The sequence below is a fragment of the Nycticebus coucang genome, chromosome 7, assembly GCF_027406575.1.
Source record: "Nycticebus coucang isolate mNycCou1 chromosome 7, mNycCou1.pri, whole genome shotgun sequence".
NCBI lineage: Eukaryota > Metazoa > Chordata > Mammalia > Primates > Lorisidae > Nycticebus > Nycticebus coucang.
Genome location: NC_069786.1, coordinates 65,072,681 through 65,594,488, shown reverse-complemented (window position 1 = coordinate 65,594,488; position 521,808 = coordinate 65,072,681). Strand labels below are relative to the sequence as shown.

The following is a 521,808-nucleotide window of genomic DNA, read 5'->3' as shown; positions in this document are numbered from 1 at the left end:
GAGCAAGAGTGAGACCCTGTCTTTAAAAATAGCTGGGTGTTGTGGCGGGTGCCTGTAGTCCCAGCTACTTGGGAGGCTGAGGCAAGAGGATGGTTGAGGGCGGCACCTGTGGCTCAGTGAGTAGGGCGCCAGCCCCATATGCCGAGGGTGGCGGGTTCAAACCCAGCCCCGGCCAAACTGCAACAAAAAAATAGCCGGGCGTTGTGGCAGGTGCCTGTAGTCCCAGCTGCTCGGGAGGCTGAGGCAAGAGAATCGTGTAAGCCCAAGAGTTAGGGGCTGCTGTGAGCCGTGTGACGCCACGGCACTCTACCCAAGGGCGGTACAGTGAGACTCTGTCTCTACAAAAAAAAAAAAAAAAAGAGGATGGTTGAGCCCAAAGTTTGAGATTGCTGTGAGTTGTGATGCCACAGCACTCTACCAATTGTGACAAAGAGAGATTCTGTCTCAAAAAAGACCTCAAGGTTTCTCAGACCGAGAAAAATTCTGGCTTTGGGCTGTCTCAGTTTTGTAATTATAAGCCTAAGACCTGACAAAAGAGGATTCTGGACACTGGTCATTTGCTGGCATCAGTCCTTCTTGATGGATGATCCTATTAAATCTAGTAAGTGAACACATTTCATATGATTGTATCCTTGAAGAGCCCATAAGAATCACAGTGTAGACTGGGCACATTGGCTTATGCCTATAATCCTAGAATTTTGAAACCCTGTCCTTCTGAAAAGCTGAAGCATGTGGATCACTTGAGCCCAGGACTTCAAGACACCCTGAACAAGACAATGAAACCATATCTCTACCAAAAAAAATAGAAGAATTAGCTGGGTGTGGTGGCACATACTTATTGTCCCAGTTACTTGGGAGGCTGAGGCAGAAGAGTTCCTGGAACCCAGGAGTTTAAATTAAGGTTACAGTTAGCTATAATGACACCACTGCACTCCAGCCTGGGCAACAGGGTGAGACCTTGTCTCAGAAAAAAATCAAAATTGGGGCGGCACCTATGGCTCAAAGGCTAGGGCGCCAGCCCCATATACCAGAGGTGGCAGGTTCAAATCCAGCCCTGGTCAAAAATTGCAAAAAGAAAACAAAAAACAAAAACAAAAATGCTCAAGTTAAACTTAAAAAAAAAAAAAAAAAAGGATTTCTCATAATTTAGGGGGTTGTGCCTTTGGCTCGAAGGCAGGGCACCGGCCCCATATGCCAGAGGTGGCGGGTTCAAACCCAGACCTGGCCAAAAACCGCAAAAAAAAAAAAAAGAAAAAAAAAAAAATCAAAATTAAAAGTATCTCTATATGTGGAACTTTCTCCTGGACCCTTGGAGGAATATTTAAGTTATGATAAACAGTCTCTCTTGCCCTGGAAGGGATCCTCTGCACCTTCACCTAATGTTTCTGTTTACCCACAGCCCTCTTTCCCACTGCAGAGACCCTTGCCTCCATTTCCTGCAGCCATGGTTCTCTGTAACCAACTCCCAGTGACTCACTGGCTTATAGTGTGGTAAGGGCTTAGGTTATATACCCACCATTACATTGAGAAGGGTGGCCTAGTTTATTCAGGAACACAGGCTGACTGCAGCAAATGTGATGGAATAAACAGCTTTTCTGGGGAAGAATGCTGTTTCAGACATCTGCTGATAACCCAATTTGTTGTCTGTGCCTCACACATAAACCTAACAGGCAAGGGTTTTTCTGTGCATTAGGAAAACCCAAAACTTGGGACTCCGTTGCAGGAGAGACCAGTCTCCCACGCACAGGCTAGAGCTGCCAGCACTGACCCAGTGGGTGCAGAAGGATGTCTAAGGATGAGGGCCAAGAACCAGAGCAATCTAGCTGGGGTCCCTTAGGGCCCCCACCTCTACTTCTAGGACTGTGATCTGGCCCCAGGGTACAACTCCTTTTAGGTGCAAGAGGAACTCCCCTGCCCTGGCGGCTTCAGCTTTATCCCTCTGTACTCCCATGCTCCAGCGTAGCCTGGAAGATGGCCCCACCTTTCCCCAGCTTTCTCTTCCCTCAGCCCCAGAATCAGGGGTGGGAGACATGTAGGGTCAGCGAGGAGGCCCAGAGTGCCACCAAGCCCTAGGCAAATCCTGTCCTTCTAGAGCAGTGGTTCTCAACCTGTGGGTCGCGACATTAGGAAGGGCCGCAGCATTAGGAAGGTTGAGAACCACCGTTCTAGAGGGAGGGTGGCAGAGTAAGAAAGGGCTGGGAGGGAGGATGGGGCTGGGAGCCCCAGGGTCCCAGTGGCTGGCCAGAACCCAAGGTTACATTTTCATAGAGGATACTTTCTTGGTAACTTTCTAGAAAAACATTGAGTCTTTTGTCATTTCAGCAGACACCAGATCTCTTCACTGCAGGCTCAGGGTGAAAGGGCTGACAAGTGTTGGTCCTTTCTGGGATTCCCTGGCCAGGCTGGACGTGTGCTCAAAGGCCAGATCTCTGCTTCTAGGTATGACGGTGATACGCCTGCCTGGCTCTGGGCCACTCCACAAATGCCCAAACTCACCGACAAGCCTCCTCTACCACTCGCTTCACATTCACTGGCTTCACACACTGGTGACTTAACAGCAGCATCATTTTTCTCTGTAGTATTTATGTATAAGCTCATCCTGGGAGTCAATTTGGAGAATCTGTAAAATCGGCCTGCTGTGGTGGCTCATGTCTGCAATCCCAGTACTTTGGGAGGCTTAAGGCCAGGAGTTCAAGACCAGTCTGGGCAACACAGCAAGACCTTCCCTCACCTCTACAAAAATTAAAAAATTTAGCCAGGCATGATGGCATGCTTACCAGGAGGCTGAGGTGGGAGGACTGGAGCCCAGGAGTTTGAGTTCACAGTGAGCTCTGATGAGCCTCTGCACTCTAGTCCTAGCAATAGAACAAGATCCTGTCTCTAAAAGAAAAAAAGAGGCTCGGCCCCTGTAGCACAGTGGTTACAGTGCCAGCCACATACACCGAGGGTGACGGGTTCAAACTTGGCTTGGGCCAGCTAAACAACTGCAACAACAATAACAACAAAAATAGCCAGGCATTGTGGTGGGCACCTGTAGTTCCAGCTAATTGGGAGGCGGAGGCAAGAGAATTGCTTGAGCCCAAAAGTTTGAGGTTGCTGTGAGTTGTGACACTACAGCACTCTACTGAGGGCGACATAGTGATTCTCTGTCCAAAAAACAAATAGGCTTGGAGCCTGTGGCTCAAGGCACAGAGCCACATACACCTGAGCTGGTGGGTTCGAATCCAGCCTGGGCCTGCCAAACAACAATGACGGCTGCAACCAAAAAATAGCCAGGTGTTGTGGCGGGCACCTGTAGTCTCAGCTATTTGGGAGGCGGAGGCAGGAGAATTGCTTGAGCCCAGGAGTTGGAGGTTGCTGTGAGCTGTGATGCCACAGCACTCGACCCAGGGTGACAGCTTGAGGCTCTATCTCAAAAAATAAAACAAACAAAAAAAATAATAAAAGGAAAAAAGAATCTGTAAAATATGATGTCATATGGCTATGCAATGGCTTTTAGCAGCTTTCCCCTCTTCTTTTGGGAAAAGAATATCTATTGTTGTCTTTTTTTTTTTTTGAGACGGAGCCTCAAGCTGTCACTCTGGGTAGAGGGCTGTGGCAACCCAACAGCTCACAGCAACCTCCAGCTCCTGGGCTCAAGCGATTCTCCTGCCTCTGCCTCCCAAGTATCTGGGACTACAGGCACCTGCCACAACACCCGGCTATTTTTTGTTTTGATTGCAGCCATCATTGTTGTTTGGCGGGCCCAGGCTGGATTCAAACCCGCCAGCTCAGGTGTATGTGGCTGGCACCTTAGCTGCTTGAGCCACAGGAGCTGAGCCATCTATTGTTGCCTCTTAATTCATCTCATCTGATCTAAGATTTGTTTTTTAAAAGTATCTGAATTGAGCTCAAAAATTGTGAGAATATTCATGAATGGTTTTCAGAAAGAATGTGGATATTTTTAATGAAGTACATTTGTTTTTTACCCCTAATTGCTTAAAATGATAATTGAACTTCCTAGAACTTTAACATCTATCCATTTACAGGCCAGGTTTGGTGGCTCATGCCTGTAATCCCAGCACTTTGGGAGCCCAGACAGGAGGATCACTTGAAGCCTGGAGTTTCAGACCATCCTGAAGAAGGTGAGACCCTCATCTCTACAAAAAAATAGGAAAAATTAGTTGGGCATTGTGGCACACATCAGCAGTGCCAGCTACTGGGGAGGCTGAGGGTGGAGAATCTCTTGAGCCCAGGAGTTGGAGGTTTTAGTGAGCTGTGATGATTCCACTGCCCTCTAGGTGGGGCAAGAGACTCAGCTTCAGAGAAAAAAACTATTCATTTACTTAGTTGAATATCATTACTTCAATTACATTATTCATTCATTCATTTATTTAAGACAGAGTCTAACTTTGTCACTTTGGCCTCATAGTTCACTGCAACCTCAAACTCCTGGGCTCAAGGAATCCTCTTGCCTCAGGCTCCCAAGTAGCTGGGACTACAGGCGCCTGCCACAATGCCCAGCTGTTTTTAGAGATTGGGGGGGGGGGTCTCGCTCTGGCTCAGGCTGGTCTCGAACTTGTGAGCTCAGGCAATCCACCCACTTCGGCCTCCCAGAGTTCTAGGATTACAGGTGTGAGTTACTGTGCCCAGCCTCAATTCCATTTAAAAATTTATTTAAAATGAGTTAACTTTGAAATAGTAAGATATTTTAATTTAAAGAAGTTTTTAATGTTAAAAAATTGTATTTGTTACAATTAATGTCAATATAAGGTTATAAATAGACCAATGGCACATTTATATAGAAATTACAATGTAAATATTATTTATATGACATATTATAAGCTAAAAATAAAATGCTACATTACCTTATACCTTAATGAAACAAAGTAAGAACATTCCTCTAGCAAAATTAGCTATCTTATTAAAATACTGCTGATCTTTTAACTTATATTTAAAAATTAATGACTTGAAATGGAGGTAGTTAGAAATATCTAAGTTTCCATTGTCTTATTATAAACAAATTTTTTCTTTCTTTTTTTTTTGAGACAGAGTCTCAAGCTGTTGCCCTGGGTAGAGTGCCATGGCATCATCAAAGCTTATAGCAACCTCCAACTCTTGGGCTCAAGGGATCCTCTTGCCCAAGTTTTTTCTATTTTTAGTAGAGATGGGGTCTTGCTCTTGCTTGCTAATCTCCTAGAACTCCTGAGCTCAAGCAACCCACTCACCTCAGCCTCCCAGAGTGCTAGGATTACAGGTATGAGCCACTTCACCTGGCCCATAACAAATTCTTAAATCCAGGTTATATTAATTTGCTTACAAGCTTTCCTCAGTTTGGCAGACTTTTAGTTAAAAGTGATGTTTGGCAGTCCCCTCACTAGGATTCCAGGCATATGAAACCTTCTCTCTCACATTGTGCACTTTTTGACTCGTAGTCTCATAAAATTACAATGTCTTTAGCTGATAGTGTATCAATTAGCTAATGATTACAACCATCTAGTCTAAGATTTTTTTTTCTAATAACATTTAAGGATAAAACTCAGTGGAATTTATTTCAGAAAATGTATAATTCTAATAAAATACATAACCATAGAAATTAATTTCTATTAATTGCTATTAATGAATGAATATATATATATATTTTTTTTTTCAGAAGAGTCTCATTATGTCGCCCTTGGTAGAGTGCTGTGGCTTCACAGCTCACAGCAACCTCCAACTCCTGGGCTCAAGTGATTCTCTGGCCTCTGCCTCCCAAGTAGCTGGGAATACAGGCACCCACCACAATGCCCAGCTATTTTTAGAGATGGGTGTCTGGCTCTGGCTAAGGGTGGTTTCAAACCTGTGAGCTCAGGCAATCCACCCTCCTTGGCCTCCCAGAGTGTTAGGATTACACGCGTAAGCCACTGTGTCCGGCCCCAAGGCTGGTCTTGATGGCTCATACCTTCACTGCTCCACCACAAATAAAAGCAATTAGAATTTTAGAATGTTTTCCAGTGATGGTTATAGAAAACTCTGATTGTGGGCGGCTCCTGTGGCTCAGTCGGTAAGGCACCGGCCCCATATACCGAGGGTGGTGGGTTCAAACCCGCCCCGGCCAAACTGCAACCAAACAATAGCCGGGCGTTGTGGCGGGCGCCTGTAGTCACAGCTACTCGGGAGGCTGAGGCAAGAGAATCGCTTAAGCCCAGGAGTTGGAGGTTGCTGTCAGCTGTGTGAGGCCACGGCACTCTACCGAGGGCCATAAAGGGAGACTCTGTCTCTACAAAAAAAAAAAGAAAACTCTGATTGTACTTGCTTAATAAGAAAGTTTATCACCTTCATCTAACATTGGTCTGAGGAAAGTACTTCTCGGTTGATGTTTACTTTGTCTTCAGCCTGTGGTTGCTAGATGATAGAAGCAAATTTACTTGCCCTTTCCACATATGACAGTATCCAAAGGAAGAAAAGGAGACTGACTCTTTCTTGCATTTCTGTTTAAGAAGCCCCTCAGCAGGCTTCAGTCATATGCCCTTTTCCACAAGTAAAAGGAGTGGGTTCTCACGATTGGGACTAATCAGATTGGGATTGTGGTTGGGATCAGCTTCCCTCAAAGCACACTGGTAGGCAGAAAGTGGTAGATACCTAATAAAATCCAGGAGAGGAAGGTAGGGGAGGGAGGGAAGGAATGCTGCATAGGCACCAACTTTCCACGATCATAATAGAATTATAACAGAATTTTTGGTTCAATTGATAGTCATTAGTAACATTGTCATACTATAAAAATATTCTTTACTCTGGAGCCAAAGAATGTGTTGTGATTTAATTTCCTTGCTTTTACACTTCATGTGCTTGTTTTTCTTGGAGTTGATGATTGCAACATTTGTTTCACTTACATACTTTCCAGTATTTATCCTTCATTTTTTCGTAAGACTTGTCAAATTCCTTTCAATAGTTTTCCAATGCTGAGTATGTCCATGATCTAACTTCATTTGTCTTTGTGGGAATCTTTCTCCTGGAGCTTTCTCTCTGGGCCTCGCTCAGGACTGGTTGCTCTCTGGGTCAACTGTCACCCCGGTGGCTGTTTTTGGACTCATTCCTAAATGGATAACTTGGTTTGGGGGATGTAAGATTTCTCTTGTTCTTGCTCCATTTGCTCATTTTGCTGAACATATATGTTATTAGCTTTCTAAGAAAAGCAGTATGTTTGGTAAGTCTTTATGTATCTGCAAATGCTTTCAGTCTACTCTAAAGCTTTACCATGTATAAAATTCCAGATTAAAAGTCATTATTTTTCCAAAAATTTTAACACATCTCATCTTTGTCTTGTACATATAAGGTTATTATTGAGAAATTCAAGGCCGTTCTCATTTCTGTTCATTTGTATATGGTCTTTCTTCTACTTTCTGAACACTTAACGGATTTTTACTTCATGCCCAATGATCAGTTATTGTGTGACACAGTCCTTTGAGTGAGACTTTGGAAATTAATTGTGCTGGTCATTTGGCGAGTCCTTTTAGTCTACAGAGTTGTGTCTTTCAGTTCCACTAGTTTTCCTCAATTATATCTTAGGTTATCACTTATTTGCTTTCATTTAATTTTTTTTTCCTTCCCAGCACTCAGAATTATCACATGTTTAATAACCAAGTGATCTTCTGATTTTCTTCTCTTTTGTACTTTGCATCTTGTACCCATTCTCCCCACTTTCCTATTTTCTAGGAGGATATTTTCCCAAACCTTCCATTTTATTTTTAAATTTTAATTTAAATACTTTTTCTTTTGAGACAGAGTCTTGTTCTATCACCCACGTAGAAGGCAGTGGTGTCATTATAACTCACTGTAACCTCCAACTCTTGGGTTCAAGCAATCCTCCTGCCTCAGCCTCCTGAGTAGCTGAACTACAAGGCACACCAAATGCCTGGCTAATTTTTCTGTTATTCTAGTAGAGATGGGTCTCGCTCTTTCTGAGACTGGTCTTGAACTCCTGAGACCAATCCTCTAACCTTGACCTTCCAGAGTTTAGTACAGGTGTGAGCCACAGAACCTAGCCAAACAATTTGAACACGTATTTAGTTGCTAAGAGCTCTTTCCTATTTTTGGATTATCTATTTTCATACCACCTCATCTTTTTTGGTAAATTTTCTTGCCTGTATCTTGTTTTAGTCTTACTTCTCTCCCCCTTCCTCTGAATTGTTTTTATTTGTTTTTTTGTTTGTTTTGTTCTGTGACAGTTTTCTAGTGTTGCCTAGGCTAGAATACAGTGGGATCATCATACCTTGCTGCAGCTTTGAACTCCTGGACTCAAGTCATCCTCCTGACTCAGCCTCCAGAGCAGCTGTGACTATAGGTGTTTGCCCCCATGCCTGGCTAATTTTTTCAGTTTTTGTAGAGATGAGGTTTTGCTCTTGTTCAGGCTTATCTCGCACTTTTGATCTCAAGTGACCCTCCCCTCTTGGCCTCCTAGTGTGTTGGGATTATAGCCATGGGCCACCCATCTGGGGCTTTGTCTAAATTTTTGAGATTCTTTCCTTCATTTCTTTTCATATGATGCTTGTTTTGTTCTCCCTTTTCCATGTTGTTGTCTGCCAGAACTATCTGATAAAACTTGAGCATTCATTTCTGCGCAAGGGTGGAGCCCTAAGCAGGTGTTCTTAAGTCTGTGTGTAGCCACTTCTGCGAGGTCTTTTGTGATTCCTCTAACCTAGGTGCTTTTAGTCTTTTAATCCTCAAAGCACCCTCAAATTCTCATAGCATTCACATTCTGCTTTATGTTATAGTCCTAAACTAGCTTCATAAAAGTAAACTCTCCTATGAGATATGGATTCATTCTCTTGGGATAAGTGACTTCAAACCAACCTTGATAACCTTGGGGCATTTCGAATTTCTTCTATTTAGCATTGTCAATTCATGTTAATTAGTAACATTGTTGAGATTCCTGGATTATACTTGCATAATCTGAGAAAAGCAACCATAGAAAAGTTTATTGAATTTATAAACAAAGATTGTAGGCATTTCCTTTTTGCCTTTTCCATGAATTTGTGGTCAGGGTAGCTATCTTCCAAGATGTTGGGCTTTTTATTCTTTATCTTTTGTGTTTTTCATCTTTTCTCCAAAAAGAAGATACAAGAAATGGAGTCTTAAAATGTTCTGAGTCTGGCTCAGTGCCTGTAGCTCAGCAGCGAGGGCACCAGTCACATACACTGGAGCTAGTGGGTTCAAATCCAGCCTAGGCCTGCCAAACAGCAATGACAACTACAACCAAAAAATAGCCGGATGTTGTGGCGGGTGCCTATAGTGCCAGCTACTTGAGAGGCTGAGGCAAGAGAATCGCTTAAGCCCAAGAGTTTGAGATTGCTGTGAGCTGTGACACTACAGCACTCTACCCAGGATGACATAATGAGACTCTGTCTCAAAAAAAAAGAAAAAAATGTTCTGAGTCATCTGTGGATAATGCCTTAAGAAGCCATGGAAGAGGATTTGCTAAAAACTGGAGTGAGTTGTATGGATCCATTGTATTGAAGAGGGATGAAAATAAATATTATTCAACTCAAACAAAAACATAATCCGAAGGCTGGTGAAGGGGCGGTGCCTGCGGCCCCGTGAGTAGGGCACTGGCCCCATATACCCAGGGTGGTGGATTCCAACCTGGCCCCTGCCACACTGCAACAAAAAAATAGCCGGGCATCGTGGTGGGCAACTGTAGTCCCAGCTACTTGGGAGGCTGTTGTGGCAAGAGAATAGCCTAAGCCCAAGAGCCGGAGGTTGCTGTGAGCTGTGACGCCATAACACTCTACTGAGGGCGACAAAGTGGGACTCTGTCTCTAAAAAAAAAAAAGAAAGCTGGTGAAGAGCTTCAAAGCAGTACAGTGCTTCCCATTAATAGTGAAGACTAAAGAAAAAGTGTTTCAAAGTGAATACTTGTTTCTCAACTTCTTTAGCAATAGTCATTGTTCACTTGGCTACTAACAATATATTTTTTAAAGAAGATGAGAATTATTTTACTGCTAATTGATCAAATATTTTACTTTTACATTTGCCTGGAATCATTGCTTATATAAGTGTATATCATGAAATAATGGCTACTGTGAAAATTAGAGGTGTTTAAAAAAATCAAATAAGTCAGGGCGGTACCTGTGGCTCAGTGGGTGGGGTGCCAGACCCATATACTGAGGGTGGTGAATTCCAGCCTGGCCCTGGCCAAACTGTAAAAAAGAAAAAAAAATTGAATAAGTCAATGGAAAGCTTGCTAAACTTTTCTGAAAGGAGAAAAAAAATCTTTTTTTTTTTTTTTTTTTTTTTTATAGAGACAGAGTCTCATCCTATGGCCCTTGGTAGAGTACCATGGCCTCACACAGCTCACAGCAACCTCCAACTCCTGGGCTTAGGCAATTCTCTTGCCTCAGCCTCCCGAGTAGCTGGGACTACAGGCGCCCGCCACAACGCCTGGCTATTTTTTGGTTGCAGTTTGGGCAGGGCCGGGTTTGAACCCGCCACCCTCGGTATATGGGGCTGGCGCCCTACTGACTGAGCCACAGGCACCACCTGAAAAGAAAATCTTAAATGTTGTCGAACAATTCAAGATTTGCCTTTCCTTGCAGAGAAAAATAAAATTAACCCTGATGGTTTTCCTGAATCTAAGTACAACAAAAAATTATTTGCTTAATTAATTCTATGAAAATTGTTGTGTGAGGGATGTATGTGTACATGCTTGTGCGTGTACTTGGCAGAATAAGGCGATAGATTGGAAGGAAAGCAGAAAAGACGTGAGTGTGTTCAGGTGATGGTGAAGGATGGCTAGTGGTTTTTATAGTTGGCTATAATTTCTTTGAGCCCAAGAGTTTGAGACTGGGTGACCTCTGTGTGCTGCAAGACTTCTGAGGCTACGTCAGAAAGTTGATGTAGATTTGTGGATTAAGCTTGGAGCCCAGAGCCACCATGTATGTATGAGAAAGTCCAGGTTACATGCACAGGACCTACGCAGGTGTTCAGTCCCAGCTAAAGTTCTGGCTGACAGCAGCATTACCTGCTCGACATATGAGTGAAGACACCTCCAGATGATGACTCCAGCCCACTCTCAGTGATGGAGTGATCGAATCTTCCCATCTGAGGCCCCAAATATTGTGCAGCAGAGAGTAGCCATTTTTGCTGTGCCTCTTGAATTTCCTGATTCACAGAATTGATGAGCAAAATAAAATGGTTGTTTTAAGCTGTTAAACTATGTGGTTATTTGCTACAGGATAATAGTAAGTAAAACAGAAGGGATCAAATAAGTTGATTTATTTCCGGGGAAGAGAGTAGAGTTGGGAGAATGATTATGCTGAGCAAAACTAAAATGTCTGAACACACAGGTAGGCCAGGAGCAAGCCTTCCTGCGACAGTCCCTAATTGCTCTGACACCACCCTGGGAATTCCTCTTCATGTATTACTTTAAGAGGCAACCACAAGAATGCAAAAGAATTACAGTCACGTGCCACACGATGGCATTTCAGTCAATAACGCACTTGCATATAATAGCGTGGCCCCATGAGACTATATCACACTGTACCTTCACTGCACGCTTTCCATTTTCAGATACGTGTAGAAACACAAACTCATGCCGTGTCGCAGCTGCCCACAGCGTCCACACAGCCTCATGCTGTACAGGTTTGTGAAGCAGCGGCAACAGGCTGTTCATGTACCGTAGGTGTATGGTAGGCTGCACTATCCAGGTTTGTGTAAGCAGGCTGTGATGCCCATGATGTTCACATAACGACAAAATCACTGAACAATGCGTTTCTCAGAACATGTCCCCATAGCTGAATTATGCTTAACTGTAAAACACTAATGTTCTCATATTTGTAGTCTTGCATGTGTTCCTTCAGTTTTCATGGACTATTGCTGGGTGGCATAGGTCCCTTTTTCTAGCACTCTTGGTGACACCTGAAACAGGGTTTCTAAAACCGATATAAAATTAAGAGTATTGACAAATCATACCATATTAAGAATCACAATAGTTAGCCTCACATAGAACTTGTGTGAGACTCCAAACTGCACAGCCCACTTATCTTATTTACTGGAAAATAATATTATAATGATAATACTATCCACTTCCTCTGGTAGGTGGTAACTTGATCCCTTGGGCACACTCTGCCACCCAGCATTCAGGGTTCAGGTCCCTGATATTTCCTGAGATGCCCGGCAGCATCTTGTAAGTTAAAACTTTCTTTCAAGTTCCTTCCAGTTGAACCATCATTTTTCTTTTCTTCTTTTTTTTTTTTTTTTTGAGACAGAGCCTCAAGCTGTCACTGTGGGTAGAGTGCTATGGCATCATAGCTCACAGCAACCTCCAACTCCTGAACTTAAGCGATTCTCTTGCTTCAGCCTCCCAAGTAGCTGGGACTACAGGCGCCTGCCACAATGCCTGGCTATTTTTTGGTTGTAGTTGTCATTGCTGTTTGGCAGGCGCAGGCTGGATTCGAACCCGCCAGCTCTGGTGTATGTGACTGGCTGGAGCCTTAGCCGCTTGAGCTAATATTTGTGAATATTTTTACTTCTTGCTTCCGGTGAAGACACCGCAGTAGTGTTTAACTGACTGACATAATTATTCTCTCTCTTTCTGAGACTGCAGAGATACTCACACATCGACTTCTGATGTTGATGAAAACCTGACCTGTTTGCACATGGTTTCCAAACTGTTTATCTCTTCACTCTGTTGCTTTTTTTTCTTGACTAGAGATGTCTATTTCCTTTGGGTTCTTCATGTCCACTGTTTTTTAGGGCTTTCTCTTATTCCATGCATGTATCATGCCTGGAGTAAATAGTATAAAGCTGGGTCAAAATTTAGTCATAACTTAGATGTGTTAAGATTTAACTTTCTTTTTTTCTCTATAACTGAATCTATCTTGTTCATCTGTCCTTGTTTCCTCTAATTGGAAAAGACACTTGTAATGGGGTCTGTGAATGGATGAGACCCTCAGACAGCTAATGCCAGGTGCCAGCATGGATTGGGAAACCCCCCAGTGGAATGTGCAAAATTTCAGAGAATTTCCGCAGGACAGGGTTGGAAGTAGAGAGGATTGGATACAGGATGCTTCTGAAGAGAACTCTTGCTCTAAGCCCTTCCTGCCTGCCTTTTCTTAATTGCCTAGTGAGAAGAGCTCCTCAGACATCTTGATATGGGTTCCAAGAAATTGAGAGGTAGAGAGGTGTGGCTTGGTGGTTTTTGACTGGAAAATGTAAAAGGCAGAAATGTGGACTATCCAGTTGCTATAAGATGGAAGCAAATGATGTAGGCAGCTCCTTTGACCAGAGGTGGTCACTTGGGAAAGAGCAGGCCCGAGCCTCTTCTAAATTTTTTCCAAGATTGGGCTGCATTGGGATGGTGGAATGCTGGGGGCTGAGCAGCTAGCCAGAGGAAAACACATCCTCTGTGACTGGAAATACAACTGAACGCTCGCAGTAAAGACTTCTGAAGAGATGCATGAATGAAACTGAAAGTTTTGGAGGCGGTTTTTTTTTTTGTAGAGACAGAGTCTCACTGTATCGCCCTCGGGTAGAGTGCCGTGGCGTCACATGGCTCACAGCAACCTCTAACTCTTGGGCTTCCGCGATTCTCTTGCCTCAGCCTCCCGAGCAGCTGAGACTACAGGCGCCCGCCACAACGCCCGGCTATTTTTTTGTTGCAGTTTGGCCGGGGCTGGGTTTGAACCCGCCACCCTCGGCATATGGGGCCGGCGCCCTACTCACTGAGCCACAGGCGCCGCCCTTGGAGGCGGTTTTAAGCATCATGGTTTGTCAGCCAATCTCATGATAGTCTGAAGCCGAGACTGACTTACTTTCTCCCTTTCCTGGCTCCCCTTTCCCTTCTTCCTTCCTCCTGTGTTAGCCCTTGAAGAGTCAGAAAACACAGCGAGAAGGCTGGATGTGATGGCTCATTCCTGTAATCCTAGCACTCTGGGAGGCCAAGGCAGGTGGAATGCCTGAGCTCACAGGTTCGAGACCAGCCTGAGCCAGAGCGAGACCTGGTCTCTAAAAATAGCCTGATGTTGTGTTGGGCGCCTGTAATCTCAGCTACCTGGGAGGCTGAGGCAAGAGAATTGCTAGAATCCAAGAGTTGGAGGTTGCTGTGAGCTATGATGCCACAGCACTTAACCCAGGGTGACAAAGTGAGACTCTGTCTCAAAAATAAAAAAACAGGAGGCAGCGCCTGTGGCTCAGTGGGTAGGGCACTGGCCCCATATACCGAGGGTGGTGGGTTCAAACCCAGCCTGGCCAAACTGCAACCAAAAAAAAAAAAAAAATAGCCAGGTGTTGTGGCAGGCACCTGTAGTCCCAGCTACTCAGGAGGCTGAGGCAAGAGAATCGCTTAAGTCCAGGAGTTAGAGGTTGCGGTGAGCTGTGTGATGCCACGGCACTCTACCAAGGGGTATAAAGTGAGACTCTGTCTCTACAAAAAAAAATAAATAAATAAATAAAAAATAATAAAAAACCAAAACAAAACAAAAAACCCACACAGCTAGCAAGATAGCAAACAGGAGAGAAGGGGCAGGAAAATAGGACTGTGTTTCATTCTTGGGTTACCTACCAAAAAGATCCCACTTGAAAGGGGAGAAGTTTCCCTGTCAAATCAGAGTCAGTGTTTCGGTAATTACTTGAGATGGCACACACTGTTTCCCAAATCGAGTCTTTGTAACTTGATGTGACCACATGGACTTGTTATTATCTAAGAATGACCAGGAGAGTCCAGAACTGCCTGAATTTCATCCAGGGTGAAAGGAGAAGAGGGAGCCAGGAAGCAGACCCTTCACTTGCGGTTGAACTTCTCTCCTTTCCCCAACCTAGGAAGATCTTTTATCCTCCTTATGGGGGTGAAAATCTGCCATTAGTTTCTACATTGCACCATTGCTATGGCTAATATAAAACACAAAGTCCTTTAAGCTTTCCCTGAGATCTTCTGAGTCAAATTCTATTGCAATTCAAAGGAAACCCATCCTGTACTTTCTCAGGCTACTTTCAGCTCAATTTCTTGGTTTTTGCTTTCAGACAATTGTGTCTTTTGTGAGCTGATGAAGCATTTCAATTGACTTCTTTCTTCTAGGCTAGGTAAGTAGGAGACCTCAGGGAAACGGCATCAGTTTAATATTTTAAAATGATTATGCTGTCTTACACCTTTATTAGGGAGACCCATGGCCCTTATTTCCTCTGGTCTCCATCTGGCTAACCAGGTGAAGTGCCATTTGTAAAGTCTGTGAGTCACACAAGTAGGTGTAGAAATATCAGTTGACTCTTTGTGGCAATTGTGGTGGTTAGGGAAGAAATACCGCTTCTCTCACTTGTAGACTTGTGAGATCTTAGTTACTTGAGCCACATTTAATAAAATAAAACTAAACAAAAATAAATTAAAAAAGCCAGTAGCGGGGCGGTGCCTGTGGCTCAGTCGATAAGGCGCCGGCCCCATATGCCGAGGGTGGTGGGTTCGGACCCGGCCCCGGCCAAACTGCAACCAAAAAATAGCTGGGCGTTGTGGTGGGTGCCTGTAGTCCCAGCTACTCGGGAGGCTGAGGCAGGAGAATCGCTTAAGCCCAGGAGTTGGAGGTTGCTGTGAGCTGTGTGACGCCACGGCACTCTACCGAGGGCGGTACAGTGAGACTCTGTCTCTACAAAAAAAAAAAAAAAAAAAAAGCCAGTAGCCCTGGAAGAGATGCTAGAGGAAGATCTATTATTGATTTAGACAGCAATTCTAAATGCTCATCTGAGCTTGGAATAATGTATAAGAGTTACCATCCTCTCAATCATGGTACAGGGAATTCTTTGACTATCCAATTCTATACATCTTACTCTGCAGTAAAAAGTGAATGAAGTTGAGTAAAAAAAAAAAAAAAGACTGGTCTGAGCTATGTGAGGTATGCAAAATGTATCAGGCCTGCACCGTGAGTCTCTCCAGGACTTCAGTCACCCCCCTCCCCCTTTGTTCTGGCACCCACCTGCGCCAGGGAGTTGTTGAAAGACAGTTTTGTTTCTGACTAACAGCCTCGCTATCTTCTCCTTTCTGGAGTTTGTGAAACAAAGAAAAATATGTAGTCAATCATGTCATTTTAATGTAAACTTTTGGTAAAAATTAGGTACTGCCTCTTCTTTTCCTTTAAAAACCCACCTGCAACTGCTCCTAATCAATGTGTCTATTCAGGGTGATTTAAATCTATACACCTGAATTATCCACAAATTTGGCCCAAACTCCCTCCTCCTGTTAAATTTGCCTCAGTGTTTTCTTTTCGGTAGACGAAGTTTAAGGGCAGATAAAGCAACGTTCACAATGAACAGTTTTGGGCTGTGATTTTTTAAGGAAAATATAATACAGTGATCAAATCATCATTCTGAAACCAACTTCAGGTACACCATTATTATTTACTTAATAGTATTTACCACTGTTGTTGAACACAAAGTGACATTTTAATGCTATGGGACTGGGAAAAATTTTATCCGCCAAGCTCCTTGAAACATCTGTTAATTGGCACTATCGTTTTAGATTATTTACTTGGACACCAGGTGGATTGGTTAGCTGTCTGTTAATTCTTTTATCTCAAATTAGTATAAATATTAGTTGTTGGAGGAAAAAATTTGTACTTCAGTGAAAAGCTATGTCCTGCCTAAGGGACACCCTTCCAGGTTATCTGATGGTGATTCTATAGGAGCTCTTTTATAATTCTGTAAATTGTAGATAACGGACAGCAATGTACAATAACTCTTGTCTATAGACATGCAAATTTTGTCCTGTCCCATAGAGGTTTCATTACCTACTGCCCCCTTCTTTGGAGGAAGATAGTTTTGTCTCTGCTTGTGCATTCATCCCAACATTTCTCTATTCGATATGCATTTTTGCTTTTTTTACTTACTTATTTGTTTATTTATTTATTTTTGCAGTTTTTGGCCGGAGCTGGGTTTGAACCTGCCACCTCTGGCATATGGGGCCAGTGCCCTACTCCTTTGAGTCACAAGCGCTGCCCACATTTTTCCTTTTTTGACTTCTCCTTTGAATTAGGTGCTGTATCTCCCCAGTTACCTCATTGAGTTAAATACAATCTTTAACATATGTTCATTTTTATATATGTACAAAGATATGATTTTTACCTTTCTTGGGGAATTTTTTTTTTTTTTTTAGAGACAGAGTCTCACTTTGTCACCCTCAGTAGAGTGCTCTGGCGTCCCAGCTCACAGCAACCTCCAACTCTTGGGCTTAGGTGATTCTCTTGCCTCAGCCTCCCCAGTAGCTGGGACTACAGGCGCCTCCCACAATGCCTGCTATTTTTTGGTTTGGGTGGGTCCCGGTTTGAACCCACCACCCTTGGTATATGGGGCCGGCGTCCTACTCACTGAGCCATAGGCGCTGCCAGGAATTTTTTTTTTTTTTTTACAGTGTTATCAACCTAAAAAAAAAAGACAGTAGAGAAAATTATCTCTAAATACATTGGGTTTACTTGGGAATAGAAATAGGATTATAGTCTGGAATGCATGAAATGGCAGGCAAGGGGGACATTTACTAGCAAAAAAGAAATTTACACAAGCTGCTTAGAAACAGAGTCCATTGGTTCTAGAAGTTCAAAGCCAGAGTTGTCAGTTCACTTTATGGAGATGTCATTACTGGACAGGTGTGCTTCTAAGAACATCTTATCTAAATTACTGTAGTCCTAGAGAATGTCCAGTGATGAACCTTATCAAAGCAGGAGATGTTTGAAGAGCTCATCAAAGCAGGAGATATAGGAAGGAAAAGGAGGTTTTAGAAAGTCCTTGGAGACAGTTTTTATTTCAGACATGTATTTTGTTTGGGTCTGACAAAAGTGATTTCATTTCGGTATCTGCAGCTTTCACAGTGTCTTGTCACCGTGTTTGTGCTGGCAACACATGTGTTGCTAACTAATGACAAAGCTGTGATTATTGTAGCACTTGATACGGAACTATGAACTTTTGATCAAATTTCTTGGTTATTTCCTGTGAATAACAGGAAATTAGTGGAGTTTGCTTTGATCCTCACCTAAGCTACAGTTCTTAGGCAAAAAAAAGTGAATAATTCATCACAGCTAGTATTTAGTTAACAGTTATGTGCCAAGTACTATGATAAGCACTTTACGTGGATCATCTCAATTGTCATAAATGGACAACAGATAAAAAGGTGAGGAATGTATTGGGACATAGACTAAACATTCAATAGACTGAAGAACTATTGTGGGATCCCTCAGCGACTCCCTGAGCCCGTGGTGCATCCAGAATGAGTCCCTCTCTGATGACACTGAGCAGGGATCATCTCTGTTAGAAGCTTGGGAAAATGTAAAGGCCTGTGTCTATATTTAACAGGAAGATTACTGATGTTTCTTGATTATAGATTTAAAAGAATCAGAGTGGTTACTTGGCATGAAAATCTCTAAACACATAATATTACAGCAGGAAGTCATGAAAAAGGACTGACATCGGATGACATCCATGACCCTGTCAACATTGATGGGAACTTGTGTGGAAACCAACTTTGTCCTCTTTGAAGTCTGAAGTTTTGAGTCGATTCGGGCTGTTCTGCCAGGGCGCTGACACTAATTAGTTCTGATCTCTACCCTTTAAGATTCTCTCAGCAATTTGGCTGTTGCACAAATGCCACAGGGGTGTTCGGTACCTTTCCCCAGCAATATGGTGGAGTACTTTGCTTTTCTCCTCCCAGCTTTATGAGGTATAATTAACAAATAAAAATTATGTATATTCAAGGTGCACAAGGTGATTCTTTGATATCTGGATACATTCTGAAATGGTTTCCACAGTCAAGCTAATTAATATTTCTATCACCTCACAGTTACCTCTGTGAGCGTGTGTGTGTGTTTGTGTATGCGCACGTGTGTGCGTGTTTGTACGTGTGCACGTGTGTCCAATTAGAGCAAAGGTGTTGCAGGAGTTTAGCACATTTCTCTGTGTGTATTTGTGTGTATGCATGTGTGTGAACACATGTGTGAGTGTGTTTGTGTGTGTGTGTCCATGTGTGTATGTGTGTTTGTGTATATCGGGGTGTGTGCATGTTTTTGTGTGTGCATGTGTGTGTGGTGAGACCACTCAAGATCTCTCAGCCCATTGCAACTACATAGTACAATACTGTTAACCATAGTCACCGTGTGGGACGTTTAGATCTCCAGAACTTGGTTATCTTATAACTGAAAGTTTGTACCTTTAACCAGCATCTCCTCATTTCCCCCACCAGTTTCTGACATAAAAAGAAAACAACAGCAAAGGGAAGCACAGTTACTTATTAAATATGTCTTCCCCATCTGCCTTACCTCACTGAATCACTCTGCTTCAAACAAATTCCACTTTTTTTTTTTTTTTGAGACAGAGTCTCACTATGTTGCCCTCAGTAGAGTGCTATGGCATTACAGCTCACAGCAACCTCAAACTCTTGGGCTTAAGTGATCTCTTGCCTCAGCCTCCCAAGTAGCTGGGACTACAGATGCCCACTACAATGCCCAGGTATTTATTTATTTATTTTTATTATAGTTGTCATTGGTTAGCAGGCCTAGGCTGGGCTTGAACCCACCAGCCCTGTAACCACTGAGCTACAGATGCCGAGCCTCAAGTGATCCTCTTGTCGCAGCCTCCCAAGTAGCGAGACTACAGGCCCCTGCCACAATGCCCAGCTAGTTTTTTCTATTTTCAGTAGAGAGGGCGTTTCACTCTTGCTCAGACTGGTCTCAAACTCCTGAGCTCAGGGAATCCATCTGCCTCATCCTCGCAGAGTGCTGGGATTACAGACTGGAGCCACTGCGCCCAGCCCAAATTCTACTTTTGATACTTGTTCGGTTCTCAGACAGGTAAGGAGAGAGAGATGTGTGTGATTATACCTTAAAGTCCAATTAGAGCAAAGGTGGTGCAGGAGTTTAGCACATTTCTCTGGTAATGGGAACAGAGTTATCCCACCTAACCTTGATAATAGATGTTTAAGCAACTGGAGCACGGTTGCCTTATAGAAACGTTTTAAAACCACTGTTGTTGTTTGTATTACCTGCATCTCAGGCAACATGTCTTATGTTTTAACCTAGGAGTTGAAGCCTCTTTGCTGGGGCCCTGTGTCTACTTTCTGCTATTGGTCTGATTTTGCTAAATTGATACATTTACATAATTGGGATCATAGGTGAAGATTGCTATTTTCACCAGAGCTTGAGAAGTGTAGGATATTTCTTTTAAAATCAGGGTTCTAAGTCTACAGCAAAGTGATTTGTAACAAAGGTACGGCATCATTCCCACTCTGTGAGATCCACAAAGCTCACTCTGAGGATATCACAGTTTATTTGTGCTTTCTGATTATCTTTTCCAAATGCCTACACAAATTTGATTGTGGTGTTTTTCCATTTCTCAGAACTTGGAGAATGAAGGTGAAATTATTAGAATTTAATGTGGGGGGGGCACCTGTGGCTCAGTCGGTAAGGCGCCGGCCCCATATACCGAGGGTGGCGGGTTCAAACCCGGCCCCGGCCAAACTGCAACCAAAAAAATAGCCGGGCGTTGTGGTGGGCGCCTGTAGTCCCAGCTACTCGGGAGGCTGAGGCAAGAGAATCGCTTAAGCCCAGGAGTTGGAGGTTGCTGTGAGCCGTGTGACGCCACGGCACTCTACCGAGGGTCATAAAAAGTGAGACTCTGTCTCTACAAAAAGAAAAAAAAAAAATAGAATTTAATGTGGATTATTGCCCTCTACTCGGACTTTATATCAATGTCCCCGAGTTTAAAATGTGGTGGTAGGGTACTCTTCCACTCTGATCTCTAGCTATCTAAGGAGATTAGAAAGACTTTCGCTACTCACAGATGTTTTCCATTCAAATAACTGATTTGTTTTTAAAAGGCAAGCCTAGGGTGGCATCTGTAGCTCAGTGGGTCAGGTACTGGCCACATACACCCAGGCTGGCAGGTTCAAACCCGGCCTGGGCCAGCTAACCAATAATGACAACTGCAACAAAAAAATAGCCAGGCGTTGTGGTGGGTGCCGGTACTCTTGAGGCTGAGATAAGAGAATCGCTTAAGCCCAAAAGGTTGTTTGTTTGTTTTTGAGACAGAGTCTCAAGCTGTTGCCCTGGGTAGAGCGGTGGCATCATAGCTCACACAATCTCAAACTTTAGCTGGGACCACAGGCACCCGCCACAACGCCTGGCTATTTTTTGTTGTTGTTGCAGTTGTTATTGTCATCCAGCTGGCCTAGGCAGGGTTCGAACCCACCGGCCTGGGTGTATGTGACCGGTGCCCTACCCACTGAGCTACAGGCACCACCTAAGCCCAAGAGTTTGAGGTTGCTGTGAGCTGTGATGCCACGGCACTCTACCTAGGGCAACATAGTGAGACTTGGTTTCAAAAAAAAGGCAAGCCTAGATGTCTGCTGATTATTTTTTCCCCCTTAATGTTGAATCATAGTTATCCATTCAATCAAAATATATTTTCCAAGTTAATGACTAACTTGTTGATTCCTTTTTTTTTTTTTTTGTAGAGACAGAGTCTCACTTTATGGCCCTCGGTAGAATGCCGTGGCCTCACACAGCTCACAGCAACCTCCAATTCCTGGGCTTAAGCGATTCTCCTGCCTCAGCCTCCCGAGTAGCTGGGACTATAGGCACCGCCACAACGCCCGGCTATTTTTTTTGTTGCAGTTTGGCTGGGGCTGGGTTTGAACCTGCCACCCTCGGTATATGGGGCTGGCGCCCTGCTCACTGAGCCACAGGCGCCGCCCTTGTTGATTCCTTAAATGGTTATTCTGGGGAAGTAATAAGGCACTATATTTGCTGTAACTGAGGCAGGCTGCGATGGCTGTTGTGGTTTGTGGCTGGCATGAAATAGGACACTGGGATTAATCTGGGAGAGGAATGGAAGTACATGTGTGAAGCCTAATTTCTATTTTCCCACAAAGCCCTGGGTCTAAAGGTGCAGCAATATGAGCTTGTCAGGCAAAGCAGTGACTTCAGGTTCAGACATATGTCGTGCTGGGTGCTTCAGTGCTGAGGACTCCAACATGTCCTCCATTTAGAAGCAGAAGATGGTGAACATGCCAGTCTAGTGGTCCCTGGCAGGACCCCAGCAAGGAAACAGTGTCCAGAATGCGAGGGTAGGTTAGTTAGGAACTAGGCAGGGTATCGAGATGGGAAATGTTTCAGAAAGAACATATAATTTGGAGCTAGACTGGCATTTCCCCTTCCTAGCTGTTACCCCGTTTTCCCGAAAATAAGACATCCTTCGAAAATAAGACCTACTTATAGGAAAGATAAGACGTCCCCTGAAAATAAGACCTAGTGCATCATTGGGAGCACACCTTAAAATAAGACACTGTCTTATTTTCAGGGAAACAGGGTATGTAGAGAGCTAATTAACCTCTGACTCAGTTTTCATTACTGTAAAGTGACTAATAATCACCATTTCACAGGTTATTGTAGGAAGTGGAAATAAAAAAAAGAAAATAGAAATCAGGCAACAATGTTATTAATCATGGCAGGAAAAAAAAAAAAAAGAACAAGGAAGTGGGAATAACATATGCCAATACCAGCACAGCGGTAGGCCCATAATATGGTGTCTATTCTTACCCGATAAGTGTCTATTCTTACCCGATAAGGTGTTAGTCTTAGGAAAGGACTAGAGTTCCAAATAGGTGAGCCAAAACACATGTTGTCATAAGTAAGGACTCAAGTGGCTTGGTGAGGGGAGATCAGATTTGAAATGTTTTGATCCGGCTACCTGGAATTCCAAGGCTCAGCCAAGTAAACACTCCACCTGGGCCAGAGGCCCTGAGCTGCTGATAAGGGATGGTTCAGAGTGGACCCAGGCCTGGAGCCATTCCCTCCTGGGATCAGAGAAGACAGAAAATGTCAATGCTTTTTGTGGGTGAGACTACCTTGGTCTAGTGCACAGTCCTTGATCTCTTCTGTAAAGGGACCCGGCCTTTGGGCTGGGAGGATACTGAATTCTCAAGGGTATGTAGGGTGTGTATTTTTGCTATTGTGGTAGAGACATTAGGAATGATGATTATTTGTTGTAGAATCCTGTCACTAACCTATATTCTTGCCTGCCATCCTTTTAACAAGTGCAAATAACATCCTTCTCACTTCATGTATAAGAAAAATAAGAGTGGTCAAGTGATGTGTTTATGTCATAATTGGGACTAGAATCTAGGTGGCATTCCTTGTAGATTAGAACTTTTCCTATTGTATAGATTTAAACGTAAAACATTTAATTTTTAATACTGGTAATAGGACGTATTTTGCTTTGTGGTTTGCGGTTTTTAAAAAACATTTAGTAATAACAGTTTATAGGTAACCCTTAATTGTTCTTCTCTGTGGGTTACACATTGAGTAATGATGGATATGGGAAATTTCATGGTGGAACTGATATCTCCAGAGAAACTGGCAGCACATTTTTTGAAGTGGACACCAGCTCAGTAAAGAGACCAAGGTGGTCTTGGATTTGTCAGAATCCAGTTGTGTGGGTTTAAAATCCAGGAGATTGTATCCTTCTAACCCCAGTGTCCTTCATGACCTTTGAAAGCTTTGAGCAATGTTTTGGCCCTAAGTAATAATGATACCTTGCTCTGAACACTGTTTTAGGGACAGTATCCTTTGCACATATAATCAGTCTCCTTTGATGGAAAAGGACCCTGAGGCTAAACAGGATTAAGACGTTTGCCAAGGCTACACCAGATGTATGGAACAGCAGTTTTTCTTTTCTTTTTTTTGACACAGAGTCTCACTTTGTCATCCTCTGTAGAGTGCCATGGTATCACAGCTCACAGCAACCTCAAACTCTTGGGCTCAAGTGATTCTCTTGCCTCAGCCTCCCAAGCAGCTGGGATTGCAGGTGCCCACCACAACGCCCGGCTAGTTTTAGAGATGAGGTCTTGTTCTGGCTCAGGCTGGTCTCGAGCCTGTGAGCTCAGGCAATCCACCCACCTCGGCCTCCTAAGTGCTGGGATTACAGGTGTGAGCCACATTGCCTGGCCCTTGAACAGCAGTTTTTCAAGTGCAGGATTGGGCTCATTGAAGCTGTTGCTTATTCCACTGTGCCAGATCACCAATTAATTCATCTCTCTCCTCTTTGCTGATAACAGTAGGAGAACTGTTAGGGTACCCCTTCCAGAGTAGGGGTACCCACCTCAACCATGTGCAAGATACTCTGCTGAGGGGTAGAGGGTACTGCCTTCACTTTGATTTATATTTATCTCACACTTTGAAAATTTCTATTTGGGAGGTATGTTTTACAATTGTATAGAATACATAGTAAAATAGGGTGTATGTGATTTATAAATAAATTAATTTACATAAATCATATATAAGTTTATAGGTATATGCTAAACTATTTTTTCCCCTGACAGGCAAAAAGTTAGGAGAGTTTGGGGTGGCACCGGCCCCATATGCCAGAGTGGTGGGTTCAAACCTAGCCCTGGGCAAAAACTGCAAAAAAAAAAAAAAAAAAAAGGAGAGTTTTGGATTTCAATCTAATTTTAATTAATTAATTAATTATTATTATTGTTTGAGACAGAGACTCAAGCTATTGCCCTGGATAGAGAGTGCCATAGTGTCATTGCTCACAGCAACCTCCAACTCTGGCTCAAGTGATCCTCTTGACTCAGTGTTTCTATTTTTAGTAGAGCTATGGTCTTGCTTTTTGCTCAGGTTGGTCTCAAACTCATGAGCTCAGGCAATCCACCTATCTCAACCTCCCAGAGCGCTAGGATTGCAGGTGTGAGCCACCTAGCCCAGCCTAATTAATTGATTTTTTTTTTTTTTTTGTAGAGACAGAGTCTCGCTTTATTGCCCTTGGTAGAGTGATGTACCATCACAGCTCACAGCAACCTCCAGCTCCTGGGCTTAGGCAATTCTCTTGCCTCAGCTTCCCCAGTAGCTGGGACCACAGGTGCCCACCACAACGCCTGGCTATTTTTTCATGCAGTTTGGCCAGGGCCAGGTTTGAACCCACCACCCTCGGTATATGGGGTCGGCGCCCTACTCACTGAGCCACAGGTGCCACCCAATTAATTGATTTTTAAAGTAAATATATTTGAGGTTAATGTGAGGGTACAAACAACTGGTCAAAATATTTGATTTTGTGAGACAGAGTCCCTCTTGTTAATTTAAATTTTTGATAAAAAAGTGATTGTGAAAGTAAATAGACTATTAAAAATATCGTATAATGGCTCGGTGCCTGTGGCTCAAGTGGCTAAGGCGCCAGCCACATACACCTGAGCTGGCGGGTTCGAATCCAGCCTGGGGCCCGCCAAACAACGGGGCCCGGCTGCAACCAAAAAAAATAGCTGGGCGTTGTGGCGGGTGCCTGTAGTCCCAGCTACTTGGGAGGCTGAGGCAAGAGAATCGCTTAAGCCCAGGAGTTGGAGGTTTCTGTGAGCTAAGATGCCATGGCACTCTACCCAGGGTGACAGCTTGAGGCTCTGTCTCAAAAAAAAAAAAAAATTATATAATACAAACCAGTTGTAAATGTCTTTACTTGGATTATTTGATCTTTTAAATTATTTATACTTTTAGATTATCCCAAAGGCCACTCTTCTCCTATATCAAAGCAGGTACTGTAGGCTCGGCTCCTGTGGCTCAAGTGGCTAAGGCACCAGCCACACACCCCTGAGCTGGCAGGTTCGAATCCAGCCTGGGCCTGCCAAACAACAATGATGGCTACAACCAAAAAATAGCCAGGTGTTGTGGCTGGTGCCTATAGTCCCAGCTACTTGGGAGGCAGAGGCAGGAGAATCGCTTGAGCCCAGGAGCTGGAGGTTGCTGTGATGCCATGGCACTCTACCTAGGGTGACAGCTTGAGGCTCTGTCTCAAAAAAAAAAAAGCAGGTACTGTAAAGCTGATTCAAGAAGAGCTGTCTCACTGTCTCTTTTGTGTGGGTCTGACTTTTGTAACTATGCTTTTTCTGGTATTTTGGCAGTAACAATAGCTACTGTTTATATGTAGGTATATGCCATGATACACATTTTAAATTTGCATTTAATCTAATCCTCACAATGGGCAATTGAAATTTAGTAAAATTCAGAGATTTACTTGAGATTGCCTGGTTAGAATTTGAATTTTGATCTAACTCTTTTTTTTCTTTTTGAGACAGAGTCTCCCTTTGTTGCCCTTGGTAGAGTGCTGTGGTTTCAAAGCTCAGAGCAACCTCAAACTCTTGGGCTCAAGCAATCCCCTTTCCTCAGGCTCCCAAGTAGCTGGGACTGCAGGTGCCTGCCATAATGCCCAGCTAGTTTTTAGAGACAGAGTCTTGCTCTGGGTCAGGCTGGTTTCAAACTCCTAAGCTCAGGCAATCTGCCTGCCTCGGCCTCCCAGAGTACTGGGATTATAGGTGTGAGCCACTACACCCAGCCCTCTCTAACTCTTAAATTCACTATTTTCCTTTTTGGTAATCTGCTTGGCAGAATGTTAGCTGTATTTGCTAAAATGTGAATTTCATCAAAATTAAGGTATTTTTTCTTTCTTTACTTTAGAAATGGATCCCATAATACACATCTAAACCTTAACACAAAACTTTTTTTTTTTAATTTTTTTTGTTTGAGACAGAGCCTCAAGCTGTCACCCTGGGTAGATAGAGCTCACAGCAACCTCCAACTCCTGGGCTGAAGCGATTCTCCTGCCTCCGCCTCCCAAGTAGCTGGGACTACAGGCACTCGCCACAATGCCTGGCTATTTTTTTGTTACAGCCATCATTGTTGTTTGGCAGGCTTGGGCTGGATTCAAACCCACCAGCTCAGGGGTATGTAACTGGCACCTTAGCCGCTTGAGCCACAGGCTCCGAGCCAATTTTTAATAGGCTCATGTAAGAGCTCATTCTACAAAATTATATATATTTCAGCTTTTCCCTTTCCTTAAACAGAGACAAGTTTTTGCTTTGAAGGGTTCCCTAACTAGCATATTTTATAAACAATTATATCACCCTCAAGATTTTAAAATTAAAATCATTAAAATGTATATTATGAGTAGATTAGTCATCAGGAATAGATAATTTTGCTATTTGACATAGGAAAAGCTATAGATATTAATTATCTGTTTCAATAGGTTAGCTGCATAATTTCAATTTGTCTCATTAGTTCTACTAGAATTGAACACAATAAATCCTCAACATCCCCGTAGCTTCTTAAAAGTAGCTTCTGCAACTTTGAGCAAAACTACATATAACAAAAATGATTTTATTTTTCTCATCAATATTATAACTAAACAATGATGAATAAATCATTCATTTGAAGTCACAGTTTCCATAGGACTTACTGTATATTATTTTGTCAACTGAAGGCAAATAGCTTTTTAATATTAGATAAAAATGCAAACAAAGAGGATTTAAGAAACAAGACCTACTAATTTAATATTGTTCTCTAAGACATAGTTCACTTTCAGTAAACAAGTCACAGATTCAAATAATTTTTTTTCCATCTAAAACATGAGGGGAAATTTTTAGAAAATGGCTAATTACAGGGAAAAGATATGTTAGTAAAAAAAGGTATTAAACTTGGCCACTGGGTGTCAATCTTGATCCGTATTCACAGGTAGTTAGGGAAAGAAAAATCTGAGTACAGCTTTTCTTCTTAATACTTTCTCCAGAGAGCTAAGAGAGTGATTTTATTTAATAACAAATAGAACCTATTTTTCTCTTTTAAAGGCTTTGTGATTTCTCTTTCACCACCATGAAGATTTTGTTTGTTTGTTTGTTTTGCAGTTTTTGGCCAGGGCCGGGTTTGAACCTGCCACCTCTGGTATATGGGGCTGGTGCCCTACTCCTTTGAGCTACAGGCGCCACCCCACCAGGAAGATTTTAATCTTCAAAAAATCTGAAAAGGAAAAGAAAGGAATGAAAGTAGTAGCAAAAGAAGTCTCTCTAACAGAAGTGGACTAATGTTTGTGTGTGTGTGTGTGTGTTTTTTTTTTTGAGACAGAGCCTCAAGCTGTCACCCTGGGTAGAGTGCTGTGGCATCACAGCTCACAGTAACCTCCAATTCCTGGGCTCAAGCAATCCTCCTGTCTCCACCTCCCAAATAGCTGGGACTACAGGCACCCGCCACAATGCCCAGCTATTTTTTGGTTGCAGCCCTCATTGTTGTTTGGCGGGCCCAGGCTGGATTCGAACCTTCCAGCTCAGGTGTATGTGGCTGGTGCCACAGGCCACTTGCGCCACAGGCGCCAACCCAATGTTTGTGTTTTTAAAATTAGTCTGGGCTAAGCCTGACCAGCCGTTTAAGATGTTATTGGGTAACTTGATTTCTGTACACTACTAAGTAAAATTCCAGAAGGTTGTATAATATGGAGGAACTTCTTAGCCTCTAGCTAAGCTTACTGTGAGCTCTGCCTAGGAACTCCTTCTAGAATCTAGATACACTATGCATATAGAAGCATTTATGTATACATAGCTGTTCTCTTTTTATATATGAATGGCACGGAAACTCTTTTTGGTATATTTAATAATGTATCTTGGACATTGCTTTCTATCAGTTATATAGATCTGTTTCATTCTAAATTGAGACCATACTTTTCCAAAAAGATTATAAAGAGTGTTCTGGGCTCGGCGCCTATAGCTCAGCGGCTAGGGCGCCAGCCACATACACTGGAGCTGGCAGGTTTGAACCCAGCCCCAACCTGCCAAACAACAATGACAAGTACAACAACAAAATAGCCGGGCATTGTGGTGGGTGCCTGTAGTTCCAGCTACGTGGGAGGCAGAGGCAAGAGAATGGCTTGAGCCCAACGGTTTGAGGTTCCTGTGAGCTGTGACGCCACAGCACTCTACCAGGGTGACATAGTGAGACACTATCTCAAGAAAAAAAATAAAGTGTTCTGATATTCCAATCTTTTAGGATTTTAAAAGTGGCACTAAAGGCAAGAATCTGGCTTGGCGCCTGTGGCTCAAGCAGCTGAGGCGCCAGCCACATACACCTGAGCTGGCGGGTTCGAATCCAGCCCGGGGCCCGCCAAACAATAATGATGGCTGCAATAAAAAAAAAAAAAATAGCCGGGTGTTGTGGTGGGTGCCTGTAGTCCCAGCTACTTGGGAGGCTGAGGCAAGAGAATTGCTTAAGCCCAGGAGTTGGAGGTTTCTGTGAGCTAAGACGCCATGGCACTCTACCCAAGGTGACAGCTTGAGGCTGTGTCTCAAAAAAATAATAAAAATAAATAAATAAAGGCAAGAATCTGGTCTGACATGCCAATCCAGATTAGAGGGAATGGTGCCCAGAGAACTGACATCTTTACCTCTGATGGTTCACAAATCTCTGCTGCCCTCTCTCCTCCTCCTCCTTCCAAACCCCTCTGCCAATTTTGAACATACCTCTGACTTCTGTTTATCTTACACTTGCTGATAAATCTTCTTAGAAGCTGCTGGTACACTTAAGCCAAGCCACAGCCATATCATGGCCCCCAAGACACATCACAGCCTTGTAAAGCCCAGGAGAAAACATCCCATAAAATTAGATAAAGCTGGATGTAAACTTCCTAAAAATTCTCATTTAAGTAAAAGAATGCAGTTTGGTTTCATTCATTTCTGAGGTATTTAACTGGATTGAGGTTATTTTTATTTTTCCAGATTTAGTAGTTCAGGGCTTGAATTTCTCATCTCACAAACAAGGATGCCTGACATGAGTCCCTACAGTTATTACGAGTTGTCGTGGCCCCAAATTCACCTTTGCGTTATGCTGGACTGACATTGAAACAGTTCTGGACAAAATGCTATTGATCTTTCTAAAACCAATGTAATTATGATGTGTTGAGACATACCTTCAACAGGTGGCTGATGATTTCTAACTTTCTGGAATTGTTGCACTGTGTTTTTAGGTTTCAACATCCACTCCCACCCCCAAGCACTGTGGGCACCTATAACTAGGTTTTGAATTCATTTGGTATTGAGCACTTTCACAGTATTGCTTTGTATCCGTGGGGACTCACTGGACATACCCCAGGTGTTAAACGCTGGGGGATACCTGTTACCAAGCTGTGTTCTCTTTCTGAGCACAGTATTTAGAACACTTGGTCAGTAAATGGACCTTTAAAAAGCCTCAGGGCTTGGAAATCTACAAATGGTATAAAACAGCCCCCTTTTGGAGTGACTCTGCAATACTGTCTTTTTTTTTTTTTTTTTTGCAGTTTTTGGCTGGGGTTGGGTTTGAATCTGCCACCTCCGGCATATGGGGCCGGCGTCCTACCCCTCTGAGCCATAGGCGCCGCCCTGCAACACTGTCTTCTGACAGTCGGGAGAAATGGTTGGTGCTTGTGTCCAGACGGAAGTACGTGTTAGGTGTTTTATGTCCTGTTGGGATGCACAGAAGCTGCCCTTGATTTGCAGCTGAAGTCCTCTTGGCTCCAGAAGCTTCCATAAGGTCTTAGCTAGCAGAGCTTTAGGTCAGGCTACTGACTCTTCTACTGGCCTTCAGAGTAGTATTTCAATGTATCTTTAGAGTCTAGTGGACATTTAATTTTGGGGCTATGAAAACATTAATGCAGAGCGGCACCTGTAGATCAGTGGGTAGAGTGCCGGCCACATACACTGAGGCTGGTGGGTTCGAACCCAGCCTGGAACAGCTAAACAGCAATGACAACTGCAACAAAAAAATAGCCGGGTGTTGTGGCAGGTGCCTGGAGTCCTAGCTACTTGGGAGGCTGAGGCAAGAGAATCACTTAAACCCAAGAGTTTGAGGTTGCTGTGAGCTGGGATGCTACGGCACTCTACTGAGGGCGACATAGTGACACTCTGTCTCAAAAAAAAGAAAAAAGAAAGAAAGGAAAAAAGAGAACAATGCAGCGTCTGAAAAGATCCAGCACAGAGGATGAAGAATGATGATGCCAATGGCACAAAAAGGAAGGGCTGTCTTGCCTCTCAGACTTCCATCACCATGATCCAGAAGAATGAGTTCCTTTCCAGGGTCCGCTCAGGGAACTTTGGCCTCTAGTTTCTACTTTTGCTTTTGTCTGGTAACTGCTACAAAACCTAATGTCAGACTAGATGGGATTTAGTGCCATAGGGTTAAATACTAACAGTTTCTACATCTGTGAAATAAAAACGATAATAATGACATTGCCTGCAGAAATAAATGAGATGATGCTTGTAAAGGGCTTGGCACAATGTTGGCCCATAGTAAGTGCTCAATAAATAGTGGACACCAATGTTGAGAGAGAAGTTTGCTTTCATGGTGACCTGCAAAGGACGATTTCAATTGTTCCTTATTTAAGGAAGGACCTGCTTGGTCTGGGCGCAGTGGCTCACGCCTGGAATCCTAGCAGTCTGGGAGGCTGAGGCGGGTGGATTGCCTGAGCTCACAGGTTCAAGATCAGCCTGAGCAAGAGCAAGACCCTGCCTCTCGGCTTGGCGCCTGTGGCTCAAGTGGCTAAGGTGCCAGCCACATACACCTGAGCTGGCGGGTTCGAATCCAGCCTGGGCCCGCCAAACAACAATGACAGCTGCAACCAAAATAGCCAGGCATGGTGGCAGGTGCCTGTAGTTTCAGCTACTTGGGAGGTGGAGGCAGGAGACTCGCTTGAGCCCAGGAGTTGGAGGTTGCTGTGAGCTGTGAAGCCATAGCGCTCTACCCAGGGCGACAGCTTGAGGCTCTGTCTCAAAAAAAAAAAAAAAAAAAAAAAAGACTCCGTCTCTAAAAATAGCCGGGCAACTTCTGACTTGGGTTTTCCCCTTTGCCAGAAGCTCTGGTGCTTGTTTACTCCTTCTGTGTTCCTTTCTGTCTAATAAAATGCTATCTTACCACTGATCTGTGCTCTGTGGGCTATTCTTGGGATCCCTGAGACCAAGGACCTACTGAAGGAAGAAATTCTGGTTAATATATTTTGGGGCTGCTGTCCGGTATTGAAGATCTGTGGTAAGCAATGAGACTACTTACCTTTATCCTGTCTTTCTCTATAATCATAATAATGAAGACTGATAATTTGGATGCCCCTCAGCCCCTAAAAGTGCATAGTGCGGCTGCTGACCTCCAGGTCATGGGTGAGAGGCTATCGGGGAATGAATTTTCTAAATCCCTTGGCTCCAAAAAAGGAGCTGAAGGGAATGTTAGAAGGCTTCTGAACCCATTCTGCATTTACTCCTTTTCTCTGATTGAGAGTGGAACAAACAAAAGTAGCACCAAGAGATCCTGGGGTTCCCAGCAGTGGTTCTGACCCCACGGCACTAGAGGGTCTTCTCAAAAATGCACTCTCCCAGCTTTTGTACTATCCACTCATGTCTTCCTTGGTCCCAAACCTCTTCTAATAATCTCTACAGACCCCTGCTACTTTCTCTCTCCATCCTTGTAGTTTGCATGCTATAAATATATAGAAAAAAGTATAATAAAAAAATAAAAATAAAAATAGCTGGGCGTGTGATGGGTGACTGCAGTCCCAGCTACTCAGGAGGCTGAGGCAAGAGAATCGCTTGAGCCCAAGAGTTTGAGGTTGCCGTGAGCTATGTGCTTTTGTGAGTACTTGTGCCACGGCACTCTACCCAGGGTGACCAAGGGAAACTTTTTCTCAAAAAAAAAAAAAAAAGACTCGGTGCCTGTGGCTCAAGTGGCTAAGGTGCCAGCCACATACACATGAGCTGGCAGGTTCGAATCCAGCCCGGGCCCGCCAAACAACAATGATGGCTACAACCAAAAAAAAATTAGCCGGGCATTGTGACGGGTTCCTATAGTCCCAGCTACTTGGGAGGCTGAGGCAGGAGAATCACTTGAGCCCAGGAGTAGTTGGAGGTTGCTGTGAGCTGTGATGCCATGGCACTCTAACCAGGGTGACAACTTGAGGCTCTGTCTCAAAAAAAAAGGACCTGCTCTCCTGACTCTGATAATGTGGAATTTAAAATGAATTCACTCTTTACAATGAGTGTGCGTGGGGCGGCGCCTGTGGCTCATGGAGTAGGGCTCCAGTCCCATATGCCAGAGGTGACGGGTTCAAACCCAGCCCTGGCCAAAAATCACAAAAACAAACAAACAAACAAAAAAAAAACTAAAATGTGTGTGCGGGTGCGGTGGCTCACGCCTGTAATCCCAGCACTGTGGGAGGCTGAGGAGGGAGAATCACTTGAGCTCAGGAGTTTGAGACTCGCCTGAGCGACAGTGAGACCCTGACTCATGAAAAAAATGGAAAAACCCAGCTGGGCGCTGTGGCGAGGGCCTATAATCCCAGCGGCTTTCCGGAGGCTGAGGCAGCGGGGTGCCCGCAGCCCTAGTCTGAAGTTGCTGAGGTTGCCGTGAGCTACCACGCCACTGCACTCTGCTCAGGGGCATAGGGTGGGACCCTGTCTCAACAACAAAAAGAAAAAAAAAAGATAAAAGAAAATGTCTTGGTAAGTGTAAATTCTTCTGTGAGAGAGAGCATTCGGGCTTGACAACCATTAATGAGAATAAAATTATTTTAATAGATTTTTTTTTTGAGACAGAATCTCACTTGTCACCCTTAGTAGAGTGCCCTGGAGTCACACCTCACAGCAACCTCAAACTCTTGAGCTCAAGCCATTCTCTTGTCTCAGTCTCTTGAGTAGCTGGCACTACAGGCACCCGCCACAATGCCTGGCTATTTTTAGAGACCGGGTCTTGCTCTGAGTCAGGCTGGTCTCACACCTGTGAGCTCAGGCAATCCATCTGCCTTGGCCTCCCAGAGTGCTAGAATTAAAGATGTGAGCCACCATCTTAATAGATTTTTGACAGGGAGGGATAAGGGTACTGAGGACTTTAGGAAGAGAAAGACCTCCCTTTGAGTAGAGGAAAAGTGAAAGTTGTTTAAACTCGGTGCACTAAAGAGCAACTTCCTCTACTTTGCAGTTCTAGCTAGGGCAATCTGTCCTGTTAAGTAAGTTTCTCTATTTTCTTGGGTTTGTGTTCCTTTGAGAATTGTCATCTAGTGACCTGTATATAATTAGTCCCATGGTTATCTCTCTCCCTCATTAACCATTTATTAATTTTTTTGTTTGAATTTTTCTAGAAGAAAACTAGAAACAGTATACAGGCAGGAACCCTGGATGTGCTCATACTTATTATAACGTGTACAATGATTTAATAAATACTTGTCTTGGAAGACAAGTAGGTACAGTATTAAATAAATATAACTGAAAGTGATGTATCGTTGTAAGTACACATCCTTGATATTTCCATTATGATGAGCATATTCTTTCAGAAGAGAATTTACAGCTTTTCTTGTTTAATATACATATTTTACAAAGAAGGAATTTAGGGCCAAAATGGGGAAATGATGCCCTCTAGATTTCACAATTAATTTGTTTGTTTTTTGAGACAGGAGTCTCACTATATTGCCTGGGCTGGTCTCAAACTCATAGGCTCAAGTGATCCTCCTGCTTCTAAATCTGGGGTCTTTAGTTCCAAAATGGTATTTACTATGTAGGACTCAACATAGGCAAGTAGTCAAGTCTGGGAAAAGTAGGTTGATCCAATACATACCTGCAGATTTTATCTGGAGCTAAGTACATAAAAAACGCAATTCAAGGCTCGGCGCCTGTGGCTCACGCGGCTAAGGCACCAGCCTCATACACCTGAGCTGGCGAGTTCGAATCCAGCCTGGCCCACCAAACAACAATGACGGCTGCAACCAAAAAATAGCTGGGCGTTGTGGCGGGTGCCTGTAGTCCCAGCTACTTGGGAGGCGGAGGCAAGAAAATGGCTTGAGCCCTGGAGTTGGAGGTTGCTGTGAGCTGTGATGCTGTGGCACTCTACGCAGGGTGACAGCTTGAGGCTCTGTCTCAAAAAAAAAAAAAAAAAAAAAACAATTCAATTTATTAAAAATATATTTCCTAAAATGAATTGAGGTGCTTGTAAGTTAGAAAATTGGTTACTCTTGGGGATGAGAATGAACAAAAGGATCACTCGGAGAGTTTCCCGGATGCTAGTGATATTTTCTTTCTTTCTTTTTTTTTTTTTTTTGCAGTTTTTGGCCAGGGCTGGGTTTGAACCCACCACCTCCGGCATATGGGGCTGGCACTCTACTCCTTTGAGCCACAGGCACTGCCCAATATTTTGTTTCTTGATTTGGTGCTGGCTTCACAGATTAATTTGTACAGACTTCATCTAACTTAATCTTTTGTGTGTATACTTTACTCTTTAATTTTAAAGTATATACATTGGCTAGGTGCCATCTATATATGAGACTTGGAGGTTCTATGTCTTACCCACATTAAGGCAGGATGGAGACAGGTAATAATGGTAGGAGTCACATTTTAGAATGGTCATATTTAATCCTATGCCTCAGTCCTTTCCCTCCTTCCAGAAAACACTGACTTCTCCAAAATCAGCAAATTTAAGAATGTAACAGATAAAAATCTACCCCATGGGAATCTTTTGTTCAAATTGGATGGAAAAATACAGGGGCTTTGTAGGCTTCAGGTTATTACCATGAGCTGAGTTAGAAATGCCTGTGCCCTGTTTGGGAAATGCTTGGTCACTGCATAAGCCTTTTATGTGCCCTTATCTGATCTTCTTTCCACCCCAGGCAGTAAAGGGAATGATAAGTCACCTCAGGACCTCCTAAGAACCTTGTAGGTGAATGGAGGAGGGGCAGAGGTGCCAGATGCACAGTGGAGTTGAACAGAACTATTTCAGCTGTTCAGGGTGTTTCTACACTTCTGCCCCTCACAATATGAACCGCATGTATGCGCTAGGCAGGCCCAAGCATATTTTTTCTTGAAATGAATTTTAGCACAGAAGGGAGTGGGAATTAATGGGTTTTTATCTAGAAATAGAAGGAGGAGGCGGCTGCAGGCTATTGATGTAGAACTGACCACAGCTTACAATCTATTTCTCATTCTTTGATCTTCTGCCATGATTCTACCTTTAAAAGTTTCAATTAAGGCTTCATCTTGAAAAACATGGCATCCCTAATCGCCTAGCAGAGTAAATGCAGGTATTGCAGTTTTATAGATTTTTAAAATATAAATTAATCATAGAAAATCTGGGCCATTTATGGCTCCAGGCTTATAGCTCAAGTGGCTAAGGTGCTAGCCACATACACCAGAGCTGGTGGGTTTGAATACAGCCTGGGCCTGCCAAACAACAATGACAACTACAACCAAAAATTAGCCGGGCATTGTGGCAGGCGCCTGTAGTCCCAGCTACTTGGGAGGATGAGGCAAGAGAATTGCTTAAGCCCAGGAGCTGGAGGTTGCTGTGGGCTGTGATGCCATGGCACTCTACCCAGGGTGACAGCTTGAGGCTCTGTCTCAAAAAAAAAAAAAGAAAGCAAAAGAAAATCTGGGGCGGCGCCTGTGGCTCAGTCGGTAGGGCGCCGTCCCCATATACCGAGGGTGGCAGGTTCAAACCCGGCCCCGGCCAAACTGCAACCAAAAAAAATAGCCGGGCGTTGTGGCGGGCGCCTGTAGTCCCAGCTACTCGGGAGGCTGAGGCAAGAGAATCGCTTAAGCCCAGGAGTTGGAGGTTGCTGTGAGCTGTGTGATGCCATGGCACTCTACCGAGGGCCATAAAGTAAGACTCTGTCTCTACAAAAAAAAAAAAAAGAAAATCTGGGCCATTTAATATTTAAAATAGCTTTTTAGAATGATAGTGATAGTTGTCTCAGAGTTCTGTATTCCCATTCATTTTATACTTAAAAAAATATGACAACTAACTATTTGAAGCTATTCTTTTTGTTTGCATCAGAGTCACTCAAAAATTCTTTGGAAGTGTATTAACAATTCCTTCAATTTCGCTTCGCCTTTTCCGGTTGGTATAAAAGAATTATTTTTAACGTACAGGTTGATTTTAGGAATGAAAAAATGCTATCTTTACATAGTTGAAAGAAGCGGCAAGAACCCTTATAAACATTTAAATTTGGTTTATATAGTCATTTACTACCTTGGGTTCCCTATGTAAGGTGTGCAAAAACCCCCAGAATCCAGCTCTGTGCATCTCAAGGTGGACCAAAGATAACTATGTGTAATTAAAACTAGACAGAAATTCAAAGAGCAAATATTTACATGTAATACTGTTTAAAATTTAGATTTTACAGAATCTTTGCCATGCAGTTCAGCAATTCCTACCCTCTGGTCAACTCATTATGTATCAAGCTCCACATTGAGCATTATAAAAAACAATGCTTCTACCGTTACATTTAGATAGAAGGGCTGTGATTTTTAACTTGAGAATGAAATCATTCTGTATTAGACAGAAATTCAAAGGGAACACGGATCTCCATGGCTTTTTGGTTCTTTATTTTCATTATTTTAATGTTTTAGTATACATTAGTCGAAAGCCACAACACCCTTGCAAATGCAGTGATGCCTCCAAATAATTTAAGTTATAAAGTTTAAACACAACTATAGTTTTAAAAATTATGTGTAGTTGAGGGCAGTGCCTGTGGCTCAAGCTGGTCCCATACACTGAGGGTGGTGGGTTTGAACCTGGCCCCAGCCAAACTGCAACAAAAAAATAGCTGGGTGTTGTGGCAGGTGCCTTTAGTCCCAGCTACTCGGGAGGCTGAGGCAAGAGAATGGCCTAAGCCCAAGAGCTGGAGGTGGCTGTGAGCTGGGACACCATGGCACTCTACCGAGGGCAACAAAGTGAGATTCTGTCTCTAAAAAAAAATAAAATAAAAATAAAATAAATAAATAAAAATAAAAACTACGTGTAGTTGAGAGGAGAAAACAAAAAGAGACAAATGAAAATATTATAGTTCACACCTTCTGGAGGCAAGACACGCTTGCAAGAGGGACTTTACCTAAAAAATGCAATCAGTGTAACCTGGCTTATTGTACCCTCAATGAATCCCCAACAATAAAAAAAAAAAAGAAAATGCTATAGTTACTAATGGGAGTGGCTGGTGTAAATGAATTGGAGACACAATTATTGGCTCAGTACTTATTTTGAGGCCCAGGGGTTAAATAATAAATCTTTTTTTCCATTGAGTGATATTGGGACATGTCTTTTTAAAAGTCATATGCTTAGAAGTACATCCATTGAATAGATTCTGGTGCTAGGATGCCTTGTCCACATCTACATTCCATCCCTATCTCTAGTTAGGAGATCTGAGAGCTGGAGTTAAAGAGAGATTTTAGAAAATAGGAATTTTTTCCTTTTAGCTGTAATTCAACCCTAGGATTTTTCATTTAAGTTGTCATTCCTGGGGAAAAAAACAAAATCCTACCTCCAAACCTGATAATGCTTCCTTGGTTAGCTACAGATAAGAGAGTTTTTGTGATAAAGGAATTTTGTTGATTTTGATTTGGCTTTAAATTGCTCCAGTGAATTTGTTGTCAAAGGAGATGTTTATAAATTTTACATACTATCCATATTTGCAGTAATTGGTACACAGTACAGGGTGTCCCGAAAGTCATCCCTGAGGTCACCACACATAAGGAAAATAGGAAATGGAAGCTAAATGTATCTTTTTTTTTTTTTTTTTTTGCAGTTTTTGGCTGGGTCTGGGTTTGAACCCGCCATCTCTGGCATTTGGGGCCCATGCCCTACTCCCTTGAGCCACAGGCGCTGCCCAATGTACCTTTATTTACAAAATATCATTACAAAATTTTACAAAGTATGTACAAAATGTTCCCTACTTGTTTATAAAATTTTGTAATGGATATTTTGTAAATAAAGATACATTTAACTATCATTTACTATTTTCCTGTATTAAAGGGTCATGGCATCAGGAAGGTTGAGAACCTCTTTCATGGTATGAGTATAAGGTGAGACTCTGATTAATTTATAAGCTGACTTTTTTTTTTTTTCTGAAAAGGACTTGTGGACATTGCCCCTTTCTCTTACTGTGTTTGTCAGGGTTTGCACCTAAAACAGCTGATGTCTATCAGAAACTGAAAGATAGGGATATAGATGCCTCCTTTTTTCTCCCGAACTATATGGCTCATGCAGTTTAGCCTGCTCAGTGTTGTCCCATGTAATATATATATATATATATATATATATATATTTTTTTTTTTTTTGGTAGAGACAGAGTCTCACTTTATCACCCTTGGTAGAGTGCCATGGCATCACACAGCTCACAGCAACCTCCAACTCCTGGGCTGAAGCGATTCTCTTGCCTCAGCCTCCCGAGTAGCTGGGACTACAGGCGCCCGCCACAATGCCCAGCTATTTTTTGGTTGCAGTTCAGCCAGGGTCGGGTTTGAACCCTCCACCCTGGGTATATGGGGCCGGAGCCTTACCGACTGAGCCACAGGCGCCGCCCCCATGTAATATTTTTTTAAAAGAGCAAAAACATTTATTGTCAACATTTAAACATTGGGATATTTCTCACAAAAATCCAGCTTTCTGGCTTCTGTTACTAAATTAGGGAACTGGTACTACTAGGATTCACTTCTCTCAGCACAATAACTGGTTGAGGCTGAGCAGTTATCCAGGTTACACACTGTGGAACAATGTGACTTGTTTTTCTTTCTTTTTTTTTTTTTTGTAGAGACAGAGTCTCACTGTACTGCCCTCGGTAGAGTGCCGTGGTGTCACACGGCTCACAGCAACCTCTTAACTCTTGGGCTTACGCGATTCTCTTGCCTCAGCCTCCCCAGCAGCTGGGACTACAGGCGCCCGCCACAACGCCCGGCTAATGACTTGTTTTTCTTATAGATGACCCAAATTAACTCATTTGTGTCACCAGCCTGGCCCCTTTAGGTCTCTGAGTTTGAAACTCCTGTTTAAAGCAAGGATGGGTTGGGTGAGATAAGACTTTGAAAGGAGCAAAAGAGTTGTGATGCTGTTGTTCAGAAAGTTAGACTGACCTAGAGCTTCACGGTCAAGAGTGTGAACTTTGAATCAGGTAGATTTTGGGGTCAGTCTCCATGCCACCAATTCCTACCTTTGGAGCAGTGGGTGAATTGCTTAAATGTTCTTAAGCAACTTCCTCTTGTGCAACTGAAGCTACTAAAAGCTCCCTCAAGGGTTGTTGTGAAGGGTATCAGACAGCGATTATTTTCAGTACTAAAAGTTTCATTAATAGAGACATCCCTTAGTTACTTTTAAGAATTGGTCATAGAAATTTACTAAAATTCTGAGAAGGGAAGTATATTTGCATATTTTAGATATTCATCTAAATGCTCTATATTATCTGATTAGCTATAATCAATTAAGTAATTCAGGATTGTCCCTCTTAGTCTTAGAGTCAAAATTTTAAATCATCTCCCCTTCAATATAATTTTTCCAGAAGAGTCACAGTGGTGGCTTTCAGGCCGAATGTAACTTCTTTCATTGTTTGGCTAGATTTCTGCATTCACTATAATCATGCTTAAAAGTCACGGTAACTTCAGAGATCATTCCTAGAGTGAATTGTAAGAGAAATGTTAAAAAAAAAAAACAAACAAAAAGCACAAGAAAGGTTTAAGAATCGTGTGTGTGGGTGTGTGTCTGGTGGGGGGGGAGTGTTTATGTGTGCAAAAATAGGGTTAATTTCCTCAGACTAGAAAAATAGACATGACCTAACAAAACTCTTTCATAGATATATATTTTACAAATGAAACTCATAGCAAAGCCAACAGGAATCTTCCACTATTTGCTTGAAAATTCAACCTGCTTCAAATCCTCCCCTGCTTCAAATCCTCCCAAATGTCCTGTCTATACAGCTCTTTAAAGCTATTAATATTGTCTAAGCATGCCCCAAATCAGAATTCTCCATCTGGCTGCACATCAGAATCACCGGGAAGATTTTTTAAGTTAGTACTGCTCAGGCCTTACTCCCAGAGACTCTGATTTAGTTGGTGTGAGGTGAAGCTTCTGCTCCATGGCCTTATGCTAGCCTTGGGTGTTGGTGTGGGGAGGGAAGATAAATTTTTATTTTTTATTTATTTATTTTTTTTTTGAGACAGAGTCTCACTTTGACACCCTTGGTAGAGTACTGTGGCATCATAGCTCACAGCAAGCTCAAAAAACTCTTGGGCTCAAGTGATTCTCTTGCCTCAGCCTCCCAGGTAGCTGGGACTACAGGCGCCCACCACAATGCCTGGCTATTTTTATAGATGGGGGGTCACGTTCTTGCTCAGGCTGGTCTCAAACTCCTGACCTCAAGCAATCCACCGGTCTCATCCTCCCAGAGTGCAAGGATTATAGGCATGAGCCACTATGCCTGGCTGGGAAGGCAAATTTCAAAAGAACAGAGGCTTGGCCATGGGTCTATCTTCTTTTCCTGACATTGATAGAACGGAGCCCTCCCTGTGTTGTCAGGGTTTGCACCTACAGCTGATGTCTATTCCTGACATTCATAGAACTCCTCCTGGCTGCAGTAAACTGAGCCTCACTTACTTGACTACAAAGGAGAAAGAGATGATGGAGGGGCAAGTGGTTAGTTAACACTCCAGCTAGACAAGGCAAGTCCATGCTAACCATGTCTAAGGGTGTCTGTAATGGCATAGGAAATATTTGAAGCACACTTTTTATTCTACACAGTATATCTTATTTTGCCATGCCAATAATTTTTGAGATGGATATTATTATTATTGCCATGTTGTGAGGGAGTATAATGATCTATAATAGCTATGAACTTTTCTGTAACAACTTGTCACTTTATTTTGATTTTTTTTTTTTTTTTGAGACAGAATCTCAAGCTGTTGTCTTGGGTAGAGTGCCATAGCATCATAACTCACAGCCATCTTCAACTTGGGCTCAAGCGATCCTCTTGACTCAGTTTTTCTATTTTTTAGTGGAGACGGGGTCTTGCTTTTGTTCAGGCTGGTCTTGAACTTGTGAGCTCAAGCAATCCACTCACCTAGGTCTCCCAGAGTGCTAGGATTACAGGCGTAAGCCACCACACCCAGCCTGTTTTGATTTTTTCTTTTAGAGAGAGAGTTGCACTTTGTTGTGGTGTCACAACTCACAGCAACCTCCAGCTCTTGGGCTTAGGTGATTCTCTTGCCTCAGTCTCCCGAGTAGCTGGGACTACAGGTGCCCGCCACAATGCCCAGCTATTTTTTGTTGCAGTTTGGCCAGGGCCAGGTTTGAACCCATCACCCTCAGTATATGGGACCGGTGCCCTACTCACTGAGCCACAGGTGCCGCTCCTGTTTTGATTTTTTAAAATAAAATTGAATCTACTTCTGAATTTCAATTTGCCAAGGATGATAAATAATTCAATATAAATCATTCACCTTCCATTGGCTTATGGACATGATAGGGAGCTGGGTCTTTGAACTACAGTGGTCACCATTATTAATCTATTCCTCCCACTACTCAATTTTCCTATCATGTTCTGGTCCTTCATTGGTGGGCTCCTGGAAGACTGCAGAGGTATCCTTCACCAAGGTCATTTCTAACTTCTACAAGTTTGGCTATGGAAAGCCTTTTTGCTATTCCCAAGGCTCTGGTCCATCTTTGGGCCCAGCACCCCCACTAAGGAAGCTGGTGTAGGCTTCCCTTCTACTTAGAACCTCATTCTGCTCTCCCAGTATTGCAAGGATCCAGCAAGGATCCAGAGTGCAGGGGAATAAAGCTTCCTTGGAAGTATAAAAACTTTAACATCATTTACTTGGATGGGCTAGGCCTTCCCAAAAGAAAGTGTAGGGAACGCACAAAACATTGTTATCTCTTCTGGGGCAAAGGTATCCAAAACTCAAAAGCGACCTGGTTGCATTTTCCTTTCCCCTCCCTCCTTCTCTCCCTCCCTTCCTTCCTTGACAAAATCTGACTCTGTTGGCCCCAGCCAAAATGCCCTGGCCTCAGCCTAGCTCACAGCAACCTCAAACTCCAGGGTTCAAGTGCTTCTCATGCCTGAGCCTCCTGAGTATCTGGGACTACAGGTACTCACCACAATGCCCAGCTAATTTTTCTATTTTTTTTCAGAAGAGATGGGATCTCTTGCTCAGTCTGGTCTTGAACTCTTGAGCTCAAGTGCATCTCCTACCTCAGACTCCAAGAGTGCTAAGATTATAGGCACGAGCCATCGCACCCAGCCATGGGAATATGGAAACAGCATAAGTTTTCTTTTTTGTTGTTGAGTCCATGGCAGCCCAACAGACACAACTTATTTATAATTCATTCTGATGTAGTGCTAGAAAGCTTTTAAGGCAAGTGAGACTACTTTCTGAGAGGTTTCTCTTTTCATCAGAATGTAGCCATTAACCCAAACGGATCTTTGACACCTCTTCAGTCAAAAAAAAAAGACATGTTTCCTGAAGAGGTTTGAAATAATGCCATGATTAGGTCTCTGATAAGTAAGTACAAAAATCTCAATCTTTAATGAAGCTCCAATGAAACAGTTGGCTTTTCACAGTCAATTCTTCAACAAATCTGCCAGTCCCGCTTTTAGCTTTCTTGAGTATTAACAGTTAGTAGCCTTTGTTATTGATTCTTATTCAGATAGTCACATGTCTATTTTCTGAGCCAGAGAAGTATCAGATTAGTCAACAAGGGTTCCCAGACCTTGGGACCCTTGAAAGATCTAAGAGCACGTAGGGTCTCACTTTCAGCTGTGGAGACCTCTAGCTTGGGTATGCAGTAACAGATAGATAATTCTAATAATAAAATTCTTTTCTATTCATCCTTCTTGAAAATTAAAGGAGCAGACCTTATTTGAGGCTGAAGTTATTGCATCTCACAAAGGACTCCATGGGTTTGGATGGAAGAAAGAAAGTCCACAGAAATGGAGGTTTATACTATTACATGTGGCAAGGAACGTGGAGTCACTAAAGTAATGGACCACAGGGAAGACTGAGGACTCCTTGTTAGGAAGAGATGAGTGAATACCTTGATTTTCTAGAGGGCTTCTGTGTTGGAGCCATTGATAATAATTGATACTTAAAAAAAAAAAGTATGAAGTAAGCACTATTATTATTCCCATTTTATAGATGAAGAGACTGAGTCACAGAGAGGTTAAAACCAAGATTGTGTTGCCAAGGTTACACAGCTGGAGCAGTTGACCTGAGATTTGAATTTAGGTAGTGTAGCTCTTAATTATGATGGCTGTCTGTGATAGGCTCATTGGCTTTGTTATTGGAAGGATCTGGAGGAACTTGTTGAAAATGTCATCTTTCTGTAGCACCAGCAGGGCTCCCTGTGGAGTGCTGCCCAGCCTCACCATTGGCAGAGGTACACAGCCATGCTGTCCCTTGGGAGCCCTGTCCACTTTTAATGTGCACAAAGGTAGCAGCAAGAGGTAAATATTGCCTTTTCTAACCTCCTTCATGATTTATCAAGTAAAACAGTTACCTTAATCATCTCAGGGTCCAAGGGTTGGAACTTTGCTTTTTCCGTAAGAGATGATTCTCCAGGAAGGTTCTTAACTAAGATTACACCTTGGCAAAGAGGTAAAAAATTGACTTATTAGTGACCATCTAACTAGTGGGGTGGGGTGACCTTTGGATTACTGACACAGTTCAGCTGCTTTGGCAGTCATATAGGATTTCTGGAAACTAGTGAATTTTTATTAACTGCCTTTTAAGACATTAGGCATATAGATACAGACTTGATACACTAAAATACAATGTTAAAATGTTGGGCATTTTTTGGGTAAAGTGGAACATCTAAAGAAAGTGGAACATCTGAAAAAAAAACTATAGAAGTTAATATCTATTTTGTTTTATTTTTTTTTTGAGACAGAGTTTTACTTGTTGCCCTGGGTAGAACGCCCTGGTGTCACAGCTCACATCAACCTCAAACTCTTGGGTTCAAGTGATGCCCTTGACTCAGCCTCCTAAGTAGCTGGGACTACAGGTACCCGCCACAGTGCCCGGCTAGTTTGTTTGTTTATTTGTTTATTCATTTTGAGACAGTCTCATTATGTTGCCCTTGGTAGAGTGCTGTAGCGTCACAGCTCACAGCAACTTCAGGCCCTCGGGCTTAAGCAATTCTCTTGCTTCAGCCTGCCAAGTAGTTGGGACTAAGGCGCCTGCTACAACTCCTGGCTATTTGTTGTTGTTGTTGTTATTGCAGTTGTCATTGTTGTTTAGCTGGCCCAGGCTGGGTTTGAACCCGCCAGCCTTGGTGCATGTGGCTGGTGCCCTAACCTCTGTGCTATGGGCACCGAGCCAGATTGGTCTGTTTTTTTTTTTTTTTTTTTTTTTCAGTTTTTGGCTGAGGCCGGGTTTGAACCTACCACCTCTGGTATATGGGGCTGGGGCCCTACTCCTTGAGCCACAGCCAACACCTTGTTTTATTTTTTTTTGAGACAGAGTCTCACTATGTTGCCCTTCAACTTCCAACTCTTGGGCTTAAGCACTTCTCTTGCTTCAGCCTCCCAAGTAGTTGGGACTATAGGTGCATGCCTGGCTATTTTTTTGTTATTGTTGTCATTGTGGTTTAGCTGGCTGGGGCCAGGCTCCAACTTGCCAGCTTCGGTATTTGTGGCTGGCGCCGTAACCACTGTACCGGGGCCAAGCCAAGATCACTCTGTTCATTATAGTACCCCAACCCTGAGTGCAGTGTCTATCACATGCTATTCACTGCATCCTCCTGGAATTTTTGGTCTTATTTACCTATCATGTCATTTCAGGGTCGGTAAACTTTTTCTGTAAATGGCATAATGGTAAATATTTCAGGCTGTGTGGACTACATGGCCTTTGTTGTAACTACTCATCTGTGCTGTTGTGGCATGAAAGTAGCCACAGTTACTGCGTAAATGATTTGGTGCGCTGTGCTCTAGCAAAATTTGATTTTTAGACTGAAATTTGAATTTTACCCGATTTTAATATATCATGAAATATATATATATTTTTCTTTTTTTTCTTTCTTTCCTTTTTTTTTGAGACAGAGTCTGACTCTGTTGCTCTGGCTAGAGTCCAGTGGGATCAGCCTAGCTCATAGCAACCTCAAACTCCTGGGCTCAAGCAATTCTCTTGCCCCATCCTCCTGAGTAGCTGGGACTATAGGCACCCACCATAATTCCCAGCTTACTTTTCTTCTTTTAGTACAGATAGGGTCTCACTATTGCTCAGGCTGATGTGTACCTTCTGAGCTTAAGGGATCCTCCCACCTTGTCCTCCCAGAGTGCTAGAATTACCGGAGTGAGCCACCATGAATGTCTGGCCTGAAATATCATTCTTTTGATTTTTTTTCAATCACATAATTTTTTTTTAAAGATAATCCCATTTTGTCACTCTTGGTAGAGTGCTGTGGCATCATAGCTCAACAGCAACCTCAAACTCTTGGACTAAAGCAATCCTCTTGCCTCAGCTTCCCAAGTAGCTGGGAGTATAGGCACCCACCACAACACCTGGCTATTTTTAGAGCTAAGGTCTCCCTCTTGCTCAGGCTTGTCTTAAACTCCTGATCTCAAGCAATCCACCTGCCTCAGCTTCTCAGAGTGCTAGAATTATAGGTGGGAGCCACCACACCCAGCCTAAATAACATAAAATTATAAAAACTATTCCTAGCTTGTGCACTATATAAAAACCAGCTGTAGGTAGACTCTGCTCTGTAGTTTGCTGAATTCTATTTGAAGATTATTAGTTTCTGGAAGGCGAGAAGCACGTATTAAACAACTATGTGTATATTCCTTAGAATACCTACCAGGAAACCTTTCATTTCATAGCCAACTCAATTGTTACTTGTTGAATTGATGTGGAATAAAAAGAAGACACACAAGTATCACTGCAAAAAATCAGAAAACTTGAGTGGCTTATGAACATTTCATTTATTCTCTTATTTCTCAACTGTATACAAGGAAGTTCCGAGAAATAAACAAAAGTAATGGATTTTGCTTGCACTACTTTATATGAATAGAGCCAACCTTTCCAAATAGTATTGCCACCTAATAAGCTGAATTGGTAGTCATTCTTGTACCTAGATGCTTACCAAAAAGACTGAGTTCATTTGGAGTATAAATGTTTTAAATTACATATTTGCTTTTGAAAAGTGGATGAGTATGGGTTTGTCTTAGTTTGCAAAAAAAAGCAAGAAATTCTGAAGCCCCTGGCTTAGTGCCTGTGGCTCAAGCAGCTAAGGCACTAGCAACAAACACCTGAGCTGGTGGGTTCGAATACAGCCTGGGCCCACCAAACAACAATGATGGCTGCGATCAAAAAATAGCTGGGCGTTGTGGCAGGTGCCTGTGGTTCCAGCTACTTGGGAGGCTGAGGCAGGAGAATCGCTTGAGTCCAGGAGTTGGAGGTTGCTGTGAGCTGTGATGTTATAGCACTCTAACCAGGGCAACAACTGGAGGCTCTATACAAGAAAAAAAAAAAAGAATGAAGCCCCTAAAAAGGACAAAAACACAAGAAGTTTAAAATGTGCTTTTTAGTTTATGCTGATTGCCAACTAGATTCTCTACAGAAACAAAGTAGGTGACTCAGCACCCATAGTTCTGTAGTTATGGAGCTGGCCTCATACACTGGGGCTGAGGGGTTCGAACCTGGCCCGGGCTAACTAAACAACAAGGACAACTACAACAAAAAAATAGCTGGGTGTTGTGGTGGGCGCCTGTAGTCCCAGATACTAGGGAGGCTGAGACAAGAAAATCGCATGAGCCCAAGAGTTGGAGGTTGCTATGAGCTGTGACTCTACAGCACTCCACCAAGGGTGACATAACGAGACTCTGCCAAAAAAAAGGAAGGAAGAAAGGAAGGAAGGAAGGAAGGAAGTTGGCTGTATTTTTTTTTTGAGACCAGAGTCTCACTATGTTGTCCTGTGTAGAATGCCGTGGCATCTCACCTCACAGCAATCTCAAACTCTTGGGCTTAACTGATTCTCTTGCCTTAGCTTCCCAAGTAGCTGGGACTACAGGCACCTGCCACAACACTCGGCTATTTTCTTGTTGCCATTGTTGTTGTTTAGTAGGCCCGGCCGGGCTCCAACCCACCAGCCTCAGTGTATGTGGCTGGCGCCATATAACCACTATACTATGGACGCTGAGCCAAAGCTGGCTGTCTTTACTTTTCCAGTTCCACTTTATTTTTTGTTATTGTTTGAATTATTTTAATTGTGTTAAAGCATACCCGACATAAAAATGACCATTTTAACTATTTTAAATTATACAATTTGGGTGGCACTCATGGCTCAGTGGGTAGGGCGCCAGCCACATACACTGAGGCTGGCAGATTTGAACCTGGCCCAGGCCAAGTAAACAACAGTGACAATGCAACAAAAAAATAGCCAGGCGCTGTGGCGGGCGCCTGTAGTCCCAGCTACTTGGGAGGCTGAAGCAAGAGAAGCACTTATGCCCAAGAGTTTGAGGTTGCTGTGAGCTGTGATGACACAGCACTCTACTGAGGGCGACATAGTGAGACTCTGTAAAAAAAAAAGTATACATACATATATATACACAATTTGTTGGCATTAAGTACATTCACAGTGTTGTACAGTCATCACCACCATTCCTCTTCAGATTTTTTTTTGTCACCCCAAATTGAAACTACGTGCCCCCTAAGCAATACTCTCTTGTTTTTCCTTCCCTACAGACCCTGGTACCACCATTCCATTTTCTGGATATCTTATACATTGCTTAGGCTAGATATTTTATATACAAGTAGAATCTCACTTGTTCTTTTGTGTCTGATTTATTTCACTTAGCACAATGTGGTAGCATGTATTACAGCCTCATTCCTTTTTATGCTGAGCACATGGACATACCACATTTTGCATGGACATACCACATTTTGTTTATCCATTCATCTGCCAAAGGACATGGCTTATTTTCACCTTTTGGCAATTGTGAGTATCACTAAAGTGAACTGCAGTGTACAAGCATTTGTTTGAGTCTGTTTTCAAATCTTTTGCATATTTTCCTAGAAGAGAAATTGCTGGGTAATATGGTAATGTATATTTAACATTTTTTTTTTTTTTTGTAGAGACAGAGTCTCACTTTATGGCCCTCGGTAGAGTGCCATGGTATCACACAGCTCACAGCAACCTCCAACTCGTGGGTTTAAGTGATTCTCTTGCCTCAGCCTCCCGAGTAGCTGGGACTACAGGCGCCCGCCACAACGCCCGGCTATTTTTTGGTTGCAGTTCAGCCGGGGCGGGTTTGAACCCGCCACCCTCGGTATATGGGGCCGGCGCCTTACCGACTGAGCCACAGGCGCCGCCCTATATTTAACATTTTGAGAAACTTCCAACAAATTTTCCACAGGGGCTGAACCATTTCACATTCCCATCAGCAGTCCACAAAAGTTCCAGTTTCTCCACATCTGACAAACAGTTAATTCCTTTCTGATATTTATTTAATACGATGATATTAATGTACATGACAGAAGATCTTGCTCTGTTGCCCAGGTTGGAGTGCAGTGGTTTGGTCATAGCCCATCACAACTTCAACTTTCTGGGTTCAAGTAATCCTTAGATTCCTGAGTAGGACTACAGGCATGCACCACCACATCCAGCTAATTTTTGAAGTTTTTTTTGAGACACAGTCTCGTTCTGTCATCCTGGGTAGAGCGCCATGGCATCATCATAGCTCATAGCAACCTCAAACTCCTGGGCTCAAGTGATATTCCTGCCTCAGTTTTTCTATTTTTAGTAGAGAAAGAGTCTACTCTGGCTCAGGCGGGTCTCCAACTCCTGAGCTCAAGCAATCCATTCGCCTTGGCCTCTCAGAGTGCTGGGATTATAGGAGTGAGCCACCATGCTAGGCCTAAAGTTTTTATTTAAGAGATCAGGTCTCACTGTGTTGCCCAGGCTGGTCTTGAATTCTTGGTCTCAAGCAATCCTTTCACTTCAGGCTCCCTAAGAATTTTTATGATTTTTTTTTTTTGAGATAGAGTTTCTTTTTGTTGCCCTCAGTAGAGTGTTGTGACATCACAGCTCACAGCAACCTCAAACTCTCGGGCTTAAGTGATTCTCTTGCCTCAGCCTCCCAAGTAGCTGGGATTACAGGCGCCCACCAAAATGCCCAGCTATTTTTTGGTTGTAGTTGTCATTGTTGTTTGGCAGGCCTGGGCTGGATTTGAACCCCTCAGCTCTGGTGTATGTGGCTGGTGCCCTAACTGCTGAGCTATAGGTGCCAAGCTGAATTTTTATGACCTTAATGAAACTCTATTTAGCTATTTTTTATTTTGTTGCTTGTGCTCTCAGTGTTAAAATTTTAGAAAATATTGTTGAATTCAAGGTCATGCAGTTGTCTCTCTGTTTTCTTCTAAGAGTTCTAGCTTAGGTTTTTGATCCTTTTTGAGTTAATTTATATAGAAAGACTGAGGGTGTGTGAGGTAGAGTTCAAATTTCATTCTTTTGAATGTAGGTGTGCTGTTGTCTCAGCACCATTTGTTGAAAGATTATTCTTTCTCCATTGAATGGTCATGGTACCCTTGTTGAAAACCAATTGACCATAGATGTACGGGTGTATTTGCGGACTCCCAAATCTTTTCCATAGATCTGTATGTGTGTGCTTATGTTAGTAACACCCTATTTTTATTACTGTAGTTTTGTAGTAAGTTTTATTTATTTATTTATTTATTTTTTATTTATTTTTATTTTTTTGTAGAGACAGAGTCTCACTGTACCGCCCTCAGGTAGAGTGCCATGACGTCACACGGCTCACAACAACCTCCAACTTCTGGGCTTAAGCGATTCTCTTGCCTCAGCCTCCCAAGCAGCTGGGACCACAGGTGCCTGCCACAATGCCCGACTATTTTTTTGTTGCAGTTTGGCCAGGGCTGGGTTTGAACCCGCCACCTTCGGCATATAGGGCCAGCGCCCTACTCACTGAGCCACAGGCGCCGCCCTGTAGTAAGTTTTGAAACCAGGAAGTGTGAGTCCTACAATTTTGTTCTTCTTTTTCAAGATTGTTTTGACTATTTTGGGTCCCTTGCAATATGAATTTTAGGATTGGCTTTTGCATATCTGTAAAATATATCACTGAGATTTTGATAGGGATTACATGGAATCAGAGGATGACTTTGGAGAATACTCTCTACCTAATAATATTAAGTCTTCCCTAAGAGTTCAAGACAAGCCTGGGCACCATATCTCTACAAAAAATAGAAAAATTAGCTATGTGTGGTGATGTATGCCTGTAGTCTCAGCTACTCAGGAGGTTGAGATAATATGTAATAGCTGGGACTATAGGCACCTGCGACAATGCCTGGCTATTTTTAGAGATGAGGTCTTGTTCTGGTTTAGGCTGGTTTCAAACCTGTGAGCTAAGGCAATCCACCCGCCTTGGCCTCCAAAGTGGTGGGATTATTGGTGTGAGCCACCATGCCTAGCCAAGTAGACTCAATAGTAGACTCAGTCTTGGCCTTGATCTCATGTGCTTTTCTCCCTCTCTATATTCACACACACACACACACACCCTTTAATAGAATAGTGCATATAATACATGCTAATTTTCAAACTGATTTTTTAAACATTATTACGAGGAGAAAATAATGTTTATTGTTTCCAAAAAGCTAATCCTTTAATTTCTTTCTTTTCTATTTTATTCTTCTTAATTTATTTATTTATCTTTTTTTGAGACAGAGTCTCCTTTTGTCATTCTTGGAAGAGTGCCATGGCGTCATAGAGCTATGACTCAAACTCTTGGGCTCAAGCAATCCTCTTGCCTCTGTTTTTCATTTTTAGTAGAGATGGTGGTCTCACTCTTGCTCAGGCTGGTCTTGAACTTGTAAGCTCAAGCAATCCACCCACCTTGGCTTCCCAAAGTGTTAGGATTACAGATGTGAGGCACCTGCCTGGCCTCTTTTCTTTTTTAGAGACAAGGTCTCATTGGAGGGCAGTGAAATGATCACAGCTTACTGCAGCCTTGAACTCTTGGGCTCAGGTGATTCTCTTGTCTTAGCTTCCCATGTCACTGGAACAGCAGGTGCACACCACTATGCCTGGCTAATTTTTTGTAGAGATGGGGTCTTGCTATGTTGCCCAGGCTGGTCTTGAACTCTGAGGCTCAAGTGATCCTCCCACTTCAGTCTTCCAAAGTTCTGGCATTACAGTTATGAGCCACTGCTCTTGGCTCCCCTTTAAGGAATGATCTTTAAATTTTTAATAACTAAAATGACATGGCAAGGAAATTAGAGCCAATTTACAATAAGGATATGATAAAAGGCAAATAAAATTGTTTTTAAAATTTTAATTTGTAAGGTTGGAGTCCTAACACTCTTTCTCTTCTTTTATAACTGAGCCAATTGTCTAATTACTGGTTGAAATAGTTATACAAACAAGAAGGGACAATGGAGAAAAGTCTTCCCATGGCCAGTGAATGAAGACAGGAACCCAGATGAAAACCAGCCACCTCTGAGGCAGGGGAGGCACAGGCACTCAGGTATGGAAAATGCGCTTATCTTTATCTGCCCACTCAAAGGGGCTGTGCTGGAAGAAAAGAATTTGCAGGGCTCTTTTCTAAAACCTGTGATATGAAGCATCTCTAATTCTCCCATTTGAGAAATAGTGAGGATTTTCATTATAAAGAGTCACATAAGAAATAAATCAGTTTTAAAGATGATTTGTGGAGCTGCATGGTTAAAAAGCTTTCTGTCCATCTTCTCACATTTACTATGCTCAGTGAGAACAAATGGCAGGAGAATCCGTGTTCTTTTGCCACCCACCTTTCCAAATATTGTTAATGGTACATGGGTATTTTATTTATTTATTATTATTATTATTATTTTAATTTTTTTTTTTTTTTGTAGAGACAGAGTCTCACTTTATGGCCCTCGGTAGAGTGCCGTGGCCTCACACAGCTCACAGCAACCTCCAACTCCTGGGCTTAAGCGATTCTCTTGCCTTAGCCTCCCGAGTAGCTGGGACTACAGGTGCCCGTCACAATGCCCGGCTATTTTTTGGTTGCAGTTTGGCCGGGGCCGGGTTTGAACCCGCCACCCTCGGTATGTGGGGCCGGCGCCTTACTGACTGAGCCACAGGCGCCGCCCAGGGGTATTTTATTTTTACTCTAATTTTAAAATCTTTTCTATTTGGCATGATTTGCCTTTCAGGTTGGGGTATTTTTAAGGTGCTATGTTACTTTAAAGTTGTCACCCTTATGTTGACAGAATGTACAAATTCTATGATTTATCATCCAAATGTTTTGCAATATATTCATATACAGTAGGGGTTTTGTGGGGACATATTTCTTGCTAAAGAGGTTCTTGTGACAACAAGATACACGGTAATCATTAAGCAGAACATGTAATGCTTTCAACTGAAAAATTAGAACTTTGAAAAGCTTATATCTGCCTCTTGGGATATGACAGTTTCACAATACTTAAAGACTTTTTTGATGAGTTGGTGGTAATACAAATATGACTTTTAGAAATTCTATAATTAAGTATAACAACATTCAGAAAAACTGTGTAAGAGTGAACTAACAATATTGCCACAAAAACTATTAAAACTAAGAGATGGAGGCCTGGTGCTTGTAGCTCAGCAGCTAGGGCGCCAGCCACACACACCAGAGCTGGCGGGTTCAAACACAGTCTGGGCCTGCCAAACAACTGTGACAACTACAACCAAAAAATAGCCAGGCGTTGTGGCAGGCGCCTGTAGTCCCCAGCTACTTGGGTAGCTGAGGCAGAAGGATTGCTTGAGCTGAGGAGTTTCAGGTTGTTGTGAACTGTGATGATGGCATGGGACTTAACCCAGGGCAGAGAGTGAGACTCTGTCTCAAAAAAAAAAAAAAAAAGTCTTAAAAAATTTAAAATATAAAACAACTGTTTAAAGGCATTGGATAGGCTGGGCATAATCTTAGCACTCTGAGAGGCTGAGGGGAATGGATTGCTTGAGCTCAGGGGTTCGAAACCAGCCTGAGCAGGAGTAAGACTCCGTCTCTACTAAAAACAGAAAAATTAACTGGGCATGATGGTGGGCGCCTGTAGCCCCAGCTGCTCCAGAGGATTGTTTGAGCCCAGAAGTCTGACGTTGCTGTGAGCTATGACGATGCTATAGCACCCTTCCCAAGGTGACCCAGTAAGATTCTGTCTCAAAAAGAAAAAAAAAAAAGCAATGGAAAGCAACAAGACAACTAGCACTCGAGAGACCAAGATTCAAGAGAGAAAAGAAAAATGTTGAGGTAAGACTGAAGAAATTCTTTGCTGCTTTTTTCCTCAAGGAATTTTTTTTCTTCTTTTCTTTTTTCCTTTTGAGACAGAGTCTTGCTCTGTTGCCCAGAGTACAGGGTTGTCATCATAGCTCATAGCAGCCCCACTCTCCTTAGTTCAGATGATTCTCTCACCTGAGCCTCCTGAGTAGCTGGGACTACAGGGAGGTACCAGCATGCCTGACTAATTTTTCTATTTTTTGTAGAGATGGATCCCACTCTTGTTCAAGATGGTCTTGAACTCAAGTGATCCTTCTGTCTTGCCCTCCCAGAGTGCTAGGATTCTAGGTGTGAACTACCACACCTGGCTTCAAGGAATTTCAAATTTGTAAGCTACATTACTAAAATAAAGTAGAAACTAAGATGTTAAAAAGATTAATCAGCTCTCTTCCCCTAAGCAGCTTGAGGTGATCTGTGAAAATGGTTCGCTATTCACTTGACCCAGAAAACCCCACAAAGTCATGCAAGTCAAGAGGCTCAAATCTTCGTATTCACTTCAAGAACACACGTGAAACTGCCCAGGCCATCAAGGGTATGCATATACGAAAAGCCACCAAGTATCTGAAGGATGTCACCTTAAAGAAACAATGCGTACCATTCCGACATTATAATGGTGGAGTTGGTAGGTGTGCCCAGGCCAAACAGTGGGGCTGGACACAGGGTTCGGTGGCCCAAAAAGAGTGCTGAATTTTTGCTGCATATGCTTAAAGATGTAGAGAGTAATGCTGAACTTAAGGGTTTAGATGTAGATTCTCTGGTCATTGAGCATATCCAAGTGAACAAAGCACCCAAGATGTGTCACCGAACTTACAGAGCTCATGGTCGCATTAACCCATACGTGAGCTCCTCCTGCCACATTGAGATGATCCTGACTGAAAAGGATCAGGATCCTACCTACTGAAGGGGTAGCGCAGAAGAAATAGATATCCCAGAAGAAACTGAAGAAACAAAAACTTATGGCACGGGAATAGATGCAACATAAAATAAATGCAAATAACAGTAAAAAAAAAAAAGATTAATCAGAGCTTTTGGTAGCATCGTGATGCTGGGGAGATCACTGGAGTTCAGAGATTACCAAGGAGGGAGTGGTCCATGTTTTCCACTGAGATGTCTGAAGGGTTATTCTTGAGTAGTAAGGGCAAACCAGAAATAGTTCCATTCTCTAATAGACTGAAATCTAGTCTTAAGGGAATTTATTTTGATTGGGCCAAGGATTGATCTCTATTCTAAATGCCTGCTTGAAGGAAAATAAATCCTTTTTGAAGAAGTAGCATCATCCATAACTTACATCATTTTTCATATTCAAGTAAATTATTCAGTTAAAATTTGTCAGAACCTAGGGTGAAAGGACTGAAATAAAATTCAGTTTAATTTGTCAGTTAAAATTTGTCAGAACCTAGGGTGAAAGGACTGAAAAGAAATACAAATGACAGACAGAGGCAATCCATATCTTAGAGTTATCAGGTACAGACTTGAAAATAATCATGATTGACATGTTCAAGAAAATAGATGACAAAATAAGAGAATTTCACAAGAGAACTGGGCTCTCTACAAATATTTGAGGGCAGCACCTCTGGCTCAAAGGAGTAAAGCGCCAGCCCCATATGCTGTATATGGTGGTGGGTTCAAACCCAGCCCCGGCCAAAAACTGCAAAAAAATAAAAAATAAATAAATAAAAATATTTGAATAGAAATTCTGGAACTGAAAATGTAGTGACTGAAATAAAAAATTATTACAGATGAGTTCGACAGTATATAAAATCCCAAGTGAGTAGAAAGAAGGAAATAATAAAAGAGATAATATGTAGTATCAATGAATATAAAACAAAAATATAATGGATTAAAAATTAACCCAAAGTTGGTTCTTTGAAAAAATGACTGACAAACTGATAAGATTTAAATTTTTTTTTGTTGTTGTTGCAGTTTAGCTGGGGCTGGGTTCGAACCTACCACCCTCGGTACATGGGGCTGGTGCCCTACTCACTGAGCTATAGGCACCGCCCAAATTGATAATATTATAAAGACAAAAGAGAAAAGGCAGCAAATAACCAGTGTAACAATGAAAAGAATGATTAAGTCTAGGCATGGTGGCTCATGCCTGTAATCCTAGCAGTTTGGGAGGCTGAGCCCAGGAGTTTGAGACCAGCCTGAGTAACATAGTGAGAATGAAAAAATTAGCCAAAATTAGCCAAAAAAAATTACCATGGTGGTGTGTGCTGGTAATCCTAGCTACTTGAGAGGCTGAAGCAGGAGGATCGCTTGAACCTAGGAGTTTGAGGTTGCAGTAAACTAGGCTGATGGCACTGTGCTCCAGCCTGGGCAACAGAGTATGACCCTGACCTGGTCTCATTAAAAAAAGAAAAAAAAAAAAAGGGAGGATGGGCGGAGGGAGGGTGATTGGTGGGATTACACCTGTGGTACATCTTACAAGGGTACATGTGAAACTTAGTAAATGTAGAATATAAATGTCTTTTTTTCTTTTTTTTTGTAGAGACAGAGTTTCACTTTATTGCCCTCGGTAGAGTGCCGTGGCGTCACACAGCTCACAGCAACTTCCAACTCCTGGGCTTAGGCGAATCTCCTGCCTCAGCCTCCCGAGTAGCTGGGACTACAGGCGCCCGCCACAACGCCCAGCTTTTTATTTTTAAAATAAATAAAAATTATTTATTTATATTTATTTGCAGTTTGGCCGGGGCTGGGTTTGAACCCGCCACCCTCAGTATATGGGGCTGGCGCCCTGCTCACTGAGCCACAGGCGCTGCCCAGAATATAAATGTCTTAATGCAATAACTAAGAAAATGCCAGGAAGGCTATGTTAACCAGTGTGATGAAAATGTGTCAAACTGTTTATAAAACCAGTGTATGGTGCCCCATGATCGCATTAATGTACACGCTATGATTTAAAAATAAAAAAAAAGTTTAAAAAAATATGCTTTTTCCCGGGAAGTGGGAGGGAGATTTAGGGGCATCTCACCATTAGCTCAAGAATTTGGTGACTGTTCTTGCCATTTTGGCTCTGCTGGATTCCTAAGTGGCATGAGTCTACCAGTAAGAGTACCACAGAACCATAAGGGAAGACAGCTGGCAAGTTGGCTCCTCCTGTGGCCTTCAACTCACCTTAGACTGGAAGCATCATCACCCTTCAGGTGCCTGTGGGGTATGCTTTCATTTTCTGCCCTAGAGCATCTCCATTGCAGTTGATACCCAGGATACGGAGAAATTAATGCCCCGAAGATAACTCAACCAACAGGCCATAGGAGGTGAATGAATACATACTTCTGGTTGATCCTCAGGTGATTCTCATTGTAAGATGCATTCTTAGAATTAAGTGCCATGAATACAGCCTCCCTATCTAGTTTCTCCTCCTTCCCTATCTCACTCTATCTGGTCCTTCATTTGCTTCTTGGAATTATTTCTTGAATAAATTACATCCACCCAAGTCTTTATATCATGGATTTGCTTTCAGAAAAAATACCAGCTTAGATATTTTGGAGCTGATAGCTTGGGTTCACATTCCAGGTCTGCTACTAACTAGCTTTATGACCTTGGGAAAAGTCATTTAAATTCCCCGGGCTCAGTTTCTTTATCTGTGAAATAGGAGTCATCGTGGTAACTACTTCATTGGGTTGCTATGAGGATTAACCAAGTTGATATTCATAAAGCACTTTGAATTGTGTTTAGCACCTAGTACATAAATGTTAGCTCTGTGTTTGCAAATCATTTTTTCTCATAGGGTCCGCAACTTTTTATTAGTTTCTAAGAACTTTTTCTTTTTTTTGAGACAGAGTCTTTTTTTTTTTTTTTTTTTTTTTTTGTAGAGACAGAGTCTCACTTTATGGCCCTCGGTAGAGTGCCGTGGCCTCACACAGCTCACAGCAACCTCCAACTCCTGGGCTTAAGCAATTCTCTTGCCTCAGCCTCCCGAGCAGCTGGGACTACAGGCGCCCGCCACAACGCCCGGCTATTTTTTTGTTGCAGTTTGGCCGGGGCTGGGTTTGAACCCGCCACCCTCGGCATATGGGGCCGGCGCCCTACTCACTGAGCCACAGGCGCCGCCCAAAATGCTGTTTTTTTTTTTTTTTTTTTTTTTTTGTTGTTGTTGCAGTTTGGCCGGGGCTGGGTTTGAACCCGCTACCCTCGGTATATGGGGCCGGCGCCCTACTCACTGAGCCACATGCGCCGCCCCGAGACAGAGTCTTAACTCTGTTGCCCTGGGGTTGAGTGCCGTGGTGTCATAACTCACAGAAACCTCAAACTCTTGAACTCAAGTGATTCTCTTGTCTCAAGCTCCAAAGTAGCCCACCACAATGCCTAGCTGTTTTTTTTTTTTTTTAAGAGATGGGGTCTCACTCTTGCTCAGGCTGGTCTCCGACTCCTGAGCTCAAGAGATCCACCCACATTGGCCTCCCAGACTGCTAGGATTGCAGGAGTGAGCTACCATGCCCAGCTTTAGAACTTTTCTATATTAGCAAATATTAACCTTTATTGGTCATTAGGATAAAGTCATTTTCTCAGTTTGTTTTTCAACGTTGCTCATTGTGTTTTGCCTTACAAAAATCATTGAATTTGGGTGGTGCCCATAGCTCAGTGGTTAGGGCACCGGCCACATACACTGAGGCTGGTGGGCTGGAACCCAGCCCAGGCCAGCTAATCAACAATGACAACTGCAACCAAAAAGTAGCCAGGCATTGTGACAGATACCTGTAGTCCCAGCTACTCGGGAGGCTGAGGCAAGAGAATTGCTTAAACCCAAGAGTTTGAGGTTGCTGTGAGCTGTGACACCATAGCACTCTATTCAGGGCCACAGCTTGAGACTCTGCCTCAAAAAAAAAAAGAAATTATTGAATTTTTGTGTAGACAAAACAACCATCCTTTTCATTCTGGATTGTAGCCTTACTTAGGCAGATTTTTCTATCCTAAGATTATAAGATAAGATGTTTCTTCAGGCAATTCATTACAAACAAGGTTTCTCCATTAGCTAGAATTTTGTTTGATGTTGGTAAGTGAGTATATACATGTAAGTGTCTTAGTTCATATTCGGCAGATAGTGAATGTTCAGTAAATCTTGATTATTATTTTCCTTCTTCATAAGATGAAGAATAAAAAGAAGAAAATCTTGACTGGTTTGACTAGGGCAGAGGATATAAGATAAACCTGGAAAAAGTAAGGAAGTGTTTATGAAACAAAACAAAACAAAAAAGACAAAAAAACCCAAAAACCCTACAATACATAATGATGAGGGGTGTCAAGGGACACAGGAGCCAATTGAAAGATCTCCTAATGGCCCAAACCGGAACGATTTGGGTAATAAAATAACATAGTATGGGGTTATAACTCAAACTAAAACATCCATGATTATTCTGTGTTGACATAAATAAATGATTGATTGAGGGGCAGTGCCTGTGGCTCAATGGGTAGGGCACAGCCCCATATACCGAGGGTCACAGGTTCGAATGTGACCCTGGCCAAAATGCAAAAAAAAAAAAGATTGATTGAATAAATAAATAAAGGGGACCAGGCTCAGTGCCAGCCACATACACCAAGGGTGGTGGGTTGGAACCCAGCCCGGGCCAACTAAACAACTACAACAAAAAAATAGCTGGGCCTTGTGAAGGGCACCTGTAGTCCTAGCTACTTGGGAGGCTGAGGCAAGAGAATAGCTTAAGCCTAAGAGTTTGAGGTTGCTGTGAGCTGTGACGCCGCAGCACAGAGACATAGCAAGACTCTGTCTCAAAAAAAAAAAAAATTCAGGAAATATGAAGAAATCATGGACTCTAACTAATAGTCATGTGCCAATTATGGCTCATTAATTGTGACAAATGTACCACATGAATCTAAGATGTTAATAATAGGCTAAACTGAGTATAGTTAATTCCCATATGGGAATTCTCTGTAATTTTTCAATAAATCTATCCCACAATTAAAATTTTCATTTAAAGAAGACCTTGAAGAGTAGGAAGTTTACTGAGGGAGACATGAATGTGATCTACGAACTCATTTCACAGGGTGGGTTTCCTAATGAAGGCTAGCGTTTGCTGGGATAGAATTACAGGAAAGACTGAGGCTATCTGGGAGAGATGGAGGAGGTTTTACCACAAAAGAGGAAACATTGGAGCTGGGGCTTGAGGAAAAAAAACAGTTGGTCAACCAGAGAGGAGAGGAGAAAGAAGTCCTTTTCTTGTTTGGTTTGTATTTAAGTATCACTGAAGCGGAGAAACACATAAGTGCCTTCTTCCTTTTGAGATGCTTCTTGGCATGATTCATCTTATGTCTGTTTCTTTTCACTGAACTTTGAGCTATACAATTAAGAGTCCTTTGCTATTGTATTGTCTAGTACTAGAAATAGGAAATTAGGGGCGGCTGTAGCTCAGTGGTTAGGGTGCTGGCCATATGTTCCAGGGCTGGTGGGTTCGAACCCAGCCAGGGCCTGCTAAACAACAACGACAAAATAGCTGGGCATTGTGGCAGGCACCTGTGGTCCCAGATACTTTGGGTATACTGAGGCAAGAGAATCGCTTGAGCTCAAGAGTCTGAGGTTGCTGTGAGCTATGACGCCACCGTACTCTACCAAGGGTGACAAAGTGAGACTCTGTCTCAATTAAAAAAAAAAAAGAAAGGAAAAGGAAGTTAGCAGAAGTGTTTTATTTCATGGATTACATGATTTTTTTTTTTTGTAGAGACAGAGTCTCACTTTATGGCCCTCTGTAGAGTGCCGTGGCCTCACACAGCTCACAGCAACCTCCAACTCCCGGGCTTAAGCGATTCTCTTGCCTCAGCCTCCCGAGCAGCTGGGACTACAGGCGCCCGCCACAACGCCCGGCTATTTTTTGGTTGCAGTTTGGCTGGGGCTGAGTTTGAACCCGCCACCCTCGGTATGTGGGGCCGGTGCCTTACCAACTGAGCCACAGGCGCCGCCTCATGATTTTATTCTTGATCTTAAGGTCAAGAAATACAACTGAAAGATTTCATTGTTAAAATCTTAAAGGTTTGATGGTTCTATTTCAAGGTTTTTTCACCTTGCACTATTGACATTTGGGGGCAGATAATTTTCTTTCCTGTGCATTGTAGGATGGTTAGCAGCATCCATGGCCTCTTCCCCCTAGAAGACAGTAGAACCCCTCAGTTACGACAATCAAAAATGTCTCCAGTATCACCCTAGGGACATTAGAGAAATACTGTTCTATTTCAACTCACATCGCAAAGTTAATTGTAGACCCTACGGTCAAGTATTACTAAGGAGAAATTCAAAGTTTGAGGTACCCTGAGAATGTTTCTCCCGGGACTCAAGATCTCTTCGGTATGAATTATGTCCTATATGGTTAGTATAATATTTAGATTCTGATTTGGGTGACATGCCAGAGCCAGAATTTGTGCTGTTTTGCTTCATTCATTCACTGATCATACATTTTTTTTTTAAGGTTTTTTTTTTTTTTTTTTTTTGTAGAGACAGAGTCTCACTTTATGGCCCTCTGTAGAGTGCCGTGGCCTCACACAGCTCACAGCAAACTCCAACTCCTGGGCCCAAGCGATTCTCTTGCCTCAGCCTCCCGAGCAGCTGGGACTACAGGCGCCCGCCACAACGCCCGGCTATTTTTTTAAGTTTTTATTTTTTTGAGACAGAGTCCCACGATGTCACCCTTGGTAGAGTGCTGTGGCTCCCAAGTGCTGGGATTAAAGGCATGAGCCACCTTGCCTGGCCTGAGCAAACATTTATCGAGAGCCTGACATGTATCAGGTCCTATGCCAGGTTCTGGGGATTTGGTCATAAACAATCCAGACCTAGCTCCTCTGATGGGGAGTGTGGCTGAATTCTGGGGCATGTTCCCAATCCTGTGAACACTGAAGACTAGATTTTCATGCAGTGGCAACCCTGAAGTAATTGTCCATATTGCTTTTACTTGAAGGATCGTACATAGATCCTGACTTTATACAGGTGTTTACTTTGTGCATATACTAGTCCTTCCTACATACCTTTCTACAACCTCTAGCCCTTTCACAATCTCTGAGATAAGAGAGGAACTGATGGAATCCTATTGGTCTTCTGGTCCTCAAGATTTATTATCTGACCTTTACCTGCAGAAATTGTTCCTAAGAGAGGAATTTAAAAGCAATGAGGCTGACTGTTTTGATCCTGCTACTTCTTGCTCACTTCCTCTGCTGTGCACTGTCTCCCCGCATGGGTTCCTGACTTTGGTGCTGGTGGTCCTGGCCTGATGGGAACATCTGTGCCTGCCTTAGTGCTAGGTGACTCCGAGGATTTACTAAGAAGGTGTTGTTAAGTCTACATTTTATTTCAGGAAAAGTACTAAATTTATTTAACTTTTTTCAATCAGGAAGACTTGTTAGAATCTCCATATTTCTTTAAACCTTTGCCAACACTTTTCATGTAACTTTATTTGCAAATCAAAAGGATTTCCTTGTCATATTTATCCCTGGTATCTTCATCTATTTTTTTTTTTTTTGAGACAGAGTCTCACTATATTGCCCTTAGTAGAGTGCTGTGGCATCACAGCTCACAGCAACCTCAAACTCTTGGGATTAAGCGATTCTCTTGCCTCAGCCTCCCAAGTAGCCAGGACTACAGATGCCCTCCACAACACCCGGCTATTTTTTTGTTGCAGTTGTCATTGTTGTTTAGCTGGCCCGGGCCAGGTTTGAATCCACCACTCTCGGTGTATGTGTCTGGTGCTGTAATCACTGTGCTATGGGTGTTGAGCTGGTGTCTTCATTTTGGTTGGGAAAATATGGCTGCTGTACTGGTTGCTCCTTTAGGTCTTGAAGTGGCTTTCCTGGCCCTGGCTACACACCAGGAACATTCAGCTAACTTAAGGCTGAGAAGCTGGTCCTGAAGCTGGCAAGATAAAAAAAAAAAGAATACATGGGCTGCCTAGCAGGCAAGATGACTTATGATGTCCTTTTGGGCACTTTTTGATTTCAGTCTAGTTCTGTTTTGCAAAGGGCAGAGATCACTCCAGGCACCTCAAGCAAAAGGGGAATATTATATGTATTACTTAGGCAACTCTATGAATCTGTGCCTCTCTCCCTTAGGTATCTTAATCTCACCTTCAAGGCTGGGATAGCAGATGGTATATTGGAGGAACTAAATGTAGGCCAGTGTGAGGTTTGAGAAAGAGAAAGAGCCAGATCAAGAGCCAGATCACTCAGGAGCTTGTAGGCTCTGCCAAAAGTTTTGGATTTTCTTGGTTTGGTTTGGTTTGCATATGTGATATGGTTTGCATATTAACTGCAGAAAGATTACTGTGTCTGCAGAGGGAGAAGAGCTTTGAGAAAGTCAAGAGGACGGAAGTGCAGCAAGTACTGGGCTGAGGGAAGTCAAAAGAGTTAAAAGGGCACATTTGATTTTCCTAATAACACCCTTTCTAGTCTCACATCTACCTTAGGGTCATGTACTGCATTTAGTGATCCTATCTCTAAAGTTCAGAGTCTAAATACTTCCTCAGCCTTTCTGTTTTATGACCTTGCCATTTTTCAAGAATAGAGGATACTCTTCAAATGCTATACTTCAATACTAGAATGTCTCTCAGCTTGGATATTCTAAAAGTGAGAAAAAGGAGGCTAGGCTCTGCAGCTCATGCCTGTAATCCTAGCACTCTGGGAGGCTGAGGAGGGTAGATCGCTTGCACAAGTTCGAGACCAGCCCGAGTAAGTGTGAGACCTCGTATCTAAAAAATAGCCAAGCATTGTGGCAGGTGCCTATAGTCCCAGCTACTGGGGAGGCTGAAACAAGAGAATCACTTGAACCCAAGAGTTTGAGGTTGCTGTGAACTATGATGCCACAACACTCTACTACAGGCAACAAAGTTAGACTCTGTCTCAAAATAAAATAAATAAATAAAAAGATAAAATAAATGAGAAAACATTGTTTGATGTTTTCTAATGATGAGTTGCAGATTATACATTTTTGTTGTAATACCACAGAAGTGCTGCTATATCCTTTAGAATAGGTCCTATCAGGCCTCACACAATGTCAGTTTATCTCATATTAGCTTTGATTGTTAACTTTGATTCCTTTTTTTTTTTTTGAGACAGAGTCTCAAGCTATCACCCTGGTAGAGTACTGTAGCATCACAGCTCACAGCAACCTCCAATTCTTGGGCTTAAGCGATTCTCTTGCCTCAGCCTCCCAAGTAGCTGGAACCACAGGTGCCTGCCACAACGCCCGGCTATTTTTTGGTCGTAGTTGCCATTGTAGTTTCGCAGGTCCAGGCTGGATTCGAACCCTCCAGCTCTGGTGTTTGAGGCTGGCACCCTAGCTGCTTGAGCTACAGGCACTGAGCCAACTTTGATTCCTTTTTTAAAAACTTTTTTTGAGACAGAGTCTCACTTTGTGGCCCTTGGCAGAGTGCTGTAGCATCATAGCTCACAGTAACTTCAGACTCTTGGGCTCAAGTGATCCAATCCTCTTGCCTTAGCCTCCTGAGTAGCTGGGATTACAGATGCCTGCCATGACGCCCAGCTATTTTTAGAGAGGAGGTGTCACTCTTGCTCAGGCTGGTCTTGAACACCTGAGCTCAGGCGAGCCGCTCATCTAGGCCTCCCAGAGGCCAACCACCTTGGTCAATGTGGTGTCTAATGTATTAACCATGTTTCTAGCTTCTATAAACTTAATACTTTAACATCTGTCCAGCATTCATATGCCCGATGCACCTTGTTCTGGATAACTGGTTAATATGCTTGAGTCACCTTCCCTTGACCTCCCTTTTTCTTATGCAGTTTTTCGCCAGGGCTGGGTTTGAATCCGCCACCTCTGGCATATGGGGCCAACGCTCTACTCCTTTGAGCCATTTAAAAACAGCCCCTCCCTGTTTTTAAATACAGATTAAGTCAATCCTAAAACTGTTTACTCTACCTTGTCTGTTCCTTCCTGTGGAAACCACAGTGAAGGAGCTTGCCCACAGTTCTCCCTGTTTCCTCTGCCTTGGTGCTTGGTTATCTGTAGCATGACGTGTACTCCCTCTCTTGTAAACTATATATTCAATGGCAGTTGTTTCCTTTCTTTTTTTCTTGGTTTTTGGCCGGGGCTATGTTTGAACCCGCCACCTCCAGCATATGGGACCGGTGCCCTACTCCTTGAGCCACAGGCGCCGCCCGGCAGTTGTTTCTTGATCTGTTGATGTTACCATACTTAAAAATAACCTATTAAAACATTTACTGGATTTCTCTGTTTAAAGTTACTTTCTCCCCTTTTAAATTAATAAATAATTTGTGTGGTGGGATAGCTCAAGCTTGTTTTATTTACGAGATAGCATCTCACTTTGTGGCTTTGGGCAGAGTGCCAGGATGCCACTCATAGCAACCTCAAAATCTTGGACTCAAGTGATCCTGTTGCTTCAGCCTCCCAACTAGCTGGGACTATAGGTGCCCACCACAACACCCGGCTATTTTTAGAGACAGGGGTCTCACTCTTGCCCAGGCTGGACTCCCTGAGCTCAAGAGATCTACCAGCCTTGTCCTCCCAGAGTGCTAGGTGTGAGCCACCATGCCTGGCCCTACTCAAACTCTTTTGACTGAGATTCATATGAGAAATATATTTTACCTGGTGACACAGTGTGTGTGAATTGCAGTCACTGAAAATGTAGTTTTATGAAGCAATACATATCCTTTCCATATGAAATTTGTTAGTTTCTATTCTGTCCTATTCATTTGAATATAATTCTTGCCTTGATTTACTAAATTGATGAATGCATATTGACCTCTATTTGAAAGCAAAGCACTAGTCTCATAGAAATTTCACTTTAAATCATCTGGTGCAGAATGGAAAATAGATTGGTGGGGGTGGGGAGCAAAACTGATAGCAAGGAGTTTTGCCCTAGCTCAGGTGAGAAAGGTTGATGAGGTTGAGAAAAGTGGGTGAACATGAGGGGTGAGTGGATTGAGGAATTTGAGTTAATAGAATTTCATGATGGATTGCATATAGGCACAAAGAAAAGAGGGTGGAGTCAAGAACCACACAAATTTGGCCTGGCATCTGGGGTGGATGGTAGAAGCTTTATAGTTTAGGCTCCATCCTTGTGAATTTGAAGTCTTAGGACATTGGATTTCAGTTATTCAGGGGGCAGTTGGCTCTATAGCGCACAGGAGGAAAACCTGGGCTGGAATGATAACAAACTAAAGTTGGGTTTTACTCGAGTAGATTTTACAATTTAATACCAACTGCAGGAAATTGGTCAGGATACAAACAAATGCTGTGAAAATATTTCCAGTAATTTGGTGTGGACATGAGTAAGTAAAATAATATAAGTAAGCAAAAATCATATCAAAGAAGTGATTTAACACAAACTTATTAGGACGAATTTTTCACTTTTCAGCCTTTTCCTCTCCTTTGGTTGACTGCTCTGAAAAGCCTACATCATGTAGGCTATGTATAGAGAAATGTGAAAAACAAATAAATTATTGCTTTGCATTACTGAGAAACAATGCTGGCATAAATCACAACTGAATTCACCTGGGCTTTCTTTTTTTAATTTAATTTTGTTTGTTTGTTTATTTTTGTTTTTAAAAATTCGTAACTTTACCTGGGCGTTCACTGATGCTGGTCTATGGATTTAATCCTCCATATCTAGCAACAGGCGTTCTCAGGTACAGACGCGCGAGATCAACAAATGCATGGTGCCCGCTGTTTTCAAGCGTCAGGAATTTTGGGCTGCACTGACAAAATGGTTTTTCCTAGTGGAAAGAGTGCAAGCCTACATACGGTGTGGAGAATGATGGCCCATGCTCCATTAGTGGTTTCCATCCCTAAGCCTTTCCCGTTCTTCTGAGGGACTCGGATTAGCGGAGGGGTCGGCCCCATACACAAACGCAGCTGGCCAGTACCGTCGGCCTGAGCCCCGCTGTGCAACCACGTCAGGAATTCCACTAAGTTGGCAACACTGGAGCACAAAGACAACAACAATGAGGAAAACCCTTCAGCGCAGAAAGGAATGTTTGGAGGCCAGCTGCTACCGTGAAAGGACACACACACTCACACACACGCTCTGACCCGCGCCTGCGCGCCCAGCCCTGTCCGCACTCCCGGTCCTCCCGCCCGCGGCGGCGCTTTGCAACTCGGAGATGCGGGACGCGCTTCGACTATGCAGCCCAGCCTCGGCGGGCGTCGGGCCGGCCTGACCCCGCGCGGTCTCGTACCACCGCCCCGCCGCCCGGAACCCACATAAATCACCCGCGAAGGCTGCAGCGCAGCGTCGCGCCCCCTCGCCGCTCCCCTCCTCCCGCCGGGGCCGTCCGCCTTCCCGCCCACCCCTCGCGCCCTCCTCCGGTCCCCAATCTCGCCTCCACCTAGGCGCGGCACGTGGCCAAACGCTGCAGGGGGATAGAGTTTCAGGGATTTTGGCCAGAGCACAGACTTACAGATTTCCAAATCCAGAAATATGGAAAAGAAACCCACGAAATCCCTCTCGTCTTTCCTCACAAGCCTAGTTTTGTAAAGTCTGAGTTTTTTTTTTTTTTCTATTTCTCTGTTTTTGCCTTTCAAAAGTAGCACCCGCCTTCTCCCTCTCTTCCCCTCCCACCCCCTCCACACTGCACCAACCAGTAAAGCCAAGCCAAGCTTCGCGGTCTGGGCTGTGAGCGGTCGGCAGAGCCCCAGGCGGTAGGTTCTGGGGAGACCTGGCTGGCAGTCCTCAGGGTTTCTTGTCCCCGGGGAGGGGAGGCAGCGGGACCCTGCGCAGGGACCACGTGCAAACAGGGTTCACCTTGTATCTCCCGCCCCTCGCCTGAGAGAAAGGGCTCCAGACTCTTGGGACCAGGACCCAGCGTCCAAGGCCGGCTGTCAGACTGGTTCAGCGCCGCGGCAGAAGGTTCCGGGGCCACCTCAGGCCCAGGAGCAGCTTTCTTCATACAGGGCTCCCGGTCACACCAATCTTCCTTTTTTTTTCTTGCGCACTCTGGTGTCACGTACAAGTTGAGGACCTCGAGCTGGGAGCACGTGTAAGGTTCTCTAGAATTGGCCCCTGACAGCTGTCAAGGGCTCCTAAAGAAAGGAGCCGCGGGCTTCTCTGAATCCCTTGTGTTTTTTCCTTTTATAAAGAGGCAGTGTCGGGCGGCGCCTGTGGCTCAGCGAGTAGGGCGCTGGCCCCATATACCGAGGGTGGTGGGTTCAAACCCAGCCCCGGCCAAACTGCAACCAAAAAATAGCCGGGCGTTGTGGCGGGCGCCTGTAGTCCCAGCTGCTCCGGAGGCTGAGGCAAGAGAATCACGTAAGCCCAAGAGCTGGAGGTTGCTGTGAGCCGTGTGACGCCACGGCACTCTACCCGAGGGCAGTAAAGTGAGACTCTTCCTCTACAAAAAAAAAAAAAAAAAAAAAAGAGGCAGTGTCACCACCGAGAAGACGTTCATTCTTTTTAATTTCTCTTCAACATGAACAAACTTTTTAAGAAGCTCCACACCTGTAGATGTGGTGCTTAAGAAAAGCTAAAAAAAGATCCATCCTTCTCCCCAACAGTGATGCTGCTGTCTGATTTGTAAAAACACAGAGCATCCCCAGCTTGTACCCACCCTATTGGGGGAAACTAGGGAGCGCAGAGGCTCAGGCCAGCAATGAAGGTCGCAGATCTCTTTAAAGATCCTTCCTTTCTCTTTCTCCTTCCTTTTCCCTGGCTTTTTACTCTTTCCCTTCTCTTTTTCCTTCCTCTTTCGCTTTCCTTCTTTTCTTATTTGTCTTGCTTTTCTTTCCTATTCCATTGCTTAGTTTTTCTTTCTTTTCTCCACTCTCAACTTTTCTCCCTCTCCATTCCTTTCTATTGCTCCGTTAGTTTCTAAGACTGCGCCAGTGGCAGATTTCCCAGTGAGCCGCCTAGTGGGCTTCTCCGCTGGGCCAATCCCGCGGAAAGGTGTGGGCAGCGCGTGTCCGCGCGAGTGTGGCAGTGCGGGTGTGCGCGTGTGTGTACCTGTGTGCGTGCGCGTAAGAGGGCCTGTATATTTCGGTGTTTAAGCGTAGCTGTGGCACGTGCGCGCGCGTGTATGACTGAGGAGGGTTCGAGGGAGCGTGTGCGACTGGGTCAGCTCGCATGACAGTGGAGTGTGTGCTCCTGTGTGAGTACTTGTGAGTATGCGCGCGCGTGCAGTGTGCATGTGTGAGCGCGCGTGTTCTCAAGTGCCCACTCCTCTCCGCGCTGCACAGTGCAGGGGGCGGGCCGGGCGGCAGAGGGCCTGTCCTACAGGATTCCCTCATGCTAGTTCCGGGGCGGTCGGGTCTAAAGGGCTTTAAGCAGTGACTGGAGGGTGGGGACTGGTGCGAGTATAAAACTGGTTGCCTGGGGCTGGGGGCAGTCTTTCTGGAACTGGGAGCCCGGCGAGGTGCAGACTTGAAGGAGCTCTCGAGAGCCAAGCAAGGAGCTGCCGGGTCTGAGTGCGACGCGCGCCCACCTCCCGGGGAAGGAACGGCGAGGCTGGGGACCGTCGCAGGGATGGAGCGCGGGTCGGCGGCGGTGGCGTGCACGTTGCTTCTGGCGCTCGCCGCTTGTCCGGCGCCGGCCGGTGGCCAAGGTAAGCGCCTGCCTGCCGGCACCCACGGGACGCCGAACTGCCCGAGCGGTGGCGGGGTGGAGTCCGCGGGAGGGCAGAGGGGATTTTGGCCCGCGAGGGGCGAGGGTGAGGCGGCGGCGCCGGACCTGTTCCCGCTGGGGCGCTCAAGTTGCCCCGCGAGCGGCGAGCGGCAGCGCCTCTCTGCCCGCCCGAGAACCGAGCAGCCGTAAACTTGAGAAAGCAGCCCCGCCGGTTTCGGTGACAGCGCACCCCACGGGGACCCTGCCTTTGTTCCCACGGGCGTCTGTCCGGACCTTTCTAGAAAGCATTTTGCAGTACTAACAGGGAGAATGAGGTTCTCCTGCAGTGTCCAGCCTGCTCTCTCCCACGGATTTCTTCTCGCCGGGGCTGAGCGGACCGGGGCGCGAGCGCGGTTGTCCACCTGCAGCACCCGCCAGGGAGATTCTTTTGCGCGCTCCGGGCAGCGGGCCAGAGCACCCGCCCTCCCGTCACCGGCGAAACTCGGTCCCGGGGTGACCCCCGAGAGACCGCATCTCATGATACAGATCACTTACGAGCCAAGATAAGGCTGGGAGGTGGGATTGGCCGAGAGAGCGGCTGTTACACTGGAGTATTTTCTTCAAGTTCTCTTTCCAACCGGGAGGTGGGGGCTTTTGTGTTGATGAATGGGGCCGGTCAGAGTTTTGGGGCTCGAATGCTTACAGTTTCTGATATAAAGTGCTGTAGACTTCTCTTACGTTGTCTGAGAGTTTACTTTTTTTTTTTTTTTTTTTTTTTACGGAAATAGAGAAGAGGGAAAGAGGGAGGATGAAGCGGAGGGAATAACAACGGGAAGAGGAGAGAGGGGAAGACCAGTAGAGAGGGACCCAGAGAGGAGGAGAGAGAGCGGGTTTGGAGAGGCAGCGAATGAGCACGGGGTGGGAGGGGAGGGAGAGAGAGACCCCAGAGATGAATGAGGAGGGCGAGCAGGCGGCTGGAGAACCCGCGAGCTCGCCCCCTGGCTTTGCGTTGCTAGGTAGCGGCCGGGAGCTGCGTGTGACCGACCACCAGACAGACAGAGCGGACGCTGCAGCTACCGCAGAGACTAATCTGTCTGTGGGGATGGGAGAGTTCCCCCTTTCTCCTCCTGCTCCTTCACTCTCTCCAACAACTTAATTGTACTACAATGAAAATGAAACACCTATTGTTGCAGGATTAGCCAAAGCAATAAATTGATTTTCTTGGATCACATATTGGAGTTGACCAATGGGGACTGTGGGAGCCCCCATTTATGGAGGAGGGGGAGGGTGTGTGGATGGGCCATGGCATGTATTCAAATGGTTAATCTGCTTTCTTTCCTCAATTCTTAGCGTAAGCTCCTTAGAGGGAACCAAGTAAGTATACAGCAACTCCTTTGAGCACCCATTTCAGACTTCCTGGGAAGAAGTTTGAAACGTTAACAAACCCCACTGGTCTTGCAAAAACCATCTTTGGAAAGGGAGGGGAAGCTGTTGATAACTGTGCCTTTAAACACCTTTTGTCATTGTTGGTAACACAGAAAGAGGGTTTATTATTGTTGTGGAGTTTGCACAGTGCTTAGGGTTACATATATCTCACTTCCTAAATATAGCGATAGGATTTATTATATGTTCTGGACAGTGCCTGGCAAAAGGAAGTCTTGCCTGATTCATCTACTAATGTCCCCATACAGCCAAAACAGATATTCTCTTTCCTGGACTGAGAGTTTAGTCACTAAATAACCGGTACCTACTCTTCTTGGTAGTTTTGTCCATCCATCTCCTATTCTAGGAAAATAATATTTAACAATTATATATATATAATTAACTTTCATAATATCATTTAACTTTCATAATATCCCTTGGAAGTAAGTATCCTTATTATTTTACAGATGGAAAAATGGAGGCACAAAGCTTAATTTGCCTAATATCATACCATCAAAATGACAAACTCCAAAAATTTGAATCCAGAGGCCACAATTTAACGGATACAGTGTATGCTCTTTCTGATTCTTTTTTTTCTTTTGTATTGAAAATGTCATGCTCTCTAAATTTCTATCCATGCATGAGGTTACCAAAGAAGCTGAGGGGCATTTTGCAAGTCTTTTTTTTTTTTTTTTTGTAGAGACAGAGTCTCACTTTACCGCCCTCGGTAGAGTGCCGTGGTGTCAGATGGCTCACAGCAACCTCTAGCTCTTGGGCTTATGTGATTCTCTTGCCTCAGCCTCCTGAGCAGCAGGGACTACAGGCGCCCGCCACAATGCCCGGATATTTTCTTGTTGTTGCAGTTTGGCCGGGGCCGGGTTTGAACCCACCACCCTGGGCATATGGGGCCGGCTCCCTTCTCACTGAGCCACAGGCGCTGCCCCATTTTGCAAGTCTTCATCATGTAAGGTAAAAATACACCTGCTGCGTCATAACCCTAGACATTTGTCAGAATTTCTTTTCAGGTTTCTAAGACTGGAACCCAGTCCTGGTTTTCCTAATAGATTATTTTCAGATATTCTCTGAATATCCTCAGCCTAGTAGGTTGAGGTGATTTCTAGCTTCTTGTTGTATTGATCCTGACTTCTTAATATGAAGTAAAGTATGATGATGTTATAAATACCTTTATTAGCACCACATTTTATTTTAATTGTTTTGTTTTGTTTTTTTTGAGTCAGAGTCTTAGTCCATTGACCTGGGTAGAGTGCATGGTGTCATAATAGATTACAGCAACCTAAAAGTCCTTGGCTCCAACCATTCTCCTGCCTCAGCCTAGTAGCTGGGACTATAGGTGCCTGCCACAATGCTCAGACGCTTTTTCTATTTTTAGTAGACACAGGGTCCTGTTCTTGCTTAGGCTGGTCTGGAATTCCTGAGCTCAAGGGGTCTACTACAGGCCTGGCTATAGCCTCCCAAAATGCTAGGATTACAGGTGTGAGCCACCAAGCTGGGCCAGCACCACATTTTAGATAGGATTCCCGTGAAGTTTATATCACTAGAAATTGGGTTAAAAAAAAAAGAAATTGGGAAAGGACTCTGTTCTATTTTTAGTCATTTTTTTAAAAGAATTATACAATATCTGTAGTTAAAAATTATTTGTGTTTTTCTTATATTTTGTATATTTTTCTTTTTTTTTTTTGTAGAGACAGAGTCTCACTTTATGGCCCTTGGTAGAGTGCCGTGGCCTCACACAGCTCACAGTAACCTCCAACTCATGGGCTTAAGCGATTCTCTTGCCTCAGCCTCCCAAGTAGCTGGGACTACAGGCGCCCGCCACAACGCCTGGCTATTTTCTTTTTTTTTTGCATTTTGGTCGGGGCTGGGTTTGAACCCACCACCCTCGGTATATGGGGCCGGCGCCTTACCTACTGAGCCATAGGCGCCGCCCTATTTTGTATATTTTTCAAGAAAAAATTTGGGAGAGCCTGAACTCTAAAGTCAAGGTTTCGACAATGGCTTCCCTACTTTCTGTGTGACCTTAGAAAGGCATCTAACTTTGTATAGCTCAGATTGCTTATCATGTCTCTTATTAGCAATTGCCATGATAATAAAAGACACTATCCCATGGCATTTAGTGAATGGTAGCTCATGCCTGTAATCCCAGCACTCTGGGAGGTCGAGGTGGGTGGATTGCTTGAGCTCAGGAGTTCAAGACCAGACTGAGCAAAAGCAAGACCCCTGTCTTTACTAAAAATAGAAAAACAGAGGTAAGAGGATCACTTGAGCCTGAGTTGGAGGTTGCCTGAAACTATGACCCCACAGCACTCTACCCAGGGTGATAGCTTGAGACTTTGTCTCAAAAAGAAAAAACAAAAACAGTGCTTATGATGATGCAGACAATGAAAATAAACTAATAGCTATGTTTATTACATTTATCAACACATTAAGTAACCTCTTTTGCTTACTATTCATATTTCCAATTTCTTTTTTTTTTTTTTTGAGACAGAGTCTCACTATGTCGCCCTTGGTAGAGTCCTGTGGCATCGTAGCTCACAGCAACCTCAAACTCCTGGACTTAAGCGATTCTCTTGCCTCAGCCTCCCAGTAGCTGGGACTACAGGTGCCCACCACAACGCTAGGCTTTTTGTTGTTGTTGTTGTTGTTGTTGTTGCAGTTGGCCCTGGCCAAGTTCGAACCTGCCAGCCTTGCTGTATATGGCTGGCACCGTAACCACTGCTACTGGCACTGAGCCCGTATTTCCAATTTTCAAATGTGTATAGGAAAATTGTCTTAAGCATTCTTCAGTAATAGTTCTTTGACGAATTCCCAGATCCCAGGATGTGATTTGAAGTTTTTTCTCTTTATTCTTTTCTTGTCTTTTTTTTCCCCCTAGGGCAGGGATCCTCCAACTGCGGCCTGTGGGCCACATGATGTGGTGTGATTATATTTGTTCCCGTTTTGTTTTTTTTTACTTCAAAATAAGGTATGTGCAGTGTGCATAGGAATTTGTTCATAGTTTTTTTTTTTTTAAACTATAGTCTGGCCCTCCAACAGTCTGAGGGACAGTGAATTGGCCCCCTGTTTAAAAAAGATTGAGGACGCCTGCTAGGGTCTTGCTCTGTAGCTGGGCTGGAGTGCAGTGGCTCAGTGAGAGCTCACTGCAGGCTCGAACTCCTGGGCTCAAGCAATCTTACTGCTTTAGCCTTCTCAGTAGCTAACTACAGGCCACACTACTATATCCAGCTAATGTTTCTATTTTTTGTAGAGACAGGGTTTTACCATGTTGCCCAGGCTGGTCTTGAACTCCCAGCCTCAAGTGATCCTCCTATCTCAGCTTCTAAGGGTTCTGAGATTACAGGCATGAGCCACCAGACGTAGCCGTTATTTGATATATATATATATTTTTTCTTTTTGCAAAAATAGTTTTGAGCTAAAACAAAGATATATTTTTAATCCAATAAAATTTGGTAATGTCCTTTTATGAAAATTACACCTTCACATGAAGTTTTTGTGTTTAAAAGGATTGTGGGAGCAATAACAAACATACCATATTTTTCTTCCAATCACATATCTGGTATCTCATTGATGCTTTTATTTTTATCACACTTGGCTTCTCTTTCTCTGCTTTGAAAAAGGTCTTCTTTGGGCGGCGCCTGTGGCTCAGTGAGTAGGGTGCCGGCCCCATATGCCGAGGGTGGCGGGTTCAAACCCAGCCCCTGCCAAACTGCAACAAAGAAAATAGCTGGGCGTTGTGGCGGGCGCCTGTCCCAGCTGCTCGGGAGGCTGAGGCAGGAGATTTGCGGAAGCCCAAGAGTTAGAGGTTGCTATGAGCCGTGTGACGCCACGGCACTCTACCCGAGGGCGGTACAGTGAGACTCTGTCTCTACAAAAAAAAAAAAAAAAAAGAAAAAGGTCTTCTTTATCAGTCTTTATAGGATTTCTGCTTGAACATCATGTGCCTGGGGTATAAAACTTAGAATTTGTACAGCTGGAGGGGAACGTTAGATATCAACTAGTCTGCTTGTATTATTTTACAGACAAGCAGTTAGTCCAGGAGGGAGGAGGAGGAGAAGGGGACTAAGAGAAAGGGAGGGAGTTAAGTGCCTTCCCTAAGGGCATGTGGCCTCTGATAGAGCTAAGATATGAACTTAAAATTGAACATTTTTGGATACATGCCCTCCAAATGTCCCCAGTCTCTTTGGTTGAGGAGATTTCCGGATTCCTTTGGCTGATTCTGATTTATCAGATGAGGCACAGTATAATGAATAGATAAATATTTAAAAATAATTGTACGATCCCGTCCCAAGCCAAAGAGAAATCTTGTGATAGGTTAATTCAACCATGTACCATGTGCTTTTTAGCTTGGTCTGGAACTGATGCCATGTCTGTGCCCCAACTCAGAAAGACCATACCTTTGGACCCATTTTTCACATTCTTAGGCCATCAAAGCACATTCCTGAAGATCTTTGGGTTTTGTAAAAGGCTATTATAGGACTAGGATTGTTTTTAGTTTTATTCGAGGTAATTATTAGGTCATGATTAATTGTACATGTTCTTTAGGCAGGCACTCCAAAAACTCTGACTTGTTCTTAAATTTTTTTAATTAAAATTTTTTATTATCATTTAAAAATAATGACATCAAGAACCTATGTGTATTTTGTGTGTGACTAGAGACAAGAACATTGTCATATTGGCCTTGGGGTTGCTATTAAGTCCTATTAGCTAGGGTAAGTAGGAAGTAGAAGGTGCTACAAAAGGATTATTGAGGCTGGGTGTGGTGGCTCACACCTGTAATCCCAGCACTCTGGGCAGCCAAGGCCAGTGGATTGCCTGAGCTCACAGGTTGGAGACTAGCCCAAGCCAGAGCAAGACCTCTACCAAGGGTGAGACTCTGTCTCCCAAAAAAAAAAAAAAAATTATTGAATTTATAGGAAAGGGATTCTCAAGGTTAACTGCATGAATATAGAGCAGCTAAAAATATACCAATCATGAAGCTCTATTTTATTTATTTATTATTTATTTTTGAGACAGAGTCTCAGTTTGTTGCCCTCAGTAGAGTGATATGGTGTCACAGCTCATAGCAACCTCAAACGCCTGAGCTCAAGTGATTCTCTTGCCTCACCCTCCCGAGTAGCTGGGACTACAGGTGCCTGTCACAACACCCAGTATTTTTTAAGGACAAGGTCTTGCTCTTGCTCAAGCTGGTCTTGAACCCCTGAACTCAGGCAATTCACTGCCTTGGTCTCCCAGAGTGCTAGGATTACAGGCGTGAGCCACCATGCCCAGCCTTGAAGCCCTATTTTAGTATGAGGAAGATGAATTTGACAAGAGTCTTCTTTGGTATAACTCAATGGCTATATCTTATTATGATCTTGAGGAATTTTTGAAAATTGTTGCCACTATGGTGTCTTCTACGAACATTTATTTTTTTTCCACAAGTATTTGTTAACTGTCTATAGTGCTGGTGAGTGAATAATATCACTACTGCAGAAAGGAGCAGGAGAACTGAAAAGAGGAGTCTAGATTTCACCATTAAAATGGACTGCAGTTTTGCATTTAAGATTCTGAGATAGTCGTTCACTTGTTCCTAATAATCCTGCCCAGGATCTTGCTAGCATTCAAAAGATTTAACATGTTTCAGCACAAGAATTTTGGGTTGCTTAAAAAATGAGCTGAAGGCCTGGTATGGTGTCTTATGCCCAGAAATCCTAGTACTCAGGGAAGCTGAGGAGGGATGATTGCTTGAGCCCAGGAGTGTGAGGTTGCTGTGAAATAGGCTGACACCATGGCAGTCTAGCTTGGGGAAATAGAGTGAAACTCTGTCAAAAAAAAAAGGAAAGAATCAGGCTCGGCACCCGTGGCTCAAGCGGCTAAGGCGCCAGCCATATACACCTGAGCTGGCAGGTTCGGATCCAGCCCGGGCCCACCAAACAACAATGATGGCTGCAACCAAAAAATAGCCAGGCGTTGTAGCGGGTGTCTGTAGTCTCAGCTACTTGGGAAAAAGGAGGCAGGAGAATCGCTTGAGCCCAGGAGTTGGAGGTTGCTGTGAGCTGTGATGCTTCAGCACTCTATCCAGGGTGGCAGCTTGAGGCTCTGTCTCAAAAAAAAGAAAAAAAAAAAAAGGAAAGAATCAAATCCTTTGGTTTGAGATATCCATTCTCAATCCATTATCTTTCAGATAATCCCATTCTTAAACATGTTCTCCACTTGTCAGCAGCCCTAGAGCCATATCCTAATATGCCATGCCTATCAGGAAAGAGCAAAATCTTTTACCATGTATCTTCACTGTTCCCAGCAAAAGTCTCAGTTGTATCTTGGGGCTCTGTTTGGATCACAAGCTCATTGGAGAACCATTCACTATCCAGGGCCACGCAGCATCACTATGTCTTAGGCTTGGGTTACGTACTCGGTCCTTGAGTCATGTACTAAGTAAGGGTGGACCCATTGAGAGGGAAACTGGGTAAGGCTGTCAGGAGAATGGCCTGAAAAATTAACACATGTTTGTTACACCTTATCAGAAAAAATTGCTGATGTTATTTTCATTTTATATATGAGTACAAGCTGAAGGAATTTCTTAGGAGCTGAAAGTTGTGAGATGAGTCACAGAGCTAAAGTATTGGCAATATTAAGATAAAAGACATTGTGCTCTGTGTTCATGGGATCATGCTACAACATTTAAGTTTAGAAGGTGAATAGGAGAAAGGACTACTGGAAGGTTTGTTTGGAGCTTAAAGTTTTTATTTGGAGCAGAACTTTGTGGTAGACAGGAAAGTTCTGGAAAATGAACCGAGAGATTAGAATACAGAAGCTCCTGAGTCCATTGTCGGATTTGATTTTTGTATAAATTTAAGCTGTTCATTCTTTTCTAACTGACTTCACTGCCTTGTTCATGTTCCTTAGACTTTGTCCTTTTTCCGAGCACTAGTCTTTGGCTGTGAACATGGGGTAGAGAAAAAGAGGGAAGAGTTTGGAGACAGGTTAAGAAGCTTCTATGGAGACAGAGGACGTCTTGGTGCATATCTATGAGTCTTTAGCATGTTACCCAGGGACTTCACCATAAATGGTAGAACCGGTATCTTTTCTACCTTACTGGATTAATTCAGAAATGCCAAATATATGCACTCTATGCTGATGGTTGTTTTGTTGGTCTTTACGTTGTATTTCTAATAGCATTTGTTGAGAAAATGGAAACATTATCAGTCAAAAGTAAAATAGTTAATTTTTATATTAGGGCACTTCTGATTTAGGACAGCACTGAAACACAATGCAGGGAAATACAAGTCTTCTTCCAGAAAATGACAGACGAGACAATTTGAAGTTTCACCTTGATATCTCAATACTTTTGGTCATTAGCCCTTAGGTCATTGACCCCAAGATTGTTTGAAACTGAGAAATGAATGAAAGGACGAGATGTAATTACCATTCGATGCATTGAAAAGTTAAAGCCACTGTTACCAAGGTTACAGTGGCTTGTTTATTGTCCAGACCTTTTTTTTTTTTTTTAGAGACAGTCTTACTTTGTTGCCCTCAGTAGAGTGCTGTGGTGTCATAGCTCACAGCAATCTCCAACTCCGGGGCTTAGGCGATTCTCTTGCCTCAGCCTCCTGAGTAGCTGGGACTACAGGCACCTGTCCCAACGCCTGGCTATTTTTTTTGTTGCAGTTTGGCCAAGGCCGGGTTTGAACCTGCCACCCTTGGTATATGGGGCCAGCGCCCTACCCACTGAGCCACAGGTGCCGCTCCGTATTGTCCAGATCTTGAGATACAAAGTTTATATACCATTAGGCATGTAGATTCCTAGTGACTTTGAAAATGAGCCTTTCCTCACTGATTTGCTGATTCACATTAAGTAAAAAACATAACCTACTTTCGAAAGGTCAATGGGTGTTGAGGAAACCGGAAAAAGAGCAAAAGAAGAGTAGCTACAATTCTGTTATGCCAGACTTTCTTTTTTTTTGAGGTAAGAGTCTCACTATGTTGCCCTTGGTAGAGTTTCCTGGTATCACAGCTCACAGCAACCTCAAACTCTTAGGCTTAAGTGATTCCTTGCTTCAGCCTCCCAAGTAGCTGGGACTACAGGAGCCTGTCACAACACCCATCTATTTTTTTTGTTGTAGTTGTCATTGTTAGTTGGCAGGCCCGGGCCAGGTTCGAACCCGCCAGCTCCAGTGTATGTGGCCAGCGCCCTAGCCACTGAGCTATAGGTGTAGAGCCACTTTCTTGAATTCCCAAATAAAAACAACCTACCTCTGGCGGTGCCTGTGGCTCAGTCGGTAAGGCGCCGGCCCCATATACCGAGGGTGACGGGTTCAAACCCGGCCCCGGCCAAACTGCAACCAAAAATAGCCGGGCATTGTGGTGGGCACCTGTAGTCCCAGCTACTCAGGAGGCTGAGGCAGGAGAATCGCTTAAGCCCAGGAGTTGGAGGTTGCTGTGAGCTGTGTGAGGCCACGGCACTCTACCAAGGGCCATAAAGTGAGCTGTCTCTACAAAAAAAAAAAAAAAAAAAACCTACCTCATGGTGTCAGACATCTGCAGGTCACTTCAGGCCTAATTTTTTGGTTTTTGTCTCATGAGCAAGGAACAACTTTTCTGAGTAAAGGCTAAAAAAATAAGACTCCTTCATTTCATAGGGATATCCTTAAATAAAGTTGTATTTAAGAATGAGGCATTTTGGGCGATGCCTGTGGCTCAGTAAGGTGCCGGCCCCATATACCGAGGGTGGTGGGTTCAAACCCGGCCCCGGCCAAACTGCAACCAAAAGATAGCCGGGCCTTGTGGCAGGCGCCTGTAGTCCCAGCTACTTGGGAGGCTGAGGCAAGAGAATCGCTTGGGCCCAGGAGTTGGAGGTTGCTGTGAGCTGTATGATGCCATGGCACTCTACCGAGGGCCATAAAGTGAAACTCTGTCTCTACAAAAAAAAAAAAAGAATGGGGCATTTTATCTGAAATATAGCAATCTTACCCACATTTTAATCTCACTGAAGGGGAGAAGAAGAATGCTAGCATGTACTTTCACACTGGTTTAATTTTGATGTGGGGAAGGATGTAGAGGATACTATTTGTTGCAAGAAACGAGAAACAGAAAACTCAATTTAAACTGGCTTAAACAATAAAGGGTATTTATTGGCTCATGTAATTAAAAAAGCTTGCAGCAGAGTGGGGTTCAGGTGAGGTGCAGTCAGGGCTCCAGTTCCTTTCTTTTGTTTTCCTTGACGTTACTCCCCTGTAGGTTTCACCTTTGTTTTCAGACCTTCCAAATGGTCATAATAAGGCTGCCCTGGGGAATGGGGATATATGTTTCAACTTTGATAAGTTCCAGTTATATTCTCAACAGCATAACCTCATCACAATACCTTGCAGAATGTTAGAATTTCTAAGGATCCTAGAAAGATCCTTCTAGGATCTTTCAATGCTAGCTCCCCAAACTTAGCATATCAACATATCATCGAAATCAGCTGGGAAGCTTTTTTTTCCTTTTTGAGACAAAGCCTTAAACTGTTGCCCTGGGTAGAGTGCCGAGGCGTCCACAGCTCACAGCAACCTCCAACTCCTTTGCTCAAGAGATTCTCGTGCCTCCGCCTCCCAAGTAGCTGGAACCACAGGCGCCCACCACAAGGCCCAGCTATTTTTTGGTTGCAGCCGTCGTTTGGCGAGCTCAGGCTGGATTTGAACCCACCAGCTCAGGTGTATGTGACTGGTGCCTTAGCCGCTTGAGCTATAGGCACCCAGCCTCAGCTGGGAAGCTTTAAAAAAGACATATAGGTTCTTAGGTCAACACCCACTTAGTAAATCAGGGGTATGGGAATATCTATTTTTAAGAGTTTCCAGGTTAAAAAAAAAAAAAAAAAGAGAGTTTCCAGGTGATTCTAAGAGTCAAAGATAATTTGTAAACAACTGATCTAGGTAACACCTTTTGTTCTTTAATTTGTTTTAGTTTTTTCTTTCTTTCTTTCTTTTTTTTTTTTTTTTTGCAGTTTTTGGCTGGGGCTGGGTTTGAACCCCTATGGGGCTGGCAGCCTACTCCTTTGAGCCCCTGGTGCCGCTTGTTTTAGTTTTTTTTTTTTTTTTTTTTTGGCCGGGGCTGGGTTTGAACCCGCCACCTCCGGCATATGGGACCGGCACCCTACTCCTTGAGCCACAGGCGCCGCCCTGTTTTAGTTTTTTTCAAACTGAAACTGAGAGATGAACTGACTTGCCATTGCAAATTCCTTTCACTGGAAGTTAAGTAAACTCCGTTAGATCTAGTTTTGCTTTTGGATGGGAGTGTTACAGGGTGGCTACAACAAAGAGGGAAGGCACTATATCTAAGGGTTATTTGAAGTACTGGCCCCATTCCTGCTCTTTTCTTTTCCTGGTCAGTATGACAGGTCCTTAATCTCTCCTTATACATGCCACGGTGTCTTAACTGTATTCTTTGCTCTTTCTCTGGACACAATTGAAGCCCTCCCTCTCACCTTGAGAAACTTCTCACCAGAGAAAAATTCACTGAGGTGAACAATTATTGGAGGTCTTTTAATCCTTTCTCACCTAAGTTAGGAATTCATCTTAGAGCATCCCAACAGACCCTACTGGCTTCTAGAGCAGCCTTGATTCCATGATTGGAATAGGAGTACTGGAAAACTTTCTATCCATTTCTTTTTTTTTTTTTTGAGACAGAGTTTCATTCTGTTGCTTAGGCTAGAGTGCCTCGCTCACAGCAATCTCAAATTCCTGGGTTCAAGCAATCCTCCTGCCTCAGCCTCCTGAGTAGCTGTGACTACAGATGCCCGCCACAATGCCCCGCTAATTTTTCTGTTTTTAGTAGAGACAGGGTCTCATTCTTGCTCAGGCTGGTCTGAACTCCTGAGCTCAGGGATCCTTCCACCTCGCCTCCCAGAGTGGTAGGATTACAGGCAGGAGCCGCCATGCTTGGCCTGGTAAACTTTCTACACTCACCTCAACTCTTTTGGCGTCGGTGGGGCTTACAGTTCATTGAACCTACTGCCTCTTCACTATCCTCAAATCTCTCGTGTATTTACTTCCTTAGCTTTTATTGTGTGGCCCCTCATTAGTATGACTTCCTTGCGTACACTCAGCAGCTTGGCCCCTTTATCTTGCTCTGTTGTGTTCTGCAAAACCCTAAGCCTGGTTCAATCTCACTCTCCATATCTGCTTCTCGATAGCTGAACATGGCAGCAGAAAACAAGCCCGTGCTGACTAGTCTTGCTTCAAATTCCTGAAGCTAATCTCAAGCTTAGGACTGCCTCCTCGCTAGTCCATGCCTCTCTCACTTGTTTACATCTCCTCTTTCCTCCGACATCACCTGCTCAGATGCTGATTTTGCTTTTTATAAGTGAAAATAGAAGCAACCAGAAGAGAATTCCACAAGTTGCTGCGGCTCAGCCATCGTCACCTGCACTTCGTCCTATGGACGGCCTTTCCTCTCGTTGCTTTCAAAGCACTTTCCATCCTCTTAGGTCTGACCAGCCCATTCCTGTCCTAGATTGCATTCCCACTCACCTCTTAGCAACTGCCTTTATGAAATTCTCTTTTTTCTCCATAATTTTTTGTGCTTTTTTTTTTTTTCCTGTTCCCCTTTATAGTAAAAATTTTTGGCTAACATTCATCTATATCCACTGCAATTTCTCTTCAGGTTTCCTCAAATCCATGCCATTTAGAATTTTGGCCTCATCCTATGTCTTTTGTCAAAGTCACTGTTGACCTCCTTGTTGTCAGATCCAGCGATCCATTCTCAAGTCTGGTCTTATTTATCTGATTAGCAGTGATGCTGTGTATCCGGCCATGCTCCATGGAACACTTAATTGGGTTCTCCAGAACCATGTTTCCCTTCTGTCCTTACCTTGGTGATCTCCGTTGTGTCTCCTGCTTGCTCCTGTCTCCCTGACCTCTTTTCATCTGTAGCTACACAACTTCCTTGGTGCCCTTATCCTGACTCATGGCCCTCTTTGAAGAGGGTAGTTTCCCAACTGAGGGAGGTGGCTAGGACTGTTGTGGAAAGAATATTGCATATCAAATCAGAATATTCATAGGTCCTATTCCTGATGAATGAAGGAAAAATGGGCTAAACCAAGGAGGAGCCAAGACTGTTGAATGTGCCCAGGTCACTTGTCCCCTGGGCACAGCCTTTCTCAGCTCAGTCCTTGTTCTTTTGAGGACTCCATATGTATGCTTATTTACCATCTATATGGTGACAACTTTCAGATTTGTTAATCTAATCCAGACCACTACCCTAACTCCATTCCCAACTAGTCACTCTGCTTCCCTCTGTCCCTCTTCTATTCTCAACCCAGAGGTGGTAGCAACCCTTTCAGGACATCAGTCAGATCATGGCACTCCTTCTCAGTAGCTCCGATGGTCTTTGTCACATACAAGTTGGGTTGCCTAGAAACAGACACTGAGATGGAGCTTGGAGTATAAGATATTTATTTAGATCAGTGCCCATGAAGGGAAAAGGGAGGATGGGCAGAAGAAAAAGTTGAACTTGACAAGTTCCCAGTCAGCCCTGCGGAAGCTCTGGAGCGAGAGTTGCTTGTTAGAGTGTCCACTGTCAGGCTGTAATGGCTTCACTTAGTCTACAGCCGTGCCACCTTGACTGCACCTGAGCTCATCTGCAACGGCTCACTCAGTCACTGTGAATGGCCTGCCCTGGGAAGGGCATGACCTTGGTTAGGTGGCTTTCTATAGCTGAGGCTGATCCCAAGGGAGCTTTTTTTTTTTCCTCATTCCAGTAAAGGAACTTGTGCCTTTTATTTTTTTATTTCGTCCTTTTTTATTGTTTGTGATTCACTGAGGGCCAAGGGAACCTTTGAATGCAGGACGTTGCAGCTGGTCCTTGAAGGGGAATTGGAGTGTTGCATCGCTAGGCGTACCACTGCTTCCCATCCCATGGAGAGTGGTCTCCAGGACCCTACCCAGTTGGCCTCCACATTACCTCCCCGATTTCCTCTCCTCCTCTCCACTCACCGGGCTTCATGTACCGTGATGCCCTTATTTCCCCAGCAGAGTTAGCACTTTCAGGCCTGTGCCTTCTCCTTCCAGAGCACTCCGGCCTTAGACTCTGCACGACTTCCTTCCTCACTTACCTTTGCTCATAGGTCACCTTCTTGGTGTGGTCTTCTGATTCTTTCCCGATTTCCTCTTTTCTGATTTACTTTTTCCACTCTACTTATCACTGTCTAACATAAGATGTAACTTAATTAGTTGTTTGTTTATTTACTTGTCTTCTTTTCCCTAAGATGTAAATTCTGTGAAGGCAGGGATTTTCATCTTTTATTCATTGCTTTATCCTTAGTGTCCAGAATAGGGCTAAGTAAATAAAGTTGAATGGATGAATGGATAGATACCACCATGAGTGCTAAGAAGGGGCAGCCTCAGCTCATCACCATGCTCAGGAAATGCCAGTCCTTAATTCTCCCCCAGGCCTCTGGAGGCCCCATCAAAGTTCTGATGGAAAAAAAAGAAAATTGCTGTCTCTATCAGAGCGAGTGGCTTAGCAACGCTGTTTCTCTCCATTTGATTTCCCTGCTCTCCCCACCTCAGTGCCCCCTACTCCTGCCCCACTAGTGATTCCCAGTGCTTTTGGGAGTATCTGATTCTGCACCAGTTTTTTTTTAACTTCCACCCCAGACACTTGGTTACCGTGTGAGAATTCCCTTGTACTATAGAATGAGTCTTTCTCCTATTTTTAGGACAGATTTGATACAGTAGCTTTTACAAAAAGGTAAGCCAAAGTTTTTAGCCTTTATGTTAGGGGACTATCATTCTGTATTTAAATAGAACACAAAAGAAAGCTGTCTGAGCCCACAGCACAGTGAAAACAGCCATGATCAGACAAAAGGCCCTCTTTAAAGAGGGAGTGGTTTCCCAACTCAGGGAGGCGGCTTGGACTGCGGTGGAAAGAACATCGCATGTCAGATCAGGACATTCATGGGTCTTGTTCTTGATGAATGAAGGAAAAAATGGACTAAACCAAACAGGGCCGCAGACTGCTGAAAAATGCCCATAGTGCTGGTGCCCTGGGCACAGCCTTTCTCATCTCAGTCCCTATTCTTTTTTTTTTTTTTTGCAGTTTTTGGCCGGGGCTGGGTTTGAACCCACCACCTCCGGCATATGGGGCTGGAGCCTTACTCCGTTGAGCCACAGACACCACCCTTCAGTCCCTATTCTTTTGAGGACTCTATCTGTAACAAATAAGTTAGAGGCAAGGGAATGACTGAGTTCCATGCGTGGATGGATAGATGGGGGAATGACCTTAAATAAAAATGACTAAATTTTTTTGAGTGCTTTTTGTGTACCTGACAGTGGTCTACAGCTTTACAGATACTAGTTTACCTTCTTTATTATCAGTGCAAATTTTATGGATAAAGGACCAAGGCAAAGACAGTTGTGGTAATTTGCTCAAAGCCATTTAGTTACTAAGTGGCAGAACTAAGATTTGCACCCAGAACCTTTATGTTCACATGTTCTTGTGAATAGGCAGGAGCAAGCAGAAAATACTTCCTCTAAAGGTCATTAAACAAAGCCTCATTCAATGGCTCATTATGATGAGGCAATCTCAGTTTGTTTGTTTGTTTGTTTATTTATTTACACAGAGGCTCACTCTGTTGCCCTTGGTAAAGTGCTGTGGCATCATAGCTCACAGCAACTTCAAACTCTTGGGCTCACGTGATTCTCTTGCCTCAGTCTCTTGAGTGACTGGGACTACAGGGGCCCTCCACAATGCCTGGCTATTTTTAGAGACAGGGTCTTGCCCTAGCCCAGGCTGGTCTCGACCTCCTGGGCTCTGGTAATCCAGTCTTCCAGAGTGCTAGGATTACCAGTGTGGGCCACCACACCTGGCCCAAGGTGACCTCATTTTAGAGGCTGATACTTTTGCAGTCCCAACTCTGGGACATTTTCGTATTTTTGGCAGTTCGTTCATTCATTTAATACATGTTGACTGAGACATTGCCATGTTCCAGGCTTGATGTAATTAGGTACTACAAGTATAGAGAGTGTCTTGAAACAAGCCCTATTCAAAACAGCTCAATGTTGACCAGGGTTCATTTCTACTTTAACCTGGTCTTCCCTCAGTGTTCTTTAGCATTCCTAATTCCTGCCTGTAGCATTTCTCCTATACTGCTATTCCATTATCAGGGAACATTCTTTTCTCTTTAATTACATGTCTTTTAATTCAAAGGACCTTTACCTAATCAGAGAATTCTATTCTAATTTCCCATTAGGGAGAGCAGTGATATATAGGGATTTTTTTTTTTTTTTTTGGAGACAGAGCCTCAAGCTGTCACCCTGGGTAGAGTGCTGTGGCGTCACAGCTCACAGCAACATCCAACTCTTGGGCTCAAGCGATTCTCCTGCCTTTGCCTCCCAAGTAGCTGGGACTACAGGCGCCTGCCACAAGGCCCAGCTATTTTTTGGTTGCAGCTGTCACTGTTTGGCGGCCCTGGGTTGGATACAAACCCACGAGCTCAGGTGTACGTGGCTGTTTTTTTTTTTTTTTTGAGACAGAGTCTCACTCTGTCACCCTTAGTAGAGTGCTGTGGGATCGTAGCTCACAGTAACTGAAAACTCTTGGGCTCAAGTGATTCTCTCCTTTCAGCCTCCCAAGTAGTTGGAACTATAGGTACCTACCAAAATGCCCGGCTATTTTTTGAGTCAGGGTGTTGCTCTTGCTCAAGCTGGTCTCCAATTCCTGAGCTCAAGCAATCTACCTGCCTCAGTCTCCCAGAGTTCTGGGATTACAGGCATGAGACATTGTGTCTGGCCGATATATAGATTTTTTTAAAGGCTGTTGCTGCTTAATATTGATGGAAAAATTTCCAAGTTCTTTTATTCAAAGCACTTGACGAAAGTAATGAACATTCAAATGAGACTGAGTTTCCTTTTTTTTGAGACAGAATCTCACATTGTTGGCCTCAGTAGAGTGCTGTTGTGTCATAGCTCACAGCAACCTCAAACTCCTGGGCTCAAGTGATTCTCTTGTCTCAGCCTCTCAGAAAGCTGGGACTATATCCACCTGCCACAATGTCTGGCTGTTTTTAGAGGCAGGGTCTTTCTCTTGCTCAGGCTGGTTTTGAACCTGTGAGCTCAGGCAATACACCTGCCTCAGTCTCCCAGAGTGCTAGGATTACAGGCGTGCGCCACTGTGCCTGGCCTGAAACTGAGTTTCTTTACATCCCAGAGGAGACTGCCTTTGTAGAGATGAAAAAGATACTTCCTGTGTAGTGGGTGTGCTTAAAGGTCTTTTCACCCCAATCATCTCTCCCATGGCCAAAGATGTCTGCTCTGTCATCACTAAAGCCATTTCTTCCGAGTAAGACGTCATTTCCGTCTGAAACTCTGGTTACAATGTGGAAATGTTTATTCCTGTAGAGCAAAGTAGTTAGTCAAGATATTAATGCACAGTACATGTTTGTCGGCAGAGCAAGGTTCAGAGAGAACGAGACCCAAAGCTGTATGTTTTGATGGGGATGAAAGAGAGGAAGAAGGTACCAGAAGGTGTGAGGTAGACTTGAAAGCCAGCTTCCTATTCTGGGAAAAAAGGTATTGGTGCTTGTACTTAGGATGGCTTTATGGGGAGTGTCTCCTGATCTGTTAAGTGGGCCTCAAAGGTAAAACTTCTAACTGTGGCTTGGCGCCTGTGGCTCAAGCGGCTAAGGTGCCAGCCACATACACCTGAGCTGGTGGGTTCGAATCCAGCCCAGGCCTGCTAAACAACAATGAGGGCTGCAACCAAAAAATAGCCGGGCATTGTGGCAGGCACCTGTAGTCCCAGCTACTTGGGAGGAGAAGGCAGGAGAATCGCTTGAGCCCAGGAGTTGGAGGTTGCTGTGAGCTGTGATGCCACAGCACTCTACTCAGGGTGACAGCTTGAGGCTCTGTCTCAAAAAACAAACAAAAACAAACTTCTGACCTTCTAGTATGGTTTTCCTCCCTCTAGCTTGATTGAAGTAGGCTTGTTAGAACAAAAGAAGAGGTTGGCTTTAAAAGCAACAAAATTGTAAGACTCTATCAACCATTCCTTTAGGGATTCCTGGATGCTTGGTATGTTTGAGAAGAAGCTCTTAGATTTGAATGGACGTGGCAGTTATAATTTCTCTAGACTGTAATGATTATTGTTAAAATTTTATTTATTTATTTATTTGCAGTTTTTGGCCTGGGGCTGGGTTTGAACCCACCACCTCCATTATATGGGGCTGGCAACCTACTCCTTGAGCCATAGGTGCTGCCCAAAATTTTATTTTATTTTATTTTACTTTTTGAGTCAGGTCCTTGAGATATCATCCAGAGAGTGTAGTGGTGTCATCATAGCTCCCTGCATCCTTGAATTCCTGGGCTCAAATGATCTTCTGCCTCAGCTTTCTGAGTAGCTGGGACTACAGGTGCCCAGGCCCATACTTGACTACTTTTCTATTTTTTTGAAGAGATGGGGTCTTGATATGTTGCCAAGGCTGGACTTAAACTCCTGGGCTTAGGTGATCCTCCCCCCTTGACCTTCGTAATAACTGGAACTATAGGTGCTTGCCATCATTACTGACTATGTTTTTCTCTTTAGTTAGTGTGTAATAAAAAAAGAATTTGCAAATGCATATGGTCAAATACACTTATCCCAAGTGAATTGCTGAATGGCTAATTTTTATGTACCAAAATTCTGAATTTTTTTCAGGTCACTTCTGACATAAAAATTTACTTCTTCCCTAATATTTGGTGCAGTGAGGTGTTGAAAGAATTTGCTAAGTAATCATTCAATGCTGAGATTCTAGTGAAAAACAAAATACATGGTTTAAAAATTGAATGTACTAACTAGAAGACAGTGAAAGTTAGATGCTTCTTGCTTGTAAATAATTAAACTCGATAGTTCAGTCAAGAGAGAACATAGCACCAAGAGGGACTTGAGCTAAGAAGGGACATACTGTATTGAACAATATCCCTGTAAGGGAAATAAAAAGGGTCTTTAATAGTCGTTGCTGATTTTGAGTATTGTAACAAAATCCTACTGTAATCCAGATTTATTTTCCAAGCATTTTGCCATGATTGAAGGAATGAGAAAGGGAAGGGAAGAAGGATGGAGTTTTATTAAAGCCCTAGTACCCTCTCCTTTTATGAGGGGTAAGTGTGGCTTGTCACAGTGACCTGGGACTTTGGTTTTCTCCAGGGCATTTCCTGTTCTGTGGGCACATTGGTTGATCAAAGACAATTGGCTCTAATTTTTTGGTGCTACTAATTGGGAACTGGATCAAGAAGAGACACATGGGATGTGTTTCTGATTTTCTCTAACAGTGCTTGTTTTTTTTTTTTTTGTAGAGACAGAGTCTCACTGTACCGCCCTCAGGTAGAGTGCGGTGGCGTCACACGGCTCAAAGCAACCTCTAACTCTTGGGCTTACGTGATTGTCTTGCCTCAGCCTCCCGAGTAGCTGGGACTACAGGCGCCCGCCACAATGCTCGGCTATTTTTTTTTTTTTTTTTTGCAGTTTGGCCAGGGTTGGGTTTGAACCCGCCACCCTCGGCATATAGGGCCGGCGCCCTACTCACTGAGCCACAGGCGCCGCCCCAGTGCTTGTTTTTTTTAATCTGCCCTTTTCTTTTAAGGTGGGGGCAAGTGGTTGGCCTTAATTCTTCTATCTGTAAAAAAGAGAATAAGATTTTAGAACTCTTATAGGGATGGGCTTTGAGCATTGGCATTTGTGAAAAGCTTTACTTTAAAAATTAACATAGGCTGACATTGGTGTATATGTACATTTCTGTAGATTTTAATGCTTGTATATATATTTGCATAATCAGCACCCTGATCAGGATTAGAATGGTTCAATCACCTCCTAAAAATTCTCATGTGTTATTCCTATGTAGTCACACCCAATAAAGTGATTTTAAGTTCCTTTTTTGAAAACTCACTTTCTCACATGACAGTCTCAATTGCCTTTCATTTGCCCATTTTTATTCAAGAAGTATTTCATGCCTCCTTTTGAAGTAATTCAAAATGACACAAATGATAAGGTTTTAAGGCTGCTTTTCCCTTCTTGTAATGGAGGGAAAAATACTCCGGAAAGATGGCAGGTCTTTCAGTAGAGCCTTAAGAAAAACATTTCTCCAAACTTGGCTTGTTGCTAGATTGGAGTCTACAAAGAAAACATACTTCAGAAATCACCCTTGAAGTGGAGGACAGAGGTTTATTTTTTATTTAACGCTTTACCCCCGACACCTGGGAAATGATTAGTTGATGTTTTCAAAGAAGATTAAGTCACTGTGGTTAATTAACTGTAGCAATCAGCTGACTTAAATCAATTAACTCCTTGTTAACAATTTCCATCAATTTTGTAAATAAATGACTAAATCAGTAATTTGTACTCAAGATTAAATGCTATTTTCTGATTTGTTTTATTGAGAGCAAATCAGAATTTTCTTCTCATCCCTCTGTCACCCTTCCTCTTAAGAATAAGTCAGTTTTAGTTTGAGAGGGACACACCAGGGTAACTTTTAATATATAGTTTTAAGGAAAAGTCAGGCCTAAGGACACCTTTGCTCTTTCAACTCAGCACATTTTGAAAGAATAGTTTAGAGAAATGACACCTAATAAGTAAGTGTGTACATAGTAACATTAAGGGATACCAGGGCAGTAAGTAATGCTGAAACTTGCTCTAGGATAAGCTTTTAATTATTGCCATTTAACATTTTGTTTTCTTTTTCTGAGTTAAGACTCAATGAGGAATATAAGACAATGAAACAATGTGTGGCTGTTAGCAAAAAGGAACTTTATTTATTTATTTTTTTGAGATAGAGTCTCTGTTGCCCCAAACTAGAGTGCCCTGGTGTCAGCCTAGCTCACAGCAGCTTCTAACTCTTGGGTTCAAGTCATCCTCCTGCCACAGCCTCCTGAATAGCTAGGATTACAGGTGCTTATAACAACACTCAGCTAATTTTTCCATTTTTAGTAGAGATGGGGTCTTGCTCTTGCTCAGGCTGGTCTCAAACTCCTGAGCTCAAGTAATCCACACGCCTTGGCTTCCCAGAGTGCTGGGATTACAGGCAAGAGCCACTGAATTTGGCCTAAAAGGGAACTTTAATGGCTTCATTAAGGAATTTAGAGGAATTTAACAATATTCAGATATATTCATTGGATTTATCTGTAAAACTTGATTGCATTTAAAAGTCCCATACAAATATATAATTAAAATGTTGTTACCTTTTAGAATCTTTGTAATTGAAAATTCTCTTCACTGCTTACATGACTTTTTTTTTTTTTGTAGAGACAGAGTCTCACTTTATGGCCCTCGGTAGAGTGCCATGGCATCACACAGCTCACAGCAACCTCCAACTCCTGGGCCTAAGTGATTCTCTTGCCTCAGCCTCCCGAGTAGCTGGGACTACAGGCGCCCGCCACAATGCCCAGCTATTTTTTGGTTGCAGTTCAGCTGGGGCCGGGCTTGAACCCGCCACCCTTGGCATATGGGGCCGGCGCCTTACCAACTGAGCCACAGGCGCCGCCTGCTTACATGACTTTTTATGTCCTGGTCTCCAAAGAAATACGACCCAGAACATTATGAAGCTATTGTATTTTCATGCCATTGTATTTTCTGAAGATTTGCATTGTAGGACAGGTTATATAGGGTTGTGCAAACTGCCTCAAGAAAGAATATTTGGCATCTTGAATAACTTTTGAGGAGTTAGTAAATACTTACATATTTACAAAAATTCTGCACTAAAATCTCATTTTATAGAGAGAAAATGCCTATAGTTTCCTTTAAGGTATAAAAGGTAGCTTAGACTGTAGGACTGTTCTGAAGTCAGTGATGCAAATTTAAATCTTTGGCTGCCAAACAAAACTTTGGCCTCTTTCTACTATTATAGAAGCTTCCTAGCTGTGCTCCATGCCCCTCCTCAGTTGCCCAAGGACCCCCCGCCCCCCGCCAAGGTCAGCAGGGTCTATGCTGGACATCCTTAACCTGTGATGGGATCCCTCTGGGACTAGGAAATTCAGCCTGGAATTGGAGCTTGGAGATTTAGCTTGCTGCTTTCCCGATGTGTACCTCTGAGCCACTCAAGTTCTTTGATTTCAGTTTCCTGGACTATACTGTACAATGGGTGTTAGTAATTTCTACCTCATGGGTTCCTGGGAGTAGTTCAAGGAAATTGTGAACATGCAAAGTCCTGGTACTTGGTGAGCATTCAGCAAACATTTGGCCCCACAGGAACCTGGTGCTAAACCTTTCATAGTTGACCCGCTCTTGGTTAGGTCAGTACAGCAGAGCAGCCACCACTGTGGCTTTTTGAAATCAAATTCTCTATCCACAGAAATTGCTAGGAAAAAAATACAACATTTTTAGGGACATGAAACTACCAGACAAGGAAATATGAGAAGATAGGCCTTGTAACCTGCCTGTCTACCCCAAGCACATTTGGTCCTTCACTTCCCAGGTCTTGAAGGTGCAGATCCAAATATCAAGTTGCTGAGAAGTTTGAACTTCTCAGTGGACCTGGTGTTTCCATTTTGTGTGTACTGTGTGCGTGCTGCCTGTAAACTTGGTTTATATATATATATATATTTTTGAACACTTTAAAATTTGCTTTAATACTTCTTTGGGGGAAAAAAAACCACACTTGTAGTGAATGAACAAGAAACATTTTTATGCTATTATTTGTATCTACCATGCCATGAATTCATAGGGGAAGAGGTTCCAGCAGCTCAGGGAGGCACCTTGCCATTGATTGTGACAAAGTGTTGATTGACTTTTGAATTCGTGGGAAATAGGTTCCAGCACTTTGTATCACTGTTACATGGGGACTGTTGGTTATCCTGTGTGCTATGCTGTATGCATATTATGCCATGAGCTCATCGGGAATAAATAGGTTCTTGCACCTAAAAACCAAGAGTCCACTAGTACTCCTGTGTGCTCTGTTAGATGCTTATTATGCCATGAATTCATAGGGAATGGGTTCCAGGAGCTCAGGCTCCTTTCTGTTAGTTCTCACAAAGTGGGCCTCTATGGGTGGCGCAGGCTGGCGCTTCAGTTGAACCCAGGTACCTTTCTCTTTGGCTTCCTTCTTTTTCTGATCATTTTCCTTCACACGTTTCAGGAAGCTATCTCAGCTCTCAGAGTGCTTAATATGCTCAATATGAACATTAATCCTCTTTGAGAGGATCTTGCCCTTTACTTGTTTGTTTACAACAATGCCAACAGCATGCTGGGTAACATTGTAGGCTCTTCCAGTTTTGCCATGGTAACATTTGTGTGGCATGCCTTTTTGAACAGTACCCATTCCCTTGATGTCTACAATATCACCTTTCTTGCAGATTCACATATATGTGGCCAAAGGAACAACTCCATGTTTTCTAAAAGGCCTAGAGAACATGGATCGGGTGCCTCTCCTTTTTCCCTTTGTGTTTGTCATTTTGGTGAATTACTGGAAGATGGCGTCTCCCACCTAAAGGAAGCTGTAAACTTGGTTTTATGCAGAGCTTACTGATGATGTCTCTGTAACTATGAGAACAAGAATGGTGGAGGAACGAGCAGCGCCTGTGGCTCAAAGGGGTAGGGCGCTGTTCCCATATGCCCGAGGTGCCAGGTTCAAACCCAGCCCCGGCCCAAAACTGCAAAAATAAGTAAATAAATAAATCTTCCTGCTCAACATTAAAAATCGATAAAAAAAAATTAAAGAGTGGTGGAAGGATGGACTTACATAGAGGTCCGGTGCACTTTCTGCTCAAAGAGAAGTTCTGTAGGGAAGAGTACACTCCAAAAGGAATACTTGATTTCATGAGAGGTTTTTTTTTTTTTTTGAGACAGAGTTTCTTTTAGTTGCCCTTGTAGAGTGCCATGGTGCACAGCTCACAGTAATCTCAAACTCCAGGGCTCAAGCGATTCTCTTGTCTCAGCCTTCCAAGTAGCTGGGACTGCAGGCGCCTGCTACAATGCCCGGCTAGTTTTCAAGACAGGGTCTTGCTCTTGCTCAGGCTGGTCTTGAACCAGTGAGCTCAGGCAATCCACCCATCTCAGCCTCCCAGAGTGCCGGCCCTTCATGAGAGGTTTTGGGCAGAACCTGTTAGAATGACAATTAATGAGTTTTTTCTCTTGTAAGAGTTCCCCGTTACCTTATTTGATGGAACTACAGAAAAGTCAGTGAGAAGTTCAATAGGTGAGAAAGCTGTCAAATTAGGTTTGGTTAATAGTCATGGTTGAAGTGATCCCTAATGTCTTTATTTCACAAACATTTACTTAAAGCTTATTTTGTCAGGAACTGGATTTATACAGATGAATAAGATGTGTAAATAAATAATTGCGCTGCAGGGTAAGAGGTGCCATAACAGAGGCTAGAGAGCACCCCATAGGGAATTGTGGGGTTAAGGAGGCCTGAGGGAGCAGAGGAGACGGCACAGATTTGCTGCTGGAGTCCTTGAAAGAAAAGAAGGTGCATTGTGGGAGACGGCTGGGAGAGTGGGCCGTGGAGGATTTTGTAGTCAAGTTAAGAAGTTTTGTGCTTTTGGAGAGATGTAAGCCAGGAAGCACAATGACCAGATTTTCATTTTATAAAGATAATCAACCAGTGAAATTAGGGATGAGTGGAATTATCTGGGTGACAGATGACGAGGGCCGACCTAAACTTATGGACTTGGAGGTGATGAGAAGGGGTGAGAGTCACCATGGAATTTAGAGAAAGCTTTTATATGTTGATGATTTTGATAAATTCCATTACTTATTTTACAAGTTAGTATGTTTTATTTATAGGAATATTAGATATGGCTTTTCAATGTACATATGTTACGTTCACAAAGACTCAGTGGTATTTTCTTGACTCTGTATGGAAAAGTTCTGGCATATCGACTATCTGGGTCAATGGCCTGTGACATTATTTTGATTTAGTTCATTAATTCCCAGTTGGTTCAGTTCCTTTAGGGAGCATCTGGAAATGTGTAGGGGCATTTTTGGTTATCACAGTCCCTGCATATCACTATTAGCATTTACAGGGAAGAGGACAGAAATGCTAAACCAGTTGCAATATGAAGGACATTCCTATTCTACAAAGAATTGTCCAGGACCAAATGCCACTGGTATCCCTGTAGGGCTCTTCTTGGTTGGTAGGAAGTGAATGGAGAGGCAGGCAGGGATCACACTGGTAATAAGAGCTGTCATGTGCTGACGTTTACTAGTATATATGCGTGGTACACAGTCACCCTAACTATAGTATTTGGTCTTTGTGACAGCCCAGGGAGGTGGATGCTATTACTGCCCTCTTTTTCTAGTGAGCAGACTGAAGTCGAGTGGCAGGTGTGGCTCGAGGCTGTGTATATTGAATTCGAGTGCTCCATTATATCCACATGCTTTACTCACTTGATTCTGTAATTTTATTGAATATATGCAATCAATTTAATAATCAATTACAAGAGGAAAAGGAGAACGTTTGCTTTGTGCATTTATAGTTCTTTAAATATCAGAATATACCTCTTGGAAACATTTTTGTCAGTTGAGAAGAACGTTGGCAAGTTGTCACCTCCAAGTGGTTTTCTAAATTATAGGAAATGTTTGATGACATTTGTTTAAAATTAGAATGACTTTGTGGATTGAGAGAAACTCTCATTTGATGGAAAAACAGTTAGTGCCCCATAAATGCCTAGGGAATTGAATTGATTCCCAGGAGGCACTCACTGGCTTTCCAGTGGCTTTCTATAAATCTTGCCAATCTGTTTTTTCACTTTACATAAAAGGGAATCGGACTCAAGCACAATCTTTGTAATTTGAAGACATGTGTCAGTGACATTGGGCGAAGAACGGGCTCTTTCTTGGACTGGCCTGCCTTGCACTTTCCTGCATCTGTGCTAGTTCCTGTTTGTGTGGGGGAAACTCCTTCCCTCACATCCACATATTTGTTCCTTGAATATCCCCTCCTATAGGGCCGTTCTTTTTTTTTTTTTTTTTGCAGTTTTTGGCCGGGGATGGGTTTGAACCCGCCACCTCCAGCATATGGGGCCGGTGCCCTACTCTGTTGAGCCACAGGCGCCGCCCCCTATAGGGCCGTTCTTGATCTTCACTTCATGTTATCTGAACCTCTCTTATACCGTTCATCATCATACCACGAATTATAATTATTTATTTATGTATTTTACCTCTTCCTCTAGAATAGGACCACTGGTGCTAGGAATCATGCCTGCCTCCTGGTCTCTTGTGTCTGGCACCGTGAGATGCCTAAACAGGAAGAGATACCTGTTTATTGGGAAGTTAAAAGAGCAGCATGAGTTGTAGTGAAGCAACTTCATCGTGTAGGGAGAGAACAGGCGTGCTCTACTCTGATCTGCAGTCATAAAGATGATTTTGTTTGGCTTGAAGAAGATAAATGTTTATTTCTCTCTTACCTAACCAGCAATAGAGGGCTGTTTGGGTACTTCCATGGGATCATCAGAACCCGTACACCCATGTTCCTGCCCCACTATCCTCTGCTGGTGGCTTTCTTTCCTAAAGTCATTTCATTGACCCTATTGGCTGCTACTGCCATAGCTATCCCTTCTCCACACCAGGTGGTGGGCTTTGAGGAGGAGAAGGAAAGGTATGCTTTCTCCTTTTAAAGGGAACTTCAGGCTGAGTGTGGTGGCTTATGCCTATAATCCTAGCACTCTGGGAGGTTAAGGTTGGAGAATCGCTTGAAGCCAGTAGTTAGAGGTTGCAGGGAGCTCTGATGACATCACTGTACTCTAGCTGGGGAGATAGAGGAAGAACCTGTCTCAAAAAAAAAAAAAAAAAAGACTTGGGTGGTGCCTGTGGCTCAAGGAGTAGGGCGCTGGCCCCATATACCAGAGGTGGTGGGTTCAAACCCAGCCCTAGCCCCCCCCCCAAAAAAAAGGACTTCATAGAAGTCCTACACGACATTGCTGTTTGCATTTGACCTCTTTGATCAAGAGTTAGGCCCTTGACCACATTTAGTTAAGGTTGGGGAATGTAGCTTTTTAGCTGAATGCATTATTCCCTTGAATGGCAGTGGGGTCCTATAACTGTAGAGGAAGGGGGAAGTGAGTGTTACCGTATGCTACCACTGGTCCTGGCCACACATGGTCAGGTGACACTGGGCATCTTTTATTCAGCTTTGAATACTGTGTTTTTGGAGAGAGAGAACAAATTTGAGCCGAGTTTGGAGGAGAGAAACAATAGGGTCGAGAGAGCAGGAAACAATGTTTTAGGGGGAATGATGGGAAAACTGCAGAGGTTTCTTTTGGAGCAGAGAAGGGTGAGGGGAACAATGGCTAGGATATTTGAGGGACTGCCATGGAAAAAGAATGAAACTTGTTCTAAATGATTCCAAGAAATAGAAAGAAGACCGTAGGTATAAAGCATGCACCCGAAGAGTGCTGGCATTTGACTTTAAGGCTTTTTTAACCTTTGTCCTTACGTGGTACTGATGTATACCATATAGACACGTCTTTGAGTCTGTTATTTTGAGATTAGAAATATTGCTTATTCTCTGGTTTCTTCACATTGGAATTGCTTTTACTCAAAAGTGATGATACTATTAACAACCTACATTGTGAAAAGCTCAGAACTTTTCCATTTGTGAGATGTGGTCTCTGTTTCCTTCATGCTTGGTCTTTTTCAAAATGTCATCAAGTCAGAAACAATTCCCAAACTTAGCAGGGTGAAGTGAAGGAGAATTCTTAAATTGTAGACATTAATATAAGGGTTTAGGAATTCCATTTTTACTCAGTCTTTCAATAAATACTGTCTTTATCAAGTTCTTTGGATTAAGATGTTTGTGTTTAGGCAACCAGCTAATGCTATTTAGTTAAACATAATTTATTTATTTATTATTCAACTTCTTAAACACCCTTGAAATGTAAATGTTGAAAATGTCTTAAAAACAGCTATTATCAACCAGAGAAATAATCTAGAAATGAGTTAATTTATTTCACTAAGTAGTGATTTTTTTTTTTTTTTTTGAGACAGAGTCTCACATTGTCGTCCTTGGTAGAGTGCTATCTCGTCACAGCTCACGGCAACTTTAAACTCTTGGGCTCAAGTGATCCTCTTGCCTAAGCCTCCCAAGTAGCTGGGACTACAGGTGCCAGCCACAATGACCAGCTATTTTTTTTTTTTTTTTTTTCTAGAGACAGAGTCTCACTTTATGGCCCCCGGTAGAGTGCCATGGCCTCCCACAGCTCACAGCAACCTCCAACTCCTGGGCTTAAGTGATTCTCTTGCCTCAGCCTCCCGAGTAGCTGGGACTATAGGCGCCCGCCACAACGCCTGGCTATTTTTTGGTTGCAGTTTGGCCGGGGCTGGGTTTGAACCCACCACCCTTGGAATATGGGGCCGGTGCCTTACTGACTGAGCCACAGGCGCAGCCCACGACCAGCTATTTTTAGAGATGGGGTCTTGCTCTGGCTCAGGCTCGTCTTGAACTTGTGAACTAAGTAACCTGCTTCAACCTCCCATAGTGCTAGAATTACAGGTGTGAGCTGCCGTGCCCGGCCTAGTAGTGATGTATTTTTGAAAGTAATTGGAATAGGTAGATGTGTGCCTGAAAATTTGCCTATCTATGTGAATTAAGTTCTGTTTTACTTTTTTATGTTTTTTTTTTTTAAATAGAGACAGAGTCTCACTCTGTTGCCCAGGCTCTCTTAATCTGCTGGTCTCAAGTGATCTTCCCACCTCAGCCTCTGAAAATACTAGGATTACAGATGTAAGCCACTAGGCTTGGCCTGAGTTTTGTTTTCTAGTTCAGTTTTATTTTAAATGTAGATATGCTTTCTTTTTTTTTTTTTTTTTATCTTATTTATTTATTTTTTTGCTCCCCACCTCACTCCATTCTTTATGTTTTCAGGGAACTTTATTACAACCCCTTCCCCAAACCCACGCCCCAAATACAGTAAGAAGAGGGTGTGGTTAAGACACTTTCTCTTTAGGCTTGCACAAGCAGATCCTTTTTGTGTGCCACGAAGCCCAGAGCCACTGCTGAAAAGATGCTGGTCAATCCAATCAGCTTCAGCAGGCCTGGCACAGAGGGCAGATGTCTCTCCAAGAAGGTTGTAGTGATGGGTTGCGCAGGGACATCCACCGATTCTGGTTCTGGCTGCCAGATTTCATCCTCTGGAATCTTCCCCACAGCGTGCAGGATGTCTCGGGCTGCTCTCTCCCCAGCCTCCACAGCTCCCTCCATGTAGCCACTCCAGTGTGTGGCAGTCTTAGTACCCGCAAAATAAATCCTGCCCCCTGCTTGGCGTAGTACCTTCCATATTGAGTCATGATCACAGGGACAAAGTAGGTGGTGTAACAGCCCAGAGTACTACTACTCATACCAGTTCTTCTATTCATAATGTGGTGGCTTCAGAGCTTCTTGGGATCCTAGAACTTTTACATAGAGCTCACAAAGTTTCTTCATCCTTTCTTCTTTGGTAAGACGTGCCAGCTTTCTGGCTTTGTGGGCAAGGATAAATCTCATTATTGCAGCATAGCTGCCATCAGGTTTGGTATCATCCAATGTGTAGGAAATTGGAGCTTCCCCCCCCCCTTCAATAATCATGGTTCCACAGTGACCCTTTTTCCTCCAGAAAGGCTCATTGTACTAAACCGTACACTTGATAACAGAACCCAGAGGCACACAAATGATCAGCTGATTCCTCATCATTGGCAGAGGGGGATTGAAGTGAATCTTCATTCCCAGAGTAGGAGGAACAGCACAAATCACATATTTAGCCTCATACGTCTCATGGTTAGGGTCTTTGCAAGGACATTTTCTCCTGTCTGGTCAATGTAGGTCACAGGCCTCTCCAGCTTCACTCTGTCCCCAAGAAGGTCCATTATCCCCTCGCTCACTTGACCAGATCCACCCACAAATTTCCTCTCCTCTCTGGTCACCACCTTCCCTGCTCTAGGTTGCTTCTGCATTCTGTTGCTGCGTTGCTGGACCAGGTAACCTGCTTGCTAAAGCTTTTTGAGAGTACTAATTATTAAAATTCTCAGTGCAGCAGTTATCTAAAAACTATCTCCAGCCTCCCTTTCCACTGGGCCTGAGACGCCTGGGTTCCCTAGCACCCCTCTACCTCTTTCCTTATTTCTTGAAGCCCTATATGTTAGGTAGAGTGAAACAGTATAGGTTTGGGAGTTAGGAAACCTTTTTTTCCCCACCTAGAACATCTTGGATAAATCATTTAATATCTCTGGGCCTCAGTTTTTATATTGTTAAATGGGAAAAATGTTTAAAATACATGATTTGGTGAGGATTTAATGAGGTCAGCAAAATAACAGATACACGTACTCTAAATTTAGTTGCTATTCTCAAATCACCTTAAATTTTTAGTTTATTTTTATTTTTTTTTAGAGACAGAGTCTCACTGTACCGCCCTCGGGTAGAGTGCCGTGGCGTCACACAGCTCACAGCAACCTCTGACTCTTGGGCTTACGCGATTCTCTTGCCTCAGCCTCCCGAGCAGCTGGTATTTTTTCTTTTTTGAGACAGAATCTCACTTTGTCTTCCCGGTAGAGTGCAATGGCATCACAGCTCACAGCAACCTCAGATTCTCGCGCTCAAGTGATTCTCTTGCCTCAGCCTCCCCAGTAGTTTGGGACTACAGGTACCCATCACAACACCTGGTGATTTTTAGAGACAAAGTCTCACTCTAGCTCAGGCTGGTCTCGAATTTGTGAGCTCAGGTGATCTGGCCACCTCAGCTTCCCAGAGTGCTGGGATTTCAGGTGTGAGCCACCTCAGTCAGCCTTTTTTGTATTTTTTTTTTTTTGAAGAGACAAGGTCTCATTCTTGCTCTGGCTGGTCTTGAATTCCTGAATTCAAGTTATCCTCTTGCTTCAGCCTTCTAGAATGCTGAGATTACAGGCATAAGCCACCACACCAAATCACCTTTTCTGATATTTTTTAACCATCTTAACAGGGGTGACTTACATTTCGTCCCTTTGTTTATTTCATAACCTCTCTTGCTCTTATGAAATGCCCAAAATTGTGCTAAGAATACCAATAACCTAGTAGTATTTCCAGTGTCAAACTTTTTGCTGCCTTTGATGAAATCAGACCGTCAGGATTCAGATAAGCACCAGCTTGGGAAGGGTGCTTGTGCATGCATTGCCAAGGATCTCAGGTTCTGCAGGCCAAAGGCCAAGGCCAAGAATCAGACCAAGGCCCAATTTGCAGCTTCATCTGTAGCTCCAGCTTCAGTTCCATCTCAGGCTCCAAAATGTGCCCAGGGCCCCATGAAGGATCCAGAGTAGAGGCATCAGCTTTAGAATAAGTTCAGTGTTTCGGGTTTAGAGCCTTGCCGGCAGAAGTGGTATGTTTGAACCAGCCCGGAGCGCTCAGGTGCTCCCACGCACCCCTAGATATGCTTTCTATTTGTGAACCTCAGTCATAAGAGATATAGAGTATGGAGGAGAGTATGATTTAAAATGAAAGTAAGTTAGTAATAATATACTCAAATTTCTATGTTAAATCAGCTTTGGGGGAAATAAGTTACTTGACTTCTATGCAGTCTTCCCATTCCTGGCCCTACTGTAGTTATATAGTAGTTCATCTGTAGCATGAAGACATTTGATTATGCGTACTTTGCCTCTTAATCTTTTGTGGAAAGGCTGTTGGCTTTTAGATATTCTGGACTGGAAGAAGAAAAATGCAGACTCATAATTGAAGAAATAATTTCCGATGCAGCAGTAGTTGAATCAACAGGGAGCAAATTTACTGTACTGTCTTGAATTAATCCAGTGATGGTGAACAAACACAGGGCCAAGTGAGCACTGTACTAGAGGAGTGAATGTCAAGTCCATTTCTTGGTCAGGAAACCTGGTAACATTGGGCTTCCTTGTGTATGTGTGTACGTGTGTGTATGTGGACCTGGCATACATATACACGCATGTATTCCATTTTGGGTGGAAATGGTGAATCTTGTATTTCCAGTAGAAAGAGTACCTTGACTTACAAATAGTAGAGTAAGGGGTTTCCATTTATGCAAGAATCCAAACTATAGTGTTTCGGTAAATCAGGTTCATTTGTTAGTTGATTTTCTTGAAATTTTGGAGTCATTGCTTTTGTCATTTATCCTTAGGGCCTTTTACTTTTGCATAGATTTATCTAAAACACATTACACTGCTCCAGAGATGTTCCCAAATTTCCTGCAAAGCCATTTGACTGTATTTTTACCTGGCCTGTCCTTTCATGGAAAAATGCTGTCTCACTGCTGATGAGGTTTCTGGCATCAGCAAAGATGGCCTTATACACGTACCATAACATGTGTGGTACGTTATTAGGAGCCCAGATAAGATACTCTGTTCCCTTACAATCTGCTCCATCAAGCCAGTGAGGAAGGTATTTTCAGCATTAGGAATACCTAACATGCCAAAATTAGAAATTCATTCCTTTGAAGGCTTCCTATTTTCTCTGAAAGTGCAAATACCCATGGAAGGCTTTAAAAATCACTTAAACCTTCCTGTGAGTATGTTCGCTTGGGAGCAGATTTTTGGGGTTAGGGTCACGAGCCATGAACACCCTCGCTGTATTGTGGAGAGCCAAAGGAGAGAGAAGGCAAAGATCTTTAGACAGGGGTTGGGGAAATGAGGTGGAGATGGGAACGTTTAAATAGATAAGGCCCTAATCACCTCATTCCTGGGCTATCAGAACAGCCCTTTAAGTTTAAGTTGCTTTTCCCTGTTTGTAACTGTAATTTTGTAACCAAAATTAGTGAAGTGTTGACTGTTCAGCATAAACAGAGTGAAACAGACTGGCTTAGTTTAGTTTTCTTGGTTTCTGGAAGGAGATAGGATGGTTGTATTGGCTTGCTTGAGGACAACCAAACTGTTGAGGGTAAGAGGGCTTGTTTCTTGACAATTGTTATTCTGCCTCCCTAAGAGGTGATGATAAATGGTCAGCCAGAGTTTCAATACATGTTTGTTGCATTTAGGGTGTTTGCTGTGTACAGTGGAGAACACTTAGGATAGTGGTAAGATCTGTTTTGTTATAAGGTAAGCACAGTAGTAGGGTTGTGGCAACTGGATATTTCATTCCTTCTTTTGGAGGGGCTACATATCTAGGTTTATTATGGAAATCTATTCTCATTCAACCAGAAATAAGGTAATAACTTGAGATAATAAAGTTTTCCTTTGAATGTATTATAAGGGCATTATCACATACTTTAGTCAAAGAATATTTTTGCATTTATTACATTTTTTCTATTATATGAGAGAACATAAAAGTAGGATAATATGTATCTCTTATTCTTTTAGGAGGAACTTGACATTTAATTCTCTTAACCCTAGGAGCTGGAGAATCTCTGAATTTTCTAAATGGAAAGCTTTTTAGCTTAGTTTCAGTAGATTAAAATCCTGAATTTCTTTGTGTTCTCAAGCTATGTCTTATATCAAGGCATGAGTTGAGGTCATGATTATGGAAAGATAATGTCCAAGTTTACTGTGTAGTATAGTGATTTGACGTTCACTCTGGGAAAGCTTTTATATTTATTACCAATTTGTTTGTTGTTGCTGGAATTACATACCTAAGAATATTTTACATAGAACTCCAGAGGATCATCTGAGATTGAGTGATTTATAATAGAAAAAAATGATAAAAATGATCATTGTAGGAAAATTGAAAAATGCATAAATAAGAAAATAGGAAATTGGGGTGGCGCCTGTGGCTCAAGGAGTAGGGCACCGGTCCCGTATGCTGGAGGTGGCGGGTTCAAACCCAGCCCTGGCCAAAAACCACAATAAATAAATAAATAAATAAAATAAAATAGGAAATTGGTGGCAGGCTTGGTTTGGCTCTAGCTTGACCCATGTTTACTAGAATAAATCTTGCCTTTGACTCAAGACTGGGCCAGTGGATACTTTGTTCATAGGCAGGAGATAAGCAACCACCAGTACCTTTCTTCCCTTTTTTTTTTTTTTTTTTAGAGACAAAGTCTCACTTTGTCGCCCTCAGTAGAGTGCTGTGGCGTCATAGCTCACAGCAACCTCCAGCTCTTGAGCTTAGGCAATTCTCTTGCCTCAGCCTCCCGAGTAGCAGGACTACTATAGCAGAGACTATAGGCACCCGCCGCAACACCTGGCTATTTTTTGTTGCAGTTTGGCCAGGGCTTGGTTCGAACCCACCAGACTGGGTATACGGGGCCAGTGTCCTACTCACTGAGCCACAGGCACTGCCCACCAGCACCTTTACTTTCAATGCTGCGCTTTCTGTCAAGCAAGGTGGCATAGATTTTGAAAGTTTTCTGTCCATGGTAGAACAGATGGTAGGGGAACAACTCTTAAAGTTGGATGAAGGGTTGAGCAACTCTCAGAATGTTAGAGTTTGAGGGGTTGAACACTTGGGGGGGGACCAGCTTTCCTGGGGGAAGTACAGTACTTAAGGCATTGGGTTAGTGATTTATGGTCCTCCCTCCTTAATACTTACCATAACCTGATTTTGCAGGGCAAAATTTAGTAGGTAAGAAAACTGTATACCTTATCAGTTTAAATCCAAGTGAAGTCAGTTAAATAACAAATACTTATTGAATGAAGGTTCAATGGTGAGTATCTGACCAACAACAGTTCCTGCTCTCATGGAATGTAGAATTGGGAATGATATATAGACAGAGTCATTGCTATTGCCAGGGTTGAAAGTCTTGTGTCTCTTGGCTCTTAGACTGTATTTTTTTTCATTGATATCTTATTTTAGCCCTTATAGAAAAATCTGGGCTCGGTGCCTGTTGCTCAGTGGTTAGGGAGCTGGTCACATACACTGGGGCTGGTGGACTCGAACCTGGGCCTGCTGAACAACAATGACAACTACAACAACAACAAAAAGATAGAGTGAAAACTTGTCTCTAAAGAAATAGCCGATTATTGTGGTGGGCGCCTGTAGTCCCAGGTACTTGGGAGGCGGAAGCAAGAGAATCTCTTAAGCCCAAGAGTTTGAGGTTGCTGCGAGCTGTGACGCAACTGCACTCTACCGAGGGTGACACAGTGAGATTCTGTCTCAAAAAAAAAAAAAAGTGAGACCCCCCCTACAAAAAAAGAGAAAAATCTGAAGTTTTTACTGAATTTAACTTAAATTTTATTTAATTGTTATCATGCTATAAAAAGCAAAAGCAAAAAAATTACCATGATGCCTACGAACCCATATTCTGAATATTAGTTCATTCATTCATAGGCTATTCAAGACTATAACTATTTTCACTCAATTTCCAGAATTGGGACAGCCACTAAAAACTCCATTTTGACTATATTTCTAACATCAGTTTATTTTCTTTAATTGCCTTTCAAAAAAGTTTGATATAAACAAAACTTTAGTAAGTGAATGGTTCTAGTTTGTGTGTCAGTTGGTAGAGATTTTACCGTATGTATTTTGTGGTATAGTTATTACTATGAAGCTACTACTTTTTTCCCAACATTAAAATTCTAAGATTCTATTTTAATGCATGTTTAAAAATGTGTAATAGTGACAGTAGGTTTTTAATTTAATTACTTACGGTACTTAAAACAGAGATCAGGCAAAACCTTAGGAATTATACTGTACCTTTTATTTTCTGTTTTGGCTATCATTGCAGATAAACTTATAATTTTATTTAAGCTGCTATTAATAGTGGGACGTTATACATTCATTGTTTAGGGACAGAAACCTGAACATAATTTCATTACACATAGGTATCAGGTGGTGGCAATATAATATTGTTGATTCTGTGTCAACAAGCTATTGAGTTGTTTCAGGTCATCACAATCACATTATAACATTTGTGAAGTGATGACATTTATAGAGCCTGGAAGTGATTTGGAGACCTATAAATGCTGTTTTGAGCCCAAGCATAACAAACTAGGGCCAAAGGACTCCTGGTGCAACAGATAACCGTCTGGCCAGGCCTGTTCTGAAGTTCTTCTGTTCAGTCTGTTAAAATCAATGTAGTAGAGGAGACGCAGGAAATTTAGTATCATTCTACTCTGAGAGTCTTTGCAAATATAATATGTCCTATTTTATAGATTTACATGTTAACAGAATCAGCTTTTCCTTTGCATAGGGAAATTAAAATCATCATTATTCTGTGTTAGCAAACTTATTAAAATAAAAATCGCAAATTTTGCTTTTTGGAATCATATATATTCTTGAAGCATCCTGTTATCCTGCCCCCCTTTTTTTGGTGTAGAGTACATTCTACTCCAGAGTAATTCTGGATTTAAATGTAATGTTTTGGAGGTCCTGCCCAAATATTAGCAGAGGATGACCTGAACGGGCTCCCAAGGATATATCAACTTCTTAGAGTCTCTCAGGCCTCTCACATAGGACAGCTTTAAAGAGGATTATTGAATCATTGATTAGATTGAAAGAAACAATGACTCTAAAAGCAGGATTCATTATGTAAGTCTGCAAATCTTCAAGATTTCTTTATTATCTTTTGGAATTCATCTCAGTTTTACACATATATTCTAATATATCTAATATTGCTTTTATTTTTTTGTGTGGAGACAGAGTCTCACTTTGTCACTCTCCATAGAGTGCCGTGGCGTCACAGAGGTCACAGCAACCTCCAGTTCCTGGGCTTAGGAGATTCTCTTGCCTCAGCCTCCTGAGTAGCTGGGACTATAGGCGCCCACCACAACACCTGGCTATTTTTTTATTGCAGTTTGGCCGGGCCCAGGTTCGAACCCACCACCCTCGATATATGGGGCTGGTGCCCTACCGACTGACTCAGAGGTGCCGCCCCTGATATTGCTCTTTTAGAGAGTCATCTGGTTACCAGGGGGTACTATGATTGGTACTGGGAATACAGAGGTATTCATTCTTGCCCGTAAGAGCTCACAGTTTAGTATAATGCTCGGTTAAATTCCTGTCCTCTTAACTGTCACCCCCTTTTTGATCACTTAGTCTCATCTGTTCTTCTGTTTTTATATTTCATATATCAGGTCATGGTGGAAAGAAATATTTTGAATTTCTGCTTATAAAATCCTTTCCAAGGCATAATTTGTCACTAGAAAGGGAAAAACATAAAAATATTGTGTAAAACATCAACAAAACCAATTTTTAAAAATAGGAATGATGTAATACATTTTTATTAACAAAGTCAATTTCAATTTACTAGAGGATTAATTATCAGTACTTACTGCCCAAGAAAATGCTTTTAAACTTCTTGTTGGATATCTTTTGGCATTCTTGCTGCACAATATTTCTTAACAGTTACAGAAAATTCTCACTTTGTTAGCAGAAGCCCTGCATGGTTCTCACTAAATAATCATGGTTGAGTCATACATGTGGGTGCACCTCAGCTGTTCATCTAACAATCAGACTGTTGGTAATGTTCGCTATTTGTGTGAATAACAATGTAATGAGCCCTGCCATCATTGTAATCATAAACAGTTCTGATCAGAGCTGTCATGAGAGTTTCTTTCTTTCTTTCTTTTTTTTTTTATTAAATCATAGCTGTGTACATTAATGCAACCATGGGGCATAATGTGCTGGTTTTATATACAATTTGAAGTATTTTCTTTCCTTTTTTTTTTTTTTTTAGAGACAGAGTCTGACTCCATCACCCTCGGTAGAATGCTGTGGCGTCATAGCTCACAGCAACCTCCCACTCTTGGGCTTAGGTGGTTCTCTTGCCTCAGACTCTGGAGTAGCTGGGACTACAGGTGCCCGCCATGACGCTCGGCTATTTTTTGTTGCAGTTTGGCCGGGGCTGGGTTTGAACCCACCACCCTCAGTATATGGGGCTGGCGCCCTACTCACTGAGCCACAGGCGCCGCCAATTTGAAGTATTTTCATCGAACTGGTTAACACAGACTTCATGGCATTTTCTTAGTTATTGCGTTCAGACATTTATATTCTGCATTTAGTAGGTTTCACCCGTACCCTTCTCAGGTCATCAGAGTTTCTTAATGATGTTAGAGCATGGATTGTGTCAGAGTAAAGTAATCTCTACTTTCTGAGAATGTACAGTTGCAGAACGAGAGGTTATTTAATTCCTAGCATGTAGTTGGTGACTTGTACACCCATTTAGCAATTACCTAGTAGTTCAGTCTAGATTTGGGCTATAGCTAAATAAGGATGAACTGCCATTTTGTCCCAAATTGAGGTTAAGGTGCAAGTTGCCAGGTGTTTAAATGCCTTGGTTTAAATCCGGGGTAGGGTGTCAGATACTGGGTCTCATTAAATTTAGTGTCTTGGAAACTGATGGTTAACCTTGACATCTCTCCGTTTAGCCCTGTCTGTCTTCTTCTCTGTACTTTTTCTGTTTCTCCCTCTCTATCTTTGCCTCTTTTCATGTCTTCAGAGCTTCTTGTTTTAACTATTGTGTTAGTCAAGAGCTAAATAACGTGGAGTTAGGCAGAAGGAATGGCAAGGTGTTTATGTGATTCAGTCAAGCTCCGTTTAGTAGATATAAACAATTTAGCCTTGACTGTGCAGGATTACCAAACCTGCCAATCGAGAGTCAATTTATTGCTCCTGCTGCTATTGTAATAATTTTCAGTATCAAACTATTATTCATTGGATAACCTGGTAATCTAGTTATTAAGATGACCAAAATAAAAGTGATGCTTGCAATTTTATAATGTATCCATATTACTTGCTTTATGATTCAACACTGGTTCTAATTAATCAGAAAAACTCTGGTTTAATGCTGTCTATAAATGCTGTCTTTGCAGTGAGAGCTGGTCTATCTTACACCATTTAAAAGTCTTAAGCAGGAAAGCTGCCTTCCTAGAGATGTATGTAACCACTTTTTTGTTTTGAGTGTCAATTTAACTCTTAGTGTTTGATTCCAATCATTTTCCAAAAATTTATATTGCTAATCAAGAAACCATAGAGAGGAATCCTTTGGGTGATTGGGATTGGAAATCAGCTCTTAAATAGGGGGTGATTTATAAGTTTTTTACAGAGTAAATTAAATCATTAAGTGCTGAAGGGCATTTTACACTTAAGTACTTTGAGTCATTTTCTTTTTTTTTTAGAGACAGAATCTTACTTGTTGCCCTTGGTAGACTGTTGTGGCATCACAGCTCACAGCAACCTCCAGCTCTTGGGCTTAGGTGATTCTCTTTTTTTTTTTGTAGAGACAGAGTCTCACTTTATGGCCCTGGGTAGAGTGCCGTGGCCTCACACAGCTCACAGCAACCTCCAACTCCTGGGCTTAAGCGATTCTCTTGCCTCAGCCTCCCGAGTAGCTGGGACTACAGGCGCCCGCCACAATGCCCAGCTATTTTTTGGTTGCAGTTTGGCTGGGGCCGGGTTTGAACCCGCCACCCTCGGTATATGGGGCCAGCGCCTTACGGACTGAGCCACAGGTGCCGCCCTTAGGTGATTCTCTTGCCTCAGCCTCCCAAGTAGCTGGGACTATAGGTGCCCACCACAACGCCCTGCTATTTTTTTGTTGAAGTTTGTCTGGGGCTGGCGCCTTACCCACTGAGCCACAGGCGCTGCCCCATTGAATAATTTTCTACCCAGGCAGACAGACCATCTTAAACTTTCTTCTATTTGGATAGTATTCGTTTCAACAGCCTATAAGGGGGAAAGGGCCAAGGAAGGGGAAGGGAGGGGGGAGGTTTTGGTGGAGGGAGAGTAATGGGTGGGGCCACATCTACGGTGCATCTTAGAATGGGTACAGGTGAAACTTACTAAATGCAAATGCCTACATACAGTAACTAAGAAAATGCCATGAAGGCTACGTTGAACAGTTTGATGAGAATATTTCAGATTGTATATGAAACCCGCACAGTGTACCCCTTGATTGCACTAATGTACACAGCTATGACTTAACAATAAAAATAAATAAATAAATAAATAAATAAATAAATAAAAAGAAAAAAATGTAAATAACCAGTTAGTCCCAGTAGGAACGGGGGGACAAGAGAGAAGAAGGTCTTGGGTTTGTTTTTTTCCATGTATAGCGGGAGTCCCTCTGTAGCAATCTCAGTCTTAGCTGATAGAGAAAACACTGTATGAATTGTTCAAGGGAAGTACAGAAAAGATTAATACAAATACAGTTTCAGTGCTTTGGTTCTGGCTAGTAAGAAGTTTTCATTGCTGAGTGTTCTTGGTAAAAACTTGGAGACTTTTTGAATGTTTTGGGCACTTAAGTGATCGTCAATTTCTATTTTTATTTTCTGAGAGGGCATCTGGAGAATTTTTTTTTTCCTGATCATTAGCCAGATGAGAAAAGGTTGCATCATAAAATGAACGACTTTGTTTTCTGAGATAGGGCTCATTTGCATTAATGAAGAATTACTTGGTGAATTATAAATGTTTGATTTTTTTTTTTTTTCTGGTGTTGCCCCCCCTCCCCTTGAATGGGTAAGCCTGTGGACGCTCTGTGGAGCATTCCAGGCTGAAGCTGGCCTCTCTGGAACTTAGATTCTTTATCATACTCCCAGGAGAGTTCCTTTCAAGTTGCTGGGACTAGCAGCTGCAGCATGATATTGCCCAATCCCAGGTCCTTTTACTGATGGGTGAGAAGGAGTGAGATTGCTGTTTAAGAGATTTTATTACCTTTAGAAGGAAGAATTTATTATAGGGGTTTTCTTAGATGATCTCTTTCATGTGGGTTAAGATGTTTTGAGCTCTGACGGTCTCAGCTGCTTAGAGATTCTACTGTGTTCTCTCCTCGTGGTGGTACTGCTACTGTGGACAGTTCTGCAAGACCAGTAATTGTCCCACCCTAAATACCAAGAGTGTCCCCTCTGGGAAGCGTGGTTCTGTTTATAATGCTCTGGAGTGCTGATCGACAGCCTGATTGTAGGCAGGCAGGTGCTCACTGAAAAATAAGTGGAATGTTAGAGACTGTGGGGAAGGGAGAAAGCCAGTACCTGACGTTTAATGGAGAGGGAGAAGAGTAGCTTGTTACAAATGGTGGTAACTTTAAATTTCTCATTCCTCCAAATTGAGAGGCTACTCTAAAGTAGTGCATTACGTTCTGCTGGCTTTAAATCATTGAAAAGGCACTTTAATTACTAAAAAAGTAGATACATAGTCTTTGAGATCAACTGACTGACTTGAGGGCTGACTGAGATCTGTGGGCTGGACACTCAGCTTCATTTAGCTTGGAGAGGCGGTTGTGCAATGGTTGGTAGGATGGATGTTGTTGGTGATGTCCTGTGGAACTTGCTGGCAATTTTCCCTGCATGTGGAGCTGCCTTGGATTGGGCTTGAGGCAGGTGGAGGGGCTGCAAGGTAAGATCCATCTCTGATAGCAGCTGCTTTACTGGGCTTGTGCTCTGGGGAAGGTTCTGGGGATTGAAAGCTCCAAGCTTTCCTCATGGCCAAAGTGTGTGGGCTAGTTCAGGCTTGCACCTGTGCAGAGCAACTTTTAGTTTTAATACAGTTATTGGCATGAGGGATCACTCTGACACCCAGCTGATTTGTAGACACTGTCACTCTTGCTTGGTGCTCAAGGCTCTTTTTTCTCCATCTCATAGGTTTATTGTGCTTGGGCCTTGGCGGTCTACTCATTAAGGTTTCCTCATCTGTGAAATGGTGCTGTTAATACTATTATACAAGGTTGTTGTGAGGATGAGCAAGATAATGCATGGAAGACATTTAAAATACCGCTGGCAAGTTCTGGGTGAACAAAAGCTGTTATTTGTTTTGTGGGAAGTGGGATGATGAAAAGAGTATAAGAGTGCAGACTCCAGAATTGCACAGGTCTTGGGTCTGAATCAGACTTTGACATTTTCTACCTTTGTGACCCTGGAGGAAGTTGGTTAATGTCACTGAGTCTCAGTTTCCCCACTATTAAATAAGTACAAATCTCATTTCATACAATTCTAGGAGGATTCCATGGGCTCGGCACCTGTAGCTCAGGGGTTAGGGTGCCAGCCACATACACTGGAGCTGGTGGGTTCAAATCCAGCCCAGGCCTGCCAAACAACAATGACAACTACAACCAAAAAAAAAAAAAAAAAAAAAATAGCTGGGCATTGTGGTAGGCACATGTAGTCCCAGCTACTTGGGAGGCTGAAGCTAAGGATTCCATGGATGAGAATAAGGCTTTATATATTGTCCAATGCATAGTAGGTGCTTAATAAATGGTAAATATTCTTGTTGTATGGGTATTTAATTTATAATGTATAAGAAATGTTTACCCTCAATAAACTTGTAAGCTCTGAATAAAAAGATCATATATCATCTTTTTTTTTTTCTTCTTCAAACCCAGGACAATGTTTTGCACATAGTTATGAAATTTTTTGTGGCTTTAGTGAATCTGGCATTATATTCTTTTTTAAAGTTGTACTTAAATGACGTATCTACAATGCATCATAAATATCAGAAGTATGTTTATTAATACCGAAGAAATTGAAGTACAGAAAAAAGTGAAGTGAAAATTATGGATAAATGAAGGAATTGCCTCTTAAATTTGTTTCTTTGAGAAGGTATGACTATTTAGTTGTATACATTTTTAAACAGAGCACATGTACCGTCTCAGGTAGATCAAGTGTTTGGAAGGACCAGTTTGTTTAAGAGGATCTAGCAGGGAAATAGGATTTGCCATAGAAATTACCTTACTCTGTTAACTTTGGACAATGTTCTATTGACTACCACTAGCCTTTCTCTTCAAAGAAGAGAATTCATGGAAGGAAGAAGGAACTCTTAAAAGGAAAGGGTAAAAAGAATATTCATATGATCCAATATTTTTCTCCTTTTTAAATGTTTCTGCTATTCCTCTTATCTCAAAAGATTTCATTTTTCTGTCTATGGATTTGACATTGTAAATTCCTATTTAAAGTCTCATTGTTTGTTCTGGTAGTTTTATATCTCTGTGATATAATCTTTTTTTTTTTTTTTTTTTTTTTTTGCAGTTTTTGGCTGGGGCTGGGTTTGAACCTGCCACCTCTGGCATATGGGGCTGGTGCCCTACTCCTTTGAGCCACAGGCACTGCCCTCTGTGATAAAATCTTAATAGACCGAGTTTTACAAAGAGGAATTTTTGTTACCCAATGTAACAAACATTGGGGGACGGTGTTAGCCATCCCACAAGTGCTCAGCACCCTGCCAGAGGCTGTAAATAGGGGGTTCTCAGTCCAGTGATGGTCCCTGCTCTGGAAAACAAACAAAGGACTTCTTCCCTCCTCTGGGCACTGTTACTCTAATATCTTAACACCAAGAAGCTTGGGATATAACTATGAAGAAAGGATTACTGTTTTTTGTTTTTTAGTCCCCTTGGCACTGGACTCTAGAAGACTGGAAAACAAGTTTATTCCTATATATAATATATATTTTCTCAAAGAGATTGAAACTCTTTCTTTAAATTTCCTTTTTTTTGAGACAGAGTCTCACTAAGTGGCCCTGGGTAGAGTGCCATGGTGTCACAGCTCACAACAATCTCCAACTCTTGGGCTCAAGCGATTCTCTTGCCTCAGCCTCCCAAGTAGCTGCTGCTATAGGTGCCCGCCACAATGCCCACCTATTTTTTGGTTGTAGTTGTCATTGTTATTTGGCAGGTCCAGACTGGATTCGAACCCACCAGCTCTGGTGTATATGGCTAGCGTCCTAGCCGCTGAGCTACTGGGGTCAAGCCTAAATTGCCTTTTGATTGCTGCAATGTTTCCTAAGCCCCAGAGTTTTTAAATTCTGTTAGTCCACAAGCAGACTACTCTTTCTTCTCTGACTCAAGTTCTGTGGCTTCTATACCAGCCCACTTAATGATTAAGTTATAACAACTTTGGAAAAGAAGTAAATTTTTGCATTCATTCTTGATTTTAGTGGAATAAACATTTTTGGTTTTTGGTAATGGGAGCACAGAGCATTGGTCAGTGAATCAGGGCTGCTGGAACCAGGACTGTCGGCTTCAGATCTTTGCCTTGCACATGTTTGCTGTTGAATGTTGGGCATGTTACTAAACTGCTCTGTGCCTCATTTTATTTATAAAATGTTCAGAATAATGACATCTGTCTTATAGGATTGATATGAGGATTAAATGAGCTAATGTCGACAAAGCACTTAGGATGGTAATTTTTAAATCTTTTTTTTTTGAGACAGAGCCTTAAGCTGTTGCCCTGGGTAGGGTGCTGTGTCATCGTAGCTCACAGCAACCTCAAACTCCTGGGCTCAAGTAAGTCTCCTGTCTCCGCCTCCCAAGTAGCTGGGACTACAGGTGCCCGCCACAATGCCCGGCTATTTTTTGGTTGCAGTTGTCATTGTTGTTTGGTGGGCCCGGGTTGGATTCGAACCCGCCAGTTCAGGTGTATGTGGCTGGCACCTTAGCTGCTTGAGCCACAGGTGCTGAGCTGGTAATTTTTTTTTTTTTTTTTTGTAGAGACAGAGTCTCAACTTATTGCCCTTGGTAGAGTGCTATGGGTCACACAGCTCACAGCAAGCTCCAATTCCAGGGCCCAGGCGATTCTCCTGCCTCAGCCTCCCGAGTAGCTGGGACCACAGGCGCCTGCCACAACGCCCGGCTATTTTTTTGTTGCAGTTTGGCCGGGGCCGGGTTTGAACCCGCCACCCTCGGTATATGGGTCCAGCGCCCTACTCACTGAGCCACAGGCGCCGCCCCCTGAGCTGGTAATTTTTAAATCTTTGTACCATTAATTCTGATTCACGGGAAAGGCAGGGGCTATTGTTGGCGAGATTTGGTTCTGATGGTTCCTTTTGAATAACTGCCTGGTTCTTAACAAAATGATTTTATTTCAGTATGGATTATGTGTTCCTTCTTGGTTTTTATTAGAGGGAAAATGTTTTAAGTTTACGTAAGTGATTGCAATGTTGCCTGTTAGTTAAAACTGGATTGGTTGACTATAAGATTGGTGGCTCAGTGAGTAGGGCGCCGGCCCTTTATGCCGAGAGTGGTGGGTTTAAACCCAGCCCCTGCCAAACTGCAACAGAAAAATAGCCGGGCGTTGTGGCAGGCGCCTGTAGTCCCAGCTGCTCGAGAGGCTGAGGCAAGAGAATCGCGTAAGCCCAAGAGTTAAGAGGTTGCTGTGAGCTGTGTGAGGCCACAGCACTCTACCGAGTGCTGTACAGTGAGACTTTGTCTCTACAAAAAAAAAAAAAAAAAAAAAGACTGGTTGACTAGAAATTCTTTGTTGTACGAAGTTTTTTTTTAATTAAGTCTTTTGTACGTAGATCATAAATACATTTATGTCCATTTCAGTGTGTTGTACGAAGTTTTAAACCCTGCTCTACATAGGGAGAAAAAAAAATTATTCCCCCATTTTGTTTGGTTTTTACTTCAAATAATGAAATAACTAAGCATAGATAATACCCAGCAGCCTTTGGAGGGCTTTTGAATAAAGGTTACTTACTTAAAACAAAACACTGAGAAAATAAAGTGCATATCACCAGTTGAAGTCAGGGGAGCCTGCAATTGTTATCAGATTTAACCTAGACCTTTTCACTAGCAGTTGTTTTGAAACAACACATATTTTCTTTATAACAGAATGAATGACAAGCCTCTGATTCCAGTGAAGCATTTTGACTAATTACTGGGAGGTCACCTAGCATGATAGAGTGTCCGTTTGTTTTTTCTGGAGAGATATTTCCAAACAATAGTCATTTGGGAGTTATAACAGGCATGGAAGTTGCTATTGAAATGGTGAATTTGACAAACGAATTATCATGGATCTGTTGATGAATTGAGTAAATTGAATTTGATATATTACATTAGATAATGGAGTGATTAGGAGATCAAATGTGAAAATTGCTACCTATAAAAAGTTTCTTTATTGCAACATTTCCTCATCAGTTTCACTTTTTATAGGATTTTAAATAATTGGCTTTGAAGTGTTTTAAAAAAATGACTTTTGGGTCTTTATATTTTGTGCTTTTCATGATGTGTTTAATTTGGTATTTTAGCAAACTAAACAAAAATCCCTCAAATTTGATAAAATTTGCCTAATGAATAGCATTATTTATGTATATTTTCAAAAATAGGCAGTATATTTTGAGAATTTTCTTCTAAATAATCAGTTTCTAAATTTATGCTTTTCTCTTTCATATAGCAATATGAAACTCTGTGTAAGTGGTCTGTTCTTTATGATTGATATAATTTTGTAGCCAGAAATCATTAGAAACTAAGGGAGACACATGTACTGAACTTAGAAATGTATCACGTTGGATTACCAACAATAGACCTAATTGATAAAAGTGATTTACTATATGTTGTGTTAATATCTAAACCTCCAAAGCCCCTAATCTCCCATGGAAATATTGCTTTGTAGAACGAAATCCAATGAGAAGTTCTGAGATTCCAGAGTGAATTTGTACATTCCTTAGGGGCATTTTTGCAAGGGAGGTTGTTGTGTTTTAAAGGTAGTTGATAAGAGACCTGCACCACCAACCCCAGACCTGCACCACCAACCACCATCATGCATTAGTCTATAGAAGGTATTTGGGTGTACGTACTCCTGTACCACTCGGTACCAACATTTAGCCAAGGGAAGTTTCTGACCATTTGCAGCATACGTTATAAATCAGGATGTCACTACCAGACAATCAGATTTGAACATTCCATGAATGAAGTAGCCTATATACCCCTGGAATAGATCATTTCACTATGTTTACGTCACACTGTTGATATGCCTGCATTTATACAAATCAGGATAGCACATTGTTTATTTATTTAGGGGGCCAAAAATCCAAGCGGATAATTTAGCATCATTGCTTAAATCCATGGGAAAATAACAATTATTCTTCCCACTCCAAAAATTACTCTTTTATTCTTTGGGTTGTGAAAGAATGATTTTGAGTCTTTTCCAAGTTGGGCTGATGTCTTCTTTCTTTTAAGAAATTTCCTACTTGGCACATACTTGGGAAAGTCACCGGCCAGACATTTGGGGAAGCTTGGAGGAAATCACAGGATATATTTGTGCAGTGAAATGAACTTGTTGAACTTATTCTCCTTCTAGTATTACTAGGGGATATTACTGCCACCTGGGAATGTGGCAACTTTTGGTGACAAGTGTGTACAGTCTAGGTTGGCTGCAGAGATTTTTTTCTTTTCTTTTTCTTCTGCTAAAAAAATACTCGTTTGCAGAGATGAGCTAATAAACCTGGCAAGTTAGAAATTAGTTTCAAAGCATAAAAGCCAAAATATTGATCTAAATTTAAGAATGAGGGCCATAACTTATAATATGTGACTTAGTAATAAAAAGTCACTTAAAACAAATGTAGGGCGTGAAACTCAAAAAAGTACAGTCAAGCAAATGAAAAATTACTCATGATGCTATCAATCAGAGATAAACACTGTTAACATTCCCGTCACTTTTACACTTCTCTTTCTTGTTTAAATCCCTAAGTCTGTTATAGATAAAAATTTGTGCCCTGGTCTTTATTACATTATATTATAACTATTTCTCTAAATATTTAGAATTTCTTCATATCCGTTTTCTTAAGTTCTTACTATATCAACATGTAGATATAAGAAAATTTAATCCTTTTCTTCTTATTGGGAATTTAGGAGGTTTGCTGTTTCCTTTATTATAAATAATATTGTGATGAAAATCTTTATACTTAGGTGGTGCCCGTAGCTCAGTGGGTAGGGCACTGGCCACATATATGGAGGCTGGCAGGTTCAAACCCAGCCTGGGCCTGCTAAACAACAATGACAACTGACCCCAAAATAGCTGGGCGTTGTGGCAGGAGCCTGTAGTCCCGGGTACTTGGGAGGCTGAGACAAGAGGTTCACTTAAGTCCAAGAGTTTGAGGTTGCTGTGAATTGTGACGCCATGGCACTCTACCAAGGGTGACATAATGAAACTCTGTCTCAAAAAAACAAAACAAAAAAAGAAAATGACACTAAAAGTTAAAAAGTAAATATTTTAAAAACCAAGATACATGTATATGTTGTGAAATTGCTTTCCAAATTGGTTATTTCAAGGTACATTCTAATCAACTGTGTATGAAGATGATCTTCCTAATGATTTCCAAACACTTAAAGAGATGGGGTCTTGCTGTGTTGCCCAGGCTGGAGAGTAGTGGTGTGATCATTACTGCAGCCTTGAACTCCTGGGTTCAACTGATCCTCCCACCTCAGCTTTCTGAGTAGCTGGGATTACAGGTGTATGCAACCATGCTTGGCTAAGTTTTAAACCTTTTTTTTTTTTTTGTAGAGACAGGATCTCACTATGTTACACGAGGTGGTCTTAAACTTCTGGGCTCAAATGATCCTCCTACCGTAGCCTCCTGAGGTGCTGGGCATGAGCCACCACACCTGGCTCAAACAAATATTTTTGTATTATCATTATGAAAATATTTTCCTAATTTTTATAAATAATATTCCTTTGATTACTTGATTAGGTGAATAATTTTTCATTTGTATAAAAAGTGTGTGAAATTTCTGTGGGGCATTTTTAAAATTGTCTTTCTTTTGCATGTTACAGGGTGTGACAGTGATCATTTTCGCTGTGAAAATGGACAGTGTATTCCAGCCGCCTGGAGATGTGATGGGACCAAAGACTGTTCGGATGACTCGGATGAAAATGGTTGCTGTAAGTGGGGAAGGGACAAGCTCAGCTCTAGTTTTAATAACATTCGTGTTTTATAGTGATTTCAGCTATAACCAAGAGAGGGGCTGTGCTTTTAGTGATAGATCTGGACCTCAAGTCTTTTGAGATCTGTGTAGTTGAATAGAGAACTGATGGTATAGGTAATTGTTTTATTTCCTTCTGAGGTAAGAGTTCTATTCACATCAGTTTCTATTTCACTCTTATCCCTTGACCATGACCTTGGTATGAAATGAATGATATGTAAACAAATTTGGTACAGTTTTCTGAAGCCTCTAGTTTCGGATACTCACTCTGCAAATTTTGTATACCAACAAGAACACACAAAATTTAGGTAATTACAAAATCACTTTTACATTTTCTCATTTAGTTCTCTCATCAATACTCTGAGGTAGGCTTTGGATTCAGAAACTAGGACTTAGAGGAGTTAAGTCATTTATGAAAAGCCTCACAGTGAGTCCACACACAAATCCTAGCCCTAGGTCCATCACTCTTCCCCATTTGCTATGGGTGATCATCAGTCATACTGCCGCAACTTTACCATTCTGATAGGTGAACGGACAAGGTTATCATCCCCAAACCAGGAACGCAGCTGAAAAATTAATTTTGTTTTGTATTCTTGGCCATCCTGTGGCACGGCAGAACAGTCCAACTTTGGTGTGCTGTTTAGATGGTGATGTGTTTGAATGTGGGAGGGTAGGTGAGGAATAGGGGACAGTGCTTCTCAGGCTTTCATGCAGAGGTGGATTGCCCAGGCCCTTATTAAAGTGGGAATTTTGATTCCACATGAATGTCTGAGGTGTCCCTCGCCTTTCTGAGAGTCTGCATTTCTCCTAGCTTCCAGACACTGCTGCTGCTAGTTTGCGGAGCACTTTGAGCAAGGGAGTGGCTCTATTTGGAGAGATGGGATCGTCTGCTATCTATTTGCTTCCTCCAGGCTTACCTGAGTTCATTTTTGGTTAAACAATAGGAGTGAAAATGCAAGAATTCTGGGATGAAGGAATAAGTGAACAATTAATACCAACCACAATATCCAGAAATTGTTCTCTGGATTACATTTTATTGACCTGTGACATTAATAAAACAACAGTAATACCCACGGCAATGGTGATAGCAACTAACATTACATGGCACTTTCACATTTGTTATTTAACTTTTTTTTTTTTTTTTAAAACAACAAACCATGAGAGGAATGTAGTCCTTATTTTATGATGTGTACGTTGAGGGTTAGAGAACCTGCCAGAGATACAAAACAGGTAAAGTGTGGAAATAATAATTATTTGATTCTGGGTTTTCTTTTTTGAATCTCTTGTATTTTTCTAGCTTATCATAATGATTTACTATTAGTTATTACAAAAAAAATTTAACAATAACTCATAGTTTTACTTACATTTTTAATTTAATATTCTGGTCATAAATCTGTATGTGTGTTTGGGCTGTTTTATTCTCTGTTTTTATATTGCTTTGGATTATCAATTTGCTGTGATACCATTGTTGAGGTTATTTGGCAGTGAACTCTGATTAGAATCTACAGACTTCAGGACAAGGGTTGTTTACTATTTGCCTTCAATAAATTGATCAGGAGTTGACATAGCATCTGAAATAAGCATTGCTTGCTGGTATGATGGGGTGAATGCTTGCCACATTGAGTCCTTTTTTGGTTCCTTTTAGCTCCTGCATCCTGCCACACAGGCTACTTCCGATGTCAGAGTGAGGGGACATGCATCCCTGACACCTGGGTGTGTGACCAGGATCAGGACTGTAACGATGGCTCAGATGAACGTCATTGCTGTAAGTGTTTGGAGATGGTTCTTGTTTTGGCCCTATGGACACCTAAAACCTCACCTGTCACAGACAGGTCACACGAATTGATGATTCTATATAAATGCAGAGCAGGACCTTAAATGACAAGAGAACCCAAGTCAGCAGTCTCATTCAGGGGTTGGTTGAAGAATTATAAGCATACCTCAGCCAATTAGAAATGAGATAGGTTCTTTAATTTGGATTATATTACACTCAAGAAAGAAACAAAACATTTATTAGTATGTGTAGGTGGGGGGTCTTCATTTGTATGATTGGCAGTTGGATGAGTCCTGTTCTTGCTGCATATTTTGCATTCAAGCCTTCTACCCCTTTCACTCCACTACTAAACTCTCTTCTTTTTGACTGAGTGAAATTAGGAAGGTCTGTGGGAAGCGGTGTACTTTAGTGATGGCTTTTGCATCCACCACAGGATGAACTGCAGCAAGAAGGAAATAGTAGCAATGAGGTGAACCTTGTCAACTGCTGTATTCGTGGGCATTGGGGGGCTTGGGATGGTAACCTGGAAGAAACCCTTAAATTCTAATTTCTTTGGGATCAAACTGGAAAAGAGTGTTTTAATATTTTTGGAAATAATTTTATTTTATTTTTATTTAATTTATTTTTATTGTTTTTTTGAGACAGAGTCTCATTGTCGCCCTTGGTAGAGTGCTGGGTGTCACAAGCTCATAGCAACCTTAAACTCTTGGGCTTAAGCTATCCTCTTGCCTCAGCTTCCCAAGTAGCTAGGTTACAGGTGCCCAGCACGATGCCTGGCTTTTTTTTTTGGTTGTAGTTGTTTTTTAGGCCTGGGCTGGATTTGAACCCCCCCAACCCTGGTGTATGTGGCTGGTGCCCTAGCTGCTGAGCTACAGGTGCTGAGCCGAAACTTATTTATTCTTTAAAGGACTAGCAATGGAGATTTTATGTCCTTCAGTATGTCCTAGATGCATTTATAGAAGACTGGGAATTTATCTCAGGATTTTGGAGCTCAATATTGAGTGTGAATTCTTTGCAGTTAAGCTAATGGCCGCTAAGGGTTTGAGAAAGAACAGAAATTCTCAAAATGCCCATGAATTTTGCTTTGGTTCAGATCTAAAAGTTTGTAATTAAATAACATGTTGGGGCCCGTCAAGGACAGCTGTGGGGTCTGCCAGCAGCAAAGGGATGGTGATCCTTATTAGGGCAAGGTGGTTAAGAGGAAACCCGCTAACTATGTAGGGCTCTGCAGGATGGCAGTGGTAACAAATGGCAGTCCTGAGCAAGACAGAGATAGGAGCTAATCAAGGCCACACAGGGGCACGACATATCCAGATGAGGTCCAGTTATGAGTCAGGATTTGAGGTGGAGCTGATGGGATAGTGTATCCAAAAGAGGGATGTAAGGGTGGTAGTTCAGAAGTGCAGAGGGGAGGAAGGAAAAGTGCCAGGCACAGTAGGGAGTAGGAAGAAATTCTTATTTCCAGGAAATCTTTCTCGCTGGCCTCTCAAAAGGCCCTGGGGGAAAGGTGGGGTGACCTGCGGAAAGCAGATGCTCAGTGGGAACAGAATAGGGCTAGACTGCGAATCTCTGGACAGCCTTGCCTGTGCTTTATTCAGCATTGTGTCCCTAAGGCCTGGCGTTTTGTCTCACAGGAGTAGGTTCTTAATACATAGATACTGAATGCATGATGATGGGTTATTGATACTTTGGTTAGATGAACCATTTTGACTCCATTTTCTCCCCACACAGAGTGGGAAGAAAGCTGAACTTTATTAGCAAAAGATCATCTGATAGATGATGGAACTACTGAGTAACTAACTTAGGAAAAGAGACTGGGAATAAGCTTACGGCAGTCATTGAAGCACACTGTTACATGCCATTTTAAATGAGTATGGATTTTGTAAGGGAATTCTGACATTTTTAATGATAAAAATTCTTTATTAAGTATCCTTTAACCACAAACAAAATATGCTACCACTTTGCTCCCAAGGCCACCAGATTGTCAAGCCCCTTGGGCACTTTTCGTTCCTCTTTACACTAGATGGACCTTTCCTTTCCTCTTGACTGGGCGGTCACCCCCTTCTCCCTGACACTGCTGTCCTGGTGCTCTTCCTAATTGCTTTAGTCCTTCCTGAGCAGTACACACTCTCTCAAGATGATCTTGTCATTCTCATGATTTCAGTAACCTTCTGTGGCCCATGAGACCCAAGTCTATGCTTGGAACCCAGATTTCTTGCCCACTATCAGTCTTGTATATTCAGCCGCCTGTTGGCTGAACATACAAGAGGCATCTCCAAGGTGACTCAATGCAAGGTGCTCCAGTTGAAGATAATCATCTTCCCCCTGAACTGACCTTTCCTTCTACACTTGGTTGTCTACATTTTTTTTTATCTTTTTAGTAATAGAAATAACATTTAACCTGCTGTCAGGTATTGGCAGAAAATACAAAATCAGCTTCCAACTATCAGACATAGGTAGATTAAGGCTCTTGTTAAACTAGAATTTTATAAAACATATTTCATAACAAAAGTATTTAATTAGGTGAAAAGGAAAGATTACTGCATGTGACACCAAAGGTGTACTCAGGTGGGATGAGAAGGATGCGGTTCCCTAGCGCCCACACTAGAAACCTGGGAGTCATTCTCCATGCTTTCCTGTCCTTCACTGCCCACATTTAGTCAACAACCCCTACCTACTTGTCTTATAAACATTTGCAAAGGTCATCTCTTCTTTTCCGTTTATGCTTCCACTGCCAACATCCCTCACCTGGACAGGCTTCCCTGGCTCATCCTGTACTTCCCCAGGCTTTCCCCACACGGATGCTGCTCTGCCCCGGAGCCTGGGCAGCTCCCCATTACCTCCAGAAGAAAGTTCCAATCCCTAACAGGGGCCTCCGTGATGCAGCTGGTACTTTACCCCCTTGCCATTCCCACCCTGGAATGTCCCTGGAGCACAGCAGTTCCCTTGGGCATGGCGTGCTGTGCCCCAGCCTGCTGCCTCTGTGTGTGTGCCTGAATGCTCGCTGCTGACAGTCTTCTTTTTGGGTCCCTGGTTGATATTTTGCCTTTAAAACCCAGGGGAGATGTCACCTCGTCAAGGAAACTGTCCTGTCCATGCTCTTATTCCAGGGTGAATTAAGCACCCCTCTTTGATGCTTCTTTAATTCCTGCATGTTTGTAATGCACTTTCATAAGTGTTTTCTAATTATTTGTTTCAAGTCCCTCCCCCCCAAGACTGTGAGCTCCTTGAGGGTTGGGGATTAAGCCTTTTCATGATTCCCGTGTTGGTATACTTCGTAGTACATAGATGTTTGTATAATGAATGAATAAATGAATCCCAGGATGAGATTGGTTGATGGAGCTGTGTAATTTTAGTTTGTTCTTTTTCTACGTTTGAACGAGCTTTTGATTGCTCCCTCATAAACACTTTGAAATCTTACACATAAAATATAGAATTATTTAGGCTGGACTTTAAGAAGAAAGCTGAGGTAATTAAAATAATGCTGGCTCCTGATTTAGTTTCTTTTCTTATTTTGTTTAAGACTACTTATGATTTGCCTTTTCAGGAATAAAAGAAAGTTCTTTAATTTTATGTGGAAATTGGCAATATATACTTATCTTTTTAAACTTATTCATATAAAATCGTGTCTCTTTTATGGGTAGAATTCAGACATTTAAGTGTCTTCTAGAAAAGTCTATGTATTCTGCCTTTATTAATAGAGGTAAAATTTAATCCACAAATGGAAGGTACTAGGGGAAAATATGAAACCATACTGTCAAAGTGTCAGAAATAGGCTGACTAGAGAAATTTTGTTTGCTGTTCAAGCATTACATGACACATTCAAAATGAAATTTTTATTAGTTAAACAGAAGAAAGGAACAAAGACAAGAAAGACGTAATTAAGCACGGAGAAGTGTAGTAACTATGGTCAATTTTTTTTTTACATCTTATCACATAATAATAAATATATATGTTTGAATTTTTAAGTGCTAAGTCTAATGCTTTCATTGTTTACTTGTCTTTTAAAGGTTTTTTTTTTTTTTTTTTTTTTGGTAGAGACAGGGTCTCACTTTATGGCCCTTAGTAGAGTGCCGTGGCCTCACACAGCTCACAGCAACCTCCAACTCCTGGGCTTAAGCGATTCTCTTGCCTCAGCCTCCCGAGTAGCTGGGACCACAGGTGCCCGCCACAACGCCCAGCTATTTTTTGGTTGCAGTTTGGCCGGGGCCGGGTCTGAACCCGCCACCCTCGGTATATGGGGCCAGCGCCCTACCGACTGAGCCACAGGCGCCGCCCTAAAAGGGTTTTTCTTGTTAAATTTTGATGGCACATCCCTTAACAGATATCTAATTTTATCAGGAAACCAAGTTTTGCTGAACTGAAGTATCTTTACAATGGAAAAATGTAGGAAGCTCTATAAGAGTTCAAGGAGGGTGGCGCCTGTGGCTCAAGGAGTAGGGCGCTGGTCCCATATGCCGGAGGTGGTGGGTTCAAACCCAGCCCCGGCCAAAAAAAAAAAAAAAAAAAAAAGAGTTCAAGGAAATTTTTTTTTCTTCTGTTGAGGATTATATTCTTTTTTTCTTTTCTTTTTTTTTTTTTTGAGACAGAGTCTCAGTTTGTTGCTCTTGGTAGAGTGCTTTGGCATCAGAGCTCACAGCAACCCCAAACTCTTGGGCTCAAGTGATCCTCCTGCCTCAGTTTTTCTGGCCTGGTGTGGTGGCTCAGGCCTTTAATCCTAGCACTCTGGGAGGCTGACATGAGTGGATTACCTGGGCTCACAGGTTCGAGACCAGCCTGAGCAAGAGCAAGACCCTGTCTCTAAAAATAGCTGGGTATCGTGGCCAGCGCCTGTAGTCCCAGCTAATTGGAAGGCTGAGAAACACTTGAGCTCAAGAGTTGATGCCACAGCACTCTACTGAGGATGACGAACTGAGACTCTGTCTCAAAAAACAAAACAAAACAAAACAAAAGAATTCGAGGGAATTTTTTTCAAGGAGATTTTTTTCTTCTATTAGAGCAGTGGTTCTCAATCTTCCTAATGTCGCAGCCCTTTAATACAGTTCCTCATGTTGTGGTGACTCCCAACCATAAATTATTTTCATTGCTACTTCATAACTAATTTTGCTACTGTTATGAATTGTAACGTAAATATCTGATATGCAGGATGTATTTAACTGATCTCTGCGAAAGGTCGATGACCCACAGCTTGAGAACCACTGTATTAGAGGATTATATATATATATATATTTTTTTTTTTTTTTCTCAGTTCATTGCCCTCAGTAGAGTGATCGCAGCGATCTCAAACTCTTGGGCTCAAGTGATCCTATTGTCAGTTTTTTATTTTTGGTAGAGATGGAGTCTCACTCTTGCTCAGGCTGGTCTCCAACTCCTGAGCTAAAGCAATGCACCTGCCTCAGCTTCCCAGAGTGCTAAGATTATAGGCCTGAGCCACTGCTCCCAGCCCATTTATTTGATTTTATACATTTTGTCCAGAGGCCAATTTGATAAACTGCTGGTGCCTTGCTTTTCCTATACTAATCACCGTTGGATAAAATCAAGCTAGCTTAAAATTTTTTTTCTGTTTATAAAATTGACACATGGTTAATGTAGACAGCTTATTTATTTTTATTTTATTTTATTTTTTATTTTTTTTAATCTTTCTTTTTTTTTTTTTATTGTTGGGGATTCATTGAGGGCACGATTAACCAGGTTACACTGATTGCATTTGTTAGGTAAAGTCCCTCTTGCAATCATGTCTTGCCTCCAGAAGGTGTGGCACACACCAAGGCCCCTCTCCCTTCTTCCCTCTCTCTGCTTTTCCTCCCCACCCCATGACCTTAATTGTCAATAATTGTCTTCATATCAAAATTGAGTACATAGGATTCATGCTTCTCCATTCTTGTGATGCTTTACTAAGAATAATGTCTTCTATTTTTATTTTATTTTTGACACAGGGTCTCACTATGTCACCCTTGGTAGAGTGCCATGCATCACAGCCCATAGCAACCTCAAACTCTTAGGCTTAAGTGATTCTCTTGCCTCAGCCTCCCAAGTAGCTGGGACACAATTGTAGCCCGCCACAATGTCTGGCTGTTTTTTGGTTGCAGTTGTCATTGTTGTTTAGCGAGCCCGGGACAGGTTCGAATCCACCAGCCTCGGTGTATGTGGCCGATGCCATAACCTGTGCTACGGGTACCAAGGCATAGACAGTTTATATAACAGAGGAAACCACACGGAAAAAATGAAATGACTTATATTCCCACCACTCAACTCTTAACTCTTTGGTATATTTTCTTCTTGTTTATACAAAGATTTCAATGAGGGAAACCTTACTGACCCTTGGTTAATACCTGTTATGGCAAAAGTTTTATTTCCTTCATCTGCAACTTTTCAATCTAGGTTTTATTCTTCACATGTGTTGGTAATGTAGTTGTCTACTGACAATCTTGAGTGTTGATGCTATTCTGTGGACATTTTGATAATACATACATACGTATAGTATCCATTGCTTATGGCAGCTGGGTGCTTTACCTTGTGTTCCCATGAACTTTATGCTTTCCCATGTGTCAATATATTAGTCTGTGTCTGGCAGTAATTACAAATGAAGTAATGTTTTTTTCCCCTTCATAGCTGAGAGGACTTGCTCAAATAATCAAATGACGTGCTCCAATGGTGAGTGTATTCCAAGAGTGTACAGGTGCGACCACGTCACAGACTGCTCAGATGGAAGCGACGAGAAAGACTGCCGTGAGTTCATTTCAGTCTTTGTGCTGTATTTGGTTTCACCCTTGTCCCTTTGGCATTTTAATCAATTTGTTAGATTCGTTGATGGACAGAAACGCTTACAATACTCTTCTTGTTATTGAAATCTCTTGGTAGATTCTTTTGTGGATTAGGGGTGATATTCTGATAGCTCTATTTTTAACAAGACACTTAAGTGTGTGCTGCCTTAACACATCAAATTTCTGTGCTTCCTAAAGTAAGAAACTTTTAACATTAACATAATCCCAAAAGACTAATGAATATATTGAGGGCAAAATCCAGTTTGGTCAATTTTAACTTTAATTACGCTGCTATGGTATGGTTCTGGGTCAAATTTCTCATTAGTTTTTCTGTTTTTGTGGAGTGAACATTTTCCAGATTACCTTTGGAAAAGAGTTATGTTTTGAAAATGGCTTTCTCTATAATGGCTTTCTCTATAAAACCAATACTATATTGGTTTGTAACTGTGCAGCCTGAGATTAAGCCATATAAACCACAATATTCTATGTATAATGTAGAATATTGGAAGGAATATTTTCCTTTCAAAATAGGAAAGGACAATCATGCTACATGATATACTAGCAAATACATAAAGAGTAATCAGTGTCTCTTGAGGTTTAACAGGCTTACCAAGAATATAGTATTATTTGGGAGGGTCAGTCCTAGAGTTCATGTAATTCTGTCTTTTTCTTTTTTTTTTTTTTAATGTTGGGGATTCATTGAGGGTAAAATAAGCCAGGTTACACTGATTGCAATTGTTAGGTAAAGTCCCTCTTGCAATCATGTCTTGTCTTTTTTTCTTTTTAACTTTTAGAGGCAGGGTCTTGCTCTGTTGCCCAGGTTGGAGTGTAGTGGTACTATCATTGCTCACTGTAAACTTCAACTCCTAGGCTCAAGGGATCCTCCTACCTCACCTCCAGAGTTGCTGGGACTATAGGTGCACACCAGCATGCCTGGCTAATTAAGAAAACATTTTTTGGTTGGGGCAGAGGCCTCACTATCTTGCCCAAGCTGTTCTTGATCTCCTAGTCTCAAGCAATCTTCCTGCCTCAGTCTCCCAAAGTACTGAGGTTGCAGGCGTGAGCCCCTGGTGCTAATCTAATTCTGCCTTTAATCTCAGACATACCTGAGATTAAAAGCTGTTAATGTTTCTTAAAAGCTCTTACATGTAGTATATCATTTATGAATTTATCTAGAACTTCCTTGTTTTTAATTCATTGTTTCCTGATACTCTATTTATTTATTTATTTTTGAGTCTTTGTTGTTTAGCTGGCCCAGGCCGGGTTTGAACCCTCCAGCTTTGTATGTGGCTGGTGCTGTAACCACTGTGCTACAGGCACTGAGCCTCTTTATTTATTTATTTATTTGAGACAGAGTCTCACTATGTTGCCCTTCGTAGGGTGCTGTGGTGTCACAGCTCACAGCAACCTCAAACTCCTGGGCTTAAGCAATTCTCTTGCTTCAGCATCCCAAGTAGCTGGGACCACAGGCACACCCCACAATGCCAAGCTATTTTTTGTTGCAGTTGTCATTGTTGTTCAGCTGGCCTGGGCCAGGTTCACACCTGCCAGCCTCAATGTATGTGGCTGGTGCTGTAACCACTGTGCTACGGGCACTGAGCCTGACACTCCTTTTAGTGTAATGCACTTCATATGTTTACTATGTACTATATAAAGGTACAGTCATTTATCACTTCATCATGGGGACATGGTTTTAGGCAGTTTTGTTATGAGAACATCATAGAATGTATTTACACAAACCTAGAGGGTGTATCCTTTTGCTGTTAGGCTACAAAATCTGTACTGTATGTTACTGTACTAAACACTAGGGGCGGTTGGAACACAATGCTAAGTATTTATGTATTTAAACATATCTTAACAGAAACGTTATAGTAAAAAAATATTGTATTATAATCTTACGAGACTACTGTTGTATATATATAGTTCATTGTATACCATTATACAGTGCATGAATGTAATACCTTCTTTTGCTTTTAAATTTATATTTCGAACTTCAAGAAGTTATTCTGGTATTCTAATAATTGGTTAACAGATTTTGTGTGCCTTATAAACCTTGATCATAAACTTCTCAGTTCTTGTGTTCCCAACTGAAGATTTAAGTCTGTTCTCATGGGACATCTCTATTGTTTGATAATTTTAATTTAATTTTAACTTTCTGGACTCTCCCTAAATTCTTTCCTTTTATCTAAATGGTATATTTTGCTAAACTTCCCAATACAGTGCTATGTCCAGAGCGGGAAGTAACATAAATTGGTTATGCGTGCAAATTGTTCCTCTTCACTATACTGTATATGGGAGAAGGAAAGATCTGTGCCTTAACGGGCGTGGATTCGTGCTGTAGCAATACTGTCATTATGTGGTACATTTTTGTAAACAACATTCTTCTCTGATGTTGTTTTCCCCTTGCATGTTATTTTTGAGAGAAGGGTCTACGCTAATTTTTTTTGTTTCCTGTTCCCTAGCACAGTTCCTGGTAAAGTTCTGATATAATTTCCATCCTCAGTGTTAATTTTTGAATGAGATTATGATGCCTCCAGTTTGTTTTTCCTTTACTTTGGAAATTATGCTGAGAATTTGTGTGTGTCTGGAAGCCACAAAATAGCACGTTTGTGAGTCAAGGATTCTCTTGCAGGACTTAGTAAAGCAAACAGTAGGTTCTTCACTGAGGTAAATGAAGAAAGTATTTTTGGTCAGTAATAAATCATATGTTTTATTTTGTAGTGTTTTGTCAATTTCAGAGCCTTGTATAAGTTGTAGTTGTTATTCTTAGGTTCCTCAATGAGGACAATATGGCAGGCGTTATTATATTGCCTTATGGATAAAGAACCTGAAACCTGAAAGGGTAGAGCAGCAGTTCTCAACCTGTGGGTGGTGACCCCTTTGTAACAATGAAAATACATCCTGCATATCAGATATTTACATTATAATTCATAACTGTAGCAAAATTATGAAGTAGCAATGAAAATAATTTTATGGTTGGGGGTCACCACAACATGAGGAACTGTATTAAAGGGTCTTGGCATTAGGAGGCATTAGGAAGGTTGAGAACCACCATTCACAAGTTTAGAATGACTTTTTCAAGGTTGTATGGCAGAGCTAGGGCTTAACCCATCTTCTGGTTCCAAGTCTGGGAATTGCTCCTCTTGAAGGACTTTATTTACAGAAGGGGAAAGTCCTACCTTATACAAGTTTAAGAGAGCACCAGAGGCTTGTGGCACCAGCCAACAGTCTGTGTTTTTATCCCTTATTTACAAGTGGATAAAAATGAGCACTTTATGGCCAATGCAACGAGACTGAAGGAACTGCTACTTTGAGGAAAATAAAAGGTTGCTGGAACAGACTCTTTGGATTTTTTCCCATGTGAACACCCTGCAGCCAAGTCTAAAGTCAGTAGTACAACTGCCTTACAACTTTGCCAATGGTCCTTTTGGAAAAAAAAACTGGCAAGATAGGAACATGCAAGTAGCTGATATAAAAGGAAAGGAAGGAAAGGAAGCGAGCTATTTTATAAATCATCTGGGCAGGAATTTTTAATCAATTTTTTTAATGAAAAAAATTTTTAAGTATAGATAATTGGTGAAATAAGGATCCCTTCAGGGCACATTGTGGCCCTAAAATAATCTCACACATATGAAGTGTTTTCCAATGAGATATTCTTTTGTTTTTCCCTCTCCTTTGCTTATTTATTGCTTTTTTTTTCTTTTGGAGACAGAGTCTCACTTTGTCACTCTTCGTAGAGTGCCATGGTGTCACAGCTCACAGCAACCTCCAATTCCTGGGCTCAAATGATTCTCTTGCCTCAGCCTCCCAAGTAGCTGGGACTATAGGCATCTGCCACAACACCCGACTATTTTTTAGAGACAAGGTCTTGCTCTGGCTCATGCTGGTCTAGAACCTGTGAGTTCAGGCAATCCACCCAAGTGCTCGGATTATAGGTTTGCGCCATCACGCCCAGCCTGTCTGTTTATTGCTGTGTTTTATTTATGGAGGAGGGTAAAAAACAAATCTTAACAAATCAGAGGAAGTTTAGAAAAGAATCTTCATGCTTCCTTGTTAGTGTTTGGATCTATTCACAGCTAGATACTTACAAGAAGGAAATGAGTGGCCTGGATCAGAGTCCTTAGAAAGTGCCTGTCCCGGGGCTGGAGCTCATATATTTTGTTTTCCCTGTTTTTTTTTTCAAGCTTTGTTTCAAGCTCTTGAGAAAGTGGGGAAGAGATCTGTCACTCACTGAACATCAATCACTCTTAGACACTTCTCACATTAATGCTGTAAGATAAATACAGTGACTATCTCCTCTTTACAGAGATTTAAAGATTATCAAGAAACAGGAGTGGAAAAGCCAAGGTTTTAACCTAGATCTAATGTATGTGTTGCTCTTGGAATACTTTCCTTTAGCAATGGAAGTTTTTTTTTTTAGAGACAGAGTTTCTTTGTCACCCTCAGTAGAGTTCCGTAGCGTCACAGCTCACAGCAACCTCCAGCTTTTTGGGCTTCTCTTGCTTCAGCCTCCTGAGTAGCTGGGACTACAGGCACCCACCACAACACCTGGCTATTTTTTGTTGCAGTTTGGCCGGGGCTGGGTTCGAACCTGCCACCCTCGGTATATGGGGCTGGCATCCTACTCATTTTTTTGAGACAACGTCTCTCTCTGTCATCCCGGCTACGGTGCAGTGGCATCATTATAGCTTACTGCAATCTCAAACCTCTGGATTCAAGCAATCCTCCTGCCTCAGCCTCTGCTTCCTGAGTAGCTGGGACTACAGACACATACCATCGTGCCCAGATATTTTTTCTATTTTTTCCATGGACTAGGTCTTGCTCAGGCTGCTCTGCATTCCTAGTCTGCAGTGATCCTCTTGCCTCAGCCTTCCAAAGTGGTCGGATTTTGGACCTGAGTTACCATAACCAGTCAGCAATGGAAAAACACCAAAGTATTTTGCCTGCAGCTTATCTAGTTATTTTTTAATATTATAGCTTAAAGCTTTTTATTATGGAATTTTTTAACATATACAAAAGCAGAGCAAATTGTGTAATAAACACCTTCATACTTATCACTTAGTTATATCAATTATCAACTCATAGCTAATCTTGTTTTACCTACATCTCTTTATTTGGTCCCATTATTTGAAATAGTTCTTAAACACTGTATAATTTCATCTGTAAATATTTAGTGTTTATTTCTAAAATATAAAGACTAAAATATAACCACAATATCATTATCACACCTAAAAATTTAAAAGCTGTATTTTAAAATAGTCAGATATCCAGTCACTTTTAAAAATCCCCCGTCTTATTATTTTTCACAGTTTGATTATTTAAATCAAAATCCAAATAATATCTTTATGTTTGAGTTAGATGATTTGTCTCTTAAACCTTTCAATTTGTAGGTTTTTTTTTTCATTTGTATTGAAATTTATTTATTTGTTTAAAAAACCAGGCCAGGTGGGCGGCGCCTGTGGCTCAGTCGGTAAGGCGCTGGCCCTATACCGAGGGTGGCGGGTTCAAACCTGGACCCGGCCAAACTGCAACCAAAAAATAGCGTTGTGGCGGGCGTTGTGGCAGGCGCCTGTAGTCCCAGCTACTCTGGAGGCTGAGGCAAGAGAATCACTTAAGCCCAGGAGTTGGAGGTTGCTGTGAGCCGTGTGAGGCCACGGCACTCTACCGAGGGCCATAAAGTGAGACTGTCTCTACAAAAAAAAAAAAAAAAAAAACCAGGCCAGGCATGGTGGCTCACACCTGAAATCTTAGCCCTTTGGGAGGCTGGAGTTCAAGACCTACCTGAGTGAGACCTGTCTCTACAAAATTAGAAGAACTAGCTGGATGTGGTGGCACACACCTGTAGTCCCAGTTATTCAGGAGGCTGAGGCAGGAGGATTGCCTGAGCCCAGGAGTATGAGGTTTCAGTGAGCTATGATGATGCCACTGCCCAGGCAACAGACTGAGATTGTGTCTTGAAACAAAACAACTCAGGTTGCTCATCTTGGAGTTTCTTACAGTCTGGATTTTACTCACCTTATCTCCTGATATCCTTTAATCAGTAGCACTTTCCAGTTGTCAAATGTCCTCTGGAAGCAAAAGTCATCTGACCCTCTCCAGTTGAGAATCATTAATGTAGAGGATTGAATAGATGCAGAGATTTTTTTGGAAGGGAGAACCAGGTGGCAAGAATACTTTTTGTATACATTTGTATATTTCTGTTAGGAGGCCCATAATATCTAGCTGTTTCTTTGTGATGTTAGCAGCCATTGATGATCATTGCTAAGACCTGTGTAAGTTATAGCGGCACTTAGCAATTCTGTTTATTTATTTGTTTTTGTTCACTTTTATTTATATTTATTAATTTTTTTTTTAGAGGCAAAGTCTCACTTTATCGTCCTCAGTAGAGTACCATGGCGTCACAGCTCCCTCCAACTCCTGGGCTTAGGCCATTCTCTTGCCTCAGCCTCCCGAGTAGCTGGGACTATAGGCGCCTGCCACAATGTCTGGCTATTTTTTGTTTCAGTTTGGCTGGGGCCAGGTTTGAACCCGCCACCCTTGGTATATGGGGCTGGCGCCCTACCCACTGAGCCATAGGCACTGCTTTATTTATATTTTTATTATAACCTCAGAAAATGTTGCTGTGTTATCTTCTGAATGTACTAAAAGGTTATCATGTACCATGTACCTTTTTTGTTTTTTTTGTAGAGACAGAGTCTCACTGTACCACCCTCGGGTAGAGTGCCGTGGCGTCACCCGGCTCATAGCAACCTCTAACTCTTGGGCTTACGCGATTCTCTTGCCTCAACCTCCCGAGCAGCTGGGACTACAGGCGCCTGCCACAACGCCCGGCTATTTTTCTGTTGCCGTTTGGCCGGGGCTGGGTCCGAACCCACCACCGTTGGCATATGGGGCCAGTGCCTTACTCACTGAGCCACAGGCGCCGCCCACCTCTTTTTTTTTTTTTTTAATTGTTTGGGATTCATTGAGGGTACAAGAAACCAGGTTACACTGATTGCATTTGTTAGGTAAAGTGGTACTTAGGAATTTTAAACGTCACTTTAGATGACATAGCAGCTGTTGCTAGTAGCTTTAAATTAGAATGTTTCCACATGATCAAGGATTAACTGGTGCGTGGCTGGAAATCATCTTCATGAGACATGACACTTTGTCCTATTGTTTCCAAAGTTGTGATGCATGGAAGTCGTTACTTGTGGACACATTTAGATTTAGAATCAGCCCGTCAATGTGACTTTGGTTTTTCTATTTCTCAGAAATAAAGTTGCCTGTAGGAATGGGTCTTAATGTATTAGGTACCTGGGAACTCATGTATATATAATAATAGGTGTTGGAAAAACCACAAAGAAGGACTTAATTTTTTTCCCCAATATTTGAAAGGATCAGAGAGCTCGACCCTGTAGTTGGTAGTCCTACCTGTTAGACCAGACACCTAGGTTATAGTCTACCCTTTCAAGCTTCTAAAATCAAGACATTGAGCTCTAAGACACAGTACCTTGTGTCCATTCCAGGCATTCCTTTACAGAACAAAGAGCGGTGTGTGAGAGTCCTCTCAGGGAGGGAGGGGGGAGAAGAGGTGGGAGGATGGGTGAGATGGGGAGGGAGGCAAGGGTATTGAGATCCCAATAAAAAGATTATTTTTGAGATAAATTTTATATAGTATGACAAACTCTTATTGCATTTGTTTTTTTTGTCTGCTATGCCCTTATATACATAAGGTATTTTTGGCTATTCTACAGCTTGAGAAATGTTTCTGAAAAAAAAAAATATATATATATATATATATAATATATGTATATACGCACACACAGAGGGTGCCAAAAATATATAAATATCCATTTTAAGAAAGGAGAAAGCTGTATTAAAATTGTAGTACTCAGTATATACTGATAATGTTGTTATCTTGTACCTTATATCTTGTAGCTCTTAAAATTGCAGAAGACAGACATGACTTGAATATTACAATTTTAATATAGTTTTTTTCCTTCCTTAAAATGTGTATACATTTTTTTTTGGCACCCTCTGTTACATGTAGGTGTGAAGTAAAAGCTCATTTTTTTCTAAGTTATTCAATCTGGCCATCTATAAAATGGCACATGATATTAAACAGCTTGTCAATTAATTTTTTTTTTTTTTTAGGAACAGAGCAATTCAAAACTGCAGTCCATTTTGCTTTTAATGGGATTAGCATCAAGGAAAAACCACTCATGCAGAGTCTAAGATAAACATCAGAACAATGCCGCAATTATAGGTCATTTAATTAATAGATTGAAGTGACTTTCAGTTGTTCAAAAATAGTGCAGGCTTTTTTTTTTTCCCCTGTTAAGTAAAAAGATGATTTTGTTTTATCGAGTACCATATTAGAATGATTTTGGTGTGAGTAAAACTATTGCTAATTATCGTTGGTTTGCAGCACTTCTCTTTTGTTACTTAGGAATGCCAAAGAAAGGGTAAAATCCCTGTTACAATGAAGGCTTTCTTGCTGGTAATCAGCAGTATTTGGTCTGCTTGCAACTGGGCCTGCTTTTTCCCTGAAGTTTTATTTCTATTGACTTTCTTTTCTTTAGAATTTAAACATTTCCTTTCTATCTCTAATTGCTGAAACTCCACTAGGGGAGCACTTGGAGGGAAATAAAGAAAATGGGTAAAGTCATTCTGCTGCAGTAAGGGCTCACCAAGAACCGTTCTTCACACAGAGTCTACATTCAAGCTGTCCAATGGGCCTTGCCTTTACTGTCCTCTTGACCCCATCTGACATGTCACATCACAGATAGACCTTTGAAGCATTCTCAAGGTTGAGGTAGGATTCAGAGCCCTGAGACCTGGAGGAAAGAGAGAAAAAAATCTCTTATTTAGTTTCTACCATACAAGCACATTATAAATATCCCCCCTGAGATCCTGAGTTCCTTCTCAGCTATTAGTTACTCTGCTCCCTCTTATAACAAAGTTTTGTAGAGTTTTCTTTATTCTTCTTTCTTTCTTGAATCCATTGGAAATAGTCCTTCATCTATACAAGTTTCCTGAAAATAGTGACTGCCATCTGGCTAAATCTAATGGTTCTTCAATGCCACCCCATCATTGAACTACTCCCCACTATCATTCTTTTTTTTTTTTTTTTTTCTTGAGACAGAGTCTCAAGCTGTCACCCTGGGTAGAATGCCATGGCGTCATAGCTCACAGTAACCTCCAACTCTTGGGCTCAAGCGATCCTCTTGCCTCAGTTTTTTTTCTATTTTTAGTAGAGACAGGGGGGTCTCACTTTTGTTCAGGCTAGTCTTGAACTCATGAGCTCAAGCAACCCACCTGCCTCAGCCTCCCAGAGTGCTAGGATTACAGTCATTCTTCATCATTTTACTCTGCTCTATTTGTTCCTATGGGTCATTAATGTCTGTCTTGCCACTCTTCCAAACAGAATGTAAATTTCATGAGAGGAGGGATTTTATCTCATTGCTTGATATTTAGTACCTAGCACATCTATAGATGTGCAATAATTGTTTTTAGGTAAATTGTTTAAGAAAAAGCTGTAAGAATTTTCAGCTTCACTTGTAATTTTGTTTCCTTCTCATTCAATTTTTAGCACAATATCTAGGAAATCAGATTTCAGTAAATATGTTGAGGGCTACGGTGTCAGTCACATACACCAAGGCTGGTGGGTTCTAATCCAGCCTGGGCCAGCTAAAGCAACAATCACAACTGCATCAATAAAAAACATAGTCCCAGCTACTTGGGAGGCTGAGGCAAGAGAATCGCTTAAAGCCCAAGAGTTGGAGGTTGCTGTGAGCTGTGACACCATAGCACTGTACAGAGGGTGACATAGTGAGACTCTGTCTCAAAAACAAAAGGATAAAATATGTTGAGAAGAATGGAATTATGACTAAGTGAAAGGTGACACTCTGTGGAATAACTGGTTCAGGGCATAATGACATTCACACACCAATGCTTTGCTGATGAGTATTCAAATTACCCGAGGCCAAGTTTGTGCAGGGGGCTGGGCTGAGTCGCACCATTTCTAGTGGCTGGAAAGTGACCGCTCTCATAATCCTGGGGTGCAGCTTGCCTTCCTGTCTCTTTGGTTGGACTTTGTCTGTTTATTCTGACCCAGTGGTTCCCTGGGAATAACTATAAGGACGAGATAGGAATGAGACCAAGGTGTTGTGTCGACCTAAAAGAAAGCATGTAGCCCCATAACTTCTTTTATATAGAACCAACCCCTTCTATATAGAACCCATAACATTAGATATGGTGCCCATTATAAACATTTCTTCACTCATGAGAAGGTATTTTACTTCTTTGCACTATTCTTTGGGAGAATTTCCTGCACATTTTTTTCTTCTTGTTGCTCAGTCACTTTTGTATTAGAGCTTATATGAGATTTTTCATTATTATTTCTTAGGAACTTAGAACTGTGTCATTCTCTCCCAGTGCTGCAGTTTTGGTGATGATTGTGTGTATGGGAAGATGGAGGTGCTGTAGACCCAGAATCTTTGGAGCAGCCCTCTGTTAATAATATGGAGACCAGAGGAAGGCTGGTCCCCATTAGCCATATTTTTTTTTCCTTTTTCTTCCTTTACTTACATGTATCTATTTATTTTTCCATTGGGCACATTTTTTTTTTTTTGAGACAGAGTCTCACTATGTTGCCCTTAGTAGAGTGCTGTGGTATCATAGCTCATAGAAACCTCAAACTCCTGGGCTTAAGCGATTCTCTTGCCTCAGCCTTGCAAGTAGCTGGGACTATAGGCGCCCGCCACAGTACCTGGCTATTTTTTTTTTTTTTTTTTGTAGTTGTCATTGTTGTTTAGCAGGCCTGGGTGGAGTTCGAACCTGCCAGCCCCAGTACACGTGGCCAGTGCCCTAATCACTGAGTACGGGTGCCAAGCTGTTGGGCACATTTTTAATTTAGGTGTAAGATCAGGTCACCACAGAGAGGAATTTAGGGCTTAAGACCCAGCTAGTTTAAGAGGCAGAGGGATAAGGAAAACTAGATAGCATGTGTTTTCTCTTGGCTTTGGATTACAGAAAGGTATTCAGACCAAACTTGAGGTTAGCGCCATTCTGCTAGCCCTTGAAGGGTGACTATATTTTCTTTCCCTTTCCAAGGTGCTGAATTTCTATTTCCATTTTATAAATCCAATTATGTATAGCTTTTTTCTTTTTTATTGCAAGCCACTTCAATGTTTTTTTCTGGAAAGAGGCAGGAAACAAACACTCTTGTGTTGTTCTCTTGTATATTATTACTGCCCTCCCTGCTGCTAGTCCATGATGGCAGCCACCTCAGGGACTTGAAATTGACCAGGGGTGGAGGCTTCAGGAGTGGGGGTGGTCCTTGCTACTTTATGGTCTGTGTTTTGATATTGACTCTCCTTTTTGTTCTGGTACTCCTTCTGGAAAGCTATGTTTCCTAGTATAGGGTTTTCCAGAATTCCTAGATTATACCAGATTAAAGTCCTTTGTGGAATATGTCATAAATTGTAGGCAACTAGGATTGGCTTAACTTCTCCCTCCTTCTGAAAGTGGATGGGAAACGGTCTTGAAGAAAGAAACCCCTTTGAACCTGCTTGGGTTACTTCCTTTTCTTTTCATATTCTCTCTCTCTCTGTCTCTCTCTCTTTTTTGTTGTTGTTGTTGCAGTTTGTCTGGGGCTGGGTTTGAACCTGCCACCCTAGGTATATGGGGCCGGTGCCCTACTCACTGAGCCACAGGTGCCTCCCTTCATATTTTCTTTTTAAAAATTTTCTAGTCTTGTTCCATTCAATCTCATTCTTCTGTAATTTTTCACTTCTTCCTATTACTCACTCTGAAGCCTGTAAGTGGTAACATCTATATCTGTTGACATAGATTATGGAGCCAGACTGCTTGTATTCTGGCTCTCCAGCTTTATCAGTCGTGTGATCTTTTTCCAATTCCTTAACCTCTCTGTGCCTCAAGTGCCACATCTATAAAATGGGAGTGATTGTGTTATAAGAATGAAATATCTTTTTTTTTTTTTTAGAGTCTTATTATGTCACCCTCGGTAGAGTGTCGTGGTGTCACAGCTCACAGCAACCTCAAATTCTTGGGCTTAAGTGATTGCCTCAGTCTCCCTAGTAGCTGTAACTACAGGCACCTGCCACAATGCTCTGCTATTTTTTTTGTTGGTTGTTGTCATTATTGTTTAGCTGGCCTGGGCTGGGTTCGAACCTGCCAGCCATGTGGCCAGTGCTGTAACCACTGTGCTACGGGCACCGAGCCAAGTACGAAATAATTTTATACATATTGAGTATTTTCCCATGTTTCTGGTACACAGCATTTAATGTCTGTTACTGATGACGATGATTATCATTATTTACTTTACTGTGTGAGTAGTGCTCATAAGAAAGTGCTGGTGGCCAAACTGGTAAACCTTTCCTGGTGAATCATTGCTTTGACTGGATTAACTTGGAGCCAGAATGAGTAATAGGGAGTAACTTACAAAGGATGACTCTAAGACCTTGAAAAGTTCCAGTGTCTGGGCTGAACTTGTATCATCATAGTTACTTCATGTTTGTTTGTTTTTTTCCAATATTGGCTTCAGTTTCTTAAACTACCTTTAAGAAACAATAATTTGTCTTTTTTATGTTCTTTTTGGCCATTTTGTCAATTTGTGAGAATAAGATGTATTTATCATCTTCCCATCAGGATAATAAAGGATAGTGCCTTATATTTTTATCATTCGTTGCTGCAAAGGATTTCCATTCTGGGAGGTCCTCTAACTATTTTCTACGCCTTCCTCCCTGATCATGTAGACAGAACTATAGCATGGGACATTTTTTGCTCCCAACCAAATCATAACCAGGAAAAAAACCTTTTTAGATCTTGCATCCATGTTTTGGGGTAGCTTCCAATCTGGAGGGGAACAAACCTGAACATTATTATTTGGAACTTGGAGAAAATAAAGAAGAGGAAAGGAAGGAGTGGTGTGAGGAAGCTTCTTTTCACATTTTTGTGCAGTATAAACCTTAAAGGTCTGGAGCTTACTTAATAGGTACTTGTTCATCTTTCCATTAAGACAGAGCTCAGCAGGAAGATTTTCTTGGTGTTCTGGTGTGTGGTTGCCTTCCCCCTTGCACTTGACCTTATTTGTACTTAACATGCTGCAGGACATTTCAAGCACATGATGGATTTGTCCAGTAGGAAACTGTCTTTAAGGTTAGACTCAGCTTTTCCAAGCAAACAAATCAAAATAAGATTTTAAATTTGGAAACTTGAAGGATTGTGGCTTCCTGTTTTCTGACGTAGCCTGAAACTCATTAATTAACGTTTTGGGAAAGAGAAGTAGAATGCATGCATGTCTTCCTTCGCTCGGTGCGAACAACTTGGAGCTGTTCTCTCTAAAAATACCTTCCATTTTAATATATGAGTGAGTATATGTAACTTTGGCAATATGGATAGTTAAGACTTAATAGACTAGTTTTGAACTTCGGGAGATGAGACGATTTAGGCTTACTCCTTTACTGTACAAAATAGTAGAAAAAGATCATTTGCGAGTCCATCTTTTTCCAAAGAGGGAAAATCATTTGGGAACAGATTTCTAAACACAGTAGAACCTACAGAGTTGACCACTTCCCTACATTGGCCACTTCCTTAAGTTGATCCAATATCATGGACCAGACATGTGCCACATACATGTATCAGTACAGCAGGCCTGGTTCCTTACGTTGACCACCTCTGTATGTTGACCAGCTGTTTGCAGTCCCTTGGTTGGTCAACCGTATTTACAGTATTTGGTGGAGCTGGAGAGCTCAGTGCGATCTTCCCCATGAACACCCACCTCAGGTTCACTGTGCACAGAAGAGATCAGAAGGTGTGCAGGGATTGAAGGACATCCTCTGCTGATTGAGAGAGATTCTGTATCAGTGTGGATGGAGACAAGAAAGCTGTTCATTTGTCATTCTGAGTGTTGAACTGCTGACCTCTGGCCAATCATAACACCTTCCCTGATGACATCAAGCTGGCCTTGTTGTTTGTTGGGGGGAATGAGCCACGCCAGTAAACTTTTAGTTATGTTGGTGGGATACTCGCCTTAACTGAGATAATGGCAATTCAAGGCCAAATAAATTTTCTTCCTAAAAGGTAGCTCATCTATTGCAAAGAGCCAGATTTTTCTGAGTTTCTTTTTTTTCCTACTTGCTGCTCTTAGAAGGCTGAGTGACAGGCTGACTTTAGAAAGTGTTTAGCACACAGGGGGAAGGGAATCTTGACCTTTTTGCATCTCTTGAATAAACAGAGTTGTGTGACCCATCTGAAGTCATGTTTGTAAGGTGTGACATCTCAGTGATGAAATGACAACAATAACTTTAAGCATTGACTATTTTTAGACTACGATAAGACAAAATAAAGTTCAGAAAAAATTTAAAATTTTAGTCATTTATTTAAAAATACCTTCCATTTTAATATATGATTGAGTATATGTACCTTTGGCAATATGGATAGTAAGGATAGTAAACTAGTTTTGAACTTTGGGAGATGAGAAGATTTAGGCTTATTCTCTACTGTATGAAATAGTAGAAAAAGATTATTTGAGAGTCCGTCTTTTTAAAACTTTGAGTATCAGCATGGCATAAGTTTAATATAGTTTCAGCATAGAATTTTGTGCACTGCTTCTGCTTATAAAAACTTTGGGATTATTCAAAGAATTATCTTTTTTTTTTTTTTTCCTCACTATGTAGCTTTGGTAGAGTGCCGTGGTGTCGCAGCTCATAGCAACCCCAAACTCTTGGGCTTAAGTGATTTTCTTGCCTCAAACTCCTGAATAGCTGGGACTACAGGCACCCTCCATAACACCTGGCTATTTTTGTTGTTGTTGTTGTTGTTGTTATTGTTTAGCAGGCCCAGGCCGGGTTCAAACCCACCAGCCTTGGTGTATGTGGCCAGCGCCCTAACCACTGAGCTATGGGCTCCAAGCCAAAGAATTATCTTAAGTATCTTTATACACCTATGAAACCTCAAATTGGGTTCTCAAATTCAAAATTGAGCCTCATAGTGGGACTGTGCTATCTGGTCTTTGAAATCATAACTAACACATTCCTTTTCCTTGGTTAAAATGAAATATGAAGACAATCTAAGAATCACCATAAAAATTTTTAGACTGGGTGTGATGGCTCATGACTGTAATACCAGCACTCTGGGAGGCTGAGGCAGGAGGATTGCTTGAACTCAGAAGTCTGATGCCATGGAACTCTAGCCTGGGAAACAGAGTGAGATTCTGTCTCAAAAAAAAAAAAAAAATCTTTAATGAAAAATGTAGTCAGACCAGGAAGATATCCACCTGTAAGAAGGAAAGTGTTTGAAGACCATAAAGGGCAGAAGTTCAAACTATTTTTAAAAACAGAATGAATTAAAATATTCACTCATGAACATTTTATTATTAATAAATAACTCACCGGACCTGTATGAAGTGCCTGGGATAATGGGTAATGAGTAATATCCCAATACCTGTATGAAGTGGTGAGGGGGACCCCCCTGGGCAATTGAAGCAGCATCAAAAATATACTACTGGGACCTGATCAAACTAAAAAGCTTCAGCACAGCCAAGAACACAGTAAGTAAAGCAAGCAGACAGCCCTCAGAATGGGAGAAGATATTTGCAGGTTATATCTCCAACAAAGGTTTAATAACCAGAATCCACAGAGAACTCAAACATATTAGCAAGAAAAGAACAAGTGATCCCATCTCAGGCTGGGCAGGGGACTTGAAGAGAAACTTCTCTGAAGAAGACAGGCGCACGGCCTACAGACATAGGAAAAAAATGCTCATCATCCTTAATCATCAGAGAAATGCAAATCAAAACTACTTTGAGATATCATCTGACTCCAGTAAGATTAGCCCATATCACAAAATCCCAAGACCAGAGATGTTGGCGTGGATGTGGAGGAAAGGGAATACTTCTACACTGCTGGTGGGAATGCAAATTAGTACGTTCCTTTTGGAAATATGTTTGGAGAACACTTAGAGATCTAAAAATAGACCTGCCGTTGGATCCTACAATTCCTCTACTAGGTATATACCCAGAAGACCAAAAAATCATATTATAACAAAGATATTTGTACCAGAATGTTTATTGCAGCCCAATTCATAATTGCTAAGTCATGGAAAAAGCCCAAATGCCCATCAATCCACGAATGGATTGATAAATTGTGGTATATGTACACCATGGAATATTATGCAGCCTTAAAGAAAGATGGAGACTTTAACTCTTTCATGTTTACATGGATGGAGCTGGTACATATTCTTCTTAGTAAAGTATGTCAAGAATGGAAGAAAAAGTATCCAATGTACTCAGCCCTACTATGAAACTGATTTATGGCTTTCATATGAAAGCTATAACCCAATATGGGGAAGGGGGAGAGGGAGGGAAGGGGGAGGATAGGTGGAGGGAGAGTGATTGGGATCATATGTACAGTGCATCTTACACAAGGTACATGTGAAACTTACTAAATGTAGAATATAAATGTCTTAACATAATAACTAAGAAAATGCCAGGAAGGCTATGTTAACCAGTGTGATGAAAATATGTCAAATGGTATATAAAACCAGTGTATGGTGCCCCATGATTGCATTAATGTACACAGCTATGATTTAATAAAACAAACAAACAAACAGAAAAAAACAGAAGTGGTGGGGTTTCTAAAATGAGTAAACTAGGATCCATGATCTCAGCAGTTTCCATTATGTCATGGGGGAAACTGATAAATAGTCAACAGAACGAAGCCTATACTTAGGTTTCATGAGGGACACGGTTCTGAGTCTGGGAATTCATAGAGGGACAGACAGCATGTTATTCCTATAAGGGGCACCCTGAATTCCCTCTAGAAAACCAGGTCCAGAAAATAGCACTGAGGTGACCATATGTACATAATGTGGCAACAGTAACGTGTGCTGGTAGAGCACACCATGCTTTTCAAAGTACTCTACTGGGCTCCTCTACCCTGGGCAGTGTATCATCTATTCAGAGAGGATAGGCAGCTTGTCAGGGTGAATAGCTGCTGATTTCTAGGCCTGCTTTCTCCCGCCAGTCTTCCAGTGAAGGAAAAGGCCCTTCATTTCCCAAAACATCTGGGGGAGCTATATTATTTTCCTGGGATTTTATTTGTATTCTGTGAAAAAAGGATCCATCCTGAATTAAATTCTTTTTTGTTCTTCAGCCGTCGGCTCAAAAGTTACTTCTTTAGGGGATATTTTCTTAGGCCCCAACCCTCCCCATTGGAAAGTCTTATAGCTCTTTATGCTTTCCACGTTCATACTTAACCCAGTTTATAATTTGCCATTTGTGTCATTATCTGATTAATGTTTCTCCCCATCCAACTGTATTTTCCATGAGGCTAGGGAACGGGTCTCTTTTGTTTACCAATATACGCTTAGCATGTAGTGCCTACATATAGTACTTACCCCAGAAATGTTTGCTGAAGGATATTTGAACTTTATTTGCTATTTCTGTTTTGTGTTTTTTTTTTTTTTTTTTTTTTAAATAGAATACCCAACATGTGAACAGCTTACTTGTGCCAATGGAGCTTGCTATAACACTTCTCAGAGATGTGACAGTCTAGTTGATTGCAGAGACCATTCTGATGAAATGAACTGCAGTAAGTGACATGCCTGCGGTGGGCACTGGTGTGCTGATCTGGTTTGTACTGGCCTGGGAGAGCCAATCATACACATTTCTTCCCAGGTTCATGTTCAGTGAATAAATCTTGGTAGTTTCAAGTCACCATCAGTGGTAGTAATTATACCATGAAAACTGGCAAACATTACAAACCAGAGCTTTTTTGCTCCTGGAGAACTGATCATTAAATATTTACCAGCACACCACTGCCTTATCAGAATCTCTTTTTAAACTTGAGATAGAATCTTCCTATGAGATTAAAGGGCTATAATGCAGTTAAATTCTCTTTCTTTCTCTTCTTACCCTGTGTCCCAGCTAACGTCTGTTTGCATAACGAGTTTGCATGCAACACTGGACAATGTATCCCAGAGACCTATGTCTGTGACCATGAGGAAGATTGTGAAGACAGCAGTGATGAACGCGATTGCAGTATGGTCATTTCTTTATGCTGAGTCATGTTGTTTTTGTTTTGGCTTTTGTTTTCCTACCAATGTACCACTTTTTCCCAAGGGAAAGAGTCACTATATTTGATGGCTGATGGAGCCGGAAGATCATTTAGACACCATGGCATGGGCCTTAGTTGCTGGACTTGGGCTTCTTTATCATCTAAGGATTTGTGCAGAGTTGAGAAGTTGCTCATGGAAAGTTTGCATTATTCTCTTGGGCTACAAAGGCTCAGGGTATTTTGTATGAGTGGACTCTCAAGTTACCCAAACCTCGGGAATGGAGCTGATAACTGATAGCTGATTGAGAGAAGGAAAGGAGGCTCCTCGGCACTGGTGGTTCTCTCTTTGAAATCCCTACCATGTTAAAGTTGGAGGGTCAGGAAAGTTTCAAAGTGGCATAGGTGGCTTTTGTCACCTTCCCTCCTTCACTGACCCTACTTTTACTCCACGCTGTAGCCTGCAATGCAAGCTACCTCTCTTGCTCTTTCCACCTTGCAACTTGTTTTTTTGGAATGTGTAGAGTTAGAAGACTCTGTGAGAGTTTCTCTAATTCCAAAAAGTTGGCAGCTTTTTGTGACCCTTTATTTACTAGTATATATCATTTTTCTTCATACCTGTTTTTATTGGTTGGTACGCATGCCTTAGGGTGCTAAATATTTTCAATATCATCCCAGTTTTCTATAAGCTGTGCCATTTCCATTCTGGAACCTGGGTTTATTTCAATAACTATATTAAAGAGAAGGTGATAGGTGGGGTGGCTGACTCAGAATCATTTGGTCCTAGGTTAGCAATTACAGTGTTTGTGGTAAAGTAAGAGAATGTTGGACATTGGCACTTTTGCAGCGTCCTTACCCAGGCCTCAGTCTCCATTGCACTCCATCTTGTTTTTAATCTTGAGAAACAGAGACTGGACCTTGAGTTCATTTCCTGGACCCAAAGCTGCTGTTATTTCCTCTTCTTTGTCTTTCTCTTCCTCCTTTTTTCCTTTTTATCAAGATACTTAAAGGTATTAAGTTGACATAGAAAGTTCAGTTTCTGGGAGCTCTGTTTAGGCAGGAAGGTTGGCAGTTTGATGTTTTCCAAGTGATTTGTGTCTTTGGAGTACAGCTGTTGCTTCCTTCCAGATTATCAGACCTGCAGCGGGAGCCAGTTCACTTGCTCCAGTGGCCGATGCATTCATCAGAACCAGGTCTGTGATGGCCAAGAGGACTGTAAAGACGGTGAAGATGAAAATGGATGTGGTAAGGAGCCGAAGAGATTCCTGTTGAAAAGTATTTTCTCCCTTTTTTTTTTGAGACAGAGTGTTACTATGTCACCCTCAGTAGAGTGCGGTGGCATCACAGCTCACAGCAACCTCAAACTCTTGGGCTCAAGCGATTCTCTTGCCTCAGGCTCCCAAGTAGCTGGGCCTACAAGCACCCGTCACAAAGCCTGGCTATTTTTTGTTGCAGTTGTCATTGTTGGTTAGCTGGCCTGAGTTGGTTTCAAACTCGCCACCTTCAGTGTATGTGGCTGGCGCTGTGTAACCATTGTGCTATGTTCTGAGCCAAAAAGCATTTTCTTAAAGTCTTTTCTAGAACTTGTTTTTCTTCCTTTCCTTTTCAGAAATGTCAGCTGACAAGTGAGCCTCAGGGTTGGCTGGAGATTAAGGAGTTGTTTAGGCACTTAGTGGGTTAGGAAGGAGGGGATTCCACTAACTTTTCCTAAAAAGACTCAGAACTCAAATATAGATTGAAGTATTATTAAGTCAAATTAGGTAGGACATGGCTCAGTGCCCATGGTGCAGTGGTTAGGGCACCGGCCACATACACCGGGGCTGGTGGGTTCAAACCTGGCCTGGGCCTGATAAACCACAATGACAACAATAACAAAAAAATAGCTGGGCACTGGTGGCGGGCGCCTGTAGTCCCAGCTACTTGGGAGGGGGAAGCAAGAGAATCGCTTAGGCCCAAGAGTTTGAGGTTGCTGTGAGCTGTGATGCCACCATACTCTACCGAGGGCAACAGTGTGAGACTCTGTCTCCAAAAAAAGAAAAAATAGGTAGGACAGTCCCTCCTCTGTCTGTATTCCACTCTGACTTTCAACCCGTTAAGACTGCCTATTTTATTATAATCAGATTTACCGATACGAGAACAGTAGGCTGGGCAATGAGGAAAAATAATATGGGAAAGCGTGATTTGTCTTAGACCTTATAACTTTTAAAAATGAGTTTGGACCTTGATAACAGTTCAGGTTTATTTTATTTTATTTATTTATTTATTTATTTTTGATTTCCAAGTGTGTCACTGACATGCAGTGGTGATAGAGAGGCCACACTGGGAACACAGGGGATGGAGCTAGGGTTTGTTAGGTGTAGGAAATGCTGCAATCCAGGGAAATTTTTAAAGGTTCTGAGAAGGAAATTGCCAGTGATCGCCCCTTCACACTGCTGATGCCATCAGTAATACCTCCAGCGGTTCAGGAGCTACTTACACCCATACCCTAAGGCAAGTTGTCTGCACAGTTCTCCCAGTTAGAATAGGGAGATGCTTGTTCTTCTGGTTTTATATTTTGGTGTTCCAGGAAGTGCTCTTCCTTCTTATATTTCCTATAAGAGTTTTTCATATAATGTTGACATTTCAGTAAATAAACAAAAGAAATCAAACAACCAAAACATAACTCAGGAGTCCTGGATTTAACTTGGTGGCCCTTCTAGTTCTATAATTCAGAATTTAAATAACTGAATCTTCTCCTGGGAGGGTATGAATCTAGTTTGTTGATAATTCAGGCCTATAGCTTATTTTTACTCTTATTACCTGGATGGGGACTGTCTCCTCCAGAAAGAATGGAATAATTCCATTATGCTACTCCTTAGAGTCTCAATAAAAACTGATGGTAGAATTAGAAACTACCAGTTTATTGTAAAATATAGGTCATTTGTAGATTTCTGTTATCTACTTGGTCTATAGCTTCTCTTAACCATTGATCAAAACAGAGCTGGCTCTGCCTCTCATGTCTCCTCTAAACCTCTTTCTCTTTTTTTCCTCCACAGAAAGCAACACTTCTGGTTCAAGTAACTGCGCCCCAAGAGAATGGGCTTGCCCAGGGTCTGGGCAATGCATCTCAATTTATAAAGTTTGTGACCGGGTTTCAGATTGTCCGGGAGGAAAAGATGAAAACAGTACCACTACTGGAAGTTCCTGTGGTGAGTATGGAAATTTATCTGGGTAGCTTCTGGTCTGTTTTCTAGACCAGATTCTCAAACACAGCATGTTATCACTTTGCATTTGCATAACAAACTACCCCAAGAGTTAGCGGTTTAAACTGACAAATGTTTATTATAATATTTTTTACAGTTATGTGGGTTGGCTAGATAGTTCCTCCGGCCCTGTACTGGCTCATTCATGTGTCAGGATGTTGCAATCTAAGCTTGGGCTAGCCCTGGCTTGTTTGCATGGTGGTGGCAAAGACAAGCGTTAGTGCTCAAGCCCTTCTAAGGCTCTATTAAGTCATGCTTAGTAACACCTTACTGTCCAAGGCAAATCACGTAGTTAGGCACAAAATGGATTGAAGAAATAGACTCCATCTCTTGATTGGTGGAGCTTAAACATTTTGTGGCACCCCCCCCCCCCAACCTCCACTTCTAGAACATGCACAGGAAGACTTTTTTCAGTGGCAATTTTGATGACTCTAAAAGTGTTCTTCAGATTTTATTCCCTGGTTCGTACATTTGGAAAAATGCCTTGTCTGGCCATACTAAAAAAAATTTTTTTTTCTTCTGGTTCCTGGGTAATGTGCTTTGAGTTATTCTCTAATGATAAACTTGAGGTGACCATGAATGGTGTTGTTGAATTCTGTCTTGTATGACCACACTCACTAAAGCAAACTGACTGCAATTAGGTTTTTTTCTCTTTTGTTTTGTGGCTGTAGAATATTTCCTCCACCATCAACTCTGTGGATAGCTGACTGTCCTTTAAGGAAATACAATTTATGACCCTGATTTCTTTTTTATATATATATATATATTTTTTTTTTTTTTTTTTTTGTGGTTTTTGGCCGGGGCTGGGTATGAACCTGCCACCTCCGGCATATGGGACCGGTGCCCTACTCCTTGAGCCACAGGCGCCACCCTATGACCCTGATTTCATGAGTAGCACATTCTCTAACTAAATTAGTGGCTGCCTAGAAGTACCCATGTTACTGTGCCCCAAGATTATTTTTATTTTTCTGACAAAACTTGAACATAATACTTAAATATGCAGAAACCAATCCCCCCACCCTCATTTCATTTGGGAGCCCTTTAAAAAAATCTCACAAAATTAACAAGAGATATGTAGTCATAGTACGAAAGTTAGAAAATAAAAATTAACAGATATAGAAAAATGGGGTGGCACCCGTAACTCAGTGGGTAGGATGTTGGCCATATACACCTAGGCTGGCGGGTTCGAATCCTGCCCAGGCCAGCTAACAACAATGACAACTGCTACAAAAAAAATGGCTGGGCACTGTGGTGGGCACCTGTAGTCTCAGCTACTTGGGAGGCTGAGGCAAGAGAATCACTTGAGCCCAAGAGTATGAGGTTGCTGTGAGCTGTGATGTCACAGCACTCTGCTGAGGGTGACATAGTAACACTCTGTCTCCAAAAAAAAAAAAGTAATCTTCTGAAATGCCATCACTAGAAGCTAACCACAGTTAACACTTTCAGTATATATTCTTGGTCCAGTTACTTGGAGTTTTAAGCCCCTTTTATTTTGTAGACACAGATAGACCTATGACTTATTTTTCCCCATAAATTTAACATTTACATAAAGACTTATACTTACACATTGCTGAAACTATGAAAAGTTTTCTTTTGTTAAAATGTGGGTTGAGCTTTTATTGAGTAATATTACAGTAATGTTTGAATGGTGACAGATTTTTCTGTACCTCTATGTCCTGCTTGCTTAGGTTTTACTTATGGAAAAAAAAAGAAGCTGTTAGGTAGACCCCTCTTGGCCAGAGGTCACCATTTATTTAACAAAATTCTTTTCTCTTTTTAGATGCAAGTATGTGTTATGCCTTGAACTGTGAACACCAGTGCCATAAGTCACCACATGGAGGAGCATGTTTTTGTCCCCCAGGTTTTATCATCAACCACATTGACATGCGTACTTGTGTTGGTAAGTGACACGTGGGGCTTCTGGTCTTTCATCACAGTGCCCTGATGGGTTCCGTGATCTCTGACATCAAAGAGTGTGCACTTGTGGATAGGAGTGATGGTCTGGCCTAATAAAGAGCAACATAGTCCTCACAGAAAACCTGGAAAATGTGAAGTTTTAACACTGCGGAGCTTTTGTGTGGTGCCACGGCAAAGGAGTGGTTTTATGATGTGTGGTGGCTAGTACGTGGCAGCTGTCCACTATCTGATGATGGAGGTCATCCTTTTGTGTATTTGGAATCAGAGTTGATACAGCTGGCCATACTGGTTACTAAATTCTATGAGTTTAGTAGGTAGATGCCACTTTGAGACCCTCGAGCAACCCTGCCTTGCTCCCCTGGACTATTTTCCAGGATGTGCAAATGTTCACAGCATCCAGCAACTAAAGAAAGAGTTGTTACCTGGCACAGAAGAGGATCAGTGGGTCACTGCTTAGGGGACTATACTGGTGGGTCAGTGCCCATACTGTACTATGCTGGATATTCAGGCCACTGATAATTTTTTTTTGAAACAGTCTTGCGCTGTCACGCTGGGTAGAGTGCTGTGGTGTCATCATATCTCACAGCAACCTCAAATTCTTGGGCTCAGGTGATGCTCTTGAGTATCTTCCTGAGATGTTTCCTAAGTAGCTGGGACTATAGGTGCCTACCACCACGCCTGGCTAGTTTTTCTATTTTTAGAAGAGACCAAGTCTTGCTCTTGCTAAGGGTAATCTCATAACTACTGAGCTCAAGTAATCCACCTGCCCTGGCCTCTAAAATTACAAGCCTGAGCCACTGCTTGGAACTAACACTGGTGACTGTTATGAACAAGTCACCAGTGCACCAAATATTTCCCCACATCTCTCCCATCTGACTTACAAAACTGTTTCCTCCTGCTGAGAGTTTTTTGATAGTCACTGTGATTGGGATGGGGCCTTATGGAGGAGAATTATACATGGTTAAGTATCATCCATTCTCATTTTCTTAGAATTTGAGCAATGTTCTTTTTTTTTTCTTTCTTTCTGATTTGCATGTGAACAACAAACATTAGCAGAAAGTGATCACTGAGGCTTAAAAAAACTTTGCTTTTCCTGGTGTTCGGAAAAGGCATCTGGAAGGCAATTGAAGCTATTCATTAAAATTGTTTCTAGACATCTACGGCTCTCTATAACATAGATGGTTCAGAATTTTCCCAGAATATTTGTATTCTTTGGCTATTCCTTAGAAATTTGAGATTTGTTAGGGTGTTCTGGGTAAAAACAAGCATAACAGGCATAAGAAACACTTTCAGAAAAGTATTTCTTCTGAAATAATTTCTAAAATATTAATATAATTTGGCAAAAAATGGTTGAATTTGGGTAAACCTAATGAAGTTTATTTAGTCCTTAGCCTCAGCTCATGGTTTCCAGCATAACTATACATCATCAAATACGGTTGATCTTAATAACTTGCCATAAAAATGTTTTGATACCAGAAATAAACTCTGGTTTGCAAATTAAACTTGGCATTCTTGAGAACTATAATTGTGGGATTCAGTACCTGTCATAGGCCAAGAACAACTGAATTTTTATAACTGATGAAGCAATTCAATTGAGGTTGTCCTTATCCTGTTCAAAGTGGGTAATTTTAGGTTTTTAGCATCAGGACCATATCCCAAAATTTGCCCTTGGTGTAATTGCTCCTCTTAAGTGACTGTATTTGAGAAGTTAAGATCAAGTGTTTTATACAAGTCAGCCTGAGGGATCCTGGAGACTCAGAGAATTCTGAATTATTTTTAAAAGCCTCCAAATTTCTAATCACTTCAAAATACATATTTTAAAAATTTATTTCAAGTTAATGTGAGGGTACAAGCAACCAGGTCAAAATATGTGGTTTTGTTAGGTAGTGTTTGTCTCATGTTTATGTCCCACACACAAAAGGTGTGCTAACCCCCCACCCTGTGCCCATCAGGTGAGAGCACCCCAACCCCCCTCACTTCTCATTACCTCTCCCCCCAGCTTGAACTGAAATGAGTTTTCCTCCTAATTGGACATGATTGGATCGTCTACTGGCTTCATGTTAGTATTGAGTACACTGGATATTTGCTTTTCCATTCTTATGATACTTTATTAACAAGAATGCTTTTCAACTCCATCCAGGATATTACAAAAGATGTGAAGTCACCATCTTTTTTTTTTATGACTCTTGGAAATATTTTATAAATAAAATGTTATGATCTGCAACTGACCTTAAATGAGATTGCAGGACACTTTCTTTTTTTTTTTTCTGAGACAGAGTTTCAAGCTGGCACCCTGGGTAGAGTGCTGTAGCATCACAGCTCACAGCAACCTCAAACTCTTGGGCTCAAGCAAGTCTCCTGCCTCAGCCTCCCAAGTAGCTGGGACTATAGGCACCCGCCACAACGCCCAGCCATGCAGGACACTTTCTGTGTTTTATTATTGTTATTATAATCATTACCTTGGGGATGTGTTGTGGTCATTTACAAATACTTTTCACACTTTTTATTGGTCGAGGCGGCTCTCTGACTTTCGAGCCCCTCCCTGTGCTTCCTGGTGCCTGTGAGGGCTGGTGCTCCTCTGTAGGTGTGAGGCTGCTGCTTTTTCTTTGGCTAATGTCAGGCTCCTGTGTCCCCCTTTACTGCCACCCAGCTCCCAATCTTGTCTCCAGCTTTTTAGTTCTTTAGGAATCTCCCTTTTCTCTTAGTCAAAAAATAATTCTAAGAGAAATACCAGAAGCCACTTTTTCTTTTTTTTTTTTTTTTTGTAGAGATAGAGTCTCACTGTACGGCCCTCGGGTAGAGTTCCGTGGCGTCACACAGCTCACAGCAACCTCCAACTCTTGGGCTTATGTGATTCTCTTGCCTCAGCCTCCCGAGCAGCTGGGACTACAGGCGCCCGCCACAATGCCTGGCTATTTTTTTTTTTTTTTTGTTGCAGTTTGGCCGGGGCTGGGTTTGAACCTGCCACCCTCGGCATATGGGGCCGGCGCCCTACTCACTGAGCCACAGGAGCCGCCCAGAAGCCACTTTTTCAATACCACATCTGCATGTTTCTCTCTTTTTCCTTTCTTAACCCCTTTAGAAAGGGCTGGGCTATCCTGCAGTTGAAACTTGACAGGCTATGAAGTCTTTCCAGTAAAAGTGATGTATTCTCTCTGAGTTCCTAGTTCTGTCTTGTGATGCCCTGTAACTTGCTCTCAGTAATTTTTCCCACCCCAAAGCCTAGATAGCACGTGTTCTATCTTTTCCAGTCTGTGAGTCCTGATGAACTTTGGGTTCTACTTCCAAGTGGGTTTCTTGACTATTAGAGGTCCCAGCCATTTATTTTGCCCCCCCCCATCCCTTTAAGAAGTGAAAGAATGTCACAACAAGGTTCTTGATTTATAAAAGTTTACGTTTAACCCAGCAATGAATATGATACAGAAAATGGCAATATTATGCAAAAGACAATTTCAGGATTTAGAGAACACATTCAGTTTATATCCGTGTGATCCAATATTCAGGACTAGTTTTAGTTCCACAATAGACATCTTCTTTCAACCTTCCCATTATGTTTCTGGGACTTCAGTACAGACAACCTCATTTGGAGATAATCTCAAAAGTCTGTATTTGAGGGTCTTTGTGACTATGAGGCCCCCTGCTGCCTGCAAAGACCTTTTCTGTGACCTTCCCTATCTTTAAAGAATGTGCCATTTGCTCCTGAGTTTTGAAGCTGGGTTAACATTTATTTCACATTTGTTTCAAAGAAGGCTGTATTTTTCTGTCTTTGTAAATAGAACTTAAATACATGATGTGTGACGTTATGAAACCAGTTATACTTGTTTCAACTGAGCTAAAATTTTTGGAGAATTGCTTTAGTTTTCTCTCTCAAGCATTTCAATTCAACAAGTACTCTCTGTATGACTGTGACTCTCTGCACAGCCCAGAGGCTTCAGATGTAACCTATGAAACATTTGCTATCTAAGATATGGCAGTGAATACCTAGGTGGTCAGCAAGAATAACATTGAGCAATTCTGACATGAAATCTTTGTCTTTCTAACATTCATCTGCCCCTGGTAGTCTTGACCTGGCAGTGGAACCTCTGTAGCACGCTGACGCGGTTTGCCAGGCTCATTGTTTCTGATTGACAGGACATGCTGTTTGTTGACAGAATGACATCGTGGAGCACAGTGAGGGCAGAGAGGTCATTCAGTGTAGTAGGGTTTCTCATTTAGCCAGATGGATCAGAGGGCATCCAAGGGCATCTAAGCTAAAAAGGGGTTTTGCAGTATTTTTTGGTAGGAGGAGACAAAGACTAAAGAGGGAAGAAAAATCCATAACAGTATTGGAGTGAAAGGGAATTGTAGTGTTTCAGTGTTTTATATTGCTTTTACCATCTTTCCTACTTTCTCAAAAACCTCAATTTTACTTTCATTTTTCTTGTCTTCACTTTGGCCGATGATGGATATTATTCTTCATTTTTCTCTGTAGTGATCTAAATGATATAGTCTTATTCTGTCATTAAATGTGACAGTGATTTTATATACTCATTCAGAGTTTTTTTTTTTGAGATAGAGTCTCACTGAGTCGCCCTTGCTGGAGTGCCGTGGCGTCATAGCTCACAGCAACCTCAAACTCTTGGGCTCAAGTGATTCTCTTGCCCCATCCTCCCTAGTTCCTGGGACTACAGGCACCTGCCACAATGCCTGGCTATTTTTTTTTGTTTGTTTGTTTTGTTTAGCAGGCCTGGGCTGGGGTTGAACCCACCAGCCCTGGTGCATGTGGCTGGCACCCTAACCACTGAGCCACAGGTGCTGAAACCCCCTCCCTCCGCCACCCTTCCCGGCTATTTTTAGGGACAGGGTCTCTCTGTGACCCTGGCTGGTCTCTAACTATTGAGCTCCAGTGATCCACTTGCCTCAGCCTCCCAGAATGCAAGGATTACACTCCTGAGCCACTCGGCCTGGCTTTTTCTTTCTTTCTTTCTTTTTTTTTTTAAGACAGTTTCACTCTGTAGCCCTGGGTAGAGTGCTGTGACATCATAGCTCACAGCAACCTCAACCCTTGGGCTCAAGCAGTTTTCTTGTCTTAGCCTCTGTAGTAGCTGGCACTAGAGACACCTGCCATAACCCCAGGTTAGTTTTTCTATTTTTAGTTGCTGCAAGCTATTTTGTCAATTATATTGGAACTCTTTTTTACATAGTAGACTGGACTTCTTCTGGCAATGAATAGAGCTCTGTCATGTAAGGGACTTTAAATAAACACTTATTAAATGAATGAATAATCAGTTAATGAACAAGTAGAAGAAATTTTTCATGTCTTGAAAATAATTTGAACTTAATTTTGGTTATGATCTTTTTTTCTTTTCTTTTCTTTTTTTTATTGTTGGGGATTCATTGAGGGTACAATAAGCGGTTATGATCTTCTGACATCCAGAGGGACAGCTGCGTAAACAGATCTTCCGAGTTTATTGCAGTCAGACTTGTATCTTTTTGAGAGATGAATATGTGGCAGGTCTTACTTTATTCTGAAATAGTGTTGTCCAGTGGAACTTTCTGCAATGCTGTAAATGTTCTTTGTCTTTGCTTTTTGATATTGTGACCACTAGACAGCTACTGAGCACTTGCAACGTGTCAAGTATGATGGGGTAACAGAATTATTAATTTAATTTTAATTAATCTAAATATACATTTATATAGGTACAGAGGGTTAGTGGCTTCCATTTTGGAAAGCACAGTTGTAAAGGGAAGCATTCATACCAAAATTCGTTTATTCTGTAAACCAACATTAGTAAATGAAATGCGATGTCACAGGATTATGAATTCAAATGTTGTGATCTTCATAAAATTATCCTTCAGTAGATTTAAAAAAGGATTTACATGCTTGTTCCTTTGAATGAAGATGGCTATTCTTATTTTTTATTGTATGCCTCGATGCTGGGCCTATCTCAGAAGGCACCATTTAGACATGAACAATACCATATTCCTGGCCTTCTTATCCAGGATTTTTGTCAAACTCAAGAAATGCTAGTAAACGTGATTACAAATGTGTATTTCTCATGTGGCAGAGTTTGATGATTGCCAGATATGGGGAATTTGTGACCAGAAGTGTGAAAACCAACGTGGCCATATCCGGTGCTTCTGTGAAGAAGGGTATATTTTGGAATATGAACGGAATTGTAAAGCGAATGAGTCCTGTGAGTAAATTATGGACACCTGTATCTCTGAGCAGTGAACTTCTAATATCTTCCTTCCATAGCCAATTGAGTAATCAGCATTTATGCTGGTGGCAGGGTTTATCATCACAAATCAGGGATGGTCCTTCTTGCCAGGGGGAATGGATCAATATTAATTTCATACTTTGATTATTAAGGATCAATTTGTGAATTAAGGGTGACCACTATTAGTATTTTTTATGGGTTACTTATTTACTTTGGCCTAAGCTATTATGTCAACCACATTTAATTGTGAAATAAATGTTATGCCTACGTTTGACTGACTTGAACATTTAACTTTTGACTAATTTATCTACCACAAAAAGTAGGTGACAATTGTAGGGATAATTTTGGCATTATTCATGCAAAATTTAGGCGTGTTTCAAAATGGACATGCTAAATTTGGATTAAAATTGGTGTGAATGCCTCGTTCTTGGTATTGTGCTGGAATCAATCTAGAAGTGCTGTAATAGGGCAAAGTCACAGGGAAAATCTGCTAGAAAAAGAAGAGACCTCCGAAGTGTATTGTCATTATGGATTTCAGGGTAAGAAGGTCTCAATTTTAACTTTTTTTTCCCAGTTTTCATTTCACACTTGTTTTTGAAGTATCCTTAGTGCTTACTGCTCTCATGATTGATGAATGGCCCATTTTCTAGTTGTTTTTGCATAGAAATATGTGGTTATTTATGTACTAACTGGTACAGGTGATTTTTAACAATTTATTTTTGAAAGGCAATCTAGTCATGTTCAAAAATTTTTAATTATAAGAAGATATATAGTAAAGTATTTCCCTCCATTCCTTCCCCCCATGTCTGTTTCCCACTTCTTATGAGTAATTGCTGTTTCTTTATTTCAATTCTAGAGATTTTTAAATACATAAATTAGAATGTACAAACATAGATATTTAACCTTAATTTTTACATATGTGGTCATAAACTATATGCATAGTTCTGCTTCTGTAGTTTCAAGAGCTTTCCATATTGGCATATAAAGCTCTTCCTTAATTTTTTTTTTTAAGACTGAGCCTCAAGCTGTCACCCCTGAGTAGAGTGCCGTGGTATCATAGCCCACAGCAACCTCCAACTCCTGGGCTTAAGCGATTCTCTTGCCTCAGCCTCCCAAGTAGCTGGGACTATAGGCGCCCGCTCCAAAACCTGGCTATTTTTTGGTTGTATCTGTCATTGTTGTTTTGGCAGGCTCTGGTTGGATTTGAACCCGCCAGCTTTGGTGTATGTGGCTGGTGCCTTAGCCGCTTGAGCTACAGGTGCCGAACCTCTTCCTTAATTCCTTTTTTTTATAATGGCACATATTCTATTTTTTTATGAGTAATTTTTTTTTTTTTTTTTTTTTTTTTAGAGACAGAGTCTCATTTTGTCACCCTTGGTAGAGTGTTGTGGCATCACAGCTTACAGAAACCTCTAGCTCTTGGGCTTTGGCGATTCCCTTCCTTCAACCTCCCTATATGTGTAATTTTTTTTAACTAGTCCTCTATTTGATAGACGTATCTTTTGTTATTGCAAGTAAGACTGAATAGATAACCTTACTTCTGTGTTATTTTACACACTTGTGAGTATATAGACAGCAGGTTTGCAATCACCCTTGCCATATTTTTCACAGTGAGTTCCTGGTAATCTTTAAAATGTGTTCTGTGTTTAAAACAATCTAAAGTTGCACATGTGAAGGTCCTAGATTAGTTTCATAATAAGGGTGAGTACATTGGGTACTTTTTCTTCCATTCTTGAGACACTTTACTAATAAGAATATGTTCCAGCTCCATCCATGTAAACATGAAAGAGGTAAGGTCTCCATCTTTCTTTAAGGCTGCATAGTATTCCATGGTATACAACCTAAGAATAGGGAGAAGGGGGAAAGGGAGGGGAGGGAGGGGGAAGGTAGGTGGAGGGAGGGGGATTAATGGGATTACACCTACGGTGCATCTTACAAGGGTATATGTGAATCTTAGTAAATGTGGAATGTAAAGGTCTTAGCAAAATAACTAAGAAAATGCCAGGAAGGCTATGTTAACCAGTGTGATGAAAATGTGTCAAACGGTCTATGAACCAAGATCATGGTGCCCCATGATCATACTAATGTACACAGCTATGATTTAATAAAAAAAAAAATAAAGTTGCACATGGAGGTAAGTTGCTCATATCATAATGGAGTCTTGAAAATATCTGATATATTCTCCTCAATGTCGTTGAAGGTACTGGACTGGCAGTCAGGACTCTTGAGTTCTTGTCAAACTATTCCTAACTTCTTGTGATTTTGGACACCTTGAGCATCTGTGTGCCTCAATTTGTCTCTTGTAAAATGGGTGGAGTGATAACTCTCGGTCTGCCTCAGAGTTTTATGTTAAGATCAGGCAAGATAACATAGAAGATACCATCTGAAAAAGCAGAGAGCATATCACTTGTAAGGTACTTGTCCATCCTTGCCCAGTGTAAGGAGAGGGGTAATGTTTTCCTTCTTCACTTTTAGCTGGCCAGGCCTCCGTTATCTTCTCCAATGGTCAGGACTTGCTCATTGGTGACATTCATGGAACCAGCTTCCGGAACCTAGTAGAGTCCCCTCGTGGAATGGCCGTGGGTGTGGATTTCCACCATCGCCTGGGCAAGGTCTTTTGGACAGACATTGTGCGAAACAAGGTAAATAGAAATTTCAGGCGTGTATTTGGAGCTGAATGGAACCTCAAGCACAAAGTGTTGATAGTTTTTCATTTTTGAGGGAATAGAGGGGAAAGTTCCTTTGTTTCCTAACAAAAAAGGCCCTTGAGATGTTTTATGTTAATCACCACCTTTTCCATGCTATACTATTACATGTGACCTATGAAACAAAGCGGTCTATTATATGGATTAGCCTTGAGCAACTTTTAATTTTATTCGAAATGGAGTCCAAAAGCCTAATTAAAAGAAATAGTAGACATTCTTTCAAAACTGGATAGATATTTGTTAGTAATTTTTGAAACTTGATCATTTGAAATGTAAAAAGGACTCTGCTTTCCTGGATGATAAAAATCAGATTTGTACCTGCATCTTCGAAATGGAGCTATAATTGAGGATTGGATAACAAATATTGTCAGTATTTTGTTTAACAGCCAAAATTTATTGCACTGTCTTACAGGGAAAGTGTAGTTGATTTAACTTCAACTTTGAGAAATGCGATGGAGATTTTTGAAACATAAATTTTAGAGGCACCTACAAAGTTATGGAATTTTATTTATTTCTTCCTCTTACATTTTTTTGTGCCATAAATAAAAGCCTAATTTATTTCAATGATAACTTGTATACAAATTCTAAACATTGAGAATTTGGATTATTAGCAATTCTGATTTGATTATAGCCTAAGGTCAAAATAAATCACACAGTTAATTATGCTTTAGAAGTAGAACAATTTTGGTTTTTCTTTCAGGTTTTTTCAGTTAACATTAATGGTTTACATATCCAAGAAGTTCTCAACGTTTCTGTTGAAACTCCAGAGAACCTGGCTGTGGACTGGGTTAATGATAAGCTCTACGTGGTGGAGACCAGGGTCAACCGTATAGATGTGGTCAATTTGGATGGAAGCTACCGGGTTACCCTTATAACAGAAAACTTAGGGCGTCCTAGAGGAATTGCCCTGGACCCAACTGTTGGGTAAGTGATGTGAAAAATATACATTAGATCAATTGAAGATTAATTCTTATTTGTTTTAGGCTCTGTACTCCAAAACCCATGTTTATTTTATATCCTTATTTATAGAAGCTTTGATTATTTAATTAATTTTGAGGCACAGTCTTGTTCTGTTGCCCAGGCTGGAGTGCAGTGACATGATCACAGCTCATCGCTGCCTCAACTCCTGGGCTCAACTGATCCTACTGCTTCAGCCTCCTAAATAGCTGGGACTATAGGCATGCACCAATGTGCCTGGCTAATTTTAAAAAATTTATAGAGAAGGGGTCTCCCTGTGTTGCCCAGGCTGGTTTCTAACTCCTGGTCTCAAGTGCTCTTCCTGTCTCAACCTTCCAAAGTGCTGGGATATAGGTGGGAGACTTCATGCCTACCAGTAGAAGCATTGGAGGAGTTGATTAAATAAACTCCATTTGAGAATATGTAATTAATCCAAATACACCTATTGGTGTAATAAAAATACCTTATTTTGGGGGTATGAATTTTATTGTTGGTGTTTGCTACATTTGCCTGGCCAAGAGATTGGATTCTATGTTCTGATTCAATCTAATAATATTATTGTAGCAAAAAATTACATATATTTCACCATTATTAGGACAAGCATTGTAACAAATTGTACATTCTAACTGTAATGAATTAGCAGCAAAGTTTTTTTTTTTTTTTTGTAGAGACAGAGTCTCATTTTATCACCCTCAGTAGAGTGCTGTGGCGTCACACAGCTCACAGCAACCTCCAGTTCCTGGGCTTAGGCGATTCTCTTGCCTCAGCCTCCAAGTAGCTGGGACTACAGGCGCCCGCCACAACACCCAGGCTATTTTTTTGTTGCAATTTGGCTGGGGTCGGGTTTGAACCTGCCACCCTTGGTATATGGGGCTAGCACCCGACTCACTGAGCCACAGGTGCCGCCCAGGAGCAAAGTTTTTTAAAGAGAGGAAAGGAGGTTAGAATTATTCCCTTTTGTGCTTTCTTATTACAGACTGGGGTTGAGACATCATTGCCAATGTCTTGTTACAAGTTGGTGTGAATCAACCCAGCTAAACTAGTAATGCTTTTCTTCAGGTTTAAATATAAATTTTCCTGATCTCCACATTTGAAAAGAGTTATAGGAGACTTAGATTTCTTCCAGAATTTCACAGTTGAGTCCTAGGACTCTTGAATGAACTGTAGGCTACTTTAGTTTGGGACCACAGGGATCTACCATCATAGCCATCAGAATGTGAGTTTTTAGGCCACCGTGTTAGTAAATTTTTTTCTGAGACAGAGTCTCATTATGTTGCCCTTGGTGAGTGCTGTGGCGTCCCAGTTTACAGCAACCTCAAACTCTTGGTCTTAAGAGATTCGCTTGCCTCAGCCTCCCAAGTAGCTGGGACTACAGGCACCCACCACAATGCCTGGCTATTATTATTATTGTTATTTTTTTGGTTATAGTTGTTATTGTTGTTTAGCAGGCCCCGGGCTGGGCTTCAGTGTGTGTGGCCGGTGCCCTAATCACTGAGCTACGGGTGCTGAGCCCATGTTAGTAAATATCTCGATTGGCCCTCACAGTCTTTGTTTTTTAAAAAATATTTTTAAATTTCACTGTTGGTTTATACCTGCAGGGTTCTCTAATCAGCTGGAAAAAATTTCCATGGATCCACACACTACTTATAAAAAAATATTTTCCAGGTAAACTTCTGAAATAACAGATTCTTCATCTTTTGTTTTTCTTTTGTAGTTATTTATTTTTCTCTGATTGGGAGAGCCTTTCTGGGGAACCTAAGCTGGAGAGGGCTTTCATGGATGGCAGCAACCGTAAAGACTTGGTGAAAACGAAGCTGGGATCTCCTGGTGGGATAACACTGGATTTGATATCTAAGCGTGTTTACTGGGTTGATGCCCGGTTTGATTACATTGAAACTGTGACTTATGACGGAATTCAGAGGTAAGAATTATTTTTTATGGTTTTACAAGTTTTGGGGAGAAAGAGATATTAAAGGACCAGAATTAAAATATTGTTTCACTGGTTGGCATAATCACTTGAAATGACCTTCGTACTGACATTGGCATGAAGTGATCTGCTCCGAGTTTAAACTTTTCTTTTGTTCCATAATAGCACTTTAAATATTACCTTGAGCCTTTGTTCTTTGGTTTCTCCTCTCCAACCCTTTCTTGGCCCCAAATTAAGTGGATTATTTTTATTCACTCCTGAGTATTTATTTTTCTAGTTCCCTTATGCTTTATTTCTCAAGATCACTTTACCTTTTAGTTTTCTCTCTTTTCTCATCAAATACATTTTATCATGTATTTGATGGTATTCACTGTGAATTAATTGGATTTTATTCTACTCTTAAATATTTTCAAATTTCAAGGAGAAATTCTTTGTATTGTATTTTTACCTACTCTCCTTCAAAGATTCTTTTTTTTTTTTTTTTTTTTTGTAGAGACAGAGTCTCACTTTATGGCCCTCGGTAGAGTGCCGTGGCCTCACACAGCTCACAGCAACCTCCAACTCTTGGGCTTAAGTGATTCTCTTGCCTCAGCCTCCCAAGTAGCTGGGACTACAATCACCCGCCACAACGCCCAGCTATTACCTTCAAAGATTCTTAAATAATAGTATTCGAATGTAGAATATGCCATGGTTTTTCTTCATTTTCTTAGTCAGACTAGAGCTAACTATAAATGAGCTATTTTTTATTTTATTTTATTTTTTTGCAGTTTTTGACCAGGGCTGGGTTTGAACCTGCCACCTGCCAGCGCCCTACCCCTTTGAGCCACAGGTGCCACCCAAATGAGCTATTTTAGATCCTGTCCTTTTGCTTTTGGGGGAAAGACACAATTGTAAGAGGGACTTTACCTAAAAATGCAATCAGTGTAACCTGGTTTCTTGTACCCTAAATGAATCCCCAACAATTAAAAAAAAAAAATTGGGGGTATCGCCTGTGGCTCAAAGGAGTAGGTCTCCGGCCCCATATACCAGAGGTGGCAGGTTCAAACCGGGCCCCCGGCAAAAAAACAAAAACAAAAACAAAAAACTGCAAGAAAAAAATTGGTTAAAACATGTCCTTCAAATTTTGACCAAGAGAAATTACTCTTTATTTGATTCAACTGGCCAATTTCATTTTTCCTAATGACTTGATTTTATTATTTTCTCAAGGAAAGCAATGTAATAATTTTGTTTTCTCTTGTATCTCTATTTTGTAAGGAAGGTATCAGTTTGTTAATGGATTATATATCCTTAGAGCAATCTCTGCTGGGTTAAATGAAGTGATTGTATGAGTACTACAATTTCCTATCAATGAAAGTGGTTTTCATGTGAATATCAATTACATTTATTAAAACATATCATGAGTCCTATATAAAACAATTGTGAAATTGCCTAATTTTTTCTCTCTCAGTGGTGTGTTTTAGCATTGTGTTACGTAGTAACTCAGTATTTTTATGCTAAGGTTAAAGGGAAGCATACAGGGTAAAAATCAGTGGAGTTTCAGAAGGATTTGAGTGGCTTGCTGGCTGTGAAGAAACTTCAAAGAAATATTAAAGCTGAAGAGTTAAGCTGAAATCATAAAGTCATTGCCTCTTGCTTTGCCAGCAGGTGGCATTCAGGATTCTGGAATTTACTAACCGAAAAAGAAAACCGTTCTCTAATCTTAATGCACCATGTCATGATTGAGTGTTTCAAAGTGTGCAGTGACTTGCCACCTTCGCTTTCTTTGTTTTCTCCCCGTCAGTGTTTCCCTGTGTTAGTGTCTTTAAGTCTTTTCTCAGAACTCTGTTGTGCTGTTTTTTTGGTTTTCAGGGGCTGCTGAGATTTTTTTCTTTGATGTCTTTTTATTATGCCAAAAGAAAGAAAGTAAGAGCTTTTCCTCCCAAACCATCCTCTACTTCACTTTTGTTGTGTGTCTAATTGAATCACTGTCCACAGAGATGCAGTGATGGCAGGTGCCAGTCTTGGCAGGTGTCACTGCCCTCCCTTAGTGCTTTTCACTTCCATTTCCTTCCATTTAGGAAGTGCCTTCACGGCAAGGGTGGTCAGGTGACAGTCTCATCAAGCGGATACCTAACAGTGGAAGCACTGCCCTCTGCTCCTCTTACAGTAACATCACTGTCCTAATCCCTAAATGGTCAGTGGAGCAGTAGAAAATGTTGAAGGCATCTCCACTAGATTTCCAAACCTTTGTTACATTGTCTCATCTATGAGATTCAAAACTCTATTTCACATATAAGGCTTTTATATGTGGGGCACCGTTAAAGCAATGAAGAATAAATGAGAAAACAGTAATTTCCAGGAAGGTCTGCAACAAGCTAAAGAATTGACTGGGACTTGAATTTAAGTCTCAAGGGTATTTTTCAAGAGACAACATGAAAGTCCTTCTATAAATATAGCTGGAATTACACATGCATTTGTATATATATTATATTTATAGCAAGAGATTTAGCTTTATTAGCATTTAATTGAACTAACTATACCTTTAATCATAATAAACAAAACAAAAAAAATTGAATGATGCATCCTTATCTTTTGTAACAGGAAGACGGTCATGCATGGAGGCTCCCTCATTCCTCATCCCTTTGGAATAAGTTTGTTTGAAAGTCATGTGTTCTTTACTGATTGGACAAAGATGGCTGTGATGAAGGCAAACAAGTTCACAGAGAACAACCCACAAGTGTACTATAAGACTTCCCTGAACCCCTATGGAGTGACTGTTTACCATGCCCTCAAACAGCCCTATGGTAAGCCTCAGAACAGTGGTAACCATGCTTGTTTCCAGACTTGGTAGAAAGCTTTTCTCTAAGTTTTAGAAGTTAATAATAAGGGATCTTATGAGATTTGGATGATCTTCTCAAATATATGAAGAGTTATCTAGAGTGTTAAACTCTCTGAAATAGGCTCTGCAGATAATGAACATTCTAGAGAAACTGATTATTTCAGAGTTAAAATGCCCAAACTAGGGGAATTTAGAGATTTACTTATCAGATATTCATTGGCACCTGCAATGTCCCAGGTCTTGTCTAGATAAAAAGAATTTCTAATATTTTATTAAAGGAAACTGAGGCCCAATAGAAGAAAACGAGATTTCCAAGTGCTAATTTTAGGGAGTTACAGCCATTTATTTTCCTTTTATGTTTCTTCTCTGGTACCTGTCATTTGGTTCCTATTAGGTCTGTCATATGACAGCTGGGTTTGGTGTCTCTCTGGCTGGTCACTGATAATGACAATCTATATAAAACAAACAAATCAGTAAGAAAAAATCCGACAACTTCATTAAAAAGTGAGCAAAAGAGGGATGCAAGGCTGGTTTAACATACGCAAGTCTATAAACGTTATCCACCGTATTAACAGAGGCAAAAATAAAGATCACATGATCCTCTCAATAGATGCAGAAAAAGCATTTGATAAAATCCAGCATCCTTTTCTAATTAGAACACTGAAGAGTATAGGCATAGGTGGCACATTTCTAAAACTGATTGAAGCTATCGATGACAAACCCACAGCCAATATTTTACTGAATGGAGTAAAACTGAAAGCTTTTCCTCTTAGAACTGGAACCAGACAAGGTTGTCCTCTGTCACCTTTACTATTCAACGTAGTGCTGGAAGTTCTAGCCAATACAATTTAGGCAAGACAAGGAAATAAAGGGAATCCAAATGGGAGCAGAGGAGGTCAAACTCTCCCTCTTTGCTGACGACATGATCTTATACTTAGAGAACCCCAAAGACTCAACCACAAGACTCCTAGAAGTCATCAAAAAATACAGTAATGTCTCAGGATATAAAATCAATGTCCACAAGTCAGTAGCCTTTGTGTACACCAATAACAGTCAAGATGAGAAGCTAATTAAGGACACAACTCCCTTCACCATAGTTTCAAAGAAAATGAAATACCTAGGAATATACCTAACGAAGGAGGTGAAGGACCTCTATTAAGAAAACTATGAAATCCTCAGAAAGGAAATAGCAGAGGATATTAACAAATGGAAGAACATACCATGCTCATGGATGGGAAGAATCAACATTGTTAAAATGTCTATACTTCCCAAAGCAATCTACCTATTCAATGCCATTCCTATCAAAATACCAACATCGTACTTTCAAGATTTGGAGAAAATGATTCTGCGTTTTGTATGGAACCGGAAAAAACCCATATAGCTAAGGCAGTTCTTAGTAATAAAAATAAAGCTGGGGGCATCAGCATACCAGATTTTAGTCTGTACTACAAAGCCATAGTGGTCAAGACAGCATGGTACTGGCACAAAAACAGAAACATAGACACTTAGAATCGAATTGAAAACCAAGAAATAAAACTAACATCTTACAATCACCTAATCTTCGATAAACCAGAGAAGAACACACCTTGGGGGAAAGACTGGGTTCAAACCTGCCACCCTTGGTGTATGTGGCTGGCGCCGTAACCACTGTGCTACAGGCACCGAGCCAGGAACAAAAGCTTTTCAAAAGAAGATAGACTAATGGCCAATAAACATATGAAAAAATGCTCTACATATCCAATCATCAGGGAAATGCCAATCAAAACCAAAGTGGGATAACATCTAGCTCCAGTGAGAATGACTTTTATCAAAAGTCCCAAAACAACATATTCTGGCAAGGGTGCAGAGAGCAAGGAACACTTATAGACAGTAGGTGGGATTGTCAACTGGTAGAACCTCTAGGGAGGGTATTATGGAGATACCTGAAAGAACTAATAGAAGACTTACCATTTGATCCAACAATCCCACTCTTGGATATTTACCCAAAGGAAAGAAGTTATTTTATTGAAAAGATACCTGCACTCAAATGTTTATTGCAGCACAATTCACAATGGCAATGATGTGGCATCAATCATAGTGCCCATTAATACATGAGTTGATCTCATCAAGGTAGAGGGGATAGAAAGTAGAATAAGGATTAGTAGAGCCTGGGAAGCGTAGAGAGAAGGGGGGAGGAGATAATAAAAGTTTTGTTAAAACAGTTATATAGAAGGAATAAGTTCCAGTGTTCGACACTATAGTCAACTGTAGTTAACAATATTGTATATTTAAAAATAGCTACAAGATTTATAATGTTCTCAAAACGAAGAAATCATAAATATTGTAGGTAGTGTATGTCCTACTTACCTTAATTTTGATAATTACACAGTGTGTTCTTCAAAATATGTGATATTTTGGTACCTCAGAAATATATACAATTAAGGTACCTCATAAATATGTACAATTATGTATAATAAAAATTAGCAAAAATAATTCCCATTAAAAAATATGTATTTTTTGAGACAAGGTCTCACTTGGTCACCCAGGCTGGAGTACAGTGACACAATCATAGCTCACTGCAGCCTGAAACTCCTGGGCTATCTTTCTGCCTCACCTTCCTGAGTTGGTGGAACTGCTAGGCATGTACTACCACACCTAGCTAACTTTCCTTATTTTTTGTAGAGATGGGGACTTGCTGTATTGCCCAGGCTGGTCTTGAGCTCCTGCCTCAAGCAATTCTCCCACTATGGCCTCTCAAAGTGCTAGAATTACAGGGGCGAGCCACCACAAATGGCCCTATTTATTTCATTTGCAGGGTTCAAAGTGGCTTTACGTATTTTGGATAATTATACATTTCTAATTGCAATTTAACCCTGTTCATCTTTTCCTCCAGCTAGCAATCCATGTGAACATGACAATGGGGGCTGTGAACAGATCTGTGTCCTCAGTCACAGAACAGATAATGATGGTTTGGGTTACCGTTGCAAATGCACATTTGGCTTCCAACTGGATGCGGATGGTCTCCACTGTGTTGGTAAGAAATGTGTGGACTTTTTTGGTGGGCGGCACAGGTGTGTGTGTTCCTTCCTTTACCCAGACTAACTGCTGCTCTTAGACTGGGCCGGCTTCCTGTCTGATGTCTTCATAGCAAATAAACTTTCTGTAGCCCATGGGGTGTCTTCCTTTTTATTCAGAGCTAGCTATCTTTGAAGATGAAAATTTCTGCCCTTTGGGATTTTCCTTTCATTACACACATCTAGTGTAAAAAACACATCTAGTGTTTTCTTGACTCCCTTCCCTCTTTGTTTCCTGAAACCATTTCTCCTATTAACTATGGTCTTGAAATTCCACGATTGAATTTTGAGCTCTTTTCTGTACTGTGTATACCCTTTCCGCTTTCTATTCTGATGGGAAGTACTGTGCTTTTCATCACTTTTGATTTCTCCTGGACCACCAGTGATGACCAGGTAATCACATCTTAATCCTGTTTTTGTGCTATATTCCTAAGTAAAGTCCTAAACATTTGGGTGACCCAATTCTTCATGTAGCTTTCACCTTTCAGTTCAAACTTTCTTTATGTCTGTGTGCTCCCGTTTTCATTCTCATCTTGAAGTTTCCTTTCTTTGATCCCAGCTGCTGATGAAATGCACTCCTCCAATATTTGTTTATTTCTTTTCCTTTTGGAGACAGAGTCTTACTCTGTTTCCCAGGCTAGAGTGCTGTGGGCTTAGCCTAGCTCCCTGCAACCTTAAACTCCGGGGTTCCAGGGATCCTTCTGCCTCAGTCTCTTGAGCAGCTGAGACTTAAAAGGTGCCCCACACAATGCGTGGCTAATTTTTTAACATTTTTAGTAGAGACAGGTGGTAGGAAATAGTCTTGTTGTTGCTCAGGCTGGTCTCTAACTCCTGAGCTCTTGGGATCCTCTCACCTTGGCCTTCCAGAGTGCTGGAGTTACAGGTGGGAGCCACCACGCCCAGCCTTGTTTCCCTTATTTTTATCTCTACAACCTCAATTTTATGCTTTTGACAAATTTTTGTTCCCCAGATGTAACTGTTTCTGGCTTATTAGTATTCTAACTTTTTCTAAGTCAGGTAAATTTTTTTACTTCATTAGGTAATCCTAGACTCAGGAAAATCACCCTCATTCATAACAGCCCATGTACTTATAACTATTATATCAAGGGCACCCAGTCTAATTTGCTTTTAAATTCCTTTCTGCAATTTTTACCTTTGTCTTGGGCATCCCTCCTTCATCTTTTTGATTTTCTGGCATGCTGTCACATACTCCTTTCTCGATTTTAAGCATCACTCCGTACCTGCTTTCTTCATTTCTCCCCTCCCTTCCCTCCTTTCACTCCTTTATTTCTATTTCCAGTCGCTTTTAATTCTTCTTCTTGGTCTTTATGCCTCAAAAACTGAAACAGGATTCTCAGTATAGATCTTTATACAACAGTTAATCTAAATTGAGACCGTCAGGTTGAAATGGTGCTGATGAAAAAGAAAAAAAAATTAAGCACATGGGCATCATTTTTTGTATAATAAATGTTAAGGATAAATTTCTCAAGAAGTAAGATTCTAGTATTGTATGACCTTCATCGTTACTTACCATTTTCTTCCCTTCCATTATTTCACACTGTGTTTTCCACACACACGTTTTCTATGCTTACTTCAGAATTACTGTTTTTCACAAATGTAAAGTGAATAATTGATTTCCCTGGAATAGGAGGGGGAGGGCAAGAACCGTGCAGTGGCTGACTGTGCTGTGTCCCTCTTCCTACAGCTGTTCAGAGCTTCCTGTTGTTTTCATCCCAGAGGACTGTTCGTGGGATCCCGTTCAGCTTGTCTACCCAGGAAGATGTCATGGTTCCAGTCACAGGGAGTTCTTCTTTCTTTGTTGGGATTGATTTTGATGCCCGGAACAGTACTATCTTTTTTTCAGATATTTCAGAACACTCGATTTTTGAACAAAAGATTGATGGCACAGGTGAGAGTTTCTGTGTATGTGCTTGTTTTGCCCTTTTCCAATAATACTACTAATAATTTCCTCAGTAAAACTTTATATCCACTTCTTAAGTAGTCTTTATGAAGCTTCCTAAAATCTTTAAGATTGGGAAAAGAAATATGTTACTTTTATTATGAATTAAGTTAAAAAACACCTTTTATTTACCTTCTAAACAAGCTATCAATGAGGATGTATTTTAACAATGACAAATATTAATGTAAGAGGAATGCCAAGTACATGAAAGGCATTCATAGATTAATTGACTAGAAGCTGTTCATACTCCAGCAGCCAAAATGATCCAAGAGGCTGACCTCTCTTTAGGGATGCTAGACTACCTAAAAGCCAGCCGAGGGCTTGGAACAATAATGAAATTGGCAGCACTATAACACAGCAGCTAAGAGGGCCAGCTTAGGAGTTAGACTGCCTGGCTTTGAATCTTGACTTCCCACATTGCCTAGGTGTTTAACCTTGGGCAAATTACTCAATTTCTTTGTGCCTCAATTACCTTATCTGTAAAATAGGAATAATAATCCAGGTAATACATAGCTCATAAGGTTGTTGAGGGAATTTTAATCTAATCCATGTTAAAGCCCCTAGAATAATGACTGGAAAATAGTAAATATTTAGTAAAGGTTAGCTATCATTATATAACTGCTATCAATAAAAACTCATATTACCTTCCCCCTTTTCCCTGCCTTAACACCGACTTGTTCTCTGGAGCTAATTGCTTACCAGTTTTTAGTTATTTCTTCTATAGTTTGTTTCTGTGCTTCTAAATGCTTTGAGTACACTAGTTCTTGAGATGTTGTCATTAGACATTTACTTCCATGTTATAGATGAGCCTTTTGATCTCTTATATTCCTTCCTCTCCTCTAACACCCCCTTACTTAACTTCATTCTCCCTAAAGATTGTAATTTTTTTTATTGAGTATAAATACTAGGTGTTTATAAAAATATAAATATTGGTCACTGCTTAGTCAAGTAGTATTCTGAATGACATTTCTTGACAGTTTTTTATTTTATTCTGTAGTTAGCAATGGCCCCATATTCATTTAGTTGCTTTCTATATAAATAAATCATGTATTTTCCCCACATACTCCAACAAATCTATCAAATGATCTATCATTTTTTTTTTTTTTTTTTTTTTGTAGAGACAGAGTCTCACTTTATGGCCCTCGGTAGAGTGCCATGGCATCACACAGCTCACAGCAACCTCCAACTCCTGGGCTTAAGCGATTCTCTTGCCTCAGCCTCCCGAGTAGCTGGGACTACAGGCGCCCGCCACAACACCCAGCTATTTTTTGGTTGCAGTTCAGCCGGGGCTGGGTTTGAACCCGCCACCCTCGGTATATGGGGCCGGCGCCTTACCAACTGAGCCACAGGCACCGCCCTGATCTATCATTTTTTTTCCCTTTTGGAGACTTCTGCCCCCTATTTCCCTTGGGACTGGTTTTCCTCCGCACTGATCTTACTGTCTGACTCCTGTTTGTGGAGTGCCATTTATTTCTCTTTTCTAGATTTATTTTTTCATTTGCTGAAACACATTATACAGGGTGGCCATAAAGTTTGTGGGCACTTTATGGCCACCCTGTGTAATAGCTTCCTAAGAAGCATAACTAGGGTGGTATGTATTTTGAGTCTTTGAGAGTATGAAAATGTTTTGTTTCACTCCCCATCTTGACTGTGAGGCAGGGTGTAAAGTTTTAGGTTGCAGGTAAATTTACCTGAGAAATTTGAAGATGTTGTTCCATTGACTTCTAGCCTGCAGTGTTGAGAGTTCAATGCCATTCTGAGTACTATTTCTATGTGTATGACTTTTTTTGGTTTCTATTATTGCTGCTTTTTATTCTAGACCCTAGATGCTTTTAGGATCTTTTGTTACCTCTTTAATCTTGAGATTTATGTTCTATTCTGGGAAATGTTTGTGCCTCCATTTTTTTCTATTCTCTGTTTCTGTAATTCTTAATAGTAAAATGTTAGATTGGAAGACAGAGGGGATAAACATGTGTGGTTGGTTTGTCTGCTATTTTGAACCAGAATTTATCTTTTTGGGGGAGTAGAATCAGGTCCACTGAGCTTGGAGAAGACCAGTCAAGCTTAGCTGTCAGCATAAAGCAGTGTTGGGTTTCTTAGCTGCTTGCAGGCGAGTCTCCTGTAGGCACCTCCACAGGTCCACTGCCTTCTGCTTTCAGGATCTCAGTTCTCATCATCATCTTGAACAATTTCAAATCCACATGCTGAGCAAGTTACCTTTTAAAATATTCTTCAAATCAGGGTTAAACTCTCCATACTTTGGTGAGGGAGGCATTGTATCGCTCTGTTTCTCAAGCAAGTATACGGTATATGCAGAATGTGAATTGTCAGAAATCAAACTAAAGACAAGATTACCTGAGGGAAGCCTTTGGGGGAATGCCCTCCATCAGTGATCCCTTGTCTTCTCCAACTTCCCTTCCACTGACTCTTCTCTGTTGTCAGGTATGCTCGAGTCTCTTCCTTTCTAAAAAAAGAGATGCAACCTACTCTCTGCTCACATTCCCTGCTAGCGACAGCTCCTTCATTTGGCGGACAAGCTTCTTGAAAGACTGATCTGTGCTTTCCTCTCCCCCTCACATGCTTGCTACTGACTCCTCACCTCTTTGCAGTCTGCCCACAACCTCACTGAAACTGCTCCCATCCCAGTCCCCTCTGGTCTCTTTGTTGCTAAGCTAAATAATTTCTAAGTCTTTGTCTTTGGCACTTTGGTCACCTTCTCAAAAATACTTTCTTCCATGACAACATGTTTCTGGATTTTCTTCTGTTTCTTGATCATTTTTTCTAGTGCCCCTTGGAGCCTGTACTATAAATGACTGTACTCTTCTCCATCCCATTTCTCACCGGCCATAGGGGAAAAGTGTGACCCCTCATCCCTTCCTCGGTGCTCTCTGCCACCTGGTGGTCACTGTGAACTTCTCCCTCTGCTTAGCTTCTGTCATTAACCCATTAACCTCCACCCATGCTTCCAGAAAGTGTGTGGTTCTCAATGTGTCTCCCTCTCCCCTGTCCACACCGCTCCCCATCTCCACACCTCCACTTTGCCATATGCTGCACGGAGTCTGTGCTCTCATACCATCCTGTGCAACCTCGACCTCAACACCCATCACTCTTTCACTTTTGTTTTTTGGCCTAATTGTTACAGAGGGCAGTGTCCGCACTTCTTCCCAGATGCTTTACTTTTCTTTGACTCAGTTCCCCCATCTGTAAAATGGTGAGAATAACAATGTCTCCTCAATTGAGTGGCTGTAAGGATGAAGCCATGTAAAGTACTTGGTCCAGTTTCTGGCTCCTAATAAGGGCTCATTTAATATACACTATAAGCATTAATATTATTAGCAATATTATGTTTTCTCAGTACCTTAGGTTGTCTAGTGCATAGAGGACTTTCTTTTTACAGCTTTCTCCTCCTCCCCCCCCCCCCAGCTGATTTTACTTTAATTCACAGGTAAGGCAGGATTGGCTGAGTGAAAACAACTAGATCTACTGTATGACTGGTTTTTTTTTTGGTAAACAAAATCTTATTCTTATATGTACAATAGGTTCCAAGACAATACTTAATTTTAGCTACTTTTGCGGGATTTCTTAATTCCACCTGTGGCCCTGGGACCTTTCTTCATGGTCTTTGGTACTGTTTAACTTGAGTTTCTTCTGCTTCTCTTTTTCTGCTTGAAAGCCTAATCTTCCAAAGGCTCTTCTCACAATTTTCTGAATAAATGAATGAAAAAAGCACTAGGTTTTTTTTCCCTACTGCAAAAGAGAGAGGTATGATTGTTTATTTTGATTCTGATTTTCTTTAGTAAAAAAAATAAAAGGGAAAAAGACATGAACATTTCAAAAAGAGGGGGTTGTGTTTTTCTTCTGCACCCCGTTCTGACTTCCTTTCTGGTATCTTTGCTGGTCTTTCCCAAACTTGGCAACTTGTGGCTGTGAAAGACTGTTGATGAGAGGGCTGGGCAGTGATGCTTCAGGGTTACCCTCTGGTCGTACCTGGTGGTGTCAGCTTATTCCAGCGTCAGGGTGGGGGGGGGTAGTAGGTGAACTCAGGTATCACCTCTTCAGATGTTCTGCAGTGAGAATTTTTACTGGGAAGTTGAACAAGGGAGTAAATCTGGGCCTATACCACTCTTTGTTCTAGTTACCCAGTATCATGTCTATTCTTTGAGATCCAAAGTTTGGAGAATGGATAGAGTTTAGCTTTATCTCATGCTGTTGCTCTGCAGTTCACAGTTTAAAAAAAAAAGATTTCCAGATGTTACTGAAATATTCTTTTAACTCTGGTACAAAATTTAAATATGCAGTGGCAGGAACATGTATGTCACATGCTTAGTTTAAACCATGTCAATATTTTAACTTATAGGAAGAGAAATTCTGGTACCTAACAGGGTGGAAAATGTTGAAAGTTTGGCCTTTGATTGGATTTCAAGGAATCTCTATTGGATTGACTCTCATTACAAGAGTGTCAGTGTCATGAGACTAGCTGATAAATCCAGACGAACAATAGTTCCGCTATTAAGTAACCCACGATCAGTCGTAGTTCATCCTGTTGCTGGGTAAGTGTGTTCATGTTTTCCTAAGACTTTGCAATGTTTTTGTCTTTCATGGCATTGAAAAGTGACGCCATAAGAATTTGGCAAATTCTGCAAATATAATATGGCACTGTTTAACTTGAAATCACCTTAACTTTTATCCCTATCTTTATCATAAACTTCAGTAATCACTTTATCTTTTTCAAAAACTTTATTCTGGAGGAGAGGGGTAAAAAATTAAAACAACAGAAAAAGCTTTCAAGTCTTGGCTTTTCCCAGTCTTCAATGAAGTGTGTTTTTTCCTACAATTGCAGAGGACCAAATACAGATTTAGTAGGGAAGGAGTGAATTTGCAACAGAATTATCAGGAAAGACTTTTAGTCTTTTATGTATTAACAAAAAGTTTAGCAAATCTTGCTTAATTTTATTCAGTAGTTTCCAGAGTAAAAAGTTTTATGGACCACATGTTTCATGCTCTATCATTCTATAATTGGTGGTGCCAGTTAGGAAAAAATGGAATAGTTCACAATATATATATTTTTTGGTTCTTACATTTCTTATTTAAATATGTTTAATAGCTAACATTTTTTTACAACAAGCCTAAGCTATGAGGTTATATTTGAATGGAATAATTAAAACGATGGCTGGTAATTCACTAAAGCCTTATTCACTTCAGAGCAGATAGTGCTTTACATGTACAATCTCATCTACTCCCAGAACTAGTGTGCGAAGGAGGTATGTACAGTACCCATTTTAGAGATAATGAATCTGAGTCTCAGGCCCCAAAGCTATTAGAAACAGTCAGTATTCAAATCCAGGCCTGTCTAATTCTATTGTCCATATGCCTAATAGCGTCTATTTGCTGTCTCTAGAGCGTCCGCTTTTATTTTTCTCTTTGTAAAATAATATAAAATCATAATTTAAAACTGATGATATTATTGATAAACAGTCTATTTTAGAATGAATTTATAGTCACCCAAATTTTTGGCATTTGGTTTGAAAAGCTGTTAAATTTATTTCCTAGTGACTCCTTCATTTAAAGGAATATGAAGTAATTACATTTCAGAAAGTTTACTTCTTGGAAAAGACTAATTTTGATTCTTATGGATCATATAAAAGAGAAAAAAGTAGTTTTTTTTTTTCCTCCTATACTTTTTCTATCCCCTTGGAATGTAAAGAAAAGATCTTTGGTATGATATTGATCCTGGAGGTTTAATCCAGAGAGAAAAAGAGAGATTAAAATATGTTCTCTTGCTCATAGTTTATTATTTTATTTCAAAAACATGGAGTATTTTTTTTATGCAACCTGAATTGTGTTTTATTAAAGAATATGTTGGGTGAAAATAGTTTTAGGTCCTAAAGTCTAGGACAGTGGTTCTCTGCTCAGAATGCCCATTTTAATGCCATTTGTGTTTGTGACTTTGGTTGCATGTTGATAACTGAACTTTTAACTAAGAATTAGATTATACATATACTAATTCTGCTAACCTCGGTAGCAAACACAGAAAACAAAATTAATTGCAGTCTCAGGAGAATCTGTGTTTGTGCTAAAGCTCTCTACGTCATGTAGTTTGCCCTCATATTAACATCTTTGATTTATTACCTCTTTTTTCTAGGTATATATTCTTCAGTGATTGGTTCCGTCCTGCTAAAATTATGAGAGCATGGAGCGATGGATCTCACCTTTTGCCTATAGTAAACACTACTCTTGGATGGCCCAATGGCTTGGCCATTGACTGGGAGTAAGTAGGAATCATCAGTATTCTTGAGTTCCCTCTTACTGCTGAGCACACACAGGACGGGTTGGGGTTGTGTGATGGAGAAAGGGAACTGAACTGCTTGCCCTCGGAAATTTTTTAATCATGAATTTGGTGATGGGGGAAGGATGTTGAATGCTATTATTATGGAAAGAACATAAAAATAGTTGACTAGCTACTGCTAGGATTAAAGCTGAAGGAAGCAGAATGATTACATGTTGATAACTAAACTTTCAATGACTTGTCTTCCAAAACTTGTATCTTTGAGTTAGAAATTTTATTTTTCTCATTGAGATGTCCAAAACTTAAGAAAACTTTTCTTATGGGTCCCAAACCCCATGAGAAGGAACATATGGATTTGATGAAATGCAGGCTGTGTGTAATTTCTCACAGGGGGCCTCTTGAGTCTAGGAAATGTGTGGAGTCAATGAACAAATGCTTATATGAACTTTTAAAGAATTTTTAAAGAACCTGATGATCTATTTAGGACTATAGGAAAAGGAATAGAGTTACTAATAAGCTTATAAATATGATAATGCCAAAGTAATTGATGGGAGAGAATAAGATGCCACCATAAACATAGATGACTACCAATGTTTTTCATAAGTTGTTGATTTCTCAATGAGAAAAATAAAATTTCTAACTCAAAGATAACAATATTTCAAGTTTTTGAAGACAAGTAATTGAAAGTAGCTTTATCTTTCTGGGGGGCATAACACTGTTACATTTTTAATTAATATAAATTGTTCTTAAAACTTTGTTTATTGGCTGGCACCTGTAGCTCAGTGGTTAGGTTGACGGCCATATGCACCAGGGCTGGTGGGTTTGAACCTGGCCTGGGCCTGCTTAACAAAAAATAGTCAGGCGTTGTGGCCGGCACCTGTGGTCCCAGTTATTTGGGAGGCTGAGGCAAGAAAATCACTTGAGCCCAAGAGTTTGAGGTTGTTGTGAGCTGTGATACTATCATACTCTACAGAGGTGACAAAGCGAGACTCCTGTCTCAATACAAAAAAAAAAAAAAAAGAAAGAAGTAAAAACCGTTGTTTATTAAATGTGTTAACTGAGCATACAGTTTTTGAATGCCTTCAATGTTAGGGTGCTCTGCTAGTTTTGGATAACATAACTATTTTATTGTTTTAGTGCTTTACGACTGTACTGGGTAGATGCCTTTTTTGATAAAATCGAGCATTGTACCTTTGATGGTTTAGATAGAAGAAGGCTGGGCCACATAGAAGAGATGACACATCCATTTGGAATTACCCTCTTTAAAGGTATGTTTTGAAGCAATAAAAATGTGTGTTGTTTTCATAGTTGCAAGTTGTAGGAGTAAACGCATCCTTGTTTGGCATTCTCACATTCTAGAAAAGCTAGTCACTTTAAAATAAAAAAATTAAAATGGTGCATAGATTTTTGTTTTTCAATGGAGTATTTCCCTTTTAGAGTGTGGCTATTGTTTGGAACATAGTTAGATAATACTATTGACAAGTTATGTTGGTATAGTGCTCTGTTGATAACATGAATTATGCAATTCAATATCCTGGTACCCAGCTATGTAAGCATCACATTTTCAAGAATAAAATAGCAAGAGCTGCCTTCATTTTCAAGAATAAAATAGCAAAAGCTGTTTGTAGCAACTATCGTATCATTTTATTGTTCTCTGGTGTTTGCAAGGATCTCATTAGAATCCTGTTGGAAAAACCATAATGCATAATCATCAACTATATAGTCAGTAATTACTTTGAAGCTTTTTAGTCAAAATGTTGGATTGCTGTCATCATCTTTGTTATATAGAAGGTGTTAGGTTATGGTTTATAAAGAACAGCAAGACATAATTGTTTATCAACCTTCCCAAATAATTTGCTACTAGTAAGGACTGCTGGGAAGCGTGAAATGCTGGGAAGCTGCAGTCACATGATCACAGTCTGTGCTGTCTCCCTTTTTTCAATTCCCCTCTTCAGTGTAGGTGTGCTGATGTTGACTTAAATTGTTGGGAGTAAGAATGTAGCCTGACTATGAAATAGGTGGTTTCTTTAGGCTTGAAAACGGTGCATCTTATAAGTGTACATATGTGAAACTTAGTAAATGTAAAATATAATTGTCTTAACACAATAACTAAGAAAATGCCAGGAAGGCTATATTCACCAGCGTGATGAAAATGTGTCAAACTGTTTATAAAACCAATGTATGGTGCCCCATGATCGCATTAATGTACACAGCTATGATTTAATATTAAAAAAAAAAGAAAATAGGGGTCTCTGTGAATGGTTGGATAGCTGTGTGCTGCATAAAAGTGCCAGGCCAACAGGGTGAGGAGAAATGGTTGTGTTTGGCAAACCATAATTAGTCCAGTTAGGGGGGTTACTTTGAGTATAGGGCTGCCAAAGGCCCTGTGTTTATGCCGGTTGTGTCCCTGGTTGAAATCTACTTTGAATATTAGCATAGTGCTTTAAAAAACTAGAAACTGACTATGAATCAAAGATTTTCTCATACATAGATTGTGGAATGAATAGTTAGTAAGTATATTGCAGATTCTGTCCTGCTGTCTGTTTATCAGTAGGGGAGTGTGTGGTATTTCTTGTGAGATTTTTGATGAGTTTATTATAAACATTTACTCCTCCCTAAAGTATTCACTCCCTTTTCACTAATGATGTCAGACACATGTTATTTCTGGTCACATAGAAGCATTATAAGAATGTTAAATTTCCTGCTGGAATGTTTTGGGATTGAGTAAAAGTGTAGTTTCAGTACCTTTTGTTTTCATCAGGATGAAAAAAATTTGAATGCATATTCCTGAATGCAATATAACATTCCCCGAATAATAAAATAATAATAGTAGTAGTAGTAATAATAACTAGTTTCTTTCAACACTGCCTTTCATTATGAATTTCTTGTGGAAAGTTCTTTTATTATGCAACACCATAGAAAAGTTCTGTGCCTTTTTAGTGAACGGCTAGATCTTCTTGACTGTAACATCAGGGCAGAAATGTTTATTGAAGTCCTCAGAGATAGGAGTTTGTTAATCCAATGATTGATTAGTCTTTGGTTAGACCACATATAAGAAAAATCAGTGTAATGATAAGTGTGTGACACTTGAAGCATTTTCTAATGAATTAGGATTTCTAGTTACTTCTCTGCATCAGTTAAAGTAAGCATGGTTAAATTTTTGGTGTTTAGAATCATACATTGCCTCTTTCCTACCACTCTGAGCAGCACAGAACATTAGTGTGGTTGTAGGTATAAGCTCACGTGCATTGACATTTTTAATGATCCTCAAACATACACTGGAAGTACTTTTCCTTGTCAATACCTTCTTATTAAAGTTGAGTATTTTAAAAAAATTGTGTTATCATTAAGACATAGGATATGGAATGTTTGAATGGGTCTCAGAGATGATTTAGTCTATTTCCTTCACACAGTTAATAAGTATTTTACCAAGAGCACTCAACAGGTTAGTGGTTTAGTTGGGATAAGAGCTCAGATTTACGAGGCCTTGTCTTATGCTGTGGAGAAAAATCCTGAGATTCTTGTTTTTTATTACTACCTACGGAAGACTAAGCCTACTCACTACTAAATGCCATCATGAAACTCCGAATGTGCTTGCCAGAACCTGAACCTTGGTATTATTAAAATACAGACTTCCAAAGAACATTTCTGGGGAGTAACAACATCATGGAAAATGGTTATGGAAGCCTATTGTAGATATTTGTGGGAGAAGATTCTCCCATTTGCAAGAAGCATTACAAGCCTATTGAATTTTCCTAAGTGATTTATTTATATATGAGTTACATATGAAAATACTGATCACTCTTGTTTCTTCTTAGAGCATATATTTTTTACTGACTGGAGACTGAAGGCTATTGTTAGAGTTAGGAAAACGGACGGTGGAGATAGGACAGTTATCCGAAGTGGCATCACTTTGGCACTGCATTTGAAGTCTTATGATGTCAACATCCAGACTGGTGAGAGGACTTACAGTGTTTTTTATACACATGTATTTATTTGATATGGTGGCTCCTCTTCTGTTTAATCCTTATCTGATATAGCTTCTGGTAGTAATTTTATATTCTTTCTCCCACATAATTTAATAGTGTAAGACTTTAAATCTCCGTCTACCACTGCTAACCCTGAAAGCATTGCTGGGAAAAACACTTCTCAGGACTTTTCTGTATCTAAATGGAATTTTATATTTGGCAGGTTGATTTCCAAGAGGAAGCTACTTTTTAGTATTGGGTTTGAAAAATGTTCTTTCCCATTTGTTTTCCTTCTCAAATTAAACCTGTGATTAATCTGGTGGGAAGGTGCGTAACTTATTACCTTGGGCCTTTGTTTTTGCAGGTTCTAACTCCTGTAATAAACCCACCCATCCCAATGGTGATTGCAGCCACTTTTGCTTCCCGGTACCAGCTTTGCAGCGGGTGTGTGGGTGCCCCTATGGAATGAAGCTAGCTGCCAATCACTTGACGTGTGAAGGAGACCAAAGCAGTGAGCCACCCTTGGAGCCATGTGGCGAATTTTCCTTCATGTGTAACAATAGCAGATGTCTGTCCTATCTGTTAGTCTGTGACGGAGTCGATGACTGTCATGATAATAGTGATGAGCGTCATTGTATGTCACATAGTAAGTAGCTGTGCACTGGAAATATTTCCTGGGATGAATAGAACAGAGTTCTATTGGTGGGGTTTTAAAAGAAAAAATAAAAGCTTGGGTTGTTTATTAATACATGAGAAAAATATCTTCTAGAATTTCAGATTCTTTTTTTCTTTTTCTCTTTCTTATCCTTTTCCTTTCCTTCTCCCCTCCTCTCTCCTCTCCTGTTTTGAGGCAGAGTCTCACTCTGCCCCAGCTAGAGTGCAGTGGCATCATGATAGCTTACTGCAACCTCACATTCCTGCGCTCAAACCATCATCCTGCCTCAACCTCTTGGGACTACAGGCACATACTTCCATGCCTGGCTAAATTTTCTCTTTTTTTGTAGAGATGGGGGTCTCAGCTCTTGCTCAGGCTGGTCTCAAACTTCTCAATTGATCATCTTGCTTTAGCCTCCCAGAGTGATAGGCAGGTGTGAGCTACCATGCCCAGACAGAATTTCAGATTCTAATCATGTACTTGAAAGGCTTTTAGGAAGCTAAGCAATGAAGTTGATGGTTTCTAGCATTGATTTAGACCAGCAATTCTCAACCTGTGCGTCGAAACCCACAGGAACTGTATTAGAGGATTGCAGCATTAGGAAGGTTGAGAACCATTGATTTAGACTATCTTCAACAAAATTTCTTTTTAACATTGGCTGTTTGGAACAATGCAGTCATTGGATTTTGGCAAGCTCCTCAAAAAGTCAAAATGAACCAGAAATAGTCTTTAGTATCTGAAAAAGTAGTATCACAGAATAGGTACTTACAATCATAGCCTTTGAAAAATCTCATGTGTTAGATTCCTTTTCCCCCCTTTTGGAGTAAAATAAATTAAGGGTGAAATAGTAGTCTTAACTTTTCTATTCTTCTTTTTATTTATTTATTTATTTATTTTTATTAAACCATAGCTGTGTACATTAGTATGATCGTGGGGCACCATACACTTGGTTCATAGTCTATTCTTCTTTTAATGATAATGTAGTCTATCAAGTTTGAGGCCTAATAAATGTTATTGCAGAAAGCAAAAGTATTACATTAATATTTTTAAAACTATAGAGGATAATTGAAATCTTAGAGATCACCATCATAAAAATAATCTTTTTGTGGAGGAGGAAGAATAACAGATTTGAAAAATAACAGTGCCCACTTATTCATTTTTCGGAAATTTCTAAAATTTCCAACTCTTTATACATTTTCTTCTTGTTTCTAAGAACACAGTTTTACCTGAATATTTTATATATTTTGTATTTTCATATGAAATACTTTCAAGGTTTCTGTTGTTTGGATTTGAAATTGTCATTGGAAATACAGTTTAGAAGTTGAAATGTGAGACTTAGAGTCATCCTACCTGACCTTGAATTGCAGGCAGATACCTAAATCTTTCAGAACCTCAATTTCCTTATTCGAAAATATGGATCATTATATGTACTTCACAGTATTCTTTTGAGGATTTAGAAAAGTGCCTGATACAGAGTAAATGCTAAATACATGTCAGACAATAATGATGATAATGATGATGGCATAACTTGATGCACTTTTCTCCTTATTATTATTTTTTTTTTTGCAGTTTTTGGCTGGGGCTGGGTTTGAACCCACCACCTCCAGCATATGGGGCCGGCGCCCTACCCCTTTGAGCCACAGGCGCCGCCCCCTTCTCCTTATTTTTTATAATGCTCCCCTTGAAAAAGGAGAACTTGGCCTTTACTAGGCTTGAAAAGGCTGTCGGAACAAATGTCTTTGTGACTAGTTTGTTGCTGTTGCAGATAACACCTGTCCACGTACGATGTTCGCCTGCGCTCATGGAGGAGAGTGCATCCCAGGACGCTGGCACTGTGACAGGTACAAGGACTGTGTGGATGGCAGTGATGAGCAGAACTGCCCCACCCAAGGACCTGCTGTCTGCCCTGAGTCCCAGTACGCCTGTGATAATCACAACTGTATCCCAAAGAGTTGGCTCTGTGACACAGATAATGATTGTGGGGATGGATCTGATGAGAAGAACTGCAGTAAGTTTTGAACTGATATCTCTTTGTTGATCAGCCTACGAATAGATTTGAATAAGCAAATGGCCTTATACTCTTTCCTCTAAGGCTCGCTCAATTCTCATTGCATCTTAGGCTCTTCCAGATAGCTGTCAATCTCTGTCTCAATAGGCTATAAGAACAAAGGCATATGCCTGCACGTGGAACTCTTAGAGCCCTCCTACACATACAGGTATTGAGTTCTGTGGAAGCTAAACCAGGACCATTTCTGATGCCAAACATCCAGATAGAAACTGAAAAAACAAAAATACCTCAATAATCTATTCAGATACTTCAAACAATTTTTTATCATAAATACAGAAAAATATTTAGACACTTGGCAGTTGGTTTTCCTTTTCGTTTGTACAGCCAAAAAGGGAACAGAATAAAGAGGCACAGAAAAGTAAAATTTCCACTGATTTTTACCTACCTGCTTTTCATCTTGTCACCAGTACTGATTTCCTTTAGGTTGTTTTATTTTCATGTATTCAATATTCAATACTAGTTTAAAGAGCAAAGTTCCCTGGACTAATAAGTCTAGCCCCTGGTTGAATGACTAGGCAAATCACTTCTTTCTGGCATACATGATCTTTGATATCCCTTCTAAGATTTCTTCAATCGTTTACATTCTATAAGTCCTATTTATTATAACTTCATGTTGTGGATGTGGCAGCCAGCACATCTCACACCAAGGCTATGGTCTTAATAGCGAGGTAGGACCCTGGTTTTTAGAGTTGTCGTGCTTAGACTTTGGATTAAATCTAGTCTTCATGATCTGTCTACATGCTGTTGCTACTAAGCACGTGGGTCGTGCCAACTGTGCTGCCTAATTGGGCTCCATTGCTTGGCTATTGTCTGGAGTCATGAACTTAATGGAAATGTAGTCCTAATTCAAACGCATGATCTTCATTTTCTGAATGTGGCCTATTTTTTCAAGGTGTAATCATAGTTTCTGACTTTGCCCTGTTATCTTTCTTTCTTTCTTTCTTTTTTTTTAGATTTTATTTTATCTATTTATTTATTTTTGTGTGTGTGTGGTTTTTGGCTGGGGCTGGGTTTGAACCCGCCATCTCCGGCATATGGGACCGGTGCCCTTCCCCTTTGAGCCACAGACGCTGCCCTGGCCCTGTTATCTTTCAAAACTATCCTAGCTTTGTTTTCTGGCTGGGCTTTGATAATGTAGCTGATTTGAAAGAATTTTTTGAACACATGTACAACTGAGATAATGTATATGGATACTTAGCTTTTTTCAGTTTGGCTCTTGGTACACATTGAACAAGAAATAAGCTTGTGTGGTTTTATTTTCGGATGACATTAGCTTCGACAGAGGTGTGCCAACCCAGTCAGTTCACTTGCCCCAACCATCGATGTATTGACTTATCTTTTGTCTGTGATGGGGATAAGGACTGTGCTGATGGATCGGATGAGGTGGGCTGTGGTGAGTACATTGCTCTATTTTTATTCATGCTGTTTAGAAAAATCTCAATGTTTAGTCATTTTCTTCATGTGCTAATTTCTGCTGCTTTTGTGCTTCCTTCTTAGTATTAAACTGCACTGCTTCTCAATTCAAGTGTGCCAATGAGCATAAATGCATTCCTATCACAAATCACTGTGATGGTGTTTTTGACTGCAGTGACAACTCTGACGAGGCAGGCTGTCGTAAGTACCACATCCCCAGCATATTTCAGACAAAGGGGTCATGTCATTTTTACCAGTATTGATATTACCACCAATTTCCTCTAACCCAGAGAAACTGGGGGAAAGAGAGGCCTAAATTACAAAATGTTCTCATAATGTTTATTGCATGTAGTATGGTACATACAATAAAACTGAATAGACATTGCCAAATAATAATGAATAATTAGTAAATCAAGTGGTTGCATAAATGGGCACTTTGAATCGTCTCTAGGCTAACTATGTCTTAGATATTTTTGTGTTCTCTTTTAATTTTTGCTAGAACATCCCAAATTAGTGGGTTTAAACTTTTGAGGCTTCATATACTGTTTCAGAAAAATCTCAATAGATCGGTCAAACCATGGTATAGAAATGGTACAGAGCTGTATTTGGTACTGAATCTGATGAATTCATTCTTTGAGCTACTATTTTGAACTAAGATGTTCTATATGGCTTTTGTCCTTAGAGTCTGGTAAGAAAAGTTATAGAAGGCATTCTGTCTGGCATGGCGCCTGTAGCTCAGTGAGTAGGGCACCAGCCACACACACCGAGGCTGGTGCGTTCGAGCCTGGCCTGGGCCTGCAAAACAACAATGACAACTGCAGCCAAAAAATAGCCGGGTGTTGTGGCAGGTGCCTATAGACCCAGCTACTTGGGAGGCTAAGGCGAGAGAATCACTTAAGCCCAAGAGTTTGAGCTTGCTGTGAGCTATGATGCCACAGCACTCTATGGAGGGTGACAAAGTGAGACTCTGTCTCAATTAAAAAAAAAAAAAAAAGAAAAGTTATAGAAGGCATGAGATAATTAAAATAGAATATTATAAGAGTCTTAGACATAGTGCAGATAAAATTCTGTGGAGTTTCAGAGAAAAGAAATTTCCTTGTAGTTGGAGGATTCAAGTAGGACATATCATACAGTATAAATCTGATGGACCTGTAATCTTCACAGGCATGTAATCACATGGTTTGTTATCAGTGAATTGGTCATTTTTTTTGAATGATAGTGTTTCAGACCATAAAAAGTAGATTTTCGTTAATTCTTCTGAATCAGAAAGCAAGTGTGCAAATATACAGATTCTAAAATTAAATAAAATGCCTACACATAATTTATAGTTCACACGAAACCCAAAAATTCTGAATTACTAATTTTTCTGTTTCATATTGAAAACGGGGAATTCTGTGACCATCTGAGGTTAAACTGCCAGTTGCCTCTGACTTGCTGTGCCTCAGGAGGTCCCTGGGAGGAAGATTGGGTTTACCCCTGTGAAGAGGGGAAGCAATTCTTACTCAACTCTCAAAGCCTGCTTAATGAATAGTGGAAAGTTGGAAAAGAATTAAGTATTTGCTGCCACCTTTATTGGACTTAGTGTGTGCTGGTTTCATGGGATATAGTTCATGGGAGAGAAATTTATAGTATCCAAATATGTGGTTTTTTTTTTTTGCAGTTTGGCCAGGGCTGGGTTTGAACACACCACCTCCGGCATATGGGGCCGGCACCCTACTCTTTTGAGTCACAGGTGCCGCCCATCAAATATGTGTTAGAAGTTCAAAGTGACCATACTATAGAAGCTCAATTGAAATGCTGTGATGATTCTTTCAGAGAGAGATGAATAAATTTCATGATTGAATCTGCAGTTGAATAAACATTAGAAAAAGATTATTCTGTTGACCAGGAGCTAGGTCAAGAGTTGTGCATCCTGTACTCAGTTGTCAGATGCACTAGTTTGCCGCATAGAAATAGTTCTTTGTACTACACTATGGGAGAAGACCCTGTATTATTTAACCTTCAATATTGTCCATTATAATTATAAACCTATTGATCCAAAGTCATTTCTTTTTTTTAAATCTTTTTATTTTATTTTATTTATTTATTTATTTATTTTTGTAGAGACAGAGTCTCACTTTATGGCCCTCGGTAGAGTGCTGTGGCCTCACACAGCTCACAGCAACCTCCAACTCTTGGGCTTAAGCGATTCTCTTGCCTCAGCCTCCCGAGTAGCTGGGACTACAGGCGCCTGCAACAACGCCCAGCTATTTTTTGGTTGCAGTTTGGCCGGGGCCGGGTTTGAACCCGCCACCCTCGGTATATGGGGCCGGCGCCTTACCGACTGAGCCACAGGCGCCGCCCAATCCAAAGTCATTTCTGCTGACTCTAGACCATAAAAGAGATTATGAATTATATTTATAAGCTCACTTTCCCCATGTTTTTTTTCTAGCAACCAGACCTCCTGGTATGTGCCACTCAAATGAATTTCAGTGCCAAGAAGATGGTATTTGCATCCCTAAAACCTGGGAGTGTGATGGGCATCCAGACTGCCTCTCTGGGTCTGATGAACACCATGGCTGCGTCCCCAAGACCTGCCATTCATCTCATTTCCGCTGTGACAATGGAAACTGCATCTCCAGGGATTGGCTCTGCGATGAGGACAATGACTGCGGGGATATGAGTGATGAGAAGAACTGCCCTACTCAGCCCTTTCAGTGTCCCAGGGGGATGTGGCAGTGTCCTGGCTATAACTTCTGTGTGAAACTGGAATCAGTATGTGACAACGTCTTTGATTGCCCCAATGGGACAGATGAGTCCCCACTTTGCAGTAAGTTTCCTGACCACAGCTAACTGGCCAAAAACTCATTTTGAGCAGTACCCTGGCATGTACCACCAGTGTCATAGTCACTGTCCAGCTTTTTAGGAAGGAATTTCAGTTCCTCTGTGCATTCAAATCTCTGTAGGGGTAACCATAATTGAACTCAAATAAATCACCACTGGATAATATTTCTCATTAAATTCTTTGCACTTGATCATATGTTTTTTAGTTCTTTTTATGACATTATTTAGAAAAATAAGACTAAATGATGCCATTAGATTGTCAGATTAAATTCAGTTCTGTTGGTAGTGTGCTCATTAATTTTTCTGACGTTAATATTTTCCAATTTCAATCAGAACTTGCCACAAAACAAATGAAGTCCGGGAATTTGTGTTTGCTGTGATTAAAGTGCTGTGATTGGCATGTAATTCTAATTGCTGTCCTTTCTTTCTTTCCTCTTTAATCAATGCTCGCTCTCAGATGAACCTCAGCCAGGTATGACTGTGAAATATTTTAGATTCTTATGATTTTATGTATCCCATGTTTGTTCTAAAAACGTCCTAAAATTTTGGCTTACTTCTCCTTCTAGTGCATATTCTGTATTGTGACTCTTACAAATAAGTTAGGGTACACATGGAAGGAAAGGTATTTTCCTCCCCAGGCATATATATGAACTGTCTTTGGGTGGCATTAGGCATTGCTAATTTGGCTCTGAAAGTAAAGTATGATGGTAGGTTAGAGAATCTGTGCATTATAATGTTCTAATTACCTTTCCCTTTCTATTTATTCACTTTCAGAGATCTTTTAGTTTTTTTCTCTTAAAAGTTTGTTGTATCTTTCAAGAATTTCAAAGGAAACAAGTGAGAAGCACGTTAGGTTTTTTTGCCTGCTTTGTCAATGACAATTTTTACTTGCTGGTTGTAATGAAGAAGGTGGGCCATTTGATATGAAGGATACTAAATTTTCAGGCCAATCTGAGCAGAGGCTGAGCAGCCTGTGCAACTCAACCAAGTGAATGCTGCTGTTAATTCGTCTAGGCATCACATTGAAAGGTGGCCTGAGTCCACATGATAAATATTAGAGTGAATCAAAGCAGTGAAGACTCTTGACTTTTTCTTTTCATAATTCCCTTTCTTTTTTCTAGACGAGGACCTCTGTTCACATTTCAATGGTGGTTGTACTCATAGGTGTATTCAAGACTCCTTTGGGGCTAGATGCTTATGTCCACCGGGATACTTACTTGCCAATGATTCTAAGACCTGTGAAGACATAAATGAATGTGATACTCCAGGCTTTTGTAGCCAGCACTGTTACAATATGAGAGGTTCTTTCCGATGCTCGTGTGATAATGACTACATGTTAGAAGGTGACAGGAAGACTTGCAAAGTTACAGGTAATTGTTGACCTTGAAAGTGAACTAACCCCAGCAAGTTTAATAGAACACTCTGGAGCTTAAATCAAATGTTACATGTGGGTATTTGACAATGGTGATTAGGAGTCAGGTTGATTTGAATCCTGGACAGGCTATGTAACCACCTTAAACCTCGGTTTCTTATGAGAATGAAGTGAGGTAATATATATTAAGATCATGGTGTATTTTGTAAAATAGAGGTGAAAACACCTGTATAGGTGAAAGCTAGTTTTTATTTATTTCAAAATGGTTTTTTATATTGCTTAAACTGATATATATATATGTGCATCTTTACATAAGGCTTAATAAATTCAATTTTTTACTACATGACAGTGATTTTACTACTTAATAGGATATTCACCTGCTTTCCAAGTAACCAAATAAAGGAGGCTAAAATAAAATAGTAAATTTCTTTCTTTTTTTTCACAAGTAGGAGTCTGGACGTGAGTTCAGGGGATAGAGCTGGTGTGTTACCCTTATCATGTGGCTTCCATCAAAGGATCCATTGCTTTGTCGAGTCTTTGCCTTCTCTCACAAGTTGGAAAGGGAAAGAGAGAGTGGCGGGCAAGCAGCTTCCTTGTAGGAACGTGACCTGCTGGAATTTGATACCTAATTTCTATTCACTTCCTATTGTTCAGAACTTGGAGTCTTGGAGGCAGACAAATGTCTTTAGCTAGTCTGTCATATGCCATGCCAAAACGTGGCAAGTTTTGTTACTAAAAAGAAAAAGAAAAGAGGGGATATTGGGAGCTAATTAGAAGTCTGTGACACAGTTGAGTGGCTCAGGGAAAACTGCTGTCAAGAAGCCTACAGTCTAGGAAGGAAGATAAACAAGGTATAAAAATAAATACCGTGAAAGGAAGAATGTAAGTATAGTTCACTCCAGACTGACATTTAGATACATATTGAAGTATAATACAAGACATGAAAGGTTTTATTTTGAGCGCTCATGAAAATCAGCTAACTATTGAGGTTAAAAATAGTGATTAAAATCATTCTTAAGGGGATTCTTCCCCCAACCCCTGAACTATAGTTTGGAATAACATCTTGTTTCTGTTACCAAAAGTATTTCATCAAACATTTTAGAAATGCTTTGTGTTTTCACCCCGAATCATTGACATTTTTGCACTTTTTTCTTGGACAGGATCTGAAAGTCTGCTGTTACTCGTGGCGAGTCAGAACAGAATCATTGCTGACAATGTTACCTCCCAGGTACACTCTATCTACCCACTCATTCAGGATGGTTCTCACATTATAGCTGTGGATTTTGATTCAGTTACTGGTCGTATCTTTTGGTCTGATGCAAATCAGCGTAAAACCTGGAGTGCGTTTCAAAATGGAACAGATAGGAGAGTCGTAAGTACCTTTCTGTTGACTTTCGCTTGACCGGTTTCTCTGTCTTGGTTCTATTTGCTCTTATATTCCCCAGTGAGAGAAGGTGGCACCTCGTCCTGGGGAGCTCTCACAGCTCCTTCAAGGCCATATTACATCCAAAGGGTGGATGTTCATCACTCCTGATTTATGAGTGTTTTAGAGAAGAGTGTAGCCTCTGAAGGCAGATTTTTCATTCTGAATTCCAGGTCATGTAATGCAGAGTCTTCCCAACGTCTCTGAGGTCCCTTTTACGGTCTTTTCTAGTGGGTGAGAGCAGAAACAAAATGCAAGAGAATTAAGGGATTGCTTTAGTTACATTTCTCAATCCGTTCTTTCAACTTTCAGTTTCTATATCTTTCCTCTGCCCCCTTGCTACTTCATTTTGTAATTGTTGATGCTTAATCAATAACGATATTTTTCTTGGCATGCAAACATTCTAAAGTGTCATAAGGTTGCCAACTTAGTGAATGGATAGAAGCCAAAATGAAACTACATGCTAATCTAGCAATAGAATTATCTTGGAACATTCAATGCTACGAAATTTTATTTATTTTTCCCAGAAAATGATGCTGTTAAACTGGTGGCTAGCTACATGGGAAGACAAAATTTTCTAATCTTTATAGTTCATTATAGGACACATTAGACAGTTTATTTTAGATTTTCGTATTTCCATGTTTGCATTCGTTTATTCTCTTTAGAATTCACCCTTTATTTGCTTTTGTCTTTAGGTATTTGATAGTAATGTCGTCTTGACTGAAACTATTGCAGTAGATTGGGTGGGTCGGAATCTTTACTGGACAGACTATGCTCTGGAAACAATTGAAGTTGCTAAAATTGATGGCAGCCACAGGACTGTGCTGATTAGTAAAAACGTAACAAATCCAAGGGGACTAGCATTAGATCCCAGAATGAAGTAAGACTTGTAATTTATTTGTATTTATTTATTTTTTATTAAATCACAGCTGTGTACACTAATGTGATCATGGGGCATCATACACTGGTCTTATATACCATTTGACATATTTTTATCACACTGGTTAACATAGCCTTCCTGGCATTTTCTTAGTTATTGTGTCAAGACATTTATATTCTGCATTTAGTAAGTTTCACATGTACCCTTGTAAGATGCACTGTAGATGTAATCCCACCAATTGTAATTTATTTTTTAAATTATGTTGCCTTGGTATGGTTATAATGTGGGAAAGCCAACAGTAATATGATGTAGCCGATATGCAAAATTTAAAATGATCCCTTGTTTAAACATAGTAGACATCCAACTGATGGCTGCTATTCCCTCTTTAGCTGAACACTCTTCTTCATAAAATATGTCAGAGGAATTAGTTGTTCATTTTAAGATCACATTGCTTTATTCTCTTGGCAATACAATTATTGAAATGATTGTTGTATCATTATAGAATTAAGTTTCTAATGAATGCATGCAATAATATTCCATCGATGGGCCAGTTTGCCGTGTTACTCTAATACTTTCTGCTTCAGTTTCATTTTGTTTACTAGAGCTTTCCTTTTAAGTCATACATGTATATGAAGAAAATCTTTGCCTGCTGGTCTAGAGGGAAGAAGGAAATTCTCCCATGTGTTTAGAAACGTTTGAGGGTTTTCTTCCTTGAATTTTTTTAGATTCCTTAACTTAGACTTTCTGCAGGCTGGTAAATTTGATGCTGACTTCCTAGCTATTGTAAAGTATGACACATTAGTGAGATTTATGGCAAATATCTCATAAAGAGTAAATTGATTCCCTTATCTAAAACATGATAGGGTAGACAAACAAGAACAGATGGATTTTCCCCATCAACTATTTGTGGGTTGTACACAAACATGTATGGGCCAAGGCATTTCAATGCCATAGAGAACTGCATGTTTAATGAACATTCTGAAAACATCCAGATAGCTTGTGATTGCATTATGATTATACAGTTTTACTCTGTGACACCCAGAGGAAATAATATTCAGAATTGGGGATGATTTATTTCAAGCAGAGCACAAACAACAGGATGTCATATTATTTAAAAATGACAGTTGTAATATTTTTCATATTGAAATATGTACCCTGCAGTTGGTAATTCCTTTCTTTTTACAGTGAACATGTACTGTTCTGGTCTGACTGGGGTCAACACCCTCGTATTGAACGAGCCAGCATGGATGGCACTTCGCGCACTGTCATTATCCAAAACAAGATCCACTGGCCCAGTGGCTTGACCATTGACTACCCCAACAGACTGCTCTACTTCATGGACGCCTATCTTGATTATATAGACTTTTGTGATTATAATGGGCAGCATCGGAAGCAGGTGATAGCCAGTGATTTGGTAAGTTCGTAGTGAGGAAAACCAAAGTAAACTACAGAAGTGGATACATAGAAAGCAGACGAGTATCAGGAACGCTAAGAAATTAATTTTTGTGCCATAGAAATGATCAGGTCCATTTATCCTCTGTTACTAATAGGAAAATAAATATTTTTATTTCAGTTTCTGCTATAGTTGTGCCATGTCCAGCAAGGAGTAATAGCTTGTGTGATTTAGTTGGGTGTAGATGTGATTCTGTTTCTTCTGTACCTTTAAATGTATTAAGCAAAAATTAATTCAACTGGATTTATATTCTTGACTAAGTCGAAACCTGTTTATATTTAATCTTTTTTATCTAGTAAGTTCTGTTGAATTTATTTTCACAAGGTAAATGTGAAAATGCAGATAATATGTGTTTTACCAAAAAGCTGTTATTGACTTTGATTTAAAATTGCCCTCGTTTGTAGTTCCTGGGACATGAAGAGACCCTGGGAGGGCCTCCTTGCCTTCAGGGAATCCGCACTTAAACTAGAACAGACTGGATTAAAGCGGAGAGAGGCAAAACAAGAGGGAGAAACAGCCAGGACTAGGAGTGGTGGGAATGGGGTGGGGGCTGGGGCGTGATGTAGGGGATGAGGAACCTCTAACTAAGTTCTCTAGTTGCATCTTAACCTTTAACTAGCAAGTGATCCAGAAATGCCACCTTACTTTCTGTGCTTCAGTTTGTTTCATTTGTAAAATGGATGCCCTGTGTAACACCAAGGTAGACATGAAGAGTAAATGACCGGTGTACGTGAACGTATTTTGAGTGGGACAGTGGGATGTAGAACGGTGGCATAATTTTTGTTTCTCTCTTGCACAGTGGGTTCCTGTGTTTTATTAAGTAATACCTTACTAAAGGAAACCATGTTCTTGAACAGACATCCTCTTTGACTGAATTCACTTGGCTTTTATTTCTGAGTGAGAACTCAGTGTTCCATTCTGCCTCGCAGATTCTGCAGCGTTCCTATGCCCTAACTCTCTTCGAGGATTTTGTGTACTGGAGTAATGGTGTTACTGAAAAGGTTATGCAAGCCAACAAGTGGCACGGAGGGAACCAGTCAGTTATAATGTTCAATATCCAGCGGCCCCTGGGGATAGTTGCGGTCCATCCTTCAAAACAACCAAGGTGTAAGTGATGAAGATTAACTCCCTGCCTGGGAATAGCTGGGAAAAACATTTATCTTGGGAATGCTAAGTGCACATGGTTGCAAACCCATTTGTTTGGGCAATAAATTTTCTTTTCCCCTTTACTCCCCAACTCCAAACTTTCCCCAGTTCCTAACATTGTTATTACTTTTATTTACCAGGGAAAACACAAACCTTGAATGTAACAACAGATCATCTGACTTATGTCATTGTATTCAGTACTTGGCTACTGCCTCCCTGACTTTTCTCTAAGTCTGTTTCTGCAGCTCGCTAATATGGTACAGACCAGATAGAACCTTAGATCCCCTCTTACTGCTGCCACTCTGGCTTAAAGCAGCTTGCTTTTAGGACTCATTCATCAGGCACCATTGCCTTGTAGGTGTCCTGCTGGGCCACCCTGAGCCACAGAGTATGTGGTGTGTGTGGCTAGGTGATGTAAAGAGTTGGCCTTAGTATCTTAGTAGTTGTCTTGTCTCCTCAAAACCCTCCATGAATGACTTATCACACATCAGAATCTGGCCCCTGGGATGGGGTGGGTCGATAGAGGGAGGGTTAATAGGGGGACTACACCTATGGAGCATATTGCAAGTATAAGTTGGATCTATCAGGTGTCGAACACACAAAATTTCTGAACACTGTAATTGGGTAAATGAGGTGAAGGCTATGTTAATTAGTAGGATGTAAGCACTCCAATTTGTACAAATGATCAACACATTGAATCCCATAATGGCATCAATGTATTCATGATCTATGTAAAAATGACTTGATTGGAAAAAAAAAAAAAAGAAAGAAAAGGATCTGGCCCCTGCTACTCCTCCCTAGTCTCTTTTTTCCCCTCATATTCTGACCACGCTGGGCTTCCTTCTGGTCTGGAAGCGTGCTCGGCAACTTGCCACTTCTGAACTTTTGTATTTGCTTCTCCCTCTGTCTGAGCATCTCCTCTGCAGATCTCCGCAAGAGTTTCTCCTTCATGTCAATTAGGATTCTGCCTAAACGTCACTTTCTCAGAGAGTCTCTCCTTAACCATCTTACCTAAAGTAGCTACTCCCTCATAATTCTTTTTGCTCTCTAACCTCACGTCCTGAAATTACACACACACACACACACACACACACACAACGAGTTTAGTTCTGTCTCTTTTTGCTAAAATATATACTCCACTTTTGTAGTACCCTCAGTGCTGAGAATGGTGTTTAATATATAGTGAATGCTGAGTAATTCTGGGAGAATGAATGGATTAATAATCCAGCACAGTATATGTGATAAGAATAATAGGACCTAGGGAACACTCTGTGAAGGCGTTGAGGGGATGTTAAGAGCCTGCAGACAGGATTCCTCTCTTCAAGGAGCAGAGACACACAGAGATATCATCAGTACAAAAATAAAAGATTATTATCTGACCCAAACCTGGACAACACTAGGTAAATGTCAAAGTTCCCCTGCAAACACACAACTTTCATTTAATGTTTAAATATCTCTTTTAGGTCAAGCAAGAAAGCTTATTATTTAGCATCCTAGTCCTATTACTAAATTCCGGATCCCTCTGTGGCCATTTGTTCAAGATATGGCTACAGGGTGGATTGATCTGTGACCTTGTGCAAGTCATTCCTCTCTGTTGTGCCTCTTACACATTTTATGTTGAAAGCATAATTCTAGAAAAGGGTAAAGTAGTTTAAGGAAAACAAAACAAGAAAACAACATAGGTAACTTAAAGCAGTGAGTCTCCAAATACTCACTGGGGGTGGGGGTTCAGGGAGGATGCTAACAGCATGACTGTTTTAATTTTAATGCAGAGGATTTTCCACTCACCCGAGCTTCCTTCTCTTTCTCATACAGCCAGGAATCCGTGTGCCTCTGCCCATTGCAGCCATCTGTGCCTGCTTTCTTCACAGGGGCCTAATTTCTACTCCTGTGTTTGTCCTTCAGGATGGAGTCTCTCTGCCGATTCTGTGAACTGCTTGAGAGGTACAGTACGCTCGTTAAGTGACTCTCTAGATGCGCTCGTTAAGTGACTCTCTAGATGGAGCTGGTCGTAGTTTGTGCCAGGCACAAACTAATCTAATCCCACTTGCAACTGAGCATGTGCTGTGTTCCCTTTGATTGTGCAGTTGTCTGGGGGAGGTCTGCTCTGTGGGTGATTTGAGGGAGTACCTCAGTCACGATATTGTTTCTGTATGTGGAACTAATTTGTCTATACGTGGAACCAAACAATCTGTACCTCCTGTTTTTACTCACCTGGCTCTGGTTAGACCTTTCTGATGGGAAGCCAAATGGGAAGCTCCAAATCCTGCATTTAAGAAGTAAACATTGTCAGCATTTGTGTCTGGCTGCAAGGTCCATGTCCATTGTCTCATTTTCATTCTCATAACCAATAGTCAGTGATGAGTGTTGGGCTGCTGACTCCAATTTTGATGCCTTCACTATTCCCACCTGATACTTTAAGAAGGAGAACTGTCTCTGGATGAGATATCATGAAGCAATTTAATCTTCATGTCATCCCAGAGTTATTTTGCTGGGTCACTTGTAGAGCATGTGGAGGATCATACCAAGAAAGTAGTCAGAAAGGGAATAAGAAAGGAAGAAAAACGTGCAGTCGGTCCATGAAAGAGATTTCTTCTGAAGTGTGTACTTATGGATCATAAATCCTTCTTAAAAGTCATTTTCCATTGCTCAAAATCTAGAAATTTGCTCTAAACCCAGGTTTCTTTCATTTCTCAGCAAAGGGGAGTGAATGTATCTTGATACTGCTAAAAATAACTGCACACACATTAAAATTAAATGCCTAATGGCACCATTTTCCTAAACTAAAAGATAATAGAGGCCTAAACTAGAGGGAAATTTAATTTTCAAGTGGGGAAATACGTATTGAATCCAGGATATTTAGAGTGTTTACAGATTCTGCAGATAGAGGCTTACCGAAATCAAATTCCATCATCATGGACTGTTGTACGGTGATAGTTTCATGATGAAAGATTTTAATTATTTGTGGTGCTAACAAAGGGATTGGTGTTTGCCATTTTTCCTCAGAGACTTATTGTGCACCTAATCCCTGTTGACATTGTTTAATTTAGTGTGTCCTTAGAGTCTTTCAGGAGAAGATTAAACTGGGTGATAGACATTTAGAGACAAAGCACGCATTCAAATACAACGGGTATTGAACTGTGTTGGGGGTTGGTATAATCAATATTGCTGTCTGATGATGATTGATAAATGTTAATTCTAAATAGCATTTTTTTTGTTTCACAAATAATTCCACTAGTGGTTTTCCCCTGGGTTCACTTCACTCAGGTGGAACTTTTTCAGTATTTCCCAGTTAGGTTCTGAGTACTGGGTGTGTGCCAATACATGATGACAGAAAAAAGGTCACACATTTTTTCCCCCAAGGTTTAGAAGAGTGCTTGTGTAATAACAGTTAAAGAATAATTGTCCAATATCAGCCTTGTAAAAATATACATTAAAATGTCTGGAAGAAACACAGATAAAGGCATCAGTAGTTACAGATGGGTAAAGGAATTAAGAGATTTCTATTTTTTAAAAAATTATATGTTATATGTTATAAAATTATAAAATGAGAGCTCTCTCTGTATGAATTTTTTTTTTTTTTTTTGGCAGAGTCTCACTCTGTTGCCCTGGGTAGAGTGCTGTGGTGTCATAGCTCACAGCAACCTCCAACTCCTGGGCTCAAGTGATCCTCTTGCCTCAGCTTTCTCAGTAGCTGGGACTTACAGGTGCCTAGCTAGTTTTTCTATTTTTAGTAGAGACAGGGTCTTGCTTTGCTTGGTCTGGTCTGGAACTCCTGAGCTCAAGCAATCCACTGGCCTTGGCCTCCAAGAGTGCTATTATTGTAGGCATGAGCCACAGTGCCCAGCCTTACTTTTTTTTATTCTTTAGAAAACATGTTCCCCATAATGCCAGAACCAAATAAACAAACAAAACTCAAGCCAAACATCTCCTCAGCAGCCCCTAAAATAACCCCAAATACAAAGTAGGTTTCTGACTCCATGTAAAGGGTGCAAAGCACTTGCTTCAATGACTATACTCAAGATAAGAATGGCTGAAGGAGGACCTAGGTTTCAAGGTCATAATTGTTGCTCTCGAATTACAACACTAATCTCCCCTTTCTGACTGTGGTCTCTGCCTTGCTTTGCTAGCAGTAATGTTGATGGGATAATGACATGAAAAATAGGAATGAAGAGCTGAGCTTGGATTTCAAAAGACTGAGACTCACTGAGCCAGAGCAGCTGAACTGTCCTCCTCCTGAACTCTTTCCCATCCAGCGCTGGGTGCTTCTCTGCCACCCAGGGAATGTTCAGTGAATGACAAGCTCGCCAATATCCATTTTTTCTCCTTCCCTATCTTCTGTTTTCCACCCATTTTCCCCTTAGAAAAGCACGCAGAGTCATAAAATCACTTTGTTTTGCTTTCTCATGTAGCACTTTTCATGCACCCTCCAGTGCCACCATCTCCTCACCGGCCACTTCCTTCTCAGCGCTCCTCTGTCAACACCCCTACTGTGTCCCTCACATTTCCAGCCCGCCCAGCACTGAAACATGTGCTGCCCTCTGCCGGCGAATGCTCCTTGTTGGTAACCTCCTCAAATACACCAGCAGTCACCCATCCCAGGAGGCAGTAATAATAGACCAGGAAGACTTGGAGCTGGGTGGTTCTTAAGGGAAGAAGAGCTCCTCAGAGGAGTTTAGGAGGCCCACGTATGATGGATGAGAAATGCAAAGTTTTTAGATCTTGAACAATGCTTTGGTTGAGAATCAACTCCTAGCGAAGTGAAAGGAAGATTACCCATTAAGGAGGGCATTATTAGTTTTCCAATGAGTAAAATTTCAAGCTCCGCTATAAAACTGAGAAATAGTTGTTACTTTTATTGAAGCAATAAGCAATAACATATAATAATAAATAATTAAAAATCATTTGATATAATTTCATGCTACATCTGAAACTCATAGCATTCATGTTTTAATTATCACAATGAAGTGAAATGAATGGTAATTTGATGAGCAGTAAGGAGTACCTGGCCTGCACTCGTTGCACAATCATGATGAAGAATATGGACTTGGGGGTCTACCTCATTTGCAAGTTGGAGGAAACAACCATCTAGCAAACAGGATTAGGAAGCATCCGGGAGATAAATTAAGTGAACTGATATTTACCTGGTGCCTGCTGTGTGGCACATTCTCAGTTAAAGAAGGGTGATTATTACTGCAGCAAGGCAGTGTGGAGAGAGCAAGGGCTTGGAAGTTCATGGTCCAGGGTCTGTCCTGTGTTTACGCTGTTTCCTGCAGAAGTCACACAGTGTCTCCAAGTCTCATTCACCCCAGCTGCAAACAACTTTGCAAGCTTTCTGTGAAACACTACATACTGTATCTTGTAATACTTTACAAAATGCAAAACATTAATAGTTGCAAAATTTACAGTAAATTACATTTAAATTTGTGCTAAGTTAATAAATACTGAGTTATTCATCAGTAGCAGGATCGACAGGAACAAGGAAACGCTAATGAGATATGAAAATAAAGAAAAAGCATCAAAGTCATCCTGATGAGGATGTACAGATTCCCAGATTATCAAAATAATGAAAACATCATTTTTATCTCATGGAAGTTATGCAATGATTGGTCACTTTATGCTTTGTCTTAATATGTGATATCTTACATATAATATAAAACTCGTACTAGAATGTTTTGCTTTTCTCAGGGAAGAGTTTTAAAATAAAAACTCACTCTTGGATTTAATTAATTTAAATATTTTATCATGGGACTATAGCCCAGATAAAGATTAAATTATTATTATTTTTTTATTGTTAGAGCATAGCTGTGTACATTAGTGTGATCAAGGGGTACAATGTGCTGGTTTCATATACAATCTGAAATATTCTCATCAAACTGTTCAATGCATTTTCTTAGTTATTGTATGTAGACATTTGTATTCTGCATCTAATAAGTTTCGCCTGTACCCATTCTAAGATGCACTGTAGGTGTGGCCCCACCCATTACCCTCCCTCCACCATAACCTTCCCCCTCCCTTCCCCTTCCTTGGCCCATTCCCCATATTCTTGTGCTATAGTTGGGTTATAGCCTTCATATGAAAGCTATAAATTAGCTTCATAGTAGGGCTGAGTGCATTGGATACTTTTTCTTCTATTCTTGAGATACTTTGCTAAGAAGAATATGTTCCAGCTCCATCCATGTAAACATGAAAGAGGTAAAGTCTCCATCTTTCTTTAAGGCTGCATAATATTCCATAGTATACATGTACCACAATTTGCTAGTCCATTCATGGGTCTATGGGCACTTGGGCTTCTTCCATGATTTAGCAATTATGAATTGGTCTGCAATAAACATTCTGGTACAGATGTCTTTGTTATATTGTGATCTTTGGTCTTCTGGGTATACACCTAGTAAAGGAATTATAGGATTGAATGGCAGGTCTATTTTTAGATCTCTAAGTATTCTCCGAACATCCTTCCAGAAGGAACGTATTAGTGTGCATTCCCACCAGCAGTGTAGAAGTGTGCCGTTTTCTCCACATCCACACCAACATCTCTGGTTTTGGGATTTTGTTATGTGGGCTACTCTTACTGGGGTTAGGTGATATCTCAAAGTAGTTTTGATTTGCATTTCTCTAATGATTAAGGATGAGCTTTTTTCATGTGTCTGTAGATCGTGCGTCTGTCTTCTTTAGAGAAGTTTCATTTCAAGTCCTTTGCCGACCCTGAGATGGGATCACATGTTCTTTTCTTGCTAATACGTTTGAGTTCTCTGTGGATTCTGGTTATTAAACCTTTATTGGAAGTATAACCTGCAAATATTTTCTCCCATTATGAGGGCTGTCTGCTTGCTTTACTTACTACATTCTTGGCTGTGCAGAAGCTTTTTAGTTTGATCAGGTCCTAGTAATGTATTTTTGATACTGCTTCAATTGCCTGGGGAGTCCTCCTCATAAAATGTTCACCCAGGCCGATTCCTTCAAGAGTTTTCCCTGCACTTTCTTCAAGTATTTTTATAGTTTCATGTCTTAAATTTAAATCTTTTATCCAGTGAAGAGTCTATCTTACTTAATGGTGAAAGGTGTGGGTCCAGTTTCAATCTTCTACAGGTTGCCAGCCAGTTCACCCAGCACCATTTGTTAAATAGGGAATCTTCCCCACTGAATGTTTTTAATTGGCTTGTCAAAGATCAAATAACGGTAAGTAGCTGGATTCATCTCTTGGTTCTCTATTCTGTTTCAGACATCTACTTCTCTGTTTTTGTGCCAGTACCATGCTGTTTTGATCACTATCAGTTTATAGTACAGTCTCAGGTCTGGTAGCATGATTCCTCCTGCTTTGTTTTTATTTCTGAGTAATGTTTTGGCTATTCGAGGTTTTTTCTGATTCCATATAAAACTAAGTATTATTTTTTCAAGATCTTTAAAATATGACAATGGAACTTTAATAGGAATTGCATTAAAAGTATATATTGCTTTGGGTAGTACAGACAGTTTAACAATGTTGATTCTTCCCAGCCATGAGCATGGTATGTTTTTCCATTTGTTAACATCTTCAGCTATTTCTTTTCTTAAAGTTCCATAGTTCTTTTTATAGAGATATTTAACATCCTTTGTTAGATAAACTCCCAAATATTTCATCTTCTTTGGCACTACTGTGAAAAGAATAGAGTCCTTGACTGTTTTTTCGGCTTGGCTATTGTTGGTATATATAAAGGCTACAGATTTGTGGGTGTTTATTTTGTAGCCTGAGACATTGATTTATTCCTTGATCACTTCTAAAAGTTTTGTAGTAGAATCCCTAGTGTTTTCCAGATATAAGATCAGTTCTGTGAAGAGTGAAAGTTTGATCTCTTCTGACCCTATGTGGATACCCTTGATCACCTTTTCTTCCCTAATTGCGGTGGCTAAAACTTCCATTACAATGTTAAAGAGCAATGGAGACAATGGGCAACCTTGCCTGGTTCCTTATCTAAGTGGAAATGATTTCAATTTAACTCCATTCAGTACGATATTGTCTGTGGGTTTGCTGTAGATGGCCTCTATTAGTTTAAGTAATGTCCCTTCTATACCAATTTTCTTAAGTGTTCTGATCATGAAGGGGTGCTGGATATTGTCAAAAGCTTTTTCTGCATCAATTGAGAGAATCATATGGTCTTTATTTTTTAGTGTGTTTATGTGCTGAATTACATTTATAGATTTACGTATATTGAACCAGCCTTGAGACCCTGGGATAAATCCCACTTGGTCATGGTGTATTATTTTTTTGATGTGTTGTTGGATTCTGTTTGTTAGGATCTTATTGAATATTTTTGCATCAATATTCATTAGTGATATTGGTCTATAATTTTCTTTTCTTGTTGGGTCTTTCCCTGTTTTAGGGATCAAGGTGATGTTTGCTTCATAGAACGTGTTGGGTTGTTTTCCTTATTTTTCTAAATTTTGGAACAGGTTGAGTAATATAGGTACTAGTTCTTCTTTAAAGGTTTGGTAGAATTCTGACATAAAGCCGTCTGGTCCTGGGCTTTTCTTTTTAGGGGAGATTTTGTATAGTTGATGCTATTTCAGAACTTGATATAAGCCTGTTCAACATTTCCACTTGATTCTGGCTAAGTCTTGGTAGGTGGCGTACTTCCAAGTATTGGTTGATTTCTTTCAGATTTTCATATTTCTGAGAGTAAAGTTTCTTGTAATATTCGTTAAGGATTTTTTTGAATTTCTGAGGGGTCTGTTGTTATTTCATTGTTACCATTTCTGATTGATGCAATTAGAGATTTTATTCTTTTTTTCCTGGTTATGTTGGCCAAAGATTTATCTATTTTATTAATCTTTTCAAAAAACCAACTTTTGGATTTATTGATCTGTTATATAATTCTTTTGTTTTCCATTTCATTTAATTCTGCTCTGAGTTTGGTTATTTCTTTTCTTCTGCTGGCTTTGGGGGGTTGGAATGTTCTTCCTTCTCCAGTTGCTTGAGATGTCCCATTAAGTTATTAACTTCCTCTGTTTCTGTTTTCTTGAGGAAGACTTGCAGTGCTATAAATTTTCCTCTTAGGACTGCCTTTGGAGTATCCCAGAGGTTCTGATAGTTTGTGTCTTCATTGTTGTTTTGTTCCAAAAATTTGGTGATTTGCTTCTTATCTCGTCTATAACCCATCTATCCTTCAGCATAAGGTTGTTTAGCTTCCATGTTTTTGTATGGGTATGCAGGTTCCTGTTGTTATTGAGTTCAACTTTTATTCCATGATGGTCTGAGAAGATGCAAGGAATAATTTCTATTTTTTCAAATTTGCTGAGGTTAGATTTGTGGCCTAGGATGTGGTCAATTTTGGAGTATGTTGTGTGGGCTGATGAGAAGAATGTATATTCAGTTTTGTTGGGATGAAATGTTCTGTAGATATCTGTTTAGTCCAGATGTTGAATGGTTGAGTTTAAATCTAAAATTTCTTTGCTTAGCTTCTTTTTGGAGGATCTATCCAGCCCTGCTAAAGGGGTGTTAAGATCTCCAACTACTATGGAACTGGAGGAAATCAAGTTGCTCATGTCTGTTAGAGTTTCTCTTATAAATTGAGGTGCATTCTGGTTGGGTGCATAAATATTAATAATTGAAATCTCATCGTATTGAGTATTACCTTTAACAAATATGAAGTGTCCATCCTTATCCTTCCTTATTTTGGTTGGTTTAAAGCCTATTACATCTGTGAATAGGACTGCAATGCCTGCTTTTTTCTGCTTCCATTTGCCTGGAGTATGGATGACCATCCCTTCACCTTGAGTCTATATTTGTCTTTTAATTTAAGGTGAGATTCTTGTATGCAGCAGATATCTGGTTTGAGTTTTTGTATCCAGTCAGCCAACCTGTGCCTCTTTAGAGGACAATTTAAACCATTCACATTAATTGAGAATATTGATAAGCCTTTCGAGAGTCCATTGGGCATTTTGGATCCTCTTGTGGCTGTGGAAGTTGGAATTTGATCAAAATTTTCTTAAAAAGGAACTTTTCTTATCTATTAAGGAGGTGAAGTGCACTAATAGGTTAAATAGGATATTGTAGGGGTATTTAAGTTGCAAGGTATAGATATTTTTGAGACATTTATTTACATATTCACTTATACTTCAGTCATATGGTCATTCATTAAGTTAGCAAATATTTATTAGGCAACTATTTTATGTTGGGCTCTGTACCAGCCCTGGGGACATAATCATGAGCCAATTAGATACCATCCTTGCCCTTTGGGTGTCAGAATCTAGTGGGGAAAGATAGACACTACTTAAGTAATAATTAATGAGATTATAAATTGTATTTATTTAGTGATCAAAATCTCTAGGGAAGACTTTATGGTGACATTTTTTTTTTTTACCTGAATGTGCTTATAGCTTGTAAACTAATGTTCACCAAGAATAATCTAAAAGTTTTCTTTTACTTTTTTTTGCAAAACCCAACTCTCTTCTTTTTGAGTTCAGTATTGATGGTTTGTCTGGGTGTGAAAATGGTAGAACTTCTGACTGTGAAGGGTAGCAAACATGAATGGTATATACATGTAAGTAAGGAATTAATTAAGAGTAAGATAAATGCCAATTAGCCTTGGAAAAATCCAGACAGTATTATATGTGGAGGTCTTGTGATCTAGCAACCTACTGTAACACATGGGAAGAACCATGACTTCCTGATGAAATTTCTACCATACATTGTGTGTATTGCTGCAGTGCTACAGTGGCCTTTGAGTCCATACCCTCGTAACAAATCACTACCTTCCCGCACTCCAAATGTTTTGGAATAGTAGGATAGGATTTTGAGTGATATTCTGCTATTTTCACAGATGATCAACCTTTCTTAATAACTGTAAGAGAAAATATAATTTTTGGAATCTCCCTTAATCCTGATGTGAAGAGCAACGATGCTATGGTCCCCATAGCAGGGGTAAAGAATGGTTACGATGTTGAATTTGATGACTCAGAGCAATACATCTATTGGGCTGAGAATCCAGTAAGTCCTGAATAACATTCCAAGTACTGTATGTAATTTATTCTTGAAGAACCTCTCTACACTGTTGCCTTCTTAGAAGCAAACTTTTGTTGGGTCCAGAAAGGTTTTTGGTCAGAGGGATGTAAATGTAATCTTTGCCTGGAGCAAAGATCAAAAAAATCTTTAGCACTAGAACAATGAATGGATGTAAACTATTTGTATTATTTATTCATTTAGCAAGTATGTAATTAGTGCCTATAAGTTTTCCCTGTACAGAACTACTGGTTTGTAACTGCAGAATATATTCTAAGAAGCAACAGTTACAAAGATTGCCCAGAATGAGCCTTCAGCTAAGTAGGAAATATCACACTGACATAAAAATGACCATAATTCAAGACCAAAGTAGTAGTTTCCTGAGGGACTTCTAGGAAAGTGTTTGATGTGGCTGCTGGGCTTGTTCAGAATCTGCCTCCAGGCTAAGAATAAACTCCTCCAATTCTCTTCCACTAGGGACCTTTTCTCCCCACCACTCTTCAGGGGATGGGGAAAGAGCAAGAAGAATGTAAAGGAGGAAGAAAGGAAAGATTTTTCTATTTCATCTTTGTTGCCTTTACGAAAAATATATTCTGGCCTTCTGATCCACATCTGTGACTTGTTTTTTTTTTTTTTTTTTTTTTAATGACTCTAATGCCTCTGGTAGTTAGGAAATTTTTCTGTATTTTTAAAAATAATTTTCTATAGTTTTCAATAGCAAAGCCTTGCGTATTCCCCTTACACACTTAAAAATCAGTGTGAAAATGTTGCTGGCCTTAGCACTGTACATGTTTAGCCTACCGGGGGAGCTGAACTTGTACTTGTCATTGCTTTCTGGGGCCAGCTAAAGGAACACAGCAGCTGACATGAGCCATTGTGAGGAAGATACTCCTTTGCAGAAGCTGTGATCTTGAAATGCCTCATGTCCTCTTCCTGTCTTTCTTCCCAGGGTGAAATTCACAGAGTGAAGACAGATGGCACTAACAGGACTGAGTTTGCTTCTCTGTCTATGTTGGGATCTTCTACGGGCTTGGCCTTAGACTGGATATCAGGAAACCTTTATACCACCAATCCTATAACTCAGTCAATCCAGGTAATGATTCCATCATACCATTTACACCACATTGGTTCACATTCATATAAAATCTGTTCTCAGGAAATGCCCTCATGAATTTTGGAATTATTTTTAAGCAAGAAGCAAAAGGGAAAACTGGTATAAACTATCGATTTCTATAAATGTATCTTAGGTGATTCACAAAATAATATCTGATAAGTAAAATCATGTAAGGAATTCAACATGAAGGAAAGATTATGATAAGCAGGGAATTTTCACTATTTTTCCTCAACTATCATAAATGCTATTTTAGTTCTCAACAAAATTTATACCTCTGTTCTTAGATGGAAATCTTTTTATGGCTCCAATATAGTTTTTCTAACCATGAAAAAGAAAGTAGAAACATGATTCTAATTCCTTTGATACCCTCCTCTTTGAGATAAGCATTCTTTTGACACTAATTTCCAGAAGAAATTCTGGATGAGGTGATGAAATCGCATGAAGTAAATCAGCCGTAACTTGATTAGTCTGGGTTTGCTCCCCTGTGGGACAAGGATAATTTATAATAATTTTGAAAGTGAAACATCCTAAAGCGAAGGGAGGGTTTTGTGAGAGGGACAGTGAGCAGAGCCCTCCAGAGGGACAGTCCACCGTTTGAGGGGGGCCCCAGGGCAGAAGTTGGTTGTTCTTTAGGACATTCAGACAGATGGATCCTGAAGGTAAGGAAGGAACACAGCAGCCTGGGGGCTAATTTAGAGCAGGTTCGATAGGGGGCGCTCACACTGGAAGAGTACTTTAGAGTCTGCAAAAGTCTTCCACAAACACTCGTCACTTGACTGTGACAACATTTCTGAGGGCACCAAGGTGGAGTACCCATCCACAATGAGGGGGAAATTTGCAGTATACGCAAATGCTAACCCAGGGAGTATCTCAAACCAGGTAGAATCCTCAGGTATTTTCATGAGGGGACACTTGAGTCTCATCTGGTTTCAAGCCCTTTTTTGTTACCTAAGAAACTGAGTCCACAGAAGTTAAGAAATTGGCTTAGCTGGTCAGTATTACTATCCTGATTCACGGGCAGTGTTCTTTCCTTCTCTCCTTTGCACTGTTATAAACTATAATACCAGCAGATCTAGACTGGTTTAACACCCTTTGACAGTGGCAAGGAAGATATTTTTTCATAATTTCTCTTTTTTTTTTTTTTGAGACAGAGTCACTCTTGGTAGAGTGCTGTAGCATCATAGCTCACAGCAACCTCAAACTCCTGGGCTTAAGTGATTCTTTTGTCTCAGCCTCCCGAGTAGCTGGGACTGCAGGTGCCTGCCGCAACGCCTGACTATTTTTAGAGATGAGGTCTCGCTCTGGCTCAGGCTGGTCACCAACCTGTGAGCTCAGACAATCCACCCGCCTCGGCCTCTCAAGTGCTGGAATTACAGGTGTGAGCCACCATACATGGTCCATTTTCATAATTTCAACTAAAAATGTCATCCTCCCTTCAAACCAGAGACAACATTTATTGCCAAAGACCTATAATACCAAGCTCACATCTCTCTAGAGTCCCCTCAGTGCAAAGCTGTCTTAATTCCAAATGACAAATAATACACCCTTGTAGGTTTGCTTGTTCTCTTGCTTGGTAAATGGGGGTTTTTGGTTTTAACTTGATAGTTTTCCAAAATTGTTGGGTACAGGGCAGTGAAAAGGCTGGAGAATAACTGAGCATGCATGTTTATGCGTGTATTGGTAAGGCCACTTTAACCACACAAGCCAGTCTGCAATTGTGCCTCAGTGCAGAGGGAAGATGATTTGATTTGGAGCAGCTTTCTGTCTGCCTCCTTGCTCATTTTATTCATTCATTTAATAATGAATAAATATAGAAATATACAATGACTAGAAAGCCAATAACTGCTTTTTATGGATCAGTCTCATGGTTGATTCTGGATATTCAGAGATAAATAAAACTTTTTTTGCCTTTAAGTAGCTCACACATCTGAGGGATAGACACATAACAGATACCTGTGCTCTAGTGAGGTAGGAGTGGCAAGAGGGATGCCTCTGAAGTGCTCGTGATGGGGGTAGAGGTAAAGTGAGGGGGGAGAGTGCCAGCTTCTCACTAACAGGGCCTGGTGAGCAGAGTCTTGACCAATGATATTAAGTCTCCCCTTACCCAAGGGTTTCACTGTCTGAGGTTTCAGTTACCTGTAGTCACCTGTGGTCTGAAAACACAGTACAATTAGATTGAGGGAGAGAGAGACACCACATTCACATAGCTTTGATTACAGCAGATTGTTAATTATTCCATTTTATGATTGGATATCGTTGTCAATTTCTTACTGTGCCTAATTTATCAATTTAACTTTATCAGAGGTGTGTATGTGTAGTATATGCATAGCACATATAGGGTTTACAACTGTCTGAGGTTTTAGGCATCCACTGGGCATCTTGGAACACATCTCCCATGGATGGGGGAACTACTGTATTTATTTCTGCCAGATGAACAAGTAGGGGAAAAGGTATCCCAGGTAGAGAAAAACACTTGACTAAAGACCCTGAACTATGGAAATGCATTCTGTGATGTGACGAGGGACAGCACTGTGTTTTGTATTTTTCTCCACTCATGAGCTAATTGACATCGGATAAATTACTTACTTTCTCGGAGCCTCTGCTTCCTTATTTGCAAAGTGGGATTAGTGGCTCACTAAGTAAAAGTATCTCATAGCACTGAGGTATCCTTTAAATAAGAGTGCTGTTTCCCTTAAATTATTTAGAATATTTAGAATATCCATAAAAGACCCATGAGAATAATGATCCACAGGTAAACTGTCTTTTTTGTGTTTTTATTGTTTCTTTTCCTTAGGTGATATAAATTGCAATCAATTCCTCCAGGTAATTTTTAGATTAGTTAAGAAAATAGGAATAGTGTCCATTTTCTATTTACTGAAATAATATTCTTTTCAGCATACGAGTAATTCGCTTTTAATTCTAACTTGAAAATAAAAGAGAAGCATTGAAGAAATTGTTTTCCACTAGGGGTAGCTGTGTGCTCATTCACTAAGAGAAATTTTTTGGCTGAATTGTGAAGCCTACTGCATGGCTGTGTGAGAGAGAGCTAAATAATTCTAGCAAACAAGGAAAGCACCTTAGGAGAGAGATTGTAGCAGAAAGAAGCAAATTGAAAAAAAGGAAAATTATCTTATTCCAAGTGGGAGTAAAAGGTGCCAGACAGGGGAGAGAAACAAAAATTTAGAGAGAAGAATGAGGTAGAGGAGAAGGGTATATATGTCTGTAGGAGAGAGAGAGAGAAGCCCAGATATATAAATAATCTATTTGCATTGAAAAGCAATTTTATAGAAAAACCTTAATTTGAATCAAGAGGCATTTTCTAATTTCTGATTAGTTGTATCTTCACGATAAGAACATATTAAAGTCGTCTAATTCTTGTAAGAAACTTGCTCCTAGTCCTATAAACCATATTTCTATGTGCTGTATCAAGGTCCTGTTAATATTGTAATTGTAATAATAATAATTAAAAACTAATAACATTGGGAAAGCTACTGACCCTCTCTAGGCCTGTTTTTCATCATTTGCAACATGGACATAATAATGGTATTCACCTCATAGAATTATTTGTGAGGATTAAACATGACAGTGCTTAGTCTGATGTCTGGTACATAGTAAGGGACCAATAAGCAGACCAGTAAAAAAAGGAGACATTTATTGAATGCAGTTGTGCCAGGTGTGCTGTGGCAAAAGCTTTCTCTGTATTATCTCTTAGTCCTGTGAGCTCTATGCAGAAGGCACCACTCTGGTCCATTGTACTGATAAAAACACTATGTTTAGAGAAGCTCAGGTCATACAGTCAGGACCTGGCAGGGTAGAGATTTGAACTCGTGTGTCAACAACTTGGAACAGATTTTGCTGTAACTCGGAGTGAATTTGTACTGTTTTGATTAACTGTGTTGGCAACCCACTGAATGCCATGCCCTAGTGGTTGGGGGGTAGGAAAGCTAAGGGGTTCCCATTTGTCTCCCAGGGTTTTCTCTTAGTTTTTTCTGAAGGCATTTTTTGCAGTCTCTTCAGACAGTGGTTCTGTATGTGTATCCATTCGAATCTTTCTTTTATTTATAAAACTGTTCTCTTTTGAAAATTTCGGTGAACTGGAAGTAGAAGGTGATTTTGCATTTCTTAGTCTTATTTTCTATTGAGCTGATTTCCTCATAGCCCTGAAATGTAGTTAGTGATTATCTAAATCTCATTCAGACCCTCTCACTCATCCCTAATCATGCTTTGGCATTTGTGGTGTAAGCTACTTCCCCTTCATCTCAGCTTTGTTTCCCTGTTATGGAACTCACTTTTAATAGGGAATTTCATGCCATAGGTCTCAACACTCCGAGGAGATACCAGATACAGAAAGACACTGATTACCAATGATGGAACAGCTCTTGGAGTTGGATTTCCGATTGGCATAGCTGTTGATCCGGCCCGTGGGTGAGTGTTCATAAGGACATGCATCTTCTATCCAGCACCCCACTTGCTAATATGGTCTGATAAATGGAAGATTTTACACTTAGGACATTTTTTATTTGTCCTTTCTTATTTCTTATTTATATGTCATACACTTTAAAAATACTGATTTCAGTGAGAAAGAGAAATAGCTCTGAGTTACATTTAACATGAAAGATATAATTTGTATTTTGTTTTATGGTCTTCAAAATAATAACACTGGACTTAAAATTAATTCCAAACAAGCTAGAATTACAGGAAATATAAAATAGAAATATAAGAATGGGGCAAGTTATGGAGGCAAACCTAGCATTTTTGGAGGCTGAGTTGGGAGGATCACTTGCGGCCATAAGTTTGAGACTAGCCTGGGCAACCTAGTGAGACCCCCATCTCTACAAAATATTAAAAAATTAACCAGGTGTGGTGGCACATGGCCCTAGCTGCTCATAAGGCTGAGTCAGGAGGATCATCTTAGCCCAGGATTTTGATGTAGCAGTGAGCTATGATGACACTGCTACATTCCAGCCTGGGTGACAGAGCAATTCTGTCTCAAAAAAATAAATGTAAGAATAGACTAAGGTGGTACGTAATATTTGCAAATAGGCCTTGAAGGAGGAGAAGCTTCCAGTAGGTGGAGAATGGGTTGGAAGCAGAAGGTGGTGCAGGAGGTGAAGGGAGCAGTGAAGGCACAGGAATGTGGTCGTGTGGAGCACGACTGGAGAGGACCCGAGCCAGAGGCTCCGAGTAGGGGGCAATTGACCCCATGGGAGAGTTAGCAGCTAAGATCATTTGGGGACAAAATACAGACGACTTTTAAGGTCATGCCAAGCAGTTGGACTTTATTCATTTGAGTAGTAAGGAGCCAGCAGGGAATTTTGAGGAAGGGAGTAATAGGACCAACTCTGTATATCAGAAAGGTTGGTCAGGATTGGAGTGGAAAGAGGCCAGAAGTAGAGGACAAATGAGAAGAAAATGGTCTCAATGGATACAGGCTAGAGTCCTTTGGTCTGTTTGATCAGTGATTCATTTTGTTGATCTACTGTACTCTTATAAACCAGAATAAAAAATGTAAAAATAAAAGCATTGTTTTTTTAAAGAGATTGTCAGTCATTCTGAGTGGATTTTGACTTTCTGTTTGAAAGTCATTAGATTGTTAGGTGGGGAAGAGAACTAAAGAAGTAATTTGTATGAGCTTGCTGCTTTAAATAAGAATGTCATGCAGGCCAAATACAATTCTTAGAGGGGAAGAACAGCAAAAGTTGCATTCCGTTCTTGCAGGCGGGTCCTCGTTTTCAGTTATTCTTTCTAGAAGAAGGATCATCCTAGATACAAACAGTTATTCTTTCTAGAAGAAGGATCATCCTAGATACAAAGTTCCACTTTGGAAACTCAAGTTTGCTCATGTTCCATTCATTAGACATTTCTGTGTTTTGTTTCTATTGTTGGGTGGTGTACTAGTCAAGGTAGGTTAATTGTTGATGCAAATAAACCCCAAAATATGTAATGGCTCAAAGAAAACGGAAATTGATTTATCTTTTATATGGGCACAGTGTTTGAGAGAGGATGGGAAGAAGTTCTACTCTACATAGTCATTGGGGACCCAGGCTGATGGGGCTCTGCTATCTTCAGGAGGAGGCTTCCAAGGTCATTTTGAGTGTCAACATCTTTTGAGTGGTAAAGGGAAGACCTCATTCAAGAATTTGCTGAGAAGTTTTTATGGGGCCAGGCCTATAAATAGTGCACACCACTTCTGTTTATATTTGAGAAGCTACAATTCAGTCACAGGACCCCAGCTTATTGCAAAAAAGAATATACAGTCCAGATTTTTGCCCAGAAAAAAGAGGAAGGCATGGAGTGGAAGCATTCTTTTCTATGGGGCCATAGTAGGGTATTTGGATACAATAATGATTAAAGATCCAATATGTAATCTCAAGAATTTGACCAGCGGTGCATCTTACAAGGGTGTATGTGAAACTTGGTAAATGTGAAATGTAAGTGTCTTGGCACAGTAACTGAGAGAATGCCAGGAAGGCTGTGTTAACCAGTGTGATGAAAGTGTGTCAAACGGTCTGTGAAGCTAGTGAATGATGCCCCATGATCATATCAATGTACACAACTATGATTTAATAAAAAAAAAGAAAAAGAATTTGTATCTTAGTAAAGAGGATAAGGTCTGTGTATAAATAACAATAGTCCAGGTTTATATATGTTTAAGAGTTATACTATAGGAGAGTCTAAAAAAATTGGGATGATAGCACTACAGAAAGAAGACTTTTCAGCTGGGTGGCGGTGATGTCGTTTGGACTGGGTCAAGGTAGAGAGCTGGCTTTCATGATATCAAATGTGATATAAGGGATGGGAAGTCATAAGCTAAAGGCAGAAAAGAGTGTTTTTTAAGTAACAAAGAGCGGCCCAGTTGGATTGGGAGGCAATTAGAAGAGCTTAGCATTTTGTCAGAAGAGCTCAGAGCAGTAACAGGACAGAAGCTTGTGGATATGTCTTAGTTGCTCAGTAAAGAGAAAGTTGACGCCAATGTTATTGAACCAGTTGCTACAGAAAAGTATCTCTGTAGATGATCCCCAATAAGGATTTGAGGCAATTACAGAGAGGATGTTCAACTGAGTTAGAAGAAGTTAAAAAGAGAAAGGAAGCTGAGGAAATGTGACCATTCTTTTAAGAATTTCATATTGAAAAGTTATGGAAAGATAAACTTGTAAGTCAAAAGGTAACAGGAAAATACTTTTTAGAGTAGAGAAATCTGATTATACTTTTAGGAGTATGGGAAAGATCAATGATGAAGAAATGATTGAGAGCAAAAGTTATAGAGAAGGAATATTAGAAATTTATGAAGACTAGCAATAACTTGAATGAGCTGATTTGGGAGCAATATATCAAGTCAGCTAAGGATGAGAATTCTCAGCCAAAGTTAGAGAGCTTACCTTTTTAATGAACTTAGAATTCACTAGAGTTTTGTGCCAGTCCAGCAAATTTTGGTAGCCTGGAATGGGAGAGGAGAAAGAAAAATAAATGGCAGGAACTCAGGGTTGGAGATTAACAAGTTAGGCACAATGGGAGCCCAATGGAATAAATAAGAATATGATTGAAATGGTTAAATATGATATGGGAGGTTGGAGTTTTGGGAGCTCTGGCAGGATTTAAGGCAAGGAACTAGTTTAATAGGAAAAATAAAACTGGAGCAGGAAAGATACAGGAGAGTTTGGTCAAAGCAGAGAATTTCAAAGTTTGAGAACTTAGAAGCAAAGAAGAGTTGAAGATAAAGTTCATGACATGGATGTATTGATTTGAGGCAATCAATCAATAGAAGAGGTATGAGAATAAAGACTATGTGAATTAAGAAGTTTGAGGACTTTTGAGAAAAGGGAGTATGAGGGTTGTCTATTGAAGGACAGCAGGTGAGATCAAAAGTAATTAAAGCTTGTAGGCCTGGCGTGGTGGCTCACACCTGTAGTCTCAGTGCTGTGGGAGGCCGAGGCGCGTGGATTGCCTGAATTCAGAGGTTCGAGACCAGTATGAGCAGGAGTGAGTCAGAGTGAAACCCTGTCTTTACCAACAACAAAAAAAACTGGGCGTTGTGGTGGGTGTCTGTAATCCCAGCTACTTGGGAGGCAAAGGGAAAGACAATCACCAAAGGAAGAACAGAAAAAAAAAAAAGTAATTGAAGCTTGTATTCAAGTCTAAAAGTTGTGTCTTCAGTGGAGATGGAAAGTAGACCTTTATACCTTTTAATGAATTTTCTTTTTCTTTTTTTTTTTTTGAGACAGAGCCTCAAGCTATTGGCCTGGGTAGAGTGCTGTGGCATCACAGCTCACAGCAACCTCTAACTCCTGGGCTTAAGCAATTCTCTTGCCTCAGCCTCCCAAGTAGCTGGGACTATAGGTGCCCGCCACAATGCCCAGCTATTTTTTTTTTTTTTTTTTTTTCAGTTTTTGACTAGAGCTGGGTTTGAACCCACCACCTCCGGTATATGGGGCTGGCACCCTACTCCTTTGATCCATAGGTGCCACTCCCCAGCCCCCGGCTATTTTTTGGTTGTAGTTGTCTTTGTTGTTTGGCAGTCCTGGGCTGGATTCGAATCTGCCAGTTCTGGTGTGTGTGGCTGGCGCCTTAGCCACTTGAGCTACAGGCGCTGAGCCATAAATTTTCATATGTCATGGACTGGACAATGCTGTGTGGTTATTCTGCTTCATATGTACTTATGTGTTGAGTATAATTCATTGGTATCACTTTGAAACAGACAGAAAAAATAGCTTTCAAAATTCTGCATTTTTTTTTTTTTTTTTGAGACAGTCTCACTATGTTGCCCTTGGTAGAGTGCTGTGGCGTCATTGCTCACAGCAACCTCGAACTCTTGGGCTTAAGCAATTCTCTTGTCTCAGCCTCCCAAGTAGCTGGGTTTACAGGCACCCACCACAATGCCCAGCTATTTTTTTGTTGCAGTTGTTTAGCTGGCCTGGGCAGGGTTCAAACCTGCCACCCTTGGTGTATGTGGCTGGAGCTATAACCACTGTGCTATGGGTGCCGAGCCAAAATTCTGCATTTTTTAATCACAAAAATTAGGTTAAGTCATTAAGCAGCTGATCTTGTGATTGATGGTAACTTGGAGAAGAATTCAGTAAGAGATCTGAGGTACTTGGCTTTGGCCTTCCCAATGCAGTCAGAGGATATGGTTCTCTGGAGATTTTAATATGGGCTCTTTGTCGTATGCTACCCACATGTCTGACCAAACTAGAGGTTCAGCCACCAATGGAAACCTAGCTTCTTGTTTTGGACTCTATTTAAAATGGTCTCACCCTAGTAATAACTCGGAAATAGACCGCCATTGTCAGAACACTGGTTAAATACTCCTCCACATTGCATGAGCAGCGTATTGATGCTTCAGACTTTGTCTATTATAAGCGTCTTGAGGACAAGAAATACACATTGACATTTAAATATCTGAATTATTGATGCCATTCTCTCTAATCCTCTTTCTGTTTTGTTAAATGTTGTTGTTTCTCATGGTTGTAGGAAACTATACTGGTCGGACCAAGGTACTGACAGTGGGATTCCCGCCAAGATCGCAAGTGCCAGCATGGATGGCACATCTTTAAAGAATCTCTTCCTTGGGAACCTTGACCACCTGGAGTCTCTCACCCTTGACATCAAGGAGCAGAAGCTCTACTGGGCAGTGACCTCGAGGGGAGTGGTATGAGCACCTTTCAGCATTTGGTCTTTGACCTCGAGGGGAGTGGTATGAGCACCTTTCAGCATTCGGTCTTTGCCGCTGAGCTGGAGTAGTTGATAGTGAGCGTGCTGAGTTTTCTGCCCGTGGTTCTTTAATGATCCCACCTGGCTACTGGTACCAGTGTTTTATTGCCCTTTCTCCAAAAAACTTCTCTCCCTTGAGCAAATCTTGCCCTAGTTGAAGTCTAGTTCTTGATAGTATGTACATAATTCCTTGTAGAATAATGTTTACTATTTTTGCTTCCAATCTTGTTTTTCTTCAGGATAAGTTAATTCTCTTTGTCATTTCAGAGTCATTTCTTTCATGCTTTAGTGATTTCAGTGCTTTTCTTTGACATTTTTCAGGTTCTCCATTATAGACACTAAGGGAATATATTTGTTCCCTTTCCTTCTATATATGTACTCATACACATCTCTTATCAATTGATCCATCTGTCTATCTGTTTATAAGCGCGTGAACTCAGCATTCACTCATAGCTGCACATTCTTCTCTAATATCCTAGCATGGATAGCACACATGAAACTTTCTTTACTGATGATTTTAAACTACAAGGTTGAGTTCAACATATTCTGCAATAAAAACCAGAAACTATTATAAAGTTTCCTTCATTCACTGAAATAGTTTTTGACTTTCACTGCTGTGCTTATGCAGCTGAGTTGGGGGTAGGCCCACTGAAGGTGTTCAATACTCATTATTAATCAATTAACTGTCGCTTTGAATGTTGAATTGAACATGTGCTGGTCTCTTCTTCCTTGCTTTTCTAAAGTAGTGACTTCAGATCTTTGACATTGATGCTTTCCATGATATTGTACAGTAGCTTTGGCTTTCTGTTCATTATTTTTTCAACCAGTACAGACATCCCTCCTAATATGAACTTATAATAGTGCTAAGCATTGGGGATTACAAAGTAGTAGAATGGGTGTGAGAGCCCTGTGCAGATTTGGATGTGTGTGTGCAGGGATGAGGAAGCTCTCGTCAAATGGTCTGGTTCCTGCATGCAAATGAGGAGGACCAGCAGGATTTACCAGCTTCCTGTCTTCCTGTTTCCACCTCTGCCTTGCCCTCCTAAATCTGTGAGTTTGTTCATGCTGTGAGCTTTCTTCCTTTCTCCTAGGTGTACTCTCATATTTGTCCTTTGCTCTCCTTCTTTAATCAGCACAAAGTCCTGCAGCCCATCCTGAGTTTCTTATTCATGTCTAGCCATTTTCTTCCCCCTCCAATAGTCTGAGCGACTTCTCTCCAGCCTTGACTAGGCCACAGCCCCCATCCCTGAATCCTGTTTTCAAGCTGGAGACATGTTGTCTTCATAACACCTCAGTTCGATCATGGCTCAGCTTGGAACCTTGGCCAGAGGAGTGTAGTTCATAACACTCAGCTTATCTGATCCCGGCCACTCCTCCTTGGGCAGTTGTCCTGCAAGCTCATGCTCCCGATGCCCTTCTGGAACCTCTGTCAGTTTCCATGTATCACCTACTCTTGTAACTGCTGGGTTGCCTTGTCAAATGAGGTGTGATGCCAAACCGTGGCTGTCTCTCCTGCCAGTCCCCACCTCAGATGCTGGCACAGAAAAGGCACTTGAGATAGGTCTTTGGAGTGAAATTAAACCAGCTACGCCTACATTTCGTTTTCCTTCTGGAAGCAGATTGCTTGTCGTTTCCCCTGAGGAACTTTATTCTTGCGAGTTCCTTGTTTGTTTAGCAAAATCATTTTGACTGAAGTTTGCTACCTGTTCTGATATAATACAACAGCACCATCTTTAGCCCACATCTGTCTTGCTGTCTTCTGTGACTGACTAGGGCATGTTTCCTAACCCCCTTCCACATGTCATGGTGAGGATGTTAAACCCACGGTCAGGCTGCTGCTGTATAATGGCCCACACTCAGACATTTAAGTACATTCTTGCGCTGAATATCACATGCAGGGATTAGTGGTTTAGTTCCCTTTTTCTTCACCATATCATGGGAGACAATTCACTAACTTTAGCTCTGTCTTCATTACCAGTGAAAGGGGCATAGTGGTATTTGCCTACCTATAACCCTGTGTAGTTGTGACTATCAATTCAGACAATAGATAAGAAAAGGCTCTGCAAAGGAGGAAGTGATATATAAATATGGGGTATTAGGAGAATTTTAGTTTTAAAATGTGCTCTTATTTCATGATGAATCAGTAAAGCTTATTCTGATCCTTTAGATTGAAAGAGGAAATGTGGATGGAACAGAGCGGATGATCCTGGTGTACCAACTTTCCCACCCTTGGGGAGTCGCAGTCTTTGATTCTTTCCTTTATTATTGTGATGAACAGTATGAGGCCATCGAAAGAGTTGACAAGGATACTGGGGCCAACAAAGTAGTCTTGAGAGACAATATCCCAAACCTGAGGGGCCTTCGAGTTTATCACAGACGCAGTGAGTATTTGTCACTGAAACACATTCATGGATATATAATGCATATTCACACATCTACATGCATCTATGAGCATATGCCACCCCACAAATTAAAATTGCTCAATATTTTTTAAAATGATAATCATGTCTTAAGCATGGTTAAGTGTCAAAGGCGAATCTGGCATCTGAAAGGCAGTTTGGCTTCAGAATAAGTTTATTCTCTTCCTTTCCCCATTACTTTTAATTCCTTATTTTGCGCTTTGTAGTACTCCCTGACATATTATCTACTTGTGTGTTTATTATCTGTGTTCTTTATGAGAATATTACCTCCACACAGCCAGCCTTTTGTCTTTCTTATTCACTGCTCCCCACCTAATAGCAAGAACAGTGTCTGGAACATGGAAAGTGTTCAGGAAGTATTTATTGGATGACTGCTGCTTAAAAAATGCTAACAGAAATACTTTTAGATATTGCCTATTTTAATATTTTTTCAAAGATAATCTAACTTTTGATTTACTTCTTTAAATTAGCATTATGATATAGGGATTTTTTTTATAGTTTTGACATATTTTATAGTTTTTAGTCTCTAACCAAAGATTATCAAACAATTTATTTCTTGTTCAGTAATTTGGGGTTCTTGTGTGGCATTTATTTTTATTGCATGTGGAAAAATGAAACCACATGCAATACAAATTAATATCTTTATTCTTTTAAAAAATAATCTTTAAATATTGCTATTTCATATACTTTAAAACCAGTGTCCGTAACATTATTGATTATGTAATTAAAGTGATATAATTTTAAGTGCATCAGTCAAGAGGGCAAAAATTAACAGATTTGTATTGAAGCCCCATTCTCTAACTATTGTAAAATAACTAGGGCACTGTTTTAATATTGGTGGGCGTTATTATATATGCTCTAGTGTCTTCATTTAGCTTTTAGTTTGTTAACTCAGCTACTGCATTATAAGTTTTGTAATGATTTATTGGGCAGCTAAATTTTAAAAATTTGAGATGGAGGGGCAAGTAGGTAGGATCAAAAGTCATAAACTGATTTTTTATTTCATTTAGATGCTGCTGAATCCTCAAATGGCTGTAGCCAGAACAGGAATGCCTGTCAGCAGATTTGCCTCCCTGTACCCGGAGGAACGTTCTCCTGCGCCTGTGCCACTGGATTTCAACTCAATCCTGATTCTCGAACCTGCTCTCCACATGACTCTTTCATTGTTGTTTCAATGCTTTTTGCAATCAGAGGCTTTAGCTTGTCATTATTAGATCATTCAGAAGCCATGGTGCCAGTGGCAGGCCAAGGTATGCCAACTCCAATAAAAGTGCGATTTGACTCCATCATGTGCCAAGTTGAAATCCTTAGTACCGTAAAAGCAGTTCTTCATGTTTGGATTCCAGCAAATAATGAAGCTTGCCTTTCCCTTTAAATCAGCTGGCTCAGCCTAAAGTGGTTCTCAAACTTGAGTGTGCATCTGAATCACCAGGAGGGCTTGTTGTAACAGAGCTTAAGGCCTCTCCCCCAGACTTTTCTGATTTAGTAGTCTAGAGTAGTACTAGAGAATCTCCATTTCTAACATGTTCCCAAGGCGATGTTGCTGGCCCGCAGCCTAGAGCAATATGGAATGTAGCTTGAGTCTGCAAGAAATGTTATGGAGTTGATGTTCAGAAGAATCGTGTTCTCATTGTTCAATGGAAATTTAGGGTAGAAGTTAGGCTAGTATTTGATATAGTAATGAAATAGTCCACAAATATGATTTATTAATATATATTTGGTGAGTTGAAATAAGAGTTCACATGATTAGAATTAATTAAATCAACTTAAAGAGTTCACATTAAAAGAGTTCTTATTAATATTCATATTTTTGCTGTACTTTGTTTGCAACTGTGAGTATATAAAATGATAACTTGCCTCCTCGATGAACTGAGGATACCACAAGACAAACTAAGAGTTTTCTAACATCACAAAGAGGATGCCACAGGCTAAAGATAGAAATAGAAAAAAACCAATAAATGAAGATACCAATAAATGGTAGAAAGGAAAGAAAAAAGGATGAAGGGTAGAAGAGATGGTCAGAAGAGTCAGACATGCATCTGGAGAGAGGAGGCAGCTTCTAGCACCTTCCATTATTGCTGGCTGGTCACGTTTTCATGTACTCATGTGGGATCTTTGTTTTTCCGTATCTAAACAGTTAGGGATTTAAGTTACGATCTTATAACGCTATTAAAAGTTTAATATTTTTTCTTCCAACTTTTCTTTTTCTTTTTTTTTTTTTTTTTTTTTGTAGAGACAGAGTTTCACTTTATTGCCCTCGGTAGAGTGCCGTGGCATCACACAGCTCACAGCAACGTCCAACTCCTGGGCTTAGGTGATTCTTCTGCCTCAGCCTCCTGAGCAGCTGGGACTACAGGCGCCCACCACAACGCCCGGCTATTTTTTTTTTTTTGTTGCAGTTTGGCTGGGGCTGGGTTTGAACCCGCCACCCTCGGCATATGGGGCCAGCACCCTGCTCACTGAGCCACAGGCGCCGCCCTCTTCCAACTTTTCATTTAAAAAATTTTCAAACATGGAAAAGTTGAAAGGTACAGCAAATATTTTTATGCCCTTCGCCAAGATTTAACAATTGTTAGTATTTTACTACATTTGAGGTCCAGTCTGTGTGTGAGTGGGTGCACGTCCATATACAGGGTGGACATGAAGTTAGTGCGCAATTTAAAATACCCTGTTTCCCCGTCTTATTTTAAGGTGTGCTCCCAAAGATGCGCTAGGTCTTATTTTCAGGGGACGTCTTATCTTTCCTGTAAGTAGGTCTTATTTTCGGGGAGCAGGGTAGTTTAACAATGGTAAATTACGCACGAATTTTATGTCCACCTTGTATATACACACTATTTTTTTTTTTTTTTTGAGACAGAGTCTCACTTTGTTGCCCTCAATAGAGTGCCATGGTGCCATAGCTCACAGCAACCTCAAACTCCTAGGATCAAGCAATTCTCTTGTCTCTGCCTCTCAAGTAGCTGGGACTACAGGCACTCACCACAATGCCTGGCTATTTTTAGAAGCAGGGTCTCACTCTTGCTCAGGCTGGTCTTAAACACATGAGCTCAGGCAATCCACGGGCCTCAGCCTCCCAGAGTGCTAGGCTTTTAGGCGTGAGCCACCACACCTGGCCCATACACACTCATTTTGTATGAGTGCTTTGAAAATAAATTTCAGATATCATGACCTTTTTCTCCTGTATACTTTGGCACATAGCTCCAAAGGGTATTATCAACTAATGTTTGTATTTATATTTCTCCAATTGGCTTTGGAAAGTTTTATCTAGCTGTTATTTTTTCCCAGCCACGATCTTATCAGGATTCATGAATTGCATTGGGAATATTTTTTTCTAATCTGGAGAGGTCATCCCTGTTTTTTGAATGATATCGATATTTTGAAGAGGCAGAACTGTTGTATTTTAGACTCCCACACTGAGAATTTGAGTATCTCCTCATGGATGTCACTTACCCTTTTGATTTATCCCCTGCATTTCTCATGAAATAGAAGTTATGTCTAATTATTTGTTAGATCAAAGTTAAAAATATTTGGCAAGAATACTTGCTAGGCGATGCTTTGTACTTAATACAGAATCTTACCAGGAAGAACATGTCAGCTTGTCTTCTCTTAGTAATGTTTGAGTTTGATCAGTTGGTTAAGATGGTCACTGCTAAATCCTTGCTTTTTAAGGGCATAATTTCCCCCCCCCTTTTTTTTTGAGACAGAGCCTCAAGTTGTCACCCTGGATAGAGTGCCGTGGCATCACAGCTCACAGCAACCTCTGACTCCTGGGCTTAAGTGATTCTCCTGCCTCTGTCTCCCAAGTAGCTGGGACTACAGGCTCCTGTCACAAGGCCTGGCTGTTTTTTTTTTTGGTTGCAGCCATCATTGTTGTTTGGCGGGCTCGGGCTGGATTTGAACCCGCCAGCTCAGGTGTATGTGTCTGGCACCTTAGCCGCTTGAGCCACAGGCGCCGAGCCAAAAATTATTTGGTTTTTTTTTTTGCAGTTTTGGCTGGGCTTGAACCCGCCACCCCTGGTATATGGGGCTGATGCCCTATTCCTTGAGCCACAGGCGCAAGCCCAATTTTTCCCTTTTTTTAAAATTGTATGAAGTCGTGGAGTTAAGCTTTGGCTCTGCATACGTCTTGCTTCCCAAATGTGCCTAGCTATTTTTTTGTTGCAGTTTGGCCGAGGCCGGTTTGAACTTGCCACCCTCGGTATATGGGGCTGGCGCCCTATTCCCTGAGCCACAGGCGCTGCCCGTGATTTTCTTTCTGTCATTCCTTCTACGTGTATTAGATACTATTATTTTATAAAGGAAAGCGCTCCTTTTTTTCCAATTTGTCTTATAAGAAAATTTGTCATTGTGAACTCATGTTTTTATTTTTCAAATTCAATGTGTTTTAACCAATTACTGCAAATACTCTTTTGGTGTTCCAGTTGACCCATTTGGCCAGGGAAAGCCTCTTTATTTAGCCACCTGTATGCTTCTGACATGGTCCTATTAGTGTTTGAGTGCTCCCTTGCTTCTTTGTAGAGCAAGCTGCTCCATGCTCACCTCATACTTTCCCAGGCCAAACCTTTGATCAGCCATTTGTCCCAGGAGCTGGAGCTCCCCTTATTTTGGGAAATGGTATTTGGAGTCCAAGATCTTGGTGGCAATTGTGCTCATTGCATATGGGAAAAAAAATTTTGTTTTGTAATGGGGAAATGGTCAGAGCAGGGGGTTGGGAACGGAGGTTAACAGGAAGATTAGACATTTCAAAGTTCTAGTTCCAGCCAGAACATGGTCTAATGGTCTTTCCTCTTTCCTTAATTGTTTCAGGACGGAATGCACTGCATGTGGATGTTCACATGTCTTCTGGCTTTATTTACTGGTGTGATTTTAGCAGCTCCGTGACATCTTATAATGCAATCCGTAGAATTAAACCAGATGGGTCATCTTTGACAAACATCGTTACAGAAGGGATAGGAGAAAATGGAATACGGGGTATTGCAGTGGATTGGGTAGCAGGTACGTAAGCTAGCTAGTGATTTTGTTGTGTTTGCTATTTAGTGATTCTGTTGTCCTATTTCATGCTAAGTTTAACCCAACTACATGTGCCACAGAGTTGTTTTTCTAGACAGTTATTGAGATCATTTAATTTGAATTGCACATTTAGATTGAGCTATATGTCTATTGAATAAGTGATACTGTGTTTCATTTGACAGATTTGTAACTGATTATCTCATTTTCTTCTATTATTAACATAATGAAACTACAGGCAAATGGATAGAATTAATAAATTTTGTGGATTTGTCTTTTTTTTTGCACATAGATTTGCATACTTTCTCTTTTAGTAATGTTGAAATGACTACATTTACTTAGTTATAACGATCCATGCATACAAACTTGAATTATCACTCGTAATAATACATTGGGAGAAAAATACAATTTTTAGAATATAATCCAATTCTATACAAATATATATCATTGTATATTATCAAGCTTAGAAATATCAATCTATATTATGAAATCTAGGTACTATAATTAAAATTTATTGCAAAATGTAAATATGGTAGTATGGTTAAATAAGGCTCTAATTGAATTTCCAAATCCCATTCCTGATTGCACATTTACTATTTCTGAGTATATAATCAAACAGAAGTCACTCAGCTATGGCCTGTGGGTCAAACGCAGCCTATTGCCTATTTTTGTAAATAAAATTTTATTGGATCACAGCTATGCCCTTCTGTTTCTGTATTGTCTATAGCTGCTTTCACGTTACAATGGCACAGTCGAGTACTCGTGAAAGAAACCATATGTTCTGCAAAGCCTAAAATATTTACTGTCTGGCCCTTTACAGAAAATGTTTGCCAATCCAAAATTAAAGTGTTGGAAATGAACAAATATATATATATAGATATATATGTATGCACACATGTGTATATGCATACTTATATATGCATAGCATATTCTCTCTGTGTGTGTATGCAACAAGTAGAATTATATTATGAAAAACAAATAATATGTATAGGCCTGATTTCTCTAGAGGTGTTTTGAGTCAGATATAGGAATAAAATATTTAGGCCTTGGTAGCAGTATTGATAGTTTAACAGACTTTCAACTACATGGAATCAGTAACTTTAGAACATTGTCTATTCATTATATCCCTTTCACACCATTATCCTTGTATTCTAGCATTTACATTGAGCTATAATGCCCAAAAGGAAATGGACATTTATTTTGGTGGCTTTGGGAAGGTTCATGGGATGAAAACGTCTACATTAGTTAGAGTAGAGAAGAATCTCGTGTTAATCTTAAGCACTATGAGCATTTGCTAACATCAGTACAACCCGAGACTGCGCTAGCTCTTCCTCTGCTACTTTTGTCATGTTTGAGTAGAAGTTATGCTATGATAAGTTGGAGTCTTTGGGCATTCTGAAAAATATACCTTTCAGTGGACAGTAGGCTATAAGGTTTGCTATGAATTCTATTCTACTTTAAAAGTTGAAGACAGGCACATTCTCTCTAACTTTGAAATAGCTATCTCTTTAGTTCCTAAGACTAAGTCTTTTTTTTTTTTCTAAGCCTCAACTGAGGCATTTATTTGTCATCTTGGAAAAGACAACATATAGAGACCCAAACCTCAATCTTACATATTTTGTTTTGAGTTTGAAGAGGCATCCCTTTTTTTTTCTTTTTGGTTTTCCATTTATTGGTATGCTCTTTTATTTTCCTTCAGGAAATCTTTATTTCACCAATGCCTTTGCATATGAAACACTGATAGAAGTTCTTCGGATCAATACTACCTACCGCCGTGTCCTCCTTAAAGCCACAGTGGATTTGCCTAGGTATATTGTTGTAGACCCCAAGAACAGATACCTATTCTGGGCTGACTATGGGCAGAACCCAAAGATTGAACGTTCTTTTCTCGACTGTACCAATAGAACTGTGCTTGTGTCAGACGGCATTGTCTCACCACGGGGCTTGGCAATGGATCATAGCAGTGGGTACATTTATTGGGTTGATGATTCTTTAGATTTAATTGCAAGGATTCATTTTGATGGAGAAGAAACTGAAGTGATTCGTTATGGCAGTCGTTACCCAACTCCTTATGGCATCACTGTTTTTGAAAATAGTATCATATGGGTGGATAGGAATTTGAAAAAAGTCTTGCAAGCTAGGAAGGAACCAGGGAACACAGACCCACCAATAGTGATAAGGGACAATATCAACTGGCTGAGAGATGTGACCATCTTTGACGAACATGTCCAGCCCCGGTCACCAGCAGAGGTCAACAACAACCCTTGCTTGGAAAATAATGGTGGGTGCTCCCATTTCTGCTTTGCTCTACCTGGACTGCACACCCCACAATGTGGCTGTGCTTTTGGGACTCTGGAAAGTGATGGCAAGAGCTGCACCATTTCTACAGAAAACTTCCTTGCTTTTGCCTTGGCTAGTTCCTTGAGAAGTTTGCACTTGGATCCTGAAAACCATAGCCCCCCTTTCCAGCCAATCAATATGGAAAAGCCTCCCGTAGCTCTTGCCTATGACAGCATAAATAACAGAATCTACTTCACACAGAGTGTAAACTTTTTGGACGGCCAGATTTCCTATGTCAGCCTGTCTTCAGGGATTCATACCCCAACTGTCATCACTTCAGGTAAGTGCACTCCAGGTGCCACTTGTTTTAGAAGTGGGTCCAGTGGGGTCAACACACAGGGGTGACAGAATATATTGAGACCCTAACGCCTTTGTGTGTGTTTGTGTGTGTGTTTGCTGGTGTGTGTCCAGATATAGGGAATTCTGACGGCATTGCCTATGACTGGATCAACAGAAGAATTTATTACAGTGACTACTTCAACCAGACGATTAATTCCATATCTGAAGATGGGAGTAAACGGACTGTGATAGCCCGTGTTCCAAAACCAAGAGCAATTGTGTTAGATCCTTGCCGAGGGTATGCCATCATTTTAAAAATTGTATTTCTATCTGCTTATTTCCAGAAAGAATGAGGCCTGAAATTATTTTATGTTCATAGAGAGACAGTATTTTATGGGTATATAAACTCTGGCTATAGATTTAAGGGTAAAAGAGTTTTGAGTGGCTTTCCCTGGGAAGAAGGGTGCAGTACATAACTCTCTTTGATGGCAAAAATGCTGGCAACATACTAGGCAGTCAGTGCTCTGACTCAGTAAATCCCTTTTGTGCAAGTTGTGTGGGTGGGAATGGAGTAGGGTTTCTTTTGTAAAATTAATGGTAATTTGCAATTAAGGCATACTGCCTTTTTTTTTGAAGAAGGTCTGGGAAGATCCTTATGGTAAATTAATTATGATTCCTTTTGTATGGCTAGGTACTTGTACTGGGCTGACTGGGATGTTAATGCCAAAATTGAGAGAGCCACGTTGGGAGGAAACTTCCGGGTGCCGATCGTGACCAGCAATTTGGTTTGGCCCAAAGGGCTGACTCTGGACTATGAGGAGGACCTTCTCTACTGGGCGGACGCTAGTCTGTATGTGTCTTGGGTTTCTCATGTGAATGTTGATAAGCAGAGTTGTCCTCCTATTTCCAAAGAAGAGGGATTTGTGTTAGGAATTACATTATGTTCTAACTTGGTGAATATACTTGTGAAAATTTATCTATATTGTGAATTGAATAATTATGATCTAAAAGGTATTTAAAGATGCATTATAAAATACATTTAGAATTTCAACTATAATTTCAAGTGTATTTGCTCAGTTTATAATTATAAATGTAATTACCCAAGTTATAGTCCACGGGACTTAGGTAACAACCATAAAATTTGAATGGTTTTTACTCATTTTTATTTATTTATATATTTAAGAGACAGGGTGTCACTCTATTGTCCATGGTGGAGTGCAGTGGCAGGATCATAGCTCACTGCAGCTTTAATTCCTGGGCTCAAGCAATTCTCCCATGTAGCTGGGCCTATAGGCATGTGCCACCATGATCAGCTAATTATTTTTATTTTTTACAGAAATGGTGTCTCACTGTGTTTGCCAGGCTATTTCAAGTGAGCCTCCTGCCTTGGCCTCCCGAAGTATTGGAATTACAGGCGTCAGCTATTGCGCCCAGTCTGATACTGAAATTTTTATAAGCTTTAGCATTCAATGTCTTTTAAACACATTTTTCTGCAGTCTTTGACTTTTTGGTTATCTTTTCAAATGGACTCTTTTCTGGCAAGTTTCTTCCCAGAAAATTTGATATTTTCCTTTGGTCAACTCTAATTTCGTATGTAATTTTTCGAAGCAATACCAGAATGTGTCACATTCCTGATGGAATGGTTGAAGGGATAAAATGATTTTTTTTTTATTATGGTTGGTGCAGACATGTCAGTAATCTTAACTTTTGTTGCTTATTTCCTCATAATTTTGGCCTTGTGATACTGAGCACCTAACATCTTGATCTTTATTTTCTAATTTGAAAGAAAGCAGTGGTGCTTTGTGTTTAAATTTGGATCATTCTAGGTAAGCACCTCTAGTTACATGAAAATGTCAAATTGAAAAAGTCACTAAGGGAGTGGAAAGGAAAGGTAATTTGCGTTTCATTGAGAGTTGACTGTGTGCTCCTGAACCATGCATCACCTGGATCTCTTCCTTATGCTCTCCCGTTTCTAACCCAACCTGATTCCTCTTGTAGGATTACTGTTAATATTCGGAAGTCGATGATTTATTTAGGCCATTGTTTGATAAAGAATGAAGACCTCTCATCACTAGAAGAAAATTTCTAGCTGGTATATGCCTCACTTGAAAGTTGGGGACTTGTATAAACTAATGGTTAGGTCCAGGCATTGTGATGCCGGTTGAGAAATGTATTCATTCTAGATTTTAGCATTTTTTCTTTTTTACTGTATTTTAGGCGACAGATTGAACGCAGCACTCTAACAGGCACGCAGCGTGAAGTCCTTGTCAGCGCAGCTTTTCATATTTCCAGCTTGGCTGTTTATGGCCAGTATATTTACTGGACTGACATGTCAACAAGAAAAATTTACCGAGCTAACAAATATGATGGGTCAGGTCAGATGGCAATGACCCAGAATTTGTTCTCCTTGCCTAACGGTGTGAGCATTGTTGCGAAGAACCACCAACGACAGTGTAGCAATCCTTGTGACCAATTTAATGGCGGCTGCAGCCACATCTGTACATCAGGTAAGGTGTAAATTAAAATTTGGAAAATTTTGACCATGAAAATTAAACATGAAAAATAATGATTGTGTGATAACAACTTGTAAGGAAGGCTAAAGGAATATTCATCTCTAACAGGAGGAAAAAAACCCATGTCTTCCTTGATTTCAGGGTAATTTATAAAATAGACATGGAGTTGTATTTTGAGAGGAAGGCTTTGGAGGGTTTTATTTTTTCTGTTCTTTATGGAGACTTTTATGAAGATATTGTAAATTCAAGCTTGATGGATGTATAAAGGAAGATGAGGGCTTTGCCCCACTTCATGAGTTGAATAGGAATTCTGTCAATGAACTTAACTTACCTTCCTTATAAAAGGATTTAATTTTTCTACTTAAGAGGTATTATTTGTGGGTTGAGGTCGTGATCTTAGGTGCTACCTAGTGTGTTTTACAATAAATTCATAGGAAGACATGCCTTTTGATATTATTGCTTTGCAATTCTTGCTAAGAAGAGAGAGTCATTACTGTTTCAGATAAATAATTGTTTAAAGATTAGAGTGAATTAGCACATTGGTTTGAAATTGCCAGTTACTCTTCTTGATGGGAAGATGACTCAGAACATACTTTAAAGGTTAGTGGGCAGAATTTCCATGGCTTGTCTCAGAGAGCATTCCATGCAGGAGCCATTGCAAGGGTTACTCTGGAGGAGACGATTGTCACACACTAGTCTTTCGCTTCTTCTTGGCCTACTTTTCTTCAGGTCCAAATGGTGCCGAGTGCCAGTGTCCACATGAGGGCAACTGGTACCTTGCCAACAACAATAAACACTGCATTGTGGATAGCGGTACACGGTGTAATGAAACCCAATTCACCTGTGCCAGCGGGCGCTGCATCCTGGAAGGGTGGAAATGTGATGGCGACAACGACTGTGGTGACAGCAGCGATGAGGCAGAATTTGTCTGTGGTGAGTTGGGCTTGGCACTTTGTGAGGAGCTAAGGACAACTTTATGCCACATGTTTGGTATAAAATCTGCTGTGTGTAAATGGGCCTGAAGTTTGTGCCTGAGCATCTTATTTAGAGCTGAAAAACATTTACTCTGATGATCCAGACTGCATTTCTGTTAGGTTACCTCGGTAGAGGTTAAGAGCAAAAGCACTGGATTAAAATCCCAGTTATTCTATTTATAGTCCGTGCATCTCTGGGCAAGTTACTTCACCTCTCTGAGCCTCAGACGACTCATCTGTAAAACAAGGATTCTCGTGAATAGTAAGAGAAACAGTATGTTAAAAGACACTTAGCGTAAGTGAATGCTGAGCATGGCTTAGCATGGGACTAAGGGCTCTAATGGGAGATTGATACCATTTTATTAATTTTCATAGCACAAAATCACTAATTCAATCTTTTTCTGGAAATCATTTCTAATCCTCAGCTTCCATCTGGATAGAGTGAGTAGAAGACAGTGGGACTTTGTCAGGGGCTTCTGAGGTTAGCTTCCTTTTTCCAGCAGGGTGTTTGTTATAGAAACCAGGAGTTTTTATTTTCCCTAAATAAACTACATTTGCATACTTCTCTGTGATTGAGATAAATTGAGATTATGGAGAAATAGAATGACTGTTGGTTTCTTTTTCTGCTTAAATGTCTCATTTATTTAAAGGAGGTATGCAGCATATTTTACTGTAACTAATTCAAAGTGTTATCTCACTTTGCATGCAGTCCAATTTGCAGCCATTTTTATCTTGGAAGGTAAACTCAAAGTGTCCATTTTATTTGATTGTATCTTTTTAGAAGTTAGGATGATGCTTTAATAAAGGGGGTTTTTCAATATTTTTTCCTCTTTTTAGCATTTCACACCTGCTTGCCGACAGCTTTCACTTGTGCCAATGGGCGATGTGTCCCATACTATTATCGCTGTGATTTCTATGATGACTGTGCCGATGGCAGTGATGAGGCAGGGTGCCTGTTCAGGGACTGTAATGCCACTACAGAATTTACTTGCAATAATAGAAGGTGCATACCTCGTGAGTTTGTCTGCGATGGTAGAGACAACTGCCATGATAACAACACCTCAGATGAGAGAAACTGCCGTAAGTTTATCATAAGTGCTTATTGTGTTTTGGGGTCTGAAGTCTTAGATCTTGGGAGATGAACTTTTTATATAAAAGACAAAAGATTTCTTTAAAAAAAAACTAAGTATTCATCCAAAACATGAATTTTCTTTAAATATATTCTACTAAATGACTTTATAAACAACTCTACCTAATACTGGAATTCCTCACTTGAACTGATGGATCTATACAACTGCTGAATATTTTAACCTTGAGTATTTTGTCCTGAGTTGGCATATATGCTAGATTGAAAATTCCCAAAGTTTTTGATTATTTTAAAGCTTCAACCTCAGCGACTATAGCTTAAGCGGCTAAGGCACCAGACACATACATCAGAGCTGGCAGGTTCGAATCCAGCCTGGGCCTGCCAAACAACGATACAATGATACAACCAAAAAATAGCCAGGCGTTGTGGTGGCCGCCTGTAGTCCCAGCAACATGAGAGGCTGAGGCAAGAGAATCGCTTAAGCCCAGGAGTTGCTATGAGCTGATGCTCTGGCACTCTACTCAGGGCAACAGCTTGAGGGTCTGTCTCCAAAAAAGAAAAAAAAGCTTCAGTAATAGTTACTAACAGAAATTATTATATAAGCCTTGCAGTTAGTGTTTATTGTCCAAAAAAACTATATAGTCCTGTGTTGACCAAATGGTTTTTCTCTTTAGTTTTTCTGGTAAATAGCTTTTTAATTCATTGATGTTTCCACTTTTTTCTGAGCTTTGTACTTTAGCATTTTGGGACAACAAAAGAGTAGAATTAGCCACTTATCCAAAAAGACCTCATTTTGTGGTATTTAGAAACAACCAATGTTGGGTGCTCATTTCAATGGCTTTCATTACTTCTAGAGCTAGAAATTCAGTTTTTAGGGAAAAAAATAGATCTACATTGATTTAAATCCCATTTAAATTTAAGATTTCAGGTTATTATTTCTTTTGTTCTACAGCAATTTCAAAATACCTATAAGAATTTCAAAATTATTATAACCACACAAATAATACTACTAATGATAGATCTACTCAATGCAAGGTTCTTCTTGTTTTTAGATTATGTCCCACTAGAGATCTGCAGTCAAAATACTGGCTTTAAAGACATTCACACTTTTTTCTCTGTAGGGTTATGCTTTCAACTTGATACCCGGTTAGCGTCATTTGTTACTTTTTCAAATTTTAATTTCGTTTTCCGTTTTTTATTTCACTGATTTTATTTGTACAACATAATGTACATGGTTCCAAAGTTAAAACCGTATAAAGTACATTTACAGAAGTCTTTCATCTTTTCCTTTCCTCTGCATCCTTTATTTTTATACAAAAGATAGCTTACTATTTTGAATTGTGCTTTCTCGCCATTAACAATATATCCAGAAGGCGGCACCTGTGGCTCAGTGAGTGGGGCGCCAACCCCGTATGGCGAGGGTGGCAGGTTCGAACCTCGGCCCCGGCCAAACTGGCAACAAAACATAGCCGGGCATTGTGGCGGGCGCCTATAGTCCCAGCTACTGAGGAGGCTGAGGCAAGAGAATTGCTTAAGCCTAGGAGCTGGAGGTTGCTGTGAGCTGTGATATCACAGCACTCTACCAAGGGCAATAAAGTGAGACTCTGTCTCTACAAAACCAAAACCAAAAACAAAACAAAACAAACAAAAAAAAAAATATATCCAGAAGAGAGTCTGTCATTACTTACCAATACATCGAGATCTTCTTTAGTCCTTTAATAGCCACATGTTACTCCATTGTGTGGATATACTATAGTTTATTTAACCAAGAGTTGGGACTCTTGTTATTACCATTAATTAATGAAATCAGATGATTTAAATTACAAGGCAGCCTCCGTCTCCTGTATCAGTTGGAAATACCTCGCTTTACTATAGAGTCTATAGGTAGTGTGTGATGGATCCTGCCTCTTTGATAGCAGGATCTAGCTCTGAAAATGCTTCCCTTCCATGGTTTGAGTTCTGTAGTAGATCTGTTAGTGCAGACATTGTTTATGATACCTATTTGGCGAATATGTTCTAAATGTTTATCTGGTTGTCTTTTTCAAGCTGATCGCACTTGCCAATCTGGATACACAAAATGCCAGAATACAAATATTTGTATTCCTCGTCTTTACTTGTGTGATGGAGACAATGACTGTGGAGATATGAGTGATGAAAACCCTACTTATTGCAGTGAGTAAAACTACTTCTCTTTCTGTCATTCCGCAAAGATACATAGCAGGGGTGTTTGGGCTAAGTTCAGTTGTCATCTCAAATTAACCTTGTAAGTCGATGCGGTAGGCAATTGCTTTAATGTGTGATTGCGAGGTTATGAGAAGCTCATCTCTGCTCCCTGGATGGAATCCCCAGATCCCAAATATTTCTATTAGTGATCTGCTATAATCAAGGAGTCATTTCTTCTAATGTTGAAGGCCTTTTGTTTTCATGGACTTTAGGCAAAATCTGCACTGTAAACCCTTACAATTTACTCCTAATATCATTGCTTAATGTTAAGTAATTAAGTAAATTGTTGCCATTAGTAACAGAAAAATTTCAGAAACCTCTATTTCATATTTAGCAATGTATTCATTGCTCAAATTAAGAGGACTTTCATCAGTCTGATAACTATTTAGTATAAATAGATGCATAAATTAAGAATTTAGTAATTGCTCTTCCCTGTTAAGAGTATATGTAGTTAAACTCTGATCACTGGTTCCCTCCCAAGGAAATCAAATGGCATGCAATAATTTTTCACCAGCCCAGTCTATAGTCCAAGAAGAGGAATCTGTTGTAATAACAGTGGTGTCAGGAAGCAGAATTCAGGATGCATTGATGAAACAGAGTTAGACCAATTAGAGTGATTGCTGGCCTTTCTGGGATCTCTGCTTCCCATCCATTTCCCCTTGATAAATTTTCACATATCATGAGCCAGAGCAAGATAGCCTCAGAGACCAGAAGAGTCGTAAGACTTGACTCAGGTTTGTACCCACGTAACAATTTAGAAAATACACATGACCAGAATTCCATAAAGTTACTTGAGGAAAGAATCAATGTTCAAACTTGAACAGTCCCCGACTTACTCAAATAAAAGTACCATATTGCAAGGATGAATAGAGGATAACTTTGTCACCGCTCTAGAACCATGGTATCATGGCTAAAAAGTTGTATGACTCAAAGATGGTCATACTATTGGTTTTGCTTTTAATTACTGTTTAATACACTCTAATATATTTGTATACTGTTTCACTATATTCATAATATATATGCAGGGTGGCTATAAAGTTCGTGTGCATTGAAATAGTTGTAACTATTTAGCCAAGAGTTGGGACTCCTCATTGTCAATTAATTAATGAAATCAGATGATTTAGATTATAAAGCAGCCTCCATCTCCTGTATCACTTAGAAATATTCCTCCTCCTACAGAATCTGTAGGTAGTGTGTCATAGATCCTGCCTGTCTGATTTAAATAGTTGGAACTATTTAAATTGTACATGAACTTTATGGTTACCCTGTATAGTTTATTTAATTTTATATTATAGTGGAAAAAAATAAAACCAAGACTTATTATGCTTCATTTGTGATTTCTTTTATCACAAAGGAAGTTTTTCAGTATTTTTAATACATGTACTTTTTTTTTTATTTCTCAAATCCAGAACAAAAAATTCTGGACAATTGGGGCAGGATTGCCTTCCTTCTCTCTCCTGTATTCCTCCCTCCCCCACAGAATGCTTACCCGCCTCAGTCTTCCGTTCTTGGTGACTATTATTCAGTTCGGAGATACAGGCAGATTGTCAAGACCAATGAGCACTCGCTTGTGCTTTGTCAATGGGTCTCACATTCTTCTCCTCCTGCAGCCATTAACACATGCGGCAGCAGTGAATTCCGGTGCTCATCTGGGCGCTGTATTCCTCAACGTTGGTATTGTGATCAAGAAGACGACTGTGCTGATGGTTCCGATGAGCCTGCCTCTTGTGGTAAGAGAGTAGCAGACATGAAAAGCATTTCGTGCAGCTAGACAGCCTCCGTCTCTTCCAGCTACTTCAAATACAGACTAGTATTGCACTCCTGGGGTGCTGAGACTACTTGGTAGATGTTTTATAACATTAAAGACCTGTTCATTCAGTGTACTGTGTGGGGAGCTGTTCAGAATAAGGCAGTTGCTGGTTGATGCTGACACATAAGATTCTGTTGATGACACCTCATACAGTGCCTGGCTAATTTCAGTTGGTTCTCATTTGGAGTTGGTGAATTTGTCTGAGTTTTGGCCCATAATACAGTTGGAGTATGCAAAAGTGGTTGGAATCATCATGTACTTGGGGAATGGGCATATTTCAGGCACATATCCTCTCTCTGTTCTGTCTCTGTGCCAGCTTATGAAGTGAGATCTCAGGGCCATGTGAACTTCCCAAGAAGCAGATGTCCCTTGTTTATATTTGGAGGCTACTATTTACCTCTGCAAATTCTAATCTATATCCATGCCATTTTCTTTGCATAATTATAAAAATGTAAAGATATAGTAATCTTTTACATTGCTTTTTAAAATCTGTCATTAAATCATATTGCTATATAGAGGTCATAAAATTATGGCGGTGGGCCAATTGCCTGTCTTTATAGATGTAAGTTTTTTTTTTTTTTTTTTGTTTGTTTGTTTTTATTTTGGCCGGGGCTAGGTTTGAACCCGCCACCTCTGGCATATGGGACCGGTGCCCTACTCCTTGAGCCACAGGCACCGCCTATAGATGTAAGTTTTTAGACGCAGCCACGTATTGTCTATGGCTGCTTTCTTGCAATGTCAAGCAGATGTGACAGAGGCCATCTAGGCTATAAGTGAGAACTATTTTATGTCTAGTTAAGAAAAACTTTGTGCAGCCTTGTTATGTCATCTTTAAATTCCTTTTTAATGACTGTAATATTCCAGTGGGTGGTTATATTATTGAGCTAACTGCCTCTATTATTAAGCACTGGGTTGCTTTTGTTTTATTCCTCTATTATAAATATTGCTGCTGTAAATACCATCATTATATAAAATGTTTTATTGGGGGAATATTTTCTTAGGACTATTGTTGTTTTATAGCTGAAGTCAAAGAGTGATATTTAGAGAGGTTTCTGTTGGGTTCTTTCCCCCCAGACTGAAAGTTTTGTAGAAAGCAAAGGGCACATAGAGTTGTGTGGATGTGTAAAGGAAATAGCTAATACCTGGGAGGTGAGTAGAATAGACTTGTTCAAATAAATGAATTATTGGTTTAGCCATATGAACAATGAATACAAATTTCTAAATTTCTCCATGGCAATCAAAGTTAGTGACAGCTATTAGAACTAATTGCCTGATGTATTTAAATAAAATAAAAACAGAACATATATATGAACACATCCTCATTGTACTATTTCAAGCAATAATATGCAGCAGTATATATAAGTATATATGTGTATATATATATATGGATATATATATATTTGAGACAGGTTCTTAGTCTTTTGCCCTAGGTAGGTGTGGTGGTGTCATCATAGCTCACTGGGACCTCAAATTCCTGGGCTCAAGTGATCCTCCCACCTCAGCCTCCAGAATAGTTGGAACTACACACACCACTATGCCCAGCTAAGTTTTCTATTATTTTTGTAGAGATAAGGTCTTACTCTTGTTTAGGCTGGTCTCAAACTCCTGGCCACAAGCAGTCCTCCCACTTCACCACCCATAGTGCTAGGATTACAGATGTGAGCCACCATGCCTGGCCTGCAGAAATATATTTTAAAGAAATAAGATGTATACAGAAAAGTAAAATTTCTTCTTTCTTCTCTAATTTCCTCACTCCTCAAAGATAATCAGCATTAAGGATGGGTATGACTAAAGGAGTTACCTTTAGCTATACATTGTGATGTAGTTTTTAAAAACACAAATAGAATCCTATTGTACATATTTTTCTGCAATTAATCCCCCCCTTTTATTAGCTGCTTAACATCTTGCCAGCATGTCAGAAAATACAGACCTACCTCATTCCTTCGCATTGACAAATGCTCTGCCAGATGAATCTAAAAATATGGATGTTCCTTGTGTTTTTATCCTTTTCTTAACTATTGGATACTTAGGTTGTTTCCATTTTTTCACTCTGAAAAATAACGTTGGAATGAGCATCCTTTTAGATACCTATGTTTGGGCTGTATCAGCGGGTGAGACAAAGATCTCTGCCCACTTGGAACTAAATACTCTAATAAGGGGAAGCAGGCAATGTACAAATAAGTATATTGTATTAGTGTGTTGAAAACGGAGGTGGTTAGCCTAAAGCAAAATGGTTTGGGATGAAAAGTGGATTTTAAAATAGAAACACATGAAAGAGTATGTAATTTATATTATCCCTGGGGAAAAGACTGTTATTTCTCTACCATACTTTTAAGAAAATATCGAATCTTAAAAAAAAAAAAAGGAAATATTGAATCTTTTCTTAGTCACTAAAGATATTTAGGGATTTGCACTGCCAGTCAACTACTTTAACCTCAAATCATCAGTCTCACTGGAGGCCCAGCCCAGATGTATACAATAAGCTAATGCTCTGTCTCAGGTTTTCTAGACAATGCTATGTCAGTTTCTCTCGATTTCTGGACTGCAAACCACCCTTTTTACTTAATGTGTTTTTTATCTTTTCAGAGCACCCTGAGCGAACATGCCCAAGTGATGAGTTCAAGTGTGATAATGGTAGATGCATCTCAAGAAATTGGGTCTGCGATAGTGACAATGACTGTGGGGACATGAGTGATGAGGATGAAAGGCACCAATGTGGTAAGTGAGGCTGATGAATTCCTCTGTGGAGTCGCATTCTAGGGAAACAAGTAGAGATGTTTTTCTGTTTGGACAGTCTGATTGAAGATGCCTCTTAGTTGAATGGACTGTGACAGAATGTTACTTTGTTGCTTCCCTCTGGAATTGCTTGATATCATCCATGTAATGCTTTAGAATGATGAAAAATGACTTTATATTTACACTCTTTTGCATTTGGCTAATGGAAATGTCCTACAAAAAGAACCTGATTGCCAGTCTTAATAGCAGCTTTAACAGCAGAATGGTAAACGGTGCCTCCAGTTTCATTTGTCACCTTAAAGCTTTTATTGGGGGGGGTGGGGATTGTTATTCCTCTTCAGGAGATTATGGAACACCATTTCCATTACCTATGGAGTGTAGAATTCTTAGCTAAAGGTGTCTTAGAAGAGTAGGACAATAAAGCCAGTGGCCCTGATGTTCGCATCTGACGGCAGCCTCATGTGGTGGCCCTTAGTGCTGCATGTATTCCGTCCCCTGAAATGGGGGGATGACAGTTGCACATACATGGTTTGTAACCATGCAGCCTCTTCTTCCCAAGACCTCCCTCCTTCTTTTGTCCCCTATTTATTTGCAATGAAATTGGGTAAAATGCTGTTTCTTATTATTCTGTGGAAATTAATGATTTTATGTCAGCAGCTCATCTCTTCCCTCAGAGTAGCATGGTTTCTGAGAAGTCTTTTGACATCTGTCTCTCCTGTCTACCCCAATTCTGCTTGGGGTGGTACCTGTACTGTAGTTGAAAAAGCACTACATTTGGAGGGAAAAGAGCCAGGTTTGAAGCCCGTCTCTTTATCCTTCTAATGCTATGACCGGGGGCCATCTAGCCATTTTGAGGGTTAGTTTTCTCATCCGTCGAATTGGTGTAAAAATACCTTTCTCAGATTGTACTTGTGTGATCAGACTTTGTAAACTAAAAAGTTACCAACATGTAAGGCCTTTGGTATTCAATTAACAAAACAGGAGTGGTTTTCTGAAGATCTAAAGGAAAAAAAATTTGACCTTACACTAATTTTATGGAAATCTAAATGAGGTGTTTTACTATGTTGATTACTTACTTTGAATACGCCAACATCCAAAGCAATTGAAATGGAACTTTTGGGAGGTATTTTTATTCTGAGTTATTGTTACCATAGCAATGGGGTTTGTCTACCCATTTTCCTTTCATCCCTCAGAATATTAAGTAACATACAGCCAGAGAATTGCCTACTACACTGAGCTCTCATATGATTGCTGATTCTTGTGTTCTTTGGTTTCAGAGAATCGTAACTGCACAAGTTACGAGTTTTGGTGTGTGAATAGCAATCCTACAGACAGGAAATGCATCCCCCAGACCTGGGTCTGTGATGGTGACCCGGACTGCGTTGATGGCTACGATGAGCGTCAGAACTGCACCCAGAGTTCCTGCTCTGAAAATGAGTTTGCCTGCAGTTACGGACTGTGTATCTCCAGCTCCTTCAGGTAAAGTGTCCATGCTGCTCTGAAAACGAGTTTGCCTGCAGTTAGGGACTTTGTGTCCCCAGTTCTTTCAGGTAAAATGTCCATGCAGGCAGGTGTGACTTATCTATCAGACAGAGGGGCCACAGTGCCTAGGATCCAAGATGCTTACAGTGGCCTATGAAAATGTTTGGATTCCTTTTAAAATCAAAAGGAAAAAAAAGAACTTTTAGGTCAAAAGAAGTATTTTAATATATAATATTAATATACCTGGTTTTATACCAATGTAGGCATTGAATGTAATTTTTAATATTTTTATTGAGGAAGGGTCCCAAGAAGACTTCAAAGCCTAGGGCCTGTGAAAAGTGTCATGTGGCCCTGTACAGGGTGCCAGGGCAGTGGGTGGAGTGGGCTGCATATCAGAAAATTCTTTCTTAAGTTGGCAGCCCTCTGAAGAGCTCTACTTCCACTTGAAGTAGAGGCATGAGTACAAGAAATATTCATTTTTCTCTCTTTACTATAAGAAAAGTAGCAGAGCAACCATGATGATAAATAGAGGTTGTTACCGAGACTCAGGATCAAGGAGACAACTGCGAGAGGCAGGTGGGTTGAACTGAGATGTATGTTTCAAAGAAGGAAGCACATGTTACCATTAACATGCAGGAGGGCCAGATGTTCTGATGCTTTTTTTTTGTTTCTTGAAAGACGTCAGAAATTTGGATTTTTATATGAAATATTTTGATTTTAAATGCCAGCAACAGCCGGGTGCAGTTGCTTATGCCTGTAATTGTACCACTCTTGGAGGCCGAGGTAGGTAGATTGCCTGAGCTCATGGGTTTGAGAGCAGCCTGAGCCAGAGCAAAACCTTGTCTCTAAAAATAGCCGGGTATTGTGGCGGGCGCCTGCAGTCCTCGCTACTTGGGAGGCTGAGGCAAGAGAATCACTTGAGCCCAAGAGTTTGAGGTTGCTGTGAGCTATGATGCCATGGCACTCTACTGAGGGCAACAAAATAAGACTGTGTCTCAAAAATAAATAAATACCAGCAACAAATTCTAGAATTCTTTAAACACTGCGTAGGTCAAACAGATTCAGCTCACAGCCTGCTAGTTTGAGAGAACTTTCCTGCAATGATCTGTTGTTTGATTCCTTACCTCTTTCTCCAAATGGATCACCTCAAATGGTTTATAGATTTTCTTAATGCCCTACTTCCTCACCTTGACTTAATAAATCTTTGGATATAGAGGGAGACAGAGAAGAAGAATGATTTGTAAGTCAATTCTGATGGACTAGGGGAATGGTTAGAGCATTAAAAGTAGGGGAGCTGAGAAATGAGAGCTAAGAAGAGGTATCACCACAAACAGTTAAAAGCCCCGCAGGCACACTGAGAGCAACAGAACTGTCAGCTCATGGCCTGCCAGCCAGGAGATGGGAAGGGTTGATGAAGCAAGCATGAGATCGGAGCAGCAGAGCAGCTGAGCAGCTGGGCCACTTATGCTGGGAGCAGGTATCTCATCAGCAGGTGCCAGGGTACCCTGGAATGCTGTGTTGTATAGACCTGGGTGTTTGTGAGGGTGGTCCTGAGGAAGGAAGAGGTGGTAAGTCATGTTCTGTGAAGGCTGCAAAAGGAGCAGGGGCTCAGCATCACAACCAAGGACAGAGATTAAAGAGGTTTAACGATTAAAATAGCACCTCGAAAATGTACTCTGTGGGATGACTCATGCCCTAATGAGGCCCAGGTAGACAGGGCTGAAAGGCAGTCTGGGCACCGACAGTCTGAAGACACCCATGAGCTGGGTGGGCCTCCCGTGCTGTGAAGGTGCATCTGAGTATGCTTTGTCTGCAGTTCACTGATTCGGATGTGCTCTGTAGATATTTTTTTTTTTATAGTGAAAGTGAATAATCCTTCACGTATATTTTCTCCCTACCTGCTCAAGAGTTCTATCATGTTGTACCTCTATTTAGTTTTTTCTGAATTCAGTCAATAGTTAAAACCATCAGTCTTAGATGTCAATATAGTCTGAAAATGTAGGCATGGACTCTAGGGACTGGAACTGTAGCAGGTTTTGGTTTTGATTTTTGGTTATCTCATTACTCCCTTCTGGGGTTTTTGAGCTCTGCCTTCATCATCACTGTGCTCTCCCAGCTGACTTAGCACTGCCCCACTAGACTTTTACTGATGTCATTACTCTTCTTTCTTTTTTCTCTTTCCTTCCCTTGATGCCTTTCCCTCTCTCTCTCTCTCTCTCTCTCTCTCTCGCTTCTTTTCTTCTCCCTCCCCCCACACCCCCCATCAGCTTACTGAATTGCCTTTGCCAAGGGCAGAAGAGAAGAAAGTACTGTTTGTCTGGAAACCCGAGCTATAGGGTTTTAAAGAACCCCAATTCTGTGGCCACTAGCCTCCACTAGTGTATGCTGTTAGTGTGTATCCTCTTTTTTGCTTGGCAGAATGTGTGCACCCTCATTTGGTTTGGTGGGAGAGGAGATCATTTTTCCTATTGACTTTTTTTCTCTTGGCTCATTACTGATGCTGTTGAAACAAATGGGTGATAAGACTAAGTAGTAAGCACCTCGCTGGAACACTGCAGTGCAATTGTGCCTGAAATTTTGGTAATTTGCTTGTCGATTGACTTTTTTTTCCCCCTCTTTGGTATTGGATCTAAACTACAATAAGGAAAGCCTTGGTGTCTCAAATCTTTTGGAAACAAGATTCTGTCTCACTCCCAGGAGATGGAATGGGGTTGAGCCAATTTGCTTTACCCATAGTTTTCTTCACGGTTGTACATGCATACATTTTGGTGTAAATCATGTTGACATGATTTACATGTCATGATTTAGGTTTATGGATGGTAGTACTGATTAGCCCTGGTCACAGGTCAGTTGTAAAACTGACCATGTTCACCTTTGATGCCTTAACACGTTACAATGCTCTATTCCAGCTCCCATGCCACCTCTGGTAAATTGTTGCATGAATTATTATACATTAACTTTGTCCAGCCTTATCCAAGATTCCTTTATACTCAGATGAGTTTTGTTCCTGTCAGGAGGAGCCCCTTCAGTCATCATTAGTTTTCTGGGATCTTGGAATAACGTGGAGAAGAAAGACTAGTCTGGCTCACAGAATTTCAGGAAACTATTGTCCTGATGATGCCCAGGAATGTCAGGTCCTAAGATAGCTTCTAGTATCACAATGTGCCTTCTTCCTTTGCCAATATTCCATGCTTATCTACTACTTTGTCCTCATTTCCATCACCATAACTCACAGTAGATGGCAGGAATATTATAATGAAATATGGAAAGAATAAGACTGCCAATACAAACATTACTCCAGTGGGAAAACATATCATAGTAGGGGACACATGCAGTAACCTTACCATTATAAGAAAAAGCATTCACCCTAGGAATGTCCACATGGGTATGGACACTTAATAACATATGGCTACCCAGGATATTGCCAGAGCCTAAGCTGTGTCATTGTCTGTCTGACAACTAGATCTGATGTACACGAGGGAAAAAATAAATGCAGTTATTTCCAGTAACTCTAGCATATTTATAAGGGTAGCAACCAGTATCTGGGGATGTTGTGTGGAATGCTAAACATTGGGTTACTCAAGAGTTTAAATTAGCCAGGTAGGTACAGATTCTGGGGGAGAGAGACTAAGGGCACTGATGATCTTGCTGTTGATGTGGTTGACCTGGCATCCAGGTGGACGAGAAGGAAGCAAAGCTCCAAATGGGTGATAGTTGAGGTTTGGTGTCAACCTCTCCAAGTATGGTACTGGGTCTCTTAAACACAGGTGTGACCGGCACAACGACTGTGGTGACTACAGCGATGAGAGGGACTGTTTGTACCAGACCTGCCAAGAACATCAGTTCACCTGTCAGAATGGGCGCTGCATTTATCGGGACTTTGTCTGTGATGAGGAAAATGACTGTGGGGATGGATCTGATGAGCTGGACCACCTGTGCCACACCCATGAAGCCACATGCCCCCCTGATTATTTCCGATGCAACAACGGGCACTGCATTGAGATGGAGAAACTCTGCAACCACTATGATGACTGTTCTGACAACAGTGATGAGAAAGGCTGTGGTGAGTGTGGTGGAAGATCTGAGAAAAGGAAACGGGGAGTAAATGTCGATTCTCAACCCTTTATACCTCAAGACTTTCCTGTGTCCTAATTAGTTACCAAAACATTACTATTGCTTATATAGCAAAAGGCAAGGATAGTTTGGTAATAAGGTAGATGTGCAAACATTTATGGACTGATTCTTCAGTTAGGCTGTCACCAGAGAACAAAAGGTGAACAAACATTCAGGCCATCATTTAACATCCTGCTAAATAAGGTGCCCAAGAGTAAAGAGAATGGTATTGGTTCTCTTTAAATCCTTGGAATGACTTGTTTCCTGAAGCCTCCTTCTTTGAGGACTCCAAAACCTATCCTTCATTTCCTTCCTTGGGTGATTTAATGGGAGAGTTTCAATCATAGATTTATTATACAAGTACTGTTTTCTTAGCACCATCTTGAACTTAATATTGGCAACTCATGTGCTTGTGGTGTTTAATCCTTGAAACAATGGTTGTCATTGTCTTTGTAATAAAAATTTAAATACTTTGAGGGAGAGAGCATATATATATATATATATATATATTTTTTTTTTTTTTTTTTGTAGAGACAGAGTCTCACTTTATTGCCCTTGGTAGAGTGCCGTGGCATCACACAGCTCACAGCAACCTCCGACTCCTGGGCATAGGTGATTCTCTTGCCTCAGCCTCCTGAGTAGCTGGGACTACAGGTGCCCACCACAACACCTGGCTATTTTTGTTGTTGTTGTTGTGCTTTGGCCTGGGCCAGGTTTGAACCCGCCACCCTCAGTATATGGGGCTGGCGCCCTACCCACTGAGTCACAGGTGCCGCCCGGGAGAGGTCATATTTTTTCATTTATTCCACTGGTTCACTGTCATCAGTACCCATTACATACATTTGTTTAATTGACCCAGAAGTGTATAATGTGGTTTCTCTTGCTATATTAAAGATAAGACATGAAACAACATTAAATATGAAATGCCAGACAATGAAACTCAGATAGAAAATGCTATGTAAATTTAGAGAAGATAATACCTGTTAATTATATATTTTTAAATATAAAAACTAGTTATTTGCTCTACTATAACAAAAACTTATAAGTTTCTACCAAAGTTTCAAAAATAATTGAATAAATTAAGAAAAATAATATGATCACCTATTTAGTCCTAATTGAGAAGGATTTCCGTTATGTTTTTTTTTTTTTGTGGAGACAGAGTCTTACTTTACCGCCCTCAGTAGAGTGCCATGATGTCACATGGCTCACAGCAACCTCCAGCTTTTGGGCTCACACAATTCTCTTGTCTCCGCCTCCCGAGCAGCTGGGCCTACAGGTGCTCGCCAAAACGCCTGGCTATTTTTTGGTTGCAGTTTGGCCGAGGCCGGGTTTGAACTCGCTACCCTCGGTATATGGGGCCAGCACCCTACTCACTGAGCCACAGGCGCCACCCTCCATTATGTTTTAATTCATTTTGCTTTAACTAAACAATACAAATAGGCTGGCCATGGTGGCTCATCCCTGTAATCTTAGCACTCTGCAAGGCCAAGGCTAGAGGATTGCTTGAGCTCAGCAGTTTGAGACCAGCCTAAGCAAGAGTGAGATCTCATCTCTACTAAAAATAGAAAAATTAGCCAGATGTCCTGGTGGGCATCTGTAGTCCTAGCTACTCTGGAGGCTGAGACAAGAAGATGGCTTGAGGCCAAGAGTTTGAGGTTGCCATGAGCTATCACACCATGGCACTCTACTCAGGGTGGCATAGTGAGACTTGGTCTCTAAAACAAAACAAAACAAAACAAAACCAATAGAAATTAAGTTCTCCACTACTAAACATTCACTTTTATAACCAGAAAGAGTCCTAGTGATCTTGTGAACCCTTTTCTTTTTGCAGATAATAAACTTGTAGCCTATAAATGTGAAATGAACTGCTTGGGGTTATACAGTAAACTAGTAGCATAAGTAGGGCCAATACACATAATTTGGATCGTGGATTCTGCAGTGCATGAAGTGATGTTTCACTTGTTGCTCTTTGCAGAATTGATAATCATTCATAAGCATTATTAATAACAAGAACATGCTCTTCCTGGCTGCAGGTAGTTTTTGGTGAGTTTGGCCATATGTCTCAGGACCAGCCAGAGGTTTAGCTGGTATTGTATTGCACCTGGTGAGAGGCAGATGTTCGCAGCTCTGTATTCAGTGACATCACTGTGGAAGCTTGAGACTGGCCATGGTGTGAAGAGTCACACTGCTGAAATGAAAGACACTACAAATCAGAGCATTTTCTTTTTCCTCGAAGACCTGATTTATCAGCTAGGCTTTTTTCTTCTCCACTCTCCTGTATTACCCCGTTTCCCCGAAAATAAGACTGTCTTATTTTAAGGTGTGCTCTCAAAGATGTGCTAGGTCTTATTTTCAGGGGACGTCTTATCTTTACTGTAAGTAGGTCTTATTTTCGGAGGATGTCTTATTTTCGGGGAAACAGGGTAGTTGTTAAAAATCACTGGTGAAGGATTAAGTTTGGGAGAAATCGAAAAATAGTGACTTGGAATAATCTATAGCCTTTGGAAGTCACCACCATATGAATCGGCAGTGACCAGTAGCAGTGTTGACTTTGGGCCATCATGGTGGGTTGGCTGCTGATATTTTAGGATCTCTGATGACTGTCTTTACCTACAGGCATTAACGAATGCAGTGATCCTTCAATCAGCGGTTGCGATCACAATTGCACAGACACCACCGTCAGTTTCTATTGTTCCTGTCTTCCTGGTTACAAGCTGATGCCTGACAAGCGCACTTGTGTTGATATTGATGAATGCAAGGAGAGGCCCTTTGTCTGTAGCCAGAGGTGTGAGAATGAAATAGGCTCCTACATCTGTAAGTGTGGCCCAGGCTACATCCGAGAACCAGATGGAAAGACCTGCCGGCAGACCAGTAACATCGAGCCCTATCTCATTTTTAGTAACCGTTACTATTTGAGAAATCTAACTGTAGATGGCTCCTTTTACTCCCTCATTCTGCAAGGACTGGGCAATGCTGTGGCTCTAGATTTTGACAGAGTAGAAGAGAGATTGTACTGGATTGATGAAGAGAAGGGAGTCATTGAGAGAATGTTTCTGAATAAGACGGACAGGGAGACAGTCATAAGCTACAAACTACTAAGCCCACAAGGTCTGGCTGTGGACTGGGTTTCCAGGTAAGAAATCACTGATGAGCATTTTAAATTAAAAACAACAACAACATCAACAAAATGACCCTCTGACCACGTTTTTATCTTAATACTGAATTAATCTTTTCAACTTGGGTTAATATGTGGATATGCTTAATGCTTCTGCATGCTTTTTTTTTGTTTGTTTTGCATTTAATACTTAAGTGGGATACCATAGAACTTAAATTTAGTTACTTAAAAAATTGATGGTATCCTTTTTTGGTGACAGACATCACTGGGGAAGAAAGAGCTCTGTTATTGCTGGCCATTCATTTGACTGGAGATGATATTAAGGGATGACTCATGCATTTATTGGTTATTCAAAAATGCTTCCTGAGGACTGGCATGCTGGTTCATGCCTATAATCCTAGCACTCTGGAAGGCTGAGGTGGAAGGATCACTTGAGGCCAAGAGTTGCAAACCAGCCTGAGCAACACAGGAAGACCTCATCTCTATAGAAAAAAAAAAATAATACTGGCCAGTCATGTGATACGCCCCTGTAGTCTCAGCTACTCAGGAGTCTGAGGCAGGAGGATCCTTCAAGGCCAGGAGTTTCAGGCTATACTGAGCTATGATGACACCACTGCACTTCAGTCTGGGTGACAGAGTGAGACCTTGTCTCAAAAAAACAAAATGCTTCCTGAGTACTTTCCTCATGCCAGGTGTGATGACAAGCACCCAGGATCCAGAGGCGAATAAGGCAGACACAGCTCCTGCTCTCCTGGAGAGCCTGGGCTGGGCTAGTCATGAAAAGGACAATGGCTAAGCCGAAAGAAACGTTCTTGTTCTGAGATAGTCCTTCTAGAGATGCAGGGTAGGCCAGGGCTATTTTAACTAACACTTTACTGTTATTCATACTTCTTAATGCCTTTATTGAATATCGAGTCTGTCAGATACTTGGCGGCATGAACTAGTTGGCTTTGTGGTTAATAAACATGAAGCTGCACCACTCGTGCTGGTACCGTTCTTGCTGCAGATGGCCCAGACTCCCTGAGGGCTCTTTCTCACATCCTCCTGTCTCGCCCTCTCAGGGGTAAAGATCCTAAAATGGGGGAGTGGAGAGAATTTGCTCCCTAGTTCTCCCGGACTAGTAGCTGGCCTGACATGGATGCTCAGTGCTTGCTGAGTGATGAATGAAACATGGATTAAGAGCATGTTTATATAGTAGTTCTAATACACACCCCAAACCATAGCGATCGATGATCTTCAGGAATAGACCTAGACATCGTACTGTTCTTGACCCCATCCTTTGCTGCAGTGCAGGAAAAAAGCAATATTTTAACTCCAAGATATTGTCATTCAGCCTTCTCTCTCAAAAACTGGTAGAATGATTGGCTAGGTACAGTGACTTACACCTGTAACCTGGCACTCTGGGAGGCTGAGGCAGGAGGACTGCTGGAGGCTGAGAGTCTGAGGCTGCAGTGAGCTGTGATGATGCCACTGCATTCTAGCCCTAGTGACAGAGGGAAAGCCTGCCTCAAAACAAACTCATAGGGGCGGCGCCTGTGGCTCAGTGAGTAGGGCGCCGGCCCCATATGCCGAGGGTGGCGGGTTCAAACCCAGCCCCGGCCAAACTGCAACAAAAAAAATAGCCGGGCATTGTGGCGGGCACCTGTAGTCCCAGCTGCTCGGGAGGCTGAGGCAAGAGAATCGCGTAAGCCCAAGAGTTAGAGGTTGCTGTGAGCCGTGTGATGCCACGGCACTCTACCAAGGGCGATATAGTGAGACTCTGTCTCTACAAAAAAAAAAAAAAAAAAAACTCGTAGAATATTTCCCCCTGGAATTCAGCTTCTTTCCTCTCTACTCAGGCATGTTTTTGACCAGAGGAGAGAATTACGTACATGTGATAAAGAGGGGTGAGGGGGTGAGGGTAGGGTAAAATATTCCAGGTTTTTCTTGAATGTCTACAAAGGAGCCCAGTGAGACTCAACATTCCTTAAAACACAAAGAAAGAAGGGAGCCCAGTTACATTTATGTTGGTCTGGCAAATATCTAAGATAGTAACTACATTGAAATAAGGGACAATTTTTTTTTTTTCTCCAGTATTAACAAAGAACTCTGCTGCCAACACAGGGGTGTTTGGTTTCCACAACACCCTAAAAGTTCATATGTCAATTTTTAAAAAGCACCCTTATGCACGTTGGAAGACAGTGCTGGCTGTCAGCCATCTTAATTTTTTTCCCAGTAATGAAGATGGAATTTCTCCTCCATGTTCACAGGATCCGTTTTTTACTGTGTAATGAAGAGAAATATATGGGAAAACAGGAAGATAACAGGGTAGAAGGCCCCATGGCAGCCAGTCCACCAGAACTTGGATTTCCCTCTGCCTCTTACTACTTTCACAACCTCAAATAATAATGGCAACCTTTCCTGGGGGGGTTGTGATCATGGGTAATATAATGTTTTAGAGAGTCTTTGGTCTAGGACCTAGTGTTTAGTAAGCGTTCAATAAACAGCTACTATTATTGCTGCTGTTCTGAACCTCTGCAGGAGTGTTTTTCAACCTTTTTATCCACGGCACACTTGAACCTGTAGTAGAACTTCCACGGCACATTTAAATTATATTGATTAAAAAAAAAAGAATATACTTAACTGCACTTTGAACATCTTTCAAAAATAATTAAATGAATGATCTTTAAAAATTTTCACAACACACCTAAGATCTTCTCAGAGCACACTAGATGAAAATCACTGCTCTGTAGTGATGGAATTCAAGATTGTGGCTGTCTAATTCATCAGGATTTACCCGAGTTAATTCACTGGCAAGGCATGTACATTTATGCCTATTTATTTCCTTTTCCTTGGGCCTCGGAGGAGGCTACTGTCCCAGCAGGTGAATTTTCAGATATCCAGCACTGGTGCATTAGGGCTTACCTCTTGCAGAGAGGAATTCAAGCCTTTTAGAAGGGAAGTCTTTTTTTGCTTCCAGCTGGAATTGATTATCAGATCCTGATAATCCATGACCATCTGATTGTAGGAGCATTGAACACTTCAGGAAGTTATGTGTACTTTAGCGTTCGGGTGGAAGATGTAGATCCCTCGCTGGATGACAGCACTCATGTATTTATACCCACAATTATACATTTGTTTTAGAGGTTACCTAAAACAAAGGTTACCTCCCCAAAGTCCAGGCTTCCCCAATGTCAGATAAGAACTTCAGGTTAAGAACACCTGCCTTATAGAAAGTATTAATAAATAGATTTTAGATATTTAGATACTTAGATATTTAGAACTGAAATATCCTTGAGGTAGGAGTGTCAAGCAGTTTCTAATACATTTCTAAGGCTGTTTTAGGTGGCACCCATAGCACAGTGGTTTACGGTGCCAGCCACATACACCGAGGCTGGTGGGTTTGAACTCAGCCTGGGCCAGCTAAACAACAATGACAACCATAAAAAAAAAAAAAAAATAGCTGGGCATTGTGGTGGGCGTCTGTAATCCCAGCTACTTGGGAGGCTGAGGTAAAAGAATTGCTTAAGCCCAAGAGTTTGAGGTTGCTGTGAGCTGTGATGCTTGGCACTCTACCCAGGACAACATAGTGAGCCCCTGTCTCAAAAATAAATAAATAAATAAATGAATGAATAAATAAATAATGCTGCCTTAATGTTACAGGGTAAGAAACTCATTTGACAGCCTCATCTGACAAGGCCAGCAGGTGGAGAGGAATTTCTCTTTATCTTAAGGATAATTCTCAATTTCTTTGAGCAGTCTTTTTTTTTTGTTTGTTTTTGAGACAGAGACTCACTATGTTGTTCTCCGTGGAGTTCTGTGTCATCACAGCTCACAGCAATCTGAAACTCTTGGGCTTAAGTCAGAGGTTCTCAAACTTCCTTATGCTGCAGCCCTTTAATACAGTTCTTGTGGGTTGCCACCCACAGGCTGAGAACCACTGGCTTAAATGATCCCTTTGCCTCAGCTTTCCAAGTGGCTGGGACTACAGGTGCCTGACACGATGCCCAGCTATTTTTTTTTTTTTAATTGTTGTCGTTGTTTAGCAGGCCTGGGCTGGATTCGAACCCACCAGACCCAGTCCATGTGGCTGGCACCCTAACCACTGAGCTATGGGCGCCAAGCCTCTTTGAGCAGTCTTAGTGACACACATTCAAGTCTGTTCCCTTGAATACACTGCTTACACTGTTAATTCATGAGATTCGTTTCTGCTCTTCTGTTCTTCTAAGCCAGCGGTTCTCAACCTGCGGGTTGTGACCCCTTTGTAACAATAAAAATACATCCTGCATATCAGATATTTACATTACAATTCATAACAGGAGCAAAATTATAGTTATGAAGTAGCAACGAAAATAATTTTATGGTTGGGGGTCACCACAACATGAGGAACTGTATTAAAGGGTTGCGGCATTAGGTGGCATTAGAAAGGTTGAGAACCACTGCTCTAAGCCTTTGCATTGCCTGGGAAGGATTCATGCTGCATGAAGAAAGTAACCAGAATCCTGGTGTGGCCACAGAATTGTCCTATGTGACTGTGCCTTAACGTGGGATTTGTAGCACACACTCTTGCATCTTCTGTTGCTTTATTGCGGGAAGGCTAGCTTCTTGTTTTCTCCTCATTTGCCTGGAGACGGGTGGCTTTTCACATCTGTCTATGCGATTATCAGGTAGCGTGGATAGGAAATTGGGTGGCTACATGTGTACTGTTTCGCAGAGCGACTGCACTGATAACTCCTGGATCTCCATTTTAGAAAGCTCTACTGGTTGGATTCCATTCTGAAAGGCCTCTTTGTCTCTGACCTCAATGGTGAACGCCGCCGGAAATTGGCCCAGCACTGCGTGGATTTCAACAACACCTTCTGCTTTGATCATCCCAGAGGAATTGTTCTTCACCCTCAATATGGGTATCGTCTCCTTATAATCCTGGGCTTTTCTTTCATGGCCTTATACTGCCTCTGTTACCAAGAAGGCTATTTTTGTAGCTGTCTCAAGGCCAGCTGGGATTTGTCTTTTGTTTTTCCTACCAGGCAAATGGGTTAGTGTAATGGGGAAAAGCATAGCGTCTTCAGATGACATTCATCGACTGTTCTGCTTTTTTTGCCGTGACACACCTTTTCACTTTTCAAGTCACGTATTTTAGCTATATACAAAGAAAATTGTGGTTTTTTAAAAAAGATCCACTTCTTTATTGGACTCTCCATGTCAATGCCACTGAAATCCATAGTTAACATGTTCATTCCCGAGCATTTTCCATACATTGTCCCCTTTTCTCTTTTTGATTATTTCGTGTTAGTTCTGTTTTCTTTCTGAGAGGCTCTGTAGAATGTAAACACCATTTCTGTAAATGAATGAAAGGTACATCTTTTGGCTACAGACTTCTTTTGGCATTGAGGACTGACCCTTTGTGTTTGTTCCAACAGCTACGTCTACTGGACAGACTGGACTCACCCTGCATACATTGGGAGAGTAGGCATGGATGGGACCAATAAGTCTCTGATTATCTCCACCAAGATAATGCGGCCCAATGGCATTACCATCGATTACACCAATGATCTACTGTACTGGACAGATTCCCACCTGGGTTATATCGAGTACGTACACAGAAAAGCTGTTTATTCCAAGCCTGAGGGTTTCTGCTTCCTGTCTTACTAGTGCTCCGCATCTTCTTTTTTTTTTTTTTTTTGGCCGGGACTGGGTTTGAACTCGCCACCTCCAGCATATGGGACCAGCGCCCTACTCCTTGAGCCACAGGCGCCGCCCTGCTCCGCATCTTCTAACTGGCCTGAGCATTGGAAGTCACTCTGAGGTCACTTCTAACCAAAACTGCTGGGCTGTATGGTGTGGTGTGATAGAAAGTGAATTTTAAAGCCATACAGGTCAGGATGTGGCCTGGTGCTTTCACGTATTGTTTTTTCCTCTAGAAAATGGGACTAATAATTTCTCCTTTGTGGTAATCAGGTTAGTTCTCAATCTATCTTAATTTTCTTATCTCTTTACTTTGCTCTCCCTTCCAAATATAAAGAGAGGCACACCTATGGTTAAGTGCAATGTAGTGTTTTATGTAGAGTGTGTTAACATTAATTCAATATGATAATGCATTTATATCTTTCTGGTAGGATCACTTCTAAAAAGTGTGTTAAACATACTACTCAATGACAAATAGTAATTGTAAGAAAGATAATACATTTTATAAATAAATTTGTATATTTATTTCGGATTATGGTTTAATTGGATTATAGTAATGTTTTCTGGGTAAGCATTTATGAAGATATACCCAGGTACAACCGGTTGCTTTCAAATGCATAGAAGTACCCTTAATTCAGTATAGCTATTTCAAAGACTTTTAGAAATTTTGTCATTTTGATGCATTTATTGTGCTGCCAAAGTCAGTGCAGAAAGTTTTAAAGTTTTCTAACCCTATACTTTCTTGGAAAATGCCCCTGGCACATTTGTGAATACTCTTTCTTGCTGTGTTTTTGGCAGACGTAGTTAATCCTACAGCTCTTTTGTTGAATTGGTTCATTTGATATACGAAGGTAGCTCTTAGCAGTCTCATTGCAGAATTGACCACAGCAGATACTAACTCATTCTTAGCACAGCGACCAGTTTTGGTCAGAATAAGCAGAATATTACAAATTACTTCAGGTTTATTACAATTGATACACTAAAAGTGACACTCTTGGCCCTTCCTCTATTGAAAAGAATATCAAAGAGTTGTGTTAGCTTCCCATACAATTTCATGTCGAATTAGAATTATCAAGGGGTTTAAAGAAGCTTCAGCATCTTCCTTTTTGGATATTTATTGTCTTTTGGGTCTTGTAGATTATAATTTGGTCTTGAAAGCTTAGAAGGTTTAATTGAAATGGGCAGTGTCCATCTAGATGGTGTTTTGGGGAGCATTTGAGGGAAGAAATGAATTTTCTAGCTGATTTATATTCTTTACACATTTTGATAAAATCTGATCCAGATCATTTGCATGGCTAGACTCGAAATTCAGGCAGTAAATTCAGTTTAAAAGTCAAACAATAAATGAGGCACTGTGATCCAAGAGTGAATGAAATCTTTGATGTTCATATAGCCATGTTGACTGGACCTCTTAGACAGCAAGGCCTGTGTTCCAAAATATATTTCGTAGAATATAGAAAGCAATACATTTTTATAGAGCATTCACCTGCTTCCTTGTACCTCTTGGGATGCACCAACATATCATTAGAGCTGTGCCTGTGGTTCTACTCTTGACAAAAAGTAATCATAGAGGTATTTGAGATCTTTGCATAGAAGTCATGGAAGAACTGCAAGGGAAGGTCTCAGGACTACTTTTTGGTCTCTGATTTTTAAAAAATCAGTTGGTGACTAAGTTCTGGTCATTTACCTGCATTCTTATCAACAGAGGCCAAGCAGGTCTTCAAGTTTTCCTATGGCTTTTATAAGTTCCTATAACTTATGATAGCTAACATTATCGAGTTTCTTAGTTGCTAGCTCATTCTACGTTTGGTTTGATTTTAGGATCCGTTTCACAATTTTTAAATGTTATAATGTCATTATTTTAGAAATGGCCTCTGACATAGACTCACAGTAACAAATGAGACATTAGAACTAAGAGGACTTGGAAATTTGGCGGTGGATGCTCTCTATCATCCTGAAGTCAGAGAACCTTCTTTGGAGGGTTATTCATCTGGAAAAGGTTTCGTTAATAGTGCCCACAGCATTACGGATATTAACATGTGGATGGTGTACACAAAGTTAACTCTGCAGGCCTGTCAGTTTTTCCCCTCAGGTTATGCAGAGACCCTAATTGGCTGGTAGAATAGCTTCTCTCCTGAAATCTTCGTGAGAGGTTGGAATTTCAGCTTTATATTATTGCTATCCTCTGTTTTCTCCCAGTGACTTAGGAAGAAGGATGTTCACTCCAGGATTTCAGAGGGGTGCTTGATGCAGACAATCAGCGTTAAGAGGTTATAAACCCACAACAGCTGCATCCGCAGGGAAGGCGCTGTAGTCAGGAATTAGTGATTGCTTAAACTTTTGCGGCCCTTCCTAAACATTTTGAGCATTTTACATACCCTTTCCACTTTCACACCTTTTGTTCAAAGTAAATCCTTTAAGTTTAGTTTATTTTTAATTAAAGATTAGGAGTTTGGGGCAGCATTTGAACTTCAGTTATCTCTAGGAGGTAGAATTTTATGAAGTGATTTGTTCATTTATCCGGAGAGTCATTAGAGGAGAGGGGTTATCTTCATCAAGCGACTATTTCTTTCTGCTTCCACAGGTACTCGGATTTAGAGGGCCATAATCGACACCCAGTGTATGATCAGACACTGCCTTACCCCTTTGCTGTTACCATTTTTGAAGATACTATTTACTGGACAGATTGGAATACGAGGACAGTTGAAAAGGGAAACAAATATGATGGATCACATAGGGTGGTGCTGGTGAACACAACACACAGACCATTTGACATCCACGTGTACCATCCGTACAGGCAACCGAACAGTGAGTGGGGGATTGAGGAGTTCAGCACAAGACCCCTTTAGGCTGTGTGCATGTCATTCTTGTCCGTACAAGCATGACTACTATGATTTACAAAGGGTTTATTGTTACTTGTTAGTGTTTTCTTCAAAACATATACTGCAAGTTGAGAGTTTATTCTCTTACCCCCTGCGAAAGGCTACTTAGAACTCTTTCTTAAAAATTTCCCTATTTTTAAATATCCATCAGTGAGGTTTTTTTGTTTTTGTTTTTGATAAGATTTAACAGTTTTTGTGTTGTCACATTTACTTTATTCATTTTGGTGGGAAGACTAACGTGTTGTAAAGTAACCTAAAAATATGACATTTTGCCCCTAAACACATAAGACAGCACCTTTGAAAACTAAGGGCATTTCCTTATATAGCCATAATGCAACTATAGCACCTAAGAAATTGACAATCATTTCTTTTTTTTTTTTTTTGAGATAGATTCTTACTATGTCACCCTGGGTAGAGTGCCATGGCATCACAGCTCACAGCAACCTCAAACTCTGGGGGCTTAAGCGATTCTCTTGCCTCAGCCTCCCAAGTAGCTGGGACTACAGGCACCTGCCACAATGTCCAACTATTTTTTGTTGCAGTTGTCGTTGTTTAGCAGGCCCAGGCCAGGCTCGAATCCGCCAGCCTCAGTGTATGTGGCTGGCGCCCTACTCACTGAGCTATGGGTGCCAAGCCACAATCATTTCTTTTTTTTTTTTTATTTTTATTTTTTTTTATTGTTGGGGATTCATTGAGGGTACAATAAGCCAGTTACACTGATTACAATTGTTAGGTAAAGTCCCTCTTGCAATCATTTCTTAATACCAAGATCAATCTACTTGAAAAGAGAATGAGTCATTATATAACATCTACTAAATGTCTATTTGCATGTGGCATTATATTATGTATCAAATAGAGGTTATTCTCAACTTCTGGAAGATATTAATGTCCAGAGCAATGCATTTTGTGTCTTGTAAGTTAGAGAATCTATTTTTGTTTGTGAAATTACATTCCTCTTCATGCAAGCAAATCCATTTTACAATTTAGAGATACTCTAGCTAAGGTCTGGAGTATATCTAGCTTTTGTGTATCTGCTTTGTTGTGGTGTTTTGCTAAAACCTAAACTTAGAAGTAAGCAAAAATGAGAATTAGCAAAATAAAGACCTGAAATAGAAATTCACGTTAATCTTCACCTCCAAGTGGTGATCCAGAAAACGAGTAAAGATGCTACTTAGTTTAACTATCTATATTAATGTTGTTCAAACTTCCATTACCTATGTCCTTAGAAAGTGGGAATGAGTATAGCATCTGCTGGAAATTAAAACTTAGATTCTGGGCACATGAATGTAAGCTTACTATCTGCTCCCTCTCCCAGGACTTTGAGATACATGTCTTTTCTAGTCAAAAACACTAGTGGCTGTGTCTCACTTCTGGTTGCATATGAACAAGTTTTCTCAAAGCACAAGGTTGTTGTTCACATCAGTCTATTATGAACTTTTGTAGAAAGCATAAAACTAGGATACTTTTATTTTTCACTAAGAGGTGGTGAGTTTCATATCAAGCTGGGTTATCAGCTAATTTGTGAATGATACTCTCTTTAAGCAAGTAAACATACATATATTTTCTTTCTTTTTCACTAGTGGACGATCCATGTGGTACCGACAATGGTGGCTGTTCTCATCTATGCCTCATCAAAGAAGGGGGGAAAGGATTTACCTGCGAGTGTCCAGATGACTTCAACACTGTGTTTTGGCATGGCCAAACATACTGCTTTCCCGCGTGCTCCAGCACTCAGTTCCTGTGCGCTAATGAGGAAAAGTGAGGCTCTCTTTTCCTTTTCTTCAGGACCTTTTTATCCCTTGGGTAGATATTGAATTTCAAGGCTCCAAGGGATAGGAGTTTTCTAAGGAACTGAGATTTGGGTTAATTGATGGAGTTCATGGAGAACACATCCTGAATTTCACATCCAGAGATGGAAAGAATTTGTTAATCAAACTGTTATGCCTATCGATGTAGGTGATCATAGGGAAGAAGTGAACTATGTATTTCTTCCTTCTAATCAATTGTCCTGAGTGTCAGGGCCATGTATGTAAGTGTGTAATGAAAAGCAGTCCTTAGGGGTGATAGAATTTCACTGTCTTTTCCACATCTATACTGGTCTTGCTTCCTAGTTACCTGTGCCAGAACATCCAGGGTATCACACTCACGTCCAGTTTTGATCATCTGTCTTTGCTATGAAACAAGACCCAGATTATTTCTCTAGCAGTGTTTACAGGCTGTTGATGACTAGGGGAACTAATGGAGAGAGACATCCCAAGATCACAGCATCTAGGATGCAGGGTAGATTATTGTGGTGATGAAATGTCTGAGATTTAAGAATCCAGCATGCACCTATCATGACATAGGTACTAACAATTTTGTGCCCTCTCGTTTCCCAACCAGTACCAGATGTTTTTGATTATATCCTGGCGGACAGTCACTCAGCCAGTCATTGCTTCTAGAATCACAGTTCAAAACACCCATCCCATATAATTGGGTCTTAGCAAACCTGTTCTATCTCATCAAATTTTGTTTTCTTTGAAAATACACCACAGTAACCGAGATTGAATTGGTCCTCCTCTAGGCTCCTAAGAGAACTCGTGTCTTCACTTGGAATTCCATAAGTTCTTCTCACATTGCTGCCCCCCACCCCCACCTCCCACGCTTTACTAGAAAGTGCTGTATTTTCCCTGTTCAGGTGTATTCCTATCTGGTGGAAATGTGATGGACAGAGAGACTGCTCGGATGGCTCTGATGAATCGGCCCTTTGCCCGCAGCGCTTCTGCCGACTAGGACAGTTCCAGTGCAAGGATGGCAACTGCACCAGCCCCCAGACCCTGTGCAATGCCAACCCAGATTGCCCTGATGGCTCTGATGAAGTCTCTTCTCTTTGTGGTGTGTTGAATTGCTTTCTGCCTCCTTTACCCACCTGCGTCTTGATTGTGTACAGTCTTGATTCTGCAGGGGGGAGGTAGATTTCCTTAAACCAGAAACAAATTCAGAGTCCAAGGAGAAAATTCGCGGTCCTCTCTATATCTACTTTTTATAAAGCTTTTAAAAAATCCTAAGGTCTTTGGAAGGCAGATAGTTGAAGTAGATAGTAAGTTGCCTGTATGTGCTAGGCATTGAATCCTCTGTGAGAGCCAACACTGGGGATGAAATGTGTTTCCCCACTCTGTTTTACATGAAGACTCTGATTTATGTTTCCATTTTTAAAAGCAACTTACCCCTCCAAACTAAAAACAATACATTAATAACAGCAATCAACACAAAGTTTGAAAACATGTCCAATAGGGGAACAGGGCCAGGAGAAGGTATATTTATCAGACCAGGGGATTCAGTCCCCAGGCCTTAACTCTGCATGCAAGAATGCAAGAAAAAGATACTTAAGAATTTGGGAGACAGTAACAATCAAAGGAATAACTGCCCCCCATAGTAGTGCTGGTTGATAATAAGCACAGAAATTATTAAAAAGAAATTTCAATTGAGTTCTCCAGGATTCATCAGCATAAATTAAGAGTTTCTGTCCTTGGTGCCTTCTGAGATGATAACCAAATGTCCCTGCTTGCAGAGAATCACAAGTGTGAGTCCAATGAATGGCAGTGTGCCAACAAACGTTGCATCCCAGAACACTGGCAGTGTGACACATTGAACGACTGTGGGGATAACTCAGATGAAGACAGTTCCCACTGTGCCAGCAGGACGTGCAAGCCAGGCCAGTTTAAATGTGACAACGGCCGCTGTATCCCTCAGTCCTGGAAGTGTGATGTAGATAATGACTGCGGAGATTACTCAGATGAGCCCGTTCAGGAATGCTGTAAGTCCCTGTGGGAGGGACCCACACGACCAGGGCAGGGAGGCATGGAGAACCTCCAGGTGGACTGAGAGAGGACATGGGGTCCCCTGCTTCAGCCCCATGGGATGCTCCCTCTTGCTGTCTCTGCAAACTCTGGCACTGCAAGGCAAAGTATAGCTGTGTGGCCTGTAGGCTGAACAGGATCCAGTTTTTGAAGTGGTGATTACCTCTGTCTGCTACACTAAATGTCGAACTGTCCATAATACGACACAAAGAGCTTACCTTTTGTATATATAGTGCTTTCACAGAGAAACATGAAGTAGGGGAAGTGGGTACTAACAAATTCCCATTTTACAGATGAGGGTCCCATTAAGTAGATGGTCACATGACTCTTTCGTGGCAAAACTAACACTTCAGCCCAGGTATTTTACTTCAAATTAAGTCCTTTCTCCCTCCGCAGTGTTAGACGGCAAATCACATGAGCGGCGCTGAAATAGTGAGGAAACTTAGAATTCAGTTATCCTGCTCAAGATAAAAAGATCACATTTAAAACAGACATGTTGCCTGAGTCAATTAGCTGGCAACAGGGTACTTGTTACTCGTCAGCACCGTGTCCTGAGTATGATAATCGGAAGGTGCCTTCTGATGCCTTCAGTTCTGACTGTGCTGCTTTTTTTGCTCACTTTTCAGTGACCCCTGCCTATCGCTGCAACAACCTTACGGAATTCAGCTGTAAAACAAATTACCGCTGCATCCCCAAGTTCGCTGTGTGCAATGGTTTCAACGACTGCAGGGACAACAGTGATGAGCAGGGCTGCGGTAGGCGGCTGTAGGGGTGTGGGGGAGCGAGGAGGTGGGCTTCTTCTCCCGTCTCAGTTTTTTCTTTGTTTACCTCTATAAAATAAAATTTGTTTGTTAATTCTTCTAACAACATGTTACATTTTGATAGCATTTTTCAGGGTTATTGGGGTAATTTAATTAATATTGTCTTCAGTGACAGCTTACCCCAAAGGATGCTATCATTGAGGAAGACACTGTTAGAAACCTGTGTAATTTCTCCCAAAAGTAGAATATATATTCATACTCAACAAGTTTAAATTGTTTGTCTGATCTTATAGATTGATTGAAATTAATGTCAGGGGATTAGAAAAAAGACTTGGTATTTGTCTCCAAAACGGGTATTTCCAAAGAAGAATATTTGTTATGTGGGGATTTTAATATTCTGAATGTTTTTCCATATCATCTATTGGACAGCCCTAGCCACTCTGGCAACATAGAAAGAATTTAGGGACAAAAGGCTGAATATGGAATTTGTCAAGATTAGGCATGCACTCTAACTTAAAACCAAAGTGTCTGTGAGTGAGTGTCTGTTTGTGTGTGTTTGGGTTTAGTTGGAAGAGAGAGAAGAAAGATAATGGGTTTTTAATAATATTGAATCTAATCAATTGAAGACAACGTGATAGAAATGTTCTATTTGTTGTGGCATCATTTTAGCCTTTCTGTCCAGGCCTTTGTTGTGAATCACAAATCAGATGCCAATTCATTTTCTGAACAGTTTCTATAAGAGGGAATGGATCTAGTTTCAAGCGATAGGGTAGGTTGGGAGGATTGGCAATGAATCTTGCTGGCATTCTTCTCTCTGGGAACTTCAAAAATGTGGTGACATAATTCCCAGGCCGTCTCACAAAGAAGCCAGTCCCACTTAGTGCACTTCCTGACCACTGGTTTATGGCATCTTTACTGTGCTTTGCAGAGGAGCGGACATGCCATCCTTCGGGGGATTTCCGTTGTAAAAATCATGTCTGCATCCCTCTTCGCTGGAAATGTGATGGGGAGGACGACTGTCAAGATAACTCAGATGAGGAAGGCTGTGGTGAGTGTTCCCCATTCTGTGATCCTTATGTACCACCAGAGCTGTGGCGTTTGCTGCTTATCTACAGTTCAAGTGTCGCTGCTGTTCATCCTCGATGTGCAAGGAGAAGCTCTTTCTGCTGCTTGGTATATTTCTGCTTACTCTTCCACTGAAGACATAAATCATCTTTTTCTGAGATTCTTAAAATCTAGCTTTTGGAGGAGAAAATGTACAAAAATGTATCTTTGTCTATTAAACTTATTTAGACCCAGCGTTTAACAATAAAAGGACAAATACAATAAGCTAAATACAATAGAGATAGAAAATCAGGACCAAAGACTCAATGACCCTGCTTCTTTAGGTCTTTGCCCCAAATTCTCTTAACAGCAGAGAGACTGCTTGTGTTTGGATTGTTAACCTTCTGGAACTAGCTATTTTAGGAGGGCTGATGGTTAAATAACAGAAGAGGTTTGGGTTCTTCTCAAAAGGTACTGACTACAAGGCGTTGGATGGGGAGGTTGAGGAAAGGAAGCCAAAGGTCTGGGTCACACCAAACCAGATGGTTGGTCCTGAATAAATGGGTGTGCTTTGAAAACAACTTTAATGACAAGCCCTGCCATGAGCATTTATTATTGACTCATGATATATGTTAGTTTCCAATTGTCTAATATGAAATCTAACTTTAGCTACCTTTGGGAAGTAAGATATGATCACCACTTGCTAGGGGCAGTTGAGAGAATTAAGGTGCTGATTACACCTACAAATGTCAATCAGCTAAGAACTTCTTATGCAAAAAGTTAATCCAATTGGCATTTTATTTTTTATAAGAAAAAGTTCATGTTGAATCCTGTAAGAGGATATCTAGAGTTTCATGAAATGAAATGCCATCTTTACAGAATCAAAATTGAGGTGGAATGGCTCATTTTAGAGGACCAGTATCCTGTGTAAGCACAGCTCTGGGGCTTAGGACACAGGAGCGCATTGGCCACTGAGGGCTCTTTACCCAGTTCATAAGCTGCATCCAGGGTGTGATTCCTGGGGCACAACTGATGGCCCGGTGCTTTTCTTTTCCAGTGCCCCGAGAGTGCACAGAGAGCGAGTTTCGATGTACCAATCAACAATGCATTCCATCTCGGTGGCTCTGTGACCATAACGACGACTGTGGGGACAATTCAGATGAGCGGGACTGTGGTAACTGTCAGAGAATTCTGAGACGCTTACCATAAAATCTTGTACTATGACTGAGGGGGGACTTCAAATTAGTGTTTGTAAAATTTTTTATAGTAAAATTGTATTTATGTAGTTTTATAATTATAGCCTTAGCAACATAGTATCTTCTGCTCTGTATGTTCTGTGCTTTATTTTTAACTCATATTGGTCTAGATCAACCATAATAGGGGAAAATACAGAGGAATTTAAAAATATCTGATTTTAATTTAGATACTTCTTAGGAGCAGACTTTAAGTCTTCCTGATATTTCACAGAAAGTCACCTTAAGGATCTACAGTGATGGAAGTCCTAATTTTTATAGCTTTTTATAGATTAAGTAATTTTTATAGCTTTTTATAGATTAAGTGTTGGGCCTGAGGAAAATCTGGAAACATTAAAAATTGGGAAATTCTGGTTTCTTAGGAAAAGCATAAGAGCTTATTTAGTAGAGGGGAATAGGTACTTCCATTTGCCTGTATTGAGTGGGGCAAGTGTGAATTTCAGAGTTTGTTCATTTGCTGTCCTCAAGCTGTGAGGCAGCCAGGGATCACAGATGGGGATGATGGCGTCCTCACTGTACCCTGTGTATCTCATACCTACCTGAAAATGACAAACCCTTCGAGAATGACATTCTTTTCTCTCCAGAGTTGAGGACCTGCCATCCTGACTATTTTCAGTGTGCAACTGGACACTGTATACCCCAAGACTGGAAATGTGATGGAGCTGCTGACTGTCTTGACGCCTCTGATGAATCTACTTGTCGTAAGTCCCACAACACCTGTAGTGTCTTGAAGGTTTGGATATAATCATTTAAGTATTAGTCAGCTACCACTTCTTAAATCAAAGGACCAGAAGTATTTTCTGTTCAGCATCCACTGGTGAATATCGCTTCATCAGATCAATATATATAATCCATAATGGTCATCCAAGTGCATTTCATTAATAGTACTTTAAACAGAGAATGTTTTAAGCAGTCCATGCTAACATAGTATTTATATATCATCAGCTATTACACAAAGCATTAATTGGATAAAAAAATTTCAGGTTAAAAAAAAGAGTGAGCAATGTAAAAGGTGGAATAAAGAACTTGGGTTGAGTATTAGAACATACTGAATGTATAGCATTGAACAATTTCAGAATCACATATGGCATATAAAAATTATTATAAATGTAAAGGCAATATGATCACTCAAATTTTAGTCTTTATGAATCATTAAATAAATCTTAACTGTTGATGATAGCTATTATTGATGGTATGGTTGCCCCATCTTAAAACATGGTTGAGAGATTCTGTAAATGTGTGTGGTTAGAATCAGTCCTGACGCAGCTGAAGAGTTACACTTGCTTGTGGGGACAAAGTCCAGCACTGTCCATGGATGTTTCATGCCGTTGAAAAGATGGGCTTGGAGGACTGTTCTTAAGACATAGTCCATTGGATTCTCAGACAGGTTAAAGCCACAGTACATCCTGATGAATAAGGAAGAACAGGGCATAAAGGCAAGAGACAAGGTAGAAATGGGAGAGAAACTTTCCAAAATTTGTCAAATTGTACAATAATTTGAATATGTCTTTTCTCCCATGACAGCCACCCGCTATCCCAATGGTACATACTGCCAGGCTAATATGTTTGCATGTAAAAACCATGTTTGTATCCAGCCGAATTGGAAATGTGATGGTGATGACGACTGTGGTGATGGCTCTGATGAAGAACTTCATCTGTGCTGTAAGAGGGAGAGAAATGGAGTGAATGGGAGCGGAGTTGTCTGGAAAAGTCTTAGTGTTTCTTACATGCAGCCTGTGGTCCTGGAGGGGAGTTTGTGAGCACTGGACATGTGACCAGCTTTGTTGTGATTTCACTTGGCCTTGCTGCTTCAGTTTTTTCTCTGTAACCTGAGAACATTGGGCAGACCTCTGTGGTTTTGAAATATTTTATATCCTTAGAAAACAATGTATCCTAAAGAAATCTTGCTTGGAAACCCAGTAAGCATAAATAGGAACTGGTGTGTTGTGGCCAGAAAATGTTAAGACTTACTTCATCTTTAAAGTCATTTCTCTTTAGCATCATAATTCAAGGCCATCTAACTCCCTCTTTTTGAATGATGCATATTTATGTTTTTAAATCAGTGAATCTCAGTGTGGGTACATGTCAGAACCAATGGGGGAGGAATGTTTCAGAATAACACACCTAGCCTTACCCTAGGCTTAAATCTAAAGGAATGGAATCCCCAAGGATGGGGTCTGTGCATATATATCTTTAAAAAGATTCCTGCCTTTTTAGTTTAGTCCCCTGGTTAAGAACTACTGAATTTTAATACAAAGTGAAAGAAAACAATTTGTTTCTATCATTTTGCTATGTGCTTTGAGTCCCTCGAGAAAGTCTAAGGCAATAGTTCTCAATGTACTAGGAATACAGGTACCATTTGGGAGCATGTTAGAAATGCAGATTCAGGGCGCCGCCTGTGGCTCAGTGAGCAGGGCGCCGGCCCCATATGCCAAGGGTGGCGGGTTCAAACCCAGCCCCGGCCAAACTGCAACAAAAAAATAGCTGGGCGTTGTGGTGGGCGCCTGTAGTCCCAGCTACTCGGGAGGCTGAGGCAGGAGAATCGCCTAAGCCCAGGAGTTGGAGGTTGCTGTGAGCTGTGTGACGCCACGGCACTCTACCGAGGGCAATCAAGTGAAACTCTGTCTCTACAAAAAAAAAAAAAATGCAGATTCTTGGGCCATACCCTGGACCTACCCAATCTGAGTTTCTGACAGTGGAGCCTGAATGTATAAGCCTTCAACACAGGAGAAGGGACCTCTAGAACCATTGCTGCTGAAACTCTTAGCTCCCAGCCTGACTTGCTTTTGAAGTTCACCTTGCCTTTTTCATTCCTTTTCCTAGATTCATTGCTACTCATTTTTGTAATACACAAAGAAAACATTTATCTATTTTTTATTTTATTTCAGATTAATATGAGGGTACAGATGATTAGGTTATCATGTTTGCTCTTGTTAGGTAAGGCCCCTGTTGTAGCTGTGTCCCACCCCCAGGAGGTGTGCCATATACACCTACGTTGTGCTCATTAGGTGGGAGCACACCCATCCCCCTCTCTCCTTCCTCCTCACATCCCCCCAGCTTGAAATGAATTGAGTTTTTTTCCTTGTGGGTATATATTACTTTGTCAACTGGCTTCATAATTAGTACTGAGTACATTGAATAGTTGCTTTTACATTCTTGTGATACTTTACTGAGAAGAATGTGTTTCAACTCCATCCAGGCAAACACAAAATATGCAAAGTCTCCATCTCTTTTAAGGCTGAATAGTATTCCATGGTATACAGATACCATGGTTTATTAATCATTCGTAGGTCGATGAGCACTTGGGTTGTTTCCACATCTTGGTGAGTATAAATTGAGCTGTGATAAACGATCTAATCTGATCCAACAGTGGCCTCTTGGTTGTTAGGATAAGAGCCCACATACTGTTCTACCAGCCTTCCAGCCTCCTGGCCACCATCACCCTCCTCACTGTGTGCACCAGCCACCGAAACCTGCCATTATCCTTTCTGACTCGGAATTTATGGGAAGCCTCTTTCAATCATTCCTCCTCAAATCTGTGTCAGATCCCCTAGTACATGCCTTGCAGTTATAAATGGTTAATTTGTAAAGTCCATATCTCCGCTAGAATAAAAGGTCCAGGAAGACAAGGAACTTTCTTGTTGTTTCCCATGGTATCTAGTGCCTGGCCCAGCGCAGTGGTGTGTATGAGACACTCAAGATGTGTCTGTTGATTGATTAGTCAGATGAGTAAATGAAGGAATGAATGAAGCAAGCTTGGTGCTAGCATGGGAGTATTTTAGATAGCGACGCTAATATTCCACTCCTAACTGGTACTTTCATTCTTCTGTCTTTCCTTTTAGCGGATGTTCCCTGTGAATCACCAGACCGTTTCCGGTGTGACAACAATCGCTGCATTTATATCCAGAAGTTGTGCAATGGTGTGGATAACTGTGGAGATGGAAGTGATGAGAGAGAGGAGCACTGTAAGCAAAAGCCAAAAGGGAGAAGGAAAAATGAAGGGCCCTCAATTGTGTGCAGTTTTCAGAATGTGCAGCTGGGATTTCAGTTTGTTCTATGGAGGTTTGAGTTGGACCTGCATGACTTAATTATTTCCAAGATCCTGCAAACATATGCACTACTCAGATACAACACCACCCACTTCTTTCTGTCTCATTGGAGTAGAGATGTTGGCAAATCCTGTACTTTTTCCGTCTTTGTTTAAACATTGAACAACGTTTTTTCCTCTTCTTTTTTCACAAGAAAATGAGAACAAACACTAAATACATGGTTGAGTCATGCTTGACAAATTAAGGGTTTGTTTTCAAAGATGAGGTTTGGTCGTTCTTCAGCCTGCAGTTGCTAACTGTTAATCTAGTCATGGGAATGAATATTCCTTCTCAATGCCCAGCCGCAAAGAGCATGTTAAGTAATGGTGTTAACAGAGCTTATCTAATATCCTTCTTGAAAATGAAAGTTTATATCCTACAGGAGAAAAATGATAAATTAGGTTAAGATAGAAATTTCAAACTGGCTGCATTTAATGTTTTAGATATTAAAATATCTGTCCTTTTCCTGAATGTTGGAAATATTTTAAAGTCTCTCCCTTGAAAGGGAGAGGTGATCAATTTTCTGGGCAATTTGATTTGCCTAGAAAAAGTCAGTGAGGTAAATTATTTCCCTCACCATCAATTACTCCCCCCCCCCACTTTATCTGGGAAAATTTAGATAAAAGCCTAATTTTTCCATTTTCTATCCCTTGTATTGATGTGGCCCTAGAATGTTGTGCCTCAGGTTAACATCCAGCTCCCCATCCCAGAAAGATGGTGTCCAGGAGGACTTTTGTCCAGTTATTGTTATTATTATTGGTAAAGATGACTCTATGGTTGTAGCATTGTTAATATGCTTATTTGAAGTATAGCACAAAGGGATGAAAACCCAGAAACAAAATATATATGTATATATTAAAATATGTATGTATATTTTATATACATATGTTTATGTATAGAATATATAAATACACACACACTTTTTTTTTTTATTTCTGGAACACAGTCTAATGCTGTTGCCCCAGGCTAGAGTGCTATGGTGTTATAGCTCACAGCAACCTTAAACTCCTGGGCTCAAGTGATCCTCTTGCCTAAACCTCCCGAGTAGCTGGGACTACAGGCAGGCACTATTACACCCAGCTAATGTTTCTATTTTTAGTAGAGTTGGGGTCTCACTCTTGCTCAGGCTACCTCAGAACTCCTGAGTTCATGCAATCCACCTTCCTTGGCCTCCCAGAGTGCTAGGATTACAGGTGTGAGCCACTGCCCTGGGCTAGAAATAAAATATTTTTTAAAAATTGGAACAGATTTCGGGCGGCGCCTATGGCTCAGTCAGTAAGGCGCCGGCCCCATATACCGAGGGTGGTGGGTTCAAACCCGGCCCTGGCTAAACTGCAACCAAAAAATAGCCGGGCGTTGTGGCGGGCGCCTGTAGTCCCAGCTACTCGGGAGGCTGAGGCAAGAGAATAGCTTAAGCCCAGGAGTTGGAGGTTGCTGTGAGCTGTGTGAGGCCCCGGCACTCTACCGAGGGCCATAAAGTGAGATTCTGTCTCTACAAAAAAATAAAAAATAAAAAAAATAAAAAAATTGGAACAGATTTCCCCCCTTCCATGTTCCTCTTTCCTTTTCCCCTACTAATAATGCCATTTTTTTAATGGAGCGAGACATTTATAGCACGTGCTCAAATCCTAGATTGGAAAAAAGGAGAGTAAACTTTTATTCTTTCCAGGGAGCAGGATTTTAGTCAGAGGACCTGCTGCCAGTTATCACAATAAGCAAACTGCAAAATTTCAATGGCTTAAAACTGTAAAGGTATCTTTCTCACGCTTGTGAAGTTTGATGGAGGTCAAGTAGCCCTCCTGCATCCTAAGATCATATTATGAGGAACATATAGTCTTCAGATTGCCAAGTAAGGAGGAGAGAGAAATGGTGGAGGCACCAATGTTCTTATTTCCTGGACCAGGAAGTGACAGACATGGCTTCTGCTCATAGTCACATGGCGTCGATCTAACTGCAGGCGAGACTGGGAAGTACAGGGAAGTGCCTGGATATTTAGTGAGCACCAATTCTTTCTACCACAATATGCCCTTGCCACTAAATATCCCTTTAGGCATCTCGTACATCAGAACACCCTTAACCGCTCCCTAAGGGATGAGCTCAAAGTCCCATGTAATAACTGACATCCAGGAACTCTGGGTGATGGGCAGTGGTCACTCCATAGTTCCAGATATGGTCCCTCTTGGTTTGGACTAGTTTTATTTTTCCACCTCCCACCAATAGATAGTGGTAGAACAGGGACAACACAATAGAAGTCAACACTCCCAGTGGAAAGAAACATCACAGTCACTAGTCTATACAATTCTGAAGTGCCGCTGGTCTAGGATGACACGTGTTGGTGTAACACAGTCTGATTTATGTCTGTTGTCTGGTGGAATAATGAATATCAACACCTTCACTTTCAAAAGCATACTGGATTGGTGATAAATTATATGATCACCCTGTACAGACATTGTGAAGGCCCTTACTGTGGAGAGGGGAGGAGATTTACTGTCTGGGAGGAGCACCTGTGTCCAAATAGCCCTCATTGTCTGTTACTCTACTGTTTGGAGAGCCAGGGAATATGATGCCCTCATTAGGGACTGCACAGCTTTCTTAGCCTATTTCCTGCTTGTAGAAGAAGACTGGGGGCCTACAGTTTTATAAAAGTCTCAAACAGTGACAGTATTTTGGTTTATTTGGTGATATATATTGTTGAGAAAAGTAGCAGGCTTTTGATCTATTTGCTTCCAGTTAATTCTAAAATTTAATAACCTGATTCACTGTTCTTTTTGAGACATAGTTCTTGAATTTGCTTTATGTCTCTGCTTGTTTTCCCTCATGCACCTCTGTCTCAAATGATTGTCACATTCTGGCCATCTAGAAAAACAGATGGACAGTCATTTGATCTAACTAAGAAGTTTTATTGGGCTTTTTAAACTTTGGACTCTTACTGTTTGGGATCTAGATATAGTTGACCCCTTTCCCATACTGCAAATTTCTGGACTATATTTTCTTTCATTTCTGATTATAAATAAACCAGTTCTTCCCTTAGCTTCTTTCTTGTACTACCTTGCCAAACTCAGGATTGGCAACCAATGCACATTATTAACATTTCTAACTTCCCTCCCCTAGATTGACATTTAATAAGCACAGGGTCTACCTTCCAATTTCTCTGTGATGACAGCTTTACCAAATGCTTTGGCATTGTGTAATACATATCACCATCTTCTGTCCTGCCTCAAATATCCATTTCCTCTTTCCTTGCCCCCTTACTGTTAAGCCAGTGTCAAATATTTTAGGTTTTTGTTATGGAAGTACCCTACTTCTCTCATCACTCTATATTAGTCAAAGTAATTAATACTAGGTCCCGCAATCAATAAATCCTAAAGTCTCAGTGGTGTAACCTAACAAAAACTCATACCTCACTTACATAAAGGCACACAGGTTGCACACCCTTCCTCCCTCTTGTAGCTCTGCCACCTAGAGTACATGACTTCCAAGGTTGCTGCAGCAGAGTCAGAGACATGGAGGAGGAACGTGGGCTGTCACTGCTTCAGCCCAGTAGTGCTACATGTCACTTCCAACTCACAGCCCATTGGCTAGAACTAGTCACATGGTCCTAACCCAGCTGTAAGGGAGCCTGGGAAATGTAGGGAAGCACTCGTTTATTTGGTAAGCAGCAACCGTCTTTGACACAAAAGAAAGCATCTTGTTTCATAGAGAAAACAGTTTTGACCTTAACTTGTTCTTAAATTACAGGTAGAAAACCAACCCCTAAACCTTGTACAGAAAATGAATTTAAGTGTGACAACGGACTTTGCATTTCACACGATAATGTATGTGATAATATCAATGATTGTGGAAACTATTTTGATGAAACAGGTTGCAGTAAGTAACACTTATTTTTATACTTCATTGTAGTAACTTGGGTTTACTTCCTTAAAGCATTCAATAATATAAAATAGATGATAACCAGATATTTCTTTTTAATTTACTTTGTGCTCTGAATTTCAGTCAATCTTTCTACCTGTGATCTAGCACTTATTCTATGCCAGACATTGGGCTAATTTATTTAACCTCTACGTAATAGAGATTAAATAAACTGACCAAGTCTTACTGTCATTCAGTGGAGGAGTCAGCGTTTGAAGTCTGGTCTGCCTAACTGCAGAGCATATCCCATACCCACCCCTGGGTGCTTTTTACCAGGTGCTTTTTAGCTTTACCAGGTGCTTTTTAGCACCGTAAAACTACATATTTTATTAATCTGTACATTTTTTAAAATCTTAAGCCAAATGCAGTATTCTTGGCACTTGAAAAATGTTCTGAGGGTAGTTGATCAAGATGGGAATGTTTTAGTGACCTTGGAGGGAACATTTATTTTTATTTTTTAAAGCAGAAGGAGAACTTTTGTGTAGGAAAAGGATGATGAACATACCTAAGGAGTGGTTCTAGCTCAATATTTTGATGGAAATGTTGGAATGACATGTTAATAACTCAGGCCTTTGTAGTCTTATTTATGGCTTATGAAATACTTTCACATATGGGGTTTGACAATTAAGTTCATGAACTCATTCTAGAAAAAGTGCTCTCTACCTCATTGCTGAAAACACTCTGGTCAACTTCCAAGTACTCCCCTTGGGTATGCACCTATGCCAATGCCTAGTCTACCCTTCAAAACAATTTTGGAATACTTTTTCTGGAATGATCATCAGACCTGTTGTTGTATGGCACAAAAAAACAGGCAACAACAATCACGAATGTCACTCAGCAAGACACCACCACGTGTCAACACAAACACAGCAATGAGATGTTGATATGCCAAGGTTATGAAAGCTTACTGAGTTGTTTGTACAGTGCTGCCAACTTAAGCACACAGTGCCAAGTTTGTGAACTTCATCGTTAGACCTTGTACAACGACAAGGAAATTAACATTTCTGTAATCTTACATAGTTACCTTTTTATTTTTTTATAGGAGAGTACCTAAAATCTATTTTTTTAGCAAATTTTTAGGAACAGAAAGATATTAACTTCTAGCGCTGTTCAGAAATAAAGAAGTAAATCATAGGTTGCCAATATTATTTGTGTGATTATAAAGATATATTGATTTTCTGTTTCTCTATCTGGTAGTTCTTATTCCTTCTTCATAAGGTGAAAAATAGAGTATTTCTTTTATAAACACAGTGTCTTATGTTTGGGTTTGGGAAAATCAGTTGTGATATGGATTAAAATGGTGGTTGTTTTCAAATGAAAAATGTTACAAGAAATTCCGCAAATTTGAGGAAGACTCCCACAATGTTATGTGGTTTCTACTTTTGTTAAGGATTTTTGCTTCAAAGAGTATAACTCACTCAAGGGAGCACTTGGTCCAGAAATTTTTGCTTTCTGGGACCCTTAATCTCATTGTAGATTTTAGAGCTGGGAAGAGATTACAAAGTCTTAATTATGCACAGAAGACCCAAAGAGGTTATGTAGCTGGCTCAAGGATGTTCAAGTTAATAAAAACAGGTCATATTTAGCAATGACAAGATGAAATCACTACTAACTTTACAGAAATTTAAAAGATATTTGGATAATACTATGAAAAATTCAGTTGCAGTAAATTACACAACTTACATTAAGTTGAGAATTCCTTAGAAAGACACAAACCACTGAAACTGACTCAAGAAGAAATAGAAAATCTGAATAGACTCATTTAGCAATGTGTAGTTGTTAGGAATTCAGAGTCTAGATCTTTATTATCAGGCTTTTGTGTATACCATTTTGAAGTCTACTCTAAGGGCAGCATTCCATTGAATGTGATTGTGCTTCTTTTGTGGTTATTTTTCTTTTTTAATTAATTTTTTTAGTCTGTTTAAACCACATAAACTGATATGGTCATGACACCTAAAGGAATCTGAGAAGTTCAACTCATTGCATACTATAGAAGACAGGTAGTTGTAAATTATTTTGATTTGAAAGAATTGAACCAGGAGATTCCACAGTCTCTTTGCCTAACATATTCAGAAGCCTATGATCAGGAGACATTTCATTTGAGAGGTAGATGAAGCTCGAATCCTTGATGAAGATAACCATTTCCCACCTCCCTCCCCTTGGTCACTCACTGTCTGTGTTCATCTTGGTTGGCTTCTCTATAGGACCCAGGTTTGAAGGCAGATGGAGACTGAGGATAAAAGAGGCAAACTGATAAGAATGATAAGAATGAAAGCCACATGGATGAGTTAGATATTGGCAGAGGCAAGATATTGGAACAATGTTTAATAGAGCTATTAAACATCTATCCTAGAACATCTGGATCCCAGATGTGCAGAGATAACAAGGATCATTCATATGGCCCTTACAAAAACAAATTATTGGTTGATTTTTTTTTTTTACTATGAAAGTTATAAAATATACAAAGTATGTTAACAATCTCATCACTGAGAGAAAGCTAATCTCTAAAATGTGGTACACTTTTTGCCATTATTTTTTTTTAGCATATGGATGTGCAAAAAATGTTTCTTAGTATTTAAAGAAAGTTTAAGAAATATTCTATACTAGATGGAGAGTTGTTCAATCTTTTTCTTTTATTTTAGATATTTCCCATGTCAAATATCATTTGAAATCATGAATTTTAATGATTGCCTAGCAACCCATCACATAGATAATCATAGCTCATTGCTTCTAAGATACGTATTTTCATATTTTAACATCTCTAAAACTATAGTGCATCTTACAATTGATAATATGTCTAACATATTCAGAAGCTTTGGACATTTTCTATTTTAGTGTTACTTAAAGTAATGGTATGTTACAGTGTCTTAGATTTGATAGGATATACTGTAATATAATTGATTCCCTATTATCAAATGCACATTCAAGTTTAAAATTTTCTTATTCTAAAAAAATGTTATAACCCTGAAACTTACATCATCATACATATTTTTTCCTTCCTGAGGGGAAATTTATTAACATGTAATAACTGGATAAAAGAGTATGAATATTTTTAAAGCACTTGATACACGCATTCATATCACAAAATTCATTTCCATGTATACCAATTTATGGCTGTGAGAGCAGTCATATGACTTCAGACCATGCATTTTACTGACAACATATAGTCTTGTTGTAAATTTGTAATTTCCTCCTACTTGTAACTTTGTTCTAACCTATCTCAGTGTCTTTATTTATACATGCACCTGCCTATCCATCTATAATAGGACTAAAGATAGCAGAGCAGCTGGCAATAGTTGTAGAGGTTCTGGCTTCATAGTTCTAGAACCTAATGGTTGTTCTTTTTATTTATTTATTTATTATTAAATCATAGCTGTGTACATTAATGCAATCATGGGGCACCATACACTAGTTTTATATACCATTTGACATATTTTCATCATACTGGTTAACATAGCCTTCCTGGCATTTTCTTAGTTATTGTGTTGAGACATTTACACTCTACATCCAGTAAGTTTCACATGTACCCTTGTAAGATGCACTGTAGGTGTGATCTCACCAATCACCCCTAATGGTTGTTCTTAAGGTGAACCTGCTACTGCTACATATAATGGGGAATTGCCTCAAGGACCTAATGTTAACATACATTTGTGTAAATGGCATTCAGGCCATTACTGAAAATCAGCATCCAGATGCACTCTCCCAGGGCTTGTGGAGAGGGTCATCTCATGATGTCTTTATAGTTGGTCATGGCTTCCTTTGGACACACCACTCGACTGTTCATTTGTGGCTGATCTGGTTTGTAATGCTGGGGTTGTGTTTTTCAGATTTAGGAAAAGAGAGAACATGTGCTGAAAAGATATGCGAACAAAACTGTACCCAATTAAATGCGGGGGGATTTATCTGCTCCTGTAGAAGTGGGTTCAAAGTTGGTATGGTCGACAGAAACTCCTGTGAAGGTAGAGTATATTTCCTCTAATTCCTATTGGGGGAATCTGATACTATTCAGGTTCCTTGCCCATTCTCTTTTATTAAATCAGTCACTATTTAATTTCCCTGATGGGGCTACACTCAGGTTCTAGGGCAAGAATGCCAGTTGCTTTTTTCCCCTTGCTATGTGATGTCTCACCAGCACCTGGCAAAGTGCTTGACAGATGGTGTGTGTTTGGTAATGTCTGTGGAATTGATACAAATGATGAAGACTTCAGTAATGACAGCTGCTTATTGTACCAGTGTATGAGATCAAAGTTTTAAACAACCAAACACAAGGTTTACTTTCTTCATCTTCAGCCAAACAACACATATTTATGACACACCCACTAATGCCAGATATAAATGAATTCTAAGGTATGACGTTGGAAAGAAGCTTATCAAGACGGAAAGCAATGAACATGATTTTAATTATCTTTTATTATTTGAATTTACTGTTTCTAATTCATGATATGTTCTACCCAAATAATTATAAGAGGTCATTTGGGAGCAGAAGCTTAAGAACCCAAATGAAAAACCAAATCAGTGACTCTTTTTGCTGGGACTAGTTTGCAAAAGGGAAGTGGTACCAAGCAACCGTAACACAACAGATGTTTTCTGTTGTAAAATGATTTTTGATCATCTGGGTATATACCTAGTAGAGGAATTGCAGGATCAAACGATAGGTCTAACTTTTAGTTTCTTGAGTATTCTCCAAACTTCTTTCCAAACAGGTCGTATTAGCTTGCATTCCCACCAGCAGTGTAGAAGTGTTCCCTTCTCTCCACATCCTCGCCAACATCTGTAGTTTTGGGATTTTGTGATGTGGGCTAATCTTACTGGAGTTAGATGATATCTCAAAGTGGTTTTGATTTGCATTTTTGATGAGCATTTTTTCATGTGTTTGTAGGCTATGTGCCTGTCTTCTTCAGAGAAGTTTCTGTTTAAGTCTCTTGCCCACATAGAAATGGGGTTTTTCGTTCCTTTCTTATTGATTAGTTTGAGTTCTCTGTAGATTCTATTATCAGACCTTTTTCAGAAGCATAACCTGCACAAATCTTCTCCCACTTTGAAGGTTGTCTGTTTGGTTTACTTACTGTGCTCTTAGCTGTGCAGAAGCTTTTTAGTTTGATCAGATCCCAATAATGTATTTTTGGTGTTGCTTCAATTGCCTTGAGGGTCCTCCTCATAAAATAGTCTTTCAGGCTGATTTCTTCAAGCATTTTCCGTGCACTCTTTTTTAGTATTTTTATAGTTTCATGTCTTAAGTTTAAATCTTTTATCCAGTTTTCTGAAAGGGCAAGTTTACTCTGCTATTCCACAGAGTGATAATTCTACAGTTTAAATCCTGTCTCCATTGCTTACCAACTTTGAGACTTTGGGCACAGTAATAGACCATATCTCTTATGAGATTTTTGGGATGATTACGTGAGGAAAAAACAGAGAGAGCATGTGGAAAAATTACATGAAACTTACTTAGTAAGTTTTCCACACGTAGTTGGTCTGGTTGATTGTTTTCACCTATACTCTCCTCAGTCCTCATCACCGTGAATATGGGGTTAAACAGAAGCACGATTTCTCTGGGGTATGGATGGGAACAGATGTTGCATATTTGGTTTTCTTTTGCCTACAGACATCAATGAATGTGAGGAATTTGGGATTTGTTCCCAGAACTGCAAAAATACCAAAGGAAGTTATGAGTGTGTCTGTGCTGATGGCTTCCGGTCTGTGGGTGAGGACTTTGGGAAAAGATGTGCAGCTGAAGGTATGATGGGCTCATGTTGGGTTTAGTCAACTTTCAGAGATATGCCCAGAAACAGGCTTTAGACTCTCAAAGAGTCTTATTTTTAACCCACCAGCCACTTCTCTTCCAATACCTACTCAATCTCTCCTCTTTCACTGCTGCTGTGTCTCCTAACAAATACATAGAAATTAAAACAAGAGTCAGATGCTACTTACTATTCAGGATTTAACTTCTCGTCCACCTTGGTGAAAGCTTCAAAAAGTGGACAAGATGTCACTTTCCAGAAGGTTCAAACAACAAAATCTTCTCTGTGGGCTAGTTATTAGCAGAGGAAATTTCCAGGGCCCTGTAGCTTCCACTGCACTGAGATCAAGATTTGAGCCCTGTAGTCCACGATGGCGCACAAGAAACAGTCACATTGAAACAGATCACATCAAGGACACTCTGAATATGCCCCTTTTTACTTTTTAGGGTCTGCTGATCACAGACAGAAAGGAGTCTGAGGCATTCTTAACGTCAATCATTAGTTTTACATTTTAGGTCAATGACAGTATCTGATAATCAGGCCTGATAAAAAGCAGCAATAAGCACTAAATAGAAATGACAAAAAAGAAGGACTATAAGTCATAAACATAATTAACTTAGTTAAGGGGTATAGGTCTTTATTTTGAATTTGAAGTTTGTACTAGAGCTTAAGAGAGTTGATAAGGAAATAGTATTTTTTAAAATAAAAGGTAAATGAACAAAATAGTTCTGCAAATTCTTCATACAAATTGGGCTTGTAAAGCATACATTTGACCAGCATACTTAATTATTTTACCAACACAAACATGGTTGACAGTGAATGAAACTGAGGTAAAGGAATTTGAACAGTTGGTGTGGTAATTAAGCAGCAAATTTAAAAATGTTTACATCGTTTAATTAAGGAATTGACTAAAATAAATTAGCATGGTCATATGAAACAATGTTAAAATAAAGGAAATATATAAAATGAACTTATAAAAGTTACTTAAATTCAATTTGATTGACATTATGCAAGTAAATTAAATTCAAAAAATTCTAGACAGTACATAAGCTGGGTGTCTTTGCCAATAACTAGAAGATAAATTGGGTCATGGAGCTGATTACTTTCTTAAAAGATTCATAAAATCTGCCAGTCAAGATTGAGGAATGACACATTCCTGGTCGACTGTTAATAAGGCTATAAATGTTGTATTTCTTCTGTAAGACTAAATGTCTACATTCTTGTCTGTTTTAATGTCAGTGAATAAAGAAAAAAATTCAGTAAAAATGAACAGTCTATGTTGGGGTCTCAGTCTTGCTTTGCTCTAAACCATCAGTGAGGCCAAAGAATAAAGAACTGACAACATCCCTAAGAGACACGTTAGCTTCCTTCTTGAAATGGAGACAACAGTGCTAAGTCATGGGCTTTGCAACCCAGTTGGGATAGTCAGCTTTATTGATTTAACAGACACAGATTCCTATTAACCCTCATGTTTTTTTGAAAAGGGGGTGGGTACTTTCTGTGCATTCTATATTCTTCTTTATATAGGAAACGTTCAGGTAGAATCCAAAACAGAATGCTTTTGTTTACAGGTGACTCTCCTTTGTTGCTGCTGCCTGACAATGTTCGAATTCGAAAATACAATCTCACGTCTGAGAGGTTCTCAGAATACCTTCAAGATGAGGAACATATCCAGGCTGTTGATTATGACTGGGATCCTGAGGGCATTGGCCTCAGTGAGTACAGACCTTGGCATCTTTCATTGACATTAAGAGACTTTACTGAATTCTAACGTGTTGAATTTTGAAGAATTTAATTTTTAATACATGAATTTTGTTGCATGAGTGGAAGAGGAACTTCCTTCTATCCAGAATGCTCCTGACCCCTTGGCATGCCCTTGAGTCCCAGCCAATCTTTCCTGACTTCTCTCTAACCCCTCTCTCATCTGTGGGGCTTATCCTTGCTGGACCACGTCACATCTCCTTGTCTCTGCTCATGTAGATCCTGTTCTTCACTTGGAAAATCTCTTCTTAAACCTCAAAGACCCAGTTCACATGTCACCTCCTCTGAGACATCTTCTATAATTCCTCCTGGAAGCGTTCCACGGTTGCTGACCCCCGAGCCTGTAGCATTTTATACTTGCTTTTACTAAAGCACATGAGACATCGAGTTATAGCTAGTCGCCCACATCTTTTTCTCCCTGCCTGCTAACCCTGTGCTTTTTGGAGACAGAGATAGAATCTAATTCATCTCTACATGTCTAGTACCTGACCCAACATCTAGTACAGTATATATGGTAGGTGATCCAAAAATTCAGTTGAATGAAGGGAAAAAATGAATAATGCTTATTGAGTCTTTGATGGCTGTATGTGGTGTCGGTACCCAGGTGATTGTAGCGGGGTAGTCAGAAAACTTGTCTTCTTTACCTATGAACATGCCTTCTATACCCGTCTCCCCCTCTGTTGTCTTTATGAGTGTAAATAATTATGAAGATTCTCGGAATCTCTTTTTTTTTTAATCTGTAATCTTGTTCTGTCAGCCTACCTCTGATAGTTGTTTTCAAGATTGAATGAAATAATAGATGTGAAAGGCTTTGCAAACTATCAATAACTATGCCAGTATAGGATTTATTATTATATTTTCACACTTAGGCACGCAATACATTAAACTTGTCAACAGTGGTGCTTACTTAGGAAAGCAGCAAATTCCTAGTATATGCCTTCAAAGTCACAGTCTCTTAAAATGCCCAAGTTTGCATTTCTTCAGTCTGTACATAAAATAAGGCTTCTCATCAACATGGTTTCTTTATTGCCACTGATCTCAAGTATCATTTTAAATTCTTTTTTTTTTTTTAATTTTTTTATTAAATCATAACTGTATACAATGATGATCATGGGGCATCATACACTCACTTCATAAACCATTTGACACATTTTTATCACAGTGGTTAACATAGCCTTTCCGGCTTTATCTCAGTTACTGTGCCAAAACATTTATATTCTACATTTACCAAGTTTCGCAAATACCCCTGTAATATGCACCACAGGTGTGATCCCACCGATTCCCCTCCCTCTACCCACCCCCCCCTTTCCCACTTCCCCCTGTTGTTAAGTTGTAGCTGGGTTATAGCTTTCATGTGAGAGTCCCAAATTAGTTTCATAGTAGGGCTGTGTACATTGGGTATTTTTTCTTCCATTCTTGGGATACTTTACTAAGAAGAATATGTTCCAGCTCCATCCATGTAAACATGAAAGAGGTAAAGTCTCCATCTTTCTTTAAGGCTGCATAGTATTCCATGGTATACATATACCTCATTTTAAATTCTTAATAGCTTTACCCTGTCTTGGTTTAGCTATGCATTCTGTTTCAGAAATAAGTTCTTGGCTGAAATATATATGACTGAATTACTTTTTAATAGCTATGATTAAGTAAATCTCATTATTAGTTGAAGCATTTATTGCTAAGAGCTCAGGTGTGATAGGTTTTAAGGTCTGGACCATATTGATACAATTGAGTAATCATATTATAAGAACAATGAGGAGATAGAGATGTCGATAAATGAGCAGCACTTCACCCGATTAGACCCCAGTTCCTCCCTTCCCTGATGTTCCTGACGTGACACTGACCTGAGTGTCTTCCCTTACAGGTGTTGTGTATTACACTGTACGAGGGCAGGGCTCTGGGTTTGGTGCTATCAAACGTGCCTACATCCCCAACTTTGAATCCGGCAACAATAATCTTGTGCGGGAAGTTGACCTGAAACTGAAATATGTAATGCAGCCAGATGGATTAGCTGTGGACTGGGTTGGAAGGTAAATTTGCTGCACATTTCCCTCTTGCCTATTCTGTCTTCCTGGTTGGAGTTCTCAAACCACTCACCATGGCACATGAGTTAAGTTGGGCCCAGATGTGGGTGACTCACCTGTGGGTGCAACTGGGCAAGTTCTGGGCTGACTAGCCCTAGCAGCTATTTCCGCTTAACTAGTGTGTCCAGGAGACATTCTCATGTCTTATATTCTATGCATGGCAAGAAAAAGTTTGGGAAAGCACCTAGGGTAAGGTTCCCTGTTATATCTAGGACAGCATTCTTGTCAACAGAGTTCTGGATTCTAAAATTAACTTTCACTGTGCCAACACTGTTCATTTTTGTGAAGAAATGGGACAGCCTCACAGTCCTCCCAGCAAAACAGTTGAGATGAAACATTTTTCTCTATGGTAATCATTTTGGGAAGGGTCAATCCACCTCTTGTGTTTTTAGCAGGCTATTTAGATGGAATAGATGGAAATTTGACTTTCCTGCTTAGTCTTTGGGATCGAGTTAACAGAGGTACCACCTGGCTAGGCATGGTGGCTCACGCCTGTAATCCTAGCACTCTGGGAAGCTGAGGCAGGTGGATTGCCTGAGCTCACAGGTTCAAGACCAGCCTGAACTAGAGTGAAACCTCATCTCTAAAAAAATAGCCAGACGTTGTGGTGGGTGCCTGTAGTCTCAGCTACTTGGGAGGTTGAGGCAAGAGAATCACTTAAGCCCAAGAGTTTGAGGTTGCTATGAGCTGTGACGCCACGGCACTGTTCCCAGGGTGACAAAGTGATACTCTGTCTCAAAAAAATCCCCCCAAAAAACAAAGGTACCGGCTCTGTTCTGTTCTCCTCACCTCTTAGTACCCACACATTTAGGGTGATCCTTAAGTAAGAACCTTATGTAGGGTCATCATCAGGTAGGTGCGAGAGAGGCAGACTGATGAGGAGAAGTTATTGAGCTCCTCAAGGAAGAGCTTTGGATAGAAGTGGCATTATTGGGAAAGTGATTCCTCACAAAGGAACTAAATCCGGAAACATATTTGAGAGGGAAAGCAGAGCTGCCCTCCTGGGGAATGGAGAATTGTTTGCAATGGAAACTCATTTTCACCATTTAACAAACTTGTCTGGTGTTCCCTGAAGATTTGAGTGTCTCTGAAGAAGTTAATTGAGCACCCTTGCACCTGCCGGGTAGCAGGAGACACATTTCAGCATTTTCTGTCAGGAAACTGGACCCCAGAGAACTGTTAGTGGAGTTAGGAACTTGAAACTCCCAATATTAACAGCTTCGTCTGAAAACCAAACAAGCAATGGCAGCTCTGTCTTGTTTGAAGGTTTACCTCTTTCTCAGACTTTTTGAATGAGAGAATTAAGAAACTGATGGAAGTTTTTCTGCTTCAAAGAGACTGAGGGCAAGATGGCCTTGCCAAGTTTGTTATTTCGAAAAGCTGATGCCAGATTCCTATTGATCCAGCGAGGCTCTCTGCTGAGGAGGAAATAGACTCAGGGCGGCTAGAAGTAAAGGACCAGCTCACGGCACCTGGAAGCACAGGTCTCCTAATTGTGCCGATGTGAGCCAGTCTGAATACTGAATCTGAATCAGATCATGGCCTGTTCAGCTGCTGACTGGGCAGAGGTCCATCTGTCCCAGACTTATAGGAGGTAACCTAACAAAGATGTCCCTTTCGCCATAGAGACAGGGGCGTAACACGGAGGGGCCTGTGCTGGAAAGGCAGGTATCTGAGTAGCTCACCGACCACAGTTTGCAAACAAGATGCTCTCATCTTCAGACCTCTTCCCCAGAAATGACTAGTCTAGTCTTTTCAGTTGTTTAACTTTGTTCCTCTGCATTCAGGCATATTTACTGGTCAGATGTCAAGAATCGACGAATTGAAGTGGCTAAACTTGATGGACGGTACAGAAAGTGGCTGGTTACCTCCTCTCTGGATCAACCAGCTGCCATTGCTGTGAATCCCAAACTAGGGTAAGTATTTGAAGGGGTCTTTTATTTTTCTTTTTGAGACAGAGTCTCACTCTGTTGTCCTTGGAGTGGGCAGTGTCATGGCGCCAACCTAGCTCACAGCAGCCTCAAACTCCTGGGTTCAAGTGCTCCTCCTGCCTTAGCCTCCTGAGTAGCTAGGAGTCTTTAATGTTTTAGATAATTGCCACTGGATGCTCATAAAATTTCATGTCTTTAATGATTTTTTTCCCTAATTGTACAGAGACTGTTCTTCAACTTTTGTGGCGGGGGGGGGGGGTACTAACAGCATCTATGACTGTTACAAGAATTATAACATGCCCTTGAAATCCTAGATCCTATAGAACTAACCATTTCTGATGGAGAAGTTACTTTGTAAACATATCTGAAAACCTTTCTGGTTGTGTATTTAACTGTTTTAAGTGAAAGTTTCATTGGCATTGTTTTTCGTTTCATTGGAAAGGAAACTAGTGAATTCATTGTAAGTTAGGTAGGGATTTGATCATATTTCCAAACATTTGTATCCAAAATATGCCAATATTTATAATAATTTATATAAATTATCCATTTGTGGAAATGTTTCAATTTGCAGTTTATCTGTAAGTTACCTCAGTGTAAATGAGAACTAGCTTTATCATTTTTCTCTACATTCTAAGACATTCATCTGGATAATCACTAAATAGAAATGACTGGATACTTACATATTAATGTAGCCTCAGAATAGGGATACTTTTTTTAAAAATTTTGGATAACCCCAAATAATTCACCTATTTGGGCAGGACTAGTATGGCCCTTTGTAGATATGCCAGTATTTGTATACAGACCACTATGAGCGATCATTGCTGTGATTCTATTGTATTTCATATGTTAAATCATACTCTTCAGAAACTCAGCAATGACGCTTGAAAAATACTTGCCTGATAAGATTAACCTGTGATGTGGACTTGTCCTAAACCTATACAATATCTTAGGAGCAAAGAGATGCAAAGTGTTTTATGGTGTGAATGGCGTGACTGTTTCCTGTGTGCTGTTTAATTTTTTCCTCTGTAATTAATGTTTATATCCATCTTTATATTATGATCACATTCTAATATCCCTCAACTGCTTTTTCGTAGAAGATCTTCATTTTATTCTTTGTAATTCCTTTCTCTCTGGAATGGCTTGGTACAATCCTAGGAAAGAGAGAAAATAAGAAGGAGATAGGGAGGGTTTAACTGCCTAAGGCCTTAAGATCTGCCTTATAAAACCTCCTCATTCCATGATCCATTTGAGAGGCTAGTTATCCCTCAGTCTTAGAAAATGTTTGTGGGCTTGGTACCCATAGCACAGTGGTTACGGCACCAGCCACATACACCAAGGGTGACAGGTTCGAACCCAGCCCAGGCCAACTAAAACCGGGCATTGTGGTGAGTGCCTGTAGAATCACTTAAGCCCAAGAATTTGAGGTTGCTCTGAGCTGTGACGCCACAGCACTCTACCGAGGGTGACATAGTGAGACTCTGTCTCAAAAAAGAAAACGTTTGTGATATATGGAACTTCTCATAGCTTGTATAGTATTAGGTTTGCTACTGGGTCTGAAGGATGATGAAGATGATAGCTATAATAATGTGGATGACAACAATAAAAAGAGTCACATTTTTTTACATTCTTACTATGTTCCAGCTACAATGCTAAGTGTCCTACATATACACATATAAAATCATTTGACTCATACAAACGCCTATTAATTAGTTATAACTTTCTATCTCCTATTCACATAGGTGGATAAAATAATACCATGTTTTTTTTAAATTCAGCAATTGTTGACTGTAAGTTAGAAAAAGGAGGATTATCAGGAGGAAACTATTGAATAAACATGGTGACAGTTCTCCTACCTTGCAGGGGTTCTGGAGAAACTATATGTAGAAAGTAGCATTTGAATTGAACGTGGACGATTGGAAACCATTGGTAATATAGTAGGTGTTAGAGAAGGACCTGGAAGGATGTCTTGGATCTGGAGGTAGACAAAGAGGCCGAGCAGGCCGTTCATAAGCTCAGTAAATATCATGAACAAAGTCATGACAGGCAAAAAAGTATTCTGTGTACTTCCTTTTGAGAAAGCTTTATTAATATATAATTTCATACACTTAAAGTATATAAATTCAATGGCTCTTAGTACATTCAGAGTTGTGTATGCATCACCATGAACAACTTTAGAATATTTCATTGCCCTAGAAAGTACCCTGCACCCCTTAGCCATTACCTCCCCAGCCCCCATCTCTCCCTTCTCCAGCACTAAGTAACCACTGACCGACTCTTTGTCTATAGATATGCTTATTCTGAACATTTCCTAGAAATGCATCATGCAGGATGTGGTCCTATGTAGCTGGCTGGCTTCCTTCATGTGTCTGGATTTTTTTTTTTTTTGAGACAAGATCTTTCTCTGTCACCTGGACTAGAGTTCAGTGGCATCATCACAACTCACTGCAACCTCAAACTCCTGGGGTCAAGCGATCTGCCTGCCTTAGCTTCCCAAGTTGCTGGGACTACAAGCACATGCCAACATACCCAGCTAATTTTTAAACGTTTTTTGTAGAAATGGGATCTCACCGTTGCCCAGCTGGTCTTGAACTCCTGGCTTAAAGTGATCCTCCCACCTCCCAAAGTATTAGGATTACAGATGTGAGCTATCACGCCTGGCCATGTCTACCATTTTTAACTATTTATTATTTGCTAGTTGTTGAGACTTTAAAGGCCTCTGGCCACTATTTTTCCCGAGCCTAGTTTGTGTAAATGCCACACATTTTCCATGGAATTTAAGGATTGGTCTATACCTGTTGATTGGTTTAGATGAGAGGCTGACCAAATGTGCCCCTAGACATGTTTGGCTTGGACTACAAAGAGATTGAAGTTTTTTCTTTATTGTTGCTAGTTTTGTTTTTTTTTTTTATGCCTCGTATTTCTTGAGAAATGAGCAGGTTTTGTAATGTACATTATAAAGGCTCCAAATGTGCATACTTCAGCAAGTTTCTGTTAAGGAAGTGCAGTTTTCAGGAAGAGTAGACCACATATGCTCCCCCTTCTTGCTCCCCACCTTCTGTAAAGTACAAAAGCAGTGCCACTTGGTACCCAGGTCTTTGTGAAAAATACCTACTCACCCTGTTGGTAATGCTCCATGCTTTGCTGTGTGTGTGGTGGGGGTCGGATGTTCTCTGTAGTGAGTGCTGCAGTGGAGAAACCTTCTGTTACAGGCTTATGTACTGGACCGACTGGGGAAAAGAGCCTAAAATCGAGTCTGCCTGGATGAATGGGGAGCATCGCACGGTCCTGGTTTCTGATTACCTTGGTTGGCCAACCGGCCTTACTATTGATTATCTGAATGATGACCGGATCTACTGGAGTGATTTCAAGGAGGACATCATTGAAACCATGAAACATGATGGAACTGTTAGGAGAATTGTTTCACATGAAGGTTAGAAATGAGTTAGAATTTACTAATTCTATAAATAATTAAACAATATTACATAATATATTTAAATAATTATATATTTCTTGTCTCTTTGCCCATTTTCTCAAGAAAAAAACCCTGATTTTAGGAGATGCTTTATATAATTTTTTAGATACCTACCTCCCTTCCCAACTCTCAGCTGCTGAATTAAATGCATATGAATGCATTAGCAATAATGAAATCCTTTTTGTCATTTTTACGTAATTTAAAACATGCTTCTCCGTAGCAGATATTGAGGTAACAGATTTCTGTGAGATCACTCAGTTGTGTACAGGTGGCATTAGTGTACCAGTGTTAATCATGTCTATTCACTCTGGACACATTCATTTTCACTGTGCTAAATTGCTCATTATGCACAACCGGGAACATCTAGAAGGAAAGGAACATTTCATTTTCTTATCCAGAACTATGATTTAGCATGTATCATATTTTTCCTATCTGACCAGTAGTATGTTAAAGGGAAAGGATAAAATTTTTGGCATACAGGTTGTTTTCCAAAAATGCAATAAAATTAGCAACATGAAAGTGAGGTAGGGCCCTGAAATTGGTGTCAGACAGTATGCATTAATCTGGTTTAATTTCTGTCCTCTTGATGGATCTCCACTGCAGCACACTTTCACAGTCCCATGTGCAGAAAGTCTGCCTGAATGTTCCTGGAGTTTCAAGGCATTGTATTATTCAAGCAGAATAATATCAGATACAGAAGTGGTGCTAGGGTGTTTTCTTTCCAATAATATTGTTTTGTTTTTTTCCCCTGTGGGTAAGCAGCAGTGAAGCCTTACAGTCTGGACATCTTTGAAAACCATTTATACTGGATATCAAAGGAAAAGGGAGAAGTATGGAAACAAAACAAATTTGGGCAAGGAGAAAAAGAGAAAATTCTGGTCTTGAACACTTGGCTTACTCAAGCTCGAATCTTTCATCAACTCAGATATAATCACTCAGGTAATCACCAACTTTGAAATCAGACGGTCCTCATTATCTGAAGACCTTATTTCAAAATAATGGCTATATTGTTGGAGAACATAGTGGATAATAATAAGCTAATATCTTGGTCCATGAAGTGGAGGTGTGTATGTATGTATGTGTGCAGGGGCGTTTTAACCATGTTGAGCAAAGAAAGAGAAAAATTAAAAGTTGAGTGAAATTATGCAAAACACCATCAGATATGAAGAAAGACATTTCAGTCCTCATTGTTTGGAGTTGTGGATATGTACTTCCAGGCTATAGAATCCAGCAGGCATCGGATCCTTTCTAAGTGTGAGTTGGGTCAATAAGTAACAAAATGACTTTCATGGACAACAGAATTCTTAGAATTGCAAGGCCTGGCTGGTCAGGTTAATCTGAGATATATGAGGCTTAGTTTAAAATGGTCAGTCATTTGCTTGAAATCTCATCTTCATTATGCCTTTTTTATTTCTTCTATTTTACTATTTTATTTTATTTATATTTTGAGACAAGGTCTTGCTCTATTGCCTAGGCTGGAGTGCAGTGCTATCATCATAGCTCATTGCACCTGGTGTATTTTTTAATTAGTTTACTTGGCTATGGATTAATCAGGCTCTTTTCCTGTTGATCTTCAGGACAGAGATATTTTTACTATTCTCAATAGTTTTCTTTTAGCCAATTTTCATCTATCACATTTTTAGAAAGTAAATGCGTAGGTTAAGTATGTCAGTCTTTCTTATTTTATAAGTACAGAACTCATTTATCAATGAAAATTACTAATGGAGACATCTTAAAATTGCTAAAAAAAAATAAAAGAAAAAGAAAAGAAAAAAATAAATTAAATGGTCAGTCATATGCTTTTCTCTGCCTTCCCCTGGTTCTAAGTTTCTGAATTATGGGCCGGCTGCATCCGGTTGCCTGTGTTCTAATTAATCCTTCAGCAGAGTATGGAGCACAATGAAAGGGAAAGGAAATTTTTTTTTTTTTTTTTTTTTTTGTAGAGACAGAGTCTCACTTTATGGCCCTCGGTAGAGTGCCGTGGCGTCACACGGCTCACAGCAACCTCCAACTCCTGGGCTTAAGCGATTCTCTTGCCTCAGCCTCCCGAGTAGCTGGGACTACAGGCGCCCGCCACAACGCCCAGCTATTTTTTGGTTGCAGTTTGGCCGGGGCTGGGTTTGAACCCGTCACCCTCGGTATATGGGGTCGGCGCCTTACCGACTGAGCCACAGGCGCCGCCCCGGGAAAGGAAATTTTTAAAGTGAAGAAAGGAAACAAACAAAAAAAGAAATAGACCTTTACTATGTTCTATATGTCAGATTCTCTTCTTCAGTGTTAGTCTGGACATCTGTTACTTCAATTAATCTCCTAAAACTTATAAACACATTTTATTCTCATCTCAAATAAGGAATCTGAGGCTAAGAGAGATTTAGTAACTTGAGTGAGTTTTAAACTCACAAATGAAATGATATTTAGGTTCAATTCTATCCAACCCAAAGCTTGGCATCTCTCTGTTTTGGACCAGTGGTCAATTTGCTTAAATCCCAGGTTGAATTCTCTGGCTCTGTGGCCTTAGAGAAGTCGCTGCCTTCCCATCCCTGTATGTGAGTCTAAGTTGCAGCCGGAGATCCTTTGATATTTTGGACCCTGAATCAGCTTTGGCAAATTGCAACTCAGAGCTGAAACTCCCAGGAGAGTACACTTGTGCCAAAGGCCTTTTTTAGGGAGTAGTTCCCTTATTTTGCTAGTAGTGATCTCTAGAACCTCGCTCCAGCCCCTCTCCAGAACACCCAGACTCTCCCAATACAGTAGTTCTTGTATCCTAGGTATTCTTGAAGTTCTCACAGTTGACAGTTTTAAATGCAAGAGAGCAGAGCAGGGCACACCTAGAGACCACCCCCTATCATGCTAGCTCCTGTGGAGAAGGCAGAGGAAAGTCTGGAGATTATCTCCTAGAGAAAGGCATCTTAACCATTGGAAGGGCCCCTTTGATGGGGATGGAGGCCAGAGCCCCAGCCCAACTGGGCTAGATTAGCATCTAGTTTGAACCAACAGTTGTCAAATTTTAGCATGCATCAGAATCATCTGGGTTATTGGGTCCCTTTTGTGGGGTTTCTGATACAGTATGCCTGAGATGGCCTAAGGATTTGTATTTCTGCCTGTATGTTTTGTTTTTTTTTTTTTTTGTAGAGACAGAGTCTCACTTTATGGCCCTCGGTAGAGTGCCCTGGCCTCACACAGCTCACAGCAACCTCCAACTCCTGGGCTTACGCAATTCTCTTGCCTCAGCCTCCCGAGTAGCTGGGACTACAGGCGCCCGCCACAACTGTTTTGTTTTGTTTTGAGACAGAGTCTCACTATGTTGCCTTTGGTAGGGTACTGTGGAGGATTTGTATTTCTAACAAGTTCTCAAATGATAATTGATGCTGCTGGTTCAGGGAACACATTTTGAGAACCACTGCCCGGTCCTTTGCCATTCAAACTATGGGCCAGTGACATAGGGACCCTTTGGGAGCTGGTTGGAAATGCAGGTTCTCAGTCTCCCTCTCAGAACTTCTGAATCAGAACTTGAATTTTACCAAGATTCCCTGGGTGACTTGTATCACAGTGAAGTTTGAAAAGCTCCATTCTGGAGAGCTGACAAATGGGATAGATTTTGACTGAGGTTTTTGGAATATGTCTTATTATTTTATAGCCATACCTTGTCTGTGGTTACATTTTGGATCAGAGAGAATCAGAATCACAGAATTTTAGGCTGAAAAGGATTTTAAAGATCATCTAATCCAGTATAACCTTTGGATAACTCATAGTATTTGCTGAGATAAAATTCATAAGACTCTAGACCAGCGGTTCTCAACCTGTGGGTCATGACCCACAGGAACTGTATTAAAGGGTCATGGCATTAGGAAGGTTGAGAACCACTTCTCTAGACTTACCTGAAGAACTTTTCATGGTAATACTTGAGCTCTCTCTCAGACCAACTTAAATCTGCGTTTTCATGAATGGGGATCAATATTTTAATTTTTGAACAGCTATCAGGTGATTCTGATGAATTATAACCCTAAATTCCCTTTTCTTGCAAATAAGGAAACTGAAACCCACAAAAAAATTCTCCCTTCGGAGGGTTGGGTGCAAATCACTTATAGGCCATTTATTATGATCTATCCAGATTTGGGTAATGATGAACCTTGATATAATACAGGGGTCTCTGGTGTTTTGAGCCATCTCAAGTTGTTTAGCACCAATTAGATTTTGAGGTTAGGCAGTGAACCAGGCAAATATCCACTTTCCACACCTGTCAAGATAGTACAGATTGTATAGAACAGTGGTTCTCAACCTTCCTAATGCTGCGAATCTTTAATACAGTCCAAATAGGTTGCGGCCCACAGGTTGAGAACCACTTGTATAGAAGATGCGTGATACCAATAGCGTGAAAGGTACAGAAATAGGATCGAGGGCAGAGGAAGGGACTGTGCTGCTTCCATGGGGGGCAGAGTTGCTAGTATAAATGAGGAGGAGTAGCCAGGTGACATCGGGGCACTGCCTGGACTCTGCTATCGCCTGGCAGAGCCATGCCAGTTGCTGGGCATCCACTGGTTGGGGTGTGCACTTCCACGTCAGGACCTCACTGCTGTTCTCATCTTGCTTTCAGTGCCCAACCGGTGTAAAAACGCCTGCAGCCACCTTTGCCTGCTAAGGCCTGGAGGATACAGCTGTGCCTGTCCCCAAGGCTCCGACTTTATAAAGGGCAGCACCACGGAGTGTGATGCAGGTAGGGGCACTGCCCAAGCAGCCTGGGGGTTTAGGGGGAGCTCCTTAGCCACTTCAAGAGCCCAAAGAATCCCTGCACGCTGGGTCCTTCATTGAAGAGAATGGGGCTGTTTGGAAGGAGGGATGAGAGATGTGGGAAACAGAGCTGAGTGGAAATTTCAGGGCCCAAACAGAACTCCTGTTCCAGTGATTCTGTGAATTATTTGCTAAGATTGCAAAGATACACATCCGGTGCTGCCAAATCTAATGTAGTGTGGTGCTGTAAAGACATTTTGAAGAGTGAGTTTTCCATGAGGCCTGTTGACCCTAAATGTGCCTGATTATAACTGGAGCTCTGCAGGGGTGGGGGATGACACTTGTCCTTGTAATGAGAGGGGCCAGTGCAGAGGGGAGGGCTGGAGGATAGTCACTGTTTTCCTCACATGCTCATTTCAGAGTTTTCATAACTGAAAAAGGGCCATCTTTTGAAAGGGGCCTTATGTTGTTGGAGATGAGGCTGGAGTAAGGAAGCAATGGTTTAATTTTCACCCTAAATTCTGTGGGTGATCTACTTTTGGCAGAAACTTTTTCAAAGACTCTTTTAAACGACAGAGTTAATAAGCTTTGGGGAATAACTAGAATCCTAAATAACTAGTTTTCTGTGCTTGAGAAGCACTTTAAAAAATCATCCTGAAGTTCATTAGCTGCAGGTGTTATGGCTCACAACCTTGGGGCCTTCCCCCAGTTTTAGTGATGGGGAAATGAAGAAGTTTAACCACCTTCTACCACCAGGGAGAGCAGGCTCTTAAACAGGCATTGCCTTTGACTTGGCACAATCAAAGACTCAAGGTTTAGAGCAGGTGTCCTCAAACTTTTTAAACAGGGGGCCAATTCACTGTCCCTCAGACCGTTGGAGGGCCGGACTATAGTTTAAAAAAAAAAACTATGAAAAATTCCTATGCACACTGCACATATCTTATTTTGAAGTAAAAAAACAAAACGGGAACAAACACAATCACCGCCTCATGTGGCCCGCGGGCCGCAGTTTGAGGACCCCCGGTTTAGAGAATGAACTCAGAGAAAAGACCACTTCCCTTCCCCTTTCTTCCCCTACCTCCACGCTCATCCCAACCCTACTGAGGAAATATGGCAAGATTCCAATATTTTGAACAAATTGGCAATTTTGAGCTTTTGAGATTTGTTCTATGCTGTAGCTGGATCATTCTGACATTCATTGCAATTTCACTTCTTGTAGGCGAGACGATGTCAAAGTTGTTACCTCATCTACTTCCTTTCTTATTTAATTTTTTTGCCAAGTGGATTATATTAAGGTTCTTGTGTAAAAGAACTTTAACCAAAGGAAGCCACTAATGAAGGTAGTCATTCCATATAGGGCCGTGGGTTGACATATTAGTTAATTAACCAATTAGATTACTTAATATAACTTAGTGCCAACTATGTGCTGGGCACTGTTCTAAGTGCTGGATACAACAGGAGGGAACAACACAGACAAATCCCCTACACTTGTTGAGCTTATATTCTAATACAACAGTAAGTAGAGATGCCAATAAATATTTAATAGGTCAGGCAGTGAAGGCACTGTGGGAGGAAACTAAAGCAGGGGAAGAGGGATGAAGACGGGCTGGGTGGAGTTGCTCTTTTAGATGGTGTTCAGGGAATGCCTCTGATGAAATGAACTTTGAATGAAACCCCAAATTGAAGGACTGAGCCAGGAGGAGATCCAGACTCCTTAAATAAAATGCACATGTGCTAAATACTTACTAACACCTCATCAGGAGCATGTGTGGGATGAGCCGGGCCTAGACGGCAGGGCCCAGAGCAAGGGCAGTTTGGGAGGACTTAAAAACTGAGATCTCCCAACTAGCTGCTTATCAAGGATCTGTGTATCTGCAGCTGTGTCTTTTGGCTGATGAATTATTAATGCTTTGGGGCCTTTAGATGAAGTTTGAAGATATACCTACTTTAGACTCTTGATTTTCACTGGGCTCACAGAGGAGAATGCTGGAAACTTCCAAGGAGAATGAGAACATCTTAAATTCCTTTAGCACAGGTTCTTAAAACTGTTAATGTATGCTCTGGAGTTTAGCACTCCTCCATGGTAGGGGGGTGCTACAAATTGCCCCTTTCTTTCCACTAAACATACGTTTCTCTCCAAGATCTTGTCATTGATAAGGGAATTCATTTGACTTAGGGGGAGGTGTCGTTTTGACAGGGAGACTAACTAGCTGTCCCGCCTGCCCACCCCTGCCCCCGGGCAGGTATGCGTGGTGCAGGTGCTCTGCTGAGTCTGGCTGACTAACATTTGCATGGCTTTCCCTCTCCGCAGCCATCGAACTTCCTATCACCATGCCCCCCCCATGCAGGTGTATGTATGGAGGAAATTGCTATTTTGATGAGAATGACCTCCCCAAATGCAAGTAAGTCTGAATGAACGTGAGGTCCAAGCTGTAGGCCTTGCCTCTTTGGGGGGAATTTGAGTCATTTTTAAAGTAGCCAGGAAAACAAGTTCAGGAGCCTTGCCAGTTCACTAATTTTTGTACTTTACCCAGATTGCCCTCTGTTGGGGGAGTCCACAGAGAACTAAGGCAGTGCTTCTAAACTGTGATGCATAGGAATCTCCTGCAGGTCTGATTCAAATGCCCACTCACTCACAAGATTATGCATTTCTCACAAGCTCCGGGTAATGCTGCAGAGTCATGGACCACACTTTGGGCAGTAAGGATTTAGAGAAATGGCAACAGCATCCTTCTACTCTCCTGGTATTGTTAATTACAATAGCACTGTGGGTGAACCCATGATAAGCAGAAAGACTGAGCTAGGTTGGGCATGGTGGCTCATGCCTATAATCCTAGCACTTTGGGAGGCTGCGGTGGGTGGATTGCTTGAGCTCAGGAGTTCAACACCAGCCTGAGCAAGAGCCAAACCCAGACTCTACTAAGAATAGAAAAACTAGCCAAATGCTGTGGTGGACACCAGTAGTCCCAGCTACTTGGGAGGCTGAGGTAAGAGGATTGCTGAAGCCTAAGAGCTTGAGGTTGCTATGAGTTATGACGCTATGGCACTCTACCCAGGTGACAGAGTGAGACTCTGTCTCAAAAAAAAAAAAAAAAAGAAAGAAAGAAAAAGAAAGAGAAGAGAAAAGAAAAGAGAAAGAAAAAAGAGGGAGAGAGACTGGGCTCAAAATTTGGAGAAAAGATGATCGTACTAAGAAAACTCTTAATGTAGAGCAGAATAAAATCTTTTAAAAAGTACTTAATGAAAGCATAGCAAAGGAAAGAACACAACCATGATTTCCATTTTTCCTCTCCAAAGAGGAATTGCACAGATTAGACACCAACGGGTTTCTCTGATGAGGCTGACCCTGTGGGTACCACACCTGTGCCACTGAAAGTGAATTTCTAAAGTCAGATCACTGTTCTTTCTGTTCATCATCTTTTAGTAGAATAAGATGCAAAATAGAAAAAGCTGAGCATTGTGGTGCATGCCTATAGTCTCAGCTACATGGGAAACTGAGGCAAGAAGATTGCTTAAGCCCAGTAGTTTGAGGTTGCTGTGAGCTGTGATGTCATAGCACTCTAGTCTGGGACAATAGAGTGAGACTCTGTCTCAAAAAAAAAAAAAGAAGTCATGCAGGATACAGCATCTGTTCATCATGTAATTTACTCAGTCAAAGCTCTCTCTACCTCAGGATCTGCTTAGAAAATTGCAGTAGAAGCCTAAGAAGGTGACAGCTAGAGAATGATTTTCCTTTCCCTTTCAGGTGTCTGAGTGGCTACACTGGAAAATACTGTGAAATTGCATTCTCAAAAGGCATGCCTTCAGGAACAAGTAAGTTTGAAGAATATGAGCAACTTGGAAATACTCATGGCCTAAACTGAATGCTGTTGGAGGGGTTCTATTTAACCTGGTCTCTTCTTTGAAGAGTGCATGGTTCTAGCATCCAGCTTCTACCAGGCTTGCTGGCTCTTGGCTATTATTATATTTGCTTTTTTCCTCTTTCTGTTCCCTTTTTGAAGCAGCAGTGGCCACGCTATTGACACTTCTCTTGATCATCATAATTGGAGCTCTGGCAGTTGTAGGATTTTTCCACTACAGGAAGACCGGCTCTCTTTTGCCTGCTCTGCCCAAGCTGCCGAGGTGGGTTCCATGACATGTAATATTGATGTTCAAAGCCTGTGTGATGTGGCCTGTGTGAGTAACTTTATTTTCTTTTTAAGTTTAAAAAGTACAATACACAATTCACCTTTTCTGCAGTTCAGAAACAAAAAGTAGTGAGGATTTAAAGAAGTTGTTTCAAGGTTCAACTTCTTAATTGAGTGCTTCTTTGCAGCCTGAGTGGCAGTGACATTTTAGAGTCCACACGGTTGTGCCTGCTGCCAGGAGCTCGGGTCAGACTGGAGTAGAGTTAGTTGGCTGGGTAGTAGCCCAGGCTTTATTCCTGTAGGTGCCTGATGGGTTGGTTTTCTCTTAGATCTCAGGGTTCAGGATGGTGCATTAATGTGTCCAGGTAGCGAAGGGAACTTACTACCATGTTTGACATGTGTAAATGTAGAGTGAGAATTGAGCATTTCATTTAAGTAAGATTTAGCAATGTGGAAGAAAGGGAATTGTAAGCTGGGTGGGAAGGCTCATGCCTATAATCCTAGAATTATTGAAGGCCAAGGTGGGTGGATTGCTTGATTCCAGGAGTTCAATACCAGTTTGAGCAAGAATGAGACCCCATCTCTACTAAAAATAGAAAAAGCTGTGCATTGTGGTGCATATCTATAGTCGCAGCTACTTGGGAGACTAAGGCAAGAGGATTGCTTAAGCCCAGGAGTTGAGGTTGCTGTGAGCTGTGATGTCATGGCAGTCTAGCCTGGGACAACAGAGTAAGAGTCTGTCTCAAACAAACAACAAATCAAAGTAACTTTAAACTTACTTATGACCTTAATTTAAACATAAAAAAAAAACAACAACAAAGAAAGGGAACTGTTGCAAAAGATTAAAAAAAAAAAATGACACTATTTTGATTCCTTCATTTCAGCTTAAGTAGTCTTGTCAAACCCTCTGAAAATGGCAATGGAGTGACCTTCAGGTCAGGGGCAGATTTTAATATGGACATTGGAATATCTGGTTTGGGGCCTGAGTCTGCTATTGACAGATCAATGGCAATGGTGAGTATGATTTCAAAATGATTATGTAAAGGATATAATTTTAACTATTAATTAAATTAACCTAGAGAATATTGAAATATAGTAGTAGATCTTTCAGAACAAAGTCTGCACTTTATAGGTCAAGTTAGGAAACATTAGGTTTGTTGCATAAATGTATCTGAAAACAGCTTTAAGCCACAGTGTTGGATTGGATAAACAGGCTTAAATTGAACTGGAATCTTTAAAGAGTTTTATGGGTTTTGGCAGGGGGATGGTGGAAAGAACATGATACTTTGTTTTTATTTGATGTCATTTTGTATGTATAAAAGGAGTAAGAAAATACATTTTTCATTAATGTAAGTGATGGAGTGAGCCGTGATTTTAGAGTTGGTGTTGGTTCAAACTGTGGCTCTGTCACTCACTAAGTATGTAACAGTGGGTGTGGAGCTTCACTGTCCCCATCTGTAAAATGGGTACAAGAATACCTCCTGCGAGGATCAAAATAAATATTTTATGAGAGGACCAGCATAGTCTTAGCCCAGAGGGAGCTCTCTATCATCAGTACTGAGAAACCACTTTCAATATTTTGTCTCTCCCCTAGTCTTTCATTTTTTGCCTTACATAAAAGTACAATAGTATTGTCATTCTTTCTGGCTCTCCTTATTCTTCTCCTTCTTGCTTCTCTTCTACCACCACTGTTCTCTCTGTTACCTAGACCCAAACCCTGAGTGAATTATTTATATTCAGGGACCATAGAGAATGTGGCTATAGGAAGAATGTTTCCATTACTTGGAGTTGATGAATTAGTACATTTATGTTACTTTGAATAATAATTTGCTATATGGAGACCTAGGGTTTTGCTGGCTGTTTTTTTTTTATTGTTGGGGATTCATTGAGGGTACAATAAGCCAGTTACACTGATTGCAATTGTTAGGTAAAGTCCCTCTTGCAATCATGTCTTGTCCCCATAAAGTGTGACACACACTAAGGCCCCACCCCCCTCCCTCCGTCCCTCTTTCTGCTTCCCCCCCCCATAAACTTAATTGTCATTAATTGTCCTCATATCAAGATTGAGTACATAGGATTCATGCTTCTCCATTTTTGTGATGCTTTACTAAAAATAATGTCTTCCACTTCCATCCAGGTTAATACGAAGGATGTAAAGTCTCCATTTTTTTTAATAGCTGAATAGTATTCCATGGTATACATATACCACAGCTTGTTAATCCATTCCTGGGTTGGTGGGCATTTAGGCTGTTTCCACATTTTGGCAATGGTAAATTGAGCTGCCATAAACAGTCTAGTACAAGTGTCCTTATGATAAAAGGATTTTTTTCCTTCTGGGTAGATGCCCAGTAATGGGATTGCAGGATCGAATGGGAGGTCTAGGTTGAGTGCTTTGAGGTTTTTTTTTTTCAAGTTCCTTTTGGGTAACTTTGGCATAGCCCCTGGCCTACTTCCAGGTGTGAGCAAGGCAGCTTTCTCTCTGTATGAACCAGTTCAGTATGGTATGATCTCTCTCTCTCTTCTCCCATCAGAGTGAAGACTTTGTCATGGAGGTGGGGAAGCAGCCCATAATATTTGAGAACCCAATGTATGCAACCAAAGACAGTGCTGTCAAAGTGGTTCAGCCAACCCAGGTGGGAAATCATCCAGTTACTGCTGGTGCTGGATCTTGTTCTGTTGAGCAATGCCCTCTTAGATTCTCTTAACCTTTCCTCCAAATGGAAGGAAGTGCAGGGAGTGGTCCAGGCCTCAGCTGCAGTATCTGCAGTAAGACAATGACCCGAGGACATAAGCCTCCCAAACAATCAGAATCCTGTACTGGTGCACAGTTGCTGAGGTTTGGCAGCTATCCCAACAGCCTTTTTCATTTTGAGTGGTGTCACAGGGAGAGACCTGAGTCCATTCAGAGGCTTGGTAAACACAGTGCGTGACGCGTCACAGGAAATGAGTGAGTGAAGGATTGTCAGGTTGGTACAGGTATTTGGGGAACTGGGTCTGCTCCCTGGTTCTTATTGGTAACACAGACATGTGATTTGAGATGGCTTAATGGATTTAGGGACCTTGTATCTGCTTTTTTCCATACTTTTCTGAAAAGGTCTCCAAAGTTGATGAGCAGATATCTAAATTTCCTATGTTGCAGCCCTGTTAGTCATCTTTAAGAGGAGATGGGAGATGAAACAGGAACATGGATGGAGGGAAAGAACTTTTTATCACGTCTACATCAATACCCTCCACCACTCTCAGTACTTGTCCACTGAGGACCTGTCTCTGTTGTCAAAACATCAATAGCATCAGTGGCAATGAATAATTTTCGTTGTTAACAACTAAACTTCTTTTAAGCTCAAGATATGGCAGATTTGATTTCAGATCTCTAAGTGTTCTCCAAACATCTTTCCAAAAGGAATGTATTAATTTGCATTCCACTAGCAGTTTAGAAGTGTTCCCTTTTCTCCACATCCACGCCAACATCTCTGGTCTTGGGATTTTGTGATATGGGCTAATCTTACTGGAGTTAGATGGTATCTCAAGGTAGTTTTGATTTGCATTTATCTGATGATTAAAGACGATGAGCAAAAATCACATTACAACAAAGATATTTGCACCAGAATGTTTATTGCAGCCCAATTCACAATTGCTAAGTCATGGAAAAAGCTCAAGTGCCCATCAATCCACGAATGGATTAATAAATTGTGGTATATGAACACCATGGAATATTATGCAGCCTTAAAGAAAGATGGAGACTTCACCTCGTTCATGTTTACATGGATGGAGCTGGAACATATTCTTCTTAGTAAAGTATCTCAAGAATGGAAGAAAAAGTATCCAATGTACTCAGCCCTACTATGAAACTAATTTTTGGCTTTCATATGAAAGCTATAACCCAGTTATAACCTAAGAATATGGGGAATAGGGAGAGGGAGGGGAAGGGGGAGGATCGATGGAGGGAGGGTGATTGGTGGGATTACACCTGCGGTGCATCTTACAAGGGTACGTGTGAATCTTAATAAATGTAGAATATAATGTCTTAACACAGTAACTAAGAAAATGCCAGGAAGGCTATATTAACCAGTGTGATGAAAATGTGTCAAACTGTTTATAAAACCAGTATATGGTGCCCCATGATCGCATTAATGTACACAGCTATGATTTAATATTAATAAAAAAAAGATATGGCAGATTTTAATATATAAGATAGAAATGTTTATTTTTGAAATAGCTTTCTTAAGACTGGAGATGTTTGAATCTTGAAACCATTTGGCCTGATCCTTTGATAACCAGATAGCAACACGTAACATGATGAAACATATATGCCATTTCATTTAGCATTTTCACTTGAAATAAAATGAAGCCAAGTATACAAATATACATAAAAGTTTGAGAAGAAATAAAATGGTGATTATAAAAATTTAGGCAAAGGAGTGAATTAATCTGTCTTGTAAATTATTATATATTCATGGTAATTTGAGTTTAAGAGGGAGCCTTAGAATTATATGAATGTCATAGAAAAGCGCATAGAGAGATATTAATTGTATTATACCTATTGTTTCAAAAATTTAATCTCTTTTTTATCAGTCTTATGAAATTATTAAGTTCTAAAGATATGATTTATTAATATTCAAAGAAATTATTAAGATCTAAAGATAGGATTCTTAGCCAGTGAGTTTGGAGAATTATTCATGCTTTTATTCTAGGACTTGGCTGCCAGAGTATTTTTTATCCAAAAATGTGTTCAACATTAGGAGTAAAGAGGTATAGAGAATACAATAGAAAGTGTTACTAATAGGTACAAGTGCGGCCAGTGGAGGGATGTGTTTGCTTCCCGGGATCATGGCATGAAATGACTTAATAGCTGGTGCTCTTGGATTGGGGGAGGTGGGAGTGGTGTTTGGTCCTGGCCTCTGGGTCAGTTTCATAGGAACAATGGTACCTGACTGTGTCTACTGGGGGAGGACAAGGTGGTGAGAAGAAATAAAGAGTTGATAACAAACTTGATAGCACATCTGTTTATGACTGAATTATTTCGAAACTGCATAAGGTCCTTCAATGTGTCCGCAGGTGACTGTATCTAGAAATGTGGATAATATGAATTATGGAAGTCCCATAAGCCCTTCTGAGATAGTTCCAGAGATAAAGCCGACTTCTCCGGGTGCTGATGAAACTCAGGTAATAGTTGCTAACTGCTGAAATGATGTGAGATTAGTAAAGAACTTTGGAATGGCTGGGTTGTCATTACTCCTAAACAAACTAGGGAGTCCCCCACAGGCTGATAGATCCCATAATATGTTGGCAGGTAATTTTTTTTTTTTTTTTTAGACAGAGTCTCATTCAGTTGCCCAGGCTCTACTCTAGTTCTGTGGCAGCATAGCTTGCAGCAACCTCCAACTCCTGGGCTCAAGTGATCCCAGTTTTTGCCTCAGCCTCCCATGTAGCTGGGACTATAGGCACCTGGCTAGTTTTTCTATTTTTAGTAGAGTCAGGGGTCTAACTCTTGCTAAGGCTGGCCTCCAACTCATGAGCTCAAACAGTTCATCCAACTTGGTCTAGGATTACAGGTGTGAGCCACTGCACCTGGCCAATCAGATATTTTTTTTTTTTTTTTTGAGACAGAGTTTCACTTTGTCACCCTCGGTAGAGTGCCATGGTGTCATAGCTCACAGCAACCTTAAAGTCTTGGGCTTAAGCCATCCTCTTGCTTCTGCCTCCCAAGTATCTGGGACTACAGGCACCTGCCACAGCGCCCATCTATGTTTTAAAGATGGGTTTTTGCTCTTGCTGGGGCCGGTCTTGAACTCCTGAGCTTAGGTGATCCATCCACCTCGGCATCCCAGCGTGCTAGGATTATAGGCATGAGCCACTGCGCCCAGCCTCAGTGAAGATAATTTTTAAAGGAAATCATAAATTGAAAATTTTTCTACCCAGTAAAGCTACATTCCAACATTGCATTGGGAATAATGTTCCTTGTGACTTGGGGGAATGTGTCTCAAAGAGGAGCAAACAGATTTCTGGATTCAGTATCTTCAAACTGGAGACATTTAATATGAGATATTGACTTAGTATAAAGAACGAATTCAGTGTGTCAGGGACTCATATAAAAGTCTCTGTGTGATGCCATTTTTCTACACTGTGCATCTTTATTCCTTTAATGATGTTATGTTGTTCATAGTGTTTACCTATATTTGCCACTGGATGGCCCTAATTTACGTTGCCTTTATCCATCTAGCTGTCCATTCATCATCCATTTAATTGTTTAACCAAGGTTATTGCCCTCAAAGTGCCAAGCATGGCATTTAATATTAGAGATTAAAAAAACAAAAGACCACTGGATGGAGCTTCTCTGCCATGCCTGCAGGCCTCTTGCGATTTGTAGACTATTTGGTCTGCAAAGAGAAATATATCTGATGTAAATATTTCACTAGTTTTAATGGATATATATGCAGCTATTCTAGATCTAGCTGTTTGATTCTGGACAGAGTGTTTTGCCTCTGAGTGCTGAAGTCGTCAATGCTGTTCCTCACTGGGGGTGATATCGGCACATTGGGTACAGGGCAGTTCTCTGTGCTGCAGAACTATCCTATGCACTGCCTGGATTCCAGTATTCCTAGTCCCTGTCCACTAACTTCAGATCATGTCTCCCTCAGTTCAAAGTGGGCTCAGGAATCACACCCCCCCACCAATATGCATACATGTACTTCCAGCGGAGAACACAAGGACCTGGAATGTCTGCATTCTAAGATGCTGTGACCATGTTTGTGAAATAATGAAAAGAAACAAAACTCGAAGGGGTAGTTAGAAATGTTCCCATTTTATGCAACCTTACTTCTCAAATTTCATAGTCCATAAAAACACTGGTATCTTCAAGGTTCACTTAGAAGTCTCATTAGATGATTAGCTGTGAACCACATCAGACATTAGTTCCTGCTAAGCTTGTTTGGATTAAAATAAAATTTGAGCTTAATTGATGCTGATGAGAAGAGATTATATCAAGGTCTCTGTCCACTTTTTTCATATTCCAGGACTTATTCCTTCTTCTCCTATTACACACACACACACAAACACACACACACACACACATATCCTGGCTAGAAAGGAATTATCAGCTCCATATTTTTCAAGGGCCTCAACTTTTTTTTGTTAGGCTACATTAAAAATGGTATTTGCAGATGAATTGTCCATAGACATCTGAATGCGTAAGTGTCATATATTTGGTTCCCCAAGTCTGAGTCTACCTCAAGTCAATAATAGGTATGTTTTATACTCACAACATGTTTTCTCAGTCCATTCCAGTCCAATGACCTTCTTCACTAGGGATAGAGATATCCCCAGCCTGAGCTGGAAGGGGAATGTGGTCAGGAAGCCTCTGACCTGCACCCTGGTCATCAGAAACAATGAACACAGAAAGGCTTTCTCAGCTGACAGCAGATCTAATCAATTGTAGCCTTTCTCATTTCCATCTTTGCAATACTTTGGTTCTTCCTCTTTTTAATCAGTTGAGGCTGACACCCTCTAAGATTTGTTTTCCACAGTGGGATCCTCCAGTGTTTGTTGCCTGCTTGGCACTCAGATAACAGCCAGTGTGGCTTAACAGCAGTGAAGGCACTTGGATAAGATCACCTAGCCTGGCATTTAATGTGCCAATGAGTCTCACAAATGTATCTTACATCAGTAAATGTGCTCAAAGGACTAAGAATGAAGAACCTGAACTCCTGTGGTGCAGTTCTGTTACTCTTCTTCCCAAAAGTTGTACTGACATACATGGGGTCTCCCAAGGAGACAAAACTGAGTCACCACACCATTTCTCTTCTATTGCTTAACTCCAAGCAGCCATTCCATTCTGAGGCAAAGACTTTTACGACTTTTGGCCTGCCCTACTGAACTATAAAGCTCCTAGAGGCAGAGCTCTGACCTGAACGTGTCCTGGTCCCCTTGGTGACACCATGTACAGGGTAGGCACTCACTTAGATGTGGGCCAGAGCGAACAACTTCTGTGGTCATGTGCTCCCCACTCCTTCACTGGTTTGGTCCCCTATTTTCGCAGAGTGAGAGACACCCTGTAAAACATGGGGGCTACCTCAGTTCCATGTTGGAGGAATTTGTCTGTTCTCTTCTGCCAGGTTTTATCTGTCACCCAAACCTGTGACCAGGATCACAGGCAAAGTCCCAGTAATGGGAGTTGGGGGTAGGGCACACACTATGGTCCAGCACGACTCTCTTTGGGTTCTTTGGTTTAGGAGCCTTTGAGTCCCCTGAGTAATCATTGCCTGGTCTTTCACCTGCAAATCTGTCTGTGACTCAGCATCTGTAAACTAGGCATAACAATTGTACCTACCTCAAAGGGCTGTTAAAAATACATAATCAGAAACTTGCAATACTCTTGGAATAATCCCTGATGCACAGTAAGCACTCAATAAATGTTAGTTGTTTTTATTATTATTGTGATTATAGGAAGAAATGGTGGAGGAAGAAGGGATACTCCTGAGTTGACCAAAGGTTAAGACATTACTTTAGAAAACAAGAGTTACTAATTTGACTTTTCCTCACAGTTTTTAGGCAGCCTAGAAACTTCTTTTTCTATACACGCATCTTGTTTTATTTGTTCTCTTGGTACTGAAGTCGTCAGAGTGATCTGTTTGTCAAAGCTTGTAGATACTGCGGCACCAATTCTGCAAACTATAAATTCAAAACTGAGGAAATATTTTGAAATGATTAGGTGAAAAGACCCCAGAAAGTTTCAGTTACTGTTCAGGGACCAGTTTACAACATGGGCCAAATCACATGGTCCCAGGTCCCAAATTGCTTTGTCCTTCAGTGAGAAGAAACTTTAAAACACAGGGGGAGGCTCGGTGCCTGTAGCACAGTCGTTAAGGCGCCAGCCACATACATCAAGGGTGGCAGGTTCAAACCTGGCCTGGGCCAGCTAAAAAGAACAATGACAACTGCAACAAAAAATAGCCAGATGTTGTGGTTGGCACCTGTGGTCCCAGCTACTTGGGAGGCTGAGGCAAGAGAATTGCTTAAGCCCAAGAGTTTGAAATTGCTGTGAGCTGTGATGCCATAGCACTCTACCAAGAGTGACATAGTGAGACTCTGTCTCAACATAAATAAATAAATAAATAAATAAATAGATAAAACACAGGGGGAAAGAAACTCTCAAAAAAAAAAAAAATGCCATGACTGAAAGCTTTTTATTTTCCCCTTTTTATTTAGGGGACAAAATGGAATATCTTCAAACGAAAACCTAAACAAACTACCAACTTTGAAAATCCAATCTATGCAGAGGTAATTTTTCATGATTTTTTTTTTTTTATTAAATCATAGCTGTGTACATTAATGTGATCATGGGGCACCATACACTGGTTTTATAGACCGTTTGCCACGTTTTCATCACACTGGTTAACATAGCCTTCCTGGCGTTTTCTTAGTTATTGTGTTAAGACATTTATATTCTACATTTAGTAAGGTTCACATGTACCCTTGTAAGATGAACTGTAGGTGTGGTCCCACCATATGGTCCCATATGAAAGCTATAAATTAGTTTCATAGTAGGGCTGATTTTTCTTGACACAGACATTCTTTCTTGGACATAATTTGCTTGGTTAGATTGGACATACACGTAGATTTTTCTGAGCAGATTAACCACCATTAGTCTTTTTCATGAAAAACTATTTCTAAGCACGTGGGGGGGGATAAATGGCTGATTTCTGTTTTGTTGTGGTCCTAGATGGAGAACACGCCGAGGGAAGGCATTGCCATGGCCCCACCTCCATCACCTTCTCCCCCTCCTAAGATATCTCCAAAAAGAGACCCAACTCCAACCTATACTCCAACAGAAGATACTTTTAAAGACACTGCAAATCTCGTTAAAGAAGACTCTGAGGCATAGCTATGCCAGCGATTTAGGGAATAATTGGAAACATACTTTTGCACATATATTTTTACAAGCAGATGAAAGTTAACATTTAATACTTTATAAAAAAATATATATTTTTCCCTGTTTGCCTAGAGTTGGAACTGTCTTGTGTGCCTTTTTTTTACTTACGCCATTTCATATTTTTACAAACAATTATCACAATGTACTATATGTATATCTTTGCACTGAAGCTGTCTGAAGGTAATGCTATAAATATAAATGTACATTTGTAAATTTTTGGAAAGATTATCACATTACTGAATTTGCTAAGAAAAGTATCTACTGAATTGGTCGGTGAGCATTACAATAAATGATCTAATGAGGAAAGGAATGGACTCGGGGCCTTTAGCCATGTCTAAAGAAGAGGCACCACTCATATTTTCTATAAAATTATCCAGGAAAGGAATCCAGGCCCCACTATTGGGTCCATTTTTACATATCAGCACTTACTAATATTCAATATTACATGTCAACTTGATTACTAGGTTTATTGATAGTGGATATCTATCCACTATGTGTTGGATAGATATATTGATTTGACTGTAGACACCTCAGATAGTACAGGAGGTAGAAAAAGCAGTTCATTCTCACCTTTCTGCACATTTGTGTTGTCTAACCAGAGTGTTCCATTTCATTTGTGTTCCCTCATTAGCTGCCCAGTCAACATTTGTGTTTGTAATGTTGTGAGGAAATCCCATGTCATTTAGTACAAGTGTCCTGTGTAGAATTTGTATTTAATCAAATTATCTCTTTCTTTTGATGGACCCTAGAGCAATTTCCACCCTTACCTGGCATCTCAGGTGGTCACCTACCCTAGTAACTGGCTCTCCTTAGTTAAGTTACTTAAACCAAATCTGTGTCTTCATAAACTAAGGTGCAAAACAAATACTAGTTGAGCAAAGCCTCAACTGGATTTTTGTTTCTATTTGTGAAAATATCATTATAATGATTATTTATTTCCTAAGTTGAACACGAAAGGGAAATCATTCTTATTGAGCCTATTTTTAGGTCCTTGGGCTAAATCTGTACATTTGTATCAGAATGTACTGTACAGCTCAGCTCTTCTCTTGAGCAGTTGCTGTAGTCTCCACACAGGAATCATGGCAGGAATATGCAATTTCCACAGCAAATAGCATTCCTGGTTCTCTGTGCTAATATTGCACATTCGCTGAACAATGAATGAATGAATGGATGGATGAATGAATGAACCATGTACTACTGATTGTTTTATTCCTGAGTTCTCTAAATATTTTTTGCTCATATTTTGAGTGCCTATTGTAATTGTTTTGAAATGTACTTTGATTAGAAAATCAATGGAAATGATGCTGCTGAAAAATTTTTAATAAAAGTGTATTTTATCAGATGTCTTTTATGTGCTTTGTAAGCCATGCTCATAAATCAGTTGTATTTTGCTGTGTAGAGAGCTTAAGGTTTGGAGTGCTCTCGCTCATGACAGTTCTGTGCCACTCCTTCCTAGAAATGAAGCCAGAGAAATTGGTTTGAATATTCACAAACCTCTGTATTCATTTTGTTTCTGTCCATGATATTCTGGACTAAGTTATAGGAAGCAAAATGAATGGGTTTCCAGAAACTAGGAGATGTCAGAGTCTCACGTGGCTGTCAATATGGCCAGCCCTTGAACACTGTGTGTGGCTAACTGCAGACCAGGGAGGAAGGGTGGGTGGTCCTGTTCCTCTGGTAACTCTTGTTGCCCTAGTGATAGTCATTTGCCAGAAAAACAATTTCCAGCCAGCTCCTTTCAGCTAAGGGATTCACCATCCTCCTGCTGTTCATCTCCCCGAGTCTCACCTGCTGCTCTGTAAAATAGGGAGGTTGGTTGTGACAGGCCAAAGTGACAAGCTATGTAAAGAGTGAAGGCCGATGCCTGGCATAAAGTACACCCTTAATCAATAGCAGCTGTGATTATTACCACTTACAGAGAAGAAGGGAAATGGAAGAGGCATGCATTTGTTTTTAAAAGCTTCTCAGTTGATTTTAATGCACACCCAGCGTTGAGAATTACTTTTCTAAATAGGAATGGCTGCTCTTCTTTCTTCATTTATTTTTTTAATTCAGTATTATTTTTACTTATTTCAGTAGATTTAGGGGGTATAAGTGGTTTTTTGATACATGAGTAAGTTATATAGTGATGAAGTCAGGGCTTTTAGTATACCCACCACCCAAATAGTGTACATCGTACCCATGATAGTTTTTGATCTTTCACCCTCCTCCTACCCACCCCACTTCCGAGTCTCCAGAGTCCCTTTTACTTCTGTGTATGACCATGTATACCTGTTGTTCAGCTCCTGGTTATAAGTGAGCCCATGTAGTGTATGTTTTTCCATTCCTGAGATACTTCACTTAGGATAATGTGCCATCCAAGTTGCTGAAAAACATTATTTCAGTCTTCTTTATGTGTAGTATTCTATGGTACATATATACACCTCATTTTCTTCATTCACTAATCAATTAATGGGCACCTGGGTTGATTCTGTATCTTTGCATTTATGAATTGTGCTGCTATAAACATGTAAGTGCCTGTATCTTTTTGATAGAATGACTTCTTTTCGAGTAGATACCCAGTTGTGGGATTGTTGGATCAAATAACAGGTCTACCTTTAGTTCTTTGAGGAATCTTCATACTATTTTCCATAGAGGATGTACAAATTTACATCCCCACCAACAGTGTTCAAGTGCTCCATTTTTACCACATCCACACAACATCTATTTTTGTTTTTAACAGTGGCTATTGTGACAGGAGCAAGATGGTGTCTCATTGTGGTTCTCATTGGCATTTCCCTAATGACTAGTGATGTTGAACATTTTTTCATGGTTTTTTTTTTTTTTTTTGCCACTTGTATATCTTCTTTTGAAAAATGTCTTGTCTTGTCTTTAGCCTACTTTTTAATGTTGTTTGGGTTTTTTTTCCTTGCCAATTTATTTGAGTTCCTTGTAGATTCTGGATATTAGTCTGTTGTCCATTGTACAGTTTATGAATATTTTCTCCCATCTTGTAGGTTATTTACTGTATTGATTATTTCTTTTTTGTGCAGAAAACTTTTTAGTTTAATTAAGTCCCACTTATTTATTTTTTGTTTTGTTGTATTTACTTTTGGTGTCTTAGTCATAAATTCTTTGCCTAGGTCAATGCCTAGAAGAATTTTTCCTACGTTTTCATCTATAATTCTTAAGGTGTCAGGTCTTCCATTTAAGTCTTTAACCCATCTGGAGTTAATTTTTTTTTTTTTTTTAGTGATCCAGTGCTAAGAGTTGTATTTGAGTTAATTTTTGTGTATGGTGTGGAGATCAAGGGCTGAGATTCCTGGGTTGAAACAGCTGCCAAAACACTGTCTATTCATGAAGGGGAGGATATGAGGTGCACCCTCTGTGTAGAACCCCTGGCGGAGAGCTTTCTTGAGATTGTACGTCCCTGAATGCCCTGCAGCGTGCCAAAAGCTTGTGCTGGGGAGAAGGGGCAGCTATGTGAACAGCACTGGCTGTTCATGGGGAGGTCTCCACCTCCACATCCCTTCCTGGGTTCTGGACTACGGACTCCTCTGCGCTCGTCTCCACTGGGAGGGGTGCAGACAGCTTCACGTCACCAGCCAGGCCCTTCTGGCTGCAAGAGTGAGCTCCGCCCGCCTCTGTCCTAAAGAGGCCGGGAGCACTGGCCGCTCTCCCCGTCCCCTGTGGTTGTCACAGTCCAAGCAGATGCTGGAGAATGTTCATGCCCCGTGAAGGGGCTAGTCCCCAGGCCGTTACAGAAAGCTCAGGCAGGGCACTGTGGGCCCCTCCAGGCAGTAGCAGTGGAGGAGACTGGAGGCGGCGGCTCTGGGGTTGTTAGCGCCTGGATCTGGCAGCAGCGGTGGGAGCAGCATTTGTCGAGCATGTGAAAACGTCCATCCTTCCCTGTCTTTCCCTGGCCCAGCAGCAGCAATGGTGTTGGTCCCCGGGGCAGACGCAGAGCCCCCGGGCTTGGCTCGCAGAAGGCGCTGGCCGCAGCGCTCAGGACTCAGAAGCCTGGGACTCTGCTGTGCCCCTCTGGGGACAATGGCTCAGCGCAGTCTCTAGGCAGCTTCCTGTGTCAGGCTGGAGGCCCACAGGTGCAGAAGCCTCCCTCTCCTCAGCTACGATTTAGAGCCCACGGTTTTGTGGGAGTCTCTCACTCACCCCTTCCCCTGGCTATCTGGCCGACCAGGCTGTCCTGCTTCCCTCCCCTTCGCGCTCGGTGCCTACCTTGGCGTCTCCGTTGACCCTGTGCTCTCTCTCAGAAGGTGAATGTCCGCTTGCTATCGTGGGTCCTCTCTGTGGAAGAGGTGCTGCCAGCTGCGTCTAGCAAGCCTCTTGCACCTACCCTGCCCAACGTCATTCTCTTCTTTATTTTTTAATGGAGGAGGTTATGGAGGTGATGAAGATGTTATCTGGGTCTTTGAGAGAGATACAGATATCTCGCCTGTAATGAGGCAGAAGTGGAGATGATAAAAAAGTTGGGTCTTGTTTTACTGTCATTGAGGAAAGATTAAAAAAATACCCGTGAAGCCACAAAACTCTTAGAAGTGATCAAGGAATACAGCAGCGTCTCAGGTTACAAAATAAACACTCATAAATCGGTAGCCTTTATATATATTAACAATAGTCAAGCTGAAAAAACAGTCAAGGATGCTATTCCGTTCACAGTAGTGCCAAAGAAGATGAAATATTTGGGAGTTTATCTAACAAAGGACGTGAAAGATCTCTATAAAGAGAACTATGAAACGCTAAGAAAATAAATAGCTGAAGATGTTAACAAATGGAAAAACATACCATGCTCATGGCTGGGAAGAATCAACATTGTTAAACTGTCCATACTACACAAAGCAATATGCAATTTTAATGCAATCCCTATTAAAGCTCCACTGTCATACTTCAAAGATCTAGAAAAAATTATACTTCATTTTACATGGAATCAGAAAAAACCTCGAATAGCAAAGACCTTACTCAGAAATAAAAACAAAGCAGGAGGAATCACGCTACCAGACCTCAGACTATACTATAAATCGATAGTGATCAAAACAGCATGATACTGGCACAAAAACAGAAAGGTAGATGTATGGAACAGAATAGAGAACCAAGAGATGAACCCAGCTTCTTACCGTTATTTGATCTTTGACAAGCCAATTAAAAACATTCAGTGGGGAAAAGACTCCCTATTTAGCAAATGGTGCTGGGTGAACTGGCTGGCAACTTGTAGAAGACTGAAACTGGACCCACACCTTTCACCATTAACTAAGATAGACTCTCACTGGATTAAAGATTTAAACTTAAGACACGAAACTATAAAAATACTAGAAGAAAGTGAAGGGAAAACTCTTGAAGAAATCGGCCTGGTAAATATTTTATGAGGAGGACCTCCCCAGGCAATTGAAGCAGCATCAAAAATATACTACTGGGACCTGATCAAACTCAAAAGCTTCTGCATAGCCAAGAACACAGTATGTAAAGCAAGCCTACAGCCCTCAGAATGGGAGAAGATATTTGCAGGTTATGTCTCCGACAAAGGTTTAATAACCAGAATCCACAGAGAACTCAAACGTATTAGCAAGAAAAGAACAAGTGATTCCATCTCAGGGTGGGCAAGGGACTTGAAACTTCAGAAACTTCTCTGAAGAAGACAGGCGCACGGCCTACAGACGTATGAAAAAAATGCTCATCATCCTTAATCATCAGTGAAATGCAAATCAAAACTACTTTGAGATATCATCTAACTCCAGTAAGATTAGCCCATATCACAAAATCCCAAGATCAGAGATGTTGGCGTGGATGTGGAGAAAAGGGAACACTTCTACACTGCTGGTGGGAATGCAAACTAATACGTTCCTTTTGGAAAGATGTTTGGAGAACACTTAGAGATTTAAAAATAAACCTGCCATTGGATCCTACAATTCCTCCACTAGGTATATATCCAGAAGACCAAAAAACACATTATAACAAAGAAATTTATACCAGAATATTTATTGCAGCCCACTTCATAATTGCTAAGTCGTGGAAGAAGCACAAGTGCCCATCAACCCACGAATGGATTGATAAATTGTGGTATATGTACACCATGGAATATTATGCAGTCTTAAAGAAAGATGGAGACTTCACCTCTTTCATGTTTACACGGATGGAGCTGAAACATATTCCTCTTAGCAAAGTCTCTCAAGAATGGAAGAAAAAGTATCCTATGTACTCAGTCCTACTATGAAACTAATTTATAGCTTTCATATGAAAGCTGTAACCCAATTATAACCCAAGAATATGGGGAAAGAAGAAAGGGAGAGGAGGGGAGGGAGGAGTATGGGTAGAGGGAAGGTACTTGGTGGGACCACACCTATGGTACATCTTACAAGGGTATATGTGAAACTTAATAAATGTAGAATATAAATATCTTAACATAATAACTAAGAAAATGCCAGAAAGGCTATGTTAACCAGCTTGATGAAAATATTTCAAATTGTATATAAAACCAGTGCATGGTGCCCCATGATCGCATTAATGTACACAGCTATGATTTAATTAAAAAAAAAGGGAAATATAAAAAACAAAATCCCTGAACATGAAACAAAAGTGCATACTCACTTCACAGCATGGGGAATAGAGCCGTGGCTGAACTATTCCTTCCTGGATCCTTCCAAGGGCTCTTATTTCATCAACACTTCTTGCTCCAACAAGCTAGGAGCGGTGCCTCCCACAGAATTCCAGGTCTAGCACCTAGCACCTTTGTTGAATGAAAAGATAAGCTGATTTGTGAATTTATTCTTCCATCCCTTCCCCTGTTTCCAGACCCAAGTATGCAGAATTTTTCTTTAGTTATATTCTTATTTGTTAGCTTCTCTGAGTCTGATTGTTAAGGGAATAGGAGACCTCAGAAAGTCCTAAACCTTCCCTGACTTCAACTACAGAGACAGATAGGATGTGGTCTACCTCTAAGAGTGCAATTGTATCCATGTGGGCTTCCAGGTATTCAAGTTTTTGTTTTCTTTTTCAACTCCTAAGAATAAAGCATTTGAGAGGGGAGGGATACTTCAAGTTTAGAAGATAAGCAACATTAAGCTGTTCCTGGCATGGTGATTTGCCAAAATTTTCCCAAATCTTGAAAGAACCAGTCATTCAGTGGAAGTCAATGGTGACTTTATCTGTGGTACAGAAAATGCGTTATGAAAATTGTACCTGTCTTTGGGTAAGTGAATTAAGTTGTCTGTGTTTGGCTTTTGCCAAGGGCCTTGTTTAAAACAGTGGATCCCGACTCCAGTTTCCCTGGCAGGTGGCATCTGTCATGGAGCACATGAGCTCTGGCTGGCCGGCATGTGACCATGGATCAGTCATTTCACTTCCCTGCAGATTAGTAGCACTCTATGGAAAATGAAGGGGTTTCACAAGGCTATCTTTAAGATCTCTAGCTTTCTCGTGCTATGGTCAATGGTTTGTCTCTACTCCAGTCTTCATTTGAAATTTAGTGCTTTAAACTTGCTATAGTTATTTCAGTTCTAAGCTTGTTATAGCAACTGTAAAGAAGGCAGGTTCAATTATTGCGTCTTAATTTTTATCCTCAGATCCTGTCTCTCTCTAGGTGAGCTGTTAGAGACATCTATTTTAGAAAGTGCTCTTTTGGAGGTATCTGAAGGCCTGCTCATCAATTTCAGGGCTGAAAGTGGCTATGTTTGGTTCCTTTTTGCAGGATACTTGTGTAAACATCCTTCATAGGTGCAAGGTTCCAGGGGAATTTCCTTGGGCCCTGGCCCATAATGAATTTTGATGCTTCAAAAAGGGGCCCTGGTCATTGAGTGAGGCTGGCACCTGTGAAGAACCAGTGGCCTCCTGTGGACCTCTGATGGCCCAGGAATCACCCTTGGATTAAAAAACAGATAAACTCAGAAGTAAAATAAATAAATTGCGATTTTTTATTCTTTGAATTGTGGCAAAATACACATAACTTAAAATTTTAAACTTGAATTTTTAATCATTGATCTGGCATCTGGGGGCTTTGTTTTTGTTTTTCAAGATGGCCTTGGAAGGCTGTATTTATCAAGTATTTATGGCTTTAAATATTGTCAAGGTGTGGTATTGTCTTCTAATATTCAACCTATGTTAGAGCCCATGAAAAGATGGCAAGAAGTCTGGGCCAATCCGGCAGGACATTCTTAGACAGCTGTGATGACCACTTGAGTTGCTTCTCAGAGTGGGTCAAGGCTGTAGTGTTTAGAGTGTGAAGCCAGCGATGTTATTAACTTAAGCAAATGGCTACCATGCCCTAGTTTAGGAGTCAGTTATGTTACAGTTAGTAACTATTGCATCCAGGACCCTGATGGAGGCAGCCCAGCCCCTGGGTCTGCACTCTGCACCACTGCACCATGCCAAGTTCTAATATATTGGCCACAGGGCAAGAAGGTGGTGGGAAGTGATTGGTTGCCCTTTGGGTGAAGCTTTGTCAAATCAGTTTCTGTAGCTAACAAGGGGAAACTGGGAACTAACTGGAAACCACCATTCCTGCTGGACCCACTCAGGGTCATACCCTTCTGGCCAGCTCTTCATCTTCTTCCTCTCTTCCTGACTAGATGGAAGTTAGGAGGAGACCCCCAGCTGAAATCCACAGGGTAACCCCCAAGTTTCAAAAGTTGTATATTCCTGAAGTCTTTTTATAAAAGTAGTACAGGTTCTACCAAATGATACTGGCCAAGAGGGTGGGCTAGGGTGGAGGCTGTGGGCCCTCCCAGCACCAAAGATGTTGTGGGCTCCTCCCCTGGGGTGACCAAGTCAGGTCTAGTCTCTTGAAGGGTGATCTGGTCATTCTTATCACCTTCCCCAACACTGATGTGGTTGTAGTTGCCCCTCTTTAAGAGGTAAGAGGACCCCTCCCACCACTATGATAAATCTTAGATGGAGTGCTAAAAAAATGACTTCTCTCTCTCGGTATGTCTAACTAGTGTTGTATAATGCATCTTTCCTTGGCCTTTTCTGCTGGCTTCACACTTCCTTCCCTGGGATGGTGTCATAGGTCTCCCTGGGGGCCTGGCTGGGAACATGAACAACACTTAGAGGGCCACTATCACGAAACTCCTCCCCGCTGAAAGTCAGGAAGCCTCCAGGAGCGGGTGTTTATACATGAGCTTTCTAGGTTGAGTTTTTCTCCTGCGAGAACGCTTTCTGTGATGTCATGGAGCTAAAGTGTCCTTGGCCTTCATTTGCACCCGCTATCTATTTAAGAATTTTCCATATACTATCTTTGTTACCCAGTGTAATGATAATGAAATATAGCTGAGTGTTAGTAACTATTTTGCCATGTATGATGCACTCCTATATATAATATGCACCAAATCTTTTTGGCCAAAGATTTCAGGAAAAAATCTTTCCTTTTAAGTTTTTAATTCAAATGCTTTTTGTTCATACTTAGGTACTTGTTTTTATATTACAAAGGAATATGGTACAAGAAATTGCATGTAACAAATAAATACAGAACACAAGAACAGATACAAGGTACAAAGGATTTTCCAATAATTTTTGTAACAATATTAACTAGATTTCTAGCTCTTGCATAATGTGTATGAAAGGAATGCATTGTTCTTTGTTGGCTGAAATGCTTTTGTTTATTGTAAGTTAAAATTGATTACCATATTTCAGGGTATAATTTTGCGTACAGATATCATTATCACTTTCTAGAGTTACACTTTTAACACCTAAACATAAATAAAAGAATTAAAAACATTTATATATATGTGGAATTAGTCTTACCCTTACATAATGAGTATCTTTATTTTTTCCTCAAAAATGTGGGCAAAAACTTGCACAGTATACCTGGAAAAGTACAGTAGCCTCCTCCTCAGCTCCACCTGACTGAGCTTATCTTTAAGGAAAAGGACATGTGGGACAGGGTGTCCTTTGCTGGCCAGACAGGGTAAAACTGGCTGAGACCGGTGGGATCTAAGGTGGTGGTCCCCAGGCCTCCAGAAACCCCTACCTTTTTATACTCTCATCTCCATGTTAAATGACCTTCCACAGCAGGTGGCGATCTCCATGGTGATGACCAGAAGAGACCATGGAAAGACAAGAAGATGCTGCTCTGTTCTGAGAAATTCTCCACCATTCCCCCCAAAGACACGAGTATTCCACCTTCTGCTTTTAAGACTCAAGCCCTGTATGAGAAGAAACCCTGTATTTCGGCCCCTCGCCTCTCACACGTGAGAAGGTGATTTATGAGCTGTGCTCCCACAACTCCTTTGCTTGGCCAGTGGAATAAAGCCTGCCTTGCTTCCCATTCACTTTTGGTCTTCTCCTGGCTGCATGACACCTAATAGGAAAGAATCCCACTTTTGGGGAAAACCAACTATCTCAGGAATACCACTTGTCTTTGGGCTGGCCCAGGAAGTCTTTATTATGCAAACAGAAGCTCTTGAACTTCTCCCACCCCTAAACACCAAAATAAGCACAGACAAGATTTGTCTGGATTCCAGGACAGGGCACAGAATGAGTTGCCTTCTGAGACCTACCTCATTAATCATCTGTTTTGGAATTGAGAATGAACTTCCCTTAGGAATGATGTGTCAGCTGGTGGTTCAGATCTCTTTCCAGAAAAGTGGCCCAGCTGTAAACTAACTGTACGAGGCTTGCAATTTGGCAACAGAAGATCACAAAAAAGAAAATGAAAAGACCCTCCTCTCCTGGGTGCAGAGCCGGTCCTGGGAAAGTTCTGAAACAAAAGAAGTACGCTGTATCACTGGCTTCCCACCAACTCCCCCATGCACCCGTTTGCCAGCACCCAGTGGCCTTTCATCAAGCATCCCAGGACCCTCCTGTGTGAAATCCCTCTGCTGGGCACCCTACCTGGGAATGGCTCTGCCCAGCAGGTTCACACACAGCTGGAGCACCAGGCTCCCACACTAAGTCTCAACCTGCCACCACAGCCCCACAGACCCCTGCACAGATCTGCACCAGGGCCCCACAGTGGAGCTGGAAGCAGAGTGAAGAGAGCATCTCTGGCAGATGTACAGCAGCCACGCTGCTGTGAGCACTGGCCCTGGCCCTGTGTTGAGTAGATCACATGCACCATTCGCTCAGCAGATACCTGAGCAAGGAGAACAAACGTCTCTGACCTCATGGAGCTCACAGTCTAACACACGATCCCAGCTAGCTCTCACAATAACCCCAGGGGCTGGTCCAGCCATATGCCCATCTCACTTGGTAAAATAATTTGAAATTAAACAACATGCCCCAAGGACATAGCTGGGTATGTCCTGACCGCCCCTGCCAGGCTCTCAGCCAAGTCAAGCCCATGACTTCACCATGGGGCCTACCACCTGGGAGTCAGAGCTCCCAGCTCTCAGCCCCCTCCACAGAAGGCGTCAACAGCTTTCAAGTTCTTGATTTCCTCAACTTGTTTCATTTTGTCTTTTTGTCTTCTTAACCTGGGTAGAGTGCTGTGTCATCATCACAGCTCATAGCAACCTCAGACTCCTGGGCTCAAGTGATTCTCTAGCCTTAGTTTCTTGAGTAGCTAGGACTACAGACGCCCGTCACAAGCCCCAGCTACTTTTAGAGATAGGGTCTCAACCTCACTCTTGCTCAGGCTGGTCTCAAACTCCGAACTTAAGTAATCTACCCATCTCAGCTTCCTGGAGTGATAGGATTATAGACATGGGGCACCATACCCGGCCAACTTATGAATCTAAAGAGACGTCAAATTTCCTGCAAGCTGAGGGGAGGGTGGGAAGAGGCCGGAAGCCTGGAACCACGGGTTCTGGGTGGCTTGGGGATTGTCTTTATGAACACAGCCACCATGGATCTAATTAGTAGTTTTCTCAAGCCTCCTTGGAGCCTCAAGGAAGTATGCATGTCAAAGGGGTGAGTCATTTTCTAGATAACTCCATCTTGAAATAGAATATTTAGAATAATAGATTTCTCCAATGGCTATTTACCTGGAATCTGAGCAATTGGTATATTTTATGTAAAAAAATTATAAAATATGAATCTTCTTTGCAATCCATTGTGAGACATGCAACACTCACTAGTCAGTGAGTTAAAGAAGCATGTTGAGACATCTGAAAGGGGTGCCGAGATCCCATGAAGTCTGAAAAGCAGGCTCATTAAAGCGAGGCCAGCATGACCTCAACCACCCTGACCTCTCTAGCCCGAATATGTTAGTTTCACAGGCTGACTCACGGTTCTGTAGAGACAAGTACAAACAACCCAGGATGCACTTCCACTGCCAGCAACTGAACTCAGAGAGATGCCATTTCCATCTCCAAGGTCAGGATGCCTCCCTTTCTGCAGGAAAGAACTTTGGATGCCCCCTGCCTCAGTTTTAAGTTCTGTATTCTCAGAAGACTGGTGGCCCTCTCCTTCTGTTTAGAACAGCAATCACATGTGCAGGTCTGGTCAGCAGAGGGATTCTGACTCAAAAAGATGACTCCCCCTAACTCTCCTTCCCTCTATGACTCCTATTCTCCACGCATCACCCATTCCTCCCTGACCCCTCAGCCTCCTTCTCCAGGGCAAGGGTGAGGGGACCAGCCTTACACCCCTCAAAGGCTGCCTCTCACAGCTTAGCTCAAGAATAAATGAAACTAACAGAGAAGAGGAAAAGAAAAAGAGAAAGGGTAAGAAGCAGGGAAGAGGGAGGCAGGAGAAGAGGAAAGGGAGGGAGAGGAAACCTGCCTCTAGTGCCTAGTCTTGGGTGGTTGCTCTGTCATAAAATCTCGCTGTTTAAGGGCCAGGTCATTTTTATTTGGAGGTCAATTTCTACTGTGCCAAATGCAACACAGTTGTGGCCAGGCAATTGCTCTGTTCTATTCCATTCTGGCAAATCAAGTATTCTAGAATACAGTAGCAATAGTAGATGAAAGTTGAAGACGTAGCCTGATGCTCCATGTACCCTTCCTCCAGCTGCTGCGGACTCTTGGCTTGCTCCCAGATGGACTTGTCCCAGCCAGGATGCTGCCTCACTCCATCCAAGGTTATGGGAGCAGTCGGCGGCTGATGCCTGGCTGATGTGGAGATTGATCTTCACTTTAATTTTGGACAACTCAGAAGGATCATTCCCAGTTCCAGAGCATCTTACAGGACTGACTGAGGCCTCCATGGTAATGGCATACAGTTCAGCTTTCTCTTATCTTGCTTTCCTCTATCTTTACAGCTATATCCATGGTCTTCTAGAATATTCTTGAGGTCTTACAAAACTGATATTTAGCTTCATAAAGGGATAGATCTAAATGTCTTTCCCATACATACATGTGTCCACATATATAAAGATGCATATTTAAGTGAGAAGGCAGGAAGAATGTCTTTTCTTCATTTTCTTCAACCTGCATGTTAACTGAGTAGAAAGTTTATAGACTAACATTGCACAGTAAGCTGACTTCTTACCATCATTTGGGATCAGAGAAGTTCTGCTGCCTAGAAGTCTGTCCATAATGGTACGGTTAAGCGACCTGGCCTCAAGGGTTGCCTTGTCTGGAGTCAGATGGGTGTCAGCAGGTGGCACCAGAATATCCCCTATTCATTTTGAATTGCTTCAATGAGAACAACTGTTGGGAAAACCTTTGCAGTTCTTTCTTTCTTTTTACAATATTTCTTTTTTTAATCTTATTATCTAGAAACACAGATGCTCAAGGGTACCACAAGGCCCAAATGCTACAAAGAGCCAAGTAACCTCTTGCCAAATGCCACAGTTCCAGACCTGTGTATAGTCGGTACAGACCAGAGCAGGGACCTCCAGTTACTTTTAACTTTTCAGGTAACACCCAAAGAAGCGTGTCCATGAACAGTGTCTGCGCCACCAAAACTCCACCCTGCGCATGCTCACACACATCCTGTTCCTATCTCACTCTTTAAAACTCTCACATCCGCCTTTGCTCAGGGAGAAGGTTATTTTTATTTTTCAAACAAAATGTCTCACGTGTTTATTACTGAACTGTCTTATTAGTGCAGAGCATATCAACAAAGAGAAAAATCATTTTCCTAATGAAATGTGGCTGACTGTCCAACTGATGACATTTTTCAGCTTGATAATGGTAAGATGATAGTGACCTTGACACACACAGATACATGGATCATCTCATGTGTAATTCCTTATAGACCCAGCTTGGTTCTCCAATGTCTCCTTTGTGATTTATACCTGATTTTATTATCAGTTTTCGTTTGAATCCACTAAGGAATGGGACAATTTTGTTTTTGTTTCCTGGTCAGAAACCACTTACTGGGTTCTGAAAGTCTTGTGAGGAGACATGGTGAGAAACAGAGTCATATCACACACTCCACAATGGTGGGGGAAAGGAGAGAGGCAAGGAGAAGGTGTTTTAGAGCATAAGCTCCCCTTTCACCATTCTTTAGCAAAAGAATTAAAAGCCTGAATGCCTTACCAATTGGGTGTTATTTCTTCAAGGCTGACATAAAGGAAAGAACACAGCTTTTCAGTAACAGAACAGACAACTCTGACTTGAATTAGTTAAAAATAAAAAAAACAAGGTAAGTGTTAATAAAAATTGTCTTAGATGATCCTTTTCAAAGTATAGAATTAATAAAAGGGGTCTTCCTTTATGAAAGAGTTAAAACCACCGATCTAATTCAATTTCCCATTAAAAATTACAAAAACAGGCAGGTTGTTTTGTAGAAACCACATCATTAATCTTTGGCCAACCTGGAATTAGTCTCCTATGCCTTAGAATGGTTCCTCTTTCTATTGTGCCAGGAATTTTGAAAACCGTTGTGATTCATCTTCTAAGGACTTCAGTTTTACTTGTCTATTTCTTCACCAGTGTTCACATTAGGTTGGTTTGACAGTTGAGTTAGGGTTTACTAAAGTTTGTCCCTCCTCACTGGCAGGGTGCTTCGCCGTCTGGTTGATCGATTAACACCTGCTCTGTCCTTGCTCTTGTCCTCAGAGTGATAGGGACGAGAGAGCCTCGCTACTCAAGTTTGTGTCTCAGAAAAGAGATGAATAATGATGCAAAATTCTTTTTTTCATAATTATGTTTAGCCAGTGAATTCTCCAAATTCATTGTCACATCTTATTACAGAGACAAGCTTGCTTCTGTGGTGCCTCTTTGCAGCCCCATCTCTGGGGTGTCACAAACAAAGGAAGAAGCAAGAAAGGCAGGATGGAGCCTGCAAGGAGATGACGTGCCCAAGGGCAAGTTCACAGTCCTCAGCCCAGCAAGCCTCCCACCACGTCCTGAATCCCTCCATGCAGGCTTTGTAGCAAACTTTAGCTGTTCATACATCTTAGTAGCAATGAAAATAGAGCAAGTGAAGTTGATTGACGCAGCTGAGCAGTGCCTATTATCCCTCCCAAAGCTTTTGTTAGAGCTGGGTGGTGAAAACGTCCTACCTCAGCCCTTTCTCTCTCTGGTCTGAAAAGTGCTTTGGCTCCAGCACAAGGAGGTCAGTGGGAGAAACCACGCAAAGGTCGTACCACTTTTTCTTTCCCCTTTATTTTCTGTTTGTCATGGTTAGTGGCTGAATTTTTTAAAAGATCCAAAAGCATGAAGCGGGAGACTTGAATATTCTTATTTGCATATTAATGCCAAACTTGGGTTGCCAGCACCCAGTCATTTCAAAGGCGGTTGCCAAGAGCCCAGGTTTGAAAGGCTTCGGCACAGAGGGGGCACCTGGGGGCTTTGCAGGGGGCTTCTCCAAATGAGAACACACTGCCGCTCTCTGGGCTTCGCGGGAATCAAACTGCAGCTTTTCCGAGTGGTCAGCTTCACGCAGGGAGGCTCCTCTGGGTGCAGGAGACAGTACCGCATTTAGGAGATGGGGGCTGTTTTTCTTACACACTTTGGAGTATTATTTTTTATAATTATTTGGCTGTTTATTACATTTGCCTGTGATTGATGGTGTTGTGTGTTACTCTGCGTTATCCTAGGGGCTGACGATGGCTAGGCTGGGAGGATGGTGTTTTTTCACCAGTGAGGACTTGTTCTCATATGCCAAACAAGGAGCATGTTGGATTCAGGTTGTCCAAGATAGCTTTCCTGCTGGGAATCCCAGTAATGAAACTAGATTTGTTTCAAAACATGGTCGCTTTTGGTTCCATGTAAGTAATACTCAGGGGTAAGGGGATGTGTTGCTTGGCGCTATGACCAAGCAGGGATGCCCGACCCTCGCTGGGGCGCCCAGGGATTTTGTGAGCATCTGGCGCCCCCTACTGTCCAAGTGGCAGCACGGGGCCTGCACGCTTTAATCCTGGCAAAAAGTAGGGAGCGCAGGAACTGGAGGGTAGGAGGGGATTCCCATTTGATTCCCATTTACTCTCTTGGCCAGGGGGAGGGATGGAAATAAGACGTAGCTCGCTTCAGGAGGCAGCTTATTCAGTCCGCTGGAGGCTGCAGTGTCCTGCCTCCCGGCCACAGCCCCCTGGAGGAAGGGCACACTGTGTCAAGGACTTCCTTATCTACCTATTCTTGTGAGGAGATGAGGTTCATGTAGCAGAAAGGGGTTGGATTTTGAAGTGTTTTTTGTTTTCTTAAGATACAGGGCCTTGCTCTGTAGCCTAGGCTGGTCTTGCACTTATGGCCTCAGGCGATCCTCCAGCCTCCACCTCCCAAAGTGCTGGGCTTACAGGCCTGCACCAGGGCGCCCAATCTGAATTTGAAAGTTAGATTTCAAAGAGGCTACAGTTCTACCCCTAACTCAGCATGAAATTTTTTGTCACCTAAAGAAGGCCCCTGACCTCTCCATTATGTCACCACCTGATGGCGGCCCCTTAAAATGGTGGCAGGAGTTAAATGTATTTCGGGTTATTAGGAGAATTCCTGAGAGAGAGGACAAGATTAGTGAAGTGCCTGACTCCGCCTCTTGTAAATGTTAGGGCCTTTTGCCTTTCCCTCTCATCCCAAATTTGAAATAGATGGGCTATGTTCATGAATGTGTTATTTCTGTCTATAAAAGTATAGTATATAGAGATTTGTGTGTGTGTGTGTGTTTTTCAGTGTAATTGATTTTTTAAAAGTGAATGTTTTTTGGACTTTATCCTCAAGTAATGTATGCAATCATTTCTGCCTTAGATGTGGCCATTTGCTCTTTGACAATTGTGAGAAATACAGCATTGTCTGAGCTGCCAGCCAGGCTGAGCGAAGAAACCCACTCCCAGGCTGTCCCAGAGCCACTGGCACAGAACCTTCAGGCAGGACCACTCACGTCTTGCTGACAGAGACAAGGTTCTGGCTTCACTAAAGGTCATGAATCAATTCTCCTAGTGACTACTCACATGTAATATTAAACCTTTTTCTTAACAAACCTCAAATCTTTTTAGCTTCAAATTTTCTTTTAATTTATTTGGGACCACTTTCCTATCATTGAAGAGTTTGGATTAATTAGAAAATACTCTCCTGCCTTCTATTTTTACTATGGAAGGAGAAAAGAGGGATTATCGGTAGCCTAGGTAGTAATAGTAAGTGGGGGCCTTTTAAAAAATGCAAAATATTTTAGACTATCTGTTTTTACATAGTCTTTTTTTTCTTTCTTGTTTTTACATAGTCTTAACTACTTACAAGAAAGAGGAGTAAATTTGAACACATGAATAGGTCATCTTGAAAACTTGCCATGTGTGGGTGAAGGGTCAGGAGTGATGGAAACACCACAGTGTCTGATGAGCTGAACTGAGTCTCAGGTTAGTCGCTTTCATGAGTGTGTGTTTGTGTGTGTGTTTCCTTGGCCACGACACTTGATTCTCTCAAATCTCTATTGTTTCCACCTGTAAAATGAGGCATTGCCATGGCACCTGTCACTTATGGTTGTTGAGAAGATTATATCAGACGATGCGCATGGCTCATATGCAATGTAGCCAATAAAAGAAACATCTTTTTGCTGGTATTTGTTCACACTTTCCTTTGTCTATTGACTTACTTTGGGTTCATCATGTGCCTTTTGCAAGCTTCCTTGGCAATTTACAGAAGTACAGGTGGTTTTGCTTCACTTCCTGCTGAAATGGAAGAGCAACTGCTGGCTTAACCATCTGGGGATGAGATGTAGACATCTTGCCCAATCTCTTCTTGGCCCTGAAAAACAGAAGGTGCTCAGGATACGCTTGTCACCTAATTTGGAGCCAAATAAAATGTTAAGTCTAGGAAATATGCCAGTTCTCACAGGGAAGGCATCTTCTTGTTTCCCCTCTCCAGCAGACTGCTTCTGGGAGTGAGGGGGGGACCCGGGAGGAGAGCTCTGTTTTCTCTTAGTCTGGGTTTAAGTAGGAGACATCTGCAACCAAGAGCCACAAGTCAGGTCCCCCAGCCTTCCTCCACTGTTGTGTTTCTTGTCATGCCTAGGCTTTTTTGTCACCTAAAGAAGGTCCCTGACCTCTCCGTTATGTCACCACTCCCTTTCTTATTCCACTGGACCCCTGTCACAGTGTTCAAGTTGAGGGTGACAGCTGAAGTTCAAAACCTGCTCATAGTATTTCCTGTGGTTTCCACTGCATTTCATTACATTGTGCTAGGAAAGTACAAGGGGAAATGCTGCTGTCATCACCCAGGGGGAAAGCAAGATTTCTGTAAGAGTCAGACAAAAGCAATCAACATCAGACCCAAATGTACCAAAGAATTTGTATAAGAATTTGTTCTTTTACCAAGATAATTGTGGTAAGTTATTTTTGAAAATGATGGTTTTCATAGTTCAAAATTCCATATGACCAAGTGAATAGGCTTCATTGATAAAAGGTAAAACTTACTGCTGTAGCTTGGGTTTTCTGAAAATACATAATCACAGAGCAGGGAGGGCCCTCAGCAGCCTGGCTGCCTATAAGACAGTGGTTCTCAACCTTCCTAATGCTGTGATGTATTTTCATTGTTACAAAGGGGTCACGACCCACAGGTTGAGAACCACTGCTGTAGGAAGTGATCTGAAGTAAAGGCCAGTGTCCTCACTGCTATCCCCTAACTCTGAGATGCTGGGTGAATTGTGTGTCTTATCTAAGGTCTGCTCTTCTTCACAACCATCTTGCAAGGTTGCTGTGGGAAGATTAAATGAGGTAACCATGCATGCAAAATGAGGAACACAGTTTAATTAACAATTAACCAGTTAACACACAATTTAGCACTGCTACTTAAGAGTTGTTCAACATTTGGTAATAATCATTATCATCATCATCATTATTCTATTTCTGCAACTCTTCGGGGATGGAGATATTGCACCTTTAGTTCTCTATTCTGGTCACTCTCTGGGGTCTGTCTTGCTACATAACAGAACTCTCCTACCTTCTCACAAGAGAAGAAGCTCATTTCTTCTTACCCAAGTCTTGCTCTATTCTGAATCTGACATAATATTGAAATCTCTCTGCCTTTCACAGCCACTGTTTCTTTTTCTTTAAAATGACCTGGTGGTAATCTTAGACACTAGGAGGTGGGGTAGAGATGTGCAGGGCCTTGCAGCTCTGCCCCTCTGGACATGAAGTGAAGGCCCTGCCAGGCCAATCCTTCACCTTGGGCTGTTCTTCTGTAGACACCTCAGGCTGGACTCTCCACAGAGCAGATGCTGAGCAAATGGTAACAGATGGATGTTTTGTGTGGTTATTTCCCTCCCAAAGGACTTGGTTCTTCTCCCTTTCATCGTTCTGAGTATCCCGCTGTGGACCCAATCCCTTCCTGTCACACTTAACTTACAGAAAAGAACAAAAGTCACACTGTTGTTCTTGTCCTTGTCTCCCACCAATTCATTCAAATGTGTTAACCAGGAACCTAAGCTGAGCTAATTTGAAAAAGTGCCAACATTGGATACTTTTTCTTCCGTTTTTGGGATACTTTACTAAGAAGATATGTTCCAGCTCCATCCATGTAAACATGAAAGAGGTAAAGTCTCCATCTTTCTTTAATGCTGCATAATATTCCATGGTGTACATATACCACAATTTATTAATCCATTTATGGATCGATGTTCAGCCCTACTATGAAACTAATTTATGGCTTTCATATGAAAGCTATAACCCAGTTATAACCTAAGAAAATGGGGAAGGGGTGAGGGAGGGGAGGGAGAGAACGGAGGGGGAGAATGGGGAGAGGGAGGGTGATAGGTGGGATTACACCTACAGTGCATCTTACAAGGGTACATGTGAAACTTACTAAATGTAGAATATAAATGTCTTAACACCATAACTAAGAAAATGCCAGGAAGGCTATGCTCACTAGCTTGATGAAAATATGTCAAATGGTATACAAAACCAGTGTATGCGATAATGCCCCATGATCGCATTAATGTACACAGCTATGATTTAATAAAAATGAATAAATAAATAAGTGCCAACAAAATGAACAATAATAGTAGCTAAGATTTATTAACCACCATGCTGTGCTTTGACATGAATTCACTGGATTGATTCTTAAGACTGTCTACAAATGAGGAAACTATGGTTTAGGGACATTAACTAATGGTCAAGCCAGTGCAAGGGGCAGAGCTGAGCTCTGACTCCAGAAACTCAGTGGAAGAGTCTTTGTTCTTGACCACCTACGAAGCACTTCTAGACAGATTTCTCACATTGTAAAAAAGTACTCATTCGGGAAGGAAGCTCAGAGGCAAGCAGGTGGGCTAGCTGAGCTCCCGAGGATGGCTTTCACTCATGATCTTGCCAAACCAATGTCACATTATATAACCACGTGGCTCAGTAATGAAATACCATAAACTGGCTTAAAGAACAGCAATTTATTGTCTCACACATCTGGAGGGTAAAAGCCAGAAATCAAGGTGGTGTCATAGCCCGTTTCTTTGAGGGCTGTGAGGGAAGGATCTATTGAGGCTCTTCCCCTTCTTGGCTTGAGGACGGCCATCTCCTCTCTGTGTCTCTTCATGTCATCTTCCCTCTATATGTGTCTGTGTCCAAATTTCCCCTTTTTTATAAGGGCATCAGTCACACTGGGTCAGGGCCCACCTAACGACCTCATTTTGACTTGATTACCTCTGTAAACACACTGTCTCCAAATAAGGCAAATTCTGAGGTTCCAGGGGTAAGGACCCCAACACATCTTTTTTTTGTATGTGTGTGTGTGTGGGGGGTGGGTAGGAGGAGAAGGGGGATCTTAACCCATAACAGCTCCCTTCTGTCATTTTAAAGTATTAATCAGCATGATGACTTAATTTCCCCACAGCAGGGAAGTGGTTCACTTAACAGGGGACTGTCAAAGAGGTTTAGCTTTTAGAATCAGACAGGACAACTCTGTTAATGCTTCATTTGCTATTTTTTATGAGTAGTCAAGTAAGTGGAACTCTGGGTATTTACCTACAAAAACAGAAATAACAGTTTTAAAAAATAAAGAAATAAGAGCAAAGTTTTAATCAATGTTTCACTTTTAGGACACTTGACTGATGGCATCATGGGACTGACTCTCAGTGAATCAAACACTCTTTGGGAGTTAGACATGACTAGGGGAAATGTAACATTTTCTAAATATTTTCCTAAAGGAATTAATTAACGTTACGTAGAGAAGCAACTTCCCTTTAGAATAATTTATTAATGGACTGGTGATTCCACTTGTAACTGCTATTGTTGATAAATGATATTACACTCTTAAGAATTGCTTACAATTAACACAATTATCTTCTTTCTTATTTTATACAGGATAAAGACAATTGCTGTACTAAATTAGACAGGAAACCGAGTACAGGGAATACTAATTTTAAGATGTCTTTAATGAAAGAGCAACAACATCATTATTTAATGACTTTATATTGTGATGTTGTCAAAATTAAAATGGAGTCCTTTGTGTAAAAAATAAAACAAAGACAAACCAACACCAAATGAATGAGCAACAATAACCAAAAACAACTAGAGACATGAAGGCTATGAAGAGAGGGTTCTCTGGCTTACATGCCTGATTTTGAAAAAAAAAAAAAAAAAAAACCAACCGAGCACAAAAGACTCAGCAAAAACCACACCCTTGGGCAAGGGCCATCATAACTTTACAAAAAAAAAAAAAAAAAATTTGTGCAAGGACATCTGCCCAGCAACTGCCTGCCCAACCCTCACACTGGCGTCACCCTTGTTACTGATCTTTGCAGCCTAGAATAATCATTTCAAAACAATTATAGTAATCCTCCTCGTTTTCCTTTAAATACCTTTTCCTTCCTTTACCTCCCCAAAGACACACAGAGTTTACTATGGCACTTATCTTCCCAGGGCAGTGCCCAACTCCCAAAGAAACGACATTTTCTTTTAGAGAGCCTTTCTCTATCTGTTATTTATGTGACAATATGTTGGTTTGTTAACTCAAGCACTGAAGGAGGAACATTGATGAAATCAAAGCCATCTATTGTCAAAGGCATGTCAGATTTGGAAAAGACAATTGTGAACATTATTTTTTAGGGTTCTTAGTCTTTTGTTTATTAAAATTTGAGCATGTCATAGAGAAAGTACAGAAAAGTGTGTGGAGTCTGCCCCTGCTACCATTTGTGTAAACAAGCCTGTGATTAGGTTGTCTACACAAGTTTATACATCTCAGGCAGGAGACCCGCTAGGGGTCTGCCGAGAGGAGGACTGAATTTTCTTTACACCCTTGCAGAGTTTGATTGTTCTATTTATACCACATCTAATAACACCTGTTTGACCAAGTCAGCACATGTGTCTGATAACTGCACACACGTGTACACACACACATAGAGCAGCTTAAGCAGCTAACGAGGCCCAGGTTGCAGGCTGCTTGGAGAATCCTTCCAGCCTCATTTTCCCCGTGCTAACCCTGGGGCTTCCTCTACGCAAGTTCTGAAATGTAGCTGAAGTTCATATCGATGTCTACTTGCTCCCCTTCAGTACTTGCCTCCTTTATTGCTAAGGCAATCTCCCAAGTCTTGAAGAAATAAAATTTCATGTCTTGTGAGAACTGGAGTGAGAGACATTTAGATTGTTGTTTCCTCAGACTTTAAAAACTAGGCATGCTTGGCTGTTTCTATGCTGGTATGTGCTGTATCTATGTCCCCAGTCCTAGAACACGAAGGCTTTGAGAACCCTCAAATGTCAACCGAGTCAGCAAGTGCGACCTCGAATCCCTTCAACAGCATCCCTGCCCCAAGGGCTGCCCTTCTTGGGCTTGCCTGCCAACGGTGGCGGCTCCTCTTCAAACTGCTGATGCAGAAATCCTCCTTTGGGTGCTGAGCTTCCACCCATGACCCTGGCCCTACCAATTTGTTCCCTCTGATGGGAATTCAATTCCTGTTCCAGGTGGGCAGTGCTATCTCCCCTGAGCCTCTTCTTCCCAGTAAACCATCCACAGCTTCTTCAACTCCCCTGGTCTTCAGATAGCCGATGTCCTGCCATCCACTCCAGAACACCTGTGCCTATACATGGTGGGGTCCCCAGCAGTGAAATTTTACCACTGCTCTGAGTTGCTGGGAGTAGAAGTAGCCATTGATTTAGATATTTAAGCCAGGATCAAAGCATCATTTACTTTCTTTTCCCTTTCTGGGGGTGGGGGGAGGAAGTAGGAGTTACATCATGTCATTACATCACGCTATTGACTCACTGTGAGTTGATTATTGCATACAATGCATACTTCAATCATTTTCATTGTGTGGCCCTGACACTCATACTTGCTTTTTTTGGAATCACATTTCAAAAAAAAAAAAAAAAAAGAAGAAAAGAAAAGGAAAAGCCTTGCATCTTTCTTTATATCATTCTATCTTGTTAGCACATGGTTAGAACTCGCATAAGCAATTTAGACCCTGATCCTGTTTTCTCCTGGTGTGTTAATAAACTGCCTTTGTCTTCATCTCCATTAGTGATACAAAAACTCCTCTCAAGGACAGAACTCAAATTCTACTTCACTTGGAAGTGAAAGAATGGTCAGAAGGGAGGGACATTTCCTATGTGCTTGGAGCATTTTTTTCTGACCAGTGGGACAATGGGAAGGGCTTTATACTGTCGCCCCACCCCCACCCCAAGGCTCTGAAGGCAGCGGTGGGTGGTTGGGTTTGGGATCGCTGGCCAGGAGGCTTGTTTTAGAATTTCTCATTTAGAATGGCTCCAGAGTTCCAGAAAGAACTTTGAAGAAGAATTTAGAGTTTCAAAATCCATTGTAATTTTTCTTTCTTTATTTATTTTTGAGAACCGGAATTTTGTCAAATGGAAATTTAGGAATCTTAGACTATTAGAAATTTCATTTATCTATGAATCTTGGATATTAGGCTCCTCACTGGTAAAATGAGGCAACTAAAGTACCTGTTGTGTAAAAGTTGTAAAGACCTCATGAGAAAATGCAGACTGTGGCTTATTTAAAAGGCTGCCCGAATATGGGTCATTGTCATCATGAGGGCAGCAGAACAATAGCCCTTTTTGCCCTTTTCTTTTCCCCAATAGATTTTGGGTCAAAAATTATAAAGAATGTTCTAGTAACCAGAGTGAAGAAGGTAATTAGAAGGCAGTGGTCTTCCATTCTTCAGTGGTATTGGAGCAGAAACTTGTCATATTTGGCATGTGCTTAGTGGAAGTGTCTCTGTGAGACAGATGCAGGGCTGTATGACCTCTTCTAGCCAAAGCAGAAAGTCCAGCCACTTACTAGTATTTTTTGAGATTGCAACAGAGTAGTGCTAAGGGCTAAGACCCCCTCCTTTATCTCATTACTGTTCCCAGGGCTAGTTCTGGGGGACTAGGGACTAGGACAATTTACCCCATTATTTACTGAAAAATATGCACCCATCAGGAAACATAATATTTGTGAAACCTTAGTCTTTTGTTGTTTTTTTTAATTGACCTGAAAAGCGGAAATATTCAAAGTATTGAATAGTCCCTTAGTCAAGACAGTTGATGTAAGTTGTTGAGATTAGAAAAAGGCAATTGCAAATAAATTCTTAAAACAACTAATGACAACAAATAAAATCCATAACCGTATACCACGAGTGTGCGCACACAGGCCCGCACAAGGGGAAGGTGGGAGAAAGAATGCAGAAAGAAAGAAAATTCAGTAATCTAGTTAGAGAGCTTCAAGGAATCTGGAGAATGAAGAATAAATGCTTTATTATTTTTGTCATAGTGAGAAAAATTTAAAGAAAATACAGGAAAAGGAAAAAGAGTATTCATGTATTGCACAAAAGTACATGTCACTCTTGTTAATAATTATTATCAGCTAGACAAGACTAATATTAATTTAATAAATTTTTCCCTTCTTAAAATGTGTATATATACACATTCATTTTGGCACTCTGTATTTATATTAAATTCTTTTTTTTTTTTTTTTTTTTATTTGGCCGGGGCTGGGTTTGAACCCGCCACCTCCGGCATATGGGACCGGCGCCCTACTCCTTGAGCCACAGGCGCCACCCCCTTTCTTCTGTTTGTAGTTCTACTTAGTGTTTTTTTGCTGCTCCTTAGCTTGTATCAATGTCGTTCAGGCTTCACTGCCCTTCCTATTCTTGTCCCCACCAAGGTTATCAGAACAGAGCTGCAGGGCTGGGGGTGGTGGCTCATGCCTGTAAGCACTTTGGGAGATCCAGACTGGAGGATCACTTGAGACTGTTTGAGAACAGCCCAGGCAACATAGCAAGACCTCAATTTCTGTAGAACAAAGGTCCAGTCCTTTGGAGTCTTATTCTCAGCAAGATAACAGAACATGTCTAATCTATCTATGACAATATTCTATATATCTCTTTTCTCAATAAGGGACAATGTCAACATCCAGGAGTACTTTAAATACTGGGGACTATAAGCAAGAGGCAGGCAATGGAGAAGATAATTTGGGATGAGGAAATCTTTCAATTTCCTTTACATTATATCAAGCAGGCAAAACCTAAATAGTGGGCAGGACTTGCCGATAGGATATTGTTCATCCTGGCTCTTCCTTCCAAAGAATATTTGAGAAGGGACCCTGGGACATCACCGGTGATGATCAGACCCCCTTCTTTAATCAAAAGAAGAATGGTCTAAATGAGTCCAGGTTGGATTAGGTAAGGAATGAGATTGAAAGGAGACGTGTTCTTGAAATCGGCCAATTTTATAGCCCAAGGAAAGCATTTGTGGTCAGATGAATCACACTGCCTTCGGATTAGCCAGCTCGACTTTCTGTTTCAACAATAAAAAGTCTTGCAAAACTGCTGGCATGTGAGACAGAGGTATCCAGAAAGTCTTGGCATCTTTTCCAGCAGCATAACGAGTCTTAGGGAAGACACTTGTCAGAGCATGGTCCATGCACTCTACCACCAGAGAGAGGTCCATGTTCACAAAGGATGTAGTGCCTTTCAGTTTGTCTAGACCTATAAAAAGAGACAAAAGCACTTTTACTCTTTAGAGAAAGGAGAAAAGCAGAGTGGGGGAACTAGAGCGCAAAGGGGAGTGGGTATATGAGAGAATTAATTTTCAATTTGACATTATAATTAAGGCCCACTGTGATGGTTTTCTGTCTTTCTCAGAAAAGGATGTAGCAGCGATTTTTTTAGAACAGCAGCTCTGCAGCGTGGGCGGTCAGCAGACTCTCCTGGAGAGCTTGTTAAAACTCAGATTGTTGGGCTCCATCTCCAGAGTTTCTGACTCAGGGGGTGTGAGCGGGGCCTACTAATTTGCATTTCTAATCAGCATCCAGATGCTGCTGATGCCACTGGTCCAAAATTTGAGAAGTACTGCTTTAAAAGGAGAGAAAAATATATATTTTTTCTTTTTTTTTTTCTTTGTAGAGACAGAGTCTCACTTTATCACCCTCGGTAGAGTGCCGTGGGGTCACACAGCTTACAGCAACCTCCAACTCCTGGGCTTAGGCGATTCCCTTCCCTTCCCCAAGTAGCTGGGACTACAGGCATCTACCACAACGCCTGGCTGTTTTTTTGTTGCAGTTTGGCTGGGGCCGGATTTGAACCCACCACCCTCGGTATATGGGGCCGGCACCCTGCCCACTGAGCCACAGGCTCCGCCCCAAGGAGAGAAAAATATTTCATAAAGCCTGCGAGGCTTCTGAATCTGGGAAGTTATGGGTTTTATTTCCAATTTGTTTCAGGGCATTATTGTGTTTGTAGAAAATGTGGGTATGGACGTGAGCTTTTGCAGGTGTGTATGGATGTGAGCATACACTCATATCCCATAGGCCTCTACAGTTCTATGAATAAAAAGAGAATCATCCCCCAATGCCCTGACTCGGGAGACTTGAAGTATCTCAGTTATGCTGCAGATAAAATGATTGAGTAATAAGCTGAGACATCTTTAGAGAAGCAGCTATTTTATAAGGGATTGGTAATGGTTTAGGACCACAGCCTCGTCAATAAAATGCTGTTGGGAAAATTGGATGTCCACATGCAGAAGAAAGAAGTTGGACCTTGATCTCATAATGTATATAAAAATCAACTCAAAATGGATGAAAGACTTAAACATAAGACCTAAAATTATAAAACTAGTAGAAGAAAACATAGGAGAAAAACTTCTTGATGTTGGTCTAGGCAGTGATTTTTTCGATATGACCACCAAAAAGCACAGGCAACAAAAGCACAAATAGACAAGCAGGATTATATCAAACTGAAAAGCTTCTGCACAGCAAAGGAGACAGTTTAAAAGAGTGAAGACACAACATATGGAACGGGAGAAAACATTTGTAAGCTATTATCTGATAAGAGGTCAATACCCATAATATATAAGGTACTCAACTCAATGGCAAGAAAGTAAATAACCTGATTAAAAAGTGGAAAAAGATATGAATAGACTTTTGTCAAAAGGAGACACACAAATGACCAACAAGTATATGAAAAAAATGTTCAACATCATTAACCATCAGGGAAACACAAATTGAAACCACATTAAGATATCATCACCTTCTACCTGTTAGGAGGGCTATGATCCAAAAGAAAAAAGATAACAAGTGTTGACCAGGATGTGCACACTGTTGATGGGACTGTAAATTACTATGGCTATTGTGGAAAACAGTATGGATGTTCCCCCCAGACTTCAAGTGGAACTACCATATGACCTCCATATACTCTTAAAACATACCTGGGTTATGTCTTCTTAAGGAAAAATCTATAATTTTCATTTTTCAGGAATCACTAGCCTACAAGTTGCTCAAAGAACCTAGTAACTCTTTTTGACTATTTTAAGCTCCTACTACCCCCAGTCTGGGAATTGGAAAAAAGGTGACCTCAAATTTGTAGTCTACTTTGAGACTGAGTTTGGTGGCTCTCCAACTGCTGACTTAGAAATACTCTAATACGAATAACCAGCATAAAAATGGGGCTCAGTGCCTTTTGGTATTTCTGAACCAAGGACCAACTCAAAAATAATTTGAGATGGAAGTTGATAATATGATCACAGGCATTTAAAAAGTTCCAATGTCAATATCAAACAGAGAAAGCTCTTTTAAATGAGGAATTTTGTTTCTGAAGGATTAAGTCTCAAGGGTTAAGTTCAGTGTTAGAACCGAAATAGAACCTACAGAGTTAATGGGAATTAGGACATTTAATGGCAATGGTTCTACATCAACAGTAATATGTCAACATTAAGAGATTTGTCAAACCAGACATTTTAGCATTTTAACTGAGATATATGTGTGTGTGGAGTAGCAGTGGTGAGTCAGTCATTTAAAAAACCTCCCCAGGTTTTTCTGATTCAGCTCTTAGCTCTACCTAGAAAACTCCTGACCTTGAACCTTGCCATAGCTGACCATCTTATCAAGTCTACTGGTGATGAGGCAGGATCACAGTTTGGAGGGACAGAGGGACACACAGTTAGGTGGGACCCTGCTCAACTCAAAGCAGGAGTTCATTAAGTGTTTAAGGAATATTAAGTAAATTTTAATACGCGAGGAAGTTTGCAGTGGATGGACAGCCCCAATACAGAAAGTTTGACTGAAGTCCTTAATGCTTGTCCACATTGTAGGGCGGTGGCCATGAATACATGGCAGTCAGGCTGCTTGGGTTCAAATTTAGCTCCTCCACTTACTAGCTGTGCAATATCAGGTCAGGTATTTTCCTATGCATCCATTTGTACAAAATGAAGATGATAATAGTATCTATTTCACAGAGTATATTTGGGATTTTAAATAAAGAGTCCATGTAAAGCACTTAGAATAGTGACAAGAACCTAGTAAATGTTTACTACATGTTAGTCATCGTTATGTCACCTTTGCTGCTGTTCTTCCGTCCTTGACTCAATTCTCTTAATTTATGTTACCTCTCCTTCCATCTTCCCCTCCAGGGATTCCTGCTCCAGAGAATTTCCACCCAAATAAATCCTCCCTGTCCTCTAGGCCTTATTCAAACCTGATCTGTCCCAGTAGGGGCTTCTTGACCAGCAATGCCAGTCTGAATTCCTTGGGCAATTCCAGACACAGCGTCTAGCACCACTCCTGGGATGTTGGCTTTATCCCTTTTCTTGTGTATTTCACAGTCTCCCTTGGTTACTTTTTGTTGTCAATTATATTGTAAACTACTTAAGAGTCAGAGGCTGAATCATCTTCTTTCTCTCTCTTCTTTCTTTTTCAAGAGGGAAGGTCCTGCTATGTCACCTAGGCTGGAGTACTGGGCATGACATAGCTCACTGCAGCCTTGAACTCCTGGGCTCAAGGGATTCTCCTGCCTCAGCAGCCTCAGTTGCTGAGACTACAGCTGCCACTATACCCAGCTAATTTTTCCTTACTTTTTTAGAGATGGGAGTCCTGCTTTATTGCCCAGTCTAGTCTCAAAATCCTGACCTCAAGCAATCTACCTACTTCAGCCTCCCAAAGTGCTGAGATTACAGGTGTGAACCATAATTCCTGGCTCCCTTTTTTAAACTTCCATAGGTCTTTGAACAAGGCTGAGTGAGCAGTTGGTGCTTAACAAAAATAGGAGGTATGTGCAGAGATGAAGACTGTGAGCTCCAGAGCCAGCCTGCCTGGGTTCAGTCCTGGCAGAGCCAGGAAGGGTTGTATAACCTTATGTAGGACATTTCCTCTTTCCAAGCTTCTGCTCAGTACCCAGCTTTTGAGGAGTGAATGATATAATTCATTAACAAAGAGCTTGCACCTAAAAAATGCTCGGTAAATGTTTATAAACTCCCAGAGAAGCAAGAGGTGATGCTAAAATTAATAGAGACCCCAGACCCATATTTAAGTTCCCCATTGGTATATTGCTCTAGGAACCTTGATTTTTCATTCATGTTTGAAACTCCTTCATGCTGCTTAGACCAATGAATCCAGAAAGTACTGGATCCACCCAGAAACTCACTTTTTTCAATGTAATCTTCTCCATATTGCTGTTTAATGTCTGGAGACAGATGCTTCCAAATGGCGAGTTTTTTTTCAGTTGTCTTTACTGGATCTGACAATTCTGTTTTGAACAATCCTGGTTCGATGCATGAGACGTGCACACCAAAAGCTTTCATGTCCCGTCTGTGAAATGAACCCATTGAAGACATTTAATCCAGGTTTTTTTGGGAGAATGTTTGCTACAGTATTTGGTAACTGTTTTCTCAGGGATCTTTACATGGAATCACAGAATTGGGTGCATTGGAAAGAAGTATCCTCTTCTAACCTCTCACTTTGCAGATGAGGAAAGTGAAGTTCAGGGTGGTGTGGTGAGGGCTGGTGAATGGCAGGACAGAGAAGGAATCTAGCAGAATCCACCCCCCAGGCTCGTGCTCTTCTCCCTACGCCATCCTCTTGTCATTAACTTGATGAGCATTCAGGTTAAGGCCAGGCGTCTTCTCAGGATCTAAAATACCTTATAGTGAAATGCACTAATGACGGGCCTGGATGGACAAGTCAACCCCCATTCTAGCAATGTAAGGAGATTGCGGCACAGATGATGTTATACTGAAAGACATAGTGTGACAATCCTGGATGTGACTTACCTGTCCCCTATGCTGATGAACAAGCTTTTTCATCATGTTGCTGCTAAACACTAAACGTCTACTCATTTACTGGGTGTCAAGGTTTTGAGGAATCATAGTACCCCTTTCTTTATAGCAAACCAATGAGTAGATGCTCCTTGACTTTGGATGGGGTTACATCTTGATGAACTCATCAAAAGTTGAGCATATTGTGAGTCAAAAGTGCATTTAATACAGTTAACCTACTGAACGTCATAGTGTCCAGAACACTTAGATTAGCCTTAAACATCCTCAGTACCCTTACTTTAGCCTACAGATGGGCACGATTATCTGACAATGCAATACATCTTAGAGTGATCTCATGGCTAACTGGGAGCTGTAGTTTGCTGCTACAAATTGCTAGCCCAGAAAAAGATCAAAATTCAAAATTTGAGATGTGACTCCTATTGAAGGTATCTCATTTTCTCACCATCATAGAGTAAAAAAAAATCATATTGAACCATTGTGAGTCAGGAACTATCCATACTGCAGATCAGTATGAGTAATCATTTCCTAAAGTTAATCTATATTTCTACCAGGAATATATAAAGAAGTAATTATTCATTGTATAGATGCCTTCACTATAAGATTTTTTTAAAAGCTCTGTTAGTGAACTTAAAATGTTATTTAACTTAGATTCTGCCTTCTAGTAAGGCAACTATTGTGTAGCTTGAAATGTATTTTACTAAAATGCAAATTAGCTTCACCTTAAAAGATTTCAAAAGGTATGTTACTTACATTAAAATAAAAAGGATTATTTTCTAGCTTAAGTGTATTTTATTTACTTGTTGTCTGATCTCCTTTGGTTCTTGGAAGAAGCAGTGCCAAGACGATGATTGAGATAATTGTCTCCTCACCTGCTCATGAAAATAACAACAATCTGGGGACAAGTGACTTTAACCCCCAGCTAAGCTTACCAGGTAACTCGTATGAAATCATTATGCTTGCGAGCAAATTAAGAAATCCTAATCCTCACAAACTAACTGCTGCCTTTAAACTTTCCTATATAGAGAAATTCTGGACCTACCAGCTACCAATCTGTAGGATTGTGGTCTATATGCATAATTTCAAATACTAGTTCCATGGTTCATGAAGAAATAAAAACTCTTGATTATTTTTAGGTATGATATAGGTGCATTGCAAATCCACAAACTCTTTGCTGCAATCTCTTTTAAAAGTGAGCAAATGTCTAAGTACCTATGCTAAAATCTTATTAGGATACTGCTGCTTGTAGAGTGGAACCAAAGGTCAGCCATGGAGACTAACAGATGCTCTCTATGACCCTGTGACTCCAAGTGTGAGCAGTACCCAGGAGCTGGTTAGAAACGCAGAGTCTCAGACCCTACCCCAAACCCACTCAATGATAATCTGCCTTTTAATGAAATCCCCAGGTGATTCCCATGCTCAGGGTTTGGAAGCTTTGTTCCAATATGTGTTATTGTGTTTATTTCCTAGGAGAATCAAATTTAGCAATTTGCTCAAATGACAAACTGGTGTTGTTCTATCTTTATCAATCTCAGCGAGACAATCTAACCTTTCATTAGTAAGGTCAACCTAGATCCAGATTGTAGATCATAAACTCTAACATACACCTTCAACAAATACTAGTTGAAAACGTAAATGGATGAAAGAGCACATCTAAGGTTTTGTTCTTCTCCCCCACTCAGAGGAGTGTCTCCATTTGCATCTCCAGGCCCTTTCTCCACTCTCTGGCTGCCCCACATCCTGGGAGGTGAGCTGCATTAACTGTGCTCTGCTTCTGTTGGGTACAGTTGCCTAGAAGCGCTGGTGGGAGACCAGGTAGAAAAAAGGGAGGAGTCAGGCTAGTTTTCTTGTGGTATCAACACTGGTTATTTCACCCTCAACTAAAGCAACGGCCTCTGCGTCTGTAGGTTCTGGAAACTGTCCTGTCTCTCCTGTCACTTCAGTCTTGGGAATGGAAAGGCCTCGACTGTCATTAGCACCTCAATTCTACACTAGCCTTTCCCTAGACATCTCCCACATGTTTGTAAATAGTCCTTTAAATAAACTCTATTTCCTTTACCCAATTTTAATGTGCCACTATTTCCTATTAGAACCTTGACTGAGAGAACCACTTGCCATTTAGAAGCTTTGACCTGGCAGTGATGAGTTCTGATTGAGCCTCTCTGTAGGATTCCTTATTTGATGCGTTGAAAGATTAAATATAAATTCACTACCACTATCAGCATCACTCATTAATACGAAAAGTAGAAAAAAAGTTAGATAGACCTGGGTTCAAATCTCAGTTTCTATCCCTTACCAGCTAGATGACCTTAGGCAAGTTACTTAATTTCTCTTAGTTTCAGTGGTATCATCTATAAATTAGAAATATACTAACTAGTGTCTAGTACTATGCATTCAATAAATGTGGGCAGCTATTATTTTCTGATGAGTCAATTAATTTTCTTTACCTTAAGCTGTCATTGAAGCCTTCCACTGCATATTTGGATGGGGTATAGCCTCCTCCAGCAAATGCAAGCCGACCCCCAATACTGGAGACATTGATAACCCTCCCTCGAGCTTTTTTGACCAAGGGAAGCATATTTAATGTCACACTGATGAGTCCAAACAGGTTCACTTCAATAGGTTCTCTGTAGTCCTCCACTGTCAGCCAGTCGGTGGGCGCTAGCACCCCAAGAACACCAGCATTATTGATCAGCCCCCAGAGACCTAGAACAGAGAGGAAGGAAAGGAAGGAGCTATGGTGAAAGGTGGTACTTACTTGGCATCTTTGAAGAAAACACAACCTCTGCCTTACAAGACGGTGCTTTTTCCTCCTTGTACTCATATTCTTGTTTTGAAATACTTGGCAGTTTGGGGAATTATAGCAGAGAGATGGGAGGCTGCACTAAAATAGCTGAAGGTCTCACTGTTATTCTATTGCCGGTTGTAAATATCAAATACTGATAATCTCTAAGCGGATCTTTTTACTTTTTAATCTCACATGTAGAGTAAATTTATCTTATTTTTCCTACCCTGCTTGATAGCAAGATCAGAGAATACTTACAAACTGTTCTATGTGGACAAAGTGATTATCAATATACTTTATGTTTAATTTTGGTAAAAAGTTCTGGTGGGTTTTATAATGGGAAACATATATTATTGTTAAAGGTGTTTGGAATTCAAACATTACAAATTGTCTGGAGCCTTATCAAATCATTGCTTTTGAGCTTCAGAGTCTCAAATATATGATGAAGATATACTAGAGAAAAATCATGTACATTTGCTTTTTCCTTTGCAGACCCCAATATCTTAATCCATGAGTATATTTTGAACTTTATTCAAAGCCAGTACAAATCCAGTTCAGAATGCAATCTGAGCTGGCTGGTATTCATATCTCAGCAGAATCCGTTGCAGAATGACCATCCAATGGCTGACTGCTCTACCGCGATTGGGATACTTAAATTCTAAAGCCATTTTCTAGCGTGCCCATTGAAAGTGTGTGAGCTCTAAAACCATTTTGCAGTGAGAGTAGGTCCCAGGTAACCAGATGGTATTTTGGTCTCTGCCTTCATATTCTCTGTAAATTTTAGTTCCAAGTTTTTAAGCAGTGTTTGTGGCTGCAGTGGCATTTTATGAGAAAAGACTGGAGAAAGTTAATGCTTGCATCTTAGCTCTAAATTCATCCATGGGACTTAAGACTGAGGATAACCTGAGCTGTTCTTCTCATGCACACAGACAGCCTGCAACTTGGAACTACTCAGAAGCTATCCTAAGATTAGAGAAGCACACAGCTGGTATTTAGGAGGCTTTTTTCTCCCATGTTTAGCTTCAGTTACTTCTCTATCGGTCCCCTTCCACCTCCATCTTCCCCACTCCCACATCTTTCACCTTTTTCCCCAACTTGGTCCTTCACCCACTGGGCGGTCCTCTTGACCTTCTCTGCATCGGTTATATCCAGAAGCACTGTGTGGAGTCTCTCTGAGGTTTCTGCCTTTAAAGCTGTTGATCCGGCTTCGGTCAGACAGGCAGCTATCACACGAAATCCTTTTTTATCAAAAGTCCTGGCTGCCAAGTTTCCAAAGCCAGTGTCACACCCAGTGATAAAGACGTATTTATCAGTGACGTCTGTAATCTTTAGTTGTCCTTTATAAGTCCACAGAAAACCACAGAGGATTAGGAGGGCTAACACCCAAAAGAGCATTTTTTTTTTTCCTATATGTGACAGGACACTCCTATCTCGTGCAGTAAAAGAAGATGGTATCCTGAATGTTCAAAATTAGAAAGAAAACTCTAATTAGAACCATGAAGGCATTATAACCCAGGATTGTGGAATTTGACATATTATAATGCATTTGAGTAGATAAATAGAAAGTTAAAGAAACGATAACTCTCAGTTAGTTGTTGGGAAGATGGTCATTTAAAAGATTAACTGCTCCTCTCAAGAAATGCAAGCACTGTTCAGAGAAATTAATGGAAAATAAAGGGGAACCACTGCAGAGCTGACAAGGTCACGGGGTTGAGGTGGGCAGCTGAAGTTGCATGCAGTGATGACAATACTCTCACAAGGGAATTCATCCATCTGAAAGTTAGACTATCATGGCAAAATCTCTTTTTGTGTTATTAGAGAAAAGATGAATTTTTAATTAAAACAAGACTCCATCAAAATACATCAGAAGCCATGTAAAAGAGTCAAGCTACCCCATGGTAATAAATTCCTCAAAGAAAAGGAAAGTTGCTCTAAGAATCCATTCCGTAGCATTGTCCTGTTATGGGAAAAAATACTCATCTAGAGCCAAATTCTCATTTTCTGTAGCTTTGAGTATTTTGTTTTTGCCTGTCATGGCAAAATCTTACATCTTGCTATCTCATGAAATTCAAGAGCAGAATAGATTCAACATCTATTAGCAAGAATAAGTCGGTTTTAATCGTTCTGTCAGACTCCCAATTATCTTCAGTCAGGAAAAGGAGAGCACAGTGCTGTTGCCACTGAGAACATTATTGCCAACGTAGTTTTCATATTCTTATTTTAAACACATTGATTTTGGCTTTCAGCCCAACTCTGTGCTGACAGTATTAAAGTGGGAGGCCACAAGGGAATTCACCAAGAAAGGGTAAGATAAATGAGAAGGGATTGAGGGGGAAACGCTGGCCAATATACAGCACTCTGAATCCTCTGTCGTCTATGGATACCACCTTCCTGTGAGAAAAGAAAAAAAATCGCATGTGCAGAGGACAAAGTAAAGCAAAATTATACTATAAAACCAAGGCTTTGATTATAGGTGTGGTGGTGGAACTACCTAGGAAATTAATTATCCTGTTGGGCTAGAGGCAGGTTAGCCTAGGGCCTAACATCAAACAGACAGAGGGCTTCTTTCCCTTTTCCTAAGAGGCCTGAGCCTACATTTTCCTTTAGCATTGATCATTCTTAACCTGGGGTTCTCATGGCCAGGGAAGAGCAAGCCATCTAGAACAAGGAGACAAGTGAATAAGAACTTGAGGGCCATGCCTCAAGGCCAAGGCTGTATGCTGGGCTGCCATGGGCCTGAGCATTGGTTGTGGAGGCCCAGCCCCCCAAACTCACAGCCACAAGGGAAAGAGATTATGGGCTCCCTCCCTACAGAGGAGCAGGGCCTGTGTGGGTTCTCCGAGCCTGCAGAAAGAAGGCCCAGAAAGAACATCTCGTATGGGGAAGACCTTATTTCCTTCCTCCCTGACCTGAAAAGTTACCTTTTATGTCCACACAAGACCTTCGCTCCTGATTTGGACTCACCCTTGGGATCAAGAGGACCTTTGAGTGCCTCACACTGGACAATCAAAAGGCCTTGAGTTGACATTCAGACCTTGTGGATGCTTCTGGAATCATGGCTGTTCATGGACATGGTAAAGGTGCTGCGAGGCCAATAAACTTCATTTATTTTCTTATAAGGATTTCTGGTTTTTCCTTGGAACACCTTTTAAAAATTATTTATTTTATTCTGCTTGTGCAAGTGACTCATGCTCAACATATAAAAAGACAAAAGCACAAAACACACGTACTGAAAAAGAAAGTGATCACGGTAATCACATTTGACTCAATATTTAGTGCATTTTTTCCAGTTTTTTTCTATATATGTAAATATATTTTTCTCTAATAAGGAATATAAACATACGAGGTTGGACAATTAAGTTCCTGAACTCATCCTAGAAAAAGTACCACATACCTCATTGTTGACTATCACTGTGATCACCCTGAAAGTCCTCCCCTTGGGAAGCTGTGCACCGCTCCAGTGCCTAGTCCACCCTGCAAAGCTATTTTGGAATTATTTTTCTGGAATGGCCATCAGTGTTGTCATTGTACAAGGTCTGACAATTAAGTTTGGGAACTCATCCTAGAAAAAGTGCTAAATACCTTATTGCTGAATATCACGTGACCAGGTGGCCAAGGGAGTCTTCAGATGGCTAAGGGGAGGATTTCAAGGGTGATTGTAGTGATATTAAGCAATGAGAAGTGGAGCACTTTCCCTGTAATGAGTTCATGAACTTAATTATCACACCTTGTACACATGATGGAATTTCAAACACATGTACATACATGTACTTTATTTCTACTGTTGTTTAAGGAGGAGATTATTTCAGATTTTTTTTAGAGACAGAGTCTCACTTTATTGCCTGTGGTAGAGTGCTATGGCATCACAGCTCACAGCAACCTCCAGCTCTTGGACTTAGATGATTCTCTTGCCTCAGCCTCCCGAGTAGCTGGGACTACAGGTGCCCGCCACAACACCTGGCTATTTCACCACCTCCAGGATATGGGGCCGGTGCCCTACTCTTTGAGCCACAGGCGCCACCCATGGCTATTTTTTTGTTGCAGTTTGGCTGGGGCTGGGTTTGAACCCACCACCCTCCGTATATGGGGCTTGGTGTCCTACTCACTGAGCCACAGGTGCTGGCCCAGATTATTTCGATTTTAAAAAATATCTCTATGTACTGCATCTTCCTCACTTCTCAAGAAAACTCAGAGCTCTGTTTTCATTTTGTTTTGCCCTGTAAGACCTACAGCTAAAGAAGAGAAAGATAAAAGAATTGTCAACTAATGAAAATTAAGACAAGGAAATATTAAAATATGTTAAATTTGGGGAAACCCATTGGCCTTTGTAGTATAGCTATGACTATTTAGTCAAGTATTTGGATTACTATGGTTTAAGAATTTGATACAGTTTTTCCAACTCCTCTCTGTGTGGGAGTTATGATTTGTTGCAAATCAGCGGTCCATGTAGTAGGGGTTCCCTTTCTGAAATACACAAACGCATTATAAATATATAATTACGGGGATGATTGTGGGATAACTAATTCCTATAAAATTATGCATTCAAACATTTTAAGGAAATTTTGTATTTATAAATTCAACTAGTAAAGTGTTTTGCTCAAGTCTGGCCTTGATAAATAATTATTGAGTAACTAAATATTTAACATACTCCTTGAATGGATTCTGTAGCTTTTACTGCAATCCAAACTCCCAATGGAATTACTTGAAGAAGGCAAATATTCATAAGGTTTAATGTTTAATGTTACACTTTACAGAAAGTGTAAATTTTTTTTCCTTTTTTTTTTTTTTTTCTGCAGTCTTTGGCCGGAGCTGGGTTTGAACTGGCCACCTCCGGCATATGGGGCTGGGGCCCTACCCCTTTGAGCCACAGGCATCACGTGTAAATTTTTGTGTTGTCAGTTTCACAAAGGGCAAGCAGGAAGGAGGTAATAGATGTAAACACAATGGCTTACATCTGTGAAGTACTCGGCGCTGCACTTCTACATGAGTCTCACCTGATCCTCTCAACAGCTTTTTGAGTAAGAAAGGGCATATTTGCCTCAGAAACAGGCTTAAGGAAACAAAGAGATTTGCCAAGGCCGCTGGGACTGGAGTGCTGTGCCCCTCCAGGAACAGGTGAGGTGTGCTGGGATTGAAATGCCGCACCCTGGGCTGGATTGAGTGGTATCCAAGCTGAGTTGATAAAATCAACATGTCACATCTTGCCCAGGGCTGCTAAGAGGCTGGGGTAAAAGTCTGCGGGCCAAAGCAACGTCTGACTTCTGATACACTTGTTGCTATTTCCACTCATAGCCTCCTCTGTTAAAGTTTGATAACTGACACCACTTCCCATAGGGAGGGAAAGTAGAGGAAGGGTTGAGGGAGGGTAAGCCATGAGGAGGAACGTAGGTTCTGTCCCTGTGTATGAAGGTGGCTGAATTCACTTGGGTAGATGATTTGGGTCGCTATGAAAGCTCCTCAGGCAAAGGCTTCCATAGGACCTTGAGAGAGTTTGTGGACAGAACTCAGAGGTCTATTTGGATGAGAAAAAGATTCCATCTTTATTCTTTCTAAACTGTAACTGAAATTTAACATAACAATCTTCTGTTATGAAAAGTAACAACAAACCACAGTAGTATTTGTAGTACCTTTGATTTTGTTACCAATAACAGTTATAAATATTTTCATGTCACCTTACAGTTATAAAAGTTATCTCGAAATATAATTTATACTCATTACTACTTTAAAATTGTGATAGTTATCATTCCTGCCACGATACCTTGCTATTTAATGTGTTAACAAAAGAAACTTTTAAATATTTTGTGTATTTTAATATAGCAGATTTCCTTTGAAATTATATATATTTTACTTTGAGTGTTAAAAAAATTAGCCTTACTTCTGAGGTAGCTGTGGAAATGACAATCAGGTAAGTGCAAATATATATACATTTCAGTAAGAGCAAATAAAGTTGTATAAAATCTGTGCCTTCATCAAAACTAGGAAAGAGGCAACTCTAAAAATTCCAGCTACTTGATTTAGAAATTAAGCACACTTGACTGTTGAACAACATGGGTTTGAACTGTGTAGGTCTATTTGTATGTGGATTTTCTTCCATCTCTGCCATCCCTGAGACAGTACAACCAACCCCCCTTCTTCCTCCTCAGCCTATATACCAGGAGGATGCCGAGTATGAAGACCTTAGGATGGTCCGCTTCCCCCTAAGGAATGGTAAATATATTTTCTCTTCCTTATGATTTTCTTAGCAACATTTTCTTTTCTCTAGCTTACTACATAGTAAGAATACAGTATATAATACATGTAACGTACAAAATGTGTGTCAGTTAATTGTTTACATTACTGATAAGGCTTCTGATCAACAATAGGCAACAGGTAAATTTGGGGAGAATCAAAAGTTGCACATGGGTCTTTGACCATGTGGAGCATTGGAACTTCTAACTCCTACATTGTTTAAAGGTCATCTGTAAATATACTGTAGATGATGGAAGTCAGGCTTCATGCCATCAGAGAGGGGAGTTGCAAATATAGAAAGGGGGAGGTTAGAATGAACCCCGAAGAGTTTAATTGCAGTTGGAGGAATCAGTATGAACTACCTTTTTTTTTTTTTCCCACAGTTTTTGGCTGGGGCTGGTTTGAACCCACCACCTATATAAGTAGGAATATATAGAATAGAAAGGTGATTTTTCTATACCTTCCAAATGTGCTAGAAGCAATGTCAGTCCAATAGCAATGAACATACAAGGGCTCAGGTCCTTATCTCTAAATATCATGTTTATGCTTTTTGGGAAAGCTACTATCAAGGCGGGGCTTGGCTGGGCTTGGTAAGTACAAAATAAATCTGAAACATTTTATGCTATGAAGTAAAGAATTGCTTAGAGAATGCTGGGGATATGTCCAAGAATATGTCCAAAGTACATGGGTGCAAGCTGGAAGGGGCTCCCACTGACCAAGTATGAGACAATCTGGGCATCAAAGCAAATAATAATGGATCATAAGTCACTGGATAAGGTATAAATCCATGAGTCCATTATGATGTAAATCAATAAACAAATATGTGTGGATGAAGGGAAATAATATGCCACCTACTAAGTGTCAAAGAAATGAAGAAATTAGAAAATAACCACTTGGCAACTGACATAACAACTGTTCCAGGCAAGAATGACCAATGGATGCTCAGACTACTGGATGGGATTTCAATGAAAGGCAATGATTATAGAATCCCAAAGAATCTCTAAATAATTAAAAAGAGAACAATAGTAACTTCACAGTGGAAAAATCTAGTAGATGTCTCCATAACCATGCAATGACAATTAGCATCCCCCGTTACGGAACAAGCCAATGTCACATGCTTCCTGAAAGCGCTTCTGCGGGTGACCCGAGCTAATTATGCATGGGGAACATCTTCCAATTGTACAAAACATATGGCCTGTGCCCCTCAAATAGTCAAGCTCACAAAAGGAAAAGACAGAGTGAGGACTATTCCAGATTAAAGGAGAGTAAAGAGCTAAGACAACCAAATGCAACACATAATCCTTTCTTTTTCCCAGAAAGAACACAATTAGGTCAATTAGTAAAATTTGAAAAAGATCTCTAAATTTGCTAAATCATATTGCAATACTATGCTTATGTAGAACATGGCCTGCTTTTTAGGAAATACACATTGAAGTATTTAAAGATTATTTGAAATGTCTTCAACTCTTAGTTCAGAAAATAATAATACACATAAATAAATAAACATTAAATCACACATATATGTACATAAAGTGAGAATGTGAATGCAAATGTGGTAAAATATTAATATTCCAAGAATCTGGGTTTTACTATTCTTTTAACTTTTCCATAAATTTGAAATTATTTCAAAATAAAATATTAAAAATTTGGCAAAGGAAAATAAAGCATTTTTTTTTCCCCTGAAAAAAGGCTTCATTGGACTGCTTTGGGTTCCATTCACAAAACAGGTAAGAACCCCATGATTTTGGAGCCAGGTAACCTTGAATACCAAGTTGCTTGTCTTCTACTTTTTGATAAGTTCACCTCCACAACCACTGTAGAAAAACAAAAGCTTGAACCAAAGCCGTTGGACTCCCTCTTCCTCATCCTTTGCACACCTCCCTAAATCTCTTCCTTCCCTAACCAAATCCATTTCCCCCTGTGACAAGCACATAGGGAGGAGCTTTTTAATTGTTAAGGATGAGCTCAAAGAAAATGTGTTGTCCTCGTTAGGGTCATTCAGACCTGTAGGCTGAATCCTAGGGGCTGCTAACCCTGTCCTAGAGTATTGCAAAGACTGTCTTTACCCCAAATATTTTTGTCCCAAAATGCTGGTTCTTCAGTTCCCTAGGTTTGCATTCCTCTAACTCATTGGACTACATAAGCAACAAAGCAACACAGGTCTTTGACCTCCAGTGGCATTTTAATGAAGATACCTCCTCTTAGCAGCAGCCTCACACATGACCTGTACACAGAAGATGACGGATGGCCAATTGGTCCATGGACACTGAGAAGTAAATGAGTAACTGCCACTAATAGGGCTGCCTCTGCCACACTCTGCCTGGCTCCCCAGCCCCAACAGTTCAGAGATTCAGGGCACTGACCTTAGTGGCTTAGTTGTTTGCTTATCTGTTGTGCCTCCTGATTTATCTCACAACCAACTACTTGGCTCAGGCAGTAGAGTGCTGGTTGGGAGCCCAGATCTCAGAAGTGAGGTGGTTAGGAACCCAGACCTCAGAAGAATGCAGACAGAGATTCCAGCTTGGTTTCACTATCATCATAGGATCTTTGGCCAAATTATATTTTCTGAGCCTCTGTTTTCCTACCTGTACTATAGAGATATAACATCTACCCTGGAGAGTACCAGATAGAATCTGTTCCCTTTATGGCAGGACCAATCACTTTCACTTTGCGAGGGGCCTGCTCTATGTAATCTATGCATGGGTTTCTCCCCTTTAGTACTTTTGATATTTAGGGCCAGATAATCATTTGTTGTGGGTCAGTCCTATGTATTGCAGCCTGTTTTGGCAACATCCTTGGTCTCTCCCCACTAGATGCCAGCAGTACCCCTCCCCCAGCCGTGACAACCACATATGTCTCCAGACATAACCAAATGTCTTTGAGGAGGAGAGGGACAGAATCACCCTGGCTGAGAACCACTGGTCTACAGCTTTCTTGTCTTGGTGAGTCCAGAATTTCATAGCTTCCAGAACTACTTCTCTGGAAATTTAGTCATTGATTCCTTGGTAGTATCACATTGATGAGAACTTACGTTTTTATGGCCTTAATAGAAAAGTTTAGTTGCTTTAAAAAAAAAAATCATATACATCCTGCTGCTGCAAGAATTACTTTCTATGATTTTGTAAAGTTGTTTTTGTCATCAGGAGGCTAGGAGGCAGTGAACAAAGCCAAATTTATGTATGACACTATTTGTGAAGTTAGGAATTACCAAATAGGCACTTACAGCTTTTGTGAGGCCTGGGTTCCGGCTACTCCTTTTCAGTTTTGGCCACTACAAACTCTTCTGGGAGTGTCCTTCCGCTGGGTGGCCAACTGACTCTACAGAATTCAGAATATACTCCTAAAAAAATCCACAGTCCTTGAATTCCTGGTGACCAAGTCAAGTGGAAATGGTAGTAACTGCTATGGCTTGTTAAGTGCTTGCCATGTTCTAGGCCCTCTGATAGGATCTATGAATATTTATCTCGTTTAAACCTTACATCATAATTTTATCCTACAGATGAGGGGAAAACTTCAGAAATGCAATTTAACTGGCCAAAGACACAACTGAAGTGTTGATTTTGGGACTGACGCCCAAACCACTCTGGTTCCCTCACTGCTGTCTGCCTTCCCCCTCAACCTGGGCATCTGGGCTGTGCACACACTTCTCTACAGCACCAGTGCCTCACATGATACTTGGCATTAAGCTGATGTGCAGTCAATGTGATGTCAGGAAAGAAGGAAGAGCAGCAGGGAAGAAGGAAGTCTCCACACTAGCTCCGGAGTGCTGTGGATACTCAGAGCAGTCTTTGACACCTCTGACTCATTAGGGCAAAATTAAAATAGTAATTATAATGATACAATACTCACATTTCCAATTTTGGTACCTTTAAAAGGCTTAGAGAAGTGACCACGCAATGCCTACTGAATGTAAGTTTTTGGTATAGAGTAGGTGCCATGATCAAGGTCATTTCCCAGAGAGTGGCTGGAACTAAAACTTTGATCTCTGATCTCCCAAACTGTGTGAAAAGAGAAGGAGGAACTGCAGAGAGATGAATCCATTATCGGTTGATAGCAAAAATAGAAAATCCATTTGCCAAAAAACTTCTACCAGGCCACAAAGATTTAAAAGAAACTAAAAGAAGAGAATTAAGTTTCTCTTTCATCTGCTAGAATGCTCAATAGTAACTGCCTGGGAGCAGCTACAAGAAAATATCACAGCCTGATCGCTGTCCTTGCTCACTTCTGCTTCTTTTAACCTTCTCTTCCTGGGGTTTGTTTCCTACTAACATTTTAAAAATAAGATTCTGTGATTTCACTTCTCTTATTCACCTTCCTCTGCTCTTTAAAAATAAGTGATACCGTTAAAAAAAAAAAAAGAACAGAAAATGTCTGAATGTCATTGTGAGGTATACTGTTTATAAGAAACACAGAGTGCTTTCTATATAGTTCCTCCCAGACCGCTAGCTTTTATTTCCTCATCACTTCATGAAGGGTTTCAGATTAGAAAGCTATGCTAAAGGGAGTCAACCACACCAACAGGTGTTTGTAGAATCTTTATTTACTTCTAATCTGTTGCAATTGTGGCCGAAGTTGAACCAACAACCATGTTGTTTACCAAAATAGATCAAATAAGGAGCATTGTGCAACAATTTTCTAAAACATTCTCTTTGTGGAGGTCTCCCGTGCAAGCTGTCTCAATACTGACAGCAGCTGAATGTGTAATGCCCCTTGTACATTTCAATATTGTATATCTGGGGAACTTACACAAAATTCCTTTTCGTTTTAACTTTTCATTGAAATAAAAACCTCAGTTTCTTCTTTTTTCCCTTGTTTTTTTATTTCTTTTTATTACTATTATTTTTTTTGAGACAGTTTCATTTTTTTGCCCTGGGTAGGGTGTCATGGCATCATCATAGCTCACAGCAACCTCCAACTCTTGGGGTCAAGCGATCCTCTTGCCTCAGCCTCCTGAGTAGCTGGGACTACAGGCACCTGCCACAGTGCCCACCTATTTTTAGAGATGGGGGTCTTGCTCTTGCTCAAGCTGGTCTCGAACTCCTGAGTGCAAGCAATTCACCCGCCTTGGCCTCTCAGAGGGCTAGGATTACAGGCATGAGCTACTGTGCCTGGCCTCTCTGTTTCTTCTTAACTCAAGTGGCCTTTCAGAGATTTCTGGGGCCCTTTTCTTATTAAAAAAAAGCAAAAAACCCAACAAAAAAACACTGGAACCTAATGTTACCAACTAATTCATATGACTAAAGAATTATATTTCCCTGGGAAAAATGTTTAAGCTGGCACCCAGAAATCTAAATTTTTTTCCAAAAATGGAACCGGGGGACCCCACATGAAATGTGCTTGCGTTAAGCAACAAATGTTCTTTTGAGAATCTGATTAAATAATAACTATAATAATGCTGCTGCTGCTGATGTTATTTTGTTGGTATTCATCATGGGAGGGTAATTCCTTCCATCAGTGGGGTGAAGAAGGTCCTCCACTGGTTATTTCATCTGTCTTCAATCCTGCTTCCCAAAAGGCAGAAGGCAGTACCTGGAAGCCAGGCGAGGCTTTGGGCAGTAGGACAAGGCATGGGGTTGGTGTGTGTTTCCTCTGCAGATTCATTCAGCCAGTCTCCTAGCACAGCCCCTGTCTCTCCCAGCGGAGGTGTAGCAACTTAGGCAGGGAAGACCTGTGAGATTTATAGTCTGATTTTTAGTTCTAAGGTTAAAAGTATCTCTGATTTGCCTTGGCCTTTCCTCCAAACTTTTAAATTATAATTCACCATAGCAGTCATAATTATTAAATAATTATCCTTAGTTCCTCTTAGCTTTATTACATTTCCTTACAGTATTGACTGGTTAAAAATTATTGTTAAAGCCATAATTACTTTATTTATGGTCACTGACTAAAAATTGCTAGCTAGAAAAGATTATATGTTGTGTAGAGTTGTAGCTTGTAGTCACAAAGCTTTAAGGGAAGCTTAGTACAGAGAAAGAAGGCAGGAGTTGTACGTATAGATGACAATGATGTGTGCAAACCTTCAGTCTGTTTCTTTCAGACGCACTTGCCTTTGAGCAAAAGAAAAGTCTGAGTTTTTAAACACTGTCCCTTAAGAAAGTAACATTTGTTATAAAGGTTTTAAAACCAATTCCTGTTTCCCCCACTTAAAATGTATGAGGTGGTGATTTTCGTTTGTATTTAAACATTGAGATTTGTTCTAAAATTTAAGCGCCCCTTTTAAATCTTAAAAAAAAATCTAATAGAAAGGGGCAGCGCCTGTGGCTCAAAGGAGTAGGGCGCCGGCCCCATATGCTGGAGGTGGCGGGTTCAAACCCAGCCCCAGCCAAAAACTGCAAAAAAAAAAAAAAAAAGTAATATAAAGATGATATAACATTTAACTTTCATCTTAGGCAGTGTCTAGCCAAGGATATTTTCACCTAAGATATGCCAAGAGAGACTAATATTTTTATAAGGCATAATTTGTCCCTTGGACTAATGAGGCCCTTTCAGGGTTGTTTGTACAAACCTAAAATGACTTTTAAAAACATGCTCTCTTTAAACTTCACCTCCACCTGTGAAAAATCAAGTCATTCAGAGAGGGGGAGGGGGAGAGAAAGAGAGAGCCACCCCACCAGTTGAAATACCACTCCCTGGATCACAGAATGGGGAGTAAATATCTGAAGCAGGTTTATTGCTGTCAACCCAGGATCCAGGGATCAAATGTGCATTGCCAGGAATTTCCCTGCTTCCTTCTGACCTACAAGGCATTTTCCTCACTAGTTTAGTATGTGTGTGTGAGTTCACATAAACCAGCATCTGACGGTGTTGGTAAAGCCGGTCGATAAACAGATCAGACTTGCAGGTGGTAGCAAATCCACTGCTCCAGTAAGAAACTCATTAATGATTCCTATGTTTTTGAGCACTCCCTTCTCCAATTTCCAAATAATCTTAACTTTCACAGATGGTGTCAAATAGGCATGGAGAGAACTAGATTTAAGTTTATCTAGGGTCTAAAGGACATTCATAAAGAGACCAGGAGGACTGTAAGGTAAGATTCCAGGTCACACCAAGACCTCTGTCATGAGATGGACCCAGCTCCCATCACTCCCTTCTATTTTATTACAAAAAAAAAAAAGAAAAGAAAAATAGCAACAGTTCACCACAGTTTGAAATACAACTTGATTCATTCTGTAAAAGCGAGGCCAAAGATTTGAGATTGACCTGACAAATGAAAGAATAAATGACAAAACTCAGTCATCAGTTACCTTTTTAAAGATGGAGTGAGACGCAGAAGCTGCTGGTGGCCCTGCTGGCCGCTGGCAGTCTTCCTGCTGTGCACGGGAAGGAAGTGTTGTGCCACCCCAGCCACCCTGATGCTCAGCGGTGGAGGCTCCCCAGCTTCCGTGGAACTCTGAGTACTGTGTGTGTGAGGAGTCCTCAGCTCCTCTCTTGCCCTGTGAGTCACACCTACTGTGACACTGAGCGATGACTAAATTTCTCTTCAGTGGGTGAAAGAAGCCAGATGCTGGAGGTCACATGCTGCCAAAGGAATCTGTGGCATTTATAGTAAATTAAACTTAGCAACTTTTAGAAAAGGATATAAAAATGATCAGTGACATTCATTTTAATGTGTGATCTCTTGACCAAGTTCAGTAGCTGGAATAACGTAACCTGGAAGCATTTTGTAAGCTGCCTGATGTCTTGTTTTAATAACTTAATTTTCAAAGCATGCCTTTGTTTATTTAGTACTCCTGGCCTTCTCAGGGAGTAGGAGAAGTAAGTCTCTGAGATTTATTTTACTTTTTATTTAAGGTAAAAGGAGGAAGGAGATCAAAACAGTTTCATAGGACGAGGTTTTAGAATTATTTGGGGGTTTTGATTTGTGTTTTAAGGTGTGGTGTGCAGAGCTTACTAACGTGGTCTCTGGGACTGAGACCACTGAGTAGGAAGGGCAGCCTCCTCCCCTCCCGGCTGGTCTGGTTCAGAGGTGGTCACAGCTGACCCCGCTTATCCTGTGACCACAATGGAAAGGGCTAAGGCTGCAGGTGAGGGGGAAGGGATGGTGCTGAAGTCTCCCTTCCAGCCTGCCATGACCCCCTTTAGTCACACAGGCAGGTAGAAACACCACTTCACTGACTCTTTAATTTCATATTCTTGTATACCAGTTTATCGCTATACTTCTCAAATTTCCCAGACTCTGTGCTGCTTCTTTGAAAATGGTGGTTATTGGGCGGCACCTGTGGCTCAGTCGGTAAGGTGCCGGCCCCATATACCGAGGGTGACGGGTTCAAACCCAGCCCCGGCCAAACTGCAACAAAAAAATAGCCGGGCGTTGTGGCGGGCGCCTGTAGTCCCAGCTACTCCGGAGGCTGAGGCAAGAGAATTGCTTAAGCCCAGGAGTTGGAGATTGCTGTGAGCTGTGTGAGGCCACGGCACTCTACTGAGGGCCATAAAGTGAGACTCTGTCTCTACAAAAAAAAAAAAAAAGAAAATGGTGGTTATTACGGTTCAGGTGGGGTTAGCATATGAATGAACCTAACTGTCTAGGTAGAGTCTAGACACTGCTATCACCCTTTGAATTAAACAGGGGATCTTTTTTCTCTAAAAGGATAAAAAACTAAGAATTATATTTACTCAGTTAAACATTTAGAGTGCCAAAATATACTTTTTTTCCTTTTAGTATTCCACAAGTCAAAGTTAGGCTTAAATAAAAAATCTCTAGAGAGATTAGATAAATAATACATTGCTTAAATCTACATAAAGGAAGGTGTAAATAATTGATACTGGACCCTTCGTGTGTTCAGGTTATTGTCATTGAGAGGTGGAGATAGCCGCAGACATCTGGTGGTCACAGAATATTGAAGGAAAAAGGGCAAAGAAGGTTAGAGCTATTTTTTGCTTACTTAATATTCTTGCCTAGTATAGCTCTGTTTACAAACTTCCCAAATAGAAGTTTTTAAAATCAGAGGTTTAGACTGAGTTGTATGTTGGGAATTAGAATTCTTGCCATCTGTCTGGTATGTCCCCTATTCTAGTGGGCCCAACTCAAAGGTTCATTTTCAATATATTGGCACCAGGACTAGAACACTTCCTCCCCTTGTCAGATGGTCCCATTTAGGTGATCAGTTAAGGAAATCGTTTGATAGCAGCATCTTACCCAGACTGTAACGGTATCCACATTCAATTTCACATCTTAGGTGCTAAGTTGTCTTTCATTCCGCTTCTAATATGCAACCTTAGAAAGCGTTACTTTGTTCAGAACTCTCTCTACATTTGAGCTTTTGATCATCAAGGGTGATGCTGAAAAAAAAAATCCAGAACCAAATTACCATTTGATTTTTTTCCCTAGTTCCTTTTTAAAACAGAAGATTGCCCTGTGAATTTCATTTTAATGTTGACAAGTGGCCTGTAAGTATATAAAGGTAAAGATACTGACATAGACGAAACAGTAAAGATACAGATTTACTCCTTTTGCATCTAAATTTATATGCTTCCCTTATCTTTGCCCAAGAGTATCCTTTCCATTCTTTTCCAAACACCAATATCAAAAATACCCAGATCCAAGTTTGTCTTAGGCAACATACATCGGGCTTCTTGCAACTGCACTGTGCTGGGGACAGTGTAAGTCACAGATAATTCTAAAATGGGAGTCACATTGACAAAGGCACTTACCCTAGCACTGCAGGTGTGGTGAACCCAGGGCCTGGCGTATGTCTGATGTCACCCTTGTAAAGCTGGCCAGGTGGGTGAGGCTGGTTATGGAGCATGCGTGGAGACCTCTTCCTTCCAGGCACAGTAATAAATCCCTCTCCCAGGTTACTCTCAGTGGCCTGTGCTTCCCTGAAGGACTATAAATTAGTATCATGACTTAATGTTTTAGAAAGTGTACTTTGTATTTTCTTTCCCCTCCCTTTGTCAACAGACCGTTGTTTTCCTATTTCCATCATAAGGGGACTCTGTCCTCTGGGCTTGATTTTTTTTTTTTTTTTTTTCCCCCACCAAGAATTGTCTTTGACATGCAAGCAGCTTCTGTGTAGCCTGGCCTGGTCAAAACTAGGAGCTTAGTTTCCCATTCAGCTTTTCATGGCTCTCAATTGTAAGATGAAGCTGGGCTAATCTTTTGTTTCCTTCACTCTAAGGGAAACAAATGGTGAATGATTCTGCAACAGAAAGGGCCCCAGATATGCTTACAGTTAGGGACAGAGTCGTGGGAACCTTGGGTAGATTCTTTGAAGACAGATTTTTCATACTTGCAAAAGATGCAACCTTGTAGCTTACTCAAATGAAAGGTCCTGTGTTGCAAAGTGGAGATTATTGTTCTGGAAAGTTAGATGGAACAAGAGAGGAGGTGGTTGAGAATGGAGGGAAAAAATGACCAGAAACGCTGGGGATTCCCAGCAACAGGGGGATTTTTGAGAAAGAAGGGTGGATGGTGGATGCTTGGTGAGAAAGACGTGACTCTCACAGAGGGAGGGAGTGGGATACTCCTTTTGGAGTGGCCATATCATGCAGAACATTAAAAAATACATTTTCCTGGCTTAAGAATGATTGTCTTGCTGTTTCTGGTTTCTTCCGATCTTTGGGAGTTTGTTTTTTCCAAATCTTAGATGAGGAAAATATCAAATGAAATTAAGAGCAGATGCTAGGCACATCTGATTGTGTAATAAGCAAAGTTAGCACTTGGCCGGTAAGAAAGGACTCAGTGGGAAGCAGGAAATGGGGAAGATTTGGAGATAACCCTCCATGTTTAGGAACTGCTGTCTTCAGACCCCGTCTGGGCGTGTTCTGAACTGTTGCTTCTGTGGCAGGCCTGTTTGAATGAAAAGAGACAAAAATGGATAGATGGGGCCCTTTCCATTGAAGAATCATTCATCATTAGTTCATTGATTGATGATTTACCTCATAGAGTGTTTCCCTTTCCTTAAATAATCTCTGATCCTTGCTGGCTCCTTGAGGCTATTTGAGATTGTTGGGGAAAGGGTGATCGCATCCTTTGCTGATGGGTTATGTAACTGCTACTGCTTTTTTTGATAGCTATCCAAAAACGTCTATTAAAATACAAAAATGCATACGACTAAAAGGCAGCATACAAATACGCTTGAAGAAGACGTGGCAAAAAGAACGAGAATCAAAGAGAATGTCCCCCTAGCAGTGGGGTGGCTGAGTAAATTGTGGTACGTGTGCCCAATGCAAATAGAGTGAGATTTTGTCTCAAATAATTAATTAAGCAAGTCAATGAAAACGAATGTTTTGAAATTAACATTCTCCTGAATCAAAGTTCAAAACTGAATTAAAGCACTGTAGGGCGGGCGGGGGACCCACTGCGATCAACTTCAGGTCCCACATCTGTGCCTGTGTCTTGTTAAGTCTTGGATCTTGCTGTGGTTTTGTTTAAAACAGTGATAATTTGGTCAGGGTATCTTTTACCAGACACTATAAAGCATATAGGAATAGCACAGAAAGAATTTTCCCCTCAGAAGAAGACATGGATATTGAAAAACTGATGAAGAAGAATGAAAAACAACAGAGAAGTCCGCAGCTGAAAAAGACGAATCGTAAATTACACTTTAACCATTTGGATCCTGTGTGGAGTGATTTCTTTTGAAAGAGGCTTGTTCTGGATGTTCCCTCAGCCCCCTTCTCTCCTGCAATATAAAATGTTGGGATTATGGCTCACAGGAAGAAGTGGGGGTTTTAGTTGAAAAATTTTTTAATATTCCTCATGAATGTAAATTTGTACTATTTAACTGACTATCGTTGGTTTAAAGTCTTGTCATGTGGATAAAAATAAAAAGATCCCCCCAAAGAATAGGCTGCCCACCCAGCGGAAGGTCCAGTTTTGCTGTCAGCTCTGTCACGCCAACACTGCACGTGGGAAACAGCCGGTACACGGATTGAAAGTACAAGCTTACAAGAGGTGAGGCTCCTCAGAGGTGCAGGAGAGCCCCGAGTAACCTATGCCGTGGCCTTTTATTGAAACAACATACAACAGGTGTGTGGGGCCCCCACATACAAGGGCTATGTGCTTAAGGATCACTACGTGCCCAGGGGCTCAACTCCCATCCTGATGTACCACAAATGTTCAAAGTCCAACACCTGCTTACTAACGAGCAACCGATCTTGTTAGAGCACTAAGTTGCTTGAGGCTTGTCTCCAGACTGCAAAACATCTCCAGGCCAGCCAGGAGATTGTCCCATTCCTAGAGCCTCCCTCAAGAACCGGTGACGATTCCTATAAGCATGTTGCTCAGTCTCCTACAGTCAGCTTTTATACCTCTAAGTGTCCATTCAAATTTTCCCTGCTCCTTTGCCATATGGTATTAAAAAAAAAAAAAAGATACCTTATTACCACAGTAGAACCTCCATAGTTGATTCTCTCCCTACGTTGACCTCCCTCTTAAGTTGACCTAATGTTCACAGGCACGGACATGTACACATCAGCACAGCCGGCTTGGTTCCTTACACGGATCACCTCTGTCAACATACCAGGTTCCACTCTATTTCGAAAAATGCAACAAATGCTTGCTTTTTTTTTTTTTTTTTCTTTTTAGCAGTTTTTGGCCGGGGACGGATTTAAACCTGTCACCTCCGGTATATGGGGCCAGCACCCTACTCCTTTGAGCCACCAGGGCCACCCCCAACAAATGCTTTCTTTATGTTTGTAGAGCTGAGTCTGTATTTTCAAGGCAGCACTAATGTCGATTCAAGTGCTTTTGGACATTCAGCCCCAAACTGATTGGGCACCAGGGTAAGCTAACATAAAACACTTTGCTGAGCATTATAGGAAAGACAACACCAACCTGGTTTGCCACGAGCTAACGATGTTTCCAACAGTTATTCGTTTAAAAATGTGAATTATTAATTTGGAAGCAAATTACCCTCACAGTAATTTGAGTGCAAAACATCTTCTGAGGTTCAGGACACGCTACCCCCAAATACAAACTTTAGCGTTTGAGGAAACAGCAGAAGGAAAGATGGTCACTTTCCCCTTCCCCTTGCTACTTCTGCCTGAAGCAGGACAGAGAATGCAGCCGAATGTCTCCTGAGGTAGGTCACAAGACGCTTCATTCCAGAGGTGCTCTTCCTGTACCTGGAGTAAAAGAATGTCCCTGTCTCTGAAGACACAGTCAGAGAAAAGAATTTGAACAAACAGGCCTTGCTAAGTTACGTCCAGTTTATTGCCATACAGCATAGCCACTTTGTCCAATCACACTGTTGTATGATGGTCCACTCTTCATTAAACATAAGCATAAAAATGCAGAGTCTTGGGGTCTTCGTTTCTAAAGGCTCTCATTTTACATGAAATGTACATTAAATATATTTGTATGCTTTTCTCCTGTTAATCTGTCTTTTGTTATAGGGGCCTTAGCTATGAACCTTGTGATGGGTGAAGAGGGACATTTTTCTTCCCTTACACATCGCATTCTGGGAATGGGAATGTCGGTAATGAAATCCACCAGAAATAAAAACATATTGTTATAATTACCCTGTTGAAATTGGCTGGCTGTAGAAAATGGCCCATAATGAGGTAGATTTGGCCTAACACAGGTTAACTTCCCGGCTATCAGTGGCCCTCTGTGTTGCTATCAAGGCATTTGTTAAGTAAATGTCCCAGGTGAACTTTGTACTTCATCTTCACCATGTGTCAGGGCCACATCCTGGCTGGCAGCTTCTCAATGCGGGGTGGGAGTCCCTGTTTTTCTGGCTCTTCTCTGCAGGGTGGAGATCCTTCCTTTGCTGAATCAGGGCTGCAGCACTGTGGTTTAGGCTCAGTCCCTCTGTCTGGGGCTTGCTCAACCTTTAAACAAAATCCCTGGGGCCAATAATTTCAAGAAATGTTTTTTGCTGTTCTTTTTGTCAGTTTTGTTATTAAACAAAAGTCATTTAGTTTCATCAAGGTAAAATGAGGGAAAAATAGACGAAAAATCCTTATTTAACAAATTAGATGGGTGGCGCCTGTGGCTCAAGGAGTAGGGCACCTGTTCCATATGCCAGAGGTGGCAGGTTCAAACCCAGCCCCGGCCAAAAACCACAAAAAAAACAAACAAACAAACAAACAAAAAAAATTAGATTTGTTACTCCTAACAATCTTTAAGTTTGCCAAGCACCATTCTACAAACATTATTTTATTTAATTGACACAGCAATCTGCTGTAAGTTGTAGCTGAAAAAACTGAGACTCAGTGGATTAAATAATGGATCAAGTTTACTAGATTATTCACACTCAGGCCTGTCTAAACTTCAGAGTCCATATTGTCACACTTGTGATCACTATTAAATTAAAGTCTGTCCATTTACTCTTTTTTCCCCTCTATGATATGTGTTTGTGTAGCTACATTTTTAATGAAAATATTATATATATTTTAGACCACTCTATAGAAAAATTACCATAAACTTATCCCAAATACTTTGTGTTATCAATAAATATACTTTTATTCAGTAAGTTTTTAAAAAATGGTTGCATTATATTCTATCATATGAGCTTGCTTGGCTAACCTCTTCTAATCAGGTATTCAGATCATTTCTAATTGTTCATTATTATGAATAATGCTTTGAAAAACATCTTTGAACATTTTCGTGTACATCTAATTGTTTCCTTAGGATGAATTCCTAAAATTTGCACCATTGAAGCGTGTTTGTATGGTTGAAGTTTGTGATGGATTGTTTCCGTTATGGTCAGGCCTCTCTATAGCCACATCCTTGTGTGTAGTGCCTTCCCCCATTTGGGTTTCACCATTGTGACTTGTTTTGGACAATGGGACATCAACAGACATGATGTAAGCACAGGCTTTAAAAAGGACATTGGGGTTTGCCCTCTTGGAATACTACCACAATATACAGAAGTCTGGGTGGGTTGCTGGAGAAATGTGGTACAGCCAACAGCCATCACCAACCCATCAGCAAGGCCACCTCGGCCATTACCCAGTCCCAGTTGAGTTGCCAGATTTTTGCAGCCACATGTGTGACCCTCCAGTGAGACCCCTAGTTGAGCCCACCTTAATTCTTAACCCATAAAATTGTCAGTGTTGAGGCTCAGAACATGATACCCCAAAATGTGACACTTTGGCACACTTAGTATGCTAAGCTGGAAGAAATTGAGAAAACTGCAAAAGCAGGAAGGTCACTCTCTGGCCTTCTTCTACCTTTCTCCCCTGAAGTAGGCCATAAATGAATTCTCTGACCTACCTTCCTTGAAAGTCGGTCATAGGACCCCTGTACCCAGAGGCCAAGAAGAAACTGAACAAACAGGCCTTGCTAAATTCCCGCTGGTTTATTACCATTTGATCATACTTTTGCCTGACTGACCACAAAAATACAGTTTTCCCTGGACCTTTGAGTCTTCATTTCTGAAGGTTCCCATCTCTTGTCAAACTCTTTTCTCTTGTTTTTTTTTTTAATCCTCTGCAGATAAGGATCCAAGTCTTTTCTCTTGTTAATGAGTCCTTGTTACAGTTGTCTCAACCACGAACCTTGCAATGGGTAAGGAAAAGACATTTTTTCTCCCCTACATCATAAAATAAAATAAAATGGTTGTTATGTTAATTCACAAAGTTTTGGGGTGGTAGGTTATACAGCAAAAGCTAACTGATACAAGCTTATATAACAGATGCTTATTTTTATGCCTCATTATTATAGGGTCATTTGCAATTCCTAGATGAAAAATGATACTGTGTCCACTTAATAACTGAGTGTATCTGTGGCTGGTTTGCTAATCTTTTCTAATTAATTGGTCATTTAATATGGATTCCAAAGGTACAAAATATCATTTTTCTATTTCCTTGGCCGTAAAAGCCCTCATTTATTCTGCCTAAGCAACTGTTTATGTGCTTGAGTAATAAAAAAGCAAATGTTTAGTAATCCCCTTAGCAAAGATAGTGTTCTGTACTTTCAAGGAGTTAAAAAATTAATTATTACTATCAAGTTTTTAGAAGAACAGGACCAGTCGTTTAAAAAAATGGCTATCAAACATGGTAAGTAATAATCTCAAAAGTTAACTTTTTTGTTTTAGATATTTTTCAGAACTTTTTCTTTTCTCTATCTTTGTAATTTGAAATTTTTGCCAGAAGCTAACCAAGTATAGTTCTGGTTTTATTGACCTTAAGAGATTTTAATTTCTCTGGAAATTTCCTTAATTTCTCTGGAAATTTCTCTACTGAGAAAGTGAATTTATTTTAATAATTATTGCTACAATTGTCTTGGCTTTGTCTCCTTCAGCAAGCATCACTCATCTTGTAAGTCTCCATTTTTGTCATTTATATTGCTAATCTCCATTTCGTCATTTCTATATTTTCATTTTCTTCCTTTATACTCTGGGAATATTCTCCCATTTATATATCATGTTACTGATTACATTCTCTATACTATCGGATTGTTATTTACAATGAAGATTTCAATTCTGATACTATAATGCGTTTTTAGTTTCTTTTTGTCTTTTCATATTTCATTCTGTCATCTTTTCATATAATTGCTTTCTCTCTCTCCTCGTGTCTTTTATTTCTATTTCATTTCATCTCTGCCTTCCTGCTTCCTATTTAGTGTGTCAAAAAGTTTTCTGAAGTTTTCTTGGTGTAGATTCTACACTAAGTCTCTTTTTTAGGACTGTGCACATGCCTTTGCGTACTGGGGCTGCTATGACAAAATACTATAGACAGGGTGGCTCCAGCAACAGAAATTTATTTTCTCACCTTTCTGGAGGCTGGAAGTCCAAGACGAGGGTGGAGGCTGGGGTGGTTTCTTCTGAGCCCTCTCTCCTTGGCTTGCAGATAGCATTTTCTCCCTGTGTCCTCACATGGTCTTTCCTATGTGCTTGCACATCCTGTGTCTCTTTGTGAACCTAAATTTTCTCTTCTTACAAGGATGCCAGTCAAATTGGATGAGAGTTCATCCTCACACTCATTTGTACTTAGTCACCCCGTTAAAAGCTCTACCTTCAAATGCAATCACATCCCGAGGATTAAAGCTTCAAATAAGAATGGGAAGGAGGCAGTTACCTGTATGGGAAGGAGGCAGTTACAGTCCAACAAGAAAGACAGTGTCTCCTTTTCCTCATTAATTATAGTGTGTAAAAGCATTCTGCTTTATTTGATTCCTGCTTAATCATCCTTTAATCAGTAGAAGTGATGTCTAGAAATGATTAGAAATCATCTACAGTTAGATGAAAGATAAATTTGTCTTGGAAGCACTTGGACAGTGGTTTTCTTTTTTGTTTTGTGTGGTAAAATACACATAAGATAAAATGTACCATTTTAAATTTCAAAGTGCATGATTCAGAAGTGCTAAGTATATTCACAATGTTGTGCTGCCTTTACCACTATCTAGTTTTTTTTTTTCATCATCTCAAATGGAAGTAAATAATAGTCACTCCCTGTTCTTTCCTTCCCTCAGTCCCTGTCAACCGATAATTTTGTTTCTTTCTGTGGGGATATGCCATTCACATAAATATAGTTGTTCAACATGTGGCCTTTCACTTAGCATAGTGTTTCCAAGGCTTGTTCCTATTGCAGCAAATTTTTAATGATTCTTTTGGATTTTCTATGTATAGAACCTTGACATGTATAAATAAAAATAATTTTACCTCTTCCTTTCCAATTTTGATGTCTTTTTTAAATTTCCTGATTGTCCTGACTATAATTTCTGGCACAGTATTGGATAGAAGTGGCAGAGAGGGCATACTTGTTTTGTTCCTAATTTTAGGAGAAAGCTTTCATGTCTGAGGATAATGTTAGCTGTGGGGGGTTTGTAAAGCTCTTTATCGTGTTGTGGAGGTTCACTTCTTTTCGTATTTTGTTGAGTTTTTCTTTTTTAATTATAAAAACCATTTGTCAAATGCTTTTCTTCTGCATCAGTTGAGATGATTAGGCGATTTTCCCCCTTCATTTTATTAATGTGAGTACATTGATTTTTTATGTTGAACCCCCCCCCCTTATATTCTCATAAATCCGAGTTGATCATGTTATATAACACTTCTAATATGCTGCTGCATTCAGCTTGCTAGGATTGTGTTGGCACTTTTGCGTTTATCTTCCTAAGGGATATTGGTGTGTAGTTTTCTTTTCTTGTAGTGTCTTTGGCTTCAGTATCAGGGTAATGGTGATCTCATACAGTGAGTTAGACAGTATATCTTCCGGCTGGGCATGGTGGCTCATGCCTGTAGTCCCAATGCTGTGGGAGGCTGAGGCGGGTGGATTGCCTGAGCTCGGAGGTTCGAGACCAGTATGAGCAGCAGTGAGCCAGAGTAAGACCCTGTCTCTACTAACATCAAGAACAGCTGGACATTGTGGTGGGTGTCTGTAATCCCAGCTACTGGGGAGGCAGAGGGAAAGAGAATCACCAGAGAAAGAACATTAATCACCAGAGAAAGAACATTAAAAAAAAAAAAGTACTTCAAAAGAAGAAGAATGAACAAGCAAGCTGAAATTAAAAAGAAAGAAAGTATATCTTCCTCTTTTATTTTTTCAAAGAATTTGAGAAGGATTGGGATTAACTCCTTAATGTTTGGTAGTGTTCATCAATGAAGCTATCTGGTCCTGGGATTTTACATAGGGTAGTTCTTCCAGCAGCAAACACTCTCAGCTTTTGTTTCTTTGGGCATATCTTAATTTTGCCTTCATTTCTGAAGGATGGTTTTGCCAAATATAGGATTCCTGGTTGACAGGTTTTTTTCTTTCAGCATTTTAAATGTTCTCTCTTACCTTCTGGCTTTCATGGTTTTTGCTGAGAAATCAGCTGTTAATATGATTGGGAATACCTTGTATGCAATAAATCTTTGTCCTTCTCTGCCCTGTATGTTATCAGGACATGCAGGCTGGTTTCCAAAGAGTGTGTTCTTGGATGGAGGAATTGAATGCAAGGACGAGCCAAGATGAGCAAGAGGGGAATCTTCTTATTTATGCTCAAGAGGAATCAGGAATTAGCAATGAAGAGGGAGAGAAGCTAACCCCATTGGGTTGTTTCAGGACTTCAGAAGGCTGTGGGTTTGTAAGAGGAATTCACCAGAAATGTAATGATGATGTAAAGGAAATAAAAATGGGAGCAAAGGACACTGGAGTTGAGATAAAATCTGATGACTGGGTAAAAAAAAACAACAAAAAAACAAACAAAAAAAAACACAACTGCAGGCCCTGGCAAAGGAAAAGAAAAATTACTAATCCATAAGGAGTGTGAAGGAAAGAGGACATGTATTTCAGAATTGGGATTTATGAGGAATTCAGGGGTTTTGAATTAGAAGCAATACTGGAAATTATGAGGAAGGATATACAAACTTAGCACTGCTATAAATTTTACCCCTATTTTAAAATGAAAAATTTAAATGTGAATGTTGGGAATTTAAGGTGAGGTAGGAGATACCAGGGGTTTTATGCATGAAGAAGGTAGAGAAATTTTTTCACATATTACCTTAAGTTATTCAGATTATACATGGTCCAAGAACACTCAAATAATAAACCAAATATAATCAGATATTAAAGGCTGGTTTTCAAACATCATAGATAACGATGCCATGCTTATGGTCTTCTGTCCACACCTGGGTGTCCACCAAACCATTTAGCACAGCTTCCTCAACTGTGAGCTGTTTAAAGCTACCAGTTTGAGCTCTATTTATTTTTTTCTAGGCTGTAAGCAACTATAAGGATCTCAGCAGAAGTCGGAGGATCCAGCTCCTTGGCATAGTGCCAAAATGTGATGAATGAAGGTTTCAAGAAACTCCCAGCAGTGTTTCCCAGCTCTAGGGTCTGCTCATGAGGTTACAGACAGATTGGAGCATTGTTCTAGGATAGAACATTTGTCACCCACACGGCTGGCTGAATCAGGCCCAGATATTGTATAGGGCTGATAATAAGATCAGGGTACCAGGAAATTGAGGTGTGGAAGAGAGAAAAGTTTAATGCTCTGACAGAAAATTTGCATTGGCAGTGACACATCAGGAATCCAGGTGAGGGAGGAGAGGGAAGTCAGTAATCACTGAGGTGGGGGAGCACTCAGAGAAGCCATGAAGGGCCACTGGAATGAAGATCGGAGATGAGTCATTTGAGAGTCACTTAGTTAGACTGTTCTTTCCTTTTCTTAGTTCCGCAGCTGGACTTCTTTTTTTTTTTTATCCTTTCCTGTATTATTCTCTAAATTCCCTATGACAAAATCTTCAGAAGATAGGAAATTGTATGTGTATATGTGTGTGTTTGGCTATCCCTCCTTGCAAAATAATGATGTAATTTGATTTCTGAAGCTATCTAGGAATTAGGGGATGTCAATTGGCACATATTCAGCTACAGAGGAAAGACTATCTAAGTAATGGTACCTTAAGTAATAAAGGCTATTATTTCACACTGCATAAAATCTGGAGGTATTTGTTTCCAGGGCTGAGCCAGTGGTTCAGTCATATCTTCAAGGGCCAGGTTCTTCCTGTCTTTCCACACCCTGCCACCCTATGCGTGTGGTTTGTCATTGTTTGGTGTTGTCACTTACTGCTGCAACATCTCTTGATAGCACATTTGCACACGTGAGTATTGAAAACAGGGGAAAATTGAAGGGAAAAATAATTTCTCTTCTTCAAACTCCATCTCTTCATCAGGAAAAAAACTATTTCCTAGAAGTACTACAGCAGAGTTTCTTCTTATATTTCACTAAACAGAACGGAGTCACATGCCGAGCTCCATTCCTTCAGGAGGAAGAGGGGAATGAATGACCATCACTGAGTTAGACCTTGGAGCTGAGGCTAGGGCTGGAGCCCAGAATGGATGTCTACCCTAAACCTGTACAGATGTAGTGTTTTGTTAGTAAGGAAGAAAGTACTAATATCAAATAATGACTGCCAGACAGGTATATAAAGGCAATTGGTAAGGATCTTTAAGAAGTAAATTGACTTTGTGGACAGAATATAAGTTTGGAGTCTGATAGACCTGGGCTTAAATCCTACTTATCATGTGTGCATCTTTGGACAAGTAAATTATTTAACCTTTCTGAATCTCAGTTTTCTCATTAACTGGAGAAATGAATACTTACCTTAGAGAGATTAAATAATTAAAATGTATAAAGCATTAGCCCAGAGCCTGCCAAGCATAAATTGTTTTTGGTGAGGTTATGGAATTTGTAAACGTAAGCTCCAAGTGGTAAACATTGTGTGGCCAAGAGGCACGAAGATATAATTCCTTGACTTCTTTTGTTTTTTTTTTCCTTTTTTTTCTCTCTCTTTTTTTTTTTATTGTTGGGGATTCATTGAGGGTACAATAAGCCAGGTTACACTGATTGCAATTGTTAGGTAAAGTCCCTCTTGCAATCATGTCTTGACCCCATAAAGTGTGACACACATCAAGGCCCCACCCCCCTCCCTCCATCCCTCTTTCTGCTTTTCCTCCCCCCCCATAACCTTAATTGTCATTAATTGTCCTCATATCAAAATCGAGTACATAGGATTCATGCTTCTCCATTCTTGTGATGCTTTACTAAGAATAATGTCTTCCACTTCCATCCAGGTTAATACGAAGGATGTAAAGTCTCCATTTTTTTTAATAGCTCAATAGTATTCCATGGTATACATATACCACAGCTTGTTAGTCCATTCCTGGGTTGGTGGGCATTTAGGCTGTTTCCACATTTTGGTGATTGTAAATTGAGCTGCAATAAACAGTCTAGTACAAGTGTCCTTATGATAAAAGGGTTTTTTTCCTTCTGGGTAGATGCCCAGTAATGGGATTGCAGGATCAAATGGGAGGTCTACCTTGAATGCTTTGAGGTTTCTCCATACTTCCTTCCAGAAAGGTTGTACTAGTTTGCAGTCCCACCAGCAGTGTAAAAGTGTTCCCTTCTCTTCACATCCACGCCAGCATCTGCAGTTTTGAGATTTTGTGATGTGGGCCATTCTCACTGGGGTTAGATGATATCTCAGGGTTGTTTTGATTTGCATTTCTCTAATATATAGAGATGATGAACATTTTTTCATGTGTTAGCCATTTGTCTGTCATCTTTAGAGAAGGTTCTATTCATGTCTCTTGCCCATTGATATATGGGATTGTTGGCTTTTTTCATGTGGATTAATTTGAGTTCTCTATAGATCCTAGTTATCAAGCTTTTGTCTGATTGAAAATATGCAAATATCCTTTCCTATTGTGTAGGTTGTCTCTTTGCTTTGGTTATTGTCTCCTTAGCTGTACAGAATCTTTTCAGTTTAATGAAGTCCCATTAGTTTATTTTTGTTGTTGTTGCAATTGCCATGGCAGTCTTCTTCATGAAGTCTTTCCCCAGGCCAATATCTTCCAGTGTTTTTCCTATGCTTTCTTGGAGGATTTTTATTGTTTCATGCCTTAAATTTAAGTCCTTTATCCATCTTGAATCAATTTTTGTGAGTGGAGAAAGGTGTGGGTCCAGTTTCAGTCTTTTACATGTAGACATCCAGTTCTCCCAACACCATTTATTGAATAGGGAGTCTTTCCCCCAAGTTATGTTCTTGTCTGGTTTATCGAAGATTAGGTGGTTGTAAGATGTTAGTTTTATTTCTTGGTTTTCAATTCGATTCCAAGTGTCTATGTCTCTGTTTTTGTGCCAGTACCATGCTGTCTTGACCACTATGGCTTTGTAGTACAGACTAAAATCTGGTATGCTGATGCCCCCAGCTTTATTTTTATTACTAAGAACTGCCTTAGCTATACGGGTTTTTTCCGGTTCCATACAAAACGCAGAATCATTTTCTCCAAATCTTGAAAGTATGATGTTGGTATTTTGATAGGAATGGCATTGAATAGGTAGATTGCTTTGGGAAGTATAGACATTTTAACAATGTTGATTCTTCCCATCCATGAGCACGGTATGTTCTTCCATTTGTTAATATCCTCTGCTATTTCCTTTCTGAGGATTTCATAGTTTTCTTTATAGAGGTCCTTCACCTCCTTTGTTAGGTATATTCCTAGGTATTTCATTTTCTTTGAAACTATGGTGAAGGGAGTTGTGTCCTTAATTAGCTTCTCATCTTGACTGTTATTGGTGTACACAAAGGCTACTGACTTGTGGACATTGATTTTATATCCTGAAACATTACTGTATTTTTTGATGACTTCTAGGAGTCTTGTGGTTGAGTCTTTGGGGTTCTCTAAGTATAATATCATGTCGTCAGCAAAGAGGGAGAGTTTGACCTCCTCTGCTCCCATTTGGATTCCCTTTATTTCCTTGTCTTGCCTAATTGTATTGGCTAGAACTTCCAGCACTATGTTGAATAGTAAAGGTGACAGAGGACAACCTTGTCTGGTTCCAGTTCTAAGAGGAAAAGCTTTCAGTTTTACTCAATTCCTTGACTTCTGACTTGAGATCTATCTATAACCACACACACACACACGCACACACACGCACACACACGCGCGCGCACACACACACACATACACAGAGAGATAGGCTAAAAATAAAGACATATAGAACAATCAAGAAGAAAAAAGAACTAGTGGCTGTCATTGGCACATGCCTGTAAGTAATTTGAGGTCTTAAAATGAATTCTTGAGCATGCAGGCAGCAGCTTCCATACTCAACAAAGAATCCTACACACAGAAGGTAAATGAACTAGTATGGAGGGGGCTTTGGTATACAGGTAAGGATGCCTGGCTGCACCCTGGGAGAGGCAAGTGTGGACTCTGATGTGAGATCTGCTGAAACCTCTCAGCTGAACTGGAAAAGGATCCCTAGTGTTATGGCAGCCACCTTGACATTTCTATCAGAGTTGGACGAAGATGGACTTGGATGCAAGACCTTTATTACCTCAGTCTGAGGTTAGGTGCTCAAGACCAGAGTCCCAATAGTTAACTGTTCTTCACCATTGTTATTTTTAATTACAACCTTCTCAAATGTGCACCTAGACAAGTGTTGGTGAGAAGCCATGCATTAGTGACTCAAATCTAGGTGGCACACTGCTTCAGAGCAGTGTTTCACAACCTAAGGTTCCTTGTGTCTTGAGTCACCTAGAGACAGTAAGGGTGAAACTGGGACACTCTGAACAGCCATTTACAACATAGAAATAAAAATGAATGTGTCTGCCATCATTGTTTCCCCTTCAAGGATCAAAACATGAGTTTACCAACATTTACCTGGATTGAAAGGCTTATTATAGAAAACTGGATGTAGGCTTGGCACCTGTAGCACAGTGGTTACAGTGCCGGCCACATGCACTGAGGCTGGTGGGTTTGAACTCAGCCAGGGCCAGCTAAACAACAATGACAACTGCAACAAAAAGTAGCCAGACTTTGTGGTGGTCAACTGTACTCCCAGCTACTTGGGAGGCTGAGGCAAGAGACTGGCTTAAGCCCAAGAGTTTGAGGTTGCTGTGAGCTCTGACACCGTGGCACTCTACTGAGGGTAACACAGTGAGACTCTGTCTCAAAGAAAAGGAAAGAAAACTGGATGTAGATTTCACAAGGGTATTAGATTGCTACCCAAGATACATTTATCTAATTTGGTAAAACAGGTTCCTTAACTACCTAGGTTGTTGCATTCACTATGAATTGCCTTGCTTTAAGGCAGGGAGAAATAGACGCCACCCACACCTTATTTACAACCACTTGGCAAAGATCACTGTGACCTATACTTGACAAATACCTACTTTTTACCACCACCTCTTCCACCTCAATAAAGAATAGTTCCCAAGACCGAGACATTACTTTAAGAAGGGAGGCTTCCTGGATAAAGCCAAGATGTGAAAACCCAATCTGCACAAAGCCTCAGGTGGGCTTGTCTCTTTGCAGTGGTAAATAAATCCATTTGGCTGTTGGAGTGAGTATTCAACTGTAGGCACAACTGTAACAGACTCTCTCTGTTGCTGCTCTTCTTTGTGTGTGTCCCCTGTTCCTTCCTTTCCATTCTGCCATCACTAATGTTCTCTCAAAACTTTAATGATTTATGCACAATGATGATACTTCAGGGACAGATGAGACCTACTCCACTCAAAAATATGAGGAAAAATGCGCTCGATAAAGTGCTGCTTTTCCTCACTAGAGATAAAAGAAAAGTAGAAATCTGACCAAGTGCTGAGTGCTAAAGATGATACATAACTGTTGAGATCAATGTATTTCATTTAGATAATTATAAATGACAACTTGCTAAGATTGTAACTAAACAGTCTTATTTGGTGCTATTACTTTTATAGAGGGAGTACAAAACATATAAAATATATTAAGGCTACTCAACTCACTATTTCTAACATTTGTCCTCAAGCTCATCTTAAAGGAAACATGATTTGAAGCCCATAATGAAGTGTTGCCTGCACGCAGTGCTTTACTCTGAGTGGCAAACCAGTGAGGCCTGGAGACGTTCCAGGAGCCTCTCCCAGACATGATTCAGGGGTGAGACAGACTGCGCTAAGAGCACATGGGGATCCCTGAGACTGCTCAGATGATAACCGGCTTTGGGGAAAAATGGGCCCAGGGGTGGAAGGCTGGCCTGGGATGGATCCACCTCCAGGTTTAGATCATCAGGCTGCACCACTCAGCAGGTCAAGCATCACCCCACCATGTTATGCTGCTCACATTAGGACAAACCAGGATTGTAATGCAAACAAAGCCTTTGAACCCAGAGAAACTTTGCCTGTGATGTCCAGATGAGGGCCCCATTCTGTCTGCAGAAGTCAGCCTTCCAGACAGAAAAAAAGTGATTGGGAGGCAAGCATGACGGAGGACAGGATAGACATTTAGCTCAGCTCTCCAAGAACAATAGGTGAGAGTGAGTGGGCTAGATTTTTCCTGGCATGGAATATTAGTGTAGACAGGCAGTTCGGGGTGTGCAGCGAAGTGGTGGATTGCTGGACTTGAAGTGTAATCCAGAACTGCAGAGACTGCCAGAAAAATTTCTGTGCTGCTGCTGAAGTGGTGGCCGCTGGCTGCAGCAACCAGCCTCTCCTCCACAGAGGATTACAATTCCCAGTTTGTGGGGAAACTAGGTGTTGTGTGGAAAGATTGGTGAAGTGTGAATTCCTGAGTGGAATTTGGTGGTCAAATAGGGGTGCCGCCTGGAGTGGCACCACCAGGGGCTAGGTGGCCAGAGAGACACTCAAGTGGGAAGGATCCCAGTTAGGAAGCAGACACATTTTGAAATTTTGGAAATGGTGACTGTCACAACTACCTATTCCCATGAGCCAGGTGCGGGGATTTGAGTCTCACCCATCTCAGCCATCCTGTACCAAAAGCAGATCCAGGATACCCCACAATTCATGAGAGCTGTTGCAGGGAGAATTTGTGAAACCTGCCTGTGAAGAGTGTTTGAGATCACTGGAATCAACAAATCGGTGGGGTCTAAGTGCCAAGTGGGTAGCCAGGCAACCACCAAAAACAGTGTAAACCGTGAATCAGGTATAAAGCTGGGAACCACCCATGGTGCCACTTGGTGTCCAGAAAGTATATTGCAATGTAAATACATTTCTACTAAAGATGATCCCTATGGCATACATATAGTCATATATTTTTACATATATGTATAAGAATAATATTTTTGTTGATGATGCCTTTATTTTTCTTTCTTTTTTCTTTGTTTGTTCTTTTAGCTCTTTTGTGTTTTTTCCTTTTCTTTCTTGTAGGAGTTTTTGTTAAACATTTTTAAAAATTATTATTAATACTATCTTTTTCTTTTCCTCTTCTTCCCTTCTTATGGTTGCTGAGAGTGCTTATATGAGGCTATTAGAGTTTTGTTGTTGTTGTTGTTTTGTCTGTTTATTTGTTTCTCTTTGTGCACCTGTGTGCTTGTGTGTCTGGTTGCTTTTTTGTTTGTTTATTTGTTCATTTTGTTTCAACATGTCTTGTGTTTTGCTAAATCCCCGGGTTGGCTATTTTCCCTAACTCCAATTTTTACATTCAACAAGAACAGGGAGAATGGGGGATGATGGCTGACTGGAGCCAGCTTTCAACAGAAGCTCCAGTCCAGAGGGAGAGATAATGGCCAGAAAGAACCCAAGAAAGCTGAAGGATGGGAGCTGAGCTGAGAGAAGAGATAGATAATCACACGTCTTCTCTGCCGAGGCAAGTGTGACTCCAAGAAAACAAATTTCGGGTACAGAACTCATCCCAAAGAGGACGTGTGTCTGTCTCCTCCCCCAAGAGATTTGCTTGCTTGCTGTGGGATCTCTTCTAGTGAGTGGTGAACTGAGGTTCTCTTCTCTCATCCCATTGGAGTGACTTGCTGGAAGCTGGGACTCCTTCTTCCAAGAGTCCCTGCTGTGAGCCTAGGAATTCCCTTGTCTGGAAGGAATTTTAAACAAATATTTTCCCTGCCACCTTGAATTTCCAGTCTTCTCTTCCCCCCACTTGCCTGGTGGTCTAGAAGTCCAGCCCCTGCAGAGACCAGAATGTCTGCATTTCTTGGCTAGGACTGGGCATTGCGTAGACAGTGGCAGCACAGCTACGCTGTACCTGTGAATCTGGTAACAGTGCAAAAAGACACAGAGGGGAAGGTGTCTTGCCTGGCTCTGAGAAAGTGGATCTCAGCAGTGGGTGGAGGCTTGGGTATCTGCACCATGGGTGGAGATTAGGGAATTGGTGAGGTGTGCGAACCCAAGTGTAAACACCTCCCACCCAACATCAGCATTAATAGAGCAATCCTGCTGGGGTCTAATTTTGGAGAGTCACCTCCCCAACTCTGTGGACTGCCAGAGGGAGCCAGACCTAGCCCTAGCCAGAGCTGCAGAACAGCAGGGACAGAGGTGTGGTGGCTGAGGGAGAAATACATTTGCTGTCTGGATATCCTCAGGTTTAGATCGAGCTCAGATGGAACACTCCCCAGTTGCCATTGAGTACCTGAGGCAGGAAGGCTTCAGCTCCCCCTGCTGGCTGGTGGCAGAGGGTGGTGGCCAAGAGCAGGAGGCATTGACTTTACTTTGACTCTGGCAGGCACAAGGCCCTGGCACATTTGCTTATTGGGCCACAGAGACTGGGTTAACAGAGACTCGTGGTGGTGTTACCAGAGACTGGGGTTACCAGTCTGGTGGTGAAGGAGGAGTAAGGTGGGAAAAGAGACATCAGCCCCCTTGGTCCAAACCTTCTACTAGATGGGCCTTTCTGACTCCATGGAGTACTGGAGGGAGCCACACTTGAGCTACCAGTAGACTCCTGCTATCTAGTTGCTAGAAACCTTTGGAACTCTCCTGCCAGACAGTGGGTGCTGATTGGGACAATTGGTTTGGAACTCTTGAACTGGAAAAATCAACTGAGGACCCTCCAAGGTGGTACCCTGGTTCTGTTGTAGTGGGAAGGTTTGATTTTTCCTCTTCCAGTTGGTGCCTGTGGCTAGTGGGATGTCCTAGTTGCTTATATTTCTCCACAGCTGAGACTTCAACCCAGAAGTCTAGGTTGGACTTCACTAGGACTGGACAGAGATCACCTGAATACAAGACAGGGCCACCTAGCCCCACCACACCAAACAGGTCTCTAGAGTCTTAGGCTGTAGTACTGTATAGGTCCTTTGCAAAGCTGTAGAGGAAAAGCTGCAGTCATCAGTCCCAGCTCTTTGGTAAAGGGCTGGTCGATCACAACCCCAGAAATCCCCAATCCAATTTCACCTTACCTGCTCATCTAGCCAAATGGTTAAAAACAATCACGAGCCAGAACTAGTGGAAAAACTCTGGCAACATGAATAATCAGAGCAGATCAACTGCCCCAAGGAACGACAAACCAGTCACACTAGAGGATCCCATTCATAAACAGATGGCAGAGATGTCACAAATCCAATTTAGAATTTGGATGGCAAATAAGATTAACAGAATGGAAGTAAAGTTGGAATTAGAAATTCTAGGAATAATCCAAAAGTTGTCTCAAGAATTCAGTGAATTTAAAGACAAAATCACCAAAGATTTTAACACATTGAGAAAAGAATTGCAGCCTTCCAAGATATGAGAAATACAGTAGAATCCCTCAGTAACAGAATGGAGCAGACAGAAGAAAGGATTTCTGACATCGAAGACAAAGCTTTTGATGCTCCCAAATGCAAAAAGAGGAAGAGAAGTGGAGAGAAAAAAATGGATCATTCTCTCAGAGAGCTCTGGGATAATTCCAAGAAAACTAATATTCACTTTATAGGAATTCCTGAAGGCAATGAGGTTGCTTTGAAAGGTACAGATGCTCTACTCCAAGAGATAATTGAGGAGAACTTCCCAAACATCACAAGAGATTCTGAAATTCAAATAGCATACAGTTTCAGAACCCCAGCATGACTCAACCCAAATAAAGCATCTCCCAGACATGTTATAATTAACTTCACCAAAGTTAATATGAAGGAGAAAATTCTGCAAGCAGCCAGACATAACAAAACCATAACCTACAAGGGGAAGAATATTAGAATGACTGAGGATCTCTCTGCTGAAACTTTTCAAGCTAGGAGAGGATAGTTATCTACCTTCAACCTTCTAAAACAAAACCATTTTCAACCCAGGATCCTGTATCTGACTAAACTGAGTTTCATTTATGATGGAGAAATTAAATACTTTAATGATATTAACATGCTGAAGAAATTTGCCATAACTAAACCAGCTCTCCAGGATATTATCAGACCCCTCCTCCACATTGACCACCACAATGCTTTACCACCAGAGTAAACTCACTCAGAAATTTTTGATCAAAACCCAACTTCCAAAATGGCGAAAAGGTTAAAAATGTTCACTGGACTCTTGAAAAACTCGATACCCCAAATTCTACCAGGCTTATCAATATTTACAATTAATGTGAATGGCTTAAATTGTCCTGTAAAGAGGCTAACTGGATACAAAAACTCAGGCCAGATATCTGCTGCATACAAGAATCTCATCCTACCTTAAAAGATAAATATAGACTCAGGGTGAAGGGATGGTCATCTAGATTTCAAGCAAATGGAAATCAGAAAAAAGCAGGTGTTGCAATTTTATTTGCAGGTACAATAGGCTTTAAACCAACAAAAGTAAGGAAAGATAAAGATGGTCACTTCATATTTGTTAAGGGAAGCACTCAACATGATGAGATTTCAATTATTAATATTTATGCACCCAACCAGAATGATCCTCAATTTATAAGACAGACTCTAACAGACATGAGCAACTTGACTTCCTCCAACACTATAATAGTTGGAGATTTTAATACCCCTTTGGCAGTGTTGGATAGATCCTCCAATAAGAAACTCAGCAACAAAATTTTAGACTTAAAATTAACTATTCAACAACTGGATTTAACAGACATCTACAAAACATTTCATCCTAACAAAATTGAATACACATTCTTCTCATTAGCCCATGGAACATCCTCTAAAATTGATCACATCTTAGGTCACAAGGCTAACCCAGCAAATTTTAAAAACAGAAATTATTCCTATCATGGAATAAAAGTTGAACTCAGTAACAATAGGAATCTGCAGATTCACACAAAGACATGGAAACTAAATAATCTTATGCTAAATGATAGCTGGGTCATAGATGAGATTAAGGAAGAAATTACCACATTTGGGAGCAAAATGATAATGAAGACATGAACCAGTGGGATACTGTAAAGGCAGTCCTAAGAGGGAAATTTATAGCATTACAAGCCTTCCTCAAAAGAACAGAAAGAAAGGAAATCAACAACTTAATGGGACAGCTCAAGCAACTGGAAAAGGAAGAACATTCCAACCCCAAACCCAGCAGAAGAAAAGAAATAACCAAAATTAGAGCAGAATTAAATGAAATAAAAAATAAAAGAATTATACAACAGATCAATGAATCAAAAAGTTGGTTTTACGAAAAGGTCAATAAAATAGATAAACCTTTGGCTAACCTAATGAGAAATAAAGAGTAAAATCTCTAATTTCATCAATTAGAAAAGACAGAGTTGAGATAACCACAGACTTCACAGAAATTCAAAAAATACTTAATGAATGTTACAAAAACTCTATTCTCAGAAATGTGAAAATCTGAAGGAAATTGACCAATATTTAGAATCATGCCACCTTCCTAGACTTAGCCAGGAAGAAGTGGAAATGTTGAACAGGTCTATATCAAGTTCTGAAATAGCATCGACTGTACAAAAATCTGCCCACAAAGAAAAGCCCGGGACCAGATGGCTTCACATCAGAATTCTACCAAACCTTTAAAGAGGAACTAGTACCCATATTACTTAATCTTTTCCAAAACATAGATAAAGAAGGACTACTTCCTAACACATTCTATGAAGTAAACATCACCCTGTTCCCCAAACCAGGAAAAGACCCAACAAGAAAAGAAAATTATAGACAAATGTCTCCAATGACTATTGATGCAAAAATATCCAATAAGATACTAGCAAACAGAATCCAGCAACACATCAAATTATACACCATGACCAAGTGGTTTTATCCCAGGGTCTCAAGGCTGGTTCAATATATGTAAATCTTATAATACTTCACATAAACCAGTTGAAAAACAAAGACCATATGATTCTCTCAATTGATGCAGAAAAAGCTTTTGATAATATCCAGCATCTTTTCATGATCAGAACACTTAAGAAAATTGGTATAGAAGGGACATTTCGTAAACTGACAGAGGCCATCTACAGCAAACCTACAGCCAATATTATATTGAAGGGAGTAAAATTGAAAACATTTCTACTCAGGTCAGGAACCAGGAAAGGTGGCTCACTGTCTCCACTGCTTTTTAACATTGTAACGGAAGTCTTAGCCATTGCAATCAGGCAAGAGAAGGCAACCAAGGGTATCCATATAGGGTCAGAGGACATCAAACTTTCATTCTTCACAGATTATATGATCGTATACCTGGAAAACCCCTGACTCAACCACAAAATTCTTAGAAGTGATCAAGGAATACAGCAGTGTCTCGGGCTACAAAATCAATACTCACAAATCAGTAGCATTCATATATACCAATAATAGTCAAGCTGAAAAAACAGTCATGGACTCTATTCCCTTTACAGTAGTGCCAAAGAAAATGAAATATCTGGGAGTTTACCTAACAAAGGACATGAAAGATTTCTATAAAGAGAACTATGAAACTCCGAGAAAAGAAATAGCCGAAGATGTCAACAAATGGAAAAACATACCATGCTTATGGCTAGGAAGAATCAACATTGTTAAAATGTCCCTACTACCCAAAGCAAGCTACAGATTTAATGCAATCTCCATTAAAGCACCTCTGTCATACTTCAAAGATCTGGAAAAACTAGTACTTCATTTTATATGGAAACAGAAAAAAACCTCGAATAGCCAAGACATTACTCAGAAATAAAAACAAATCAGGTGGAATCATACTACCAGACTTCAGAATATGCCATAAATCTATAGTGATCAAAACAGCATGGTACTGGCACAAAAATAGATAGGTAGGTGTATGGAACAGAATTGAGAACCAATAGATGAATCCAGACACTTTGTGTTATTTGATCTTTGATAAGCCTATCAAAAACATAAATTGGGGGAAAGATTCCCTGTTTAACAAATGGTGCTGAATGAATTGGCTGGTAATCTGTGGAAGACTGAAACTGGACCCACACCTTTCACCTCTAACAAAAATTGACTCTCACTGGATAAAAGTCTTAAACCTAAGAATGAAACCACAAAGATTCTTGGAAAGAGTACAGGGGAAACACTTGAAGAAATTGGCCTGGGAGAAAACTTTATGAGGAGGGCCCCCAGGACAATTGAAACAATACCAAAAATACATTACTGGGATCTGATCAAATAAAAAAGCTTCTGCACTGCCAAGAACACAGTAAGTAAAGCAAGTAGACTGCCCTTAGAATGGGAGAGGATATTTGCAGGTTATGTTTCCGACAAAAGTCTGATAACCAGAATCCACAAAGAACTCAAAATTATTAATAAGAAAAGAACAAGTGATCCCATTTCACTATGGGCAAGAGACCTGAACAGAAGCTTTTCTGAAGAGGACAGGTGCATGGTCTACAGACACATGAAGAAATGCTCATCATCTTTAATCATCAGAGAAATGCAAATCAAAACCACTTTGAGATACCATCTAACTCCAGTAAGAGTAGACCACATAACAAAATCCCAAAACTACAGATGTTGGTGTGGATGTGGAGAAAAGGGAACACTTCTGCACTGCTGGTGGGAAAGCAAACTAACTAATATGTTCCTTTTGGAAAAAAGTTTGGAGAACACTCAGGGATCTAAAAATTGACTGCCATTGAATCCTGCAATTCCTCTACTAGGAGTATATCCAAAAGACCAAAAATCACTTTGCAACAAAGATATTTGCACCAGATTATTCATTGCAGCTCAATTTGTAATAGCCAAGTCATGGAAGAAGCCCAAGTGCCCATCGACCCATGAATGGATTAATAAATTGTGTAATACTATGCAGCCTTAAAAGAAGATGGAGACTTTACCTCTTTTATGTTTACATGGAGGAACCTGGAACATATTCTCCTGAGTAAAGTATCTCAAGAATGGAGGAAAAAGGATCCAATCTACTCAGTACTTCTATGAAACCAACTTACATTTACTCACACTTTCTTATGAAAGATAGAACATAACTATAGACCAGGATGAAGGAGAGAAATGGAGTGGGAAGGGAGGAGAGGGGAGAGGTTTGATAGAGGGAGATAAAATGGCGGGACCACACCTATGGAGCATATTGCAAGGGTAAATCTATCAAGTGTAGAACATAAATGTCTTAACACAATAATCAAATAAATGAGGTGAAAGCTATATTAATTAGTTTGATGTAAGCACGTCAAATTGTATAAAAAAACAACACATCGTACCCCACATATGCATAAATGTATTCATGATCTATGTGTATATGACTTAATAAAAAAAATAAAGTAGCACTTTATTATGTTAAAAAAATCATTGTTAGTATAAATTTTATTAAACACCCTTATAGGCATTACATTTTGGCATACTCTTTATTATTTTTATTTAATAATTGGTGTATTTAAAAAAATAGTTTATTCTTATTATATATAATTGAGAAGAGGCAGAAAGGCACAAGGAAGGAAATAGAAATCATGCATGTTCATAATTTTATAACCTACAGGTAATCACTTTTATATTTCCATGTACTTCTAGTCTTTTTTTTTTTTTTTACATGTTTACATAACAAAGTTAGGAATATACTAATTTTGGTAGATTTAAAAAATACAAAATTCACCCAAATACCCAAATGAGAATCCCAGGACAAAAGGAAATGGAAGAAGAAGATTGCATGGGTTTTGGTACACACCCTTATCCTACCACACTAATTTACAATTTTCCTTTTACAACCATAGGGTAAATTTAATTTTTTAGAGATGGGGTCTTATTCTGTCTATAGGCTGGAGTGCAGTGACACATTCATAGCTCACTACAGCCTTGAATTCCTAGTCTCAAGCAATCCTCCTGCCTTGGCCTCCCAAAGCACTGGGATTACAGGCATGAGCTACTGCCCCAGCCAAATCTCTTTTGAATATGATTGACTTCTGAGGAAGGATTTCTATTTCAAGACTGTTAATACCTTATCCAGCATCATGGAGACCTCTTGACCAAATAGAATGAAGTTGAGAAAGTTCCTTTAAAAAATCTCGGGACGATGGGATAGGGTGAGGGCTGAAAAATTACTTAAGGGATAAAATGTATATTACTCAGGTGATGAACACACTAAAAGCCCACACTCCACTACTACAAAATACATGGGTCATTACAAAAGTTTTGAGATACACAAAAGTCAAGAAATGTAAAACCAGCCTGGATAGAAAATACCTCCCAGCAAAAACTTTTTTTTTTCTAGGGCAGAGCCAGCCAAACTCATGCCTGTAGAATGTGATTAAGGGCGGTGGTTTGGGGAGATTAGGTCTGCGTATTTTGTCCACATGCCATCCAGACAGACTGAAATCTCAGACTCAGAACTAAAACTTACATCTTAGTGGGCATCAGATCCACTAGGTGGTGGCCCTCATGCTGAAGAACCAGCTCTTCCTCCACATCCAAAGTACTTTCCCACCAGCTTCAGCTTTGCCCAGAATCTCTGGCACAGGGAAGTTCAGCCAGGCCCCATTGCCCTGTGACATACCCACTTCTATTTTATAGATGAAGAAATCGAGGCTAACGGAGAGTAAATAATTTCCCAATGTCACATAGCTGAATGCAAATCTTTGTGGTTCCAAAGCCTGTTTCTTGAGATTGGCTAGCTTCTAACCAAACCTCCTGGGCACAGAGCCAGACCTCATCTTTCTTGCAGTTAGGTGTGACCATGTAACAGAGCCTTGCCTAAGGGAATATGGACAGAAGGAAGGAATGCTATTTACAGGGTTGGCCAATGGAAGCTGTCCACACATAGATACTCCATATTTTCTCTTCCCTGTGGGATAGTGAGATGTCAATGTCCAAGGAGGTCTTGACAGCCACAGGTTGAGGATGGCAGATACTCTGTCAGCCTGCGTCCCTGAATGACTACATGCAGCAGAGAGACCACCCTCCCCTGCCACCACCTTCCCCTCTTTCAAGATCTATTGGACTTTGTATAAGAGAGGAATTAGGAAGTATCACCTTAACTATTAATAAATCACCTAGCAAGTAGGTGGCAGAATGGGGATACCTGGATATTAAACCAGTTCTTTTTTTTTTTATTGTTGGGGATTCATTGAGGGTACAATAAGTCAGGTTACACTGATTGCAATTGTTAGGTAAAGTCCCTCTTGCAGTCATGTCTTGCCCCCATAAAGTGTGACACACACCAAGGCCCCCCCCCTCCTAAACCAGTTCTTTGTGACCCCATAAACATCTGCTCTTTTCACTACACCATTCTGCCACCTTCTGCAGTGAACTAAATGACAGAAACTGTATCCTTCCACTCAGCTTGCTTGAAAACACAAAAGCTTCTAGGGAAGTTGTAATTTAGACATTTTTCTCTCTGCTAGCCTCCATGCCACAAAAATACGTAGCCAATTGTATCATGACAACTGACTCATACTGGCTTTTCACAAGTATGTTGCTTTTCTGGATGGTAAGAAGCAAGCAGAAGAGTCTGTGGTTGGTGTACACAGGAAAGACTCTGCCTAAGCCACCCGCTCCTGTGCCTCGGCTTTGCAATCATTGGCTCTGCCTGGCTCTGGATTGAAGTTCCAGTCTCAGACTGTGTGTGACTTGGCCTCCTAGTACTGGAAGCCCTTCTCTGCCCATCTTCACCTGCCTAAGCACACTTGCTAGCCTCTTCTCTCAGTAGCCATCTGGTTCTTCTTAATGTTGCCCACATGTGTTCTACAAACTTGCTCATGCTGAATTTGTGCCCCGGTCCTTCTCGTGCTTTGAGGTGTAACTCAAAACTTCCCTCTTCTGAGAATCTTCTCCTGCTGACTCCTGCCCACAATCATGTCACTTTTTGAATACTTAATGTCTGCCATGAACCTTACAATATTTTCTGTTTATCTTATTTTACTCTTACTTGCTTGATGTGCTAAGCTTTACCTACCCATGAAGGCTTAAACCCTCCCAAGGACACAGACTGTCATGTGCACAACTTGGTAACCAGCACAGCACCTGACATAGCATCTTGCAAATAGAAGATGCTCAGTTATTAGTTATTGAGGGTTCAAAGAGCGAAATAATGGCCACTTCTTTTGCCTCTTCTATGTGTGCCTAGCCCTAGAACAATGGTTTCAAAACAACTGCCGACTGAATTCTACCTTTGTGATTTGGAGCTCTCTCTGAAGCATTTTTTTGGATTTTAAAACATGGCTCAAATTGGTCTACAGTGACCTCTAAGGCCCTTTAATAGTAGTTCTCAAGCTTTAGCAAATCTGGCCCCACTCCTAGACTCTCTAATTCAGTAATAAAGCCCAAGAATCTAGGCTTCTAACATAATGGTGATGCTACTGGTCTAGTAATCACTCTTGGAGGACCGCTGCCTGACAAGGTCGTGCCTCTTTCCTAGTCCCACCACTATCCCACATCAGCTACTTTCTCTCTTGCTTAATCCCCTCCAGCAAGACTAACCTTAAACACACCAGCTGTGCTCCTGCCCTGGGGCTTTTGATACTCATGTGCTTGATCCCTCACCTTGCTCGGGTCATTCCTCATATGCCACCTTCTCTGTGACCCCTTCTCTGATCACCTGATTTGCAATGGCAATATCCTCCCCCCTCACATTTACACACGCTCTCTCCTACACTCTCACACACACTCTCTACCATAGCCCTGTCCCACAAGGCTTTTCTCGTATCATGCATATCACAACATGTATACACATATATCGTATCATGCATATACACAACATGTATGTTTTACTTGTTTCCTCTCTGCCCGGATATAAGATTCCTAAGGGCAGGCAGGGATTCTCATCTGTCTTATTCATTCTGTATCCCAGAGTAGAACAGTGCTTGGCCCGTAAGCATTCAAAATAGAGCTGATGATTTATTGGGATGACTATAGGGACCATGATTCTACCTGTTTTCAGACTGTGAACCATAAGGAAGACTGACCCACTGCTGAAGTGAAAGGAGAATGAGCAACTTCCCTCTGCCGGGCGTGTCTAGGGCCCAGAGTGAAAGGCAATGGGAGCTACCATCAACCCTCCGGGAGCTCAGGATAGGTCACCACTCTGACTTCACTTTTCTCATTATTGGATAAAGTATCTTTAATGTTGTATCTAACTCTAGAATCCTATGCTTACCTTCCCCTGTGTCTACATATAACCAGATGAGAAATCTTAGGACCCCAGAACCTGTGAGCAGTTTTCTCCTAAGCATTTTTAATTTGGCTGTTGTCAATAACTTCAACACAACATAAGTATTAAAATTCTATTGAGAATTATTTCCCAATGAAAGCTACAACCCAACAGCTGTGCTGCCTTTTGGATTTTGCGTAAAGCAGAGTTCTTTTTCCTGGTCCCACCTGATGCCAAGCCAAAAATGATCACATTTGTGTTGCCTCAGAAGTCAACCCACCCCAGGACTTCTAGGGAAACATCTAGAAATCTTGCTTTTTTTTTGCTGACCTTGACATATTGATATTTTAACATATAAATGTGATATACAAAATTATATGCTATAATTTTTAGCTTTATGGGCTGAGTCACAAACCCATTGGTTTATAGGCTAAGTCATAAACCATCTTATACATAGATTCTCGTAGAGAAAAAGTAATGGATGCTGAAATTTACAAGAAAATGTATGGCAGAGAAACTGAAAATTGAGAAAATTTGATCTTCTAATTTATTTTCTGCAAACTGAGAAGTACTGGCCTATCAACCACATTTCAGAGCACAGGGTGGAAAGTTAGCATAGACCGTTCTGTTGCTTCATACCGATTAGTTGTAACACCTTGGCTGGATTATCTAGCCCAGTGTTTTTCAACATTTTTTATCTCACAGCATACTTGGACCTATAGTTAAACTGTTATGACATACTTAAATCATCCTTATCAGAAAAAATAAAAAGAGTAAAAAAGAGACTATACTTACTGTGCTTTGAACTCCTTTTGAAAATAATTTAATTAATGATCTTTAAAACTTTTCACAGAATACCTAAGGTCCTCTCACAGCACACCAGTGTGCCTCGGCACAATGGTTGAAAATCACTGATCAACCTTCTCTGTGTCTCAGCTTCCCCAGCTATAAACCGGAAATGCTGATGATAGCATGGAGCACCTGAAACTGTGGAGAAGCAACAGTTCAAATAAGGTGATACAAACAGCACTTTTCAAGTGGACCAGGCACCTTACAAAGGCTTGACCGATGTCACCTGTTATTATTCCTTGCTGATGGCCATCGGGAGGTGCACTCAGGAAAGTGTTAACTCAGGCAAAGAGAGAGAGAGAGGGAAATGGAGCATTTTGAGAAAAATGAAAAGATTAACAAGAAAGAAGAGGAGGAGACGCAGGCAGCCAAAGCCCTTGGAGAAGCTCTCTCTGTGCCTATTTGACTTGGGATTCTGTTAATTTGAACCTTTAACAAAAACTATTAATCTCTGCTCATACACAGCTTCATCTGGTGGACAGAGCCTGAGGTTGTTGACTGTTCAGGCCAGAGATCAAGGGTTATCGGTGTACTCAAGAGTTCAGAGCAAAGGCGATTTCAGGCGTCCTCTTACGTTATTTTTTTCCACAAAACCCTACGGCTGGAACAGGAACACTGGGGCCTGCAACTGAGGATTTTCCAAGAGTAGTCTTTTATATGGAGGAGGAAAGCTTATAGGTATTTTTTGGTCTGGTTACGTTTTTAATTAACTTTTTAAAACCAAGGGCCTATGAAAAGAAGAGGTGGGCATAGCCAGAATCTGGGGGCTCTCTTCTGACAGAATTCTGTCTCTTCTTCCAAAGTGAATCAGCACTTTCCAAAGCCTGTTGACACCCTCTGAGGATTTTCCGAGTACACCCTGTGTTCCTCAGATGTCACTGAACTGTGCCCAGATTGGCCTTCAGGGCATTGACTCTTAAGCAAATAATGTTCTAGAAAAAGCTTGAATTCTGTTTAACACTTGAACAGTGAGGTTAGAAAAGGTTGGAAGACCTCTGACTCTCGACAGTGAAGTTTATAGTTTCTTCTGTCTTCCTCAAATTCATGTTCACAGGTAAGTGACTTGTACCTGTGTAGAGTATTTGAGGACTATATTCTGGGAGCCCTTTCCCTGGACCCTTTAAGTCTTAGTTTGTGGTGTGTTGTGTTTCTGATTTACCTCTTGTCATGCGATAAACAATGCAGTGATGCTTGGACAGAAACTTACAAAATGCATTAATGATTTCATAACATTGTATCCTATACAGGCTACTCTTGGCTTGCGTCTCATTTATAATAACACTATTTTATGCATCAGGTCTCTTGAATGTGTGTGTATCTATGTGGTATATGTGGGTGTGTGGTACAAATGGGTGAATAGATTGAATCGTCTGCCCAAAATAAAAATACCAGCGAGTTTCTTTTTAAACATGGCTTTATGAAAGTACAATGTTCTGTTTGCACAGATAATCACAAAGTCTTCTCTGGAAACCTGGTTTAATACATGTTGACCCAAATAAGTAACTGAGGCAAAAACCTCAATCAATGCAGGTTTATCAAACCAAAGTTGAGGACATTCCCAGGGAAAAACACAAACTACACACAAAGCTGAGGCTATTTTTCTGAAGGAAAGCATTTTAAAGGCATACAGAGAGAAGGAAGGGGTGGGGGTGGGGGGGCAGCTAAGGAGGTGAAATGATTACATTCTGTGAGGCCCAGGAAGTTTACATTTTACAAGAAACGGGAATAATGTTAGAAGAGAAAAAAGAAGTCGGGGAATATCAGTTATGGTTGTCCCTGGGTAGGGGAAGAATGTGATTCTGTGTCACCAGTTCTGTTACCTGTGAAGATAAGCTTGCAATTCCTCATTAGTGTGGAATCAGACTTTGGGTTTAGGTGCTAGACATAGGTATAATTTGTATGTTCTTTTATGAGAGGAGAGCAAGACATCTCATTAATGACTGATCTGTGGGGCCAGTTCTTCATAGGCACGTGAGGCTTTCTCTTTTGCAGAAGGAGTTGGGTGGGGGTGCCCCTGAGATTCAATTGCTTGTTACATACAGAACTACACCAACTTTATCTTTTCTCCAGCACCAGACTCACTTTTTCATTCTTCCAGTTTTTAAAAATAGCCGACAACCTCCCTACACCGACCACCACCTTAAATGGACCTAATTTTCATGGAGCAGTTATGTACCACATATATGTATCAGGACAGTAGCCTTAGTTCTTTATATTTACCACCTCTGTATTAAGAATTTCAAGATGACGGCCTCAGAGCTTTCAGCCCCAGTGTGGGTTCTTCTGGATGTGGGACCCCATTTGGCCTCCCTGCTTATATGCCGTGACTACAGTTCTCATCTGTCAAAGTCTCTGATAAATTCAAACCTTTTTATATTCTTCAAGGGTCTCTCTTTGTGAGATAACTCCTGTTGGTCTGTTCTCTCTCTCTTCTTTCCATCCCCCAAGTCTAAACTAATCTACTAGGTTTCAGAGAACCTACTAATATTGTAAAATACCGTAATTGGAAGCTTTGGTGTTTAGATCAACCAGACTGACTCCTCTGCTGCTTCCCAGTGTTGTGTCCTCAGGCAAGTTTCTTAACCTCCTGAGGCTGCAGATATCTCATTTGTAAAAGCCACCCACCCCCCTTCCCCAGACTCCATGGCCATCCTCAGTCCTCCCCCTGCTGTGCCCTGTCGGCAGGCTGATCCTGGCCTTTGGACATGCTCTTTCAGGCCTGGGACACTCTCCCTGCCCCTCCGCCTTTGTCTAGTTTGCTCTTGCCATCAAAGTTTCATGCCAAGGGAAACTTCGCTCTGTAGCCCTCCCCTACCTGTCTTCTGGGGGCCTGGGAGAAACCTGCGCCTCCCCTTCACTCCCAGCTGCCCTGCTTGTCTTTGCCACTGTCTGCCTCCCCTGCTTCACCACAAGCTCCGTGAAGGGAGGGCTGGTTCGGGACTGGTACGCCACACAACTTTTAGATTGGGTAAATCAGGTCCCCAGGTCCAGCCTGGGCTTCAGGCTGTCCTGAACTGATCTCATAGTACTGGGGTCAGTATTTTCTATAAAGAGCTAGACAGAAATATTTTAGGTATTGGGCAGAGAAAGGGCCTTGGAGCTGTCACAGCTACTCGACTCTGCCGTTGTAGCACAAAAGCAGCCAAAGACAAATGGCTTTCATAGAAAATGAGTATGTATGACTGTGTTCCAATAAAATTCTATCTACAAAAACAGGTTGATAGTGGTCTCCCTCAGCTCAGAAGGATCCAGCTCCTGAGAGACCTTTTCTCAACCACGACACAGTTCTTTTTTTTGAATTTTTTTAATTAAATTATAACGCTGTACATTGATGCATTTATGGGGTTCAGGGTACTGCTTCAGTATACAATGTGAAATGCTTACATTGAACTAAGTAACACATCCATCACAATTATACTCATTTCTTAATAGTTTTGAAATGTACCATTGCATCATGCACGTTAGGTCCCCCCAGATACACTCTCTCCTCCTATATCCCCCCTCCCCTCCCCTCTCTCTCCTCTTCCCTTCTACTTTCTGGACTATAGTTATGTTTTGCCATTCATGGAGCATGTAGGTGGTTATATATTGATATCATAGTAGTATTGAGTACATTGGATACTTTTTCCCCATTCTTTTGATACTTTACTAAGAAGAATATGTTCCAGCTCCATCCAGGTAAACATAAAAGATGTGAAGTCTCCTTCTTTTTTATGGCTGCATAGTATTCCATGGTGTACATATACCACAATTTGTTAATCTATTCATGGGTTGATGGGCACTTGGGCTGTTTTCATGTCTTAGCTATTATGAATTGGGCTGCAATAAACATTCTGGTGCAAATGTCTTTGTTGTAAAATAATTTTTGATCATCTGGGTATTTACCTCGTAGAGGAATTGCAGGATCAAACGGTAGGTCTACTTTTAGTTCCTTGAGTGTTCTCCAAACTTCTTTCCAAAAAGGTCGTATTAGCTTGCATTCCCACCAGCAGTGTAGAAGCATTCCCTTCTCTCCACATCCTCGCCAACATCTGTAGTTTTGGGATTTTGTGATGTGGGCTAATCTTACTGGAGTTAGATGATATCTCAAAGTAGTTTTGATTTGCATTTCTCTGATGATTAAGGATGATGAGCATTTTTTCATGTGTTTGTAGGCCATGCGCCTGTCTTCATCAGTTTCTGTTCAAGTCTCTTGCCACACAGAAATAGGGTTATTTATTCTTTTCTTATTGATTAGTTTGAGTTCTCTATAGATTCTAGTTATCAGACCTTTGTCAGAAGCATAACCTGCAAAAATCTTCTCCCATTCTGAAGGTTATCTGTTTGCTTTACTTACTGTGCTCTTGGCTGTGCAAAACCTTTTTAGTTTAATCAAATCCCAGTAATGGATTTTTGGTGTTGCCTCATTGCCTGGAGGGTCCTACTCATAAAATACTCTCCCAGGTTAATTTCTTCAAGTGTTTTCCCTGCACTCTCTTTTAGTATTTTTTGTAGTTTCATGCATGACACAGTTCTTCTTTTCTTCAACTCTTCTACAACACCAACAGCCAGTATCACTGGTGTTGATCCAGCTGTTGGTGACAGTCTTCTTTTTCCTCTGCTAGTCCAGGCTGGCATCTCCACCAAGTCACACCAGCAGCCCTGGTGTAATGACTGGTGGTGGACATGACATTCTGTGCTCTCAGGATATTTGATTTGCTCTAACATGGTCTGTGGTTTTGATGGCTCCCTTCTTGATACTATTCATTCAGCCCCCTTTTTTCATTTGTCAGTGACCCAAGTTCTTTATCTTAGCTGACCCCTTCAGATGACTCTCTCTGTCCCACCAACTCCACCCTCACAGTGGTCTTCTGATGCTGTTGTTAATATTCTAAAGTAGAAAAATCTTTTACATGTTTACCAGTAATGGTCAGGAGACTGTCCTCTAATGTGAATATCTGTTGATAAGCTTACACATTTTAAATACAGTTCTTAGAAATAAAAACAAATCTGTAGGCATCATATTGCCAGAATTAGGGTTATATTACAAAGCTACAGTGATCAAAACAGTATGATACTGGCACAAAAAGACATAGATCTATGGAATAGGATAGAGAATCTAGAGATTAACCCAGCCACAAATTGTCATTTAGTCTTTGATAAGCCTAACAAAAACATGCACTGGGGAAAAGAATCCTTATTTAACAAATTATGTTGGGAGAACTGATTTTTCACATGTAGAAGACTGAAACTGGACCTGCACCACTCACCATTGACAAAAATTCTCGTTGGATAGAAGATTTCAGTTTAAGACACAAAACAATAACAATTCTAGAAGAGAGGGTGGGGAAAACATTTGAAGGTCTTGGCCTGAGAAAAACTTTATGAGGAGGACCTTCCTAGCAATTGCAGGAACACCAAAAATAAATAACTGGGACTTGATCAAGCTAAAAAGCTTTTATACAGCTAAGAGTACCATCAACAGAGCAAACAGATAGCCCTCAGAATGGGAGAAGATTTTTGCACGTTATGAATCTGACAAAGGCCCAATAAGTAGAATCTACAGGGAACTCAAATTAATCATTAAGAAAAGTACCCCTCTCTATAAGTGGGCAAGAGATTTGAACAGAAACTTCTCCAAGGATTACAGACGAATGGCCAACGAACACCTGAAAAAATGCTCATCGTCTTTAATCATCAGAGAAATGCAAATCAAAACCACTCTATCAATGTAACCCCAGCAAGATTAGCTCACATCACAAAGTCCCAAAACACCAGATGCTGGCATGGATGTGGAGAGAAGGGGAACACTTCTACACTGCTGGTGGGATTGCAAACTAATACAACCTTTTTGGAGAGAAGTATGGAGAATCCTTAAAGATCTAAAAGTAGACATTCCATGTGATTCTGCAATCCCATTACTACCTATCTACCCAGAAGAACAAAAATCATTTTACCGCAAAGGCATTTGCACTAGAATGTTTATTGTGGCTCAATTCATAATTGCCAAGTTGTGAAAGCAACCTAAGTGCCCATCAGCTCATAAATGGATCAACAAACTGTGGTATATGTATACTATGGAATATTATTAAGCCATTAAAAAGATGGAGACTTTACATCTTTTACATTTACCTGGATGGAGTTGAAGATATTCTTCTTAGTAAAGTATCCGAAGAACGGAAAAATAAATATCCAATGTACTCCATACTAATATGAAATCAATATATAAACAATTACAAGTCCTAAGAGCAATTAAACATTATTATAGTCCTGTTTGGGGGTAGAGGGAAGTGAGATGGGGGGGGGAGGCCATATGGCAGAAGGAGGGAGGGCGTGAGGCGGGATCTCACCTAATGTGCTCACTGTGAGGGTATAACACATCCCCTGGGTGAGGGGCTCTTCTACAAATGGAACTTTACCCTGGAAGTGAGAACAATATAACCTAAATATTGTACCCTCACATTAATTTGAATAAAGTTAAAAAATAAAAAAAAATTTAAAAAAGGACTTGAAAAGATAAATTAGTCTCTATAATGTGTTTTGTGAATTTTTTTTTTGTATCTCAGACAATTTATGTTTTATGATTATTGCTGCTAAGGATAATTCATGCATGAATATTCACAACTGTTATATCTCATTTTATGAATTAAACTCTTTAGAATTATGAGGTGCCCTTCTTTGTTTTAGCCAATACCTTTGGGCTGACTTCTACTTTGCTCATAGAATATTGTGTATAAATTTCATTATTGTCTTCATTTCAACCTAAAATTTCTTTGAATTAGATTTACTTCTTGTATACAAACTATGGTTGGATTTCATGAGTGAAAAAAAAGGTTACACATTTTATCAAAAGAAAAGTTCAACTCAAAAAAAAAAAAAAAGAAAACAGAGAAAAGTTCAACTCTGGATAGTTAAACAGAAGCAAAAGTAGCATGCAAGTTGTAGACCACATGCCACTTAGGAGAGAAGGATGCTGGTGTTGGTGTGGACAATTAGGAATTCTTGGGGGATTCCATGCTCAGGTGGCCAAAATCTGTCAACCAGTGCTTAGAAATCCCAATTGCCTACTTTTAACTCCTACACTCCTTTAAGTCTATTGGAAAATAGATTTTTCTGAAAAATCCTAAAAAATTTCTATCTGTTTCTGAAGAGATTTGGGGAAGGTTAAAATAATTTAATACATATGTTAAAATGCAAATGAAAGGGAAATAGCATTGAACCTTATCAACTGTGAGTTCTCTCGTGTGACTTAAAGTAAAATTTTGTTGTCATAAATTGTTAAACCCTAAGTCCAGCTTCCTGCAATGTATTTAACTTGAATCAAATTGTTAGCTGAGGTGATGACAAATGGATATAGCTGAGGGAGTAGAGTTAGATAACATTACATCTGCTTATATCAATGAGGAAAAATGATGTAGCAAAACACCATGGTACTCTTAAAGCATAGAAAGTACCCAGTGAGGAGGAGACACACTCTCCCCAGATCACATAAAAGAAGTCTGTTTGTCACTGTACACTAAATTATAGAGTTTCAGAGGCTGGCAGCGATACTATCTAGCATTTGCTAAATGAGTTTCCTAAGATCTCATCCAGTAGAAAGAGAATTTACCAGTGGGAGAAAACCTGGTCTAATGAAATATCAGAATTTCATTCTACATTTGTAATGATACAAGGTAATTCATAACATCCAATTCTGAAAACATTACCTTTTCTGAAAATTATCACAAGCAAGCAAGCAAGGCCTGGTTTATTCTTTCCAGTAATTCTGGTTTTTCATTACACTTTCCCAGACTGGAGTCTTTGTGAGGGCATGAAAATAATTAATGTTTTCAACACGATAATGTCTTTAAGAGTCATCACTGCCATTTCTGAGCTGCCCTCAGATAAGGGAAGTGTCTTCCATTCCTGACTGAGTAAGCAAGGCATACCTTTAGCCCTGGAGAGGATACATATTTTGAATTACAGCTCCTTGGTATGGCAAAAGAAAGCAGTGATGGAGTGTGCAGCTGATACTGAGAAAGAGAATAAACCAGCAAAAGAGCAGCCCCTGCCATTCTATGCCTGGCTGCTCCTCTCAGCTAAGCCATGTTACTCTCCTATTAGATGACAATCTCATAAAATACCAGCCTAAGACAAAGTTACTCAGAGGCAATGCCAGGCAAGTTGATCATTTTGCCTAAGTATTGGCAAAACACCAAACATCTTGCCAAATGAATGACTGCTATTTCGTTACACAATCAGAAAATTGCTCCAGTTTTCTGAAGCAAGAGCTTTCTGAAATCACCTTGCTAAAGCCCGGATCTTACTGTAGGTTCTTTGTAACACTCCATGGGCCCCCACGGTGTGTTCTCCCTCAGCACATGAGTAATGACCCAACTCATTTAACTACAGTGTGTGCCTGGTGCTCACGGGCTGAACGCCATTGACAATGCTACGGGCATAGAGACCCGTGCTTTCATGAATGTTGCCTTTAAGGATGATACTTTTTAGTAATAGTAAAATAGAGATCACAAAAATCATTGGCAAGGGTGTCAGAAAGAATGTATGGAATTGGCAAGGAGACAGAAAAAGAGAGTAAAGGGAGTAGATTTGTGGGTCAGTATTTCCCTGGGCTTAGTGGAGGGTAGGTTACTACAAATGACCCTGGAATGGTGGGTAGGGTGGGGAATCAGACAGCTGGGATTTGATCTCTAAACATGGAGGGCAAAGGGAATTTTAGCTGCCTTCTCCTTTTGTGCTGGGGGCTGTAGAGATTTATTTCATTTCACACCAATCCTGTAAGGTGGATACTACCACCATCCTTACCACTCTCAGGCATGAAAGAGGAGAAATCAGGACCTGGAGAGAGAATAAAAAATACATGCAGCTACACAGAATGAAATAATAGGTGGCATCAGGATCTGAGAGACCCCAGGGTTCTTGGGTGAGACAGTATACTCGTGTCTTCTAAATATTGCTAAATGCAAATATTTGCACACCTGTGGGAAGAAACCTTACTTATTAATTTTTATTTCAAATATGAGGGAACAAATGTTTAGGTTACATTGTTCTCACTTCCAAGGTAAAGTTCAAGTTGTAGAAGAGCCCACCACCCAAGGGGGTGTGCTGATTACCCTTGAATTGTGCACGTAGAAAGAACCCTTTTAAATGGAGAACCAAGCCAGAGGAAAAAAAAAACTGAACACTGAATATTTTAAATGCTATATTTGAAAATTAGAAAATGAAATATCACAACTGTGGTGAAATAGCATATTATTATTTTCTCATTATTAAAGAATCTCATTGCTTTTTCAAAAAACAAGCTTGGTTAAAATCTCAAAGATTATGTAACCAGCAAATATTATAGTCTCTGAATGTCATGCTGCTGCAGTGAATAAATTTCGTAGTTGAATAAAATAATTTTGAATTTTATTTTTTAAATATTTTTAACTAATTTCATAAACTACTTAAATAATTCTCTCACTACTTTTTTTTTATTAAATCATAGCTGTGTACATAAATGCAATCACAGGGTACAATGTGCTGGTTTTATATACCATTTGAAATATTTTCATCAAACTGGTTAACATAGTCTTCACCACATTTTCTTAGTTATTGTGTTAAGACATTTATATTCTACACTTAATAAATGTAACATGTACCATTGTAAAATGCACCATAGGTGTGGTCCCACCAATTACTTTCCCTCCACCCATCCTCTCCCCTCCCTTCCCTCTCCTCTTTCCCCTTCTTCTTGGGCTATAGTTGGGTTATAGCTTTCATATGAAAGCTATAAATTGGTTTCACAAAAAAAAAAAAATTGGTTTCATAGTAGAACTGAGTACATTGGATACTTTTTCTTCCATTCTTGAGATACTTTCCTAAGAAGACTATGTTCCAGCTCCATCCATGTAAACATGAAAGAGGTAAAGTCTCCATCTTTGTTTAAGGCTGCATAATATTCCATGGTGTACATATACCACAATTTATTGATCCATTTATAGGTAGATGGGCACTTGGGCTTCTTCCACGACTTAGCAATTATGAATTGGGCTGCAATAAACATTCTGGTACAAATTTCTTTGTTATAAAGTGATTTTTGGTCTTCTGGATATATACCTAGTAGAGGAATTGAAGGATCAAATGGCAGGTCTATTTTTAGATCCCTAAGTGATCTCCAAACATCTTTCCAAAAGGAATGTATTAGTTTGCATTACCACCAGCAGGGCAGAAGTGTTCCCTTTACTCCACATCCATGCCAACACCTCTGGTTTTGGGATTTTGTGATGTGGGCTAATCTTAACGGGGGTTAGATGATATCTCAAAGTAGTTTTGATTTGTATTTCTCTGATGATTAAGGATGATGAGCATTTTTTCATATGTCTGTAGGCTATGCGCCTGTCTTCTTCAGAGAATTTTCTCTTCAAGTCCCCTGCCCACCCTGAGATGGGATCACTTGTTCTTTTCTTGTTAATACATTTGAGTTCTCTGTGGATTCTGGTTATTAAACCTTTGTTGGAGACATAACCTGCAAATATATTCTCCCATTTTGAGGGCTGTCTGCTTGCTTTACTTGCTGTGTTTTTGGCTGTGCGAAGCTTTTTAGTTTGATCGAATCCCAGTAATGTATTTTTGGTGTTGCTTCAATTGCCCAGGGGGTCTTCCTCATAAAATATTCTCCTAGGCCAATATCTTCAAGTGTTTTCCCTGCATTTTCTTCTAGTATTTTTAAAGTTTCATATGTTAAGTTTAAATCTTTAATCCAGTGAGAGTCTATGTTAGTTAATGGTGAAAGGTGTGGGTCCAGTTTCAGTCTTCTACAGGTCGCCAGCCAGGTCACCCAGCACCATTAGTTAAATAGGGAATCTTTTTTCCCACTGAATGTTTTTAACTGACTTATCAAAGATCAAATAATGGTAACTGGGTCAAGTAGCTGGGTTCATCTCTTGATTCTCTATTCTGTTCCATACATCTACCTCTCTGTTTTTGTGCCAGTACCATAAATCACTGTCCATTTATAATATAATCTGAGGTCTGGTAGTGTGATTCCTCCTGCTTTGCTTTTATTTCTGAGTAGTGTCTTGGCTATTGGAGGTTTTTTCTGATTTTATATAAAATGAAGTATTATTTTTTCAAGGTCTTTAAAGTATGACAGTGGAGCTTTAATAGGGATTGCATTAAAATTGTATATTGCTTTGGGCAGTATGGACATTTTAACACTGTTGATTCTTCCCAGCCATGACCATGTTATGTTTTTCCATTTGTTAACATCTTCAGCTATTTCTTTTCTTAGAGTTTCATATTTCTCTTTATAGAGATCTTTCATGTCCTTTTTTGGATAAACTCCCAAATATTTCATCTTCTTTGGTAAGGAATAGAGTCCTTGACTGTTTTTTCAGCTTGCCTATTGTTGGCATATATAAATGCTACTGATTTGTGAGTATTGATTTTGTAACCTGAGACATTGCTATAGTCCTTGATCACTTCTAAGAGTTCTGTAGTTGAATCTCTGGTGTTTTCCAGATATACAATCATATCATCTGCAAAGAGTGAAAGTTTGATCTCCTCTGACCCTATATAGATACCCTTGATCGGCTTCTCTTGCCTGATTGCAATGGCTAAGTCTTCCATTACAATGTTAAAAAGCAGTGGAGACAGTGGGCAACCTTGCGTGGTTCCTGATCTGTGTGGAAATGTTTTCAATTTTATTCCATTCGATATAATATTGTCTGTAGATTTGCTGTAAATGGTCTGTATCAGTTTAAGAAATGTCCCTTCTATACCTATTTTCTTAAGTGTTCTGATCATGAAAGGTTGCTGGGTATTATCAAAAGCTTGTCCTGCATCAATTGAGAGAATCATATGGTCTTTGTTTTTTAACTTGTTTATGTGATGTATTATATTTATAGATTTACATATATCGAACCAGCCTTGAGAGTCAGATAAAACCCACTTGGTCATGGTGTATAATTTATTTGATGTATTGCTGGATTCTGTTTGCTAGGATCTTTTTTTATTTATTTATTTTTATTGTTAAATCATAGCTGTGTACATTAGTGCAATCAAGGGGTACAATGTGCGGGTTTCATATACAATCTGAAATATTCTCATCAAACTGTTCAACATAGCCTTCGTGGAATTTTCTTAGTTACTGTATGTAGGCATTTGTATTCTGCATTTAGTAAGTTTCGCCTGTACCCATTCTAAGATGCACCGTAGATGTGGCCCCACCCATTACTCTCCCTCCACCAAAACCTCCCTCCTCCCTTCCCCTTCCTTGGCCTTTTCCCCATAGTCTTGTGCTATAGTTGGGTTATAGCCTTCATGTGAAAGCTATAATTTAGGTTCATAGCAGAGCTGAGTACATAGGATACTTTTTCTTCCACTCCTGAGATACTTTGCTAAGAAGAATTTGTTCCAGCTCCATCCATGTAAACATGAAAGAGGTAAAGTCTCCATCTTTCTTTAACGCTGCATAATATTCCATGGTATACATGTACCACAATTTGCTAGTCCATTTGTGGGTCGATGGACACTTGGGCTTCTTCCATGACTTAGCGATTATGAATTGAGCTGCAATAAGCATTCTGGTACAGATGTCTTTGTTATATTGTGATTTTTGTCTTTGGGGTATAAACCTAGTAAAGGAATTATAGGATCGAATGGCAGGTCTATTTTTAGGTCTCTAAGTATTCTCCAAACATCCTTCCAGAAGGAACGTATTAGTGTGCATTCCCACCAGCAGTGTAGAAGTGTGACCTTTTCTCCACATCCATGCCAACATCTCTGGTTTTGGGATTTTGTTATGTGGGCTACTCTTACTGGGGTTAGGTGGTATCTCAAAGTAGTTTTGATTTGCATTTCTCTGATGATTAAGGATGATGAGCTTTTTTTCATGTGTTTGTAGATTGTGCATGTGTCTTCTTTAGAGAAGTTTCTCTTCAAGTCCCTTTCCCACCCCGAGATGGGATCACGTGTTCTTTTCTTGCTAATACGTTTGAGTTCTCTGTGGATTCTGGTTATTATACCTTTATCGGAGGTATAACCTGCAAATATTTTCTCCCATTCTGAGGGCTGTCTGCTTGCTTTACTTACTATGTCCTTGGCTGTGCAGAAGCTTTTTAGTTTGATCAGGTCCCAGTAGTGTATTTTTGACACTGCTTCAATTGCCTGGGGAGTCCTCCTCATAAAATATTAACCCAAGCCAATTCCTTCAAGAGTTTTCCCTTCACTTTCTTCAAGTATTTTTATAGTTTCATGTCTTAAGTTTAAATATTTTATCCAGTGAGAGTCTATCTTAGTTAATGGTGAAAGGTGTGGGTCCAGTTTCAGTCTTCTACAGGTTGCCAGCCAGTTCACCCAGCACCATCTGTTAAATAGGGAATCTTTTCCCACTGAATGTTTTTAATTGGCTTGTCAAAGATCAAATAATGGTAAGTAGCTGGATTCATCTCTTGATTCTCTATTCTGTTCCAGACATCTACTTCTCTGCTTTTGTGCTAGTACCATGCTATTTTGATCACTATCGATTTATAGTACAGTCTGAGGTCTGGTAGCGTGATTCCTCCTGCTTTGTTTTTATTTCTGAGTAATGTTTTGGCTATTCGAGGTTTTTTCTGATTCCATATAAAATGAAGTATTATTTTTTCAAGATCTTTAAAATATGACAATGGAGCTTTAATAGGAATTGCATTAAAATTGTATATTGCCTTGGGTAGTATGGACATTTTAACAATGCTGATTCTTCCCAGCCATGAGCATGGTATGTTTTTCCATCTGTTAACATCTTCAGCTATTTCTTTTCTTAAGGTTTCATAGTTCTCTCTGTATAGATCTTTCACATCCTTCATTAGGTATACTCCCAAATATTTCATCTTCTTTGGCACTACTGTGAAAGGAATAGAGTCCTTGACTGTTTTTTCGGCTTGGTTATTGTTGGTATATATAAAGGCTACAGATTTACGGGTGTTGATTTTGTAGCTGGAGACATTGCTGTATTGCTTGATCACTTCTAAAAGTTTTGTAGTAGAATCCCTAGTGTTTTCCAGATATACGATCATCTGCGAAGAGTGAAAGTTTGATCTCTTCTGACCCTATGTGGATACCCTTGATTGCCTTTTCCTCCCTAATTGCAATGGCTGAAACTTCCATTACAATTAAAGAGCAATGGAGACAATGGGCAACCTTGCCTGGTTCCTGATCTAAGTGGAAATGATTTCAATTTAACTCCATTCAATACAATATTGGCTGTGGATTTGCTGTAGATGGCCTCTATCAGTTTAAGAAATGTCCCTTCTATACCAATTTTCTTAAGTGTTCTGATCACGAAGGGATGCTGGATATTATCAAAAGCTTTTTCTGCATCAATTGAAAGAATCATATGGTCCTTATTTTTTAGTTTGTTTATGTGTTGAATTACATTTATAGATTTACGTATATTGAACCAGCCTTGAGACCCTGGGATAAATCCCACTTGGTCATGATGTATAATTTTTTTGATGTGTTGTTAAATTCTGTTTGTTAGGATCTTATTGAGTATTTTAGCATCAATATTCATTAGTGATATTGGTCTATAATTTTCTTTTCTTGTTGGGTCTTTGCCTGGTTTGGGGATCAAGGTGATGTTTGCTTCGTAGAATGTGTTGGGTAATATTCCTTCTTTTTCGATATTTTGGAAGAGGTTTTAGTAGTATAGGTACTAGTTCTTCTTTAAAGGTTTGGTAGAATTCTGACGTAAAGCCATCTGGTCCTGGGCTTTTCTTTTTAGGGAGATTTTGTATAGTTGAAGCTATTTCAGAACTTGATATAGGCCTGTTCAACGTTTCCACTTTGTTTTGGCTAGGTCTTCGTAGGTGGCATTCTTCCAGGTATTGGTCTATTTCTTTCATATTTTCGTATTTCTGAGAGTAGAGTTTCTTGTAGTATTTATTAAGGATTTTTTGAATTTCTGAGGGGTCTGTTGTTATTTCATCATTACCATTTCTGATTGATGACATTAGAGATTTTACTCTTTTTTTCCTGGTTAGGTTGGCCAAAGGTTTATCTATTTTATTGATCTTTTCAAAAAAACCAACTTTTGGATTTATTGATTTGTTGTATAATTTTTTGTTTTCAATTGCATTTAGCTCTGCTCTGATTTTGGTTATTTATTTTCTTCTGCTGGGTTTGGGGTTGGAGTGTTCTTCCTTCTCCAGTTGCTTGAGATGTCCCATTAAGTTATTAACTTCCTCTCTTTCTGTTTTCTTGAGGAAGGCTTGCAGTGCTATAAATTTCCCTCTTAGGACTGCCTTTGCAGTATCCCAGAGGTTCTGGTAATTCGTGTCTTGATTGTTGTTTAGTTCCAAAAATTTGGTGATTTCCTTCTTAATCTTGTCTATAACCCATCTATCCTTCAGCATAAGATTGTTTAGCTTCCATGATCTTGTATGGGTATGCAGGTTCCTGTTGTTATTGAGTTCAACTTTTATTCCATGATGGTCTGAGAAGATGCAAGGAATAATTTCTATTTTTTAAAATTTGCTGAGGTTAGATTTGTGGCCTAGGATGTGGTCGATTTTGGAGTATGTTCCGTGGGCTGATGAGAAGAATGTGTATTCAGTTTTGTTGGGATGAAATATTCTGTAGATGTCCGTTAAGTCCAGATGTTGAATGGTTGAGTTTAAATCTAAAATTTCTTTGCTTAGCTTCTTTTTGGAGGATCTATCCAGCACTGCTAAAGGGGTGTTAAAATCTCCAACTACTATGGAAGTGGAGGAAATTGAGTTGCTCATGTCTGTTAGAGTTTCTCTTATTAATTGAGGTGCGTTGTGGTTGGGTGCATAAATATTAATAATAGAGATCTCATCATATTGAGTATTACCTTTAACAAATATGAAGTGTCCATCCTTATCCTTAATTATTTTGGTTGATTTAAAGCCTATTGCGTCTGTTAACAGGATTGCAACACCTGCTTTTTTCTGCTTTCCATTTGCCTGGAATATAGATGACCATCCCTTCACCTTGAGTCTATATATGTCTTTTAATGTAAGATGTGATTCTTGTATGCAGCAGATATCTGGCTTGAGTTTTTGTATCCAGTCAGCCAGCCTGTGCCTCTTTAGAGGACAGTTTAAACCATTCACATTAATTGAGAATATTGATAAGCCTTTAGAGAGTCCATTGGACATTTTTAATCCTTTTGCAACTGTGGAAGTTGAAATTTGATCAAAATTTTCTCAGTGAGGTTACTTTTGTGGTGGAGGATTACGCTGGTCTTCATGGAGGATAGGTCAGAGAATATCCTGGAGAGCTGGTTTAGTTATGGCAAATTTCTTCAACATGTGAATGTCATTGAAGTATTTAATTTCTCCATCATAAATGAAACTCAATTTAGCTGGGTATAGGATCCTGGGTTGAAAGTTATTTTGTTTTAGGAGATTAAAAGTCGATGACCATTCTCTTCTAGCTTGAAAGGTTTCAGCAGAGAGATCTGCAGTTATTCTAATATTCTTCCCCTTGTAGGTGATGGTTTTCTTTTATCTGGCAGCTTTCAGAATTTTCTCCTTCATATTAACTTTAGTGAAATTGATTATGATGTGTCTGGGGGATGTCTTATTCGGGTTGAGTCATGCTGGAGTTCTGAAACTGTCTGCTATCTGAATTTCAGAATCTCTTGGCATGTCTGGAAAGTTCTCCTTCATAATCTCATGGAGAAGAGACTCTGTGCCTTAATATTGGTTTTCTTCGAATTATCCCAGAGCTCTCTGAGAGAGTGATCTGTTTTTGCCCTCCATTTCTCATCCTCTTTGAGAGTTTGGGAGCGTTCGAAAACTTTGTCTTCAATGTCATAAATCCTTTCTTCTGCTTGCTCCATTCTGTTACTGAGGGATTCTACTGTGTTTCTCAGATCTTTGAGGGATGCAACTTCTTGTCTCAATGTGTCAAAATCTTTGGTCATTTGGTCTTTGAATTTGTTGAAGTCTTGAGCTATGTTTTGGGTTACTGCTTGGAGTTCTAATTCAATCTTATTTGCTATCCAGATTCTGAATTCGATTTCTGACATCTCAGCTATTTGTTTGTGCATGGGATCTTGTGCTGTGTCTGCCCCATTGATCCTTGGGGCAGTTGATCTACTCTGATTATTCATATTGCCAGAGTTTTCCTGTTGATTTCACCTCATGATTGTTTTTCACCATTGCCTCTGGCTGTCCTCAGAGTTGGGGAGGTGTCTCTCCAAGATTAGATCCCAGCGGGATCACTCTATTGTTGCTTGATCTTTGTAGGGAGTGACCCTGTGTAGTTCCTCTGGGGCTGCTCCAGCTAGGGAGTTCTGGTTTTGGAAGCTGCTCCGGTGTGCGACACACCCGGATCCAGCAACAGGGCGGGAGGTGGTGTGCACGGTTCTGGGAGTGCCTGGCACCCTGTGACTTTGGCACAGAGAGCCCAAGGCTCCAGCAGTCTCTGGCCAAGAGAAGGGCTCTGCATAGAGGCAGGGAGGGCTCCAGAGGGCACGCAGCTACCAGTATCCCTGTCAGTGTGGAGGCTGGGAGGACACAGGAGGGAGGACGCAGGGTTGCACGGCTCCCGCAGTTCCTGGTCAGGGCATGTGGAGGCCCCCTTTGTATGGGGTCGTGGCAAAGATCTTATGGAGGTCCAGGCAGCACCAAGCACAAGAATTTGAAGTTGCTATGGGCTGTGACACCACAGCACTCTACCCAGGGCAATAGCCTGAGCCTTCAGTGTGCCAAAACCGTCTCACTCTGCCCCTAAGGGTGAAAGCTGTAAGGCAGCTCAGTCCCAGCCTTTAGGCTGCTCAGTTGATAGGTTACTATGTCCCACCAGCGCCTTGCTTTGGGATCCTGAGGGCGGAGCTTGTCGGGGCAGTTCTCTCACACAATGGCTCCCTGCAGCCCAGCTCAGTGGCTCTGTCTGGGGCCCCAGTCAATGTCCAAAGTTCTCTACACTCCTGCCTAAGCTCTCCCCAAGGCAGTTCAACTGAGTGCCAAGTCCAAAAACACCAAAACAGTTCACAGTCTCGGCATGATTAGGTTGATCAAACACACGCAACCACTTGCCAGTTTCCCACTGCTTTGTCCTCCTTTTGGGGTCCAGAAGTCCCTTGCTGACTCCCTGAATCCTCAAAGGGATGATGATAGGCAGATATCACCAGCCAGAGATGTCTGGAGGCTTATCTCCCCAGACTCACTGTGCCCAGTTGCAGGGAAGCTGTTACTTGGTCGCCATCTTTAATCCAATCCTGTTTGCTAGGATTCTTATTGAATATTTTTGCATCAATATTCATTAGAGATATTGGTCTATAATTTTCTTTTCTTTTTGGGTCTTTTCCTGGTTTGGGGATCAGGGTGGTGTTTGCTTCATAGAATGTGTTGGGTTTTATGGGGGCAAGACATGATTGCAAGAGGGACTTTGCCTAACAATTGCAATCAATGTAACCTGGCTTATTGTACCCTCAATGAATCTCCAACAATAAAAAAAAAAAAAAAAGAATGTGTTGGGTAGTATTCCTTCTTTTTCTATATTTTCAAAAAGGTTAAGTAATATAGGTGCTAGTGCCTCTTTAAAGGTTTAGTAGAATTCTGATGTAAAGCCATTTGGTCCTGGGCTTTTCTTTTTAGGGATATTTTGTATAGTTAATGCTATTTCAGAACTTGATATAGGCCTGTTCAACATTTCCACTTCATTCTGGCTAAGTTTAGGAAGGTGGCGTGATTCCAAGTATTGGTCTATTTCCTTCAAATTTTCATATTTCTGAGATAGAGTTTCTTGTAATATTCTTCCTGAAATCCTTTAATGAATCCTTAATTCATTAAGAATTTTTTTGAATTTCTGAGGAGTCTGTTGTTATTTCATGTTTGCCATTTCTGATTGATGAAATTAGAGATTTTACTCTTTTTTTCTTGGTTAGGTTAGCCAAAGGCTTATCTATTTTATTGACCTTTTAAAAAAAAACAAACAACTTTTAGCTTTATTGATCTGATGTATAATTCTTTTTATTTTTTCAATTTCATTTAATTCTGCTCTAATTTTCGTTATTTCTTTTCTTCTGCTGGGTTTCGGGTTGGAATGTTTGCCAGTTACTTGAGATGTCCCACTAAGTTGTTAACTTCCTCTGTTTCTATTCTCTTGAAAGGCTTGTAGTGTTATAGATTTCCCTCTTAAGACTGCCTTTGCAGTATCCCAGAGGTTCTTGTAATTCGTGTCTTCATTATAATTTTGCTCCAAAATTTTGGTAATTTCCTTCTTATGTCTATGACCCAGCTATCATTCAGCATAAGGTTATTTAGTTTCCATGTTTTTGTATGAGTATGCAGATTCCTATTGTTACTGAGTTTGGTTTTTTTCCATTTATTCCATGATGGTCTGAGAATATGCAAGGAATAATTTCTATTCTTTTAAATTTGCTGAGGTTAGACTTGTGACCTAAGATGTGATCAATTTTGGAGGATGTTCCATGGGCTGATGAGAAGAATGTGTATTCAATTTTGTTAGGATGAAATGTTTTGTAGATGTCTGTTAAATCCAATTGTTGAATGTTTAATTTTAAGTCTACAATTTCATTGCTGAGTTTCTTATTGGAGGATCTATCCAACACTGCCAAAGGAGTGTTAAAATCTCTGACTATTATGGTGCTGGAGGAAATCAAGTTGCTCTTGTCTGTTGCTCTCTCTTATATAAATGGAGGTACATTCTGTTTGGATGCATAAATGTTAATAATTGAAATTTCATCATGTTGAGTGTTACCCTTAACAAATATGAAGTGACCATCCTTATCTTTCCTTACTTTTGTTGGTTTAAAGCCTATTGTATCTGCAAATAAAATTGCAGTGCCTGCTTTTTTTCTGATATCTATTTGCCTGAAACATAGATGACCATCCCTTCATCCTGAGTCTATATTTATCTTTTAAGGTAAGATAAGATTCTTGTATGCAGCAGATATTTGGCCTGAGTTTTTGTATCCAGTCAGCCAACCTGTGCCTCTTTAGAGGACAAATTGAACCATTCATATTAATTGAGAATATTGATAAGCCTGGTAGAATTTTGGGTATTGAGTTTTTCAAAAGTCCAGTGGACATTTTTAATCCTTTTGTCATTGTGGAAGTTGGGTTTTGATCAAAAGTTTCTGAGTGAGTTTACTTTTGTGGTGGAAGATTGCACTGGTCATTATGGAGGATAGGTCTGAGACTATCCTGGAGAGCTGGTTTAGTTATGGCAAATTTCTTCAACATGTGAATATCATTAAAGTATTTAATTTTGCTGTCATAACCTAAACTCAGTTTAGCTGGATACAGGATCCTGGGTCGAAAATTATTTTATTTTAGGAGATTAAAAGTTGATGACCACCCTCTTCTAGCTTAAATGGTTTCAGCAGAGAGATCTGCAGTCATTCTAATATTCTTCCCCTTGTAGGTTATGGTTTACTTACGTCTGGCTGCTTGCAGAATTTTCTCCTTCATATTAACTTTGGCAAAGTTAATTATAATGTGTCTCAGAGATGTCTTATTCAGATTGAGTCATGCTGGGGTTCTGAAACTGTCTGCTATCTGAATTTCAGAATCTCTTGGCATGTCTGGGGTGTTCTTTTTGATTATCTCATGGAGTAGTACGTCTGGGTCTTTTGAAGCCACCTCATCACCTTCAGGAATTCCTATAAGGTGAATATTAGTTTTCTTCAAATTCCCAGAGCTCTCTGAGAGAATGATCCATTTTGCTATCCACTTCTCTTCCTCTTTGAGCATTTTGGAGCATTCAAAAGCTTTGTCTTCAATGTCAGAAATCCTTTCTTCTGTCTGATCTATTCTGTTACTGAGGGATTCTACTGTATTTCTCAGATCTTTGAGGGCTGCAAGTTCTTGTCTGAATGTTTCATAATCTTTGGTGATTTTGTCTTTGAATTCATTGCATTCTTGAGACAACTTTTGAAATGCTCCTTGAATTTCTAATTCCATTTTATTAATCTCATTTGCGATCCAAATTCTAAATTCAATTTCTGACATCTCAGCCATTTGTTTATGAATGGGATCTTCTGGTGTGGCTGCCATGTCATTCCTAGGGGGAGTTGATCTACTCTGATTATTCATGTTGATAGAGTTTTCCCACTGATTTCACCCCATGATTATTTTATACCATTGGCTAGATGAGCAGATAAGGTGAAGTTGGGTTCAGGGCTCCTGGAGTAGGGATTAAGCAGTCCTTTGCCCACGGCTGGGACTGGTGTCTGTACCTTTTCCCCTAGAGGCTTTGCAAAGGATCCATACAGTGCTACAGCCCAAGACACTGGGGATCTGCTTGGGGTGGTAGGGCTAAATGGCTCTGTCTTATTTTCAGCTGGTTTCTGTCCAATGTCTCCAACTCTGGGTTGAAGTCTCAGCTGTGGAGAAATATAAGCAACTAAGTCACCTGCCCTCCACAGGCAACAACTGGAAAAGGAAAATTAAATATTCCCACAACCACACACCCCGGGTACCACTTTGGATAGTTCTCGGGTGATTGGTCCAGGTCAAGAGTTCCAAATCAATTGTCCCAGTCAGCACCCAGTCTCAAGTGGGAGAGTTCAAAAGGTCTCAAGCAACTAGATACCAGGGGTCTACTGGCAGCTCAAGTATGACTCGCTCTGGTGCTCTGTGGAGTCAGAAGTACCCACCCAGCAAATGAATTAGTCTGAGAAGTTTGCTGCCTCCTTCCCCACCTTGCACCTGTGTCACACCCAGTCACTGGTAACCCTGCAGGGCTGTGACCCAGTTCTATCCAATGAGCAAATACTCTAGGAGTTTGCACCTGCCTGAGTCACAGGGAGATCTATGTCTCCTCTGCCAGACCGCTGTACTCTGCCACAAGCTGGCAGGGGGAACTGAAGCCTGACAACCTCAGGTGCTTAATGGAAGCTGGGGTGATTTACTCAGTCCCAGCCCTGCCCAAGATTGATGTTGCTGCCACTTATATCTTTGCAGAATTAGTGTTTCTGTCCTGGCTATATTCCCCTGTGGACAGGCTCTGTTTGAGTTCACAGAAACTATGGCTCAGCCCCGTCTTGAGCTGCTGCAGCACCAATTCTCATGGAGCTGCATCTCTGTCTCAGCTGCACTCTGTGTTGGGGTGGGTGCCATTAAAGCTCACACTCAGCTCTCAGTTTCTGCCTCTCCCTGGGCTGGTACTCACACACAGCTCTCAGTGTTTGTTTCTCCCTGCGCTGGTGCTAGCTACGGCAATGGGACAAGAGGAGAAATAAAATATATCCAAATCAGAAAGAAAGAAGTCAAATTATCCTTGTTTACAGATAGTATGATTTTTATATCTAGAGAGATCAAAAAACTCCACCACTAAACTGTTAGAACTGACAAACAAATTCAGTAAAGTTGCAGGTTACAAAATCAACACACAAAAATCATCAGCATTTCTATATACCAACAGTAAACAATCTAAAAAAAGAAACCAAGAAAGTAATCCTATTTACAATAGCTACATGTAAAATAAAATACTTAGGAATAAACTAAACTTAACCAAAGTTAAGTTTTGGTTAATAAACTTAACCAAAGAAGTGAAAGATCTTTAAAATGAAAACATTCATGAAGAAATCGAAGAAGACACACACACACACACACACACACACACACATAGACACAAAGGGAAAAACATCCTGTGCTTGTGGGTTGGAAGAATCAATATTGTTAAAGTGCCCGTATTACCAAAAGAAATCCACAGATTTCTTTCAATTCAATCCCATCAAAATACCAATGATCTTATTCATAGAAATAGAAAAAATAATCCAAAGATTTATATGGAACCACAAAAGACTCAGAATAGCCAAAGCAATTCTGAGCAAATGAAACAAAACTGTAAGAATCACATTACCTGAGTTAAAATTATACTACAGAGCTACAACAACCCAAACAGCATTATATTGGCATGAAATCAGAAACATAGATCAATGTAACAGAGTAGAGAATCCAGACGTAAATGCATACATCCACAGTGAACTTATCTTTGACAAAGGTGCCAAGAACATACAGTAGGGAAAACATAGTCTCTTCAACAAATGGTGGTGGGAAAACTGGATATCCATATGCAAAGAATGAAACTAGACCCTTTTCTCTTGCCATATACAAAAATCAAATTAAAATGGGTTAAAACTTAAATTTAAAACCTGAAACTATGAAACTATCAAAAGAAAACATTAGGGAAACAGTCCAGGACATTGGTCTGGGCACTGATTTCTTGAGTGATATTACAAACCATAGTAAACTAAAGCAAAATTGAACAAATGGGGATCGAATCAAGCTAAAAAGTTTTGCAATGCAAAGGAAACAATCAGTGAAGTAAAGAGAGAACCCAAAGAATGGGAGAAAATATTTTCAAACTCCCCATCTGGAAAAGGATTAATAAATAGAGATATAAAAATCTTCAACAGATCAATAAGAAAAAATTAAATAATCCAATTAAAATTGGGAAAAGGATCTGAATAGACATTTCTCAAAAGAAGACATACAAATGGTAATGGCATATAAAAAATGTTTAACATCATAAATCATCAGAGAAATGCAAATCATGCTTGTGGGTTGGAAGAATCAATATTGTTTAACGTGCCCATATAACCAAAAGAAATCTACAGATTCAATTGTTAAAGTGATTTTTATCTAACCTGTTAAAATGACTTTATCAAAAAGACAGGTGATAATGCTAGTGAGGATGTGGAGAAAGGGGGATCCTCATACATTGTTAGTGGAAATGTGAATTATTTCAGCTGCTATGGAGAACAGTAAGGAGGTTCCTCACATAAGCTAAAAATACAACTATCATATGACCCTGCAATCCCACTGCTGAGTATATATCCAAAGGAAAAGAATTCAGTATGTCAAAAAGATATCTGCACCCCTATGTTTACTGCAGCGCTATTCACAATATCTAAGATTTGGAGTCAATCTAAGTGTTTAGATTGGATGAAGAAATTGTGGTACACATACACAATGGAATATTATACAGTTACAAAATAGAATGAAATCTGCAGTTTGAAACAACATGTATAGAACTGGAGAACACTATGTTAAGTGAAATAAGCCAAGCATAGGAAGACAAATCTCATGTGTTCTCACTCATATGTGGGAACCTAATATTAAAAACAATTGATCTCATGGGGACAGAGAGGAGAATGATGGTTTCCAAAGTCTGGAAAGGGTAGTGGGGAGAAGGAGGAGAAAGTAGGGATGGTTAATGGGTGCATAAATATAGTTAGATAGTTACATAGACTGAGCAATATTTGATAACACAACTAAGTGTATATTGACTATTATATAGTCAATTAGTCAATAGTCAATATACAGTCAATAATATATATAATTGACTGTATATTGACTATTGACTATTATTGACTATAGTCAATTGTAAGTCATGGTATACTTTAAAGTAACTAAAAGAGTGGGATTAGAATGTTCCTAACACAAAGAAATGATAAGTGCCGAGGTGATGGAGACTTTAGTTATCCGGATTTGGTTAATTCACATTGTATGCCTATATCAAAACACCATAAGTACCCTATAAAGAAATGTTATGTTCCCATAATAATTCTAAATAAAAATCAACAAAAATATAATAAATAAATCCCTGTTCTGGAATTCTAATCCTATACTCCCTGTGAACTGATTTTATACTGTAAGACTAACCATAAATCTACAGGCTTTTGCATTTTATTTGGAAAATGTCTCCCCTCTGTTCCCAACCATTCATCTACCACTATAGGAAAGCTTTATTAATGGTTTCTGTTTATATTTCCTATTAATTAGGCTCATTCCTGGACTTAATGAAGGTTATTTCTTTCTTTCTTTCTTTCTTTCTTCTTCTTCTTTTTTTATTTTTTTATTGTTGGGGATTCATTGAGGGTACAATAAGCCAGGTTACACTGATAGCAATTGTTAGGCAAAGCCCCTCTTGCAATCATGTCTTGCCCCCATAAAGTGTGACACACACCAAGGCCCCACCCCCGTCCCTCCATCCCTCTTTCTGCTTCCCCCCCATAACCTTAATTGTCATTAATTGTCCTCATATCAAAATTGAGTATATAGGATTCATGCTTCTCCATTCTTGTGATGCTTTACTAAGAATAATGTCTTCCACTTCCATCCAGGTTAATACGAAGGATGTAAAGTCTCCATTTTTTTTAATGGCTGAATAGTATTCCATGGTATACATATACCACAGCTTGTTAATCCATTCCTGGGTTGGTGGGCATTTAGGCTGTTTCCACATTTTGGTGATTGTCAATTGAGCTGCAATAAACAGTCTAGTACAAGTGTCCTTATGATAAAAGGATTTTTTTCCTTCTGGGTAGATGCCCAGTAATGGGATTTCAGGATCAAATGGGAGGTCTAGCTTGAGTGCTCTGAGGTTTCTCCATACTTCTTTCCATAAAGGTTGTACTAGTTTGCAGTCCCACCAGCAATGTAAAAGTGTTCCCTTCTCTCCACATCCACGCCAGCATCTGCAGTTTTGAGATTTTGTGATGTGGGCCATTCTCACTGGGGTTAGATGATATCTCAGGGTTGTTTTGATTTGCATTTCTCTAATATATAGAGATGATGAACATTTTTTCATGTGTTTGTTAGCCATTCATCTGTCATCTTTAGAGAAAGTTCTATTCATGTCTCTTGCCCATTAATATATGGGATTGTTGGCTTTTTTCATGTGGATTAATTTGAGTTCTCTATAGATCCTAGTTATCAAGCTTTTGTCTGATTGAAAATATGCAAATATCCTTTCCCATTGTGTAGGTTGTCTCTTTGCTTTGGTTATTGTCTCCTTAGCTGTACAGAATCTTTTCAGTTTAATGAAGTCCCATTAGTTTATTTTTGTTGTTGTTGCAATTGCCATGGCAGTCTTCTTCATGAAGTCTTTCCCAAAGCCAATATCTTCCAGTGTTTTTCCTATGCTTTCTTTGAGGATTTTTATTGTTTCATGCCTTAAATTTAAGTCCTTTATCCATCTTGAATCAATTTTTGTGAGTGGATAAGGGTGTGGGTCCAGTTTCAGTCTTTTACATGTAGACATCCAGTTCTCCCAACACCATTTATTGAATAGGGAGTCTTTCCCCCAAGGTATGTTCTTGTCTGGTTTATTGAAGATTAGGTGGTTGTAAGATGTTAGTTTCATTTCTTGGTTTTCAATTTGATTCCAAGTGTCTATGTCTCTGTTTTGTGCCAGTACCATGCTGTCTTGACCACTATAGCTTTGTAGTACAGACTAAAATCTGGTATGCTGATGCCCCCAGCTTTATTTTTATTACTAAGAACTGCCTTAGCTATACAGGTTTTTTTCTGCTTCCATACAAAACGCAGAATCATTTTCTCCAAATCTTTTTTTTTTTTTTTTTTTTTTTTTATTGTTGGGGATTCATTGAGGGTACAATAAGCCAGGTTACACTGATTGCAATTGTCAGGCAAAGACCCTCTTGCAATCATGTCCCGCCCCCACAAAGTGTGACACACACCAAGGCCCCACCCCCTCCCTCCTTCCCTCCGTCTGTTTCCCCCCCATAACCATACTTGTCATTAATTGTCCTCATATCAAAATTGAGTACATAGGATTCATGCTTCTCCATTCTTGTGATGCTTTACTAAGAATAATGTCTTCCACTTCCAACCAGGTTAATACGAAGGATGTAAAATCTCCATTTTTTTTAATGGCTGAATAGTATTCCATGGTATACATATACCACAGCTTGTTAATCCATTCCTGGGTTGGTGGGCATTTAGGCTGTTTCCACATTTTGGCGATTGTAAATTGAGCTGCAATAAACAGTCTAGTACAAGTGTCCTTATGATAAAAGGATTTTTTTCCTTCTGGGTAGATGCCCAGTAATGGGATTGCAGGATCAAATGGGAGGTCTAGGTTGAGTGCTTTGAGGTTTCTCCATACTTCTTTCCATAAAGGTTGTACTAGTTTGCAGTCCCACCAGCAGTGTAAAAGTGTTCCCTTCTCTCCACATCCACGCCAGCATCTGCACTTTTGAGATTTTGTGATGTGGGCCATTCTCACTGGGGTTAGATGATATCTCAGGTTTGTTTGATTTGCATTTCTCTAATATATAGAGATGATGAACATTTTTTCATGTGTTTGTTAGCCATTCGTCTGTCGTCTTTAGAGAAAGTTCTATTCATGTCTCTTGCCCACTGATATATGGGATTGTTGGCTTTTTTCATGTGGATTAATTTGAGTTCTCTATAGATCCTAGTTATCAAGCTTTTGTCTGATTGAAAATATGCAAATATCCTTTCCCATTGTGTAGGTTGTCTCTTTGCTTTGGTTATTGCCTCCTTAGCTGTACAGAAGCTTTTCAGTTTAATGAAGTCCCATTAGTTTATTTTTGTTGTTGTTGCAATTGCCATGGCAGTCTTCTTCATGAAGTCTTTCCCCAGGCCAATATCTTCCAGTGTTTTTCCTATGCTTTCTTGGAGGATTTTTATTGTTTCATGCCTTAAATTTAAGTCCTTTATCCATCTTGAATCAATTTTTGTGAGTGGGGAAAGGTGTGGGTCCAGTTTCAGTCTTTTACATGTAGACATCCAGTTCTCCCAACACCATTTATTGAATAGGGAGTCTTTCCCCCAAGGTATGTTCCTGTTTGGTTTATCAAAGATTAGGTGGTTGTAAGATGTTAGTTTCATTTCTTGGTTTTCCATTCGATTCCAAGTGTCTATGTCTCTGTTTTTGTGCCAGTACCATGCTGTCTTGAGCACTATGGCTTTGTAGTATAGACTAAAATCTGGTATGCTGATGCCCCCAGCTTTATTTTTGTTACAGAGAACTGCCTTAGCTATACGGGGTTTTTTCCGGTTCCATACAAAACGCAGAATCATTTTTTCCAAATCTTGAAAGTACGATGTTGGTATTTTGATAGGAATGGCATTGAATAGGTAGATTGCTTTGGGAAGTATAGACATTTTAACAATGTTGATTCTTCCCATCCATGAGCACGGTATGTTCTTCCATTTGTTAATATCCTCTGGTATTTCCTTTCTGAGGATTTCATAGTTTTCTTTATAGAGGTCCTTCACCTCCTTCGTTAGGTATATTCCTAGGTATTTCATTTTCTTTGAAACTATGGTGAAGGGAGTTGTGTCCTTAATTAGCTTCTCATCTTGACTGTTATTGGTGTACACAGGGCTACTGTCTTGTGGACATTGATTTTATATCCTGAAACATTACTGTATTTTTTGATGACTTCTAGGAGTCTTGTGGTTGAGTCTTTGGGGTTCTCTAAGTATAATATCATGTCGTCAGCAAAGAGGGAGAGTTTGACCTCCTCTGCTCCCATTTGGATTCCCTTTATTTCCTTGTCTTGCCTAATTGTATTGGCTAGAACGTCCAGCACTACGTTGACTAGTAAAGGTGACAGTTTTACTCCATTCCGTAAAATATTAGCTGTGGGTTTGTCATAGATAGCTTCAATCAGTTTTAGAAATGTGCCACCTATGCCTATACTCTTCAGTGTTCTAATTATAAAAGGATGTTGGATTTTATCAAATGCTTTTTCTGCATTTATTGAGAGGATCATATGATCGTTATTTTTGCCCCTGTTAATATGGTGGATAATGTTTATGGACTTGCGTATGTTAAACCAGCCTTGCATCCCTGGGATGAAACCTACTTGATCATGATGAATGACTTTTTTGATGATAAGCTATAATCTATTGGCTAGGATTTTGTTGAGAATTTTTGCATCTATATTCATGAATGAGATTGGTCTGAAATTCTCCTTTTTGTTTGGGTCTTTTCCTGGTTTTGGTGTCAGGGTGATGTTAGCTTCTTAGAATGTGTTGGGGAAGATTCCTTCTTCCTCATTTTTTTGGAATAATTTCTGCAGCACAGGAATAAGCTCTTCCTTGAAGGTTTGATAGAATTCTGGTGTGAAGCCATCTGGACCAGGGCATTTTTTGGTTGGAAGATTTTTTATTGTTTCTTTGATCTCAGTGCTTGAAATTGGTCTGTTCAGGAGCTCTATTTCTTCCTGGCTAAGTCTAGGGAGAGGGTGTGATTCCAAATATCGATCCATTTCCTTCACATTGTCAAATTTCTGGGCATAGAGTTTCTGGTAGTATTCAGAGATGATCTCTTGTATCTCTGTGGGATCAATTGTTATTTCCCCTTTATCATTTCTGATTGAGGTTACTAGAGATTTTACTTTTCTATTTCTCATTAGTCTGGCCAATGGTTTATCTATTTTATTTATTTTTTCAAAAAACCAACTCCTTGATTCATTAATTTTCTGAATGATTCTTTTGTTTTCAATTTCATTGATCTCTGATTTGATTATGAATATTTCTTTTCTTCTACTGAGTTTAGGCTTAGATTGTTCTTCTTTTTCTAATTCCATAAGATGGCTTGTGAGATTGTTGATGTGCTCTCTTTCTGTTTTTCAAATGTAGGCATCTAAAGTGATAAATTTTCCTCTTAAAACTGCTTTTGCAGTATCCCACAGGTTTTGGTAGCTTGTGCCTTCATTGTTGTTATGCTCAAGGAAGTTGATGATTTCCTGTTTTATTTCTTCCTGTACCCATCTGTTATTCAACAGAAGATTGTTTCATTTCCATGCCTTTCTGTGGGGTCGAGCATTTTTGTTAGAGTTGAGTTCCACCTTTAGTGCCTTATTGTCTGAGAAGATACAAGGTAAAATTTCAATTCTTTTGATTCTGTTGATATTTGTTTTGTGTCCCAGGATATGATCAATTTTGGAGAATGTTCCATGGGGTGATGAGAAGAATGTATATTCTTTATCTTTGGGATGGAGTGTTCTATATGCGTCTATCAAGCACAGTTGTTCTAGGGTCTCATTTAAATCTCTTATATGTTTGTTTAATTTCTGTTTAGAGGATCTGTCCAGCTCTCTAAGAGGAGTGTTAAAGTCCCCTGTTATTATGGTATTATCAGATATCATATTACTCAGACTGAGTAAGGTCTGTTTCAAGAATCTGGGAGCATTTAAATTGGGTGCATTAATATTTAGAATTGAAACGTCTTCTTGTTGTATTTTTCCCTTGACCAATATAAAGTGACCATCTTTGTCTTTTTTGACTTTATTTGCTTTAAATCCACATGTATCTGAAAATAAGATTGCAACTCCTCTTTTCTTCTGAATTCCATTTGCCTGAAAAATTGTCTTCCAACCCTTGACTCGAAGTTTTAATTTGTCTTTTGAACGTGTGTATCTTACAGACAGCAAATGGATGGCTTGTGTTTTTTAATCCAGTCAGCCAATCTATGTCTCTTCAGTGGGGAATTCAAGCCATTAACATTTATTGAGATAATTGATAAGTGTGATAGTATTCTATTCATCTTATTTTGTGAGAGTCCATTGCTTAGTTTTGTCTTTTGCATCAGTGTGGAGGTTAGGTTCTGTCCTTTAATATCTGAGTTCTTACTTTGCTGCTGATCCATTGTGATGGTCAGTGTGTAGAACAGGTTGAAGTATTTCCTGTAGAGCTGGTCTTGTTGTGGCGAATTTCCTCAATGTTTGTGTATCCGTAAATGATTTGATTTCTCCATCAATTTTAAAGCTTAGCTTAGCAGGGTACAGAATCTGGGCTGGAAATTGTTCTGTTTAAGTAGATTCAAGGTAGATGACCATTGTCTTCTTGCTTGGAAAGTTTCGTTAGAGAAGTCTGCAGTCTGATGGATTTGCCCCTGTAGGTCAACTGGCGCTTATTCCTGGAAGCTTGCAGAATCATTTCTTTTGTCTTGACTTTGGACAGGTTCATCACAATGTGTCTTGGAGAAGCTCGGTTAGAGTTGAGGTGACCTGGGGTCCGATATCCCTCTGAAAGCAGTGTGTCAGAATCTTTGGTGATATTTGGGAAATTTTGTTTCTTAATATTCTCTAGTATGGCTTCCATTCCTCTGGGGCATTCTTCTTCCCCTTGTGGGATTCCTATAACTCGTATGCTGGAATGCTTCATAAAGTCCCGTAATTCTGACAGTGAACGTTCTGCTTTCTCTCTCTTCTTTTCTGCCTCTTTTACTATCTGAGTTATCTCAAGAACTTTGTCTTCTACCTCTGAAATTCTTTCTTCTGCATGGTCTAACCTGTTGCTGATACTTTCCATTGCATCTTTAAGTTCCCTGATTGACTGTTTCAGTTCCTTCAGCTCTGCTATATTCTTTCTATATTCTTCATATCGTTCATCTCTTATTTGATTCTGTTTTTGAATTTCCTTTTGGTTATTTTCCACTTTATTAGCAGTTTCCTTTATTGTTTCCATCATTTCTTTCATTGTTTTCATCATGTGTATTCTAAATTCCCTTTGTGTCATTCCTAATATTTCTTTATAGGTGGAATTCTCTGCAGTAGCTACCTCATGGTCCCTTGGCGGGGTTGTTCTGGACTGGTTCTGCTTGTTGCCTGGAGTTTTTTCTGCTGATTCTTCCTCATGAGTGATTTCTTTTATTTGTTTCCTTGCCCTAATTTTCCTTTCACTTCCTCTTGCTCTTTAAGTTTTTGTGCCTGTGGACTAAGGTTTTGATTAGTCCTTTTGGTACAGGACCAGAAGGATGAGAAGGTTGAAGAGCAAGAAAGGGATGAAATAAAGGAGGAACGAGTGAAAAGAAAAAAAAAATAGAGAAAGGAGATGGGGTGGGTAAAAGGAATATTGACAAAAAGAAGAGAGGCACAGAAAGAGGGAGACAGAGCAATATAGGTGTACAGTAGGGTACGTTGACACAACCTTAAAAAAAAACCCCACCTTCTGGGGGTGCCCAGTTGGGTGGTTCCCTTGAGGTCAGCAGCTCTTTGCTAACCTGGTCAGACACAGTACCCCATCTCCACCAAGTAGAGAGGAAAGACAAAAATGCTATAAATCAAACCAAAACAAGCAACAGAAAACTTTACAGGATAAAATTGGGTGAAAAACCAAATAATAGCGGTAGAAACACTAGCAAAAATGAAGTTCTAGTTATTGAAAAAGGCAGCAATGGGAAATTATAATTACACTAGAAAAATTGAGAAAGAAAAAGAAATCTGTACGGAAAAGGTTGAAATTAAAAAACAAAACATCATCAACAACATCAAAATAAACAGAAAAACAACCAAACCAAAAAAACAAAACAAACCAAAAAAAAAACACAACCAAAAACAAAGCAGTATGTATATGTTGTTGAATATTGTCTGGGCAACACGTGGTCTTCTGGGGTATGAGCGTTAATCACAGTGCTGATATGACTGGAGGCTGCAGATTTCTCCGACCCCAGCAGGTAGACACCCTAAATCTCTCTTCAGCTCTCTTAAAAGGCACTTTGAACTTGTAAACTTGCTGAGTAGAAGATTTCCCAGGAAAGTGCTTGTCACTGGAATCACTGCTGAAGTGGCTATCCACTTACCCAGTGTGCCAAAACAGGTCTTTCTCTGCCCCTGAGGGTTAGGGCTGTAAGGCAGCTCAGACCCTGCCCTTAGGCTACTCAGTCACTGGGTTACCAGCTCCCACCCAATTCTTGCTCTGCGAGCCTGAGGCCGGAGCTTGCCGGGGAAGAGCATGCACAATGGCTCCCTGTGGCCCACAGCCAAACACTATTAGCTCCATCTGGCTCAGCGGCTCAGACTGGGGCCCTGGACAACGGCCAAAGTTCTCCGCACTCCCGCTCAGGCTCTCCCCAAGGCAGTTCAACTGAGTGCCAAGTCCAAATACACCAAAACAGTTCACAGGTAAGGCCTTTCTGGTTTGCAGTCTCGCTGCTACTGTACTTACTTACAGTTGCCAGTGGGTTTAGACAGATTAAACACACGCAACCACTTGCCGGTTTTCCACTGTTTTCGTCCTCCTCTTGGGGTCCAGAAGTCTCTCGCTGACTCCCTGTATCCTCACAAGGATGATTATAGGCAGATCCCACCAGCCAGAGATGCCTGGAGTCCTATCTCCCCAGACTCATGGTCCAGATGCAAGGAAGGTGTTACTCAGCTGCTATCTTGCTCTCTCCCTCTTTTTTTTTTTTTTTTTTTGTTCATTTTTCTTTTTTTTTTTTCCAGTGATTTTCTTTTTTATTTATCTATTTATTTATTTATGAAATCATAGCTGTGTACATTAGTATGATCATGGGGCACCATACACTTGGTTCATAGACTGTTAAACACATTTTCTTTTTTTTTTTTTTGTGATTTTTTGGCCGGGGCTGGGTTTGAACCCACCACCTCCGGCATATGGGACCGGCGCCCTACTCCTTGAGCCACAGGCACCACCCTGTTAAACACATTTTCATCAGACTAGTTAACATAGCTTTCGTGGCATTTTCTTAGTTATTTTGCTAAGACCTTTACATTCCACATTTACTAGGATTCACATATACCCTTGTAAGATGCACCACAGGTGTAATCCCATTAATCCCCCTCCCTCCACTTCCCTCCCCCTCCCTCCCCTCCCTTTCCCCCTTCTCCCTATTCTTAGGTTGTAACTGGGTTATAGCTTTCATGTGAAGGTCCTACATTAGTTTCATAATAAGGGTGAGTACATTGGGTACTTTTTCTTCCATTCTTGAGACACTTTACTAAGAAGAATATGTTCCAGCTCCATCCATGTAAACATGAAAGAGGTAAAGTCTCCATCCTTTTTTAAGGCTGCATAATATTCCATGGTGTACATATACCACAATTTATTAATCCATTCGTGGATCGATGGGCACTTGGGCTTTTTCCATGACTTAGCAATTATGAATAGGGCTGCAATAAATATTCTGATACAAATATCTTTGTTATGATGTGATTTTTGGTCTTCTGGGTAGAGGGATTATAGGATTGAATGGCACATCTATTTTTAGATCTCTAAGTGTTCTCCATATCTCTTTCCAAAAGGAACGTATTAATTTGCATTCCCACCAGCAGTGCAAAAGTGTTCCCTTTTCTCCACATCCACGCCAACATCTCTGGTCTTGGGATTTTGTGATGTAGGCTAGTCTCACTGGAGTTAGATGATATCTCAAAGTAGTTTTGATTTGCATTTGTCTGATAATTAAAGATGATGAGCATTTTTTCACATGTCTGAAGGCTGTGCGCCTGTCTTCTTCAGAGAAGTTTCTCTTCAAGTCCCTTGCCCAGCCTGCGATGGGATCCCTTGTTCTTTTCTTGCTAATGCGTTTGAGTTCTCTGTGGATTCTTGTTATTAAACGTTTGTTAGAGACATAACCTGCAAATATCTTCTCCCATTCTGAGGGCTGTTTGCTTGCTTTACGTAATTACTGTGTTCTTGGCTGTGCAGAAGCTTTTTAGTTTGATCAAGTCCCAATAGTGTATTTTTGAAGCAGCTCCAATTGCCCGAGGGGTCCTTCTCATAAAAAACTCACCCAACCCAATTTCTTCAAGGTTTTTCCCTGCACTCTCTTCTAGTATTTTTATAGGTTCATGTCTTAGGTTTAAATCCTTAATCCAGTGAGAGCCTATCTTGGTTAATGGTGAGAGGTGTGGGTCCAGTTTCAGTCTTCTATAGGTTGCCAGCCAGTTCACCCAGCACCATTTGTTAAATAGGGAATCTTTTCCCCATTGAATGTTTTTAATTGGCTTGTCAAAGATTAAATAACGGTTAAGTAGCTGGATTCATCTCTTGGTTCTCTATTCTGTTCCAGACATCTACTTCTCTGTTTTTGTGCCAGTACCATGCTGTTTTGATCACTATCGATTTGTAGTATAGTCTGAGGTCTGGTAGCATGATTCCTCCTGCTTTATTTTTATTTTTGAGTAATGTCTTGGCTATTTGAGGTTTTTTCTGATTCCATATAAAACGAAGTATTATTTTTTCAAGATCTTTAAAGTATGACAGTGGAGCTTTAATGGGGATTGCATTGAAATTATATATTGCTTTGGGTAATATGGACATTTTAACAATGTTGATTCTTCCCAACCATGAGCATGGTATTTTTCCATTTGTTAACATTCTCAGCTATCTCTTTTCTTAGAGTTTCATAGTTCCCTTTATATAGATCTTTCATGTCCTTTGTTAGATAAACTCCCAAATATTTCATCTTCTTTGGCACTACTGTGAATGGGATAGTGCCATTGTTAATTGTTTTTTCAACTTGACTATTGTTGGTATATATAAAGGCTACCAATTTATGAGTGTTGATTTTGTAACCTGAGACGCTGCTGTATTCCTTGATCACTTCTAAGAGTTTTGTAGTAGAATCCCTAGAATTTTCCAGATATACAATCATATCATCTGCGAAGAGTGAAAGTTTGATCTCTTCTGACCCTATGTGGATATCCTTGATCACCTTTTCTTCCCTAATTGCGATGGCTAAAACTTCCATTACAATGTTAAAGAGCAATGGAGACAATGGGCAGCCTTGTCTGGTTCCTGATCTGAGTGGAAATGATTCCAATTTAACTCCATTCAATATGATATTGGCTGTGGGTTTGCTGTAGATGGCCTCTATCAGTTTAAGAAATGTCCCTTCTATACCAATTTTCTTAAGTGTTCTGATCATGAAGGGATGTTGGATGTTATCAAAAGCTTTTTCTGCATCGATTGAGAGAATCATATGGTCTTTGTTTTTTAATTTGTTTATGTGCTGAATTACATTTATAGATTTACGTATATTGAACCAGCCTTGAGACCCTGGGATAAAACTGACTTGGTCATGATGTATGATTTGTTTGACATGTTGCTGGATTCTGTTTGTTAGAATCTTGTTGAATATTTTTGCGTCTATATTCATTAGTGATATTGGTCTATAATTTTCTTTTCTTGTTGGGTCTTTTCCTGGTTTGGGGATTTTTTTTTTGAATGTTCTTCCTTTGGCGATTCTCTTTCCCGTTGCCTCCCCAGTAGCTGGGATTCTGCCCCCTCCCCCCCACAACTCCCGGCTGTTTTTGATGTTAGTAGAGACAGGGTCTTACTCTGGCTCACTGCTGCTCATACTGGTCTCAAACCTCTGAGCTCAGGCAATCCACCCGCCTCAGCCTCGCACAGCGCTGGGACTATAGGTGTGAGCCACCTCACCCAGCCTGAAGGTTATTTCTTAAACCAAATTGTTTCATTTGGCCACATGAGTCAAAGAAGAGAGAAGAGATAATAACTGCAATGATTTTTATTTTTATTTTATTTTATAGGGCTGTTGGCTGCAGATTGTAATTACCATGTCTGATTCAGTAATTCTTCAAAGTGTGAAGAAATTAGAAGAAAATTATGGCTTCGAGTCGGACAAATCAAGTAAGCGACCTTTTTCTCTTGCTGTCTCTGAGACAAGGAGACGTGGTGAAAACAAAAGTGAGACAACCTAGTGAAGTTAATTTGGTTAATTCACATTGTATGCTTATATCTAAATATCATAAGTACCCTGTAAAGATACACAGATATTATGTTCCCATAACATAAGCAGAAAAAGTCAGCAACAATATGTAGAACTAGCACTGGGTGTGATTCTTACACATGACCATGCGGTTCTCCCCACAGTCCACGTAATGCCACGTCTGAAAGCTCTTGGTAAGAATACAAAGTGTGAGTGAGGGAAAGCATTTTCAATGAACACCTCTTTCCTAGACAGAGTAGGGTTATTCGGGCAGTGGCTACTATTATTAACTTTATTCCTAAATTGTTATTATTGATCTGAGTAGTGACAGAGCAGACTAGGTATGCTGATCCTCCTAGACCCTGATGGCCAGAATGACATTATGTCGAAGGGGCCAATAGCACTCGTGTCTGGCATGTCATGAGCACACATGGTCCTGAGCTATTATTATTATCATCATCATCATCATTTTCATTATTTGAGACAGGATCACCCAGACTGGAGTGCAGTGGCACCATCACAGCTCACTGCAACCTTAAAATCCCTGGCCTTGACCATCCTCCTGCCCCAGCCTCTCATACAGTTGGGACTACAGGTGTGTGCCACCCCACCTGGCTAATTTTTCTATTTTTTGTAGAGATGAGGTCTTGATATGTTGCCCAGGCTGGTCTCAAACTCCTGAGCTCAAGTGATCCTCCCACCTCAGCCTCCCAAAGTGCTGGGATTATAGGCATGAGCCACTCCACTGGCTTATTATCATTTCTTTAGTGCTATGATTTTACACTTTATAGGTGAAAAAACTGAGACTAGCTACATTTTTTAAAACTTGGCAAAGGTTACACCAGTAGCAATGAATGAGTCATAATTCTAATTCAGTTCTTGATTCACAAGTTTATGATATTGCCCTCTATCTACATAACAAAGCCTCTTTACTCTTACAGAAAATGCTGGGGAAGCCAAATGTGCTGTCCCATGGTGCTTGGTGACAGAGGATCCTGTGGTTTACCTCCCCATGGTTTCTCTACACCCATGGCTCTGTACCGCCCCCACCTTCTTCCTTTCATCTGCTCCATCCTAGGGAAGAGAGAAAATAATCATGGCTCAATCACATGGCTTCCACCAGCACAGAAGTGCCAGTGACATCTTGTTATCTAATTAATTTGTGGTCTATGTTTTAAATAGATAAATTCGAATGCCTCCAAGAACCAAACAATAAATAAATATTTCTTCCATTTTGTAGCTCAAAAAACCCAGGTCTTCTTCAGCTGATTTAGAAATGTTGATCTCCATTTGATATTCAGAAAATATAAATATTTCATGTCCTGGAGAAAAGCCCAGACGTGTATAGTCAAGGCAGTAGTCTTCTTGTGTATGCTTATAAATTGAGAGAGAAAGAGAATAAGATAAGATAAAATAATCATTTTGTAATGTTCCATAAATAAAAGTAACTTATAGGAATGCTTTTCCAGAGCAAACTTGTCAACTATGTTGCATTTTGTCATTATTATAACTGACTTTTCATTGTTTTCATCCTGACAGGTAATGATAAGAACACAAGGTAAGCAACTGAATTCAACAATGTAGCATCTTTTTTTTTTTTTTTTGTAGAGACAGAGTCTCACTTTATGGCCCTCGGTAGAGTGCCATGGCATCACACAGCTCACAGCCACCTCCAAATCCTGGGCTTAAGCGATTCTCTTGCCTCAGCCTCCCAAGTAGCTGGGACTACAGGCGCCCGCCACAACACCCAGCTATTTTTTGGTTGCAGTTCAGCCAGGGCCAGGTTTGAACCCGCCAGCCTCTGTATACGGGGCCGGTGCCCTACCGACTGAGCCACAGGTGCCACCCAATGTAGCATCTTTTTTAGAATAATTCCATAGTAGTCCTATAAAAGGCACAAAGCAGAGAATATTTTATGCACACTGCATTTGCTATAAAATGGTATATATAATTCATGCTTTTTTTCTTTAAGACACTACTATAATTTTATTTTTAAAAACGTTTGGAATATCCCTTTTGGATTAGGTCCAAATCTCCCCTGTGTACCCAAGGGCAGGGGTAAAGTTGAATGAAGTACGATGTCATGGGCACCATGGAAACCCCAATTCATGCCACAGGCAAATAGTAGAAATCGAAAATGTCATTATTAGATAATTCTCTTTAGGTAAAGAGTTTAAATTCTCCATAAAGAATAAACATTGGCTAATCACTTTTGGGTATAAAGGCAGGATCAGAGTGGTCTAATTTAGAAGACAAATAAGAGGGTCAGGTAAGTTCCGCTACTGGAGGTGGTGGAAAGGGAGGGGTTGAAGGTATTTAAGAAATTATAGTTATTTCCCAGCAGGGGGAGGCCATGGGAGTGGCAAGATTAGCTCTGGGCTAGGAGTGGAGATCATCCTAGGCCTCCAAGAACCTCCTTTTTCTCACTGGGTGGGAAAGAGAAAATGGGTGTGGATGTAGATGCAGGAGAGGGTGAGTAGAAGTTGAGTTGGTTGTTTTGTCTTTAGAGTAGGTGACGACAGGATGAGAAGTTGCTGCAGAAGTCTGATGAAGTTGCTGAGGGGAAGGAGGGCCACCTGGAGAGGGATGAAGTCCAGCGTTGTGTGTTGGGCTGGAGAGCGTGTTCACACTCTCATTTGTTCACTCCCTTGTTCATTCCTTTTACAAGTTGGGGTTGAGTCCTAGTAGGTGTCAGGCACTATTACAGGTGCTGAGGGTGCAGAAAAGAGCAAAATAGGCAACCATCTTTGTCTTTGAGGAGCTTATATTTTAGTGAGGGAGAGAGAAAGCTGTAAATAAATGAAGAGTAGGATGATGGCTGGTGATAATCTAGCACCTTCTAAGAAGAAAAAGTAAACATAGAAATGGAACTATGAAATGGTGTGTGTATAAGGGGAAGGCTGAAATTTTAAAGATTTTATCCAGGGAAGGCCATGTAGAGAAGGCAGCTTTGAGGGAAGTTCTAAAGGAGGTGAGGGAGCGGCTCTTGTAAATAGATGAAGAGTAGGATGATGGCTGGTGATAATCTAGCACCTTCTAAGAAGAAAAAGTAAACATAGAAATGGAACTATGAAATGGTATGTGTATAAGGGGAAGGCTGGAAATTTTAAAGATTTTTGTCCAGGGAAGGCCATGTGGAGAAGGCAGCTTTGAGGGAAGGTCTAAAGGAGGTGAGGTAGCAGCTCCTGTGTGTATTTGAAGAGACAGCATTGGGACAGAGAATCTAGTCTCCACCCAGAGGTCATGGACATAGGTCAGCAAGAAGCCAAATGACTAGGGTGTTGAGAGCTGGAATGTGGAAGGAGGATAAGGGTCACAGGGCTAACCTGATGGGCCAGAGCATGGGGAGCCTGGGCAGCATCTCAGAAAGGACTTGGGCCTCTACCCCCAAATGGCAGGGAGACTTAGGGCAGCTGAGTGCCAGGCACCACCTGTATTCACAAGATAGTGAGGGTGTCCATGGCAGCCCAGCTTAAGGAGGAGGGGGGCAAATAGCTGGATGGATGCAGAGATGAAGTTTACAAGGGTGGATTTGGGGGAAAGGATTGTGGATGATGAGGGGAGAGTGCTGGGCTGTGGGACCTGGAATGTATGGGGAAGGACGCAGATTTTGAAGGGGTTTAGTAATGGAAGGAAATGGAGGATTTAAGGGACTGCAGGTCTTAGTTGAGTTTGACAAATAGGTGTGGAATGAAGAAGGAAGTGAGAAAAGATGCATGAGCAGTCACAGGGTACAATGGAGGTAAATGAGTTGGTCAGTAGTTCCTGATGACAGCAAGGCCCGGGGCGTATCCATGGAATGGGTGACTCAGGTGAAGTGTAGACCCCTGAAGTGAAGGGGCAAGAGACTGCCTAAGTATGACCTTATGTGAAATAAATGGGAAATATAGCAGAACCTCCATAGCTGACCACCTCTCTACAATGACACTTCCTTAAGTTGACCTAATTTTCATAGACCAGACTTGCACCACATGTATGGATCAGTACACTAGACCTGTTTCCCTGTGTTGACCACCTCTGTGCATCGACCAGTTTGTTACAGTCCCTTGGGCTGTCAACTTACAAAGCTCCTGCTGTACTAAGGAAATATGATTCCGGGGGAAGTACGGGAGTGTTCTTGAATTTCCTATCATATCAATTCTATTTAATAGAGATGTAAAACATCTAAATGTGATGAGGAAGCTTTAATATAGGTTAATTCAACCTCTGCAACTTACTCACGAGGATAAATAGGCACAAATAGGCTGAGAGCAACGGCTGAAGGCAAAGAGCTATTTGTTGGTATAAATGAGGGTACAGAGGAGTTTTTACTTTCTCTACTTAACCTCTCAGAAAAACTTCAATAAATTTCTACTGAACCTGAGATACAGCTATCCTGAAATCTCTAGAAGAAGGGAGTCTAGAAAAATAAAAGCTTATTTTTAAAATACAGGATTTGGCCAGAATTTCCCGGCTGGTGGGGACTTTCTTTCTTCCTAAAGAATAGCTCATAATTCTGGGGAGAATTTCCCATTGTTTTGGAAAGGATGGTCTTTAAATCCCTGTTTTTCTCTTCAGGTTACAAGATGAGAAGAAAGATGGTGGTATTCGAGTTGGCTTCTTTCAATTGGTAATAAAACTGGGCTGACCTACAGCATCAGAGGTGCAAGTGTGAATTGCTTTAAATCATAGAGGAAATATTAAACCTTTAGTCATGTTGGCATGTTTTCAACTACAGTGATCACTTTTTCAGTCATAAGCTTTGCCCATGTGATAACATGCTTAGTAACTATTAGAAATATGTTGCTGATTAAACACACAAATTCCATCTTGGAGAAATATCCTGGAAAATAATCCCTAAGCTCATAATTATAGTTTTTATAAAGAAAATCATCATCATAATCACATTGTGTATACTTATTTTCATGACAAGTCTTTAGAAATTTTATAGTAGAGGTCTCTACCCCAAATTTGCACAGCGGGAAGCTTTTCCAGGCACAATAGGCACTATTCATTGTCACTGTTCTGGGAGCCAGTTTATGCAATTGCTGACTGCCCCACACAGTGTATCTACTTGGCAATGGCATCGGTGACAGTGATTATTTTCCCCTCGAGTTATGGATGAGTAACTGAAAACTACAGTCAGTGCCCAAGTTAGGGAAAATGAATTCAAAATATGACCCAACAAACAATATAGGAGCATAAAGATATTTGATGTGTAGCATATTTCATTATAATTAGTGTGAACTCTGCTGCTCAATTAAGATGATTTCCATACAATTGGTTATTGAGTACTACACTATTGATAAGATGCTAGTAACTAAAATTAAATAGTCCTCCTACCTCTCCTGCTTTTCACCCATAGATGATTTTTGAATCCTTTGTTTTTCAAGTTTCGTTTTTCTTCATCGACTGACATTTGGCTGATGCTTGTGGGAAGTTTATGCGCATTTCTCCATGGAATAGCCCAGCCAGTTATGCTACTCATTTTTGGCACAATGACGGATGTTTTTATTGACTATGACACTGAATTACAAGAACTCAAGATTCCAGGAAAAGCGTGCGTGAATAACACCATTGTGTGGACCAATAGCTCTCTCAACCAGAACATAACGAACGGAACACGCTGTGGGTAGGCTGCTTTTTTTAAAAAATAAAAAAATCTTACTTTTTTTGCTTGCATCTTATATTGTAATTCAAAATGTGTTGAAAGGCATTTTATTGGCTGAACTGGAGTTGTGTCTAACACAGAAACAAATTTACCCTTATTTCTAGAAATTACTCTGCCTTGAAGTTCTTTCTTTTTTTACCAAGATTTAAAATCTTAACAGAAACAGGATTGAAAATCACTCCTCAAATACATCACCAGAATTGAACCACTTTATTGATGTAGGCTTGGCCATGATACTACCTACCAGTAGCTAATGTACTGGAGACGTGACCTGTGACTCTTACTTGAGTCTCATCTCTAGGAGTTCCTTTTCTTGTTTGTTTTCACTAACTCCCTTTTGCCCCTCAGTTTTGTGGCTGAAGTTGTGATCCCTTCGCTCTAAGCCTTCTCTCTGTAATGGGGATTTCATGAGCATGCTGCATTACTTGGAGCAGGTGCCGCTAATCTTAGACAGGAGTTGACTTTCTGTGGGAAAGTGCTGTGGTGCTGTGAACAGAAGCAGGCCGAGCTCGGGCTGGCATGGTAACTATGCTGCTGCTCTCTTTGTGATAAGCCTGACAGGCCACCTCGTAATCAGTGACTCTGTAGTGTACTCAGGGGTGACTCACTGTCATAGCCCGGATTTCCTACAAGCCTCATGCTGCCTCAGGTTCAGAACAGGCTCATTTGCACGTATGAACCCAGATGCTCAGGTTTGAAAACCAGGAGCAGGGCACATTCTGGTTAGGAGGATACTTGGAATGGCTTCCCCAAATTAATTTATATTTTTCACGTTCATTTTTGAAATTTTCTACAGGTTTAATTCCACACTACCAATAAGGCCTTCTAAGTCAGTTACATTCTTCCATGATATTATCTATTTTTAGGGTCTTTCATTCACTTTTTGAACATCAATTCTGTATTAGGAATTTGTGAATGTCAAAAACATAATTATCTTGCATCTGGGTCCTTATCTTTGTGGAGCTTGGATCTAGCTAGCCAGAGCATTATTCAAACAAACGCATAGGTACACACTGGGGGGTTCTTGATGGAAAAGCAGAATACAACACATGATATACAAAATTACCCTTCAAAAATTAACAAGCCTACTTACTAGAAACAAATTTCCTAACATTTAACTATGTATGTTTCTTTTCTAAACTTGGAGTTTCTTTTTTAGCAGGGCAAAAATTTAAAGCACATCTATGATAGGTGCTCATGAATAGTTTTTAGATGAATTAAAGAATGAAGCTACCTTTGATTTTTGCATCATGGGCACCCATTAAAAAGGAATTGTCTGTGGCTACTCATTACTTCACTCTAATCATTCTTACTGAGTTATGTACCTGAAGGTGAGCAAGTAACACACACTCTGGTCTTCCAGGAGTCTACTGGCTGTGGCTGAATTTTCAAAGAATACTAAGTGTATAAATGGACATTTCTATTTAAAAAAATTTCATACAGATATCTGAAATTGTAGAGACCACACCTTTCTAGGTCGTTCCTTTACCAGGAACTCCTTGAGTTAAATGCTTTTATTGTGAGTTATTATGATCACTGACATGAATACTATTTGTTCTACTTCTGAATAATGTGTTTATTTATTTATTTATTTATTTATTTTTATTGTTGGGGATTCATTGAGGGTACAATAAGCCAGTTACACTGATTGCAATTGTTAGGTAAAGTCCCTCTTGCAATCATGTCTTGCCCCCATAAAGTGTGACACACACTAAGGCCCCAGACCCCTCCCTCCATCCCTCTTTCTGCTTCCCACCCCATAACCTTAATTGTCATTAATTGTCCTCATATCAAGATTGAGTACATAGGATTCATGCTTCTCCATTCTTGTGATGCTTTACTAAGAATAATGTCTTCCACTTCCATCCAGGTTAATACGAAGGATGTAAAGTCTCCATTTTTTTTAATAGCTCAATAGTATTCCATGGTATACATATACCACAGCTTGTTAATCCATTCCTGGGTTGGTGGGCATTTAGGCTGTTTCCACATTTTGGCGATTGTAAATTGAGCTGCAATAAACAGTCTAGTACAAGTGTCCTTATGATAAAAGGATTTCTTTCCTTCTGGGTAGATGCCCAGTAATGGGATTGCAGGATCAAATGGGAGGTCTAGGTTGAGTGCTTTGAGGTTTCTCCATACTTCCTTCCAAAAAGGTTGTACTAGTTTGCAGTCCCACCAGCAGTGTAAAAGTGTTCCCTTCTCTCCACATCCACGCCAGCATCTGCAGTTTTGAGATTTTGTGATGTGGGCCATTCTCACTGGGGTTAGATGATATCTCAGGGATGTTTTGATTTGCATTTCTCTAATATATAGAGATGATGAACATTTTTTCATGTGTCTGTTAGCCATTCGTCTGTCGTCTTTAGAGAAAGTTCTATTCATGTCTCTTGCCCATTGATATAAGGGATTGTTGGCTTTTTTCATGTGGATTAATTTGAGTTCTCTATAGATCCTGGTTATCAAGCTTTTGTCTGATTGAAAATATGCAAATATCCTTTCCCATTGTGTGGGTTGTCTCTTTGCTTTGGTTATTGTGTCCTTAGCTGTACAGAAGCTTTTCAGTTTAATGAAGTCCCATTAGTTTATTTTTGTTGTTGTTGCAATTGCCATGGCAGTCTTCTTCATGAAGTCTTTCCCCAGGCCAATATCTTCCAGTGTTTTTCCTATGCTTTCTTGGAGGATTTTTATTGTTTCATGCCTTAAATTTAAGTCCTTTATCCATCCTGAATCAATTTTTGTGAGTGGGGAAAGGTGTGGGTCCAGTTTCAGTCTTTTACATGTAGACATCCCGTTCTCCCAACACCATTTATTGAATAGGGAGTCTTTCCCCCAAGGTAAGTTCTTGTTTGGTTTATCGAAGATGAGGTGGTTGTAACATGTTAGTTTCGTTTCTTGGTGTTCAATTCGATTCCAAGTGTCTATGTCTCTGTTTTTGTGCCAGTACCATGCTGTCTTGAGCACTATGGCTTTGTAGTACAGACTAAAATCTGGTATGCTGATGCCCCCAGTTTTATTTTTGTTACTAAGAACTGCCTTAGCTATACGGGGTTTTTTCCGGTTCCATATAAAACGCAGAATCATTTTTTCCAAATCTTGAAAGTACGATGTAGGTACTTTGATAGGAATGGCATTGAATAGGTAGATTGCTTTGGGAAGTATAGACATTTTTTTTTTTTTAAGGTTTTTTTTTTTTTTTATTGTTGGGGATTCATTGAGGGTACAATAAGCCGGTTACACTGATTGCAATTGTTAGGTAAAGTCCCTCTTGCAATCATGTCTTGCCCGCATAAAGTGTGACACACACTAAGGCCCCACCCTCCTCCCTCCATCCCTCTTTCTGCTTCCCCCCCCCATAACCTTAATTGTCATTAATTGTCCTCATATCAAGATTGGGTACATAGGATTCATGCTTCTCCATTTTTGTGATGCTTTACTAAGAATAATGTCTTCCATTTCCATCCAGGTTAATACGAAGGATGTAAAGTCTCCATTTTTTTTAATGGCTGAATAGTATTCCATGGTATACATATACCACAGCTTGTTAATCCATTCCTGGGTTGGGGGGCATTTAGGCTGTTTCCACATTTTGGCAATGGTAAATTGAGCTGCAATAAACAGTCTAGTACAAGTGTCCTTATGATAAAAGGTTTTTTTTCCTTCTGGGTAGATGCCCAGTAATGGGATTGCAGGATCAAATGGGAGGTCTAGGTTGAGTGCTTTGAGGTTTCTCCATACTTCCTTCCAAAAAGGTTGTACTAGTTTGCAGTCCCACCAGCAGTGTAAAAGTGTTCCCTTCTCTCCACATCCACGCCAGCATCTGCAGTTTTGAGATTTTGTGATGTGGGCCACTCTCACTGGGGTTAGATGATATCTCAGGGTTTTTTTGATTTGCATTTCTCTAATATATAGAGATGATGAACATTTTTTCATGTGTTTGTTAGCCATTCGTCTGTCGTCTTTAGAGAAAGTTCTATTCATGTCTCTTGCCCATTGATATAAGGGATTGTTGGCTTTTTTCATGTGGATTAATTTGAGTTCTCTATAGATCCTGGTTATCAAGCTTTTGTCTGATTGAAAATATGCAAATATCCTTTCCCATTGTGTGGGTTGTCTCTTTGCTTTGGTTATTGTGTCCTTAGCTGTACAGAAGCTTTTCAGTTTAATGAAGTCCCATTTGTTTATTTTTGTTGTTGTTGCAATTGCCATGGCAGTCTTCTTCATGAAGTCTTCCCCCAGGCCAATATCTTCCAGTGTTTTTCCTATGCTTTCTTTGAGGATTTTTATTGTTTCATGCCTTAAATTTAAGTCCTTTATCCATCTTGAATCAATTTTTGTGAGTGGGGAAAGGTGTGGGTCCAGTTTCAGTCTTTTACATGTAGACATCCCGTTCTCCCAACACCATTTATTGAATAGGGAGTCTTTCCCCCAAGGTAAGTTCTTGTTTGGTTTATCGAAGATGAGGTGGTTGTAAGATGTTAGTTTCATTTCTTGGTGTTCAATTCGATTCCAAGTGTCTATGTCTCTGTTTTTGTGCCAGTACCATGCTGTCTTGAGCACTATGGCTTTGTAGTACAGACTAAAATCTGGTATGCTAATGCCCCCAGCTTTATTTTTGTTACTAAGAACTGCCTTAGCTATACGGGGTTTTTTCCGGTTCCATACAAAAATGCAGAATCATTTTTTCCAAATCTTGAAAGTATGATGTAGGTACTTTGATAGGAATGGCATTGAATAGGTAGATTGCTTTGGGAAGTATAGACATTTTAACAATGTTGATTCTTCCCATCCATGAGCATGGTATGTTCTTCCATTTGTTAATATCCTCTACTATTTCCTTTCTGAGGATTTCATAGTTTTCTTTATAGAGGTCCTTCACCTCCTTCGTTAGGTATATTCCTAGGTATTTCATTTTCTTTGAAACTATGGTGAAGGGAGTTGTGTCCTTAATTAGCTTCTCATCTTGACTGTTATTGGTGTACACAAGGGCTACTGACTTGTGGACATTGATTTTATATCCTGAAACATTACTGTATTTTTTGATGACTTCTAGGAGTCTTGTGGTTGAGTCTTTGGGGTTCTCTAAGTATAAGATCATGTCATCAGCAAAGAGGGAGAGTTTGACCTCCTCTGCTCCCATTTGGATTCCCTTTATTTCCTTGTCTTGCCTAATTGTATTGGCTAGAACTTCCAGCACTATGTTGAATAGTAAAGGTGACAGAGGACAACCTTGTCTGGTTCCAGTTCTAAGAGGAAAAGCTTTCAGTTTTACTCCATTCAGTAAAATATTGGCTGTGGGTTTGTCATAGATAGCTTCAATCAGTTTTAGAAATGTGCCACCTATGCCTATACTCTTCAGCGTTCTAATTAGAAAAGGATGCTGGATTTTATCAAATGCTTTTTCTGCATCTGTTGAGAGGATCATGTGATCTTTATTTTTGCCTCTGTTAATATGATGGATAACGTTTATGGACTTGCGTATGTTAAACCAGCCTTGCATCCCTGGGATGAAGCCTACTTGATCATGATGAATGACTTTTTTGATGATAAGCTGTAATCTATTGGGCAGGATTTTGTTGAGAATTTTTCCATCTATATTCATGAGTGAGATTGGTCTGAAATTCTCCTTTTTGTTTGGGTCTTTTCCTGGTTTTGGTATCAGGGTGATGTTTGCTTCATAGAATGTGTTGGGGAAGATTCCTTCTTCCTCAGTTTTTTGGAATAATTTCTGCAGTACAGGAATAAGCTCTTCCTTGAAGGTTTGATAGAATTCTGGAGTGAAGCCATCTGGACCAGGGCATTTTTTCGTTGGAAGCTTTTTTATTGTTTCTTTGATCTCAGTGTTTGAAATTGGTCTGTTCAGGAGCTCTATTTCTTCCTGGCTAAGTCTAGGGAGAGGGTGTGATTCCAAATATTGATCCATTTCCTTCACATTGTCAAATTTCTGGGCATAGAGTTTCTGGTAATATTCAGAGATGATCTCTTGTATCTCTGTGGGATCAGTTGTTATTTCCCCTTTATCGTTTCTGATTGAGGTTACTAGAGATTTTACTTTTCTATTTCTAGTTAGTCTGGCTAATGGTTTATCTATTTTATTTATTTTTTCAAAAAACCAACTCCTTGTTTCATTAATTTTCTGAATGATTCTTTTGTTTTCAATTTCATTGATCTCTGATTTGATTTTGGATATTTCTTTTCTTCTACTGAGTTTAGTCTTAGATTGTTCTTCTTTTTCCAATTCCATAAGATCTCTTGTGAGATTGTTGATGTGTTCTCTTTCTGTTTTTCGAATGTAGGCATCTAAAGCGATGAATTTTCCTCTCAAAACTGCTTTTGCAGTATCCCACAGGTTTTGGTAGCTTGTGTCTTCATTGTTGTTATGCTCAAGGAAGTTAATGATTTCTTGTTTTATTTCTTCCTGCACCCATCTGTTATTCAACAGAAAATTGTTCAATTTCCATGCCTTTGGGTGGGGTCGAGCATTTTTGTTAGAGTTGAGTTCCACCTTTAGTGCCTTATGGTCTGAAAAGATACAAGGTAAAATTTCAATTCTTTTGATTCTGTTGATATTTGTTTTGTGTCCCAGGATATGATCAATTTTAGAGAATGTTCCATAGGGTGATGAGAAGAATGTATATTCTTTATCTTTGGGGTGGAGTGTTGTATATGCATCTATCAAGCATAGTTGTTCTAGGGTCTCATTTAAATCTCTTATATCCTTGTTTAATTTCTGTTTAGAGGATCTGTCCAGCTCTGTAAGAGGAGTGTTAAGGTCCCCTGTTATGATGGTATTATCAGATATCATATTGCTCAGACTGAGTAAGGTCTGTTTCAAGAATCTGGGAGCATTTAAATTGGGTGCATAAATATTTAGAATTGAAATGTCTTCTTGTTGTAGTTTTCCCTTGACCAATATAAAGTGACCATCTTTGTCTTTTTTGACTTTATTTGCTTTAAATCCACATGTATCTGAAAATAAGATTGCAACTCCTCTTTTCTTCTGAATTCCATTTGCCTGAAAAATTGTCTTCCAACCCTTGACTCGGAGCTTTAATTTGTCTTTTGAAGCCAGGTGTGTTTCTTGCAGACAGCAAATGGATGGCTTGTGTTTTTTAATCCAGTCAGCCAATCTATGTCTCTTCAGTGGGGAATTCAAGCCATTAACATTTATGGAGATAATTGATAAGTGTGGTAGTATTCTATTCGTCTTATTTGGTAAGAGTCCATTGCTTAGTTTTATCTTTTGCATCAGTGTGGAGGTTAGGTTCTGTCCTTTGATTTCTGAGTTCTTACTTTGCTGCTGATCCATTGTGGTGGTCAGTGTGCAGAACAGGTTGAAGTATTTCCTGTAGAGCTGGTCTTGTTGTGGCGAATTTCCTCAATGTTTGTATATCCGTAAATGATTTGATTTCTCCGGAAATTTTGAAGCTTAGCTTAGCAGGGTACAGAATTCTGGGCTGAAAATTGTTCTGTTTAAGTAGATTAAAGGTAGATGACCATTGTCTTCTTGCTTGGAAAGTTTCATTAGAGAAGTCTGCGGTCACTCTGATGGATTTGCCCCTGTAGGTCAACTGGCGCTTACTCCTGGCAGCTTGCAGAATCTTTTCTTTTGTCTTGACTTTGGACAGGTTCATCACAATGTGTCTTGGAGAAGCTCGGTTAGAGTTGAGGCGACCTGGGGTCCGATATCCCTCTGAAAGCAGTGTGTCAGAATCTTTGGTGATGTTTGGGAAATTTTCTTTTATAATATCCTCTAGTATGGCTTCCATTCCTCTGGGGCATTCTTCTTCCCTTTCTGGAATTCCTATAACTCGTTTGTTGGAACGCTCATAAAGTCCCATAATTCTGACAGTGAACGTTCTGCTTTCTCTCTCTTCTTTTCTGCCTCTTTTACTATCTGATTTATCTCAAAAACTTTGTCTTCTACCTCTGAAATTCTTTCTTCTGCATGGTCTAACCTGTTGCTGATACTTTCCATTGCATCTTTAAGTTCCCTGATTGACTGTTTCATTTCCTTCAGCTCTGCTATATCCTTTTTATATTCTTCATATCGTTCATCTCTGATTTGATTCTGTTTTTGGATTTCCTTTTGGTTATTTTCCACTTTATTAGCAGTTTCCTTCATTGTTTCCATCATTTCTTTCATTGTTTTCAACATGTGTATTCTAAATTCCCTTTCTGTCATTCGTAACATTTCTGTATAGGTGGAATCCTCTGCAGTAGCTACCTCATGTTCCCTTGGCGGGGTTGTTCTGGACTGGTTCTTCATGTTGCCTGGAGTTTTCTGCTGATTCTTCCTCATGAGTGATTTCTTTTATCTGTTTCCTTGCCCTAATTTTCCTTTCACTTCCTCTTGCTCTTTAAGTTCTTGTTCCTGTGGACTAAGGGTTACAGGACCAAAAGGGTGAGAAGGTTGAAGAGCAAAAAAGGGATGAAAGAAAGGAGGACCGAGTGATCAGAAAAAAAAGAAAGATAGAGAAAGGAGAGGGGGTGGGGATAAGGAATATTGACAAAAAGAAGAGAGGCACAGAAAGAGGGAGACAGGGCAGTATAGGTGTACAGTGGGGTACTTTGACACAACCTTAAAAAACCCCACCTTCTGGGGGTGACCAGTTGGGTGGTTCCCTTGAGGTCAGCAGCTCTTTGCTAACCTGATCAGACACAGTATCCCACCTCCACCAAGTAGAGAGGAAAGACAAAAATGCTATAAATCAAACCAAAACAAGCAAACAGAAAACTTTATGGGGATACAATTGGGTGAAAAACCAAATGATAGCGGTAGAAACACTAGCAAAAATGAAGTTGTAGTTATTAAAAAAGGCAGCAATGGGAAATTATAATTAAACTAGAAAAATTGAGAAAGAAAAAGGGATCTGTATGGAAAAGATTGAAATTAAAAAACAAAAGAACATCAACAACGTCAAAATAAACAAACAAACAAAAAAAAACAACCAAACAAAGAAAAAGAAAAAAATACACAGCCAAAAACAAAGCAGTTTGTATATGTTATTGAATATTGTCTGGGCAACACGTGGTCTTCTGGGGTATGAGATGTTAGTCACAGTTCTGATACGACTGGAGGCTGCTGATTTCTCAAACCCCAGCAGGTAGACACCCTAAATCTCTCTTCAGCCCACTTAAAAGGCACTTTGAACTTGTAAACTTGCTGAGCAGAAGCTTTCCCAGCTTTCTCACTGGAATCACTGCTGAAGTGGCTATCCACTTACCCAGTGTGCCAAAACCGGTCTCACTCTGCCCCTGCAGGGTTAGGGCTGCAAGGCAGCTCAGACCCCACCCTTAGGCTACTTGGTTGCTGGGTTACCAGCTCCCACCAGTTTCTAGCTCTGCGACCCTGAGGGCGGAGCTTGCCGGGGCAGATCACTGACAATGGTTCCGTGTGACCCACCGCCAAACACTATTAGCTCCGTCTGGCTCAGCGGCTCAGACTGGGGCCCTAGACAATGGCCAAAGTTCTCCGCACTCCCGCTCAGGCCTTCCCCAAGGCAGTTCAACTCAGTGCCAAGTCCAAGGACATCAAAACAGTTCACAGGTAAGGCCTTTCTGGTTTGCAGTCTCGCTGCTACTGAACTTACAGTTGTGGGCGGGTTTAGACGGATTGAACACACGCGACCACTTGCCGGTTTTCCACTGTTTTAGTCCTCCTCTTGGGGTCCAGAAGTCTCTCGCTGACTCCCTGTATCCTCATAGGAGTGATGATAGGCAGTTCCCACCAGCCAGAGATGCCTGGAGTCCTATCTCCCCAGACTCACGGTGCCCGAGATGCAAGGAAGCTGTTACTCGGCTGCCATCTTGCTCCGCCAATCAATAATGTGTTTATTTAGCTTTTGTTTGATGAGATCACCATGGAGATGCACTTGGGTGGGAACAGAGGAGAGGGAGAGGACATCTTCTTAGCTCTAAGTCAGTGGTTCTCAACCTTCCTAAAGTCTCTACCTTCAATACAGTTCCTCATGTTGTGGTGACCCCAACCATTAAATTATTTTTGTTGCTACTTCATGTAATGGAAAAAGGAGAAAGAAGGAAAGGAAAGGAAATGGGAAAAGAAGAGTAATAAAATCCCAAACATAGCAGAAGAAAATAACTAAAATTAAATGAGAAATGAATGAAATTGAAAATAAAAGAATCATTCAGAAAATTAATGAAACTAAAAGATGGTTCTTTGAAAAGATAAACAAAATCAATAACCCTTTGGCCAGATTAACTAGAAACAGAAAAGTAAGATCTCTAATAACCTCAGTCAGAAATGAAAAGGGGAAATAACAACAGATACCACAGAGATATAAGAGATTGTCTCTGACTAGAGTAAAAACTCTATGCCCAGAAATGTGTATTAAGGGTCGCAGCATTAGGAAGGTTGAGACCACTGCTCTAAGTAGTTTATGTCTCCATACTTGGAAAAAGTATATTCTTAAAGATACATTTTTTCCACCTACTACATGTGTGTATTCGTCTTGGAACATAGTAGGCAACTCAATAATTGCAGCCACAGAAGCATGTATGTGTGTTGGTAGGAGCTGGTTTTATTACAGTAGTTTCTGAATGTGTCATGTAGGTGGAATCATACAATCATACATGTGTTCCTTTCCGACTGGCTTCTTTAACTTTGCATAGTGATTTCCATGTTCATTCATGTTGTAGCATGAATTAGTACTTTCTTTTTTACTGTTGAATAATGTTTCATTATATTGATATAATTTATCAGTTGATCATTGATGGACATTTGGGTTGTTTTCCACATTTTGCCTGTTACAAATAATGCTGCTATGAACATTTGTGTACATATTTGTGTACATGTTATTTGTACGGCCATATGTTTTCATTTCTTTTGGGTATCCACCTAAGAGTGGAATTACTGGGTCCTATGGCAAAGATATGTTGAACTATTTGAAGAACTACCTGTTTACCATTTACATTACAGTGTATGAGGGTTTCAATTTCTTCACATCCTCACCAATTGTTATTTATTACTTATATTTTGATAATAGCTCCAGTAGACTGAATAATGACACACCCTGCCCCAAATATCCAGGTCCTAATCCTTGAAACATGTGAATGTTCCCTTATATGGAAAAACAATCTGTGTAGATGTGATTTAAAGTTAAGGATCTTGGGATGGGGAAAATTATCCTGGATTATCCACATGGGCCCTACATACAACCATAAGTGTTCTTAAAAGGGATGGTTACAAAGAAGGAGGCAGAGGGAGATTTGCTATAAAGAGAAGAGGGAGGAAATGTTATGGAGGAGAAGAGTAGAATGATGTTGCCACAGCCAAGGAATGTCAGCAGCTACTAAAACCTGGATGATTCTCTCCAAGAGCCTTTGGAGGGAGCCAGCTCTGTCAGTACTTGGATCTCAACTCAGTGGAGCTGATTTCAGGCATCTGAGGGAATACATGTCTCTTGTTTTAAGCCAACAAGTTTGTGGTACATAGGGAACCAGCACAATAGACATCCTAGTGAGTGTGAAGTGGTATCTCATTGTGGGTTTGATTTGCATATCCCTGCTGGCTAATGGTGTTGGCCATCATTTAGGGGCTTATTGGCCATTTGAATGTCTTCTTTGGAAAGATATCAATTCAGATCCTTTATTCTTTTAAAAATTGGGTTATATGTCTTTTTATTATTGAGTTAAAGACATCTTTATATATTCTAAATACAAGTCCTTTATAAAAAATACGATTTGCAACAATTTTCATTTTGGGAGTTGTCTTTTTAATCTTTTGATGGTGAACTTTGAAGCACTAACGTTTTAAATTTTGGAGATGTCTGGCTTAATTTTTTTTCTTTTTTGTTGCTTCTGGATTTGGTGTCTTATCTAAGAAACCATCGCCAAATCCAAGATAATAAAGATAGATTACATTTTCTTTTCAAACTTTTGCTCGTGTATTTAGGTCTGTGATTCATTCTGAGAAATTTTTTATATGGTGTGAAGTAGGGGTCCAACTTGATTCCACACAGATAGTCAGTTGTCTCAAGTACAATTTTTGGAAAGATTATTTTTTCCTCATTGAATAATCTCAGGACGCTTATTAGAATCAATTTCCTGTAAATACAAGGGTTTATTTCTGGACTTCTATTTCTACTCCATTAATTTATATCTAATATATATCTGTCTTTATGCCCATAACACTATTTTGATTATGGTAACTTTATAATAAGTTTCAAAATGAGGGAGTGTAAGTCCACTAACTTTGTTATATTTCAAGATTGCTTGTATATTCTAGATCCTTTGGCTTTACTATATAAATTCAAAGATCAGCTTCTTTAATTCCGTAAAGAAGTCAGTTAGAATGCTAGGGATTACACTGCATCTGTAGATAGATTCGTGGAGTACTGCCATCTTAACAATATTAAGTTCTCGGATCCATGACCTATTTATTTGAATCTTCCCTAAATTCTTTCAACAAGACTTTCTGAATTTCAGAATATGTATTTTGTAATCCTTTTGTTCAAGTTGTTATGAGATGCTTTATTCTTTTTGATGCTGTTGTAAATGGAATGTTTTCTTAATTTTATTGTCAGTTTTTTCATTGCTACTATATGGAAATACAATTTTTTTTAATAAATTGATCTTTTATCTTACAACTTAGCTGAACTAATTATTAGTTCTAATAGTTTTTTAGTAGATTCTTTAGGATTACCCATACAAGATCATGTCATCTGCAAATAGGGATAACTGTACTTTTTTGCTTTCAATCTAGCTGCCTTTTCCCCATCTTCTTGCCCAATTGTTCTAGCCAAAAACCTCCAGGACAATGTTGACTAGAAATGGTGAAAGGGCATCTTGTTGCTTTTCTCCTGATCTTAGGGGGAAAGCATTCAGTCTTTCACCATTGTGTGTAATATTAGCTCTGAATTTTTCATAAATCTCTGTTATCATTTTGAGAAAGTTGTCTTCTGTTTCTAGTTTGCTGAGTGCTTTAATCGTTAAAGAGTGCTGACCATGTGTTTCTTTGGTATGTGTTAAGGTGATCATGCGGTTTTGCTTATTATAATATTGATACAGTATATTACATTACTGATTTCCATGTGTTGAATTACCTTGCATTCCTACAATAAATCCCACTTGGTAGGTAACGATATCTAATTCTTTTAATATGCACATGCTGTAGGATTTAATTTCCTAGTATTTAGTTAAGGATTTTTGTGTCTATATTCATAAAAAATATTGGATATAAAAGTTTTCTTTTCTTATAAAATTTTTGTCTGCTTTTCTTAGCAGGTAATTGTAGCCTCAGAGAATGAACTGGGTAGTGTTCTCTTTTGTTTTTCTTTTTTGGTATTAATTAATTCTTTACATGTTTGATAGAATTCACCAGTTAAGCCGAGTCTAAGACAAGTCTCTTGTCATAGGTCTATTCAGATTTCCTGTTTCTTTTTTAAACCTTTAAACTGACATATAAAATTGTATATATTTCTGATGCCAACATAATGCTTTGAAATGTGAATACATTGTGGAATGGCTAAATTAAGCTAATTAACATATTATTAAGCTAATTGACATATGTATTACTTACTAACACATTAAGCTAATTAACATATGTATTACTTCACATACTTACCGTTTTTGTGGAAAGAATAGTTAAAAATCTATTATTTTAGCAATGTTCAAGTACTTATACAAAGGATCATTACTAACTATAGACACCATGTCCTACTTCTAATTGAACTTTCGTATCTTTTAACCAACATCTCCTCAATCTCCCCACCTCCTGCCCCTGGTAACCAACATTCTATTCTCTATCCTTCTGCTTCGTGAGTTCACCTGGTTTGGATTCCACATGTAAGTGAGATTACATGGCATTTGTTTTTCTATACCTGGCTCATTTCACTCAACATAATGTTCTCCAAGTGCATCCATGTTGTGACAAATGACAGGATTTTCTTTTTTTAAGGCTGAGTAATATTCCATTGTATACATTTATGTCATATTTTCTTTATCCATTCCTTTGTTAATGAACATATGGGTTGATTCCATGCTTGACTACTGTGCATAATGCTGCAAGATTATGGGAGTGCAGTTATCTCTTTTTGACTAGGGTAAATCCTGCTTGGTAGGTAATGGTGTATAATTCTTTTAATATGCATATGCTACAGGAAATATTAATTTTTTTGAATATATGCCTAGTATGGGCTTGCTAGATCATAGGGTAGTTCTTTTTTTGATATTTTGATATCCAAATGGCTGTGCTAATTTACATTCTTACAAACAGTGTACAGGGTTCCCTCCTCTCCACATTCTTGCCAACACTTGATATCTTTCTTCTTTTTGATAACAGCAATTCTAACATGTGTGAGGTGATAGCTCATTGTGGTTTTAATATGCACTTCCCTAATGATTAGTGATGTTTAGCATCTTTACATATGCCTGTTGGCCTTTTGAGAAATGTCTATAAAGGTCTTTTGCCATTGTTTCCCATTTCTGTTTGAGTAGGCTTCAGTAGTTTGTGCCTTTTAGACATTTGTTCATTTCATCTCAGTTATCTAACTTGTTGGCATACCTTATTCAAAGTATTTGTTTATAATTTTTTATTACTGTAATGTCAATAGTGACAGTCTTTTTTTCATTACTGATTTAGTAGCTTGAGTTTTTTTCTTGGTTAGTCTAGCTACAGATTTATTATTTTTGCTTATCTTTTTAAAGAACTAGCTTTGGTTCTGTTTATTCCCTCTATTATTTTTCTATTTTCTACTTTATTTATTTTCATTCTAATCTTTACTATTTACCTCCTTCTTCTAATTTTAGGCTTAAGAGAGATGTTGAATTATTATTAATTAAAGATTTTGTTCTTATTATGTACAATAACTAAGAAAATGCCATGAAGGCTATGTGGAACAGTTTGATGAGAATATTTCAGATTGTATATGAAACCAGCACGTTGTACCCCTTGATTGCACTAATGTACACAGCTATGATTTAACAATAAAAAATAAAATAAAATAAAAATATTTTGTCCTTATATATTGTAGGCAATTAAGGCTGGGTATTCTGACTCATGCTTATAATTCCAGTATTTGGGGAGGCTAAGGTGGGAGGAGTTTGAGGCCAGCCAGGGCAACATAGTAAGAACCTGTCTCTACAGCAAATTTAGAAAAGCATGTCCAGTTGTGGTAGTGCACGTGCCTCTAGTAGTCTTAGCTACTCAGACGCCAAGGCAGGAACATCACTTTAGCCCAGAAGTTGAGGCTATAAGGCCATATGATCTTGTCGCTGTACTCCAGCCTGGGTGACAGAACGAGATAAAGTCTCCAAAAATAAAAATAATAATATAAGCAATTAAAGCTATAAATTTCTCTCAAGAATTGCTTACATCACGTAAGTTTTTGTATGTTGTATTTTCATTTTTATTTATCTCAAAGTATTTTATGGTTTCTCTTGTGATTTTTGACCCATTATTTCTGAGTATACTATTTTATTTCCACATATTTGTGAAATTCCTCAATGTTTTGTTTTGAATTTCAAGTAGTTCTCCATTGTGGTTGATGTAAAATCATACATCATATTAATCTTTTAAACTTACTGAAGCTTACATATTAATTCTTTTAAACTTACTGAAGCATATTTTATGGCTTAGCATGTAACTATCTTATCTTCGTAAGTGTTTCAGATGCACTGGAAAAGAATGTACGAACGTTCTGCTATTGTTCTTGTGTTCTAAAGGTCTCTGTTAGGTCTAGTTGGTTTATGCTGTTGCTCAAGTCTTCTTTCCCTAATGACCTTCCACCTAGTTTTCTCTCCAACAATGAAAGTGTGCAAATGAAGTTTCTGATGATTACTGTTGCACTATCTATTTCTTCCCTCAAATCTGTCAGATTTTGCTTTATGTGCTTTGGGGCCCTGTTGTTAGACAGATACATGTCTGTAAATGTTATAATGTCCTGATGGGTTGACCTTTTCTTCTTTATAAAATGATATTTATTTCTAGCAACAAGTTTATAAAGTCTATTTTGTTTGATACTAGTATAGCCATTCTTGGCATTTTACAGTTCTCTTGCAATGAGTTTTCCTAGTTTTTTTGTTTCAACCTGTTTGTAATATTGAAGCTACAGTATGTCACCTGTAGACAACATACAGTTGGATCTTATATTTTTATGAAGTCTGATAACCTCTGCCTTTCTGTACCCGGCTCATTTCTTTTAACATAATGTTCTCCAAGTGCATCCATGTTGTCATTCTTAACACATTCTTTTATATGTATTAAGATGATTATGTGGTTCTGCTCATTATAATATTAATATGGCATATTACATTACTGATTGCCATATGTTGAATTACCTTTGCATTCCTATAATAAATCCCACTTGGTAGGTAATGATGTATTTTTTTAATATGCATATGCTGCAGGATTGAATTTTCTAGTATTTAGTTGAGGATTTTTGTGTCTATATTCATAAAAGATATGTTTTATTAAGATATGTTAATTAGCTCAATTTAGCCACTCCACGATGTGTACATTTCAAAGCATCATGTTGTGCATAATAAATATATACAATTTTTATGTATCAATTTAAAATTTTTTTAAATAAATAGGAAATCTGAATAGATCTATGAGATGTAAAGAGAGTAGATGGCTTAACTGGTGAATTCTACCAAACATTTAATTGTATGTTTAATGAATAAAATAAGCATAACACTCTGAAATGTGGAGAAAAGAAGGCCAACTGGCTAGAGCCATCAAGAGCCCTCGGGAGCCATGACGATAGTTGTGAGTTCCCTGGGTTTTCTTCGCATCTCCTATGTACTAGATTGGGAGATGGAAAAGCTGGTGGCCTAGAAACACCTATGAGTGCAAAGCCCAAAACACCAACAAAATCCTGATCTTTCTAGATAGTGGACCAGAAACAGGAAGGTTGTAGAAAACTTTTAGACCATAACTCTATTCCAGCCAAACACCACAGAAGAAAATTGTAACCTCACTCTCACCCATGCCAACAAGGTTCAAGTTGGGAGCATAGACTTTTAGACTGGCTAGATGGTAACGAGCCCTCCTGTATCAGCTTACCACTGCCCCATGGTGTCAGTGAAGAATATGTGGTAGACCTGAATCACCCCAGTGTAATAAAGCATCCTCCCCTTACGTGCTGGGTGGGGTCAGGAAGTCAGGGCATTGCCATCATCCCCATTAAAGGGGAAATCAAGACATTCTCAAAGGAAAGAAATTAAGAAAATGTGTGCCAGCTGATGCAACTAAAATGTAACCTAAAAAATGGCTAAAGGAAGTTCTCTAAACAGAAAGGACTCCTTTTGAGTTTTCTAAATTATGTTTTATGGTGGAAGCAAACACTCTAACACTATAACATACCCTATTATAATACTATGTACTGTATATTTGATTTGAAAATAGTTAAAATATTTATATTACTAATAGGGAAGAGTAAAAGTATGCAATGGGAGGTAACCTTTCTAAACTTCACTCAAGTAGGCAAAATGACAACACTAGTAGACTGTGATAAGTGATGCATCTATAACATATTCCCGAGAGCAACCACTAAAAACTCTACATGAAGAGATACACTTAAAAACTCTATAGATAAATCAAAATTTAATTTTATAAGAACTTCAAGTAGCCTATCCAAAAGCAAGTGAAAGAAAACAAAGAAATGAAAAGTAGAGAGAATAGAGGACAAAAAAGAAAATGGCATATTTGTGCACTAAGATAGCAATAGTTATGTTATGTTTCAATGGACTGAATACACTAAAGAAGACAGAGATTGGCAGAATGGAATGGATTGGCAGAATGGATGTTTTGATACATATATTCAATGCATAATGATTGAAATAGAGAAATTGGCATATCCATCAGCTCATATCATTTCGTTGTAGTGAGAACATTCAAAATCCTCTCTTCTAGTTATTTTGAAATATAAAATATGTTTTTGTTAACTCTGGTCACCCTGCTGTGCTAGGGAACACTAGAACTTACCCCTCCTGTCTAACTGTAAATTTGTACCCCTTCCCATCCTTCTCCCCGCTACCCTTCTTGGCCTCTGGTGATCACTAACCTTTAAGTAAAAATTTTTAACAAATGCTCATAGTTTTCTGGCTTGGGATACCCACATTTTGTTTCACAAGGCAAAAACTAAGAACATTGACTCATGTACACATTAGAAGGCTTTACTCATAATATTACATTATACTCTCTATACAGAGGTACTTAGCTTTTATGAGCGCCTCTGACTGTGAATTCTTATGTATGATTTTCTAGGTCTAGTTCATTTTTGAGGCTCCCCTTAGTCCTCATGAAAGACTGGGAACGTGGTGAGCACGAGACAATTTACCTGATTCTGACATCGTCAGAGGCATTGACCATGGCAGTTATTTCCCTTCCTAATTAGTATTTTGAAAGTCAAGCAAAATCAAGAAACATTTATTGAGTTATTACTTTTTATAAGATACTGTATGAGGTTTTGGGCCGTGTGAGACCAAGCAGCATTGCCCACCCCTTGCCCTTAAGTAGCAATCCACTATCTAGACAAACAAAACTATATTCAATATAAATATCTTCAATAAAGATTTTGACTAATGATACAAGATGGCAAGAAAACCTGCTGTGGAAAAATAGTTTGTTCCTGCATGAAATGAGTTATATCGCGATACTTGATCTGAGTTCAGCAGAGGGAGAAAGTAATTCAAACTCAAGTCACAAAAGGAAGCCTCGATAGTAGAAAGGACATGGGGTGAGAGCATCCGTGCTCAGAGGCTGCTTTCCAATTTCCTAAAGAAATAACCTCTCTATCATTTAAATTGTTCCCAAGGATCAGAATTACCATCAACCAATATGTTAATTTTCTAATTATAGAATTCCCGAAAGCAATTTCAGAACACTTTTTCTTGCCCTCCCTGGCCCTGCCAATTACAAACCCTGTGCTGCAGGATGGAGGCTCTGCCGGGAGAAATGCCAGCGAGCTTTCCTGTTATTCCCAGTGTCTTTGGCTTCAACTTCAGAAACTGTCGTGGTGAATAAAGCTTCATGGGCCACAGTCAATAGAAAGAGCTAATAAATGCTTTTCTCCTCCGAGGGAAGACAGCAGGCACATTTTTCACAGTGTCACTCTGAGAAGTTGGAAAGCTGGCTTAGATTCCTAGAAAGGGGCGGTAAGCCTCCTGGTTTACAGCACACATCCTCTGTCTGTGTGTTTTCAGACAGCCTTCTTCGCTAGGATTGCTCTATCACAGCATGATGAGTGTGGGAGAAAGGGATGGAAGCGGACCAAGCGCTGGGCTGGCCTTTAGAGTCTCTGGCTTCCAACTGCTGATTAATTTATTTCACGGCTCTCACATCTCTGCCTATAAAAATGAACTGGACACGTTTATTTTCTGTGCCTGCCCATAGGTCTACTCAGGGATCTGGTTGGATTGATTATAATTCTGCATAGATAAAATGTCTTATCCTATGATACATATTTTTAAATCCCTCTGTGCACAGAAACGTAATTCTTGGGAGCTTGATCCTACTTGTAAGTCTTCACATTTTTTCTTTCTTTTGAAGGTTGCTGAACATTGAAAGTGAAATGATCAAATTTGCCAGTTACTATGCTGGAATCGCAGTCGCGGTGCTCATTTCAGGTTATATTCAAGTGAGTAGCTCCTCCATGTATTTATAGATGAACATTTGGGCTCAACGACATGACAATGAAATACAAAGCATTGTCACCCTTTAAGCTATTCAGAAGCCCTAAGAACTCCAGGTGTGTGTTGGAGGACATGAGAGAACGGTGAGGGATTCTTCTCTTAGCTGGATGATGGAAGAGGCTGCAAGCAGGTGTCTGGCTGAGACAACTCACATGGCAAGTGGTGATGTCCTAGCCTCCCCTGTGCTTCTCTACTGTACCCTCTCTTCCACGCCCAGAAATGGGTAGCTGTGGATGAGTGTGTACGGGGAGAGTGAGCACCTAGAGAAAGCCAGGAACGTGGAGACGGAGCAAAACAAAATTTACTTTCTTTTCCTCTTCCCTTGCTTACGTCTCCCTAAACTGTATTCCAATCCAAATTCCAGGTAGTGTGAGTTGTAAAGAGAAATGAATCCATTTTTCCCATTCTGGCATTGTGAATTTTAATGAAAGGCTTACTTTTTTTTAGTTAGAGAAAATCTCTGAGCAAATCAGATTCCCTGCTTGTGTTAGAAATGTCTTACGTTTCCTGACGATCACTGCCTGAAAACTACACATGAATGCTTCTGGGCAGCATCTCAGAGGAAAAATTCCCTCCCAAGTGGCATGAAAAAAGGTGACTTAAGATCAATATTGTCTTACTTTGAGTGCCTTCTTTTACATATGAAGTGAAACTTACTAGGTCAAGTTCAAAAGTTGGGGGCCTACTTAAGTGTCAGGGCCAGAATCAAGTCCAAATCTCTGGTTACCTTGTCCAAAGTTGTTCTTACCTTCACTTTTAGGAGGAGATGCTAGAGCTCACACCTGAGTTCCCAGGAAGAAGCATTTTGTGAATCATTTCCCTTTTTTTCTCAACTGTTGTATTGAAAGTATTTTCTTCTGAAAAGAGAAGAAGGAATTGGCAAATATTTGTAACACTGTGATACTAAACATTCCTCTGTCCATTTCCAGATATGCTTCTGGGTAATAGCTGCAGCTCGTCAGATACAGAACATGAGAAAAATTTACTTTAGGAGAATAATGAGAATGGAAATAGGATGGTTTGACTGCAATTCAGTGGGAGAGTTGAATACAAGATTCTCAGAGTAAGTAGCTGGGAGAAAAATTTTTTTTTTTAGGATAATAGAACTCTTATTTATGAATCATAAAAGAATTTTAGAGCATTTTTTAGTTATTTTTGATACATTTGGTCTCTTGCTCTCATAGGTAGCATGGCTTTTTCAAAGGCAACGCCTTACCAAATATGATCATTAAAAATTGAAAGCCAAAGTACTACAATTTGGTTTGTAGGCCTTGATAAAAATATTAAAAATAGAGTATTATAGAAGAGACTTGAAAGCATTATTTGGCCTTAGAAGGAGAAATTGAGGGATGTCACAACCTGCATATATACAAGGAAAAACACAATTAAAAATACTTACCTTGCTATGTCTAGGGAGGCAACTTCTGCACATTAAAAAAAAATCCAAATATAGTTTGAGATAGATTAAAACTAAAAAACTAGACTTAAATCCAGTTTACACCTAAATATTAGTTTGAGTCATTACTAGCCTCCCAGCAATTCGGAATAAGAGTAGTTAGAATCAGTTAAACCCCATTGAATTAGACGTTGGAGTCCCTGAAGGACAGTCACTGTATAGTGGAGAGAAAGCAGACTGAAAGTTGGGACCCCTAGATTCCAGCACTTACGCTGCTCCTTACTTCCTGTCCATTGGGACAGTTATTTGACCTTGCTAGAATGTAATGGTCTACCCTCTGGCTAATGTCTTTAATCCATTCTTGTTATTAATTCTCAAGCCTTATTTGCTCCATTTGGACAAGAGATTAAGGGAATGTCTCAGGCAAACGAATTTAATATATTATATTCAATCAATATTCTGGAGCACTTACCTTGTATTCCTGCTCTTAACAGAAAGAATAAGAAAAGCAAGCAAATAAATAATCAAAGCTAACACATACTGATTTCTTATTATATAATAGGCACCATACAACATGCTTCACAATATTAACTAATCTTCATGACTACCCATCCACGGGAGTAAGGTTCTATTAATTATCTCCACTTTACAGATGAAGAAACTGAGGCACAAAAAGGTTAATTTGTTCAACATGAGTTTGTATTCAAATTGAGTCTGACTCCAGAGTCTGTGCTCTTAACCACTGTTCTATACTATCATCAAACAGAATGCAATAATTATATACACAAGTATGTGCATACAGGGATTAATTATTATTAATAATAATACCTTAATAGCAATATGTCATAATACAATATTTTAATATAAATAATATAATCAATATGTTAATCAAAATATTATTAATACATTGTTATGAAAGCATAGGGAGGAAGGTACTACTCCTTCCTGGGGGATTATATAAGGGTTATGAATCAGAGGGTATGTGAATAGACCCTTGAGGCTGCAAGAATTTAGTAGGCATGAAGAAAGAAAGAAGGGCTCTGCAGAATAGACCAAGGATATTAGATATAAGAAAGAAAGAAACAAATTAGTTAGTTTCCAAAACCCTTTGCCAGCATTGAGTGGATACCAAATGAGAAAGCTGGGTAAGGATGAACTCTGTTGGCTATGAGGAGAGAGGCTTGACAACATCCTAAGGTGGAGCAAACTTTCCAGGATTTGGGAAGGAGTGTGGAGATGAGAATGTTTAACAAGGGAAAGACTTAGATTTTTCAGCAAGACAATTTGAATGACTAAATTCAGTTTTAATAACCAAAGTCCTTCTTGTTTCCAGTGATATTAATAAAGTCAATGACGCCATAGCTGAACAAGTGGCCATTTTCATTCAGCGCATGACCACAACCATCTGTGGTTTCCTGTTCGGATTTTACAAGGGTTGGAAACTGACCTTGGTTATTATTTCTGTCAGCCCTCTTATAGGGATTGGAGCAGCCATCATTGGTCTGGTAAGAATGTCCTTTTGTTTCTCTCCATCGGAAGACATTTGCACTAATAAATAGCCAAAAATAGCTATGTGAAGCTTGAGTCCATTTAGCTATGTTTAGTCAACATTATTATTATTATTGTCTAATGATGAAGTCTCTCTCTGTTGCCCAAGCTAGGGGGCAGTGGCAGGATCATAGCTCACAGCAACTTAAAACTCCTGAGCTCAAGGGCAGTAATGCCTGGCCGTGCAGGGAGACCAGGGAAAGACTTACAACCTATTTCAAAGAAGCATTTACAACCCCATACTGCTCCTGTGCATGTTTCTCTCAGCTTTTATCCTTCATGAAAGGGACCCACTTCCACCTCTCTTTGGAAATGCTCTAAACTTTCTCTTTGTTCTTCCTAAATAAAATTTCTCTTTGTTATACTAAAAAAAAAAACAAAACAAAAAAAAACTCCTGAGCTCAAGCGAGCTCCTTCTTCTAAGTAGAACTACAGGCACATGCCACCATACCTGGATAATTTTTTCTTTTTTGGTAGAAACAAGGTCTCACTATTTGCCTAGGCTTGTCTCAAACTCTTGGCCTCAAGCAATCCTCCCATTGGCCTCTCAAAAAGCTGGGATAATTGTCATGAGCCATTCCACCTGGTCAATTTATCACTATTTTGATTTTATTTTGTTTGACTATTCCTCAGTGCCAGATAACATTCCATAGAGTATGGATTAATGATGTTTTAATAAGGTAAATATTGTTTTATTAATGGCAAAAAACTACATTTTTTGGAACATCTACTATTTTCCCAGGCATATTAGGAGCTTCATATTCATTATGTCTAATCCTTATAACAACCTAATAAATTAAGTACTAGCACCATTTTAAAGATAAGAAACTGAGGCTCAGAGAGGTCAAGGGACTTGTCTGTGTCTGCACAGCTGGCAGAGCAGGACCAAGTTCAAATCACAACCCACTCTCCAGTATGCCTATTGCTCCCCAAATTCTCCCAAGCTCAGATATTCACCTCAAAAAGACACAACAAACATGCTCGGATCAGTAACAAGCACATAAAAAAGATTCCTGCAAACACAGCTGTGTTCTCCATTTTATCTGATCAGTTTCAGACAGAGGTTATCTGACCCAGTCTTGTTGGGTCAGATAACCTTTCCCCATCATTTTGGGCTGTAGTTGGGTAATGGTTAGATTTTTCCTAACAATTCCCTAACATCTCTGAATCTGCTCTGTCAGTTTAATTGAAGTGTTCTGAGATTATTTAATATGCCATTACGATACATGGCAATTCCCTAGGCTTAATTCAGGGGCGTGACAAACACATGCAAAGGCATAGGGCATATGACGCATTAGAAAATGTCATGGGTTATTGCAATCAGTGTAACCTGGCTTATTGTACCCTCAATGAATCCTCAACAATAAAAAAAAAAAAAAAAAAGAAAATGTCATGGGTTTTGTGTGCTTTTGTTTGAGTTTTTAGGTTATGATGAGAACTGAGAAATGTTTAGATTTTTCTTTTCTTTCTTTCTTTCTTTTTTTTATTAAACCATAGCTGTGTACATTAATGCAATTATGGGGTACAATGTGTTGATTTTATATACAATTTGAAATAGTTTCATTAAACTGGTTAACGTAGCCTTTACTGCATTTTCTTAGTTATTGTGGTAAGACATTTATATTCTACACTTAGTAGATTTAACATGTACCCTTGTAAATTGCACCATAGGTGTGGTCTCACCAATTACCCTCCCTCCTCCCATCCCCATCCCCTCCCCCACCTCTCTTCTTTCTCCATCATTTTGGGCTGTAGTTGGGTAACGGTTATATTTTTCCTAACAATTCCCTAACATCTCTGAATCTGCTCTGTCAGTTTAATTGAAGTGTTCTGAGATTATTTAATATGCCATTACGATACATGTAAAAACAGCTATCACTCACAATTACTTAATTTTCTTGTTACTGTGCTGTTCATTCATATTTTAGGAATTAATTAGATAAGGAGTGTGATTAAGAACTGCAGTGTCAGCTCAGTGCCTGTGGCTCAAGCGGCTAAGGCGCCAGCCACATATACCTGAGCTGGTGGGTTCGAATCCAGCCTGGGCCCGCCAAACAACAATGACGACTGCAACCAAAAAATAGTTGGGCATTGTGGCAGGTGCCTGTAGTCCCAGCTACTTGGGAGACGGAGGCAGGAGGATCACTTGAGCCCAGGAGTTGGAGGTTGTTGTGAGCTGTGATGCCACAGCACTCTACCCAGGTGACAGCTTGAGGCTCTGTCTCAAAAAAGAAGAAAAGAACTGCAGGGTCATCTATAAGGCCCACATGCAAATTTTATTTATTTATTTTTTTTTTGCAAATTTTAATGTTAATGAAAATAGCTTCATTTTCCTTACTGTTGCCTTTTCAATTCACAAATTTTATACAATGTGGATGGATGAAATAAATATATTGTTTTAAAACTATTTTTTTTTATCTATTTTGTATCTTAGAATTCTAAGATTTTAAGAGTTTTGCTGCTAAAAGTTTATAAAAACTATTGGAAGATAAACTCCCTTAGTCTGGGTATATATTTTCTAGATTTCTGAGTTAGCTGATCTGCCACAACATTTGTTTTTTCACCTTCTTGTTTTTTAATCTGTGCCAGAGATTTCTTTAGGAATTAATTTGACTAGGGCTCAATCAAGACCAGTTTCAGAAAAAGTCTACTCTTAAGTACAGATGTCTTTTCATTTCCTTTTGTAAAAATCAAAACTATAATAGTTGTTCCCACCTGTCCCCCAGTTGAGTCACAATGGCATAATATTTACCTGAAGCTTTTGTCTTTGGAATTCCTCTGCAATATTACGCCTTTGTGTGTTCCTGTCTTTTCTCACGTTCTATACATTACTCAATCATGATGTGTGCTTGGGCCTCTGGTCTTTGCCTCTGGTGTTTATAAATTGTGCAAGACTTTTGGCTAAATAATGAACTATAGCATAATTTGACTTGAAAACTTTTTTAGTGTAATAACAAACAATTTAGTCTCATGGAATGACCTATGTGGGACTTAATCAGTGAGAGAGTTCTTGAATTTAGTGGAGTCATTTTCACATATCAACAACCAAACACACCTGGATAAGGCTTAATATAGACCTAAACTTGGACCAAATTCCTTCTTCCTGTGAATGGTGTTACAGTTAGAATCTTGTCTTGTATTAAACCATACCACATGTTTACTCTGTTAAATAAATTACCAAATGACAAGGCTGACTTACCTAATCCCATGGTCTTCATGTTTTCTTTTCTTCTTTTGGATTTCAGAGTGTATCTAAGTTTACAGACTATGAGCTGAAGGCCTATGCCAAAGCAGGGTCGGTCGCTGATGAAGTCATTTCATCCATGCGAACAGTGGCTGCTTTTGGTGGTGAGGAAAGAGAGGTCAAAAGGTTAGTTAACTGGAATGTTTGCCTCTTTCTCAAATTTCATCAATCAGCAGAGTAACCTGAATCTTACCCAGTTCTTATAAAGTAGCAGAGCCACCTCGGTCTGTGGCACCCTGAGGGAGCACTTGTTTAAGAGGTAGGAGAGTCCTTTAGATGGGTCAAAGCCCTGTAAGAAGTCTCAAGTCTTTAGCAATGCATTTTTAAAGATGTGACAGTTCATGATTTTTAGAAAGTCAACTTAGGTTAGATATTTATTTCAAACTTTGATGATATGTAGACACACTATCATACCTTACCCCAGTTTATCATGCTATTTACTACCATTTAAAGAAAAACCTATATGAGACATTATAATTGACACCACAGAAATACGAAGGATCATAAGAAACTGTTATGAACAATTGCATACCAACAAATTTGATAACCTAGATGAAATGGATAAATTCCTAGAAACGACCTGCAAAAATTGAATCATGAGGAAATAGAAAATCTGAACAGACCAATAATGAGAAAAGAGATTGAATGAGTAATAAAAATCTCCCATCAAAGAAAAGCTCAGGACCCGATGGCTTCACTGCTGAATTCTACCAAACATTTAGAGAAAAATTACTACAAGTCCTCCTCAAACTCTTCCAAAATATTGAAATTTAAACTCATTTTAGAAGGCCAACATTAACCTGACATCAAAGCTAGGCAAGAACATTATAAGAAAAGAAAATTACGGACTGACATCTCTGATGAACATAGATGCAAGAATCCTCACAAAATACTAGTAAGCAAAATTCAACAACAGTTCATTAAAAAGACCATTCACCATGATTAAGTGGGATTAATCCCTAGGATACAAGAGTAGTTCAACATAGGCACATAATAAATATGATACAGCATATTAACAGAATGAGAGACAAAAACCAGATGATTATCTCAATAGATGCTGAAAAAACATTGAAAAAATTTAACATCCTTTCATGGTAAAAAACTCACAACAAATTAGGTATAGAAAGAATGTATCTCAATATAATAAATGCCATATATTATAAGTCCACTGCTAAATTATACTCAACAGTGAAAATTTGAAAGCTTTCCCCCTTAATATTAGAAATAAGACAAAAATGCCAACTTGTCACTTCTATTCATTATAGTATTGGAAGTTTTAGCTAGAGGAATTAAGGAAGAGAAAAAAAATGAAAGTCATCCAAATCCTAAAGAAAAAATTAAATTGACCTCAGATGACATGGTCTTATACATAGAAAACATTACAGACTCCACCAAAAAAACTGTTAAAAGTAATAACATCAGTAAAATTTCAATGAACAAAATCAACATAAAAAATCAATAGCATTTATATATGCTAGCAACAAACTGTCAGAAAAAGAAACCCAGAAAGCAATCTCATTTACAATAGCTACAAAATAACACTTAGCAATAAGTTTAATCAAGGAGGAGAAAGATCAGAACGTTGAAAATTATAAAACATTGATAAAAAGATTTGAAAAAGACACAAAAGGTCATTGCCTAGGCCAATGTCATAGAGCTTTCCCTTTATGCTTTATTCTGGTAGATTTATATAACAGAAGAATTCATGTTGTTAAAAACTACCCATAACAATCTACAGATTCAATGCAATCCCTATCAGTTGAATGACATTTTTCACATAAATTTTTAAAAATTTTAAAATTTATATGCAACCACAAAAAGTCCCAAATATACAAAACAATCTTTAGCAAGAAGAACAAAGTCAGAAGCATCACACTATCTTATCTCAAAATCTATTACAAAGCTATAGTAATCAAAACAGCATGGTACTGGCATAAAAATAAACACGTAGACCAATGGAACAGAATAGAGGACTCAGAAGTGAGTCTACACATCTATGGTCAATTAGTGTTCAACAAGGATGCCAAGAACACACAATTGGGAAAAAGAAGTAACTTACATAAATTATGTTGGGAAAACTGAATAACTACATGCAGAAGATAAAATTAGACCCTTATCTCACACTATATACTAATATCAACTCAAAATGGATTAAAGACTGAAACATAAGACCTAAAAATGTAAATCTAACAGAAGAAAGCATAGGGGTAAAGCATTATGACATTGGTGTAGGCAATGACTTTTTGGATCTGACCTGAAAAGCACAGGCAATAAAAGCAAAAATAGACAGATAGGATTACATCACACCAAAAATCTTCTCACGGGAAACAATCAACAGACTGAACTGACAATTTATAGAATAAGAGAAAATATTACATTTGCAAACCATATAGAGGGGTTAATATTCAATACATATAAGTAACTCAAACAACTCAATGGCAAGAACACATGAGAGTGATTCCACTGGTGTCTCAAAGAGTTTGACACCTTAGGTCAGAGGCATGGTAACTTAAAGAGCAAGAGGAAGTGAAAGGAAAAAGTAGAATAAGGAAACAGACAAAAAGAAAACACTTATTAGGAAGAAGCAGCAGAAAAATCCTTTTATCATAAGGACATTTGCACTAGACTGTTTATTGCAGCTCAATTTACAATTGCCAAATTGTGGAAACAACCTAAATGCCCACCAACCCAGGAGTGGATGAACAGCTGTGGTATACATATACTGAGGAATACTATTCAGCACTGAAAAGATGGAGACTTTACATCTTTTGTATTAACCTGGATGGAGGTGGAACACATTCTTCTCAGTAAAGCATCAGAAGAATGGAGAAGCAAGAATCCAATGTACTCAATTCTAATATGAAGGCTGGAGATGAGCTACTATAAGGGGAGAGGGTAGGAGAATGTGAGTAGAGGGGTGGAGGGAGGGGATGGGGATCACAGTGTACGGCACCCCTCTTAGGGGTGGGACACAATTACAAGATGGACTTTACCTAACAACTGCAATCAATGTAACTTAATTCTTTGTATCCTCAATGAATTCCAAACAATGAAAAAAAAGGAGATAAGACACAGACACACACACAGAAGGAAAACCATGTGAAGACACGAGAGAGGCCTCAGAAGGAACCAATCCTGCTGACAGCTTGATCTGGGACTTCCAGCCTCCAGAACCAAGAGAAAATAAATTTCTGTGGCTTAAGCCCCCACCCTACCCCCAGTCTATGGCAGCTGAAGTTGACTAACACAAGTGTTAAATATTAAAGTATGTCAGAGGGAAATGGTTAAATAAGTTTTAGAATAGCTGTAAAAAAAAAAAATGCTCAGAGGACCTGAATAGATAATTCCATAAAGAAGACAACAAAATGGACAACAGGTGTATGAAAGATGTCAAACATTGCTAATCATCAGAGAAATGCACATCAAAATCACAATAAGATATCACCCCCATGCCTATTAAAATGGCTATCTTCAAAAAGAAGAAAGATATGAAACATTGGCAAGGATGTATAGAAAAGGGAAGCCTAGTGGGAATGTAAATTAGTACAGCCAAAATAGTATAGAGATTCCTCAAAAATTAAAAATAGAACTACTATATGATCCAGTTCCAGAAGAAATGAAATCAGTTTGTTGAGGAAATCTGCACTCTTATATTCATTGCAACATTATTCACAATAACCAAGATGTGGAATCAACTTGTGTCCATCAACAGGTGAATGGACACACACGCGCACACACATACACACTATACACACACACAATGGAATAAGTCCCAGATCAGCCTTAAAAAAAGAAGGAAATACATTCGCAAAAACATGATGAACCTGGAGGACATTATATTAAATCAAATAAGCCAGGCACAGAAAAACAAATACTGTATGATTAAAAAAAGAAAAAAAAAGGTTTAACTCATAGAAGCAAAGAACAAAATAGTGATTACCAGGGGCTTTAGCAGAGGCTGGGGGCTGGGGTTGTGAGGCAAGGACTGAGGAGATGTTTGCTAATGGATACAAAATTTCTGTTAGACAGGAGAAATTGAGTTCAAGAGATTATTTTAATAATTATTTAATTATGATTATGATGATAAACCCTTTCTTAGTTACATGAGAGGCAGTTTATTTATTCAAGAGATTTGTTGTATGACATGTTAACTACAGCTAATAACAATGTGTTGCATACTTGAAAATTGCGAAAAGAGTAGATTTTAAGTATTCTCACCATATACACACAAAAACAATAGGTATGGGGGTAATGCATAAGTTAATTAGATTGGCTTAGCTATTCCACAATGCATACATATTTCAAAACATCATGCCTCACACCACACGTATGCAATATTTATTATTTCAAAATAACAATAAAGAAAAGTTAGCATGATTCCAAATCCAATTTCACATATTTTTATTGAATACTTTTTTTATTCAATATATTTTATTCAGCTACCTTGTGGCATGCTCTTTATAAAGCCTGATAAGATTTACATTTAATCAAACATAATTTGGTATCACTATATTATAGATCATCATTCTAGAGATTCTTTTTTTTTTTTTCATTCTAGAGATTCTTAATGAAAATAAAAACCCAAGTGGCCAAAACAACACAGCTGTAAAAAAAATATTTTCTTTAATTTATTTAATTTTTATGAGTGCTTACCATGAGCCATATACTGATTTAATACAATAACCACCACCTGAATGGAAACTCCTATTTTATGTGTTGTAGATCTAGTAAGATGATATTCTCAATTGCTACCAAATTCATCAAACAAAAAAGAGAATAGAATTTGCAACCACTGTCCTTTCTTCCTTGTTTGTTTTTTCACTTCTCTTGGTTTTTTGAGGGTCCCTTATGTCTTGTAAAAAATTTTCAGAAGTGATAGCCGGGCGTTGTGGCGGGCGCCTGTAGTCCCAGCTGCTCCGGAGGCTGAGGCAAGAGAATCACATAAGCCCAAGAGCTGGAGGTTGCTGTGAGCCGTGTGAGGCCACAGCACTCTACCGAGGGCAGTAAAGTGAGACTCTGTCTCTACAAAAAAAAAAAAAAAAAATTTTTTCAGAAGTGTACTTCTTCTTAATTATTTTTATAGTAATATCATTAATAACAATAATTAAGCAATATCATTAATAGTACTTAATAATGATATTATCTTTTATTGTTAGTAAAAGGGGTGATGTAGTATTTTAAAAATGAAATTATCTTTTATTGTTAGTAAAAGGGGAAATGTAGTATTTTAAAAATGATAACAAACACAGGGTATGCTTTTAGCTTGTGCCTGTGAAAGGTTAAAAAGTTCTCCATGAAATTAATTTTCGAGACGAAGGAATGTGGTTTCAGAATGCCTGTACTACATAAGTGACAATGCCTATTGCTCATGGCTTCATCACAGAATTACTAAAGCCTAGTCCTTGCATTGAATTTCCACATGGTTTCAGATAGCCAGGTCCCATGGCTGGGAACCTGACCTGTAAGTCACAGCACAGCATCTTGGCCACGAGCAGATGACTGAGAATACCTAGATGAGTTGGTGTCAACACCGTTCCACGCCTGGAGAGCTGGAAATGCCCAGTAGGCAGACCTTCTTCTTTGGAACCAGTTGCATTCTTTTCTGATAGCAAACAGGTCATGTGACTCAAGAACACAATTCAAAACATCAATAGTACTAGATCTCTCCTATCCAAACATTTGTGTTGAAAATTCTTTTCTCTTGGGGCCAAGCTTATGCCACTATACAATCCAAGCTGCAATCAACTATGAGGCTTTGTTAAGTATCAGTCTTTCAACGTGTTTCATTGTCAGGTTGAAACTAACTTTAAATAACTACATAGAGGTTATTGCAGATTTCTTTCCCTAAAGCTGCTCTGTGTTTGGGGTGATTTTATAAACATTTAGTAAAACCACTGCATTGTGGACTGTTTTAAACATTACAGCTTGAGCTGCTGCTGCTGAAATTGACTCAAATGTTTTCTCTTCGCAGGTATGAGAAAAATCTTGTATTTGCCCAGCGTTGGGGAATTAGAAAAGGGATAGTGATGGGATTCTTTACTGGATACGTGTGGTGTCTCATCTTCTTTTGTTATGCGCTGGCCTTCTGGTATGGCTCCATACTGGTCCTGGATGAAGAATACACACCAGGAGCCCTGGTCCAGGTGCTTTGATCTCTTTGACTTACATAGAACATTTCCTGCTGGGATCTCTGAAAAGGCCACAAGGAGACATTCTGTTTATTCCTTTAATGTCTTAAGGAAGAAAGCATCTTCCCTAAGGAAGTCATCTGCAGAAACAAGCAATACTTATGCATTTTATAGTAAAAAGGTGCCAAACATTTGAATTGATAGGCCCAACAATTTATTCCAATTAACTGAAGACTTTATAGTTGGAAAACAATGATCTTCTGACTGAGTCCAGGAGAAAATATGCTATGAAAGTGGAAAAAAGTCTGTGGTCTCTCAACTAAAATATAATTGAGCTCATATAATGGAGCTTAACCTATAGTAATGGTACATGATATGTGTTAATGGATATATATCCTGATACATAATGAGTTACTAAAATGCCAAGTCAATAATATCCTTAGCTGAATAAGTAACACACCATATTTTACTCTTCATTTGTGCTCTTCCATGCCATAGCTAACCATGGCTACCTTTGTTTTCAGTGTCCTTTTGGTTATTCATTCAAGAAGGACTTACCAAACATCTACTAAGTGCCAGACCCAAGTACAGGGGGGATTCAATAGTGAGCAAAAGAAATACGATTTTTTTTCCCCTGGTAGAATTTACAGTTTAGCGGGGAAGACAAGTAATAATTAACCACGTACACGCATAAAGACAAATGGTAATGCATGCTATGAAGTGGAGAACAGGAAACCTGAACAGTGGGATAACCAGGTGTGGCTGGGGCCAGGGAGGGCCTCTCCTGCTATCTCCCCTCCCAAGGCCTTTCCTCTTTGGTTTCCGGCTCTCTCTTCACAGCAGGAGTCCCATCAGCTGAATGCCCTTCTGCTGATGTTTACTGTTTTTTATGTCATGCTGTCCTTTTCCTTCAGAGCACTTGTGTGACATAGAATATTTACATGTGTTTATACTTGTCTCCACTCCTCCCTGCCTTTCCACAGTAAGGTCCATGAGGTCAGGGAAGTCAAAAATTAAATATCTGTTTCATTTGGAATGGCAGGAAGACAGGAAGTAGTTTCATGTAAGATTCTTAGGTAAAGTGTTTTGGCTTTAGATTCTGGATGAAACAGGCATTGATTAATGAGAAATAGCAAAAGCTTTGCCAACTGAAAGCTTGCAGTTTGAGGTCTTCTACTTTAATCATATTTCTAAGGAAAACCGAATGAGATTCTGATCTGCAAATGGAAGTAATTATCAGTTCATTAAGAACATGATAACACACTTAGAACGACTTTAAAAATTCAGTTCACCTTTGCAACATGAACAATTGATATGACTTTGACATTTGGTTAAAAAACCTCAGTGTTTTGTATACATTAAAGTGATCGTAGAAATGGAAAGTATTACTGTTATCATAACTTAACTTCTTAGCAACTGAGATACAGTTTTTCACACTGGAAAAGCCAGCAAAAGTAGTGCAGGTCTGAAATCTGACTACGAATTCCTTTGTCTTTATTGATCCAATTATGCCTAAGAACTTCTAACATTTACCAAATTAGGGACACCAGTAGTTGACTTTAGTTCCAGCTGCTTATATCTGCTTACTATGCAAAAGGACATGTGTTTAAAAGTCACCCTTTCATTCCGTGCCTACAAAGAAAGGACACAGGTATGCATGAATAAGAGTTCAAAGGGAAAAATGAATTGGAAAATTGAAAATCAAATAAGACACATTTCCATTTGGAAGCACTGAATAAAAATCCCCTTGGTAACTCTAGCAAGAATCCAATTTTATGTTTCTTAAGTTTCCTGCCAGTTGGACTGTGGCTACTCCATATTTTCTGTAAATAATTTATTCTTTCAACTGATATTCCTCGAATAGTTACTATGCTCAGACATGGCACACAAGTGTCTCTAACATTTCAGTCATCAATTATGAACCACTTACTTCTAACCTCTTCCTGTAAACCCCTGCTTACACCTTAAGAAATTTTTCTTTGGGAAGATGAGAGGCATCCTTTCACAGTATAATCCTCATTCATGTTCTCTCTCTTTCTCTAGTAGAGAAATTCAGTTCATCTTTGCAACATGCATACTGTGGGCTGTTGGTCATTCTTCTGAGCAGCTAACTATGAAGACCGAATATGCATGAGCCATATCACTTTGGGTTCTAATCCACAAATTAATTAATTAACAATTAGGTTAATCTAGTACATTTTGTGAGACACAAAATCATTACTGGTGGCGTGGTAATTGAGCATAAATGATAAACAGAGCATATGAATGTCTAACTAATATCATCTGTACACAGACAAAAAACGTACTCTGTGGTCTGTTAGGGAAAGATGAAGGGGAACTTAATGGTACAGAAGATTGCTTTTTCATGCCACTCCTAATTTTCAGGATTCACTAATAAAAAAAAAAGTAATAATAATAGAGAGTAACATTTAATGCATACTGGTCTCATGTACTGAGTGAGGAATTTAATAAGATTATCATATGTAATGCTCACAACTTCATATTCTACTACCATTTAAATGAAATGGAGACCTAGAAGTTAAGAAACATGTACTAAGTGGCCTTGAGCAGGATTTGAACTCATCTCTCTGTGGCTCCAAGACCTGACCCATTAATCCCTATCTTCCTGCTTCTGAATCTGTCTTCCAAGGGGCCATAGACACCCTTTTCTTCCATACACAGTAGACTCATTGTTCCACAGCGGTGTCTCTTCCCATCTCTTTCCACTCTACTGCCACAGTGGGGTGAAAAATGATGGCCTGGTGGGATGTGTGCTGGCTAGCAGGATGGTATCTGGCAGGTGCCTCTGTCTTGGTTTGCTCATTCCTCTCCTAAGAACTCCCTGACCTCAATTTCAGCCTTCAGCAAGACAGTTTAGACTTTAAACTGGGAGTCAGCAAACTCTGGTCTTTATACTATGTTGCCTGTTTTTTATAAATAATGTTTTATAAGGACATGGCCACAATCATTTATTTACATAATGTCTACGGCTGCTTTTGTACTCAATGGCAGAGTTGAGTAATTGCCTCAGATGTGGCCTGAAAAGCCTTGAATATTTACTATTTGGTTCTGTAAAGAAAATGATTGCTGACCCTGACCTAGTGTAGGATGTAGAAGGTTCCTTTGCTGAGGTAGGAGGACCTCTGATGAGGGTAGTTGTAAAGCAAGGGGACGTAAGAACTGTATTGTCTGCCTCCCTAACCACCTTGTAAGTGTGAGACCTGGATACTTTCATCATCACCACCGTCATCACTGCTATTATATAAGTAACTAGAACTGGGTTAATGATCTTTAAAGACATTATCTCATTTGATTTATGTAACAATCCTATGATTGTTATAGTCATTATCCCTGTGTTACAGATGAAGAAATTGAAATATTAAGTCATCTGCCTGTGGGAGGAACCACCTGCCATAAATGAGGAAAAGAACACATGGAGGGAGAATGGTTGTCCCCGAGCATAGGCTGGAGAATTCAGGGAGGAGGGGTGAGCTCCCTGTCAATCCTCCCGATGTGTGGGTTGCTAATGAGGGAAGGGCATAGCTGGAGGCTCAGAGGTGCTGAGACTTTGCACGGTCCAGCCACCCCAGCCACTGGAAGAAAGAGCAGGGAGAGACTTTGAGGTTAATTTGCTCCGATGTGATATAACCAGTGGAAAGGGTCTGGCCCATGGAAACCAGCACAGACTGGGATTATTTGATTACTTAAAAAAGACTACATTCAGGCAGGAGCCAGTCTTTAGCTTGAGAATAGACTGTGGCCAATGACGCGTCCTCGTTGCGCGTCATATGAGTAGCACGGTTCTTTGGCAGCATGGAGAGGAGGAAATTTGTGCTCCCCCTAGAGGCCAATTAGAGGAATTGCCTCCTTGCCTCTTCCTCGTCTTTATATAAACAATGATGATAAAATCAGAGGGCTATTTGATAGAAACATCCAGTCATGATCAGGTAGGTTTCCCTTAAGGTAATGAGATTGCTGTGTTAGTAAGTCAAAGCGCAGCTGCCTGATCTCTGCTTAGAGACAGAGTCAATTCACCTGCATGCAGCTAGCAACAGGTGAGGCTGGGAGCTAGAAAGAACGGCAGTCAAAAGCCTGAGTTCAAATACTGATCTACTATTATTAAATGTTGTGACCTAGGGCAAATTAAGAAGCCTCCATACATGTCTGTTTCCCATTCTGTTGTAAGGATTAAATGCAGTATACAGATAAAGCACTTAGAAATATAACTTGTCATTATTGCCATTGGTGGTAGTAGTAGTCATAGCAATAGTTATCCTAGTGACTAGTGTGCTAGTAGCAGGGGCAGCAAATCAGGTTGGCTTGTGCCCACCTCTAGGACAGTCAAGCTGATCTTAGTGTCTTTACTGGTTTTGGCAACCCTTTAACCAGAAAACCATTGTATGTCTGATTATATAACATATCAAATTCTCATATTGCTGTTCTAACCCAGTTTGTTTCTATATGCTACATGCTGCCTCACTTAGACCTTTTACTCATTCCAAAACAAGTTCTGCTTTGGGGAAGAGTGATGTTCAACAAAAAATAATGTAGTCTTTTAAGTCAGAGCAATGGAAAAATTGGAGATGCTTTACACAACAGAGATTATTCCAGATGTTTCCAAACAGCCAAAGAACTATTTAGCTTTCTTCTCCCATGGAAGAATATTTCCGAGAAATCTCTAAATTCACAGGGATGGCCCAAATGATAGCACCAACACATATTGAGAAAAACACATGAAAATTCCCTTGTTCTTTTCATTTCAGATCTTCCTCAGTGTCATAGTAGGAGCTTTAAATCTTGGCAATGCATCTCCTTGTTTGGAAGCCTTTGCAACTGGCCGTGCAGCAGCCGCCAGCATTTTTGAGACAATAGATCGGGTATGTAAAAGCCAAAAGTAAAGCCTGTTAACAGGTGGGAGATTGAGGGTGGGGAATGAACCCCTGAAGAACTCACCTTCAATATTTGAAAATAAGAGGAGCTATCACAAGACCCTTGATACAGCAGTACTTACCAAGTGTTGAGCTGGACCTGATTCTAAGAGCTGAGGGAACAACAGTGAACTAGAACAAATTAGGCCCCTGCTGTCTTACTCAGGTTGGGGGCCAGGCAATGAAGCAGGAAGCACATTCAAAGATAAGACAGTAGCACACAGGGGTATGTACAATGAAGGAAACAAAACAGGGCAATGTGATAAGGTCGGAGAAGGAGTCTTTAAACTGGCTGGCAGTGATAGCAGCTCTGAGCAGGTACCATTTGAGCTGAGATAAAAAAGGAGAATCAGCCATAAAAAGGGTCTGCGGAGGGGCCTGAGCGTGATAGAGGTGCCAGGTTGGTTAAAGCAGGCAGGGTATTCGTCGAAGAGAGATCTCCAGGCTGGGAAAGGGCTAGTGAATTCAAGAAGTGGAAGGAATTCCAGTGGGACTGAACAGAGGAGCAGAGGTTGGAGGCATGGGATAGGCCAGACCATGGAGGACTTTAAGGCCAAGTTTTTAAAGCTGGATTATCTTCTAAATATGGCAGCAGTCTCTACAAGCTTGTAAAGGACCTTGGTAGCCTGACTAGGATTTTCTGGTTAGTCTATTGAAGCAACCTGGAGGCTAGCATAAGGAATCAAAATCCAACAATGAAAGGGGAATTTGGCAACCAGTTATTCTTTCTCTCAACAAAAAAAAAAAAAAAAAAAAATGTTCTGGTCTAGGAGCCGGAAGTCCTGCAAATCCAAAGATGATGTGTGGGTCCCCCTGAACTCTGAGTAATTTTTACAAAACAATAAGGCTGTAACCTACCTAAGGAAACTACTCATCACTTTATCTGTTTTATATTTTGGGGTTTCTTATATTGGGATATAGAAATATTGTGGAAACTACATAAAATTGTTGATCTATTCTAATTTTACCTCATTCTTAGAGTTGTTATATATTCAAATGAGATGATGACTCTAAAAGAGCCCTGAAACTATTACAAAAAATTAAGGCATTTAAAAATTATTTTATTGTCTTTAGGACAATAAAAGAAGGACATAGATTATAGTATATTCCTAAATTGAGCTATGGCTATTAAATTCTATACCTAGTTGTGGAAGAGAGAAGGAGCTGATCCTGGAGTGTTGTGGTAGTAGGAGGTTGGCCTCATTTTTGTCTAATTAATCAGAAGCATTAAATTCTAGCTTAGGCTCACTACTGACAAGACGTAAAATTCAGCATAGCTGTTTAAAGTCGGTATTATTTGAAGACAATGCTTAACAACACTCAGTTTTAATCATTATCTGCAATAGATACTCAATGTAGAATACCCTTGGACCCTGGGTTGGTTGACTAGTTGTGTGGCTTAGGTGAGAAACTTAGTCTCTCTAAAAATCCCTCTTTTTTTAAATGAAAAATGAGCATATCACTTGTCTAGTTAGGTAATGGTGACAATTACATAAATGAAAAAAGCACCTTGAAATACCTTGTACATTGTCCTCTGGTTATTGACTGTTTTATAGGTAAATTTAAATCAAGATGGGCAGTAAATACAGTACATATAACACATGTTGTTGCTATGCCCTTTTCATATTTCACTGCAGAAGCCCATCATTGACTGCATGTCAGAAGATGGTTACAAGTTGGATCGAATTAAGGGTGAGATTGAGTTCCATAATGTGGCCTTCCACTATCCTTCCAGGCCAGAGGTGAAGGTGAGTGCCAGTCTTTTCCCTGGAACGATGAACATTTTCTTCTGTGACAATTCATTTCCAGAGTCATAGATTGCTTATTTTCTGAAGGCTGACTCAGTTCTTAGGAACAAGGAAAGGAGGCGTGTTTTTCTGGAAGTGTCCCTGAGTGTTGTGTCATCTCTGGCAACACACCACATTCCTTTGTGATACCATCCTGTGCAAATCCCCGTGGTTGGAACAGTGTGGCTGCACAGGCTAAGTGAACTGTAGGGCACTCTGTTGAAATGAGTGGCAGGTCCTGTCATTCCAAGCACATCCTGGATGAATGTGAGGGTGAGACAACTGGAGCAATCAGGAAGGGCAGGTTCACCCCCACCTCCCTGGAGACTGGAAGTGGAGCCAGAGGGAGGGTGTGAAGTAGTAAAGCAAAGCTGCTGTTTGTGTAGACTTTTACTTCCCTTCTGTGAGTTCTCAGGGTCGCTGGATCAGTCCGTACAGGCGGGTGTCCTTGAAGTATTGCTCATGGCGTTTGTCCAGGGCACATGGTGAAGAATGTTTAGTTTCCTGCCTTGAAGGCATCTTTAAAGGAATTTACAGGAAAAGTAGGGTCTACTCCCTCTGAATGAATTGGCCTTGAAATGAAACTTAGCCCTCATTTTTAACAGAGTATTTCTAGGCACTCTTTCTCAGTAATACTTGTTATCCCCAAAGGACTAGATCCATCTTGTTCTTGTAGCTTAATTCTGACATTACATACCTATATGTGGATATACATATGTGTGTGTGGTGTGTATATAGAGAGAAGATAAACAGATATATAATGCAGATAAATAGTTATATTATGTAATATTTATAATATATGTAAATATTTACATATTTACTTACATTTCATATCTATATACACACCTATTTATAGGTAAATGTACATATATATCTATAAATATACATTCAAATATATAAATGTATTATAAATGTATCTGTGTTTACCTACATTATATACATAAATATATAAAAAGTAAATATCATATATTCTGATTTTATATTTGAAATTTATTTTTATTGTTATGTGCTACATATGTACCTAAACATCAAATGTCATAATGTACGTAAAAGTGCTTTATAACATATAAATCACAAGGCTGTACACACTCATTCAGTAAATATATATGTGTGTGTGTATATATATATATATATATATATATATATAGTTCTGTTTTGTTTTGTGTTTTTGAGACAGAGCCTCACTCTGTTACCCTGGGTAGAGTGCTATGGCATCATCATAACTCACAGCAGTCTCAAACTCTTGGGTTCCAGAGATCCTCCTTGAGTGGCTGGGATTACAGGCACCTACCACGATGCCCGGCTAGTTTTTCTATTTTTAGTAGGGATGGGGCCTTGCTCTTGCTCAGTGTAGTCTCAAAGTCCTGACCTCCAGGGATCCTCCTGCCTCAGCCTTCCAGAGTGCTAGGATTACAGGCATGAGGGACCACACCCGACCTCGGTAAATATTTTTTGATGGGTGGCTAAAACTTTATGGCTCATAGCTGCTCAACAAATACTAGTTGAATTGAACATTTATTTTATTTATTTTATTTTTCTAGTATGTATCTAGCCCTGCTGGGTGCCACATTGTACTGGGATGGTAATGATAAAAAAGCACACTCAATCCCTGCCTGTCCTGGCAAGTTTACAGTCCAACACAGGGCCAGTAAGCAAAAATATTTTACAAGTTTGGCTTTCTAGGATGAAGTGAAAGATATGAAATTTTATTACACAAAGGACTCCCAACCACCTTTTTCATAATCAGCACAAAAATCACCTCTTAGTTGGTGAAAATATCTGAAAGACAGTTACAAATTAGCTTCTTTTTCTTTCTTCCCAAGACATACCAGCGTTCAGTCCGTACTTAGCAAACATACCATGAACATTTATTAGGTAAGCTTACTCAAATTAGATGTTTGCATACCATACAAATGTGTGACAGCTTAAAATCTGAAAACTGGTTTATTTCTTGTCCATGATTAGTAAATTAATACTATATTTCTAACTTAGTGGGTTTTTTTCATGAACTACTTGGCACAGTCTTCTTACCCTGGTATGTCAGAAGTATTTTATGTTAGATTTTGGAACATAATTTTACAGTTATTATTTACTTCAGCCAGGTTAACGTGCATCATTTCATTTCTTAGCCGCAGCTATCTATTAAATAATTCGGTAATGTGCTAGATGCTAAAACCTCATCCCAGGCACTGTTGTCTTTAGCTGGTTATTGATGGATATTGATGTATGCTGCTTTGGGGAGCTCACATAAATACACTAAAGTGTCCTCACAAAGCATCCTGACCTGTACCCCAGTTGTTTGATTGGATACTCTGTGACAATCTGAACTTTACTGTTTTTTTTCTTCTCCAGATTTTAAATAATCTCAACATGGTCATTAAACCAGGGGAAATGACGGCTCTGGTAGGATCCAGTGGAGCCGGGAAAAGTACAGCTCTACAGCTCATTCAGCGATTCTACGACCCCTGTGAAGGCATGGTGTGTGTCTTCCAGAAACTTCTCCTTACCCAGGAACAAGAGAATGCAAATGGCAAGGGTTTGCCAAAAATATGTATATCATTTTAAGAAAGGAAAAAAGTGTATTAAAATTATAACACTCAAGTCACATTTGACTTCTGCAATTATAAGAGGTGCTCAAATGTGACTTATATTCATCTTTTGTTATCAGTATATATTGAGTATTACAATTTTAATGACGGTTTTTTCCTTTCTTAAAGTGTATATACTTTTTTTTTTTTTTTAGTACCCTCTGTATATTGGTCAAACACAAAGGCCTAGCACATACTGAGACTATTCTGGAAAATGTGTAGTTGACTTAATGATTAATTACTGAATTGATTGAACAAACTCTCTTCATGGTGACAGTGTTCAATGAATAACAAGGCAGTTCCATTCCCTGAGTGATATAACTGAATGTGCAAACACAGTCATGTGCAGCATAATGATGTTGGGTCAATGACGGGTCACATCTATGATGGTGGTCCCATAAAGTTATAAAGTTATAATGGAACACATATAGAAACCAGATATACATATGGCACTTGGTACTGGCAGTGCGGATAAGTTAGGGAGAATGCTGATATTTAGTAATGGTACTGGGACATTTAGTTTTCTATATGAAAATATATAAATAAAAATATATACACCATCTAGGTTTGTGTCAGTATAAATAAAAATATTTACACCATCTAGTTTGTGTCAACCCACATCAGTAACGTGTTTGCACAATGACAAAACTGGCTCATGATGCTTTCTCAGAACATATCCCTGTTTTTAAATTTATTATTTTTTATGGTGTCATTATTCTTTTTTTTGATGAGTTAATTTTTATGTCCAAGCACAAGGATAATGAAATATATTTTTCATGCAAAATATTATATGCATTAAATAATATACAGTGGTAACAATGCAGTGTAGGTTTCCTGGGAAACAGACTCTGTGGTAGAAGTATACAAGCAGGAAGTGTATTTATTGGGCAGTGCTGACTCGATGAGAACCAGTGAAAGTGGAAGAATGAAGCAGGATAGACAGAGCAAGAAGTTGAACTCTATCGAAGTCCCAACAAATATCTCAGTTGATCCCTTGAGGAACCTCTGAAGTTGGGAAAGCCCCTCAAAGATGGCTGAATTGAAGCAATGGCCAGTCTTTGGGTATCTGCTACCTCACAAATGTGAATCTTGAATGAGATGACTCCCTTTAGTATGGGGCAATTTCCAGAGAAGAACTCAGCAGAGAGCAGCCAACTACCAATAATCCCAGTAGCTGAGGGAAGGGGTGCTTCAGCCTCAAAAGGGCTGGGGGATTTGTGAGAATCTGGGAAGCACATCATAGCATTGACTACAGATGATCAAAAAGAACAATATGCAATTCATAATTTACAGCAAAGTTCTGCCTCAACCCCAGAAACAATTGAATTTAAAATTATGAAAAGGTAAAATTCTAGCAAGAAGACAAAGAAACCACCTGAAATACCAGCTACTGAAATTATGGAAACTTTGATAGTAAGAGAGAAGAAACCAACCCTCCCTCCCCCCAAAAGGCCTCTAAATAGAGGGGAGAATTATTCCTGGGAATACTCTTTTTTTTTCCCAAAGTCTCAAAAAAGAGACAACTAATATTTATAAATAAAAATAGAAGATAATTTCAAAAAACAGATCATGCCAAATCTTATAGACAACAGAAAAAGAAGAAATACTTTAAATTCATTCTGCTTCATCTGGATATGCCTGACACCAAAATTGGAAAAAATATATTATTATAAAGGGAAATGACAAACGTATTTCACTTATAAAAGAGGATGCAATATCCTAAACAACATATTAACCAGTTGAATTAAAAATTCTTGTTCAAATAATGTACTTTGGTCAAAATCAAATCTAACTTCTGTGAGAATTAGTCACTATTTTTTTCCTTTTTTTTCTTTTCCTTTCACCCTCTCCCTCCTTCTCTGTCTGCTCTTCCCTTCCCCCACCCCCCACCATGTCATTAATTGTCATTAATTTTCCTCATATCAAAGTTGAATACATAGAATTCATGCTTCTCCATTCCTGTGAAGCTTCACTAAGAATAATGTGTTCCACCTCCATCTAGGTTAATACAAATGCTGCATAATCTCCATTTTTTTAATGGCTGAATAGTATTCTATGGTATACATATACCACAGCTTGCCAAGCCATTCCTGGGTTGAGGGCCATTTAGGCTGTTTCCACATTTTGGCGATTGTAAATTGAGCTGCAATAAACAGCCTAGTACAAGTGTCTTTATAATAAAAGGTTTTTTTCCTTCTGGATAGATGCCCAGTAATGGGATTGCAGGATTGAATGGGAGGTCTAGGTTGAGTTCTTTGAGGGTTCCCCCAACTTCCTTCCAAAAAGGTTGTATTAGTTTGCAGTCCCACCAGCAATGTAATAGTGTTCCTTTCTCTCCACATCTGTGCCAGCATCTGCAGTTTTGAGATTTTGTGACATGGGCTATTCTCTCTGGGGTTAGATGATATCTCAGGGTGGTTTTAATTTGTATTTCTCTAATAATTAGGGATGATGAGCATTTTTTCATATATTTGCTAGCCATTTGTCTGTCTTCTTTTAGAGAAGGTTCTGTTCATCTATCTTCCCCATTGATACATGGGATTGTTGGCTTTTTTCATGTGGATTAATATAAGTTCTATATAGATCCTCCTTATCAAGCTTTTGTCTGATTCAAAATATGCAAATATCCTCTTCCATTGTGTAGGTTGTCTATTTGCTTTGGTTGTTGTCTCCTTAGCTGTACAGAAGCTTTTCAGTTTAATGAAGTCCCATTTGTTTATTTTTGTTGTTGTTGCTATTGCCATAGCAGTCTTCTTCATGAAGTTTTCCCCAGGCTGATATCTTCCAGTGTTTTTCCTATGCTTTCCTTGAGGATTTTTATCATTTCATACTTTAAATTTATGTCCTTTATCCATCTTGAATCAATTTTTGTGAGTGGATACAGGTGCAGGTCCAGTTTCAGTCTTTTACATGTGGATATTCAGTTCTTCCAGTAGCATTTATTGAATAGGGAGTCTTTCCCCCAGTGGGCGTTCTTGTTTGGTTTATCGAAGATTAGGTGGTTGTAAGTTGTTGGTTTCATTTCCTGGTTTTCTATTCAATTCCAAATGTATATGTCTCTATTTTTGCACCAGTACCATGCTGTCTTGACCACTATGGCTTTGTAGTACAGCCTAAAATCTGGTCTGGTGATGCCCCTGGCTTTGTTTTTATTACTAAGAACTGCCTTAGCTATACGAGTTTTTTCTGGTTCCATAAAAAACACAGAATCATTTTTTCCAAGTCTTGAAAAAAGGATGTTGGTATTTTAATAGGCATGGCATTGAATCTATACTGGGAAGTATAGACATTTTAACAATGTTGATTCTTCCCAGCCGTGAGCATGGTATGTTCTTCCATTTGTTAAAGTCCTCTGCTATTTCCTTTCTTAGGGTTTCGTAATTATCTTTATAGAGGTCCTTCACCTCATATCCCTGTTTTAAAGTGACACATGACTGTTCATTCAAAATGGTGCTGCTGCCTCTTCAGTGACATATTCTACCTCTTCTTGTGTTGTCACAAATCATGTTTTTTCCTTAAGTTCTCCAAACGCTAAGTACAGGAAAGCTAACACAGCTAAAAATGAACAGAGAATAGCCCTTGATCACTGCAATGTTTCCAAAAGTTGGGGATAATTTTAGGATTATAATTTTGCAAACCTACTTAGTTACTTTTTCTTTGTGTTTGACTATAAACACAGATTGAAACTAAGAACATTAACACAAACAATTGACATTTACTTATCACATGTTATGTCAGGTACTTATAAAAATGATTATTTATTGTCATGATGACCCCAAAGGGACAGGAGCCCATTTGACAAATAAGGAAGCAGGGTCAGAGAGAGTGAGATTGCCTCAGGACATTCGGCTAGTAAGTGACCAAGCCAGGACTGGAACCAGGTGTGGGTAGTATCAAAGCCCACGTGCTTTACTGTCTGTCTTAAAATTATTCTTGTCAGCGTCTCTTGGATGCCATGAGACAAAATCATTTGTCTATTAAATGGCTTCAATGAAATGAATTCTCTACCATGCATATGTTAGGCTGACGTGACAAACACAGCAGAATTTTCCTTTTCCATAGACATTTTATCCCTACTCAGGCATTCTTTACTAATTACCACCATAACTACACTCTGAATATATAGAAATTATGGTTTCTTTGATGTAAAATTTTTATCATTTTGCTTATTCTATCAGTGATTTTTATTTGCTCCTGCTCATAGCTTGGATTGCTTTCAAACAGCAAAGTGTCATTTGATGAATTGGCCACAAAGTAAGATTTTTTATAAAACATATACACAAGATAGGAATCGTTGATTATTTTTATTGTATTTTTTGAGTCCATTTTTGGTCGCAAGTGAAAAGATAATGAAAATATTCTAAGTATGACTATAAGTGAATAACGGGCTCTACCCTTTACTGAGGAATTAATAACTATTGGTCCATTCCTGGGCCAATGGTTGTTAGATTAGGTGACCTACAATGAATTGTCCTGTAGCTATACTTGATTTTAGTTACATACTGTCGTTGTTATATAAACAACCACTTTTCAAGGGGAATTGCTCCTGTTACCATCTTGTTACTCTCTGTTTTTTCTCCCCATTGGTCAAGTACAACATAAGATTATGATTCAGAACTCTGAAGGATTCCAAGAAATGTGACGTTGTGCTCATCCTCTCCAGGTGACTTTGGATGGTCATGATATTCGCTCTCTTAACATTCAGTGGCTTAGAGATCAGATTGGAATAGTGGAGCAAGAGCCCGTTCTGTTCTCCACCACCATTGCAGAAAATATTCGCTATGGCAGAGAAGATGCAAATATGGAAGATATCGTCCGAGCTGCCAAGGAAGCCAATGCCTACAACTTCATCATGGACCTGCCCCAGGTACCCTGGCCTTATGTTCCAGGGGAACACAGAAGGGAAAAAAATTACATGATAATACATATTTCTTTTCATTTGAATCTTGATTCATTAAATCCTTAATGTCATGTTTTATTTTCACTCTCGGAAATGTACCACAAGTTTTCATCTGAAAACACTTTGTTTATTTGTTCAAAAACTACCAGACGGGGGAGGCTTCTTTTGAAAAGTTCCCTTTGTTGTTAATATATTAAGAATCTACCAAACTAGGGATCTATCATTTTAAAAATTCTTTTTGGCATAAATACAATGTCCTTATTCTATCAGTTAAGCATTTGTCTGAGCAGATGCTAAACGTGCTGTGCGACAATAACTTGCCCAGTGCTCTCTTGATGTCTACCACTGTCATTGTTCTTTAGTTTTCTTGTGCTTCGCAGCTAATACTGTGTCCTCGGTACTGCGTCTCACATATTCAGAAACAATTCTTTGTGTATCTTCATTCTAAGTAACAACAACTACAAAAATAGCTGCACAATTGTTATCCTTATGTGGATTTTGCTGCTGGTGGTCTGCTAAATTGAGAAAGAGATATTATTAATAACTAACATGGATGTGGTACTTACTCCATTCCAGTCACTTGTATCTATTAACTCATTTAATCTTCACAGCCACCCTGTTAGGTAGCTACTAGAATTATCCCTGTCTATAGATGGAGAACTGAGGCTCTGAGAGGTCAAATGCTTGTTCAAGATTATATAGCAGGCAAGCAGGTGAGATAAGATTCATATACAGGTAGCCTTGCTCTACAGTCAGTAATCTGAGCCCTCTCTATTCAGCCTTCTAAATTATCTTTATGATATTAATTATCTTTAGATAATTATCTAAGAGTACAGCTGTGAGTATGGTACCGTCTAGTGGTTAAAGAGAATAAAACTTTAGAATCAGATTGCCTTGGGACAAATCCCACTTCCCCACATATAAGCTTTATGAATTTTGGCAAGTTTCTTTACCCATTTTTGCCCCAATTTTTCTTTATTCACCAGTAGATGAGAATAGCAGTACATGTCTCATGGGGTGTCTGTGAGGACTAAGTGAGATAATATGTATGAAAAGCTCAGCACCATGCCTCATGCATGGTGGGTGCTCAATTCATGTCGGCTAATAATGAGCAAGGTAAGTGTCTGACCACTTACACCTCCCTGTTAGAGTCCATTGTCTTGCTCAGCGTGTAACTATCCGCCATCAGTGGTAATAATTAAAGCTAGTTTGGCCTTTTAATCACAATATAAAGATGGCCTTAACATTATCCTTTGCTGTGTTGTCTAACTGGAGATAAGGACAAGGGTTTGATATGCACTTTAATCCCATAAGGTGGATTTTTAGGACCCTGATCAATTTTTACTTTGGTTGAAACATTTTATATGAAATTGAGTTAAAGAGGAACATTTACACAGCTCAGTGAATTTGGGAATAAATGTATAATTTTATTTTTTGGGAATAAATGTATAATCCATTTCTGTATCACACCCATATGTACATGCTGACTAAACAATAACCATTTCAGAAAAGGGTATTTTCTTCTATGAAAGTTGAACCTGTGAAAATTCATGCTTGAGAAGGAAACTAAAATGACTTGGTCCTGGTTTGATGTCAGGAGCTATCAAATTCTTCTTCCTCATGACTGGTGTCACCTTTCCCCTAGCAATTTGACACTCTTGTTGGCGAAGGAGGAAGCCAGATGAGTGGTGGTCAGAAACAGAGAGTGGCCATTGCCAGAGCCCTCATCCGAAACCCCAAGATCCTGCTTTTGGACATGGCCACGTCTGCTTTGGACAATGAGAGTGAAGCCATGATTCAGGAAGCACTGAGTAAGGTTTGTGGAAAGTCTGAGTTCATTTCACAGGTCTGTGTGGAAAAGCTTGTGCTGCTGCAGGAAAGGCAGCTTCTTGGGGTAAAGAATGGGGGTTGGGGGAGCTCCTGTTTCTAGTCTGATCGCTTAGACCCAAGGGTATTGGCTGACTACTGTCTTCCTCATGGTTGAACAAAAGACAGTTATGATTTGTTTACAAAAGCTGCACATGTAAAATTTTAAATCTTGTTAAGACTATGTAATCTTTAAAAATTATTTATTTTGTTTTGTTTTTAGCTGTTGATTAATAGCAGCAACAGGACCACTGTAAGATGGGGTTTATGCCACAAGAAAGTGTGCTGGCCTTTTCAAATGTCCACAAAGCCTATTTAAAGCTATTCCCACGAACCAAGGCTCTGCCAGAGGAGAGAATCCAAAGGTCAATGTCAGCCTGATCTTACAGTCTTTAACAGTGCGCTGCCTGTTCTTACAGATTCAGCACAGGCAGACAATCGTTTCAGTCGCCCATCGCCTATCCACCGTCAGAGCTGCAGATATCATCATTGGTTTTGAACGTGGCACCGCTGTGGAAAGAGGCACCCACCAAGAACTATTAGAAAGGAAAGGTGTTTACTTCGCTCTCGTGACTCTGCAGTGTCAAGGAGATCAAGTGCTTAATGAAGAGGATGTGAAGGGCAAGTGTCTCTGCCCTTCCCTTATCCATTATGTTAAATAGTTAATATGTGTAGCGCTTTATACTGCCTATGCATTTTGAAATTCACTGATTTGCTCTCCCAACAGCCCTGGAGGCCTTGCGTAGGTGGTAAAGGAGACAACTGAAGCTCAGGAGGTTAAGTTATTCGATCAAGTCACAGTGCTAAAGCCAAGGTCTTATAGCTTTTGATTCTATCCCCTTTTCTTTACCCTGTACAAATAAGAGAGGCTTCCTAGAATGTGTCATGCTCTCAGTGGGACTCCGAGGCTTATTGGTTGAGTGGATTAATCAATGACTAACAGGTGTTACACTTAGTTTCAAATGTATATAGATATTCCAGAGCCAAGGGCCCCTTTTCAGACTTCCTGGTTGCCCCAGTCTAAATTAACCAACTACTCCAAACTTTCTCTACCATTTCACATTTGGATTTGTGAACTCTGTTAGGTATAAGTACTGCATACATTTAACACTGGATAACTGTCAGGAACCATCGCACATAACATGTTATTCTGAATAGACTTGAAAAGTTTGGTGATTCTGTCTTTTTTCTTTTCTTCTTCTTTTTTTTTTTTTGGCTACTTCTAGTGTATTTCTCTCAAACTTTTTTATGAGTCATGCTAAACGATACCTATTTCTTTATAGGAAACAGGCTATCATATGGTTCAAATGGCTCCATCTTGTTTACATATTTAAAATTTTTTGTTAGAATGTGCTGGACAAGTTCCCAATTTTATTTATTGCAACAAAGTTAATAGAATGTTTTGGCACTGGACATAGTAATTATATTGTAATCAAACATAATAATAAAATATATTTAGATATGGTTCTGCTTATTGTATACACTAAGGAATTGCTCCTGCTGTGTTGAATAGGAAAAGATGAGACGGAAAGTGACGTACCTGAGAGGACCTTCAGCAGAGGGAGCTACCAGGATAGTTTAAGGTAAGCTCAAGCCATGGGGTAGATGTTAAGGTTTTCAAATATTCTTAGGAGTCCTCTGCAGGTGTAATCCCCAGGGCATATCTCAGGTACAAGCAAAGCCCTAAGCAGACTCCCAAGTCTTATGTTATGAAAATGCCATAATCCTTGGTTCATTTATCTTTCCAATTCATGGTTTTTTGGTTTAACTTTAGCATCTCATCTTATTGGAGGTAGGAGTCATGATGGAGATGCTCTATGGTGAAAATGTTGTTTATTGAGTTTAGGAAGGGGATTTTTAGAAAATCTGTAATGTTTTTATGCCTCAAGCTAACTGGTATAAAACACTGTCTTCCAGGGAAGTCAAATTCGTGTCTTTAGCTCAAGTTGTAAACCTACAAACCTGTGAATGAATTATAAACACTTCTGCTCCCTGAGTAACCCATCAGAAATTAAATAATTCCTTAACCAGATGAAATAAGAAATGTATTTTTAGCTTGTAAAAACTATTTTCCTACACATGAGCTATTTACCTTTTTCTGGATCAATATAAAGATCATTACTTCAAAACATATTTTTGTAGTATCCTATTAGCGAGATTATAAATTTTAGTCTTTCATTTGGCTTAAGAGTTTCAATAAAAATGTTCCTCTAATGTTAAAAGTTTGTGTATTAAGAAATCTTCCCAGGAATATTTGCCTATATTCATAAAAATGTCATTCAAGGTTTTTCTACCAACTTGGAGACAGGTAGAAGGTAAAGGGATGCTTATTTGGCTATTCTACAATCTTTCTATGGTTGCCTTTACCATTTCTAGGACATTTAATGCACAGATGTGTGAAGGCTCAGATATAGGACTTACTCATTCAAGATGGCTAATTGTTGAAAAGTAGTTAAAAAGGCTTAAAATAGAAATTCAGTTAACAACTCCATGTAGTTCAAATGCAAAATTATTCATTTAAATATTCAAAGAAGGGAGGGGGAGAATGGGTGAAGGAAAGGTAATTGGTGGGACCACACCTATGGTGCATCTTACCAGGGTACATGTGACATTTACTAAATGTAGGATATAAATGTCTTAACACAATAACTAAGATAATGCCATGAAGGCTATATTAACCAGTTTGATGAAAGTATTTCAAATTGTATATAAAACCAGCACATTGTATCCCATGATTACATTAATGTACACAGCTATGATTTAAATAAATAAATAAATAGGTAAATATTCAAAGAATAGTTCACTTAAAAGCATTACATATATTTTCTTTTTTTTTTTTGTTTTTTTATTAAATCATAGCTGTGTACATTGATATGATCATGGGGCATCATTCACTAGCTTCACAGACACATATATTTTCAAATGTAGATAGAGATTTCAGGCCTTAGTGCATCTTTTCTTTATCAATCTGAATTTTCAGACTAGAGTCTTTATTTTTCTTCTTCAGAACAAGTTTATTCAAAAAAAATTTTTTTTTATTGTTGGGGATTCATTGAGGGTACAATAAGCCAGGTCACACTGATTGCAATTGTTAGGTAAAGTCCCTCTTGCAATCATGTCTTGCCCCCATAAAGTGTGACACACACCAAGGCCCCACCCACCTCCCTCCTTCCCTCTTTCTGTTCCCCCCCCATAACCATAATTGTCATTAATTGTCCTCATATCAAAATTGAGTACATAGGATTCATGCTTCTCCATTCTTGTGATGCTTTACTAAGAATAATGTCTTCCACGTCCATCCAGGTTAATATGAAGGATGTAAAGTCTCCATTTTTTTTAATGGCTGAATAGTATTCCATGGTATACATATACCACAGCTTGTTAATCCATTCCTGGGTTGGTGGGCATTTAGGCTGTTTCCACATTTTGGCGATTGTAAATTGAGCTGCAATAAACAGTCTAGTACAAGTGTCCTTATGATAAAAGGATTTCTTTCCTTCTGGGTAGATGCCCAGTAATGGGATTGCAGGATCAAATGGGAGGTCTAGCTTGAGTGCTTTGAGGTTTCTCCATACTTCCTTCCAGAAAGGTTGTACTAGTTTGCAGTCCCACCAGCAGTGTAAAAGTGTTCCCTTCTCTCCACATCCACGCCAGCATCTGCAGTTTTGAGATTTTGTGATGTGGGCCATTCTTACTGGGGTTAGATGATATCTCAGGGTTGTTTTGATTTGCATTTCTCTAATATATAGAGATGATGAACATTTTTTCATGCGTTTGTTAGCCATTCGTCTGTCGTCTTTAGAGAAAGTTCTATTCATGTCTCTTGCCCATTGATATAAGGGATTGTAGGCTTTTTTCATGTGGATTAATTTGAGTTCTCTATAGATCCTAGTTATCAAGCTTTTGTCTGATTGAAAATATGCAAATATCCTTTCCCATTGTGTAGGTTGTCTCTTTGCTTTGGTTATTGTCTCCTTAGCTGTACAGAAGCTTTTCAGTTTAATGAAGTCCCATTTGTTTATTTTTGTTGTTGTTGCAATTGCCATGGCAGTCTTCTTCATGAAGTCTTTCCCCAGGCCAATATCTTCCAGTGTTTTTCCTATGCTTTCTTGGAGGATTTTTATTGTTTCATGCCTTAAGTTTAAGTCCTTTATCCATCTTGAATCAATTTTTGTGAGTGGGGAAAGGTGTGGGTCCAGTTTCAGTCTTTTACATGTAGACATCCAGTTCTCCCAACACCATTTATTGATTAGGGAGTCTTTCCCCCAAGGTATGTTCTTGTTTGGTTTATCAAAGATTAGGTGGTTGTAAAATGTTAGTTTCATTTCTTGGTTTTCAATTTGATTCCAAGTGTCTATGTCTCTGTTTTTGTGCCAGTACCATGCTGTCTTGAGCACTATGGCTTTGTAGTATAGACTAAAATCTGGTATGCTGATGCCCCCAGCTTTATTTTTGTTACAGAGAACTGCCTTAGCTATACGGGTTTTTTTCCGGTTCCATACAAATCGCAGAATCATTTTTTTCAAATCTTGAAAGTACGATGTTGGTATTTTGATAGGAATGGCATTGAATAGGTAGATTGCTTTGGGAAGTATAGACATTTTAACAATGTTGATTCTTCCCATCCATGAGCATGGTATGTTCTTCCATTTGTTAATATCCTCTGCTATTTCCTTTCTGAGGATTTCATAGTTTTCTTTATAGAGGTCCTTCACCTCCTTCGTTAGGTATATTCCTAGGTATTTGATTTTCTTTGAGACTATGGTGAAGGGAGTTGTGTCCTTAATCAGCTTCTCATCTTGACTGTTATTGGTGTACACAAAGGCTACTGACTTGTGGACATTGATTTTATATCCTGAAACATTACTGTATTTTTTGATAACTTCTAGGATTCTTGTGGTTGAGTCTTTGGGGTTCTCTAAGTATAATATCATGTCGTCAGCAAAGAGGGAGAGTTTGACCTCCTCTGCTCCCATTTGGATTCCCTTTATTTCCTTGTCTTGCCTAATTGTATTGGCTAGAACTTCCAGCACTACGTTGAATAGTAAAGGTGACAGAGGACAACCTTGTCTGGTTCCAGTTCTAAGAGGAAAAGCTTTCAGTTTTACTCCATTCAGTAAAATATTGGCTGTGGGTTTGTCATAGATAGCTTCAATCAGTTTTAGAAATGTGCCACCTATGCCTATACTCTTCAGTGTTCTAATTAGAAAAGGATGCTGGATTTTATCAAATGCTTTTTCTGCATCTATTGAGAGGATCATGTGATCTTTATTTTTGCCTCTGTTAATATGGTGGATAACGTTTATAGACTTGTGTATGTTAAACCAGCCTTGCATCCCTGGGATGAAGCCTACTTGATCATGATGAATGACTTTTTTGATGATAAGCTGTAATCTATTGGCTAGGATTTTGTTGAGAATTTTCGCGTCTATGTTCATGGGTGAGATTGGTCTGAAATTCTCCTTTTTGTTTGGGTCTTTTCCTGGTTTTGGTATCAGGGTAATGTTTGCTTCATAGAATGTGTTGGGGAAGATTCCTTCTTCCTCAGTTTTTTGAAATAATTTCTGCAGTACAGGAATAAGCTCTTCCTTTAAGGTTTGATAGAATTCTGGAGTGAAGCCATATGGACCAGGGCATTTTTTGGTTGGAAGATTTTTTATTGTTTCTTTGATCTCAGTGCTTGAAATTGGTCTGTTCAGGAGCTCTATTTCTTCCCGGCTGAGTCTAGGGAGAGGGTGTGATTCCAAATATTGATCCATTTCTTTCACATTGTCAAATTTCTGGGCATAGAGTTTCTGGTAGTATTCAGAGATGATCTCTTGTATCTCTGTGGGATCAGTTGTTATTTCCCCTTTATCATTTCTGATTGAGGTTACTAGAGATTTTACTTTTCTATTCCTCGTTAGTCTGGCCAATGGTTTATCCATTTTATTTATTTTTTCAAAAAACCAACTCCTTGTTTCATTAATTTTCTGAATGATTCTTTTGTTTTCAATTTTATTGATCTCTGATTTGATTTTGGATATTTCTTTTCTTCTACTGAGTTTAGGCTTAGATTGTTCTTCTTTTTCCAATTCCATAAGATCTCTTGTGAGATTGTTGATGTGCTCTCTTTCTGTTTTTCGAATGTAGGCATCTAAAGCGATGAATTTTCCTCTCAAAACTGCTTTTGCAGTATCCCACAGGTTTTGGTAGCTTGTGTCTTCATTGTTGTTATGCTCAAGGAAGTTAATGATTTCCTGTTTTATTTCTTCCTGTACCCATCTGTTATTCAACAGAAAATTGTTTAGTTTCCATGCCTTTGGGTGGAGTCGAGCATTTTTGTTAGAGTTGAGTTCCACCTTTAGTGCCTTATGGTCTGAGAAGATACAAGGTAAAATTTCAATTCTTTTGATTCTGTTGATAATTGTTTTGTGTCCCAGGATATGATCAATTTTGGAGAATGTTCCATGGGGTGATGAGAAGAATGTATATTCTTTATCTTTGGGATGGAGTGTTGTATATGCGTCTATCAAGCACAGTTGTTCTAGGGTCTCATTTAAGTCTTTTATATCCTTGTTTAATTTCTGTTTAGAGGATCTATCCAGCTCTGTAAGAGGAGTGTTAAGGTCCCCTGTTATTATGGTATTATCAGATATCATATTGCTCAGACTGAGTAAGGTCTGTTTCAAGAATGTGGGAGCATTTAAATTGGGTGCATAGATATTTAGAATTGTAACGTCTTCTTGTTGTATTTTTCCCTTGACCAATATAAAGTGACCATCTTTGTCTTTTTTGACTTTATTTGCTTTAAATCCACATGTATCTGAAAATAAGATTGCAACTCCTCTTTTCTTCTGAATTCCATTTGCCTGAAAAATTGTCTTCCAACCCTTGACTCGGAGCTTTAATTTGTCTTTTGAAGCCAGGTGTGTTTCTTGCAGACAGCAAATGGATGGCTTGTGTTTTTTAATCCAGTCAGCCAATCTATGTCTCTTCAGTGGGGAATTCAAGCCATTAACATTTATGGAGATAATTGATAAGTGTGGTAGTATTCTATTCGTCTTATTTTGTGAGAGTCCATTGCTTAGTTTTATCTTTTGCATCAGTGTGGAGGTTAGGTTCTGTCCTTTGATTTCTGAGTTCTTACTTTGCTGCTGATCCATTGTGGTGGTCAGTGTGCAGAACAGGTTGAAGTATTTCCTGTAGAGCTGGTCTTGTTGTGGCGAATTTCCTCAATGTTTGTATATCCGTAAATGATTTGATTTCTCCGGAAATTTTGAAGCTTAGCTTAGCAGGGTACAGAATTCTGGGCTGAAAATTGTTCTGTTTAAGTAGATTAAAGGTAGATGACCATTGTCTTCTTGCTTGGAAAGTTTCATTAGAGAAGTCTGCGGTCACTCTGATGGATTTGCCCCTGTAGGTCAACTGGCGCTTATTCCTGGCAGCTTGGAGAATCTTTTCTTTTGTCTTGACTTTGGACAGGTTCATCACAATGTGTCTTGGAGAAGCTCAGTTAGAGTTGAGGCGACCTGGGGTCCGATATCCCTCTGAAAGCAGTGTGTCAGAATCTTTGGTGATATTTGGGAAATTTTCTTTTATAATATTCTCTAGTATGGTTTCCATTCCTCTGGGGCATTCTTCTTCCCCTTCTGGAATTCCTATAACTCGTATGTTGGAATGCTTCATAAAGTCCCATAATTCTGACAGTGAACGTTCTGCTTTCTCTCTCTTCTTTTCTGCCTCTTTTACTATCTGAGTTATCTCAAAAACTTTGTCTTCTACCTCTGAAATTCTTTCTTCTGCATGGTCTAACCTGTTGCTGATACTTTCCATTGCATCTTTAAGTTCCCTGATTGACTGTTTCATTTCCTTCAGCTCTGCTATATCCTTTTTATATTCTTCCTATCGTTCATCTCTGATTTGATTCTATTTTTGGATTTCCTTTTGGTTATTTTCCACTTTATTAGCAGTTTCCTTCATTGTTTCCATCATTTCTTTCATTGTTTTCAACATGTGTATTCTAAATTCCCTTTCTGTCATTCGTAACATTTCTGTATAGGTGGAATCCTCTGCAGTAGCTACCTCATGGTCCCTTGGCGGGGTTGTTCTGGACTGGTTCTTCATGTTGCCTGGAGTTTTCTGCTGATTCTTCCTCATGAGTGATTTCTTTTATCTGTTTCCTTGCCCTAATTTTCCTTTCACCTCCTCTTGCTCTTTCAGTTCTCGTGCCTGTGGACTAAGGGTTACAGGACCAGAAGGGTGAGAATGTTGAAGAGCAAAAAAGGGATGAAAGAAAGGAGGACCGAGTGATAAGGAAAAAAAAAGAAAAATAGAGAAAGGAGAGGGTGTGGGTATAGGGAATATTGACAAAAAGAAGAGAGGCACAGAAAGAGGGAGACAGAGCAATATAGGTGTACAGTAGGGTACTTTGATACAACCTTAAAAAAAAAAAAACACCTTCTGGGGGTGCCCAGTGGGGTGGTTCCCTTGAGGTCAGCAGCTCTTTGTTAACCTGATCAGACACAGTACCCCACCTCCACCAAGTAGAGAGGAAAGACAAAAATGCTATAAATCAAACCAAAACAAGAAAACAGAAAACTTTATGGGATAAAATTGGCTGGAAAAACCAAATAATAGCGGTAGAAACACTAACAAAAATGAAGTTCTAATTATTGAAATAGGCAGCAATGGGAAATTATAATTAAACTAGAAAAATTGAGAAAGAAAAAGGATCTGTATAGAAAAGGTTGAACTTAAAAAAACAAAACAACAATCCACAACATCAAAATAAACAAAAAAAAAACAACCAAACCAAAAAAAAAAAAAAAAAACATAACCAAAAACAAAGCAGTATGTATATGTTATTGAATATTGTCTGGGCAACACATGGTCTTCTGGGGTATGAGATGTTAATCACAGTTCTGATACGACTGGAGGCTGCTAGTTTCTCAAACCCCAGCAGGTAGACACCCTAAATCTCTCTTCGGCCCACTTAAAAGGCACTTTTAACTTGTTCACTTACTGAGCAGAAGCTTTCTCAGGGAAGTGCTTGTCGCTGGAATCACTGCTGAAGTGGCTATCCACTTACCCTGTGTGTCAAAACTGGTCTCCTTCTGCCCCCGAGGGTTAGGGCTGCAAGGCCGCTCAAACCCCGCCCTTAGGCTACTTGGTCGCTGGGTTACCAGCTCCCACCCAATTCCAGCTCTGCGACCCTGAGGGCGGAGCTTGCCGGGGCAGATCGCTCACAATGTCTGCCTGTGACCCAGAGCCAAACACTATTAGCTCCGTCTGGCTCAGCGGCTCAGACTGGGGCCCTAGACAAAGGCCAAAGTTCTCCGCACTCCCGCTCAGGCTCTCCCCAAGGCAGTTCAGCTGAGTGCCAAGTCCAAAGACGCCAAAATAGTTCACAGGTAAGGCCTTTCTGGTTTGCAGTCTCGCTGCTACTCAACTTAGAGTTGCGGGCGGGTTTAGACGGATTGAACACACGCGACCACTTGCCGGTTTTCCACTGTTTTAGTCCTCCTCTTGGGGTCCAGAAGTCTCTCGCTGACTCCCTGTATCCTCTCAGGGGTGATGGTAGGCAGATCCCACCAGCCAGAGATGCCTGGAGTCCTATATCCCCAGACTCACGGTGGCCAGATGCAAGGAAGCTGTTACTCGGCTGCCATCTTGCTCCGCCTCCCTCTATTCAAAAAAATTTTAACAAGTGTTAATTCTATTGAATGTATTGATTTTGGAAAATAACCAAGCTCTAGTTTCAAGTTACTCTATAAAGTAAAAGCCATAATAATTGGCAAAATTATTAGGCAATTTTTATAAACATCTGGCAGTAAGTTTAGTCCTGATTTTCTGATTGGAATAAAAAATTAAAATCACACAAATAATTAGAATCACAACCTGAAGATAAGCCAACTAACTTCTCAAACACAGAGAAAGTGGGTGTCTCTTTTGGTTACTAAGCTAAAGGTTACAAAGTTGTGTGTTTCATACGGTCATGCTAAAAAAAATAAATAAATATTTTCTTAACTTCAAGTGAAAAGTTGATTTCACTTCTGCCTGTTCTAAGTAGTTTACTTCCAGTTTATTATTAGAACCAGGTAATAATTTTTAACACACACATTTCTTATTTGGCTATTCTACATTTTGGTGACTAAGATAAAAAATCCAGAAATACAATCTATAGACAGAAAGTAGCTATTACCTCCTGAAAAGAAAGATATTAAGTTTCAATGAGAAGGTCTATTAAAAATGTCTCATTGTATATGCTGACAGATTTCTTTTTGCTAAAAGCTGACAGATTTCTTTTTGCTAAATCAAATGTTAATTTACATCTTGTTTCTTTGACTTTGGTCTTTCTGATGACCGAGTCCCTCTTCAGCAATATATTTTATGTTCAAGAACAATTTAATGGATAACAGCAATTGATTTCCTAAACAATACTGTTAAAAGACAAAATAATAAGCTGTTTGTATTTGCAGTGAGAAGTGGTACACAATTTCTGAGACGGGGAGGGGCAGATGTTGTAGCTTTCAAAAAGAGGTGTGAAAGAATTCTTACTCAGATGTTTCTGGTAGACTAGAGGGGAACCAGTTGCCAGAGAGCTTATGGCTCATGTTCTTGGGACAGCCTGTGTTAGACAAGTGGAATGGTTTGGGGAAGTGGGGAGAGAGAGAGAGAGAGACTTAAGAAATACAAAGTTAAAACAGTAGAAATCTGGTCTTCCCATGCTCTGAACTGGAAGGTAGTGAATTATATGCCAACGACCTTTCTTCCACATATTCCTACTTTGGCATCCATTTACCCTGGACAATTGCTTTGTAGGCCCATAACCTTAAGTCTCCCTTTATCATACACTTTGCTCTTTCCAGCTGACTCAATCCTATTCTGCACTCCTTTTGGGGAAGACATGCCAGCCCTAGTTACCTAACCCAAAGAAATGACTGCTATTGTAGTAGAGCATCAGGCTAGGTGGGAGAGAATGGGGCTGTCCAGAGCCCAGTTTCAAAGCATGGAGTGGGGTTGGAAGTGGTTTCGTGCCTGCTCGTAATGAGACGTGGCAAGAGTTTGAGTGTGCAGGAAGAGGGAGGATTGGAGGCATTTTTTAAAGTTTCAGATTAATATAAGGATATAAACAATTAGGTTATATTATCTGCATTTGTTAGGTAAAGTACAAGTTGTAGTTGAGCCCTTCACCGGGGAGATGTGCCCATTAGGTGAGAGCTTACCAATCTCCCTCCCTCTTCCCCTCTCCCCCCACCACTTGAATGTAGTTGTGGGCCCGTAGTTATTCATCTACTAGTTTCACATTAGTATTGAGTATATTGGATACTTGGTTTTCCATTCTTACAATCCTTTACTTAGGAGAATGTTGTCCAAATCCATCCAGGTTAATACACCATAGTTTATTTCTCCATTAGTGAGCTGGTGGGCACTTGGGTTGTTTCCACATCTTGATGATTGTCAACTGAGCTGCGATAAGCATTCTAGTGCAAATATCCTTGTGATGAAATTTTTTTACTTCTGGATAGATACCTAGTAACAGGATCGCAGGGTCAAGTGGAAGGTCTACATTTAGCTCTTTGAGGATTCTCTATACTTCTTTACGAAAAGGCTGTATCAGTTTGCAATTCCACAAGCAGTGCATAAGTATTCTCCACACCCACACCAGCATCTACAGCTTTGGGACTTTGTGATGTGGGCAATTCTCACTGGGGTTAGGTGATATCTCAAGGTGGTTTAGATTCTTTGATAATTAGGGAGAATGAGTATTTTTTCTTGTGTTTGTTGACCATGCATCTGTCTTGGGAAAAGATTCTATTTGGGTCTCTTGCCCACTGATAAATGGGATTGTTTGCTCTTTTCTTGATGATTAGTTTGAATTCTCTGTAGATTTGGGTTATTAGCCCTTTGTCAGATTCATCACTTGAAAATATCTTCTCCCATCATGAACATTGTCTGTTTCCTTTAACTGCTGTGTTCTTAGCTCTGCAGAAGCTTTTTAGTTTGATTAGTTCCTATTTATTTAATTTAGCTGTTGCTGCAACAGAAGTATATGCATGGTGTTAAACCTGGGAAACTAAGAGGATGGAAGTGCCACTAACAGAATGTGGAAACAAATTAGAGTAACTAAGTTGACCTTTAACTGCCTTCTGCCTTCTCAAGGAGGCTAGCTGAGCATACAGTAGGTAGGCATCTCCTTGATATTTGTTTCAGTCTAATTTCACTTGGCTACAAAGTGATAGACAGACATGTGATGGTGCTGTCTAGATAGCACTGGAACAGTTGATGTGGGTCTCATGGCTCACATCTTTGATAAGTAAACACTTTCTCCTCAGCCTCTGTACTTCTGTTCATACGATTTTCTCAATAGAAAAGCTCTTTCCTGAGTTGAGAGAGCAGGGTGGGGTCTTGGTGTGTGCCACCCCTTTTGGGGGCAAGACACGATTGTAAGAGAGACTTTACCTAACAAATGCAATCAGTGTAACCTGGTTTCTTGTACCCTCAATGAATCCCCAACAATAAAAAAAAAAAGAAAGAAAAGAAAAAAAGAAATGCTCTTTCCTTTAGTCAGCAAATACTTAAAACCTCTCATAGCCACATCTTCCATGAATTCTGTCTTCCTAACATTTGCTATGCGTTTCTTTTTCCTTGGGATTTCTGTACTTCCTTCAAATATGCCTTTTATGAGGTCAGACAATTAAGTTTGAGAATTCATCCTAGAAAAAGCGCTATATACCTCTTTGCTGCATATCACTATGGTCACCTTTGAAGTACACCTCTTGGGAAGCTTCGCACTGACACCAGCGCTTAATCCACTCTTCAAAGCACTTTTTCTAGGATGAGTTCATGCACTTAACTGTCAGATCTTATATGACAACAGCTCTGATGGCCTTTCCATAAAAAGAGTTCTAAAATTGCTTTGATGGGTGAACTAGGCATTGGCATCGGTGCATAGATTCCCAAGGGAAGTACCTCAAAGGTGACTGTAGTGATGTTAAGCGATGAAGTATATAGCACTTTTTCTAGCATGAGTTTGCTAACTTATTTGTCCAATCTCGTAGCACTTACTACATTCTTCCTTACATCAGAGTTAGGTACGTGCCTCTTCTATAAGAAGATCTAAACTTCTGAGGAAAAGTCTGTGATCGACCAGTCTTTGTGTCTCCCACATCTGGCATTGGTTTGCTTATTGTAGGTGCCCAATATGCCTCTGTTGAATCAATACATGAAGGAATGAACAATTAATCTAAAGTATATTTAAATTATATTTAATAAGATATTTAATGTATCCTAGGGGTATATAGCCTGGAGAAAAATCTCCCTAGGAGCCCTATTTAATTCTGTCATTTGTATCCAGGAGGCATCACACCAAAGTTAACATCAGTTATGAGACAGAGAGATAGATAGATATCAAACTATAGTCTCACCATGTGAGATAAATGGCCATGGTAGCAATTAGCAGAATCACATGGGTTTAGAATGTATTTCTGCCTTGTGTTTTTCTGGCCTGGTGGACTTTGCTCCCTTTCTCTCCCCACCTCCCTGGCTACACACTGAATGTGGGTGGGTCCAACAGTTGCAAAAACTCAAGGTGCAGAGAAATCAACTTAACTAGATCTGCCCTAAGATTAGCTTTGTCAAATCTAGCTGTAAGCTCCCTTACCTGGTTGCCAAGTGACCTACCAAACACTTCTGTTTATATGACATATAGAATGTAAACTTGGGCACTAGTTGAGTCCTGTTCCAATCCAGCTACAATCTACGCTCTTTCATCTTTCTGTTTATTTACAGAGCTTCCATCCGGCAGCGCTCCAAGTCTCAGCTTTCTTACCTGGTACATGAACCTCCATTAGCTGTTGTAAATCATAAGTCTACTTATGAAGAAGACAGAAAGGTCAGGCACTAATGGCTCTTGGGGAAGTGGAAGAAATCTCTTCTGGGGCTATTGTATACCATTTATACCTAAGAATATAAGTTTTCCAGGCATATATCTAAAAATGTTTCAGTAAATCAAACTAAATGATGTAATATACAACCTAATGAAAGCTTAAAATTTTACATAATATTTAAAAATAAATGCAGAGTAGCTAGTTAATTACTTTTAAGAATATGTGGTAAGTGAAATTTTAAAATTATGAAATTCTGGGTGGCTCCTGTGGCTCAAAGGGGTAGGGTGCCGGCTCCATATGCCGGACATGATGGGTTCAAACCCAACCCTGACCAAAAACTGCAAAAAAAAGGAGCCTTTTCCTTCCTAAAATTATGGAATTCTAAGGGTTAATAATTCTTAGACAAACTATTCTAACAAGCACATGGGATGTGTTAATTATATGTACTGAGCAGATTATTTGTTTATATGTAGCTATTCTTTTACAAAGTTTTAAAGAATGCCTATAAACATTTTTTTCTCAAACTTTAAAATCTCCTTCTTAAACTATAATGATCTTGGCAAAGATATCTTAATAAATATATTCGAATAGGGTAGCCCTTATGCAAGTTATCAAACATTTTTAATTAATGGAGGTTGATTAGGTTTTATGGACATTTGTTCATTTTACACAATTATATAATATTTGTTTTAAGACACATTTAAAATACTACTACTAATTTTAACATAATTCAGAGTAGCATAAAAATTAAGCAGACAGGAGAGGACACAACATGGATAGCAATATGAAACTTTCTTCATAGGATGCATAACTTCACAATAGTATCCTGCTCATGTGATGTTATATAACTCATAAGGTAACCATCCATTCTCCTTTAAGCCTTTCCTGATTACTGCACTTCACACTCAGCCCTGATCTTCTTACTTGCATCCCCCATAACTCTTCATGAGAAGCTTTCCATGGTAAATTCTCTTATTGAGTCTTAATTGAAGCCATGTTGACTTATCCACTTATGAAATCATAATATAAGCTTCTTAAAGTTAGTGACTGCATCATATTTGTGTTTGAATCGTGTTGGTCACCTAACCCAGTGCTTCCCAACTAGTAGGACATCAGAAGATCTTAAAACTAGAGTGTAAAATTAAAGTTCTATGATAAAATAAAGGCCAACTTGCAAGATTTATCAAAGCAAATAAGTCAGAGAATATTTTTTTTTTTTTTTAGAGACAGAGTCTCACTGTACCGCCCTCGGGTAGAGTGCCGTGGCGTCACACGGCTCACAGCAACCTCTAACTCTTGGGCTTACGCGATTCTCTTGCCTCAGCCTCCCGAGCAGCTGGGACTACAGGCGCCCGCGACAACGCCTGGCTATTTTTTGGTTGCAGTTTGGCCGGGGCTGGGTTTGAACCCACCACCCTCGGCATATGGGGCCGGCGCCCTACTCACTGAGCCACAGGCGCCGCCTGGTCAGAGAATATTTTAATTATAAGTACATCCATTGTGCATAAAATATTTTCAGTTGTCTTCAATAAAGTTCCAACATACAAGTCCATTAGTAATTATAAACATTGGTTCACACTGGACAAATCTGGAATAAAGTACAGTCTATTCATGACTATGACTACCTTCTGACTATGACAGAGGATACTGAAGACTATCTTTTGGTTTTAATATATTAATATTGAATAAATAGAGTTCTCAATATCTAATAGAGTTTGTTGAAATGAATTCCACAGAACACTTTTTCTCAGGAGCAGTAGGCTGAATCACAGCAAGAGAAAACACATGTAGCAAGCAGAATCTCTGACTGCATCTTGCCATTAAAGACTCAAATATGAGAGAGAGAGAAAGATCATTTCTCTTCTAATTCTAGAAATAGTGATTTCATCTAGTCCATGATGCTGCCACAAATCACTACAAAATGCATCGTAAGAATAGGAGTTTAATACAAGGGAGAGAACCGGGCACTACATTAACGTTTCACTCAGCAGTACCAATCATATTTGATTTTTGAATTTCTTTCTAGTTTCTGGGTAAATGTTTGGCAATAAAAGTACAAAGAAAAGGAAAAAAAAGAAGGAAGAAAGAAAAATCTGACGTTTTCGTCATTGTTGTTTAAGCTGGTGGATGGCCTAACAGAGAGGACCGTGAGATTTACCAAATATCTTAGACCCGATTCCCATCAAGTTCTCTGGGTGCAGGAAACACTCAGAAGAAAATCTAAATCAAAGATATGCGCTAGTTTTAGAGAGAATAAAATGTTCCATATTATATTCTACTCATCAGCATTATAAATTAAGACTAGAACAATTAAACTCAATGAAAAATATACCATTGTAGTTTTTTCAAGATGCTACTTTATATTCTCTCTAGTTAAGGGAGACAGGAAAGAAGAGAAAAAAATGAAAGGGAAGTCAATGTGATTATGTTAAAGCTCCAAGAGGAAAGGTTATTATGTTAAGACTATTTGTACAATAACTATGAGTGTTTTAGATTTAGAGAATAGAATTATGGTTAATAAAATTTGACTTATGAAATTTCTAATTCACAAGGAACATCATATGAGTAAATGTTTCTCAGTTTTGCCAAAGCATTGGGGAAATTCTTTTTCTCATTTTGATGGAGAAGACTTAACTTCGCCTTCTGTAAATGGGTAAATGTTTTGTTGTCAAAAGTTGATTTACACAAAGGAGTTAGTGCCACCTTGTGGTCTTATAGAGTACTGACTCAGAAAACTAAGATGTCTGCGCTTCCAAACTCTGAGGGTTTCTTCTCCAAGGGTTTGTAGTTGCTTATCAACAGAGATAAGACTATATTCCATTTCTCCTAGTTCTCCAAATGGTGCTATTAGCTCCTATAAGTAGTATCATATCTAAATTGTAGTGTTGGTAAAATTAAGTTTAGGATGGGGGAAATGCACAGGCTTGAGGTATTAGTCTCTGTCTAACACTCAGGCATCTCTTTCTGTGAAACTAAAAAAACAACACAGTATATATATGAGATCAAATATTAGACCAAATCTAAGGCCAAATGTTAGACATACATAACTTCATCAGCTAACTTGTAAAATACAGTTTAGCATGGGTTAAGAGATAAGAGAAAGAGGACAAATAAAAATGACTGTGGGTAGTTGTTCATTTACAAAATCTCTGCTTCTTTGTTGTTAATTACCATTTCTTATCAACAAATCTTAAAGCTATTATTAGGACAAGAGACCTCTATTGAGTGGCATGCAGAAACCACTGTAACAAAGTATAGAAGAGAGGAGAGAAGATTTAAGTCGGAAGTTATATTTTCCCTGGGCCAGTAAACACTGATTGAATGCTAGGTCTTATGCTGGAGATGCAAAGATGTACAAAAGCTACTGTGGTTCTCCTGCCATAGAATTGCTGACAGATATTTTCTTTTATTTTATTTAAAAAAAAATACACATTGTTCAGCCTGCCAGTGCTACAATACAGGTATGAACTCTGCAGTGAGGAAACATATAAACTATAATTTTCCTCTCTCTGTGAGTCCCTGATTTACTATTGCCTTATCCATCTTCCCTTTATATTTAGTTTTGAAAAATCAGGAAAAAAGACTTTCTTTACAGAATGACTTTAATTATATTGTTATATGGTTTTCTTTTATTCCACTACAGTTCTTTTAGTAGAGATAGCAAACAAAATGCAATCAAAAGTTCGTCATTCAGAGACAGATTTTCTAGTGGCATCATTCAGGCTTGACAGCTGCATTTTGGAGGGAGTATTGGGAAAGTTTTCTCTAAAGTCAAACTTTGGGGGACAAAATAAAATTATGCAAGTAATTAACTTACATTTCTTTTTAATTTATGTTGGAAACAAAACCACTAAGCAAAGATACTTCAGGTTGCTTTTAAGTTTAGGTATTGTTTAGGGTTGGGGATACTTTCAGGTATTGCAGGTTAGGAAAATTTCCATCACGTCAGACTGTGGATGGACCATTTGTATTTTGCTTGAGATAAAGACACTATCTTTGTCTCTCAAGAATGTTTATTATACAAACATCTTTGAAGAAAATAATCTGGCCAAAGGTGGTCAATGCTTCTGTTCACAAGATATGCAGAAACATGAATGCCCCAGAAAGATCGTCTTCCCAGAGCAACCTAGTCCAGCTCTCTTATTTTGAGGATGAGGGAACAGGTTCTGAGAGATGAGCCTTTGGTGATGTAGTCTCTTGGTGGCTGTGTGGGGCTTTGTCCAAGGGCCCTGTTCTTCCTATGGCTGTTTCACTCATGCTTTCCCAGGTACCCTTCTTCTTCTCCTCTGGCACTGATTGCCTGCAATTAGTGAGCTGTCAGAGATGAAATAATTGAACAAAAGGATTTGATGCATGAGGGAACAGTGATGACAAAGTGCAAATGTTGGGGGCAGGCTGAGAGAGAACTTGAAATGGAGGCGGTAGCAAATTCATCATCAGCCTGAAAGAAATGCCTTCCTCCATCTTGCTTGGCCTGCAACTATAAAGGAATGGACATGGCACTAGGCTTTTATTTAAATTGGATGTGGTATGTGACTTTGTAAGCAAAGGGAAAAATTTTGAAAATCCCATTGTCCAGTCTTGACATTCAGCTACCTGAAGGTGAATGTGTATGTGTATGACTATGTATTAATGAATGAGAGCATTGTTTTGGAGTCAATTTGCCAAAGATATTTTTAGTATATTTTAATAGAAAAGTTTAAAAAAACAATACATATATATATGTAAGCCACCTAAAATCCTTCTTCAAGTGGGTAATACATTTAACAAATTATTGAATAAATGGGTCTAAAGACCAAGCACTGAGTAATATCTATAGCAAAGAAAAATGATGGCAAATATAATGGGGTTCCATATATAATATTTGGTATTGAGAGGATAAAAATATGCTAGTTCTGACACTTAAATTACAACTAAAGAGATCAGAATAAGGAAATATTAATGTTCACTCCTTGTAAAGAAAATGTGCGATTTGGAAATCCAGAAGGAATCCCACTTGTTTCTGGGTGCTAATTAAGGAACCTCTTACTGAAAACATATCAATAACCGTTGATACTATTTAATTAATTTTTAAAATTATTTTATCTCGTTTCAGATACATTGGCCTATCTTTGAGCTTTAAGTTTCTAGATTATTGCATCTTGACATTTACATAAAACATATCTTGAAAATTTCACAAGTCCGCACCAGCATAAATACAACAACAGCAAAGTTTTTCTTTTATTGGGTGTATTATTTTTCCAAAGATCCAATATAGTTATTCTCCCTGACAGTTTATACACATGTGATCGTGAAATGAGAGCTACAAAGTCACCTTCAGATGAGTCCTCTAGGTTCAGGATCACCCAAGCCACAAGACAGTCTCAAGCAATTCAAAATCATTTTTTTAAAAATAAAAAACCATTGCATCTCATAGATGTTTGAGGTCACTTATAAGCTATCAAACTATGACTTTTAAATCTGTGAATGCCAAAGGGCCTGCTGTATAGGAAAAGAGTATATGCTCAATCAATGTCTGTGTGTATATTTGGATGGCTAATGCAACCCTCTCTCCCTTCAAGGACAAAGATACTCCTGTGGAAGGGGAAGTTGAACCTGCCCCAGTTAGGAGGATTCTGAAAGTCAATGCTCCGGAGTGGCCCTACATGCTGGTAGGGGGTGTGGGTGCAGCTGTTAACGGAACAGTCACACCCCTCTACGCCTTTTTATTCAGCCAGATTCTTGGCGTAAGTATGCAGCTGGACCAGCTTTTTTCTCCTCATACTGTTTGTTTTATATCAATGTATCTTATTATTTTTGATAGGTCACATCTTTGTTTTGTGTATTTAGCTCTTTTTAATTTTTTTAGTTTTTTCCCGCTCATCTGTAAAAAATGAAAAAGTCCCTAAGTCACCATCACACAGAAGGTCAGAAGGTGAAGCTGAATGCTGTCATCTGGCTGGCAGGGGACTTGCGCAGTCACCACGCCTAGAGAAAATGGTACTATCCTTGCAAACACAGGATAAAGGAGGCTAATTTCCCCAGTAATGTATGTACAAACCTAAGCAAAATGCAAAGCAGATTCCCAGGAATGATACAAAAGGATTTTAGAGAAATTCTGATCTTGCCTAGTAGCTGAGGTACCAAGTTTGACTTACATAGCAGGTGTCAATCTGCCACTGATGATTCTTTACTGATTGCACCATTGAAAGAGGAACGTGGAGAGGAAACAGGAAAAGGAAGAACAAAGTAAAATAAGGCCTGGATAAAGAATAAGCCTATTCAATTTTTCATTTCCTAAGGTTTTTTTATATTCTCCATTTGACTTGATTGCTATAATCCTCATAATGATAACTATGAACATTTACTAGGTACTGTCTAAGCACTTTTTATATAATAGTTAAGTTTTCTAATAACCATCTAAGGTAAGTACTCTCATTATTCCCACTTTATAAAGTAGAAAGCCAAGGCACAGAGAATTTAGGACCACAAGCAAGTGGTGGAGCTAGGCTTCAAATCCAGCCAGTGTAACTGTAGAGCCAAGTTCTAATAAATCTTTCTCACTGCAGAATCAGTTGTCAAAATGGGATGTTTTCCTCGTTGAAATTCACACACACCCATACACACATAAATAAGTCTTGTGAGGTCCACAAGGAAGGAAACCTGGAGCCTAGGAAACTTTATTAACTTGTTCAAGGTGACACAAACATTAGGTGATGGGACCAGGACTAGAACTCACCAGGGTTTTTAAAGCCTGGTCTAAAAGCTTCACAGATTACTGAGTGACAAAGGTTATGCTTTAGTTCCCTCCTCTACTTCTCTTTCTCTCTCATCACCTCTCCCATAAAGGTTCTGACTATAAAAATGTCCCTACAGGCATGAGTTGCACATAATCCACAAACAATTAAAATCAAGTGCTTTGCACAGGGAGGGGTGCAGCCGCTGCTTTAATTTGCACACCGCCACCTTGTGGTAAGTCAAGAGATTGTGTTAATTTCAGGTAGCCAATTGGAACCCCGGGGGACCTTTAACTTTGCTTGATTAAGGGAACCTCTGGTTATGTGGTGCCACAACATTTTATGCTAAAAATCCTTTAAATAATTCATTTGTGTTCCTTTATCTCCTAGTAAGGACAATATCCAAATATAAAATAAATCATCTTTTATTCCCCTAACAGGTCTTTTTGTCTGTTTTCCCTAGACACGACACTAGGGACTGGGGACCGCTAAGTGGGTTATAGCGCTTTCCCCAATGACATTTTCAGTCCATGAGGAAGGCAAACATTAAGCAGAAGAATCCACTTATCGCTTGACAAATATTTACTGATCAGCTATACTTGGCCAGGTGCTGTTGCTGTGCTGGGGATAGAATGGAGAAAAAGGAAATCATGGCAGCTCCCTCCTCTCAAAGAGCTGACCTTCTAGTGGGCCTGGCTGGGGAAATGCATCCCATGGAGCCATGATGGAAGCGGAACAGGTGTAGGGAACAGGGTTGAATCTGAAAGAATCCAAACCTACATCTTGGATGTTTGCTTTGTAAGAAGCAAATCTAGAATGTCAGCTTCTTGGATGATTATCCCTTTTATAAAAGCAGAGTAAAGAATATACAGGCAGTCTCTGGCTTACAAATGAAATAGATTCTGTAGGTTTGTTCTTAACTTGAATTTGTATGTAAGTTGGGACAGGTACATTTACCTACCACCTGTAATAGCCCCTGTTTGTGTGAGTCAGCCATCAGTCAGATGTTTGTAAACTAGGGGACTTACCGTAATAGCCTCCATTAATAAGTGTGAGTGGTATGTAAGTTCGCTGTTTGTAACACGGGACTGCCTGTACTTTCCCAACTCCATGCAAATCAGGTACACGAGCTGCTGCAGAAGGAGTCCTGACTTCCCAGTCAGGAGACTGTTTTTCCTGAAACCGATTCTTTTAGGTAGTTATCACACCCTGTGTGCCCTGAGAGCACACATGTCACTTCTCTGGGCCTTGATTTCCTCAATTATAAAATGATGATCGACAAAGACAGTCTTTAAAATGCCTTCCAGCTCTAGCAGTCTGTGAATTGGGCAAGTGAGGAAAACAAAACTGTGAGTCAGCTGTACCACCTGCCCCTTCTGAGCACTCACTCAGATCTTGAGAACGTTCTCCATGAGTCAGCTGTAACACCTGCCCTTCTGAGCACTCACTCACTTGAGAACGTTGTCCGTGAGTCAGCTGTAACACCTGCCCTTTCTGACCACTCACTCAGACGTTGAGAATGTTCTCTGCGAGTCAGCTGTAACACCTGCCCCTTCTGAGCACTCACTCAGATCTTGAGAACGTTCTCCATGAGTCAGCTGTAACACCTGCCCTTCTGAGCACTCACTCACTTGAGAACGTTGTCCGTGAGTCAGCTGTAACACCTGCCCTTTCTGACCACTCACTCAGACGCTGAGAATGTTCTCTGTGAGTCAGCTGTAACACCTGCCCTTTCTGAGCACTCACTCCCTCAGATGGTGAGAACGTTTTCTGTGAGTCAGCTGTAACACCTGCCCCTTCTGAGCACTCACTCTCTTGAGAACGTTCTCTGTGAGTCAGCTATAACACTTGCACTTTCTGAGCATTCACTCAGATGGTGAGAATGTTCTCCGTGAGTCAGCTGTAACACCTGCTTTTTCTGACCACTCAGTCGGTGAGAACGTTCTCTGTGAGTCAGCTGTAACACTTGCCCCTTCTGAGCTCTCACTCCCTCAGACGGTGAGAACATTCTCTGTGAGTCAGCTCTAACACCTGCCCTTTCTGAGCACTCACTCCCTCAGACGGTGAGAACGATCTCTGTGAGTCAGCTGTAACACCTGCCCTTTCTGAGCACTCACTCAGATGGGGAGAATGTTCTCTGTGAGTCAGCTGTAACACCTGCCCCTTCTGAGCACTCACTCCCTCAGATGGTGAGAATGTTCTCTGTGAGTCAGCTGTAACACCTGCCCCTTCTGAGCACTCACTCACTCAGATGGTGAGAACGTTCTCTGTGAGTCAGCTGTAACACCTGCCCCTTCTGAGCACTCACTCACTCAGATGGTGAGAATGTTCTCTGTGAGTCAGCTGTAACACCTGCACTTTCTGAGCACTCACTCAGATGGTGAGAATGTTCTCTGTGAGTCAGCTGTAACACCTGCACTTTCTGAGCACTCACTCAATTAGACGGGGTGAGAACGTTCTCTGTGATTCTTTCAGCCACAATCAGAAATTGTAGGACAGACTTAAAACCAAGTGATTGAGCTTTTCACTTTTCACAGGACCAGCATAGTGGTATCTAGATGGTGAAATCCAAAATTTGTCTCAAGAGTCACACTCTCACAGGGTTACATTTACTAAGAGAATGATGCTAAACCACCTTTTTTTTCCTTTCTGATTAAGAGGATTGTTTCCGTTTGTCTCTTAGCATAATTATCACAGATTCATTGGTCAACTCATCTTGCAGGGTATCATTAGGAGTCTGCTTTTAATTGCTCTATTTTCATTTTGACATAGCTAAAGGGCACAATATTCACATGTAGTTTATTGAAACCACACTGTTGGAATGGACTCAGCAAATGATTGGGCACTGTTAGGAGCCTGGTTGCTAAACTAGCTAAGCCTCATTATACTTGTAAGACATAATTTTCTTTCTGCTTCACTTTCCCTGGGTTTACTTGACTTGAAAAATGTGCCAAGTGTTCCAAACCCAGCAATTTGGATATAGTATCCTGAGGAAAAGCATAGACTTGAGAGTCAGCCAGCCTTGAATTTGTAGTAGGTCTTTGCTCTGTACTACCCGTGTGTCTTTGGGCAAGTGACTCATCCTTGATGAGACTTCATTTTGTTATCTTATTATAGAGCAAGAAAACCTGCCTTGCGGGGCAGCGCCTGTGGCTCAAAGGAGTAGGCCCCATATACTGGAGGTGGCAGGTTCAAACCCAGTCCCGGCCAAAAACTGCAAAAAAACAAAACAAAACAAAAAAAACCCCTGCCTTGCTGGGTTGTTTTGAGGATCCTCATTCAGGAAAATCCTAAATTAAGTTAGAGCAGGTTAATCTACACATTTGACATCTGGTACATAGCAAAAGTTTAATGAATATTAGTTTTCCCCTCAAATGAATTTACCATTACAAATATGACCAGCCTGGGGAACAAAGCAAGACCCTTCTACAGGAAAAGAAACTGCTTTGCTGGGTGTGGTGGCACAAAAATGACAAAGATTTTTGCTTAGACAACAACCAAAGAACAGAGGAACCTGCAGATGGTCAGCCCTTTGGGATGCGTTTCAATACTAAGATGTACAAAGAACTCAGGGAGCAGAATTTTATGAAAAAAGATTATGGATAGATAGATGCCAGCCTCTAATTGGACAGTTGTATGGATTTTAATGTTAGCCAAATACTCTTTTTAACCCTAAGAAGGTGGGAAATATTATACAAAGAGCCTGAAGAGCTTTCCCAGAAGCTGAAAAATAGGCATTTCCTTATCCAATAATAACCACTAGCTAAATGAACATAAGTAAATGACTTGATATTTGGGGTTTTATTTTCCATCTACTGTATCTGAGAGTTAAATGGGCAACTCTGCAGTCCTATAGTCCATGGTTATAATCGGTGGCCTTAGCAAGGAATGGGAATTGTGGTATCACATTTTGGGATTTCAGAGTATTTGTATAGTGATTTTAAAAAACAAACTGAAAAATAGCTTAAAATTCCTGCATGTGTAAATTCTATAAACGTGAGTTCTGCTATGTTGGGAAGAATTACAGTGGTGTCTTATGAACCCACTTTCACCTGTTTTGAGAGCCAGAAAGGCCCTAGAAACAGAGGGATTCATCTAAAATGCCTTCTCCCCACTTTGGAATTTGTGAAAATTTGAACAGGTAACTTTTGCGCCACAAAAAATGGAGACGTACACATTGTTTTCAAGGAAATTTATTTGGCCTATAGTAGGCATTCAGTAAATACTTATTGAAGAAATTGTTTCCTTGGAGCAACTGTTGGCATTGTTCTAATTATTCAAATGAACTCAGAACGGTAGTTGAGGATTCATTGACAGCTCTCCTATGCACACTTTTTCTGAACTCGCCCAGTCCTTTTATCTAGTCCGAATTAGGAAGTTTGTATTACCCCAGATCCATTTCTCTGCAAAGGCAACGCCACTGGAATATGTTCTTTTTCATTGTCATATTTTAACAGCTTAATCCTCAATCAGTTACTTGAGCAAACATCTTTAAGTTCAGATATATTTATGGGTACAGTTTATTATTCATTATAGACTAAAAGAAACCACTCGCAGTTGTCATGATTGGGGAAGGAAAGTTTTCGGTTTCTGGTCATTTAGAGGTAACAAGCACTAGTGGATGGGAATTTTTTTCTCTCCTACAATAATTCCAGTCAATGTCTTCTTAGTTTCTTTTTAAATGATATATATTCTATAAAACCGATAATAGGAAAATTACCTGAGTCTGGAAATCATCTTTCTTGAATCTATTATTTGAGAAAGGCAGGTCAAAAGAGCACTTTCATATTCTCAAATTCACGACTATCTTCCTTCCTTGTCCCCCATCCTTCCTTCCCTCCCTCCTCTTCCTCCCTTCCTTTCTCTACTTCTTTTTCTTTGCTTTATTACTCTAGGATTTGAGTCATTTATCATTTTTTCATCTGTGTCAAAGAAAAGCCGACACAATTGCTTTAAATCAAGTGAAGAAATAAGACAAAAATTCTACAAGTCATCCCTGTTGGTTTCCATTCACCAGCTTTCTTTCCCCACGGAGGACTGAAGCATTTCATCATTACGTTTATAGCTAACTTTGGCTTAACAGATATGTTTAAAGGGAAATTGCTTTTTTTTTTTTGAAGACTTTTTTTTTTTTTTTTTTTTAGAGCAGTTTTAGCTTTGCAGAAGAACTGAGAGGAAGGTTCAAACATTTCCTGTATACCCCCAGCCTCCCACACTGTAGCCTCCTCTAATATTGACATTCTTCTTCAGAGCGGTGCATTTGTTACGACTGATGAGTTACATTGACACAGCACCATTACCCCAAGTCCATATAGCTACGTTAGGGTACACTCTCGGTGTTATATAATCTATGGATTTGGACAAGTGTATAATGGCATGCTGAAATAAATTTCTTTCAAACATATTTGAACGTATTTATTTTGTACTGTTTTTAATGATAAAGTTTCTTGTTTACTATCTTTCCAAGACTTTTTCACTCCCTGATAAGGAGGAACAAAGGTCACAGATCAATGGTGTGTGCCTACTTTTTGTAGCAATGGGCTGTGTATCCCTTCTCACCCAATTTCTGCAGGTAAGGAATTTTATTTTTCAGTAAGTCATTTCGCTATTTTCTTGTTTTCTCATGTTAAAATATTACTTAAAAACTCCTTCTTTATGTTTTAGGGATATGCTTTTGCCAAGTCTGGGGAGCTCCTCACAAAACGGCTACGTAAATTGGGTTTCAGGGCAATGTTGGGACAAGACATTGGCTGGTTTGATGACCTCAGAAATAGCCCTGGTGCATTGACAACCAGGCTTGCTACAGATGCTTCCCAAGTTCAAGGGGTAAGCAATGGGGGGAAACAGGGCATTCTTTCCAGGGAGCATTTTGATAACCTCCCATGAATTTCCAGTCCAAAAGGAATCAGTGGCATTAAGGTACCCCAGAGCCACACTGTCTACCATGTTTAATGCAGCGAATAGCAGCATAAACACAGCGTTTTCCTGGGCAGTGCCTAGAACCAGCGTTCTGACCTGCGTCTGTCTGGGTTTTGGATTTCCCCCAGATTTGGGAACTGAGAACTTTTTTCCTGAACTTCCTTTCTCTGAGTATTTTAAAGCCCAGAGTCTCACATTCCACAAAACTCAATCATGCCCCCGGAGGGTGGGAACAAACGAGGCTATTCTCTGTAAGCCCCAGAACCTTCAGCTGTGTTCAAGGGACTAGAAACTTGAACGAGTTAAGAGTATGCCTTTGGAAAGCCAGGCATTGGATTAAAGTGAAGAAAGCCCAGCATCTCTACCCACTTTTCATGAGAATGAAAAAAAAAAAAGAAAGAAAGTAAAGGAAACAAAGTGTGGTTTTTCAATACAATTATGATTTGTGAGACTATTGGAAGAAAAAAGATTTCACTGGATCAGTAGTGCTGTAGTGTAAACTGTCTCAACTCCTAGCTAGTTCAACCAAAAATTATAAAAAATGATGTGGCAAAATTTCAATGGAACATAGAATCTTCTCTCTTAGAGGAAAATACCCCTGTAAATATTTCCCTTTCGATCCAGCGAGGCCTTTTCTGCAAGTACACGTTTCCCATAGACTTAAGGTCGCCTCTTCGTATTGCATTGCAGTCTTTCTTTTTCCTCCTGAAAGTCTAATGTGAGCACATTTTCAGCATTATATATTCTTCTACAGTAGATTTTTACTGACTGCATAGTATGTCATTTTAAAGGACTATCATTTCTTAAAGAATTCCCCATTAGGTTTTTTCATATTTTTTCCCTCCTTAGAAGCAATTTATAATTTTTTACATCAAACTTGTAGCATCCTTGATTATTTTCTTAGTTCTCATAATAGAAATACTGGATCAAAGTGTTTAATCTTTTTGAAAGAACTTGATAAGCTTTCTATTACTGCATAAAGAAAGTGTGATACAATTTCACTTTCATCATCTGAGCATGATAGTATCTATTTCCCTTACTAAATAAAGAAGCTGTAATCTTATCTCTTCTATTTTTGTGTCGTTCAGTATTCAAGGAGCTTTTAGAAGGTAGAAGTTTTGAAAAGCCTTTTTCGAAATCGTTGCATATATAATTCGTAGAGAATTCAGAGAACAGCATCTAATTATTTCACAAAAATTTCACTTATGTTTTAAGGAGAGGAATTTCTATGTGTTTTTCTAATACCTTTGTCGTTTACTTCAAAGTAAATAACTTCTTGGAGAGAAAATATTCCAAAAATATTTGGTAAACATAAATCCATTTTCTACCCACTTGAAATCTTTCCTCCCATTGTGAGGGTTAACACCCTCTATTTACTTGGAACTATTTGAGGATTTGCTATTCTTTTTTATTGATCAATTTGACTTACTGTGTGGCAAAACCTTACTATTTTAATTGTTACAATTAGATAAATTTTTAATAAGGAAAATATTAGCATAGTAATTTTTCCCCTTTAAAATTCTCTTATCTGTTCCTGGATAATTATTTTAATGTACTTTAAATTTAGTTTTAATTCTTCAAAATTTTATTTTGATTCTGATGGAATTCACACAAACATACATGCTAGGATTGCTGTTGTGGGTATACTATATCTTCCTGAGAGACAGAAATAAGACTTTAGTATTTAGCAAAATTAATAGCTATATTAATATGTCCCTATATCTTGTTGTTGTTGTTGTTGTTTTTTGAGACAAAGTTTCAGTCATCCTGGTTAGAGTGTCGTCGTCACAGCTCACAGCAACCTGAAACTCCTGGGCTCAAGGGACCCTTTTGCTTCAGTGTCCTGAGTAGCTGGGACTATAGGCACCCACCACAACCCTGGGCTAGCTTTTGTTTTTAGTAGAGATGAGGTCTTGCTTTGCTCAGGCTGGTCTCAAACTCCTGAGGTCAGCCTTCCTCCCACCTCAGCCTTCTAGAGTGCTAGGATTATAGGCCTGAGCCACCGTGCCCAGCCCTCTTATTCATTTCTATTATGTATTTTTCTTACTATTTTGAATGAAATGTTTTGTTCAATTGTATTTTTAAATGAATGTTGTAGATTGAGATGAAAGCTATTAATTTTTGTATATTTATCATAAACCATTTCCATATTCTCTTACTAATTATAATTTTTAAAATTTAATATTATCTCTTGAGTTTTCTAGGTATATAATTAAATTACAGGCATATCTTGGACTTACTGAAGGTGTGGTTCCACACTACTGCAATAAAGCAATATTTGCAGCAAAGTATGTTGCCAGTTTTTTTGCTTCCCAGTGCACACATGTGTAAAAGTTAGATTATACTATACTGTAGTCTACTGAGTGTGCAATAGCATTATGTCTAAAGAATACACCCACAATTAAAAAATACTTTATTGCTTAAAAATGCTAACGATCATCTGCGCCTTCAGCAAGTCATAATGTTTTTCCTGGTGGAGGGTCTTGCCTTGATGTTCGTGGCTACTGACTGATCAGGTGGTGGTTGCTAAAGCCTGGAGTGGATGAGGCAATTTCTGAGAATAAGACAGCAATGAAGTTTGCCTCATTGATTAACTCTTCTTTACGCAAAAGATTTCTGTTCAGTATATAAAGATAATTAATATCATTTCACTCTCTGTACAACTTCTTTCAAAGTTGCGATCAATTCTCTTAAACCTTGGAGCTGCTTTATCGACTAAGTTTATGTACTATTCTAAATCCTTTATTATCATTTCAACAATGTTCACGGGCATCTTCACTAGGGGTAGATTACATCTTAAGAAACCATTTTCTATACTTATCTTCGAGAAGCTATTCCTAATCCGTTCAAGTTTTATCATGAGATTGGTATAATTCAGTCACACCTTCAAGTTTCACTTCTAATTCTAGTTCTCTTAATAGTTCCACTATATCTGTAGTTACTCCCTCCATTGAATTTGTGAACCCCCTGAAGTCATTCATGAGGGTTTGAATCAACTTCTTCCAAACTCCTGTTAATGTTAAAAATTTGACCTTCTCCAATGAATCATGGATGTTTTTAATGACATCTAGAATAGGAATTGTTTCCAGAAGGTTTTCAATTTACTTTTCCCAAATCTATCACAGAAATCAGTATCTACGGGAATTACAGCCTTATGGAATGTATATCTTCAATAATAAGACTTGAAAATAGAAATTACTCCCTGATCCATGGGCTGCAGAATGGATACTGTGTTAGCAGGCATGAAAACAACAGTGATCAGGATCCTGGTACATTTCCATCAGAGCTCTTGAGTGACTCAAGGCATCATCAGAGAGCTGTGATATTTTGAAAGGGATCTTTTTTGTGTACAGTAGGTCTCAAGAGTGGGCTTAAAACATTGCTGCCAACAGATGTACTATCATTCAGTTTTCGTTTTCCTATTTCTAGAGCATAGGCAGAATAGATTTAGTATAATTCTTAAGAGCCTTAGAATCTTCAGAATGGTAAATGAACACTGGATTCAAGTCAAAGTCATCATAGATTCCTAACAAAAAGAGAGTCAGCCTGTCTGTTAAAGCCAGGCATTGAGTCCTCCTCTCTTGCTATGAAAGTCCTAGATTGCGGCGTCCTCCAATAGAAGGCTGTTTCATCTACATTGAAAATCTGTGTAATGTAGACACTTCCACCAGTTCCCTTAGCTAGATCTTCTAGGTAACTTGTATAGCTTCTACGTCAGCACTTGCTACTTCACCTTGCACTTTTGTATTATTTAGATGGTTTTCCCCTTAAATGTCGTGAACCAACCTCTGTTGATTAGCTTCCAATTTTTCTTCTGTAGCTTCCTCACCTCTCTCAGCCTTCATAGAATTGAAGAGAGCCAGGGCATTGCTCTGGATCAGGCTTTGTTGTGGTTGATTTGATATTCTATCCAGATGACTGAAACTTGTTCTGTCAGCAATAAGACTTTTTCACTTTCTTATCATTTGTGTGTTCACTGGAGCAGTGCTTTTAATTTCCTTCAAAGACTTTTCCTTTGCATTTATAACTCGGTTGTCTGGCATAAGAAGCCTAGCTTTTAGCCCATCCTGGCTGTCAACATGCCTTCCTAAGATTAGTCATTTATAGCTTTTGGTTGAAAGTTAGAGCTGTGTGACTTTCTTCCAGTTGACCACTTAAGGGGTTATTAATTGGCCTACTTTCAACATACGCTGTGTCTCAGGGAGTAGAGAGGTCTGAGGAGTGGGGGACAGATTGGGGTAAGGCCAGTTGGTGGAGCAATCAGAACACATACAATATATATTCAATTCATTGTTCCTATATGGATTCAGTTTCTGGCACTTAAAATAATTACAATAGTAAGGTTAAAGATCACTGATCACTCATGCCTGTAATCCTAGCACTCTGGGAGGCCAAGTCCTAAAGATTGCTTGAGCTCAGGAGTTTGAGACCAGTCTGAGCAAGTGTAAGACCCCATGTCTACTAAAAATAGAAAAAAAATAGAGAGGCATGACACAGCTGTAGTCCCAGCTACTTGGGAGGCTGGGGCAGGAGGAGAGCTTGAACCCAGAAATTTGAGGTTGTGGAAAGCTATGATGCCACGGCATTCTAGCTGGGGTGACAGAATGAGATTCTGTCTATAAAGAAAAAAGAAATCACTGACTGCAGATGACCACAACCAATATAATAATGAAAAAGTTCAAAATATTGGGAGAATAGCCAAAATGTGACCCGGAAACATGAAATAAACACATGCTGTTAGAAAAACGGCACCAATAGACTTACGTTTTACTCAGGGTTGCCACTAACCTTCCATTTATAAAAAAACCAATATCTTCAAAGCACAGCAAAGCAAAGCTCAATAAAACAAGCTATGCCTGCATGTGCAAAGAAAGATCATTTTCTCTCTTGTTTCCTTATTTAATATTTACCAGTTATTTTACTTCGTTTTCTCATCTTGTTGGCTAGAACTTCCAAACACTGTTGAGTAAGAAGAGTGGGAGTCAGCCTGAGTAAGAGCGAGACCCTGTCTCTACTAAAAATAGAAAAAACTTAGCAGGTGTCATGGCAGGCACCTGTAGTCCCAGCTACTTGGGAGGCTGAGGCCGGAGGATTGCTACAGCCCAAGAGTTTGAGGTTGCTGTGAAGTAAGACACCACAGCACTCCACCCAGAGGTGATGGAGTGAGCCTGTCTCAAAAAAATAAAAATAAAATAAAAACAAGAGTGAGAGTGAAGGCGATTCTCTTAAGCAAGACAAAAACTTCAAAACTCCAAAGACTTGTCAGATTATGTAAAAATTTAAAACTTTTTATAAACAAGTGATGAACGAAAAAAGCATTTATATAAGGATTGATATCCCTATTATGTGTGGTACTCCTAAAACTATCAAGGATGACAACTGCCCTTATTGAGGGAAGGAGTAACTGATACTCTCATACAATGTATGCATTCTTTCAACTTTTTTGGAGAATAGTAAATAAATTTTTTGGAGAGTAATAATAAAGAATGATATCACAAAGGAAATCTTCGTAGTTGCTTTTAAGGTAGTCTGTAATGTCTAACCCTCCTTGCCAACCAGAAATTCACTTTGTAAAAACGAATTCTTTGACCAGAATTCTCATGACCAAGTTCTCTCCTATTTTGTAAAGATGCGTGTTCGAGCATATTGATCATTTTTATATTGACCAAAAACTTTATAAAATCCTCTGGAGTCTACCTAAATATACATCAATAGGAAATAATTATATGAGTTAGGATACATCCATATTAAGAAATATTACACAGCTATTTTTAAAAGTGATGTATATGTGTATATGTATATGCATATTGATATGGAAGGATGGTTATGTTACATTGATAAGTGAATAAAACCAAAATACAAAATAATATTATCCCTTTTTGTGGAAAAAACTATCAGAAAATATATGTATATTGTTATATATGTATATATTTTATTTGTATCTTAGTCTGCATTATTTTTTACACTTTTAAAAAAATATCAATTGAATAAAATGTAAAAGGAAACAAAATAATGGTATCCCAAAGAAAAACTGCAGAGTTGTTTTTTAATTACTTTGTAATGCTGAACAGTCTTTGCCAACCAGAAATTCTTTTTTTAATTATGGTAGAATATCCATAACATAAAATTTACTGTTTTAATTATTGTGAGTGTACAATTCAGAGGCATTAAGTATGTTACATTATTATAGAACCATCACCACTATTCATCTCCAGAAATATTTTATTTACTCTCTACCATGAAAACAATAGCTCCCCACCCAACCACCCAACTCCCCTCAGTCCCTGATGAGCACCATTATACTTTCTATCTCTATAAAGTTGACTACTCTGTACACCTCCTGTAAGTGCAATCTGTGATATTTGTCCTTTTGTGTCTGGCTTCTTCACTTTAATATTTTAGGGTTCATCGTGTTGTGGCATGTATCAGAGCTACATTCCTCTTTTGGCTGCATAAAGCTTCTTGAATGTGTATACCATGTTTTGTTTATCCACTCACCTGTTGGTGGACATTCGGGTGGTTTCCACCTTTTGGCTATTATGAGTAATGCTGCTATGAATGTTAGTATACAAATGATAAATTCTCAACTTAGCGTTTTAGTCTTCAGAGGAATTAGTACCAACACATGGGAATGCTTTGGAACATGATTTCGTATTTCATTTGTGTTTTCAATGTAGTATAAAGATCCAGATTATTCTTGCTTTAGCACCTGCTGATTAGTAACTGCTTACTTTGCTTGTTTTACTTTTTGTCTTGAATAGTGCTGGGTCTCTATATTTTTAATAAAAAGCCATGTAGTTCTCCCCACCTGTGTATCTTCTATAGAGGGTACAACAAATTTTGGTCATATCTAGCTAGCTACAGCTGAAACGAAGACTTGAAACCATTGAATACTTCTGGTTAGTATAGATAATTAATTGCCACAGTGGTCCATCCTCTACCTATATTGGAATTGAATCCATTTTGCCCATCTGCATTGGCTGGACAGCTCTGTGTGTGTTAAGGTAGTGTGCAACTCTGTACTAATGAACAGAATAACTTCAACGAGAATTACAGTGGGATTTCGTAACGGTCTTATATTGACTACGAAAACATAATTATACAGCAATCATTAATCTTCATTGAATATTAAGTAATAATAGTGCAAGCCCAATCCCTGGGTGTCTTCAATCAAGCCAAATGCACAGGTACCTGCCCAATGTGCAGCTGCTGCTTAGGGTGGCGTTAATCTCAGACAGGCTGCTCTAGTCTGACACACATAAAATGAGAGTAGTCAATACATGAGCTCCAAGAAGCTGTGAATAAAGTAGGCTTTTATTAACCAGTTTTCAAACACTTTAGGCAAGCTCATCACTTAAAAGAACTTAACTTTTTGAATAAAGAACTTCTATATGACCCAGCAATTCCACTCCTAGGTCTGTATCCTAAGCAGGGACATGAACAGATATTTGCACACCAGTTTCACAGCGTTCATGGCAGCAGCGTTCACAATAGCTGAAAGTGGGAAATACCCCAAGTGTCCACCAACAGATAAACAGACAAAATGTGGTAAATACATACAATGGAATATTATTCGGCCTTAAAAAGGAATGAAATTCTGACACATGCTACAACAAGGATGAACCTGGAAAACATTGTGCTTAGCAAAATAAGCAGCCCAGAAGGATAAATACTTGTAAATCTACTTACATGCACTGCCTAGGGTGGGCAAATTCACATAAGAGAAGTCACCCAGAGCTTGAGGAAGGGAGGAAGGGGAGGTTATTGTTTAATGGGCACAGAGTTTTTGTTAGGGATGACAAAAAAGTTCGGGGTATAGATGTGGTGATAGATACACAACATTGTGAATGTTTTTAAATGGCTAAAGTGATCAAGATTGTTATATGACTTGTGTCCCAATTGTTAAAAATCTCAGGTGTAAAATAGCCTTTTCACCTTAGGGCATTTGGTAAGACAGACTGCCTGTCTGAGAGGGGTTGACTTCTTTTGGTTTCAGGCTGCAGGCTCTCAAATCGGAATGATGGTCAATTCCTTCACCAATGTCACTGCGGCCATAATGATCGCCTTCTTCTTTAGCTGGAAGCTGAGCCTGGTCATCTTGTGCTTCTTCCCCTTCTTGGCTTTGTCAGGAGCCTTGCAGACCCAGATGTTGACGGGATTTGCCTCCAAGGACAAGCAGGCTATGGAGAGAGTGGGACAGGTAATCTTCCAGACTTTTCAGGCTGCTTTGGCTGAATGGTTATCAAACCGTTAAAAATTGGTAGTCTAAGAAGACTTCAGGAAGCTGTCAGCCCACCGCCGCACACAGTCAGAAACCTTGCACACCCTTTTCAAGTGAGCCCAAAGCTTCAATGCTATGTGTGTAAGCAGGCATGGAGAAATAAGGGGTGACCCAGGGTTGCACGTTCAATTTCTCTCCAGTAGTGATTTGTTCCCTAATTTGCCATATTCTCACCTGTTGAGGTGGATTGTTCAGTTTTCTGTCTGTGTTTTTTTTCCTGCTTCATGGTTTCCCAAGCTGTCTATGCAGAGAGGAACTATTACTTTTGATGTCACACATCTTTTAATTTTCACACTTTACAGTGGGCTAGGTTTGGGGCTTGAATCATGACATGCAGGTTAGGTTTTAAATATACTCAGGTTTTGACTATGCATTTTTAAAACGTGTGTTCTAATTAATGTCTGATCACCAGGACATAGTGGTATAGATGTTTATGAGGTATAAGAAACCTCTCTCTCTCTCAACAAATTCACTATCATCTGAGGTTTGTCTCTTTTAAGAGAGGGAATGTGAACACTGCTCAAGTGGACAAAAGCCAAAAGCCCTTCAGATGTCAATGATAGAAAGTAGCCTCCCTTTGTGCTTTGGTGGGTTAGGACTCTAATTCAGAAGCAATGATTATTTACCCTAGAGTGGGAATGAAACAAATGCAAAATCACGGTACAGATGAAAATAAAATGTTTATACTTAATTTTAAATTATGTAATATTTGGTAAGATTAATATTTTTTAACAGAGGTAGAATGTTTATTTTTTATTACAGGTTAATATGAGGGTATGAATGACCAAATCACAATATTGGAATTTGTTAGGAATTTGTTAGACTCCCTCTTGTAACTATGTCCTGTACCCAGGAGGTCATACATTCAGTAAGATTAGCATTTTAAGAAAGTAGAATTTAATGTCTTAAATTTTAAATTTATATTATTAAATAATTTTTTTGTCTCAGAAACCATCTAAAGAAATCATGTTATACATTTCAGATGAATTAGAAAAAAAACTAAAAACCTTTCAGGGATAACCATCTGTGCTCCCCCCTTCCCCCTCCATCCCGCCCTGCCACTTCTTTCTTCTACCACAAGTGGAAGCAGCAAAGCTATGCTGTGTCAGAATTAAGTAGAACTTGAATTTAACTGGAAAATTATCTCATGGTCCAGCTGGTTGAGCTCCAGCATCCTCTCTGCATTCCCAGAAGACGCCTCCACCTTTGATTTGCACCACAGCCTGCCCTTCGCGAAGATCTAATCCATGCAACCATTCAAATTTCATGAAAGGAGTTATTTCTGCTCTTTTATTCTTAAAACTCTTTTTCATTCTTCAGATTGCAAGTGAAGCTCTCGGCAATATCCGCACAGTTGCTGGAATCGGGAGGGAGAGGTGGTTCATTGAAGCATTTGAGACTGAGCTGGAGAAGCCTTTCGAAATGGCCATTCGGAAAGCAAATGTTTACGGATTGTGCTTTGGCTTTTCCCAAAGCGTAGTGTATATTGCTAATTCTGCTTCCTACAGATACGGAGGCTACTTAATCCCCAATGAGGGGCTGCATTTCAGCTATGTGTTCAGGTGAGGAAGGTCCAGCCAAGGTCATAAAAGGTCAACACTCTAGGAAAGATTAGCCCAGTTCTATCAGTTACCTTTTCTGCTGCTTCACAAACCACCCCAAGCTTGGCATCTTTAAACGGCTGGAATTGATTATTTCTCAAGATTTTGTGGGTTGTCGGGTGGCTCTTCTGGCCCAGGCTTCTGAGTGTATGTCCTTCTGGCACCGTGTGGCCCCTCTGGCCAGTGAGCTTTGTGTCACTGTGTGGTCTCTGAGTTCCCAGTGCAGCAAGAGAGGGCAAGGCCCAGCGTGCAAGCCCTTCTCAAGTGTCTCCAAGCTTCACATTTTCTAATGTATCTTTGGCCAAAGAAAGTCTACAATACAGGTTTGAAGAGTAGAGAAATAGGATCCACCTTTTGATGAAAGGAGTATAAAAAGCCATATGGCAAAGGGCTGTATAGTGGGATGAATTAATGTGATCATTTTTACACACAATCTACCACATCGGTTAATGCTGAAAAAAATCAAGAGGCCTTGAATAAGATGGCTCATAGAACTCTCCTATTTGAACTCTACTTCTCTCTTGCAAAAAGGACATGTTTCCAGCTGATACCCCCTAGGCAGAGACAGCATAGGCCAGACGGGGGAAATCAATTTCTTTTTTTATAGCTCCAGAGCCTGCTTTTCTGTAAGATCATCTTCAGTCTGGATTCTCACATTTCCAGAAGTGAGAGCCTCAGGATGCCAGGCAGCAGGGTGCATGTGTATCTGTGTGGTGGGGAGTGGTGCAGGTGGGGAGGGGCTGAGGAGGGTGTGGAGGGCATTAGGAAAGCCATCCCATGGGGATCCGTTTTTCTAGCCATGAGTCCTCCCTTTTCACTTGATATCTGTCTCTAGCGCTTCTCTCCTTCTCCACTATGGCCACCCCAGCAAGAAAAGCCTTTTTCTTTCTTTTTTTTTTTTTTTTTGTTTGAGACAGAGTCTCACTATGTTGCCCTGGGCAGAGTGCCGTGGTGTCACAGCTCATAGCAACCTCAAACTCTTGGGCTTAAGCAAGTCTCTTGCCTCAACCTCCCAAGTAACTGGGACTACAGGCCCCGCCACAACGCCCAGCTATTTTTGTTGTTGCAGTTGTCATTGTTGTTTAGTAGGCCCGGGCTGTGTTTGAAACTCCCAGGCCTGGTGTATGTGGCTGGCACCATAACCACTGAGCTACGGGCCCCGAGCTGAGAAAAGCCTTTTTCTAAATCGTTGCTTATATAAAAGCTGCTAACCCAAGTCAGAAAACACAAACTGTTGACTTGCTATTGTTTAGTTTATGTAAAATTTTAAAAGAATTATTTGCCAACATGTCAAAATTAAGAGAATACCAGAAACTCCCAATTCCTGGGTTCACCTTAAAAAACATAGAAGGTCATCTTCTACCATTTCTATTTTATTTAAAGTACTTCCCTTACTCTTTGGACTGGGCTCCTGGAGATGTTTGGATTGGAACTCTTGCCTAAACAACTCCTGCTTACCCCACCCCAGGGAGCCCCTCTGCACATGCTGGTGCTTGTGCCCTGCTCGTGGGCTTCTTCTCACATGGGAGTCTCACAGCAGCTGAGCCACTGACTCGTTCATTCTTCATTCATTAAGTACATGTTGAGTATAGTTACAGGCTGAGACGTAGAAGGTTACAGGCCAGAACATCTTTCTCAAGTTGTCTGAAGCGTGAATTACAAGCACGCTTGTCCTCACCAACCCTTATCCTTTACACATCCATTATAGATTCAGAACATGCTAGAATTAGAAGAAAATCAACCTAATCTGGTCATCTTTCAATCCCTCTCCTTTTTACTTTAATTTTCAGAAGCACTTTTTTTTTTTTTTAATCAAACAATTTTTTTTAAGAGATGCTGGTGGTAGATTGAGGGTTTGGAGTTCTGAGTGTCCCTGGTTTGGTTCTTCCCTCACTCCTTTTTGATAAAACACAGTTTGAGCACTGCTGATTGTTCCAATCCCACCAGACAAGCATGAAGGGGCTTGCTCAAGGCTCCTTGGTCCTGCTCTGGCAGAACCAGGGATAGATCCCCAAACTCCTTGCTCTTAGGCCATCAGGCCGACCGCATCGGGCCTCTCCCGACCTGTGTGTCTGTCTGATTGCAGGGTGATCTCTGCAGTCATGCTTAGCGCAACAGCTCTTGGAAGAGCCTCCTCTTACACCCCAAGTTATGCCAAAGCGAAAATAGCAGCTGCACGCTTTTTTCAGCTACTGGACCGACGACCCCCAATCAGTGTCTACAGTAGTGCAGGTGAAAAATGGGTAAGTATTAGTTGTGCGTGTGTGTCTGTGTGTGTGTGTGAAGAACAGCCATCATGGATGGTCATACAATTCTTAGCGTCTAAATTCCTGTAGTATATGGGTATAATCATATGCACTCAGAAGGGACAGACATAAATGTGAAGGAATGAAGTAAATTAGCATTAAAAATTATTCCTAAAGCTGGCATTTAAATAAGGCAATGATATCCAATGAATGCTAAATTCTGTAGAATATAAAATACACTTAATTCCAAAACGAATGAAGCCTGTTGTATTTTGAGACCTCCCAATCACCTTGCTTTCTATTTTTATTCTGGTATGGAATATAGAAAAACCAGCTCTTCCTGTTCTGTGATACTTATGTGACTCACATTCATCTGGCTTCAAGTTTCAGCTCATATGGATGCACCCCACATTTAATTGATCCCAACAAGATGTCTTTTCTTCTAATTGATAGTCCCCAGAGGTTTTTTTTTTCATCTTCCCTGCCTATTTTTGAATCCTCAATATGTTCAAGAGAGCAAAACAAACCTAAATACTAGTTAAGCCAAATTAAATTCTGAAATCTTTTCAAATTGATCAAATGACCTATTTCTCCTTCAGCTCAATAAAAGTAAAATCCCTGTATGGTCTATTAAATGTCTAGGCATTTCTGGAGTTTATAATTTAGATAGCTTTAATCCCTAAAGTACAATAGAAAGTATTCTCCTTTGCAGTACAGACCTCAAGTAACTTTTGCTCTAGGTCATTCTGAGAGTAATGCTATTATTTTGAATCTTTGGGAGAACAGAGCTGTAGGGTTTGGACAGTTACTGGCTTCTGTGAGATAATAATGTCTTCTAGCTATTCTCTTCTGTTCAGAATGCCAAGGAATGTATGACGAGGAAATCTCTTACGTTACATTGAGAATGAGCAGGGTCGAATGTCTTTAATTTCACTGCTCAAGCCTCCCTGTACACTACACCTGCTGGAGAGAATGGAATGTTCTTTCAGTAAGTTGCTGCCTCTACACTTTGCACTTGGGCAGCATGGTTTGAAGGTGTCTCAGGCAGGGATTTTAAACTCAGCTGTAAGTGCATTTTTAATGTCCTAGGCTCCAGTAAGAACATGTGTAATTTCAATGCTCCCACTCACAGGACAACTTCCAGGGGAAGATTGATTTTGTGGACTGTAAATTTACATATCCTTCTCGCCCTGATGTGCAAGTTCTGAATGGCCTCTCCATATCGGTTAGTCCAGGGCAGACACTGGCATTTGTTGGAAGCAGTGGATGTGGCAAAAGCACCAGTGTTCAACTGTTGGAACGTTTCTATGATCCTGATCAAGGGAAGGTGGTAAGCACTGCAAATGCTTTTGAGAATTTTGCTTTCTGCTGAATATCGACAACCGCTACAAAGAGTCTTCAAGGCTTCTCCAGATTCACCTTATTTATTTGTTTGTTTTTTTCCAGTGCCCTCATGAAAGAGTGTAATATGTAGCCATCAGTTTGGAGTTGATGGCATTCAGACACAAAATAATAATACCTTTTATTTTTAAAAATTATTTTTCATTAAATCATAACTTTGTATATTGATGCATTTATGGGGTTCAGGGTACTGCTTCGATATACAATGTGAAAATGTTTACATTGAACTAGGTAACACATCCATCACACTTATACTCATTTCTTAATAGTTTTGAAATGTACCATTGCATCATGCACATTAGGTGAGGTCCCCCAAATGCTCTTCCTCCACCCATATCCCCCCTCCCCTCCCCTCTCTCTCCTCTTCCCTCCTACTTTCTGGACTATAGTTATGTTTTGCCATTCTTATGAGTATGTAAGTGGTTATATATTGATTTCATAGTAGTAGTGAGTACATTGGATACTTTTTTTCCACTCTTGAGATACTTTACTAAGATGAATATGTTCCAGTTCCATCCAGGTAAACATGAAAGATGTGAAGTCTCCATCCTTTTATGGCTGCATAGTATTCCATGGTGTACATATACCACAATTTGTTAATCCATTCATGGGTCGATGAGCACTTGGGTTGTTTCCATATCTTGGCTATTATGAATTGGGCTGCAATAAACATTCTGGTGTAAATGTCTTAGACGTAAAATAATTTTTGGCCATCTACTTGGTATATACCTAGTAGAGGAACTGCAGGATCGAAAGGTAGGTCTACTTATAGTTCCTTGAGAATAACACCTTTTACATTTGTATAGTGCTTTCTGTTATTTCAAAGATCTTTCCTATTCATTATCTCCCACAATAAGGGATTACAAATGTGTGATGTTTGCAAAGTGGTTTGATTAATTTCCATTATACAGTTGATGAAACTGAATCCCAGAAAGGTTATTACCTAAGTTCCAGTGCTGATTCTGTGCTGGACACTTTACATCTTTTGCATTTACGTGGATGGAGTTGGAGAACATTCTTCTTAGTGAAGAATCTCAAGAATAGAAGAATAAGCATCCCATATACTCAATACTAATTTGTATCTAGCAGATAAACAACTACAGGCCCACAAGAGAGGAAAAACACAATTAAACTCAAGAGTAGGGGAAGAGGGAAGATGGGGAAGGGGGAAGATGGGGAAGGGGCTCAGTAAGCTCCCACCTGATGGGCACCTGGGGTATATGGCATTTGGCACACCTACTGGATGAAAGACTCAAATACAACTCGGACTTTTCCTAACAAATGCAAACAATGTAACCTAACCATGTGTACCCTTATATTAATCCAAAATTAAAAAAATAAATAAATAAATTCTAGGGTACCTTCACATGATACTATTTCATCCATGTTAAAGTGTGATAAAATTATGACTAGAAACCCCTGTTTTATTGCACACTGAATCAGACTCACTTGAAAGCGGCTGTCTGGACACTTTATCTCTGTGCATATTTTCCAGTTCCAGTCATTTGCTGGTTGACCTGACTCTACCTACAATTTATAACATTGTATTTGGCCAGTTCCAGATGGCCTGCTGACCAGTTGGGCAAAGAAAACTGGGCACAATGGAAAGCTAGAAATGAATGTGTTTAATGGAAACATTCGCTTACTTGCAAATGGAGCAGAAAGTGCAAACTAGTCAGGGAACAAATGACCAGGAATGGAAAAAGTGGAGGTGATGAAGGACTCAATGATAAATGAGCCAAAAAGGGGACTTAGCATGAAAGAGTCTGAGACAATCCTTGTTCAAGAAGCTTGAAGTCTAAACAATCAAAGGAACTCACATTGATAGCCATGCATCCTAAAGCTTTGGCAAAGATATTTGCAAAATTGGTGAATTACATTGTTGCTTACTTTTCATGGCATTTTTCTCCCTTTTTTCTTCTGTAAAAGTAATATATGCAGAGAATTATAAAGTCAAATAGCAAAAAAAAAAAAAAAGGTTTGTGATAAAATGCAACTCCTCGCTCTACCCTGCCACCCCCATCCCACATTTCTCTGCTCAAAGGCAACTATTTTTAATCAGTTGATGTTTTTTGATCTTCCAGTGATTACTTTTATATCGCCAAACAATATGCTCATGTTGCTGTTGCACAGTTAAACAAATTTAGACTTTCTGCTGACTTATTCCCAAGAGACAGAAATCCAGCTTACTCTCACCACCTCCTCCCAATATACATGTATCATTTTTTTAGCCCCTATATTTGTACAGTTAACTGTTATGCTTCTATGGCTTTCCCACCACCTATATAAAATACGTTTTGAATTCTTGCTTTCTAAAATGAGAATTCTCACAATGGTACCTGTATTTCTTTTTTTTTTTTTTTTTGTAGAGACAGAGTCTCACTTTATGGCCCTCGGTAGAGTGCCGTGGCCTCACACAACTCACAGCAACCTCCAACTCCTGGGCTTAAGCGATTCTCTTGCCTCAGCCTCCCGAGTAGCTGGGACTACAGGCGCCCGCCACAACGCCCAGCTATTTTTATTTTTTGTTGCAGTTTGGCCGGGGCTGGGCTTGAACCCGCCACCCTCGGCATATGGGGCCGGCGCCTTACCGACTGAGCCACAGGCGCCACCCGGTACCTGTATTTCATTTCTTCCTTCCTCCTTTTCCCTCTCAAGTTCTAACTGCGCTTTTATATTATCGAGAATATAAAATGCTTACCTTCTGTTTATAACACTGATTTTCTGGATTAACAGGTTTTGTTATGATTATGTAAATATGAATTCTACAGTCAAATAGTAAGGTGCATTAGCATTACTTTTGCTTTCTTAATTGTTTTTCTAAAAGGTTTTTTTTTGCGTTCTTGGCCTTTATAAAAATCTTTATGTTCTTCCAGTGTCTCTATCCTGCCATCAGCTCCCTCATTTTTGTCACTGCCAGGATTAACTGCAACCTTTGCCTGTTGAACAGTTGCCACACTGTTAGTCCCTTACAGTGTTTTCTTGGGTTTGAGCCACTATTTCCTTGTTCCTGGATCTTCCTTTTTCTTGGTTTTCACCCTCCTTTTGTTGGAGCACACCCACAAGTGGTTTTCTAAGCAATAGTTTAGAGATATGGGCCTGGAAATGTTTTATTTTGTTCCATATTTCAAAGGTGGCCTTTCTAGTTTCCCTGAATAGTACAATCTTCAGTGCACTGAGGGCAGATGACATTATAAAGAGAAATGCTAAGAGAAGCTTGAAGGAGGCAACAAAAGATTTCCTTTCATTAAGGAAAGGAAGGAACAAACATTCTTCCTGGCGGAATCGAGGAGGTTATAAAAAATAAAGAGTAAGAGCTGATCACCTGTAATTTATAGTCACTTCTGTTATTAACATTAGGCGTAAGGATTTTAATTCATGGAATGTATTTGGTGACTGGCGAACCTAGAATGCACCTTGCAACAGAGGTCTGGTCTTTGTGAGAGAGAGGGTTCACTTTTCCAAAATGTCATCTCCATCACATCTGTCACCCAGGTAGACTGCAAACTACATGAGACTCAGGAACCTGAATTCGTCATGTTTGACCTTTCTACTGTTAACACTCTTTTAGTATATTTCTCTGAATATGCCCAGTGAATGTTCCAGTCGCAGGCAGAAAGCAAGACCCACAAGAAATCATTAGGACTCCTTGCCTTTCATAGGCACACTATGTTTTGTTACATCATTACAAAACATTTCTACAAACATTTTTAAGCAGGAAATATGCCAAATATGCTAAAACTTTAATCAATTTTTTAAAGTTCCCCTTTGCTTTTAAGGAAGTTACTTAATACAGGCTTTCAATATTTTCAACATTTAAGTGAACACCTCTGAAGGCCTGTTCCTGCATTAGGCCCCGAGGGAAACTAAGAAGCATAACCAGGTCTTCTGTCTTCCAGGAGCCCTCTTACTGCACAGACAGAGCAACCAGCAAACGGCTCCAGTATTTAATTATTAAATTGTGCTCTGCAGACTTAAGTACTACAGAAAAAGAATGGAGCAAGATAAGCCAGGGCTAACTATTATTGAGGAACACTATATATTTTTTAATAGTGTTTGCTTTTCTCATTGCTAAGAAATTATCTAAAACATAATCTGTTCTCATCATTTAACATGATCTTTTTCTGAAATCTAAGGGCCACTTTAGAGTGATGTAGTAGACCCACTGTCTCTTTACTATTTTATCACTTGTAAGTGAACCAGCTCCAATGGTAGATATTTGAGTACCTGGACTTAACTGCCTAAGTAGAGTTTCTAGGAGACAGAGATAATGCTTTCTTTCCAGAGCACACAGATTGCTTACATTGGTGCTTTTGTGGCAATTCAATAAATGTTTGTTGATTGACTAAGTTAATACATGTATTCCTTTTGTATTCGATTCTATTATTTCAGTTTTTCAGAGAATGATATTAGTAAAATCAAAGAAATAAGCTTGAACCTTATATTATCCATTAAAAAATCCTTTTCCTAACTCATGGAGTCTCAAGATTGAGCAACTCTCCATATTTGTAGAGTGTGCTGCCTTCAAAGCATAAGAAGTTTTTTCTTGACCAAATACTGTCTTGAGTGTCTTGCCCATTTTTATACCCACAGAGCTGGAGTGTGGAAAACAAATCAATAAAATCACAGTCTGAGCAGTGTTAACTTTGACACCACTTCTGCCAGACACTATCTCCAAAGGTCAAAGGCAACATAATTTATTGCCCCGAGCCCTGGAATTGTTGTCTGTTAAGCAAACCAAATGTGCTGCCTAACTCTTAACTCTAAGATAAAAACTTTCCTAGAATTCAGTGCTGGAATCCTCAAACTTAATGTTCTTTGTGGTCATCTCTATTGGCAGATGATAGATGGGCATGACAGCAAAAAAGTAAATGTCCAGTTTCTCCGCTCAAACATCGGAATTGTTTCCCAGGAGCCAGTGCTGTTTGCCTGTAGCATAATGGACAATATCAAATACGGGGACAACACCAAAGACATCCCTGTGGAAAGAGTCATAGCAGCTGCCAAGCAGGCTCAGCTGCATGACTTCGTCATGTCCCTGCCAGAGGTGAGTACCAAGTCCCAGCCACTCCCTATGGGAGACCAGGGTGAGAAGTAGAATGACCAACAAGGACAGGTAAGCATCCCTAATCCAAAACCTGAAATCCAAAATGCTCCCAAAGTCAGAACTTTTTGAGTGCTGTCATGATGGCTAAGTGGAAAATTCTGCACCTGACTACTCGTGACAAGTTGCAGTCAAAACACAGCCAAAACTTTCTTTAATACACTAAATTATATAACATGTTATATAAAATTACCTCAGGCTATGTGTATAAGGTGCATATGAAACATAAATGAATTTCTTGTTTAGACCTGGGTCCTACCCTACATTATGTAAATGTATATATTCCAAATTTGAAAAAAATATATATTAAATCTGAAACACTCCTGGCCCAAAGCATTTCAGAAAACAGATATCCAACCTGTAGTATGATTGTGGCTCAAGAAAGTCAAAGGGAACACAATTGATTCCCAATGCCCCAGGATTGTCTTAGTCTTTAGGCAAAATATATGTTCTTCACCAACATATTCTTATTTTTGGAAAGGAAAATTAAAACATAGAAACAAATTTTAGGAGCCAACTACTACCTTTGACCTCTCCACTTCCTTTTTATCTTAAATGCCACTGGGGAAAATAATTTTTTCTTTGTAAGTGATTACATTTATAAGTTTTGTGTTGTTTGTGGAGGACTTTTTTGTTTGCTCTTTTTACAATGTCTTCTAAGCTCTTGACCCAGTTTTTATTTGGGTAGTCCAAACTGTAAGTAGGTGCAAATTATTATATCAGCATCCAGGGTTGAAAAGTAAAGATAGTGTGTCCCCTGGAAGATTAATTTATTCCACAAATTTCAATTGAACACCTACTCATTCTGTGCAAGACATTGATTGGAGTTGGTTTACTGACTTTTTTCGTATAGACTTGCCCATGACACCATTCCCTGAGAACTTTGTCTCTAGGAGGATGAAGTGGGTTGTTACTGGTCTCACCTGGCTTAGTTAAGCATTCGTCATGAGGCCAGGGAGGTAGGGAAAGGAGACAGATCTTGGGAAAGCGCTGATCAAAGGCAGCGCTAGACACACCTGGGTTGAGATTTCACTTTCAATGCTTGTTACCTGTTTGTCTTTATACTTCTTTGTGCCTAACCGCTGAAATCTAAAAAATGCAAATTTATGGCTTCTGTGAATATTATATGATAACTTGGTTAGGATAGTTAGCACAGTAACTGATGCACAGTAAATATTCCATGAATGTTAATTGATTTTTAGGTAGCCTTGAAATCTTCTTTCCTAATTTCATCTAAAACTCACAGTAAGTCTATGAACTCATTCTTAACATTGCATTTTTCAGATGAGTTTTCAGCTCAAAGAAATGTAAATAGTTCTTTCATGATCACAGAGCTATTAAGCGGCAGGGTAGAGACTAACCACAGCTTATGTTCCAAAATATGCCAATAAAGGAATAGACCAGAACAGCTCTCAAAAGGCATTTCCATCCCAGGGATTATTCTACTTGGAAGGACTTTTCAGATAAGAGTCTAGAAAACAGGGTCTTAAAATCAAGAAAAATGTCATATATAGGACTTTACCAAAACACAGGAAGGAAGAGACTGGAAATAGAAACCTAAAGGAAAATGAAGGAATTGGAAATAAACTCTCTTGTTTCCATTTTTTTTTTTTTAAATATTCCTTAGTGGATGTGACATCCTTTATAGGATGACTCATTCACTATTCCCAAATTCAACAAACAGCAAATAATTTAAATAGGCGTCGTTGATGTGGGCTTCACATAGTACAGGAGCAGTAACTATCTGTTTCTAGTTCTCAAACTTACCATACTTGTTCCAGAAATATGAAACTAACGTTGGCTCCCAGGGGTCTCAGCTTTCTCGAGGGGAAAAACAACGCATTGCTATTGCTCGGGCCATCGTCAGAGATCCTAAAATTTTGCTGCTGGATGAAGCCACTTCTGCCTTAGACACAGAAAGTGAAAAGGTACGTATTGATTTTCTAAAGTCTTAAATCATTGTAAATGAGTCTTTTGCTGTAAAATCTGCTCTTATAAAATGGCACTATTTTCAATTTGCTGACTCATTAACAGTAGAAATTGGCAATATTTTGTGGAACCAAAAGAAATCTGGGGAAAGTGATTTAACATAAGATTGCTTCAAATAAAAAAAATTAACTTTATAATAAGAATTGTTTTTAAGATTTTTTAGGCCAAGTGACATTTCTTCAAAGGCAAATAATTGGCTTTCTTAAATAAAGTAAAAGGTTATCTGTTAGCATTACATATTTTATAGTTCTAAAGTGAGAACTAGAGAGGGTTGGCCACATACAACACAAAGAAAGAGGTGATAGCTGATGTGTGGTTTGGATGAAAGAAGGTGCAGTTGAGAAAAACACAGTTATGAAATTTAAAATTCGTAATTAACATCTTACAAATCAGGATTTCATTTTGGAGAGAGCTAATATGTCCTCAATGAAGAATGGTGTCAGAATAAAAAAAAAAAAAAGAATGGTGTCAAGAATGGACCATTTGGGTGCTACCCTCCATTGTTCCCTTGCTTTCCTTTGTGTAAACTAGATCATCACTAAGTACGTGTAAAATTACGCAGTGATTTCTGAGTTTGCTTCCTTGCTTCACTGAAATTTCTCAGCCCGTGTACTTCTGGTGAAATAATGATGCACTGCATCCAGTAAATACACCTGCTTGCTTCATTCTCTCTTATGTCAAACCTTTGGGTTTACCCCCGAGTGCAGGGTTGCTACTCAGGCAGCATTAACTGAAGTCTTGCGATGGTGGGCCGGGGAACATCATGTTTCTTTGCCTCAACTTATGTCTCCTCTTTGCAGACGGTGCAGGTTGCTCTGGACAAAGCCAGAGAGGGTCGGACCTGCATTGTCATTGCCCATCGCTTGTCCACCATCCAGAATGCCAGTGTGATCGCTGTCATGGCACAGGGGGCAGTGATTGAAAAGGGGACCCATGAGGAACTGATGGCCCAGAAGGGAGCCTACTACAAACTAGTCAAGACAGGAGCCCCCATCAGCTGACCTGGCCCAAGAACTTCATACAAGATGGCACGCCAATGCCGGAGGGCTCACCTGCTGCTTCCTTAGAGAGGAATGTCGATATTTTACTTTTATAGACATTGCCATACATTGGGAGCCAAGCTAATTTGTAATGACCTTCAATAATAATTCAGCTTAGATGTTAATATAGACAATGAAAGAAACGAGGGTGAGTGTGAAGGAAAATTCAATGTCAAGAGGTTGCTCAGCCATCACCTGCACTTCTCTGTGCAGGAGCAGTCCTGATTACTACATGAGAAGTAACAGAGACCGAACTCCTCCAGGGCAGAGGATATTTTTGACATTGTTGAACCCTAGATGTGCACAGAGGCTGGTCTATGACAGGCACTCAACTAAGGTTTGTTTGACCAAAGTCAAATGTGAAGAGAACAGAAGGACTGGAGAACAGCTGTATTTCTTAACTGAAGTTTTCTTGCATGTACAAACAGACTCATTCATCCTTAGGGCCAAGGCTAAGGAAAGGAGGACTCAGACATACAGGATGCTCAGGCTGAGCCAGGCAGAAGGGGCAAGTGTTAGCCAGGGCTGGCCAGTTATTTGTGTTGACTGACACTGTAGATTCAGGGGGCAGTGCATGGGTGTTAAAGTCACCATTACCAAAACTGCTGATGTTGCTGGTGCAGGGGACTGTGCCCCAGGCCGAGTATCCCTCATTACCCCCACTCTGTACTGGTTGCTCTTTTTTATTTCCTGGAAATCCTATGCATGTAATAAAAATAGTGCATTTTATTTTGCTATAGCTTTATAAAATGTTATACAAAAAAGCCAGTTAAATATGGCAGGAAAAACTCATGTTTATCCCTGCTCCCTCAAAACACTACTGTATGATATTAAGAGAATTAAAGAAGGCATGAATTTACAAGAATAGAGCAAACAAAATTGATGCCAAAAACCAGATTGGGGGAGCCAGAAAGCAAATGGACAACTGATAGAGGATTTGGAAGATGAGAAAAAACAAAAATGTAACCTGTTAGAGAGGGGAAGCCTAGAAACATCCAGTTTTGTACCACAGATCCTTAGAAAAGCTCAGGATGTAAAGACACTGGGTCCTTTTGGAAGAGGGAGGCCAGATGTGGCTGAAGACAGAAGAATGGACTGAAAGCCTCTGTAGAAACAGGCCCAGAGCCCCCTGCAGCAGGAAGGCTGCCCTTCCACAATCCCAGCAGAAGACTGGATGCTCTCTCTATGGGAAGCTCACAGGCAGACTTGGATTTAAGGACATAGGTTGTAGATGTGAATGGGGTGGTAAACATGTAAGAGATAAGAGGATTGAGTGCAAAGAGCTCTATGTGATCAAAAAACTCTCGGCCCTCTCCTGCCTCTGCAGGAGATTAAAGAATCATTCTCTGGGAAAATTGGCCAATCTAAGATAGGAGACCCAGGACTGCTAGGGATCCTCCAATGTAAATTTTGTAACCAGATTGCCCTACTGTGAAGCCCACTTGCCAACAACCGGCACTCATTCACTCAGCTTCCCCAGGCTTTCAGCGTCTCCCCCTGCATAGGAATGGACTGCCCAGGCTCACCAGACACCAAGCAGATATTTTAACATATAAAGCAAAAGCAACAACAATAGAATATCCAGGAAAGGGTGGCACCTGTGGCTCAGTGGGTAGGGTGCCGGCCCCATATACCAAGGGTGGTGGGTTCAAACCTGGCCCTGGCCGAACTGCAACAACAAAAAATACCCAGGTGTTGTGGTGGGCGCCTGTAGTCCCAGCTACTTGGGAGGCTGAGGCAAGAGAATCGCTTAAGCCTAAGAGTTTGAGGTTGCTGTGAGCTGTGCTGCCATGGCACTCTACCGAGGGCAATAAAGTGAGACTCTGTTTCTACAAAAAAAAAAAAAAAAATCCAGGAAAGAGGAAATTAGAAGTAACAGACCCAATTTAAAGATAAAGAAAACACTCAAGTAGTGGTAGTAAATTTAGTCAACCAGAAAAGAGAAGGTATTTCCATCTATTTAAAGAAAAACAGGAGTCCATAAAAATGAACATAAACAAAAAAAACATAAACATATGAAAAGGAGCTCTTAATAGCAGAAATGAAAAATGGCGCAGTGATGACAATAGGACTGCATGGTTCCCACTGAGCTGTCCACCCATCACAATGTCCTTTCCCCACTCTATCTTACTCTCAAGCCCCACTCTATGTAGGTGTCTTTTCTTCCCTTGGCCAACAAATGAAATTCTGCCTATAAATTAAGCCTGAGCTGTGGCATGTGGAGGTGTATTATTTATGCCTCTTTTCCATGTTTCCTGGTAAGTAACTGCAAGGAAGATTCAGTGGTAAACTGGTCAGGCCAGAATTGCTGATGGTTGCCACATGAGGAGGCAGAGGGTGAAGGACTGCTTTCTAGTTAAGTTTTGAAAAATGACAATGGCAAGTAAGTTGTCAAATAAAGATGCTTGCTGGAAGAAATTAAGCTTTGCACTGAATACATGCTGGTTCTCTAATTTCAATGAAAGAAGACTAAAACTGTTGCGTAGATTCACATTTCTAACCTGGAGAACGTGGGCTTTGTGCTGAGAGTTTGCTGATTTCCTGCAGTGGAGTTTGGGGGATATGAGAAAGGAATGAACACAAGTTTTTAAAAAATAATTTACTTGAATGTTATTGATAAGAGGGAAAAGATTTACCAGAAGGGGCTTGAAATTAGTAAAATAACTGCTTTCTGAGGCTCAGTAACAGGGAGATTACAAACTCAAAAATGAATAAAGTTGCATGTGTATGTTACAAGACTAGGAGTGTCAATGTCATCCTTTTTTATCCTCTGTCTTTAACAAAGATGTGGCCTATGCCATTTTATATTATTGTTTCTGAGATGACTGATGGATTGGCTTATTCTGTTCTATTTGACACTTATTATATGTCTTCTGTAATTTTCTGATGTTTTCATAATGTGTGAACTGCCCTATCATCCCAGTTAATAAAAGTTTATAGAAAAAAAAAGGATTGTGAGATAAAGTTTGGGGAATCTTTCTGAAGGCAAAACAAAGAGATCAAGATGAAAAGTAGAAAAAAAGAAAGAACTTCAGGTAACAATACAGGTGATACAAAAGTTAACTAATAGTAGTTCTAGAGAATTCAGAACAAAAATCTGAGAAAAGAAATTATTGGAGAAATAGTTCAAGAGTAATTCCTGCAAAGTGTTTACCAGGCAATTAATATAATAAATAAAAATCCTTGGACACATTATAATGAAATTTTAGAAGACGGGGGAAGGGAGTAGCTACTTAAACTTTTTAGGAGAGGAGAGGCCATGGTGTGTGCGTGTACATGTAGGTGTTTAGAGACAGGGTCTCTCTCTCTTTTCCAGGCTGGAGTGCAGTGACACAATCACAGCTCACTCACTGTAGCCTCAAACTCCTGGGCTCAAGCAATTGTCTGGCCTTAGCTTCTTGAGTCCCTGGAACCACAGGTATCAGCCACCTTGCCAGAACATGTTAAATGTGATAGATGAGGAATCGTAATGACATAGGACCTCTTGACAATAAAACTAGGAATCAGAAAGCATTTAGTTTTGCCTTCAAAATTCTAAGGGGAAAGGCAGGCAAGATGGC

At 40.2% G+C, this 521,808-nt stretch overlaps 3 protein-coding genes, 1 long non-coding RNA gene and 1 pseudogene across 8 annotated transcripts; 2 read left to right on the top strand and 3 right to left on the bottom strand.

Moving 5' to 3' along the window:
* The first annotated feature begins 69,116 nt into the window (after positions 1 to 69,116).
* Positions 69,117 to 303,436, top strand: LRP2 (LDL receptor related protein 2). Its single transcript, XM_053597902.1, has 79 exons — positions 69,117 to 69,297; positions 117,975 to 118,082; positions 119,769 to 119,888; positions 126,510 to 126,626; positions 144,148 to 144,258; positions 144,594 to 144,707; positions 145,849 to 145,965; positions 147,756 to 147,908; positions 149,743 to 149,862; positions 155,927 to 156,055; positions 158,555 to 158,721; positions 159,485 to 159,708; positions 161,456 to 161,662; positions 164,249 to 164,451; positions 167,359 to 167,499; positions 169,245 to 169,448; positions 173,857 to 174,049; positions 175,642 to 175,767; positions 176,923 to 177,053; positions 179,604 to 179,741; positions 180,118 to 180,399; positions 182,174 to 182,416; positions 183,750 to 183,869; positions 183,974 to 184,090; positions 186,321 to 186,698; positions 187,834 to 188,082; positions 189,245 to 189,456; positions 190,203 to 190,387; positions 191,573 to 191,801; positions 192,770 to 192,947; positions 194,802 to 194,930; positions 203,786 to 203,952; positions 204,914 to 205,057; positions 209,394 to 209,503; positions 214,547 to 214,724; positions 216,954 to 217,167; positions 218,217 to 218,456; positions 222,013 to 222,201; positions 223,913 to 224,833; positions 224,965 to 225,130; positions 225,524 to 225,682; positions 227,050 to 227,339; positions 228,075 to 228,278; positions 229,157 to 229,399; positions 231,453 to 231,578; positions 233,240 to 233,359; positions 236,026 to 236,157; positions 237,453 to 237,654; positions 241,425 to 241,720; positions 244,387 to 244,903; positions 249,616 to 249,768; positions 250,285 to 250,455; positions 253,134 to 253,357; positions 255,012 to 255,189; positions 256,109 to 256,305; positions 256,982 to 257,227; positions 257,897 to 258,025; positions 258,960 to 259,079; positions 260,133 to 260,249; positions 260,913 to 261,029; positions 261,853 to 261,990; positions 264,171 to 264,293; positions 268,155 to 268,283; positions 272,153 to 272,284; positions 273,928 to 274,059; positions 275,635 to 275,778; positions 277,689 to 277,854; positions 279,696 to 279,824; positions 283,049 to 283,269; positions 284,074 to 284,250; positions 287,906 to 288,025; positions 290,351 to 290,441; positions 291,785 to 291,852; positions 292,041 to 292,161; positions 293,051 to 293,180; positions 294,698 to 294,799; positions 297,222 to 297,329; positions 301,371 to 301,442; positions 301,885 to 303,436. The coding sequence occupies exons 1-79, from the start codon at positions 69,219 to 69,221 to the stop codon at positions 302,044 to 302,046; spliced, it is 13,959 nt and encodes a 4,652-aa protein (XP_053453877.1). The 5' UTR covers positions 69,117 to 69,218; the 3' UTR covers positions 302,047 to 303,436.
* LOC128590559 (amine oxidase [flavin-containing] B-like) lies at positions 98,599 to 100,966 on the bottom strand (annotated as a pseudogene).
* Positions 303,437 to 327,668: 24,232 nt separating the features above from the next.
* DHRS9 (dehydrogenase/reductase 9) lies at positions 327,669 to 351,643 on the bottom strand. Of its 3 annotated transcripts, none has more exons than XM_053598036.1 (6): positions 351,468 to 351,643; positions 350,953 to 351,095; positions 336,671 to 337,044; positions 335,251 to 335,509; positions 332,176 to 332,339; positions 327,669 to 328,248 (listed from the first exon to the last, which is right to left on the bottom strand). In XM_053598036.1, exons 2-6 carry the CDS (start codon positions 350,973 to 350,975, stop codon positions 328,025 to 328,027), a joined length of 1,044 nt encoding a protein of 347 aa, XP_053454011.1. In that variant the 5' UTR covers positions 350,976 to 351,095; positions 351,468 to 351,643; the 3' UTR covers positions 327,669 to 328,024. The 3 variants fall into 3 exon arrangements, with proteins under 3 accessions (XP_053454011.1, XP_053454012.1, XP_053454013.1); XM_053598037.1 differs by lacking the exon at positions 351,468 to 351,643 and adding an exon at positions 349,061 to 349,347 and having other exon boundaries at positions 350,953 to 351,070; XM_053598038.1 differs by lacking the exons at positions 350,953 to 351,095; positions 351,468 to 351,643 and adding an exon at positions 345,040 to 345,145.
* A 23,979-nt stretch (positions 351,644 to 375,622) lies between these two features.
* Positions 375,623 to 380,565, bottom strand: LOC128590656 (uncharacterized). Its single transcript, XR_008381303.1, has 3 exons — positions 380,412 to 380,565; positions 380,132 to 380,317; positions 375,623 to 376,941 (listed from the first exon to the last, which is right to left on the bottom strand). It is a non-coding gene; the product is annotated as an uncharacterized LOC128590656 (long non-coding RNA).
* Positions 380,566 to 380,811: 246 nt separating this feature from the next.
* Positions 380,812 to 521,197, top strand: ABCB11 (ATP binding cassette subfamily B member 11). 3 transcript variants are annotated; one of them, XM_053596739.1, is made up of 28 exons: positions 380,812 to 381,239; positions 416,211 to 416,310; positions 417,929 to 417,947; positions 420,947 to 420,998; positions 421,762 to 422,000; positions 441,553 to 441,640; positions 442,625 to 442,758; positions 444,425 to 444,596; positions 447,885 to 448,009; positions 453,855 to 454,026; positions 458,775 to 458,888; positions 460,577 to 460,687; positions 463,079 to 463,204; positions 467,978 to 468,181; positions 469,860 to 470,030; positions 470,500 to 470,707; positions 471,600 to 471,663; positions 483,854 to 483,956; positions 489,513 to 489,677; positions 496,135 to 496,239; positions 496,332 to 496,493; positions 504,583 to 504,786; positions 506,188 to 506,429; positions 508,555 to 508,711; positions 509,847 to 510,044; positions 514,956 to 515,162; positions 517,001 to 517,147; positions 518,009 to 521,197. In XM_053596739.1, exons 2-28 carry the CDS (start codon positions 416,238 to 416,240, stop codon positions 518,207 to 518,209), a joined length of 3,963 nt encoding a protein of 1,320 aa, XP_053452714.1. In that variant the 5' UTR covers positions 380,812 to 381,239; positions 416,211 to 416,237; the 3' UTR covers positions 518,210 to 521,197. The 3 variants fall into 3 exon arrangements, with proteins under 3 accessions (XP_053452714.1, XP_053452713.1, XP_053452715.1); XM_053596738.1 differs by having other exon boundaries at positions 380,813 to 381,239; positions 470,500 to 470,701; positions 471,594 to 471,663; XM_053596740.1 differs by lacking the exons at positions 380,812 to 381,239; positions 416,211 to 416,310; positions 417,929 to 417,947 and having other exon boundaries at positions 420,945 to 420,998; positions 421,734 to 422,000; positions 470,500 to 470,701; positions 471,594 to 471,663.
* Positions 521,198 to 521,808: the final 611 nt, after the last annotated feature.

Coding starts and splice junctions, on each gene's coding strand:
- LRP2 (XM_053597902.1), top strand. CDS start 69,219: ATGGAGCGCGGGTCGGCGGCGGTGGCGTGCACGTTGCTTCTGGCGCTC. Junction 158,722..159,484: donor CAGACATTGTGCGAAACAAG/GTAAATAGAAAT, acceptor TTTTTCTTTCAG/GTTTTTTCAGTTAACATTAA. Junction 194,931..203,785: donor TTCTGTGAACTGCTTGAGAG/GTACAGTACGCT, acceptor CTATTTTCACAG/ATGATCAACCTTTCTTAATA.
- DHRS9 (XM_053598036.1), bottom strand. CDS start 350,975: ATGTGGATACCGTTACAGTCTGG. Junction 337,045..350,952: donor TGGATACCGTTACAGTCTGG/GTAAGATGCTGC, acceptor TTGAACATTCAG/GATACCATCTTCTTTTACTG. Junction 328,249..332,175: donor AGAAGATTACATTGAAAAAA/GTGAGTTTCTGG, acceptor CTCTTTTTATAG/GTCTAGACAAACTGAAAGGC.
- ABCB11 (XM_053596739.1), top strand. CDS start 416,238: ATGTCTGATTCAGTAATTCTTCAAAGTGTGAAGAAATTAGAAGAAAAT. Junction 510,045..514,955: donor ATCCTGATCAAGGGAAGGTG/GTAAGCACTGCA, acceptor CTCTATTGGCAG/ATGATAGATGGGCATGACAG. Junction 517,148..518,008: donor TAGACACAGAAAGTGAAAAG/GTACGTATTGAT, acceptor TCCTCTTTGCAG/ACGGTGCAGGTTGCTCTGGA.